Genomic DNA, 576,716 nt, shown 5'->3' with positions numbered 1-576,716 from the left:
TGGTTTGATTGAACCACAAAGGGACTGTGTGATGGATTGAAGATGAGACACGCGCTGACCTGTCACTTCAACCCCCCGCTTCCACTCCTGGCCCCCTTCCTTCCTCACCCCTGCCTGTGCGGTCTGCTCTCACTGGGCAGCCTCTGACATCCACAGTCCTGTTCCTCATCCACGCGAACAGCCTGTCACTTCCCTCCGATCCCCTCTCAGATACACTTCACTTCTCCAACACAGCAACAGCAGGTCCTCTTTTACCCCACCAGCATGTACAAACTTCATAATGGCTTCTGGTCATCATCCTGAAACATTTTAAATGAGCTGCTACTACTACAAACTGGTATCAGTGTTTTCTTTTTTTTAAACCAGAGCCTTAGGGTACCATTTGATTCAGAGTGAAGATATTACTTGAAGCCTACCAGAGATAATATGCTGAATAAGAGAGACGGTACCCTGGAGCCCAATAATCCAAACTGATACATCCTCACAGACAGCTTCCATACATCCATCTGCAGAAGCAAAGTGGAAATAATCTTCTGTCTCACCTTGCCAGTCGTCTTTCATCTCTACTAAATGACTTCGGACTGTTTCTCTGCGTCAGTGTCATCCATTTCTCTCTGTGTTTTAAAGTTGAGTTGTTGCAATTTTCCATCAAAGAGAGCCTCACTTGAGACAAATTTTAAAGGAATCAATAATCAATTACTTAGGGAAGCTGTAGTAGTCACATGAGGTTGGTTAGGAAGCAGAGACCAAAAAAGTCATTCAGGTAGTGATCCCATGGGTCCTGAGCAACAGCACAATTTGAGTCATTAAAGGTTCTGTCTGCAGGATGTTTCTACTCAGATAACACTGTTTTTATTGTGATAGGTGCCGGTCATTTGTTGACGTTAGCAAGAGAGAGGCAAAAAAGTTACATCCTTTGGATTTTCGCAGAAAAAACAGCCTGAGTCCTTCACACAGAAAGCAGTCCACAGGTTGTTATCATGATGATGTTAGGCAATCAAGGAAGTCGGGGAAGGTCTCATTTTTTAAGTTATGTTACAACCCATTCACTCATTGGTAATAAGAAAGGCTTATACATGTAAATTGCTTCACAATTTTTACATATAGGACCTTTAAGGGAATGAATAGTTAAACTGAAGATTACAGTGTTTCAAAGCCATTAGACCAAAAGGAGTTAGAAGTGAAGTAGAATTAAAAGCTGTGGGAAAACTTAACCTATCCATAATCAAAACTGAACTGAAAGCTGGAAGCTGCAGCAGGATCTCACTGACAGGAACGTCTGGCATCACAGGCTAAGTAGGGCCAGAGGTCAACAGACTGCGCTGCACACCATCTCTGAGGAAGGTGACATTGCTGGTAAAAAAAAACTGAGGTAAGGCTTGTGGAATTAAGAGAACTGTAAATGTGACTCAGCGTGCTAACATGCTCACAATGACAATGCTAACATGGAGATATTTAGGGTATTTTGTTTACCATGGTAGTTTAATGTATTAGCATGTTAACATTTGTTAATAAGTTTTGCACGTTTTTGATCATAAACCAAAGTCGTGCACAAATTAACATTTTGACCTGATGATGGAGCTAGACGAAAAGTCAGTATATTATCAGTTTTTAGGATTCATCCTCTGGGCACCATGAATTCAGTACAAAATTTCATGGCAAAGCCATCCAACAGTTAGAGAGAGAGAGAGAAATATTTCAGTCTGGGCCAGTGGTGGTGTAACTGACCAACAGACCAACACTGTCATACTGTCATGTATTTTATGAACTGAGTCTTGCCATATTTCAGACAGAGAGCAAAAGTTGCACTTGCATTAGCTGATTGGCATCAGTGGCTTCATTCACATTTGACAGGCTTATTCATTAGCTGCTTGGCTGACAGCTGACCTGTAACAACCATTCATATTCATACAGGTGTACAGCATGGCCATTATAACCAAACACTTCTCACTATTGATGTGCTGATTCGTTCATGTGCCGTTTGCTGCTGCAGCTCCCTACACCACCCTAACCATATGTTTAACCATATGTATGTGTAAGTGCTTCTGACTGAAATGACAGTCATATGAAAACTTATCAGGCCAAAGTGTGGACACCTGGATCCATTTTCCATCTGTCAGGAATATATCTAGGTGTTGCACCAGTTCCAACAAGCAGGAAGTTACAGGAGCCTATCTTACTGCCATCTCCCCCTCTCTTCCAATAACTAACAATTTCCACCACTCTCTGCTTCCTAGTCAGCTGCAAAATTACAGATTACAGATTTGGTTACAGTCAAGAGAGGGAAGTAGATTGCTGGAGGGGAGAGAGATTGAAGCAGAGAAGCAAAAGATGGGAAGGAGACAATAATGGATAGGCAGAGCTGAGAAACTAAAAAACCTCAGACCATCAGTAGTTTGAGCATGAATTGAAATAGAGCATGGGCTGCTGAATGACAGCAGGGAAAGATGAGAAATGACATATGCTAATTTGGGTTTATGCGCCTGCGATATCCCATGAGAGCATTTTAATAATGCTGAGGCATTGTGACACTCAGGTGGCCCGTACTCATCACTGCTATGATGAAGAGAATATGCTAATAGCTGACTCATCTGCTGGAGGAAAAATTAAACAAAATAAACAACCACTTCACTGCTCTCTATTAGTTTACAGTGGAGATGGACAGGAGAGGAGACAAAGTGAGGAAGAGGCAGAGAGAGAGATGGGTAGGCTGGAGGGAGAGAGGTGCAGCCTGACATCAGCAATGAGTTGTTCCATGAAAAAATCTCAAATCTTAGACACAGTTAATGTACAGCTTATGCCGCTGTGACCTTCATTTTGCATTCAAAGGTCCCTTTAGGTCTTCAAAAATCTTGAAACACGTCATTAAGCAGAAATCTGCCATGCACAAAAACCTTGACTCAAACTCAGTAAAGTATGAGGTGAGCAGAGATAGGATGGTGTGTAATACCCGTTTCTAATTGAAACTGCTTTGTGTGAAAGTGCGCAGTACAGCCAGGAGCACAGAGAGGTTAAACCAAATGCTCAGACCAATAGACTGAATAAATGCTTAGACTGGCACAACTCTTAATGCTGAAGTGAAAGACTTACAGGACAGAGAGAACTTATGATGCCCTGTCCAGACTAACAAACTCCAAGAGATAAAATAGATAAAACACGGGGGTCAAAGCGTCGGGGAATCTGCTGTGAACAGCACAGGCAAGCTTTACAGTAATCACGCAGTGGATGTTTTTTTTGTTTTTTTAAAAATTTTTTTCCTATTTCTCCTGACAAGCTAGCACATGCCTATAGATGAGGAAGTATACGGACCCACACAAAAAGGGTTGCTGTGTTTTGCTGGATGAGCAATATGTTCGAGCAACACGGACAGAAATAAAGATAGAAGTGATACGGATCATATGCTAATATGGCTGAGAGGGTAAAAGTGAGATTGAGCACATTTTCTAGCATGTTTCATTGCTATAGCAACAGCTTTTGTACTTGCGGAGGGAAGTGGGTGGCAGGAAAAAAAAAAGAGCAAGAGCAAGAGTGAGAGTGAGAGGAGTGACTGAGAGAGAGAGAGAGAGAGGGAATTTGGCTCGCTTGTTTCTCTTGGTGAGGTTCTACCAATCCAGCTCTCTGCCAACCAAAGACCCATGGGGCTTTGAACAGTCAAGGTCACCGAAGAGGAAAAATGAACAACTCCAAAACATGTTTCTGCATACTCCACATCCGAGAGACGCAATAAGGAGCAGTTCTGGCACACACAGACAGAGGGAGCCACCATTGTACTCACAGTATGTACATGATTGTCCTCCACAAGACCCACTACATACCAACAAAAGGATCATGGTGGCTCAGAAATATCCTTGAAGGGTCACAGATCAACAAAAGGGATTTAATCCTTATTGTGCATAATTTAGACAGCATTATCTTGCAAAAATTGGATTTTTATTGTGAGAAACAATACCACCTAATATCCATTTTTCCATATTTGAAAAAAATGCAGATAAAGGCAGCCCTTAACATGCTTCCTATTTTGTATGCAAAGGCTCATAATCTGAACTATATTCCAATCTGAGTTCAACTTTGATGCCAGCAGTGCCACTGTTATAATGGGAATTACAATAACATTAATATAGCTCAGTGCATAAATGCAGTGAGGCGGGCACTTAGTTCATATTAAATTACAATTCAGTTGTGTCAAACTGTCACACAAACATTAGTATAGGTCTGTGAAGGACAACCTTGAGACAAGAAATCAGTGTGTGTGTGTGTGTGTTTAGAGACAGAAAGAGAGAGCCCTCAGAAGCCCTAGAGGTAGCAGAGTGAATATCAAATTAGTTAAGGTTATTACAGCTCCCCTTGCTTCATAGAAACCTAAGTTTGCAGTCAGTCATCTACATATATGCGCCCCCCTCCCCACAGACACACACACGCACACATATATATACACACAGTTACTATCCTCACATGTCTTTTCAAAGACTTGAGAGACCGCTCTAAAGGCTTTGGTGCCTCGTGTAAAGCCTGGTTATGGCTGCTGAAATTAGTGATGGCTGCTATTTTTAGGACATGTGAAAATGTATTTCAAACACACAAATCATGATGAAATATATGTGTGTGTGTTAGTGTGTGCGCCAGTTAGAATTCGAGCAGATTGAGGGAAAGGCAAACATGTACGAGTGAAGCATATACATATGCATGTTAGGCACACACAGGGGCTGCATTTCAGGGTTTGAGTAAAACAAAGCATTTCCAAAAAAACCCCCAAAAAAACACTGTCCTCCACCCTCATCTTGTGGCACAGCAGAGTGGATCAGAGCTGTGATATCAGGCTTATGAGCTGATTCACTCATAAAAACAACTCATTACATAAGTTGGCCTGGATGATATAGCTTTAGAGCTTCAGGGCCAGCATGGGTAACTGTTAGTGAGAGAAGGCACCCTCATGCTGCGGTATCATAGGGTGCTGATGCTTTGAAATTTTCAATTAATATTTAAGACAATATGCACCACAGTTTGGGGAAGGCACTTTCCTGTTTAAACATGAGAATGCACAAAGGGAGGTATGAAATGGATGTCCAAAAGTAGCATATAACACAATATGAATGTATAATAGACCAAAACTAGATTTTACCATGTATAAATGAATAAGCAGAGGGCAGACCACAAACAAACCATTTTCACGGCCAATTATGTTCCAATTGAGTGGACATATTAACACATCAGCATAACATAATATTTTAGACAATAGAGTGCTCAAGTTGAAACAGGAAAGGCCCTTGCCTTGGGTCCATAAAGAAATGGTGTTTGCTTATGGACAAAGACAGAGACTGATGACTGTAAACAATACTGCAATGTCCGACTAAACTACTACCATCTTGAAAGTGTACAGACGGGGAGAGATAAGTATCATCAGACTACTGAATTTCACTGATGTGTTTTGAATTTTTATGTGATAGAGGTGAATGTTCAGGTCTTCAGTATTGCATTTGGTGGAAGAATCTTATCAGAGTGGCTTTGAAACTGTAAATTGCCCAATTAACCTCAGTTCAAAAGTTTTGTGACTGTGGAGTTCATGTGAGAAAGCAATAAACCAATGCACACACACAAATTGCAAAATTCACTGCATGGGCAAAGGTTTGTGAATTCCTTGAACATTACACCCAAATGTGACTGTAACATTTCATTCCTAAACCATGGGCATTAATATGCTGCTGGAAAAGCCTCCACTTTTCTGTGAAGACTTTCCACAAGATTTCAGAACCTGGCTGCAGGGATTTGTTCCCTTTCAGCCACAACAGCATTAGTGAAGTTGGCCAGTGATGTTGAGCGATACGGCCTGCCTTGCAGTCAGCTCTCCAGTTCATCCCAAAGGCATCGGTTGGGGTTTACATGGGTCAGTTCCTCCTCACCTGAGCAATTTGGCTTTTCCATTTATTTATCTTTACACACAATCACTGTTAGTGTGTCACGGTCTTGTCGTTGCCACATTGTGCAAAATTAACTTAATTATAAATAAAATAAAAATTAAGTCAGGTGAATGAAGAGGGTGAGGTGACGACGACACTGTATGAGGCCTGCTCGAGTGTGATGAAGTGTATATGGAGTCGGTGTGTCTCCCACCAGGGGAAATCAACTGAGGGCAGAGTGCATGGAAAACCAAGAGAGGAGGAGTCGTGGCCAACAAGCAGAAAATCCTCTCATTAATAAAATATGCTGATGAAATTGGAACATCTAGATTAGTCACACACACACACACACACACACACACACACACACACACACACACACACACACACACACACACACGTACTTGAAGATTTCTTATCTCTTTATCCTCTCCATTAACCCCTCAATTGGAAAATTGTGCAGTGAATTTCCATGACTGGAAATATTTGAGTCTTGTGTGCATACAGACTGTTTACATCAAGAAAAATAATGCAAACATGATCTAAATCAAATGGAGACCTTATCATTTGATTTTAGTTGTGGAAACCCCTAATAAGGAGGTCACAGGTTCAGCATGTGAGTGTATGATAACCTGCTTTCACACTGTAGTAATTGATTAATAACTACAAAGAGAGAATACACTAAAAATATATTACTTAAACATTTGATTTATTAGAAATGCTTATTAAAATGTTCCATACTACTGCAGAAACAATGGTTCATACCACAACAAAAACATAAGCTTCCATCTTTAATACACAGTATAAAAATACCTTTAAAAATAGCACCTTTTCTCTGGCAGGTAAACATGCAGTCATGATCAGAAACACAAATTCTCCCAAAATAATAAAATTATGTACAAAATATTTGCAGAATATTGTGCTTGATACTTCATATTTAATACAAATGAAAAAACAATATCCTTAATAATAACCCAATATATTTGTGCTTGCATAGTTATTCTTGTGTAGGGAAGTGGGTGGAGTTATTTTGGACTCCTTCAGTTCTGGAAGTTAAAGTACTGTTAATTTTCTGCATAGACAGCATTAGATGGCTTGCAGTTAGAATAGGTCCAAGGCCAAGATGGGCATAATAATATCCCAGTTTAATTGATTAGTTTAAACCACACTAAAGTCTACTTGATAAAAAGTACAAGACAGTGTGCATAAAAACTATGAGAAGCTAACTCAGACTGCTTCTCAGAGTGTAGAACTTTGTTATGCGTATTACAGGCTGAAGCTTGTCGAATTTTTAAAAAAGTTCTGCTTTTGGTTGAAGATTTTATATTTTATGTACTGTTTTTGTCATGTCATGTTATTGTTCTTTAAATCTGTAAATGATTTGTAGAAACCTGCAACTTATCCATCAGTTTAAATGAATTTACTTTGTGTTCATGTGTTAATGTAAATCTAAAGCTCTAATTTCACCTCTGGCTGGCATCTTCTCCACAGCTGAATGAAATGTTGAAATAGTTATAGTTACATGATCTGGGTGACTTTCAAATGCAAATCTACAACAGGAGAAATACTTACAGAACCTACAACTCCACCCACTTCCGCTACTTTATAAAATAGTACATACAGGGAGTGAACAAAGTAATGAAAACACCTTATAACACAACATTGTTACAGTAAATACCTGGTCTGTAAAGTTCATAAAGGGTGTAGTGTGTCCTGTCCGTCAACAATATATACTGTTATGTGTATTTCATTCAGCGTTGCTGAAGGTCTACTTGTGTTCCTCTTTCATGTGTTTAGATGTCATAATGATTGCTTAGACTTCACTCCTTGGCACATTGCAACTGGGGCAACAACTACTGCAAATCACGATTACAAAGGCAGTTGCACAAGTGAGTCATAGGAAGTTGAATACCAATTAGTGGTATGTGTCAACTTTCAGAGAAGTCTGACAGTCACCATTTTTATGAATCAATCTTTCTTAAGCCAACATAAAGAAGCACAGATATAAAAACAGGCTTTGATTGTGGCGCAACTCAACAATCAAATGAACAGTGGTCACATGTACACCATCACCGACACTGGCTGCAGTTAGTTGGGCTGGTTTATTCTTTTTGCATGTAATTAATTCAATCAATGACTCCATGTCAAGTTCAAACGCTTTGTTTACTGCTGTGATTTAATAATGGACATTTTTGACAGAAAATACTCCTTACAATACTCAAACAAGGGGTCAAAAGTGCTTGTAAATACCAAACAGTGGAGGACCTGGTGATCCATCTCTGCAGGGGAACATCTTTGGCTTAACTCAAGTGGTAGTTAAGAGTGTGGATGTTCTGATATTAAATCTGCTGTTGTAAAAGATTTAACCACCTCTTCCAAAGAACAGGAAAGTTTTAATGAGCCAGTTTTAATGAGTTGTTTACATTAGAACATTTCATTATGACTGAACTCTTATTATGATAATTAGTGGGTTAACAGGCTCCAGGTACAGTAAACACACATACTGCAGCGACTGAACAACACTACAAACTCCAAGGATGACCATCAAGGTAATCATGAGCTTTGCCAAACTGATATTAAGGCCTTTTGTGTTAAACTTAAAGGTGTCAGGTAAGTGGTAACCTGTGTGCAGCATGAAATGGATAAATGGACAAAAATACCACAATATTGTGAAAAAGTTTAACTGAAAAACTGAGGCAGGGTGAAGTCTGAAAAAAGCAATACACTCCTCTTCAGTGTGCAAATATTAAAAAAGAAAAAATGTCATGTTATTTTTTTTGCATGGTTTGCAGAATGATAAAGCAATGATGCGCTATGGTATCCCCTCTCAACCTGGGGTGAAGTTTGGTTGGGTTTAAAGAAACAATAAATAAACAAAAACAAATCTTGATCATTGACATTTGACAAAATAATGATCTATAAAAGCTATATAAAGACTAACATTCCTGTGGCTGAGGAGGAGTTGGCCACAATCACCGTGCTGTCTTCACGGAGTGAGTACCTGAATAACAGATTAGTGATTAGTTTGCACGCATTCAATACCCATTGACAAATAGTTGTGTATATGTGTGTTTGTGTGTGTGTGTCTACCTTTGGCCTCCCCAAGGCAGACCTCCTCACACTCCTCCAGGTGGAGGAAGCGGTTGTCGTTTCCTTCACAGCCGCTGTAGATGAAAGGCCTGCAGGCCTGAACCTGACTGTTAAAGTACCAGCGCAGAGTGTATCGCCCACAGCTCCCCTCCTCCATTGGCAGCAGACACAGGTCTGCTGGAGCTGCAAAAACACACACACACACACACACACATGCACACACACACATGCATGAAAAGAGTGCACACATAGACACATAGGACACATAACAAGAAAGAGACAAGCCAAGGAAAAAGAAGCAGAGCAGCAATAAAATAAAAACAAGTAAAACAAGCACTATGACATCAATACTCATCAAACCAACCTGTTTATTTCAATAATTTTACATTTTTAGATGCAAAGTAGGCCAACATACTAGCACTGATATCTTACTGGATGCTTGTATGCCTTTAAATCAACAGCAAAACAGCCAATACAGCCTGAGACATGCAGAGAGGGCCAGACACCAGGCAGGAGGGCAGAATTAACCCTTAATGAATCCCAAGTACATAAGCTGGTTTACCTTCCCCTTTGACTGTCCTCTTGAACCTGACTGATCTGGACTTGACTGCCTTCAGAGGTGTAACTTTGGCTGCTTTCTGACCAACAACTGATGCTGCTTTCTGAACGTCAGCACTGGCTGATTTGTTTGGTTTAACTTTGACTGATTCATCTCTGACAGCCTCACCTGTCAACACACACACACACACACACACACATACACACACACACCAAACATAGCATAGACACATTCAGTGGAAATAGAAAAAAAAGACAAAAAGATATTAATGTGATAACGGGGTAAAGATCAACAATCTAAAACTATCAACATGAGAGGTCACAGACTTAGATGGTAGATGGTGTGCACTTATCGCAGGCTGTGTCAGAAATATGCCGGGCCAGCAGTCTCACAATGTTGTGAAAAATGAGCACAAAGTGAAATGCAGACACATAATATGAGACACGCTTCTCCAGCACAAAGTGGATTATGTGCCGATTGAATAAACCGAATTATGGTACGAGTGCAAATTTGACACGCTGTCTTCTGTTTATCACATGGAACAGATACGTTTGTAGCATGTAAACACATTTAGTTAATGTCAGGGTCATTGCTAGGTCATATTTTTGTATTTTTGTCCCTTATCACTTTTGGCCATAATAATATTTTATTCACTCACCCCTTCCATTGTAGAGATTTATAAACAGCATAGGCATAGTAGGTCAATATGGACACAAATATGCAGATTGACACATGTTGGAATTTGCCTTTAAGGTTAGAGTAAGGGTATAGTCACAGTCCACAATGTCCACAATGTGATTTCGGCGAAGGACCTTTGTTGCACCATCCCCCCCTCTCTCCCCATATTGTCAGCTTTTAAATAAAAAAAAGAGAGAAAATTGGAAAAAAATGTTGCTTGAGCTGAGATCTATATCTGGTTTTGTTTGTACTGTATCGTGTATTGGTTTGTACATGCACAAAGATGCACATGCATGCACACGGGAAAGACAATTGGTGGCTGTAATGGAGTAGCAATGTGCCAAAAAAGGCAAGGACAAAAAAGACTGCTAGCAAACAAACGTACATGTGAATGCAGGTTTCAAATTCTTCCAAAAATCAAAAGGCATTCAACACATGTTGTTTGATTTGGTCTGTTTTGAGAGAGCATATTTCTTTCACTTTCAAGCCAAAAAAACATACAGATATCTATGACACTGTGTTCATTTCGCAAACATTTGTGAGACCAGGCTGGCTAAGAAGGTGCTTGGTGTGTGAGAGCATGCTACGTTATGGACTCTATTCAGAAGTGAGTTGGACACATGATGAAACACAGTACCATCACTCTGGTTGGAAGAGGGAGTGAAGTAGAGCAGCTCCTCATTGGGGTCGTCGTAGGCTTCAATGGAGTAGATGTGCTCATAGTCCGGGTCGTGGGTGTTCACCACCACACGCAGCTCACGGCCTGAAAGAAGAGCCGGTGCAGGTGCAGGTCAGATGTCCCTCCCTTTTCACTTCAATCTATCAAACTCCAAGCTTCAGGTGGGGGGAAAGCTCAAGAACATATTAACTCAACACAAGAAGCGAAGGATTTATACAAAGTTAGTTGTATAAATCCTATACCTTCATATTTGTATTTATCTCGGATATAAACAGAGACATTAAATATATTGTGTGTCAGTGGGACATTAAGCACAAATGGAGTCCTCTGTTTTCTTAATGAGAAAACCACCCAGTATTCAGAGGTCTCCAGGCGTAGCACCAGCAAGTTCAACCTCTTTGTTGGGGACAGACACACAGACAGACAAAACAGAGCGAGGCCAACAAGCAGAGCGACACACTCACCCTTCTCACCCTTCACGACCAGTTCCGGCTCTGGTGCAGGCCGAGCCCTGACCACGGGCTGGGACCGACTGACTGGGCCTGAACCTGAGAGAGCCAGATAGGACAAGGGGCAGCAAACAGGGACACCGAGGGAACAGAGGCAGGATTCAGGAAGCAAGAGGGAGCAGGTAAGTGTTAAGGAGAAAAGGGACCAGAAAGGCAAAAATAATGACAAAAAAAGAAGGACAAACATTCTGGTAGTAAAACATTTAGACACATGAACCAACAACCCCAACAGACCACAAATAATCATTCCACCCTTCCAACATACACACCAGCTAAAAGGATTTACTATGTTTTTGCAAGACTGGTCAACATTTTAACAGACACCCAAATGTGTCCCTGAAATAGGGTTTGTTTCAGTGCTCTATGTACATATGGATGATGTTGTTAGTTAGTTAGTTGACCAATGAAACAATCTTCCAAAAACTGGTTGTAATCCTTTGAGGACTCAAGTCACCTCTACGGGGACTTGTGTCGCACTCGAGTCAAACATTTTCTGACTTGAGTCCAAGTCAAATCGGAGCAGATTTGACTGGAGACTGGAGTCTCCAACCATTACTGTCTTATACATTATTAACCACATCATCACTTTTTATGTGATAATAAATAAATTGAACATGAATAAAATGTTTGTTTTGGCCTCATATTCAGCAGTGTTTCATATTTATTATTGGATTCCTGTAGATCCTTTAAAAAGTCTTAAATTAGATTTTCAGAATTTAAGGTCATAAAATGTCTCAGAAAGTCTTGAGGTGATGCCTAGTTGCAGGATTCACTCATTTCAATATGGTTTGGTTTTTGATCTCTCTTTCTTCTTGTTGTAATGTTTTGATTGTTTCTCCACAGGCCACCTGCTCTCTTGAAGGTAACAGGATTAAAAAAGTACACAACACAGTACAGATGATGCTAAGCTAAAGGCAGTTAGCCAGGGGGGTTCAGAGAAGACACAAAGTCCTCTGTTATTTCTGATAGTTGCTAGAATCTTGATAATAATGTTTTTAGTGTGGAGCTGCAGCGGCCAACGTGAAGGAGAGGAGCGGGCTTTTAATTTTGTGACTGCTTAGCAGGTGTTGACAGATTTATGGACTGTTAAAGTAGAAGAAAGATAGATATACTGTAAAGTGTTTGTGTCTTAAAGTGGAGAATAACTATAGCCTACTCTATGGGTGTGAGAGTTTTATCTAATGTAAAGTGTAACAATGGGACACAGTTCATTGCATTTGCCATTAATTTGATTACTTTATGAGATTTTACATTTGATTGTTATATGGAGATACAAAAATATCCAGAAAAATATCCCTACTAATATTGTCAAGTTGATTTCAAACATAGAGCTTAGCCCTAATATACATATACATTTATTTTGCTGTGGAAAGGGTATTAAATTTCTCTGCCGAGGTCTTAAAAAGCATTTAATTTGATTTCAAAAAGTGTGCAGCAACCCTGTAGGTTATTAAAAGCTTGCCTCACCATCACTTATCTCATGCTGCAACTGCTACCTCACAACACGGATGAAGTCTTGCATTGATTAACAGCTTCAACAACAAACACACTAGTTACACTTCTGGAAAAGTGGATCATTTTGAGGTTTTCATTCATATTGTACCCATTAATTTACTTTAATATATTTCACATAATTTCGTTTAAATTGCATGTAATGACTGGATTAAGGATGATGGTAAGTCTAGCATTTTAATATAACATGCAATATAGTAAAAGATTATAGCCTTTTGTCAGAACATTGCATCTAGGCAAATACATGTATCAATCTAAATAAATTAAAATCTCAATAAAATCCATTTCAAATTATATAAAGATAATTTAAGATTTATCTTATACGGAACCTGCTCAAACAAATGCCAACAAAAGGGGCTGAGAGTATATTTGTTTGTGTGCATGAGTTTAAATGATCATGCATTTCATTTATTTAAGCTGCACACAAACGCTAATGAAGGGCAAATGCACTCCAGCTTTTTAGCAATATATAATATATGAGACTGCCTGCTGTTACTAAAGACTCTACAACAGCATATGCAGTATAGTACACCGCTGTGACTCATGCTAAATCACAGCCCTTCTGTCAACCCCTTCTCTCTTCTGCTGCAGTCGAACGGCTCACTCACCTCCACACGCTGAGGATCAGACAGATGGACAGGAAGGAAGCAGAAAGAGAAGGAATAATAAAGGTCAGTTTAAAGAGTCAAGGCATCACTGTAGTTCTCTACAAGTCCTTTTTTGCCATACTTTCATAGAGTTTGGCCGAAGCTGAGACTCATATGCTGTGATTACCATCTGAAGTTCAACTTGGGGACACTACAGTTCTAAATTAGGGATGCAAGCTGCGTGAAAAGACTCACCACAGTGCTGACTCATCTCTGTGCGAACATAATCTCTGATCTCATCCTCCTGAATTCATAATGAAGAAGAGAACAAAGCAAAATGCACTTACAAACAAGACAACAGTATCAACTTTGTGTATAGTATGTGTGTGTCAGTGCTTTGGTGCTTGGTGTCGGCATCTTCAGATTGAGCCCTGCGGTAAGGATCAAGCACTGACCGTCATGCCTGCCTCTCCTCTGTCTCCCTTGCCTCCATCTGGGCCCATCTCTCCCTGCAACATGAACAGGTATTAGGATACACACAACCCACTGAGAGGCTTGCAGCATATTAATTCATTAGATTGAGACCAGGTGCAGCACATGAACTAAATGCAAAGTCAAAGTGAGAGGTTAAATTAGCAATAGTGACTTATATAATAATATGCAACAATATTAAATAGACTGGGTTTTTCAATCTTGACATTCTGTGTGTCCTTGCATGGGACCTCTATGATGTCCTCACCAAAAAATAAAATAAAGATGAAATAATATCTGGTTGTCATTTTAAGTAACCAGTTTTTGCTCCACACACATTTAACTGTCAAAGCTGCTCACAGCAGCAAGAGAATTATGCCACCTTGAAACATTTTTATGCATTTGGCACCAACGAGTAATTCAGTTCTGTATGATGGTAGGAATTTTTTAGATGACCTCAGCAAGTAGTTTCCTATCAAAGATGGTTGCCAAGAAAACATCGAAGAGACAGAAGGAGACAAGTGTGAAACTAACCGGCTGCCCCCGCTCTCCCGGGATCCCTGGGATACCGCGTGGACCGATCATGGCGGGACCAATCGGCCCTCTCTCTCCCTAACACACAGGCAAAACATTACAGCATGCAACATATCTACAGTAGACAGATGCATCAAACTTAAAAAATAAGGAAAGTTTAAAAAAAGGTTTTATAAAGTTTTCACACAACAGTCACATTCCACTGCATTTGCATACATAATCTATTTGTCTCCATAGTTTCAGTGAAAATATAGAAGGTTAATAGTTTATGTCATATTGGTATCTTTTCTATTATATATGTATGATGCTTCCTTCCACGGATACAGTATCCACAAGTGATTTCATTGTGATGCAGAGCATAGATAATGTACCTTACTTAGTTACCTACATATTATCGTGCATATTGCAGTTTTGGTACATATGGCATCACACCTGATATAATTAGGCCCTTATAATAAGTTATTTGCATGAATAAATGAATGTATGTGATAACAATTTTTTACAATGCACATCTCCAAAAATAAACTGATAATTGGAATACAAATGTGCTGTATATTTGCACAGCCTGTATGCAGTAATTTCACATTTTCTTTTATATTATACTGTATTCCTCTAATATATTGTATATGATGTATGGTAGTGGTTCTCAAAGTGGGGTCTGAGGATCCTTGAGGAGGTTCCAGGGGGTCCCTAGCAAAAAGGGGAATAATTTATTTTCATTATAATTCAATCCATAAGTAACACAATGACAGAATGTTTGACTATTTTGGTCATGGGTTTCATACACTTTCTGTAATAAAACATCTAAAAGCAAAAGTCTTATCAGATGGGGGACCCTGCGACAAAATCTTATCGAATGGGGGTCCGTGGTCTAATTTGTGTCAGTTTAGGGTTCCTTGACATGAAAAAGTTTGAGAACCACTGATGTATAGTATCCTTTCAGGTGACACTAAAAGGTAATACTGTTTTTGGAAAATTATGCAACTAGGTTGAATCAAGAAAGTGTCTTGCTTTAAAAAAGGTGCATCTACAAGAGAGACTCGAAATGGCCCTTCTCTGCTGTCACTAGCTGGCTTTCTTTATTTACTTGATGACGGAGCAGACGAGCCAGTCAAAGCAGGGCTCATGAAACTGTCAATCATCATGAAGAAATACACAGAAATCAAAGAAAACTAACAGTCAGGTGAACAAAGAGGACGAGGCGTATGTGTGCAAGAACAGTAATAGAAAAAGACAGTCTTGCATCATACTTTTTATATCACAACTGTCAAAAACTTTTTGCTTTGCTGCCACTCTACTACACTGCTCAGAGACACTTCTGACTGCTACTATTTTGTGCACTTACTTAGTGATGTAAATTGTGCTTTTGTCTATTCTTGCTTCCATTATACAGTATTTTTATTTGCTAGATCACCATCACACCTGTGCATGATTCATCATCATCATTCATCAATGAAGTTTCATTTTATCCTATTTTATCTTCTTTTCACCAGACCTCTGCCTCTTTCAATATAACATGTGAGTGTAGAATTAGTAGGAATGGCCACCTTCTGTCCCTGGAGCCCCTCGGGGCCTCTAGCACCAGCCGGTCCCTGAGGGCCAGTCAGGCCGGGGGCTCCATCCACTCCTCTAGGACCTGTAGGGCCGGGTACACCAGGCGGACCCTACATGAAGCACAGAGACAGTTAATTGTGTGTTTCAAGGCCTATTTTAGTTGTGAGGACATGTGATGCTGCGTATTTGAGAGCACATGAAGAATATGAAGATATTGATTATCATAAGGTTACTTTTAGGACTATAAGAGAAGTAGAAGTTAGAAACTCACCCTTTCACCTTTCTCTCCCTGAGTTCCTTTGGGTCCTGCAACCCCATCGAAACCACGGTCACCCTACATAGACAAAGAAAATCACTTTGATTTCAGATTTGGAAACGCTTTCTGTACAAAGTAAAGTTTGTGTAATTGCAACACGGCAAATACCTTTGGACCGACTAGTCCCTCTTTTCCTGGGGCCCCGGGGACCCCTAAAGGTCCGATGTCACCCTGGGAAACACAGAGAGCATGCTCGGTGACACTGACTCATACAGAGGTACACAGAGGCATATTGTACAATATATGATATGGTGTTTGTGCCAGAGATATTAGTCATACCTGTTCACCTTTTCTTCCTGGTAGGCCTGATCGCCCATGAATTCCAGCATCCCCCTGATCACAAACACACACATTCATTTAATTTTCAGTTGCTTACCATACTGACTGATATGTGAATCATTTGGCTCATTTAAGTTCAACATATTAATGACAACAATGAGTTGTCTCCTCTTCCTCCTACCCATTTCTCTGTCTGTCTAGCCATCTCACCTTGTCTCCTTTGGGTCCTTTGTCTCCACAAGCGCCCTTAAGTCCTCGGTCACCCTGGAAACATGAACGTGAATCATTGGCAGAAACATATGAAGAGGCTTGTGAGTCACAAAGGGACAAAATGCACCAAACCGGCAAGACGGAGAGCCAATCCACAGATGGACAGTCCTCTCACCTGCCACTCAGACTGAAGCACTTACGCACATATTGAACAATATGCAGCACTTTGAGCTGCAAGTTCCAAACAACAAACGGATATGACGCAAAACTGGATGCCGTCATTTTGCTGATAATAGGTTTTCAGACAATAATTACAAGTAAAAGCAAGATAAGTGCCAATACAGCTGCAGAGGACTCTGAGTGGCCCAGCTATTCTAAATCCACATGCATGTTTTCTGATAGCACACTGGTCTTATCTCAAAAAGCACACAAGTGAACTTGGACATACAGGACATTTACAACCTTTTCTTTTTATTTTAGATTGCTAAGATTTCTGGAAATTCCTAAAACTTAATAACGGATTTACAGTAAGAGTCTGAGCAGTATCCATACAAACAATGACTAGAACTGCAACAATTAGTCGATTAATCAATTAGTTAATTGGCAGAAAATTAATCAGCAACTATTTTGATAATCCAATAATCATTTTAGTCATTTTAAGCTGGTTTGAGGCTTCTAAAATGTTAAGAATTTTTTGTCATACACGATAGTAAACAGAATATTTTTGGATTTTGGACTGATGGTTGGACAAAACAAGACATTTGAGGACATCACCTGGAAATTAAAACACTATTTTTTGATATTTCATAGACAAAACGATCAAGCGATTAAACAAAAAATAATCCACAGTTTAATCAACGAAATCAATGAAAATAATCATTAGTTACAGCCCTACAATGTACTAGTGGTAGCAATTGACACAGACTAAAGACAGTGCACTATATATATTGTAATAAAGCATGTTTTGCTTTGAGAACAGAAAAAAATATTGCTCTATCACATCATGTTTGTCTCTGTCTAGTTTGACTATGGAAGTACTCTCATCATTGCACTTACAACATCTTGTTGCAGTTTAACACTGTGCCCTGCATTTCATTACAGGAGATAAATATTCTATTATTCACTGTGTACAATATGAAAAAGCAGGCTTGTACACACAATCTTTTTGTTTATAAATGTCTCCTACTAAAGTTGCCTCAGTATATCCCATTTCTTCTTAAATTTAAAACTACTGTTCATCAGACCAGCTCCCATGACTAGCTGACTTTTGATACCCCACAAGTAAATACTGAACTTGTACTGTACTCAGTGCTTTGCACCAAATACAGTAAAATGAATTTTATAACATGAATGTCTCATCCAACTGAGTGATTTTAAACTTAACTTAACTAAACTAACTAACTTATTGACCTTTTTAGAAATGCCTGTAATTGTTTCTGAAGCTATTTGTATGGCTGGTTAAATTTGTTGTGTGTCTTCTGTTTGTACTTATTTTCTTCTGCTCTTCTTAGGTCTGTTTTGCAAAAGAAATCTTGATCTTAATGAGGCTACCTGATTAAATAAAGATGATAATAATAATAATAATGTAGCCTGAAACAAATGTAAATTCACTCTGATCATTAGGCAAAGCAAAGCCCCTCGTTTCATGTATTTATCATCATAATATTAGGATGAAAGCAGCTATTATATAAATTTCATGCTATTATTGAGTTGTGACCATCATCACCCACCCCTGAAAGATGCTTCAAGGTTGAAACCACACAGAATGAGCAAACACCGTGTCTCATGCACACCCCCTACCCCCCCAACACACACACACACACACACACTCAGAATACCTTGATTCCTCTCATTCCTACAATACCAGTCTCTCCCTTGGCCCCCTGATGCCCGAGCATCCCATCTTTTCCTGGTAAACCCTGGTGGAAAAAACAGAAATCAGCCCTTGTTCTGTCCACTAAAGAGAGAATATCACACACAGGAGCATGAAGACTCTGTATTTGGATGGAAGAAAACACAGACCGATTCACCAGGTATTCCAGGTTGGCCTGCTTCTCCCTGCATAGAGAAGACAAAATTACAGTAATTAGAGCAGTAAGATTATTGCCTGCACTGACTACTGACTAGCTTTCCTATAAATTATGATACTGATTTAATTACGATGATCATTCATGCACAGCGTCACTTGCCTTCTGTCCGCCAGGGCCACGGGCACCGGGGAATCCAGTGGATCCTCTTTCTCCTGGCTCTCCCCTCAGACCCTGATGAGAGCCAGGAGATATAATGGATATTGATCATTTGTGACATCAATACAGTGACATTTCATCTCGGGGTTTGGTTACTGCAATGTCACAATGTTGCTTGAATGTCATCTTTTCCTGGTTGCATTACAGTTAAGTGATTCACTTTTGAGCTAAATAACCAATCAATGCTTCAGCCTGCTTGGCCATCAGATCCAAATTGTTATAATGATTTTATATTATCCAACGATAATTAAATACTTTTAGCAATTAGTCGTTTGATAGAAAATTAATCAATTTTGATAATCCAATAATTGTTTTAGTCATTATCAAAGAAAAATGCCAAACATTTGCTGGTTTTAGTGTAGCAAATGCAACAAATTCTGTGGCTTTTTATGTTGAATATAACTTTAAATTGATGGCATTCTTCATTATTTCCTGAAATTTTATAGACCAATTATTTATCAGTTGATCAAAAAAATATTCAGCAGATGAAACAATAATATGTTTTTAATTGCAGCCCTAAAATTATAACATAAACACATTTACCTGCTCCCCTGCGGGACCCTCTTGACCCTTCACCCCTTTTTCTCCCTGCACACCTTTGGGCCCTCTGTCACCCTACAACAAAATGATAGCAACATCCACCATAAGCAAACTCAAATACCTTGTATTGTTAGAACAGATGTGAATATTTCACTTTGACGAACAGAGGCATTCACTGACTTGTTCTCCTTTGTTGCCCTTTTCTCCAGGAGGTCCTCCCACCAGCAAAGTGTCCCCCTGTGGGTGACAGTACAGCTGTAAACATCTGGTTTGACCCCAAAGCCAAAACATCAAGACATCATACTGTACTTATCTTGAAGCTGTCACTAGTAGTTTCACAACACTTTAACATTCTGTGTATTAATAAATTCCTCTTGCTCTCAACAGAATAAACCAAAACAGCAACTGTTGTCACAATATGTTGTATTTTCCTCTTCCTCCATTTTCCAAAATCATTTTGTGTCAACGTAGTCTTTACAAATGCAGTAGTAGCGGAGCTTATTAGATGTTAAAATGCACACACCTTCTCTCCTTTGTCACCTTGCAGCCCGATGTCTCCCTGACAAAAAAAAAAAAAAAAAAAAAGAGAGAGAGAGAGCATAACATTTCATTCGGGCATGTCAATTTAATTCACTGCTTTATATGAGCAAAATGCTCAGGGGACACAGCTAGCATAATGACATTAAAATGGGAAAAGGACTGGTAGTATTCACCTTCTCTCCCCGAATACCACGAATCCCTGGGGGACCCTGATGGACAAGAAGCACACACACACACACACACACACATTGTGTATTTAGCTCCGAAATGAAAAACGACCATGTTTCTAACCCTAGGCCTCAAGTTCTGCTCAACAGAACTGAAATCACAATAATGTCCTGACTCCTGAGGGTATACTTTTTGATTAATCAGTGAGCACAGGTTGATTTTTATAATACATAAAAAAATAAAGATTTTTCCCCTTCATGCTTCCATAGAAAAAAACCCATTAAGGGATCTTGAAGGCTTTGGTGAAGAAGCTCTGCAACAGTGTTCCTGAGTGATGAATAAAAAAGGAAACACTTGATACACTTACTGTCAGTCCTCTCTCCCCATCCAAGCCAGTGCGACCCTCCTCGCCCTAAGACATGACAAACAAACACCTGTGTTACTTTGCAACTATCATCCAGTGGCAGATTTATATTAAGGTGGATGTGTAGACGAGGTCTTACCCTGGATCCCGGATCTCCTCTCTCTCCTCTGGGACCTGGGACTCCAACTCCAACCTCCCCCTGCCCAAAGAAATCATATGCATGCTTTAATAAAAGCCATCAGCATGTAAGAAGATAGACAGAAATAGGTGTTGGTGTGGATAGTGACCTTGTCTCCTCTGACCCCGTTGGTACCAGGAGAGCCCTAGAAAACAAGTTATTGTTCATATAAAACACAAACTAAATATTGTGGCTCTTAGCTGAACCAATCACAGTGTAATAAAAACAGGGTCTAAACTTACTGGCTGTCCAGGAGGTCCAGCAGGACCAGGAGCTCCTACATTTCCTGCCCGGCCTGGAAAGCCTGGGGGACCCTGAAATGAGACCTCATCAGTTGAACATCATACCACAGAGATTCAGACTAAAAGCATGCAGTGCTGTGTAACCAGAGGCTCCACTGACCTTCTCCCCCGGTGGTCCAGGAGGTCCTAGTTGTCCAATTTCTCCTCTCAGACCAGCCGGTCCAGTGACACCTGACTTCCCCTGTGGCCCAGGGGGACCAGCTGGCCCAGGATGGCCTGGATCTCCCTGAAAGGAAGTCATAGTTAGATTTTGATCTGTGGCATGTCCGATAAACCACACTATCTGATCAGAGAGGTAAAACCACAGATCATCCAATTACTCACCTTTAAACCCTGAGGCCCATCCCGACCAGGAGGACCTGCAAGTCCTATGCCCTTTTCTCCCTGGAACACAAATTTTGTCACAACTGTCACATGGATTTGGTTGGATTTAGAGCTGCAGAAAAATTAAGAACAGACATGACGAACAAGCTCACCTTATCTCCTTTTGGCCCAGGAGGTCCCTGTGCCCCCTGTGTGAGAAACAAATGAGGATATGTAAGAAAAAATGTGTGTGAATTTTGCAATTTAAAAAAAAGTTGCTTTGCTCAGCTACAATTTTTCCTGCCCCTAAAATATAAGTTTGGCACTCATTATCATGCCGGTGAGGACGCGTTCCATCAGTATTGGTTTGCACTGTCAGCGGCTTGGTTGTCATTACAGTTAACATGCCTCGTTAACCTCAAGGACGACAAATAATCAAAACCTCGAGTATCAGAGGAGAATGGGCTCAATTACAGTTGACGCTTTTAGATAGAAGCTCGAGAGACTTTCATCACACAGCAATAGAAAAATGGCTGATAAGGTAAGATTCAAGGTTTGGACTGGTTTTGAGGTAAATAAGCTTCAAGTCCCACAAAAAGAAAGTTAGTTTAAATTTTGTTTGGTATCTAAAGGCATGAACCTGTATTATCATATATTACAGCACAATGCATAAGAAAAACCTTGACACTACAATGTTGAATTTGAGTGGTTACTCTTTGCATCTTTGCCGTGAAAAAATCTGCAATTTTTTGGCCGCAATTTCATACTGAACCCACACAATAATATTTATTAAGGATGTTAAATGCAAACTGTCAATTGTAACGCATTTGATTTAATGCTACATCAGATTCATGAAAACCTGAAAGAAACCAGGTACTCACAGTAAATAGAAAAACACATACGGCATTATCACCAATAATAGTTTCCACCCACGTGTGTGCAAAGACAAGCAAAATAAATCACATGTTTGTTCATATCAACCGTTAAATCTACACTAGACTTTATCTTATATTACACAGTGCTAATTGTACTGTAATGGTTACATTAAACCTTTATTAATAGATAAAAGTATTTCCTATTCTGTAACAATATGAAGACATACACAACAAAACTGCATGCAGTGTGAGAGTCCATTTAAAACCAAACATCACAGTCTACATCCAGACCACAAACAGCCAGAGGAAACTGGTTACTCACATCTTCTCCAGGCTCTCCTGGTTCACCATCCACTGCCTAATATGACAACAGATGTAAAGATGACTGCTGTTAGCTAGGTGAGCATCTTATAATGTTAACATACATGTAGCTCTGCAGGAAAATCATACTCACTCTTTCTCCTTTGTTGCCAGCAGCACCTTTGTCTCCCCTGACACCCTGAATGACAGCAGTGACCAAAAGGTTTCATGAAAAAGCAGTTAACATTTTCACAGTGTCTTTCGTCACTGACTGAGAGCAGGTTTGGTCCGACTCACCTTTTCGCCAGGTGGACCTCTCTCGCCTGCTATGCCTGGCAGTGTTTGACCGGGAAGACCCTGAATCAATCATAACCAGGAAAATACTGTCATCTCTGCTGTAACATCTAGCTTCTCTGTTCTGCTTCATCCTGTATAATTTTAAGTCTTTCATTTCTGAACTAAGCTGCATTAATTGAATATAGTGTGCGTCTGTATTCAGTATGTAACTTGCTAGGCGGAAGTAAGTCAGCTAAAATGGAAAAAAAGTTCATCTAGCTCTTTCCATATTATTGACAATAACAGTGACTCACCCTCTCTCCTTTGGGTCCCTGAGGTCCAGCGACAGCCTGTGAGAGAGCAGAAAAATGCAGAAAATAATAGTTATTACCTGTGCAGCATAGTATAAGTCCTTTTTCAAGAAAAGATGTAAAAGCCTTGGCATTCATCAAGCGTCATATCAGCCCAATCATTAGCTTTTCCCTCTCTCAGAGATTAAGAGCCTTAACATCTTCAGCAAGGACATTCAACAAATGCGCAACTCCCATTGTTTCACCATCGCACTTGACCGGAGTGAAAGTGTTTGAACACTGAAGCTTTTCTTTCCTTTTTCAACTCGGGAGTAGGCAATGTCTTACAATGACTTGTTTAAAAGATGCAAGTATAGTGTTCATAATATGTCTATTCAATTGTACTTGACAATATTTGAAAAAAACGTTAGGCTGTGATTCAAGGAACAATCTGCTCTACTCTTGATATTGTTGCTCAGGAGTTTTGTGATCCAGTGCGAGATCTTTTTTGGTGACAGAATGACAACTTCCAGAAAAGTTTTCTTTTCTTGGGCAAAAAGGGATGAATGATGCAAAATGACTCTTGGACTCTATAGGGTGAACACCAAAAACTGCTTGCAGCTGTATTATAAAGTTTTAATACGTTCGTTATAAAAGTCCGTTACATCTGTGATGCTGGAAAATGTGATTGCACTTAATCTTTGTTTGTGTGTGTGAGTATGTGTGTTTGTGTGTGTGTGTGAGAACAAATGGTGTAGCTGCTGAGCAGATGGACAAGTGTTGCCTGGTTATTTATCAAACTGGTGAACTCAGTGACAGTGTCACAGTGGCTCTGTCCAAGGTGCTGATCCTGAGGCTGTCGCTGTTCGAGACACTTGTCTCGATTTGTGTCAACATTACAAACAGCAGGAGTACTGAGTGCCTGATAAGCAAGCTCCAACTTTGTGTCTTTTTATCCACACACCTTTCACTAGCGGAAAAAAGACTACAACACTGGCAACTAGAAGCTCCAGGCAAGGATGAGTTTAAAAACACAGGCAGGATATGATGAGAGAAAATTCATGACAATATGCTCTGTTCACTACTTTGGTGGTGAACAATATCAGCATCAGTATTTGTCCAATAGTAGCCAAAAACAGTGAATTAGATATTAACAAACAAAGATAAGTTACAATCTGATATTAACTATAAAAAATATTCCCTAAAACATAATGTAAATAATTGTAAAGCAACATTTTGTGCAACCTGCCATTAAGAAAGGCAGCATCATGTCACATGAGAGTTTCACAAGCAACGAGAGAAAAGTAGAAAAGTGGGTTGGAGCAACAAAGACAAGACAGATGGCAACAAAGCAAAGCTGATAATAGCAGGGAAAACTGTTGGATGTTTTTTTTGTTGTGGATGACTGACCCCTTCTCATGGTTGAATGACGTGTGCTTTGAATGCGTAACTGAACAGCTTGAGCCTTCCTACATGCTGCCAAACTGACATCTTATCACTGAAACAGCTGTTCATCTTCTGTACACGCAAGTCACTGAATTCTTATTGAAAGGCTCAGAAAACACTGTAGTTGTGAGTAAACACCTATTATGTGCTAATACTTGACATTATGAAGTCTGGCAGCAAACTCAATAAACTGAAATTTAGCATTGCAAAGAGCAGCATTCCAGGCTTAAAAGTTTGATGGCTCGTGGCTCACACAAAGGGAAATCTGTTGCACCAGCGTTGGAGATAATAAAGGAGATAAATGCCTAGAAAATTTGATAAAAGTGCTTGTCATGTGCCAGAAAGTTGCACATGAATGGATTGATGATACTTTACTACCACTTTAATACAAGTTTATGTCATAAAAAGAAAGGAATGAAAAGAAATGAAAAAGTTGATGTGATATGAAAGTGACGAGCCCTGCAAAGAGAAAGTTATACATGTTTATGACCTTCTCTGTCATTTTTACTCTCACTGAGCTCAAATTAGGCTTAATTGAGATCCTCATTGACAGAATTGGCACTGGTCAGGCCAAGCCAATCTCTTGTAACAGATGTCTGCAGTCATTCAAATACAGACATCTGTAGGTAGGCAGTGAGAGAAGAAGTACTGAGATCCTTTATTTCAGTAAAAGTACCAATACAGCAATGTAAAAATACTCTAGTAAAAGTCCTGCATGAAAAATCCTACTTAAGTAAAAGTAGATAAGTATTATCAGCTGGATGTAGTTAAAGTATTGCAATAAAAGTAGTTGTTTTGTCCCAATGACTGATATATTATTATATATGACATCATTAGATTATTAATACTGAAGCATCAGTGTGTAAGCAGCATGTTACTGTTGTAGCTGCTGGAGGTGGAGCTGGTTTGAACTACTTCATATACAGTTAGCTAGTTTAGTCCAGTGGTTCCCAACCTAGGGGTCAGGCCCCTCTAAAGGGTCACCAGATAAATCTGAGGGGTCGTGAGATGATTAATGGGAGAGGAAAGAAGAAAAAACAAACAAGCAAATCGTTTTTTTTAATTTTTGGACTTTTTCTCTAATCTTTTATTTTTGGTGAAATATTGGATCATCTGAACATTTATTGAAATGAAACCATGTCAGAAGTTGAGAGGGAAAAATCACTATTTGGTGGAGCTGTTAACAACTCGAAGACATCTGAAATGTGACTCTGACTTCACACTGCTTTTTATAAGATGTCAAAAGCCAAAAAGGTTGAAAACTACTGGTTCAACTTTAACACTGTGTTGTATTTTAAAAGCTTGTTACATTATCCAAATCTTCATCTGAAAAGTAACTAAAGCTGTCAAATAGTAGAGAGTACAATATTTCCCTCTGAAATGTAGTGGAGTGGAAGCATAAAGTAGCATAAAATGTAACTACTCAAGTAAAGTACAAGTACCTCAAACTTGTTCTTAAGTACAGTACTTGAGTAAATGTACTTAAATACTTTCCACCACAGGAGGCAGGAAATAATTTTCAGGTGTCAAAGGAAAGGTGGTTTCCATTAGAAGGCCGAGCAGCACTGAGAAACATGGTTAAGTGGAGGAGATGCCTAATGCACAAGCAGGTAAACAGCCTACCAAAGTATCTTTTGGACCTAAGATACCTTATAGATCAAACTGATTATACTGTTATACACAGTAGAACTCTTTTGTGCTGGTTGTGACAGACTACACCAGACAACATCTTGAACTGGCACAACACATTATATCTTTCAAGAGTCCTTGTTACATCGAAGCATAGAGTGCAAAATGAGATTCTGACCAGCCAGAGATATTGTTTCCATCTTATCCACTCTAAAATATATATGAATTTCAGGGCACAAAATTATCCAGAGCAGCTTCTGCCACTTTCACACTCACAGTCTAGTGGGATGCTTTAATAGAAAACACAAGGCAATTATCCCTAAATTTATGCAAGGATTTAGCTGAAATTCACATTAATGGTTGGCTTGACTGTTATTTTTAGAGTGGGAGGCACTACAGGCCTCCACTGGGCTTTCCCCCATTATGCCGCAAAATAAACTCCAGGACTGAACTGCATCAGATAATAGACCTTTGAGGATAGAATGATTAAATATTTTAGTTTCAGACATGTGAAAACACCTTTTACTGGGTCTGAGAATTTGCTCTTTGAATGTCAATCAATAACGGTTGAATAACAGAGAAATCCCACTGAGACAAACGCAGAGGAAGATTCTGGCATTACTGCCTAATTTCCAAAAACCCTGATAGCAGAAGAGGCTGTTTTACCACAGATTTTTGGAGGTATGCGTAGGAGAGGTACATAGCCAACATCATCGTTTACATAAGCAGAGGGAATAAATGTCATTCAGACAGAAATGCAAGCATGTCCACAGTTATCGGCTGTACCTCCATCTTAGCATAACTGTATGTGATTGTCTTTGACTATTTGGTATGTGGAACACAATTTCCTAGACAATTTAACACCCAGAACCACTCAGAGATATGAGAGTTAAAATATCAAAGTTTATAGTGACGGCTAGCAGAAGCATATAACCCACAAACAGTGGTGCTCCTGGCCAACTTGAAGAAGTGTACAAATTGCAGGGGGTGTATCTGGAGCACCATTTAGGGCACAGGCAGCCCCAGGTGGACAAACAACAGCAGCCCGAGCATGGCCCCTGAAGGAGGACTTGGAATCTGGACCACCAAGTGTTATATATCAGATTAAAACTCTTGCAGTGGGAAGCTAATAATAGCACTACAGAAATGTTTTTTATTACTTCAGGCAGCAAATCATTCTGTAGCTGGGATCACACCCAATAAAAGCAACTGCAAAACCAATTTCATTGACTGTCCTTTTAGCCAGAGGCTGAATGGTAGATACAGCATGTTCTCACCTTCCCTGGAGGACCGCTGTCTCCCTGCTCCCCCTTTAAGCCCGGCTGGCCCGGAGGTCCAGCAATGCCCTGAGGAACAAATTACAAAATGATGACACTGAGAAGGACTTGATAAAAACAGCACAGTGCACACTACAGATACACAGTCAACAACATGGCACAAACACTTGCACATGCTGAGACACACACCTGCTTCCCTGATAATCCATGTGTTCCCTCTTTGCCAGGCACCCCATCTCTTCCAGGGACCCCAGGTTTACCTGCTTCACCCTGAGGAGTGGCACACAGAGCAGTAATTTTTGTAAAAAAAAAAAAAAAAGAGTTTATTAAGAAGTTTGCATGTTATGTATAAAAACCTGGGCATCTATCTTCAGTTTACCTATATAGCCAAGAATAGCCAAGATTTCACACAATGCCCAAAAACAGGAAAAGATTTTTTCATAGAGCCTTAAAGAAATGTATTTTGTTTTATATGTTTGATGTCAGATTTTTTTTTTGCTCATAAAATCTTCTCTATAGTATATTATAATGTATATATATATATATATATATATATATATGTATATAATCTATATTATAATCTTAACTTCTTATTTTAATATATTTATTACATATATATAATAGCGAGAGCCTACGGTTGGCAGTGCAACCAAAAGAAGTTGTTTTTCAGCTGAGGGAACAACTACTTGTATATTCTGTAAGCTGCTTTTTCAAATTATGAACACAAAACCTAGCTGAAGCAGCCATTTATCAAGGAACGCTTGGTACACCTTTTCTTAGCATTATTATTTAATTACCTTCCCATTTTCACTTATAACTGAAAGGCCTCAGGCCCAAAACAAACAAAACAAATCTTCAATTTTATATTTCCTCAGTGTGTTTCCACAGTGCAACAACAGATCAGGACTGCATACTCACCACCTGCCCTGGCAGTCCCGGAGGGCCCTGTGGACCCTGCAGGGAGAAATAAATACATTGGTATGAAGCAACACAATATGATGCACACCATGAGATTTTCAATGAATTTCATGAGAAAACATGAAAGTATTTTTTTCCCTGAGGAGAAGCTGTGATTTATGGGAATACTTACAACAGCTCCTGGAGGACCTGATGGTCCTGGTAGACCTGTGCTCCCTTGGGCACCAGGAGGACCCTGCAGAGAGGAGAAACAAACTCACACACTGCAGATCTGTTATACAACTCCACTGTCTAGATTGTTATGTGACTGGGACAATGAAATATCAAGATGTTGTTTTGTCTAAAAATATGTTAAATATCATTGCAGCAGCTTTACCTTGACGCCAACACCTGCCTCTCCTTGATTACCCTGCGAAAAACAAACTTTTCATGAGTTTGGTCAGGAAGTAATAAACAAAAGAACTTCAGTGCTCATACAATAACAGCGACATATTAAAAATGCAGTGAACTCACCTTCACACCCGGTGAACCTGGAAGCCCATTGGGACCCATGGGGCCCTGATTAAAAAAAATATTATCAACATATGAACTGCTGCTGGTAATAAGAGTCTGTGAATGTGAAGGTATAATATGTGTGATACTTACAGTTGGCCCCCTTATGCCAGGCTCTCCTGGGTTTCCCTAGAGGCAAAATACAAGTCATACATACAGTACGTGCACATCATAAGATACTTAATAGTAACTACACATAAAACACAGGCTACTTTTACAAATAAGTCAGCATTTTGGAAAAAGTTTATTTGCTTTCTTTCTGAGAGTTAGATGAGAAGTTCAATACCAATCTTGTATTTTGTCATTAAATGCTGTCATTAAATGTATTTTGTCATTAAATGCTGCGTGACCTATGTCAGTAGCTGATTGCTTTGCAAACTCATGGTCACAACAAGATTCCAGGAAGTCTCACATTTGCTTTTACACTTTAGATTTTTTAAGTATTATAGAAAACTACAAAGTATAAATTAGTGAGCTTTAGTGGTGGATTTTGTTACCTTTGGGCAGAGCCTGGCTAGTTGTTTCCCCCTGTTTCCGGTATTTATGCTATTTGGCTGCTCTTCATGACTGGATTAACCGCTAGTGGGGCCCCTGTTGACTCGCCCTAAACATGGTAGTACTTTAGAGCTGACATGATTATTTGATTAGGCAACATTTTTTTATTATTATTTATTATTTTATTTATTATGATTCATTATTTTATTCATTTTAAAAGCAAAAATGCAAAAGATTTACAAGAACTGACTTCTCAAATGTGAATATTTGTTAATTTTCCCAGTTTTCCATGATAGTTTTTGACTGTTCATCAGACAAAACAAGTTATCTGAATATGTTAACTTGGGTTTTAGGGAATAATGAATTGCATTCTTCACTTTTTTTTTTGACATTTTATACACCAAACAATCAATTGATCACTGAAGAAAATAACTGTCAGACCAACTTATAATGAAAATAATTGTTGATTGCAGCCTTACAGACACACATGAGAGTTGTATCAGTCTTCTCATCTAACTTTCTGCAAGAAAGCGAATACATATATTTCCCAAAATGTCAAATTATTCCCTTAAGAACCATATTTATGTATTAATATGTTTATACAAATTGAGCACTTAAAATGTTTATGTACATTTACATTCACATGTAAGTACTCAATATTGGTAAACATAAATAATACACACACATGTCACTGACTGACAGGAGTGTCTCTCTATGAGACAAACACATGAACATCTGACTGATTCATGACAACAGGTAGGACAATACAAACACAGAGGATGAACAATGTCAACAATAGTACACACATGGTGAGCTCTGAAAAAACAGTGCTGTGAGAGGAATAAGCAACCAAAAGGCAGCAGGCACAGCTGCATGCATGATAAGCAGACTCAAGCGACAACACAGTAATTTTTGGAGTGCACCCAGTTTAGTATTCCCCCCCACGACTGTACAATGGATCCTGGCGCAAGCTTCAACTCGGGATGTTGGCTGACTTCCTTTCATCTCCTCCAACAAATCTTTGGTGTTTTACACGTTTAAGAATTCAACTTCAAAATTAAACTCTTGAGTTTGACACAGGTGCTTTGGGGACAGGTGGTCTTCATTAATATTTCATGAGGAACCCATCATGGTTTGACTCTTATCCCAGCTCCCAGATGGATGTTTCCAATACAAATGAGTTAAGATTAAAGTGGTTAAATATGCCTGGGAGGTACATGACGGCGTGTGCATTCTGATGATAGGTTGTTCTAGTCTCCTGTTGTTAAATGCGGATACAGTTTTCCAGCTACTTGTTGTCTAAGCCAAAGCCTACTGGCTTCTCATCAGCTTTGGTCCACCCCCCTCTTCTCCCACTTGTGTCCCGATACCACAGTGACAGAATATGCCAGTATGCCAGCCAGCAGCAGAAAACCTACCGGTCTGCCTAGAACTCCTGGGAACCCAGGCAAGCCCTGGAGAGGATGAAAGACAGAAGAAGGTGGATGACAGGAGGGAGGGGGGACAGGTGGGTAGGGAACAGTGTCGGAAGAGGGGAAACAAACAACACAGAAAAGGAAGTGGACAGAGATGACACACATATGAGGTGAGAGAGGAAGTTAGAGAGTGAGGTGTCAGCCACACAGCTGCAAAAGCTTGCTGTCTAAGATCTCTGAAGCCTCAGCCCAAGGAGGGGAAAAGAGAGCTCCATTGGCTTAGTGCTTGCAGCCAACCTAGTCACTAAACTCTGCAGTTCAAGCCTGAGAGAAGGCCCCTTTGCTGTGTTACTGGTTACTCACAGGTTGGCCTCGAGGACCAGCAGGCCCTGTCAGACCCTGCCCCGACATGGAGGGAAGGAAAACAAAAATTGTGAGGAAGCACTTTAACATCTCTCCTCTCCTTACATTTACTCCCACATCCACACAAGCAGTCATGGCTGACTTATATAATTTGACCAGCAGTGTGTTTGGGCTTTTAGTGATCACTGTGAATGGTACAGTAAGGGGAAAGATAAAACCTTAATGTGTCCATTGATGGAGACTGGAATCCAGCTGGTTTCATTTTCAACAGGGAAAGCAGGTGTAGTTTGTCTTCCGTATGCATTAATACTCACATTTTCAAAAATCACAATGTTGTAAATCAATAAAAACGACATGCAGTACAGTACTATATTATCATATAGGCTTAGCTCTTTATGGTTGCTTTCATTAAAAAAATGCAACATTAAAAGAAATATTCATTACATATTTAGTGTCTCTGAACCAAAACATCATTACTATATTGTGCTCTTTGTGAAAAAAAAATTAAAATAAAATTTAAAAAATTACTTAGCTCACAACATCAGGTACTTCACTTACCGGTTTCCCCTCCTGACCAGGTTTACCTGGTTCTCCTGGTATTCCCTGAAATGACAAACCACAGAACTCACACATTGCTTCTCATTAAAAATGTCATGGCTTTTCATCACATCTTCAGAGGCTGAGCGAAAAATTACATGAGAAGACCAAAAAATGAATTTCTCATTTAACAAGTTAGTTATTACTGTATTTTCATATTCTATTTGAGATTACACCTGAGAGCCATCCCGTCCTTTTTCTCCAGGCTCTCCTCTGTCTCCTTTATCCCCACGAGGCCCCGCAAAACCCTGTACAACACATCAAAACATTATTTAGAAACATATGACATGATTTTGTGATATTTTAATTATGTGTAAATCTTACCCGGTCTCCTTTAGGTCCCAGTGGTCCTGCAACACCGGGCTCTCCCTTCTGTCCTCCAAGTCCAGGAGGACCTCTGGCCCCAGGTGTACCAATCAGTACTGATTCAGCAGATGCTCCCTACAGTATATATACAGACAAATGCCTATGAACCCCAGTCATTCTTCTATATTTGGTCAATGGTGCATCTCCACATTTTCACTGCATCAAGAATGAGAAGGCGATCACCTTTTGACCTTGTGGGCCGGCTGGTCCTGTTAGTCCGATTTTACCCTGATAAACACAAGAAATTCTCAGCTGATTATGAAAAGGCTTGCATAAAACATAAAACATTACTATGATGTTGAGGATCAAAGACAACTACGTTAATGTAACATGAGCACTCACAGCTTCTCCTTTGTCACCCTTTTCTCCTCTATCGCCCTGAAACGCAGACATACGTGATATTAGCAGAATCATGTTTAGTCCATAAGAAAAACTTTTCTTTAGATCCTTCTCTCCTCTTTACCTTATCTCCTGGTCTTCCAGCCTCCCCCAGTTCCCCAGCACGCCCAGGAAGACCTGGTATTCCTGGCTTGCCTGGCTCTCCAGCTGGACCTGCGGGTCCCTCTGGTCCTCGCTCTCCAATGGCTCTTCCTGTAGGCCCAATTGCTCCCACAGGTCCGCGCTCCCCTTGGTCCCCTTTTGATCCTCTCTCTCCTGGAAAACCACGAACACCCTGGTGCACAACAGGAAACAGAAAGAGATAATAAAATATTTTAATTATCTTAATAGACTCAGAATTAAATGCTCCATCTGAACTCGCTAATAATTTCTTACTGGGGTACTTTTTTTATATTAAGCTTCCAAGATGACTTTAGTCATACTTACATCTGCACCAGGTGGTCCTCTCGGTCCCTGTTCACCCCTGTCTCCCTTTTCACCTCTCTCTGCCTTCTGCACTGGAGGAGCCACTGATACGTGCTTCCTGTCTACAACCAACTTCAGATCAGACACCTGTGTGGAGGGCAGAAGAGGGAAATGGTTGGCACAAGCTTAACTTTCAGCCACAGGTGCTGGTCTGTGAAATGCTTTCAGATTCCATCTCAGCAGCTGGAAAATTGCTTGTAATCAGTGTCATTTGTGTCACTTTCACCTGCTGAGTCCAAAAAATGTAACGTCTGATGCACATTTTGAAATGCATTCAGACATAAATTCTGAAATATATAGTTTTACAGTGAGAGATTGAGATAGCTTTATTTTTTATCTGTAAGACTACATAAAATGAGCACACTGTCAGCACTATGTTTGATCAAAGACGCAACCTTTCAGTTACAGAACTACATCAGTCATTAGTCTTCATGCCACCTGTGTTTTTTAAATTCTTGCATTCCAAATTTTATAATGCCAATAAACCAAGAGCCAATCCCACACTGACCTTAACAACTCTGTTAATCCACTTTTACAGGAATGAGGGTATTTTTATTCTCACACTTACTGAGCTGTTTGACACAAGAAATAACAGCTGAACATGAGTTATGCATATAACTGGAAGCTGTAAATGGTGTGATGACATTTGCAATAGCAAAATGGACTAATATGACATTTTACAAAAGTCACAGGAAAATGTCCATTAGCAAGACCATTATGCCAAAAAATATTTATGTATACAAGAGTAAAATGTGAGATTAAGACTGGTTGGACTCCACAAAAGTCCACAAAAAAAACAAAAAGAAAACATTTCTTGCCATTCATAATATGACCAAGAGGACCATTTACATCTTTCAGGAAATGTGCTCCACCAACCGACGTTATCATCTTATCATGGACCAACAAGCAAAAATCTTATTCAAATGCAAATCATAATTGTGTCCACACACCTGAATACCGAGGCCAGCCAGGGCCCTCTGGACATCCTGGTGAGAGAAATACAGAGACATCATTCACCAGACATGAAGAACATTGACAATTAAGGATTCCACAAGTCACAGCTGGGTCATGACAGGTGACATGCTGACTGTCTTACCACTTCTGTTCCAGGTTTGCCTGGCGCCCCGTCTTCTCCTGGGTCCCCCTGCCAATAAAAAGATTGATATCTTTTTGTCAAATGTCAACACAAAACACACAAAACCTCAATCATGTCACACTTTTACTATGACAGGGATAGAAGCTTACTTACAACGTCACCTTTAAGACCAGGTAGTCCTCTCTCCCCCTGGCAAACAAAGTTACAAGGTCAAAAAACAGACTAAGTGGTTACTGATTTAAAAGCAATCTGAGATTAATAAGGACAACTATGACTTACTGTGGATCCCCCAATTCCTGGGATCCCGGGTATACCCTGAAGGACAGAGCAAGGACAATGATAAAAACATCAACAGATAAGACTGTGGGAGGGATGCAGTCGCATACAGAGACAGATGTAGATAAAACACACAGCATTGGTGCTACATGTGGGAGGGCAATGCTGCTGGGTATAACATGACCACACAAGAGCTAGATACATGGTAGAAAAATGATCACAGAAATATTTACTCTGCACCTTCGTTTGATGTTTCTGTAACTATCGTTTAGATAATAGTGCGCAAAAAGAAACCCAATTCTGTGAACACATAATTACATACAGAAGAACGGTTTTATTTGTATAACGATTTTGTCTTCCATCAATGCACAGTAGCCCTCGGAGGTCCATATTATTCCTCGCACACCACACTGCAGGAGAAGCAGTGATGTGCGTGCTGAACTGTAATATGCATTTTAAGAAAGTAATTAATGACAATGTCAGCATGCTGCAAAGTCATGCAAACTCACAGGGGTTCCTGGAGGCCCCTGTGGACCTGGGATTGGTGCCGTTTGAGCTCCTTTTGCATACACAACCTGAGAGAGAGAGAGACAGTGCATAGATTAGTAATGCCATACTATCTTTCCCGTCCATAATATTTTTTTAAAAACATGTTTCTACGTCAGTCGCACCTGTCCAGGAGGACCAATGCTGCCAGGTACTCCAGGAGGCCCTGTAGGACCAGGGGGGCCTACAGGCCCAACAAGGCCCCGATCTCCTTTCTGCCCGTCACGGCCCTGAAAAAACATGCGATTACGCAACTGAGACTCTCTCTATACAGGGTTACTTCCTCGTGCGCTATAGTAGAGGTTGAACTGTAAAATCAAAGCAGGTGGCCGCTGCCACCCCTCCACTGATGTTCTAGAGATAATTAATATGAATTTGCACATGAAAACAGCACTCTGACATTTGGCGCCTCTCTGGATTCCTCTCAGAAGTGGCTCCCCCTTAAAGGCTAAGCTCGATCATTAGAGGCTAGAGAAATATAGAGCTGCCTCTGAGAAGCCTATTGATTCAGCAGTGAGTGAGCATATGATGGTAAAGTCAATGTCAGAGCAAACTATAGTTGATAAATACTCACTTGAGGGACAAAGTGAAGAGGAGAAAGGAAAGGAGGAAAGCAGATGTGTAATACAATTAAGTTGAGAAAGGCAGGATCAATAAAGGAAGGAGGAGGTGAGAAAGGGCAGGTTGAGACACAGAGGATAGTGTGTCGAAACAAAGTGAGAACAAAAACACATTGGAGGAATCATGATGTAAAGGAGACTTGGCAAAACTGACATCTCGTCCAGCTGCTCCTCCTTCTCCTTTGTCACCCTGTAGATTAAAGACAGCAGTGTCAGGAAATACAGACACAATAAGCATAATATTAAAATAATATTCTATTAAGTTACTACAATAAAGACGGATTGGTCCAACCAAGCTACAGTAAATGACTGTTCTCTGTAATCATATTAACCTAAAATGGCTTTAGTCAATTTTGTTAGATGTTTTTGCTTAAGGTACAGTACATCCTGTAGAATTAAATCTGAGATGCTACATTTTCACAGCTCATTCTGCATGACAACATTGATAAAATTTTTATTTCAAAAATTTGTCAAATATATTTGTCAGACAACAAAGAAATCTTATTACTGGTTAGCTAAAATGACATTTGGTGGGAACACTCCTTGTCTAAAACTCATCCTTCAAGTGCCAGATAATTTTATAAACCATATAAACAGTCACAAACCTTTCTCCCATCTTCACCTGGCACACCATCCTCACCCTGTAAGTCAAAACAAAATGCATTACTGACTCTGCAGCAACAAACTGAATAATGGACAGCCAGTGATGTAGGAGCACTCAGATAATTCAGTGCCACCGCTTTAGAGACTCACTTGAGACAGCCATTATGCAGCAGACCCTGAAATAAATGTCTGCACTGATTTTGATCAGCACGCACCATTCACAGGAAAGAGTATGTCAAGGCCATTACCAATTAGCGAATGACAGATAGAAAAAAACGAGCACTGCTGACAAATTCCGTACTCTTGACTATTGAACTGAGAAGAATCGATATCAAAATATGCCAGTCAAGTCACTAATTGAATGTGTAAAGGGTCATATTACAGTATGTCATGGAGAGTGGATGTTATAGTATACTAGTGAAGAAAAATCTTAGCAAGGAGTTACCATTTTACCAGGAGGCCCAATTTTGCCGTTTTCACCTGCTTTACCCTGAAATATAACAGAACACAAGACACAACTGAGTAAATGTGGTAGAAAACAAACTGAGATATAAATAAATGAATAAATGGTTCAGACTGCTGGAGACACAAAAACAAAAAAGCTTGTGTGTGTGTGTGTGTGTGTGTGTGTGTGTGTGTGTGTGTGTGTGTGTGTGTACTCACAGGTGTCCCTGGAGTGCCTGGAGGCCCAACAGGCCCTCGGAGGCCCTGCTCTCCTCTAAGTCCTGGTAAACCCTAAAACAAACCAACACACACTAGAGTGAATCATCTAATCTTAGTTTTAGATAAACAAAATGTCCAGACTGATTTCATTTTTTCAGATATGCAGTACAGTGTGGAAAGGCTAATTTGAAAATAGAGAATTTGTGAAATGTAAGTTTTTAGAATAATTATAATGACTGTTATAATGCAATAGTCTCCTGCGCAACCCAACTGGTCTGGAGACATCTTTCCCTATGGTCAGCTTATGCAACCAGTCACAAGACTGGAATAAAATATCTCCACAGTGCCCTCTGCAGCATGCACACATAAAGTGCACAAAAGTGAGTGCAACATGGTGGCAGCCCTGTGTTTGATAAATATTTGTGTAAAATCGAATTTAGATAATATGATTAAAATCAGAAAATAAAATAACCTCTTGGACCAGATTACTAAATGAATACAAATCTGACAGTGTCTTGCATTGTTGTCACAGTGAAACTCACATCTCTCCCAGGATCTCCCTGTTTCCCAGGATCACCCTATAACACAAAGAAAAAAAGAAATACAGTGTATTAGTTGTGTACACATTAACCAATCAGTGATGTTCTATATGCAGTATGTTTGTGTGGATTGGTGAAAAATAGCAGTAACTGAGGTACCCTCTGACCAGGTGGTCCAGCAGCACCTGGTTTACCATCCAGACCAGGACGTCCATCTAACCCGGATGCTCCCCTTTCTCCCTAACCACACAGAGGTTTAGGGTTAAATTATTACATTTCCATTAAAGCTGAAACAGTAAGAGATGTTTTAGAAGTTTTAGTTTTAGTTTAAGTGGCACAATTCAACTTTTGGCCATGAAGCTTTCTGCCAGCCCCCCTGCACTTCATCCCACTGGGAATCTACTGCATGGGAAACAGAATCCGGCGGAATGAAGGACAGTGAGACCTGCCACTCACCAGAAAGCTGAAAATCCTTTGTTTTTTACTTTTTCAATACTAATAAAATTACACGGATCAGTAGGTGGGATTGTAAGAAACGCACTGATTGATTTCAAACCTTCTCTCCAGGGGCTCCTCTTTCTCCTGTGTCACCCTGGAAATATGAGAAGTAAAAGTGATGTAAATACATGTGAGAGGCAACAAGACGATGATTCAGATATTTACAGATATCTAGTTGTGAGAACTGATGAAGAGAAGCAGTGAAAGAAAAGAAACTCACTCTTGAGCCTGCAGGCCCCCGTTGTCCCTCTGGACCCTTTATGAACAGCAGGGAAAGAACAAGAAGTCACAAAGGATCATCAGTCACGCACATTAAATCAACAGGGAAAGGGGTCAGTGGACATACTGATGCATACAGTACACAATGACATATCAGATGCTCATGGAAGCATTTAAAAATTGCAAGAATGAGGAAAACTTACTCGTAGGCCTGAGGCTCCTGGAGTCCCTGCTTCGCCTTTCTGACCTTTGCCGCCATGCTCTCCTGGGTCGCCGGCGTCGCCCTGGGAATCACAAAGATGTCAACAACACTGATGTAAGTTGTTTTGGTTGTGACACTGTCTTTCATTTTATTTTTATCTATCAATTGTTCCATTATGTCGGCCATAAATAGCTGTAATAAGAGGATACGTATGCAATTGTGCATGGACACACATTTTCTTTTCAGGTACAGTACATACCTTCTCTCCTCTCTCTCCTTTACTCTGGCCTATGATGTCAGACTGTTGAAGAGAGCAAACACAGAAGATCACATGTAGTTCTGCTTCCTTTGTGTTATCAGAATCGAGTTGAATGAGGTTCAATAAACAGTAAAAATATGCTGGAGCTGGTTTATTTTGGCAAAAAAAAACGGACACACTCACAACTTTTCCTGGTGGTCCTGGAGGCCCTTGAGGTCCCTTGAAGAAGAGAGTGAAGTGTGTGAATCCGCAAACAGTATACATAAAGTTTGATAAGCACTTTGTGAAAAAAAGTAGACAACAAACCTGTTCTCCTTTCTCTCCTCTCAGTCCCGCAGGTCCAGGGCTGCCCTATGATCAAACACAGATCAATAATGATGCTGAGCAGCTCACCTTCCTCACTGTTTCTTTTCTCAAGTCCTCGGTGGAATAGCACAAAAGCATATTGAAAAGCTGTCTGTATGATGATACATAAACGTGTGTCTCACATTTCTTCCATGCTCTCCTGGGTCTCCCAAGTCTCCTTTCTCTCCTGGTCGTCCTGGCTGACCGGCAAGTCCCTGAGGGGAGTCAATAAAAATGTCCCCTTACTGATCTTTCCAACTTGGTAGTTTTAAAGTTTTAGTATGCTTTACTATAAAAATGTATCAATGACATTTGTCCTACCCTCAGTCCTCTTTCTCCTGACTTCCCTGGAAGTCCAGATTCACCCTGATGAAAAACAAATTTATTACAAACAAGATTAATAGTCTACTGCCATGCTAGCAGCTCTGAGGCTGTACTTAGGCACAGTGGAGCTTTGAGCTAAATGGTAACAAATCTTAGTTTAGTCTTTTAGCATTCTAACATTGAGTAATTAGAACTTAACAAACTACAGCTGAGGATAATGGGAACATAATTAGTTTTGCAAGTATTTGGTCAAAGTAAATCAAAGTAGGCTACCTCATCAAAGTGATTCCAATTCATCTTGAGGGGAACATGAATGTCTTTACCAAATTTAACAGTTATCCATCGTATAGTTGTTGAGAAATTTCACTCAAAACAACAAATGTCAACCTCATGGTGGAGCAAGGAAAGATAAAAATTCAGGGGCTCAACAAAGTCATTTGGATTCATCCTCTGGAGACCATGAAGGTCTGTAGCAAAATTTTGTGCTGGCGTCATTGATTTATAGATGGTGAGATATTCCACAGGATAAGTCACTAGGGACTATTCTCTGGGTACCATGAATGTCTACAAAAAAGGTTTATCTTAATCCGAGTTGCTCATTTATTTCAGTATGGACCAGTGCTACTAGCATAGAGCCATGCCACTAGCCATGCTGATACCTAAATATGGTAATGGGAAATGGGCAATGACATCTTCACACTAATCTTCATGGATTAAAAAATGTTTTTGGTGAGAGATAGATTCAGATAATGAGAATTGCATCAATAAATATTCAAGCAAAAAATGAAATGAAAATTAGTATTCTAAAAATGAGATACAGAGAGAATAAAAGAAACAGATCAAACTTACAGGAGTGCCTTCATCACCCTTCTCTCCTCTTTCTCCCTGTAAAATATAAAAATGAATAATTCATGGATTTTATCTCAAATCTACACAACAGCGAACATATACATGGGAAAATGTGAGAAAATTGACATGCCATACATTTGAGTGTATTTGTTTTTACCTCTTAAAGGGCATCTTTGGAAAGAGATGCGTGTCAGAAGGAACAGAAAACAGGCTTTCTGATCTTTGATTACAGCACTGAGAGCAACATGCAGCAACAGAAGCTTTGTTTTTACAATAGTATAACGAGCTATTTTATCCCCATTGCAACTTCAATGAGTAAAGACAGGTATGGAAGTGAATGCTATAATGTAGCTTAATGTAAGGGCTGGGCAATATAGTTAATATCATTGTCAGGATATTAATGAGAATGTTGTCAATATACTGTATATCACTAACTGCCAGATCATTAATTTGGACAACAGAAATTTGTAGAATGATAACACGATTAGATAAGCAAGCAACAATTACTTTCATTACAATAAATATGCAGATTATTTTCTTCATTCATCATTCAGTCACTAAATTGTCAATCACAATTTCCCATAATCCAAGGTGATATCGTAAAATGTCTTGTTTTGTCTGACAGACAGTCCAAAACCCATAGAAATTCCATTTACAGTAATGTAAAACAGAAAAAAACAGTAAATTCTCACATTGGAGAAGCTTTAACCAAATAATATTTGCTTGAAATTAGGTGATTAATTGATAAGTCTATTGACAGACGATTAATTGGCAGTACTATATGTAGAGAATGCTGACAACAAGCTTTTGATAAAAGTACCGGAAAAGGTGGCGAGAGAAGATACTGTTGAAGAGTAAACCATGTTACTTTTCACAGTCAAGAGTTGAAAGTTTCAGCCAGATCAGACACACAAGAACTCTGACCTCTTTCCCAGGAAGACCGGGCTTTCCTGGGATTCCTGGCCGCCCATTCTCCCCCCGCTCCCCTGGTTCACCTGGGTCTCCCTAAAGAACAGTTTCAAGACCACTTTAGCAATCAAATAAAGATGAATAAACAGAGAGGCTTAAGAAAACACAGCAGGCTTCTCACCTTGGTACCCGGCCTTCCACTGATACCAGCAGGTCCCTGAGGGAAGAGCACATGTTTTATGTATTTTTTGGTTTTGAGTGGTTTTAGGGCACGCCTTACACTGACAGGTGGCACAGGGGAATGTTTCATAAGTAATGGATGCTATTTTCAGGAATATATCACAGCAGTTGTAAATATTATGACTGCACCATCTGCTCTTCTGATAAAGAGTGGTGTTATGACGATTTCAGTCCGAACTTACTCGATCTCCTGGCTCTCCTTTAGCTCCAAGCACGCCTGACCCTCCTGACCCTGGAGCCCCCTTTAAGAAATGTCATTTGGTCAGTTTCTATGTGTACATTCTCACAATCACACACACACAAGCAAACAAATCCATATTTTCTGCAGCATTATCATCCCACGGTTACTCACTTTCTCTCCTCTCTGTCCTTGCTCTCCCTTTTCCCCCCTCTGCCCCTCAGTACCAGAGAGGCCTCGCTCACCCTGTGGGAGAAGAGCAAAGGAGAGGAAACCCATCAGAGTGAAGGATAGAGGAGTCAGTGCACAGCGAGCTCTGTTAAACTGAGTGGTTGTATGAGAGCAGAATGTGATAGCTTACCCGTTCCCCTTTCTGTCCTGCCAAACCTGGAACCTGGATGATATGAATAATACAGTCAAGACTTGTCACCACAGACAAAGACTGTCGTTGACATTAAGTGCATATGCAAAATGAAAGAAGAGATGAATTATTATTTCTCATGATTCTTTTTTCTTATCTGATAACTCACACTTCTGCCGGGCTCCCCTCGTTCGCCTTTGTTTCCCTGGGAACAGACACGTTCACTTGTTCTTTCATCTTTGCTTAGAAATTCATTACATCAGATTATGAAACGTTCTGCGATGGAATCACGTTCCTATTGACTCGCTGCTTCCCTCACGATTACACTTAATTGAATCAGTCTCACCTTTTCTCCTTCCAGTCCACTGGGCCCTGGTAAACCCTGATGACAAATGGAAAGACTCATTCATGAGACTCCCTGTGCATTTATAGTAGTCAGCTCAGGCAGCAAATATGAAACAAAAAGGATACACTGATGTCATTAGCCAAAACTACATGACAGTCTGTAACTTACTCTCAACCCTTGTGTTCCTGGGAGGCCTGGTTTCCCTGGGTCCCCCTGAGAAGACAACATTATTCAGATAAAAGTACAAAACGTGTCTGAAACTAAATATATTAACAGTTTAACTCATGTAAATCATAAACTAAAGCAACACTGCTGTACTCACTCTCTCCCCAGTTTCACCAACCAATCCTCTCTCCCCCTACAAGGAGACACATGTCAGAGAAATTTGCTAAGTAGTCTCATCTATCACAAAATGTACATATACAATTGCTCAATGAAAGATGTTAATTTTGTACTATTAAGCATCCTTTGTAACTGGAATTTTCCCATCAATACCAGTAACTTACAGAAAAAAAGTAGCAGCCATTCTGCATCTGACCTTTGCGTCTACACATTAATCAACTTTTTAAAAATGATCTTCCTGTAAACATGCAACAGTGATTTAGAATAGGAAGTGTTAACAAGTTAACTAAACCTGCTGCTATATCTGTGAATGTGGACCACAGTAAATATACTATGCACTCTCTCTCTCTCTCTCACACACACACACACACACACACACACACACACGTGCATGCTTGACTGATTCACTTCTTGTGACTCACCCTGTCTCCCTGTGATCCAGGCTCACCTGGCTGTCCACGGTCGCCCTATCAGGATTGAGAGAGTGAGAGAGGTCATTCATCCATTTAAACCTTACAACAGAAGTGATTTTTCTCACCTTTATCTTACCTTGCTGCCAATTTCTCCTGGAGACCCACGAGGACCCTGAAAGACATCAGCATGACTCTTAAGACATACACTTAACACCTCCACCAAGTAGAGATTCTGATTAAATTTAGTGAACTGTGAGGTATAGCAGCGATTGTTTTTTCCTTAGACTAACATCTTTCCATTTACATTTTCTCTCACTGCGAATTTTTTGCAAACCACTTTCATCAGTCTTCCCACAAATTTCACTTAATAATCTTTTTTTTTCACTTGAATTTGAGGGCATTTTGTTAAAACGTGGCATAACAGCAACAAAATCAATTCAAATATCCACAGATCTGGATCCAGATGCAGTTTCAACATTTTTAAATAACAACTTTGGAAGAGTGTGTAGCCTTATCAGAAGTGCGGTCACTGCTTTCTAGTATTTGTTGTGTTAATATTCCGCAAAAACTGGATTCATCATCACAATTTCAGCCGTCGATGTATAACCGCTGTGTGTCTGACCTACCCTGTCCCCGGGCTCTCCTTGCCTGCCCACTGGTCCGGGCGGCCCAACACCACCATCACCCTGAAAAACAACCACAGGCCATGTCTCTGAGATAAACAACCCACGTGTTCATCCACTCATACACCAAATCAATCTGCAGCTACCTTGTCTCCTTTGGCGCCCTGTGGTCCTGCTAGCCCTCTAGAACCCTGATCCCCTGGAGATCCTGGAATACCCTGATAATAAAAATGCAATTAGCAAATGCAAAATACACCCCCGCATGCACACAGAGTTCATCTGCAAACTGGACGTGTCAGCACATTGTCAGTGATTGACGGCACTTACTGGGGAGCCCCTCTCGCCCTTCACAGCCACCCCGCTGCCTACTCCTGGAGGTCCCTGTCAGCAAAGAGAGATAAGAGCTCAGAATCATTATGCTGGCATATTCCTCAGGATATCTCTGCAGTGAGAGGACAAGCTGGTGATGGTGTGACTCACCCTCTCTCCTGTACTGCCCTTGTCTCCCTGCAGAAAGAGAGAGAAGATGCAGAACATCGTTGTAAGGATAAAGTTTCTCTATGATAACCTACTCGAGAGGTAGATGTGCTTCATGTGTATGCATGCATGGTTCATACACAAACAAGCCACCTCTCTGCTGCTCCATATAATATCTCAACACTAGGACAAACTGCTACATGAAAATACAAGACGAGGTAGAATACTGAATTATAAAAATATGTAATCATCGTTCATCAGAAGTCAAATAATTTATCATACTTTTCTTGATTCAAAATTCTTTTAAATCCACAGAAAGAAAATCTTTTTTTTACATTCTTGAGAATTTGTACTGTATTGCTAGTTTGCTGGAAATGACAATTCATATTTTGAAAAATTATAAAAAGTTGATTCATGTGAGTTTCCAGATAAATGTCTTCACAGATATGCACTAGATATGCACCATCAGTGTCTGTCTCAATTAAATATCAAAATTTCTTTTTGGAAAAAAAATCATTAAGATCTGTTAAAAAAAACATTTTGAAATTAGAAAACATACATTTGATATGATATTGTGTGACAAAAATAATCTCTCAAGCATCAGATTTGTGAGCACATGCAGTAAATGCTTGAGCCTCCACCGAGGAAGTTAGTGGCTCAATGCTACCACCGTGTGTGCAAGTCTTAAAACAACAGTTGCATCTTAGACCAGTTGTTAAGAGTCAAAAGACTTCATAAAGATTTCATTAAGGTCTTTAAAATGCCTACAGAGAAATAAGTCTTAGACACAGTTATTCTGCAGTATGTAAAAATCTAAATGAATGAATGCATTAATGGAGTATACATCGTGAAGCATACATTTTAAAAATATCTGTTTTCACAATAATCTGAATACAGTGTAGTCGATGCCTACTCAACTTAAAAGCATAACAACATTAAAGGTGATAATATTATCTCTTATTTATGGGCTTAGTCTAAAAGAACAGATAGACTTTCATATGTATTTCCGATTGTAAAAAGATTTCTTGTACATACAGTATAATGTCTCTAAGAAGCTCAATAAAACAGCATGAATAGTTGAAGCTGATGTTTCCAGCAACCAATAACAGCAGGGGAACTATTTCAATGATTTAAAATTCTGTATCCATTATGCAATATTAAATTAGTTAGTTAACACAATATCCTAATGTTAATCAATCCACCAGGTCCATATGTTTTTACACTCTAAGATACTAAAGGGATAGGGGAAACACTGGTGAGTCCAGCTTTATCCAACCAAATAGCTTGTACTTTGCCTGTAAGTTTCAATTCTTCACCTTTCTGATTTTCTACCATTTGGGATTTTTACAAACTTTTGATTGTTCTCAAAAAGTTATTTTTTACATTTACTCTTTAAGAGCTGACATAAATATACAAATATTTAAAGCATTACTTTCTAAATTAAGTGAAATGGATCAAAGCAGGAGAGGAGGCTAACCTTGATAGAGAGTCCTGGTGTTCCTGGTATCCCTGGACGACCATCCTGACCTGGCGTTCCTGAAACTCCAGCAGCACCTTTAGCTCCGTCGCTACCTGGCCGACCAGGGGCACCCTTAACACAAAATATAAACACTAATTGTTATAAAGAAATGAGGGCTGCAGATTCATTATCTAAAATTTTCCAACACATTTTGACCTCTCTGCTGCAGTTGGACATTTTTTCACAGATGAGAGTGTCTGTGGGATTTAGGCTAAATGTGACCATTTCATTTGTTATCACTTTGTGGCCACATGGATCTTGATGATGGATCTTGTGCTAGGCTTTCCAGTTTGCCTCTTACCGGTATTCCTGGGATGCCTGGTTCTCCTTTCCTCCCTGGAAGACCCCCTCCAGATATAGCTGAACCTGGCTCACCCTAAAAACAACAGCAGCAAGTACCATGAACAAACACACAAATATTATATTACATATCATTTTGCTCTCTGTCTCTTTCAAACTGGCACAAACAAACTACACACGCACTTTGGTAGATTAGGGAAAAGGTTAGAAATGATCACTCAGCTCACCCTTTCACCTTTATCGCCCTTTGACCCTGGTGACCCTGGCACACCGGGTTCACCCTAGAACAATAGAAAAAGACTTAGGAAGCACTGTGCTTGATATTTAAGTGTCTACCTAACAACTCTGTGGATCAGGATAACAGAGGGTTACTCACTGTGTCTCCTCTGATACCAGGTATGCCCTGTGAACCCTGAAGGACAATAAAACAACATAATTGATCATTTTAATAAAACATGAATTCATCCAATAGTACCCTGGTTTTTGGTTTTGGCTGAACTCACCGGGACTCCTACATTTCCAGGGGAACCTGGTCGTCCTGGCAACCCTGGACTCCCATCAACACCAGGAAAACCCTAGAAAGAGAACAAACTGATTGTTAAGTCAGTCCTGATTGGGAAAGTTTGTGTAATATTGGTATGACCTTAGCTGTACTCACTCTCTCCCCCTTTTCACCTTTCACCCTTGCTGAGGGCTCACTAGGGATAGTTTGGCCTGGTGGACCTGGGCGTCCTTCAGGGCCTCTGGGGCCATCCCTCCCAGGCAAACCATCGCGACCCTGCATCACAAACACAGACGGATACATTATTAGGATGTACAATAAATAATATTTTGAAAAATCAGTACATTGCCACTTAGAAACATCAGGGTCAATGATGAGGAATGACTCACAGGCTCTCCCTTGCGTCCAGCTGCACCATCTCTGCCACTGTCACCCTATAGCAGTCCAACAAAAAATGGCACGTAAACAGGTGAAAATATGTATTACAAGAAGAGTGGTTAAAAAAGGAGCTACTTTCTGCACTGTACCTTCTCTCCACGTTCTCCCCTCTCACCCTGAAAAATGATAAAGATTAAACTTATTTAGAGCTTAAGGATGTTTCTGGTAGTCATAAAGTGTCCTGTATAATCCTCAGAGCTGGAGCTGAGTTTATTTAATAAACTGAACTGAATGAAAAAGGCTATAATACAGTATGGAGGTGCAATTACAGAATGACTCACCCGAGGGCACTGAACGGTACACCGGTCTGGACCGGTCTGGACAGAAACAAAGACAGAAACATTAAGCAGAGATGAGTGAGCCTTTTGTCCTTGAGTGCTCCTTTATTACAATCATTTAAACCCATGCCGGTTCCTTAACTAAAATACCACAAATCAGAATCTGTGTCCAACTTTAAGATTTCATTTGGTGAAGAAATAATGCTGAAAAGAGTGTGATAGATATAGCAATATCACAATAGTGGGAGATGTCTCTAATGTGAGAAACATAATTATGAACAAAATAAATGCTTTTTCCAGATTTCTTCTTACCACTGGTACTCTGGCAATACCACAAAGCAAGTCTGCCAGACCAGTATGTAGTGTGTCCAACTGTGCTGCATCACGCGTATACAGGATGTTCCGGGTGTTGCCATCCGTCAATGCCCGACGCAGCTCATCAGTATTCGCCCGGTCTACACCCACTGCTAATACTGTCACACCTAGCAAGAACACCAACAGATTTTTCTCGTTGAACAGACACAGATTTGGGGGTTTTCGGGGTTTGTGTGTGTGTATATATATATATATATATATATATATATATATATATATATATATATATATATATATATATATATATATATATATATATATATATATATATATGTGATATACATATATATATGCTGGCTGAGCCGGCTAACCTCCGCTTAGCCCTCTGCTAACTTGAATGGATCAAATTTTGATAGTGAAACAAGCCATTTCACAGGGGTTGTGTGACACTCAAAACTATTTATCCACCATTATACAGCCGAAACAGTAGCAACGGAGTAGGCTACGGCAGAGCCTATGACGTAAGCAATGTCGACAATGTTTTTGTAATTACTCTCACTGCCAGAAGGGGGTGACAAAAGTCCCACATTGCAGCTTTAAGACAATCTATGTGAAATATTTTCAAAGAGAATTTTACATGCATGTCTGTAGCTGATTAACCTGATAATCAATAATTTTTTTTATTTTTAATTTCCTGGAGATCTGGAACCAGGTTAGTGGATGATGAACTTAATGCTAAACAAAGCCTTCTATCATACAGCCAACCATATGTATAGGGGCAGGGAGTTACTTCCAGTGAAGCTAAACCCTAACTTTCATTCTAAAGATGATAAGAATATCACTGCTTGCTGCTCTGCTCCAGCACACCTGTAGTTCTGAGATTACTGGCTGCCAGAGTGAGGTTGTCAGCAGATTTTTTGTCAGCAATGATGACAACAACACCGGGGACCGTCGGTCTCCGTCCAGCTGAGGGGGTCAAAAGGTACTGTTGGGTGAAAGTCACTGCCTGGCCTGCAGAGGGAGACAGACAATATCACAACTAAGTTCAGTGAGGGACAACACCAGTAAGGATATTCATCAGAAAAGAGTGAGAAAAAAACAGACCAATATTATTCCCTGGGCTTTCATCAAAAGGTGTGGACTGGATCTCTTGAAGCAGTGTGTCAAACCTGCTGTGACGATTAAGCAGGAACCATATTTTGGGTCTGTAACCATACACAACAACTCCCACCTGAAACAAGCAGAAAACGAAATCAAATGTAAGCATTTCACAATAGGCCATAAGCAAAACATTTACATGCCCATAGATAATGTGAGCTATACCAGCCTTGTATCTCTCCATGCCCAGTTTTGAGACTTATTTGTACCTGTGAGTCGCGGGGTCCAATGGTGTGGATCGACCCAGCTGCACTAGTGAGAAGTGCACGCAGAGGACTTGCAAGGTTTATCCGATCCGTAGATGCCGGCACCAGGAACACCACATCCAAACGCCCGCCCACACACACTGTGGAAGTAGAAGTATATGAGTAAGTGAGGTATCCAAAGATGTTTAAAACTATGTTGAGTTTATTAATAGTCCCATGTTAGTATGTTACCAGTGCGTTCATCGACAGAGCTTTCTGTTCCCAGTCCACTTTCAAAGGTGGGCTGTATGGTAAAGCGGTATCGACGGCCCAAACGAAGCCCAGTCACCTGGTAAGAGCTGGATGAAGCCGGGAGCGTAACAGACTGGCCTCGGCCAGTGTCTGAGAAATGTAAAGTTATAATCACAAGACTGTAAAGCTGCATATTAATGTCTGCAATAAAACATATAATGATGTTTAATAATATGTTTCACCTGTCTCCTCTCTCCAGCGTAGAATATATCCCCTGGCACCTTGTAGTGGAGTCCAGCCCAGCCGCACAGAACTCTGGGTAATCTCTGCCACTTGTAAAGTTGTGGTGGGTAGTGGGGGACCAGCTGTATCGAACAAATAATAATAATAATAATAATAATAATAATAATAATAATAATAATAATAATAATAATAATAATGTGCACATAAACACATTAAATTTGACCTTTCATTTCATGTATCTAATGTATTTTTTGTCATTCACTTTGAAAAACTTTTGATCATTTTTAAGGCTTGTGGGAACCCTGGATTACTGTTGGGATATAGGAAGACAGGACTCACGTGTGGTGACTCTGACAGACACAGGGGTTCCCTCTCGGTTCTGAACTAAAGCCTTGACCTGCACCTCATACTGAGCTCCAGGGTCTAGCCGGTCTAAATCCACTGCTGTCACGTCTCCTCCGACCAGCTGACTCTTCTCCTCACCACCTACAGCAGCATACAGCCAAAGCAATGAGCAGTTGAACACAGTCCAGCAGCCATAGAATATCCATCACAGAAATCATTTATTTCTCATTTAGGTCAGACTCTGACCTGGCATGCATGGTTTAAAGGAAACTTTGGGAACTTTACAAATGAGCTGTGAGATCTATAAAACTTTATGAGATTTTATCACAAAATAAAGACAGACCAGCAATAATCCTACCATCTGTTCTCCTCCAAGACACGCGATAAGCCGTTGCTCCCTGCACACCAACCCAAGTGACTCGGACAACCTCTCCCCGGGTTTCCTGGACTTGCAGTGACGTCACCGTCCCGACCACAGACTGATCTGACTCTGCCAGTACAGACAGTTAACGTGTTTCAAGCATTCTTTATTTACATAGTCCCAATTACTGTATTTTGTATTTTCCTGCTCATATACAAGCTTTTTCTCAATATTCTCAGGACAACAGCAAAAATGTGCATTTGACAAATTCAGTGTGGTACCTGTTCTGATAGTCAGAGTGGCAGGACTTCCTTCTCGAGAACCACTCAGTGCAGAAACTAACACACTGTAGGCAGAATCTGACTGTAGTCCATCAATGACGAAGGAGGAGACATCAGCAGCCACATTACGAGTTGTTTCAGCTCCTGCAACAAGCAACAACATTGCAGAAAGATGGAAATTCTCCAACAAGAGGCTGACAGTCAAATCACCACCCAAATCCACTTACTGTAGTATTCATTATGTTGGCCTGCTATCATGTACTGATGTATCTTCTTTAAGGATTTAATGCTGACAGAGTCGACCATAACATATTACTAGACAGACTGGAAAACTGGGTGGGACTTTCTGGCACAGTACTGAATCGGTTTGAATCCTACTTAAAGGACAGAGACTTCTTTGTGTCTATAGGTAATTACACATCTGAGCGGACAAAAACGACATGTGGAGTTCCCCGAGCCTTCATTCTGGGAACTCTTCTGTTCAACATCTACATGCTGCCACTGGCTCAAATTATGGAAAACATCAAAATATGATACCACAGTTATGCAGACGACACACAAATTTACATAACCATATCACCAGGGGACTATGGTCCAATACAAGCACTGAGTAAGTGCATTGAATAAATCAACGATTGGATGTGCCAGAATTTTCCTCAATTAAACAAAGACAAAACTGAAGTAAGTGTTTTTGGAGCCAAGGAAGAGTAATTAAAAGTCAGCACTCAGCTTTGATCGAATGTTAAAAACTACAAACCAAGCCAGAAATCTTGGTGTAGTCATGGACTCAAACCTGAATTTCAACAGCCACATTAAGACAATTATAAAGTTAGTCTACTATCACCTGAAGAATATATCAAGAATTAAAAGACTTATGTCCCAGCAGGATTTGGAAAAATTTGTCCATGCATTTATCTTCAGTAGACTTGACCACTGTAATGGTGTCTTCACAGGTGCTGCTGCTGCACTAAACGGTTTTGAGCCAAAATACATTTCTGATCCGCTGCTACGTTATGAACCATCTAGACTTCTCAGGTGGTCTGGGACAGGTCTGCTTTCTGTCCCCTAAACATGGAGAAGCAGGGTTTAGTTTTTATGCTCCACATCTGAAACAAACACCCAAACAACTGCAGGTCTGCTGCAACTCTCAGTTTTTTTTAAATCACAGCTGAAGACTTTTGAGGGTTAAGGGTTAATATCTTACACTGCACTGTAATTTTTATTTTATTGTTTTATCTGTCTTATTCTATTTTAGCTTATTTTTATTTCCAAATTTTAACACTTTTTTAACTGTATTTAAATGTCTTTTTTACATTGCCTTGTGTTGCTTTTATATTCTGTCTTGATGCCTTTTATGCTCTATGTAAAGCACTCTGAATTGCCTTGCTGTTGAAATGGGCTATACAAGTAAACTTGTCTTGCCAATGCTAATCATTGCTTACCATCATCACGCCGCCAAGTGATCTTATAGCCAGTCGCTCTAGGGGCGAGCGTCCATGCAATGCGTATCGTCCGAGATGTGACGTCAATGATCTGAAGGCCAGACACTGATCCACTGTGGGGATTAGTCCGGGAAGAAAGTGTGACCACCTCTCCAACGCGCTGATCAACCACAGCTGCAACACCAATCATCAGCGCCTGATCTGGTTGTAGGCCATCTATAGTGAAAGCCAAGATGTCCGCACCCACAAGACGAGACTGCTCCACACCTACAACATAGAGCAAGAAGGAATATAAAATAAGCCAATGAAGATATGAAGCTTCAAAGTCAGCTTCAGAATCTGTCACCTGTTTTTTCAACAGGTTTGATCATGTGATGTAAAATACAATATGACAAAACAGCATTCAAAATGATGACCTCACAAATTCCTTTCAGCACATAACTTACTGTTGCCTTGTCTCCAAGTAATCCTGTACCCTGTTACCCCAGTAACACCTGTCCAGGCAATTCGAATTCTCCGACTGTTTGCGTTTGTCACTCTGAGGTTAGTCACTCTGCCAGCACCTTGTTCTGAAATTAAGGACATACTCTTGTGACAATCTCTAATTCTTTTTAAGAAAGCAGGCTTGAGTATTTCCCTTCTAGGGCAACTACACAGACAAAGAAATGGTTGCACATCAGGAATTCCATCCAATGCAATGGGCTCTCAAAGATATTTTTTTAATATTTAGACATACAAGATGTGTTGGGTAATGATCCACATGTCACATTAAGCAATACACAGTATACGTTGAACACTGTCACTTTTCGCCTCACCTGGTTTGATGTAGACAGTCACTGGGTCTCCTTCATTTTCTCCTACCAGTGCTGTGACACTCACACCATAAGACACCCCCACTGTCAGGTCTCTGAGGTCAAGGGTCGTCTGGTTTCCAGGGATAACCTGAATTTCATCTGTTCCCGCTGTCATGATATAAAGCACACAGCGACACTATACTCACACACATGTTTTCATCCATAATTGGGCACTAAGAAATCTAAATGAAAAATAAAACAATCAATAAAATCAATCAGTCTACCATCAGTGTTTAGGATAATGATGCGGTATTGTGTGGCCCCAGCAACACCAGTCCAGCCAAGTCTGACGATGGTGCCCAGAGACTCCACCACTCTCAGGTTGGACACCCTCCCGACTGGCTGTTCCTCTGTAACACCAGAGGATTAGGACAGTCATGAAAAATCTATTCAAGTACAAAAAAATCATTCGGAACTGCAATCCAGCACATTCATGACCCATAAATCAATCCAAAATGGATTCAGAGTTTAGAGTGCCCCCTGGCTGGGTCATTGACCTCTGGATGTGGTGGAGACAGGTGTGGCCTCTTCACGACCTTCAAACAGGGTGTACAGGGTGATGACATATTCTGTGTTGGGCTGAAGGCCTGTTAGCTCATAGCTGCTGGTGCTTCTAGGGAAGGACAGCGTCTGGACACGGCCTCCTGGAGACAGAGCAGCAATCAGTTGTAGGTGGTTGTGTTGGATGTATATACTTCCTACTATCTGTACCTTCAAAGTGGGGTATAATGCAATATTATTTCAACCAAATAACACAGTGAAGAGATAATGATTAAGTCATCAGGGCACACATTATGCAACCTGAAGTCACTCAAAAATGAGATCTGAAACAATTTCATTACTATGGAGTTCAATGACTTTTTAGGTTTGCAATTGTTGCAGGTTTCATTAGATACCAAAATCACTATGATCATAATAATAACATTCATGTTGCCCAGCCCTACTTAAAAGTCATTTATATGAGTTCATATGCTATTAGTACATGAGTTTTTGAGCATGGGTGTGAGTGTGTGTGTGTGTGTGTGTGTGTGTGACATCTATGTATATCTGACCTTCCCCCTCCTTCCACTCCAGGCGATACCCCTGAGAGGACTGAATGATTCTCCAGGTGAGGCGGATAGAGGAGGGTCCAGTGGTAGCTGCTCTGAGGACCTGCTGCTCCTGACGCTCTGAGGAAAGCGTGTTATATAATATGTATGTAATTATGTAACATGTAATAAATAAAGCTCTTTTCCCATCAATCCATCAATGAAAAATATTACATTTACAACTGCATTGTTGATATCATTGCTTTATCCTTAACTGATAAAACAGTAAAATTTATAGAATTGATTTATTTGTAGAAATACATTTTGATTCACTATAAACTCAAACAATGCTAATGAAAGGCAATCTGTATTTTTGCCATCTTACACACATACCTGCTGCAGTACTTCGAAGTCAGTCGAACCTGTAGAATTCATTAAACTTCGAGAGAATTCTACTATAAAGTACTCTACTGACATTTCAACTGAGTCACGCTTTTAAAAACACATCATAGCTGCAGGGTTGTAGCCACAAATTCTGGTCTGCTTGCAAACATGTCACACCCTGACACATTAACTTAGTACAGCATCATGTCTTATGCTGAAGGCAGACGATTACAGGACTCATGGGAAGATGATTGCTCTCAGTGCAACAGACAGTGTCTCATATCATATCGTATATATTATCTGTAGAATGAATATCACAGATAGTATACAGTGTACAATGGGTTTATCTGAGCTTTTTTGCTGACAACATCTGCTGATGGGAGCGGTGAGAGCGAACCAAATAGTAAGGTTGTGGGTTGTAAAACCAAAACAATTAGTTAAAAAAAACACTGAAACACTGTAGAGACTGTTGGGTTCGTCACTACAAGTGACCCCTTTCACATTACACATACAGTACTGTAGTCATGTGATCCACTGTTCACAATAAAGTTTGTTTACAGAGGCTTAAAGCAACTTAGCTTTTTTATTTGATATAACTGGGGATATCAGTGATCCCAGTGCAAAGCAAAAGAGAAGTAAACTAAGTAAGTGATCATGGATATGCATGCCATTTTGAAACCCTTCCAAACCCAAAATTAATTTGTACATTACCCAAATACAGTATTTAAACATATTCGCATACACATATTGCACATATCTATGTCAGAACTGTGGTGGTGGTTTTCTTATCTTTAGGGTTCAGAAATCTCTTGTAAAATGATACAAAGACTACAGTGTTGAGGGGATGCCAATATTATAGCACTGACAACTGAATAAATTGGAGAATGCATCTTTCATTTCAGACACAATACGTGGACGTGTTTCAAAGAAATGCATGGGTGAAGTTCAAATGCATGATGTGACAAAGAGCAAGAAATCATCACACAGGTCATCCCCATGAGACAGACAAACACTTTCTCTCTTTTCTTGCACATGTGATGAGCATACATCAATGAATAAGTGGCAGGTGTCGTTAGGGGAGCTCAAAGGTCAAAGAACAAAGTCTACAAGCCCATGTCTGAGTAATAAGCACCCACTGATGTCCCTTTAAGGCCAGTGAGAGTCAGACAGTAAAAAAAAGTCAGGATTTTACTTCATGTACATACTTTGCATGATTAAATGCCATAAATGAGACAAATGAGAATTTTGAACTTTAACTTTCTTCCATCTAACTTTAACACGGTCTTTAATATATACTGTCAAGGACTTCATGTACAAAGCTTAACAAGACATTAAAATATATTCCAAGATCATGAATTTTGTTCAAGTTGATGGTGCTGATGAATATATTAATTACATGTTTGTAAATAAATATGAGTCATTCAATGTGGGCTGTACTGAAAGAAAAAAAAAGTCAACACATTTTTTCCTAATGAGTAGGAACAAATGTCTCATCACAAGCAACAAACACAACTAACTTGTAAACCTACTGGTTTACACAGGAACAAACATCGGAGAAACAAGCTCAGCTAAATTTAAGTTAGTGTGGTGTATACATCTCTCATCTTTGATGGCAGAACTAGGGCAAACAAGGCCTCTCAGTCCTCCATGTCTGCCAGTTCTCTGCTCAGTACAGTGGCTCTGCAGTGACTCAGACTTCATTCAAATAATACTGGTCCGACTGAAGTGACGCCATATGTGCATTACTCATGAGAGACAGATGGTGTGCGTGTATAATGAGTGTGTAGGTGTGCTGGAAGTGTTCCTTAAACAGAGCTAAAGAGTAACACGTGTGGGTTTTCAGAAGAGGGACAAACAGCAAGGAAGATTTTCTATCTTCGCTTTCTGTTTCCTGTCGCTTCACTGGAAACATCAAGCATCTTTTCAAACAGCAGTCTTATAAATGCTGTACAGTATACGGTTCACTACAATTACTGATTTAGAAACATAAAAGTACAAAAAAATAAATGGAATAGCAAATAGCAGAGATTGAGCTTTGATGTTGTGGTAAATACCTAGAATTACACCCACCTATCTTGAATCTGGCCGTTGCTACAGGGCCCTCAGTGTTGCCTTCATACAGCGGGATGACAGTGAGGATGTACTCAGTGTCTGGCTGAAGTCTGGACAAAGTGTGAAACTGAGTGTCACCAGCGACCTCAACACTCTCAACATTCCGGCCTTTGTAGACAGAAAAACAAAACACATGAAACATATTTAAAACAAATCAGGAGAAAAAAAAAATCATAATCAGAGTAAAAGATGTTGATGTGTTTGATGTTGTCTGACCTGTAAACGGTCCCCAGACGAGACGGTAGGCTCGCGTGCCAGCGACTGCTCTCCACCGCACATGAACACTGCCCTCTGACGCCGTCTCCACTGATAACTGCTGCACTGCCTCAAGGCGCACTGACGCATGCAAAAACATGCCACACACAGACATTGTGAATGTTTACTAATTGAAACCTCCACAAGCAGACAGTATCACTATATACTATGTGTTCTATCAAGTACAAATACCGCATCTATGACTTGTAAATTTATTACTAAATTTACAGCTGTATTACTGATTAAGACTGATCAAATTACAAGCTTTCATAATCATCATTAATGGTAAATAGACTGTATTTATATAGCACCTTTCTAGTCTTCCAACCATGCAGAGTGCTTTACAATACATGTCAACATTCACCCATTCACACACACATTCATACACTGATGGCAGAGGCTGCCACCCAAGGTGCCAACCTGCCCATCAGGATCTAATCTAATGCACATTCACATAACGATGCATCGGGAGCAATTTGAGGTTCAGTATCATGCCCAGGGCACTTCGACATGCAGACTGGAGGAGCGAACTGCCGATCCTCCAATTAACCACCCAAAAAACAGCACAAGGGTATTAATAGAGGACCACAGGTTGGACTCACATGTACGAGCGTTGAGGATGGACGGGGATGCAGAGTTTCGGGGGAACAGGGGGTAGAGGCTGATGACGTACTCTGTGTCGGGCTGAAGTGACTCCAGGGTAACAGATGTGGAGTCTGCAGACAGAGACTGCTCCAACAGTTGAGCTGCTGGCTGACCTACTCTTCCAGTCAAAAAACAGACAGGGCAAATAGACATGCAGAAGACTAATTAGTGCGCTAATAGCGATTACAAATTATACTGTTCACTGCCTGTATGTTGTCAAATTAGCTGACAACAAGCTGCTAAAATATGGCATATGTCCTAAGTACATTAAGTTTACCTCATTCTCATCTCAGAGCATAATCTCTGAGTATGACATCCGGTCAACTGTTCATAACATTGTTCAGAACTTTATAATGTACTCTGCAACTGCAATGAGCTCAATATGTCCTGAGCTTTATGAAAGACCAGCAGGTGTATTAGACGCTTTGGCGTGATACTGGGTTGGAAAGACGTGCATCATTTGCGAGTGAGTCTATGTTGCATGTAGAGTTGCAACAATTAGTGAATTAATTGATTAGACGATTGATAGAAAATTAATCAGCAACTATTTTGATAATGGATAAATAATTTTGACTCATTTTAAAAGAAAAAATGATAAAATTCTCTGATTCCAGACTCTTAAATGTGAATACTTTTTGGTTGCTGTTGTCCTCTATGATAGTAAACTAAATATCTTTGGTTTGTGGACTGCTGGCTGAGACAAAACCAGACATTTGAGGTTGCTTCTTAAGCTTTGTGAAACAGCGATTGACATTTTTCACAATTTTCTGACATTTTATAGGCCAAACTACTAATCGATTAATCGAGAAAATAATCAACAGACTAATCGATAATAAAAATAATGGTTAGTTGCAGCCCCAAGTTGCATGCATGTGTATGTCATGTACTTTGGTATCTGTTTCTGTCAGTATCCGTCTTGTTTGTTTGAGTTATCAGTGTCAAAGGTGCATGCTTGTTAGAACCAGCAGACACAGAAACAGGTACAAACAGCACACCTCTCATTACAAAATACAGACTGACTTAATTTAAATACTCTCTCACACATACTGCCAGCCTAGATAGTCAGAAGAGAAGCTCCATGTGAGACTGGCACTCCTGCCAAATGTTCGGTGGGAGAAACCTTTTACATCTGCCCTCAGGGACCACTTTTCTCTCCTGAATCATGGCATAAACATTCAGACATTTTGACACTGTTATGATCCATGCCACACCCTGTCTTTAAATATGTAGGGACAAAAGTACTCACAATCCGTAGTGAAAACCAAGTAAATGTTTTCTCTGTCTGTTTCATTCAAAAGAGTGGTGATGATAAAATGTATTTGATATGTTGGATGATGATTGGGCAATAAAAAAACCCTTACTGACAGCTGATGCCTGAGGGAGGTGAGGTGTTAGAGAAGCTTGTGTGCCCCTTACTCAGCTATGACTGCTTAACATTCTCAACATGTTTCCAACTTGCCATAAGCAGGTTAACTGTTATTGACTACTGTAGCTTCTTTTCCTCCATTTTCACTATAATCCTTCATTCTGCCTCGATGGGCTTAACAGGAAACAAAAGTTTTGCAGTTTTCTGAGTTCTTAAGGAAAGATATGATGTCCTATCCATGTAATAAAAACATAAATGAACAAGTTAGATGAAAGGCAGAGAGAAAGACAGATAAAACAGAGATATTCAGGAATGCATTAAGATGTAAGAAAGGCAGTGAAAGAAACAGGTGTGTGTCTGACCTCGTGGTCCATATGTAAGTCGGTATCCCTGGACAGGAGATGAAGGCTGATCCCAGCCAACAGAGAGAGAGAAGAAGCCTGCCTGCACCAGACGTAGACTGGAGACCCCTGGCAAGGACCCTAGGAAAAAAGACATTTATGGATCTGTTTTATGTGTGAGAGGTCTTGCTGGCAATTTGGCAAATGTCTCTCTGCTGACATTTGAGTCCTCTACTTTTTACTTACTGGTCCGTTGCTTGGCAGAGACAGACTCTCCCACACTGTTGGGGTATTGAGCAATGACAGTTACCAAGTAGTCGGTTCCTGACCTCAGCTCTCGTGCGGTAAAGGTCCTCTGATTGGCAGAAACGGTGTCCTGCAAGGAGAGAAAGAGGTCATCTTTGTGAAACAAGTTTTTGCAAAGTGAAGGACTGAAATAGATGCATGATCCATGGCATTCCTCTGTCTTCATCATGTCTGCCATGGTACACAGAAAGGAATCTCACTCTGTTCTCTGCCAAACTTTAATCTCTACAACAGCTACATGAAAAGGATCAAGCCATTAGACAAATTTGTACTTAGCCTGAAGGCACGTGTTTCTCTCACAAAGCAGGATTGACTTTGGCTCTTAATACTGCAATTAGCTACGTCAATCTAGGTCATATCGATGTGCTGCTGCCCTTCTCCAAGAATCAAAACAGTATCCTTCAACGCCTTGGCTCACCTGACGCAGTTCTGCTGTGATAGGTTGACCCAGGCCTGAGAGTGGCACGTACTGGACGACATAGCCACTCACAGGCCCCCCTGCAGCGCTCCAGCGGAACCTGAGAGAGTCAGATGTCTGGCCTGTGAACTGAATGTTTGACGGGCCAGAGTACGCCTCTGAGAGGAGAGGAGAGGTTGGAAGCACGATGAGACATGGATAAAATGAATGCAGGTTGACATTGTGAGATAATACGATACATTTACAGTACCAGTCAAACGTTTGGACACACTTTCTCATTCAAATGAATGGGAAGGTGTGCCTGTGTTAGCATACCAATCTTACATCGTGGTATTTATGTTAGCACACATACCATCGCTTGCATAGACTCCTCCTGCTTTGGAACACACTCGAGGGCTCACAAGAGGAAGAAGTGTGTTCAGCAATTTGAAGTCCCCGACAAAGGAAGTGAAATCACTGCTCGGCTGGGAGGAGATCTGAGCCAATTCATTCTTGTCTGCACTCTTTATACCTAACGAACACAAAAAGTTGGCAGAGTGAAAAAATCAAAATTGGTTCATAAGCAGGTCTAAAAGAGTGCCAAAATGTTCAGAATAAGAGAGGGACACCCACCAACTGCAAAAACATGCACTCCCTGACTGCGCAGCTTCTGTGCTGGTTCCTGCACACTGTCCTGTGACTTCCCATCCGTGATCAGGATTGTGATCTGAGTTAAGAGGGAGGACCCATAGGAAAATTTAGAAAAATCATAAGTGGTATCTTGCAATTATCACATGTCAATGAATGGCTGTTCTTCAGACCTTTGGGACATTCCGACTGGACGAAGGGTTGAGGAAGTTATCAGCAACAAATTTGAGTCCAGCACCAGTGCGCGTATTTCCACCCTTATAGTTCAGATTCTGTACAGCGTTGACCAGCTCAGTGCCATTCAGGTACGTGCTAAAGGTGAATTCAACCCTGGAGGGAGCAAAATCTGCATTAATACACATCATTCTGCTCTGTCATTGCATGCACAGGAAAGAAGTGAGTTAAATGTTGATCCTGTCAGTCACCTGGAGGTGTCACTGTATTGTACGGCCCCAAACCGTATCCCTGACTCGCTGACAGAGTTGGCAAATGGCTTGACTATTCCAGCCATAAAGCCCTTCACCTGCAGGAAGTTAGCTCTGCCAATACTGGAAGACCCATCAACCAGGAAAACAATATCTGCTGCTTGCACATTATTACAACTGCCTGCAAAGTGATGGAGAATAGATGTGAACACATAAAAGAGAAATGTACAGCTGGAGACACACAAAAACATAGGATAGACTTGATTAAAACAACTGGCACTTTACCCTGAGCTTCAGCCTGTTTCATAGAGGACAGCAGGACTGTCACAGGGAATACCCAGCTCCACATCTTCACAACCTGAGAACACACAGGATAAATTAAGCTTTTTATTTTGTACAATAGTCTGAAAAAAATGAAAAATTGGGATCTTGAAACGTAATGTACATGTTAAACATTAACATGTACTATATACGTGCTTGCAGGCTTTGAGAGGTATTGTTGTTGACTGCCCTTCCTCCTCCTCTCCTTGTATCTCCAGGTTATGCTAGTTTGTGTTTTGTAACCATCTGCTGTTATATGAAACACTGCCATCCTACAGCTACTCTGTCACTAGTCGTCCCCATTGAATAATCTGTTTCTGCTAGTCACCTGATCTTATCAAGTTCCTGTTCAGCTGCATCACATTAATCATTTGTTCCCCAGCACATGTCGAGGGTAATGCAACACTGTTGTTTGTCAATTGCCTTAAAGTTGCAGAAATTGTTCCTGCCTGTACCTGTTTTTATCTACCTTACATCTTTGATTTTCTGCCTGTCAGCCTAATCCCTCTGAACATGTTTGCCTGTTCTAAATGCCTGTCTAACTACAGACTGAAGTCTCCTTTATTGCACTGGTCTAGTTTCACAAGTCTGCTATAAAGTCCAAGTTCAATTTGCACGTTTTAGAGTTTCAGGGTCAGTATCAATATTGTAGTATCACTTTGAATGTCATTTTTAAGATTGTATAATGACCAAATATGGAGCTCATAGTGTAAATTAAGGTAAGAATATTGGAATTAAACCATAATGACACCACATAATGTAGATCATGTAACAGAGTAGTCTACTAAATGATAAATCTACACACTTTTACTTCTACTGCCACAGCTAATTGGTATTGTGGCTGCTAACTGCTTTTACTGGCCACTGCATTTCAATCTGAAAATGCACCAACCATCGTCTCACCAATGCTTTCACCAATTTAAGCTATTGCTGCTTCTAACTGCTGCTATTTCTGAGATTCATGATTTTTTTTTTCAAACAAAAATACCAAAAATGACAGTTGTTCCAACTTATAAAATGTGAATATTTACTGGTTTTCTTTCTCTCCTGTGATGGTAAATGAAATATCTTTGGTCAGCAACACACCAGTTCAACACTTCTGCTTGGAAGTAATAAGCAAGATGTCTGATACCCTCAGCTTTCCCCATCTTACTTTTCGGTGACCTCTCGTCGCTTCATTTTACAACACAGATTAGATTATATTACTCAACTGGAAAGACAAAAGTGCATGATAGCATCTATCTGGAAATGTTTTCAGATGTGAACGACTGTAAACACGGAGAAATTCACAGCAGTTCTAAAGCACAACATCAAAGCTTTAAGATACCCAGGGCCAGATGCATAAAACTGTAGATTCATGACTAAAACTGTGTACGCACAAAGACAGAAATATGCATACGCATTTTTTCATCAGATTTATAAAGCTGCACGTACGCATGGTTCTGTTTTATAAATCTCAGTCATTGAGGAACTAGGCACACATGCACGAGCCTCATTTCCACTCCCACAATTAGCCATAAATGGATGAAGCCACGCCCTGAACCAGCTGTTTTCATATCAATTTGCCGCTTGCTCCACCAGTCTATATACCTGTCAATGAAACAAACGGGAAAGAAAAAGTGCAGTTTCACCAATTGTGTCACACCAGCGAAGTTCTCCAACAGCTGTAATTATGCACAACCATTATGCATAGCGGTGAGGCTGTTTATATCGTCCATATCATTAATTCATCACATGGACCTGTAAACCATCGACAGCAGTGATATCTCAGAAATGTAATCTTTGCAGCATTTATATTCAAACTGACTTTACACGGTGTGACACAACTCAGGATCAAATAAAAAGAATATTAACAGCAAAATAAAATGTTGACTCCTAGGTAAATTAAAAGAATTATAAAATTAATCACACAAAAGTAATTAATGTCATGTTTATAAATGTGCTTTTGACTGGCATTTTAAAATATCTGCGTAAACGCAAAAAAAATAAAAAAATAATAATCACACAATCAGTGCAGCTGGTTATCAACCAAAACAAACCGCTTTATTAAAAGATTCCATCTCAGCTTATATTTCATCTCCAGCTTATCATATCACCCTCAGATCGCTTTAGAAAAACATGTGTACGCCTGGTCTGAAGAATGCGTGAGGCACATTCTCACCACACAATATGTGTTTATAAATATCAGTTTATGTGTGAGAAATGGTGCAAGCATGGTTTTTGTGCTTATGCATCATTTATGCATCTGGCCCAGGTCCCCCTTTTTGAAGTCTGAGAGTTGATTTCTTTCTTCTCTGACCCCTCACTATTCAATTCATTCACTATTCAAATTCATACAGCACAAATTTAATCGGTATCATTTGTTTATATTTTACTGCACACAGCTTGTAGTTGTTATTTACTCCATTAACTTTTTTGCTTTGTATGGTTTTTGTGATCTTCTCAATTGTAGTTTCCTCTTTTATTTTATATGCCATGTGTTATCTGAATTTAATTAGTGCCCAGTTGTGTTTTCCTCTATTATGTTATATGCGATATGTCATCTGAATTGAATTTAAAGCAAAATCCTGGATTTGTAACAACTCAAGAAGTATTTCTGGGGTTTTTCTGTCCCATCAGAACATCCTTTTGACTAGAATTAAGATGACAATACAAAAGAAACATCTGTTTTTCATCAAAAAACTGTTGTGTCTTTCAAATAGTGAAAATTAAAAAGGTGTTCAGCTTACCATGCGACTAAGTGTTCTTGATCATTGTGTTCCAGGAATGAACCCACAGATGGAAGCTATTTTCTGTGGCATTAGTGCATGTCAGCTAGAGAGGTTCTCTGTGACTTGCATGTGTATCAAATGTGTTACTGTAAACTAGAGAAAGCAATAAAGTTAGCTAAAGATTAGGTGGGCGTGGGCCGGGGGGGCCTGGCGGCTAGATTCATACATCTACCAGATGTATGAATGTTGGATGAAGATAAATTACTTATAGTGCTGTTCCTGCACCATTAATTAAAAAAAACTTGTTGTTGAAAGCTGATGCAATTACCCATTACTGATATAAGATATTTGAACCATACACGTTTTTGCAGATACAATTCCATAAGTTTCAACTGCCGGTACTAAAATGTCAGAGTCTACATCAAAAAGCCAGAATTTGTCCTCCCTACTCTCTGAAATTATCACAGTTTTTGCATAGAATTTGAAAAATGTCACCTAAAAATGTATTTTAGGTGACTTAATCTTCAGGAGTGATGAGGATCATCATTAAACCATCATTCTTCACTCTAGTCATCAACTCCAACTCACAGATTTTGGAAATAAAATGTTTTCAGTGTTTCCTCTTTGTCTGTCTTTGCTTGTGTCTGGAATGCACATGGCATAACTCTATGGACAATATGTACCATTTTGAAGAAGATCTTTGATGTTATTTGAGACACAAAGGATGCAGGTCTTACACAGTGTCATCCACCTCAGCTTGCAAGCCACAAGCAAAAACTATGACTGTCATCTAATTTCAGTGACAGCGTCAATCTGGTGAGGGATATATATTACCAGAGAGCATTTCTTGTCATGACAACCTCCATTCATATTCACTTTTTTACATAGGTGATGCACGAAGGGGAAGGCTACTGCAAATAGCTGACAGATGTTGAGCCAAAGAACACAACCTCTGATCTACTCTGTAGAGCTATGGTTACTACAGTAAACACTGTGACGAGCAAAACCATGAGAAACCACTTAGGTTGATGAAACCAAATGTATAAAAGAGAGCAGCAGGAGAGCAGATAGAAGTGATTTTCTAAGCCTGTGGGAATGCAAGGAACATCAACACCATCTGGAATTTGGCCGCTTTCATTGCTTGGCATTTTGTAGGAACATTGACCCAAACCAGACTTACTCTAGGAGGGCCTCAGAACCAGCCCACATGAAAGACAACGGCAGTTCATACTTACTGACAGTCTTGATAACATTCGCATCAGACAGAAATCTACATTAAAGGTCTTTACCATTGTTGTAGTACTTAGACCATCCCATTAGTGTTGTATATCAAAGTTATTACAGCTACTATGGCTATTACAGCCTCCCCATCATTAGCCATCCTGAAGATAAACAGGATCTGTCGTCCTTTCAAGGGATAGTTAGTCATTATGGGGAACAGTCTTGTAAGCTTTCTTACTGAGAGTTGGATGAGAAGACATGTTAATTAGTGAGGGGCTGGTAGGTGAATTTTGGACAGAGCCAGGTTGTCTTCTGTCTTTAAGGTAAGCCCCCTGGCTGTATCTATATATTTACCTACAGACATGAGGGTGGTATCAACCTTGTCATCTAACTTTCTGCAACACAGCAAATAAGTTTATTTTCCAAGATATCAGGGGGACTCAGGTGTTTCTATAACAATGCTTGACTACTTTCACATAGTACATTGTATACAGTACATACAGTGAAGCCAAACTCTAAAAACTTGTATAATAAAAGTTACTTGGCCTTGCCCTCTTTGAATTTGTTGAAGTATGAAAACTTCAGACACTGCCTGAAGCCAGAAGCTCATAATTACCCATAAATGTTTGCTCTCTTGCTAAAATGAAGAGCCCACAAACCTGACATTTTCTGAGTTTTGGCCCCAAACATGCAGCACACACATAATGCACATGGTCCTAATCTAATTTCCTTTTCCCTTTTCAAGTATTTATTTTAAACACCTATAAAATGAAATCATGTACAATTAACCCCCGGCAAACCACATCACATTATTTTTTTACTGTATGGAATCTAATGAAAATGTGTTTACTTCTGGCTTCATTATGTAAGCCAGGTGTTCATACCACAACCTTCACCCACAGTCTATTTTAGAGTGCTCTATGTAGTTACATGCTGGCTAATTTAACAGATTATAATTGAAAGGCATTAATGATTGAAGGCCCATTCGGAACACCAGCTGAAGACTAAAAGAAGTGGCAGTAAATGTTGAAAGAATCACTCTAAACAGATTTCTCCTCCCTTCTTCCTCTTCCTGTCACTCCCAATACACACCCACTGACACTATATTTTGAGGCCACATCCTCATCTGTGTGTTCTTACAGTCCTCCTGGTGTAAATATATTCAAATAATTATAGCAATAAATCCCTGGCTAAATCACTCATCAGTTGTGGAAGTAACCCATTTCTTCTGACTGGTATTAACTTTTTATTACAGCATATTTAAAGATGTTCAGCAAGTCTTAATTCAGTACATTCCTGGGGCCTCCACACCTGGAATTTTAAAAGGATGAAGTAACTGGCTTATGGGTATGGCCACACCCATCACAGACCACCTGGGAATTAAACTAAACATGTAGGTTTAAAGGTCAATGACACAGTAGCACTGCAATGTTTAGAACCATCCTAAAAAAAAAAAACATGCAGTAAAGCAACGACCTGTATACAAGAGTGCTGACAGAGGAAGAAAAGGACTTTTCAGGAACTGGAAGAAAAAGAGATTAGGATTCATCCCAGAGCTTCTGGAGAGAGCTGTACAAAGGCTGGGCTATGATTTCTGAAAGCTTACAAGGCAGGATCACAGAGTTGTGGTTTAGTAGAAATGCCATTCTCCCAGGGGGGCAGCGGGCCACAGGCCACTGCAATGTGACAGAGTGCAGGATTGTGTAAGAGCCAGGCTCCCTGAGCATTAACATCAGTCCATGGACAGAGAGTGACACATGTGGACGAGGGGATGAAGGGGACGAGAGGGGACAAAGGAGGGAGAGGTGTCAAAGTAGATTACCCAAGATTCCCACAAAAATGCTCACATACACCAGGATTTTGATACCAGAAAAGCTGGTGGTAGCAAGAAGAAGAGCCTAGTCTAGGAGTCAAAAACCAGGAGGACTGATCCTGTAACCTTTGACCTCTAGCCTCCAGTCAAGTATGGCATCTCATATATCTGCCAATAATAGATTATCAGTTCATTTCCTAATCCAAACTAAAAAAAACACCAAACTAAAAACATCGGCTTTTGAAAATCTTCCGTGACCCCTTTCTGGAACAAGTTTCAAAAGAGGCTCTGATCTTATCCTCCCTATTAAAGTATTGCACAAGCTTAGTATTATTGTTAACAAAAGCCAGATGGACTAAATCAGTGAAATAACTACACGTATCAATGGGTTATCCCCCTCATTCAAAAACATGAATGAACAGAGACAAAAAGTCAAAATCTATTGGCTCATACTGTAATCCAATCCAAATGCAGATTAAGCGTCATTTCAGCACCAGTAACAATACAAATGCACTCACATCCACTCAAAATATAAGTTCTCCTCATCATTTTTCCAAAAAAATGCCTAAAATTGTTTACAGTATCACCCTTAAAAAGTAATATTGTAACTAAAGCTGAAGTGAGGGCAATAGAATATGTTCCCTAACATACAGACAACAACACATCAAACACACAGTAACCAGGAACAGTCCTCCATAGATGACACACTTGGGATCAGTCCAGATCCATCCCCTGCCAGGGTGGCACGCCAAAAACTCAACCAAGCATGCTTGGGACAATGCAGTGAATGAAAAGATGAGAGAGAAAGGGAGGGAGGGAGGGAGAGAGGGAGGAAGCATGTAATAATCAGTCCTAGTAAAGGTTTTTTGAGACACTGTTAAAAAATCCAGATACAGTATGACCAGGGGGAATTTCTTGCAGTTGCGTGAGCCAAACCACAGCAAAGACATGGATGCCCTCAGAAGTGGAGCAGACAACTGAAACCAATCAAGGGACAAAAAAAATCAGAGGAGGAAGTGGAGGAGTGAGATTCCTTTCTTCTGTGCACCATGCATCACGGGTGTATAGCAGGAGTAATAATGCCTTCTCACTAAATGAGTTCAGTTGAGGTCAACATGGTTGTACACTCCCCCCCGTTGTCCTGTGCAACTGTAATGAAGACTAATGCAGGCAAGAGTAAAGGAGCATAATTACAGACTCTGTCCAGATCATAGCTCTTTCTTTAAAAAATGCCACATACTGTAGCCAAGAGGGATTGTCTGTTAGACTGAGATAATCTGAGCTGCAAAGCTGGTTATTTTATTACAGTTTAATTTCAGGAAGCGTGAACATGAGGCGATGAATGCTCTGTTCGGTCTTGTTCAAAGTCAAGTCTTCTGCTGCAGGGAAAGCAACAGGCTAAGGAGTAGTGTGTCGCTGACTACAGACAAGTGCTCTATATATACAGTTTCCGAGTTATCGCTTACCAGCACGTGCATGCAGAGCAAACCTGTCATATCGCATTAAATGTCCCGATCCAGTTGCCTTTAATGCAAATATGCAGCTAGAAAATTGTGCAGAACTCCGATTCTTCCATCCCCATACATGTAACTTCATTAGAGCAATGCACATCAGACACCACTGCTCCCACAGAGTCCAGCGCAGACTCTCACCTGTCCGACTCTGCCTCACCTTACTAGAGGATCTCTGCTCCGTGCACCGGGCCACTGCCTGCCGCTCCCCACCTTTCCACCTGTGGCATATCCAGCCCTCGCTCCCCGCTCAGTGTCTGGCCACACAGCAGTTATTCACAAGTCACTGATGTCCAGTATCACAGCTTCACAAAAAAAAAAAAAAAAGCACGAAGCAACTCCTCGGTCATCCACTGTAGCTCAATAACTGAGGTCCTGTCGCTGCATCCCTGGAGGAGACTGTCAAAACTCGATTTCTGATTGCCGAGGGCGCCTTACGTAGCGTAGTCTGAACACAACACAAGCAGCAGCAGAACAGTCCAGACTTGTTCGGATGCCTGAAGGGGAGTATTAAACTCTCTCTTTCTGCTCTTTTTTTCCAGCCTCATTCTCTTTGCCTCTTGTCCCTCCCTGCCACTGCCTGCAAGCGCTCCATGTAACCATGTGGAGCAGAAACATGTTGCCTATATGATTCCGTTACTTTTTCAGGTAAGGCAGCACATTCAGGGTTAACATAAATTCACGAAGATTGTCTTTAACTATGCAGTCAGCCCACGTGGCTTAACACTCAGCTTGCATGGATTTGAAACAGGAAATTAGAAGTTACAATAAAAATACTACCATACTATTTTTATATTTTGCAAAACTTTTTCCCCCCAAATTACAGCTGCACTTGTATTATTTATTTGATGACTCTTTTTTTTTAACTGTGCAATGATAAAAGTGAACCCACATGTGGAATCAATGAAGTAGGGTCGGCTATAACAATAGAATCACCTGACCTTCCTCAACACCTATTTGTTCATTTATCAGGAAAAATAGCCCAAAGCAATAATGAGTCTCTAGGATCTTTTTAGTCCCCATCCCTAACACTTTCTACGCAGTTTGCACAGTTTACCTATCTGCTGGTATACTACCTGCTGTATGGTAATGTAATTGAACACAAATTAAAAGAATATGCAACACATAGCGCAAAACTTTGATAATAAATGTCTCGAATTTGAATCTTGACACCAGGACCCTCTTCGAGACAGCTGCTAAAGAGGACATTTTATATCTTTCCAAACAAATTTTCAGTCCAACCTTGAGTTTAAGTCTGATTAATACTCACCACATGGGCAGCCTTGCTAATACAAAGAAAGAGCCCCTCCAGAATTATTTTAAGAAATCAAAAATAATCTGCTTTTCCTTAAAATGACATCTCCTCCTTCTCCCTCATTAAAAATTCAGAATATATAAAGACACAAATATTTTTAATTTCAAAAGTTTAACGGCAGGATGCAAGATACCTCCAGTTTCACTGAGAAGTCCATTCTCAGTATAAGTGCACTGGAGACTTTAAGTTTCCACATCTCACTTGTCTAATTTCCATACTGGAACACGATTGGCTTCCAAGCTAGTTGTGATGTCACAAATCATGCTTGAAAGTACACGCCTTAAACTCAGATTTAAAGTGAGCACCAAGAAACTTTCCCCCTTTAACAGATGGATGTGAAAACAGCCTTCTGGTGTCAAACACTGCACATACATCATTCTGCACAGTGAAGCTAAAACATCTAAGTGAAGTAATAGTAAGAAAAACACATTTTTGAGGGGAGTGGAAGGGGGCTTTAAAGGAGATTATATTTTAAAAAACAGATACATGTTTTCATATATTCTCTGCATATGTACTGATGGAAACCATGAAAATCGGTACAATCATAGAATAATATCACAATATACTGCAGGTATTGTAACATCTTCATCTCTTGGACCAAGCTGCTCCTCACCCTGGGTTGCACACTGTACAGAACATTTAATAACACATCACAGAAAAGCACATAAACAACATATTATGTGCAAATGACCAAGCAATTAAACAATTAAATGTGGACATGTATTGCACACAAAAAAGTCTATAAATTCAATTAATTTGGTAATTTTCTGTATTTAGTAATTTAAATTTCTTAATAGACCTGTCTCTTTAAAGCTCTGCCCTGTGATAGAGAGCCACTTCCTCTCCCAGCAATCCTCTGTTTCACTAGAATTCATAATTCAGCAGAATTTACCATACAGGGTTTCTTTCATCAGTCTTTCTGAAATGTTCCTTTGTTGTTTTTTGTCCTTATTCTAAGCTGAATGGTTGGTTATCTACTGCGTTTTGAACACCCCATCATGTTAAGCAAGATAAAACCACTTATGGTTATGTTTTTAGCCTTATCAACTGCAGCATTAGTGAGTGTTTGAAAAAGATGCCCATGGCTCAGAGTATTGTGTGACCTGATCTGAGTCACACTTTATATCATTAGGCCCCAAAGAAAAGGGTCTATAAATACCACTATTTAAATATTTGGGCCTTTAATGGAAAATTTGTTGTTGTTTCAGCCCCTAGTTAGCGCAATTTTTTTACAGTATATGTTAAATCGGAAGCACGCCGTTTTAGATTATGTTTAATCTTGAGAAGTCTATAAGTCAAATCAAACAACTGGTTTTCTGATTATGGAAATGTATTCTTCTAAAGATATAAGGCTCATTGTTAAAAATGAATAGTCTAGTCAGTCAACAGACACACCTTATATCCTCTCTGCCAAAAGCTGCCACCTCACCAGAGTCTCTGGGGCTCCACCGCTATAATTTACATCAACACAAATTAGATTCTCACCACTCTCTACAGAGCAGCCTCTTACTGAAGTACTTGGCACAAGTATTTCAGCAATTATGACCTTTGTTGTATCATTCTCATTATCAGTCTGACTCATATTATGATACAGTCTGTTTACTAGGCTGTTTTTTTCAACCCCTCTGGCATGAGAAATTAAATTACTGTAGCATTCAACTTAATCATGAAATATGTTCATGTTGGTACATAACTCTTCTAAGTGAAACTATGGGAATACTACGTAAATTCTCACATTCTCTGGTATTTCTTCATGGTCTCCATATGAGTGTACTCTAAACATTACTATGTACTGTAGAGCTGAAATTGTGCCATATGTCAGTAGTGCCAAACTTTCAGTCATGCAAGTGTCATCCAATTTTAAATCACTGCCATGTCAACACACTTGCTGTACAGAGGGATTGTGTATTTCTATGTGTTCATTGCCTCTTAGACACTGAATTAAAGATCGGTTTCATTTGTACTCTTAGAGAGAGCGAGACAGATGCTGGTGTAAACAGGCAGGCAGGCAGACAGAGGCCTGAAGAAATCTGCGCGACACAGATGCTCTGCATCTGAAAGCATAACCATGCTGCACTAATAAAAACACATTCCAGCACTAGAATGTATGTTCTCCTGACACTGCTTTTTAAAGCCTGTGTTGTTTAGGGAAAATAGAGACAAGATGACTTGTGGTTTAAACCGCTTCAATCTGCACTTTGAACACAAGTTACCACCTTAAAATCATCTCAGTCAGTCCATAATGTCATGTGACAACCTATTTTATTCATAACTATGGCTGCAACAGTAAAGAGTCTTAAGCTTAGGAAGGCAAGTTTGCGACAAGAGGGCGCTTTGCTTGAATTCACAGTCCTGCTGGAATCTTCTGGCCAGTCACATAAAGCAGTAGTCAGTAACTGTGGACTGTGTTTACAGTGATTGTCTCCCAGGTATGATTTTATGTTGTGTTACTGTACCATCTTGAATGCTCAGAAAACCCACCTGACATAAAGCAGAAGAAAAATAATAAAGAATCATATTCCAGTCTCACCATCATATTTAATAGTTATGCAGCCAGGAGAAGATCAGAGAAGTCAGTGATAATATATTACCACCTTGTTCTGTGGCCAACAGTGAACTTTTTTTTTCTGCCGGCACTTCTAGGTTATGTTTAATATAAAACATGAAATACATCAGTCTGGAGAGGCAGGCAGTGAGACCCAGCAAATGATGAGTGAAGCAGGCATGAACTGTAGCTTGTTGTAATATTTTAAAATGAACCTCTACTAGCAAGCTGCTGTCAATCAACAGTGAACATGTTTTTATGAGGGAATGGGTTGATACTTCTAACAAGGTCAATCATAATTTCTGACTCAGTCGTGATCCTTAGTTAGATCCCATTACTATCCTCTGATACAAATATTATCTGTACAATGTCTATGCTGTCGGAAAATGTTATCTTTTTATCTTTTCTTCAGTCTCTAAATGAATTAAAGGAACTGCCTTCCTTTCCTCTCCATCCCTCTAACATATGTATACATAGAATTAGAATATATATACACTTATCAATTTAATGCACTCCAGTACACCACCACCACCCACTACGACCTCAATAATAAACATAAAGTAGAATTATTACCTTTCTGACAATGACAAAAACTGAAAATGTATAAGCTTCGTAAAAGTAGAATTTATGGCAGAGCTGTTGTGTTGGATTGTGTTAGACTGCACAGGTGTTACTAATAAAATGCTTGGTGAGTGTATATATATCTGCTTTTCTGTTCTGTGTTCTGTTCTCCAAATGGAGAGGAATGCAAAGGGAATGAATGATGTCTGTCTTCTCTGCTTTTTTTGTGATTGACACTGATCCCCCTATTCTCTCTGCTTCATCACTACTTGCTACACATGTTCAGTTCGCACATTTGACTGGAAGTAGAAGAGATTGCAGGAGTGTCTAGTGTTTTTTCCTGTGGGGAGTCATTTTCCCTTTCACCTTTATAAACATACTATTGTCTGAGTGGATTTTGCCTGTTTTCCGTGACTGTGTATATATATGTGAGTGCAGACTGGTGACAAGAGACAAATCCGCTTAACTTTATGTTGTCAGAGAAAGAGCCACAGCTCAGAGTGTGTGTTTGCTTAGAATTATCCTTACAGACAATTTGGTCTTAATTCTGCCGCAGGGATGTGAAGGTTTACCTCAACATGAGGCTGGAATTCATGAGCTTTCACCGCATGCTCTCAGAGTTGGTGTGGAGAGAGGCGGATAAGCAGCCAACTCTGTCGTTTTGATCCTCAAACGCCTGAAGCTTTCTCCTCAAATACCACCTGTCCAGGTGACAAATAGCACAGTGACCTGCTTTCATACCTCCATTACAGAGGCTGGTGATTAAGGTAGGAGAAAGGAGGGACAAAAGAAACCTGAAATAGAGCATAAACTATGCTTGACAAGAAAAATATAATGATTACAGTTCTGTTGTTGTGGAAATGGTACACCATGCAAGTTTATGATGATAATAAATTTAAATTTAAAGGTCAATGCATGAGGGAAGGTTATGAGGTATACAGAGTTATAGGGTCTCCTCTTCAAAATTGATTGATTTCTTACACTCTTTCATGCCAATCTAGTCACACTTTATTTAGGTTTTCCAAGATGGATATACAGTATAGTGTACAAAACCATGATAATGTGTCACTCAATACTCCTCATAATTATACATTTACATGTATTCATTTGACAGATGCTTTTGTCCAAAACAACGTACAAGTGAGGTTCAGTCCAAGCCACAGTAGATCAAGGAGAAGCCTTTGAGACAAAGAGCCACAACACTCAATACATTGTGGAAGTGCCACAAGGCATGCAGGTGCCTGAAGTAATATGTACAGTAAGTGCCTAGTAGGTTACTAGGGTTTTTTTAGGGTGGAGAAAAGGGTTGAGCTATAGAGAGAGAAAGGGCACGTTAGGTAAAGAAGTATTCTCAGATGAGATAGGTCTTCTAGCAATTTTTGAAGACAGAAAGGGATTCTGTTGACCAAAATTCAGGGCTAGTGGATACTCTGTAGGCAGCCATTGGTGACTTGAACATAATGTGAGCAGCAACAGGGAGCCAGTGGAGAGTAATGAAAAGTGGAGTGACATGAGCTGTTTTTGGCTGGTTGAAGTGTTGTGCTGCTTAATTTTGGACCATTTACAGAGGTTTTACTGGGCATGCTGGCAGCCCTGCCACAAGAGTGTTACAGTAGTCAAGGTGAGGGATGACTTTGTTAGAGCTGAGCTGGGTTCTAATGTTGTTATGAACAGAAGGACTGGCTAGGATCAAGAGTCCAGTCTTAGAGAAACTGAGTTGTAGATGGCTTTATATCATACGCCTTGAGATGTCATTGAGGCAGGCTGAGGTCCACGCTGAGAGAGGGTGGCCTAGTGGGAAGGACAGATAGAGCTGGGTATCATCAGTATAGCAGTGGTAAGAAAAATCATGTGAGTGGATAATCGGACCAAAATATGTGAAAAGTGGTCTGTAAATTGTACAATTAGTAGGTGAAATTTATGGTTACGTAGTCTGTAGAGATGCGTCAGATATATGGTATTAAAACTGACACTTGTTGAACATCTACTTTTTGTAAAATGCAGAATGACTTTTGCTTCGCTTCAGAATATGTTGGTTGTTTTTGAAAGATAAGATGTCTAAGATATCTGAAAATTGACATAGAACATAGAAGAAGCCACACAGTGGCAGCATATCTCAGTAATAAAACCAGAAACAGCTGAGAGGGAGCGCTCAGAGGCTGTTCTTTGCTCTGCAGCTGTGGTCACCATATGATATTAGCAATGGCTACATATTACACACACCCAGCCCACATGGACTTAAAAGACATTACACATGTTGCGCAGAAACAAATAAAAAAAAGGGAATAATAGAAAATCAAACATATTGTGTATAATAATGAAAAAAAACAACAATGGGTTTATGCACACCACACATGACCACAGCAAGATGTCAAATAAATGAACATCTTCATTAGTAAAGATTCAAGTTTGCATAAAACGGAAAAAGAGCAGGAATAGAAAAGAGAAAAAATAAAGACAAATCATGCTGTAGGAAAATGTTGGACTTGGAGTAGTAATGGCATGTTACAGTGTCTTTTTTGATACTTATACTAGTCAGCCAAAATGGGAAGTTTTTCAAACTCTATTTAAAGGGACTTTCATTGTTGTGATGCAATTTGGCAACTCAATTAACCAGGTGTTCTTCTTTCAGTTGATTAGAAAACCCTAGAAGAAATATTTTCAACATTTAGGGAAAGAGGAATAAAGAAAAGTTAACAGTAGACTCCCATATGTATCCATGTTTCTAATTCTAAATCAAGTGTAGATTAACTACAGTAAATCATTATGATAACTCATATATCCTCTTTTGGAAAGGGAAAAGCAAGGACTTCATACCTGCATCTGACTTAAAGGTTACGCTACTGGCATAGGGCCCATGTATATACTGGTTCAGATCAAATCATCTTATGTTATCGACCTGTTCTTCCACGTCATGGTCTCATGCACACCAGATTGCAGTCTTAACATTCCAGCTTGAGAACAAAAATAGATACATACATTTTTTTAACTATATAATGCGATTGCATTTTGTAATGGTACACACACAATCACAATACTGTCGGAAAGATAATAATGTTCAACAGAACTGGTGTCTAAAATGAAGACCATATGTGTACTAGTTAAAAATAAAATGTGCAGACATTGCAGAGGAATGTTTATTTTAAACCAGGATTGTGAATTGATAATCAACATAATTTGTTCCAAAACAGCTCATTGTGCATCCAGGATTTTCATAGCTATTTGACATGCCATTCTTGTCAGAAAACAAACATCAGAAAGCGCTAGGAAACATTTTGTCTCTACAGACTAGCATATGGGCAAAAATATGTGGCATTAGAAACTGAATTTTAATCATTTATATTTGAATTTGAATTGTCCAACTTAAATAATTGCATAAAAAAATGAATTTGAATCACATAATTTTGAATTTGTATTGTTTAACTTGAATAACTGCATTGAAAAACTGAATCTGAAAAGCATAATTTGAAATTGAATTTATTAGTTTTTGGAACTGAATTCCAATAAACTTGAAACTGAGTGTAATATTATGAAATTGAATTAATTTGCTCTGAAACTGTATTTGATCCTTACTGAAAACTCAACTCTCTATATACTTCCACATTCACACAATTCTCATTCTCACAAATCAAATTCAGTTCTTGCAATTCACTTTCAGCTCACTGAGACACACATCCGGTTGTTGAGGAAGAGTAGTTTAGGAGATCATGGACCGCTTTTTGGCTCATCATTCAATGTAATAATTTGACTTTCACAACTCTGTCTCCCAACGTGTTCCCGTTGACCTGCAGTGGAGACAGTGTGAGAGGCAGACAGGAAGCTGCAGCTGATGTTAATACTGACTTTCTAATAATAGAGTGGTAACATGTCTGAACAAACTGAGGTAGACAATGGCACTGTCTTTGATGATTCACCAGTTTGGCTTGGATCTCCACTTCCTCCAGTAACAGCACTGGTGGGCACTGTTGCTCGTGGGTGGAAGAACTGACATCTGTTTTGAAAGATTAAAGACAAAATCTTGGAATGAAACAAATGTGAGAGTCTCCTTTGCATCCTTTTTAAAAGAAAGAGAAGAAGAAGAAAAAGAAGAGCAGAGCAGGTCTGGCACCACTTTACTCCTGTAATCTGTGTCTCAGAGCCCCCAGTGTACATTTCAAAAAAAACATTTTCCATATTACTTGCAAATGTTATATACCACATAGAGAGAGAGAGAAAAAAGAATAACTTGATTATATTCTTTAGGAATTACATATGTTCACATGTTTCAGGTTTGGTCCCACTTTTACTGGTGTTTTAGCTTTTTTCACTTTTCGAGCCGTCCCATAACACTCTATAACAACAGGGTTTAGAGGCTTTAAAGTGAGAGCTAACTCACAATCACGCTAACCACAATGACTGACAGAGCAGAGCAGAGCATTGTTTTCTTTACAAAGGTTATGTATGTGAGATATGTGATTAAGCAACGCGCGAAACGCGTAGTTTGCTCCTTTTGTTTCTTAATGTAATCCCTCAATAAATAGTGTCTATCCTATTATCCTGGTGTGCACTGGAATACTTTTTTGATTTTCTGTAACTTTCCCTGCATAAGCTGACACCCAGGAGAGAGGCGCTGCTGTGCACGGGGTATCTTCATCTTTTTGGTTATCTATGTGAGTGTTTGCAAATTAACATTAGCCTTCCTTTCAGAGTTTCCTGTCTTTTAGATAAAAGATGAACTGATCATTTACATTCACTGTTCAACATTCTTGTATTTTAATGAGTTTTACAGTTTATCATTTGGTCTTACAGTATCATCAACTTTAAGTTAAAGCATTGCCTTTGGTGTATCATCTCCTTTCCCATTCTGCTTATTTGTTGGTCCACTACACTGTAGAAAACTAATAGAAACAAAATATCTTAAAATACTATGCTAGAAGTTTCAGGAGTTTCAGGCATAGAAACTCCAAACTAATAATGATAGCTTATATGTTCCATTTTTTCAAAAGGTGTTTATCAATCTGAGGTACCAATCTATTTTTCATTTCAGAACTTGTGCAAATAGTCAAATTCAAAAGTGATCAAAATCTCTTGCAACTTGCACCAACCTATATATCCTTCTTAAATTGTGATGTTGAGAAAACTATCAATCAATACGACTGTAGATGCATTAGATGTAGGAATGAATTCTGAAAATCATCATGGTAGATCTAGAGAACTGGAAACAGAATAGCTTGTATTAGGGTTTTTACACCAGTCATGTAACAGGAAAGGAAAAAGATGTTGACAATCACGGGTAGGAAATGCTGAGTGACTGTTTAATCCTTTCTTTAATTTTCAGAGAGATGACTAAGAAAATCCTCACACTGTCTCAGTCAGACATTTTGCGGTTTGTCTTTACAAACACATCTGTCTCATTTTAATGTATCTGGGTTCCAGCCAGTGGGTAAACAAAACAACTCTCTGAGGTCCTCTAGTGTTTCAGGGCAGAAGTACAAATTTTGAAAATTACAAATTTTCAAGAATGCCTGTAGTGCTGATTAACATAAATTCACCTCCTCTGTGTCCACTTTTTTTAGTGTGGTGGTAGATAGCAATGGTTTGTCTTGTTGATGCTAAAATTACGGTACCTGGCAGATCATTCAATAATGTAATTGCATAAGTGTTTGATGAATGAGGCAATGAGTTTGAGTAGCGAGAGAAGCAGCATGGCCTTCATAAGTGCAGGTTACATACCAGTGTATTACGTTCCACAACAAAGTACAAATGTAATACCGTGTGCTTGTGTGTGTCAGAGTGTGTGCACATGGATATTGGTGTGTGTTTACAGTAACTTACATTATCTATCAGCCTCTTGCTTGTGCTTGGTTTTGCTCTGTTGATCCTATAACGCCCTTAATGTGTAGACAGTGATGCAACCGAGCAAATAAAACACACATTAATAGATCTCAAGAAATTCTTTATGTCATCATTATTATCATCACCAGTTCATACAGACAGGCTGTTTTCGACATTGAGAATGACACAGTGTTACAACAGGATACGCAACACAAAAGAATAGATTTTTCTCTCCATGTACGGAAAAATCCAAAATTATGGATATAGACTTTCAATTTAATTGAAAGCATCACTTTAATCAATTTAATTAAAAATATCTAATAAAATGCTAATAGAAGATATTTGCTATGAGGTCCATGGCTTTAAATTCTCCCAGTTAAATAAACTTGAACACATTTGTTACTATTTGTGTAGTTGCCTGTTGTGAAATATACTACATCACCAGCAGAGGGAACCACAGAACAATGACAGTTTATCCGTTTTCTGGTCATGCAGTATAACAGCAAACTCTATTTTAGGGGACTATAGTATTTCTTTTCTCTTTTTCTTATTTTTCTTTTCTGTTTATTTGTTTTGTTTTGTTTTGGTTTTTTTTACATTTCACAGCAATGGTGACACATAAAAATGATATCATAACCGTGAACCTGTAGACCACAGGAAATCCATCTTAACTGGACAATTAGAGGAAAATCAAAACGTCAAGGTCTTATTCTGTACAAAAAGTGAGGGTGAGTGAACTATGCAGAGATCTTAAAATCAAACTGAGAAGAAAGTGTTGACTTCTGCTTGAAGGGGCTGGAAATGCGACATGCTCTTATTTAAAGAACATGTCATAAACTTGCATTGCCCCTAGAGAGCAGCAGAGATCATCACTTAATCCAAAGACATCAAATTATAATTTTGTTAACATAGCCTTGTGTTAATCAACATTCAAGCAATTTGGAGCTCCTAATTAAGAAAGGTCACATAGAGTACATAACATGAAGAAAACAACAATGGGGGACGTGCAGAGCATCCAGTTGAAAGGGCATGCTGTAAATGTCAAAGTTCGGTTTACTCAGTGAGGATTTAGATACTTAACGGAGTATGAGATGTTTTTGTTCTACAGCGAGGCAAGTCCCATGACCTTTTGTTTAAAACCAACAGAAACTGTAATCTGTCTGATCAGGTGAAAATGAAAGTGTTGTGTTGTCAGCATCAGGCCACTAAAACATGACTCTTGTCACAGAATTCACAGTGATAAAAATTAAGCAGTTATTATAATAATAATATCAGGTAAGTAACACAGGAAATGTATGTGGCAGAGCAGTTACAACTTGTATATGGCTGACGTTTTCTATTGAAACATACACCCATTGCTTTCCAATGTAATTCCTTTTCCACCCTTCTGGTTGTTGCCACCTTCGTGTTCAGACCTGTCAGTTCGTGACACTGCAAAAAGTGGAGCAATAATTTGCAAGGCGTGGATTAGTGAATCCCTGTTCCTGCCCTTACCCTAATGTTTTTGGGAAATTCAGTCTGGGTTTTAATGAGTTACTGATGCATCATTATGCTGCATGTTTACAGTACTCAGACACACTGAGTTCACACAGCTGGTAACTAAGCCACTGCTGCGCTTTTATCAGTCAGAAAGTGTTGTGAGAGTAGATGAATAGATATTCATTTTTCTTGCACAGATTAATACACACACCCATCGAGTTGTGTTTCTTTCAGTCCTCTGATAAATGAGTTCTGCAGTAAATAGCACACAACGACGCATGAGGGAAAAAATAAAAAAAGGCTTTTAGGATTCCTCGTAATGGGCGAGAGGTCTTTTCTATCTTCAAGGGTCCTCTGAATAGACTCCAGCCTGGTCCTTTTTGTACATAATCACATAGACCCCCTGCAATCCTTTCAGTCCTGTTGGACACACACACACGCACACAAACACACACACACACACACACACACACACACACACACACTGGTGCAATAGACATTTCAGTGAATGGCAGCTTTCCTCCCTCCAGAGAACTGGAGAATATACAAATGTACATTAAAGAGTGTAGAGAGAGGGGACTTAAACAGCTTGGGGGAGTCTGCGATGAGGTTTATATCTTAGGCTCTGATAGATACTCTGGTTGATGATTTATGGACATGATGGGGAGTTTATAGCAGTATCCTGTTACCAGTGATGCACACTGAACTTTTTTTTTTTTAGCCTTTAGCCATTTTTCCATTTCCATTCAGTTCTTCGGGCCATTCAGTCCTTCTCACATCATGAATTAAATATATATTTACATCTTTCTCGGGGCTCCTTGCTTCACACTGCTTAAAACTTTGCAGTTATCCCCCAATAAGCAAAGCTAAGTTAAATCTTTGCATGTCACTAATTGTCACTAACAAAGTTTTCTTTAACAAAGTTTCCATTTTTGGCTGATGCACCCCCACAATTTAGTTCAAGTATCCCTTCATTGGCACCAACAGTCATGTGCTGAATATGTCCATTAGAACTGATTTTAAACTGGATTTTATTGAACACTTTTAATTACATAATTTGGAATCATCTGTATTTAGGATTCTTTTTTTTTAGGGCTGTTATTTTTTCAGAAGGTTTGGTCGAGTTTTCATTTGTGCTACTACCACTTGTGAGTGTCAGAAGCTGGATGTTTCAACCATTTATCGAGCAGCAATCTAGGTTTTTACACACTCTCAATCGCAGCACATGGTATCAAAGTAGTGCAACTAGCTCAGGTTGGTTGGAGGCATGTCCTGTGCAGTCTGCAGTCTTTTTCTCAAATAGTTGGAAAATTGCTGATTTCAGGCATCTGAAAATGTCACATTATCTGAGATTGTGTTTTTTTCATCTCACAATATAATGATTTACTGTATACATTTTTTTTAAAAAGAGTTTTCAGTGATGATGTAGAAATCAGAGAAGAATTGCACACCTGATGATGCATATTTCCAGAGCTCATGCCCAGCCCTGTTGCTGCACCTGCCTTCATTCACTCATCATGTTATCCTCATTGACCTTGCCTTTATATTTCAAGTACCACCTCTAATTTTGTTCAAACAGATACTGGAGGCCACAAACACCCATTAATCGGTGTGCACCTGAGTGTGGGTTTGTGTCCTATTAGTAGTGTTCACACATGTCTGTGGTTAGCTTGATGAATTTGCCCTGAAGCTTTGTTGTTGTGAAATCAACAAATCTGTTATCAAGGTCAGTAATTACACTGTCACAGCAATAAAAACGTCACAATCCCGGATGTGCATGCGCAGATCATCCTAACTGTACACTTACACACACACATAATCAAGAATTCCATGCAGAGTCATTGAATGCGTCACAGTTTCAGTGTGTGTGTCTGTGCTTGTCTGAGGTGAATTATTGGCTTCAGTCATGTATCTCAACCAGTCATGTTTCCCAGTCTATCCCAACCTTTCTCTCTCTCTCTTTCTCTCTCTGTTTTCTTTTCCTCTCTTTTACCTTCTGCCTGTCCTCCCATCTGCTCAGGGTCTTTATTTGCGTTGGTTGTGTGTGTTAAGCTACTCTGCTTACTGGGCAAACATGCTTGTGTTTTCTTGAGTGAGGTTTTGTCACTTTGTTAGAGCTCCTGGCCTGACCCTCATACATACTGGAGCACATGTCCAAACACACACCTCAAACAAGCTCAAACACAAGATTTGTCCATGCAACTTTCAATCAGCTTTAATAAATATTGTCATATTAACAATGGATCACATATAACTACTTGTATGTGAAAGGAGTTGCTTGCTCACCCGACTCTACAGTTTCAACTTTGCTGTTTAGGTTCACTGTCACCACTCTTGTCAGCATCGTTTTCGGCCGCATGAATGCAGCTCTTTCCAGCAAAAAAGCTCTAAAAACCCTGTGTATGCTAACTGTCCATCATCAAAATGGCAGATAAACAAATTTAGCAACTAGATGGTGAACATACTGAAGCATATAGCAGCTAAAGAGCCAAATATTTCTCTCAGGAGTCAGTGAAGACCAAAAACAGAACTAAAAGAAGAGTGAATATATATTAAATTTATTATATTTTACATCATTTTTCATTCATCATTTTTACATCATTTACATTTTACTTCATTAGAACAAATGGGCTTGGGGCTTAGCAAGTCGAAAAGTAACAAGAGATGGACTAACGCATTACTGTTTTTTGTCTTTTCATGGGATTTGTTGACAATAAAAAAATTATAGAATAACACCAACACTAATCTTTAATTGCATGTGTGATATTCTAATTCCATGTGAGGTGGCACACCTAACTTGACCCCTCCAGACAGAGGTCTTAGCATCTCTGCCCAGTAGAGATCATAAGAAAGACAGAGAGCTCTTCCTCCTGAGAGCAACATTTTGTGAACTTTGAAGCTCTGTGAGTCTGTATATAGAAGCCTGTGAAACTGTCCTGATGTGTGTACCGTCTGCTTGGCCTGTTACTGACATTGATGAGCTCTCGGGATGTGTGTGTTGTCTTTGTGTCGGGCTCCCAGGCCTGGCACCCATCACACACAGGAAACAGGCCCTGGCCCTCAGCCGCACATTAAACACGCAGGAAATTCACACAGGAAACCGTGTCTCAACCTCTTGTGCGCGTCTCGCTCACTCCTACAGATCCCAGAGGAGGGCTGGCCGCCAAAGCCCTGCTGCACACTCAGCTGACAACCTGTCTAATTTCTCTGCAGTGTGTAGGCTATAGTATCTTGTGCACCCTCCAACCCCCTCACCCCACATCCTCCACATCAATCCACCCTAGAGTCAGACTTACTTCCAGTCCTGGAGCCAAACCTGGTGTTTAGAAGGCAGGAAATCAGGGTAGAGTTCACCTGTTTTATCGTAAAATGCCTTATGGATGCACCATCATTGCATTTATCACTAACATGGCACAAAACTACACTTATAAGAAAATACCTTGCTGTGGTTATGTGCTTTAATGATTAGTTGTTAAGTGAACGGGGACTATACTTGAAACCAAGTGCCCTAAGTCTGATGTTATAGATACCTTTCAGCAGATTTTTCTCACAATTCCACAAACCATATGTGCTGCCGATGACTCTGCAGTTGTGAGAAAGATATTTTACCTTCCATTTAGTTAAATCTATGTCTCTACAGCTTGAAATCGTTCTTCCCTCTGTTACTATTTCTTGCGCCCCCAGTTCTCTCATGGCCTTTTTTTCCTCCTGGGTTCACCACAACTTCTGGGAAAATCACACTCCTATTTCCATTATGGGATACATGCCAGATCATTTGATTTAAAGTGTGTAAAAAGGGACGCAAGGAGATGATTTATAAGGGTCCTCGATAAGGAAAAATAACTTTGTGCCAAATACTAACTGACTAAACCTGCAAATATAGCAAATATGATGATAAATTCATCCTCTAATCCTCTTGGAGTTACAACAGGGGTCTATGGGCCCCTCTGCAAAGTCAGATTGCTACGTGGTACTTAATGCACAAAAATTTGTCAGGGTTAATAGGAAGGAAAAAAAAGTCAGTAATACAGTACAGATACCCTGAGAATGAGTTTTTCTTTCGCTGTCTGTCCTCCCCCCGCTAAGTTAAAGCCATAATTAAGTCCTTACAGACTAAATAATGAATATCATATCTGTTTACTGTTAATTAATCAATATCATGTTTAGCTCTGCTGGCTTGGTGTTAGCTTCCCTGCTAAGCAATATCTGTTTCACTCTGGTGCCAAAAGCACAAGGCACTTAAAATGACTCTTCATCAAACCAGGATAAATGTATTGCTGTTTTCTATTGGAGATGTAGCATATTCACATTGTTTTTTCATGGTTTTATTATACCTAAAAAAAACAACAACACTACAGTATATGGGAATTTCATTGCAGATGTCGGCAGCTGCATCCAACCTCTGTTTCAAATTTGCTGGGTCAATAAAAGCTGTGATTACAGACACTGAGAGAGTTGTGTTTACCTTGTGATTATCTACACTATAATGACTGATAATGATACAAAACTAAGTTGGTAAGAAGACATGACTGAGGTTGACTATAAAGTGACACTGGTTAGTCCTGTGACCAGTGAGTGACCTCTGTGATTGAACAAAGTCACAGCATGCTCATTAGAGCTGTCCTGTACATAAGATTCTTAGCTGAATGGCGGTCACAGGATTCCTTGAACTAATTGGTTAATTCATTTAATTGAAAAATCAGTCAGACTGTTTTTCCCCCCCTTTACTGGGGAATGTTGTCCTGCAGAGAGACATCTTCAAATTCAAACACTAAAGCATGTTGGTGAATGTTACTGTAGAGCAATGTTTTTCAATCCTGGTTCTGGGCAACCCTGCCCTACATGTTTTAGATGTTTCCCTCTTCCAGCACACCTGATTTAAATGATCAACTCGTCATCAAGCTCTGCAGAAGCCTGATAACGACCTGTTCATTTGAATCAGGTGTGTTGGAGCAGGGAAACATCTAAAATATGCAGGGCAGGGGTTTGAAAAACACTGCTGTAGAGATATAGTGATATGTGCCAGAGATGCGACAGGATCATGTTTTCAGTAATTCCTAATGACCAACTGTGTGCTCCTCATAAAAAATGACTCACTGACTAAAAATATGTTCGTTCAACCAGAACTTATAATTCACACCTCAACTAAGAGGGAGCAGCTCTAATGTAAACGTAAACCTCACTGTCAATAGCTCTGTTTCTGAGTCTGTCCACCATCTGGTTCATGTGTCTGAGTCTCCAAGATGGAGCCATCCATCAGTTAGATAGATGTCTCCTGAAATTTTCCTCTCTCTTTCATGTATTTTGGGATCTCTGTTAGTGTCTCACTCTTCAACCCAGTCTCTCTGGGTTCCTTCCACTGCTCTTTCTCTGTCATTCATACAGTATACAGGCATATAAAAATAGATCGACATGTAATGCACGAGCACATTCTTATGTAGAACAGAGACTGAGGGGAAAAGTTCATTTCCTGGGGTTAACAAAGAGATTTAATGCAAACCAGGGTGACGATACATTCCTCACACACCATGTGCTTTCTTTTATTCAGTTTGGATGATGTGTGGAAAGATGTGTTAAGCTGAAATCTTGCATTTAGTTTTTATGAGCCATATGAGAGAATTTGGAGGCGACTCAAAGTAAAGCTCAGGCTGCGTCATGTGATGGATCAGTGATAAACAGACAGACATGAGTTTGATAGATGGGTAAAAGTGAGGGTAGGAGAGTCATGGTCATGTTTGATCAAGACGAGCTTTCTTTGATTCCTTTGAGCTTTAAATGGAAAGATGGATTAGTAGTTTCATCTTAAGGGAAAACAAGTGTGCTCTTCATATATCCTTGTGACACTTTGAGCTGTGACTTAATTGAAAACCGACTCCTGGAGTTTCAGCCTACTCTGCCCCCATCAGCCCCCTGAGGTGGAGTGACCTCTTTCCCCAACCTCTGGTGACCTTGTGCCAGGACCAGAGTGCCTGACTGATGCTCACCTGGTTTTCATTACTGTTCTTACATCAGCAGCCATCATTATATCATATGCAAAGTTAGATTGAAAGGTCTAATGTTTGGTTAGTTTTTATTTGTGACACTGGAAATGTCAAGAAACTCTACATGTTATATGTAACTTGATACATGTGACATTCTGTGTTTTCCTCTTCGAGCACCATCAGGAAGCCTGTGTGTATGTATGACCCCAGAGTTTCAGTTCAGTTGAACTGGCATGGAGAATCAGATAAGTGACAGGTTAGTTCTATGTAAAAGCTCATCATCTGTTCCTGTATTTTGTTACTCGGCACTGACTTACCTGACATGTGTTCAGAGAGCAGGATCCAGATGGAGGCATGACACGTATGAATAGGAATGGTCATGAGGATTCCTATTACACACAAACACCACATGCAGATGCACGTGTATATTCGTATCCATGCGTATCTGCACTAAGCATCTCAGCTTCATTGGAAAAAGTGGTAAGAGGTCTCAGTGGCCCTCATTTTTCCATATAGGAAAGTGTGTCTGGAATCCCTCCATGTGCAGCATGTTTCATGGGAATGAGGGTGCATGTGATAGCAGCCAAATGTAAATGAGGCCCTAAATTGACTGATCGAGCATTTCCAGAGGCACAATCTCACCTTCTACTCTATGTAAAGTTATTCCACACAGCATCTCAGCACAGCGATTGTTCCCTCTCTCAAGGTCTAGCCTGGCTCATGTCCATGAGCTTAATGGTCCAAGGAGAAAAGCAACAGTCTTCACAGGACCATTACACTCTAACAGAGCTCTCCGTTTACACCCAGGCAATGTGACCTGTCTTAAAATCACTCATCCAAAGTACATTCAACATAACCCTCATCTCCCTGTTCCATCTAAATGTGTCCTTGCAGTGCAGTATAGACACTGCTGATGTACAAAGGGTGCCAACACAAGACTGAGGACAACAGACCAGAAATGAATGCTGAGTAGGTGAGTGGGGTGATAGGTTACAAGTCGCATTGCATGGCTGCTTTATGTACATTTTTGACATTGTAGTAAAAATAAAAGAATGTGCTGTGCATGAGCAAACAACTGTACGCAGACGTGTGCCATTAAAAACTTTAAAACACAACATGTGTTCACTGTCTGTATCTGATCCTCTGCCCAGACTCACTGGGTCACTTCGTGCTAACATGCTGTGTCAAAAAGAATTTGTCAGCTGCAGAGGTAGAACAATATATCTCTATCTATAGAATGATATCTGTGCAAAGCTTCTTTAGCTTTACTCCGTCTCCCAGACTTTATGAAAGTTCCTGTTTTTACTTTAAGTTAAGATTCTGCTTCAGTGATATAGAGTGAGTGACAAACACAAGCAATCAAACAGTGACACAACACACTGAACTTAAATGAATGTGGCCGGATGGAGCCAGGTCACATCGGGCCCTCTGGGTCCTGACCTTAGGGTTAACTACTCAGCAAAGTGCTGTAAGTCATAAAGCTAAACGTGAGAGAAAAGGATCATTAATGAGGAGCACTCACTGTTAAGAAAGGACTGCCACAGTGATTATGTTGTTGGAGACCAGAAAGACCCTTCCTTCCCTGTCACGTTGTCTCATATCTGGAACAGGATGAGGCCTCAGTAGATCCGGCTGTCATGCAGCACAATGACTGCGACCACTGTCCAGCTGTGGCCTGATGTGATGTATCTTGTCAAGTGCTTCAGGGGAATGAGTTTAATCAGGTCAAAACAAGCAACTATCAGCTGTTCAATGATACAGTATGTTTCCTATAGTAAACTACTATGATTTAAAACACCCCAAACACTCCACAAAAGCATAAAACACATCTCTAAGAATGTCAAAATACTGTTAATCACCTGTTTAAATAGCACTTTGAACAGCAGCCTTTAGCAGCTTACGAGGGAGTCCTATTTTATCTGTAAAAATAGTCAAGTCATCTGATCTTGACTTCTGAAGGCAAATCCTGGCTAGCAGGTCTGAGAGTCTGCACAAGAGACTAAGTATTGAAGCTGCTGATTTAAATAGCAGGAAAAGCCTCTTTGATTCCTGTCACATCCTCTGGGCTGAGCCCACAGCCTTGAAGCATGTTGTGGTATGTGGTGGGTGCGATGACGGCGTGTCCCCCTGGGAAATATTGTGTTACACTGCTGGTTTTTAGATCAGAAATAGGATTCAGAATACTCTGGCACAAGGTTTTTTTTGGATCAGTGGATCAGACAGGGGTTTAAAGAGGAGTATTGATGTCACATTAGGTTAATAATCCTTGTCATCATGTGCTGAAATGAAGACTAATACTACACTCCTCCCCTACTGTACATTTCCTTCCTTAAAGTGTGCCTGGATTTGTAGTTAATATTAAACTCCTGTGAGATCTGAGTCTGAAAAATATGCACAACTGGATGAACTTCAATACTTTACAACTCAAAATCTGTCTGGTTTGTTTTGTTTATGATCATGTAAGGTTTGGCCCTTCATGCTCTATTACACTGGTATCCACTGGGGAAAGATGTTTTTATTTCTCTATTTAATTCATTGTTACATGTCATTGGACATTTGGAAAGTACTATTTTTCAGTAAGGCAGAGTTCAAAATAAACAGTAATGTTCCTTTATTTGGAGACCAGAGTCATTTAAATATGTTCAGTCCTGTCCTGTTGAGGTTAGAGTGGTGCAGCAGGCTCCACAGCAGAAAGGGAGAGAGAGAGGTGGAGTAGCTCCACCGTGACTCCTCACAAGCTTGCTTTGTGTGGAGGGCCGTTTCCTGCATTCACAGGAAACACTCATATTGGAAACACATTTTCTCTGACAGTTGATTCGAGCCACAGCCCGACTGAAACCGATCTCATCTGCTCCAGCCTGCACACGGAAAAGGAGGAAGGTATTAAGGGAGGGGGCAGCTTTGAAACTCATCTCCCTCATCCTACTGGGTGTGGGGTATTTCCTTCATTATTTTTTTTCTTTTTTACATCCACATATTTTTTCTCTCTCTCACCCTCTTCACCAAACTGCTGCCTCTCCTCCTCGTGTGGGGCTCATGTTTCACTGCTGAGTGCTGTTTAGTTTTTCAAATGTCAACACACAGGAGCCTGCCTGGGTGGAGGAGTTACCATCAGCCTCAGCAGTACAGTGAGGGTCCATGCAGAGCCCTGGTCAGATGGAACAGCCAGGGCCCAAACATAAATACACCATGCGACACACCATCACAGCACGCTTTTAAACCCTCAAACAGAGGAAGTTAACATTTGAGTATCACACTGCAAGCAGACAGTCATCTAGTGGGTATATAAAACTGTCAGGAGAAACCCAACTGACCCTGAATTCAACCCAAACAGTCTTTCTGCTGTATGCTGCATGTGAAGAGACATGCATGTCGGGTTTATGCACATGCAAGAACATACACATACACTCTTAAATGACAATGAAAGAAATAAATCAGAAAAAAGAAAGGAGATTCTCAATCTTTTGTTTCTCTGTTTCTTGTTTGCATTTATATGAACTGACAGCTTTACATACTACAATATCTTCACATTCAAATTCAAGTTGTTTAATGCATTAAAAGGTCAATAGAAGGTTACAGCCAGTAAATTCTGGCAAAAAAAATTAAATTTATATCACATACTGCAGTTAGTGACTGGTTTTGTTTTCAATGGATACATGATTGCCAGCATCCTAATGTGAGAATGACAGATGCAGTCATGCCTATATTGATGCCGAAAATGACTCCTCGGTGACCACCACACCAGAGCAGCTGCTTAAATCTGTGCAGGTATCACCCAGTAGCAACCATCATGTCAGGGTGGGTGAGTGGAGCAGGTGGACCCAAATGCAGAGACGGTAGGCAGGGACAATCCAATGCAGATATTTATTAATGAAAAAAGCAAAAAGTCATCGGAACAAACGAGAACGCAGGAGACACAGGAACATCGGACAAAAGCAGACAACTCAACAAAGACCGAACTGAAAACTGGACTATAAATACACGGGGAGTGATTGCAAATGAAACACAGGTGAGGTAAACGAGACACAGGTGAGACATATGAAATAATCAAACACAAGAAGTAATGTGACCAGACACAAGGAGGAAATATTACAAAATAAAACAGGAACTAAAGTAAACAAACAGGTGATACAAAAAACACAGGAGGAACACACAAGGGAACAGAGAAAACCAAAACCAGGAAACAAATGCAACACAAATGAAAGAGCCCCTCAAAAAGTCCAACTAGAAACAGAAAAAGTATGAGGGCATCAGAAGGATAACAAAAACCAAGGAAGTCAAAAGAACAAAAACACAAAGAGTCCAAAAAACAGAAAAAGTCCCGGTAGGACGTGACACATCATCCCTCATGGGTGCTGTAGCCACGATTACCATGGTGATAACCCTGAGGTCAAGGGAAGTGTGCCAGGGGCAGGACCCCCCATACTGCAGGCAGGGGTCCCCAAGGGACATACTGTTACCTCTCAGGAGAATATTGTTTATCTCATATCTTAAATTGGGGAAAATGGACCAAGTGGCATACAACACACTCAAACAAGAACTGTCTGCAATATTTTTTCCTGTCACAAGTTTTTTGAGGAAGAATTTAATGGAAAAAAGATAAATAAAATAAAATTTGTCTGATTGCAGTAACTCTAAATATACTGTAAATATACATGGTGTAAGATCAAATTTATGTGATGGTCTGTTGCCTCTACATTGTCAAAGTAGTAAGACAAAAGAAAAACTCCTTGTGAATTTTAACTCACTATGTAGAAATAAAAAACATTGCGCTCAACAAAAAACAAAAAGGGGGACTGGGGTGCATATAACCAAAGTCAAAGTTCTAAGCACAAAAAACGGTTTGCACATCCAGAATAGTTTTATTGTTCCCTGCAAAGGTGTATTTTTATCCCCTGTGCTCAAGTTTAACAGACAAAACAAAATTAAAGGAACAATTTAACTGATTTGGGTGTGGTTGTGCAAACCCTTTTTTGTGTTTTATAACAGTCAGTGAAATTTGATTTACATTGTCTCCACAATATACTGATTGTGGTTCTTGATGATGCTGTTGTGGTTGATCCATAAGGATTTCCCACCTTTTCCTCTTGGTGTTGTATTTCTCTATCGTTAATCCTCATCCCCATTTTCTTTCAATTCAGTCCACGTCTCTCCTGCTGTGAGCTGGCTTGGCCGACTCTATAGCCTTTTGTCCTGCTGTGGTGGTGGGCCAGGCCTCATCTTACCTTCCAGGTGTTCTAGATAAGCCATAGGTACCCTAGCAACCTGGTGCTGAGCTGCTTCTTGAGGAGTGCAGGCAGATGCGGGTGCACAGTGCATCCACTATCACCAGCATTTAAACAATCCAAAACAACTCTCCCTTGGATCCTGTGTTTTCCCCACCATGCCATGCTTTAATTATAGCACGATCCTGACTTCAGCCACATGTAGCAATGCACACACACATGCACAATAACCCACTGAGGGCAGGAGTACACCGCAAGACAGAGAATTAATGTGCTGTAAGCTATGAAAAGGAAAGGAAAGACTTCTCCAGTTTTCCTTGTGGGAGACGGTGTTCACAAAGCCACAAACATGCAGTCTGGGAGCTCTTAACAGAGGTTAGTGGGAGAGAGGTTTCCCTTCTATCATATTTTATTCACAGGAGTGCCACGCTGCCAAACAGCATGTTGATCTTCAGACGAGGATTCAGGGTGTGTACTGTAACCTTCTGCTGGGAAAGAATGTGCTCTCTGTGTCATTTTGTGCTTCTGCTCTTGTCTATATTTGAACATGAGAATCTCCGTTGTGGTAAACCAGATTCTTTACTCTGGGTTCAGATTGGGAGGTTTTTCTTGGCGTGGCCTAGTGATTAAATACTGGGAGAGAAGAGAGCAGCTGAGCAGATTGGATCTTTTTTCCACAAGCCAGGATCCCCTAACTGACTTACAACTGCACAAACTGCTCTTTGGTCACAGCAAGATGAGAGCTATTATCTTGCTGACTGTTGTATGCAAAGTATTTTCTAAAATACTTTTCATGCTGAATTTGTTTTGTCATGATAAACAATGAAAAGCCAACATTTCATTGTTCCTTATTTGGTACAACATGGCAAACACTGATGAGATAAGGAGGCCTCTGTAAATAACATACATCTGTTTAAAATAGCAATGCTAATGTAAGCAAAACATTTCAGCTCAGCAAAGTGATTTTAGGCAAAAGAAACTGAGCTATTGAAGCAGATGTTTCGTTCTGTGTGTATACTTCACTTTCTATTTTCATTCCACCTACTTTCTATCTCGAGTCATCTCGCAATCACCCTTATCTTGTCGAGGCTTGTCATCACTGTGCGAACCTGAAAGTGCATATGTTTGTGATTTTGTGGGCCTGGTTCCAGAGAGAGTGGCCCAGTTCCCCGACTGCATTTAAAAGCTTTTCACACCTGGCTGTCAGGGGAGGGGAGGCTGCTGCACGGCACTCCTATTAACAGCTATAATGAACTGTTCACCAGCTGGATCAAGACTAGCTCTGTACCTGAAAGCATATAGCAATTACATATATTATAATTTATATATTTGCTCAGTGGCTAACATTATATAAGGAATATTTGCTTTCTTGTTGAGAGTTAGATGAGGAGACCGACACCGGTCTCATGTCTGTACAATATGAAGCTAAAGCCAGCAGGCAATTAGCATAGCTTAGTTTAGCTTGAAGATTGGAAGCTGGGGGGAAACAGCTAGCCTGACTCTGTCTGAAGGTTTAAACACATCTGTCCACCAGCACCTATGACTCACTAATTAACAGTTTTATATCTCATTTGTTTGATTCATACAAAAAATGAATTGTAAAAACAACAATTTGTGGTTTTACAGTGCTGAGACTAGCACTGTTACCACCACACCACTGCTAGCTCTGGCTTCATATTTAGCTTCAGAGTGGTATCGATTTTCTAATCTAACTCTCAGCGGGAAAGCAATGAAGCGTATTTTCCAAAACTATTCCTGAGTTGGTTGTTTTCTTCAACCAGCCAAGTGCATGTTATGTTGATGAAAAAAGGGAATTTGATGGAACATATCATATCTAATGTCACCGTGGTAACATTTCAATCTATATTTGTACGCTTTTGATGTTTAGAAATAGAAATTATATCTATAAGCTGTGAAGCAAAACTAATGTTGAATCAGTAGCTTTTTTTCAGGTTAATTTAAGGTCATTTGCTTGTAGTGTTTGGCCATGGTCAACTTCTAACAACTAACAGTAGATGCCTACCACACTTTGCAAACATGAAGAAAGATGGAAACAGCTACAGAGATAACACAGTGATATATTTAAATTGAGAATAACTCTGCTTGGGCGTATAACCTGTATTAATTTAATGGATGCCAGTGGTATGCCCTCGACTATCCACTAATAAACACAAGAGTAAAAAAGCTCAACCCTTCTTTTGTAGTTTGCAGTCTGGTGCCAATTATCCTGATTGGACAGGGCCTGCTGTGTGAAGGTGATTACATCCCACCACCAAAGCCACATACCATCAGGTGTGGGACAACATGAAAAACCTGAAATAAGAGATGGGTAGCAAAGAGGGTTCAGGGAGTTGGGCATTGGTGTAGTCCAGCTGTGATTCACTCAACAAAATTAGAGTCTAGGGTTCTTCACAGCCAGAGCAACTGAAATCTGATTCCTTCACAAAACGGTGCACCATTTTCAAAAGTAGTAAAGCACCATACTCTCATTTCCCTGATGACTGTACCAAACTAGGTTTTACAAGGTGACTAGCAGTAAAAACAAATAGCTTAGATGTGTTAGTTCCGTGGGAGAGCTGCCCATTTATTTTGAATAATAGCAGTGGACACAGAAGATTAAGTTGAGGTCAGATTTAATTTTGGGCCAGACAAGCAGAGGCAGCAGAATTAACCACTCAATAATATCTGGGAACAAGAAGTATTTCCTCCTGCTGAAAGTAGTTAGTAAAATGCTGATTCATTTAAAGCTGCTATACACAACTGCTTTAGAGAAGGTGTTCTCACACTTTTCTGACGATGTACTCCCAAAACGTTGCGGGTGGTGCTCAGGTACACTCTATCATAAACATCATGATAAGCCACAGCTGTCACTTGAAGCCAAATATGGTACTGGATACAATAAGTAAAACCTCGCCTCTCCACATCCGCCTCACTTGCTATTGTTTGGACAAGTTGCTGTAAACGTCTGTCCATAGGGAGGAGTAGCAGAAGTTAACTGCACTGTTTAAAATCAGCAGCTTTCAGTACTTCTTCAGTCCTTTCCTTATATAGACCTAGATCACCAGTTTGTCTGGCTGCAGCATCTAATTTCCCCCAGAGCAGCGGACAGTGAACCTCTCTGAGAGGGCAGCTCTCAGGGTCCAGGAGGTCACTCGCTGCAGGCGCCTCTTAGTTTTTGTAGATCCCTTTGTCTTTGTGAGAGTCCCTCTGTTCATGTATTCTCAATATCGCCACACTTCCTTCTCATATTAAGTCCCAGTGGTCTTCAGAAGCCTGTGTTGTAAAATACCAAACCACACTGAGGACCAGTCTGTCACAACTGACCCTATTGATCTTCTCCCAACTACTGTGACATCTGCTCGGCACTAATTGAGAGAAATTTCATGTATGCAACTGTCAGCTAGTAAAGTGCCAGACTGCTGTAAAACTAATTCTTTCAATGGTGTTAACAAATCTGTATTGTTTACTGACAGGCACCAGTCAAGCACTGAAGGAGAAGTCAAGATGAGTTTTTTTTTTGGTTAAGTTTCTATGTAGTCAGTCACAATAAAAGTATTAACCATGGTCTCATCAGATTTCGCGATATTCAGGAGGAGTAGAAAAAAAAATGTTGGACATATTCAACCTTATCACCAAATCGTTTGTTCACTTGATGACTTTGTTATTTGGAGGTGAAACTCAAGGTGAGCCCACTTGAGCTCACGACTGATGGTAATATTTCATCATTGCACAGTAAAACTTTGTATGCACATAACTACAGCAAGTACAATAGGTCAAAGTTGAACCAGGAGGTTAGTCTGTGAACTGTGATCAGATGTTTAGTTTACATAAGAATTTTTCTTTCTATACAAGTTTGTCTTTGGCTTTTCTTCCAGATAAGTTTGACTAACCTTGGGGTCTGTTTAAAACCTGACTGACCACTGACTTCTTCTTAGTGATGTTGCCATATTTTCCACATCTCAGAAATTAAGTTGGTGAGTACAATTATAGTTAGTTTACAGAATTAAACACCAAACCTGTAAAAATATGATCCAAGTTGTAATAAACTGGAATTATCCTTTACTATTCACAATGGTAGGGAAAATGCTGTGCAGCCAGTCGTCTGTACTGTATAGCATGTGGGCGTCAGAGATCCCACCACAAAGAGCTGACTGAAGGGCACACATCACCTCAGGGTTCAGGGGTCGAGAGGAGCCACACTTCCTGTAGCCTGCACCATGGAACCCCTGCTGACTGCTTAACTGGCTCTCTCATTGTTCAGATTTATCATCCTCTGCCATTGATGTGGCCTCTCGCAGAGGCCATTAAAGACCAAAGAGCATCACCCCGAACCAGATGTTTCACCCAACAGAGTCGTCAGCGCAGTCTGTCACTGAAACATACAAAGTGCATGAAAGACTGATGGGCTCGTGAATAAGGTTTAGAAGTCACTGGCCATCATAAAGCACCCCTTCAAATGAAAGGATCTGTGCAGGTAAGACATTCCTGCTATGGTTTTAATTTGAACAACCACATCCCCCATCAGAAGAATTCTTTATACTGTATAATATAAACTGATAGATGATGTGTGTTGTAAATCCCACCAATGTGAGACTCCCTTTATCTCTGAATAAACTTCTGAAGTAATTAAATTTAACATTATGGTTTAAACATTTGGATGACTGACAGTAAAATAAGTTTATCAATCATAACATTACAAACAACCAATAAGACAGCACTGGCACCATACTAGTGTAAACAACTAAACAGGGTAAGATTGCATAAAATTAAAAAAAAAAAAAAAAAAAAAAAACACTTCAAAATCTTCATTATCTTCTGTTTAGGTAAGAGAACAATGTATACTGTGTAGCTGAAACCCTGGGTCTCATTTTTGTAAAAACAAAATGAGCCATGATGTTTGTCTTTAAGAGGAACATGAATGAAAATAGTTACTGCTGTTTGCCTTTATGAAAGTAGCATATATAGATACATTTTTTAATAAAATGCTACTTTGACATTGTCTTGCTTCTCTAATTTTTCCAGTAGAAACAAAATGTAGGAGGAGGATATAATGCAAAGTTAGATGTAGATGCTATGTGCAAAAGCTTGATCTGTTAAAAAAAAAAAAATCAGCATTCTTAAAAATAAATACATTCTAGTTACATTGAATTAATCAATATACTGAATAATACAATACCACCATGTTGCCATTGGTGTTACACTGAAAAATTAAATAAGGAGGATGTTTAAAAAATCTGTTTGGGCATTTTTGGTTACACTTCTTTGTACAGCTGATATACCATGACCTAACAGTTATGATGTTGTTTTAACACTTTGTAAAAGAGATTTTGATACAAAAATATGAGAAAATATAAATGTTGTACATTTTTCACATTCCATATCAAATCTGTGCATGATGATGTATAGAAGATGATATTTTGAACCAGGAGTTTAGTCTGTTGACAATTTGCGTGAGAATTTTATACTAGAATGCTTTTCGCATTTTAATAAAGCAACTAGTCAAAGCAGATAGCCACCCATCTAGAGCTCCTTTCTGCTCGAGGTTTCTTCCCGTTAAAGGGGAATTTTTTTCTTGCCACTGTTGCCAAGTGTTTGATCTATTTGAAAAGTGCCCTGAGATAACTTCTGTTGTGATTTGGTGCTGTATAAATAAAATTGACTTAACTTGTTTTGACCTGACTTGGCTTGGCTTTTCTTCCAAAGAAGTTTGACTAACCTGGGGGTTTGTTTAAGAGAAAAGTTGACAAAACTGTTATTATACCCTGACATGGCACACTGGGCAACACTGAACTCATGCCAGAAAAAGACAAGCAAACATTTAAGACCTCAACAGAGCCAACATCTCTGTCAAAAAGATTACAGTGACATTCCCACCCCACTGCCAACAGTCTAAGGACAAGGTTAGAGCAAAATACAGACTTCACATATAATTTGGCTGTCAGAATCCAGTAGGCACAGCTTATTTTGGAGTTATTTTGGTGGTTATGTGCTTTTCTTTCAGGCAGCTTTGCGTTTGTTGTGGGTGAGAAAGTCCCCTGAGGTCAGTGGAAACAGAGGGAGAAAGACTGTGAGAAAGCAAGGAAAAAGAGAGCGGAGTCTGGTGTGGTCTAACGCTGTGACATGAAAGCTCTGTCATTAATGCTGGAGTCAGGACCGCAGGATCACCACCTCACTGCTGCCTGCTGGGCTACAGAGGCAGGACGTGGTTGCAGAGTCAGGGGGATAATGTGATCACATCAACCTTGTTAGGAGAGTGCATGAGGGGGAATGCTGCTGTACACAAAGGAGCACAGTATTCACCTCTGTTGGTCTGTTATAAGAGAGTTCCACATGCCACTGTGATAATGACATTAGCATCTAATCAAAGGCAGCAGTTCAGACTGCTCCCATTGCAGATGATGTGCATTTATACTTGTGATGATGATAGTGTGGTTTCTCATTTGCCTAATGCAGGGAGTGTGGCAGAGCAGTAAACAAGTGGACGCAGCATCATCTCTGACTCTATTTTGAGAGAGATGTGTCAGATGAGAAAACAATTTAATGATTCCCAAGTTGCAGCCCTAATGAATTATCTCAATTCAAACCCCCTGGGTTTCACAGCTGTGATGTGAGGCAGAGTGTGACTGACTAAGCAGACATGTGCTTGAGAGAAAACAACAAATACTGACAGAAAATATGGCGCAAAGCAAGGGGAAATTTGAGGAGAATTTACTTCATATAGTCAGCAACAATACCTTTAAAGGCGAACGCCACCAATTTTAAACATTAAACTCTGTTTACAGGTCTTGGGGAATATTGTTTGAAAAAAAGTTGTATAAATGAAAGTAAAATGTATTTTTTGGCTCTAAATGGAGCTGTGTGAAATTCAGTGTGGACTGATGACTACAAGTTTGAAAATGAGAAAAATCTGAGGGTGTGGAGTTAGAAAGAAATTAGATTGCCAGACCTCTGTAACCCACTCCTCATTTCTGCCTGATAATAAAAAAGATGATATCTGTGGTTCTGCTGCATCAATTTTGATCAATTTAAAAACAAAAAGTCTTGGAAAGTTTGAGTGAAAGATTGCAAAGTAAAATCTTGTACCATAAAAACCCATTCCTGGCTCAATTCAGTTAAACTTACAGTTAAAGCATCAGCCTACTTGTAGGTTTACCACTCAGTAGGAATGTGGATGTTAATTGCCGCAGAGCTCCTGCACAGTATTTGATCTGTACCAAACAACATGCATTACTCAGCCTCGCAGAATGGCACATCGTTGAAAAGCAGCCAAGTGCCTGACTTCACTGTGTAAACACAAGTATTATCTGGGGTTTGTTTGCTCTAGTTTGGTTGATTTATGTGTTTGTGTTCAAATACAGAAGGTGAAAAGGATAACAAAAATAGAACAGAAATCGACTTCTGATTAGATCACACTGTGTTTATGTGATTAATAGCATTGATAAGATGATGCGGGGTGAATTAGGGCTGTTATTTGAGCTGACATAGTGCTGAAAAGACCCAAATGGGAAACTTGGAGCGGATTGATTTATCTCATATATTGTGCAAGCCAGGGATCGTATTCTGCAGTGTCTTAGAAGATGAAAAGCAAGAGCTTTTTCCTGCATATTTTATCATATTTCAGGTGTCAGTCAGGGGTTTAGCTCTCTTGTCAAGTAACTTTCACTCTTGTCATGGCTCAGACACTGTGTTTTGGGGGAGGGTTGATGGCTGTGTGGTGGGTGGTGACAAGTCACAAGGGGCCACGGAGGTGACAAAGCTCAACAGCAGAGTAATTAGCAACACAGTGGTCAGTCTGGGTTGTCAGATGTAAAAGCTGCTGTACTGTTCGGCCCTGCAGCTACACAGACACTGCGGTGCCATGAGTCACCATGGCTGACACGGTCATAAAGTGGTCGACATCACAAGCTTATTGTGATGTGTGTGTATGTGTGTGTGTGTGTGTGTACACCTTGATCTATGACGCCTGTCCCTGCATCATAGATCATATGCTCAAGTCAGTGTCAAATCATTCAAAATTTGGCCAAATGATGCTTCTCTGGTTGCTTCTTGTTATTCTCCCTGAGGATTGTGTGTATTTCTTATTCATTTAATGTACTTTGCATTACTATATATGTACATATATATATGTGTACTATAAAAATGGCAGAAAATGGTGGAAAGTGACATCATCCAAAACAGTCCAAAACCCAAATATTTTTAATTTATTATCATACAAGAAGCATCAAATCCTCACATTTGTGAAGCTGGAACCAACAAATGTTTTTTGCTTGAAATATGATGATTGAAATGATTTATTGATTATCAAAATAATTGCTGATTAATTATCTGTTATTTGTCCATTCAATTGATCAACTAATCATTTAAGCTCCAAAAGATATAGATTTCTATTATTATGATATATTAAAATAATATTTAATAAATATATAAAAAAAAAATAATAGCTCTACTAACCTAATAGTACTTAAAAAATTTCAGTGGACCATTTTTGGTGAGCATTTTGGTGCTCCAGTTTAAAATTCAAATTAAAAAATATGTTGTATCCAAATATGGTAAAACAATTATGAGAAGACATATTTATTATGGTTATTCCACTTCATTACAATATACTGCTGAAATAGAAAATTGGTAAAATTGAAATTGGTGATGACAGATGAAATGTTTCTGTGTGTTAAGGCTGTAGCAATGAAAATGTTGCAACCACCACTGCATAAACATTTAGAAATACTAATCTAATCTATCTGTTTCGATGTTGAAAATATTAATCTGATTTCAGATGTTTTTTTTTACTGAACAGGTTTTCAGTGTGCATGCATGACATATGATATCTGTAAGATTTTTCCCACGCTGCATCCTGCACGCAGTTTTCCCTCGTTACTGAGCTGGTTCAGCCGGTCTAAAGTCTGATTGGAGTTGCCACATTGCTCTGCCTTGGGTGTAATAGTGATCCATCCCATTTCCTGATTCATCATCCAAATTGAATCTTCTGTTTTCCTGTCATTCACATCCTCGTTAAGGGACAAGTAGAGGAGGGACAGCAGGTTATTTCAAGACTGATCTGCGGTGACAGTTTGGATTCGAGGCCTGGAGGCCAACGAATATCCAGAATATTGCTCAATTTACAGCCAACACCTGTAGTAAATTCTATTCCTGCTGGTGACTGGACGTGACAAACTAAACTGTCAACTGCTGAACATTACAGTGCTCCAGTGACACTGCACTGTGTGCGACTTTGTTTCCTGACATTTCAAGCAAATGTTGCATCCTCATTATGTCGAACAGCAGGACATTTAATTTTAGTTTCCCATCTTCTCTGTCCTCTTCAGCTTATCTAATAAAACAAACAAAACCTCAGTCTCTTCCTAAACAGTGCTGCAATCATGTGTTTGTGTCTATTTGTGAATGTATGTGAACACTTTTGGTCATTTGATAAGCTCAGTTTCTCCAGGCAGGGTTTACCTCTCCATTAAATTAGCCTTCAGCAGGTACTGTTGCTGATCAGTTTTCAAATACTGTTGTCAGTTGAGACCAATCAAGAGGGTGGAACAACAAAAGTCATTGTATGCTACTGTCTGTCAGCCCTCTTACACAAAAGTGTGACTCTAATTAAAGCCACTGATTCCAGTAAGGACACAAAGATGTATAAAATGAAAGTGTTTGGTTAGATTAATCGTTGGGGCAAATAATGACTAATCTACAAATTCAAATGTTGTTCTTACATAATCTCACCCAACCTGTCTCACTTTCTTGTGGACCGTTGACTCAGCTAACTGACTTCTGACGAAGTCAAAAGGCTTCAAAAGGCTTTCAAAAGGCATTAAAGCTTGAAATTCTGGTTATGAAATAGTGAAACTGGTTGTACAGTTTGTAGTTAACGAATGTTTTTAAGGTTGTTTGTGTGATTTCATTTTGCCTCTACTCACATGTTATTATTCTTAATATGTCTCTAACAATAGAAGATCTGTCCAGAATTCAATTATCCTGCAAACTGAAACTTGTGATAGGGTTTTTTTTATATTTCTAAATGAATCAACTAATCAACAATTAATAATTAAAATAATAATTATTTGCTGCCTTAAAATTAAAAGTGTATTGTCAAGTATTCAAACTGATAATCAGTGATACCACAGCAAGTCAGGCTACCTAACTGAGACGTAATCACAGTCATAACTGTTATTTAATAAAATATAATCTGAATATTATATTTGTTCAGCATGAAAGTTCATTCTTGATTTTGAAAACTATAGTTTGACAAAACAATCCCAACTCAAGAGCCACTTACTCCCTCATTCCTGAGCTCTCAATAGCTCCACTGTAACATCAAATTAAAGCATCATACAGGGATTTAACAGAATCAACTAATCTTTTTTTGTTATCTTAACTTAAATATGTAAGTTTTATTCATTTTGAGTTAATTGAACTTAAAATGTCTAGTTTCATTTTCAGACCATTTCTGAACTTATGAACATGAGCTCCCTTGATTTGAAATGATTTTAATGTACTGCTGTTAGTTAACTCTACTTTTTAAATTAAGTTTCTACACAAACAAGATCGAGCATGTTAGCAGACTTCCCAGCATGCATTGTTTGAGAGTTAAAACTCTCCATAGACCCTTCTTTTTTGTAGTTTGAAGAAAATCTAAGTGATGGAAACTTGCTGTGTCTTTAATACATTCAGTACATCTGTCTTCATAGTAATGAAAACAAGGCAAACCATGATGGGGTTAGTATTGAAAGTCCCTACCCAAGAACACTTATAATTTATCAAAGTTGCAGAGAGCAGCCTCACATGTTCACTTTGTCCTGACTCTGGTACAAAGTGGCCGCAACTGCAGCCACAGCTGAAAAAACTGACTCCTCAGACTGAGAAAATGGAAATGGAAAGCAAACCCAACAGTGACCTTTTGTCAGTGTGATTGAACAGTTGTAGGTTCAACTTAATACCTTATTTTTCATTTTCAATAAGTTTATTGAACTTGTTGAGTTAACCTGTCCCAATTAGTTTTATATTTTCACAACTCACGAATTGACTTTGAACTAATTCTTCAACTTAAGTTCAGTTAACTCACATTTTTAAGTGGAACATTTGTTGAACCATGTTAAAATGCATTACAGTGTGCTTTGTTTGCGTGTCAGCTACTATTTCCAAGGTCAAGAATGAACTTTCATGCTTAAGCCAATATGGACAAGTAGTCCTGAAAATGCTGTGGATGAAATTATAACACCTAGCTTGCATGTCGACAGATCCATCTCCATGTCCACTGAGCAAACTGGTGACGACTGTGTGATACAGCCGAAATCTACAGTGAAAGCTTGTAAGTAATCCTTCAGTTGGGATTGTTTTGTCAAACTATATTCAGAGTTTCACTATAGTTATGTTTTGCTTTTTTGGTTTTTTAAATTTTTTGCTGGATAAGCTAACACAAATGTTATGGTGCACCATAAATTCAATAAACAGTAGCTTACAATTATCTTCACAGCAACCAGTATTGAATCAATTGAAATGGACCTCAAAATATTGGAGCAGGACAATGCATGCAGTGTGTACGGTGTGTGTCAGCTGAGTGGTTGAAAGGGTTGAGGGGGAGTTTGACAACTCTTAAGTTTAATATTTGACTCCATCAGTGGTACTGAGGTGGTCACTCAGTCATGTGGTCTGCATTAGGACTGACAGCTTTGTTTAAAATCAACAGTAGTCCAGGTGCGGCAGACAGCCATCTGGTGCCTGCAGTAGCCCACCTCCACTGGGCCGTGTTGACACAGGGGCCATGATGAGGACGTTCCTCTCTGCCAGCCAAGAGCTTTTACTTAATGTCTGCCAAAATACTGCTGCACTGGGGGATTTGGCAGTTAATGTTGGAATTTCACATAACATACAAAAAAAATCTGACATAAATGATCAGGTGCGTAGGAAAACAATCATTTTTTTGTCTATTACAAAGACTGCAAACGTAGAATAGTTAAGCAATACAAACATCCCAGTACTAGAGAAAGAAACATATCAAAGGAGTGAGGTTGAGAACATTTTATTTTGGGCAGATTAGAGCAAGAAGAGGCTGATGTCATTTTGTTCTTTGGAGGGAGGAATCTCAAAATTGTCAGCCTTTCTCTGTATTTCCCGTATCCAAATACATATGAGTGAATTTGGAGGAGGAAGGAGGTATTTGGTCTCTCACATGATAGTATAATTTTGCCCTCTGTGTGGACCACATGATGACATGACCTCATACATACGGTTGGCCCAGCTGATCATGTACAACACATGATTTAAAGTTGGATCCCAAAACACTGTTTTTTGATAGGGCTTTATCCACTTTTGCTCTATGTCAGATGCCATCTCCTCGAAGAATGTATTAAACATTTGCCACACACTGGTGGAGCCCTTTTAAAAAAAATCGTTGAAGCTTAATCACTGACTCATGCACATCTGTTTTTGATGTAGATTTCTGGATTGAACCCAACTGGTGCAAGAAGGCCTGAATCTTTTAAACTGGGGTTAACAGTGGGGTTAATGTTTACAATCACACTGCCGCTTCTGTTTACTGCAGCATATCAGAAATAAATCTCTGAAAAGGTAAACAAACAACCCGTGGGGTATCATTGTGATTATAATTTGTGTGTGACAGCATGGTCTCCGTGGACGTTTTCTCTCATTTTTCTCAACATTTCTATTTACACTCAGCCTGCTCTGGCGTACATCAAGACAAGAGGTCACTAAACATGTTCAGCCGTCATAACAAATTATCCATAGCCAGACACAGTGTGAGAGCAAGTCAGGCATGACCAACTGGTTCGTCAGTGCAGTAAAGCAAAGCCTACACAAACAAATAGTATACATCTTTATTGACAAATATCCGCAGGGGTCTATTCTGGGTGAACAAAGTTGAAATGCAAATCGTTTTTGTTGCAGTGAATTGAGAAGACAGAGCTAGATAGAGAAGATGAGATGGGGGGGGGGGGGTGTCAGCAGGAAGTAGAAATGTCAGAGAAAAAAGGGTGAGGGGAAGCAGGAGACTGAGAGATCTTTGAGACCACACAATGTCTGCTTTCTGTCTGTGTCCTCAGTGTAGCCCATCTTAGAGTGGAGAAGGACTCTATTGTGCAGACGTCTAGCGAGGGTTTTCTGACTTGAGCTGTGAAGGGACAGTTAGTGGCACAACCATGCTGTGGCGCACCACAGGAAGATGACTTATCAAGGTCACTCCTCTGACCTCAGTTTCCTGCCCTCCAGAATGACTGATTGTGTGACCAAGTAGCTCGCAGGCTTGCATTCTGATTATTGATTTCCCACCCAGATGCGTCACTTTTTGTTCACATCCCAAATGGTGCTCTACAAATTTCTGAATTTTATTACTCATCTGCTTCTCCACCAGCAGTTTGCTACTTCCCTTCCCTCTCCTCCTCATAGTGCAGGATTTATTACTCTTCAGTCTACATCTTCTTATCTCTACACACCTTGAGTTCATCCGACCACGAGCCAGGCAAACCCGCTCTCCCACGCTGCTCCAGTCTGCTTCCTGTGTCTGTGATATTTGGGCAAGAAAGAGGTTACATTGCTCCCCCGTGCTTTGAATGTCAGTCACATGAGCTGCTTTCACTCAAAAATGATGGTGCATAGATGATGGCTAAACTGGGTGACTTTTTATCAGCCATTTGAAGCCCAAAGGCAGTTTCACAGAATATCACATGCCGGCCACTCTGTGTGAAAAGGCTCCATTATGTCCCTAAAATCAGATGACATTGGGGGTGTATGTGTATGAAAAAGTGCATTTTTAACTTTTTTTCCTTCTTTCTGGTTTCAAGCGAGCTCCTCAGAGGAGATTCTAGTTTATTGTTTGTAACCTTCTGTGTCTATTGTATCAAGGTAAACTATGCGACAATGTTTGTGTGTATGACAGTGTGAATATTTGTGTTTGGCAGTGAAAGTGTGTGTTTGATTTAACCGGGTTGTTAAAGTTGATGCCTTGCCTGTGTGACAATAAACACACATTGGGCCATGTGGTTGTGAATGGACTCTGTGTGGATGAATTCCCAGAGACACTCTCACACTTGCATCCTCCAACAGCAAAGGCATGAAGGAATGTAAAGTTTGTCACCATATGTGGGTTTGGTGTTTTGCATAAGCTCTGTTTCGGGAAGCCTTTTTTTGTGGTATTTATTGTAACCATTTCTAAACTCTTCACCATTTCCAGTCATAGCTCTGCAAAGTGACAGAGAACAACATGATGATGAAGTTTAATCTTTACATGTCTGTATAAACAAAAACATGAGTCTCTGTCCCATTGTCTCAAGCAATTGCCTTTTCCAAGTCGACCTTGTGGACTCCATCTTTTTTTAGACAAAGAAGGGGAAATTGCTGTTTTATGGAAGTGCTGAAACATGAGTCGCTGCAAAAAATAGAAAAACCATTAATTGTCTCCAGAGAAGCTAATGTTTTTTCCGTTCTCTTTACTGCGGTGCTTATTCTGTGTTTTTCCAAGGCAGAGCATGAACGTGCTGGCTGCAGGCTCTGCAGAGGCCCATAGCTCATTGAGCCAAATGCTGGTGAACTGGGACATGAAGCGACCAGGCTCAGGCAGGTCCAGACTCACATGCAGGTACAATACATTCACAGTAAGAATAGATGGCAAATAATAGCACTACATTCCAGAGATGGTGGTTGTTTATACAAGCTTTAAAATCTGCAATGCAGCTTTCTAATAATACCTAATTTGCAAAAAGCTTTTGGATAAGCTAAGCGATTCATGCATATGGTGAAGTAAATATATGTAGATTGCACACAATGTATCATGGATGACACAAGCGGTAAAGATATTATTATACATATTATTATCATTCATTTTCTGTAGAAACTATGCTGATTTTGCAGAAAGCCAATTGTTTCCTGTACTGGTTTTCCTCCCTTTTCCTGTAGTTTTAAGCAATTACTGTATAAGCAAAGGTTTAATATGGATAAAACATTTTTTTCTCATGTAGGAACATTTTTAAAAATGTGTATCAGTAAAGCCTGAAACTACTGCTTGATAACATAAACATTCTGTATTTTAGCCTGTAATGAGGCAGTCATATTTATACAATGGAACTGTGGGTTTGCTTGTAAAACTGTGTGTTTTACTGAACAGAGGAAGTGAGATATGACCTAAGAGGCCCTGTTTGGCCATGAGAGCCAAAGCAAGGTCTCCTGGGATATTTCTCCTGTGTCATCTCGTCTGTTATGATTCCCATGAACCTCATGGTCCAGTTCATAGTAAACAGAAGAAGAAAGCAGCTGAGTAGTTTCTAAATAAACTTGTGTGATGATTCATCCATATTGATAGATTTTTATCATTTTTTTAAAGGCCCTACTTTTTATGATCAATATAATTTCAGTAGTAATCAAACATTGTAATGCCAGAAATCCTACTGTAGAGGTTGGTGTAATATTTGTCAGTTACATATAAGAATCAGAATAAGAACCGAAGTGAATTAATGACTCTGGAAATTATCTCTTAATCTTAGCCAGGTTTTAATGGGGGAGTTTTGCCTGGTGACTGAGAGCAGAATCTCTGATAAGTGAAGGTCCAATATTAAATGTTCTCTCTGGTTTTGTTTACACAGACATTTCATAGCCAAAAAAGAAAGAAAGAAAATAAAAAAGAACATTAATCACATTCATTCTCTGTCAGACTGCAGGCTAAACACCCCCCGCACTTCACTTCCTCTCCCGCTCTCTGCTAGTTGATAGGTTAATAGGAATAGCATGCTTGTGTGTGTGTGTGTGTGTGTGTGTGTGTACACTATGTCTTGAGAAGAATCCCTTTTGAGTAAAGGCAACATAAACTGATAAGTTGATACTTTCTATATCTGTGACGGAGTGTTTTTCTGGTTTTGCAGCAGACAAGCTTTTAATCTGTGACAGATATGGAAGCCAAACATTGCTGGGCATCTGTCCAACACATAACTTAACTATTTACTGCACACAGCTTCATAGACATTTTGTATGACTCAAACCTCTCCTAAACATTTTGTTATATGCCAGTTCATTCCTCAGTAACTGGGTGTCATGATTTAATTCCAGCATATACGGTATTTTAACACTTTTTTAAACTGTGGTTTCTCCCACCCATTCCTGCTTTCACTTGAAGTATCACATGATGCCAAGATGCTTCCAGCAAAATGGCTTCATGATGTCATTTACCTATAAACATCTCAGTGACAGTGTTGCATAATGTGTGGGATCAATTGAGGATCTGCGTAATCAGAGTCAGCAGCTCCCTGTATGCACGTAAAAGTCATAGAAACAGTGTCCCCATTCTTCTTAAAGAAATCAAAAGAAAATCACAAGATCTTGTAATGATTTTTAATGACAGATATAAAAACGAGCTTCTAGATATGCCACTGTTTGCAGCAGTGTGCAGCAGGTAAACTGAGCAGTTTTACTCATGGTCATTCAACCACTTCTGACTACTTTTTGCAGATTCTTCTTGGAGGGAGATGGAGCTCATTAAATCTGTTCACACGTTTCAAATAAGTACTTGTCCCTTGCCCATATTTATTCACACGAGTGCAGTGAAGGAGTATGATGGTTGTTTAATGCAACTGAGAAGAAAAACATCAAGAAAATCCTAATAAAGCAGAGAAATTATTCCGTTACATCCCAACAGCCCTACACTGGAAAATTGATTAGAATAACTGCTCTGAGGAGAACAAACATTAGCCGCCACTGAACCGCCACCGTGCAATGCCTGACACTCCCTGCAGTGTGAGTACCGCTCTGATCTGAATCCAAACTGTCAAGTGAGATGGATTTGAAGTTTCTTTTGAGTGCAATATGACACAGGTAGAAGTTCTAATTAAAGTTTGTTTCAAGCCACAAGAATCACAGGGATGAAGAGTTTGCCAGTTTGCCCATCTCTTTATGTGTACTGAAGGGATAATTATAACATGGGTGATGGGAGTGAGGGATTAGTCAGCATGAGTTCAGTGTTACCCAGGACTATCAGTGAGGACCAGAGGAAAAATCCTTAACACTTTTTAATTAACAAAAGATTTGTGTGTGTACACTACATTAGACTGGACCACCCTGCAAGTCTGTGATGCCTCAGCAGGTCTGCTCTAGATCATTTTGTATGCCAAAATGAAACCCTGCACATACTGTTAACAGTCACTGGCACTGATATTTGCCAGAGAGTCTGGCCATAATCAGGGTGGCACACATTATCTGTCCAATGGTTTGAAAGGTAAGTCATGTTAATAGTCTCCTGTATTGGTGCATACAGCTTGTTATTGAGTAATCTACCTGGATCAGCCTCATTTCTGTGCCCAGTAAACAGTGTCCTTCCAAAGGCTGTTTGAGATTCATTAACATAGCTATAGTGATCAGTGATTGTTGCCTAACTGGCATTGTTTACACAATAATAGCACAGTTTTTAAGAGGTGCATTTGCATTTTGAATATTAGATGGAGGAGGACCACAGGTATGCCGTCACACACAGCTTGTGTCCACAGAACTGATAAATGAGGACATTTGTCAGATATCTGATGAGAACAGAGAGAATCAAATGTTGGTCACAGAAATGAAGACGAGTAGCAGAGGTTAACACTGAAGCTGGTTCCAGACCATGTTCAGCCTATTGCTGCGTCTGTAAGTAGAGCAGGAATGCAGAGAGTGAGATCAAAAGATAGAAGATAAAGGAAAAATGAAATTGAAATCTCTGCAGGTAAGATGAAATTACCTGCGAGTTTCCAGGGATCCTCATTCTCAGCTGGAGTGCAGGGAAGCCTGTCAAGCTCTTACTGTGTGAAAGTCATCCAATAAAATTAGGAGTTGATGGAGAACACTGTAATGAAATACTATGGTGTCACATATATTGGAAATGATTCTATATAGAAGACATGGTCAAATATACACATAGAATCATCAATGACAGTTTTTGTATGCCTTTTTCTGACAAATTTAGACTTTGATGAGAACCTTTCTGAACTTATGATTTGGCGCCAACAAGATGATATTTGCAGTCACAGAAACACTGCATCTGGCAAACGCATATTTTTATCTGTTACTTCTGTACATTGTTTGGTCTTGAGTTGATTGTTATTTATTCATTGTTCATTTTTATTTAAATTATGAATGAAGCTGAATATAGAAAAGAATCTCCTGTTACACACATAAACAGTGTACTATGTTGAGGAGAGTATGTGCTGTTGAGATGAGCTTTGGGTTTGATCCATTGCTTCCTTTCTCCTCTCTTCTCCTCTCATCGCCTTCTCCTGAATGATTCTCAGTCAGCTGGGGAAGTTGATATATTGATGCCCTTATCCAGCTGCAGACCGCTGGGAACCAGCATGCACTAAAAAGAAAAATCAGCAGTAGAGCCAGAGAATGCTCAGAAAAGGTGAACACTTAAGTTTTCTTTGCAAAGATTTTCTATTTTCCATCATCAGTTGTCACACACTTTAAGAAACATTCACTGTAGTCTGAATGTTGCCCTGATAAGAGATCATTATGCTGCTCGGCAGTGACATTCCACCAGGAGACCAAGATAAACAGGCTAAGACAAACGGCACACAGAAAGAACCATCTCTCTTCTGTAACCCCCCATGCCCTCAATATCAGCCATGATTGGTGAGGCTGGCTGCAGCAGGGAGCATGGGAAATCCCTTTTGGGAAAACGCTTTATCTTTATAATGTCTGGCGCTATTTCTCCTATGAATTGATGAACAGAGTGATTATGGTACAGCAGAGGTGAAGTGATCATTAGCTTATCTTGGTGCATATGTCACTCCTTTGTATCAATGTTTTTTTTTTACTTTCCTCAGAACTAATGGTACCATTAACCAATGTGTGTGCATGATTTGGTACCACCTGTGAGGTTAGACCAAAACAACAGCACAGACCAGGTTAAATGATGCAGGGGGCTGTTAGTGAGATGTTATGCTTCATAAAGCAAAGGGGAGAGTAAACTTCTGCTCCATCTGTAACCAGCTGCTTCGCCTCTCTTCACCTCTCACTGCACAGACACATGGGGAATTACCTCATCAGGCGCATAGAGCTCTGTGTGTTGATACAGCCTCTGTTTCTGGCCTGTAAATAGCCTGGTCATCCTGTTTAATGCCTCTCTTAAGGACTCAACTTTTTGTTTAGTAAGAACTGAGCCCCTTGCTATCTAACAAATGTGCTCCAAAATGGACTCAAATGCCCTTATTAGTCATGGAATAACTGCACATCTGCGCATCTGAGATATTATCAGTGTTTATTATCAGTGTGGCTTCCAGTCTTTTTAAGAATCAATTTTAAAGTGCTTTTAATCACATCTAAGGCTCTACATGATTTAGCGCTGGATTATATAAGTGAGTATATGACTCACACCATACTGTCCAAACAGGCTCCTCAGGTCTGCCAATCTGGGTCCTCCAACTATTCCAGAGTCCAGGTTAAAAACAAAGGGTGATTGAGCTTTTGCAGTACTGGCTCCTCAGCTTTGGAACAGCCTTCTACTGAGCATCAGGTCAGCTGACTCTGCTGCTTTTAAATCTCGTCTTAAAACTTATTTTTACAGAATGGCTTTTCCTAACAGCTGACAGATTTGCATATATGTATGTATGTATGTATGTATGTATGTATGTGTATATACGTATGTGAATGTATATGCATGTTTCATTATTTACCTCTTGCAATTGCTTATGTTTTGAATTTCCTCTCCTTGGAAAGCACTTTGTTCGGTAACCCTTTATGCTTATTGAACAAAAAGTGCTCTATCAATACAATTATTACTATTCAATTTATCTTTTTATTATACATCATTTATTCTGAACTATGCATCTCCAAACTCTATCATACATGCCTAGAGTGTTAAATTTCTAATAATAACAAATGAACCCAGACTCATTTGCTATACTGCAGAGACAAGTAAAAGCCTCCTTTAACTAACCTTCCTGTAAGGAGTTACTGTCTGGCTGTAATAAGCTCTAATGAAACTCAGATGACTATGGCGGAAGCTTCATTCAAATTAAAGAAATGGCCTCAGATGTTTTCTTGGAATTCAAAATGATATCAACCACACATCCTGTGTCACATGCAACGCATGAATAATGAGAAGAATATTTCAGTTTTAAATTATGAGAATGTCTTTATTTCAGTGGCAGGTCAGAGCATATAAAAAGTGAATTAACAGTCATATAAAAATAAAGTGACTCTGAGGATTGTCCGGTTTGTACATGGCTTTACATGGGAACTGGTGCGTCAGATGTAGCCAATGATATCTTTGCAGATAATCGGCTGCCGGCTGCCTGATTTCATGAGGGCTGCAAAGTGGTAGAAGTCTGTGTCCATCTCATTAATGCCTGAGTGGGACTGGTGGAAAAAGGGGACTTTAGACTGCGATGCCACAACGGGACAGGACAGACGTTTTGAAGCATTGGCAGCTCTGTTAATATGAGCAGAGTCTATGGATCTCATCCTCACTCTGTCCCCTACACTCTTAGAAAACCCAGCTAGTCTCCTTCTCATGTTGACAAAGAAGCCTCTTCCCAGTCTTTGTCTCGAATTTGGCTTCAGCTCAACAGGCTCAGGGCAATCTGGCAAGTCCATCCAGTTCTGTATGAGGTCAGCAAAGCTGTTGTCACCCAGAACCAGAGGTTGGCGGTTGCGTCCTCTGGTCAATAAAGAGTTTGTCCAGTCCTCTGGGTCGCTGACCTCAAACGACGTCCATCTCTCTAGACAGGCGTCAGAGGTGGATTTGGGTCGAATACGTCCGCTTGGTGCCTTGTTTGTGCGGAGGCAGGCTGAAGATGACACCCGCACATTCCTTGTCCTCCTGAGCACCACCCCATCATCCTGCCAAGATGCCTCAGAGTAGCCTGAATCAAACTCCAAACTCTTCTGACTGCTGGGAGAGCCCAGGCCCAGTCTGAGGTTCAGGCCCAAACGATTGCTTGAGTCGTCTTCCTCCTCCTCCAGAGGACTCGCCAGGCAACAGGCAGAGTCGTAGGTACTGGCCGTGCTGGCATCAGACATCCGGAGCCGTGTGCGCTGTTCTCGCTGCAATGCTCGCTGCTGACAAGCACGTGCCACTGCAGAGTGGCGCACTAAGGCTGGGAGTTGGTTGCTGATGGGAGCAAGGGGGCATCTGGCCGCAGGGCAGGTTTTCCGCAGCTGTTTCAGGTCTTGCAGTGACCTCATCATATACTGCATCTGCTCCCGTAAGCAGTCGCCTGAGTCACGTAGACAAAGCTGAGGAAACAAAAGCAAAAGAGTCAAACAAATGTTGGCAGTAAATGGCATATCAGTGCATACAGTCAGCAAAGGCAGATGACTGGAAGGCTTCAAAGCCTTTCTAATGAATTACTGCAGTGGAGTGGAAATGGCTCTAATAATAACAAGAGTTCAGTAAATGCAGAGTAACACAGGAACAGCTTCATGGGCACGCTCAGGCTTGCTCACTCCATGTCATGTCAAATTTAGAAATATGAAAGAGCGCCTTTTCTCTTATTGTATTTGTGAAGGCTGGGCGAGCCACTGTTCAAACAACTTAACTCTTCAATAGACACATTTCAACACAAAGCAAATGTATCTGTTCGTTAATTAACTCGACCACACCAGCACCATGAGTGAACGCCCTGTTTTCACTGACTCAGTAGTGATTCAACTGAAAACTCAGACAGATGTTATTACAGAGAGATCTGTGCTCATTTCTAACTTCAACAATTTATCTACAGAGTGACTCCAGGGGCAAAGTAAAAACAGCTGCACCATATCAAGGAGAAACTGGGGTCTTGTGGATCTTGATTTAGCTACAGGGTTCCTGCCTCTTTAAGGGCGCAGCCTGCCTGCCTATGAAATTCACCAGTGATACACGAAAGCATATAATACTCCTGTTTCCTCTCTGACTCACAGTGCTGATTGGTCAGAATCAGCCAGTGAGAGACGGTGGCCCACTCTCAAACTCAAACACAGTATGAGAGATCATGTGACAGTGTGTGTGAAAGTTTGGAAGTGGAAGTGAAGCAGAGAAAGAAAGACAAGATCCCAAAGTCTTTAAATAATTGTCATCCATTCTGATCTCAACTTTCCTACATGGATTTGTTTGCTCCATTTAATTGACATCTTTTCAAACACAGTTGAGAAAAACACTCTCAACTCCCAGACTGTGCAAAAGACCTCCAGCTTAGTGTGGCGCTGCCATTAAAAAAAAGAGAGAAATTGAGCTGACAGAAGTGAGATATGTAAGCATGTCCAGAAGAAGAAAAAAAGGACACAGGATGCAGGTTCATTTCTGGCTACAGAGGTCACATCCAACACAAGCCATCAAAACAACACACTTCTTTCCTCCACTGGTGTCAGTGCACTAACCTCTGAACCTGTGCGACCCCTCTCCTCTGAGTCTGTACTGTTCGTTAAAGCATTTGACCCTGTTGCAAGACCTTCTGCCCCCATTTTGTTCTCATCATAACTCTGTTAGATGTTGCAAGAACTTGAGAAAGTACCCAAGGCATAGAGTCATGAGCCAACAAAGATGGAAATTTAAAAAAAAACTGCAAAATATTCCATCACAGAATGAACATAAACTGCAATTATACAGATATATGTTCAGAGTCTATCAGTGAAAAAGTCTCCATATGCTTCTCAACTGTCATTATTTACTCCAACAAACACTATAGATGCATCTGAGCATCACTCACCGTTCAGCCGTCTGCTCCATTGGCAGATGTTGTCTCCGTATGTTGGAAGACTACCAGATCTGATCCTCTATTCAGACTAAACTAAAGCCAGTTCAACATTTACTTTTCATTTTTAAACAGCGTTCCAGATGAGCAAATAATAGAATAACCAGTGTCGAATAAAATGCGCCCAAGTTTAGATCAAAATGTAAAAGAAACAAAAGTTTATAAAGAGAAAACGCACTTACCATGTCTGTTCCTCTCATCTGTGATGCTCAGTTCCTGCAAGGAAAAAAATATGAACCACTTTTTAAACAAGACCACGCAGACATGTTCCCTTCGTAAGAAATCACAGCAGCATTTCAAAGTAGGCAACACAAGAAGACACCACTCACTTCTAAAGCCACAGATTCCGTCCGGAGGAAATAATCGGTCCCATAAAGAGATCAATGCCCCGGTTCGATCAGAGGTGTTGCAGCAGGCTGCAGTGTCACCAGATCTCGGCTCCAGCTGCTTGTACGAGGCAGATGTGCTGAGTGAAATCTTCAGCCCTGTTCGCCTCTTTTTACAGCTCAGCCAGTTACAGCCGCTTGCGTCTGAATGAGCCAATCACAGCGCAGGAAGCTCACAGGGCTCGTTTGCGAACCCAGATCTGTGTGCGGCTCCGCAGAAGAGCAAGAAATGCAAAGAGGATTCCCCTATAATTTAGACCTTAGACCACCAAGATAAAAATGTGTCTCTTCTTTTTTGTGACTTAAGCTCTTTAAAGATGGAGAAATATTGACTGTGATGGTGAAAACTTTAATCAGAATGTGTCTTTCGCTCACTTTTATCTTTAGCCTCAAATGATAATGGTAATTAGCTCAGTATGGTTGCAGGAAAGCATCAGGAACAGTACTATAGACATACTTTATGTAGTGTCATAGAATCGGGGGTGCAAAGTTTTGAGTTTGCTTTGCATCTTGCAGCTTAAATCTGTGTAATCCTGTGTCTTTGCTCATTATTTAATTTATTGCATTGTTATGGCTGCAACTATTAGGATCATTTTCATTACTGATTGAGTTTGGTTTACAAAATGTCTTGTATTATGTAGTCCAAACAAAAGAAGCCTACAATTCTCTCAAAGCCCAGCATCTTCATATAGCCTATTTTGTCCAAAAAACAGTCTAAAACCCATTTTATATTCAGTTTATAAAAGCAATCAGCAAATATTCACATTGGAAGAAGTTGGAATCAGTGATTTTTTTTCTGGCATTTTATTCAATTTCCCATCAATAAGCTCTTTGTTTCAACTCTATGATGGCACCCTTTTAAATTAAATTTTGTGGAAAAAAAGCAGGTGATGTATGTTTTCAATCCCAAGGCACTTCATTTTCATCCCTCTTTCCTGATTGTTCTAAAATCATATTGTAAAAAAAACAAATCCTTGTTTTGGCTGCTTGTAATTTTAGAAGTTGAAGCTTCTTCTACTTGTGGCTCATTGTAAATCACTGAACAAGAGTGTAAACAACATGCCTAAATGTAAATGTAATAATTTGCACCCTAATTGGGCATTGAGCCTGTAGCCTTGACAGTTGTTTGGCACTCAAACCCACCATTCACACTATTCAGTGAACAAATGTTTATGCTAATCTGATGGGCTGAGAGGAATGCATCTGCTCATTACTTGTTGTAGAAAAATCCAGATCTGATGGGCTGCTGTTCACGTGCAGATTTTGTCTCCACAGCATGTCTAACATTAGCATACAGGTAGGCATGTCCTAACCCGCTTGACCCAGTAACATGTCTATAAGGTGAAGAACATGTGTGATTAAACCTTTGACACTAGTATGATTAAGTTGATCATTTCTGTCTAATGCTCACATACTTGCAGGTATTCTTCCACACAAAGCCTTAATATATAAGCTACTGTGCAGCCCAGCATGACTGTATGAAAATAGAAATAATAGAGTGTAATCTGCAGGTTCCTGACATCAACATAATGTTTCTAAAAAATTTAAAAAAAACAGCATTAAGGATGGTTCCCCCTAATGCCCTCCACTTCTAAAATCCACCAGCCCATAAACACTTGACTATGCATTAAGTAATTACACAGGGCTGCTAATGGAATTATGATTATTTCAATTTTCAATGCAGGCAAACCTTTTGTTCTGAGCATCTCTGCTTCTCTGATTGCTTAATGGATTTAATTATTGTACAAGCTGGTACTTGATCACAATCCATGTCCATTAAAGTCACTGATAAATTGTTTATTCCCCTGTTTTTTATAATACATCATTTTATAACTATGCTGATGTTTTGTTATTAGTTTTATTTTGACATCACAGTGATAAATATTGCAAGGCTGAGGGTCATTATAGGGCTGGGCTGTCAGGTAACCAAGGCTGAGGCACAAAACCGACATCTACATCATTGCACTCTACTATCCTGTTCTGCTGTCTTCAGTCTTACTGGTCCAAACAGGTCCATATAGGTTATAGGTAAGTTTTGATGCACCACATTTTACATTTGTATGTCACTATCATTCACTGAGTCTCTAATTTGTAATTTCGGGCTTTGAGGGAGAATAATTCAGTTTCACAGATGTTTTTTCTAGTCATGTTTTATGGCTTTAGTGCATATTTCAAACTTGTTAATGTGGAGCAAACCATTTGAATACTTTACCAGCAAAATAATCTTCTTTCACTGTTGGGTACACAAAAAGTGTAATGTTATACTTACTGCCTAAGAGGCCGGGTCAAAGTGGGACTGGTGGAGTCTTCCAGGCGTAGAACTTCAGCACCCTCTAGAGAAAGTACTGCAGAAGGGTTTAAAAAACTGGATTCAATGAAATCAAACAGCAATAGACATGCAGAGTTTTGTTTTGGTGACATTGGACATATCAGTAACACAGTTCACACTAACTCACAGAATTCAGTTGAAGTATGCCATTGGCAAGTTATATTGAATTAGCTGAAAAGATATTGATGACCTTGAGAATGTGCCCGTTTTCTGAACAACCAAACATAAAACTTACCTTTGTGTTAAAGGAAGATAACAGTTGTTATTGCTATTGATCAACACTGCTTGTCAGCTGCTAAGTTTGAACTGTAACATGAAAAACCGCACACCCAAAGATCCTTGTGATTTTATTTTTCACACACAAAACTTGCTTGTTTTCGTTGTAGCAGTTACACCTCTGTCACTGACATCTTTTCTTCAGTTTATAAGGCAAATCAATGAACATGCAAAGCATTGTTTAAGCTTTTTTTATGTATAAATAGGCGTATAATAACAGTATGATATTAATGTTGGCATAACATTCTAACAAGATTACATTTAGAGCTCCTGTCAAGTATATGGATGCTGTATGAGTCATTTGTTGTTTTTAAATCACAGCCACAACTATGGTAAGAATGACAACAATCACATTCAGTTCTGCATATAATTAATGCATACATGAACTGCAACATTATAGCTGATAAAGTTTTGGAGCAAATAATCAATAAATGAGAGAGTGTGTGTCTCTATGTAGATAATAATAGGTGATTATAGACTTTTATAGGGTCAGCTTATTCATTGTACATATAGGCATAGTAACAGCTTTGGGCTATGATCATGCATGTGAATGAGGACATGAATGAACCACTACAGTGTAAACCTCCGTGACTGATTTGCACCTTTAAGCTCCAGTAATCATTCACATCAAACTGATCTCAAACCCAGTCCACAATGACACGCTTTCTGTAATATTTCATGCAATATCCATTAATTTTACTTACAGTTCATCTGCAATACTGTCAGTTTCCCTGACGTATGCCTTTGCAGCTCCATGTAGTTCTCTTTCACTTCTTAATCTGTCTCAGTATGAGCATTACTATTCTGGAGGGCATCTGCAGAGGACTGGCAGGCTGAGTGTAGAGGAGGGATGGTACACGAGGAGACAATCATTAAGCTAATACAAGCATCATTAATTAGCCGTCTTATCTGTGTGATATGGATTACACCACTGACAGCTTCTCACCTACTTTATACGCTTCTGAATCCAGACCTGAGACAGGATGAAGCATAACTCTGCAGAATGAGGACATTTGCATATTTTCTTAATACTTTAAATCTGGAAGTGAATCTTAATGTCCACTTTTGCTCTCAGACAGATGTTGTTATTGATAATGACAGGTCATTCAAAAGCTGGTGTCTATAATACAATTCCATGTCATGCCTTCTCTTCAGATGGTCTCGGTCTCTCTTTGTATTACAGTGTGGAGAGGTGTCGAGACCACTAAGGTGGGGATGGACGCCATTAACAGCAATGTGTCCTTCAAACATATTGACAACAATCATTCTTTCAACAAACTCTAGCTCAGAGATGGACAACTGCAGATACAGCAACAGCATAATGATCAGTTCTGCAACAGCAAAATCAGTTGGTGGCTATATTTCTCTAGTGTAAAGTGATATGTCGTTTTCATGGTGTTTTAAGTTAATTGCAGGTAGTCATAGTAAATAGGTGACATTTTTAGGACAAGAAACAAGCGTACCCAGAGACAAAGCTGAACTTAATGAGAATGACTAAGAAAGTCTGAATCAGTTGTCACCGTGTCGCATAAAATGTTGTGACACTGACTATGGATGTCATGCACTTCAAATGTTCACTAGATGGCAGCGTCAGCTCATTTAAAGTCAGTCTTGAGGAGGAAGTGATGGTTATGTTGACTGATATGTCCTGTAAGCAAGAAACTGAGTTATTGCAAGACATTTATTAGCAATTCTAAACTATTTCTTTACATTAGAAATGTATTTCACAGGTAACAGATGATATAAATTCTTAGAAAATGCCAGGAATATAGAAAAATCCAGTTTCTGAGCAGTGTCAGGGGGATGTTACCTTTTGACCCCACCTACTTGTGAGTGTTGATTACTTTGATAGAAAAGCTGCCTCACCTGCAAAGAATTTGAGAAGTAGCAGAACATACTGTACTTTTTTTTTATTGCAGCCTAACACTACAGCAGTTAATAATGTCATAAGTTATGTCCTTCCTCTCTGATTCAGGATGTGTCGACTGAAATCGTTTGCTCTAATAAAAATACGAACACACCCTGGTCATCATGGTGGAAAGATCCACTGTATTGATGTCTTCCTCTCACTTACTTTAATGTTGTAAAACTGACTCAGTTTAAGAAAAGCAGTGCAAATTTGTGGAAAGTTATGATTATTCTAAACCCCAAGTGCTTCTGGTATATTTATGTTTGCGATCAAATCCTCCAGTGTAACAACAGAGCAGACAAACTGTGTGTGAGTGAAGCTGTCAGTAGAAACAATGTTGCAATAAAATAGAATATACACATAACAAAATGGAGAGGAAAAACAATGTGCAAGAGTCAGGTGATCTCTACTTTTATTTAAATTAAATCATATAGGACTTTAAAGCATTTTAATATTTACCAAAAACACTAACCTTTTTGTCTGAATTAGATTTTCGTCTCTCATTAATAATCACTATATATTCATAGGGTGCTAGGCAGAAAAATGGAAGAAAAAATATCGGCGCACAGTAGGTCAAACAGTACTGAAAGCATATCTAGGAATTGATTGTAAACAGAGGTCAAGGCACAAACATACAGCAACAGACATGGAAATGATACTATAAAAAAGTGATAGAATGTTAGGTACACACAAACTTTAAATATCAGTTAGAATTTTGCCATAATTTCTGCCTGCATGTGAAGCCATTTTTTTTTTCCTTTTTTTAAAACTTTTTAATATTTTTTATTTTCATTTTATAGGAATGTTAGGTAATTTGTGCAGAGCTAATATTTGCCATGTTGAGTCATGCAGAACAATAAACTGTTTGGCTATGAATGATGAACTTATGTAAACATTATTAAAAAAAAAAAAAAAAAAAAAAAGCACTTTCCTTTATCAATCATATTTTATGTCCATGCCTGTGCTTCATCTCTTTAAAAAATAAGCTTCATGTGATTAAAAGTTTAATAATTTGCACATCAGACTTTCTAAAAGTAAAATGAATGCATTTATATAAAAAAGTTTTCCTTTGCTTCCTTTAGTAATTGAAAATAAAGAAGAAAAAAAAAAAAAGAACAAAAATACAATAATAAATGTTGATTTTTGTGGTCATAGCCCAAAGAGAGTTAACAATACGAGCAACTGGAACAGCAATCATTGAAATTCTGCGAGGCTCGTCGGGTTCTCAGTCTCTTAGGTGTCTTTATAAAAAGCAGATCAAAGCAGAAATCGTGGTTGGCCAGTGCAGTCATTCATGATGTGTGTATATTCCGCCATCTATATGGTCATCGGAGCTGTTCAAGTAATCTAGGAAAATACAAAAAAAAAAAACCACACAAATCAGTCATTTCAGACAGACTTCATTTTGTACCTTGTTAGAGAGCCGAGTCATTTTTCTCACCTTGACTCTCTCTCTCATCTTTTAGAAGAGGCCACAATCCTTCAGGTTGTTCTTGATGATGACGTCGGTGACGGCGTCGAACACAAACTGCACGTTCTTGGTGTCGGTGGCGCAGGTGAAGTGGGTGTAGATTTCCTTGGTGTCCTTCTTCTTGTTCAGGTCCTCGAATTTGGTCTGGATGTAAGCCTGGGCCTCCTCGTACTTGTTAGGGCCTGAGGGACAGGAAGAGTTAGAGGAGCTTGATGGGTATGAGACTCAAGTTAAGAAATCTGCTGACAGGGTGAGACAGTTTCATTTGTTTCCGCTCTAAATCAAATAATTTCAGCAGTTCCTTGATTCAAGTGCCGTTATCTTCGTAATGTCGGATTCATCTGCATGATTTTGTTACAGGAACAAAGCAGTACGACTTAACTGGAAACAATTGGAGGTATCGCACCCTACTGACAGAAAATTTAAATTTTTTTTTTAAATAATTTGAATAAATAGTTCTTAATAAATTGAAGTTTTTAATCAGTCTGTACCAGTGTACTCAGGGAAGCAGATGGTCAGAGGGCTGTGGGCGATCTTCTCCTCAAACAGGTCCTTCTTGTTGAGGAACAGGATGATGGACGTCTCTGTGAACCACTTGTTGTTGCAGATGGAGTCAAACAGCTTCATGCTCTCGTGCATCCGGTTCTGGGTGGGACAGACACAAATGTGGAGATAAAGAGATTATTTGAGAGCACAACTAGGGCACATAAAGGAAATGAGTTCACCGAAACCTCGACCTCCCTCCCCATTTGAAATCATCCTGGGAATGGGCTTTACTCTAAAGTCATTTTTAAACCGAAGGAGTATAAGCGTAGCTTTCGGGCGGCGATCTCACCATCTCCTCATCCTCAGCCAGGACCAGGTCGTAAGCGCTCATGGCTACACAGAAGATGATGGCTGTGACTCCCTCAAAGCAGTGGATCCACTTCTTCCTTTCTGACCGCTGGCCGCCAACATCAAACATCCTGCAGGGAAACGCATACACACACACACACACAGTGTAAACATGCTGTTTGTGAGAGAGTGCGGATGGGCTTGAGCGCAGGAGAAAACAACAGTTTTTCAAACTGACAGAGCAGCCAAGCAGCTTCATGGTCTCCCTCCGGAGACATGTGTGTGTGTGTTTGTGCTCTCTCTCTCTCTCTCTCTCGCTCTCTCTATCCTGTGAATACATCTCTGCATTTTCCTCTCTTCAGGGCAGGGTGTTCGCTGCACAGGCCTTGTCATTTTTCCTGGCATTTGTTGGCACTTTATGTACAGTGCAGTTGCTGTGGTAACAGGCAGCCATAAGACAGGTTGCGGAGTGGCGGCAGCAGGTTTTTCACTAAGATCCTATATGACTTATTCATGAAGGTGGAGGGTACCTAGATGGATGAGAGAGGATGCTCGTCTGAACGGTGCCATCTAATATTAAGAAGAAGTTTTTCAGCCGGCAGCTTAAAGGTAGAGTGCGGAAAACGCCAAGTGTAACTGTTTGTAGTATCTCACAGTGACATGCTTTTTTCATTACAGTAGAACTTTGACTCTCACAGACAGTCAGCTTTGGGCTGAGTAAGCACAGCTCATTATAACAGTGACATACTTTAGACTGTTTACCTCACCAGCGCGCTCATTTCCAGCACTGCTTACACAAGCTAAATATATCACAGCAATTCAGCACTGAGGAGACTGCTCTAGGTAAACATACACTGGTTGGATTTGGTTTATGCCTTCCACGAAGAAATAAAATACATCAAGACATAAATATGAGACTTGAATATCACATACAGACACATTTCCACTGCTTCAATAATGTAGCTAAAGCGAAGCCCTGACTAAAAGCGTTCTTTGATCTTTGATATTTTACAATTTCCTCTGTTGTTTCTAAAGCCTTAGTGGTGACTAATGTCTCCATCAGATATGTGTTAGGTGTGTGTGTGTAGTGACCTAAATCTTCAGATTTCATTATCTGAGGAATATGTCATTACGAGTACACATGAAACAATGACAAAAAAAATTAAACTGTCATACATGCATATTATGTATCACTTTCCTAATAATTCCCATTACTCATATGTGAAATTCTGATAACAATCCAGCTACTCAAAATCCCACACATATGTGTCCTTGTCTGTGAGGGCGTACACACATTTATGGTTTGCAGTTTACTGAAAGTAGCCAATAGCAATAAGTATGAGGTTCCCTTTAAAAAAAAAAGGTATTCAGTGGGAAAAGCTGTTTGGAATACAGATATCTTAAGCTTAATTGCTGAAACAACACAGCAACTTCACAACGGCTCCACAAATCGGAAAACAAATGTTTTCCTTACTGCGAACTTTGACTTTTTGACTTTCCAAAAAGGGGAAACACCCAAATACCGCGCTGGCAAACAGTTTTAGTACACATAAATGTATGACTCATAAGCCCAGATAGATTCATTTTCCTCGGTTGCTTAGGCACAATCCTCAAAAGACAATCATTATTGTCAAAACATAGCGAAATACTCTGCATCAAAGGCTCATTTTCTCACAAGATATGCATTTTTGATTTCTTTCACATAGAGTTGAACTTTTTGAGTGCTATTATCTTCAAATAACGCAGTGATGCTTTGAGTAAGCCTGGGAGATTAAAATGGGTTTGACTGCTTTTCAAATGACTTGTATTACTCTCAGATGCATTTATTGTGTAAATCTTTGAGTGCAAAACATTCCCGGCAACCGTTGTGTTGATAAATTTCAGGTGGTGTGAGTAAGCCTAATCAAATAATTGCCGTCACCTGCTGAGCCGAGTCCGACAGGTCCTGATGGCATCTAATCCTCTCTGATCAATTTAACTAGTAGATGAAGGTCTAAACTATAGTCTCAGTCATTAAATATCTGCCCAACAGTTTTAATTTTGAACACTGTGTCCCAAGATGAGCTTGAGCACTTGATCAAAACTCGAAAAAGGAGAGTCTTACTTGAAATGCAGGTCTTTGAAGGTGAAATGTGTTTCCACAATGCCGGTGGTCTTGACTCGAGTTCGCAGCACGTCTTGCTGTGTGGGGATGTAGTCTGGCTTCGCTATCCTCTCCAAGTCATTTAGGTAGCTGAGGGGAGCACAAAAACAGATTAAATATATATCAAATTAAGAGTGTTGTTCTCTAACCTCGCAGAGAGAGAGAATCTTAAGGTGTTATGTTAAAGGTGTGGGCCTGAGGAAAGGTTCTTTGAGGTTAAACGTCTCATCTGTTCCCTCACACAGACACGAGAAAAACAGAAGTGCCTCATGCTGGCCCTCTAACAGCGCTGGCAGCACAGTGTCGTCTTAACACAGTCGGGTTCAAATTTACAGTCACATTACATGAGGAGTTGATGTGTGGGCACAGAACAAAACAAAGCTGCTTCTTTACCTCTGCTGATTCCATAAGAGTTCACATTGGAGTGTGAAATATCTGCAGTTTCCTCTTAGTTAAAATATAAATTGTCTCCCGTTCACACAAGCATTTTCATTTTCTTCACAGTTGTAAAAAACTGGATTTTCAGGGCAAGTAAAATGAATAAAAATAATATCTACAGGAAATCTTACAAATTATAGCCAAAGCTTCCCCTAAAACACAGTTTGTGACATAAAGTCAGCAGAAACAGGTAAAGTATGGTAAAGAATAGGTCTAGTAGCTGTAATATTTTCTGAATAAATCTTCTCTACCCTGCAAAGGGACACCAAGCCTTTAGTCTTTTCAGACATGCAGAAAACAACCTTCATTTAACCACTGATAAGATAGCCAAGGCCCTGCCCCCGATTCAGTTGTAATATATTATCGTCAGATTCCTCCTAATATTGTCTTAGGAAGTATCTGGATAGTTTTGATGCACTTAATTTAATTTGATCTGTGAAATTTTGCTTTCTTTGTCAATACTGACTCCATATTTTGGATTGTTTTCAATCTATTCAGAAATCTGTTTTTGTGTGTGCTTGCAGGCATGCGTGCAAACATGGCCAAATAAAGCATGCTGGGAAAGCCTGATAAAAGCATTAAACAGACCACAATCAACTTTTACAAGTATAATGTTACCATGAGAGACATACAAGGCTAGAGACCAAACGTATTTTCTGTCCATTTTTTCAGCAGTTTTCAACTGCGTAAAAAGACTGTTGTTTAACAAAGTGTTTGTGCTGATGTAATCCAATACAAGCCGCAGCCCAGGTGTAGATATTAGAGCCTTCGCACCACTACTTCATGCCACGTGTCTGTCAGTTTAATCATAATCCTGCTCCCCGCAGAGGTTCAGCTGCTTTTGTAGTCCACACATCACATATTGTAACGCTGTTTGATTTGGCCACTGGGTTCATAAGCCTTGAAGATTAATTGAATATGGTTGGCTTACATTGTAATCAGAAAGGTTACTACATAGTAGAGCCTGACCAATAAATAGTTTGGGCTGATATATCAGCTGATATCAGCTCATTGCAGGTATACTGGTATTTATGTCAGCCCATAAATGACAGGAAATTGAAGTGCAGAGATGCCAAAGATACTGTATGTTTTGCAACAGTGTCACTATTCTATGGTTTGTCCACCAGAGTAATGACAAGTTTATTTTTCAACTGTAAAATTCCCTGCCCTGTATACTTCTTGGTCACAACTATTACAAAGTTATTGTTATTGATTGATATAACATTATCAGATTTTTAAAATTCTCAAATATCATTATCAGTATCAGCCTTAAAAAACCTGTACAGGTCAGGTTATATTACATATTGTGACAGAGACTCATCAATGGCCAAATAATGGACATTTCAAAGTTTTACAAGATATGTTAAAATCAACCCATCACAGCATAATCACATGTATTTTAGTCCACTGGTGGACAAAGTCCTAGTGAGGAAAAACGGTCAATTTCTACTGTTCAAAGCTGGTAAATATCGCAACACACAGAACAATTACGTGCAAGGAGAGACCATTTCATATAAACACAGATGTGTGAAAACGTTATCCTTGTTTCCTCAAATAATGGCAGATGGATCTATTATTTGAGTGTGTAGTTCATGTCCCCACGTCTATCAAATCGGTGTGAGAGAAGAGAGGTCTCTGTCTTTTCCTTCCTTTCTCTTGCTCTCAGCAGGTGCTCAAACATGGATTACAATGCCAGACTCATTTAGTCCTCTCTTACAGTAACTGACTCTCTCAGCACTCTACAAAGTCTACATGAAACATTGTACACTGTCCACTCTCCCAGCATCTAACTGTGAGACCATGTTAGCAGTATGCTCACAGGTCAGGGTTGCCAGGTCTGTGTGACAAAACTGGAACAATGGCCAATCAAAACCAGCACAAAAACCTGCGCAATACCAGAACTCAAGATATGCTTCTGTCAAACCATATACACTGCTTTTAAAATCCAACTGCACTGCTATCATTGCCAAATGTATTGTAATATCTACAAAGTAACACCATAAATGCCAGCATTAAAAGCAGTTTTCTCTAAACAGTTCTTTCACCTAGGTCCTAAAATGGCGTTGTGTAATTAGATACAGTATATTATCATAAATAAAACTTTTTTGTAGTCTCAGGGATCCTGCCTGATGAGATTTAGTTATTCCATAACCGTCTATACAGAGTTGGGATCGAGAGGTGGGTGCTGGGCAGCAGAGAGGATTACAGCACGTCGTGTGTGTATGTGTGTGTGTGTGTGTGTGCGTGTGTGTGTGTAGGTGGGTGGCGTGTTGGTGTGTGTGTACATGCTGATCTGGAGACCGCTTGGTAGGGTTTGGGTATAAATAAATTATTTCATATAAAATATGGATTTTTGTTTATAGATATTATTCATGCAATTTGCATGCAAAATAGGTCTGTCCAACCAGCAGACAGAAAATTCAACCCGCATCAAAAAACCACAGGAAAACCACAGACCTGGTAACCCTGTTCCAGGTCCCCTCTGCTTTAAAGGCCCCATGAAACAGAAGTTAAGAGTGTCTTTAGCTTCTGTACTATGACTTATTTCCCAGTGAAATGGAATATTTGAGTTGTGTACAGCTACAAGAGGGATTTAAAATCAAATCCTTTGCATTTGATTGGACTGCTAAAAAGTGGGTAGGGCTTACAGAGTTAAGCGTGATATGAAGCTGCAGAGAGAAACGGAGCTACAGAGGACTGTTGGCTCCACACACACCCAAACTTGTTGTTAGATCAGGAGGAGGATGAGGGAGAGATGAATAAATAATACCTCAGCCACATTGTTTTGGAAATGGAAACAACGTTTTTGCCCACTGATATCCAAACACACATCTCTTCCTATCTCTCTCAATATTGCTCTGTTAGCTACTACAACCCACAAACCGTGAAGTGCGATTTTATATGACTGGTGTGGCTAGCTACTTGCCAAAAGTCACATTTTATTGGATGAACTATTGTAAACGCCCCTGAATGCAGAATGAGTCATCAAACATTTGAAACTGTTTTACAAGAGGAGAAAAGACAGGGATGTCGATGTAAAAATAGTCTGATACTGATTTTTTGACATATATTTGGCATGTAAGAAGAGATAAATGAACAATTAACACAGGGACATGGGATTAAAACTGGGAAAATGTATTTTTCATTTCATGAGCCTTTAACGAGAGCAGTGGAGCAGACATGGGGAAGTTATGATTATACTGGCCAACACAAACAGAACAATATCTCTCCCACTGGAAGCTGAATACTGCCTTGACTACAAAGCAATCATTTGTGAAACACTTAATGCTCCCCTGACAGTTTACAGCACATTCTGGAGGTGTCATAGTATTGTAAAAGGCCTTATGTGTATTAAACAGAAATAGGTGCAGTAATCCCTGCTGTAGCTCAAAGGCAGCTGGTGGGTAACGAGGCTGAGGCTCTGTTTTCTCTTTTCAGAGCAGCGATGCGTCCCCAAGGATCAGAGTGATAACCACCTCTCACCTCTTACCAGCAGCCTCTAACAATTACCTTATGCTCTCCCTGTCATTACACTGTTACATTATAACAATGTGGCCAAAACACGGAGCACTCAGACATGAGGGTCACTGAGGTAATTAAGACCTGGGGAGAGAGGCTGAGGTTGGCTGTGTTGTTGCAGATTAGCGACGCGACCGGTCGTAAAAGTGAAAGCCGCTGGTTAAACAAAACAGTAATATCTTCTCTATTCATAACTGTAGCTACTCTCTGTAGGGGCATTCTCTATGGCTACTGCTTTGACATGTAATATGATGACATTATTAATATATAATATGAGAAAAACAAAACCGGGAACCGAAAAACAATACCGAAAAACTATTGAACCATTTGGGCAAAGCTAATATGATGTTGGTGAGATAGAAATAGAGGAAAAAATGTAAAGTAACTGACAAAACTGGATATTTGGGCAGCATGGGCAACCTATCATTTTAGAGCTAGCTGTAGGAATATTATATAATATTACAGTAAGCTACAATATATAGCTATATTAAGTACATTTACTGTAATTTACTATTCTGATAATTTTGTGGTAAATCAATGCAATACTACAAATTTTGCTAAATGCCTACTTTAAAATTTTAGGCTTTGTAGGATTTTGTTGTAAAACGCATCACCTTTTAGTTTTAACATGAAGTAAGAGTGCAATAAATTCACCCTTTACATTCACACTGGTTGGATTTTTTTTTTCATCCACAACAGGGGAGACGTGTAACAACGTCACTCAACTATACACCTCCAGTAAGCAGGAAAATCTGTTCTTCATAATATTTTGGCGTACAACTGTCCTTGTTGGACTGTTCTAAGTATTTATGTATGTATTTCACTTCAAGTGACACTTCCAATCTACAGAGCTGCCAATCTTCCAATTATCCATTATTTTGTCATTATCTATCTGTTATGTGATTATCAGTGTGTTTTTTTATTTCTATTTTTAATGTTATCATCTTTCAACACATTACACTACATATTATCCTCTCTGCACCTTATTGAACACCACAAACATGCTGTTAAAGGTGATGTTTCTTTGTATATTGACATTTTGTGGAATTACTGAGTAATGTGGTTTCTGTTTGTCTGGTGAATGAATGAATATTATTTTGTAAGACAATGATCCACAAAATAACTTTGATCTTAATTTAAGTTATTATGCCACTCACTAGGCTGCAGAGTCATTGAGCTGGTACTCTCGAGCCCGTGTGAAACAGCTCTGGACGCCGCCGTCGGCCCACAGCCGTTGGATGACATTGGACAGGTCCTCTGGCAGGATGCCCTGCTCCTCTGCTGCTGCTGACAGGGCAAACAGCTGGCGGGCATCATCCTGACAAGTAAAACACAAACCATCAGATAGGTCTCTTGAAATTATGAAAAGATAAAACATTTATTAACTCACATTATTTTTCTTTACAAGGCAAAGCTTATAATAAAAATGACACTGCAGGATTTAGTTTATGATTTAGAAGGATTTGACAGTTCAGAATAACCACAGCCAATCAATTAGATCTGTAAGATTTTTAATTAATTGCAAAATTCCAGATTGTAACATTGTTTTGTTTGTTGTATGTTCTTGTATATTGTACATGTATTGCATAAATGAGCCCTCATTGCAAATTGTGACTCAGGCTTTTTTTGATCATGTAACCAGCAGTAACAAGAAAAACAAAGCGAAAAAAAGAGAAGAGAGTCATTCGGCTGGTAATATTCTACGTTAACCTGTCTGGCAAATATGAATCAGAGAACTAGCTTGCCAACATACAAACTGTAGATTGCTGTATCCATTGTGTGCTTGTGATAATTGGTGCTTTTAAAAAAAAACAGCTGTCTCAATCTGCTTTACTTCGAAATTGCAGTGAAAAGGTACAACCACTGTGAAATAGTTAGTTCTACGAGGAAAAGAGAAACAGCATTTTTCTTTCCATGTCAGGTAATTTGAAGTTCCTGCATCCCTATGGACTCTATACCGGTCTGATTTGACAAGGTTTACAGTCAGGAGATGTAAAATCTGATTGATTTACTTGTCTGTTTCTTTGTCTTTCTCTTATGTCTTTTTAACAAAAGAGTGATCCATTGGCCCAAGCCAATGTCTCACTGGCCCTGGGCTGTCACAGTTATCTACCATCAAAATGCACTGTAATGACTCCATCTATTAAGATGCAGCAACCTGGAAAAATAGATGCATCAAATGGCAGACAAGTCAATTAAACAGAGAACATTATACAACAAAGACACTGGGGACGGAAATCGACTTACATTAATATTTGAAGCATTTCCTTTTCATGTCCCCTGCATGTACACACAACCTTTCCATTCACTGTTTTAACTATCTGAGCTATGGCTTAACCAGTTGACTGACAGCCACCAAGTCGATGGGCTATTTAAGAGAATAATATTGCTAGCAATGGCGAGGATTATGTGTAAACGATCAAAGGAAGGGTTTGTGGTTGAGAAAGGCATCTTCTACAGCTTACATCACCCTGATCGCAACATCCTCACTCCTTGTGGTGGACAATGAACAAGGGGTCATATAAACAATTGATGTTAGCTATTGAGTGCAGACTTCTATGTATTAGTTCATCATTGTCCAGTCCTCCACTCCATCTCAGCTGTAGGTCACAGTAAGTTAGCTGCCTTTTACTGTTTACCACATGCTAGCAATTAAATCCTGTGAGAGAATGCAAAATATGTGTCTGATGCCTTCACTCTCCTTGAACAACCCACAGAACAGGCCTTCAGTCCAGCTCAATATATAATAATATATAATTCAAGCACATCAACATCTAAAACTGTTATATCATATAGTCATAAAATCTTCTGAGGTGTTTGAAATGGATCGCAGAAGAAATTATACATTTCTGGTGGAAATCCAACATGACATTTCTTGTCAAGTGAACAGCATTGGTATTCACAGTATTGGATACTATTTGGTTACCAATAGTTTGCACTCTTTGTCATGCTTGGCCAACAACGATGGCAGCTTGTTCCTCATGTATAAATTGAGAGATAAGACAAACGAGCTAAGTTGCGTGCTGTCATTGGAACAACGCTGAATGTTGACTGTATTGCTTCTTGCTGTGTGAAGAACTTTGACTTTTTAATTGAAATCTGTGAAATGTGCCAAGATACTCAAATCTCTTTGCAATATAAGGGTTTTCCCTGCCTATCTAACTCAAAGGCTTTGTATTACTGGCCGCTGCCACCTTTGTTGAAAATTCTGGCATGTGATGTTGAGGGAACAAAAAAAGCGGAACTCAAGTGCGAGGACAGTGCAGCCCCCGGACAGTCTACAGTGCATACGCTAGAGTGATCTATCTCAGTAACAAACAAGACCTGCAGACCAACACACACAGCAGCATTAAACAACTTAAACCAACTCTGAGGTGAAGAAAGTAACTCAGTGCTCAGTCTGTTTCACCTCAAAAACCTAGAGACTATGTTTATTTATCTTATTTACCTAATTTATGTGCACTCGTTTCATTTCAGCTAGTGTGAGAGTCTCTACTGCGTTTTGCTGTCATTTATGGTCACGCTACTCTCCTCTGCTCTCTGTTTGTCACCACGGGCGGGGCTCAGCCCTCCGTGTGTGTGCTGCACACAGCGCAGCAGAGGAGAGACAGTGAACCAAGTGAAGTGCTCGAGTTGACGACAACTACACTCATTAACTCACTCAGTAACTGCAATAAAAGCTTTACAAGTAAAAAGCAGAGAATAGTTATTTATTAATGTAATCCACACAAAAGATGGACAGACTCCAAATGAATGAAAAATATCGCTGTAAAGAGTGTGATTTGCGACACAACGAAATAAACAACAGAGCATAATATAAAACAATATACGGTTCTCTATCATCACACAATATATGTTGTCATATTGCACAGCCCTAGTTACAAAAATGCATGTCATAGTCTTTAATGTAGAATACAAGGTTTAGTAGCATGTTACCAACCATATAAATTCATCAATTATACATGACATTCTGCTGCTCTATTACTTATTCCAATTTAGCTAAATTATGAGTGATCAAGTAGTACAGATTTCCCTCTGTAACATTTATACACTCTTAGACACGAGGATTAATAACAAAAGATGTTAACAGGATGAGTCGAACTCTGTGGTGCCACGTTGAATTGGTGGAGTGTGTAAAAGGCATCACAGCACAGCTATCTTCTTTTCTCCACTTTTCATCAAGTCAAAATCTATTTAAATGTACTTTGGTGAAGGACAGACTGCTTCATTCTCAATAACTTAGAAATATCAAATTATCTGTGAGAATTGAATATATGAATCACATTTGTGAGAAGTCGGCTCAATAGAAAAATGAATGCTATTTTCTCTTCTCGTGAGTAATGCCTGAATTTTATTTGATTCTGATTTTATCATCTCCTGGGGTGGTGCCCTGTTGAAAGGCAGTTCTTTAGTGTTTCTTTTAACAGCACACACACACAAGGACAAAACATACGTGGCTCTGCAGGAGTCCATCTTAAGCATCTGCTACCCAGAGTGGGTTTCCTAGTAGAAACTGTCACATTTCACTCGAGAGAAATTCTTGAGCTGCATAATTTCTGCTGCCTAAAATCCTCAAGGCTAGATATGGGTGGTTAAGATAGCGGTAGAGTGGAGGTTAGGGTGGTGATTAGTAAATCATTATATCACTGAACAGAGTACAGCAGCTATATTACACTATACTTAAGCAGGTTCCCTGAAGGTTTGTCACTGCTTTTAACAGTTTTCTCTTATTAAACAACAGGTTAGTTTTAAATATTATGGCACTTAAAGGCATGTCTGTATTTAAAGGTTTCTGTAATATATGTTTATTTATACACAAGAGATAAAAACAGGAATTATTTAGCATAATTGAAGATGCTCTGTAGCTGGTATGTCTTTCAGTTTTCAGTCTCTGCAACTGTTTTGTATTCCCAACATCATTTCATGTATTTCTTGCTTCTGCAGAGAGCGGCATTAAAGCAGTTATTAATGTCAGTGTCAACTTTTTTGTTGGAGACCTACCGCTCTAGCAGCTTCCTCGTAGTCGATCTTGAGGTTGGCCATGGCTTTGATAATGGCCATGATGGACTGGATTGTGTTGCTGTAGACAACTGCTCTGTACTGCTTGCACTCATCCTCTGAGTATCCATCCTCATGGATAATCCTGAAAACGGAGACCACAGGGGGGGAAGGGAAAAGAGTGTAATTTATGCTAAAATCAAAACATGACAAGAAAACATTATTGCTGCATAAAATGCTGGTGAATATTGTGTTAGTCACCTGAAATTCAGAAGCTACAACTAATATGTGTTTTGCTTGGTTGCTAATGCAATGTAACGATTACTTTTATCATTATGAAAACTGTGTTGTCCATTATTTGTTACAATAAACCTGATGTATTTAATTGATATTTCATCGGATTGAAAAAGAATCATCTAGTTTTGAATGTGTGTGATCACAAATCACAACACTGCTGGACAGAGGATATGATAGAATTCAGGCGTTTTTGTATCTCTCAGCTAGAGGACACTAAAACAAATATTTACTTGCTTTTGGAGAAGGGGAGGAAGACCGAAAGAAAAAGGCATGTGGTGGAGAAAGCACAAGGCTGAGAAAGCAACTGCTGGGCTGAGAACCAAACAGAATCATCTCCCCTGGCCCGTCAGAAGCCAGAGACCATAGCCACACAGCTAGGATGCTCATTGGTTGTGTGATGTGCTAAATAAGACCTCATTAAAATGCAAGTGAGCCCACTGTGAAACACAGACACAGCCAAAAGGACTGAAAGCCCCCACTGTTTCCCCCTCATCCACCACTACCTTTAATAATTTAATAAAATATCTTTGATTTACTTGATTGTGAAGCAATTTGCAAACTTTGTTTTTCCTGTTCAAATAGTTACTTTATCAAAATCTAACATCAGACTGCCACATGTAGACATTGTATAGCTGGACAAAAAATGTCATTCTGCACTTTAACACCTTGTCTAAATGCAGATTTTACTGATTTGAATGTAAGGCTGCAACTAACTATAATTTCTTATTTTTGATTCATCTGCAGATTATTTTCTTCTTTAATCCATTAATAGTCTGAAAATTGTGAAAATGTTCATTACAATTTACTACAGGTGATGTATTTCATCCTTTTGACTGATCAACCGTCTCTAACCCAAAGATATTCACTTTACTATCACATAAGACAAAAAAATCAGCAAACAAGAAGCTGGAACCACATAATTTAGGTAATTTTAGCTTGAAAAATGACTTTAACGATGAACTGATCATCAAAATCATTGCAGATTCATTTTCTGTTGATTGACTATTCGCTTAATTATTTCAGCCCTATTTAGAGTCTATTTTGAGTCTTCAACAAAATATTCTGACTGTGAAATCAACTGTGAACATATCTACAACTAGGAGGCACTCATGAACCACATTACCTTCCCTAAGGCATAATTCTGCATGAATACATAGTGACAGACAAATCATGCCATTTTTTGGAGAATACCTAAATACTGGGACTTATAGAGATTTGTAAAAGGATGATTTGTGTAACATTTAAAATGTGTGAAACTCCCTACAACCTATTACAGAAAGACAGTATGAGCAGATATTTTATATAACACAAACTTAGATGAAATTTGTAGGGGTAATACTGAAATGTAGTAGAAATCCTACAAATGTAGCGTTTTGCATAAAAACTAAAGATGTTGCTGAAGATGGCTACATATGGTACATGCTTGACCAAAGAATTCAGGAAAGAAGAATTTAGCTTCTGCACCTCAGTTCTGAGTTCTGAACCAAAATGAAAAGAGCTTTATGAATGACAAGATGAAGGCACTATCCTCATCACATTTTACTGAAATCCGTTAAGTACTCTGAGATATCCTTTAACTATCAGACAAACAGAACTGAAAGCTCAGGGATGAAAATTATATTGTATGGACTTAGTGAGCTGCTTCTTTCTCATTTAAATATTTCATTACTGCCGTGTTAAAAATAACTCGCAAGTCGAGAGTGTTTCAATAGAGCTCTAAAACTGGATTAAAATTGATATCCTGTCATTAATGCTGTCATTTCCTGTGACTGTCACATTTTTTTCTACAAGCATAATCATCCTTTTTTATCATAACTTATAAATCTAGTGTCAACCAGAGAGAATTTTTCTGAACTTTTCTCATGAACTTTAAAACTAGATTCAGTGAAACCCCATCATTAATACTGCAGATTCCTGTGACTGTAACACTTTTGCAAGCACAATATATTTTTGTCAGCATTGTGAAAAGAAAATTTCACACATAGCTGTCTCTCTGAATCTATTATTTGTCCATCTTATAAAAAACAACACTCAAAGAAAACTATTGCTCATGTAACTCTGCCTTCAAGTCTAGTTTGGGTTTGAGGACACACTCAAATGAGGCCACACACACTAGGTTATGTTTGTTCTCTATTTTTAGGCAGCCAAAAGAATTCACTCCCACTCCTTACGGAGCAAAGAGAAGGCAGCAGTGTTGTTTTTTTCATTGCTGTGTCAGTATTCATAACACATTTTGACCCCTTAGCAGGAAAACCACAGGTGTAATTAACATCAATAACGACTGCATTCCAATAAGATTTACCAGTTACAGGGTACTGCACCATTAATGTAATTAACGACAACTGTGCTTCTCTTGCTATGCCAAGTCAAATTGTCTTGACCTGTATGTGTGGCTGTGCCATGTATGTGGGGGATTGGATATGTATGCTTTTGCTAGGACCAGTGTGTAGGATTTGGTGGCACCTGGCGGTGAGGTTGAACTGATGCCACTAAATTCTACACCCCCTTTAAAAGCAAACACATTAATTGTATAGTTGTTTGTTGACATGTGAGAGGATTTTAGAGAACAATGTATCAGAGTGATTTGTGAAATTGCTTCAGTGAGTGCAGGAACACTTAGCAGGGCTACTAGGAACTTAATGACATTCATATGCATCAGCCGTGGAGATGCACACTTAGCCGGATCCTCTCAACCCTAGTTTTAAGGACAAGTAGGGAGGGTTTCAGAAAGATTTGCAGGAGTGAAATTACACAGCCAGGAAATGTGTGGTTACATTCATGTTTCAATACACAGGGTGTAGGCTATGCAGAACTCAACTAAAACTACTGTTTGTGCACGTTCTCGCCCAGATCTTTTTCATTGTATTTTGAAACAGAAAGGCTTTCAAAAATTGCTGCCTTGTAATTGTCACTGGCCATGTCAGCTTGTACATATCATGCTATTTCTTCAATTGATGAACTGGAAAATAATTAAAATTATAGATAACTATGCATGATTTAAAAGAAAAAAAAAAAAAAAAAAAAAAAAAAGCTCTGAGAATCAGTTCAAGCCCTGCATGCAGCTGGTGGCCGGAACAATTAGCACACCGAGAGAGGCAGTTGATGACATGACTCACTGCCTCTCGAAACTTTTGTGAACTTTTTTTTTTTTTTTTTTTTTTTTTTAACTATTCAGCATTGTAGATACACCATAACTGCATGACATATTTCTTGTCTCTAAAAAAACAAAACAAAACAATGACAGTCCAGTGAGAGTAGGATTCATCCAATCAGATGTAAGAAAAGTTCACGCTGATGTTAAAGATGATGATGATGTCTGTCCTTAGCCTTGTCAGATTACAATCAGCACAGCAGTCGTTGTAGACTAATTTTGGATCGAACATATGCAAAAAAACAGGATTTTTACTGAATTAGATGTAACCAGCAGGTATCCAGATAGACCCTATTCTATGCAGTAAGTGCACACCCCCAATCGATTTCATCAATCCCTTAACAATTGTTTCTCCCCTCCATAAAGCTGATGATAAATGTGGATTCTGCATTGTCTGATAATGGCCTGTCTCCAGCTTCTTGGCTCTGGGCCAAACTGTGTATATTACTCACTGTATCAGCAGGCAAGAAGATTGCATTTATTAGAGGGGGGACATCCCTGTATACAATATCAGATGCAGTGCAGAGGATGATACAGCTTGCCTGTGTGTGTTTGTGTGTGTTTGTGTGTGTGTGTGTGTGTGTGTGTGTGTGTGTGTGTGTGTGTGTTTGTGCGTGCGTGCCTGTCAGAGCAGAAAAGGATGTTTCCTAATAGAAATTACACTGGATGACTACATTTGGCACCTGCGTTACTTGATTTTGTATGGAAAGTAAAGGTGTAATATGAATTTCAAGGTTAAGGTTAAACAATCATATTTTGAAAACTAAATAAGCTACATCTTTTATAGATGAAGTGTGAAAAAGTTTTTAGAGCTTCCAGCTGATGGAACTGTTGTGGACTACCAAATAATCCCTCCTACTTATAGACTATTACATCCTGGTTCATTTCCTGTCTTGGCATTTTAAGTGAGAGAACAGCAATAAACAGTCGAGAGCACGCTCTTGACAATTTTCCTTAGGTTTAATATATTTTAACAACCCAGATTTGTTGGATCAAACTATCTCTGATAACGGGACATTAGACCTGTCTCCTGTGATGTCAGAGCAAAAATGCACGGAGATGGAGATACGTCTCTGTTGAATAGACCAGGGCGAGATTCAAGCCCAGGATGTTTTATCGTTAGGTGACATTTGTGCTGCACATTTGATCAAATGTCCATCAATTAATGCGCAGCTATCATTCTTAAATTTATGTTTATGCAGTATAGTGATCCAGTGTTTCCCATACATTGATTTATTTGTGGCAGCCCGACACAATATCAACATTGACCACCACACATTGATTTACGATTTAAAATGGGTAAAATCTTATTAGGGTTCTTTTAAATTTATCTTATAGTAGAGATGCGTGCAGCATATTGATTCGCTCAGCCCCTCCTTGCCCCACTCTCTCTCTCTCTCTTTCCCTCTCACAAACACATTGACAATGGACCCGTCTGTGTAGCCCCTCCTCTCCGACACACTCTGAATCAAAACATGAAAATGCATGGGAGGAAGGATTTTTGTTGGCTTTTCCCTGCGGAGAGGACGGCTGGCCGACTTCCTGAATAGAATCAATCAGGAATTCACGAATACTATCATGAACACCTCTGCACAAATTTGTCCAAAACTGATTCAATCAAGTTAACTCTGATAAGTTAGTCTATCAATGTTGTTAACACAATGCCGTCAATCTCGGACACTCAACTCTTCAAATAAGTTATTAGCAAGTATGTAAGGAGCCTAGCCAGTAAGGATAGCTATAAGTTAACCTTAGAGTACAGACGGGTTGTCGAGGTTAGCATGCTGTACATAGCTACATGCTATTTGCATTGAGTTTATATACGGTATTATTTAATAATTAATTTAAAAAATCGTGTTGTACCTCCTTCCTTGTGCACCCACCCTGCCCCCCGGTCCCGGTCAGCTACCATCACAAATAGAATCAATACTGTGGGAAACACTGAGTGATCCTCAGTCCTATTTGGAAACTTTCTACATTAACTCGTGGTGTTAAATCATATATTAATTTGTCAGACATGATGGGAGGAAAAGCAAAACAATGAGCAGTCACTCACTTCATCTGCTTCACAATGGTGCTCTTCCCTGACTCTCCAGCACCTGCAGAGAGAACAAAAACAGGCAGAGGTTAAAAATACACTCCCGTTAGCTGAGAAAAGTAAACAGGCAGCCAGTGAGGCCGCCTCACATCTGGACCGTTGTCTAGCTTGACCCCTCCCTTTACCTCCCAGCCTTAGTTTCAGCCCAGCAACAGATCTCAGCTCTCATTTTCATCCCGGACCAGTCTCCTGTTCTCTCTCACTGTACATCTATTCAGGAGTTCAGGTTGAGTCAGTTCTTTCTGAATTGAAATGGTAATACAGTGTTGTCTTAATTTCTCGGTGGAAACATCCCAGCCAGTCTCTCAGCCTTTGAAGACACACAAACCACCTGCTATCCTATTCTCCTCTTACTTATTTGAGATAAGTTACTTTATCATGGTTAACATTTTAATGGAAATGTCTTGCACTGACAGGATATAGGCTTTTCTTATCCACTGCTATGTTTATTCGAACACCCTGAGGCAACCAGAGAGAGCTCATCTGCCACAAGGAATCTAACACTACACACACATAAGACACACACACCCAGGGGTGCCTGTCAGTGCACTCTCCACTCGTACTCGCCCGGGGTGAAGTCTTTCTGGGATGACCCTCAAAATACACTACTACACAGCATGCACATGCACAGTGAAGCCCCTGGGTAGGAATGGGCCAAGACAGTTTTCACAGACAGCTGTCAGCCCTTACTTCTCTGTGGTATATGAGTTCAGACTAGGCTAAAGGGAGCAGAACATGCAGTTTGCCTTGAAATGAAGCCAGTTTTAACAGATTTCGGTAGTCTCTAAGGTGTCATTAGGTATCTTGTTGTAAACTGAGTGGCAGGAGACATAAAGAAAACAAAGCCAAAAGGAGGAAAGGGAGGAAAGAGAGACAGAGAGACGCAGTGGGTTAAAAATGTCATGATAAGGAGGGAAAACACCGTTTTCTGTTTGATCACAGGCTGCATCATTTTAAAACTTTGTCACTGAAGCCTTCATTAATGACTATTGTAAGTGGGAGGGATAGTTGCCCCCGTTCCTGAAACATTTTTGTATCAATTCCACCATTTAACTTTATTCTGCTTCCTATTTTATATCAGACGGTGCACACGCATTGAATGACAGGACGTTGAAACGCTAGATTAATTCCTATTTGCTTACACCCTGTATGTTAAGCAGTTCTTGGATATCCATTTATTTATCCATGCAGCTGGCATGAATGAAAATTTACAATACAGGGAGAGAGTCTGATTATAATTGTGCGTGTACCCAGGGTTTTCATAAAATGATATGAGGAAAATCTTCTGAACAACATATTGTAGTTTTTTAAACTGATGTATTTTCTTTATTCATAAGAAAAATTGAAGCAATAAATGTATTACAGTGATCTTAGAAGGCAGAAAAAATCTCAAATCTCTCTCTGGGCATGTTTTACTTCAGAAAGACGTACAAAAATGATACTAGATGCGACCTGGTAAGATTGCTGTTGTGACTTTTACGGAAAAGTGACTTTGGCAATTATTCAGACATGAGACCAACATTTTCATATTGCTATCAGATTAATGTAAAGGAGTGCATGTCTGAAAGGCACAAGCACATTATGGCATTCTCCATTTTACATCCACCTCATAGTTTTGAAGTCCCCACTCTTCCCACAAAGCAATTTGCAATTCACACTGTGATGAAGCACTCATCCATCTGCTATACAGTCTGTGGGCCATATTGTTAAGAAGGAGGAAAAGGGAAGAAAGAAATGCTATCTCTGGCTCACGGCATACCTTAGAGTGTAAATTGAAACTGTAAACAGATTCCATGCAGAGGGAAATGGGAAATAACTACAACGCAGGGCAATTCAATGGAAATGGGCAGTGTGCACCCCATATAAACCATATTATTTTGTCAGAATGCAGATGGAATATTTAAGTCGTGAATAAATCATGTGCCATTACAGACAAGCAGTGGTTCTACTTAAGCTGGTTAAAATTACACTATTGGTTTAAAGCCAAAAGGCTATGCAGCTATAAAATTGTACCTCCATACACTAACTCTATATAGCTGTATCTATCAAACTACCTCTCAGTTTTTAGAACTTATCAAGGAAACCTATAATCTATAATTTTGCACAAATAGCAACACAGTGAGACAGACGTGACTGACTTAGTCCCTGGAGCCTCTGTGGCTCAGCCACAGATATGCAAGTCACAGAAACTGCCAGAACATACTTTCTAGACCTGTGAGTTCATGACTGTGACTGACCGGGGCCAAGCTAGCAGGCCTGTCTCTCACCACACACACACACACACACACACACACACACACACACACACACACTCCTCTCCTGAAAGTAGTAAACATGCCCTTTGGAATTTGTCCAGAGGACTTGAAGCTGCTAACAGTTAGAAATGAGTGGTGAAGTTTGGCACATATTTTGATGCCACTACTGCTTTGATTAACAAATAGGTAGCAGTTGCTCTCTTTACTGTACAATACAAACACACTTAACCTCCTGGCAGACTTTGTATATTCTCAGTTTTCAAGCATGCGCATGGGGAATCTGTCAGTTCAAATGATTCTCCTGCAGAATACAGTTATGTTCCTCTTTACACAAGAGAGTAAAATTAATGTGAGAAGACAAGATCCTACGAAAGATACAACTGAAAGCACAGTAGATTGGTGTATAAAACTGGGATTTTGTGTACACTCCAAAAAAAGATTAAAAGTATACTGCTGCTGCAGTAATCTTTATTATTAGCACTTCAGCAACCACAATATACGTACACATATGCAGAGGCAAAGTACAGTCCTGTGCTTCACTGTTTGACTTTAATATTTCATACTTGCCAGCTGGCAGTAAAAGGCTGCCAACAACTGTACGAGCACATGTACTTCAATAAGACTGTTTGCAGAATTCCTCAAGGACTGGGCCCACTTTGTTTTTACTAATAAAATCTTAAGTGAATGAAACACACATTTAGTCAGACAGCTAGGAGTGGGGATATGCTGCAGGATCACTGAGGATCCTTTAGTCTTGGTCGCTGATGTGATACGAGTGGCAATCACTCTCTAGAATGGGGCAATAAGCGTATGTTGCTAGTGGTTCTGTGGGGAGAAGCTGTAGCTGGACCTCGGGCCTGATGACAGTCGGACTGATACTCCACTGATCCTGTCACTATTACACAACACGCTTTGTCTGATCTGTGGCTAATGCTGCATTATCACCATATCTCCCTTTGGACCATGGAGGCTCAGAGCTGCAGCTGCATGAACACACACATACACACACAGACCATTTCCACATGCCCTTTTGATACAAGTACTTTCCAAAAGACTGTTTGGAAAAAATTTGTATGATTCAGCGCTGAACAGGCAGCGCTTCCCTCTACAGTAAGCTATAACTGGTGGCCTTGGTGACAGAATACACCATAGTCATCATCAGATTTCAAAATGCGCCAAAGTAGAACAAACCAAGTTGTAGCCTTGGCCTTGTTTTTTTGTTTATTCATCACAAACAGTGTATAATAAAATCAACCCTTAAAAACTAAAATATCACTTAATTGATCTTTAGCTTTTTGCTGCTAAAAATAAACTGAACTGACATAAAAATGTTTGTAAAAGGTTACACTGAAAGACAGTAATGTACTGTATATAACTAAACTGTTGGATCACTACACAGAGGGACTGGGCTGTTTGTGCAGCAGGAAACTAAGAAAAGTTGAGTTTGCAGGAAATTAAAAATACTGTCCACTGCCTAGCAACTGGGCACTGTGTACGACAGTTGTGGCTGACTATGAATCATGGTAGAAAATGAGAAAAAAAAAAAGGCAAAGTGTCCACTGAAGTCTCCAAGTTCATTTGAATGAGATCAGTTAACTTCTATAGGTGGTAGAATTCAAAGCCACAAAGACAAGAGCAGTCAGCATCCTGCTACTGTCTGAAGATGAGAAAGTCAGACACGCTAACAAGATCATCAAGTGTGGCAGGAAGTTGAAGCCTCGGGAAGCAGTGAAGGAAGCAGAAGCATACTGGAAACATCAGGAGATCATTGGGATAGTCTGTCAAGGACAGTTAGGATTTGGAAACTACAAGGCCAAGAGGTGGAGCTAGAGCAATGCCAAAGGCAAGAGAGAACTTGTGGTGCAGAGGGTCCGGGAGGCATCAGAAGAAGGCTGTCGTGTAAAAGTGGTAGGGCTCGCCTGCCAGGGACAGTGGATGCAGTGGGACCAGCCGTTTGAGCAATTGCAGTCCTGGAAGGAACTCTGGGGTACCAACCAGGGTAAGTTGACCTTCCTTCTGCGTACTATGGCTGACCTCTTGCAAGATCCATCCTGCAAGCAGTGTGAAGCAACCCTTTGCACCCTGACTCACATCTTGACTGGATGTCCCAAATCACTGGGAGAAGGCCAATACAGGTGGAGGCATGACAAGGTCCTTACAGAAATTGCCAAATGGATGGACCTGCAGAGGATCAAAGCCAACAAACAGCAGGCATCACCACCCAAAGTTATCAGCCTCCAAAGGGTGGCATACAGGCTAAGGGGCGAAATGCTTGTGACCCTGAGATACCTGCTGAAGATGCAGAAGGGTTCCCAACAATGCAAATGCTCTGACCACCCTGCCACCAAGGAATACCAACAAGAGGAGTAGTGTCCAACACCATATCTTAAGTAGCTCCTGCAGTTTCCACTTGTAGCAAAGCATCTCTGATGTTTATTTCACCTCAGCGTCGCTGATAAAACACAAAAGATGTTAAAAAAGCAAAATGTATTGACCCCATTGATTGAAGATATCAAAAACAAAGTGTTTTGTTCCTCTGGGGTACTTGGTGGTTTCATTAATTTGTTGTAATTGTTGGAGGGCTGATGAAGGAAATAGTCCCGTATGTATTTATAGAAAACATGGGACTCATTGATCTTGTGATTTGTGCTTCATTAGGACTCAAATAAGTATGCCTGTAATTGGGTATCTACCTTTGTTCGGAGATGAGCAGGCAGCTGCTTTGAGAGTGAAACATAATTATCATTATTATACCAGGGGAAGTCTGTCTGCTCCCACTGTGCAACAAGTTCTTAAAGACCACACAGACCACAGGTGTGTGAATATTATAGTCAAACTTAGCAGCTAGTGTTTAAGTGCCAGACCTGAACTATATCAGTTAACACAGGCAAATGATTTGCTTGAGTTTTGTACCGAGATTCAGCAGCCTTTATGACACCTCATGCCGCATTTGTCTCCGTGGGAGAAAAGTGACATTAATAAAATGTCCATACTGAAGAACTTCTCTAAGGTGGTCCAGTTATCTACCCGTACTTTACCTGACATGGAAAGCTCGGCAGTTCCTCTAAAAGCCTGAAACGAGGGCTATCAGTTTCAATTAAAAACTAATTTTACGTAAAACCTACGTTCTGATAAGGAAATACAGTTTTCTTTTTTGCAGAAACAGGATCTGAGAGAACAACTGACAAAGCTTCATCAGCTCCCACATTTGACCAGCGACAAAACCTGACGTGTGAAGAAGTGTGCCAGCCAGCTCTTCTCTTTTGTAAGAATTCCTGGCATGCTCACATTGTCTCTAGAGTTTCATTATTCAGTCAGGCATGATGCAATTGACAAGTCCAGACATAAAAGGAGGAAAGAACGAAGGTTACTTCCCACTCTTCTTCTGTGTCAAAACAGAAGATCAACAATTTAAAATATATCAGCTTATTTCTTTATCTTCCTGCAGTGCCCACCTATTGCATCAGCATCCTGCAAGCAGCCCTGTGAAGTTACACAGCATTAAGGCTGTGTGTGTGTGTGTGTGTGTGTGTGAATAAATGTGCATGTGTTTTGAGCAAGTGTGACCCATCCTGGTGGAACTGGGAGCTGGACACAAAGGCAGCAGTGTGGGCCCCTGCTAGCTGAGAACACAGGGCCGCTGTTGATGTTTAGGGCCTGGACCATTCCAATCAGCGCTATAGCTCACACTAGCTACTCACACTCCTCCGCCCCCTTTTAGTCAGCATGACAACTGCCTTGGCCAGCCATAGCAAATCACTTTATGGCCACTAGCAAGAGAAAATGCCTGGGGGGACAAGTTAAGTCTTACTGCTGATGAAAGGAACATATGTTGAACCGTGAAATGATTTAAGACAATAAACATTTAAAAGCAAATAATGCTTCAAGCTATCTGGGCTCTCAGTCCTGATTATTAAGTTTGTCAAACTCCATTTTTAGGGCATTATCTTGATTAGTAAACAACTGAAATCCCTACTAGTTCCTTATTATACATTCTATGATTTTGTTTTAGTGCCTCTAGATTTTATGACAGAAACTATGGGAGGAAAGTCATCAACAGTGATCTCTGAGGAAACTTGCTTTTGTGTAGTGAAACAATCAGGGAGTGTCTCATCCCTGTCTGGGATTTTCAGTCATAGGCAAGAGATGACAAATGTGAAACAATTGGTGTTTTCATGCGGGAATCTGGGCAGAGGTGAGGTGCTGTGTTGTAACTGTGGTAGCCATTTGTATTAAACCCCAAAACATGCAGACGATTTACTGAAAAATTAATAAAGCACACTGTTGTGTGAAAAATGGATGTCACAGGCTTGAATGAGATAATTGTTAAATTCTTATATTGCCACTGAGACAAGAGTTAACTAACAAAGACAAAGTTGAATACATTGGACAAGAGCCAAAGAATATTGTCTTTTAAGACAGGCCAGTTCATCCACTAAATCTATAATGGGCTGGCCCTCTGGTGCTTCCTGTCCCCACTTCAGAGCAGATCTGTTGAATAAATCAATACATGACCCTTAGTGACAGGCTGACCCATGAATATAAAGTATGCACTGACTTGAAAGTTCAACTGTGAAGACAATAGAGGCAAACAGCGGCTGTCATGACTCTCTGAATCGATGTCCATTCAGAGAAAGAGAGACTGTTTAATTCATTTTAATGCGATTTTTCCTGCTTCTTTAGACTGCTGACCAATACTCATCACAGTGCAGGCAGGGCTCGCTTCTCACCAACTTGAGACTCCTTTTCTCAGTGTCAGCAGCATGAGACACAATGATATTCATACAAATAACACATTGAGACGCTTGAATTCTTACAATCTCCCCACTAATATACACTGCACTAAATATACCGGAGAAAAGTGATGAGGCAGCTTGTGTTAAAGCCAAGATGAGTAACTAAAGTGATATAGCAATGGGAATTTCAGGAAACAGAGGTAGAGAAGAAAGGGGCAGGGTTACTTTAGAGTGGGAAAAACAACAACAATAAAAGTTGGCTGAGTTGGCAGCTCTAGCCTGCAGCAAGATCCAGTGAGACAGCCTCACTATACTGAGCTTTCTAAACAGCCACAGTCTATAATCTAATTGACTTCAATTTTCATCATTTCTCAAACTTCCTCTCACTGTCCTTGGCCGCCTACACACCAACCGTGAGCATCCCGATGCCGCCTGTTCTCTCATCTACGTGTTGCGAAATGTGCCAATCCAGACCAGAGGCCCTAAGAGACACATGTGCCACTTCCTATTCTCAGATCCAATCAAGGAGGAAAGGGAAGCAGCTTGCATGAACACGTGCACACTCGTGAATGCAAAAAACACACACACACACATACACACAGACATATCTGGCGGTTTGAAAGACAGGGACGGAGAGATTCAGTCTCCTTCAACAGATGGCTACCATGCCTCAGGCAAAGAGCAAGTCTGGACAGCACACTGACAACTGCTGCCAAAGCAGCAAGGGATGAGAGGCGAGAAGACCAAATCTACTTCATCTATGAATTCTGAGTGAATGTGAAGCATGACTGATAAATGTCACACAATACGTTTGATGACAATTCTGTGTCTGGATGCAAATTTCTTTAACCAATGTCTGGCCACTGTAACAAATAATCCATGAATCATTGAAAGCCTCTAAAACACAGAATGCATGTTTTTTCTGCAGTGGAAAAGTAGCCATAATTAAGCAGTTAGATGAATAGCTGCAAGGACCAGTTTGGGAGAACTGAGAGCTCCGACGTGTTAAGTTGCAACACATTTTACTGTGCCATTCCTGCAGTATGGAAAACCCCCTCTCGCCGTGCCTGCAGCAAGGCTCTGATTACGGTGATAATCAATTAATCATTAACGTCATCAGTTCTGGAGGCATGAAAAAGAGAGGAAAACTAATTCATTTGATTACGGGACCATAAACATGCAGAAAATTAATCAATGGGACTTGAAGCGCTATGTGATAGTTGTGTAACTCCTGCAGAGGTTATTAGGAAAAAGAGACACAAACACATTATGGGCAAATTTAAACTTGTTTCTGTGCTGCTGTGCCTCAAACAGAAACAGAATTTCGGCTGAATCACAGCGTACATCTCTCTGTACTGTTTTTGTATTGGACCGCAGGCCATGAACGTAATGAACAGTCACAGGGTTAGATACAAAGGCCTACCAGCAATACATTGTCTCTTCCTTGAAGGCAAGGATGCTGCACAGACATCCTCTTTCCGTCAATAGATGACTGACACCTAAAGGGCTGCTGAGGGAGGAGACACAAATAAAAGAGAGGGTAATAACACTGAGGTATTGTGTTAAAATGTGTCTGAGAAACGTGCAGCTGATAACCACAGGAACTCAGCTCATAGGGACTCAAGATTCTGTCGGCCCTGAAAGAGTACAAGAGGTGCAGATGTCTGGAAATGTCTGTATGATAGACTGACAGCTACCTGCAAGTAATCTCTACACTTCTAGCCCTTTGCAGGTGCTGTCTTACTTTTCCAGACTTTGACAGTTGATCAAACAGCTGATTGGGGGCCACACTGTATGACAAACTTCTAACTGTCCATCTTGTTTTACCTCAAAAGTCAAAGATAAGGAAAATCCAATTTTCTCATTACAGTTGCTCAGCTGTAATAGCAAAACTCCTACACTGCGTTTTTGGCAAGATAAGATTGTGACGTGAGAATGTAGCCTCAGGTGTCTGCAGTTTTGATGGGACTTAGATGAAATAACAAAGAAGTCAAGTAGGAATGTGACATTTCCTCATTATTTCATAAACATCCAGGGTTAGTGTTTATCCTCTGAGGTACCTAAATATCTTGAGCTATTTGCTCTCTGTCTAAAATAAACTTTCTACACTCCCCTGGCAATGGTTTTTCCCTTAAAGGCCTTTTCTACACATTAACTGGATAGATGGAAAAAGGGATGTAGAGGAGGTAAAATCTCTACACCACCTGCTTTCCAGTCTACAGGGAGGGGAGGCTGAGACAGTGGCAGTAGACAGAAGTGCTGCGTGAAGGTGAAGTGCTCTTTGGAGGTGGGAAAACAGAGGTAGGACAAAGTCACTGAGGGTGAAGTAAAAGCAGAGGTGGGAGGGTTTGAGCACAGGGAGAACATCCTGATGGGAGATTGAGATGAGTGGGAAAGCAAACCATTAATCGCGGGTGACAGCAGAGAGGATCAGCTGAGGAGAGTGAGAGAAGGCAGGAGATGAGAGGGGAAGAGACGGTCTTTACAGAGACCATGATGGGACATTTGAGCGAGGTCCCACTGTGAAGGTGCCAAATTAACTGCCCAGTCCCTAGCCTTAACTGCCAATGACTGAAACAATTCAGAAACACTACATTACAGGGATGTTCCCTTCGATCCGGCACTGATATGAGTCAGCCGGTATTTATGACAAATGACTTGATTATGGTCCTCATATTTGCTGATGGGAAAATATTTAAATAGGTGAGGTCTCTCCTGCACTCATTTCTTTCCTTTGGCTTCAGTGTTTCTCATCAGTTCTGAGTTCTGGTGGTGAAATCATTTGACAGAGCTGTGAGCAGGAGTGGCTATCAGGCCCACCAGATGGAATGAATTCATAATTGATGTTCATTTTCAAACTGTTTGCAGGAGTGAAGGAGCATCAAGCAGGGGGAAGCCTGGAGCCTTCCAAGCTTTTTGTAATGCGCTGCAACATCTGGAGCAGGCTTCCTTGGCCATGGCGCTACTACAAAGCAAATAAAAGAGCCGATCTATCTTCCAATACAGGATGACTTGATGACTTCACTCAAACATAATACTACTACCGGTATAGCTGGGATATAAGCATTTGGCATCACTTATGTGAGTTGGAATTAGTTTAGATATTGGTGAGGTGTCCCTTTTCTAACATAGTGACGACTAGGTAGAGTTTTCAATTATCAGTAAATGGATCTGTCAAACCAGTTATGTAAATAAATGTCATACACTACAATGAGTCAGAAAATGCAGGTCTGTGCAAAGACACATTTGTTTAAAATCAAGAATTACTGGAATTATTTATCTGTTTGAAGCCATGATGCATGCGCGCGCGTGTGTGTGTGTGTTTGTGTGTCTCTTTGTCCCAATATCCTTGTTTGACGCCCACTTCCACATAATCTAATCAGAGCTTGCATCTTGCAGGCATCTGGTGAGGTCAGGGTTAGGATTGTATTACATGACCTCTGACACTACGCTGCAGCCCTAGCTAGAGACAAAGACCTGGGCTAGCATGAAGGGTATTGAAAGACAATCCTTCTGCATACACAAACACACACACACACACACACACACACACACACACACACACATGATTACACACATACACCACATTACAGGCATATTATCCTACAGCAGGACCGGGGTCACACACTGATTTAATACTTCATACAGATGTTCAAATCTGCTAAGAAAATACACAACACTTGAACACTTCTTTAGAGGGATAAAATAAGCTGTGTTGCTCATACAGCTTTGTTCATTGCACACAACTACATCTTTGCCTGCAACTAAACAATGTGACATGATTTCCTGTGCTTTTTACGTCATTTGGGCTGCAGGTTCTGGTTATTTTCCTTATTTTACATCATATTTCTGCTCCCCTTCCTTTTAGTTTCTCCCTGTGTGTTCTGTGCTGTACATATGATACATATGATTATTTTACATTTCTATTCAACACAACTTATTGTTCACATACATTTAAATTTGATTCTGTAAAAAGCTATGCAACTGGCTTTGATTAGGTGGTCTTTTTCTGCCGTTTAAACTTCTAGTATCCAGGTGTAACACAGGTTTTGCTCTCTGTAGTCATTCCTCCTGTTCATACCGGCCATTACAAGATCCCTTCCTAAAGCGATTTCAATGTAAGTGATGTGAGGGAAAATCCAAAGTCCTCATTCTGTGTAAAATGCATTCTAAAGTTCAGAGTTATTGTGGTTAAATTGAAGTTCCCTGTTTTTGTTTCCCCAGGCAGTGTTTCCTTCTCTAGTTAAGGTGAAAGGACAGCAACCGAAAGAGGTAATTTTGTGCTAAAACTGCTGTAACTCTGGAAGATCCCCACTTTATTTGTCTCACTCAGATTTCTGAAGCTGCATCTAAACCTCTGATAAACTAAATATAAATATAATATAATATAAAATATAAATATATTTTTGCATACAATGCAGACCGTGGACTGTGCACAGATGAACATGTTGCGACCACTGTTAATGTTAGGCCCCCTGAGAGCAGCTGAACAACAGCAACTGGCATATTTCAGGCCCCACACCCAGGCTCTGGGTCCCCAAAATAATTTAGTTTCCCCCTCCCTTGGGTGCAGCCCTAGATAAACAAACCGGAATTAACAGCAAGTATACAAAAATTAGTTTGCAGTAGTCCAATTTTCCATACGTTAGATTTTATGTCTATGATATTGATGCCAAAAATTATGAGACATATTGCTAAGGCAGATAATTGGACTACAAAAATGTGTCTTGCCTCACACTGTACCATTTTGTACCAGAAAGCCACATCACGCTCACACTACTCTCTAAGGAAGAGCCACTCCACACGATCATTATTTGAGCGTCAATCTCACTTCAAGCAGCAAAACAAAGCTGGCCGAGCTTAGCTTGTCTCACTGGCATTAGCAATCCACAGTCACAACAGCTGCAGCCTCACAATGATGAGGCTGAACCCTGGGAAGGAGTGCTAGCCTGTGATGCAGCTGATAAAAAAAACAAAAACAAAAACAAAATAAACTTCACAGCATGGATTTGTTGTACTGATCTTGCACATTGGGACCTTATAGCGGGAAAACCCTTTATTCACCATCAGCTGGCAAAGATGAAGGCGAACAGAGACCCAGAGAGCGGTGGGCCTGAGCTCACTGGGGGCATCTGCTGCATCATGGGCTACGGACGACTGGAAATGTACTACTGATGCATTATACATGCATCCATTACCAGCCCACCCCTCCTGCACTAACCTTTGTACTTAGAGATGCACGTAAACATTCACATGTACAGGCACACAGACAGAAGGACGGAGGAAAAATGTTCACTGAATTATGGATTGGTGCATCAAAAATATAAGCAATGTGGAGAAAACATTGGATGAAAACAATGCTCAGTAACAAAAGCCAGACAACGAGGCAACAGTAAAAACGGAAACCTTCCTTCCTTGATATTGTTCTAATTACCGATGTCAAGTTTTTTGGGCCCTGATCCCAATCCAAGTCCTTTAATATCGGATATCCGCTGATTTGAGTCTAATTTGATACTTATATTTACCTATACAATTGATTAAATACATATCTGACTTATTAAAGTAACAGGTGTAGCCTACTTAATTTCGCACACCTTCTTTTTCACAAGCTTCTTGAGACAAATACTGAGTTTAGTTTATGGCCACAAATATAGTTATGATAAACCACATATGTGAGATTGTCACTCTGCTGGGGCTGTTCCTAGAACTACAGACACACTCAACTGTACAGCAGTGTCAGAGAGTGGAGTTTCTTCCCTTTCAAGAAGTCTTTGGGCGAGTACAGACAAAGAGTTGCAGAGAGCAGTTTTACCAGACAAGATTCATTTTTGCGTCATCAAGTCACTCATGAAATGTTACGGCAGCAATGGCGAAGTTTGTTCTTTTAGCTGGTGAAAGAGATGGTCAGCACCAGCTGAAAATGAGAAGCTGCTACCTGAATGTTTTGTTCACTGCTCTTTGCTAATAAGAAAGAAGGGAGGGCTAACAGATGTGTAAGCATTGGAGTTTAGTGATACCACTCCATTCAAATACGCCCAGATCAGCTGCTATACCAATCGTTAGGACCGGCTCAGGGACAGTAATTCACAAAAATCAGAAATCAAGTTGAGATGAAAATATAACTGTACTTGTGCAATTGGAATCACTTTTTTCCTGGAGGTGGAGGCAAATGCTGAATTTCAATGTGACTGCACGTATCTACTTATTTGAACATACTGACCAGCTTAACAGACAAAGAATACAGAACAGGTCACAAATACAGTATATTCTTAATAAAACAAAGTCCACAAAAAGGCAGAACCTTGGGACAGAAAATGAGACCCTTACCGATAAATTGTCCTCAAAGGGCACAAAAACAATATAGTTATTATTGCTTTGCTTCAGCTGGAATAAAAACGACTGAGACCACGTCAGTACATTTGCATAGTGCGATGCATAACAACAGAAACAGAAAAATATGTCAAGTAACATGACTTCAGTGTCAGTTTGGTTTTATGGTGTGAACCAGATGTTAAACCTGCTGAGACCAGGCAGATTAACGAGAATATCTGTCTCAGTTGTTACCAGATGACAGCTGTAATCATGTACTATTTTGTTGTTTGCCAATTGAAAGAAACATTAATTTGGCATTTCAGTGTAGAGGAGAGAGCATTTTGGAATCTGAAACCTCCGGATGCAAGTCATTTGCACATGTAAACAGGTTTATAAACCTTACTTTTAGCACCTCAGTGTGGACATGGCAGTCCACAAAGTCACCCTCCTCCCAGTCTGGCCTGGGATAATTATTCCAAACTGAAAGGCCATCGATCAAAGAGCAGACGAGGTGACCAAGGCTGCCTGTGACGACTGGCCTTCTCACAGTCCTGAAAATCAGAGGCTGTCCTGGCCTTGAAGCCTGCAGACATGAAAGAGCCAACCAGACCAATGCACCTGACACACACGGCCAGATAAAACATCATCACTCAGCATTTCAACTCAAGTTTACGAGACACTGTGACTTTGAATCCAACATTAACTTTTAGATAAAACCTGTTTCAAGATTAATTATATATTTTTTACCCACACAGATCAGACATTTAAAACTGGGCTTGACATTTGCATTAGTGTTGAACTAGCAGAAATAGGTCAAGCCAGTGCCCATGAAGTTAACTGTTAGGGATGGGGAAGGACAAGTTTTTAGGATTTAACTCATGAATAATGTTAGAACTCACATGTGCTATTTTAATATTTGACCACCTTTTAGGTGTGCTGTGACCAACACATATTAAGATTAATGATTTTAAAAGCTGGGTAAGGGGACTTAAAGATTAACAGTAAAAGAAAATATATACGGCACCTGTTTTACAAAGAGGCCAGTACTCCTTAACTGCTGTGCTACATGATGCTAAAAGCTAGATGATGTCAGTCCTTTAAGTCCTGAAAGGTTCATTTATCAAACTGGAAATGTGGAACAAAACATTCTTGAAAGATCCTCATTTAAAACAAGATTCTGAAAATGTGTTTTGCTCATCAAGCAAACTGATAATGTACAATATATGTTATAATTATCTACATAACATGATGAATGAAGTGTAAAATCAACAAATTTTAAGTGTGCAAGATTATAAAGGAAGAAAAAATAAGCCAAAAGAGGCCGCAATTAACCACAGGAAACAGACAGGAAGTTTATTCCTTCTCTGTGTCACTATAGCAACCTCAACTTGCAAGTTGAAAAAAAGGCACAGGAAATGAAAAGAGGAGGGGTGAAATGGGAGGTTTCTCAACAGTTCACAAGTTTTCCTCAGAGTGCACAAGCTGAAACTTGTGTTGCTAACACCTTTCACTGAATGAAAGAATTCAAGTTGACTTGTCACATCATGAAGGCAAATACAGTTACTGAGATACTGGTTCCAACTATCAGACAAATCTGATTGTGAATATGCTAGACTAAAACTTATGAGTAGCTAGTTATTTCCATTGTTTTTTTGTTTTGTTTTTTTTTTAACTTTTTGTACAATACAGTATCAAGGGGTATTTTCTATTCATATCTTTCATGGTATTCTGAAACTGAAAAAACAATTCTGCCATGTTTTTCCCTAGTGTGGATGCCACATGGAAAGGCTCTGTGATTGCAGAGATGGCAAGCTTGACAAACTGAAACTCTCTTATTGCCAAACAGCTGCCTCCTGTCCCTGCCAGTGAAGGCAGCAAAGCTGCTGATGTATGACCTGAGAACTATGGAGGCAATGTCTGCAAGTACCTTGAGATACTGTAACACAACATCACAGCAGCTTATTACTATGTCTGAAACAAGCAAAATATTTCTCACATCAACCTCATAAAATCAAAACAAGAAAATCAAAGAAAGCAGAAATTATATCCAGCACCAGATTTTTCTAATAAGCCATGTTTTGGCTCCCCCTGCACTAGTTTCGGCTAGAGATGAAGGTTACTGTGCAGGCTGGCAATACAGCCTGTATGACCAGTATGCTAACCAGAAGCCAGAGTGAAACAGAAACAGAATTAGTGGTAGTCTCGGTGTTTTCCCTACATCATTCTGTAGCAGCGCACCACTACTGCAAAATTATGAGCGCTGCTGCAAAGATTTCACATGATCATTAACATCAATGGACTACTAATGATTTTCACTTGCACCATGCACCCTACGTTATTGTGGAATTGTTTTGAGTCATCTACGAGAAAGGTACTGTTATAAGAGTAGCATAGCTCCATTAAGGATTAGGACAGTGCGTAATGTGTGTGTGTAATGAGTGTGTGGTTGAATGAGCAGCAGAAAAGTGACGATGAACGTGAGCCGAGCAGAGGAAAAAGGTTAGCAATAAGTTGTCAATATGGCAGTAAATGAACAGTATAGGCTACAGTGTGTCATTTAATAAATGCTGCAGCTTCTCAAGAATAATGTTAGAACTCACATGCGGGTTGCAGCAGTCAACCTAGGCGAAACACTGAGTCTCCTGTTCTAGATTAAACAATTCTTAAAACAGATGTACGACAGGACTGCTCAAGTTTGCAGATGACACCTTCCTGGTTTGAGTCTCTTTACAAACAACATGTGCTTGCACAGGAAAGAGATTTCCTGTTCCATTACCATGTTAAGAAGTGAAATGGATAGGAACACACATGCAAAGGACATCGCTGACAAGCCACTGTCCTCGAGGGAGCTTCCAGCTCATCAGCCATGGAAGCTGTCCTACGTTAAGCCATGACAATCTGTGCCCAAAAGAATCTTAATTTCTCACAAGACCAATCAGCAGTCCAAGAACAACCCTGAATTATTGTCCTCACCAGTCAGTGGGCCAATAACTGTCGGCTGCCCACTATGACACATGAAAGACCAGACAAAACAGCAGGGAAGATTACTAGTGACACTGTATATCCAGGCCCGCAGCCCATTTCTCCCCTCCACAGGTTCATTAAACATGCTCTGCTCTTTCAATCATTCAAACCTAGTAGGTGATAGACAGTTGCACTTTTCTTCTACCAGTTATTTTTGACAAATGCGGCTGTGATTATCTCAGTTTGAAATGTCAAACAGACACGTTATCATGCCACAATTCCATCCCACTTGCTTCTAAAACTTTGTTTAGAAACCGAGTTTGTAAGAAATGTGTTGCTAAACTTTCAAATAAATGTACATCACTTGTATTTTTAAGTTCATGCACCACAATTTCAGCTAGGCCTCTTCAACACAGAAGTCAAAACGATTTGTTCGATGCTCTCAATTCTCTGCCCTGGGATGTTTTTACTGTGAAGAGGTTTCTCTAACTCTCATTTTGTTTCCAATGCTTTTCTTGGCAGTTTTTGTAGAAAAAAACCCCGCTTAAGCAGGCCATCTTTGATAGAGATACTGGAAGCCGGGGGAAAAAGCTGTAAAAGAACCTAGTCTGAACTTGCCGGAGGACAGCTTCTTCCCAAAATATGACTCACTTTACTAAAAGTTATCTCACTAAAAACCACAAGCATCTCCATTGATGAAATGAATGAACAAAACTTGGTGTCCGCTCTAGGGACGTTGTACTACTACTGATCCTGTGCTTTGACCTTCCATTAAAATTGAAACACAAATTTCATTGACATTTCTAAAGACTGACCCATAATAACCTGTGTACTCTTAACACTCACTGCGCTGTGCACTGCACTGTAAACATGTTATCTAGTATGTATATACATCCATGATCATGCCGTTTATTACTGCTCATGTACTATAGATACTGCTTTACAATGTCCACTCAACATCATGTACACTTTGCCACTTTACAGCCTCATAATTCCTCTGTTCTATGACTGCTGTAAGTGACCTTTTCGTGCTATACCTGCCATTCAGTTATCTCATGGTTCACATAAGTTATGCACTACTGTGCCATAATGACTCTGTGTGTATATTCTATATGAATGATATACATAGTCTGTCATCTGTTATTTGTTTTACACTATCCTTTTGCAGCATGTGCAAGAGATTTATGGCGTCAGTGATTCGGCACAGATTTATCCAAAATACAAACTTGTACTTTGGGTGCATTTAGAAAATTTAGTATAATAAATTAATTGGTACTACATAAATGTAAGGATAAGGGATAAGAAAGCGTTCTTTGTCTTTGCTTCCTCACAATTTGTTTTAAATTCATGCAGGTATTCCTGGTATTCCATTACTTGCATGAGACACCATGTGGGCCTGTAGTTTTGCACTTCAGGCAATAAAACCAATACATCAGCAGAGAAAAAGCTATGCGACGACCCACACCTCACTTCTGCCACTGATCCTTTTCCTACCATTTGTGCTATAAACTACTGCACATGTCAGGAAAGACGTGAATTGTGAAGGAGAAAGATAAAAATGTAAGCATAAGATTACCTCTCTGGTGCAGCACAAGTTTTGGAAAGTATAGGGTATTACATACCGTCTATCCAGCACAATCTACTTTGGTAGTCTCAACAGTACAGACTACTGGTGCTCAGCACTTATGAGATCCAAGACAGGTTATCTGTGTTAATAATGTTTATGGTAATCTTAGTAGATCGAGTAGATCAGAATCAGATTAGAAACATAAATTAACTGAAATAGGATCAACACAGCCACAGTCACCTGAGGGTATAAACATTTAATTGTAATACCACTTATACAGGACTGTTGACGGAGGCAGTGCTCTAAGACTCGCTGACATGATGGCAAATTAACCTCCAATACAGACTTTCCCAGGTATCCATTGGGTCTGGGAATTTCTTGTAAAATTTTTGCCATTTAAACAACAGTTATGTAACTGATGAGCCAGACAGAGCAAACAGTTTCATGTAGTTTTATTTGGCAGTAAAAAGGCAGAACTGTTTTGACATCGACAAGCACAACATTTAAATTTAAATTACGATTAGTATGCATGTGGAACTAGCACTGCTTGTTTCTGGAAAGCTAAATGTAGTAATTCTATTTTAAAATCAAGGAGTCCTTAAAGAAGTCCTTTTGGGAGTGTGGAAAACCACAAGGTAAAAATGTTATACGAAATTCACATCATGTCTGTGTGTGATTGTAACGTGTGTGACATACACACTGTATCCATGGTGGCCCTCCAAGGTGGGCCTGGGTCCACCCAATCACACAGATAATAATTTAATGTTCTCTAGATTATGTGACCACTGAAAATAAAACATTTATTGTTTTTGGATCTTGTTTACCACTTGATGATAATTCTGCTTCTCAAACTGTACAGTCATATCATTCTGTCAGTCAAATAAACATTTGCATCAGGGCATAATTAAGATGACAATCTCTCCACACTTTCCCTAAAACAGAACTGAGTAAATCATTATATATATAATAGTGACATAATTTCAGTGCTGACAGGCAGTCATCACACGTAAGATATTTACATTGTCTGAACCCATTGTGTTGGTTATTTTACTTAAACTGCCGTCTGCTGTCCATGTGTGTATATGCTTATTGGTAACTGCCAGGCTGTGTTGCCATGCCCTCCATGAGAAGTAATGATTTTTTTTTTGGAGTATGTTCGCATTGGTGCCTGTTATTTACTTAATTAAACACTGGTGATGAAACAAGTATTTTAATAGTGGCTTATTTTTTCAAAAATACTGTACTTTACGGTCTTGGAGTTGGGTCCACATTCATAAAGATTTTGGCAACGCTACTGGTGTGTGAGTGTGTGACTGAGTGAGTACTCCACAGGAATACGGAGCACTACTACTCACACAGAGAGCTCTTTGTGTGCGCACATTGCCCCTGAACCAGCATGTCTACCAAAGCCTCGTTGCAGCTTTGTTTGGTTTACTTTGCTTTTGTTTATTCGACTTCCTCTCAGGTTCCTCTCTCTGCAGCTGACCAGAGTGATGGCCATGGACTCGGAAAGAGTGAGTGACAGAGGCTCAGTGAAGGACGGACAGAAAGACAAACACCCTTTATTGTGAAACCGGTTTAGGATGACTAGGGAACTGCTCAACTGAGAGAGCAGATGTATTCTAAATGTTACTGTACACAGCTGAAATCAAAAACTCTCCAAACAGTACTTCTTTCTGTCATTTCCAATGCTTTTTTTTAGCTATAAACAACTGATGTAGACCTTTCTCCTTAAAAGATAAAACGATGTTAGGAAAGATTATTTCTCATGTCCAAGCATGTCCTACTACGGAAGTCTTATACATGATCTACAATTTCACAAACAGCACAGTTTTTTTATGTCCACTCACTGTTGAACAGTTTATTTTTGCCAACATTTTGGCACAGTGCTTGCCAGCTATCAGTGGAGAGGCAGCGGCATGTTGATTCCTTGACCTCAGCATCAGAGTAACAATGGCTGACAGGACCTACTCATATTAGTTGCAAGGCAGAAAGGAGATTCTGTATATGAAATTAAATGTTTTTCTCAAGAATGTAAGGGCCAGTAAAAAGTATATTATGACCATTTGACTGCAGCTAATTAGCCCAGCCAGTGCATAAATGTCCATTTGTGCCTCTATTCCACCCTAATTGAACAAATGGAATTAAACTAATGGAAATCTTTATGGAATCCTGTAAATGTATGAAAGTTACCATAAGTCATAATATCATGAGATACATAATACATAAAATACAACTATATAACAATAAGATCCAGGTCAGAATATTTCTTTTGAAAAGGACATGCAGGCAACACAGTCACCTTCATTGCTTTCAGTGACATCCTCCCAGCTGGTTATAGTGCCAAAACAGACCTGTTTGCTTTCAAAACACACTCTGCTCCAGTGATAATCGCCATAGTAACCAGAGAGCTGAAACCCTAAGCTATCTGGACCTTTCCACACGTTAACAAACACAGTTCACTGAAGCCAGCGTGTGGAAGACTGCCATCAAACACTGGGTCAAAGATGAACAGACAAAGCAGATTAATTCATTAAGACTGTTAAACCTAAAGCAATGCCTTGCAGTTGACTTCTCAACGATGAAAACATTTCCTTGACGACGCAGCCTGGTGACAGAGCCCTCTAGCTTCATCCAGGAGACGGCATAAAGAAAAGGTGCAGATAAGGTCTCTTTGCTGAGTGCATGTGTCTGTTGATTTTTTTCCCCTGTTTTGATCCTTATTTATCCTGGGTAGATTCACTGAGTGCAAATGCTCTTTTGCAGGAGCATCCTGCTCCTCACTCACACTGGAAGCTGTCCAGTTCAACCGCAGTCTAATCTATAGGTCACTGAGCAGTATGGGGTTAAGTGTCTGGCTCAAGGGCACCTCAGAGGTGGTGATGAGTTAAATGCAAGTGCTGCTCTTTCACCTCCCTGCCAAGATCTCTTCAGACCACTACTGCCTTTCAAAGCATTGTGAGGTTTTATCTGTAAATGAGAATTTATTTCACCATTCAAGTAAGTGCTTTCAATAGAATTTACATATAGGCACATTTACAAGTTCATTGTCCTTTGCCCTGGAAAGGACAAAAATGCCAGTGTCTCATTGCTGAAGGGGAAGCTGGCGTCAAAGGAAAAACAAGAAACAGAAAAAGACATCTTTGTAATGACCCAACATGCTCATCTCCTTCCCCTTTCTGACAAAGTCTCCAGAAAGTCGGGGCAAACTGAAGAAGTTGCACTTAGTGAGGGTCAAGCTGAGGCACACACACCATTTCAGATGCTGTATGGCTCTCAAGGCTTTACCATGCACAAAAATTTAATATTCATAAGAAAAAGTAAACCTGAACCTCTGTGCACAAACGTCCTGAAGAAGGAGGAACAAACCCCCCAAAAGTGTGACCCTTTCCCCAGTACAACCACAACATTTCTCTCAGCACTGAGGATGAATTAATTTCTTTCCTCCTGTCTCTTCTTCTCCTTTTTCACCATGGCTATCCCTCCGCCTGTGCACATTTTGTAAAGTGGTATAATTCAGTCTCGTCATTTGTTGATGCAACGGATCTCCCAGCTAATGCAAATACAGCAGAACTGTTGCCACATGAGAATGAATTACAAAATGGTACCGTATAAATCAAAGTTGTAATTTAATTCTGTTTGACAGAGTTCTGAAGTGTATAGGCTTGACTGTGGGTAGGCAAAGCAGGTTTAGAGAGAATCGCAGGTCTTGTCACAAATAGTACATGACGGTTGCCCTAGAGAAAGACAACAACTGCAGCACGGAAGCAAGAAAGAACATGATGCTGTGTTACGTCACAACATGGCTATATATGGTATTGTACGAGATCTAAGGTTTTTGAAGGGAGTTGTTTCCCCTTTCTGAACAGCTAGTCATAAATCATGGTAGGAAAACTTTATTGAAACATGCACTCCTGCACAGAAAAGTTTCCTTATTCTTTCTACATTGGTAGATGGCCTTATTATTTACTAAAAACTCAATAAACTAACATTTTTGAGATCAAACATTGTGTGCCCCTTTTCATGCAGACTTTAATTCTTTGTATTTAAAAATGAATATAGTAGAGAAGAAGCTACATCATCCGCCATATGCTGAATATTTGCTACATCTATGAGGAATTTTTGCAACATGCAGAAACTGATGTGAAAACTCCTCCACTGCAACTGTGCAATATAACTAAGCTTAGGTCGGCTGTAGCGCTGTTTTCTATTATCTCAGATGTCAGTTTATCTCAAACTGACTTAGAGAAATAAAAGCACTGTTTGATTGGATGATGCATAAAATCATTTTGATGTTTTGTCTTTTTAAATAAGCTCAAATCATGCCCTAAATAAAAGCAACCCATTCAAATGATGTTGTGTCAAGTGTTTTTTTTTTGTTCAATAGATGTATTTAATGACTTCAGATGTCAACTCAGATGCCTTTCATGGATTTTCTCTTCATTCTGACACAGATGAAATGTGTGTCAGAATGAAACATGCCATTTGACTCCTAAAGCAAAAAAGCTGACTTTTAATATGAGGTTTGTTGCTGACTTCCAATCTTAAGGAGTCAGAGTTTATGAGGAGCGCTTTAAGGCAGAAACTGAACCCAGCTTGAAGTCCTGAAAGTATGAATACTTGAGTTTCCAAACAGGGTTCTACTGATTCTAGAGCCGCAGAGGGATAACAAATTGCTTTTTTTTTTTTTAAATTTTACAGAGCGTATTCTTTTGTCTATTGTTCTAACTTTGAGGATCAGTTTAGCGGCAGTTGTATTGAGCTATAACAGAACATGTATGCGCTGCTTATTCACAAATAAACAATTTGTGCCACAAAGACTTCACAGAAGAGGAAAGTGATGTTTCCCAAACCAGTCCATCTTTCACCTCGATGCATCCCACTTTTCTTTAACCATATAGGGCCATTTTATTTTTGTTGACGTCGCTGTGGTTTGTTTAGGAATGACAGTTTCTTAAACTGCTTACTCTCTAGTGCCACATTTTCTATTACTTCAGGCTGTTTCCTTGGTTGTTTTCTGTACAAAATGAAATGATGCACGTTCCTCTCCCAGACTGCACTGAGAAGGACTCAGGCACTGACTTTTATGCATCCAAGGAGAAATATATAAACTCATTGCACCCACATTTTTCCTTTCAGTGGCATTGCATGAAATCTCTAACCCAGCACTGAAGGATTAGTTTAATTTCCTACAAGTTAAAGCAAGTTTATAGTAATTAATGTTTGAAAGAGCCCCCTTGTAAACTAAGGAGCTATTCCTCTGAGAAGTCCATATTTGCAAAAGTCCTGATTTCACAAAAGCAGTGTAAGAGATTCATAAGTCAGGGTATGGCTGCTGTAACTCAAATTTCTATATACCACAGTAATCACAAATCTGCAGAGAATGATTTAGAATAGAAAGAATAAAGCTGGACTGTCAGAACGCCCCTTACATGAGGGCTGAATCGCTGGATGAAAAACAGTGCAATATAATAAAATCAACTTTGGTGTGAAAAAGGTTTGTGTTATGGTCCACAAGGTCAGTCATTTATGACCAATGAAAGTACTCAAGGCTCTCAGTCAGTTTGACAACGCTGTAATTCCTGTGTGTTGGCAGCCTTTAAAAGAAAATTTAAAAGGCAGGACACTTGTCCAAATTCTTGATTTCATTTTCCTGCTAAATAAATAATACTTCAAGGTTTACAGGGTCACAACTGAGCCACTGCATTTTTACTCTTAGCTTTGTAGCTTAGTTTCCTGGAGAAGTTACATAATTAGAGAACATATGAGGTATAGACAGTAGAAAAATATGCATCACATTCATTTTCTATCCTGTGTGTCACATTTTTAGAAAAGGAAATGAGATAAAACTTACTTCAAAAGAACGTCACACATGTCTCTAACGATAATGGGCGTTTCCAAGTCTATCTATGACTAGTGAATGATGGCTTAATGTTTGATGTGTACTTCTTGTAATAGAACATTACAGTCATATTAGTAGTGGTCAAAAAATGTGTTGCACAACTGCATGAAGTTTCTTCATCCAGCGCATTCCATGTGAATACACAACAAAAAAAGGAGCAACAAAGCACATATCCAATCCACTACTTAATGTCACAGTAAACAGACTAGACCCAAACAGCTGAGTCATCCATCTCTCTGCACCTTTAATTCGCTTTTCTTTTCATCTAAAAGGTCATGGTTTGATCCTCAGACGAATGTCGGATTCCTACTCTCCCTCATGCTGTATTTATACCATTAGCTCTTTTCCTTTGCATAGTAACCTTAAGGAACCTTCAATGGCAAGAGCAAGCTGGACACTGGTGGTTCCATGCTTAGGGACCAGGGACCTGTGTGTTTTCTTTGCCTTTTAAGAATCTGTAAAGGCCTAAGAAGAAAAGACAGAATGATACAGGACTTCGTGTAGACAACAGTTGTTCGGTTGCGGCATCTGGCATAGCTCATCATATAATGTCTCTTCAGTTTCTCCCTCTTACATCAGTGCTTACTGGCCTGTGAGACATAACTGAATGTAGTAGTCTAATCAGAATAAAGAGCGAGGCACCAATGGATTGTTTATTTTGGATTTTGGCAGCAGCAGCAGCAGCAGCTCGGAGCAAGAACTCATAGTGCTTCTGTGGTCTGACCCTGCTCACTTCCTGCCTCACAGGAAACATGCTGCATAGACCAGGCCCTGCCCTTCCTGTTCCCTATATTCATACACACACACACACACACACACAATTTGCCCTAGTTGATGTCCGTTACTTCCTCTGTTTAAAGCCGGGTTCAGACTACAGGAGTTTATGGCCGTATTTATCCCTGATTCAACCTTCCCGACAATCGGAGGAGAAATCTGGTGTGGGACCTTGGTCGGTACCGATGTTTGGCCCAGATTATCTGGTAATGTGAGAGGTTTACAGATCTCACCTTTAACCTTCAGAACTGCTCGCAGACTCATTGGGGTTGCCCCAATAATTTCAAACATGTTAGATATTTACAATTTAAAATCTGGATGATTATGTCACTACTTTCTAAGTGGGATAACATTAGCCAATGAGAGAGACAAGTCTACAAAGAGATGGAAGTGAATGAAAGGACTTTTGAAACTGTGAAGAAACAACAACAAGCTGTTTTATGGGCTCGTCGGACAGCTGAGATGGAGGAAATGCTTGTCGATATGTGGCAACTACCTCCTGTAGTCTGAGCCCAGCTTAAGGTATTTTAAATACCCCGACCTCACCCAGGTAACTATCATGCACATCATGTGTATTTTAAAGTGTGTGTAGGATTAAAGCTTAAAAAAAAAAAAAACTGGAGATTTTACAGCTCATAACAAGCACTGGTCTGCCTTGCACTTCCCAGACTGCAAACCCAAACTACCTTGTCTTTGCTCCTGAACCACAACATGAGACTAAGCCAATGAAAACGCTGAGACTTAGAGCTCAGAAAACATCAGGATTACATATGAGCCTGGGCTGCGCCGGGCTGTAATTGAGAAGTGACAATGTTAACAAAACAGTTCTCCTGTAAAGATGAGAAAAGCTGTATTTAGAGACCCCTAGAGAAAAGCAGGGAGGCCCTCCCCCACGCTGCTGCAGTCCAGAATCCTCTATTGTCTCGATTCCTCATTTCCCCACAGTCTTTAATCAAACTGGAGTGGAAAGGGCAGCCCATTTTTCACAACAGGCTTTCGTCTACCACTGAGATTGCTTAAGAATGGGGTCCCGCTTTAACAGATTATGTGACAATGTGGGAATCTAAGCATCGTCACTGCAGAATGAATATAGGGGAAGCGCTGTTATAGCTGCTATTTCTTTGCATGTGAATGCACCGAGAGTTGCAGACCTAAATGCGTGTAGTGTTTAACAGAGACAAAAAAAGAAAGCAGAAAAACAGGAAATCAACCTGCTGTAACTGGCAGCGTTCGTGGGCAGGTCTGAGTCAGTGCATGGCCCTCTGCCTTTGGCTCAGCCTGCTTTTAAGGGCAGACTCTGAGAAGGCAGATCGATAAGCAGATACACAGAAAAGCTCTGAATCACTGTCTATACACAGCATGTTAGACTTAAAACTAACAAAGTCTAACTATGAAAATACCTTAAAAGCACTGTTGAAAACATTCAGCCTAAACAAATTCAGATCAATGAAATAAATCACAACAAACTTCATGGGCTATTTCAGATATGCAGCCTCTAGGAATAAACGTCTGGCCATGCAGGCACTGCAATTAAAGTGGCATGCATGCAGAACACCGCAGAGAAAGGCTTCCCGAGCTGTGCTCCTCCTGCCCCGTTTCTAACAGCTGCCTGCTCTCTTCAACTTAACAGGCACAGCTCAGCCACTGACAGCAACACTCCAACACTTTGTTATCACCTCTGTTTTCCCCTCAAGCCCCTTCCTCCACCCTCCTGTTCCCTTAATATCTATTCATGTTCAATTGGGAGATATACCGAATTTTTTTCTTTTTCATCTCTGTTTGTTGTAGTCCCTGAAACCCATTTGTCCTTTCCCCCACATTTAAATAAAGGGATCCTCAGTCAGTCTCCGGATGCTGAGGATAGAGTCCAGTCAAGCCACTTCGCTATAGACCAACATCACTCATGCAAAAAAACACACACACACACCTCCTCAAACTCCACCAGCTTGTAATCTTGCAACAACAACAAAAAAAAAACAACACAAGCACAGTGACTTGAGATTATATTACACACACTGGTGCAATCAGATCCAGGGTAACAGGGGACTACCAAAGTCAATAAGATTCATACTGTGGGGACCATGAATGTTAGTACAATATTTCATGATAATGCTCTCATCATTGTTAAAATATATCAGTCTGGATGAAAGGGGTGGACCAACCAATACTGATCAAGTTTACCAACTTGTCTAATTCTGCTGTACCTGTGGGTTGTTAAATGAATGTCACTGGTGTCAGCCAGCTGTTCATGTAGGTGTATAGCTTCCTGTGGTGAGGCTCTTTGCTGTTGCCATTCTTAACCCACACCTGTTCACTTCCTTACAAACACATCAACGGTGCTTTTCAGTTGCTGAGACATACACTTTACTTGCCAATCCCTTATATCCAACCCATCTAGTCATGCATAGCTTTATTTTTGACCACTGGCTTGTTTTTCTGCGATTGTCCGAATGTACAGTCGTCCAGTTCAAACATCTTACTAATCACATACATATTGATCTTGCAAAAGAAACTGTGAGAAAAGGAAAGTTGTCTTTTTCCAGCAAGTTAAGGTTACATTCAAATATAAATCTGACTGAGTCACAGCTTCTTGCGTGGCTTCAGTTCAAAACTCAGATCGTGTGGAGCTCCGGCCATGTCTGCTCATTCTTGGTTTAACAGAAATAGTTAACAGTGACCCCGGCCCCACCCTCTCTCTGTTCTCCTACTCAGTATTCCCTGACTAAAAAGAGCCTCAGTGTGGGAGCGCACCAAACTGAGGCCCCACAGAAAACCACATAATTACAAATCACAATAAAGCCCTCAGTGCTGCGTCCCTGCCAGAGGCTCAGCTGCACCCTGCTCTGCTCCAACTCCAGCCCTTTGCTTACAGCTACACACCCCCCCCCCTCCCCCTCCCCCCCTCCTTCACCACTTTCTTTCAGTCTGCTAACCCATGCCCTCCTTCCCTCCCTCGCCTTCTCTTGTCCATGCTGTAAATCTTAGTCTTTCCCCCCTGTCCAATTTTCTCCCATCTCTTTTTTGTTGTTCAAGGCTGTTACAACTCGCCTTCCACACTATACTCTAGGCCTCATTTCTCTCCAGCAAAGACATATCAAGAGAACCAAAACACTGTTCAAATGACTGATTTTCTCCTGCAGGACCCAGCTTCATGTTTGACTGACACTTTCACCCTCCTGTAGTGGCCTTGAGCAAGACATTTAACTCCTATGAGCTCTACAAGTGTCATTCTTCAGCCGACCCTCCGCCTGACCTTTGATGGAATTCAGTATGGGAATCAATAAAGCTAATTTCTCAGCCACAAAACTGTTCAAACTGACCTCTAAAAGTCTCAGAATATCAGTGCCAACTGGTACTGTTAAGATAATTTGCTGAGAATGCACTGCAGTTTAATTATACAGTCCCAGTCACACACTTTCTCTTTCACGGGAATGGGAAGGTGTGTCTAAACTTTTGATGAGTGCTATATATAAAGTGGAACTCTGCTCCTTACTGGAGAGAAAAGATCTGCAGTAATCAGTTTCTAATTGCTGTAACTCCGCCACATTTGCACACACACACACACACACTCATGACAAAATACAGTAAATAATAAAGTAAATAAGCTGTGGTAACACTGTACCAGCCACACTGTACAAGCCAGGGAGCTGACGAGACACAAGTTTACTTTCTGAATGTGAGCGCTGAACAGAAACACAAAAATGTGCTTTTATTAGCCAGGGATTTGTGCCAGAGCAATAAAGACCTAATACAGTCTAATACGGAGCTAAAGCTCCAGCTTTGAGCAAACTAACCTAAGCCAATCATTAAGCTGTATTCAAGTGAAAGGGGTAAATCTCTCCAGTGAGTTAAAAGGTAATTATGATTCAATTATTCCTACAGGGCGTCAGTAGTGGTCTGACATTAGAGTAACCTTAAAAGGAGTCATTTAAAATGGTTATGCTTATTATGTGAGACAACTGCAAGGGTGGAATAATCATTGTTCCAAATAATAGAGCTAAGTGGAACTGACTAACTTGTCAACTTGGCTGAATATATGCATGTCTGTACTGCAACTTGCACAAATTTCATTGACTTGTCTTGAGCCCTGAAGCTCAAATCCATAACGTAAAGATCCCCTGCAGACATATAAAAATACTCTGCTTTAAATGGTCATTTCTGTCTGATATGGTTTTCTTCAGAAAAAAATGTTACATAACAAATATAAAAGTGAGCCACATCAAAGCGAGTCTTACTTTTTATAAGCTTATTGTATTTATTGTACCTCCTATCTGCAAAGTAGCTACAGCTGTCGGATCAATTTAGCAAAGTAAAAAGTACAATAGTTCCCTCATAAATGTTGTGGAGGTACTGTCTAGTGCCAGCACCCAAAAAATGTTATTGAGAACAATACTTAAAGGGGATGTATCATGCACATTTCTAAGTCTATATTTATATTCTGGGGCCCCACTGGAATATCTGCATGATTTACAGTTAAAAAGAAATTCCTTATTTATCTTATCTATCTCGACTTGCACATTATGCATCCTCTCAGTTCAGCCTGCCTGAAACAGGCTGTTTTAGCTCCGGTTTCTTTAAGGCCCCCTTCCTGTTGTGCCCACTCTGTTCTGATTGGCCAACTCCCTGAAGTCTGCCGAGGGGCAGCTTCCACAGGCAATGTAAAGGAAATAATAGTAGAAGGATTTCAATTCTTATTCTCATTCTTTACTTGAAATCGAAACTCAAATACAAATACATCCGAACATGTTTGAGCCTGAATCCAATCTGACTTATAGGGAGCATTTTAGGTTCTGGAACTTTGATCATGTTTAACACAGACAATAGACATCATAATAGTATAAAAAACAAAACAAAAATGTCCCCTTTAAGTAAATGTGCTCAGCCAATGTCCAATGGGAAAAAATGCAATGCTACGGCAAGAACTCACACAGTTAGACAAAGTCAGATTATTTGACTGTCACCTCTCCCTCAGTGAAACCATCTTTCTATAGTCTCTTGTCACTGTTTCATATTGTTATCCAGGCATTCTGCACTTGGTTACAGCCTGCAGGTCTTGCCCCAACAGTGCAAAGGTTGAAAATGGGAATGAAGTGTCATAAAAAGTGGGTTGTGGATAGCTGGGATCTGTGGTATCATGATTTTTATGAACATTATGCCATACCTAGCTTCCTGATTAGTCAGCCATTGTAAATGTTTATGTTTGCAGTCAAGAGAAGTAAGGTACAAGGAGAAGTGCTGCTATTACTATTGCTCATTTTGTCTCTCTCGCTCCTTTCTCTGCGACGACAGGCACTCATCAAATGGTGGGCACTACTCTCACTGATATCTCCTTGGCTGTTGTTGTTATTTTCCTTTTGTCAGTGTGTAATTACTATAAGCATCATTTGAACCACAATGAACTCCCCTGTCTGCGGGAAGGAATTCTTAATAACGTGGATGAGACCATTATATGCTCTACTTATTAGTTTTCCTAACCTCCGGCTCACCAACAGTCGACAACTGCGCTACAAATGGAAGGCGCACAACTCCTCCAGCTATTGGCACAGTTGTTGCAATTTCAGTTATTTATTAAGTGGTAAGTACAAAACTAGTGTAATGTCCAGAGTTTATATTAAAATAAAATGTAAAAAGGAGTGATGTAAAAGTGAGGGTTGAAGTAGTTTGTTGTTTTTAAAAAAGGGATTTATAGCCCAAAGCAAATAATCTCATATTTTCATTCAAATTCTTATACTCTTGTGATAACAGTCCAAGTGACCTGCTGTATGTATGCTGTTGCATCAGACATGAAGGAGTAAAACATCTTGTTTCAGTTGGCATGTTAGCAGTGTTTAACATTACTGGGGAGATCATTTCATGGAAACTAAGCTTGTTTGAAAGGAGCCAATAAACTAATTCCTCTGGGAATTCCCCACAGTTATGAGCTTTTACCTCCGAGTCATTGCTAATGTTAGAACATTAGTTAGTTGAACACTAAACAGAACAAAAACATCACAGCGAGCCAGGGTGATGCTTCGCCTTAGGATAGTTATTATGATAGTTATTTTCACTATGCTATAAGGCGCTTTTCCTTTCCTTGTAAACACACAAACAAACAGTAGATGTAGAGATCATAGGCCTGTACACACACACACACACACACACACACACACACACACACACACACACACACACACACACACACTTCTGTTACCATAAAACACAGTTATAAGATGATGGTTCATTCTGGAACCACTGCAAATGTACACACACACACACACACACACACACACACACACACACACACAGCAGCAGCAAAGTGAAAGCAGCTCCCAAGTTGCCAGCAGGTTTGCTTAAAACCTTCCTGGAGGACATAATCCGCGTCACTGAGAAGGCAGGTACTGAGTCAGCTTTTTCTTCCCATTCCCTTGAACATGAAAACTCAGGTGATAAAAGCGTTTCTGCTCGTCCTTTCTTCTCAAAGCGTCTCCCTATCTTACTCACTTCAGCCAAAATTAGCCATTAACAGTGCTTGCGTGTATGCACGTGTTGGTGTGTGTTCAGATGTGTAACACAGGGAAGGTCAGGAATAAGATGCTTTCCTGAATCTGGGCTCAAATTTAAAAATGTGTTCAGTAGAAGCTTTCCGCTGATTTTATACACTGTATGTTATTTGTTACGTTATTAAAGCATCATACAACATAACAGAATGTGCGCTGCTTACTTTACTTTTGGTTTTGTAATGAATGATTTTCTAAACAACCGTTTAGCCCACCTGCTTTTAATAGATACAGCAGCAATGGTTCTATTTGTATATTGTCTCCACATGCAGTCTTTGCAGTGAGGAGACGCAGCAGCAGGTTTTGACATGTAAAACTAATAAATCACCTTTCCATCAGAGACACTTGGTGTGTCACGGGCTACTGAGAACATAATGTAAAAAGCTATGCTATTAAGTAATAAATAGTTTATTGCTGTCTTGAACTTACTGTGTGTTTTCATATGTGCTTTTATTTTAAACTGCCTACTAATCATATTCCACTCATGGGAAAGTTTTTTTGAACTGATTTTAAGTTGAATAATAGCTCGTGTGGCATGTTTAGGGGAATGTCAGCCTGCTTCCCACATGCCAAATTATACACCACACACACACACACACACACACAAGGCCTCCCAAACATACACACATGCTCTCATACACACACACACACACACACACATACACACACAAATTACAAGTGGCATAACCCAGCCTGCCTTGCCAGGGATTTTTTTTTTTTTACTTCGAGGGCTTGGTATGGGGTCTTGCACACATTTCTTCATTGTGCCCTGCTGCTTTAAGAGTTTATCGGGTGGAAAACAAAACAACGCACCAAAGTACAAACATATTTTATGGCTCTACTACATTCTTTCCAAAATCTTTCGTAGCTTAAGGGGTGTGTTCAGACAAATAACAACAGTGACCGGGTATTATGTGCAAAAGATGAGTTATAACAGTCCCTACGTATCACAGCTAACAGTGTTTTTTTAAAACTCCATTGTGTCATTGTTAGCTGACACACCATGATATTGGCCAATTAAGGGTTGTGTAGAGCATATGTCATTATTAAGTGTCAGCCTTTGAAGTCTGACACTTGTATTGTGAAATTTACACGTTGACACATGTGTATTGTTAACAATGATGTCATTTTACAGTGAAATAACAGTGAGGAAAAAAGGTGGAGTTTGCTGTTTCCATTTAGTATATAAGTACTGTATGATGTAGGATGTAGGATGTTAAATGCAAAAAAAAAAAGACTTTAAATTAAACTTGTTTAAAGGCTTCACTGTTGCGTGTTTGCCTGCAGTCTGAGGACCAGCACCAGGCAACTGACACAGGATGGGTGTGCTGCTTTCCTCAACCAGCAGAACAAAAGACTCGCATCTACTTCTCTTTTACATGCAGCCAGCTGAAAGAGGAAGTGACAGTCCGGTGGTGGTGGAGGGGGGAGGGGGAGGGGTGACGAGAGCCCGAAACAGGAAGTGACATCAATTCCATCTGCAGAACACTTAGCAAACCTTAATCAGAAATTGTAAATTAGAGAAAGTAGAGAGAGTGCGATCTTAACATGCCAGCAAAAGAGAAGATAGTGGTTTAGTGTATTATCTCTGCTGTGATCAATTTGATATGGGAAATATTTGCCTACTTCAGTGTATGTTAATTGCAATAAACCTTATCAAAAAATATATTTGACAAATCTACAGGAATATGAGAAAACTCAATGATGAAAATGAGCTAAAAGAAATGGTTATGATCTCAATTTCTTCTCAATATGGGCTGTTCTTGTTTGATAACCGTGAAATCACTTGTACCCATGGAGGGTCATAATTTGTATAACAGAAGACAGCTCTGATTGGCTTTGGAAGGTGAACACAGTGTTTTTGATGTACTAAGTAATTTGTTAAGAAGAAATCCCATATATCCCACAAAACCTAAATCTAATTTCTCGCCATGAATCGATTTCACAGCACCAACTTCAGTCTTTCTGTGGCATTAACATTACTGGGGTCATTCAGCTGTGTGTGTAGCTGGAGCAAAAAAAAAAAACAAAAAAAAAAAAACATGAAGGCAGGAATGTAATACAAGTTATAGCTGCTGGTAGGTGTGAAACAATACACTGGTTCTGATCAATACCTTCATTATAAAAGGCTATAATGTGACTGTAGCGATACAGTGAACTTATGACCAATATTATGAAGCACAGCTGAACTGAGTAAGAATAAACTCTGGGTGCTTGCTCACAAACCCAAACCACATGGTTTTATCTCAGTGACTTAATAAATGTCTACTGATGACCTCGTTTAGGTTGAGTTCATTGAACATTTGATGACCTCATTGAGGTTGAGTTCACTAACCATTTTTAGGGCTGCAACTAACGATTACTTTAAGATTAAGATTTTAAGATTCAGACTTTATTGTCATTTCTCAGCACTCATACACTGAAATTAAATGTATCCTCTGCATTTGACCCATCCTATATACTAGGGGGCAGTGGGCAGCTGCAGTGGGTGTCTGGGGACCAACTCCAGTTCTTTTTGCCAATGCCAGTGGTCAGGGGCACTGACAGGAGTATTAACCTAACATACATGTCTTTGATGGTGAGAGGAAACTGGAGCACCCAGCGGAAACCAACACAAAGACAGGGAGAACATGTCAACTCCACACAGAAAAGACCTGGAGACAGCTGAGGTTCGAACCCAGGACCTTCTTGCTGTGAGGCAACAGTGCTAACAACTGAGCCACTGTGCCGCCACCCCGATTAATCTGTTGATTATTTTCTCGATTAATAATTTTGTCTTCAAATGTTTCATTTAGTTAGATTAACAGTCAGAATTCAAAGACATTCAGTTTACTATCATATATGACTCATAAAACCTTCAAATTCTCACATTTAAGAAGATGCAACCAGCAAATGTTCAGCATTTTTCCCAAAAAAATGATTATCAAAATAGCTGCTGATTAATTTTCTGACAATCCACAAGTCAATTAATCATTGCAGCTATAAAAAAAAGTTAAAATAGATTATCTTAATGTTATCTGGATATACTGATCATATTGAGTGTATATTTTGGTAGTGCAGTACCATCAGAAATATCCACAAAAATCAAACTGTGATCTTATGATGGAAATTGTGTCAGAGCAAAGCTTAAAGTTTAGTTTAGCATCTTTAGAAAGAATATGACTGGAGAACAGACATCCAGTGACAGACAAGAGACTGTTTTAAAAGTAAAAGTCTAGAGCAGAGACTCCAATGAAGTGTATGAATCATGTTATGTCCAGTTGTCAGATAGTGGAGAACCGAAGACAGGCAATACTACTGAAACAAATTGACCTTTCAATTACAATCTTGACAGTGCAGCTGCCACAACATTATCACCCTTAGCACCCCACTAGGAAAAAAAACCATCCCTCACCCAGTGTGACATCTAAACTATTCCCACCATCTATCACCTTCACATGGGCCCATGCTGCTTAAGTTATGTTAGGCACCTCGCTTTCTCCATAGCACACAGCTAAAATGAACCAACAGAAGCTGGCAGCTGCTCAAAAGTAGTGTGATAGATCAGGTGAGGTCCTGAGTAGAACTAAATCCGATAAAGGAAAACTTAACAGAAGTGGAGAAGGACAGTGCTGCACACCGAGGAAAGAGATTACAAACAGTACCACCCTTTACCTCTGGGAGAGTGACACCTCCACTTTCACTGCTGTCTGCCCTCTGACAGCTTCGCTACATCATCATCTCACATCGCAGCAGCGCACTGTCACTCAGTACAAAACAAAATCAGAGATACCACCTGTTGACGACATTTTGTAAGATTAAATCTCTGCTGTAGCTTTCCTTCTCATCAGCTAAACACTGTCTGCTGCTTTCTTCTTGCTCATCAAGGGCCGGGTATCAAACTTCGCTACTTTTATGGCCCCGACCGAATTGCTATTATTGAGTATTGAAAAATGCCTTGTCATTTGGTACCAAATTCCAACACCTAAGGAGTGCGAAGACGAGTGGCGCCACTTATACAGCGGTTGCCACTAATAACACCATCCCTGCCCACGGTGGTGGGCTGGCATTGGAGGCATAGCCCACCCTCCAGCTCGGTCACTTCCGTGTTTACATGTGACATCGGAGGCGGGACCCAGGTACATGCCATCCCAACTAGCTTTGCGCCTTTGAGGAAAGATGGTGACCAAAACACAACAGGCATGGCAGAAGAGCAGATTAGCGAAAAAAGTATCGTTCAGGAACCGGTATCAAAGTCAAGGTATCAGTATTGAAAATTTTTGAATGATACCCAGCCCTTTGCTCATTCTTCTCCCAAAGTCTCTCTACTACCCAGAGCACATTTGAACAGATACAATAATAAAGGAGAGATGAAGAGATTAAGCCATAGCTGCACAGTGAACAAGGGCAGCAGTGGTAGCTGTGGTTGAATGAAGTTGCCCTGCTGATCACACAGACATGCTCAATCTTCCACTTGGTTAAATATGAACTACAGCCCACCCTCTGCTCTCACTTAGCTTGCAAGCTTTTGTCCCGCGGTAAATTCATCCTGTCATTCTTCTCTTCTTCTCTTTTCATCCCCACCTCACCACCCACCCAAGTGCTGCCTCCCTCTCCTCCAAGACTGTTAGAGTAGGATGTATCAAAGTCACAGCCAGAAAACTGGAGCTATTTCCTTTCTGTGGGTTAACATTTTGACATTTGACTGTTCATGTGTGCTTTCAACATATATACACAGGCACAAAGCTCAGAGTGCAGGCAGGCAGGTCCCTGAGGGAGGCCAGGAGCACCAGACTTTCCAGTGCAGAAAAATGACAGGATAACCCAATGAGGATGGAGAGGGAAGTGAAATGAGCTCATTTCCTATAATGGGAAGAAGTAGGAAATGGATTGTGGGAGGGAACAGAGAGGATAATGGTTTACAGTATGTGTGTTTAATGACATGGTTAGACAAAGGAAGCCCAACCCCCCCCCCCACACTTCCTAGAGGTGCTTGAGAATGCAGCAGTATAAAGAGGGGAACTTTGACATTTGTGGTGATGTTACAGGGGGGGTCATGAACTTTGAGAGTGAATTGTGTTTTTGCAGGACCCTAGCAAAACAAGCAGCGTTACAGGGAGTGCTGAGTAGACTTTGCAGAATAATGTCAATCATGTTGGAGCTGAAACTGGAAAATAAAAGGTTTTCCTGGCCCTGGGGCCAAGAAAAATGGAATAAACTACTCAATGATGAGCATGAGCTTAAAGGGTGCAGTCATCCAAATGACAACCAAAAAAAATTTCTTTTCTTACCCCCAGTGCTACCTTGCATGCACATAAATTTGGTTTTATTTACCCCAGTTGTGATATCTACAACACTGAGACTTCTGCTTCCATCCAAACACAATGTAGCTGAACTGAATTTTGTGTGTGGTGCTAACAGCATTGAAAAAGGAAATCAGAATTACATAACATAATATTTAATTATTTAATACCATATTTGCACTGGGCTGGCTATAGAAGCCTCAATAGACAAGATCTCAAAACCTCATCATCTAAAGCAAAAATTATATATAAGTAAGGGTCTGTGGGGAAAAATAATTTGGGGGGTTTTGTAATTTGGGTGAAATGAGCCTTTTTAAAAATGACATTAAGGAAACTACAGTAATTGGTACATTCTTTATCTTGGCGTACATCGTCTGTCTTTCACTCAGCAAGTTTTTGCATCTTTCAACAGTTCCTGTGTCTGTGCAGGGCTGTCTGCAGGCCTACATAATGCAGTAACTACTTCCCCTCCCCACACACTATTCGAGGTAAAGGGCATGCATGTTTAGTAAAGCTTGTGATCTGGTCCTGTGTCAAACATCTTCACACCCTGTGCTGACAACCAAAGTGAATCCTGGGGGCTGCACTCACAGTCACTACTCACACATCACAGGAGACACACACACTAAAAAATGGCCACATACTGCCTTTCCTTCACCAAAATATTCAACTCTATGGTAGTTTTTTTTTATGAAACAGCAGGGAGAATGTAAGAATAAAGCTGTGAGATATGAGCTGTGTGTAGAGGTGGAGATTGAGACAGAGGTGGAGGATTTTCTGTGCTATCAGAGCTGAGAGGATAGTGCAGCCTGTTCCCTGTGGACTCGCACTGAGACACGCAGTCTGCAGGAGCAGGCTTTATCTTTGGAGCTCTCCCTGTAATTGCAGGATATTCAGCCCGTTCACACACACACACACACACACACACACACACACAGATCTGCCGTCCAGTGCGTCATACAGCTAATTGGGCAGCAGAGACTGCTGGGTAAACAAGGTCAAGTCACCCAAAAACATAGGGCACCAGCTCACTTGATAAATCTCTTAAAACTGGCACATTTTTGCCAGTATGACTTGTTTTAAGTATTGGTTACAAAGCAGCTGCTAAGTAGCTCAGATAAGATTTTTTGGGGGAGCTGTGAAAGTGTCTGCTGCTGCCAGAGCAGGCGCTCAGACGTAGAGTTGTTTATACCTGTGGAACAGGTCAGTCTGACTCGGTTTTGCCGGAGAAACGCAAGTCTCTATAATCAGCCTACTGTAATTACGCCTGACACCCACTAAAACTCAGCCACTCACTTTAATAAGAGGGAGGAACTCAGTGTCTGTGCAGCACTGACCGCACTGACTGACCAGCAGTGGAACATGTCACCTGGTGTAATCATCAAACACGAGTATCTACAGTAAATAGGTGACGGGACTGCAGACTTAAGTTTGGGCTATAATGTGATGCTGAAACTTAACTCTTTCGTTCAGCAGCAGATTACACTATGTGACATGAAAAATGTCCTCCAGTATGTCCTCCAGTAATTATTCAGGTTACTTCAGGATTTTAGTGTTTTTTCTATACATTTCTAATCACGTTCCTGTCACAAAGTAATGGAAAAAGAATTGGGCCTATAGGAGCAGCTTTCCACTATTTTGCAGAGCAGTCAAAGAACTCTAATCACCAGCTGGCAAAGAGATAATAATGGGATAAAGTCAGAAAGAACGAGGGAGGCTCAGGCTCTCTGCCTCTCTAACCGTACTATCACAGCAGCTATAGCTCAGGTTTCCCCAGCTCAACTCTGCTTAGATTGATAGCTTTCACAAATGGTAGCAGTGGCTGGGCAATTGGATAGAGGCCTCCTCTCCCTGATCTATACTGTGTCTGCGGTGCCAAGCTTTGAACAAGTTACCTAATCAAAGCATTTAAGAGAAATGAAGATTCCCTTGTTCCCCTAGAGAAACCCACCAGCAGAAAGTGTCTTTGAAGATGTGTGACAGTGGTTACAATCTAATAAAATTAGATGGGCTTAAATCTCACCCTGGAGTGTTTGGTAGTGTTATTTTATTCCAACAGGGAAATAAAATACAACAACACATATTAATTAATACATAAATTCAAAAACTGAATTCTCAAAGAGAAAGGATGAACTTAATAAAAAGAGAGAGATGTGTGCATCACCCCGTAATTATTCTTGCATTGTTTTAACAGAGAAGCAGGTTGACAGACGGACCACTTCTGCAGTAGTGATATTTTTTTATTATCCATTTTATATTTGGCATTGAAACGAGTTGCTTCAAGATGAAAGTGTTTGATATCTTTCCAAGGTTAATGTTTTTCAGGGTATAATTTATAGTATAATAAACAGGTTTCCATTTTCTTTAATGTACCTATGTCAAAAAGAGGTTGAAAAGGAGGTGTTATGAATTACAATACTGTCTGAGCCTTCAAAAGTCCATTAGTGAGAAAATAACCTCCAATTATTTTCATACCAGAAGTTTATCTGATGGGTGCAGCGGTCAAAACCTGGTGATGTGAAAACAACTATAAGATCAGATAAACAAATCCAGAAAAAGACAACTGTGACATGAAGGGACAGGCCCTTATTTCCAAGTGTTATTATGGCTGTCATGAATAAATTATTAAAATTAAAGAAAATTAATGAAGAAAAAAAATGGATACAAAGTGACAATATATAAATTTAAATTGCATTTAGTGTTGATGCTGATCATATCTCTCCTGTGAATGCAAAGTGGTTTTGATAAGGCTTATATGACATGTTACATGAGAGTACTGTGTATTAGGGTTGAATACTGCAGTAAGAGACTGGATAAGGCAGGAAAAGACCTCTTAAAATGACTTTAACATCAAAAAGCAGCTACATGTTTGCCACTGTTGTTTCTGTGGTCTGCACCAGTTCTTACTACACCACTCATGCATGTCACAAGTGTTTGAAAAACAGATACCAGCTCCCAGATAACATCAGCAGGTGTTTAGAACTGGTAGTTATGCAACAATTACACCAACAAACTCCTGGTAGGTAGCTGTCAGTTAAAATAATTGCTTTATGTGGTAGCTGGGATAGATGTGGTTATATTTTAACCCTAACTAGCATATATAGCACAGTCTGTCCAACTGGTCAAAGTCTGAACACCCAAAAAAGTGATGTTATATGCATTGGATAACTTCGCAAACATTTGCATATTACAATAATTATGTAATGTGCAAATGTTGTTTAATGCACAACATGCCACTGGTTTGAGAATTAAAGCCAATAGTTATTGATATATCACTGCCCACAGTGTTATCTGCCAGTGGGAGGTGATATCTGTCAGTGACAAGCTGTTTATAAGCAGCATTATGTCAGTTGAATGTCTGTCACTTAGCAAAAGTATAAAAGTCAACAGTGGTAAATGTCAGAATCAGAAAACTGCCTACATAGCTCCTGGCCTGCCGTTAGCCACTTTTTGATCTATTTAAGATCTGTATGGCACTTACTACATGATTTTCACAGTAGGTAATAGATAGTATTCAGCCAAGAAAACAGTGAAAATTACAGTGCCCATTATTTAATTGTATATCTACACTGATTTGGAGCCCAGATCACCCAATAACCGCACCGATGCTTGTTGGCAGTCCATTTCCCCACTTTCTGACCAAAGCTTTAGCAAAATATGCAGATTAATGAGTCAGCATCCTCACGCACAAAGCAGAGATCATGTGTAAAAGAGGAACAGAAAATGACTAGCTCATATTTTTTTTGTCTGTGGTTACAAAAAAAGTCAATATTGGTTAATAATAATGACAAGTGTTTGGAGGAAGAGAAAAAAAAAACCCTCAAGGTGACCGTGCTAGTTACATGAGCTTCTCTTCACATCCAATCTCCACACACACACACAGACAATATATGCTTAGCCTCCAACCATTAACAGCACATCCTCCATCCTCATGGTATGAGCAATGTGATGTGGCTGCCGTCTTCATTTTAGGTTAACCATTTGATGCTTTGATCATGAACAAAACCAGCTGCAGGGCTAAACAGTACGTCCGCCTTACATTGTTACATGTGGCAGCCTTACTGCAGAGACTGCGAGGAGCTCTGTAACGGAATCTAAGCCGATTCAACACTGTGGCATCGAGCAAGTCATAAATCGAGTCTGTAGTGCGTAATGCAGTGCACGCCGTGTATATCATGCCATAGAAGAGCTAAACATCTACCACCCTCAGTGGAAATGAGCAACGCTGCTGCCATATCAGTTGTTGTGAAGACTTAAAATAGACCAAAGTTGTATCTCCCCTGATCAGCATGTTTTAGCCACAGCCTGATAAAACTGTCTTTATTTTACTTCATTTATCAGCTCTGCACAGTCAAGCTGACAGCTGTAGGGTGGGGGGGGGAGGTGTACTCCACTGCACACATGTGCTGCACACTTCTTTAATGTGCACAAATATCAAAGATATTTTTAGTACAATGTCTACATATTTGTGTTAGAAGTAGATGTGGCTTTCTTGTGTGCCCATAGGCAGCATGCATGCATTCAGTATGCCAATGTATTTACATAACAGCACTGCCTGTCAAGCCTCTGAGCAAATGTGTTTATGTACAATTAACGCTCAAGTGTGTGTGTGTGTGTGTGTGTATGCCTGTATATATGTGTGTATGTGCTTACAGCATATCATGCAGAAATACTCTCTACTAGCAGGCTGCTGCTGTTAGAGGAGAGCACAGTGCCAAAAGGAACTTTTCATTTATGCTGAGCTGAAAAAAGGTTAGTGAGCCAAAGAACCGAGAAAATCAAGTGAAGTGAGCAGCAACATTTTTTTTTTTTTTTTTTTGTGCTGTGGAAGGGGAGGAGATTAAATGTCAATCAAAAACCGGAATCAGCAGGGAAGCCTATGAAAGAGTGCTCCCTGCTAATGAAGGTTTAAGCCTCAACGGTATGAAGTCCTCTCTGCTACATTAACTAATGGCTTTCTCCAGGGACAGCTAACAAGACAAAACAATCGAATACAGCCTTCTTTTTGAGCATAATTAGAGAAAAGCGGTTACCATGGAAATAACTAATTGCATTTGTTTGTTTACACCAGGTAAAATATGAAGTGCCAACATTTTGATTAAGCTTTTTGTGGTCAGACTGCCTCAGCTTGTTGAAGGAAGAGATTCAGATTTGATTCAAAAAGAGACCCTTGTCACTCCATCTGCCTTTAAGTAGATACAAGCTTCATCCTTTAACCTAAACCTCAAACCTCACCTCAGAGTCACTTGAATTTGCTTTTGGAGGAACCTGGGACTGCAATTCACAAATTTTGCTTAATTTGACAGACAGAACAGATTTCTTTCTTGAAAAGCTGGACTGATATATCAGCCAATAATAGCTTTTTGCAGATATATCGCATAGGTGTAAACATGTCGGACGAGAAGTAACAAACAACTGCAGTATGAGTTTGTCCTCCAGAGAGCGCTGACAGGTTTAGCTAAAGAAAAACCAAAAAACAATTCTAAGGCATCCAATCAAGATTGTTTATGTAAGAAAAAAAAAAAGATCTGTCAGCCAATATATCATTATCAGATTTTTAACATCCAGATGTTTCATCAGTATCGGCCAAGCTAGACCTTCTAGTGTAACCATGTAGGAAGTAGCAAGACTTTTTTCAGCTGTTCCGACAGTTCCCATGGTGCTGAAAAGCATACCTGGAGGTGTGATGTAGCACCTCTGGAGGGATGTCACACTTCTATCACACTTACTGCTACTATATTCCATCCTTTACTCAGTAGTTTACATCTTCCGAGAAGGAACAATGCAATTAAACTGAAACACTGTCATTAACTTGAGTCTACTGGCAGGATAGCAAGAAAAGCAAAACCTGCTGACACTATGGGAGTGTAAAATCGGTGTCCAAATAAATTCTGTTCAATCTTCACGACTGCATTTACCATCCAGTTAATTGACATGTAAATTTCACTTTTTAGAGACCAGAAATCCTCTACAAGACATTCCAGGTTTATATCCGGATGCAGTTTTCGCATGCGGCGACTTGTTTACTCAAACTGCACAAGGAAAGGGAAAACTCTTACTTGCATGACGTGAGAGTCTGTACACACAAATTCATGAACCCTCAGTTGAGATTCTCCTATAATTCCTCTCAACCCTCACACGCTGCAGCGGATGGTAATTACCGATATGAAACCTGCTGTACAGAGCAGAGTATGTAATTAGCCTTCTAACCAGGGGCACAACTTAACAACCAGCCGTCCCTTCAAAGACCCAGGAGAGAAAAACCCAGTATGTTCCCTATCAATTTAAGCAGAATTTTTCTGTTTTCTGTCAGGTAAGAGGATGACAAATCAAATTAGGGATTCTGTGATCACCAACCTGATAAAAAAAAAACCCATGTTCTGTATGAATTGCTTACAGTAAAAGCAGCAGAAAGAGCCTCACATTTACTGACAAATATGGATAATTGAATTTACATCCTTTGAGATTATGTTCTTTAAAATATACGTAACGTTTCTTGGGGGTTTTGAAAGAAGCCTCATGTTGTAGTGAACAAATTTTAATGCAAAAAACATCATCTGGAAAATGCTTTCAAGTTGCCTCAAATTCCTCTGCTCACACAATCGATATCAGCTTGAACCTGGGCATAGGTTTGGCAAGGTGTATAACCACTGCTGCTTTAGAAAATGGCATTGATTCCCTTTAGGCAATAACCGGATTAACGTCTGGAGAGTAAATCAATAAGCAGGAGGTCAAACATATAACTGTTGCAGGAATGTACAGAGTCCAACTTTTAATATGCAAAAAGGAATGGATTAGCATCCAAATGAGTGCACAATCCCCACTTTTTGCATCTCTGAGCTGTATATTAAGTAATGTTTGGAAGGTTTAACAGAAATGGTAACAATCCATAATGAATAAGCATGTGGATAAATCAACCCAACAGGCAAGAAGTCAGTACAGATTCCATATCAAAAAAAGGACTTTAATGAGAGTAACAGATTAACTTAACTCAACTATAGTGCATCCTGTAGCATACCCAACCCCTAAAGCTAAAAGAGGCAGGGGAAATTTCAAAGCCTGGGAAAAGTGTCATTCTCTCTTTGCTTCCAAGCAGTGCTTTCAAACTGTTGTCTTGTGTGTGTGTGTGTGTGTGTGTGTGTGTGTGTGTGTGTGTAGCCAGTTCTGGGAACAGTCAGGGCTGTTCACCCTCTATCCAAACAGTGGTCCACTCATTATCAACCATGTCTGACCCGACAGTCCAGTCTTGCATAGAGGAAACCACCACAAACTTAAAGTTTTAACTTGTCCTGTCAAAAACCTCTTACACTCTGCTTCGATGTTACACTCAACATGTGGTGACATTGGATAACATTTTAACACATTTCCGCATATCATCATGTGCTCCAAACTCTTGTTTGGACTCCAAACTTTCCAAAAATTCTCACTCGGGCCCTGTATGTTTGTGTCAAAGCAACTCTGAGAATGAAGGCACAGGGGCACGGCGCTGTTTAACACCAGGGCAGAGGAAGGTCAAGTTCACAGGATTGCCACTGTGCTCAAATTTCTGATGGCATCAGTGCTGCCACGTTTGTCTCTTCGGGAGGTGGGTGAAGAGAACACTTGAGCTGAGCTGTTCTCTGCTGCCCATTGCATGTTTTACTGTTGATTGTACTGATGTTTTATTACTGATGATTTGTTGTTTATTGTATGTTTTATTACTGATCTTATAGGATGTAAAGGTGACCTTGAGTGCCATGAAAATCACTATTAAATAAAATATAATTATTTCTTACTTCAAACCATTCGGAGAGCTTTGGTGTTGTTGGTGAGACATTGCAGGAGTATGAAGGGTAGAAATGAAAGCCAACATTTGTCATAGCGGTGGCTAAAAATATAACTTACTCAATGACTTTGTGTGTCTGTGTGTGTGTGTTCACATATGGCTAAATGGTCTTTCATGCTGTTGCGCAATTAGTCTGTAACCATTAAGGTTTTGCAAGCCAGTGTCTGTGCTGTGTTATGACAGCAGACTACTCACCCAGCAGCAGCAGTTTCACTTCTCTGGCCGCCTTCTCTCCATCTTCTCTCAGGTTTTTATCAATCATTTTAGACCTCTCGGCCGCGGCTTTGTCTTCCTGACTGACTGTACAACCCATGTTTCCCAGTGCGCGCTTCAGGACTGCTGTTTAGTGGGGAAAATATCACCTGGGAAAAAAAGATTATTCACGGCTGTGTCCCAAAGCCCTTATTAAAAAACAAGGGTTGAAGTTGAGTGAGGCGACTTCCCTTTTTTGATGAGTGGCGACAAACGTGACGGAGTCCGTTCATCCGCGAGAGGGAGCGAATATCATGGAAAAAAAAAAAAACAAACGATTTCCTTTCGCGGTCTGAACTTGGATTTCTACTCTAAGAAATTCCTTAAGACTGGTTGGTTGTTCAGTCACTGAGCCAGCATTGGTGTTTCTTTTTTTTCTTTCTGAGCGTGGAGAAGTTGAAAAAAAAGCTGAAAAAAGCTTGAGCAACTTTTCAGGGATTGTAGACTTTTAATAAATTCTCCTACAGCAGAACATCAGGTTAAACTCACGAAAAACGGGCCACGAAGTTCAGCAGAAGAAGAAAAAGTACTCCAGCTGTTGAAAACCGAGCATACGGATTCCCGCTGCCACACAGTCGCGTACTCGCTCTTCAGGTGATACCTATCCTTCCAGCTTTAAAGCTTTTTGTCGTCGTTGTTGTTTTTAATCTGTACTGCCTTTACGCATTCTTTACCCCGCGTTGAGATTTCTCACGTTTGAAGCCACACCCGTAACCGCCGTGAAGTTCCCCCTCAGCCCGAGAAACAGCAGCGCCGTCACCTCCTCCCAACTCTACAACAGCACGGCCAACCTTCACGAGAGAGGAAAATACAAAGCCCCGCCCACTCGCGACTGCATCATGGGAAATGAAGTCAAAGAGGGGCAAGTACCGTTTCCTTCAACAGCTGTGAGCGTGGATGTGGGAAATATTTGCCTTTAACTGTCGAGTTGACAGCCCCCAAATGATTTTATTTTATCTGAGTTTACGAGAAGAGAAGATACATTAGTGGGGATTTTGAATTTCTTTTTTTTAAATAGCCTAATCACTCTCTGGCTAATAGATATGTGGATTTCACCCTCTTCATTCCAAAACGACAAAATACAACAGTGGTGGAAGAGGAATATATATATAATATTGTTTACTTAGGTTAGGTTAGGCGATGTAAAAAAAAAAAATACTCCATTACAAACTGTATTCAAAATTTTACTCAAGTACAACTGTCCATAACATATACAAATTAAGTATTAAAACAGCCCCTCTCAAAATGTTATATTAAAATAGATGTATATGAGCTGCAAAGTGATCTTTAACTATAGCTATCGGATAAAAAATACTGGGGTAAAAAGTGTAGTATTTCCCTCTGAAATGTAGCAGAGTGGAAATATAAAGTAGCATCAAATGGAAAAACTAAAGTGCAAGATCCTCAAAATTGTACTTAGTACAACTTGACTGAAATATAAATTGTCTCTGCAGTCTGTATCATTTGATTTCTACACTAAAATTACACTTCTATTATAAAGAGCAGCCTAACTTGGATCTAAGACTCTATTTTGTTTTTATTTTAGACTAAAATCATTGAAGAAATTAAGTTGAATGCATGACTTTTAATCTCAAGAGCTTTCAGTGAGCACTTGAATGTACCAGAAAAAACTAAAACTATGGCATTAGTCACTGCATTTTAAATATTGGTAACCCAAACTGTGTTTTTGTAAATAGCTGAAGGAAGGATAGTTTATTGTATTTGTAAGAATAACAGCAGCTTTTGGCCACACAGATTTAAACAATGACAGTACAAAGTCAAAATTGAGACTAAAATTAAGCCCAATAGCAATAAGATAACATTAACAGTAGATGCTCTGTAAAAACCTAACATTATGTTACACAGTGTGATGATCATAGTGCCACAGCTAACTACTATCACAGCTCTATAGTGTCACCTTGTGGGCAGTCTGATCATCAAGAGACAAAATTTACAATATAAGCTATTTCATTAAAGCAAAATGGAATTATAGTCAAAATTGGCTTTTTCATCACTAAGTTTGTTTAAAACTTAATGTTATATGTTGCCATAGTGGTCCATTTACAGCTGTTGCATTTCTGCTTTTTCACCCACAGCATTCACTACACATTGTATTGAAATTAAGTGCCAAGATTTTAACAAAGTGTTCAATTTCAGGGTGATAATATGGGACAGTTACTGAAAAATGAATCTGTATGAAATACATGGAACTGTTCTTAAAGTCAATCCATATATGATGATCAACTATTTCCAAGAACATTAGACACTATAAAGTGGAGCAAAGTGAGACAGACACAAGTGTTGTCCTGATGTTCATATCTGACAGATGATGAAAGGTAAAAGTGATGTTACCTCATTATCTTTATTGCAACATTGTTTACAGTACAATAACTGCCAGCGACATATTAAAATATATAGAGATACAAGAAAATAGACATGAATTGATGGACAAAAAGGTTTAAAAGCACTTTGAAAATGATTACATTTATATTTTAATCAGACTAAAACTTTAATTGCTATTTACATTATACAAACTAGATATGCATATAGAATATAAAGGGTATACATTTATATACATTATTTATAAATGCTGGCCGATGTCAATATTTAATATGTTACTATTCAATCATACACGTTTCAATATATCACACATGGAGGGACACTAACAACACTGAGAAGTCCTCAGATATCATCTTGCATCAGCCACTAACACAGTGTATCACTTTGTTGCCTCTTGTTTAGTTTTATTTTTTGCGTGTTGTGAGGTTTTGAAGTATTCTGTGTGTATGTGCACCATTGAAAGACTGTTTACGATACTCATTTTATTTCTCAAAGATGTCACTCCTCTGTTTTCATACATACAGCCAAAACGACTAAGGTCAAAATAGGAACAGGGAGTCGGGGATAAATACAACCTTTGCATTTGTTAAACAACACTTGAACGCTAAGTCATGCCCCAGTGACTGATTCAGATGATTCCCTCTGTATATGGATGTATAAAGACAACCAAATGCCCAGATATAATTAAATAGAAAAGGAATTAAAACATGTTTGTTGTGTAACAAATTGACAGGACAATACTACCCATACAGCACTCACTGTAATCTGGTGTGACAGAATTTAACATAAAAAATGAAATGTAGATAGGTACACCAGCTCACTAGCAATTCTGAGTTGGCAGGTTACTGTCTGCAAACAAGCAGCAAGGAAGTCAGACATGATCCAAATATACCACTGATGATATACCACTGACTATAAAAGATACATTTAAGAGGAAAACAAAACAGCAAAAGTCATCAACAGACTTTTGCATCTTGCATTTAATCACTGGATCAGATTCAACTGATACGCCCGAATAAACATTGAAACATGGAGTTTAAAACAACAATCCATCAATGGCAGGAGACAAACACTTCTGATCCGAATACAGGTCCAGGTTTAACAACACAAATGCATATAAGTACTATATTTCAAATACAGAGGAGCCATGTTTTCTTTTTTAAACAACACGGACACTAAAAACCTCCAACAGTACATCCAACTGATTAGTCGTTTTATCTACAAAACAGACCAGAGGAGGAAGATAATGATCACAGGGGCTCACAGGAAAGCAAACTTTGTTATTTCAAGTAATCTTTGAGAAGACATCCATCGATACATTGCTAATTTTTTTTTTTTGTAATCTATATTAGATTGATTAATTTACCAAAGATTTAGTTATACAAAGGGTACACACCCTTAAATCACATCTATCATATATGTGAATTTCTCACAAATCATTTGCTTGAGTTTCAGCATATTAATGGCTACAAGAAGTTGTGCTTATCAAAGGAAAGTGCTATTGCTAACCATCAACTTCAAAAATTTGTTAAAGAAACAGTATTCCCATGTCTGCCATTTCCATTAGGGATCAAGCTTGTGTTGGACACAGAAATATTTACAGACATGCAGCTGTTACTAACCACTTCATGAAGTGACCCTGTTGTTTTATACATATTTTGGTTATCTCTGATTACTTCCAGTAAATGTTCAGAAACAACATATCAAATCTTTCAGGTAAAAATCTTCCCTGCTTGATGACGAGGAACACTGAGCGGTAACTTCCTTCTCTTCATTTTCAGTTATCACTTTGATCTGTGCAATCCAACTGATGAGGTCTTCAGTACCATTTATCACACAGTAATACTGAAAAAGAAAAACTCTTTGCACAATATAGGTGTTTTTTTTCATATAGTGATCTGGACAGCCAAGAGACATTTAAAAACACTCCTGACATGAAACCTGCCTCTCTAATATTGATCTCCTTACTAAGATCAAACTGAGGATTTTCTCTACAGTCCATACTGCATCTTCTGAGGTTTTCATCAAGTTGAGATTATTAATAAAAAATATACATCTAGATTATATTGTGTGTAGGAATGTTATAATAAATGTGTTCACAACACTGTACCACATACATTCTGTGGTTTTACACCCTTCTCTGTCAGAGGTGAGATTTTTAACACCTCCAAGCCTTAAAATAAGCAGCAGCAGCTGTTACAAGTAGATTGGGAGCTAAAGGTGGCCCGCCTTGATTTATCTTTCTTTTTGTGCAATAGCTTATACTTTCCTCTGCAGTTGCACAGGATCGCAAAGACGTAGTTATTCAAATAACTTATAATAATAATAATAATAATAATAATAATAATAATAATAATAATAATAATAATAATAGTGGACTTTTAAAACAGCTGAAAGGGAGGTGCCTCAGATTGTGTTTTATAATCTGAGAAGCACTTTGTAGATGATAGATCATCTTAGGACAGGACAGGGATGGCAATAGGTGCCAGATGCTCACAACCAGCACGGGTACAGGTGTATAAAGACAGCAGCTTCCTACATTGTTGCTTTTCTGTTGTTTTTCTTTACGTCCACTTCACAAGGCACAGCCTCCAAATGTCAACATCAATCTTTATGCACCTGGCCTCTTTTGTGAATGCACTATCAACTTTCCAAGAAAAGCCTACTGGCCTGGATTTGTCACTGCTTGGCAGGATGTACAGTACAACATAACGACAGAGTGAGAGCCTTCCTAAACTCTAGGCTCCTCCTCTGTGGCCAATATTCTCTAATGGAAAAGATAGGGCATCTTCAACATCAAACATGATCCAAAGTAAAAACAGTAACATTACAACACAGATTGAAATCAACAATATAAAACCTGAAAAAAAAATTGGAGGGTGGTCCCTAGTGACCACTGCTGGCTTTGCTGGTGCCTGATGTCCAATCAATGATGATAAAGCTGAGACTCATTATCATAAACAGAAAGCCTATTCCAGCGAAGCAGGCAGCCTGAAAGAGAGAGAACAGGAGAAATAGAGATCATTGTCGGAACATTAATTGGATTACATCATGTTCAGACTGGGAATTTATAGATCTGTTCTCTGTTACATATCATACTCTCTGTGTGATATGTAACAGTAGTAGTAAATCATGAAATATGTGAGGAGCTGTGACCAGACAAATTCATCAGTGTTACTGTTACTTTATCTATGAGGGTAAAAAGCCTGACTGATACTGGTTTTTATAGGCAGATACTGATAGAGATTTTTAAAAATTCAAAATGTATTAATGACATGTCAGCCGATAATTGTTGTTCTTTACATAAACAAATAACGTAAACATTTTATAGGGATACCTTAAAGGAGGACTCCACTGATTTTACTCATGAAGTTCAGTTTACTGATCACAAGTCTGTAAAAACAGTTGTAAAATGTCTTCTGCTGTTCTGGAGGGAGCTTTTTAAAGTCTAGTCTAATGAAGATGCTGTTGAGTTGCAAGTAATGGATGCAAACATATCTTTGGAGTTTCTGTGGTGCAATGTCTTGTTATTTATCTATCAACAAACGTGCCGATACAGATATATCTGAGATGAGCAAATATCATAAGCCAATATATAAACTTGACCTATTTATCGGGTTAAACTCTTGATTGTAATTTTAGATTACAGATTTTTAGAGACCTTTAAAAACCACCCTGGAAAAGTATTCAACGCCTGTCCACTCAGAACAACGGTCACTGAAAAAACAATATTGACAATTTGCTATATCATACCATTTAATTCAGTGCCTTGAATGTCAGTACAGTTCTTACGTTCAGCATGTTAGTAGATGTCCTATTTGTGTTCACATGGACAATTTGTAAATTTCTCTCTTTCCTTTATGTTTTTTAGTTGTTTTCAAGCAGCAGCGCATCTATTTAATGCTATACTTTTAGACAGCTCAGCCATCTAAGGCCAACTTTAAATAAACAAAACATAACACCATTTCTGTCATTCTCATGCAATGCTCACCAGGATTTTGGGGACTGAGCGCAGTGGTTCCTCTTCTTTGGGTACAATACGAATGTAGAACACAGCAGGGAAGATGAAAATAAGACAAGGGGCAGATGTGGCACCTGGAAAACACACAAAAAAACACATAATTAACATGAAACCAATTTTCCATAAATTCCCACTGCCTTCAGTATTCATTAAGTGTTGCTGCTAGTCTGACAGCACTATATTAGTTGAAAATGGAAAAACTTAATTATATTAATTTTGTCCCACTTGCTGAGATGAATATTGATGATGTAATACCAGAGTCAGTGAAAAAAAGCCTCTCTCCAAACATTTTATTTTATGTTTTCAAAAAAGCTAATTTAAACTTTTATTCCAAAATCCTGTTACATACATTCTGTTAGAATAAGATAAAAACTACATGTGTGATGGTTGGCTGGTTCTAATTTGGCATACATTTTTATAAAGTCCACAGTTCACTGATGCAGCTGTGGATTTATTGGATCCTTTTGTCACTTCACCGCTTCGGAGGTTCACAATACAATAAGACATAATTCTTCTTCTCCTGCCTGCTAACCAGCTCAAATTCCCAAATGCAATTGTGCCCTTAATAAAGTGTATTTGATAGGATGTCTGTCTCTCTCTTACATATATTTGATATGTCTCTGACTTTCTCTTTTCCATTCAGAAGATCAAGAAAGAGGTGTACTGTATAGTTTGGATTATGTACTATACAAAATAGAGCAGGTACATATGAAGTATGTATGTAAGCATAATGGACTGATATCTTGTATATCATGAAAGCTACTCAGGATTTGTCAGTGAACCTCTACTAATAATTGAGTCTGTCTAAATGTTCATGCTTTGTGAGTTAAACCCCCTTTCTCAGGGATTGGTCTACATACCTATGACCCCAAAGATGCCCAGGATATTGGGGGCAAAGATGACCAGCAGGTTGATGAAAGTGAGCAGAACGAAGGCAATGGCAATGTGGCGGGGCCAGTAAAAAGTCTTGTTGGGAAACATCATCTGCTGGATCGCCCTCCGTACCTGACCATAACACAGTCATTTTACTATTTGAATTAACTGCAGAGTCACTGCATAAGGAAAAATAACTGTGAGCCAGTCTGTTCACAGTAGGTGCTAAGATTGTACTTACAGGAAAGAGCACAATGGGTACAGTGAGTGTGACAGCCGTGAGCACAGCCACACGCACACACAAAATCAGAGTGTCGTACGGGTCAATACGGCTGTAGGTGTGAAGCAGCTCTGCTTCTACTTCACCTGGAAGAGACAAAAACAGGAAAATAGAGACAAACCTCTAAACCAAAAGACACAGTATCATTTGTGCTAATAATTTTAACTGAAAAGAAAATAATTCAGTATAAGTATTATATTGTTAAAAAGGGTGTATTTGAGGTAAGATAATGTTTTATTAGCTTATTAACATATAACATATAATATTAACATATTAAGATTGTAAATATAGGTAAAATGACTTGTTTGTTATATGCTACTACCATATTTCCTCAAATAAAAGACAGTAATCAATTAAAAGCCAGGTCTCTGATAATGGTTGGAAGCATAGTTGACACTAACAAATAAAGGCCGGCCCCAAAAACAGACTGAGGTAAAAACAAGGGTAGATGAACTCCTGGTGCCTGTTATATAATGTGCATGCCATTTAAGCATAATGTATATTTCCACTACTTTAATTCAATAAATTCAACAATATTATCATGCTATTTTCAACACTTTGTTGTTCTGGGCCACTCATCTAAAGTATTATTGTCCTATTTCAGTCACTGTGAGTGTATATTGTACTGTATATGTTAATGTCTCAGTTAACTGTAGTTTGTAGTAACATACAAGTGCCACAAGATGGCAGTAGCTACATTTGAAGTACCATAGAACCCAAGCAAGTGATTGAATTTTCCACAACACAGAGGAGAGCGAATGGAAGCAAATCAGAAAACAAGGAGGCTTCGTACTAAAATATGAGCAAATATACTTATCAGACAGAGAAAATTAGAAATAAAGGCCTCTCCCTAATATAAGTCTGCTTCCAATAAAGGCCTGGTACTCTCTGCAGCTGAGATAATTAAATGGCTCAGCCACTATTTGAGGAAACACAATACATATAATAAAAATCCTTGATAAATTATGATGCCTTTTGGCTATTGTGAGATTTGCAGTATGGCCACTAGAGGAGGTACCTGCTTCATGAGACTTTTCAGCCTTAAGGATTACCAGTCTCCTGCTATTGCATAGTGACTTAAAATAAGCATGTGCTGATAGGAAAACAAAATGATGACATTTGCTACAAATAACTAATTGGAAGCATGAATAAAGAAAAAAGCAAAGATAGATAGATAGATAGATATATCGATAGATAGATAGATAGATAGATAGATAGATAGATAGATAGATAGATAGATAGATAGATAGATAGATAGATAGGGGGTTGGGGGGTGTGGGGTGGGTGTTTGGGGACAGAATATTCTGCCATGGGAGGACGATCAGGCCTCACCATAGAATGTTAGGTATCCAAAAAGAGCAGCCAGGAAGTACATGCCGTACATGACTGCAATGGAGATGTTGGCCACATGCTGCATCTTTTTCTTGCTGGCACTGAAATCAGAAAATATTGCAATGTGATGTCACACACACACAAACAAACACAAACAAACACACAAACATACACAACATCAGGGCATCCTATTATATGCCCATACAAAAATTCTGTAGCCCAGTTACTATAAAATACCATCTTCAGCTGCCAAGATATTTTTGTAGCCTCAAAGATTCAGTAACATCCAAGTTAATCTTAGGAAAACAAACAGTGGTTTCAAAGCAGGATGATAACTTTAAACTAACAACATGCTACATCATTCAAGCAGTGCCAACACATTTCAAAATAAAGTGAAAGCAGTGCATGTGACTAGGTTATGATCAGCCAAACACAAAGCAGACATAGTAGCCTTCCTCTTTGTTATGCAACTGATCTCTTGTCCAAGAGTAAGCCGGAGTTTTCCATCATAAGAACATACTTGCGCAACTCTGTGTAGATGGGCAGGACCTCGGGGTGGCACACAAAGGCGAACGCCAGGATGGGGATGGTGTAGGCCGTCTGAAAATGAACCCCAACAAGTCACCATAGATACAGCAGCGCCATCCCAGACGTCTTACCACCAACCTCGCGCTTTACTGCCCATTACTCCCTCAGACGCATCACAGAGAGCTAATTGTTTCCCTGTGATTAACTTGGGCCTGGCTGAAGACCAGCTTTAGCCTATTTAAGAATGCCTTGCTTGTAAGCTGCTAAGCAGCAGGGACTGGTCTTACTAGCCTGGGTTACGAAGACCCATACATCTTTAAGGGATGCTAATAAACACTTGATAGGATTTCATAAAAAGCAGGAACACAAATCAGTATTTACTAATGCTCTGGAGAGTAAAATACTTTAACTAAAATAAAGTGAAGTAATATCACAGTCAAATAAATTTTAGCAACCAGCTGTGATTAAGAGTTTTTCAAGAGTCCTGTCCTGTTGTGAAGGTATGTACTGCAAGTAAAATTGAGGGTACTTAGAGAAATGCCACGTCTTTCCCATTTTACTCATTACCAATCTCTTTGGCCCACAAAAGGGCAAACCTGATGAACTCAGTGTGAGCAACAGAATGCCAAAGCAATGTTTTTCTTCGACTGAGAGGAGTAGACAGCTCAGGGGTCACTGCCCTTTTTTGAGCCTCATATGAGTCACAGCTTGTCTATCATAAACTGCTTGATAAAAACCCTGGTCCCTTCTTGAGTGCAACTGAGTGTTTCAAACCAAGTGTGATCTCCATGCTTGGATTGTGAACTGTCATTGACAACATGCTGAATATGACTATGACATAAGTGGGTGGCTGTCAGTGGCCATGGTAGTGGAGGTGGATTTGCAAGTTTCAGACTGAGTGACATGCGTAAACCTACTTGTGAGTTGAGGTTGGCCATTTTGGGAATACAGGCGGGGTCGTCCTCCCCACCGGGATCTGTGGCACTGACATTCAGCACACTGGCAGTGCCGTTGAACGTAAAATTCACAAATGGACAAGGGGTATTGAACTTCTTGTAGATGACCTGCACAGTGCAGAGGAGAAAAGCCTTAACTAGAGACAAAGGCTGTGGGACAGAGTTAGCATACCGACTGGTGGAAAATATGGCACTGAGAGCCAGAGAGAGAGAGAGAGCAATGCGTGGATTACAGCTCACACAGCCAAAACTAGGTCAGAGAAAGACAGGGAACCAACACAGCCTGGAACTGCAGCGTGCAAACATTAGTCCATGGCAATGAGTAAAGAGAGTAGGGAATACTAAAGAGGTGGTGGGAAGGTTAAAAAAAAAAAACCCATCTTGTTGCAGGCTGATGCCAGTGCATGTGAATATGCTGCCTTTATGTTTCTGCCAACAGGCAAGAAACAAGAGGGAAGACATGATACTTAGTTTACATGTACATATGTATACCAAGAGTAGAGGACTTACTGAAATGAGGAAGAAAACCATGCAGCTCAGGGAGAAGCCGCTGGTGTATCCCAGGTACCCTAAAAAAAACACTTCATTAGCATTTCTCTCATCTTGGATCACATAGTCATGCTCAATATGAATATTACACTAAAGCTTATATGGTGGGAAATGCAAATTTGATGCAGATGTAATATCTCCCCTCCCTGCTCTAACTCTAATAACTAATCACTAGTGAGGTAAAGCAACTCTTTCTTGTTTAACTGTATCTTGTGAACTATGATCTCCAAGCCTTGTGGTGGACAAGATTGATTTAATGTGCTGGGAGTTGGAGCTCATTACTGACTCTGACTGCACCGATTGGCTCTGTTGTCCTTTATGTCTCGGCAGGAGACAGACTTGTCGCAAAAGAGGTCAGCCAATCCGCCTCCCCTTCTCACGTCCAAATCGTCGGTTTCTATCTGCTTTTCTCCTCTCTCTGTTTTGTTTCATGTACTTGCTCATCTGAAGCTCTGAGAGGCAGACAGACTGCGTGATGCTCAACCAACCTTGTGAAACACATTGCATGTGAGTGTGTGTCACAAGAGCGACTCTTGTCAATTTATCAGTGTTTACAATTACCGGACATGGCTACACACTCATATCAAGTGTGACTGAAAAAAGTCATGTACCATAGGACATCTCACGAGGACGACAGTGGAAATGGTCACAGAAAAAAACAGAGGAGGGGAGGAGAAAGACAACAGGCTCACTTTGCTCTGAAACATATGAATTGGGCAAAGGTACACTGTAAGAGGGACATGATATTACATACTCACCTAGCTGTTTCATGAGAGCCAGTGGCAATATTACTGCTAGAGACACAATGACCACGAGGTAGTTTCCATTCAGGTACCATTCACTGCAGAGAGGTAGAAAGACACAAAGAGAATTAAATGTATTGATTTGAAATTACTTGGTTTAAACACTCCTCTCGATCTCACTTCTGCATTTGCAGAGTCAGATATTGATTGAGAAGACGCAGGAGAAAAATGTGTGAACAGCAAGAAAATGAGGTGCACACAAGTAAGGCCAGGTCTTATGTGGTGGAAAAAGCAGAAGAGCACCTTAGGGATTATTTTATATGTCTACACCAGTGCCAAGCATTTTCACTCACAGCTAAACATAAATCAACACAAATTAAACTCAGTGTTTTCCATGTATTCAAATACTTGAATCAAATACGTGTTAGTGGAAAAATAAGCCTCTGTGCTCCCTTTTAAGAAGCACAGGAAACATAGTATCACAAAACTCTGTAGGGATATGACTGACTCACTGGCTGGTTGACTGGTTTGTCGAGCAAAATGGTGCTACTGGAGGGTACTTATTCAAAGCTTATACACCCTACCAATTAATTACTAATGCATTGCTCAACCAATAAATAACTGTATTTAAATTACATTTATCTATCATTTGTAGTCATCATCTAGTAATAAATTACACAATTATTCACATGAGCCACTCATGAACAACTTTAGTTTTCTTCACTTAGGATACACATGCAATTATCATACATTATAGTGTAGAGTTTATGTAGTATTATGTTAACGTCTGGCACTAAGGAGCTTGTGTTAAGGGGCATAGTGACATAGCATGGAAACTGATATTCAAAGTGTAAATGTTTGTTTGACAAAACATTGTGCAAAGGTAGAGGGGTTCCTTTACACTGCCAAACTAAAAAAACATTATTTGAATAGAGGAAATGAATAAGAGAAGTTTAGCAAAACGTGATTCACAGAAACACCACTGACACCATGTATCACATGTTATTGTCTCATGCACAGCCATGTCTAGGAGCTATTTTTAGATTGACACAGTAGGGGTGATTAATTTCTTGTCTTCTATTAGGTGGGAGACACTGCAGAGATGCAACATCTGTTGGCCACACACACAAACACACACACACACACACACACACACACACACACACACACATCTCAAAAATGAAGAGGCTCATCTATCCTGATGTCATCCTGCCCTCTGGCCATCTGGGACACAATCTTTCACTGATACACACATACACACAAACATACAGTATTTTTCCCAAACACATACAAATTCACAGATGTACAATCACAAAAAAGCACAAACAGTGACAGAAATCACCTGATAATCAAAAAGACCTAGAGCACTCTCCACATTGACACACCGATAGCTTACTGATAAGTTGACTGATTGAACAAACGTGCACAAACACGCAGACAGAGCCTCGGGTGTTTATTGATTGTGTATGTGAGTTGCCTGGTGTCAGGTTTGTTAAAACACAGGCAGAGAGACAAATACGCACACATCCATGCATGTACACGTGCAGAGGGAGGACAGAACAACTGGAGCTCCTGTGCATGTAATACATGTATACCATTTCAATGGATTTGATTTTCACCTGGAATTCATGTCTGAGTTTCCTGCAGCGACACACTGTACCACATATACTTTTGTTACAGAAAGTGAGGAAAAAATTGGGAAAAATATGCAAATCAGTCCCTCAAAGTAATAAAATAAACAGCATGCTCTGTAAATGCCATTTTTATCATTCAATTTTTGCATTATTGATTCTTTTTCATTTGATTTTAGAGTTTTCAAATTCAAAATAAACAGATAAATTTCTCAAACTGTATTTCTTTCAATACAAACTGGAAAATAATGAGCCATAGATGCAGGCAACAAAAGCTGAACATTATGATTCATTTTAACGTGCTGTATAATTACAAGCTACTTGTATTATTGTAGTATAATTATACTCTATTATAAGGTAGTGACTGCTGCAGAGCTATTGTATTCGATTGCATCAGATTGTGAGGTGTCCCTGTTATTTTGCCCACCCCCTGTACAGTTTAGCAATATAAACACTCACGCCCACTGACAGGATGAAATGCCACTGGGACAATCTAGTCTGTCATTTCAAATAAACAGTGATTGTTGACCATGGCCCACAGCACCAAGTACTGCTACACACAGAAAACAGAGCTGACAGCAGGAAACAATGTGGACATGTTGTCATGGTATATCACTTCTATAGCGACTGCACATAGTGGGACACGTAAATCTAAACATTTATGAGCAAATATAGGTTGAGATGAGCACTGAGAATGTGCACGTTTCTTCAGTTTCCTCTGACATAACATTTATTAGACAAATCTGTGGCAAAAAAAAATCCATGACACTTTCTGCCCATTTTGTACCAGGTTGTGTAACCAGACATACAACTGTATCATGCAAATATTTTCTTTTTCTCCCCCCTGCTCCTCACCCACTTCTTTCAAAACTGAGTAGTAGGTGAGCTGAGTAAGGCTCTAACTGGAGTAAGGGTTAGGGGGTAAGGGGGAAACATCACACTCGAAAGCCTATCCAAGGAAGTGAGTGTTGTTTGTCTCCGAGGCCACCTGCACTAGCCGGTGATATCCCATGGTTTACGTTTTCGGCCGTGGAGTCTAGCTGTGTTTTTGATGTGAGCGTTTCTCGGTGGCCGTGCTGCTCTCCTCCTCCAGGGTCACTATTGCAGCTGTTCTCACACCAGCTGCTCGGCACATCCAACTGGCAAAGCCTGACAGAACTCTGTGAAGGCTGAAAATCTTCTGTGCATGCAGGACGACTGCATGAAGTCCCATAGAGAAATGATGCACAGCTTTTTGTTGCATGAGAAGATTAGTTTTTAATCTTTAAGAGGCATGGTAGTGTCTACAAATGTCACACTGAACCAGATGTATTAATTTAGTCCTCGCTGCAATTCTGATCTTGTGTGTAGGGTTATTTTTAGTTCAAAATATTTAATTTTTACATAATCTTTCAAAATTTCATGTAGAAAAAAGGGGCTTCATGTAAGAATATTTTTGTATTCCTATCCTAAAACTCTCTTACTGTGTTCTGTGAGGTTTGCTCGCACAAGTGTTTCGATTTTAACACTGCAGAGCTTCAACTCCTGCTTTCAGAAATCAGCAGACAAAAACATAACAAATTTAGGAGTAGTCAGTAGCAGGGGACCTGAAACCAACGATGTGTCATCAGAGCAGCGCTGTGGTGTGACAGAACTAAAGAGGGAATGGTTTGACATGGAGTTAGATGCTAAAAAAACATCCTTCTAAAAAAAAGCAGTCCATGATGGGAGGCAGTCAAGGGATATGACAGTCACTTAGATATTAGTTGAGAGAACAGGTTATTATGGCCTCCGGCAGGTTATGTTACACTGTCAGGTGCAACAGAACATGACACTGAACAAAGACCTGCAGAAAACACCTGAAGCAGCTGTCAGAGTGAGAGAAGTTTCCTAGCAACTATACTGAAATCTATAAGTTGCTGCGTGAAAGTATGCAAATAAAAATAGTATCTAAATCTAAAATACCTCTCTGTAAATTGGCAAGCATGATGATGATAATATGGTGCATTAAGTTTGTTTTCGTTCTATATTTTATTTTAGTTGATTTCGGTACCATATTTAAACTCCAGATTCACTCAGGTTAAGACATTATAATAGCAAGACAAACAAGTTTCTCCCCTTGTGAAGAAAGGCAGAGACAATCTGTAAATGACTTTTATGGCAGGTCTGGACAACTCTTAAATTTTTTTCGTACCCAAGAGAAAATTTTAGTTACGAGAAAGTTGATGAATGCCTGAAATTTTCGTAAATCACTCATACATGCCTCTTAAGAACGAATCTGTTCACATGAGTGGTTCTTGCATGAGGCCTGATATGCTTCTAATTGAAAATGTTAGATAATTGGGCTTACATCAGATTGGTATGTCATTTTGAACACCCTGGTGTTGCATTTTAAAACAATGGTAAAACAGTCATTTAAATCACTGTGAGGAAGGCCCTGTGCCAAAACACATTGGTAAAATAAAGAAGATTCTTCCAATTAGTCAGCTTAGTGCTGCCAAGTTGTTTTTTCACATATTTTTGGCATTTGTAACAGTGGATCAGTTTTAAATATTGCTAGGAGTAAGAGCCACAGTGAGTTGTTAGATGAAAAGCTGCTGGCAACAGACTGTAAATCTCCAATCCCTAGGCAAGGTAACCAACTCCTTTTGCTGCTCTTGTGTGAAAGTCTACTCCTGCTGTGTGCAGCATGAAGTCTGTGTCATGGAGATTGTGGTTACTCATGGCATGAAGGAGAAATGCCGACTATTGACCAACTTCTTTATTAAAACGATGTAAGTTTGTTTGGCTGCACTGTAAACAGATACACCAGTAGCTCTTTGGTTGTATTTCTGACAAAGTAGCTGCTCAAGGTGTGTTTGATGTCCCCCAAATTCTGGGACCTGTAGAGTTAAACTACACTTGATGTTATCACCAGTAAGCATAGGTTTTTCCAAATCAACCAGGACTGAAATCTTAAGTTTAAACATGGTCTTTTGAGTAAGTTAAGTGAAGTATAAAAAAAAAACAGTATCAGCAATTTCTTGAAAGAACAGGAATAAATGGGTTTTTAACATCTATATTTATCTATAAAACAGACAAGTATTCCTTCCCATATGACATATTAGTATGTGTTCCCTATACGTGATGTCACACATTGTGAACAAGTAATTTTGTGTCATGCATTGACCACTCACCCTGCGGGGTAATCCACCTTCAAAAAGGCCTGGATGACCAGAGGAAATTCATACTTGACTATGTACAGGTAACTGGACATGGCTGTGGATTGGAGATACACACACACACACACACACACACACACACACACACACACACACACACACACACACACACACACCAATGAGTTAGTAATAAAATATGCAGAGATTCATGTAGAGTATAACTATGAGAGCACCCTCACACATAAAACACAGACTCAGAGTACATACATACACACAGAGAAGGCACATACTAATCTCAAGCAACAAATCACAGAGTACTATGAGTATCATCCCAGAAAAGTCACAGGAATTAAAAAAAAAAAAAACGTGTGTATGTGTAAATATGTGACGACAGGCGTTGGTGTGTGACCTCACCTCCAATGTTCTGCAGTGTGATGGCAATACCTGCCGCCATCTTCCCCGGGGTCCCAAAGGCCCTGTACCCGAGCTGCTCATACGCACGAATACCTGATCCACGAATATCAGATGAAAAAAATATTATAGTGCGTGAAATCCATACTAACAAGATCTAGATCTGTAAAGAGACTGTAAATCTAATTATACTTAGACATGACAACTTTGTGTGGCTAGTCGTAGAGTACTGAGGGGGTTCATTGTGATTTTATCATACTGTATGACACTGGAGGGTCATTTAAAAGTTTCCTCATCAGAGGATGCAGACTACATACGTACCTACAATACCAGATGACTTAAGCAGTAAATGGATGGAATATGAGGAAAGGGCTGCCACCACTGTTAGAAGAACCCTGAAGAAGACATAAAACAACAACAGCCATGCAAATCATTATCTAAATATTTATTACTACCACTTATCTCGCCAGCAAAAACATCATTATAACCATTATCATCATGCAAGTGTTTTCTCAATGACAATAGAAATCTCAGTTTTATACATTGCATTTTTACACTGTACTTCACCCTGTAGGCTATTTATACAGCTGCAGTATAGAAAATGCATTTTGTAGATGCTGTGATACAGAGAGGAGTCCCTGTGGCTCATCTATACCATGGATTGTTACCCCAGCTGAGTCGAGGAGGCTGCCCTGTCAGCCCCTCTGCCCCCACCATAGTGAGTAACCACACACACACACATACCAGATGGATTATTTCAAAAGAAATGTTTCCATTGCAACCCTGAGATTGACAGAATGAGGAAAATCCCTTGTTAACATTAATCATCTTCCTCTTTGTTCCTCCTTGTGGTGGAATAACTCACTCTAGGCACAATAACAGTCACCACCTCCATCTTCAGTAATATACTCTCCTCAAGAATTACTGTACCTGCAATCACCCTCTCTCCACTGACTCATATTACCCTTTTTTTGTTTAAGACATTCCTCTTCATGCATTCTGCTCAAGGGCTTTTCTGCTATTTTTTCTATCTGATCACTGGAGTCCTCTTGGTTCCTGTAACAATTGTCATCCACTCCAAATTCATATTCGACTATTGCTTTTATTGAGATGAGAGTATGTGGTCTGAGCTACAAAATCTGGGGCCATTTTCAAAAACATTCAAAAAATACACTTAGTATAGCTAAGTATTTGGCTATTACTGTTAAAGATATAACTTATCGAGTTTTAGTATCTCAGGAACTAAAACTGTAAAAGTATTCAGATGACACCCAGCAGTATTTAAGATATTGACTAATATGATATCAGTATCAGCAAACCTGCATACAGTGAATACATTTGTTAAACACAAGCACATTGATGATGATGTTGAAATGTTTCATATCAATGACCAAACAATAACACTAGTAAAAGCTGCTGTATACATTCATGCTGTTCTATTTGCTTGCAAGGTTCATATTATTTAATCTTAATGTTAACGTTTATTTAGAAATTTATAGAATTTTCATAGTTTTCACCTCTGGGACAAATCCTCAGCATAAAGGGAAGTTTTGTGAATGGGCCCCTGCTCTACTAACTTTCTCTTGGCTAGTCCACCTCATTCCAACTATTTCTATTTTCTTCTTCCTGTTGTTACTGTTGGCGACATTAACTTTCTCTCTCTCTCTCTCTCTCTCTCTCTCCCTGTCTCTCTCTGTCTCTCTCTCTCTCTCTCTCTCCTCTCTCCTTTTGGAGTAGCAAGACATCAAGTCTTTCACCTCGACTTCAACTCTTGGCCAGTTCACAGGTTTTTTGTTTGTTTTTGGTTTTTTGTAGGCCAGTGTGGAAGAATGCTGGGCCGGTGGAGGATTTAGTAAGTGAAGTGGCAGTGGGAGGACAGATCTGCTGACAGTCAGACAGACTGACACACTTGGGTCACTGTGGCTCTGCTCACAGCTTTCCACCCCGTTGCATTCCTACCCAGGCCAGGGCCACTGACCGATTGAAGCCTCTGCACCCACCAACAAAAACTTGTGTGATATGAACATAAGGCAGACAGAAACAACGGACATTCCTAAACATGTATTAGACATAATAAATGATCTTTGAATAAAGAGCATGAGTGACACTGTGGCTCTCGTAAAACTGACCTAACCCATGTCCTCACTACAGTCTGAACCCTCCAAAGCATTGTAAATTTAAATAGGATTGGATACATGGTGTACTCAGCCATATAAACCATAAACATGGCTATAGTTCAGTTAATCCCTAACAATAAGCCAACCACAACAGTCGTGACTTTTTTCTTTTGAGGATAAAATACTTCTGAGGTACAGTTATAGTATTAGGCACAATAGTCGATGACATAAGTCACGTGTGGAATAAACTGATGCATCATGGCTCACATCAGTGTGTAGAAGTTGAAGTCAGTGAGTAGAAGACTTGAAAATCCTTCAAGGTTTAAAAGTAGTGTACAGTACAGTGTCTCAAACAGGCTATTTGTAGGTTATACGGAGAATGAGACAACCTTTGTAACAGAAAATACTGAGCAACAGGCCTAAATTTTGTTGTAAGCATTTATTTTTGCCTTTGTTGTCCTCTCTGTTGCTTTTGAGCAAACATGTTTTCCTTATACAGGTCTGCTGTCCCCTTTAGGAGCAGGACCTAGGGTTCATGACACAGTGCACTAGTAGAAAAAATGTGAGGTAATCACCAGCCTGGAGTCACAACTAGAACACAGAAAAATTGCCAGGATTCATTTGCTAAATATGTCACTGACCCTGCCTGTATTTCCCAGTGGCTGGTCTATTGTTTGATAGAAGATCATGTAAGATATGCATGCAAAGACTTAGCCTTTCATCTACAACAGGATGAAAAAATACACGCTATCCGTTGCATTCGGTCACGTACTATTAATTCACACGCGATTATGTGTATTCATCAAAGTGTAGACTAATAAGCTACAGAGTTTATTTCAGCTCCTGTCTGGCAAAATGTCAAAGACATTGGTGTTCAGTGACACAGGGTTCAACTAGTCCAGACAGCAGACAGCTTGAAAAAACCAAAGTCACACAACTCAGCTCAAAATAAGAAGCTTTCTCTAAAATGAGGGAAAATCCTCCGGACCTGACTGGCTTGGAAAAGAGCTGAAATAATGTCCTCGAATAATATTTGCTTTAATAATTGTTTTGCTGAGGGGGTGGGGGAATTTTTGATAAAGCATTTTTCTTTTACAGAAAAATACTTAGCTCAGTCGGCTTCATCGCCGGCCACCTTTACAATCTAGCACCATCAGGAAGAGGTGTCAAAACGGCACGAGGAAGAGGAGGACGTGAAAGTGCTGATGTTGCCAGCGCTCTTGGGTGAGATTACTGGAACTAAAAACTAAAAAAAAAACCACATTGGTGAGCCACATGGATGTATTAAGGAGAACATACTAAGAATGTAATGAGATGTATTAAAGCCACAGCATTGCATTGGGTGACATGTTCCTTCATTACCATGAACATGGTCGCTGTGGTTTATTTTGAATCAGTCTCGCTTACACTGTTCTGATGCCATCTGATGTCACTAGGGCACTAAATGTGTATCAATCCGCCACTGAAAATAGTAAAAAAAAAAAACACAATTTACTCCTGTTTGAGTAATGTTTGCTAAAAACTACAAGGCTCTGATGCATAGGAAAATCACCGAGCCTGTTTTAAAAAAGAAAATTATACACAATATTTGTGACCTGTTTTTAAAAATGTACATCTGCGTCCTGATAGCCAAATAGCTAACCCCCTCTCTCACCCCTCATTTCCTGTCTGTCTCTATACTAGCCACTATTTAATAAAAATTTAAAAGAAAGAAAAAAAAAACTCCCATAACCAATGGGCTTGGGGCTGAGAGCCACAGCAAGTCAGAGTGTGGAGAGACAGACTGATGCATTGATGGTTTTGATCTTATCATGGTATTTGTTGACAATAAGAAAAATAAAGTAATGCCAGTCTTATCCTTTAATTAAATGTGCAGATGTCTTTGTTCCTGTTTGATCTCTATTTTAATATGATTGGTGTGACACTGGCCAGTCCTCAGGGGAAAGAAAAGACCTTGGTAAATCACGTCAGAGAAGGGCAGAGCCAAAAACAGAATACCGAGTGTTTTCATAAGTACCCATTACTCATACGTTGTTACTCTCTACTGTCATAGAATGACAGTGTGAGAACTCAGCAACCTACAGTACAGTGCATTTAAATGAGATGCATGAAAGTATAAATGATCAACCCGGAAGCTGCTGACGCTATTATTATGACAGATGATGCTGTTGCAGAGGGTTTTAAATGTTAAGCCCCTCATATACACAGTACATACACCTACTGTGGAAGGTAGAAAATCAACTACACAGAGTCAATGTGGTTATTTTTTGCATCTGTGATTACAATTTATAGGACAAGTAAATGAGTTCCAGTATGCTCTTAATCTGAGCTTATATTTATCAGACTAATATGCCTGTATCATTGGCTTCTGTGTCATAAACAGGGTCTGCTGCCTGCTTAATACAAGACAATTAGGTGCTGCTATTTATGTGTGATGCAGAACTCCACTGGAATGACCGTAGCGAGAAGAAAATGAGTCAGACAACATCAGTGAGCTGTAATTCAGCTCTAATACTTAGAATTTGCAATCATATCAGTGATATCAGATGTATATGAATGACTTACAAAAACAGGATGACCCCCGTGTTGGCCATTGCATATGCAAGTCCTAGGATTCCACTTCCCATGATTGCATTCCCCAAGTTGAAGACTGACATTCCGAATGAGGTTTTTCCCTCAAACTATAACCACAGTAAGACAGAAGAGAGAAATACACGTTAGATACTCCCATATTACATGCAAGTACTGTGTATATTGTGCATAAGCTGCCACTGAGAAAAGTCTATTGGTTGTGTGTGAACTTACATCTGTAAATCGTGTAGTCTTCTTGTCCTCCACGCCTGATAGGAACTCCTGGCTGTCTGGGAGGTTGGCCTCTGCATTCTCAGTCCTGTGGGGACTAATGAGAAGAAACGCTGCCATAAGAACAAGAGATAACAACGCGGATAACAAATCCACTCAAGATTCATTGGAAACAATTCTGTCTTTAATGAACTGGCTCTGTGCATCCGCTCTAATTTCAACACAACACACAACTGAAACATAAATCACACTGAATTTGAAACACATTCAAAAACGTTCTCTAATATACTGTACATACCTCGCATTCTGGGCACTATTGGGTACATTTTCCCTACAAGCAGTGTAGAGAGAGAGGCCATCCATCACCCAACGAGAGCACAAATTGGAAAAACAATACCTTCAGTCATAATATAATAAGACAAATAATGCAATGAAGGGATCGTTTATAACCAACTGTATTCAAGGGAAAGACATTTTAATTGAACAATCTATTACAAGCTACAAGATGACAGCAAGACAACCGGTGACATGATAATTAGGCATTAAGCTCACTCCATTATTCAGCACACGTTCTAATACAATGAGTGTGCAGGTAAGAAGTGAATGCCTTGCTCAAAGGCACTTCACCAGGCAGTTAATAGGCACAAAATATTTGCTGTTACAATTGTGCCTTCAATCCTGCAGTTATGGGACAGTCACTATAGTTACTAGGCTGCACTTGTGCCCCAGGCAGCAGGATGATATAATCAATCTCACAATCAGTCTCAACACAATACACAAATTAGCTGCTACACTGTATCTCTTCCTAGTGTACATTATCTTGGGTATTGATGCCTTTCATTAAAATGATATTTCACAAGTTGATCATGCTGACTTATACATGTATAGTACATCATTTCCTGTTTCTGTAAGTGAGGGTCAACTCTCTCCCATGCTGATGGAAGTAACCTCTAGATTAGTAGAGAAACAGGCACAAGCACCTATTCCACTCCATGTTCTGTTAAGGCACAGCACACAGTGTGTACAGTTATGTGATGTGATGCATGACAGAAGATGTGTGACCTCAAGTAAGTTATAACAATCGGTAAAAGCACCAAGTGGTTCGCCAAGACACATTCTTTGTATGCTTGCATACTTGGCTAATAAACAGATTCTGATTCTGAAATCACTTTGTTTAAGTAGTTGCAACAAACCTGTAAATTTGAGAATCTTTACTAATATAGGCCTGAGTTTGTTACTGATTTAGCTTTTTCTTTTTCCTGTTGTCATTAGTACCAAATGACATGAGGCCACATTTGCTGCAACAGCAATCAGTTCAAACTACCACTGTTTTTCTATGTATGAATGAATAAAGGCATTATGTATTTCACAAAAAATACACAAAGCATTTTCTGTGTGTCTTGCCTGGCAAATATGTTTCCATTTATATTTGGAGAGTTTTTGACCCTTTTGTCAAGACATAATACAATGGAGATGACTGTGACTTCCTAAAGTCAAGCTAGAAAAAACTATAATGCTCAGGATGGCTTGTTACATTGGAAACATTAGAAAAAGAGTTGTAATGAGGTTTTTTGGAGCAAAAGAAGCATCTGACAGAGCAGCGTCTAACTGTAGATATTAGGGCACACCTAAACCTCAGAAACAACAGAAAATGACTAACTATAGTAAAGGTAATACTATTATAGTAACCATATTATTTTTTAATTGTGTAACCAAATAAAGTACTTCCAGACCATTGAAATGCTGCCCACATCTCTGATTTATTGCAGCAATAACAAAATGACAGCTCTGAATGATTTTAAGGCTATAATGTGGTGCACTGCATACCAATATTAACTATTTCCTTCCCATAAGAAAAAACAGTGTATTTAAAAGCATTCCTAACAGATCAACATACAGCTAACAAGTAGGAGTATACTCACTTTTCACAGTCCTCTGCAGGTGGTGTTTTGGCCGATGCTGTGATCTCCTCTCCAGGTTCATGGCCTTTCCCGTTAGGAACAGAGTTCACCTCAGCAGCAGTTTCCACCGTCTCGGCTGGTATGTCCTCACTCATATCTGCTCTGGTGCCTTGGTGTGTATGTAAGGATGTGTTTGCTGAAAAGTGTTAATGTTTGAGGCGATGTGAATGTTCAGAAAGTGCTCTGAGAGTGAATTTTTAATTTTCCTCCTGGGATCTGTGGGAGAAAATATAGATGCAATCAGCATAAGATGTGCAATGAAATTAGGGTTGCAACATATTATTCGTTTCATTATTGATTAATCTTCTAATTATTTGCTCAATCAATCGTCTTGTCTGTAAAATGTCAGAATATAGTGAAAACTGCCTGTTATAATTTCTTGAAGGAAAATTGACTAATAATTCTAGCTAAATGAAATACGTATTGTCAAGTTACAGTGTCGTCCATGTGTTTTCCTGAAAGTGCAGTTAAAAGACACAAATGTATGAGAATGATCACACTCTTGTCAATCACCTGACTATCTTATTTCATGATTCATGTAATGATGACTCATCATTTTCTAAAAACAGAAGTGTGAAATTCAATAAGTGATGTGAAATCCAAATGATTCTTGTACAAACTTTTGCCTTGCAAGTTATTTAATTCCCTCCTCCTTCCAATTCTCACCCCACATTCAAGAGGGTACTATGAGAACATTTTGGTGTTTAGTCCTTTTGTTTTATTTAGAATTTTTGTTTTCAATCGACAAATGGAAATCTTCCCTTAAATGACAAAATACAGAAGCAATAGACACTCATATTACAATGACTACACATACTGGTTATATTATTCTTCCCTCTTAACAAATTTCATTGAAAACGTCACATTATAATGTATATGAATTATAAAATACAACTGTTAAATAAACCAGTGAAAGATTATTTGATACAAACATTTGATTTTAAATTGGAAATCATGTTTATAGACCAGATATGAATATAAAGTGCCTGTATTTAATATCAATTATATTATGTCAACTGTTAAAAGCATGACCCACACAGGTGATTTCACTTATTGTGGCTGATTAAACCTTTTCTCAGGACCGTGTGGACATGTAGAGACTGCTTGATTGACATCTCCCTCACTCTGCTGTTAGCTTTGTTGCATCTGCTAGGCTGAATTACACCTTGATCATTGTTATTGGTACATTAAGTTTAGTGATGTAATTTCCCAGCATAATTCCGCCCAACTTCAACCTTCAGTCTAATTAACCAGAATAACTGAAAACACCTGTGTGGGTGTGGAGGGCCTGTCATTTCTTTATTCTCTGCCTTAAACCTGACTGTGTAAAAATGTGACATTTTTAATATTAGGACTGCAGAAAAATCCACCTTTTCTTAAAAGTCAGCTGAGTGAACTGTTTTTAAAGAATGAAGATAATGTGCTTTCTTTAAAAAAACAATGGGAGGTCCAACCTGTCTGGAAATTGCAATCCTTTGATTACTCATTACCAACTATAAGGGACACGTGGGAAGATAAAGGAGACCACCCTGAGGGCATTCAAGTGAATCTGTATCTTCCTTATGGCCCAACAAGGATGTGACTGAACTCAAAATCACTTTCTATGAGTGCCAACAGAGAGGATGACAATGGAGACAAATAGATCAAGATAGTGACAACACAAAATTCCTTGTACACATATTGAATTAAAACACTGTTCTGACTAAATTGGGACTATTGACAAATGCAAATTGTGACTCACTTGTCCCCATTGAGATAATGTGACAAAGCTTTAGGGATTTAGATTAAAATTCTGTATCGTTTTTCTCATGTTTTTTGTTAAACCCTGAATCTGGAAATCTGAATGAATGACATCAATGCTTGATGAGCTCAGAGTAACTGCAAGAGATCTTTTCAAGCTAGCAAACACTTAAAACACTAACTCCCACTATACTAGTCCAAATATAGGGTTGACAATGAATAGATGTTTTGGCAAATCCCGTGCATAATTGACACATCAGCTGACAGGTCTACGCACAGAGGAAATAGAGCTTTCAGTTAACTCTGACACACTGGGCTTTGCGTCAGGCTTCTATTTCCTGGGTATCCTGTTGTGGTGGCTAAGCTGACCAGCTGGCTTATGGGGCTCCCTGTGACATGTGTCCCCTGGATGCTGTTGACCAAACCCGCTTATCTGGCTGGCCCTGAATGATCTCTTCTGCTCTGCTGCATAAACAGCAGTGGAGGCTATAATGGAGAGCACGTTGGGGGCCATAGAGGAGGAACTCACACAAATAGTTGAACCCCCAGCATTGAGATAAAAAGAGAAGAACCAGCTAAGACCAGCTAGAAACCAGTTCAAGCCATCTTTGTGCCTCCATTTTTCTTGCTTGTCACTTTTCTCTTGGTTTCCTCTTTTATTGAGGAGGGTTCAGTGTAGTAACAATGCTCAGGGTTTTCTGTACTACCATTCCTGGCAACCACTCAGCTGTCCTCGTTCCCTCAGGCTTCTTCCGCTTCACAGCCTGCCCTTTTAAATGTAGCTTTTTGTAATATTATTTTAACACATCAAACGCAGTGTGAGGTGAATAAACTATAGCTTTCATCTAGCAGTCTTCTGGACCTGTCTTACCAACCACGTTGCTGTGAGCTTCACTGCACAGCCAGGCCTCTCGGTGTCTCTGGCTAAAGCCAGGCAACGTGGTTGGGCAGCAAAGCACAGTGCACAATGGCACATGTTATGCGGTTTCCTGGGAACGGGTTGGAGAACAGTGGTACTATTATGCCAGGCATCATTATATTGCCAGGGCCCCCTTGGCTGTAGTTCACCAGGCCACTCGAGAGGCTGAAAAGGTATTTCACTGGGCTCTAATTGAAAAGACGCCACCTTGAATTCAGTAAATGCCAGTATCCTGTATTCATGCACAGTTGTAGCAGAGTTGCTGACGGAAGCAGTGGCAGAGGCAGCGCCCTTCTCACGGGACAAATCACTGCACAGAACCACACTGCCACTCAGATAGTCTACAAATCACAAGGAGGTTGGGGGGAGCCATTCAAGGACAATACTCGATGGGCTGTCCAGCTACAAGGGTGCCTCTTCAATGGCCTCATGCAGTGGAGCTTGAAACGGCAGACCTGATTGGTCAGAGTCGTAGCTCCTACAATCATCATGTTCAATACTGAAGGAAAAACATGGAATCTTTGAAAATAGTTGAGTGCTAACACACCCATTCAATCCGATCCCCTTATTTTTAGAAAGCTTGTTCTCTGCTCTTCCACATTTCAGCAAAATGAAGGTGAAGCTGAGAAAGCTGCAATGCTGTAGAGAAAATGCTCCTTCAAAAGTAGGACAAAGTTCAGCCAGCATTAACACTGATTTTGATTTCAGGTAATATTTGCTAAATAAACATATATGTACTTAAATAATAAAGATTTAACTGAATCCATTTTAGCGGCCAAATTCTGGCATTCATTCATCAAAATTACTATATGCATATATCAACGAGTCAATTTCATGACATTTGTCTTCAGAAATTAAACTATCAGATATGCCTGGTGTTGAATCATAGTACCACTATCTGGTGGATTAGGATCAAATTAGCTGAGTGACAAGCCACTACCAATAATTAGAACCAAGAAAACGAAGGAAAATGAGAATCAGCACAAAAACAATTGAGGCTCAGCCCCACAGGCTTTAAACCCAGTTACCGTGGCACCATTGTGGAATGAAACAGTGGAAGGGTTGTGAGTTCACAAGGAAAGCTCAGGCAGCAAAACTGACATGCTCTGTGCTCTGTAGACACTATGTCATCCTCCCAACATGCGCAAATGTCTGCACGGGCAATTACAATTTACCCTGATTTTAAAACATCTTGTTTCCAAGACAAGTAATTCCCAAAACATTGTTAAAAAATGCCAGAGTTTCTCTCTCTGTTGTGTTAAATTTTCTAAATGCACCATGCAGCAACATTGCAGAACATAGATACACTGACGGGATGAGAATGAATCTTGTTCTGCAGTCTGGTTGTCTCGGTAAGGGCCTCTGTAACAGACAGATAAAATAATCACAATAAAAAAAAACATCTTTCTCAAAACAACAACTACTACAACCAGGAATTTAAGCACAGTCTTAAAAAGCTTCATATAAAAAAATAAAACAACAGAAGAGTTGGAAAATTGGAAATATGAACCAGATGGAAAAAAGAAAAAGATGAATGTTTCTCCACTGATATCGAAACTTCAAAATCCAATGCAAAGAGTTAATGTTACATTGTGATGCTCTTTATGGGAGTAAATTAGTCTTTGCACGGCAACAGCAGAGGCTATGTTTATTTAAGCCCTCATCCAAAACATCACCTCAGTTTGCCAATACGCAGCGAGTGCATGCGCCACAGTTCTCTTGCTCTGACGTAAGCAACTCTGCTGAGAAACGTCATCCCACAAGGAGGCAAACAGAACCAGGCAGTTTCACTGATTGTTATTCTCAAACCGATACCTGAACCAAATAAGCCTGTGCATGCTGATTCATCCTCACTTATTGCTATGCATGTGTGCATTTGTGTTTGTAGTTCATTCGGTGAATAATAAATGAATAATAAAATGTGTGCGGTTTATGCAATGAGTAATCTCAAACTGTAATACTGCGTCCTCGGCTGCTACTTGATGACATTCTCATAGGCCTTTGGCCATATAAGCTTGCTTAATTGAGTCTCCAGTGTAATTTTCAGAGACTCTTAATCTTCTGGAGTGCATGTGGATAATCATTGACTGTTTTTCACTCTTTTTTCTTACATCAAGGTCTGCGAATGCAGTAAAATCAAAGCTAAAATGTCTGAAATGTCATCAAAAAGCCTGAATAACCGTATCTTAAAGTGAATTTTCCTTATAATCATCTACAGCATCATTGCGTCTATTTAGGTGATTTGAAAGACAGCACAGCTATCTTAAAACTCCCACCAGGATTTTTTTTAAATGGTACTACAGCTGCCAAACTGTCCGTGTTTTTAGTAGTCACTTTACTGGAAAAATGACAGTATCTAAAGCAAAGTCCTCATCCACCCCTCTCTGTCCACTAACAGGAAGAGATTTCCCGCAGATTAAGAGATTACACATGGCCACAATTTCACTGATGAGCAGCTAATAGATCTTTCAGAGAACATTTTATTGTAAAACAGTGGGTTGTGACTTGGGACCCCTGACAGTCTGGATGATAGAGTAGATCAGATTAGGGCCCATCTCGTTGGAGCAGGAAATCAGGATCAAACCACTCAGGTCACTCCATACACCCTTGCATGTATAAAAATAGCGGCAGAGGAGTGAATAGCCCCGCTGTAACCCCACCTCATGTCACACACAAAGCTGTGTTTAAGTGCTGCTGCATGTGCCACTGAACACAGCGGCGGCCTGAAATAAGCAGTAAACACTCTGCAAACGCGTCGAACAACCATCTGTCTGTATTGTGGTTCTTCACGCCAGGGTAAACATGCACATAAATACACATGATGACACACACACAAAGACATATGCAGTGTAATTACAGAAAAATGTCATGCTGTTGTTGAATGAAGAAACATCACCAACAGTTACAGGGAGTAAATAAAGGCATCATGATTACCAAAATGTGTAACTGGCATTGGTGGAGTGTTATACTGTGCTGGGCGGAGCTAGATAGGAAAGTACGTGGGGTCACCAAACTCCACGTACAAGTAAGAATGACAAAGGTATAATTTGTTCCTTCCAACAAAGCTAACAGGAGAGTCACAGCGATGTAAATCAAGCACAGTCTATACACTGTAAATAAAATCACCTGTGTGTGTTTACTAAGGGCGGGGCCTTTAAAGGAGATGGGAATTGGGAAAACAATACAGAAACTATGGTTCTATTGTAAGAAGAGTAAGATTGTGTCCATCTCTGTTAAGTAGCTTTGAGATTTTTATTTCTGCTATGCGTTTGGGGGAAAAGAAATATTTCTCACAATGCAGAATTTGCAAAATTAGGAGAATTCTGCTTTAACTGTGTTAAAGTCTTTCATTATACATCACTTGCCTCCCAGGCCTCTATCCTCTGTTTCTATTTCCTTCCAGTGTTGTCCTGTCATCTCTCTCTCTCTCTCTCTCTCATCCACCCTCTCTCCTGCAGGCCTTGAGTACCACTGTGATTAGCCAGCAGGCAGAATAGGAGATTAACTTCTGACTAAGAGATTTGTATGTCAGCTTCTGAGATGCTCCTCATCTTCACGGTTCCTAAGCTGCTGAGAGATGCACACGTCAGAGACTATAAAATGATGCAGTAGGTTGTGTTGCATTTAAATACGCACTATTAGGTGAAAGGTATTATATCCCACAGCAAGTCAAGTGTTTAAGACAGAGTCTCTAATCTGGATTATACTATATGTTCAGAGCAGGAAAAAAGATTGCAAACTTGCCCTTCAATCTCCTTTGATAATTTGGTAACCTACATTTCTCTACAAAGCAGCGCCACCGCTACGTACACACACATCACACACTGTGTGTAGGGCACCAAGTGCTGATTGGGGCATCAAACAGCACCAAGGTAAAGCTGGAAAAAGATTTGAACTTCCCAGATCAATAACTCATAAGCAAAACATTGTTAAAACACAAACGACACCTCTTTCCTACTGTAGTAAGGTAGGTTACAACGTATTTTCACCAAAACAAGCCATCCTCCGAGTGTGACACAAGTGCGCAGGAACCGTCTGAAAGTGCAACACTGAAAAGGGATAGTACAAAAATATTTAATAACTTCACAGTGTAGTGTCCCCAAAACCACTTGTCACAAAATCACATTGATAATGAAAATATATTTATTTGGTTTATTTATTGAAGACTATTGCACTTTCAAATAATTTACTTTTACCTTCTTTACTTTTATTATTATTTTTACTTATTTATTTTATTATAATTTTATTATTATTATTAACAGGGATTTTAGTCTGTTCAATAGTTCTATAGTGTAATTGTAAATTGTTGTATTGTAAATTGTATTGCTTCACATATATACAAAACCACACACACCTTCTGATGTGCGCTCTTATATATATATATATATTATGTAATATTTGCACATAAAAATGCACCTGTCTATATGCGATCATACAGAAATCCATACCTCATTTTGAATAACATCCAAATTACACAAAATTATTGTACAGATAGTCTCTGAGGCTTAGACTGTATTATTTACTTATTCCAAACAACTTTATACAACTTTTTATGCATAAAATGCATAAAAAGACCCCCTCCAATGATCTCTAATGGGGGTGTTTTATTGTGACAAACTGGCATGACAACCGTATGTCTTTGACAAACAGTAGTGACATTTGTTCCACTAAAGGTTGCTCAGTTTAATCAAAATGTATTTGTTTTGCAGTACTATTAGGCAATTTATTGCTCTTTACTTACCCCTTACTTATATTTTTTCCAGTTTTGACATCACACTGAGGGTCAGTTCAGAATGACCTGCACAAATGGTACAATTTCCTCACATCAAAAAATGGTGAAATAATAAAATAATTATTAAGCAATCATTTAAAAAGTTTGTGAAACAGGAGAAAATAACCAGCTTCATGCTTTAATGAAGCTTTAATGCTGTGAATAACATGACTAATGTAGAGTTCTGCATGGGCCTAGAAGATGCTGGTACAGACTCTGTTAAGGTCTCAGTTTAGCACCCGACTTCACTGAGCCAGACTCACACTGTCAAATTTGAGACCTGAACCTGATCTGAGAACCGTAGCTATATCTTACTTTATTTCATCAGCCCGCCAAGCTAATGAATCACATTGGCTACACTCTGTCACCTTCCCTCTTCTCACCAGGCATCATGAATGTACTTGCAATACATGACATGCAGGGATACAGACGATCGGCAGAGTCAGGAAAGAGGAGAAATTTCTTGATAAATTTTATTTGAAAATCAAGACCCAAAACCATGTACTCTGTTGTGACCTGTCAAGTTCAGGTTAGGTAGCAGAGCTCTACCGCCTCTTTAAGACCACTGATGTTGAATTTGTATAGTCACTTAACTACTCGAAATTGACTCAAATTGTGTTTTCCTCTATTTGAGACTGAACAAATCAACTGCTTTTATCTCCTGGCCAGACTGGCCTCCTGTGGCTCAAGGATGACAGGGATGTGTGCACTCAAAAGTCGGGCTGGACCCAGGAAGGAGTGAGGCATGTGAGGCAGTCTTTAGCATCTTGTGACACGCCTGAATGGGAGCACTAGCCTGATGACTCACTGAAAATGCGATTTATTTATAGAATCACAAAACTCTTTCTGTCACTCTGGCTCAACTCCAACATTGGACGCCCCAAAGACAAGAGGGGACAGTAGTGCAGCAGCATGACCACGCATAAAAGTGCACTCAGTGAGCTTTAAAACAATGCAGGGAGGATAGGTGATATAGGTACAAACTAGCCCTTTAAGACAAAACAAAGGGTAAACGGTAAGATGTATGACTAAAGTAGTCAATACAATATTTAGGGTTACATTCACGTACATGAAAGCGCAAGAAGCAGAGCCTCACTTCAATTTCTGTTTGCAATGTAATTTGCATCTGACTTACTAAATAAGACTAAGCTAATTGCTAATTACAGTCAGAGAGAAGGTTTCTTAACATTTATGTAACAGGGGTTGTTAAACAAACTTCTAAAGAAATGAAAAAGAGATGGAATAACATGGTAAAACATACCCAAGAAAAAAACTGCAATCCGCGGCAACTGGTGGAATACAACCACAGTCACGGCAGGCAGAAGACGTAGACGCCGTTGAAATGGCTGACGTCTCTGTGGAATCCAAAAGTAACTAGAGCAGTATGCTCACTGCAAATGTCTTATAAAAAAGAGTGAAATCACCATAGAGCATTAGAAACTCAGTGCATGCCAAGTTCAAGTCTCGTAAAACCACAACTCCCCATCTTCCAAATTGTTTCATGCTATGAAATAGTGTTGGTTTACTTACTTATTTTTCTCTTTATTTATGTATTTATCTTTAATTTATTATTTAATGCTGTGCAGCTCCTAGTGAAATGTTCCTTTTTAATACATCTGTTTTTGCACATTCTCTCTAAAGTTGGAGGCATTTCCATTGAAAACTGGTCCTTGCAAATTATGTGAAGGTTCTTAAATCCGGAGGAATGTGTTATCAACAAGACTTCCTCCGGTTATTTGCATCACCCATTAAATGCATCTGCACTTGCCTCAGATAACTGGTATGAATGTTGGATACACAATATAAGACACACACTTTTCCAGGTGTAGAATTCACCTATATTTAGGCACTAACAGCATAGTAAATTCAAGTAACTTGTTGATCTAACTCAGTAGGAGGAGCTAAAAGAAGACCTAAAAGCAGGAAAAGTGTGTCCAAACAGAACCCCTCTTGCTCATGAGGTGATAAGCTGCTTCAAATATTTGATAGTTTAATAAGTTTCTGTACAATCCCACAGCACATTTGTTTCAGCAACATGCTGTGTATGCAGAACAAATTACTCACTTGATTTGAATGTAATGTCAGCCCTCTGGCTCCCTGGCTCATGAGCTGCTTTCATCACCTTTATGCAGGACCTGGTGACACTCATTGCATTATGCTGCTTAATAGGCAAAGCTGAAACTGAACTGATAACAAGCAGTTTACAATATACCATATGTCAAACAGTACACTTGTACAATATTGTATGTGTCAGGTTGTGCTGTCTTTTTTTTTTAAAAAAAAAAACCTGGGTTATACATGACTGTAGATAATTGTACTGCACCAGTCTATGCACATATATCTGAAGATTCCTAAAGAACGTTGTCGCACAATGTGATATTGTGTAGACGTCATTTACAGGAGGGAATCACGGGAATAGGGCGAAAACTCAAAGAGAGGAAGGTGTATATTTAAAGATAGATATTCATCCATCTACACCATTAACATAATTATGGTAAATAGGATGAATTTTTAGAGAAGTACCTAATACTGGCATGGTAATGCTATTCTCTAAACTAAATCAAATTTGGCCTGTTCTCACACTGCTTTCAGATACAGCACTGGAAGCAAATACTGCCAGATGAAGATGCTTGCAAGTCATTGTGAGAGCAAACACAATCTGCATACTCTTCAAAACAGGATGTTTTTGGTATAACTATATGGACGTAAACCAAAAATGTCTTTTGAGGTTGAATGTTTTGTACAAACATTGCAACAAGTTCAGCTGGCCAGCATGTCCCTAAGACGATCAAAGCCATGTGCCACTTCATTTTGCTTGCAGACCAGCCATTTAGCCTGCAGGCACACACACACACACACACACACACACATTAACAAATATACACTTTCATTCTCTATCTTTTAATCTAGAAGTGTCTTTGAGGGACAAACCAAACCGCTGTGAAACCACTGGGTGTGCTGCCTTCAAACACCCGTCCATCTCCAATCACCCTAGGCTGTGTCTGCAAAAGAATGAGAATGCTTTTAGTCAGTCAATATGCCTGATTAGGTAAGGTAGGTTAGGAAGCTGAAGATGATTAAACAAATCTTCAAGTGGAAATGCAATTTAAAGAGTTTTGCTAGCTGATATACACACAAGGAGCGCCGACTGGTAGACTCTAAAAGAATAGTACAGAGGTGACAGCAATACACCCCACATACCTCATACCTCCACTATTTGTATCTTTGTTACAAAAAAACATGGTATTATTAGGCCAAATATTCCAAATTCTACTATCCAGTCCAACATGGCAATAATGTGACATAAGAGGGAAAGTCAGAATGATGACAGCAAGGTCAATAAAGCTCACTAACACTATATCTTGTTTTTATTTAATCCGTACAAAAAGCAAAGTGTAAAAAACAACAAGCTGCTAACCAGCCGCTGGTGGTAGCTTCATTTCTACCATGCAGACATGAGAGTGATATTGATCCTCTCATCTATCTCTCGACAAGAAATCAAATAAGTGTATTTCCCAAAATGTTGGGTTATTCCTTAAAGCATGCCATTGGAGCTGAGAAACTCAGTGAGGTCACTCATGCAAGCTCCTTTTGCAAGGATTTTTTGCAACATTAGAAAGTAGGATTAAAAGAATAAACCAGTCACACACCAAATGGTGGCTGTGTGCTTCTAGACATTTTTCTGCCTCCTAGTGGCCAAAAATGGATAGCTGAACCTTCAGAACTAATGATGGACGCTTTACCACAAACATACAGTACCAGTCAAAAGTTCCCATTCACTTGAATGAGACAGTGTCACCAAACTTTTGACTGGTACTGTATGGCTAAAAGGTGTATAGCTTGCCCCTTTGTGGAGAGTGGCAACAGTCTGCCAGGATTCATAGTAATTACAATGGATTCCAGTGGCAACCAAGACTTATGATCATTTTTGCCAACAAATGCCTAAATATGCTACTTCTGTAGAGCTAACAGAAGCTAAGTAGTGTAGTTAGCTCTCCAAACACTCTATTACTGTAACTATGAGCATTTGGAACATACTGAACATATGAAACAAGTGAAATAAACATCATGTTTACTTCGTTGGGGTGAGAGATAAAAAGAAACTCTGCCATCTTTTCCTCTCACTGTCTAATACTGAAAGTCCATTAAAATCCTGCTGATTAACAGGTCGCACAGCCTCTCAAATATATACTAAGGCCAGGCTGTTTGATTATGGTGAAAGACAAAATGCATTTATTACCAATGTAACTTACTGATTTAAAAGACCATTTTGCTCAATGACACTGGACTTAAAACTGACAGACATGTGTATAAGATCTAGCTTTAAGGAAGTCACTTAACAGGTCTTACTTGGTCCAAAAGAGATGGTATATGACTTTTTGTTTCCTCCAGAGTGTCAGCTGTAGTTTGCACCTTTGGCTTCAAAAGCAGCTTGAACATAAAGGACATCAGTGACACAGCCAAGGACAATATCTCACGAGGAAACCGTATGCAGGTTAGTTAGAACAATAGAAGAGAATGCAATTTGCTAACTGGACGTCCATCCAGACAGTCCTGCCTCACCACCACATTGTTCAATGCCAGCTCTGTTTTCTCTCAATCATGTGGCCCCAAAACAAAGTGCCACCCTTTCCTGGCATCTGCCATCCATCTTTCTCCTGTTTCCTCCCCATCACATGGCAAAAGGGAAAAAGAAAGAGTGCATGATGGGGGCAAATGCATTCATCCAGCTTGAAGTACAACTCACACAGTGTGTGACCACCATGGTGGATGGTTGCACTGCTGACTCTGTCACATGCCACAGCACTATAGAGGTCCAAATCCCAATCCACTGACAGAGACCTCCTACAGAAGGCACCCACTGTAAGCAGATCAATGTAAGGCTTAAGTATCAAATCCCTTATAGAACTAAGAATTGCATTGAGTACAACAGCCCGACAATGGATAAAAAATACAGCTCTGGAGTAATGACTTTGGGGTGATGAGGTGGCCTTGTGGTGGGAGGCTCCAACTCTATACTCAAGAAAAAGAAATGTCCAGTGGAAATTAACATATGATATGAAAGGTACTGATCATGCAGTCACACTCAGATCATACAGGACACATATTTCAATCAATATAAATAGTATCTGTCGGATAATAAAACTATCATGAACACTAGAGGGAAAAAGGAGGCAAAGTTTCAATTACACAGGCAGCTGTTCCCACAAGGCCTGGATTTGTTACTCATCTAAATCTACTGCTGATTGCTGGACAGCATAGTGTTAGGGATATAATAATTATCTCCTACTTAAGAGCTCATCTAACCAATAGACTGGCATTTATCTTAAGTGTTATGACCCTATGTAAGCTGCAATACATAAGTGATATTCTTTAGCATGTCCTCAGACCAGTCTGAACTCAGAAAATGCCCTCAAAGGAATAGATATACATTACACCTGCAAACTATCTGATTTAAACTAGAATTCAGCTGATGGTCTATAATGTGTGTTTTTCAAAGTTCTCTTAAAGTTCAGTTATCAACAGCAATTAACTTGATTCCTTAGCTACCAGATCAGGCAAAATGTTGGTAAAGAATATATTTATGAAAAGCTAAAGCTACAATATATGTGAACACAAAATAGGATTTTGAAGAATTTTTGAAGAATCCCATCTTTTTTAGTCCTAATACAGCACAAAGTAGAGCATTTATACATTTTTCGACTTTGCCAATACAATATTGCCTTTTTTGTAACCAGAGCAAGGTAAGGGTTAAGCAAATTCTTCAGTTTACCTTTTTAAAGACCAAAATCAAATACGTGTAAAACTTCAAGGCCAGACAAAGGCTCATGTTCTTTCATAGTTCAATACAGTCGACAAAGTCACAGTAGGGTGCTCCTTTCTTCTCATAGAGAGCTACAATGCACCCTGAGATGGAACAATCGCTTCATGTTTTCTTTTCATCCCTGCAAAGGTAAACCAAAACTGCTGCAGGATAAGACGTTATTTCACATAGAGCTTTGATCAAATTAAATAGGAACTTCGTGAATCGCTGTGTCTACATCTCATCTAATAACGAAGAAAGAAGGAGGCGAAGGAAGAAGCCATCTACATATCTTATACGCTAACCTGAGATAGAAAAAGCAGAAAAAAAACTATTGATAGCTACTTTGCTCTTGGCTAGATGTGATTGCTATAGACTGAAATAAGCCATGATTTAATCATTTTTACCTATTGCAGTGGCAAAGAATTTATAGCTGTGAATCAGAGCCATGACCTTTGTTGCCTGGCGCTCCCCGCTCTCCCACTTTTCTTGTCAATCGATACATTTTGTAATCAATCCAATAGGCAATAACATTTATATTGCAATATCTTCTCAATTTCTATTCCGATATTCAGCTGTGCGCATACATGCTACACACACATCCTTTTTCTCTCACACATATGCACACAAATACAGACTTTAATCACACACCAGATCAAAAGCTCAGCCTGCACAACGTCAGCTGCGTCTGCATCAGTCTGTTCACAACTGGGATTTCATTCTGGGGTCAGAGAAAGGCAGCACATGGGCTGGAGCCAGAGAGAAGAGTCAGTCAATTATAACAGCAGAGTCCAAGCTGGCCAGACATGAGCTCTCGCCTGCTCCAGTCTGTCAAGTCCAGCAGTTACAGTCTCACCTGCTGCCCACAAGCCCTTGAGGTGAGTCATCGTGAAGGAGTGAATGACTGGCGACTTTTCCTGCTGAAGGTGCCCCCCAGGACACAAAGCTGCTGTCAGAGTTTTATCCAATCTATGGGATTTTTTGGACATAGCCTAGCTTGATAAATAAATGAGCTAAATGTCATTCTGTGCATGCATACTAGGCAACAGAGTGTGCCTTTAGGAGAAATCTCGTTAACTATGTGAATATCAGAAAATATAGTACTTACATAGACAAAAGAAATGCATAAATGATAAAATGCATTTTTCCTCCTGCCAATAACATCAGATATGGATGTATATTTATACATCTGATTATGCTGCATGTATGACTTGAAACCTGCTCGGCACTCATCCATCCATCCTTGCCAGATTTGCCATCTGACCGAAAGCCTGGGTATGTCCCTGAGATGGCCAAACATGAGGACCAGCTGGCACCTGCAGCCAAGCTGTGACGTGGTGTGAACCAGTTGTGGATGGTGGCATAAAATATGACAGCCAATCCAAAAGTGAAGCTTTATACTGCGTAAGTGCCAGCCTCTGGAAAACAAGCTTGGCAGTGAGTCCAGTCACTGAATCCCTCAAACATACACTACTGACACAGGGACAATCCTAGTAAAACATTTAAAGTATCTGTGTACAGAATTTAAAAAGTTGAAACATGAAAATGATACTCAGAAGCAATGGGTCCCTAAGACAAGTTTATGAGTCCACAGGGTCATGGAGGACATCCCCCTCCCCACCACCCCCCATGCCAAAGTCCCCAAGTTGATCTCCCCAAGCTACTCCACTGAAGCATGGCAGTGAAAGGATATAACTGTTCTAATCAGAGGTTTCTTCTCCACAGCTGTTGCATAAACATTTTCCCTGTTTTGTACCAAATCTTCCCTGCAGATGACAATACTCTCAGCTGATCTACAATGGGTGTCTGTATGGACCGAATAGCTGTCTGTTTTGGGGGGCCCTGAAAGGAAATAGCAGCACGTTTATAATAAGCTATCATTTCTCTTTTTCAGCTGGTGATGTGGCGACGACGACCATTGTGCTCGACTTGACTTTAACTTTGCAATTAACTCCCTTTGTGTAAACGTCACACGCGGATACAGCGAGCAGGTTGATGCTGCACATAAATGATGCACAAGGAGCGTTTGTTTTTCATCTTACTAAATTAACATTTTTTTTACATTCATATAGTAGCTACCTGTGACAATGTGTCCGTTAATAAGTTTGAACACGTTATAATGTCTGAACATCAACGTTAAAATGCAGCCGTTCAATGCCTTACCAGAGAAGTACCAGTGTCCTCCTCCAACTCCAAATATCTCCACAGATCTTGCCTCCGCTCGCTGCTCGGCTCTGCCTCGACCCGTGGCGTGTCGTCCTGTCTCTCTGTCCCACTAAGTCCGTCCGCCCTCCCTCCAAACCGCGTTAATGTCATGTGTTTCGCAGTAAATTGTCCTCGTAATCTCCTCAAAAGTGGGATGCGAAGAGTGTCCGGGTTCCGCCTACAGCACGCACAGCGACTCCAATCAAATTATTGTTGTGTATGTTGCGAAGCTAGAGCGCGCGGGGGCACGAAAGAGAGAGAGAGAGAGAGAGAGAGAGAGAGGGCCCCCTATTTTGGTACGCGCGCCTTCTTAATCCTTTTTGAAATGATGACCAACAAAAGATTGCTATCATCAGTCGGTTAAAGGGTCATGCCCGCGTGATAAAAATGTCACTGGCGTTTCACACGGTGGTGATGGTGGTGTATGTATTTATGATGGCTCTATCGTCGTGCCTGAGCGCGCGTGAGACAATGAGACGGTGAATGAGCGCGAGAACACACACGCACACGCACACAAACACACACACACACACGCACCATTTAACCACGCAATGGTTTTCCCTTTAATTAGATCTATAGATAGATAGATAGATAGATGGATAGATGGATAGATAGATAACACGCGGACCTTTAAGGAGAATCAAACCAATTGCAATGTCTTTTTCTGACACGCAATCAACAATGTAAACAGCTGTCTGGGCCATGTGCCACCAAAAGCCCACTGTTGCTTACGCACATAGGATACGCAAGCACCATTTCTAGGTCATTGGCGGTAGCGCGTTCTGATGTCACACCGCTCCGGGGATCGTCTCTTTTCTCTCTCCTCTTGCTCATGTTCACCGAGGAAGACACTCACCTGAAGTATAATTAGACCAGGTTCACTCATCCTTTGCACACCTATTATATTAATGCGGGGTGGTCAGAGCCAAACATACGTTTTCCATATAAAATTGACTTAACCAAGCTCATTAATAAGGCATTAATTACCCAACGTGCATTAAAAATATGCAAATATAGATGTATTTATAATCCTATTGTTCCCCATGTAATTGATGTTATGAGCTAATTTTAACACAAATACCACGCTGTTCTCTTTACCAGCAAACCGCAGTTTCCTTTGATGCTGTGGCAGCAAATCTGACCTTGTGGAAAGCAGAGGACATTTAACCTAAGGGACATACAAGCTCAGCATCTTCTCTGAGGTTGACCCAGTGGGGAATGGCTACCCATAGCGGAAAGGGCCAGAGATGCTGAGAAAGTGCCTTGTGCAGCCCTGAGGTCACCAGAGGAGCTCAGCAGATGTATGCTATAGTTCAGCTATAGAGAGAATCTCAAGTACATGAGTGCAGGTGGTTTAATCTCTGGTTTAATTTCATAGCACTGTCCTCTGGTTTTTGCTACTCTGCTCAAATAACACGTTGGTATGCTAATATAAGCACTGTCCACTAATGAGGAGGAGAGGGTGAACATAGAGGACATCTGGCAACTGGTTCTGGAGGCACAGCATTTTCATTCAGCTGAACTCCCCCTGTTCTTTCTTCTTTTAATGGTGTGTGCTCACCAGTCTCACCTTGCCTCACCTGTCTGTCAGCTTAAAAATGTGATGCATATGTAGTGTTGCAGAGGACTTTCTGACTGCCAAGTGCAGTGCACTGCAAGGTGTAACCATAGAAACTGGGTGTAGCAAAGGTCTGCATCACAACTTAACTGATTACCAGGCAGAGATATTAAATGACTAATGAAGTATGGTAGCACTGAAACAAATGACATACAGTCCAGACAGTATGTATTTGGACAGTTACACATTTTTTGTTGCTTTAGCACTTTCAATTTGAAATAAAAAAATGGAAAATAATAAACTAAAGACTAAAAGCAGAGAGGTGGCTGCAGTGAAGGCCTGGGAGAGCATCAACAGGTAAGATACAAAGGGTCTTCTGATGTCTATGGTTTGTGGTTTCCACAAAATATTAAGTATAATGGTTTTGTTTGGCTTAATGAGTATCTGTCCAATTTCATTTGAATTTCTTAACTTTGGGGACAATGTGTTAAAGGTCATATCTCCCACACCCTTCTTTCCATATTGATGTAAACCTGCTCAAATTAAAGCTGAGACTTGGCAGTTTATTGTAGCATTTATAATTTTATTTCAAATTGAAGAACCTGAAGAACAAAAATGTCTAACTTTCCAAATACTTACTGTCTAGACTGTATGTCAGAGCACTGTAAAACTTTACAAGGTTAATTATGAGCTAATTAATTCAAGTAACAATATTCTGGAAATGATGACACATTGCACAAAATAATTTTGTTGTTTTGAGCAGAGGATTGAACTACATAAAATGTAACACATAACAAAACAAAGAGAAAAGTCTACATCAAAAACATTCAATCCTTACATTGGACACAAGAGAAAATTCTTGCCCTTAGGATCTCAGTGTTTCTGAGCAGAGATGCTGTGTTCCACTTTAATTTGTAAGCTAAGCTTGTGGTCAGATGTCTCTCATTATAGCCATAGGCTGTACTCATTCTGTACTGACTGTAATTTTATTATTTTCCAGTGGCTGTTAATTCAAAATGAAAATTACACAGTAATTAACTTTGATCGAAAGACACACAAAATGTTTTTTTTTCTGCATTCATTCTGTCTTTTTGCAGAAGTCTCAGGTGAACTTTGACCAAAAAATGTATTGTTGGCCAATAGAAATGCTGGAGAGGACATATATAAGTTAGTTTTAGACAGCATTGTTTTCACAATAATAAGCAAAAAAGACTTGTAGTGTGTCTTCTAGTTAGTTGGCAAGACTGTATATCATTAATGTGCGTAAGGATCTGAAGGATGCCTCTTACACCCTATTGAACTAACATTGAAATAACTAATAAATATAGATGAATACAGATAAATCTAAACCAAGAAGCTAACACAAAGCTTAATATTTTGATTTCTGCTTTATATAATATGTGCTAAGACATGTCTACCATCTACCTGGTAGACATGTCTACCAGGTAGATTATAGTAGCACTCCTTTGAAATGCTCACTCTCTCTCATGAGAGCACAGTTGAAATGGTTGAAATTTGTTTTGGGTTTATTTCACTGTCTATTAAATGTGATATTCTGCTGTTCTGTGTTCACCATTTGGTAGCTCATTCAAAACAATGTTAGATAGCCTACAGACTGACTGAAATTTGAATTAAATTCAAAGCTTTATCCACATTAGGCACACCGGTCAGCTCTAGTTTTAATTGGTTATTTTTGAGACTGTCTCTGACGTGACATTACAATCTTTTTGTCCGTCCATCCATCCATCCATCCATCCATCCATTTTTCACGTTTATCCAGGACCAAGGTCGCGGTGTCATCAGACTGAGTAAGGAAACCCAGACATACTTCACCCTAGCAACATCCTACCACTCCTCCTGGGGGATCCCAAGGCGTTCCCAGGCCAGAAGATATATGTTATCCCTCCAGCGTGTTCTGGGTCTGTCCCTTGGTCTCCTACCACTTAGACATACCCGGAACACCTCCAGAGGAAGGCGTCCAGGAGGTATCCTAACCAGATGTCCAAACCATCTTAGCTGGCTCCTTTCAAACTGCTTCATGAAGGAGAATTGGCTCCTCACCTTATCTCTAAGGCTGAGCCCAGACACCCTACACTACAATAAAGCAGCATTTTCAGTGTGCATGGGCCTCAAACAGAAGAGGGAGACCAGCGCACCCTCCTGGAGCCAGGCCTGGGAGGGGAGCTCACCAGCAAGTGTCTGGTGGCCAGGCCTTGACCCATGGGGCCTGGATGGGCTCAGCCTGAAGAAATGACATGGAATAGCCACTCTGTGGGCTCACCACTTGCAAGGATAGAAACTTGGGTCAGATGTGTTGTCAAATGGGCCATAGGCAGGGCCGAGTCCTGGGTATGCTGACTGTAGGAATCCCCAGGTGGAGTGCTACTGACATAGAGTTGTCCAGGGTGAGAGGCACTGGGTGCATGTGGGGATACTTGTGAGTCTCCAGCTGAGTGCTGCAGTGTTGGTGTTCCCCCCGCAGAATGAGAAGTTCACCTCCTTTCAGCTATATGTTTCTGGGAGGAAGACTCTGTTGTTTGTGTGTACACACCAAACAGCAACTCAGAGTATCTAGCCTTCTTGGAGTCTCTGGGTGGAATCCTAGATGGGGTGCGGCCTGGCAAGTCCATAGTTCTGCTGGGGGACTTTGACGCCCACATGGGCAATGGAGAAACCTAGGGGGGGGGGGGGGTGACTGGGATGAATGGCCTGCCCGACCTTAACCCAAGTGGTGCATTGTTATTGGACTTCTGTGCTAGTCATGGATTGGCCATAACAAACACCTTGTTTTAACATAAGGTTGTATAAATGTATTGCATATGTACTTGGTACCGGAACACCTCAGGCCAAAGATAAATGATCAACTTTGTAGTTCTGTCATCAGATCTGCGGCCATATATCTTGGACACTCGGGTGAACAGAGGAGCAGAGCTGTCAACTGATCACCACCTGGTGATGAGTTGGATTGGGTGGTGGGGAGGCTGCTGGACACACGTGATAGACCCAGATGAGTAGTGAGGGTGGACTGGGAACGTCTGGTGGAGGTCCTTGTCTTCTTAAACTCCCACCCCTGGAGGAATTTCTCCTGCATCCTGGGGGAGGTTGGGGACATGGAATTCGAGTGGTCCATGTTCAGGACTTCAGTTGTGGAGGCAGCTGGCCAGAAGATCATTGGGGCGACAACCCAAGAACCCACTGATCAAGCTGAAGAAGGAGGCCTTTTAGGTTTGGCTGGCCCAGGGGTCTCCTGAAGCAGCAGATGGGTAGTGAAGGCCCAAAAGGGTGGTGGCTTTGGTGGTTGCTGAAGCAAAAACCCATGTGTGGGAAGAGTTTGGGGAGTACATGGAGAGGGACTTTTGGTTGGCCTCAAAGAAGTTCTGATAAATCATCAGGCGACTCAAGAAGGGGATGCAGGGCTTAGCCCAGGCTGTTTTTTATCAGGGGAGGAGAACTGCAGACCTTGACTGGGGACATTAAAGAGTACGGTCTAGACTTGCTCTATGTGAAAAGTGCCCTGAGATGACTTTTGTTGTGATTTGGCGCTATATAAATAAAACTGAATTGAATTATTGAATTGTCAGGCAGTGGAAGTAACACTTTGAGGATCTCCTAAACCCAACCAACATGCCCTCTGTGGAGGAGACAGAGTTGGACAACTCCAGGGAAGCCTCACTCATATCCCTGACAGAGGTCTATGAGGTAGTCAAAAAGCTCCACAGTGGCAAGGTGCCAGGTGTGGATGAGATTCACCCTGAGATGCTGAAGGCTCTGGACATTGTTGGGCTGTCATGGCTGGCACGCCTCTTCACTGTTGCATGAAGGTCAGGGACAGTGCCTGTGGACTGGCAGACCAGTGTGGTGGTGGTTCCCATTTTTAAAAAGGGGGAGAGGGTGTGCTCCAGTTATCAGGGAATCACACTACTCAGTCTCCCGGGGAAAGCTTACGCCAGGGTGCTGGAAAGAAGGCTCCGGCCAATTGTTGAGCCTCTGATCCAGGAGGAACAATGCAGATTCACTGTGATCTCCAGGAGGCACTGGGACGGTTTGCAGTCAAATGTCAAGTGGTTGGGATAAGAGTCAGCACTCTTCCAACTCTGAAGCCATGGCGCTCTGCCGGAAAAAGGTGAACTGCTTTCTCTGGGTTGGGAGTGAGTTGCTGCCCCATGTGAAGGAGAAGACAGGCAGACCGGTGGTTCGGTTCAATTTACCAGTCGGTCTACATTCCAACCCTCACCTATGATCACAAGCTTTGGGTAGTGACTGATGGAATGAAATTGTGGATACAAGCAGCCAAAATGAATTTCTTCTGTTGTCTTTTTGCCAAAAACTTAAATTGATTTATTAGTGAAAAGCATTTTAATTTTGGCTTGCTGGCACCAGATGAATGTAATGGTGCAGAGTAATCAAGTCGTCTTTGTAAAAAATGCAATATACACAATAATGAACATAAAGTATTACATCAACAAAGTAGCGTGGACTTTCTGAACAGCTTTACATTGATTTTTGAAAACAATGGGAGACTGTGACTTCTGGGAGGTCAGTCAAACATGCAGAACAGTAAAAGAGCTTATAACTGTGGTAAATACCTAAGTGGATTTAGACCTTTCAAAGGCAGGTTTAGAAAAAAAAATTACAATAGCCTATTATTCTTAAACTACATAGGCTATATCTTCTATCTTTCCTACAACTCTGTTATTATCCAGCACCTTCACAGAAAACACCTGTCTAATCTTCACTTGATTGCCTCCAGTGAGATAAAAATTAAACCTATCCTGTTTTTTGTTTTGTTTTGTTTTGTTTTGTTTTGTTTTGTTTTGTTTTTTGAGTGAAGGTCTTTGCCAAGGACTTTCCCTCACAAGTATGGAGCTTGATTTGTGGCGTCCTGTCCATTCTACACAGCCCCATAGCCCCCACCACATAGATAATTAGGAGAAAGAGGAAGAAAAGATCTCATCACAGACCACTAAACCCTTTCAGTTTATTTTGCTGAGCCCTGCTGGAAGATGCAGCAATCAAACTAAATTAAGGTCAATCTCCCAGTGCATTCATCATTTGAGGAAGAGATGCCAGTCACTGTGTGATTATCCAAAGCAACATGGCCCACTCATGGATGAGCAAGAAATAGCCATGCTGTGGAAATGATGTGGTTATGTAATTACCTGGTTACCAGGAGCTGGTTCCAGTTTGGTAAAGATTTTTTAATTCTTTGTGAATCAAGTGTGGCGGTGATGTTCACACAGCGTGAGTCATACTCACGCTGTGTGAACATCAGCTAACACTGGCGACACTTGACGTGGTGCCTTGGGGGCTACAGGCATGAGTCAGTTTGTAGGTGTTAAAAAATGACATGCCTGCTCAGTTGATTAGATTTATTTACATGAATAAATGTGAAGCAGAATATGATCCATATCAAAAATGTCTAAATTGATTTAACTGGATATTTTTAAATCTGCAATATCAGCATTAGTTTATGTAATTATAAAAAAATATTTCTTAGGTTTGTGATATACTTTTTTAAATCAAAGTAGGCAAATTAGTCTACAATCCATCCTCTATCAGCACTTTTATTAAATTAAATTAAATTAGTGAGGCTGAGATCTTACATTCTTTTGATTTCCAGTAACAGACGAATGTGTCGTGGCTGGAAAAATAACTTTCAGCTCCACACTGATAATAAAATTCATATTCGAGCACAGTGCAGATTTACATATAGGGTTTATGGTCTTATAATTGATCCCTCAAAGTGTACATGTATTTTTTATGATTTATTGTCATGGAGATGGATCTGTTGATATGTGAGCTCAGCAGCTGCCAGGATTTCATCCTTAGCATGTGAACGTTCATTACTGACCCCGGAAATAGTAGCAATAATAACAATTTAAAAAACTTAGTCTCCTGTGAGTCTAAAAACTTAATGGAAGTGCAATATTAAATCGTTGGAGTACCCCTTTAAGCCATGAGAACTCCTAAAAGTACTGTGGTTGAAATTGTGACAGCTTCTAGTTCATAACAACTGAGCGAAATCCATCCACTGATGCAGCCCATGTGACATGAGTTGAAAGCCCGTGGAAAAGCTGGTAAGTGGTAAGTGTTTTGTCAAACTAGTATTTCCAAGGTCAAGCATGAACTAGCTTTCATGTTTAATTTTCTGTGATGTTTTAATACATTGAAACCACAATATAAGAAAATATTGTCCCCTTTCTTATTACAGAATGATTGAATTTGAACTTCAGTAACAACAACCGGCAAGGAGACACATCAGTTGAAAGCAAAACAGTATATTGTCAGCAACTGTAAACGTTACATAATGCCACAGCCAGAGTAATCAGGGAGTTTCTGAAGCATTTATCAAGAGGAGACATCTGTCATACCAAGGGAATGCTGTTTGTTATTCTCTCTGGACTTCAATCATCCAAGAGAGTTTTTACAGAAGAAGTTCACAAAGTGTCCCCTCTCCTACGCACATAAACACATACTTGGGCCACCTGCCCATCCTCCTCTTTTGCCATCAAAGACCCTGCACTGTAGTACACATACACACACAAACACACACAGAGAGAGACAGAGAGACAGAGAGAGAAGTGAGCATTATTCCTCTCTGCGGGAGGAATTCCCTGAAGGAGCAGTCTTGCCGTTCCAGGAGAGAGCCGATATACTGAGGCCCAAAGAGAGAAGAGGGTCAGCGTGTAAAAAAAGTAGCTAGGCAGCAAAGATGAAGAAAAACACGTACCAGGATTTACATAATAGCACTCTGACTTAGTAGGCTTGCACTGTAAATAATGTGGGGAAAAACACAAATGCAGAAATTATGTCAGGTGTCTGTAAAATGTGTATTTTTGTATTTACCATGGTTGGAAAATTAATTTTAATAAAGTTGAATAGAAATTTCAGATTATCTCTAGTTTTCACACATTGTTAAAATTTTTGCTGCAAATCACAATGTGCATTTTCTGACTTTGCTATATCTCTAACTTTTGAGTTTCTTTGATAAATGATACCAATTATAGTTAACATTTTGTGCAATCAGATTATCATCTTGTTATTGCTCCCACATCTGCTTTTCCCTCATGACTGATCATGTCGCAAATTGAATTGCACTCAATAAAAAGCTCTACTGAAGTCACTATTGAGGGGATTCTCCCAGTTTGTCATCCTTAAGTTAATCAAATTTCTACTGACCCGCTCATCAAATTTAATCCCTCTGCCAGCATTTGCTTGGTTTTAGCCTTGCTGGAAAACCATGGTTTGTAGTCCTGGTGTGACCATGAAACACTCACAAAAAAGAATCTCCTGCCACATAAATTAACTCTGTTATGTATAGAAATATAACAAAACATAAGAAAGAAAGATAGTTGCAATATAAGTGTTATGTTTGTTAAGAAGACTAAACTGTGCATAAACCTAAAATCTCTAAAGAAATGTGTCTCTCCAATGGGAGAAGTATCTTGAATATTTTTGGAATAATAATAAAATAATAAAGTAGAAATACCTCATTTTATGAATGCTAAGATTTAATAATACAGTACATCTAAACTGTCTCTAAATGAACGTGTGGATCATGAGTTCCTCAGTTATTGAATTCAGTTGTCTTCTGTTTGGACAGCTGGCCACAGTTTTAAACAGCTTGCCTGCATGAGACAAGTGTATCACCAGTGTGGTTTCTTGTCTTTGTCATGCATTTGTTCAGAGTATAGTCTTAGATGTATTTCCTTTTAGATCCCCAAGGAAAGGAACACAAACATTTCAGATGGAGACAAACACAACACTGCACAGTGTGTGCTTTGGATCAGTGCGACTTCACCACAATCAGCCTGACAGCATGGTGCACAAAGTCTCCCTGTTTAAACTGATATGATTTACTTAATTTACAACTGTTTGTGCACGTAAACAATGAATAGAGATTTTCCATTGAGTATGTACTCTCTCTTAAAAGAAAAATGCACGTCCATGCCAAAAAAGTGTAGGCTCTGATGATATCTCCTTATTATAGGCTAAGCAGGGTCAGCAGGTAACACTAAAGATTCAGCCCTACATCACAGCAACAAGGCTTGAATTACAGCCTGGACTATGCACTTTGGAGGAAACAAGAAGATGCACATGTAACAAAATGCTGTGTTAAGAACTATTTCAAATTATGTGAAATCATGGGTCATTGTGATATTGGATGACAAACAGAGATTCTTTATGTCCTTTTATACTGTAATGCCATGTAATGCAATTTTCTTACATGTCATTATGTCCCTCTTTTTTATAAAACTTGTATATTCACACACAATATCTTAGTGGCTTAGTTCTTGTTTTTAGCCTACATTTTCCACTTCACTTTACTTTTTGTCATGTATAATTCTATTTACAGTACTGTGACTTGGAAAGAAAACAAAGAATCCTGCACACTGTGGACTGGTGTGCAAGAACTTTGCTTGAATTACATGATATTATCATAGGGTGCAGTTCAGGGATGATTTTATATTTATTCAGATTTTCACGCTCTGGTTTCAAACACATTATTTCCTCTGACTACACAGGAAACTATAATAAAGTCTAGATATAATTTAAAGGACAGGTTCACAATTTTTCAATTCTGTCCTAAAACAATGACCACTTTTTTTGGCTGTAATCATTCCTCCTGTACATACTGGCCATATTTGTTACAATCCGTCCATTGCAGCTGAACAGGAAAACACTGTTTGTTGAAATGCAAAGAGGGAATTTTTTACTAAAAAGACTAATTCTGGGAAATATCCACTTTATTTGATTAACTCAGACTGTTGAAGATTATGTTCAGATAAACCTTTAAATACATTTTTGCTTAAAACGAGGACTGTGGATTTTGTCCCCCATCACTTACATTGTAAGTGCATTTGGAAGAGATCCTCTAATGGTAAGTATGAACAGGAGGAATGATTACAGAATGATTTTGGCTCCTGACTCTTGTTTTAAGACAGAAATGAAAAACTGTTGTTTAAGCCACTTGAGTTTTGTGTTTCATTCAGAAAGTTTTTGTTTAGCTTATAGTTAGGGCCGACCAGGCTCGCCTTGGATCAGCCCTTAGTTATGCTGCTATAGGCCTAGACTGCTGGGGGACTTCCCATGATGCACTGAGCTCCTCTCTCCTCCTCCTCCTCTCCATCTGTATGCATTCATGTAACATCAATGGATGTCAATAATTTTGCTTCTTCCCCGGAGTTTTTTGTGCTTTCTCATCTCACAGGAAACCCTGGGTTCTGGGCCGAGCCTTTGCGGTCCTTCACAGTCCTGATGGCATCCTTCCCTGGCTATTGCTGCTTATACTTATTGTTATTGTTATAATTGTTGTTCTTCTGTCCCCCCTCCCCCTTTCCCTCTCTCTTTCTCTCTCTCAACACAACCAGTCAAAGCAGATGGCCGCCCACCAAGAGTCGGGTTCTGCTTGAGGTTTCTACCCGTTAAAGGGGAGTTTTTCCTTACCACTGTCACCAAGTGCTTGCTCATGGGGGAATTGTCGGGTCTCTGTAAATTAAAGAGTACGGTCTCGACCTGCTCTATGTGAAAAGTGCCTTGAGATGACTTTTGTTGTGATATGGCGCTATATAAATAAAAATTGATTGATTGATTGATTGATAGTTGCTCTGCAGTCTGCTGTAGTTAGTGAAATGTTTAAAAAGTAAGATGTAATGTTACTTTATAAGGCAAAATCCATTATATAGGCCATCTCACCTCCAAAGTGGCACAGTAAAAGATGACAACAGTGAGGATTTCAGGTTTGTTCATGCTGTAACTAATAACCGTGCCTCTTCAGACAGGCGTGCATGGGCCTCTTTCAAGATAATACTGTTTCTAGGACATAAATAGCAGAAATCCTATTAACATCACATTCTCTATACATTTGGGACATGATGTACGTATGCCAATCCCATTCCCAGCAATTTTATTCAGCACAAGTGTGGTTATGCAAAACGGCTTAGTCAACTGACACAGATTCTGATAAGCTGAGCCAGTGCCATGCTGAAAACTGAGTAGGCATTCACAAGTGTCCCAATGAGACAGCAAGCACAGTTCATTTTGTGCAGCTGTATTAATCAACAGGGAGATCAAAGCTGTCATTCTGTCACTACAGGGTCAGTTAATCTGCGCTGTTTGGTTGTCACTCAAGAGGATATCTTGGGTAGATCTGGCATCCTTTCCTTTCCATGCCACCTGGAATGACGCATAAAATCCTGATTGTAGCAATAAGGAAGGATTTCTTCACATAAAACAAGTGGAAATACATCAAATTAACCTATAGCTGCACCGTTGTGATTGCTGCATTATGGCCCGATACCAGTTGATGTTACATTTTATGACAAAACTGATATTTTACTACTCCTTTTTGGTAAACTTTTTTTTGTCATTTTTATCATGTTTAATCATGATTAGTTGAAGCAGTTCCTACTATGACTGACACTGCCCCCTAGTGATCAGAATGAGACCAATTTTTGCACTTAAAACTACGGAGGTCGAGAACGGCCATGCTTATTTTTTTAATGCTGAGATTACAAGATAATTTATTCGTGATCTTGAGATGACGAATTTATTTTTTTATGAGATAATAATTCAAGATATATCAAGATAATGACTTTTATTTTCTCGAGATCTCGAGATAATTATGGAGAACTTAAAAATTAGTGTGTGGTTCATTAGATCAAACCTGATTTCAGCTTTCAAGATCACTGACAGGACTGTCAGGGAGGATTCATCACTAATTCATCAAAGAGTTTATAAAAGTAGTAAGAGGTTAATATAAGCCTTTATAACAAATGACTACTTATCTCCATATATGTTTGTACATCCATGCAGACAATTTTTTGGTAAATAACCTTTATTGAATAAAATATGACAGAAAACATCAAACAGATGACAGCCATGAGTTTAGATATATTTTGTCTGTTTCATGATGTCTTGCCCTGAATCCTAACATATAAAACCAATGTCAAAGTTGCCTTGCAGATGTCGCCATTTTGACTGCATCAAATGCTTCGAAACATTGAACCATTTTCAACACAATTGCTTCATATAATTCGCTGCTTCGAAAAAACTTTATTTCTCCCATCACTAATGCTGGTGTGACACTCCTGATCTCTGATAAACATTATAAGTAATAAGAGGAAACAACCTTTTGTTTTCTTGTGATAACGGGTTGATTATCTGGTTATCTTGACATAACAAAGCTTGTTTTCTTGAGATAACTAAATAATGAACTTGTGATCTCGAGATAGCGGCATTAAAAAATAATTGCAAGCATGGCCTCAGTATAAAACACCTGAAAATACACACCACATTTAAAAAGGCAGATACTGGATATACTGTATATTGGCCCTACAGTTAAAGGTAAATATAGTGGCATCTTAGCAGGAGAGACTTGGCAGAAATGAAATATAATATTCATAAGTATGCTTTAATTAGTGTATAATCACCTGAAAATAAGAGTCATTGTGTTTTCGTTACCTCAGAATGAGCCCTTTATATCTACATAGGGAACAGGTCCTCTTCCAGGTTTACACAGTAGCCCAAAATGGACAAACCAAACACTGACTCTAGAGAGGGCTTTTTGCATTTTTTGCAAGTTTCGTGGCCACTGTAGGTTCTCCTACACGCTTGGAAGACGAGGGGGAGGGGTATTCAGTTGATTGCAATCTGCAACCTCATTGCTGGATACCACTAAATCCTACACACAGGTTCTTTAAGCCTTTCAACCTCTACTGAAACCTGACTGAATGTTGGAATATCACCAAAAATTACTTAATAGGAATTCTTCTTTCACACAGCATCTTGACTGTCTATCCGAAAGCATTTTCTCAGTTCTTCCAGGAAATAACGAGATGAGAGATGGAAACCAACATAGCAAAGATTCTGCAGGGCATCGTCAAAAACACTGGCAGGTGCAACATGACAGCCATTAAACCCCAGGAAAGAAGATATGAAAGCAGCCAAAGATGGTCTGGCAGAAATAATGGACAGCATGTCTAGTGGTGGTTGAGAGAGACTTAGCAGAACAAGGGAAGATTTTTCTACATGTATGATGGTGTAGAAGTCTCAGAGCTATCTAACACATCATTCTTATGATGAGTCTTGTGTGTCAAGCTGAATCAGGACTGTGACATACAGTGGGTCAGACTAGAGAGTCACCAGGTGGTACAAGGACTGTGAAATCAACCACTCAGAAATTAAAAAACAGAAAAGGAGAATATGAACACCACACCAGTGTGTAACAGCTAAACCATAGCTTAAATCTGTTATTACTTTGTCCTGATAACTAAATGTTATATTTGGCACCTTGCATCAATATTCTGAACTATAAAATAAACATGTATTATATGATTATATAACAATACATGGGAACGGCTGTGCTAGACTAGCCTATACAGCAATCAGACATTGAAGATTGGAGGAAACAAGCACAGAGAACAAGAAGTTCCAGGCTGGAAAATCAAGTCACTATGTTTGCATTTTATCTATTTTGATATCTCAGTAAAACCCGGTTACTGTGAATGATTTTCTAAAAGCATGGATTTATGGGACATACTGTACAACAAAGCCATAGCTGAGACTGAAGCTGTACAGCTCAGAGATACTTAAAGGGAGTTTAAGAAGATGACGTCTCAAATTAACTCTCCACTTTGAGCCTATATCCAAGTCATGATAGAAGCAGACTCAACCGGCAGATTCCAACTGTAACTCTTATGCCACATAAAAGGTGTGGAAGCATAAAAAGATATTGGAGGAATAGAAACTTAATAACAATCACCAGGCACTGTCAGGTCTCCTGGAAGAATGACAGCTTGCTCTTAAGTTCTCAGACCACTATGACCTTTTGATATTGATCTTAGAGATCATTAACGCCAGTCACAGAAGTAGCTCAGTAATTATGACAAAGCCTTTGTGTATCCCTCATGTACATCAACCATAGTAAGGTACTATGAAAATTTTTCACCACACACCACATAACCATTTGTGACCATAAAAAGTTGCATGCCACTCAATCATTTGCATATGTGATAAATTGTACATTTTATGTTATTTTTCTTATGGCAGGACATTCTTTTTTAAAAGGGAGAAAACATTTTGCAGACACGTATTTTTGAGCCCATCAGGTTTAATTATCATATTGATTCTTTTGGATTCTCACAGAAACACAACCTCAGAAAGTACACATAATCTTATGTACAAACAATATACAAAATGTACATGTTCATTCGACTGAAAAAAAAACAATGATGGATGATGAAACACTGTATCTAGTTTACATACATATACACACATACATATAAAAAAACCTGTATTTTATATACATATTACGGTTTGAAATTGTACATGGTTCTTTTCACTGTGATCATTTGGCCACGAAATTAAATCTTCGGAGTTCAGTGGGGTTACTTTTCCGTCTCCAGTTCACTCTATCTCAGTGAAGCGTGCAAACATGGCCTTACGAACGGCATCCTTGTAGGTGTCAGATGCGGAGAGTTCATATGAGCTTCCTTTAATACCCAGGCCTGTGCCCTTGGTCCTTAATGAAGCCTGTGGGGAGATGTGAAGACAGTTATTAGAGGAGACAGATTGGATACAGGTAGCCCTCGGGTAACAGTGCTAATTGCTCTTTGAGTGAAAAAGAGCACGTTCACATGCATATTCCATCTGTTAGGAGGTGCTGGGGAAATGAGAGTGTTATCTTGAAGAAAACTGTCAAAAGTGCTGTGAACTGTTGTCGAGTTCCTCACCGAGATGGGAGCAGTGATGCCCTGCTGGTGGCGTCCCAGACCTTTGCCTTCTTGCCAGCCCATTGCTTGCAGCATTTTGTTCCCAATGTTATCACTTGTTAGACCGTCTTTGGTGGGCTGTTCGTAGTTTCTGATGGAGGTGGATGAGAGGACATTTTAAAAATGTAAAAAGATTTTTAAAAATTAAAATCACAGGTGGTTTGCAGTGCGTGATTAAACTATTACACTTACACTGTTGGGGTTGGAGGTTGATAGAACTTCCTCTTAGGTGCAGGAGGTTCAGGAACACCATACTTCTCTCTTCTCTCTGCAGCTCTGTCTCTGTATTTCAACTGTTAAGATGAATATGAAACCTTATTCACTCTTCACTTATTAAAAAAAATATACTGAAGGGGGAAAAACTGGTATTACTTTTAACAAAATACCTCAGTCTCTTTTCTCTCCAGCTCCTCCAGCTCAGCTTCTGAGAGTTTTGAACGTCGCTGAATTTCCAAGTTTTGCTAAAAACAATTGAAAGCAAATTAAATCACCAAATCATGGCAAATAAAATACCCTATTTACATGTATATTTAAGACAGTCCAAGATCTATAATTTATGTTCCATTTCGTATTGAAGCTTTATACATTGAACAGATGGCAGTGCCCAGAATATTCATTATGAAACACCTGTGGTTTTATCATCCTCACCTTGTGTAGGTCAGAGAGCTGCTGGTGACGCACAAGAGCCTCTTTGGTGGGAAACTGCCGTCGACACAGAAGGCAAACCATCTTCTTCCAGTCTGTTATTTTTCCTTCGTCGTCTGCTGCTCTATCTAAGATGCCCTCCTCTTGGTCGCTGTCCCCGTTGTAAGCAGGGACCAGATCACTCTGTAATATGAAACATGAAAATGGATAAAGGTGGAGTGTAATGGGATTTGTTTTTATCATTAACTTTGGAGTGTGGAAATAACAACAAATGCACAAACAAACCTTAACTGAAGTCTCCTGCTCAGTGATTTTGAACTGTTCGGTCATAAGGGACGGCATCTCAAAGCCTCCAATTTGCTGAAAGGAAGGAACGAATTTAATCAACAAAAAATAAGCTATACAATCATAAGACTGTTCACAACAAGAAGGAGAGTATCTCTTTTTATGTACATTATTATTAAAAAGCTCTGTCAATCCATATTTGTAGTGTTTCGAGTATGCAATGACACTAATCACATACAAAACATACTTGTGCCTACGAAATACCTTCTTTTCAAAGAGGAAGAAACCTGCATCTGCAGCTGCAGACTCTCTCCTCTCCTCTTCCCTGGATGGTCCAAAGGCTTGGAAACTGCTCTTAAAACTTTCTTTTTGCTTGTTTAAGCTTTTCGCCCAACGCTCCATGTCCTTCGCAATCTGCAATTTGATTAACAGTCAATAAATACATCATTTCAAAGACAAGAGCAACACACACACAAAAAACATTTTTTTTAGAAGTAGAGTTTACCTGCTGTGCAGACTTGCTTTTGGGTTTGTCTTTCTTCTCTTTAGGCTCTTTACTGCTTGTGGTGGCTGAGGAACCAGCAGTGCTGTTAGCTGTGGACGTCTGTTCTGTGCTTGTGTCTGATGCTGCTGGCGCAGGAACATATGTCTGCTTCTCACTGTCCCAGTAGAGGTACTGCTGAGTCTCTGAGTTATAGTAGTACTAATAATAACAACAACAAGAGAAGAGGAACTGAATTGGTTTTGGATGACATGAATGACATAAAAATACACCATGTTTGGCTTTATATACATACAGTGAGATCACTGGGTACATACTTGGCTGTTGGGATCATAGTACAGGCCAGTCTGTGGATCGTAATAGTAACCTGAGGACTCATCGTACTGGTATGTGGAAGTGTCAGGGACAGCTACAGATACAAAAAGAGGCAAATATGAAACAAATGGTGCTTTCTACATGGCATAAATTGGGCTGGTCTATTCATGCACATACAGAGGGGCTATTCCATTGCGGACTCATCTCACCTGATGTGTTAGCAGTGGGGGCAGCACAGACAGCAGTTGTAACGGTGGAGGCTGCTGGTGTTACCAGTGATGCAGTGCAAATACTAGCAGCCTGTTGTGAAGCATCGGCTGGTCTCACTAATTGATGTGACTGAGAGTGGAGGAGAAAAAAAGTCACAATAAGTTTTGGATTCGCCATGCAATACCCGAGTGTTAAATTATAAATGAGTACTCATGTTTGCAGTACATAAATACCATGTTGATACTCTGCGTACCTGTATGGCAGGCTGCCCGATGATGACGGGTTGGTAAACTTGAGCCGTCTGACATATGACCACACCTGTGGGTGCAGGGATCGCAGTCTTCATTCCTGGAGCAGCTGGAGACAGTTGGCGATGATAAAATTAGCAATCTCAGCCTTAGCATAAAAATCAACCGAAATATCAAAATGACACCTCTTATTACCTCCAAGTAATCCATCGCCAATGACAGGAGCCAATCCTTCAGGCTGCTGCTGCCATACTTGATAATTCTGTCCCTACAGAGGGAAAAACTCAAAGTGAACCCTTGGTCTTTTTGGTTTAAGTCACATTAAAGTACACTGGACTGACCTGTGCTTGCTGTGTGTAGCTCTCTGAAAGAGTCATGTAGTCAGAGGTGGTAGCTGAACCTTGCTGTAACTAAAGGATAAAAACAGGTATGAGAGCAAAGTCAGTGGCAACATACAAGAACCCCAATTAAAAACATGCCAAGAGCAGTAGTATATGAACCAATATTTTGCAAATGTATGTATAAAATGTCCCAAATTCAGTAGCTCTTTTACTATAGCTTATGGGAAAAATGTCCAAAACAATGAATCAAATGATTCTAGGTTAAGTCAAAAGTTTCTAATATTAACAATCCAACTGAGAATCAACACCCCACTGCAAGCTCTTTGACGATTTCTGGTCCTTTCATCTCGTTATTTTGATTCACAAGTCCCTCCGGCCCCCATATAAAACCGAGCACACAATCTTATATGTGCCAGTTGTACGCTTCCTGTCCAGTGTGAAAAGGAGGATAGCTTAAGTAAGTGGAGGACAAACATCAACCAAGGTGAAGTGATCCGACTATTTTTTCAAGAGTCGCTAATTCTGATTTTGCTATACCACTGAAAACATTAGAAATTTAAAAAGCACAAATATATCTGCATGCTCTTGTCATAACATTTAATTCATTCAGAAACCTAAAATGCTTCTTATCTAGTAGTAAATGGTTGTTCACACATTTATACGCATAAAACCTTTTAGCAAAATCAGGCCACAAGTGTTCTTTGCCTTATTTTAAATATCACACTTCTTATTCGTGGTGATTTTGGGTCAGTGATTGACTGGGACAGAAATTGAAATTATTTAGAAACACAAAAACAGTAGTAGTAGTAGTGGTGGTAGTAGTAGTAGTAGTAGTAAATCCATGTTACCTGGCTGGATGACCACTGAGCAGCAGCGATGGCCGTGCTGGCAACAGAGAGAGCACTGGCTCTGATCCCATCAGGCTGTGCTGAGTCTCTGTAAAACGGCCATGGAGCCATTAGTTACACCTTAATTTTGCAGCACATGCAGGATAAAAATGCCTCCCTTATTTCCTTTAACAATCCTTGCATTTAAATTCTCTCCAGCACCAGAATCTGATCATGAATTTAAATTTTAGTATAGCTGAACCACTTTTTTATTTAATTCTAGGTCCAGAACAGAAACACATTTTGAAGAAAACAGTGTGTATAGCATATGTGGATTACACTTCCCACATGATGCAGTCCACACTATGTAGATCCAAAAGATCTTTTATGTACTATATTCTATTCATAGAAAGCTGAGGATGGACTCAAATTTTGCATGTGTGTTTGTGTGATGACTCACTTCCGAGCGCTCTTGGCATAATCCACGCCGATCGTTTTCCCATCCAGTTTTAGAGGTGGCTGAAGGCTCTGGAGAATGGTGAGTAGCTGAGAGGCCTCCTATACAATAAGTGAAAATACAAGATTGTCACATGTGTGTACACTCCCAAAAGAAACAATAGAGTTACATTATACTATATAAATAACATACCAAGGGAGATGAGAGCTGAACAAAGGCAAAGCCTCTGTTCTGTCCCGTTTGCTTGTCTTTGATGAGGCGGATGTTGCCTGTGGATAAGTTGGCGTAGGGGGCCAATATGTTCATAATACCGTCGACAGTTGAAAGAGGGGCGATGTTCCTCAAAATGATTGCTGTAAACAAAATAAGTAGTCAAAAATGTATGCAGAATATGTGCATTGGAGGATTGTAATATTTAAATATGTGAGGAAAATCACACTCACTGTCCCCATTGTAATCTCCAGTCTGTTGAGACTCTGCATTTAAACCAATTACTCCTGATGACTCCCCATCTATACTCAGCAATGACAAAGTACATTAACACATAGGTTGTCATGAGTCGGTACAAACCACTAATGCAGAACAGGAAAAGGTGGAAATAAAAACTCACCAACTTTAGCTGCTCCACACCTGAAACACTTCAGCCTCTTCCGGAAATTGTACAAACCACACTGTGATAAACCAGTGACAATGTTTTATTTTTGTTAAAAGCCAAAGCAACACCAATTAAAGCTAAATATGAAATATGCTGGAATCATGGTGTCTTTGGGAATTACACTCACAGCATTGCAAAGCCAGTTTTCAAACTTCTGTCTCCTGTTGCTGTAGTGCACCGCAATGCTTTTCCCCTGGATCACCAGCTTGTTCTGTGAAGTCAAAAGCCACCAGTTATTTCAAATTTCGACATGTTTCGGCCAAAGAAGGCAGGTGAGATCCTGCCGCTAACCCACTCCATGAGTGAGCACAGCTGGAACGGGAAAAGAGTGGCTATGCTTACACTCGCTGCTTAGGTAGAGTGGCTCAGGGATTAAAAAGGCAACAGAGACAGGAAGAGAAGTTCAGAAAGAGAGAGAGAGCTGTAGTTCTTGTGTACAAGGGAATGAGTTCTCATTCAAAATGATTCTAAGTGTTTGGGACCGGAGTGCTGCCAGCTCATTCCTGTCTCACTCCAGTCTTCGGGGGTTAAATGGAGATGAGAAAATATCCAAGTGACTGAGCTGGAGCAGAATGTGCTCTGAAACCACATGGCAGTCAGAACTAAACAAGACCACTTGGGCCATTCTGTTAACGGAATGGCCTAACTGCTCATTAGAAGAGGCAAAAGGTGTATTTAGCTAACATTTTCTGCATTGTGTCCTTGTTCATAATCTAAAAAGATTTCATTGCATTTCCAAAAGCAAAAGTGATTCACAACATCTGTAAACTAAGCAGCTGAGAGACTTTTGTTTTGGCTGAAAAAGTTGCTGTATACTTAGCAAATTAATCAACCAAGTGTGTGATATCAAAAGATATTTACCTCTGATATCACAGTTATACATAATCGAGTTTATGATACATTTCTAAATATAAACATATTTCAGTTTCAACTGTTATCATCAACAAGGTATCGTTTAATTGGGGCTCTAATCTCCAAGAATATATTCTAGACTTGGTGATTGTTGAGGCAACCTGATTGGTCTCCATCCATCGGGTAGAATCTTGCAAGTGATAAAACTCCACGAAGGCGAAACCTCGGCTTATACCTAGAGACAGCATTCAAATATAGACGGGAGGCGTGTTAGTTAGAATGCTTTGGTGCAACATTCAAACTCACAATGGGCTTGTACAGTCCAATTCAAAGTCAAACGGAGGGAGGAGAGTGCTTACAAGGTCAAAGGGATGGTGGTGGATTTTGTATACTATAGCATGGAATGTCTGTATAATAATAATCGGTATAGTACATACAGTTACCTCCTTACCTGGCCACGTCATCGCACCAGACTATTCAATGTGACACAAATCCTGTGACAGTTGTAATATGACACGTTTTTTTTTTTTCAGGGATAGCAGTAAGGGAGGCAAAGGAGGGTTGTCAGACAAGAGACGTGAAGGTGAATGTGAGAGCCTCCACTGAACAGCGACACTCACCTGTCCTTTTCTTCATCAAGCGGATGTCCACGGGCTGTGGCCCCTGCAGCTGCTCAAGGGCTGAGCGGATCTGGAATACGGAGCACAGGGGGTCAAATGAATACAATTGTCCTTCTTTCTCATTATTTTGTGTATCATTTGCAAAAAACAAAGCTGTTGATTTTACACACAGACAGCTTCAAAAAAAAAAAAAAAAGGAACACTACTTGATCACATGCTATTTCTTCATTGTCATAAATTGTATGCCGTCTCAGTCAGCCAGATCATAAAAAAAGCAGCCAACATCAGATGAATTACTTTGACAAGTTCAATTTTACAAAGTGCTCTGCTCTGTCTTAAAGAAGATTGGGACAGCTTTCCAAAGAAGCTGCTGGCCTTTTAAAAAAAAACACTGTTAGCTTGGGGTTTGAATAGGAAGGATAATCTAAAAATGACCTCAGGACATCAGGGTAAAGCCAGACCAAATGCACCAAAGCTGCCAGGTACTGCACAAACCTCCCATAATCAGCTGCTTGATGGTGGGCCAATTGAATTGTGGTGTTAAATCAAATGCAGTTTCCTACTTGCGTCCATGGTTGTTGTATTTTAGGTGCACAAGTGAAACAGATCAGTGGAGGAGCTGTTTTCTCCAGGGCTAAAATGACAGGTTAACCCTGCATTTTCATTTGTTTTGATTAGACGAGGATTCCAGATTTGACTGGTTACTACTTTGTAATTTTCCACCTTTTCAAAGTTCAACAATTCTGTGCCAACCAGGTACGACACTCACACATGCCTATTTATAGAAAACAAACAAGAAATCAGTAACTCTGCCAAGCTCACAGCTTTTGGTGAAGCTTTACCCTTAAAAAGCATGAGTAAGATCTATGAGCATACATCATCCTCTGTGACATGGAGAGAGAGACCCCTGAGCATAATAGTCTTGCTCTCCTCTTCCTGCTCCATTTTGTAGTCCTGCTCTGGATAATCTCCATCGTATTCATCATCCGATCTGTCACTGTTGTGACGTTTTCGACCCCTCTGTTGCAAACAAAGAAGAAATAATGCTGCAGTTATCAAATTTGGAAGCGGAGTGTTTTTTGTATTAGTCTACTAACATGCACGCTTGCAAATAAATTCCTATTGGCTTACCTCTGGACTTTCTCTGTGCTCATCAAAGCGCTCTCTGTGTCTATCGTCACCCCAGCGTCGATCATAGTCTCGCTCTACGTTTCTACTTCGTCTTTCGTGCCAGTCTGGATCATCTCTCCTCCCGTCTGAACCGTATCTCCCACTGCGCTCACCCCGACTGAGCCTGAAATAAAAGATTCAAGAGCTTTTATTGTCACAGGCGCAGCAACACAGCGGGTGGCGAGCTCTAGTTCCAATTAGATTATGAAACAGATATTTACAACTGTAAAAAAAAAAAAAAAAAAAGGAGAAATAGAGAGAGAGAGGAGAAAGATAAGCCAGATGAAATAAAGAATATACAAACAAATATACATTGTATTGCAGTATTGCACATGGGTGATGAATAGATTAATAGCATATTGCACATAAGTGATATGTGATAAATACTTCTGGTAAAATATATATATTGCCTAGTAGGGAAGAGTGTGTGTGTGTTTGGTGGGGGGTTGAGTTAGTGTGTAGAAGAGGAAGAGAGAGAGAGAGACTGTGTCTGTGTGTGTGTGTGTCTGTCAGAGGATACTTGGGGACAAATTTCAGACTAAAGACCAGTTAATTGGGGATGGCTTGTCCAACTGGGGGACAAAAGCTGTGTCCCCATTAGGTAAAACGCTGATTTTTGGGTCAGTGGTTAAGGTTAGGGTTAGACAAGCAGTGGTTAGGGTTAGAGTAAGTCTCCAGAAAGTGAATGTAAGTCTACATAATGTCCCCAGAGGTGAACCAGGTCAACATGTTTACAAAGTCCCAGAGTTCAACAGTCTGACGGCATAAGAACATAGAGTGACACTCATATAAATTAGATAAATGCACTGAAGCTGTGCCACTCCTGCATTGGATTATTCATTTTACCTTTTATCAGCTCCCATGGTTTAGTGTAGAGGACACACGTTCGATCAAAGGACTCTATAAGAAAATCAAAAGAATCTCTCAGCCATTGAATCACTATTAAGAAGGTGTTTGAGGTCAGCTAGGGAAAACATCAGAGAGCATAACACTGGAACACACACCTTGATGTGTTTTTACTGTGTGTAACGACATCTAGATGAGTCACAAAGCAGATGTGTCATGAACATTTCCTAATGTTAATCCACTCAAAGACATAAAATGATAAAACCTGAAGGCAAGATGTTTTGATGCCTCGCTTCACCACGCCAAAAATCACGTGACCACCCCAAAGAAGCTCACACTCGAATCAGAGAGGTGTGGCGCTGGTTTTTCGATACAGGTTGTGCTGGAGTTGGAACCTACATTCTTTGTTAACGGAATAAATATTAAAAGTCACATTTGTACTAATAAACATGTAAGAAATTATTTCTACAGCAAAAAGGAAAATTACTCCACGTGGGAAAATTTGTATGGAACTCCCATTTTTCTGACATTCAATGGGAAACAAACAATATAGCTTCTCCCAGACACATTTGTTATCCCCAACAAACTGAAAGAAGTACATTACAAAGTTGTGCATAATATACTATATACTCCACCAACAAATTTGTCTCAAAATTTGTGGATATCAATAACAAATGTGAATTTTGTAAAAATGAAGAAACAACTAAACATCTATTTTTTTTTATGAATGTCAGTACACATCAGGATTCTGGAAGAAAATTGAAGATGACGTTGACACTTAAACTAACCATTCAATTAAGCTGGAAGCCAAGGATGTAATAGGCTACTATACTATGAATACCATAAATCCAAGTTCTCGCCCATAATTTGAACTTTTCATGATTGATTTTAGAAAGTATTTTGAGTCTCCAACTTGTTAACAACAAGAAATATGCAGATACAGTTACTATGCTCCAAGATTTTTTTTAAAAGAAATTCGATTGTATTTACTACCTTTTCTGTTAAATTATTGTTATTATTATTATTATTATTATTATTATTATTACCACCCTATGTCCTGTTACCATGGTGAATGCATCAATCTGGTAACAGGACAAAGCTGATATGTTAACTTTATTTCATTATGATCCCTGAGTGTTTTCAATTATTGTCTTATTGTCTCGGTCTCAGATTTAGTTCAGCCATTCTAGTGTAATGCCAACAGCTGTCCAGCAGATGTCGCCATTTTGACTGTATCAAATGCTTCGAAACAGTGAACCATTTTCATGCAATTGTTTCATATTTGTCTCGGTGCTCCAGAAAGCTTCGTTTCTTCATCACTACACTGACGCATTGACTGTATTACTCAAAAAGGCTGACATTTCTGCAGTGACGTTATATACAGTTCAGGCCTGATTTGAAACGACTGACAGACACTTAATACTGCTTCAAATGGTTAACTTAGCTATAACGTTATGCTAAGGTAACCGATGCACGGATCGATCAGTTAACGTTAAATTCTGACTGCAGATTGTTCAGAGACATCCTGGCTAAAACAAGCCCCGGGCCTTTGTTAACACAGGAGTAAAGAGGCCACTGGAGATATATGCGGTTGGCTTTAGCTTTAACGTTTGATGGATGTCGTATGGATCAGTTAGTGTAACGGTAAATATTTTAGCTTACGTTAGCCGAACGAAGAAACACAGTCCCAGGTCGTTTAGTGTTAACGAAACGTGTTAAAACAGCTCGTTATATCTGATATTCTGGACGTTTTTTTCAGCTCGTCCGGTCCGGAGCTGCTTCTTCTTCTTCTTCGGGTTTATTGGCGGTTTCTTACGGGAGCATTACTGCCACCTACTGGACTGGAAGGTGCAGTGTATGTATATATATATATATATATATATATATATATATATATATATATATATATATATATATATATACACACACACACACACACACACACACACACACACACACACACACACACACACACACACTCACCGGCCACTCTGTTAGGTACACCTGTGCAATCTAATGCAATCCAGCACAACAGCTCTGCCATAAATCTGCCATAAATCCTCATGTCCTGTTGACATAGTCAGAAAGGTGATGATTCTACTTTACTACTACTTTGACGTTTATTACTGAGGTCGTAGTGGGTGGTGGTGGTGTAGTGGAGTGTATTATATTGAAAAGTGTTCATAATATTTTGCCCCCCTCATGTTTTTTTTTTAATGAAAATAAATAACTTAACGGTCTGTCTATGTCGGGATGTGTCATAGCAGAATAAGAATCTCATCTATGATAATACTGTGTAACAAATATTCTTGTATTTTTTTCCTGGGTAGTAAGTAGTTATTTCCTAATTGCTCATGCCTAAAAAAGTATAGAAAATGGCTATTATACAGTTCTAACTTTGTTAGAACTGTATAATAGCCAGAACTGACCAGGTCAGTGATATTTTGAAATTTACTTATATACTGATTTACTTATATATAATGGGAAAACTGGTGAATTTTCACATTTTCATTCACGTGAAGTAAGAAGAAACAACATATGAATCACCAGATACGATGATGGGACACTATATTTGAGGGCTGATTTGTGAAAGTGATTTACAGTAAAATCGTAAATCTCGAAAAACTATTCACTTCTAAATATTTTGTGGTCATTTTTGTATAACTTTAGTATAAATACATATTTCATATTCATATGTTGTTTTTATGACCTTATGTGAATGAAAATGTGTAAATTCGCCTGTTTTCCCATTGGATTTCAAACTATCATTGTCCAGGCCACAAAAGCAAAGCTTGAAGGAAATAATAGCCATTTTCTTAGGAAATAACACAGATAGCTACTGCCACCTACTGATCAGGGTGATTGACAATGAGACGATGTTTTAGTGTAGTCTGGCTAAAAACAAAATCCAACACAGTGGACAAACAAACAAAACAAATGAATGAGTACTCTAGCAGGAATATAATAACTAAGGATAAAATGATTTATGTTACTTGACAACTTAATGTCATATCCTATATTATGGCTGTGCTATCCATGTGCAATAAATCTGTATCCCTGTGAAATAACTCGGTCAAGACTCAAAACATATACTGTGCTTAAAAATGATGTATATTACCGTTTAATATACAATTGTGCAACGTCATGCACGTTATCTATTTCTGTCAAATGTAAATCTAAACAGAATAATGTACATAGATGAGTATATGCGCATACATGTACTGTACATCTACTGAGTGTCCATAAAGAAACTTATTATATTACAATATTTATTCCAGCACTTTCTTGCACTATTTCTTACTTTCAGCTTACAGTAGTTCGACCTGTATATCAACATTGTGTGTAGTTGTCAATTGTTGCTTAATTACTGTATATGGATCTATTTTTGCCTGTACATAATAGGTCTGTTTTTATTTTCTTATCTCTTTTTAGCTTTGTCGTCCTTGTTGTAGCTTCATGTTTATGTATATGTTCTTGTACATTGTTCTTGGCACTGTGTGTTACTGTAAGTACATTGAGAGACACTGGAAACCAGAGTGAAATCCATTGTATGTCTAAACATCCTTGGCATATAGAGCTATATAAATAAATTCTCGTTCTTTTGGAGAGAAAATTGTTAAAATGTGTATCAATTTTCCTAAATCTGGTCATATAAGTGATAGGCTACTGTTGGCCTTCCATTTCTGAAACAGACATGTTTCTATGTTGTTTGCAGTCTGTTTCAGTGTGACATAACCCTTTAGCCTCTGCATTGTTAATATCCACCACTCCTGCTCTTTATTGCCTTCAATTATTCATAAATGGGTATCCATGAAACTATAATACAAGTGCTCTGAATTCTACACAATGGTATTAATTTCAAACAAGCTTTCACTTTATCTAAAATTCAGAAACAACTAAAAACACATTCTTCATGTCTTTAGCTGCCCAGGAGGATTATTGCCATCCTATATTATTAACTCTATGCTGTTCGCCCCTGGCACTGCCATGAACCAGACATCCTGCCACACTTGAGACATAATTGACAGGATTAAGAGTCTTTTCTTTGTGTGGATATCACCATGTCACTGCTGGGATTCTTTTCCTCAAACACTTTGATTGTAAAAAAAATCATATACAGAACAGTTAAACGTCTGCATTAATCTTTTTTTTTGTGCACCAAAATTGTGATTAATGTAATAAAACAAATGTACAAGACTTTATTAAGTACATTTCCTCACTGCATCTTTCCACAGACACTTTCCGCAGACACTTCCTCCATCACCGCGGGGTGGCGCTGCAGTCCCGGTGAGTGAGATGCGGATGAGCTGCAGAAGCAGAAATCTGCTCTCATCATCCCTGGATTCAACCACCACAACGCAATGGCCGCGGCAGTGGATGCGAATTGTTAAATATTGTTTAATTTATTTAACTACCTCACGGAGCGCATGATTTGAGTCTCTCGCAGCTGAGAAAAAGAAAACATTGCAAGTTGTCTTTGCTGCGGTGAGACGCCTGCTCCAATACAACTGCGACCCGGGGATCAGGAAGGAAGGAAGGTAGCCAGCTGGCTAATGTTAACATTAGCGCACCACTAGCGTCACTTGTGTTCATCTGTAGCAGTTTCAAACATCATTTGTTCTTGCCTATGAAAAAACAGATCGTTTCAACTTTGTGACGTTGAGCTAAAATGGGTTGTTTCACGCTGGTTAGCTAGCTTGATACTTATGCTACTACCGCTGCTTGCTAGCTAAATGCACTGACAGCCCATCCCTCTGTAACGTTTAATTAGCTTTCACAGCGTTTTAGTCATTTACCTAGTAATTACAAATAAGCAAGTCTCACATTAATGAGCGCGTTATCTCAGTATTGTGGACGGACTGAAGTTGTGTTAAAACTTGCCTGCTGATAGTCGCTTTTTCTCACGCTGTGTCTTTGATTCTGCAGCCAAGCTACCAGGCTTATGGCTGAGCCGGAGCTTCTGCTGGACTCTAATATTCGACTATGGGTTGTGTTGCCCATTGTCTTCATCACCTTTTTTGTTGGCGTGATTCGGCATTATGTCTCCATCCTTCTTCAAAGTGACAAGAAGTTGACGTTAGAACAGGTTTCTGACAGGTAAGTAGTCTCTAATTGTGAGTGATGTATGAATGATTATGAATGAATTATGAATGAGTTGTTAAAGTTTAATTTGTGTCATGCTAAACATTTGGTTCGTCCCACATGTGATTCCAAGACACCACTATTTTACAAAACATGCATCTACCCAGTGATACATGTACAAAGCATATACAGAACTATGTAGAAAAAGAAAATAAACACAAGCAAACAAATGAAACAATACAAAACAAAAATCCCAAATGAGCTGGTCACAGAAAATAAATTTAAGTCAATAGTCAGTATCTATTTTTATCTTACTAAACAAAGCATTGCACAGTTCCCAACAGAAAGTAGACAACATCATTTAGATAGCACATTGGACAAATCTGCTTTTCTTCTTCTAGATTTAAATACCATCCAGTTTCAACAGTCAGTGCTAAAATACCAGATCTCAGCTGAGCACATAGAGATCTTTGCTTTTTAGATAAATCATACACAATATAATTCTCAGTGCCATATTCAGTTTTTATCATCATAAATATGAGCAGTTTTGGTTTAGTCCATATATCATCGGCCCACTGCCCTTTGTTCTGATGAATGATTACGTCTCCCATTCCAGCCAGGTTCTTATTCGGAGCAGAATTCTCAGAGAAAATGGAAAATACATTCCCAAACAGGTAGGCAATTGAGTTTATGTTGTTTCATTCGTACATTTTAAACCTCTAGTCTTGGTGTTTATTTGTGGCAACTACAGTGTGTGAGACAATAATACTAAAATTCTCTCTTATGTTTTAGTCATTTTTGATGAGAAAGTTCTACTTCAATAATCAAGAAGATGGATTTTTCAAGAAGACCAAAAGAAAGGTTGTTCCACCCTCTCCAATGACTGGTAATCCCTCTGAAGTATTTACCAATATACAGAATGTGATTATGCAATGTCCCGTGTTATAATCCTCAGTGGTCATTTATGAATAAGCTTGTCTAAATGTTAAAAAAATCATGTGTTATTGAAACAATTCAATATGAATATATGAAAATATTAATAGATAAACTAACTTAACTGAAGAGAAAACATGCCAAATGCAGTGTTAAAAAAGTGTTAAAATGATAATACGATGGTTGGACAGAATATTGTTACAGAATTTCTTGGCATCATCACGAGCATCTTTTCAGGATAAGGAGTCTTTTCCTCCTGTGGATATCAACATGCTGGATTTCTTTTCTTCAAACACTCTGACTGACTATAAAAAAATGCATATACAGAACAGCTAAAAGTCTGTATTACAAAAAGAATTGTTAATGTAACATATCTACATTTTTTTGTGCAGCAGACTCACTGCACAGTTGTTATTAACTGTAATAAAACAAATATACAAGACAAATTCATTGTATTTGCTTACTGCATCTTTTCACAGATCCCAGCATGCTGACAGACATGATGAAAGGAAATGTCACCAATGTGCTTCCCATGATCCTCATTGGAGGCTGGATAAACTGGACCTTTTCAGGATTTGTAACAAGTAACGATCTCACTCATCACAGATCTTGCATTATGTGGCTTGCACAAAAATGACTTAGTTTGTCTTCCTACCAGATAAGAAATTGTTTTACGTGGAAATTCTACACTGAATTCCTCTGTACTCTATTTCACACAGCTAAGGTTCCCTTCCCTCTCACTCTGCGCTTCAAGCCCATGCTGCAGCAAGGAATAGAGCTGCTTTCACTGGATGCTTCCTGGTAAACTAATAAAACAAGACCTGTTGCAATATAATATGTTACTCATTACTGATGTCGAAATGTTGAAGATAATGTGTAACCTTTTTGTCATTTGTTCTCTTGTTTGTTTCTATGTGTATCCACCATCTAGGGTGAGCTCAGCGTCATGGTATTTTCTGAATGTGTTTGGACTACGAAGCATGTACTCATTAATCTTAGGCCAAGATAATGGTAATTTTTTGTTAATTTCAATTATTTTTTGCTTATTAGAATGTAAAATTTGATAATAAAACAAAACAAAAATGTCTGCACCTGTTACACGAGCAACAAACTGAAAGTTACATAAACAAACTTTAATCACTAGGGGATAGAAAGACTGCAAACATATTCATAGCAACAGAACCATAAAATTTAAGCGTCCACTTGCCAAGGAACTCTTGGCACACTCTTTAGCGTTGGTAACCTGAAGCACCAGATGGTTTGTTACACAGAACCATTTGAGAAGTCGTCTTTGGAAACTATTTGGAAAAGGGCAGGCACTTTCAAAAAAATACTTGGCAGGTGATTGGATGAACCATCTGTCTATCACCGTCTTACCTTGCGAGGCAGCCAGATTTGCGAGATCACGTAAGAATCCTCATTGGATGCTGATCGGTCCGAACCACCGGTGGTTCGGACACAAGTGCATAACTTTAAGCCTGACAAGATGGATTCTTGCGAGATTCTTGCGGGATTCTCGCGTGATCTTGCGAATCCAGCTGCCTCACAAGGTAAGTGTGTTGGTGCACATTGTTTTAAAATGGTAAGTCTGTGAGAGCGGTTAAGGCTCAACCATATGAACCAAAAGCTGCATAGAACTGCATAGGGAGCTGTTGATTCTAAGTGGGACCAGCAGTACTAGAAACCCTTTTATATAAGTTGCCATTTGATTCAGTGTTAATGATATTGCTAATTATGAACAAGAACAAACTAACTAAATTGTTCAGTTCACACAGTCTGGGTGTTTTGGTTTTACGTTTAGCAACAGATGAATGAAAAGCATGTGACTTTGGTGAAGCCCATGCTATAGCTTGCATTCAGATAATTATCTTTACATTCCAGGATGCTGATTGTGTTTATGTGATGCAATCCCCACAGGTGCAGATCAGTCGAGGATCATGCAGGAGCAGATGAGTGGTGCCGCCATGGCCATGCCCGCAGATACAAATAAAGCTTTCAAGGTACATATAGCGTCAGCAGGGTTGATAATGAGGTTGGGCTTTCATTGTTTGTTCATGTGATGTTTGTCCTTTATTTCAGGCTGAGTGGGAGGCACTGGAACTGACTGACCATCAGTGGGCGCTGGAGAGTGTAGAGGAGGAGCTGATGAGCAGGGAGCTGGACTTTGATGGCATGTTTAGCAAGGAGCTACCAACTGGTATCTTCTGATGGCCTGGTCATTTCTACTGGGAGCCTTCACTTTGAATTTTTGATCATTGCAGGGATTTGTTTTTAGTTAAACACAGAGATGGGACAAATCCCTTCATGTTATGCAAAGTTTACATTCCCTTATTTGAGGTTCTTGTCACATGTATTACCTTTCCATTCCTGTCGGGGAGAAATTAAGTGGCTTTTCGCTTACTGAAATGCATTATTATTAGCTTGCAACTGTATGTCATCATAATGCCATTAGGTAATAGAGTATGAACTACCTAGTGTGTATTTTTTCTTAGGTCATGCACAGCTAGCGTTGCTGTACTCATTATCACATGTACCATCATGTTTAAATAATAGGATTAAATACCATTTTACAGGTTTGAATGATGTTTATCTAATTATAATTTAATAATCTTTAACACTCCTTTGTGAGATCATAGATAGATCATCTTAATGTCAGCTGCCTGAAGTTGGAAGTAGATCCAGAACTGATTAGGTGTTGGCAGAGAATATGTTTTTGTGATTGAAATGTTGTGTTTTTGAAGTATGTAGACGGTTTATTTTGTATTGTAATTCTCCTGTGTTTTGTACAGAATAAAGCCTGTTTTGACTAAATACCTGTACTGATTTGTTGCAGTGCACCCAAACACATGGTTCGTTTTTGCAAACTAGTAATTACCAATTTTTTAGTCAGCCCTTAGCGATCATACAGTGTCATTTAGTGCTGATTTTAATGATACCCTAGGAGAAACACAGCAGAACATGGGTCTATTTAAAAAACCCTTTTGGTACACTGTTGGTTATGGATAGTACTTTGCGGATTTGATATTTAGCATCTGGCTGTCCTGTGACTAGCCGGTTTGGTGGACGTGATGACAGAACAGCCACACTGGAGAGCAACAGCACATCTCTCCTCGACTGTGCACTGATCGTAGAGGAAGAGCGTCTCCCTCGCCCAACCGCTCCTCTTCCATCCGCGCGTTCACGATACCGGCGGCACACTCACTGCATGATGGCCGAGGGAGGCGGACCCGAGTCGGGTGGCGCGGCGGACTCCGACTCGGAGCCGGTAGCCGCACAAATGCCAACCCCTTCAACTGAAAGTCAAAAACAGACTATTGGGTCACTTTTGAAAACAACTCTAAGAAAGGGCGACGAATGGTAAGAATCGGCAATATTTCAGCTAGCTAACGCTAGCTGGAGAGAAACAGGAAATGCTAACATGCTAAAGCAACTCTGAAACCCAAAGCTGCTGAGCTAGCACTGATCTTTTTAGCCAGTTAATGTTTAACAAGTTAGCACGCTAGCTGCTAAACAGCCTGAGTTTATAAATTCTTTTAAAAGCAGTGCCTGTAGTAATCGTTATTAGCGTTAGTCGTAAACAATCAAACAAACGAACTAGGCGGCTCAATTGTACGGTATTTAAACGTTAACAAGCTAACGCTAGCTGGCGGTTGCTAACGTTAGTCGGTTGTTAAAATAGGCCCCGGCTTCAGATGGTTCAATCAAACCGGTTCCTTTCTGGATCAGCTGTGATCAGGAAATGGGCCTGTTGACAAGAACATTATGTGATGTCGTTACCTGCTTGTAGGGACATGCCAGTTGAAGTTGTCTGACAAGCTTCTTAACCTGGCTAGCTACTTGTGTTAGCTAACATTGTTTCAGATGTTAAAAGACTATCCAGGCCTGGACATAAATGCAACCGAATTATTAAAGAAGCCTCACCTCAGCCAAACACTAAATCAGTTACAAAATGTCAGATGAGCAGAGGCAATTTTGTTGGCTTCTCTGTTAAGAGGAAGTGAGCACCAACTGAAGAGCAGGCTACATGTAATATGTCAGCTTCCCAGCGAACATATTTCATGACACTGTTGATAACAAACGAACCATTACTTCTTCATCAAATTATATTCAAGCTGAAATGTGTGGTTTTCCATAAGTACAGGCATAAGTCACATAGATTCAGGGAATTAGCTTCAGGTTTAAAGGGCATAGATACACCTTACTTTGTTTGAGACACCTTCATTTTCGTTTTCACGTTAATGAAAGTGAAAATGAACTGCCGTCTTACTATGTGGATTCTTGTTAACAAGCCTATTAACTAAAGGAGATTCTCGCTTGGGATGAGATTAAGTTTAAACTAGCTTGCTGTTACTATATCTGCAAATGCTAAGGCAGTTTGGTGTTGCATAATGTTCTAAGTTGTCATAAGGCTAAGTGCAATGTCTTACCAAACAAACCCCATGTATTTTATCATCTCTTGACCCTTTGCTTGATATCCATATCAGATTACCAAAAATCCGTAATGAAGAATGTGCCTTCAAAGCTCAGGAGAAACTGTTGGAGTGTCACTAGCAAAGAGGGTTATGTTTTCCATGCACTATTACAAGGAGTTTTTTTTTTGTTTGTTTGTTTGTTTGTTTTTTTTATAGGTATCTGATAGACAGCCGCTGGTTCAAACAGTGGAAGAAGTATGTGGGGTTCGACAGCTGGGACATGTACAATGTTGGAGAACGTAGCCTCTATCCAGGACCAATTGATAACTCTGGGCTGTTCTCAGGTAAAACTGACATTTTGAGAGAAACATTTATTGTGTGTTAGTTTCTATTACTCTTGAGAAAAGTACAAAACTAACACAAAGTTGGAAGAAGCTTTTCATTCTCAGCCTGTTATCATCTTTTTTTTTCCTTTTAAAGACCAGGAGACTCAAGCCTTGAAAGAGCACCTTATAGATGAGCTGGACTATGTCCTTGTACCCACTGAAGCATGGAATAAGCTTGTCAGCTGGTACGGCTGCCTTGAGGGCCAGAGACCCATTGTCAGAAAGGTAAATCTCTTAAATGTTTTTTTTGTTGTTGTTGTTTTTTTTAAACCATTCACTTATGTACAGGTTCTTACATTATTTATTGATATGTTTATTTTTGTCTAGGTTGTCGAACATGGCATGTTTGTCAAGCACTGTAAGGTGGAGGTCTATCTGCTGGAGCTGAACTTGTGTGAGAATGACAACATGGAAAATGTAGTCACGCGTCATTTCAGTAAAGCTGATACTATAGGTGAGGATCTACTACAATCTACATGGATTCAGCATGTAAATAACCTGATGACTGGCTTCATAACACACAGAAAAATTTGACTGATATCCATTTTTATTTATGAAGTGCATTTCCCCCTTTTTTCAGATACTATAGAGAAAGAGATGAGGACACTGTTCAATATCCCATCAGAGAAGGAGACAAGACTCTGGAACAAATACATGAGCAACACCTACGAGCAGCTGAACAAGCCAGACAGCACTGTACAGGATGCAGGTCTCTTCCAGGGGCAGGTAACGTTGAGCTGTATTATTCAAATAACCTTCAGATCACAGACAAGATTCTCTTCCTCATTTCTATTAAAGAACACCACATCTCTGTAACATACTGGAACTCACTGTGTTTACATAATTCTTTTGCAGGCACTGTATAAACTAACTCGAAAGTCTGAGAGTCTAATGCAGTACAATATAATAACAATAAAATAGATATTGTTAAGCTTATAATAATATTACCAACTGTATGGCAATTTTGGATTTTTTAATGGTGTTGTATTGGATGATATTGTAAGGGATTACTAATATTTTTTATCCCCTTTACATTGGGCATTGCATTAGACTTAACATGTGTTCTTAATCTGTTTTTAACTATTTCTTGCAATTCTAATTGCACATAGAAGTATGGGCTGTTGATAGACCTACTTGCAGCTGCTAAAGCTTGGCAGCATCTGGCGCACGTACAGTATTAAATTCAAGCCTGGGACATGATAGCTCTGACATGAAGGTCAGTCAGTTGTGCCTGCTTGGCTTTCATTCAGCTTGTTTTCCCACAGGTGCTTGTGATTGAGCGCAAGAATGAGGATGGCACGTGGCCCAGACAAGCCTCTCATCCCAAGTAAGGAAATACCTTGTTGTTGTTGTTGTTGTTGTTGTTTTTCAGGGAAAGGAGATCAGCTGTATCCTTGTTCAGAAGTTTTTAGACTATTTGGGGAGACAGCAAATTTACACAGCATTGAATGTTAGAGGTAATTTGTAGAAATGTGCTTCTCTGAAACATGTTCTTGCTCTTGCTCACCAGATCTAGTACAACCCCATCCAGGAATTTCACTACCTCCCCAAAACTGTCCTCCAACTCATCAGCCAGTATCTCCTCAACAGTAACCAATGGAGACAGCAGCTGTAGCCCTGGCTACGCACTTAACAACAGCACGTCCTCTGGCAACAGGCAAGAGTTTGTTTCTAAAATATATCCCCTTTTCTCTGTTTTCCTGCCATGCACACACTACTGTCCTTATCCTCTCTTAGGCATTTACTGTATTGTTTATGTGGCACAGGACTGATTTTCTTTGGTTGTCCTTTTCAGCCATGACCACATGGGTTTGTTCCAAACCCATAACAACAACCAGCAGTTACCCTAACTAAATCTGCTTGTGTACTTAGCTCCTGTAGTTTCCAGTTGTTAGGTCTCTAGGGACTCCTAGAGTTTGTACAGTGTTCTAGGACATAATAGAAACAAATAGAGAAAAAAAGTAGTGCTGACACGCATCCTCTACATAAGGTCAGACTATTACTGTATCCAGACGCAGGACATTAAACTCTAAAAGGAAAGAAGATTTAATTGCAGACATCTGAATTCAATACAGACTTGGTGAAATGGCTGCACAACAAAAGGCTTTGATGTTCTTTTGTTGCCTTAAATCTTAAAAACTTCTAGTAGCAGTAATATTTTCAGTCAGTTTGAACTGCAGTCTAAGTAGAGTAGTACCATGATTAGTTCATTGCTGAATAGTGCCGTGTGCGCCTGCTAGAGACACAATTGAATATTACACAAAACATAAAATAAAATATGGCAAATTTGACTGAATTTGACAACTGGTTTAAATAGACAAAAAGCAAATCTGTTATTTAACATGTTATATTAACTGCCCAGGACATCTGGGGTTATATATTTCTTCAGGATTTACATGGCTGAGCTAGTTTTGTTCTGTGCCAGTAGTCTAGCTGATATCAGTTGTTGACAGTTCACAGAGGTATGCATGATAACTGGTTAACATGTTCTCTTGAAGTTGTATTCTGTTTGTCACTCTTGATGTTGAATCTGTGTACCATATTTGAATGTTGTGTTTAAACACATGCCTGAAGTATTAGCTTTATATCAGTACAGGATCTCAACAGTAACAGATCTGCTTTTCCAACAGATTTGGGGGCTATAATTCATACAGCTCCTCCTACAACTACAGAGAGTCACAGTCGCAGCCTGGCCTGTGTGGTCTCAGTAATTTGGGCAACACATGCTTCATGAACTCTGCCCTCCAGGTAAAAAAATAATATTTTAGTCATAACTTGTGCCCAACAGTTGAGTTGAAGAGAAAAAGCGAAAATGTGTTTGAATCCTAACATGTTTTTGGGTATTATCTTCACACAATCCACTTTTGTCCCTTCTTCTCCCAGTGCCTGAGCAATGCATCTCCACTCACAGAATACTTCCTCAATGACCAGTATGAGGCAGAGATTAACAGAGAGAATCCACTAGGAATGAGGGGCGAGATTGCAGAGGCCTATGCTGATCTAGTAAAGCAAATGTGGTTGAGCCGCAGCAGTTATGTGGCCCCACGCACCTTCAAAGTGAGTCTTGTCCACCAACCCTGTGTTTGGTTCCAGCCATAATCTTCAAGCTGCAGACGAAGTTTATAACGCCTGTGTTTTTATCTCCAGACCCAGGTTGGACGCTTTGCTCCCCAGTTTTCAGGCTATCAGCAGCAGGACTCCCAAGAGCTGTTGGCCTTCCTGCTGGACGGGCTCCATGAAGATCTGAATCGTGTCAAGAAGAAGCCTTATCTGGCCCTGAGGGATGCAGAGGGCCGTCCGGATGAGGTATAGTACATAAATAGAAATGATTCTGGATTTCAAACAGTGGTCTTTTATGATATAGTTTTTCAGAGGCATTGTATGTCTCAAAAAGATAAGTAATAACGGTATTCAAAGTGAAAGTGAAATCTGTTTTAATTTTTGAGAGACTTACAGAGCTGCAAGGACCACTAGTTTGTGACAAGAAGTTTAGAAGAATTGTTTTAATACTATCAAATGTGTATATAAACCATATATAACAGACACATTTATAATGAAGTTCATTAAGGTGGAATCTAATGTTTTTTTTTTCTCATTGGTTGCGGCACTGCAGATTGTTGCCAAGGAAGCCTGGACGAACCATCGCTTGCGCAATGACTCCATTATAGTTGATATTTTCCACGGCCTCTTCAAATCCACTTTAGTGTGCCCAGAGTGTTCCAAGGTGTCTGTAACCTTTGACCCGTTCTGCTACCTCACACTGCCTCTGCCCATGAAGAAGGATCGTACCATGGAGGTTTTCCTGGTGCGATCAGACCCTCAGTCCAGACCCACACAGGTGAGCCAGAAATCAGCTCCAGGGTTATTCTTCTAGACTTAAACCTACAAATGAATGAGCTCATACTAACTCACGCCAGCATTCCAAACCAAACAGGGCTGTCTTTGTGTCGTATTTAACAAACTGACCAAGATCTTAATGTTGCATTTTTCTCGTTGTTTGACAGTATCGAGTGGTGGTCCCCAAACTGGGTACAGTGACAGACCTGTGCAGCGCCTTGTCCAGACTCTGTGGAATCCCTCCAGAAAACGTTAGACATGTTTTTACACTAGTAGAACAAAGTCAAGTGTACTGCATACTTTCAACTTTATTATTTGTGTTTTAGGTTGAAATGGAAGTAATATCTGCTAACTTTACGATCCGCTTCTGTCTTTTTAGATGGTGGTTGCTGACGTTTACAATCACAGGTTCCATAAAATTTATAGACGGGACGACGGCCTCAACCAAATCATGGAAAAAGATGACATCTTTGTGTAAGATTTGTTGTTGACCAAAAAATGAGTTGTCTCATGTAAGTCACTGTGGCTGCTGCTTTTATACAGTACGTGTGTGTTTGTGTCGATGCTCTCTGCAGGTATGAGGTACAGGAGGAGGACAGTGAGAGGATGAACCTGCCTGTATATTTTAGGGAGCGACACTCCAAACATGCCGGAAGCTCCACAAGCACCATGCTGTTTGGCCAGCCTTTACTCATCAATGTGCCCAGACAAAACCTCATAGCAGACGTTCTTTATGACAAGATCATAGAGAGGATTGGGTGAGAACATACCGTGTGGACAGCAAGAATCAAAACTGCATGACAGTGTAGTAACAACGTGTTTACAGCCAGTGTGAAGAGACAGAGGGGGGAAACAAATGCAGAAGCAGATTTAAATGAATGAATATTTGCTTTTTAACTTCTTTCCTCTATTCCCTGTTTCAGACGGTATGTAAAACACTCGCAGAGCCCCAGTAGTGAAAGCAGAGCGTCAGCCTCAGCCACGTTTGCCAGCTGCAGCCAGGCTCCTGAATGTTCCACATCGTCCAGCCTGGGTGGCTGCGGCAGCCCCTTGTCGGACGGGGCCTCCTGCAGCGCCAGCTCCAGTAATGGCAGCAACCACTCAGGGACCTGCAATGAAACTAATGGGCTATATGATGGTAAGCAGCTAACATTATCACAGGAGGTCCCTACAAAACAGTTTTCTATTCTGATGTTAGACACGAAACACCTTTTTAAAAATGCAGCTGTGCAACAACATAAACATGATGAGATTTCATGGTTGTCTGTCTGTTCAGGTGAAGAGGAGGCCATGGACCACCAGGTGAGTCCAGAGCCAGAGAATGGTCAGTCTGAAGAGGAGGAAGAGGAGACCTCTGACTTGGAAAATGGGTCTAAAGGAGATGCGGCCAAGCTGTGCTCTTCACCAGTCAAGCTCTTCACTTTCAGCATAGTCAACTCTTACGGAACAGCCAACATCAGCCCGCTGCCTTGCGATGGAAATGTCCTCAAACTCAATCGTCAGTGTTCTTTTAAACTTGAAATTGCATTGATAGTTTTATTTTTCAAAGCCACTCTGTTTTAACGCAGCCTTCTTCCATCTCTTCTCTCTGCAGCACATTCCACAGTGGCGATCGACTGGGACACAGAGTCAAAGAAACTGTGTTACGATGAACAAGAAGCAGAGGTCAGTAGATTTATATTCATCAGACAGTCCTGTGACAGGATGTGCAAACAGTCTGTTTATCTTTGTGTAAATATTTTTTTTATGTAGGCCTATGAGAAGCATGAGAGCATGCTCCAGCCCCAAAAAAAGAAAGCCACCGTGGCTCTGAGGGAATGCATTGAGCTCTTCACAACCATGGAGACACTTGGAGAACACGATCCATGGTAAGGGTTCACAACTTCAGCCTAACTTGTGTGTCAAATTTCCCCCCCCCCCACTATTGTCATATAAACCCACAATTTTTTTTCATGCAGGTATTGTCCCACATGTAAGAAACACCAACAGGCCACAAAAAAGTTTGACTTGTGGTCACTGCCTCGCATTCTGGTAGTTCACCTAAAGCGTTTCTCCTACAACCGATGCTGGAGGGACAAACTGGACACAGTGGTGGACTTTCCCATCAGGTATGCAGGCAGGATTTCTCACTGAGAGTATAGTCAAGGAGTTTAAGGACAGTTATGAGGGAAAACAAGTTCAATATCAAGAGAATGTGGTGAGATCAGTCAACTTTGGTCTGTACAGTCCCACACAGTCCTGAGAAGAGGTCTCATCAGGCAAAAGTGAAACATTTATGTGTGACAGTTGGCTGGAATATTTTCCATGTTTTACATGGAAATTGTGATCACACATTTTATTCTGTATAAAAACAATGAAAAACCATAGTCTGTTGAGACAAAATGAGCTATTGAGGCACATTATTTCACTCCATTTTGAGACTAATATTTGTTATGTGGATGTGGTTGTAAAAGAAGCGTGAGAAGCTGCAGTAACAGTGGGACTTTTACACTAGAGGGAGCTGCAGTATGAAACTCACAGAACTGATCAGAGGTCTGAATGAGGAAATATTATTGCACTTTCGAAAAATAGATTCTTGTCTGAGATAACTGATACCACGTTACAAAGAACAGTAACGTCTGTGTCCTCATCTGTTTTGGTTGTGTAATTCAAGCAACTAAATAAAGCAGCTTTTGAACTCTGTATGAGTCAGTAACTTTTTTTTTGCAGCTGGCTTAGTGCAAATTTTACTATGAGTTTTAAAATGGATAAGTAGCATCAGGATTGTGGCGCAACGGCCACCTGCCTCCTCCTTCGCACTGTGTGTGACCTCTGTTGAGGAACTTGATCCTCTGGAAACTAAGAAGCGTTAATCAAATCCTGCTTTGAAAAAAAAAAAAGGCTGACTCATGCTTACTCAGATTGACTTTAACAGGAACTCATCTGTTGTGTCCTTCAATTTAAGTGTGACACTGAAGGAATCTAGTTTTTATTTCTTGACTGTTGTAAGTTTCCATTGTGGCCAGTTTGTCTGCTGCAACTGATGGTATTTTTTATTTTTGTTCAGGGATCTGAACATGTCCGAGTTTGTGTGTGACCCGAAGGCCGGTCCCTACATATACGACCTCATTGCCGTGTCAAACCACTATGGAGGAATGGGAGGAGGTCACTGTAAGTCACAGTTCATTTTTTCCCTCAAACACTTTGTTTTCTTCTTGAATGGAAAGCACGAGCCTTAATTACTCCACATAAACAGCTGATAAAAGGTTCCATTAACATTAAACCATTTTCTTTTCCGCTGTTAATAAAAGTTCTCTCTAGTTCTTGTGCAAACAGAGTTTGTTTAGTCTTTAAACACAATGAGTCAACAGATGGTGAATGCTGAATGACTACTGTCTCCATGGACACTGTAGTGGGTTAAATTTTAATGTGCCAAAGTGGCTCACACATAATTGTTCTCTGTCGATTCGAGTCAGTTTATTTTTTTGTATTTGCTTTGTCCATTCATAGTGAACTGGTCCTACAAGATTTTAATCTCTTCCTGGAGTAAACGGCCTGAATATTTATTTAACACTTTGCTTCCTTCTGTCTGACAGACACAGCTTATGGCAAGAATAAAGTGGATGGAAAGTGGTATTACTTTGATGACAGCAGTGTTTCGTCTGCCTCGGAGGACCAGATTGTGGTGAGCTTTCATTCTTCAATGTTCATAAATCTACGTATCCTGTAGTTGAAAGCCCTCGGAGATACAGTATTTGTTTGGTCCCCATGTCCGTTTTTTTTATCTGATGATGGTACCTGATAAGATCCTCTGCCTTTTTGGCTCTCTGTCCTTGGTGTTGAGTTTCCCTGTTTTTATAGAGTAACCCTATCCTTGCCGTCTCTTTGCAGACTAAAGCAGCCTACGTGCTGTTCTATCAACGCAGAGACGAGGAAGCCCCCTCCAAACCTCAGCCTTCGGCCTCGCTGGGAGGAGCCCCCGAGGCAGCCGACGACCACATGGACACAAACTGAGGAGCCCAGACGTGAGGGACACGCATCAAAACGCATACGGCAAATAGAGACACTCGGACGCACACACAAAGCTACTTTAGTGACAGAGGACTCCACAGACTTTAACATTATTAACCCCACCTTCCCCCGTATTTTATTTGATTTTTGTCTCATATGTTGTCAACTAGAGCCAACAGCCTTGTCAGAAGAGCGACCTGAGAGACTTCCTCCCTGCAGCAGGTGGCCTACTGATTTCTGAACATAGTTTACTAGTCGGGAACTAAGAGGAATATAAATGGATATAGATCCTCTCACTGGATGAACAGAATGTTAGAAGTGCCCTCAAATGCGTAGATAAACAAATGTTTCTGCCCACAAAGAACAGTCAGAAATATTAAGAAAAAAAAAAAGCCAAATGCACATCTTGTTTCAACCAAAGCATTTCAAGGTATTTAAAATAAAATGTACCAACTGTTAAGACATTAGCAGGATACTGGCATTGTGCCTCGATTTATCTCTGATAATCTTGCTGTGCTGAGGTGAATGCAAATTCTTACAGTGCGTTATGCAAGCAGAACAATGCATGCCATGCTTATTGAAAGAATCCTGTGACCTTATGCCACTTGTGTAGCGTGGATCCATTACTGACGGGGATCTTGCAGCTGCAGGCTAGCTGTGGCAGTTGTGCTCCTGGGCTGCTTGGTCTGTGTTGCAATCTAAACCACAGAGGGGGGATATCTGATTTCAAGGTTTTAACATCTGGGTCTCGACATGAGTTGTGGCAGAAGCTGTTTTTTTTGTTGTTTTGGTTTTTTTGGCCTCGCTCTTGTTCAGCCATCACTTTTTTTTTTTTTGACACACAGCATGGGCTCTGCTGTCTCTCGGACCCTAAACTTATGAGAGGAGTCTCACCCTGCTAACATTGTCCCCCCCCCCCTTTTTTTTTTTGTAATCACAATGCAAAAGCGGCCTTTTGATTCCTGCAACCTGACTAAAAAGGAGGCACTTTGAATTCTCCATGAATACATTATCTACCTGCTTCTGGTGTATTTAGACATTACAGAAATGTATGCTTCGGCCTTAGCGTTAAGGGTTATGGTCTGTCATACACTTCCAGATCATTTTAATGTGTCTTTTAAGCATATTTTGCTGCCTGATTGGACCCCTAGCTCACCTGCAATGGCTTGTCCTTATTAGTCTTGTACATTAATGCAGCTCTGTATTGAAATGGCTATGTTATTTGATATCTTCAAAAGCACACTGGGTGAAGAAAAATAAACTAGTATAAAAGTGGTGCTTTATTCATGAAACTTGAACTTGCTCCTAGTCATGAGGAACAATCTACATGTGTCATCAGATGGGGGCAGGACAGCAGTACCTACACTTCTCATCTGTTAGGTAAAAAAAAAAAGGCAAAATTGTTTCTGTTTGAAAGCATTAAAAAAAATCCATTAGATTTATCTCATTATAGTCTTTACCAACAAAAAAATGATCCCAGTAAGCACAGTTATAACAGGTGTCTTGTACGAGTGTGACTGAGTATAAAACATTTACTTATACTCTGATCAGATGGCAGATCGCACTGAATGGCTCCATTTACTAGAAGAAAAGATATCTTGTTCTGTGGCATAAATTCAGCACTTTGCATAACAGCATGTTGATATGTTGGTCCTGCCATCATCATGTCGTTCAGAGTACTATTATACTACCTAATCATTTATGCCTATGACTAGAAAAGCTTTATGTCATATCTGTAATCTTAGATACTTAGTTGAAAACAAAATTCAGCTGCCAAATGCAATGAGTCTTGTTTTCTCCCCCCCCACCCCCGACCCCCCACCCCCACCCCAAATCATGACAGCAATTCAAAAATAACCGAAGAGATGTAAATAATCACACTATTTTAAATAGGTGTATAAATTCTTGTCCTCATATTTATCTTGCCGATATCTACAGTATTTGTTTTTAACTGAAAAATATTTGAATTCAAAGTACAATAAAGACTGGAAGCCTCAAAAAGGTGGTTTGTTTGGACTAATTGCATGCAGAAAAAAAAAAGGGTGATGTGAAGTGTGTTTGTCTTATTTCTATACTGAAATCCAACAGCGGAACTGTGATACTCTTAATGTCAGAGGTTGTTAGGAAATATTCTTTTCGGCATTACAAAATTTCTTCCATTTGCAGGTGATGCAACCTTTCTTGCATGCCATTCATGCACTGGCTGGTTACAAAATGGATTATTATCTGTAGTTATGTGTAGGCGGTAGTGGTTAAGTAAACAATGTGAAATCTCAGTGAGAGGCAGTAAGGGGAAGCTTTGAAAAAAAACATTTATTGGTCCACTTAACACATCAAACCACAGCTGTGCTTTACATGCACTCAATGGAGCTGAAACGTTAAGCCTTTTACATTTCATCAGATACCCCCCTCACAACTAGCTTGGTTTCAGAGGATGCCTTCATTTAGTAAAAGAACAGAACACAGTCATCGAGTACAAGAGAGCACAGGTGGTTGTGAAAAGTGTCACACACCATCTACTGAAGCTGAGGAGTATTCATGGACACGCACACACACTGGCGTAGTGCTGTGGAAGCTGTATGATGGTCGGACAACGTTTTGGATTAGTTTGCCTGGTTGAGGAGCTTCTGGATGTCTCCGTCGATGTCACTGGTGAGGAACCTCCTGCTGTAACGCTTGAACGGCACTCCGTCTGACCCGATAAGGAACTTCTCAAAGTTCCAGGCCACGTCGTTCCTGCAGACCGGGCTCCAGATGATCAACTTTGGGTCGTTCAAAAAAGTGCTTGGCTCATCAATGGGGAATGGGAGACTTTCCTTCAGGAACGTGAACAGGGGATGGGTATTCTTCCCGTTCACATCCACTTTCTCCAGGAGCTGAAACTTTGGCTCAAAGCCGTTTCCAGGACGGACATACTTCAGAGACAAGAGGATTTCTTCGTTCTTGCAGTTCTCCTGCATGAGTTGATGACATTATGTTAAGTCTTGTGATACATGCTTTTGCATCATCTTAAAAAAAGGAACACCATACAAATGTTACAGCAAAATGAAATCATTAAGAGCAGACAGGTTCAGGTCACTGTAAAAAGGTTCAGAGTCTACCCCAGCTTTGTGATCCTAGAGATGTTTATTACTGCAATATAACGGTGTTTTCAGAGGGAATTGAACACCAGATACTGATATGGAAAAGAAAAGTCACAACCTGTGACTAGCACCACTTAAATGGGTTGAAATGTTGACAGTCTGACTTTCTCCAGTCCAGCATTACAATTTCAGCTCCACTTTCCATTAACTCATATTTACAAAAGGTTTATGCTGTCAAGAACAATGTAATTAAATGGGTAATAGATAATTTAATGCTTTACAAACCAGTAATCTGATCAATAAGCCATAATGCACAAACATTTCGGTTACCAGGTTGTGGGACATTATTATGGCATTGATTATGTATATCTTTTGTCAAAGGTGATTGATTTGGATTTTTTTATGTGACTTTTTAGTAATCAGGAAGAACCCCTCCTTTGTAAACTGTTTGACTTCCTACTTCCTGATAGAAGCTTACTGATTATCTGTGCCAGCCTGGTGACATATTAATTACTAACTAATATAGTTACAATGAACAATAAATTACTAACTGACCTAATGTGTATTGCTTGCATCATGGTCGTTAAAGCAATAACCCTCCCCTAACAATCTCAGAACTTACATTATCTGTTAAGTATAACCCGCAAACCCTGCTGCAGGTTCCTCTTTCCTACATATGCAACTATGTTAAAACCGCTTACAATTGTAACATGTAAAATCGAACCTACACTTAAAGGTTTACTTACTTATATAACCATTACACTAGCAATTATAATAAATTAATTGGATTACTGTCCTTGGCTGAGCTTAAAACATGTTAGTAAACTTGGAAACGAGTTGAATGTATAAAGCAGGCCTAAAGTAGCAACATTACTTAAAAAATGTAAAACTGGAATATTATTTCTCAACTAGCAATAGTTCAAAATACATGAATTGTTTCAATTTGAATCGGGACAAATAAAAAACGATGTTAGGAGTTGAGTAAAAGCAATAAAAACACGAAAATACAATGTAATACAAAAAAATAAAGAAAAAAAAATAAATAATAGAGCACAAGTGGATATAACTTTAAGTTCCTCACCTGATGGCCGAACTGATTGCAGGGCACTCCCAGAATCACGAGCCCCTTGCCGGCGTACCGCTCGTGGAGCTCGTTCATCTGGGTGTAATCCCTGGTGGTCGTACCTCAGAGAGACGCCACATTCACAATGAGGACAACTTTGCCCTGCAGTGTGGAGAAATTAAACGTTTCTCCCGTTAAGAGTTTGGCCTCGAAGTCGTAAATTTTTTTAGCCATTATTGTGCCACCTATTTCCCTTTCTCAAGAGTGGCGGAGATACCTGTGTTTTCAACGGAGACACCGGACGTAATTGACGTTCACTGTCTCCTTCAGTTACTAAAACCTATTCTTGAGGTATGGACAAAGAGCTTGAATCTAAGTGGACAAGATAGTTCACGCCCTGTAACCTGTGGGACGCCCCAATTGGACGCCTCACTGTACCGTCATATTAGTAAGTAGGCCTATATGGAAGCTAATTTCAGCCAGAAAAAAAAGAAAGGCATGATGAAAATAAAAATACTCATAGTAAGTCCAAATGATGACATACTAATTCAAATGTTTGACTTAAGTCAAAATAAAATTATCAACAGAGTTGGAGTGGCAATAATTATTTGCAAGTCAGAGCAGCAATTTTTTGAGAAGGGTGTATCTACAGTCTTGCCGACCTACACGACAGACCCCCCAGACCCCTAACCCTAATCCTAACCATCTCGCTGCTCATGCCTAAACCTAACCAAGTAGGTGTGTCATGTAGTAAAGTGTGTGTGTGGAGGTACTGCAATAGACCGCAGATAGACCTAGTTGAATTTTTTTTTTTCACTTATTGCTCTCACTGGCCAAGGGGAAGAGTAAATGTCCATAGTTGTGTAATAACATCTTTGCAGACCAGAAGCCAACACTGCATGGACTGGTTCCAGTTCACACCCTGCAAATCTGTCATTAAATGACATTAAATCCAAAATGTATGCATAGGACTACAAAACAATAGCACATGAAAGCGGCCCACAGCTATAATACATATGACACCCTGCACATGTCCAGGCCAATCATGTTATATGTGTTGTTGACAAAAGGTATGTCAGCAGCACTAACCAGTGCACATTTCTTAAAGGCTGTAATTCATGGCAGCATTAGAGATGAAATGATGGTTGATCATTTTATCAGTTTTCAAGACCATCCCAAACTCAATCTTTTGTTGTCGAATATGATTGGCTGAGGGAGAGAGGGAGACCTGGAGATAGACATGAGTAAGATGAAAGCCATAGAACCACAAGGGAAAGACCTTCGAAGTCCTAATAGCCTGAATGATACTGGATTTTTGAGGTGGAATATCAATATTGATATTTGAGAGTTTGAAATTTTTTTTTTTTATATATAAACACACATAATTTTTGATAAGGATTTCTTAGTTATTACTTTTTAAAGAATTGTGAGCAAGATATTTAGCAGGACATTTTACAGCTGAAAAATAAACATGTCAGTGCTCTCTGGTGGAAAAACTATTTAATGGAGAGACTGGAATTACCTCAGACATATTTTTGGCATTGTGCTGCAATTTCTTGTTACTTATTGCCCGACATATACACTAATACCCATTTATCTGCAGTGAAGCTAATATCAACCAATATATTGGCCCATAGCCCCTAACAAATTACTATATGATTCAAAATTTTGACTTAATATCTAATTCGGATTTAATAAATCTAATAATTTTAACTAAGCAAGGCGAAATCTTGATTTAACATTTCATAATTTTGATTTAATAAATTCCACCTATTTAATCCATTTCATTTTTTCATGTTGGCATTGGCCTCCGTACATTTTAAATGCAGTGAGACATGCAGGGTAATACAGAGAACAATAAGCAATGAATAACAGAAAAAGTAACGATTTATAAAAGAAACAAATTAAAGAACAACAAATGCACTGATACTATGAGTTAATATTGTAAAATATTGCTGCTGTAGGTCAAATGTGGAAAGTAACTGAGGGGACACAGGTTTATTTCAGCAGTACCTACTGCTAACTGTTTATTTCAGGGCAGGCACAGTTCATTCATTTTGCTGAAAATTATGCTACAACACGTTGGTTTGGGAGGAATATCCTGTTTTCTTGGAAAACAAAATTGTTCGTTAACTTCGTAAATCAAGACGTTGGTAAGTAAACCAGTAGTTATTAGTCAATAAACTAACGTTAGTAAGGCGAAGACGGAGGCAGGAATCAGTGAAGCATCTTGATCAACTGTACTCTCCGACGTGAGTGCACAGGTACAACGCTCTGCGGTTGTGCATGTTTACTGACACGGCGTATACCGGAAAGACTCTGTATATTATTAGCAAGTCCAGGAAGACCTAACCCCGCCCAACAACGGGCAAGTTGTTTAAAAAAAACACGCAGGCCTGAGGCTAGAAACTTAGAGACCGTCTAAAACATGTTGTAACGTTGAACGAAGCGCCCCTTTTAACAGCACAAGAGTGAAACCAGTTATCAGAGTCACCTATAAAGGAGCTACATACAAACCCCATATTTGATTTATTCGATATTCTCAGACGTATGGGGCATTTATTTCTAGCTGCCATCCTTGTTAGCTTGCTAAACTAAATGAAGAGGATCCCTTACTGCGGTTGATGACGTGCGCAGCACATTGGCGCGGAATTACGTTTTGTAACTGCTGACTGAGAGTGAAGTGAAGTCGTCTGTGGACTCGTCTACCTATGAAAAGTATGTCTCACTCTTATCCTTCTGAATGATCTGGACAGTCAAACAACAGAACCTCGATATAGCACTAACTGTTACATATAAGGGATGTCATGTTATTGTAATTGAATTACTGAGCTAACTAGCTACTGTATGTTTGCTGTATACGTAACATTATGAAGTGACTCGTTACTTATTGAACGTGCAACAACACGTTCGCTTGTTTGTTACTGTGGATGCTAACCTTGTCTTTCAATTAAAACTTTTGACCTTTATAATCCATCAGATGATGCGCAAAAAGCGACGCTCATCTGTGGATAAGGGCGAGGGAGCAGCTGCTACAACCACTAGTAAGTTTTATGTCACATCAAAACAGTCCGTTGTTTTGATTTTTTGCCAGTAACGTACAGGGTCTAAGTGATGTCCATCATCTAGCCCACCAGAAACGTTATGTCTAAATGCAAATTAGATATTTCAGGAGCATGACATAGTGTGACAGGAACACTGCATGTTTCATAACTCAGTGATTCTCAAAGTGGGGTCAGGGGACCCCCAGGGGTCTTTTAGGGGGGTCCATTGGGTCCCCAGTAAAAGGGGAATAATTTATTTTCACTATAATTCCATCCATAAGTAACACAATAACAGAATGTATGACGACTTTGGTCATGGGTTTCATACACTTTCTGTAATAAAACATTTAAAGCAAATGTCTTATCAGATGGGGGAACCTGGGACAAAACCTTATCAAATGGGTGTCCGTGGTCTAATTTGTGTCAGTTTAGGGATCCTTGACATGAAAAAGAACCATTGTGACAACTCACTGAGATTAACTTAACAACCAACTTGACAACAACAACACCTCATCCCATTCCTTTCATGAAACATCAACACCCCGGCTAACTAATTTCTTACATGAGAAGCCATGTAGTTGATTTCCACTTGATACTGTTTTTTTATGAAGGGTTTATTCTCTTCTCTACATAGAAGTAAAGAAGAGTCGCAGTGCTGGTGGGAAGCAGAAGGAAGCTGTTGCAGAAGAGACTAATGAAAGTGTATTTGGCGTGTTTCTGCGAGGGGCAGGTGTCACCTTGAAACAAGGTGCCACATCCAACGAGATTGGTAAATGCCGTCAGTCCAAGTTTTAAAACACACCAGGCCAGTAAATAAAATCAGCCATTCACTTGCATCTGTATCTTTTCCCCCTCTAGCTGTCGACCAAGTAGTTTTCCAAAAAAGGATACAGAAACAACTACAGAAGAGTCCCCGATACCCTGGTGTGAGTATTTGCACCATCCCATTAATTTGTTATTCAGTTACTTGAGTTTCATTGCCATTTCATTGCTCAGATTGTACAAGAATTCATCAGCGGTTTGGAGTCTCATATTGAAGATCCTGAGAGGTTTAGAAATTGCCTCCTCCCATGTGTTCCACGATTGCCTGATGGAGACTCCAGGTAACTGTTATAAAGAAAGGCAATCTCTTGCCATACTAAGCTCATGCTAGGAGTTTGTATTGTTTAACAAACTGACATGTTTTCCTCTGTGTTGTAGTTGTGTCAGCTCATTTCAGGAAAGTCTGCTCCGTATGCTGTTGGGGATTGAAATGCTACAGGTATGATTGTCTTCATAGATTCTGCTGAACATAACTGCATTGCCTTGTCACAAAGGATGCTTTCTGCTATACAGCATACACGTGTTTTGTGCAAAGTAAAAAAAATTCCACACACATTACATCTGTATCTCAAATCCTTAATCATCTGCTTTTCTCTTTGATGTAGACTTTGATCATTAACACCTTGCTTGAGAAACTCCCTGAATTTATGTTGGATGGGTCAGTATTTCATGAGTTTATTTGACCTTTTTTTTTTTTTTTTTACACAAGTTTTTCCATTGGCTTATTTTTCTAAAGGTGATCTTGTTCTGTCTCTCCTAGTGCTGGCGATGGCGGTCTCAGTATTCCTTGCATAATTATTAACCAGCTGAAATGGCTAGACAGAGTTGTGGACAGCAAGGTAGTCATTTCTGTGATGATGGGGTTTGTTGCATGTACAGTAATCACAAACACGACAAGGTGTTTTTATTTTTGCTGATCTGTCACATTTAGCTCTGTAATTATGTATTTCTTCTTCATATCAGTCACCACCAAATTCTCGATGGTGGCGTGCTTGTTTATTTTCTCTGTGTCCTGTTAATTGCAGGAGTTGGCAGCTAAGCTCATGGAGCTGGTGTCTGTTGCACCGGTGGAGGTTCAGCGTGACATCATCACCAGTCTGCCAGAGATACTGGAGGACTCCCAGCACAATGACATAGCCAGGGAGCTCAAGTATGTACAGTAAACCTTTACTACAGATCTGCAGCTGCCTGTTATCTGTGGTTTCAAAGTTGCTGAATATACCATCATTATCTCACATCACATCATATTCTCTGTAGCTCTTTACTCCAGGAGAACACTCAGTTGACTGTGCCCATCCTGGATGCCCTCTCTAGTCTGAACCTCAGCTCCTCATTACTGACAGAGGTAGCTCACACACTGTTACACTCATGTTTGATGAAATATTGAAGGTGTCATGGATGTTACTCTGCTGTCTCAGAACAACTGTCTAGTCTGTTAATTGTGGAAATTAAGGCGTGTTTAATCAAACTTTCTTGCATTTTATATTTCCCCCTGACTGTGGTGCTTAAGAACTAATAATAATAATGCACTTATAACTGATATCTCAGGTTCGTGGAGCAGTTATGACCACTTTGGCTGCTGTGCAACTGGAAGACCTGCCTGTGGTGGTCAAGTTCATCCTGCACTCTGTCTCAACCTCTGATGCGTATGAGGTCAGAGCTCCGAGTCATGTCCACAGCATTTTGCATTTAAAAAAACATAACCTATCAATTGGTGTTTTTCTACTGCCTGTTTATATTTTGAAGTCAAGAAGTTTGGTGTTTTCTTGTTGGCAGGTGGTGTGTAACCTTCGTAAGAAGCTGGAGCTGGAGCATTGTGTTCTCCCTCCCGTGCTGCAGGCATCCCAGAGCCGTCTGAAGAACAAAGGAGCAGCAGTGTAAGATGACAGAGATTCTAGTTGTCTCACAGCTATACGTCAATACATGTTGTGGGGAATCTACAGTGTTTTGAAGTAGGCCAGCAGGTTCTGTGATCTAATAAGTCTGGTTTTGTAACAGGTCGGCTTCTACACCAGCAGCTTGCAGCAGCCAGGACAGTATTACATTGATATTGGACGGCATCAAGTCAGCTGTCCGATTCCAGAAAACCATATCTGAAGCTTGGCTCAAGGTGGGAAATTGATTAGTTTTTAAGCCCTCTTTCTTTAATTGATCAATAGATGCTGACACTTTTGAATTTTAGAGAGACCAACAGTCTCAGTTGTAGTGTTGCTGACTATATTTTTACTGTTCTTAATAGGCAATAGAGTCTGTGGATGATGTGGAGGACCATAAGGTGAGTGGCGTCTCCTCTGTTCAGGGTATCCCGTAAGAAATGGGTTATTGTAGGTGCTTAGATTCCATTGTGGATGGATGTTTCCACAGTGGTTTATAAAATTTTAAAACATTTTGGCTATTGTGCAGGAAGTGTGGATACTTACAGGAAAATACTGTCTTTCACTTCTCATCCACATAGACATTTGGATTTGATGATGAAAGAATCATTTATTATTTGTAGATACACCCAGTTAACAGTTTTATTTCTCAGCCCTAATTGGCATACATCACACTGTACACTGACAAGTTTGGAGAAAATTTGACATTTGAAGATCAAAAAGATGTAGAAAACCTTTTTAATGTATCACATTTGTGTGTGTCTGTATATCTACATCTCTTTTTAAAATGTTCTCTGCCATGTCAGGTAATAGATCTGCTGGTGCTGTTCATCCTCCACTCCACCAATGCCAACCAGAGCCGGCGAGGGGCAGAGAGGGTGCTGAAGGTCAAAGTGAGGACTGGACAGATCCAGGAGGCGCTTCTACAAAAGACCTTCAGGGACTACATTCAGGTGGGTTACTCTGCTGACATACAAGGTTATGAGTTTGTGTGAACAGTGAAGTGCAGTACGCTATATTGTTTTACTGATGTGATGATTCTTTGTCGTTACTTATGGTACCGTAGGTCATGCGAGGGTATTTCCCTTCTATCCTGGCCCTGGCTCAGAGTTTGTTGCACTCCCCTGACCCCTGCGTGGTACCTTTTGGTGGACACATGTACCGACACTCATTCACTGCGTTTGACTCTTACTGCCAACAGGTGAGTTTGGGATACATTTTTGAACATGCATAAGTGTGTCTATCTGTTTTTTGGATATATAAATGTATCTAGGTCATTTTCATAGCATCCTGTGCAATCATTTAGGAGGTGGTGGGCTCTTTGGTGACTCATGTGTGCAGCGGTGTGGGTGGGGAGGTGGACATGGCCCTGGAGCTGCTCTCTGGCCTGGTTACAGAAAAACCCTCAGAAATGGCACTGTATGCTGTTTTTGTCAAGGTAAGGAGGTGATCACTTACCTTTATCCCACATGATTATCATAATAAGGTGCAGTATCATACCATTGTGTTTGGATTAGTTTTTAGCTGACCTTTATATTTGATACAGGGAATCTTGGACTACATGGACAACCTCACGCCACAGCAGATCCGCAGACTCTTCCACCTTCTGAGCAGATTGGCATTTGGGCAACAGCAGCAGGGAGCTCACATCCAGGTGCACAGTCACACTGTCTTTTTATTCAAACACTGTTCAGGCCTTTTCATGTCATCATTCCACCTCTGACCCGCCTCTGTCATTCATTTCCTCCCCTCAGGATGACATGCACATAGTCATCCGCAAACAGCTCTCCAGCACCGTGCCCAAATACAAGCGCATTGGCATCATCGGTGCCGTCATGATAGTAGGCAGCATGGGGGCCCTCAGGTAAGGACTTTTTCTCACAGGCATTAGATAAACAAGTATTTCTCATGTTTCAATTTAACTCTCTGTCTCCTCCCAGGCCTAAAGCTGAGTCACAGAACGGGTCGTTACCCCAGGAAACACTGAGACAGGTACGTATTAGATGTTAAAATGATCAGAATAAAAAATGTATACGTAGTAGGATCATTTTAGGTATATTTTTAGGAGTTTTTATTTGTACTTTGTTTTATACTTTTATTTCAGTTTAATATTCCTTTGAGATTTCAGTTGGGATTTTACTTACAGCTGATATCCATAACTTTTGCTACATTCAGGTATTTCATGAACATATTACTAAAAGAATTTCAGAACAGGTTACTCTATTATTGTAATCTGTATTGTCCAATAAAAGATTAAGTTATATTAATTCTTTTCAGATTTTCAATGAACCTCAGTAAGACTGAAAACCTACCTGTAAATAAAAAAATCAATTTCAAAACAATAGGATTTATAAGAAGACAAGATGGCTTTCTTTCACTTTTTTGCCAATCATATTTTTTATAACTTTGATAATAATGTTTATATGATTTACATTTGCTACCGAGGGGGGTTCGGGTAGGATCAGTGTACCTCAGGGTATATAGTAAGTAAAGAAATAACCCTCAGTTGATGGACGTGGACATGTGTTCAAGCACCTGTATCAACACATATCCATCCTGCTTAAGTACAGAGTCATCAGATACTAGAACACCAGTTGTTCAACCATTGCTGAACCTGCGCTTTGACTTCCCTGCAAAAAAAGGAATTTCCATGTTGCAAATTTCAAAATGTCACATTGTTATTATTAATTGAGCTAAGGTGTGAGGAAAATTATCTCCATTCTAGTTATTGAACACCGTATGATTGCAACTGCAAGTTCCTGGTAGATAAACACATACGTGTGTTGTTTGTTGTAGGTGACGGCCCTGTTGGAACTGGTGCAGTCGAGCAGTGAAAGCTCACCTGAGGCTGCAGCTCTGTACTATGATGAACTGGCCAACCTAATACTGACCTCTATGCTGGACCCACAGGTGCAGGTGTGTCTCAAACTAACATTCATCATGCTTCTTATCTGAAGACTCTTTTAATCTCTTGTTTTATAACTGCGTGTCTACTAAATTTTTCAATTGAATATAGATACCATTACTGATATGCTGTCAGCTTTACAATATGCAGCTTTACAACTACTGCATGATTAAGCATTTTGGTCCTGTTATCTTCCACATGCCAACAGGAAATGATTGGAAAGAGTGTCTTGGATGACTTCCAGGAAGACTTTGTGGTGGATCTAGGACCAGACATAACAGGGTTAGTGATGGGCAGCTTGCAGTATTAGAAGTTACTTGTTTCAACATGCTAATTACTATAAATAGTGTCATTAATTTTTCCTGTCTGTTTGTCTCAGTTCCTTCCCATTCCCAGTCCATTTGATGTACAACCTGGATGAGGACGAGAGTCAGGGAGGCATTGCCATCAACCTGATGCCTCTACTGGCCAAAGACCTCCAGAACAAAGGAGAGCAGCAGAGTAAAACCAAGAAGGCACACAAGTCAGTCGCCCCACTCCCACCTCCTTTAGCAAGTTTATGTAATCAGGGGGATTAGATTTGTTTCTCACTGTATTTTCTCTCTGCAGGCGAGTGTCACCTCTCTGTCTGTCTCCGTTTTTTCGTCTCCTGAGGCTGTGTGAGGAGAAACGGCACCAGGGAGACCTAGAGGAAATTGATGCCCTGCTTGGTGAGGAAGTTGCACATTTCTCATTGGAAACCAGTTTGTTCTCATTTCTGTGGCTGTAAAATAATATCTGCCTGTGTGTTTGCATTTTCTGGATCACAGGCTGCTCTCTGGTCCTGACAGACATGGATATAGTAGAAAAAATAGAGAGCCTGTCAAAAGCTGAGAGGGATTTCCTCTGTACTTTGCTCTTTCACACCATCAACTGGTTCAGAGAGGTAACTTTGTATGTTTGATTTGTACAAAAATTTGCATAAAAGTAATTTGTGTTGAGAGCTGTGTTTTACTGGTGTGTTGTGATAGGTCATAAACGCCTTCTGTCGGCAAAAAGAAACTGAGATGAAGATGAAAGTGATGACTCGTCTGCAGAACATCACCTACCTTCAGTCACTGTTGGAGAGGGCTCTGGCAGGTGTGTATTTAATCCACCTTAATAATACCTTGAGGTCTCAAAATCTTCCCATTATGCTCTGTGCCCCTGCTAAGTGTTTTAAAATGAAATACTTTGTATACATTTGTGTTTCAGGAACACCTGGCTATGTTCCACCTCTTGCTAACTTTGATGGAGAAAGCACAGATGGGATTATACTTAGTTCCACTGCTCCTGTGAATAAGGCAAAGAAAGGTAACCGTAAACCATAGAGGATATTTTATCCTATTTTCCTTATAAAACCAAATACTCTGGATAAGGAAAAAAGCACTAACATAACTGTCTTAACTCACATGTGTTGTTAAGATGGCTCAGGAAAGAAGAGGAAGGCTCCTGGTAAGAATTCCTCAGGTAACAACTCTCAACTTGAGGAGGGGATGGAGGCAGATGAAACTCAGCAGGTAAACTTTGACCTCTTACTTTAATCTGTATTTAATGTTCATTTAACTGAACTGAAAAAGCGGATTGTGTTTGTTCTGAAAGAGCAGCCGGAGAAGGAGAAGGAGAAGGAGAAGGAGGTCCGGCAGGGGGTCAGTCTGGTGTCCTACCGGCAATTTTTCAGGGAGCTGGACATGGAAGTGCTTAGTGTGCTGCAGTGTGGCTTGCTGTCCCGCTCGCTTCTGGACTCTGAGCTCAACACCAAGGTAAGACAAGATTCGTTTTTTCCTGATTAAAGAGCCTACGACCCACTTGTTTGCTAATTTGATTTGAATTTTAAATCAAATTGTGTCTGTGGATTACACCTCAGAGGGTAACTGCTCAGCTAGCCTCTGATACTAAAATTACTTTTTAAGCAGCAGCATTCAAATTCATTTGGATTGTAGTAGAATCATTGTCATTTATGCCAGTGAAGAGTAATAACTAATACACATTTTGAAATCTCCTGTAATAATACTACTTTATGTAGGTGCGAGAGGAGGTCCTGCTGGGTCCTGCTGAGCTGGTTTTCCTGCTAGAGGATATGCTTCGCAAACTGGAGTTCTGTCTCACAGCTGCACCTGCCAAGAGAGCTCCTTTCCTAAAGGTACGGGAAAAAGCGAATGCATATAGAGTGAGCATACAGGTGATAAACACAGATCAGAAAAAAACAAAAATTTCCAAACTTGTGTGAGAATGTGCAAGTCTTTGAAAGGTGTGGCATTGAGAAAAACTGTTGCTCTGTCACATTACACATTTTAGGTTGTCATTGATTTAAACTTATTATAAAATGCATTATTGTTTTCCTAGATTTTCTGATGAAGCAAGTAAATTAAGGCCTGAAGAATGTAAACTGTCTGAATCTGTCCTTAGTCACCCATGATAAGACGTGAAGAAGTTCTTAGTGTCAATGGCATTTAGTTACAACTGTGTAAAACTCCAACATGTAAGATTATATGAGCCAAAACTTTGTGAAATATTTTGTTGTGTAGGGAAGGACCGATAAGAGTGTGGGCTTCTCACACCTACAACAGAGGAGTTCCAAGGATATTGCTTCCTGCTGTGTTCAGCTGCTGCCGGCCCTCTGCTCACACTTGGAGAACTGTCACAACCATTTTCAGGTACAAAATTGTTTACCCTCCGGAGTTATAAGTGAAGGCAACATCTTTTTCTTTCAACTCTCTTATATGCTATATTGATTTTTTTTTTTTTCTTCACAGACATTGCTGTCTGAGAACAACGGTGTCGTGGATGGACCTGCCACAGATATTCAGGAGCACCAGCTCATGTCATCAGGCTATCAGCTGCTCCTACAGGTCCTGAATACCACCTTCAGCTGGTGAGGAGGAGTAACACCACAGATTTCCACGTCAGATTTTAAATATTTTAGCTATGGAGCATTAGAGCGGTATTCCTTTGTATCAGTGTGTCTCTGGCTCCTGTTAAGTTTGGTCCCTGATATGTGTGATATTCACCGGTCAGGTCTGGATTCAGCCAGCCAGGCCAGCGCAGCTTACTGAAGAAGGCTCTGGGAGTTTTGGCTGAACGACTCAAAGAGGGAGGTGCTGAGATGAACATGGAGCAGCTTGTAAAGTGAGTAATAAAGGTTAAGAGTTGGAAAGTATAAACCTCTATATATCATACTTAAAAAAAAAAAAAAAGTTATTCAGCTTTTGTGACCTTTTCACTGCAACAAGGCAAATATTGCTTACAATGCTCAAAAAATAACAACTGCAGGATATATCGCACAATTCTCTTAATGACTAAATATCAAAAGAAGAGCCATTCTTTAAGTGCAACTGTAACCAATTCTGCAGTAGTCATAGAAATAAATCTATTATTTAATAATAGATTAAATGGGCCCAGCAAAGAACCAGGCACATTGACAAAATGTTCTAACAGGGAGCACATTTGTGTTTTTGTGCGATGACGGAATAAAATGTATTTATGTCCACTTTTTGCTTTGTTCAGACACAGCTTCAAGTACCTGCTGAACTTCCGCAGCACAATGCCGAGTCTCAGCACAGCGTTGTGTCTCTCCCAGCTTCTGTCCACTGTGTCAGAGAGAGGAGGGAACCCTGCTGCCTACAGAGAGCAGACCGGTCAGTCTGATATGTTGCCCCTTTTAAATCCACTTGTCTACTATCCAGTGAACTGTGGTGACAATTGGCTGGTTTTTCTTCTTAGCTTCCCTTGCACGACGTTTCCTGAGCCAAGAGTGGGTGACAGCCAGCGGTGAGAAGGAGCGAGGGAACAAATTCAATGAAGCACTTCAGACTCTCCTACGGTGTGTCTGCATGACATAAATGCACAAAACAAAGAAAAGTTATATGCATAGTGCAAACAACATGCTTGTGTGTATACATCAAACTAAGTCGGTAGTGTGATGTGGAAATAATTCATCAAATTGACGGATTTAAATGTTTATGTAGAATAAAAAGGTGCTCAGGAGCATCATCTGTATAAAAGCTAGCCTCTGTGTTTATGAGTCTGTTATATGGTTGCATGTGTGGTATTATTTCAATGCAAACTGCTTAGAGAAATTACCCATTGACTATGTGGTGCATGATTCTACAGTGGGCAGTGCAAACAGCAAACAAACAACACATATCTACATTTTTAATCGTAATGTCTGTATCTGTTCTTTGCTCTCTGCAGCGTCTACCTGGTGCATGTCGATGATATTCTGAAGGCAGTGGAGGAAATAGCTGGAGAAGGAATCCCTGAGCTCCTCAATGCATCCAAAGATGATATGAGCTCTGCATCCTGGCCCACTCTCAACAGGTAGATTTCCCCCCATCCTCATCACCATCAGTCCTCTGTGTTTACCGTAGTTATCTTGGGGTAAAATGGAAAGTTGTTTGTGAGTGATTATACAACAGAAGCTTCAGCCAAGCAGATAGATCGATCCATGTGTTCCCACCATCCTGCTTTGGTACTAACAGTAGCACTTAGTTGCATCACCATGTAATTGTAATTACAATAAATCAGCCATAGCAGAGGTATATTCAGCCATATTGTTATTATTCTGTTGTTCATTCTTTCATCACTTTTTTCTCTTTCAGGCAGACATTCCTGGTTTTCTATAAAGTGTTGATGGCAGAGCTGGAAAAAGCTGTCCGGAAGATTCCAGCTGGCAAAATCAGTGACAACACGGAGGTCAGCCACTAGGTGTTGCACTTCACAATGTTTTCTCTTTGTTTGTAACTGCAACTTTCCAGCCTGCAGAGCATTTTGAGTGTGCAGTATGAATTCGTCATGAATAGTCAGCTTCCACAACTGTCTGTTTTCCCAAGTATTGACATGAGTTAGACCACGTTACATGCCCTTCTTCTAGGCCCAGAGTGAGAAGCTGCTGACATGGAACCTGGCTGTCAGAGACTTTCACATCCTGGTCAACCTAGTGAAGGTACATCAGCTGTAAATGTCTAACAAACAGATTTATTTTTTTACCTATTTCCAGCATTCAGCTACTATTGGGTCAGATGTATGCATACTATTTGAAGGGCCATTGTTATAATCGTCATCATTCAGTTTCATCACTTTTATCTTACCTCATCTTTTTTTCATTAGATTAACAAGTGTTTAAGTGAAGCTCATCTGCTCACCTATTCGTCCTCTAATCTCTTCACACAGGTGTTTGATACTAGGCTGGTGCTCAATGTGTGCCTGAAGGTGAGTTTGTTCTGCATGTCAGGGAAGATTTAACATTCAGGTGTAGCTGCTGTGACTTTGTACTAAGGGATTATGATGTTGTTATCGGTAGTACGGCCGCCTTTTCCTGGAGTCTTTCCTGAAGTTGGGAATGCCGCTACTGGACTACAGTTTCAAAAGGCACAAGGTACAAATTAAATTTCTTCTCAGTTACAGTCAGTAAACATCATACTAAGCTGGGTGTCATTGTGAAATTGTGTTTGTAGAAAGTTTAGTTTCTTGACCTCAGTTTTAGTACCTCTGGAAACAACATGCAGTTACAGTAAACTTTACTCATAGTCATTTGCCCTGTTTCTGCTTTAATATAAACAAAAAGTCATCCAACCCGCCCCTCCTGACATTCTGCAGCACTAATCTCATCAATAACACTTACAGTTTACTAATGGTGTTTATACGTGTTGTTATTTAGACAAATATTTAGCCATTATTTTATCAAGACACATTGTATTGTGGCACAACATTATTCAGAAATTCCACAGTGATTAAACAAGACTTTCTCATTTATATTTGAAAAAAAGTATTATTTTTAAATTGTTGTTTGTACAGAAAAACAGTCTGTGTTTTTGTGTAAAATTAAGTGCTGCCAGTGCATTGACTGTGTGTGATATGACGTCTTTAAGGAGGATGTCCAAAGCCTGCTGAAGACCTTCCAGCTCAGCACCCGGCAGCTGCATCACATGTGCGGACATTCGAAGGTAGCTATAGACTATACCGTTTCTAGCTCATTTCTGTCTATATTTTTAGTTGTAAACATCTCTCTACCTACATTTGTGCAGAAGCTACTAATTAAGAAGTTTAAAATATTGCCATTACCTCAGAAAAATAGATATGAGCAGGAGAAAGCTTGGTTTCTGACAGATGAGGAGTAGAGTTTCCTAATGGACCTCACATAGTATAATGTTATTATTTATACTTGTGTAAATGTCATTGTGCAGGGAGTCAAGAGGCAGCAATGTGATCTTTTCTTTTCTCTTATTATTTTTGAAACCTAAAATATCAGCTTCCTACCGGGTAAAGAAGTCTAGACAGTACTGATGATAATGTGCCGGTGTTCATTAACTAAGTAGCCTTGTCATAATGTGTTGGCGCTCAGATTCACCAGGATACAAGCTTGACCAACCACGTTCCCGCGTTGAAGAAGAGTCTTGAGCTGTTTCTTTACAGAGTGAAGGCCATGCTGACACTCAACAACTGTCAGGAGGCGTTTTGGATGGGCAATCTGAAGAATCGCAACCTGAAGGTATAATTTTATTGAAGTTGTATTAATGTGTTTCTGTTTATTTTGTTTATTTTTGAGCCATGGACTTATAAGAGTGATATATTGTCTGCTGCAGGGTGAAGAGATTCTCTCTCAGAGGTCACAAGAAAGTGAGGAGGAGGAGGAGGAGGAGGAGGAGGAGGAGGAACGTTCATTACCCCCTCAGGAACAGTCAGAGGAAGAGGTACTGTCTATGTCTTCAGAATTTCTAAATTTGTTAAAACTTTTATTGTTTGCATTGATCACAAATGAGAATATTTTATTCATAGTAGTTTAGTTTAATATGAAAAACAAATAGGTTTGGTTCTGTAACATTTTGAGACAATGTGACTTTTACACAATCAGTGGTGAATTGAACAAGAATTAGCTGACAAAACTTAAAATGAACTCAAAACTGCATACACAAATTATTAGGTAATTAGTGCAAATGGTGATGGGTTTCAAAACAACAACCTGGGAAGAGTATGGAGATTTAGGGGCATATAAGAAAATCATGGAATGAGGAAAAAGCTTAAATAATTTATACCAAATTGATTACACCTCTTTTCAAAAACTGAGCAAATATGTAAATAAATAACAGAAAGTGGCTTAAAAGATCGGCAGGACAAGTTTTATCAAGACATAAGCAGCACACAGTAGTAATATGTTAGTTATATAATTCAGCCAAACAGCTTCCTGTCACTGCCGCTGAGTCCGTCAATACTTTGTGAAGTCTTGATATACAGGTCAGTTAACAGGCAGTTGAAAAATGTAGAGGTCAGTGGGCTGATAAGAATAACTGGTAGAGTTCTGTAGCAAGCTAATGATTAGTGGCGGACACAGTTAACAGGGAAACTGTTTAATATGGTGTCAGTTCCAAGATCCTGTTATCTGTAGTTTTAGGCATTTTTAAGACTTTCTCTTCAACTCTGCTTTATGCAAGCATGTTCATAACTTCAATTTGTCTCATGTGTTTTCCTTCAGGCCCAGGACAGTGACTCTGAGGGAAGTAAGCAGGTCAACAGAATAGAAGATGGTGATCAGGATAGTACAGATGACTCTGATTAACGTTTTCTGATAAAAACATTATTTTAAACTTTTATATTTGGGTCAGAAGCCCATTGGTGGATCACTTTTTGAAGTTTCAAATGTCCGAGGGGTTTTGGTGGCTTTTTACATGGACACTTTCCAAATGTATCAAATACTGATATAGGATCAATTTTATATATATATATATATATATGAAATCACATTTCTTGTATTCTTATGCATGTGGCAATAATACTGTTGTAAGCACATTAAGGGAGTCATGAGAAGCATTTATGTACTTCCACAGGTTAAAGCATGCCTAATAATTAGGTGTTTTCACAGTGTCATATGTTTTATTCTATTTGTTTGCCAACAAAATAAAGTATTTGTGTTTGTTGAGATTATTTCCATCTGATTTGTCATTTGGTATTAAATATATTCTATTATTATTTTTTGCCACCTGGTTGATTCATTTTAGCCTACCATTGCATAAAAAGCCCCCATAAATGATCATTTAGAGATTTAGAAAAGTGCAGATAATAACCATGAGTTCTGATACTGAAACAAAATGATTTTCCAAGCATCTTCTCAAAACAGTCAAATACTGGTGATGTATGGGAAGAGAACACCACAGTACACTGATCTTTGTTCCTGATAAATCCCAAAAAAGAGGGACACTACTGATTAGCGTAAACTTTAAAAGAAGGCAAGCAATCTTTGATACACTGAGGTCCTAAACATGTAAAAACAGGACTTGATGGTTTAAACTCTTGCCACACAAAAGTTAGGATTGTGAGAAAAGCCTCACTGAGATTAAAAACACATTTTCAAGAGTCAGAGAAACAACACAAGACAGGTAACACAACATATACTGTGTCACAAAATAATCCAAGGTTGTGGTTAGACTGCGAACACTCTTAGAATAAAATTGGTTCATTTTGCTTTCAGCTAACGAATCAAATGAACAACAGACCACTCATCTGTCTCCTTGATGACTCCTGCTAGAGTTAAGGAGATGGTGAAAATCAAGATGTAAACTATTTTGCAGTTGAAAGGAAAATCAACCATAAAACAGCATCTATATGTACTATTCCAGACTATTGAACATTGTCAACATTTCCTGACCGTCTCTCTTATCTGAAAATCAAGGATAAACAGAGATTTATGATACCATTAGGTGCCACTTTATGAAGATGGTATGTTGACGTTGCATTACTGATTGACTGTGGGCTTGTAGAGTATTTGTTGTAGGATTTCCAGGTGTACAATTAGTGAATATCCCCATATCACAGTAAAATCACCACGGCTATCCTATGGGAGTTGTTACATTATTGACTGTCTGTGGAGCAGCTCCTGTATTTGTCTCTAGGTGACATTAAATCACTTAAACAACTCTCTCTGTGTTGATCAAATGCACAATTTGAAACAGAACTGTAGCCTACAATATTATATCAAAAGCATGTTCTAAATCTTCAATCAATCTTGTGTTAGTTTTGTAGGGGTCAAGCAGTGGAAGATCATACTCCTCCCTATAGATGTATTAAGATTATTGTGGGAACACAAAACAGTCAAAGCAGTAATCAGATAACTCAACAGTTGAGAGATGTGCATGAACAGATTTGTGAGTGCAGAGAATTCACTCAGTTCAAAATATGCTCTCATTGTTTTATCCAGCTGTTTTGGCAGATGTGGACGCATACTTATTGTGGGTTGCAACAGAATAAATACCCAACTCTGAGCTCTACTGAGCTTTTTAGCCTCTTTTAGCTCTTTGTTTTGGACTTACATCAAACCTCAAGGGTTATTGAACAGAAAAACAGATCTAAGAGGAGAGTGAGTATTAAATTATTTTTTCTTTCTTTTCTTTTAGTACTGGATTACTGAGGTTGTAATTGGATCCTGTCTTTTTTAAAGAATTGCCACCAAGATCTCTGTAATAGCTATGTAATAGCAACACTGTTTCTAAGTAACCTCAAATTCATATTTGGCACTTGGATTTGGCATTTCTATACTTGAATTTCTCGTTATTTATTGGCCAACATGTACACCAATATCAAGATATCTGCAATAAATGAATATTAGCCGATATATTGGTCTAGCTCTAGTAAGTAGGCAATTGTTTGCTAAGTGTTAGACAAAAGAACTGTGCAATTAAGGTCTGGAAATGATGTGAAGCGGATCCAGAATGAAACTTACCCGACCGTTCTGAATATAATTTGGACCCAGCCTGACTCATGTCCTGTTCTGGTCTTCAACTCATTAAGACCTCTACTGTAGCCTACCATTAAGTGATATGGGGGTAGCTTATTTCGGTGGTCTTCTGCCCTCTAGTGGCTAAAAATCGATCAATGCAGCTTTAAATTTTGCATGTCAGGTACAAATTGACAAAAATTGACAGCACACAGCTTTGAACATTAAATAACACTCCATTGCCAGCAGGACTCTGTCATGCTGATTGAACAAAACCACTCTTTAGCCCGTAACAGCCGCACTGAAAACTGCGTGACAACACTGATAACCTTTAGATTAACCCTTCATATGATTTACAGAGCATAAGAATCAATGAAGAAACATAAAATAATGGTGAAAACAAAGACAAAAGTCGCCGTTTTTTGTTGGCGCACTCAATCTGTCTGCGATGTCTCCTGGGTTGAACCATAAAATAATAAAGAGAGGGGTTACTCCGACAGAAATGTGTACACTGTGGTCACTAACTAAAGCATCCATAAATGAAGACGAGTAAGACTCATCAATAAGAAGTGATTATATACATAAGTGTAATATTTTTAACGGGTGTGATTCATATATACAAGCTAGTCATTTAATAAATACATTAACGTCTCCCCCCCGTGTACACGAGAATGGTTTATCCAGGAAGCATGTTCCAGTGTTTGGGGAAATACCAACAAACTGTATTTTCTGCCAACTTGAACGAGTGTTTCCTCTGTTGTTACAGGTTATTGCGACGGTGGAAACAAAATTAAACACTTCTCTTTTATACCCCCGTTTTTTGTGTCGTCGTTTGAACCTTACTGGACCACAGTGTCGGTGTTTCTAAGCCAGAAGGAGGACGTTTAGGGTTTGACAGATTTGGCTAATTGCACTGACTGCAGCTGCACCGCTTTGAGAAACCATGTCTGATTTAATCCTGGTGCTCCTGATAGTCGTGCTCCTGGTGTGTTTGCTTGTGACAGTGGGGGGCTTCCTGATGTACTCAGGGCTCTTGTCTGACGTGGTTATAAAGACTGGGCCACCTCCTATCAAAAATGTCACCATTGCTTATAAGTTCAAAGAGGGATCATACAAGGATTGCGGTGCAGCCTACACAGAGAGCTGCAGCATTGGGCCAAAACTGAGCTCCATCGGTGTCTTCTACGATGACCCCAAACAGGTGAGACCCTAGGACTGAGTACACAGAATCTGTATTTACACTTGACCTCATGACATAACCACAAAACCCACTGTACTTTGTTTCCTGATAAGATATTACAGTAAGTAAAGATAGGTTTTGTTTGACCTGGACAGCGTCTTAAAGGTCACTCAGACGTTGATGTATTCAAAACTTATAAGTAAAAGTTGTAGGGCTGCAGCTAACAATGATTTTTCACACTATGATTCATCTGATCATTTTATTGATTCATTGTTTAGTCTCCAAAATGTGGTCACAGTCCTAGGTCTTCAAATGTCATGTTTTGTCCTATCAACAGACCAAAACCCAAAGATAATCAGTTTACTGTCATAGAAGGCTGTAAAACCCTGCAGATATCCACATTGGGAGAGCTGGAACCAGATTTTAGGCATTTTTGCTTAAAAAAAAACCAATTACAACTATTAATCTATTGTCAAAATCATTACAAATCTGCAATCAGATTAATTTTCTGTCCATCTACTAATCAGCTAATCGTTTCAGCTCTAAAAAGTTTAGTAAAGACATTTCAGTGAGTATCTTATAACTTGTGATTGTCTATCTACTTAGCAACAGTCCTTTTTGAAGGTCTTGGAGATACTGTATGACATGGAAGTGTAATGTACAGAAGAAGCCACGTCAAATTTTATTTTTATAGCACAATATCACAAACCACAAATTTGCCTCAGGGCTTTACAGTCTGTACAGCAATTTAACATCCTCTATCCTTAGACCCTCAATTCGAATGAGGGAAAAACTCCCTAAAAGACATGTAATTCAGTGTAATTCAGCATGCATGGCTCAAGGGGTTAAATGCACAGGCAGCCTTTTAGAGGAACTGAGCCTGAATGATGAAACCAGTCAGCTGTTCAATGCCACGTTGCACTGTTGATATTTTTTTCCCCTCTCATCTGTGGCTCCAGGGCGCTTCAGCATCAAAGCTGGCAACCAGACTCTGAACTTAGAAGGGCAAATACAGCCTCTTCACATGGGTCTGAAGAGAGCTGACAGACAGCTGACAGTAAATATGCACTTTTTCGACCTACAGTAGTCTAAATGGTTATGTAATTACATTCAGCCGGTTTTTGCATTAGTCACGGTCCATATCTGAGAGGCAGTGAATGTGCTTTTGTCACCCTGATCCTCATCCAAAACTACACTTTGAATAAATGGGTCGTTCCTCAGCTGAGATCTGTGGTCGTCGCTCTCCATTAATTCCACATTCCGCTGTTCATCACGAGTTGTGTTTTTAGTCAACAAGATAAGTCTGCTTAACAGCTGCGCGTTACATGGGAATGTTTTATGAGTGCCCAGCTGATAACGGGAAGAATATACACACACACATATGGTGTGTAGTTTGATAAAATCTCACCAAGATAGAATATAAACTGTTAATAGCTTATTCCATGGCTTAACACTAACTCTACCACTCGTTTGATTTGAGGTGCTGGCTCACACTGTATTATTGAACTGTATTGTGTCAGCTGTACTGACATTTGAGTGCAGAGTTTGTTGTGGTTGGGTGAGTTAAGCTATCTGACAAACAATGTGGCAAAATACAGGTGCTTGACACATCAACCCAAAGTGCATTGTGACATAGTCTGTGTGGATGAAAAGGAGCACAGATTATGGTGTTGATAGTCTATTTAGTATTGTACACCACTAAGTCTTTTGTGTTTTATGGTCTCTGACACTAAGATAAGATCACACTGGGTGTCTGTCTTCCAGTTGCAGCAGTCACTCATGTATAAATGTAGTTGTCCTTAGTGGAATAAAGAATGTGGCACACTGGCAGTACTTTGTGTTTGTCTTTCTGCTTACCCCTGCTAGTTTCTCTGTACCACTTTGTCCTTTTTTTTAAATCAAGGCTTTTAGTGGAGTATGAGTCATACTAGTGGAAAGTTGTGGCAAGAGGCACATGGAGGAGCTTTTAAAAACTTTTCTGCTGGTGTAAGAGTTTGTGGAGAATATGGATCATAAGGAGCCATTACAGGATGTTCCGACGTCTCTGTAAGCGCCTGGGGAAAGATATTCTACTGATACGTTGTCCTGGCTTCTTTCTCTATTTTGACTTAATCTGAAGACATACTGACCTCTGACCTCCCTGTGGAGATAAATTATGAATCACAGAAATACATTAAGCATAAAGATATTAAAGAAGAAGAGATATTCAAGCTAATGATATCGATATTCATCAAAGCTTCAAACTGGTTCAAAGTTTGACTTCAGTCCAGAACTGGGGACTGTCAGAAAAAGACGTCTTAAGAGCCCAGTCACTCTAATAGTTCAACATTTCTTCATGTAATACCAATTTAAAGGAAATAGTGGGTGGTAATTGCAAGTAGTAAGCTGTAACTTTTTGACTGGCCTTATCTCTGAGGCTGGAAGGGCTGACGCATTTTGCTGTTTTCCATGTTTGCCTTGTGACATGAGAATTTGTTGACCCCCCTAGTTTACAAAAGCCAAGAGTCTGATTACTCACCACCAACCACATAAGTAAACTCAGAAATGGGAAATGCCTTGTGGTTAAATTTACTGTAAGCTAAGATGGAATTTTTCATAATAAAAATTGTCTTTATGTGACTCACTGCCAAACTCTAATGCAGTAATTAAAGAATAAGTGTTGTGGGCACACTGTTACTCCTCCTGAGAAGTTTTAAGAGGTTTAAGAGTTCAACTCTTTTTACTAGTTTTGCGTGACTTACAGTGGATGTTGCAACTTGCTGTGTTCAGACTTGACCTCCTTACTTAAGGTGGCTCACTAACACCAATGGCCACTAGATGGCACTATTAGCATTGGATTTGGCTTTGAGTCAGGATCATCCCAAAAACTACATATTGATCTTCATACTTATAATTTATTACCCTGACATGAGTAGTGCCTCTTAAAATCAATTCAGTCAAAAATGAGTTTCATCATGTTAAAATAAAATAGGATTTCAAACATGCTCAAGTGGCTGTGTATCAATTGGTCACAGTGGCATTACTCCACTGGTTTTCACAGCTGTTTTTTTTTCAGTCATTTGCATTCACTTTGGATTCAAATTGTAATACAGTCCCTTTTATTGACTACAATGAAAGCCAAGGACCATGATTCAAAACTAACTACACCAAATTATTAAATTAATCACAGAACATGTAAAGAGAAGGCTTCTATCATAGTGACTAAATGTACTCTATATTTAGCAAGTCGGACAGCTCTTTGGACAGTTTTGGACTGTGTTTGACTATAGCGGTCTGCAGTGGTAAAGACAGTGGCTGACACCCTCACCTCACTCTGCTGAAGCATTTGAGACAACACTTAAATAGCCAATTAGCACTAAATCTAGCTGCTTCTCTTAATGCCTTTTTGCTTTGAGTGTGCACATTCATGCGTTCCTGTTTGCATGTGTGCTTGTAATTGTCATAACTTATTAACACACATGCCTGAGGGACTGAACATTTTTGCAGTTTGACTCACAGGGGTCGGCCACTTTAGTGTAAAGGCAGCCAACTGGACGGTGAGCCACAGCATCTGAGGTTATTCTTTAAACTTGCCTAGTCATTCAAGGCAGAGTTGCCTGAGGGTCAACTTAAGTGGGGCTTTGACAAGAGTATTGAACAAATCCCTGACTGGATAATGTACAGACTAAATCATTGAATTTATCTGTTGTGCTCTTGTTGGATGGAAAAGAGTAAAGAATCCACAAGCAGGCTGCCTGTTGGCAAAGAAATCTCCAGAGCAAAATTCATTTAGGACAGTGCTCAGAGGCCAGTGGATGTGTCACGAGGGCTAAGACAATAATCTACTCGAGAATGAGGAGCTTAAAGATGGATGTCATTTATTGTCTAGTAGGAATTAGTAGGTTGTAGAAATGTATGGCTTAACAATTTCTTTAACCATTGTCCTTCATCTATTCTTCTTGTCTATACTTTTTTCACAAAACAGCAAATGCAGTTGCCTCTGACGCTGTGAATATGTTGTGTTTGTATCAAGGCTTAACCAGAGCTCCTGTTTGGTTCATCTCTGATCTACTGAATTCCCACTTTGTTTTAGCCTCTGAAGCAAACCCACTCACGGCTCCCCATGACAAGCAGGAGAAAATGAAATGTCATGTGTAGACGTATATGGGAGTGGCAGTGAGAGATGAGGCGAGGTGCGGAACTGCTTCAGAAGAGGGGTATAAATTGGTAGGAGTCTGACTCACCTTGAGAGCCTCGCAGTGCTCCAATTCATCAATCGGAATTTCTGATCAGAGCGCCGAGCAGCGCTGCACTCCCAGTCAAATTTATTAGCATTTTACTGCCGCTTGTCTGTCTGTCGACAGCAACAACATGAAAGGGGGGCTTCTGGCAAGGAGTTGCCACTTTTAAAGGTGGATATAAAATGAGAAATAAATACGCTGATACTCTGAAGTCTGGTCCCACAGGTCTTCAAGTCAATATTATGCAAGATTGTGGACATGCAAGCTTTCCCTATGGTAAAGCACCCCGTTAATATTTATGAACATCTCTACTGTGAGTAAGATACTGCAAAATGAGAACGAAGCTATCCAGACAGGATCTATTAAATTGGGAAATGTTCACTGCTTTTTTATCCTGGAACACAACTGTTGAGTGTATTTTTAGGATGCCATTTTCATCCATTTTCACATGTAGAAAAAAGACATTACTTTACAAGCTGACATGTTACGATTAGTTATTAAAACAAGATGAAGAAATGTCTTTAAATCTTATTGCGCCATCAATCCTGTGACATGTATTGGCTTTTCACCCTGTGTTATGATGCGCAGGATATTGGATTACACAGCCTAATATTAATCAGAGCAGCTTACAGAGAGCAAGGAGGTGGAGAGAAAGAGTTGAACATTTGTATAGAAGGAAGTAAGCCTACGCCGAGGAGGAGAGGAATCCATTCATATCTCCTATTAGAGAAGATTATCTCTCTGCTCTGTGACATCTGGCTGGAGGAGTGCCACACTGTGTCCAGCTGGCCAAGGAGTGGTGAACCAGCTCCACAACTCTGGTGAAGGAAAAACTGTGTCCTGCCTCCAGCAGGCTGCTTATCCTCGCCAGTAATTATACATGCCAGAACTCCCAGGATGCCATGTGTAATTACCAGCTAAGGCTGAGCGCAGCCTAAAGGGACAGAGCTGCACTTGGTGAAAGAGAGAGACAGAAAAAAAATTTCCACGGGCTCCTCGCTCAAGGGGCCATTGGGGCCCACGCCTCGTCACTGCAGTGGATGTATAATCTGATTTGGATGCTTGAAGGCCCCCCTTCCGAAGGAGGACGTATTGATGTTTTGAACTTTGTAGTTTGAAGAAGTCTTTATTTTATTTCCACAAACCAATTGAGTTGTATTAAATCAGTCAGCATGATGGCTGATTTTTGCTTTGTGCCCAATTGTAAAATGAGCCTCACTGTTTGCTTGGTAATCAGTTTGCTTTAACTGCATTAGTGTAGGTAAGCATACTTGCTTCACTGCTATTCCTAGTCCATTAATTCAGCAGCCAACAGCTCATCACAGCATACCTGTGGTCCCAGTGCAGTGCCGCCCTATTAGTTTCAATTTACCTCCTGGTGACTTTGTCTCTGCTGCTTCGTCTGCCCGCGGGGGGAAGAATGGCTTCCAATCAGCTGAGACAGGTTATCGCTCTGACACACTGAGGTGAAAGAGCTCTTGTTGAGAGATTGCTTATCCCGTAGTCTTCTGTTCTTCTTGCTCCCCATGTGTCAGGTTCTTTGCTTGTACATGGAGGAGCCCTAAACACCATCTGTCTCGGTATTCCAGATATAGAAATAAAATGATAGTCCGAACCACTGAACAGAAAGAGAGAGCCTCACCAGCGAAGGCAGTGATGTGTATTGTTTGTGCAATACATTTGCAACCGGACTGTTAGATGAAAAAAGATTTTTGTCTGTTATCCTCTCTTCACAAACTCAGTGTGTTCTTTTATGAATGCTGCATTTGCTGCTTTTCATGCTTCACTGCAGACGTTGATGGTGAAGACGGCATGGAGGTCCAGAGAGGCTCCATATTTGCAGAAATACTGACTGCAGTGCAGTGAAGGACCCCTGTACAATCACAACCTCTTAACTCCCTCCATTCCGTGTCATAGCAATTAACCTCTTGCACTTTACTTCAATGAGGAAAGAGACAACTCTCGATATAGTATTGCCACACTTTCTTTAATGCTCAGAGCATGGCACACTCGAACTCGATATAGACATAGGAGCTGCTGTAGAGGAGTGAGCCCTGAACAGTGGGGCGAATACTTTTACATCTTTTTCACACCAACCTGTAGGAGTTGTTGTGACTACTCTATGCATGATTATACCCAAACAGACATTACAGGATCTGTTTCAGAATCAACAGATGTTCTTTGTTTCTCTTTCACACAGGAACATACTGTTCAGAGACACAAACATGATTTCTGTGACTGTCATTAAGCATTTTTAACCTTTCACTTCACACAAGCATTTATACATATTCATACAATAATTTCCCTCACATCTGGCATAACAGTGAACCCAGTTTGACAACAAGAGCATGAAGGGCAAACGTGATGATTGGCACCTCACTCACACATTTTTTAAAATTCAAATACACTTTTTACTTTGTGAGTACACACTACAAGGTTACCTGTAAAAAAAAAATAAACAGAGAAATTAGAAGAGAAATCTTTTATTCTGCCTCAGCAGTGCTGTTATGTTGCCTTTATATGGTTTATATGATTTATTTTATACGCTCTTTCAATGGTAATTGACCCCTCTCTGCCAATTTAGCTCCATATTTTGTTGATTGGTCGCTTGGTAGTTGTGTTATAATGAGCGTGGTGATGGTCCTCGGTCAGGCAGAGTGCAGTACGCTCATTACAATCATGTCTTTTAAGCCTTTGTGTCAGGCAGAGAGTTGGCTGCTTGCCTTGTTTGTTCCTGTCCTCCCTAACCTGCTAATACATCAGCAATGACCAGCAATTGTAAACGCACTCAAAACAATGCATCCCAAGTGGTGGTAGCCGGGAGGGAAGAGATGCAGGGGCCAAGAGCAGGAAAGATGAGGAGAGTAAATCCTCATTACGTGTCTGCTAATAAAGAATTACCTCTGTCAGCCGTACCTTTTTATTGTTGGAGAGCCCTCATCCATCAAAACTGGCCCTTGTAGCCTCAAGCAAAGAATTGCTTTTGAAATTACTTTTTCTCCCAACAGGTCCTTGGAGACCTGGCTTAAGGGAATCAGGTCGAGATGGGAATGGCACCATTTGTGAGGAGAAGTCGTCTTAAAGTCCCATGGGTCATGCACTCTACGAAAGTTGACTGAATGTCTTTTTTTTCTGATTTAATGAGCTTGCTTATCATAGGGAAAAATGGACATTGACCAAACATGAAATCAACAGAGATGTATTCAAAACTTGTAGACTGCGCCAGTGTTTCACAGTTCACTGCTAGCTGAATTGGTTTTCTGCAGCGTGGTACAGAAACATAATATGTCAGTGTTCAGTTACTGAGATAAAAGCTCCACAGTCTTCCCATTATCTGACACTCTGCTTTTCACCCAGGCCAATCAAAAGCCACAGTCGACTTACCCCCTGCTACCTGTGAGAAATGGAATCACATGCTGTCTTTCAAAACACCGCTTAGGCAGTGGCGGACCTTTAGGACGCCGCTGCCCAGTGTGGACAGCAGCTTAGAATTTCAACCTTTTGTGGTGTTAGAATTTCAGACGCAAACAAAACAACTGTAGTGGTTAAAACAAGTCAAGTGCATGGAGTGGTGTTCCTCTCTTTCCTAATTGCCTGTAGCAATGCGGTGTGTTATGTGTTATCTGGAGGGAAGCAGAGATGAGATGCAGTCAGGGCTGCTGTGTGTTCTTGCCACTGTGTGGGATGTGAATGATAGCTAGAGCCCTGAATGATATCATTAGTGAACTACTGGTTTGGCTAACACACTCTAGTCTATCAGAGCGGAGAGCAAGAGAGATAGTGAGATGGTAAGATACTGAAGCAAGGCCGTGGGAGGACAGTTGTTGTTCCCTCGGTGTTTGAATGGATATTGTTGTGTCTTATCATAGACCACCAGTGTTGACAGGGAGTACAGAAGGTGTGTTGACAGCCCATACATTTAATACATTCATGAAAGAAAGAGGGCGATGCAGACCAACACTTTCACATAAATCCAGTCAGACGAGAATATCTAAAATACAATTCAGCCATGGAAAAAAAAGGCTCAAGAACAAAGGTTTTAAACAGTCTATTTAATAAGAGGGCATATTGGGCTGGACGAGTTTTTAAAAAATTGGTATTGTGATGATATAATGTGTTAACATTTCACAAAATTGTGTCCAAACTGTAATATATATATAAAATTTTTTTAAATGTTTTTAAAGGATACAAAGGATTCTGTCATTTATATACTGGTATAATGTCAGATGTGTATGTTAAACATTGGTCAAAGTTCCAAAACTTGAGGTAAATATATGCAAAAATGCTGCGTTCAAGTCAAAAGCCAGGGCTTCAGCCTGCTCTGAATGCTCCATTTGTAGTGTCACCTCTACTTCCCCATTGAACTGACGTCAGATTGTTTGTGCATGCTAACAAATGGCTGTTTGTTCTGTAACTCCTTGTTGCTCAGGTTGTATGGACGTATTTGAGAAATGTATAATTCGAGTAAAGAACAGGAAAAATAAGCAAAATCCGATAATGATAGTTTCTTTACGTAGCCTCTGGAGCTGGCGGAAGCCTGCTAAGGGGCAGCTTCCAAGAACTAACCGATCAGAACAGGGTGGGCTCATTGGGAGGGGGGCTTTGAAGAGACAGGAGCTTTTTGAATTGTAAATCATGCTAAGATATTCCAGTAGAGCCCCAGAGTAAAAATATAGACCTCCTCATTAAGTTTTTGTGTTGCATTTATCAAGAGTTTTTTGTCCAATGTAATGTAAACAGTGGAACAAATTTGATTGGAAATTAACACCAATTTCATTATTTTATATGTAGTTTTGCATACACTTGACGTATCATGATATATATTGATGTCAAGAAAGCATGTGCTCTTTTTTTTTGACTGAAATGGTTCAAAGAACTAAGGCGCTCCCTTTTTTGCAGTCCTGGCTGTGTTTTCAATGCATTTGAAGAGCCGTGAGATTCGGCAGACTAGACACATAACAGACGGAGTTTTCACACCTGACAAAACAATAACAGAAATGTAATGAATGGATTCAAGCAAAAATTACAAGAAATGTCCACCCCTCATGTTAATTATATTAAAAGAAAAAAGCTTGTTCATTGTTGTTCATCAGTCTGAGGTTAGTTTCTGGACCCATTTGGGGCCTATAACAATGTGGAAGAACCCTTGTTCTTCTGGTGGAAATGCAGGTAAGGTTCCTGAGTTCCTAAAAAGGTTCCTGGGTTCCTAGAAAAGTTCCTGTGGGGGAAACAACAAGCTATTAGTTCTTAATGTTGATGATTGTATGAGATTAATTTCAACCACACCTCACAGCCCTGATGGAATGGTTATTTTCCTTTCATATCTGTAATGATTTAGTCAAAATAGATGTAATCCTGTTCTAAATATTGACTTTTAGAATAAATATGTTACTAGGCTTTAGAGTGTCTACATTGTCACATTGCTGTAATAATTTACTTTGACCATGCTAACACAGCCATTGTGACTGTCTGTGTTTGCAGAGACTCATTGCTGCATTGTAAATAGATCAAGTATATCTCATGCTGCCTTGAATGAATAATTTTCTGTCAAAAGCAGGTGATCTGTGTTCCCTGACTCACTGTTGAACATGGCGGCAAGCGTCTCTGTTAGGTAAAGATTATCTGCTCAGGCTGAACAGGCACTGTCAGTCATTATTACCCACATACTGCAGACATTAAGAGGCACTGAGGGTTAGGGGTGGGGTCATCAAATAGATTCATCTCAGCCAGGGAGTCTTAGCGGCAGCCAACAATGCTGAACTATGGCACAAATGCTACTGTACGAACAAAGTAAGACCGGGGTAACAGCGCAGTGTAGTAGCAGCAGCAGCACAATGCGGTCAAAAAATAGCCCTGAATGTGAGAAATGAGATGGAAAAGAAGAGAAGGTTGTGATGTTTAGATGTGATAATTATGCGAGGATGCCAGGGACATGAAGAGTGTTGCTGGCTCCCATCTGTGCCCCCTCAGTGCCAGCCCTCCACAGACGGCCACTGCCACAGAGCAGAAACCAGCAGCAGGTTTTAAAGGACCATACCAGGCTTTTTGCATGTTTTAATTTATTTAGCCTACTACAAATCACATATATATTGCATTGGTTGTCCTTCATTTCAGTACAATAAGAGAGTAAGTTTGCAGAGAGTTGAGTTGAGTTAGGTAATCCGTTACAGTGAACATCATGTCTGCTTTTATTTGTGTTTTGCAAGCTCATTTTCATGCTTAATAGAAAATAAAGGAAACTGGTAGGTTGTAATGTCACTTGATTTCTGAGGACTGTTATATTATGGTTCTCCATATAATCTATATATAATTTCTCACAGTTAGATGTCATTCTCATTTCCCTTTTCTTGAAATCGGTGGCTGCCTGGAAGTTTAGAAACATGTACTTACTGTAGATATCTAACATACTGTGGCATGATCTAAAAAATAGTAAGCAGTGATGTAAAGTGTAACCATGTGATTTTCTTTGGTAAATCAACAAAAACTTATTTGCAAAAACGCAGGCATGGTCCTTGAAAGCAGCCCTTAACTCTACATCCGAAGCCATACAGACAGACTGTCTGCAAACAGATGTGAGTGTGAGATTCTCTGTCAGATTCTATTCTGACTGACAACTCACTCGGTGATTTTGATTCTGTCTCTGTCACATCTGCATGCAGACGTTAGAGACATTTTTTGTAGCAAAGAGGCCTTGTAGTGCAGGAACCAAAACCTTCCTCTCAGCACATATCTGCTCTCCTCAAGTATCATCGAGCAAGACAAACAATCCCTGCCAGTTCCAGGGCTGCTGTTCTGTAGCTGAACCCACAAATATGGTGACAGTCACACTTGATGTCATGTATTAGGATTTACTTGTTTTTTAATTATTTTCAGGTAAGAGATCAAATATGAGAGGCTGAGAACTCTTGTTAATTGATACCCACAAGTAATTTTCATCTCAAGCACAAGTGACTTTGGTAATATGCAAAACCCAGATGATAAAGAACTTGGAGCATAGTTTCAGAATAAGTGAGCATTTCTGGCACACTTGACCAACATGTTTTTCAGCACAGATACAATTTGAACTGCTACATATGTGACCTAGCTGTTGGATATCTGGAGCTGGATGTTCTTCAGAGCTGGCAGGTTTCCGGTCCAGTGACACTTCAGCCTATGTGAAGGTGCAACGTCTCCACAAGTTTAAATCAACAGCTTCTATTTTTACTTCCAAACATGCAGTTTTGTGCTGATACAGAGTCGGTTTATCAGCCACAGAAGCTGCTGCCTTTGTGAATCTTTTATCACAGCTAAACATAATATCTTAAATTGGTTTGGTAGCCTTAATGAGATTCAGAGAGATAAACCCGGATTTACCTAATTGTGTTTTTAATGTGGCCTAAGAACTGCAATTTCCAATGCAATAAGAAATTATATTTTTAGTATAATACTACTATTTCTTGTTTATAGTTTCTTCTAGTTGAAACTAAATGTAAATGTTTCATATGTATATATTACTATGGTTTATCTGATTCTTTCTTTTCTGTCTTTCTCTGTCTTCTCCTCTCTGTCCCCTCAGAGACCGTCAGAGAAATGTCGCTATGTTGTGGGCAGTATCCTGTGCGAGGGTGAGGAGAAGCCCGATGAAGAACTGCAGAAGCTGTATGAGAAATTTGGCTTCAAGGTGTTTTCTCTGCCTGAAGTGAGCCACGCAGTGACCACCAGTTTCCCCAGTACCACCCCTTTGTCCCACATACTGGGACCTTACAGGGTCTACCCCAGGCTCGCTTCCTACATTGAGGTACAGACACTATAAGAATATATATTAGCACAATGTGGATACACCTGCAATCTCTGGAGTTACTCCATTGCTCTTTTAGTCACATGGTGTCTTATGTTTGTAAAATACTAGCTTTTTTATTCACCTATGTTATTACTGAACCAGATTTTATCCCTGCTGTTATATTGAAAAATGATTCCAGATTAACTCAGTTATAAAGGTGAATACTATATAAAAAAAATATAAACTAAAAACTATAAAAATTACTTGTTTCATGCCCCTCCACTTCATAGTTATGTGTATATCATCATATGAAGAACTAAGACAGGAGTTTTCTTCTTTCTTCTTCCTTATTTTCTTCTATTGCCGTGGATGGCAATCATCTTGTGATCATAACTGTCCTCTTTTCTGCTTCCTGCTTGTCAAGAGACCCTCACTCATGTGTTGTTTAATTCATCACATGAGCAGATGAGGTCTTTTAAAGCAGATTAAGAATAGATGAAGTAGTAGGAAATGAAGGTACGTCTGAGTCCCGCGGCCCATATTCTGGGTTCCATGTCCTCAGGACAGGCCTCAAAAAGCTATTGACATTTACTGATGACATTTACACACATGGATTCATTTAGGGGCATCCCACTGCATGAATAATGCCCCCCGTGTGCAGACAAGTCTGTCCATCTGTTTGTTTAAGCCTCTGTCTCTTCACAGGAGGCAGGAAGACCCACCTCCCAATCAGAAAACGCACCATTCTAGAAAATATGCAGATTTTTTTCTCAAATTCACTTTTTGTGGGTGGAACAAACTTTTCTCTCTCATATTCATGACAGTGGGAAACAGGGAGTTCACACATACTTTTCTGTGACAAGAGGGATCACATTTGAGTGCTGAACTTCATTGGTATTCCTCTCTAATTCTGTGAACCTTTTTGCATTTTATCAGCAAACTGCCATGTTTTGAGCTGCCCGCACAAACCCAATGAATCATCAGCATGCTGGAATATGTAGAGATGATGTGAATGGGAGTACTACTTTACTGCATTGAGTTTTCCATCTGTTGTTGTGTTGTGTGGAGCACAGGAAAGTAAAGGGGCAAGGACCCCACCGATGGCATCATTCATTGGCTGTAGTCAGCTCTGCACGCATATCAAAGCCCTGCTAAAGATAGCCTGTGTGTCGTAGGCAGACCATTTCTGAAAGGTCTCAGTTGGTTGTATTGTTGACTTTCATCCTGGCCTTGTCTTAGAGTTTCCTGGAATAAGCAGGTTCAATTCAGGGCACCGACAACGTTTGGATTTTTTATTGCATTTATTTGTTCAACACGAGTAGCTACACAATACATAATGTGGGTTCAGCTTGAAAATGAACATCAGCAGTGTATTTTGTCCTCCAAATTGGGATTAACTAATTCACCATACTGCAGTCCTTGTCACTGTAGGCTGCCATGGTACACATGGTCACCAGCTGCTTCTTTTCACCTGCCCTGAGGCCATTACATCCTCTCACCCACTCTTATGTGCACAGGCAGGCTAACCAACCAGTAGGAGTTGCTTGTACATCATCAAGGGAATGATCCCTTGTTGGCTTCACACCCAGTAAACACTACCAGTTATTTTCATTGCTGGCTGCCTGGGCTGGATGTGCTGCAGCCGGGAATTGAACTATAAGTTACTTACTGTTCTCTAAGCTAAAAGTCAAAAAGGCAAGACTCCAATGTGTGATGTTTACCAGTATGCAGTTAGGAACTGCTCCAGGGAGGATAACTGGGACATTGACTTAATGCATTTTTACACTCTACAAGTTTTTATACTTTTTTTTTTTTTTTTTAAAACATATGTAGTTTGCTGTGATGATATATGTCCTGATCTGCAAATTCTAATCCTCAAAGAAGCACTGTCTGGTCAACTTATCATAGTTTACCAGCATTCTCATCTTTTTTGCAGTTTGGTCTCTGCGGCACTATGCATACTGTAGCATCTCACATCGGGGGCAGGACAAACTCTAACATGTGCACTGACACAGACTAAACGGTCTGAAGGCATAGGAATAGCATGCCACAGTGTTAAAATTTAGTATTCCCTTTTAGGCTCTTCTGCTGTTACATAATCATGGCCTGTGTCAGTGTGCATCTTTTGTTTCTTAGAGTGTGCAGCTCTGTCTGTCAGGCTAGCTGATGTCACCATAGAGAAAGCATCCGTTTTTACTCGCTCACACTCGTCCGCCATGAGGCAAAAAACGCTTGTTGCAGTCCATCAGTTAACCTGAGTGCTGTGACAGCTCGTTAAGGAGCTGCTCTTGTACAGAAGATGGGCTAATAACACACTACCATCCAGTTTGAGTTGTGGAGTGGCGAGTGCACTATGCATACCAGCTTACAGAGAGGCTAATGAATAATGGAGCATGGTTTAGACAGGCTTGGTTTAGAGGGTGCTATGTGAATGTGTTAGAAATGTGTGCGTATATACAGTATGTATGATTAATTGAGTAGGTTTGTAGTATGAGGGAATTTGAAAGGAGGGGGACACTCATGTGACGTAGGTTTGTACTCATTATCTACTGTATATATAGTAGATTTTACTTAATCTACTGACATGTTTATGCTAATCTATGCACTAACATAAAAATAGAACTAAAACCCTATAGAGCTGTTCTTCACCATTCTGCATACCCATCTCATATTTTTCTTTAAACGATATCATCAGTATTACTCAATATAGAAACTCAGGACTCTCCTGGATAATGTAATGATCCTGTAGGATTATATAATTGCTGAATTCACTCAAAAATGACCCAGAAATTAAAAGTAAACTGATTCACTCGCTAGATTGTAAAATCAGTTTTCTCAGCACCACAATCTTTAGCTTCTGCCTGCTGCATGTGACTGAATTTTAGGCTCGGTGAGATCTTGCTGAAATGTACCTTGGAAGTCGTAGTAAACTTCCAACCCAAAATTTTTATGTACTTGTACCTTCAACTTTTTACTAAAGAACCAGATATCTTCTGACACAGTTGCTCATTTTTTGTACTGATGATTTAACCAGGAGAGTTTCTTGCCGATCCAAGCCATAGAAGTGCTCAAACTGTGTGTCACGTAACGTTGTCTATGGGGAAATATGAATGGGATTTTTACTTGCCTGGAATAGCTCCTCCCACCTCGCATCTATTTGACTGATTTGTTTTTTTGGCCATCTGGGGGCCGGACAACAAGCTGTTTTATTATCATCTTATAGAACTGATATGGCTAACGTATTGATAGCACATCCAGCAGGCAACTAGCAACATAAGCATTCATTTGAAGTTGTATTTTTGGCAACCTAGCAAATATAAATCCAATATTCACTATCCACTTAGCTCTGTTTTGGTCTGCGCCATCTCTGGAGGGAAATATATGGCTCCATAGCTGCTAAATGTGCCACTTGTTCACCAGATTGTTGCTAACTTTGTCAGCTGTTAGATGCTGAGCAGGTTGCATACAGTGGCTTAATCAGTGTTATTCATTGCTGCAGCTGAAAAAAAGGCTGGTGCGAGCAGTGAGAGTGAACCAAAACAGTAAAGTTGCAGCCTGTAAAACTTAAACAATGAGCTAAAAGACGATAAAATTCTCTGTGTCACTTGGGATTATCACCGGACTCTGTATTACCTGACTACAGACGCATTGTCATTTGATTAACCAATAAAAAATTCTTTAAGGCTTAAAATCCTCTATCAAATTATGCAAATCAGTGTCACCAGTGAGACTGGAGAGGCCAGACTCATCATGTAGGCTTACTGTCTGACCCTGTGCCCAGCCTTCAGCGAATAAGTGTTTCCTCAGATACTCTGGCACACCTTCTGGCCTCCCATAGTGGTTCACTTATCAGAGAGCAGGTTAAGTGCATAACTGTCCTTTTTCACTTGAACGCTTTCTCTCTGGTCCAACAGCACCAGCTCCACACCGGCTTACCTTTCCTTATCTCTCCCATGCACATCACACAAGCTAACACACACACAGACACACACACACACACACAAGGGGGTGTAACTGTAGCGTAAACGATCTGCAGTAGGTTCACTATGTTAAATCCTGATGTTTTCAAAATGCTGTTCATAATCAGGGGTAATTTATGGTATCAGTAGAATGTCTGAGAACATGGTAATTTGTGGTCAGCAGCTTTGTATTCATGTCAGATGGCAAATGAAAGCAGTGGGTGAGGGGGCATGAGCACAGGATGCTTGGGATTGTATCATCTCCCAGTTAAAAAGGCTGATGGTGAAAGAAAGAAAAATGAAAGGAAGAAGACGTAGCTGTCACGCTATATTAAAAGGACTTAGGCAAGTCCTGTTTGATCTTTGTGAAAGTACCTTTTCAGGACCTGAAGAATAGAAGCAAACAGTCATCAGGGTGTTATTTTGGTGACTGCCTCAGACAAAATTCCCAGTAGTCCCTGTGAGCAGAAACAAGATCACAAGCCGATAGCTCCGGTCCATTTAGTAATCCATTTATCTGAATCAAGCATCATAAAAGCTTTATTATTTTTTCTCTCATTATTATTTTTTCCTACTATACTGTATCATGCTACCATTTTGTTTGCCTTGCAGGTCCCATAGCGACTGAAATGTAGATCTATAAACACCCCAGAATATCTTTGGTTTGTATCAGCTTGGGTATTCCAGTATGGCAGAATTTGGATGTATTCTATTTATTGTTGTTCTGTATGATTGCTCACATAGTTTTTATAGAAGAAATATGTTACACAGGGAGGAGGAGGATGAATCATAAGCAGTGCTGACAAAACAGTCATAGTTTCTGCTTACGAACATACTGTGAGCAGAATGGGGAAAACTTAACTCTGTATCAGCATCTCAGCACAATTATCTGTTTTTCTCGGTTTAGTTTCTTGAAACAAAGTCAAGGCAATTTACCATTGTCACAATAATAAAAAACTATAATATTGTTTTGAGTGCAGCTGGACTTAGTAGTTGCACCATACGGACTCACCACATAGTGTTAAGTGCATGGCTTTGTTGTGTTGCCAGTTGTGCAGCAGGTGAAGGCAAGAACGAAAGGGTTGTCTCTATGCAACCGCAGGAAAGGTCTCTATGGGAGAGGGCCTCTATGAGACACAAATGAATCACTTTGCAAGGCATTGTGGGATTCCAGGCAACACAGGACTGACCAGCAATGCAGAAAAAATAAGTAGGGGTCGAAAGTTAAAAAAACTTGACCTTTAACACTAGTTAGTGGACCTTATAATTTAGGACAAAGACTGATGATCAACTACCATCAAATAAGTCCACCATCAAATGTGCTTCTGTATGTTTTGGACATTCAAGTGAGACATGTCAACTAATCCTCCACCTGGTGGCACAACCTTATCTCGTAGAAATTACATTTATATACTACTAAACTGTAGTCCCAATTACATTGCTTTGACAAATGTAACATGGATAGTTTTAGGCAACAACAGCACTTTGGTGAAGGTTAGTGAACGATTGTGGTGTCGCTTAAATGTGAATACACACATTATAATTCAAGACACTGAAGACTTTTTTTTCTGTGGTAAACAAAGATCCTTATCTTTCCCTAACTATAATAAAGTACTGCTAGTGCCTAAATATAACCATAAAAGCGTTAAATAATACTGTTGTTACTACGAGCAGATATTGTACTGCAAGACTGGATATTTTGAAGTCGCCACTGAACCTTTCATTCATGTTCAGTATCAACATTTTTGCAACTTGACAAATAAGTTAATTAACAACATTTTTTCATTATGTTGAGAAAGAACGTAATACAGCAAGCATTACGTTTCCTGCAAAACATATTTGCTGTTGTGATTTAGTCATATATATGGGTGATTAGTAGGTGACAAAAGCAGAAGCAGCTGGACAGACACAGTAAAAGCAAACGTGCGTTAAAGGTGAACTGGGAATATTTGGTTCTGGCACCATCAGAACCTAAACTCCCACCTCCTGAGGAATTTTACAGCGTGAGAAGCAGATGGTGGGATTCAGCTGTGCTGCAGAGTCAGGTGAGGGTAAAGTCATCCTGTTTGAACGTGCTCTAAAAGCTTCATGACTACTCATGGAACAAAAGTATTTGAGATTTCTGGGCTGCTAAACTATTACACCTCATCAACTGTACAAACAAAAAAAATATCTTTGTTATCACTATCTTCTAATGGGATGTGGTTGAGTTTTGGTGTTAATAGGTGACATTAAGTAGGCAACACCTTTTTAGTTACTGGCACCTTCATGTTCTCCCACTGCAGTGTGTTGATTCCTCACCTCCATTCTGCTCATGATTTATTCACCAGCCACTCTTCTCCAACGTCTTTGATGTTATTATTTGTTGAATTAAATATAGAAAATTTGCTTTGCTTGTCCACAGCATCTATATTTCATGCAATGTCCTGATTAGGGGTTAGCCAGTGGAACTGCACTGATTTCAGGTATATCCACCGAGTAAACAAGAACTGAGATGCCCTTCGCTCTGGTTAGATGGTTCTGTGGGTGAATATAAATGTCTCTTTTCAGTCACAGTCAGTCACTGTTTCTGAACCAACTGTTAACAAAATGGATTCTGAACCATGGTGTTTTTTTTGTTTTTATTCTTCTGTACAGTCATTGAGGTTTACTTTTATCAAATTGTCAGATATTCTTGGTTTCTAGAAAACTTTGTTTTTTTAGAATATTGCATCTTCTTTGTCTATATGTCAGCCTTTGTGTCTTGTACCAAGTGTGTGCAGCTGATAAACTATACTGCTGTCTGTCAGTCAAACAGTAGGATAGTGAATGGGGAATTAGGACACTCCTGTTAAACAATTGCGATTCCACCACCTATTATACTGCAGTTCTGTCTCTGTGTTTCAGCTGCTGCTGAACACACACACGCACACATAACTACACAGAAACACACAGACAATTTATTAATGATAATCTTAAATCACGTTACACGGTTATAAAGCCAATTATTTTCCTCTCAAAGACAGGTAAAGGAATCCTCCCACTCCTTTGCCGCACATCCCAACATTTCAGAATAGTATGCTCATGCACAACTGTTTTTTCTGTTATCTAGCTGACACTGCTGAGTTCAGGTTGGGGATTTAATTGTTATGCAGATAACAAGTCATTATTTGCTTTATTCTATAGCTAATTGACACCAGACACACAGAACCCTCTGGACCCATAGATAATATAGCCTCTCAAAGGCTCTCAAGGTGTTTTGGTACAAAGGTATCTGATTATCTATTCAGGATTATTTTTGAGGCATTGTTCAGATTTTTTTTTGCTTTTGTCCTGTCTTCTCCATCTGCCACATTGTATAAAGTACATGATAATGCAGTGTGCTAATGAGCTCTCCTTTTCCTTTCCTAATTATTTTGGATGAGGGCTGGTTGTTTTCAGCAATAGAGAGAGGGGACATTACAAGAGACAGTAAACAGGTAATATTTTGACACAAGGAAAGATGGCAGTGCCTCTGGGTGCATGGACTGTAGTTAAATCTCAGAAAGTGGTCTTGCCGTAAAATATTTTGAAGGAATAGTTGGTTTTGGGGATTCTTACTGTTTTCCCCTCTTACTCAGAGTCAGACAAACCTACAGATGCTTTGTTACATTTCTGTATGCAGTTTGAAGCGCATGTTATAGATACCTGTCGGGAAAAGGACCTCTTTAGCATATGGTGCCTTCAAACTGCAAGCAGAGAAATAAAAAAAGGAATCTGTAGTTTGTGTCACATGAGGAAAAATAGAAAATGGTAATCTTTTCCCAAATCAACTAATAATTACCCACTACTTCTTAAACATATATTGTTGTTTTTGCACATTTTCACATAATTGTGATGAAACAGCCCAGAAAAAGTAATACTTTCTGATCACATTTCATCATGCTTCTGCCAGTAGACCATAGACCTAAATGCTGTATTGTTGGTCCACAATTTGTGTGTGCAGTATCATCAGCCATTACACAGTTCTACACTGACCCTCCCTACTCTTTTGTCAGGCAATGTGAAGTTTAAACCGGCCCAAAGGGAAATGGGGGCGGGGCGTGGCAGGATTGCACCTGCTTTGATCCTCTTCAGCCCCTCTACATCTTTAATGCCTCCTAGGCTCAGGGCGCAGACTCCCTTAACTGCTCTCTGTTCAGTGATTTCTGCGTGGGATGGTGCACTATATGGCAGGGGTTGTTGCTGTGATGCCATCAAAGAGGAGAAGGCAAAGTGAGAGTCAATAAGTGATGTGCAAGTTTGTGAGCGAGCGTGTGTTTCTGCGACTGATTGCTTGGGAGCTTGGTGAAAATTTCAGTTAGAAGAGGCACATGAACTGTGTGCTGTGTGTGTGTCTGTGTGCTTTAAAATGCAGGCTGTGGTGAGAGCAAGATAAGTCTCCTTCATTATTAATGCTGTCATTCCACTGCATTGTTCCCTCCATTATATTTTATTGGTTAACATGAGGTTCTTGTTTCTTGGGTGTGCTAAAAAATAATAACCTTAACATAACAGAAACAACCCCGTGGCAGTGGCCGCCTCTGACCTGCAATGGTTCATATTATATGTTTACAATTAATATTCCTTGTTATCCCTTCAGTCTGCCGTTAAGTCTGTGGAGGAAACACTGGGCTGTAGATGCACAAGGCTATATTTAGACTCCAATGACGCTGATGACAGTTTCATCACTTTTTCCCTTTTTTTCCTAAGAGTGGGCTATGATGTGCTGAAACTCTGTCTACATGCTCGGCTCTTCCCAATATTTCATATAAGGCCTGCTTTTTCTGTTTGCCATGCCAGGCGTTCAGAGAATTGCTGCAGCATACTATTATTATTTTCAGTTTTCCATCTAGTTACGTCTAAAAATTGGTGCATCCTTTTTATTCTTCCATAATTGAGACTCAGTGGGCTGAACGTTTATTTTCCGGAAAAATGTAAATGTCTATTAAAGGTTGACATTCTGGAAAACTTGCTTGCTTTCTTGCCAGGACTTAGATGAGATGATTGATACCACTTTCATGCCTGTGTGGTACGTAACTATGGAGCCAGGGCACCAGGTGTTTAGCTTAGCTTAGCAGAAAGACTGGAAGCAGGGGGAAACAGCTAGCTGGGCACTGTCGATAGCACCCAGACATGATAGTTACAGCATTTTACTCCCTGTAAAAACAGTTTCTGTTTGTGTACAAATGAAACAAACAAGATATATTGTGTGTATTAGTCAAATTTTACAGGTGCTGGTAGGCAGATTTTTAAACTTTAGACAGAGCCCAGCTAACTATTTCACACTTTTTCCAATCTTTATGCTAAGCCAAGATAGACTGCTGGTATGTGTAGATTCATATAGACATAGCATGTAGACATGATAGTGGTAATATTCTTCTTATCTAACTCGACAAGAAAGCAAATAAGAAGATTTCCCAAAATGTCAAACTATGCCTTTTAAGTATTTGATTTACTTGCACCCTCTGAAACCGTGTTGTAAATGTTTAAGCAGTCCCAGGCTCTGATAATACTGGTTGTCTGACATGGTTTGTGGCTCCTATAGTTGATGACAATCCAGCTGATATAGTATGGGAGGTTGATCGCAGGCAGAATTGTTTTTTGTGTTCTTATTGATTCCTGCTTCCCTCTGGCTCTGGGATACTCTTCCCTCTGTAACTCCAGCTGGGCATCAAACACCATGCTGCCAATTAGACTCTTTCTTCTGAGTGCGCTCTGACAAGTAGTGTTTTCACTACGGTATTTGTGACGTGTTTAAATTTGTCCATCTTCACTGCTGTGTGTGCACTCTATTCCCGTTCAGCTGAAGGTTAAATCTCTCATATTTTTGAATAATGACTGATGATGTGAATAATGATTGCTATGGCAATATCATTTATTCATTAAGGCGTGGTGTATTTGTGTTTTTTGATACTTCCACAGACAGGTATTTTGTGCATATGAGCGCATGTGAAGGTTTTAACACATCCTCAAAATTCTGTTAACTTTTTAAATGTGCCTTTTAACTACTGCTGTGATGAATAAATGCAGCACACATTATGTTTCCTTGATATTCAGCACTGTCCTTTTCTCTCTGAGAAATCGTGCTCTGACCTGCAGGGAACTAATAATGGTCTATTTGAATGTGCGGGCCTGCCCTCTTTTATCTGCATGGAGAATGGCACTACCAGTGTGAGACAGAGGCAGAGGGAGTGTTGAAAACTGAAGACTTTAGATGGCAGAAGCTTTGTACATCCACAGAGTATCTGGTCATCGCCCATCTGGACGGACAATCCCTCCTTGGAAGCACTCTCCACACACATACACATGCACACACCAAATCCTGTTTGTGTGTGTCAAGTAGCTTGTTCATCAGATAGCTCAGTGAGGTTTATTGACTTGATTTCAGCTTATTACATCCAGCTAAGTCGTCAAGGACATCTTGGCCTTTAAATAGAAGTTCATGGCCTTTAAGAAGCTATTCTCCGTAGGAACTCTGGCCTCAGTCTAACTAAATATGAGAGGTCCCGGGTTCAGATCCCGGACCACCCCCCTTTGTTACCACCTGGCTCAAGGCTGGCAACAAGAAAGAAGGCCACACACAGACATACCAATCAAAAAGTAATTTATTTAACTCAAACAGATAAACATAATAATTAACTAGTGGGGTGTGTAAGTAGGAGAGACATCAGTCATGATAGCAGTGTGTGGATGAGTGAAAATATGGTGTAAATAGTGTTGGATGGTGCAACAAACCGAACAAAGTAAGAAGGCTGAGGGCCCTGCAGTAGACCCGACTGAGAGAGGGAGACTCCCAGAAGGGCAGACCTCTTATGTCTTCTCAGCCCAGCCGAGATGGGCAGGTGCAAGCACGCAACCCTCCCAGCTCCACCCACCAGCTAACTCCCAGTATCTGCAAAACAAGCAGCAGAGCAAGGCAAATAAACAGGCAAAGTGGGAAGAGCTGTCACAGTCATTTGAAGGAGGAGACTGTGGAAGATTGGGTTTGTGAAGAATAGGTCTATCTTGTCATCATCATCCGTACAGGAGGTCCATAAGGCAGTACACTTAGCTTAAGCATGGGCAGGCAGCTCTGTTGGCATCTCAACGAGAGGTAGACAAGGAAAGAACAGCACTGACATCATCTTTACTGACCACTACTGGGTCTGTGACAAATCATGTTTTCTCTGAAACAAAATCTCTCTATAGTTCGAAACTTACTGCAAAAGTCTTATTGTCTAAATTTGACCACCACTTTGAGTAACATCACATAGTGTTCTGGATCCTGGAGTTGAATTTGCATTCAGGTCTCTTTCTGAGGTTTTGGCCATTAAGAGATCTGGCATCATATACGATTATACATCTTGTATGATTCAATCATGTGGCTCTTCTAGACTTTTGAAATCTGATTGCACTGTATGGATCAAATTCTGATAGTGAAATGAGTCATTTTGCAGGGGTTGAGATGCTCAAAAAAATGTATCCGCTGATTAAGAGATGTCTCTTTCATAATGTAAGTCTATGGGAAAAAGTCTTTTTGGGCCCAATAGCATCACATGATGTTGTAATTACACCGTTTGGTCACTATGTTAAATTGGCCTCAAAGCCCGACGCTGTTCCTGGGGGCTTGGTATCAGAGTCGTGTTAAGTTACCACCGATGCAAACCCAACATTTCCTGCTTCACTGCCTCATATTAAAAGCTTTTAAATGACTAATGGGAGACTTTTATTGTGAAGAATTTACAGGAAATTAAACATGTTCATCACTGAATTAGCAGAGCTTCATTAGCGGTGCTTAAAACTGGTCGACACAACAGCATATGGGGATATTTGGAGATCTTTGTTCAGTGGATCAGTTAAAAATAATGCAGGGAGGAATAGTACAAGAAGAAACAGCCACAGTGTGATGTTTGATGAAGAGCTACAGATGACCAGCACACCTCCAACAGGTAAACAACTTATTTTTCTTTGCTGTGTTGTGTAATGGAAAAACATAGACAGCAAGCATGCTTGACTCGAGTCATGATTCAGCGTGACTACCCCCAAAACAATGGAAAAACACCATACTGTCAGCGGAGCAGAGCAATGAATTTGCACACTGTGTGCGGAGCAGATGACCATATAAAGAAACCCGTCATGCGCCAACATCGGCTCGGACTAAAAGTAGAAAAAACTGTTGGAAACTGTTGTTCAGAGCAGTCTGAAGCCAGTGCTCTTTGCTCACAGGGATTATTTCGACAGACGTTTACCTCATTATTTGACACTTTGGCCATGTTTAATATGAACATTCGACATTGTAACATTATACATATATATATATATAATAATAAGGAAAAGCATAAAAGGTCCCCTATAAATTTCAAGTAGGAACATAATGTAATATCAAGTGATCAGATGGAGAAAAGGACAAGGACACATAACCTTTGTCATCTATGTACCTCAGTGTACAGAACTCTTAAAAAACTTTAAAAAATTACTTTTAATTTTTGTTTACAAAAAGCAGGGGGAAACAGCTAGCTGGACACTGTCTATAGTGCCCAGACATGATAATTACAGCATGTAACTCCCTGTAAAACCAGTTCTTACATTTCTGTTTGTGTATGAATGAAACAAACAAGATATGCTTGTTAGTCAATTAATTAGTTAGTCAATTAGTCAAATTTTGAAGGTGCTGGTAGGCAGATTTTTAAACTTTAGACAGAGCCAGGTTAGCTGTCTCACACTTTTTCCAGTCTCTCTGTTAAGCCAAGATAGTATTATTCTTCTTATCTAACTTGGCAAGAAAGCAAATAAGATCTCCCAACATGTTAAATTATCCCTTTTAAGTATTTGATTTACTTGCAGCTTCTGAGACCATGTTGTAAATGTTTAAGCAATCCCAGGCTCTGATAATTCTGGTTGTCTTGCATGGTTTGAGGGAAGCTCCTATAGTTAATGACAATCCAGCTGATATAGTATGGGAGGTTGATCGCAGGCAGAATTGTTTGTTGTGTTCTTATTGATTCCTGCTTCCCTCTGGCTCTGGGATACTCTTCCCTCTGTAACTCCAGCTAGGCATCAAACACCATGCTGCCAATTAGACTCTTTCTTCTGAGTGCGCTCTGACAGGTAGTGTTTTCACCACGGTATTTGTGACGTGTTTAAATTTGTCCATCTTCACTGTTGTGTGTGCACTCTATTCCCATTCAGCTGAAGGTTAAATCAGCCCCTCACATTTTTTCTGACCCACTCAGCCTCGCCTGTATTGATATGTGAAAAATGATTGCTATGGCAGTATCATTTATTCATTAAGGCGTGGTGTATTTGTATTTTTTGATACTTCCACAAACAGGTATTTTGTGGAATTTTTTTTTTAATACATCCTCAAAATTCTGTTAACTTTTTAAATGTGCTTTTTAACTACTGCTGTGATGAATAAATGTGGAACACATTATGTTTCCTTGATATTAAGCACTTTCCTTTTCTCTCTGAGAAATCGTGCTCTGACCTGCAGGGAACTAATAATGGTCTATTTAAATGTACGGGCCTGCCCTCTTTCATCTGCATGGAGAATGGCACTATCAGTGTGAGACTGAGGCAGCAGGAGTGTTGAAAACTGAAGACTTTAGATGGCGGAAGCTTTGTACATCCACAGAGTATCTGGTCATCGCCCATCTGGACGGACAATCCCTCCTTGGAAGCACTCTCCACACACACATACACATGCACACACCAAATCCTGTTTGTGTGTGTCAAGTAGCTTGTTCATCAGATAGCTCAGTGAGGTTTATTGACTTGATTTCAGCTTATTACATCCAGCTAAGTCGGCAAGGACATCTTGGCCTTTAAATAGAAGTTCATGGCCTTTAAAAGGCAATTCTCCGTAGGAACTCTGGCCTCAGTCTAACTAAATCTGTCGGTTTGAAGTAGCAGACTGTAAAGGATTGGGTTTGTGAAGAATAGGTCTATCTTGGCATCATCATCTGTACAGGAGGTATATAAGGCAGTACGCCTAGCTTAAGCATGGGCAGGCAGCTCTGTCGGCATCTCAAAGAGCAGAGTGAAGAGAGGTAGATGAGGAAAGAACGCCACTGACATCGTCTTTACTGACTCTGCTCTTACTCTTACTGGCTCTGTGACAAATCACGTTTACTCTGAAACAAAATCTCTCTATAGTTTCAATCTTTCTATCTTACGCCCGGTGCAAAGCGACTCCAAGCGTGACGCAAGTGTCTTTGTTAGTTTAAGGACAACGCAGTTGTCATTTTCCCGTCCAGCGCCCACGTTGTTAAAAGAGCAAATGCACTTGCACCCATTAGAGGGCCCATGGGTGTGTTGGTCTTAAAATGAGGTGTGGTCAGGTGCATTGTTGGTGCATTGCTATCTTGAGGCAGCAGAGAGCGATTGCACTATTGACCAACAAAAACCTGGTCTAAAGTCAATGGTGCAGTGTTTCACTGTTATTTTAAGGGCGCATTATCATTATAGTAATATGCACCTACACAAGCGGGTGCACAACATACACTCTGCTTGTTACACACACAGGAGCGCAGCGCACAAACACACAAAAGATTACAAATAAAAAGATTACAATGTGAAAGATTATTATTGTGTACATTAACATATTTTAAAAAATACATGTCATAATGCTTAGTCATAATATTTATCAGAATTAACTAATCGCAGTAATGATGGATTAAATAGTCAAATTATTTGACCAAATCATGGCAATACATGTAGGTATTTAAACAGATGGACAACAATGGATCAGACACAGATCAACTTTCCTGCTGCATCAATACATGATGACATGAGGAAATAAATAAGGTAAAAACAATGATTAATCTAAAGAAGGAAATAAATCTGCTCAGCTTCTAGCTGCTGCCAGCAGCAGGATCAGCACCTTGGAAAGTTGATCAAGTACTGATAACTGTGTTGATGATTCTTTACATGATTAAAATTAATGATTTAATTTTTGAACAATGATTTAATTTTTTAACAATATTTAACAAATATTCTTTTTTTTTGAGAGTACAGTGATCAGGTTTCCATACTTTCAGCAATTAAAACCCTGCTGATTTGACCTGTTACTCCATGACTGAACAAAACGATTTTAAAGAAACCAAAGCTGTAATTAAAATAATAAACCTTTTAAAAAACCTTAAGAAAATACATTTTCAACAAATTAATGAACAGGATCTTAAACTGGTGGTCTGGGGCTGACAAGGGTCCAGGAGCAGCAGGGGCCAGTGTGCTCATTATGTGTGTGTGCGCTTTCACTTTGCGCACGAGCAGATCCGTTTCCTCTGCAGAGAAGCGCTCCTTCTTACTACTTGGCAAATGCACCGTCATAATAGCAACCCGCCAAGGTGCAAGCGCACCTGGCATGTTACACCGAAAACACACCCATGATTAATTAGGAGACTATGGACAACCCCTTTGAACCATGCGTCTGGCGCATCGACCATTTTTCTGCAAAATAGCAGAAGTGGATTTAGACACACCCTAAATGCACTTGCGCCATGCTCCTCAGACCATACGCTTTAGATTGTTAAAATAGGGCCCTTATTGTCTAAATTTGACCACCACTTTGAGTAACATCACATAGTGTCCTGGATTCTGGAGTTGAATTTGCATTCAGGTGTCTTTCTGATATTTTGGCCACTAAGAGGTCTGGCATCATGTACAAAATATACAAATTTCTTTCTGAACCAATAATGGCGCAACACTTTGATTCACCAAGAGCCCTCCACAGCCCAGTGCTACTGTATCTTCATTAACTGGAAAAAACTCATTTTGCGGTGTGCATTGTGAGAATGCATGCTTACCCTACCTTTTGTTCAGAGGTGTCCTAAATGAGCAGTTACAATCAGCATCAATTTAGCTTTGAAGATGAAAGCTTTAAAGTAAATACAAAAGTCAACAATGGTTGGCTTGTGTGCAGATGATAAATGCAAGTCTTGTCCATTATATTTCAGGTAGGAACATAATATCAACTGATAAGATGAAGAAAAGAACAAGGACACGTAACCATTGTCATCTACGTACCTCAGTGTATAGAACTCTCTTAAAAAACTTTAAAAAAATATTTTGAATATTTGTTCACAGGAAGATCCACCATACCTATATAAAAACACCAATGTAATTATTGCAAAATAACGACATTGGTGTTGTAACTAGCACCTTTTTGTCTGGAATAATGGGAGCCATTTTCACATTGTTGTGTGTACATTTCCTGTGGCATCAGATAAAAATGACAAATGAGAGAGGCAATGCTGTGAATGATCATCAGATGGTAGCAGTTTGCCGGGTGTGATCCCTGGTTTAGCATTCATGCCTGCTTTACAAAAAAGCCCCTCAGCATTAGTGGCTCTTGTAGATGCAGTGTTATCCCAGAATCCTCACCAAGCCATCCCAGCCCTTTTGGTGAGGAGAGGAATGAAATCTTCTTCACTGTTGTGTTGTATTTTAAATTCTCCCCAAGTTGGCTCCACAACTCCGATTCTCACTTCAATCAAAGGTCTCTATCTTCTCCCACAATTGCCGGTCAGTCCTTGATCTCCACCTAGCACGTAGCACTGACCTTCAGGTCAGAACTTATATTGTCCTATGGACCAAATGAATTCAGTCCCCTCCATCAGTCAGTCATTCTGCCTCTCTGGCTGTCCCACAGTGAAAAGGCCACGCTGCCTTGCCACTGTGGGTGCGCAAAAATTAAATAGATGCCGGATTACTGAGAATGACCCCTCTGGGTGGAACATAGGGCAGATAATCCACAACCCTCGGGCTGTGGAGACATAGGAGATGAGCAGGAGAAGAGGTGTCAAAAGAGATCAGCTGCTGACATTTCCTAAAATGTATTACAAGTTTTGGTTTTCTTTTTCTTGATTTTCATAGCTGTTGTGCAACGGACCTCTCTCTCTCTCTCTCTCTCTCTCTTTCTCTCTCTCTCTCTCTCTCTTTCTCTCTCTCTCTCTCTCTCTCTCTCTCTCTCTCTCTCTCTCTCTCTCTCTCTCTCTCTCTCTCTCTCTCTCTCTCTCTCTGTGTGTGTTTGTGAGGTTGTTTGTTTCCCAGTGGATGCACACTAAGATGCTGAGCTTATATAAAGTAGCCACACAGACACACACTGGCCTTTGGGCACTTCCGCTTCCACAGCAGGGGAAAAAGTAATATTATGGAGGAAGATGGGGTATGCTGTGTTTATGTTGCAAACGTGGTAATATTCTGGTAACATCATGCTGGATGCTGTGTAAATGAAACACTGATACTGTGGTTCTTGTCTCCTTTATTTTGTATTTATGTTCTGCCTGTTAAGCGTATACTTTTAGAGCTGTAACAATTAGTCGACTTACTGATTAGTAGATGGACAGATAATTAATCGCCAACTATTTGGATTATCAATCAATTGTTCTGAGTAATTTTTTTTTAGAAAAAATACTAAAGTTCTATGGTTCCAGCTTCTTAAATGTGAATATTTTCTTAAGTCCTCTATGATAGTAAACTGATTATCTTTGGATTGTGGACTGTTTGTCATGATAAATCAAGACATTTAAGGTTGCTTCTTGGTCTTTGGGAAAAGGTGATCGTCATTTTTCACATAGTCTGACATTTTAAATACCAAGCAATTAATCAGTCAATCAAGAAAATAATTGACAGTTTAGTAGATAATGAAAATAATCGTGAGTTGCAGCTAGTGTACTGTTGTCAATGTTGCACACAGGTAGAAGTTATATTTTTTACATATGTTTCTCTTTGATACTTATGAGTACTTGCTACAGTATAACTAGTGTGACAAACTTGTACAAGTCCATTTCACAAAAACAAACAAAAAACATAGAGCCTAAGTATAAGAAAATGGTCCTGCAGTAGGCCCTTTGAGAGGTACTTGAATTGAACCACTGATGCCCCAACGGCAGAGGTTATATAACAGCGGTGACAAAGAAGCCCACCTATCCCCAAATCACTGCAGATGACACAAACTGTCTCGCTCACAGAGAGGATGGCAGCACAACTGGGAGATATATCCGAGATATATGAGGGATCCAAGCTTATATTAAATAACCTTACATTTTTGTTTTTGATTGAGCTTATACAATATAAAGCTAAAGCAGCATGTAATATATACGGAGCAGGAATAATAAGAGAGGTTGTATGTCAGACAGAACCCACACTGTGGAAAAAAATGAGGCTGTGAAAGTGTGAAAATGCCTCATGTCGTCCACATTTGAAAGCATTTAGTCACAGCACAATCCAGTATCAAAGCGTATTGTGTAGTGAAGCTGATTCCTTTCAAATCCTTAAGTTTCCCTTTTCATATACTGTAACAACCAATTCTTTTTCATGAATGGATTCTCTTTATAAATAAATTTTACAACTGCAGATGAATATATTAAAAATATAACTTACTACTCAAATATGTATTATTTTCTAAAGTCACTTGCATACTACAATCATATGTAACATTGAAACTATTTTAAAAAAAACAGTGTTTACATGAATCATTAGTTGTAAATCCTGGTAAACTAATTGGCACTAAACTGTATTTGTGTCTTTTTCAAGCACAATGTGATCTTTTGTGACTGAAGGTGCTTCCAGCAGTGAAGAACTTGCCCTCTATTTTCTTCTCCCACCACCAGTGAGCAGGGGATTCATGTCTGACATGAGGATTGTACACTAGGACAATGTGTGCTGTGTCACCTGGCTCTTGTTTTCTATGAAACACCCCTTGAAAGCAACACTGTTTTAGCTGAGAAAGGTCTAAAATGAAATGGGGACCAATGATGAAAAATGTCCAGGGGCAAATTCACAAAGAATGGATGACGGCCGCTGACGGCACCATGAATTACGCATCACTTGCAATCGCTATCTGCCCTGTCTCAAGGTCCGATTCACAAAAGAAATTGCGCTAATGATGTTACAACGCAAACACATCCATAAAGTTTTGCAGCTTAGTGCAGTTTGCCCTTGTTTTGCATCTGATTACAATTATCCATGTGGCAAAGTATAAATGTTGCCTTTGTTCCAAAAACACAGTAGGCAGAACAATGGCAGAGAGAAAGAGAAAAATTAAATTTTCAGACTGCAAGCTACAAGTCCTGACTAACGAGTCGCTGAGGTATTCCTCAAAACCTCAGGCAAGGAATTTAAACATGAGAGAGAAACAGCATTTGGGATTTAATTTGTTTATTCGTTTATATAATAACCATATTTTTTATATTTTTTGCAACTGTCATTGCATCCTGTCACTGCATCCTTAAACAAAATAAATGAGTTTGAGCGGAGCTGTCCATGGTTCTGACACCCCTTATAAATGCGCTTTAGTTTCTACGAACTCCCTGAAAACGCTAATTTCACTCTCACTGCGTGTGGCTATTAGCGCTGGTCTTTGTGAATTGGACTGTTTTTGCAATGAGGGTCATTTGCATATAAAGGGGCCAATTTTGTGCCAAATGCATATTACCTACTTTAAATACATGCAAATAGCAAAGGAGCACCAAGATGCTATTTGCTTGGCAGTGCAGTTAGGGGTGCATTTCACCCTTTGTGGGTGCTTTGTGAATTACACGGTTTCTTTTTGTCTTATTTGTGCAGGTTTAACAGCTGCAAAAGCTGAGCAGTCCTTTTGTGAATTCGTCCCTCAATCTCTTTTGATCAGACCTGAACTTCCATCCTCTCTCATCTCCTTTGTTCTCATCACAGTTGTGCCGTGGCCACTTCTTCAGTGCCAGCATCACTGCCCACTTGCTACTCTGGCATCTTAAGGGGAATAACAGAGCTTCAAAGAGGGAATGTTTTGCAATAGATGTTGTGTTGTCTCATGTGAAAGTAATTGTCAAATTCCTTTTCTGCCACTGTGTCCTTTCTCTTTCTTGTCCCAGGTGGCTTCACAATCCGTTTTACTTTTGAAGCTGCGGTCGGTTCTTGCAGCCTCTATCAGAAAAGGAAATGTCGTAGTGCTTTTAATGGGATTAATAGAAGTTCTCAGGGAAATAATATCAAAAAGACAAAAAAAAAGATAGATAAGAAAATGAAAAAACTGCATAGAAAAACTGAAAATTGAATATGAATATAAGTTTTATCACTGGACATGGTGTTGAGGGGTATAAGATGAGTCTTCACAGCCTCCCTGAATTCACCATTGCTAATCTTTTAGATCCCCCTCCCTGTCTGAAAAGTATACAGTCAATATATACAGATGTATAGTTCAAAGTGGCCACTTTTCAACTGTTGTGGCACCAGGGGACAGATCTTCAGAGTTTGGGTTTTTTTGCCTTGACTCATAACAGTGTTTATTGAACGCTGGGACCCGATATATGGTCTTGGATTGGTGTCCCATCTCTGGCAGATTGTTTCCCAAAACTGTGGCCCTGCTGCAACAATACCTGACCTGAAAAGTAAATCTATCTAAGTCATATTGATTCTTCAATGATGATTCTGCGAATGGGAATCCAATGTGCAGTTGTAATTTCAGCCTTTAATGAACTGAGTGTGTAGCCTTCGTTAGAAGCTGGTGATGGGGAGTCTGTATGCTTCAGAGAGCAGTTTATCCATTAACCTTTTAATTAAGCAGGCATTTATTTATGACTCTCATCCTCTCACAGTGTTTGTTGGTGCATTAGTTTGTTTGCCTGTCTTTGTTCCCCTCACACTAAAGTTCCTTCACAAATAGAAAAATTAACTTCTATTTTATTTAATAATTATTGTGGAGAAGGCACTGGCATCCTCATTCAATCAGAGTGCCTACAAACACCTGCTCTAGAGCTTCATATCAACTACAGTTTTACATATAGTGACCTGAGGGCATCATATTGGCCTTATCTAATACATGTCACATGCACATGTTGGATCATTGGTGATGTGTATAGATACATATCTTACAAACAGTGCTGAGCTGCTGCAATCAGGCAGACACGCTGCTCTCTGTATTGCTGCAGGATATCTATGCACTGCGAAGGAAACATGTTGGAAGTTTTAGGGATTCTCAAACTGTAAAATGCTTCTTCACCCCTCTCTCTTCTTCACTTGTGACTCCAACTTTTTTTTTTTTAGTTGCTAAGAGTTCATTGTTGTTCATAAGATGTAATTTCTCCTTATTGTGCTTTGTCAAGAGATGAAATAAAACCTATTTCATTCTTGCAATATTTTTATACCTACTTCTTGACAAAAAGTGAAGAAAAAATGTTAAGATGTATTTTTAGATATACTTGTTGTTATAACTAAGTTAGTTTTTGGTAACATTGGACAACACTGCATTTTCACTTGAATTTATTTATTGTGACGCACACACAACAAGTCTTGAGTTAGAATCAACAGTAGCTTATAGAAAATTATACAGGGTCCAACAGTGACAGTGATGTTTGAGTGACAGAATGACTGCAGGCAAATAGTGACAAATAAGACTTCACTTTATATTATGCACAAGGGATTGCTGTGTTACTAAAAAGTATTACCGGTTGGTTGCAGTGAGTGAATTAATGTAGAAACACTGTCAGGGTTAAGGTGAGAGGCTGGAGGCATCCTGTCCAGGTCACTAGTCAATCGCATCATGACTGACTCACACATATAGACAAACAAATTCACACTCCCTCTCACACCTCCAGACAATTTAGAATTTTAAATTCACCTAACCTTCAGTCGGTCAGGTCAATTTTCACTTGCGTACACATCACCAACTACTTGAGAAACAAGTTGCTGAAACTCATTTCATTTTCCGCAAATGTGGAAAGACATGCTGATGTTGATCACATTTGCCCCGTGTCCATGTTTGCCTGCATGGGGAAGCCTGTTTGCAGATGAACTTGCAAGGCAAAATTACCCATCAACAGCCAGTAAATGCACTAGTACTGCCATACTTTATGTGCCTTCTTCCATTTAAACACCATTGGTTATGCAGCTAAAGCTCAGCTTGCACAACATTCAAACAGCACAATTTGTATACCAGAATTGTTGATAGTTCATGTGCTTCCATGCTTTACCCAGCGGCCATCCAATATTTTTCTGAAGGCAAAAGTAACATTGCCTTGTTTGAAGCATTAATGTTTGACGTAAATGAAGTGTCAGAGATAATAAAGTTGTGTTGTGTGTTGCCTCATACGCTTCCCCGTAGTCAAATCAAGTCAAGTCAAACTTTATTATCCCACCAGGGTTGCAGCCAGGCGTATAAATCACACATTCATCATAAAAAATATAATCACATAATGCAAAAATCTTGACAGATCACATGGACAGGCAGTACAAATGTGAGATCGCTTCAAAATGAAGACAACAAACAAAAAATCTAAATGCCGACTACATAAAGTGCTTAAGTGCAGAGATCATGTGTGAATTCAGGCTACTTATTGCTGTGCTGTTTCTTTTTTGTCCTCTGAGCAGGAAATCTATATCTACGGCCTGAAGGTAGGAGCTCAAACTCCCTCTGCAGGGGGTTATCAGGACAGTCCAATTTGGTCCGGGCCTTCCTTAGGACCGGCAGGTCAGAGAGCTGTAGCTGACTCACCCCAATAATTCTACTGGCCACTTTGACAAGCCAGCCAAGCCTATTCTTGTTGGCCAGATTCAGGTTCTCAAACCAGGCCACAATACAGAAAGACAGAACAGACTCAATGAAACTTCTACACAGTCATCATTAGAGTGCACACATTAAATTAGTTCATTTATCTTCAGAAGTACAGACTTTGTTGGACCTTTTTAGAAAACGCATCTACATTTGGTTGGAAGCTCAACTTGTTGTCAAACATGGTACCCAAATACTTGTGATTTTCCACCAGGTCAATTTCAATTCCCTCAATATCTGTCAATTTTGAGTTGGGTGCCGACTTCCTTAAGTCAATGATCATGTCCTTGGTTTTAGACACATTCAACTCAAGAAAAGTCATCAAGTCAAGTCATATTGGCCCATGAACTAGTTCCTCTCCTTCCAAGAAGCTAAATATAACAGAATTGTCGGCAAACTTTATAATGTGTCTGTTCTGGTATTTACTTTGACAGCTGTTTGTTTAAAGAATATAAAGGAGGAGAGACAGAACACATCCTTCACTCATCCACCAGTGGATGAGTGAAGCTTGTTTGAAAGGACAGCATTAACTCTCACACATGTGATCGATCTGTCAAAAAGTCTAAAATCCATCCAATGGCATTAATATCAAGATGAAAATCGAAAAGAAGTTTCTCTGCAAGCAAATATGGCTGAATAGTATTAAATATGATCATGATATGAAGAGTAAAAATCAGGATAAGTGATGCATGATAGTGCTATGCTAAAATCTGCTGCTGTTTCTTGCACCTTTACTAACACCGTGTGTATACAGATGTAGTGCAATGTTATCAGCTCTCTTCTTGCATCTCCCTGTGGACTGCACACTTACTGTATGTCACATTCTGACTAGTCACAGCCTGGAGCTGCAGTGGGAACAATCTGTGTGTTAAAGATGCCTGCTGAGCCATGCCTCATTAAAAGAGATGAGACATCAGTGGTTTGTACTGTGGAGCCTGGAGAAATGCTTCATGGGTGCAAATATTGATTCTGTTTATTCTCTCCCTGTGGGACGAATGTTGTAGATCCATGTGGTTAAATGTTTGCTCTGATTAATGATCAAAGACTGAAGGCGTTAAGATTTTACAGAACAGTATTCTTACTGTAGGACTCATTATTCTAAATTTTTATGAAATAAAAAAACATCTGTGGTCATTTTGAATATTTTTAAAAAATGGTTCCCTAATATTGGGGGGAAATGTCACATGTATCAAAAACACTGCATTTATTTATGTTTATTAAAAGGGACGCTGGTGCATAGTCAGCAGCTCATTTATGTTTTCTTCCCATTTTTCTCTTAATTTTTCTGAGCTGTGCTGTTGCACTACAGTGTTGTTTTAATTGCAGTAGGACAGAGAAAAACCTGCGGATTGCAAGGATACAAAAAATCCATTAAAACTGATCTCTTCATTTGTAAAAATCTGGATATTTTTTCTGTGAAAATTATGAAAATCATAATAAACTTTCATGGACAAAGAGAAGCTCTACAAAATGAAAAAAGGAAAGGAAATTTAAAAAACAGATGAAATATTAACTGTTGAATGAAAATGACGAGCCTTGAGCATTCATTCACTGATGTTCAAACAAAATCTTTAGTTGCACTTTAGGTTTTATTCATTCATATTTATTTGAAGACATTGCTGAAATAATTCAGTGGTTGATTTTGCTGAAAGAAAAGGGGATGGGGTGTTAAATAATGAACTGTAGCTCGCTAAAAAAAAAAAAAAAGTCCTTGTTATTCACTGAAGTTATTTGTCATCCCAAGATGAATAGGATAGTGGTGTGTTCGCTGCCTGTCCCACTGTGGAGCTCTTGTTGCCTCTCACCTGCTTGTGAAGCTGCTAAAGGCATGCTTGGGAGACAAATGGTGTTGATTAAGAGACAATGTCAACATCATCTCCTGCCTGCTCTCTTCTTGCTGTTCTACATCTTCACCAACCCCTAATAAGAAGGCAGCGAGCTCCTTGGAGAGGCAGGAGGCAAATTTGTTTATTTGTGGATGTAGTGAAGCATGTCCATAAGGGCATGTATGAATATGAATGCCGGAAAAAGGGTTTATACATGTGCGTGCTTGCAGATGTGTCACTATGCGTGGGTGTGTGTGTGTGTGCCTCTCTGTGTCATAGTGTAGCAGTGCAGCTCATGTTTTCCATGTCACCACGTGTACAAGAAATAAAACAGGGCACAGAGCTGCGTGTGAGCTGCTCGATTAGATTAGGGTAGCAAATTGATTGTAAGCGTGTAGTTGTCTCCATCAGAAAGTGCCACTGATTGCAGAGGCGGGTAAGCGTGCTGGCGCCTAATTTGATCACTCAGCAGCTAATGCAATCTGCGTTACGGCAGCTATTGCAGATTGGGATTAATGTGCCAATAGGCTGAGCCGGAATGGAGAGGTGGAGGAAAAAGTTAGAAGGCTGGAGATCGCACACAGAACTGTGATCAATAGAAGTTACAGAATGACAGAGATCCAATCCATTCCCATCCAACCCCTGTGGCTGACTAGTCCATATGTTCTCAGAAAACACTAGACAGCTTGACTCCAGTCAGGACAATAAGACAGATTTAATTCTTTTGCACTGAATCTTTTCTTAAATGCATTGGTAATAACATAAGGAGAGATCACGTGATCACTATAGCTTAGTGATTAATAAGATTCTTTATCACACCTAAGCTGAAGAGTAAACACTTTACAGAAATATTGTGTGTTGGAGAGAATGTGGATCATGGTCATGGATTCTGGAAATGCCCCAAAATAACCAAATTCTTAGAAACAGTATGTACAGCAATGAAAAGAATATTAAGATATAATGTTCCTATGGATATTTCTCTACTTTACTTTTGTAGTTTGTCAAATGGTCCTGTACAGCGAGAGGATCAATATATGGTTAAAATATTAAGTGTGGCCTGTAAAAAGGCTGTAACACAGAAATGGGGTAAAGCTGACCCACCTGACCCACTCTGGGTCAGTGGACACAGATAGTCGCGGAAATCAATTTGATGGAAAAACTGACACACGTTGTGAGACTGCAAGAGAGCCAAATGGAGAAAAAGTAGAAGAAATGGACGTTATCTCAAAGAAAGGAAGTGACACTGTAGACTAACTGGAAGGTGACAAAGACAATGACCTGTTAGACATTAATATTTCTGATTTGATTTATGGATGTTTTCCCTGATCTCATGTGTTTTTTAAATTATTTTGCATATAAAAACAATTAAAAAAGAAAGTTAAAAAAAAACTAAAGCTTGGTGATTTGTAAATGTTAAAACAATGTGATCCTCGTCTTGCAGGTCATAGTTGTACTACTTTGTACTGACATTCTTTGAGAAATTTATAAGGTAGTACAAAGTCAAAAACTGTTCTGCAAAAATACCCTTTTAAGATTTGTAAGTCCACTTGCAACTTTTCAGATTTTTCTCCCTTTTTGTGTGTATGCTGGCTTATCCATTCTTCCTTTTCATCGATCAGTTCTCCACTAGAGGCTAATTACATCATAGAGTAGATGGGCATGTGTGTATTGATTGAACTGTATTCTTTGGTTGAATTCAGATTGGCCTCATATCAAATGGGTTAGAGAAAGGAAGAGCTGGTTATCACAGTGATAATAAGAGCCCTGTCTGTCCCCTGTCAACTCCCATTATCTCCTGTCACATTCACTTCTGAACCCAAATGCCACATTAGCATGCCTGAGACCCAATCCCACAGTGGCATCACACTGACAGCTCTCATACCTGCACTGCCTATAGATCTCCTATTCAGACAGAGCAGCAGCTTCCATCATGGTTTATACATTTCTTCACTCTTCATGGATCTTAAACAGTATTCAGACAGTAAATGGCATACTGTAGAAAATGTGTGCAGTGCCTGTTTAAAGAAAGATCCTAGGAACCAGATGCATAAACGACGCATACACAAAAAAACCATGCATTTGCCATTTCCCACACATAAACTGGTATTTATAAAAGCATAATGTGCAGTGACAATCTGTGTACCTCACACATTCTTCAGACCAGGCATACACATGTTTTTCTAAAGTGATGTGATGAAGTGGAGATGAAATATAAGGTGAGAGACAGAATCTTTTAGTAAAACGTTGTTTTGTTGTTTTATTTGGTTGATAACCAGCTGCACTGATTGTGTGATTCTTTCTATGTATTTTATGTATTCTTTTTATTTTATCCTTTCTTATGTCACATCTTGTTAAGTTGGTTTAAATATGAGCGCTGTAAAGATTACATTTCTGAGATATCACTGCTGACAATGTTTTACACGTCCATGTGATGAATTAATGATATGGACACTATAAAGAGCTGCACAGCCATGCGTGATGGTTGCACATAATGACAGCTGTTCTGGCACTGTTGGAGAACCTCGCTGTTGCAACACAATTGGTGAAACTGCACTTTTTCCCATTTGTTTCATGGACAGATGTAAAGACTGGTGGAACAGGTGGCGAACTGATATGAAAACGGCTGGTTCAGGGTGTGTCTTCATCCATTTATGGATAATTGTGGGAGTGGAAATGAGGCTTGTGCATGTACGCCTAGTTCCACAATGACTGAGATATAAAACAGAACCATGCGTACGCACCGCTTTATAAATTTGACAAAAAGAATACATATGCATATTTCTGTCTTTGTGCATACACACAGTTTTAGTCATGAATCTACACAGAAAATAATACATTTTTGATTATTAATGTTTAAATATATTAATATGTCAAAACACATGAAAACTGAAGGACATTCATGTTGTACTGTACAGGAGTTTTGATGCTGAGCACTATTATAATGTGTCACATCTGGCAAGGAGGGTCTTTGTTCCTGAGAGGACAATAAAAGCTGTGGTTCATCTGTCACCTTTGACCGCTGCAACTCCGCTATCAAAGCCCAGGCATGATGCGGTCAGCAGGATCATCCAGCTGGGGAATGGGCCGTGGTCATAATAATATTAGATAGAGGCTGTATCAAACAGTGTGGTAATTTTGGTATCTTTCAGACAAAGAGGATCCGAGACTTCCAGTATCGGTCAAGGGAACGGGAAGGTGTGTCCAAACTTTTGACTGGCACTGTATATTCACACCCACTGTGTTTGAAATACTTAATACTTCAACTAGGGGCACACATATTTAAACGTATGTCTTCCTCATCTTTGCTAATGGACTTACATGGAGTAGAGCACGATGATAGGAAGTAGCTGGACATTTTTCAGGTTAGTTTGATGTATTTAAGTTGAATTAAATGGCTCTAAACTTTTAATTTACCCACAATGCAGACAGAATCCAGTCACTGATATCCCATTTATTTTTTACAACCAGAGAAACATAATGCTGACATTGATGGTAAGTGATACTAAATTGAATAAATGGGAGATGAATAAAACATTAACACTCTATTACACAGCACAGTAGCTCTGCAGTAAATAGCAATTTGTTAACGCTTATAATATCTGTTTTTTTTTTTTTTGTTGAGACTCTCAGAGGTGTTCATTCAACTTGCACTGTAAGGAAATGGAAGGCCTGTTACACTGTCCCTTTTTGCTAAAGCAGATTTTTGTGCTTGGTATATGTTGTCATAATTTTTTTAGTCATTACCCCTTGCTAGATTACATTATTTTGTACTTCGGCAAAAACAATCTGGTCTTTTTTGCACCTCTGTAAGTTTCCTTATGCTGCCTCAACTCCACATGAATTGTGCAGCTAAATAAAAACATGTTTCATGTGGAAGGTCTCAAAACTAGGATGATATACAGTATGCCAAATGCAGAAAATCAAATCTGAATAGCCAAGTAGAAACTGTAGTCAGTTCTTGACCCTCGCCAACACTGACTGAAATATATTTAACACAATATTTGTTTAATCTAGATCAAGATCAACACAGTAAACAAGTGTTTACTGAAGGGGTATTGTCCATCTACTGTCCTTAAGGGTAGTGTCACTCATAATCAGTGTCAGTTTATGTTTCTCTAGTGCCACAAAACAAAAAATAGAAAGATTTGCCCTGTATTATAAGGTGTTTCCATTATTTTGTCCATTTCCTGCTTATTGAATGTTCATGCAGCTGAGGTTTCTTTGGTTAAACAGTGAATATGACTCAAATGACGGCTTGAAATATAACAAGAAAGCCATGACACAGATATTAGCCTAGGGATAACATCCAATTAATACGTAAAGATGCGAGCCAAAAAGAAGATAAACACTTATATGTTCCTTTAGTATTCGGCCCTGGCATCGATGTTTGAATCATTTAGCTGTGGGAGGAGAGTGGGAGAGGGGAAGGCTTTTCATCTGAGGGGGAGATGTGATATTTTAACATTCAACATGCCACAGGTTATGGATCAGCAGTCTTAGGCACATCCCTCTCCACCCCCACTAACCTTCACTTTCCTCATAGATCTTTCCTCACCACCACAACCACTGTATGTGTCCTTATTGGCCTGTCTTCCCCTCCCATGCCCACTCTAATTTTCTTGTTTGTCCGCAGGGGCTGGGAACATTAGGAACAGGAGGAAAGGTTAATGTTACACAGGAAGGATGTCAAAGTGTGAGGCCGAGCCAAACAGCCTTGTGAGCCCCCTGAGAGACAAATGATTAAAATTGATGTTTTCACATTTGGTCCATTACCTATAAAGTAAGACTAGCTTACGCACACACACACACACACACACACACACACACACACACAGGCCACATGTACTATATGTGGGATGGTGATGAATACAAAGCAGAAGCAGTTGAAGCAGTTTTAAGATGTCTGCCAACAGTAGCCTTTTAGGAACATCGATGATCGAACGGATGCTGGGAGATGAAGTAGGAGTGGGTGAACTTCCATGAGCTTCATGTACCTCAGAGCCGGATGCAGTTGAAGACATGGTGGATGTAAATAGTGTCAAATTGCATCTTCTATAAGAGGAAAACTAATGAGGATCATGTTTACATATCTGTTCTTGCTGTTCACCATGCAGTCATAATACAAATCCAAGTTCTATCATGTCAACAACTGACTACATACAGACCAGGAGCTGGTTAATTTCAAATTTAGCCAAGTTAAGCATTTACTAAGTGGAGATTTACGCTTCACTAAAACTGGTTGCACATATCTGACCTGACACTTTAAATTCCACATAAAAAACAAACTAAACCTCAAATTAAAACTTTTTGCCAATAATGATGGACTTAATGACGAAATAATGATGGTTAACTTAGCATAATCACATATTTTTAAAAAAAAATGTATTTATTTACACAGTAAAACAAAGCAGCAGAAACACCACAACAAAAGAGGAGAAGCAAATTGTGCAGGTGGGATTTAGAAAACCCCTAGAGGCTTATAGAAGGAATCACACCTCAATAGACATAATAAGCAAATACAAAAGTCATGTAATCCACAAAGCAAACATAAAGTAGTTAGCATAAATCAAGCAAACACAAAAAATAAATAAAATAATATAATGAGGGTGTGTGTGTTTTGGCATATGTGTGAGTATGTGTGTATACGTGAGCGTATGAGCGTGCATGCAAGTGTGTGGGCACGCGTATTGAAGCACACTTGTGTTAAGTCAACCCCTTACGAAAGAGAGAGGCCAATTATAGTCAGATATGATCAGTTCGAATAGTTAAGTTTGGTTCATCAGACAAGTGCTGAGCTTATATTTGAAATTCTAGACTGAAATGCAATTTGAATATAAATGTTTCATAGCTGAGCCCCACTATATCTAATAGAGAACTGACAGAGCCCAGTATTGAACATTGGGAGGTGTAACCATTTGGCATGTCTGATATTATAGTTGTTTACATCACCATTAGGCTGGAAAAATGCTTTAAAAGGCAAGGGAAGCGAAGCAGGCTGATGCAAAATAAAAACACAAGTTTGATATTTGTTTATGTTAAAAATGGATAGGATCTTCAGCTGATTGAAGAGAAGGGTTGAGTGGTCAGCCCTTCTGCTAGATGTGACAATTCTGCCAATTTTTTTTTGCAAAATATAAAACTTATGTAGGTGGGTGGTATAAGGTGATCCCCAAATGATATTGCAATATATGGATATATGGATAAATTAGGCTATAATAAAGAGACGCTTCTGATGAACCAAACTTCAAAATACTTCCCTCTAACTGTAAGCTGTATGAATATTACCATCTCTAAAACTCAATTATTTGTCCAAGTATGCAAATTGAAAGAAAACAAAGCCTTACCTACATTCACAAAAGATTAGTAATTAAGTTTATTTTGTCCTTTGGTGCTTAAAACTGTTATTTTTGGAGGTTAGATGTTACAACTTGTGATGCTACTGTACAGTGACTTCCTATTTACATGTTACATTGGTGGCTACTTATTAGACAGCGCTACAGATGTTTCTTAGCAACTGATTTACATATTATTCAAGTGTTTACTGGCTTAGACATTTCTTAAATTTTAATGGTACAACCTGATTTAATAAATCACTAGGTTGAAAGTAGCTAGTAGTTAATAAGAACTTTGTGAACTTAGTGATGGATTTACAAACAGCTGGTGCAACCCAGTCCAGTTTCTTTCTGACATGACTCTGTGAACTATTACTACAACAGTATAATCAGAAATTAATGTAGTGTACAAGCTTGCGCCACACAGTGGACATTTCTCAGTTGATAAAACGCCCCAGACAAACCTACCCTGACCTGAGGTCCCTTATAAATGCCAGCTGAGTGCTTGTTCCTCTGTGAACTGGAGTGAAGATGACTAACAGCGCGACTCATTTTATTAATGCCATTCAGGAAGCTGTCGCTCAGAGGAATGAGGCAGAGCAGGGCAGGGTGTGAAATACCATAAACATCTTCATGGCACTGAGCGGTTTGCTGAGCAGGATGGCAGGAGGTGATGGGATGCACCCGAGTGCAATGAAGAGTACCGTATGAGCAGAGGACTGAATAGCGCATATTTTCATGTAGAGCACGGCCACTAGACATCCTACTCCTCTCTGGTCTCCTGTGTGTATATTTATGGTCTCCTATATGTGTGGCTTATGGTATGTAGCTGACCCACTGAGTTCAAGGATGAAGGAGCAGACACATTTTGCAGCAGGACACCAGCGAGCTGTGCTGCAGATCAAGGAGGATGACAGCAAAGGCAGATCTGAAATGAAGGAAAAGATGAGCCTCGGAATATGTGGCATAGGTTATCTCAGTAAATAATACGGCCACAATTAAAGGGCAAGTTTACTTTTTTTCAAGTCTGTCGTAAAGCAAAACTCACATTTCCATGTGTACACTGAAAGCTGTAATCATTCCTCCTGTTCAAAAGATCCCTTCCTGATGTAAGAGATCCTCAGTCCTTGTTCTATGCAAAATGTTTTCTAAAGCTCAGCTCTTTGAAATCACATTCAGTACAAAAGTCCCTCTTCGTGTTTCCCTGGACAGGGTTTCTTTGCTGAGCTGTGATGCAAGGATTGTAATACAAAGAGGGAATTTGTGCTAAAAAGACGAGGGCTACAACTAGCCATTATTTTCATTATCGATTAATCTGTCTATTTCCTCGATTAATCGATGAGTTGTTTGATCCATAAAATGTCAGAAAATGGTGTAAATTTCCATCACTGTTTCCCAGAGCCCAAGGTGACATCTTCAAATATTTTGTTATGTCCAAAAGATATTCAGTTTACTGTCACAGAGGACTAAAGAAACCAGACAATGTTCACTTTGAGAAGCTGAAATCAGAGAATTTGGACACTTGTTTCTTAATGGCTCAAAATGATTAAACAATTATCAAAATAGTTGGTGATTCATTTAATAGTTGGCAACTAATCATTTAATCATTGCAACTCTTAAAAAAATTGGAAGATGTCCACTTGATTTGGCTACTTCAGACTGCTGAAGTGAAATAGACCTGAATAACTATACATTCAGTGCTTGATGGTCCAGAAAGTGGTGAAATGATAATATCAGATGTAGAAATGGCTTGAATTAATACTTTGTGTGTGTGTGTGTGTGTGTGTGCGGGTGGGTGGGTTGCTTTGCTTTTGCACATGTCTGCTAATTGGAGTGAATGTACTATAAATACAATTTTCTTGGAACCTTTACACATTGAGTGGGAAGACGAATTTCTTTCAGATATGCTCCTCACTTTGTAACTAAGCATGTGCGTATGTGCAGGTGTGCACATGTGTGTTACATCTCTCGTCGCCGCTGCATCTGACAGTTTTAATCAGGCGATGATCAGCAATCCAGCATGCTCCCTGTTTGCTGTACATTAATAACATGGCATAACGGCATCACTCTGCCACTGTTGAGAACAGAACAATCTGCTGCGCCTTCATTCATCTCCCTCCTGTCACCAGCACAGCCTCAGCTATGAGGAATACTTTCATATGGATCCACAGTCCCCTGAGACTCGTTGGTAGCTTATTGTTTTCCATATTTTCATGTCTGGGGAACTTTTTCATATTCCGCTGAAAATGAAGATAAATAGTTTCCCTGGTTTATGTGGAGAGCATGGGGACAAATTTACATTTTCTTCTTTCCCCCAGTCATTTGCATATGTGCTCATTTTCTCTGTTTCTCTGCCCATGAGCAAATGGACTTTTATGTTTTCTGTTTACTTCAGTCGATGCAGTCTAATGATATGGAGAATCAAAAGAGCACTTTTCCTTCTGTTGTAAAGTTTCACATTCTCAATTAATGCCACCTGGTGATTTAGCATCCACTTTTATTTTTTAAATCAGGTGTCTCTCCAGAAATATTTGGTAAAATGGTGTATTACCAACATATTTTGTCTATTTTATGCTAAAATTCCATGAGAAAAGGCATTTAACACCTAATTGGAAGATTCCAGCAGAGTACTCAATACAGACACAATTCACTGAAGACTTGGTAATCAACCAGGTAAAATAGACAACATAAGTTTGTTAGCAATCAGCAGTCTATTTCTAAGATAATATGCCCTCTTTTACCTTTCTCAACTCCTCTTCTTCCTCAACTCTCCAGTCTAAAGGTTTTTATGTTGGGTTCTATATATTTGATTTTATGTAATCTGTGTTGTTTGGCAGCAGTCAAGAAGGTTTCTGAATCATCTCTGAAACGTTTCATCATCTCGCTGACATATTTAAAATAATTTGCATCTCTGTCACAAATCCTATTAACAGGATGAAGTTGACTTGGGGGCAAACCTGTTTTTTTTTTGAGAGACTGAGAATGAAAGCCATTAGCCGGAAGAATCATATCCTTGTAAGTTGGTTTAACAGATGAAATTATATTTCTTACCATTTTTTCAAAACAACAGCGTCCCAAATAGGGATCTGCTCTTTGCCAAAAGAGCAATTAGACTTCGTCTGAGTTCAAATACTCAACATATTTAGAAAGCACTTCTTCTGAGCCTGAGTAAATCAATAAATAGTAGGCAATATAATTCATTTAAAACTTAATGTATTGATATAACAGTTGCTCCTGGTATACAAACAACTCCTTAAAGTCACTCATTAGCAGAATACACAACGAAATAGTTAACTTAAAAAAGAATATATTGTGGTGTCCTGGTAGCCTAGTGGTTACCCCTTCACTCTCCTCACGTTTCATGTCTGTATCTTCACTGTAAGTCTATTTGACAAAAGTGAAACTGCCAAAAAATAATATTAAAATAGATACAATAGAATTTTTTTTTTTATTATTTATTTCGAAAAACAAGGTCAGCTACAGTCAACAGCAGGTCAGTAGATTGTGAACAGTCAGCTCCGCTTGTTCACATAATTCTTTGGTGATAATGGTACAAATTTATGAGGAAAATTTGTTCGGAGGCACACATCCAGTGTCGCAGTTTGCATGGGGTCAGTTTTGTTATTTTTTATTACAAATCAGATTTATATTTAAGATTTTAAGAAAGCCTGTTAAGCAGTGGGGCCAATATGATAATCCACATACAAGCTGTCAAAACCTGCAACTATAGGCAATAAATAGCAGGCATGATAGCTATTTTTTTATTTAAGAAAAAATCTAACTGGCTTCTTTGTTCTACATTGTTTTGCTAGAATTCTGTTAGCTTCACTAAGTAGCTCCCTACTTTTTTTAATAGAAAGAAAAATAGATATAAGACACCTCTTACAAGTGAGCGGGTGGCATCTCAATAACACACACTATCACTGGTGGCATTCCTTCATCTTTTTTCATTTTATTCTTTTGAGAGAACTGTGCTTCAAAAGACATTTGGCAGCCACTCCACACTCCCCCCACGTCTTCTGCAATCCCTCAGATTATCAAAGTATCCGGTCTCCATGGAAAATGGAGAGGGGGCTCTTTGGCAGAGGCGGTTGCCCTGGCAACAAGCTCAGTTAAGTCAGATGCCCAGAGCAGAGGTAAAACACAACTGACTAAACCAGAGAACTGAAAGTTGGCAGACAGCTGACAGGATGGAGTACCTACCTGTCTCGGCCCAACGAGAAGCGATAGTGTAAAAAATACTGTTAAAATCTGTCTTAGAGGATAGACTGGCACTGAATAGATCTTTGTACCTCCCTGGATCTGATGAACTGTAAGTTTTTGAAGTATGTTTGAACTGTAAGAGTTTCCTAAAACAATTATTCCCATTTCTCAAAGTTTCTTTCCTTTACCTCGTGTTTTTTGACCTGCACTGCCACCAGAGACAGACTATTGTAGTGCTGTAATGACGACTTCCTCATTAAAAGTGTTGAGATTTCCTTGTGCTGGTTATATACGCCAAAACTTTTGACATCTGCAGTCAAACAGACTTTAGCGGTGCGTTGTCTTGTCTTGCACACGTCCCCCTTTTGCATCTTGTGAACGTGCACTTCCGAGCTGCTGTCATTCACAACAGATTGTGTCGTGGCTTGTTAGGCAGAGCTGCTGAGCGCTTCAGTTTTCTTCACACTCCTGTGCAACGCTGTCTTTTGAGGAAGACTGTCAGGCTGAAGTCAATGGCATGTGTTTCACTGAAAGAAGCAGTCATTGCTGACATTTCCATCATCTATGTTCCTGTCAGCCCCAGTAGAAAATTGTAGAAACTGTACCTGACAAGCTGCAGGTTCTCTGGTGCAACCACGGGTTGGCTGAGACCCCCGTCTCCCTTTCTGATGTGCTACAGTAAAACCATGTACCATTATAGTATGTTTCATTTGAAAAAGCCTTGCCTCCTATAGACTGCCAAAGCCTGATACCTTCACACACTTCACAGCTCAATACATTCTGTCAGCAGGAGAATATTTATTAATTCACTCATGTTTGGAGCATCATTCAAAATCTTTAGGGCTAAATAATGTATGTCTAATGCAGGACTGATAGTACCTTAAGTTTTGACCCAAGCAGGTTTACATGGCTCCCTCAGGGCAGCTGGTGCTTGGTCTTGACTGAAAGCAACTTTGCTGCTGATGTAGACCTCTCTTGTTTCCTGAGGGACCCTACAATCCAATGAATGATTTGTTGACAAGTTGCGAATGTGAAACATGAAAAGCCCCAAAATGAAAATATTTGCCATATCAAATGGAGCAGCGCTGCACTCAAAGGACAAACGTCCATATATAATTTAAAAAAAAACTGTAAAGGAACTGTGAGGAAATCCATTAAAGCCTAGCAGAGTACAAAGCAATATCTTTGATGTGAAGCTTTACTGTCATAAAAGTCAGCAGGTAACTAAAAGGAAAAAGCTCTGTGAGTGACAGACAGTGGAGCGGTGTAAGAAGTTAAAGTTTTACCTCCAGGGACAGCCTATAATGAGCACCTATCAGAGATGGAGTAACTGTAGTCGGAGAGACACTTTGGACTGATGGACAATAATAGTGATAGGAAGCAGTGAAATGGGCATGCTAATAGAGGTGGTTTGCTCTAACACAGGGGCTTTTCTGATGGGGATTTTCTTAGCTATTTAAATAGTAATTTAGACTCAGTGAGGTGTGGCCAAATTGAATGGGTTTTAGGAAGGCAGGTTGGTCAAATTTAAGTGCCCTCTGATATGCTCTTTATAGAAAAGAGTTTGGAAAGTGGGAGAAGTATGAGTAGATTAGAGTAATGATGACAAAAGTGAGGGAGGTTCCTTGTAATCAGCGTCTTGTTTTTATATTTTAAGTGAAATGTAACAGATTATTAAATATGTTACATCCCTGGGCACAGACAGATTAAAATGAGCCTTATAGGCTAACTCCAGTGCATTCATTTTTTTGTTGCTTTTGATCCATGGGTATTGTCTCTGACAAATAAACTAAAATATGAGATGAAATGTCGATACAAGAAGTTACAAAATACATCATACAGATCATATCAAATGATTAACTGCTGTTAACTGGTATTCATACTGAGCTCAATACTTGCAAAGTAAAATATTTTAAAAGGCTAAGAAACAATCTCACCCCAAGGTCCATTTATTAGCTGTTCAGGAGCTTTCGTTCATCACCTCATCTTCATCAAGAATCTGATGATGATCATGATCATGTAATATGATGAAGAGCTATTGAATGGACCTTGAGGTGAGACCGTTTTGTCAAATTGCCGTTTCCAAGTTCAAGATTGACCTCTGAAGCTCAACTTTTAAGCCAAAATGGAGTAAAGAGCTCAGGGAAAAAAAAGGATTTATAAGGTCAAGATTTTTTGTCGTGGTCATTACAATCAGGTTAGTCATTGTTCTTGACCCACAAAACACTGACTTGATAATGGAGTTTTGAGCAAATCTCAGATGTATCATTGTCTCATTGGTGCGCTTCAGATTGTGATTTGGCAGGTTATTAACTTATCCGCAGTTAGTTAAATGAGCTGAGCGAGAGAGTTTGCATTGCTAAATTCAGCTCATATATCACAAAAACTCATTGTCATCACAAACCTTGCTGTTATAGTTTTCACCCTACATGTCCATGAATCAAAGAGAGAATTAAATGAAGAAAACTTAGACCTGCTTAAATCACCACTAACACTGAAGGTCCAGAAACCACAACAAACATGTTTTTCAGCTGTACATGTTTAAAAGAGATTCACTTTTTTACTACAGGAAGTTACATACATGAACAGAACTTTCTTGCTATTGTACACATCACTAAATTTGACAGTGCCATTGCATGTTAGTAATCATTTTTAACCCCTTGTTTACATGTTATTACATTGAAATTCCAACTGGCACCTGAAAGCGGAATATTGTTTATTTGTTCGTGTAACTAACAACACAAATTAATGACTAATTATTTTAGTAGCCAATTACTGCAGCAAAATCATTGTCAGCTGGGTGTTTGAGTAGCAGAATGTACCAAGTTGAAGTTTGCAGATTGAAGAAAGATGGACTCACGAGATATGAATTTAAATGCTGCCAGACTCACATCTGTACAGAGACAGCCGGTCAGCCTAATGAAGGATAAAACAACATGAGACATTTTTTTACCCCTGATTTTATATTAGTGTTGCTAGACTCATCACCAGTCCACTGGTCAACTGGTCTACCAGGAAAACTCCCACTTCTCCAGATGGCCTGTCTGCCCCTGATTACCAATATCCATGCAAACGTTATTCTGAATTACTAAATAACTCAAACAGTAGCATTAAAGGGGAAGCACTGATCATTTAGGTGGAAACATTAAAACTACTAAAAATGATCATGTATAGAAAACTGATTATCAAAAGAAGTGCGGTTTATTTTTTGTAAGAAGTTAAAAAGCCTAAATAAATTTGCCTCCAAGTCATCTGTGTACATCTGTGTACCTTTTCACAGACTGTGTTTTGATTGAGCAAGAGAATTGGAGCGAGATATGCGTCCAAAGAGATTGGATCACACAACATAAAGCTGGAGTTTCTTGCATTTTTTCTCAACTACTGTGGGAGTCGCTGTTCTCTGGGGGTCAAACAACAGCAAATATAAGTTTTCAAATCTGTGGAAAAAGGTAAACTTTTTGTGCTATTTGTGTCTGACTATTGTTCAGCTACAGTAGAAGTAAAAATAGGCAATCAAATACAACTTATGCTGAAATAGTTTTTTTACTGTAAACAAATGTCTTTTTTTACGTAGCTAGAGTTTGAGTTTATCATTGCAAGAAACCTCCGAAACTGAATTGGTTTGCAGTGTTTTTGCCTCCATATTTTCTTGTAATGTAATAGTGCATTTATTCACTCTTGCAATACCTACTGTAAATCATATTACTGCATACTACTGCTTGTCTAAACCCATCAGTCGCATTCTCTGTTATTTTCTCAAAGCTATATTCACTGTTAGATTTGTCTTCAACTCCTGTCTCATTTTTAGTTGATTTTATCTTTTCTCTACAAATTTGATCATCCTCTATTCGTCACATTCATGCTCCATCATTTTGATTCGGGTCTCTCTTTCACTGCACCCATAAAACACAGTCATTAGGGCAGGATCAGGCTGAGAGGAGCACAGAGGGGGCTTTCAAATAGGAGCTCTGTCAGCAGAAGGGGTTGTTAATTGTAACCATTAGGCTGCCGTTGTGCCATGCTGACAGAGCTCTAATAGAGGGTGGCCTGTGGTTTAAACGTGGCTCTTGCCCTGTGGACAGCAGCAGGGCTATAGTGACGTTAACCCAGACCCAACAGCCTCTGTCTTGTAGCTGACACCAGATCATCCCTCCCGGTGTTTTTCCCTGGTCTTTGGGGATGTGGGCGTTGAGCTAAAACAAATTGTTATCTCTGGTACCTCTGTAAAACATGCTATTAGTCGAAAGATTAGTTCCAGTTTCCTGTTCTCTTCTCTGTGTTCTACTCACAGTGATTGTAGCCATGGAAGTGAAGTTTGTTTGCTTTCTTGATCACTGATCTGCATTGGCTGTATGTGCAGATTATTGGGGTTAATTGAAAGACTCAAACAGAATTAAACTCATATTAGCCACTGTGCTGTGCCCTAAGTAGATATTGGCATTTCTTTTGCTTTGAGGACTATGTGTTGTGATGGGTGTCACATTGGCTCATATTCAGATTTGAGACAGGCGTGTATAGTAAAGGAACATTATCAGAAAAAATTTGTAGCTTGGCATTCAGACTTCATCCTTGTGTTCCTTCCCACCATGTTCTTCACAGACACATGATTTTTAGCCAAAAAGGGGTTGTATATTTCTTCTACATGACGTCTCATTATCAGTACTGTGAGGCTCTTCTATTTCAACCCACATTACAAACATTCAAAGGCTGCGTGGATCCATTTGATGATCAACATGACCTGGCACAGCTTATGAAATGCTTAAGATTTAGTTCCAATATCCAGTCCTTAAATCAGCTCTATGGGCTCTCTAGTTTAGGAGATGCCATGTGGAGCTGTAAGACACAAGGAGGATTTTGAGGTCTTAGTGTTCTGCACTGGAGCTTTTCAATCATCTGTGTGCCTGGCTCAGGAGTGGAGAGGAGGAATCGAAAAAACAGGGAGACAGGGATTTTACTCCCAGAAAAAGAGCTGAGACTTGTGACAATTAGTTCTACCAGTTAGCAGTCTGTGTGGCACGGCTTTTGGAAAAGCGTGCTCTGTGGGTCTTCAAACCCAAAGAACTTTTAAAAAAAAATTATGCTCAAGGTTACCAAAGATGCCAAATATGTCAGGCTATATCATGGAGAAATGTTTGTGGGCATAAAATGATGCACACAATGTCTAGAATTTTCCATCTGATGTAATGGTGCTGCTAATGGCGCCAATTAAATATTGAAACAAACTTTTTTCATCACCCATTAAGTCTTCTCTATTGTGTGCAGGTCCTTTCTTTAACTCACAGTTCTTTGTTGTAACGTCTATCATTTGATTTTTTCGGCCAAAACAGTAGATAGAGCTCATTACTGCTACATTAATCACATCGCTGCTACAATAATCACACCGTTTTCTCCTCTTTGGACACAGTACTTTACGTCTGCTGCTGCCTGTCCTAACTTTTAATTATGTCTGGACAAGATGCACGTATTAAAATTGATTGGCTGCTCATGTCTATATAAGGATGCCACAGGGACATAGACACAAGTCTAATGATCTGCCCAAAATTCTGTTTTTTTTTTTTTTTGTGGAGCTTCATTATACTGCTGAAATAAAATGCCACTTCTGTAGAATTAAGCCCTCTTCACGACAGGTCAGAAATGATTCACTAATAATTTCTCAGCCCCACTAAATGCCTCCAGGTTTGCAAGTGCAAAGAGACTGCAGCAGTGTGTAGAGGCTTATTATGTGGCATATATTTAAGGTCCTCGACACATGAGAGGCCTGCAGGAGAAAATAATAGATCGTCCGGTCTCTCTCCATCTCACAGCCTCTGTCCACATCTCCTCCTCCTAATTGTATCTCATTACAATAGAGATGTGAATATCTCTAACATTAGACTCTCAGATTAAGATCTCAATTAGAGGAGGGAATCTGCCTGCCTGTTTAAAATTAATCACTATTCATATCGATGTATTTCCATATCCTCCTCTCCCTGCAATGGTTCACTGAATTTTAAAGCTTTAATGGCCATGACTAATTGACTGCAAACCTCTGCAATGGTTTTCTTAATGGCTTCGTGCTTTCTGTTGAATCAGTTTTCAGTGGTAAATCTCACAGCTACTGTACAGCTTATGTTTGCTTTTTTAGTGAGTATTTCCTTAAGGCCTTAAAGACATATTAAGTTTCCTCCTCAAAGGCTGCTTAAGAGCTCTGGAGGAAATCAGCATCTAGATCAGTATGTTTATGTGCACTCATGTAAACTGGTTATTGTTGTCTTTCTGCATTTCTTAAACATCATGTAAGAGAGAACCTAGGTCTCCTCAAATTGGGTAAGGGATCAAGAGAGATCTGGTTAACACAGCCAGATGTCTTCCGGAGAAACATGTTTTCTTCTACTATATTCTTAGCTGGAACTCAGATGCTACAATAAAGTTATAATCCTTTTAACAACATCACACCCCGTTTTTGATACTATTTATGGTCGGCATGTTTTAGCCATTCAATGTATTTACATTTTGTAGTTACCTCTTTATATTGTAGTTTTCATTTTAAGTGTCGGAGTCTGCCATTTTCCCGCTGGAATCTAATAGTCTTCACATTCACAAGGGATTCACAGGAATCAGTGCTTGTATGTAATCCAGTGTTACTGTTTGTAGTCATTGATATCAGCCACATTGTTCACTCTCCAAACAACGTATCAGAGCTGTTTTAAGTTACTGCTAATGCAAACCAACTTCCCTACTGCTGCTGGTCCACATTAAAAGCATTCAACTGGCGAAAAACAAGGTGGTGAAAGTATTTCCACAGTGCCTACAAAACAACCCATGTTCATTTTTGGCATTTTGTAAACAGCGGATCAGTTTTAAATACTGCAGGGAGTAATGAAACAAGAGGGAGCAGCCATAGTGAGTTGTTAGATAAAGACAGTTGCAGACGACCAAGCTGCACACCTCCAACTCCTCAGCAAGGTAACCAACCAAGACTGTAACTTTAAAAATGCACATATGCGTAACAAAGACTGAACTAAACTAAAATTGAAACTGAAGGAAGTAAATAAGGCTAAATAAGTCAGTTTCCACAGCTGAATATTAGACTATTGAAATTAAGACAATTAATTAATTAGTTAGATACATGTACACAGCACACAACACAGTACAGAACATGTTCTCCTCCTGCAATATAAAATATGCCTAAACCTGATTTCTTCCAATAGCCTGGTTTCTCTTGTGCATATACAGTTGAAGTAGTACTGGAGTCCATGCATGATGAAAGTATTACTTCCTCAGCAATGATTTGTGAAGCATATGTAATGTAGTGAAACAGGGCATTCACAGTAGTATTTCAAAGTTTCACAGTTAATAGGCATGCTCCCCCCCCCCCCCCCCCACCCCCCCCCTGCATGTCCAAAAGCTCCCATGAAGCAAAAGGAAGTGTGTGTGGGGAGGTTTATAATCCACAGTTGGGAGACTAGCTGCTCTTATTGCTTCTCACCTCTTGCCAGCTCACCAGATCAATTGTGGGGGACCTCTGGAGACCACAGCAGCTGCTGACAGAGTCACTATACTTGTAGCTCATCAAGTGTTTCTGCTTATTGATTGCACGGGTGCATGGAGAGGTTGCAACAAACCCATCGCCTTGCCTTCCGCTCCTCCAGCACCATGGCCAATATAGCAATGCCATTTTCAGTCCTCAGATCCCTGCTGCTTCCACCCAAAGCCATCTTTGCACACTCCCACCAGGGCATGGAAGCAGGAAGGGGATGGAGGAGGTCTGGGCTTGCTGAGACGGATGCAGAAAATAACCCCATTGCAGGCAGAATGAAAATACTGTGTTCCGGTGAAGTGTGACCATAAGGGACAGTCTGAATTGGACACCTCTGCAGAGGTGTGAAGTAGAGTTTTTGTCTCTTTCCACAGATATGAAGGGGAAGAAGAGGTTATGGTGGGTGTGAGGAGGGTGGACTATGTGGCTGTAATGGTTCAGTGGGAGTAAATAGACCAGGGGAGAGAGAGAACTCAGGGGACTGTCACCAATTGTCACCATGAATCACCCAGCTTTTGTATTAATTTTCCTTTTTGTGTGCCTGGGGACTGAGGTGAGAAATCATCCACCTATAAATAGATGCGTGTGTGCGTCCATATGTTTGTGTGTGTCCTTGTGCGTACAGATGGGTGTGTGAGTGTGTGTTCTGTACATAACCCACTGTGATGAAGTGGCTTACACCCATAGCTAAGGGCCAGGGTCTTTCTCCATCTTGCCGTGGGGTCCATGCTAGTTGTAAGCTGTCAATGTGAATGCAGGGCTGAATGAAGGTTCTGTCTTCCTTTCATTATTCACCACCACTCCTCCGCCATATCTCATGTCTCTCCCCTGAGAGGAAGGTGCGCTGTCACTGATTCTTACTGCTGGGAAGACAACAGCTTTTTCCATTTTAAGATCAGTAGTTTTCTTAAAATGATAGTCAGGGATGTTTAATGGAGAAATCCACTCGGGGGATAGTTTTTTTTTTTAGGTATTATCAACCTGTGATGCTCAATTCAATTCAATTGTGAAGTGTTGTAATTACATTTTTGGGTGTGCCTACTTTCCCTCAAACTGCATTATGAATTTCTATTTCACATAATGATTTCCTAGGAATGACATTGAAGAATACAGAAGCAGCCTCATGTCTGTGACCATGGCCAAACTCTTAACTCAAAACAATGGCTGCTCTGAATTACGGTCAGTTGAAGCTATTGTTAGGGTAGAAATTGGTGTCCCTGCCTCTTCTACTGTATGATAGATGTCTCTCTGTTTGACAAATGATGGCTCTGGTCTGAAAAAAACTCTTTTTTTTATTCCAAATGACTTTCACTAAAACCTGATGTTTACTGCTTCTGTCTGATACCGTAACTAAATAAAGTGTTGTCCAAATACATCTAAAGGCAAAAGTGTTTATAGCTTTTCCAACTGGTGACACCCGAAGGGCGAAAAAGCCTGCCGTCATAGAGAGGGGGTGAGACATGATGAATAAAACAAGTGGAGATAACGACACACACTTTCAGACAGTTTCTCCTCAAAGGCATTCATGGTGTTACTCTCAGTTGCACACACAAAAAGTGATGAAAGTAGCTGATGAATGATAATGAAAGAAGAGCTTTGAGAGAGACGTTTAAATCCTGCTTACTTTCTCACCTCCACACACCTGCCCAATCCCCACGTGAAGTGGGTGTGATTGTCGGATTGTTGGTTTAGGAATGTTAATAACACTGCAGGACAGAAAGGTGTGGGTGCAATGGGTTTCAGACACTGTTCAATGATCCGACAAGCCCTTTGTGCAGCAACTGTGCCAACACTGGCTATCCAGTGTCGTGATGCAGCATGATGTTTATTTGTTAGAATATATAAATACACCAACTATTCCATTAAAACAAAAATCATCTCAGAAATGCAAGGCATAAAATGGAGTTGTAAAGCTGTTTTACAGCAAAAAGTCAGGATGTATTTTTCCCACCGCTCTGCAATGTGCCATCATGGGCTACCAGTCACAAATTGTGTTCAGTCATGTGTGGGACAGTCATTTATAGGCTTCCCTTGTGGCCACTCACATATGGAAGCTACACTAAGTCATTGGTTACCTTTTGGCCATGTAGCATCAGGTTAGTCAGTGTTAACTACGGAGCAGTACTCCAGACCAATGGACCATGGCTTTGTCTATGTTTTCACAATAAACTGGAAGTAGATAGTTGCCCTGCAGCTCCTGTTTCCTGAGTTGTGTGGAATCACAACAAGTTACTGAGATACAGGAATTGTTGTTCTTGTTCATGTCTCCAAGCATTTTGAAATCTCAGTTATGGGAATACCTTTTTGCAGTTGCTCTGATCAATTTGTGACCCTTGACCTAGAGATAGATGAAGAGTAAACACAGGCTCTGCTGACTTTGCTTTAGACAGTGACAAGTGAGAGATTGATGAAAGGACAAGCTTTAGTGGAAAGTAAGGAGAAATGTGTGTTGAGGTCATGCATTTTCACTAGTTGTTGCTCTTGTTGCGAATGACTTACAGTAAAATAGGTAGCAGTGATTCAGTGCCTTGCTCACAACTATTGATGGACATTGTGAGGATCAAATGACCTTCTGGATTTCAGTCAGGGTCTCTAATCACAGTCCCATCCTGCCTCCTTGTCTTAAAATTAAAACGCAGCTTCAGATCCTCTCATTCTCTGATATACTAAATCCTTCATTGATGATGTTCACAGCACTCCAGGGGTTGTAATGAACCGTGCAACTTGCCTTTTTGTCGGCATACACTGTCCTTCAGCCTGCTTTGTCCAATTCTACTTAAGTTAATGATTTCCTGAATTTCCTAGAATACTTTATAACGTCTCCTAGAGAACCTCAGAGGACGTACTGTATCCAGCTGAGAGAGTAATGAACCTAACAAGAGAGGAAATAATGGCAGGACAGTGAGAGTTTCTAGTTGAAACAAATAAGCGTTGGCTTTTTTTCTAAACACTGTGTTGCAGTTTCGGGAGAAGGTGATACTCATTTGAAATTTTATTGAATTTTGGGCTTACTCTCTTGCTGGTATTTCTTTTCCTTCTGCGATGGATTCCTGCAAGTGTGGTTGTTGAACAATAGTGAAAAACAGTGTCTTCAATTCTGAAAGAATGACGCCAAAATCTGATGATCATCATTGAAAATGTTTCTGTAATTAAATTCCACTATAGTTGGGTAACACTTTATTTTATTTCTTAATAGTTTACTAGAAAATTTCCTGGAAAAAAAATAGGTAATTTGGTACTAATTATAGGGAAAATGAGACAAAAAGAATGGCTCCATTTAAACCAAAGTCAATATTCATTTATTACTCATTTATTATTGGAAACTTTATTCTTTTGCTGTATATGTTGAGTTGTATGCTTGCTCGTAGATAAATATTGCATTTTTGCATAATTTGCCGACCTGCCCTTTACTGACATAAGACTCTTTGGGTTACACTAGCAATTAATTTGAATTAATTGATTGAAAGTAACAATGGATCATTGTATTTAAAGTATTTACCTATTATTAGTATCACATTCAATATTTTTTTTCCAGGAAATATAGGAAATCATTAAGAAATAACAGACTGGTAAAATAAACTGTTACTCAGTTGTTCCTGGAAATATCTTAGTGTGATGCCACTTTACATCAGCATTTGGACTAAGACTAAGAGTCTACAGCCATGCTAGCAAACACTGAAACAGCTGCAGCGCCTGGGAAAATGAAGTTTCCAAACAGAAGACGGGGTCCTGTTTGTTTGAGGGTGCAACATCAGCATGCTACTGTAATGTGCTCACAGTAGCAATGCTAAGACACAAAGTACATCTGAGGCTGATGAGAATGTTAGATTTGCAGATATTTGGTCATAAACCAAAGTATTGGACAAATAGAACTTTTGATGTGATGGTGGAGCAAGATTAGAAGTCAGAGGGTCATAAAAGTTATTACAGTTCACCCTAAGGGGGAATGTGCATACCAAATCCAATATTTGTTGAGACATTTAACTCAAAACTATAAATGTCAACCTCATGATGGCGCTAGAGGAAAATTCAGGGGATAATCATAATCATTAGGATTCATCCTCTGGCAACCATTAATGTCTATACAAAATATCATGGCGAAATATTTCAGTCTGGACCAAAGTGGTGGACCCACTGACAGACCCATATCACCATCCTTGGAGCCATGCTGCTAGCATGGCTATAAATACACCACTGAGTAACCTTATGGACTTGGAAAGAAGGATCCAGGCTATATTGCCAGTAGCAAATCCACCCCTCATAAAACATGGCACCTCTGAAAACACGTAGAACAGAGTGAAGTAAAAATGTTCTCTCTGTCTGGGTCAATCTCCAGTCAGACCTCTTGATATTCGCTGTGGTTTGCTTCTTGACTCTTTGCTGGCCCCTTGAGTGTGAGATTCTCCAATATCTCCCATCTCTAATTTCTGACCAGCAGCCAGGACAGCCATTGAGCTGAACACAAACACTGAGATGACACATGACACATGAAAAGGACAGTGAACCTAACTCACAGATCTTTGAAACTGGCTTCTTGATGTCATGTCTTTCAAGACACATCTGGAAGTGGGAGATTGTTTGTGTCGGGGTTATTCATCAGACCTGAGTGGAAGAATACATTTCAGATGTAAAAGGCTGAAATGTCATGTACAGTGCTGCGTCAGGCATCGGGCTCTCCTGCTATACTTATGGCCCAGTTATGTTGTGGCCATGTTTATATTTCAGAGTTAAGTGATGCAGTAAATCAAGCTCCAGGGGTGTTGTTATCTATGTTTACTTTCCTCTTATTGGTATTTCTATTGGAGGAGGGATGCTGTGTACTCACAGAGAGCAGCTGCCAGAGAGGTCAAAAACACTACAAAGCCCCATGAGACCCTCCCCTATATCTGTCTGTTTCTGTGTCCCTCTGCCCGCCCTCCACACAGACACACACAGACACACACACGCACACAGACAAACACATTATGTCTTTTTTTTCCAGACAACTATCCTTATCATTCCTGATTTACCCCATCATCCAGTTACATCACCATTTAAAGGAACTTCCCAATTAAATAAGGTAGCCTTTAGCAGCACTATTTCTCTTCCTTCAAATTGCTTCCTTTTGTGGTCCTTTTCTTTCTCTAAAGCAAAGTAGTCTGGTTTCACTTAGTCTGATATTTGAAATGCAGTTGGGATTCTAGCTGTCACCTGAGAAGACTCATGAAGATTATGAATCTCATCTTGATTGTTTTAATTGCAAATATACTATTCCTGGGAGGCTGCTTGGTGAGCAATAATAATAAAAATGTGATAATTTTATTGATTTAGTAGGAAGTTACTGCTTTTGTCTTACAAAGAAGATAAAAGGTCAACTGCAGAATAGAGTCTGCAAGAGTCAAAGGCACTTCAGCAGGGCTAAAGTATGAACATGAGCTTTTCAATCAATTAATTGATGGTCTCTCAAATGGCACTCTTCTGCCTATTTTCTTGCTTGATTATGCTCACACCTCTTTCTTACATACTCTCTCTGTCATTCTGTAACCACTATACTGTTTTTTATATCCAGTATTTTTCAACTCCAGCCCAACCTTTCTAGGGGAAGGCTATTATTTGTTTCTTATATAGGCATCAATATAGATATTATAATTAACCCAAAGACAAGGAAACCTGATTTTTCTGATCAGTCACAAAGCAATATTAGAAAGGCAAAGTAATGGATATTATTGCAAAAGAAGTGCTTAATGGTTTAATAGTCCAAATCATCTTGAACCACATATTGTTGAAAAGGTTTTCAGGGGTAGGCTACTGTATTTTTATTTTAGTAGAGAGGAAATTAAACAACTTTCCATATCTTTGAGGCCTCCACTCCTCATACACACTTTCACTGTGTGAGATTAGTACAGTATATTAGTTTGTATTATTATTTTTGTATTAGTTTGAGAAACTATGCTAAACAGTGCTTTAGGGCTGCAACTAACAATTTTTTTCTGTTTATTTTTTTGATTAGTTGATTTGTTTTGTCAAGAAAATGTCAGTTACTGTTTCCCAAATCCCAAGATGCAATCTAAAATGTTGTGTTTTGTCCCAACAAATAGTCCACAACCCAAAGATATTTAGTTTACTACCATAGAAGACTAAAGAAACCAGAAAATATTCACTTTTAAGAAACTGAAACATGAGAATTGTGGGATTTTTTTCTTAAAAAAATACTCAAAACGATTAATCAATTACCAAAACAGTTAGCGATTAATATTCTGTTGATCAACTAAAAAAAGACTTTTCTTGAAAATTAAATGAAAAACCCTTTATAGATAAAATAAATAAGAAGTGTCTATTTATTGCTAATCCATGGAAGTAAATATCTGAAAAAACCCAAGGCATTTCTTCACATTGATGCACAATTCCTGTAAATCCAATGTTCCCGTAAAGCAGATCTGCTCATTGATGTGCAACATCCCACACAATGACCTAATTACACAACCAGCAAAATTAAATGAAAAGATATCTCAGTATAAACAGTACAACATTTCTGACTGCTGACAACTTTCTGTTGTCCCATTTTGTAATGTAGCATGACCCTAAAGAATACTAAAGACATATATGTTATTTTAAATGATGCTTACAGTCATAGTTTTACCATCAAGGCACAAAAGTCTTCAATTTGTCATTCCAACCAAACTTTACGCTGTCTGATTTCTGTAACTAGGATGCTTTCCCACCTTGAGAAGCTGTAACCACAAGCAGTCGTGAAGCCAGCTGGAGTAGTGTTTGGTTGAAATGACACAAGAATTGCACATAATTTCAGAAATAGTTTGCACCTTTTGTATATTCTGAATACTTGAAACTGTCACAAACACATTAGCTTTGGGAATATTCTCTTCAAAATGAAGGCGAACAAGGAAAGTTGTATAGTAATGCATCACTTATTCTCATTCACAAAATAAATTCAAATGTTGCGTGATTAATAGACAAAGCACATAAGTGCTGCAAGTAAATTAATTATTAAGAGTGAGGTTACATAACACGGAGGACTGAAAGTGAGCCATTTTGTCAAACCATTATGAAGGTTAGGAAAAGGTAATGGTCTGTAGAATGCATTAGTTTTTAGTGGTGCTGTCATCAATTGGTTGCTCACTTTCTGGTTCTTTGCCCAGGATGATGGATCAGTCTTGAGAGTGTAAGTGTGACTGTGATGATCATAAATGTTGAGTCTGCTCCGAGGCGACAGGGAGGAACGACTGACCTGTTTTTAGATGGTTCATTCTCATCTGCCTCTGTATCCGGCAGGAGAACACATTTCAATCCCAGCAGCTCCCAGACACAGACGCAGGTTAAGTGGATGCATGTTGACTCCCATGATAGGCTATAGGGAAATAGATTGCACCCAATCAGGCTGCAGACATGGAGGCTGGGACCAGAAAAGGGCACTGGGAGAAAATAGAACATCTTGCTTGTCGTATAATTAAAACATTCACGCCAGGAGCGAGTTTTGATTATGACAGGACAGTTAATCTGTCTCCTATTTCTTTATTCATTTCCCTAGTTAGAGTGGAAATGTATGTCCAGAGATGAGACCTGCTTTGAACTGCTTATCATTGGTTAATAATAGATGTTAGTGGGAGATAACAACAATTATTAAGTGGTTAAGGAAAATAATAGAGTTCAGACTCATTTGTATTAGATATGGAACGAGCAAAGTTTAAGGCCTATTTTATGGAAATTTAGAGCAGCATATGACCAGTAATAAAAAACTTTGTTTCTATAGATCATTTCTTATGAATTGACAGTTCGCTAAGTTTCTGTTGCTGTGGCTGTCAGTCTTTCTGGTGTCTCACAGCACCAGAAAGTATGTTTTGTTTTTTTTTTCTTTTAATGGGTCTTCGATTTTGCACAGAAGTAAACAAAAGCAGACTTCTCATTTATAGCCGACAGCTGTGGATTATGTCAGCTGAAATGATCGGCTGACACAGAAAGAAGGCAAAGTTCTTAATTAAAGTTTTAAGATGATTTGAACAGGTCGTACAGCAATTTAGATGCACAGGTTTCTTTTCATTCTTGCAACAGTGACACTGTTTACAAACCTGAAATGCAGGTAGGTCAAGGATGTATAAATTAGCATCTAGTTTTGAGCAATTCCTTATGTCAACCATCAAGGGAGTGATAAGAAAGAAGCTAATATTCACACGTGGAGTCACTGAATTCTTTGAAATACATCAAAGGGCGACACTCTGGATATCAACAGAAAGCTGGGAACTGAAATGAATATTTTAATCACAGATTAAACATTGGAAAACACCTGCGGGGAGGGACACATTTAATTAACGCCTCAGTTTGGAGAAAGTTGGGTTGGAAGGTGTGAATGACAGTTTTTAAAACTCCACTTGATTTTTCAAAATACCTTAACAGCTCTTGCCACAAATCACAGTTGGACTGCGTGTGCACGTTGTATGGGATTCAGCTAAAATATCTCTGATAATAAAAAAAAATTTGATAATAGTGAGAAAAAGATGAAATTAGGTAATAGAGTAGATATGCCCAGTGGACGAATTCAACAGTTAATTTACTTGAAGCACAATTTTTAGGTAGAAAAGTACTTTTTACTCCACTACATGTAAAATTACCAGTTACCTGCTGATTAAGACATTAGACTTGACATCTGTCATCAAGTCTAATGCTTGATAGATATCTTTTTTAAACACTGTGAAGGTGAAGTGAGTGTAACACTCTAAGAGTAATTTACTCATACATTATGTATGAGAATTATACATAATCCAGTGATCCAAAATGATTTACTGCTTAACTCCAAAAGCCAAAGTGATGTCAGCAATGAATATCTTTGACAACATATTTTGCGTTTGTATAGAAATATCCTTTCTTTCTCATTCCCTGTGCTGAAGGCAAAAAATCCACACATACAGTTGGCAAGGTTTTATATTTTCATGGAGTGCTGAGAATCTGCAGGTTTTCATTTCTAGCAAAGATAATAGGAGGCCATTTCATGAAGAGTTCCTCCTCTCTGGCTAATGGTGTGTTAATCAGTAAAATCACCTGATGTCATATAACAAGTTACTGCTTCAACAAGGTAAATGTTATTGTCAGTAATGCACCTATATATTGGTACGCATCTTCCTCACATTGTTTTCTTTCTCTTATCTGTGACAGTATCCCTTGGAGACATGTGTGTGTGTGCACTCATGCCGACAGTATAGTGAACTGTCTTTGTCTCAATTTCCCTGCTCATTATCGAAGAAGGTTCAAGGAGATGGGTGCTCATTTGCATACGCAGCCCCGGGGCTGGAGCCCATGTGTGTAGCAGCCAGGTGATTCATACCAGCTCCTACAGTCTTATTCTGCAGAAGATTAGATTAAAACCAATCAATCAGCTCAGATCACCCTGACCCAGAGGAAAATGAGTCAGGTGACTGCTGTAAGAGCATCCAACATGCTTCTTGCCCTCTCCGAATAGCCCAAAATAGGCTTTTTTGTTGCACAACCATGGCAACATTGCAAGTCGGTACATTCACTTAAATTTAGAGAGTAGAGATTTACGACTTACTGAGAACGATCACACAGCGAGGGGCAGACCAGTGTGAACATAAAAATTCAAATAAAAGGAGTTATATTGTTCGGTATAAAGGATGTGATCTATTTGTTTACATGTCCACGTGGGGCAGGAGAGAGAGAGCCCAGACAAAGAAAAGTGTAACACAAAAGTACTATTCAATATAAAAAAGAGATTTATGCAGTTGCAACTTCATAGAAATGAAACCTTCAGGCTTTTCACTTAGCAAATAGGAATAGAGAGAGTAGAGTATCTGTTAAAGAGCAGTGGGGACTTCTTAAAAGGTTGGCAATAGAGCCATGAGAGGATAAAAAGAAGAATTTAACTTGAAGCCTTTCTTATAGTGGAGATGGTATTACATTTGTTATTCTCAATAACAAAGTTTGTAGAATAAGAATAACTTTGGTTGAAAGAGGGATATGTTGATGTCAAGCTGTGTCCACATTAAATATTTGTTGAGATCTTAACAAGGCTTGAAGTCCAGAGCTAAGCTTGTGTGTCTTTGAGGCTGCACTTACCACATGCTGATGTTTAGCAGTTATAATGTTTGCCGTTTCCACCACTTCAGTTTTGTGTGTTAGCATGCTAACATGTGCTAATCAGCACTAAACACAAAGTACAGCTGTGAATGATGGAAATGGCATAAGTTTACAGGTATTTTGTCATTAATCAAAGTAGTGGGAAAATGTATATTTTGAACTGTTGATGGCACTAGATGAAAAATTAAGGGATCACCAAAGTGGTTCAACTCATCCTAGCACAGACATGAATGTCTGAACCAACTTTTATGGGCATCTGTCCAATAGTTGTTGGGATATTTTAAAGATTTTAGTGGTTGACCGAAAGATGGACATTGTGATCACTAGAGGCACGCTATCATGTTTACAATTGTGACAGAAAAAGGGTAATGAGTGATCCATATGATGTGTTTAAGAGTTTGGAATCATTTTTGATCCATAGAAGCAATATCATTAAAAAAAAAGGGACATAAACCTGCTCAACCATTTATCAAGTTTGATAAAATATTGTAGTTTTTATTCTTTTAAGTGGGTTTAATATTGTCTTGAATGTTTTGTATGTGATTTTTTTTCTTCCCTTTTTAGGTTTTTGTGAAGTCACAGAACTAATCAACAAATAAAAAAGTTAATCAAGAAGTTGGAAACAAGCTGAAGGCAATGTGGTTGTAAATGTTTGAGTAGTAAAGATATTGAGGAAGAGTTGTGTAAACTGTTAATCATTTTGATTTTTATGGACTTGGCAGTGTTTAAGTTTAATCTGTTGTCAAGCCATTTTGGCCAAGTATTCCAGCACAGTGTCTCATACTAAAACATTCATCTGTCACTTTGCGACCGATCATAGCTGAGACCTGTGTGTGCGGCTCACCCGGGCCTCCTCTAGCTGTACTCTGATGGCCCATCAGAGAACGCATTTCTCTACAGTTCCTTGAGAACTATATAAAAGCATAAAGCGAAATTATGCAAGGCTAATGTCCTCTTTAGAGAAAATATGGTATAATATTTATAAACCCTCCACTTTCTACACACCACTGGAGAGTGCAAATGTAGACACATTGATGTGGATGGTAATGCAAGTTTAATGGACTCACATGGGAGGGCATATATATTTATATTAATGTGTCAAAGACATAGTGTTATGTCAGCAAAGTGAAGACATTTTGAAACTACAGATCAGATCTTTATCTGATATTTTCTGCTTGTCTTGAGATATTTTGCCTGTCTAAGTGCATCATAATTATTGACGCTGTCCATATTTTCATTCCACGTTTTAGCAGCATTTGGTCAAAGATCTGTTGCTGCACAGCAATAGATGTGTCATGGTTCTTTGGTCCTAATTTTTAGTTGGATGTGAGAGCTGTGGAGAGCAGGGATCTAAACTGAATGGTTTTGAAGCTGTACCAATCAATTAAATAAGGTAAATTACAAATAAATGTAAAAAGTTCACTGAATGTGTCAATACAGTTTGACATATGATAGATTTCCCATGCTGGAAACGCTGGGGTCTTATTCGGAGTGAATCTGTTTAGTCTTCTTACGTTTGCCAGATTCCCCTGAAACATGTGGGCCTACAAGCAGGATATAGATGGTGGTGGTGGTGGCCATTTTTTAAATGAAAAAGACTACAGGCCTTTTATAGGGCAGACGTGTCACAGTAGGAAAAGCACAGGTGTAAATAATAAAATGAATGATGGCTGAATTCCATGTAGCTGCTTCAGTTTCAGGGTCTGGAGCCATTGTTAATGTTATTAGTAATGTGTGCTCTTTCTACTATAACAAGTGAAAAAGTCTTCTGTAAAAACAGCCTGTTTGGGATTGATCATGGAGATGAATCCACAGAAGTCTGTAATCCTGAGTGTGTGAAAATACAGCAGTGGATCAAGCAGAATAGCAAGACCCGCCATGAATTTCTACCTAAATGTTCAGGCTGTTTTGTTCTTGCGCGTAGCTTAGAGGTATACTTGTCTCTTTCTCCTTCCACTCCCAGCATGATGTAATAAGAGGGCATTTTTCAAAGTTTTTGAAGTTATTTTGTGCATGAGGGTTCCCTGTTTTTTTATGTGCACCGCCATACAGAGCAACTCTTTGGTGATACCTTAGGTTATGCTGTACATCTAACTTTCCACTTTCTCTCTCATGTTAACAGGAGAGGAAGCTGTGTGCATTCCCAACTATTGAGATCTATAGTCCAGATGTCATCAACTATATGGTTCCACTGTCTCGCCAGACGGACTTCTTTGTTCCAGAGATGAAGGATGAGGTCAAAACAGATGTGAAAGAAGAGGACTCTGATGAGGACAGAGGGACCGACATTACAGGTAATTTTTTACTCATTCCTATCCAAACGCCGTTTGTACTGTACCCTGTCAGGAATTCATTGACAGTGTCAGACAAAAAGCTCTCCTGGTCAAGGTAACTCACAATAAGTTTAAAAAGCAGAATCATCACATGACAGTTGAATTCTTTGGTATTCTGTTTTGTCTTTTAATTGCACTCTAATGAAGCGTGCTGATAGAAACATTCAGGTTTCTGCTCTGATGAGACTATAGCATGTGTCAGGAGAAAGAAGGGAAAAATGTGGTAACTTTTATTTTGTCCAACACTGCACTGATACTCCTCCTGCCCTTGATCACGGAGGACGTGTGATATATGAGACTCTGTAATTGTTCTGTCACTCCAAGTGTGTGTCTTCAAGCGCAATGTCCTCTCAGCTGCTATTACTCTTTCAAACTTGCTGAACCTGTAGGTCCATGGCAGTATCGACTTTGTCATTGTACAAATCACTAGAAAAAGAAAATGATGTCGGGTTGATGGGACAGAGTGGGTGGTAGTTGGCTGATTTACATCAGGTGCTGTCTGCCATAAGCTTAGATCATGTGATACCTTTGTAAACACATATTAAAGGTAGAAGATGTATCAGGAAGAGGGTCCTACGTGATCTTACGGGTTTCAGCATGTTTAGATTGGAGTTGCCATTGAAGTAGAGAGGCATTACCTGAGACGATTAAAGACTGTTCTTCTGACAGCACAACTCGCAGCATCACCAGACGGAGACAAAGTTTTGATTTACTTTGCCTTTCTAACAAATGAGAAAGTTAATAAGGAAGACCTACAGTTCTAGAAAACGTTTAGTAAGGTAATTCAGACAAAATTAAGTTGATCTTGCATGTTTTATAATCACGAGTCATTTTGTATTTGTGTCTTCTTTCCTCAGCACACATGCACACACGTCTCCAATTTTGCTGTTTTCTCTTTTGTTTATTAATCATGATATAATCATCATTTTCCCCTCACAAATCTGTTTTCAAATTGACTCCTTACCATCTGACGTAGTTTGAAATATAAAACTATAAATGAATGGTCAATTAAATAAACAAAAACCTTTTTTCGACTCAATTTTGTGCATTGCCACAAAGAATTAAGCAAAGTGAAGCTGCTGTACAAGCAAACATGATGGATATTGTTCAGATGAGTTGATCAGCACTATATTACAGAGACTACATGTTTATACGCTTGATTATGTGGGAAAACAGTGTCAACAGTAACTGCTTTGAGAGATTCAGAATGTTAAAGGTGCTATATGTAAGAATAGCCCCAGCCTGCCCTGTCTTGTAATACCACTTTGTACCTCAAGAGGCGATTGTGAGTCACTGTAGCATCCAGTCTGCCCTCAGTCTTCATAACCTTTATAGCTCTGCGTTAAGTATGGAGCTAGAGCAGACAATTAGCGTAGCTTAGCATAAAGACTTGAAGCAAAGGAAACAGATAGCCTGACTGTTTCCAAAGTTAAAAAATACACCTACCACCACCTCTAAAGCTCAGAAATAGAAATGTAAAAACAACACATTGTGGTATATAGCCTTCCTGGAGTCTCCACTGGTTGCCTGGCAACTTTACAGTGTCAATAAAATAAGCTAATCTACCAAAATATTGTACTATTCCTTTAAGACATTTACTGCAGTATTAAAAAGCTAATGGTAAAAGTCACATTCATGTTTACCGCACTGACTAAAAGTTATTTTTTTGCACTGTATTAGCTCACCAAAATGAAGGTAGTTAGTTAAACATACTTTAGGCCTTCATGTTGCAGTCGATTGGCTACTTCACATATGTTGTAAGAGCTGTTCAAAGGTATCTGACGGTCTTGTATGCTCCTTCTGAAACACTTAACACCCAGAACCTCTTTATTGTTCATATGAGAGCTGTTGTGTGTTTGGTGTTGGTAGAAACATAAATGGAGTTTCATTATTAAGTAAACTGTGGCAGTTTTCTTCCAGGGCTCAGTCCTCATCAGAAGTTCATGAGTTAAAACTAAAGATTGATGGACGATGTATTGAACAGGTTTCAGAAGTAAAATATCTCTGCCTTATTTTAGATTCCCACCTAAATTTTGAGAAGCATGTTAACATGGTGAGCAAGGCTGCAAAAGCAAACTTACATACATTTAGACTCATCAGAGATTGTTTACCATATCATGGTGCAAATAGTTTTGTGCATTCCATGATCTTTAGTTCTTCTTAAGTTAAGTTCTTAAGTTATTGTGTCACCTCTTGGTCACAAGCAGCATCTACAACAATCAAGCCTGTTTGATGATTTATAATTGAGCAATTAAAATTTTGGACAGGAAGCCAATAAGATCACATCACTGCCATGTTCTTAAGAAATTCAACATCATTTCTTGATCATTGATCATTTGATCATTTCTTTATATTTGCTAACCTTAAACTCTTCTATAAATGCCTAAATAACCAGGCTCCTCGGGTGCTCAGTGACATGGTGGTACCTCTCAGGGCTTCAGGCTCAGTAACACGAGGTGCTTCCACTGGGAATTATAAGGTGCCCTTTCATTAATCCTCACTTGGACAGATGGCTTTTTCTGTTTGGGGGATCAACATGTGGAACTTTTTACCCCCAGAACTCAAAATGGATCATGACTGGGAACATTTAAACACAAACTGAAACAGCTTTTAAAGAGTGATCAATCATGTAGTCATGAGTGATCTGGTGCTTGTTGTTTTATGAAACTTTTATGGTATGTTTTTTTATGAATTGTTTGTATTTTTGTGCTGCGTTGTATGGACTTTGTTGTTGAGTTTCGTGTTGTATTGTGTGCATATGTATTGTTGAGTTTTGTGATTTGTGCTCAAACGTATATATATATATTGTTGAGTGCAGTTTCATATATATTTTACTGATGAGTTTTATGTATTCTAAAAAAGCCCATCTGCAAGGGACGGACATTGCAAACTAGCTTAGGCTATAAATGCTGTGATATGTGGCATGAGTTCATCTTACATACTTGTCCCTATACAAATACACATTAAAAAAAGAGGAGCAGAATTTTTATTGTGAAGTGAAGTGGCACTTCAGCTTTGTATTGTGCTTTTGCAGTTCCCACTTGTGAAAATTGGAACATTAAAGTAATCTTGGTTGGTGCTTGGAAAAGTTTCAATAGATGTCTTTAAATCAGATCTTTTTCAGCTAAAAAAGACATTCTGCTCAAGAAAAAGGCAGGTTTGAGTCTGAATGAATGTATTAAGATTTCTAAGCACTCACATACACTGAAAAGAAATTTGTCTTCTGCATTTGACCCATCCTATACACTAGGAGCTGTGGGCAGCCATAGCGTAGTACCTGGGGACCAACTCCAGCTCTTTTTGCCAGTGCCGGTGGTCAGGGGCACTGACTGCCATTGTCAGAAATTAAGGGTGTGTGTGTGTTTATGTTCTCGATCCCAGACACAGCTAAGCTGTCTTAATGAGAGACCGATCAATCAGTAAAGCTGAGCTTTGTCTGACAAGTCAGCTGTGGAAATCCTACTCTGGCTGCACCTGGGAGATTGCGTTCGACTTTTCATGCTTCAACTCCACTGTCCATGTTTTAGACCACCTTGACTGTAACTCTTACTGTGCCCAAACATTTGTCCGGCTTCCACCATCACAGCAAACTGAGAGCAGTAAGCACTCCAACAAAGTGAAAACACTTTTATGATAATCTGGTGATCACAACCACTGTTTGTGCAGTGAGAAGCTTGTTAATCTTTTGAGGACACAAACCAACATCAGTGTAAAACAGGCCAGTGGGCTTCATTTTTATACCATTTATATTAATGATAAATATTCACTTCATCACAGGAGACTTATTGGACCCAGCTATGGTATATACCGTGCAAAAATTGTAAATTAGTAATTGTATAAGTGCTTTTATTTGTTTATTTGATTCTAATCACCATAAAACTAACATAATTAGGCAATAACACACAATAAAAGTTTGATGATTGTAGGAGGTATTACCATCAGAAGTGGGTGTTGTTGTTGAGTGTTAAATGTGGTTCAGAGCATCCTACTAAACTAAAAGGTCGAGACATTGTTAGATGAACATGAACTCATAGATATCTAAACATACCAACTGTACAGTAGATCAAGGCTATTGCAGAATTAAAGCTTATTTTATTATATTCTTTCCTTGTATTTTATATTACAGTGTTTACTTTGACATCTTGCACATTGGAGCAACAAATATGTGTTCCACCCGAGCTTCCCAAATTAGGAATCAGTCATTAAACACAACAATACATATGCATTTTTTATGACGAGTGTCCTAAACTGCTCCTTCCTCCCAGCCCTCATTTGTAAACAAGACGATCCATCCACTGTATTACTTTTTAACCTGAGTTTATACGTTTCCTGTTACGCTTTTCCTCGCCATCCACTCAGACTCTGATTCTTCTAACTCTCAGCATGCCTCAGCCCTGTCTGTGTGTAATTACCTCCTTAAAAATCCTCTTCTCTCTTTCAAACAGTTTGAAGAACAAGACCTTGATTCTCTGCTAATAATCCCAATGGGCCCAATTTAGCAACTAATTTAGGCAAATTGTTATCTAAAAGACTTTCAGAGGCACAGCTGGCTTCAACCAGGGTACCAATTTCAGGGTTTGCTTGCAGTAGTAGAGGAGGTGAAAGTTGTCCACCGTGTTGAGGCTCTTCCTTGGGGGCTGTCCACCCAATTACCCTAAATAGACCCATTATTTCCCATAAAATTCCTGATATTGTAAAACTAGTCTCTCTGGAGAAGTCCTTTTTACTGAAACATGCAAATGAAATATAAATCGCTGCCATAAACCCAATCTATATTGATCCTAAAGCAATACCGCTGTGTCAGATCACATTCACACCGAGCCTGTTCCACTGACGACTGTTCCCAGTAGTTTTGTTTGGACCTGCTACCCAATCAACAGGATGTTTTTCAGCCCATAAATAGATATTATGAATAACATAAATGGACTTCCCATATATGATTTTCTGCACTGCAGACAGGATCAGATCTGCTCGGATGTGATAATTAGATTGCTGAGTGATGTTGAGATTCTAATGAATGCAAAGGGAAGACTGACCTCAGCTCAGAGCTCGGAGACTCCCTGTTTATTGTATTTTGGTCCCTGATGACACATTTAGGACAAACACACTTTGATGTGTGGATGAGATTTATGTGGAGTGTGAAAGCAGCAGGAAAATGGCTTGGACAATAGTGTTTTAGTATCCTGTGGGATATTCAAGTCAGATTTTATTTGTGAAACACATTTTATATCGAATCCATTCATTTTTACTTTGCAGAAACAAAAAAGATATATTAAGATCATACTGAAATATGATAAAGCATCAATGTATTGTACAAAAATAGGAGTGCAGAGAAAAATACTGCAAAAATACCATAATAAAATTTTAATTTAGAAAGACTTTACCCATAATTAAAGTCTGCGGCAGAAAATTGTTTGCTCTTTGGAGAGCAAATTTTGGCAGAAGATGATTCTTTCATCTTGATCACAGCTTCAACAGGTATTGTTGAAAAACAAAAGGTTATGAATATATAATCCTAATTTCACATGAGGGCTTTTTTTCTGAATTTAGCTCACGCATTCTTTTCTTTCACCTTTGAAGTCTCTTCTGGAAGACCAACTGTAGAAAGCTCAGTGACTGAGTAATATTTGTTGTGTAGGGAGGTGTGCTTCTTACATCAGTCCCGATGCCTGTTTCCATTTGTTATTTTAGGTAAGCTAAGTAACAAATGCGTCATATCTCTTCATTTGTGTCTCTTATTTTAGTTTAGTTAGTTTATATCTTTGACTCACGTGGCATGCAGCACTTTCATCATTGGACAGAATTTCACTCAACCTCCCAGTAAGATTTTCATATTGTTTGCTTTTCCTGTAATTACTGTGTTTCTGATCACAACTGTGTGCATTAAAACACATTGGTGCTGGATTCAAGCACACTATAGCTAACGCACAAACACCTACTGTAAGAATAACATTAGTTAGAGATAATGAATGGCTATTCGGTCACAGAGAATCATAGATCAAAGGCCAATTAGAATCAGATTTAGTCTGAAAGCATTAGCAAGCAGATCACGTGGGTGAGGAAATCTCCATCAATTAAGCTAATGGACGTTCTTCATGATGATTTCAGATATGTAATATGTGTTGCAGACAGCAGCAGCACGAACATACCCTCCTTGCAAAGCTACAATTTGCTCTGAAGTACCACAGTACAGGAAAATTAAATGTGAATTATGTTTCCAACATGGAAGTAACTGGTCTGTGGCTGTATATAAAAGACCTTCTCTGTCTTAAACACTAATAATCTAGTTTCTCTGAGCTCAGCTGACACATGGACTGCTGATGAGTTTTAATAAGCAGGTTTCATCTGAAGGAAGTGGAATTGGTATTATTCAATTTGTTGAAATGTCTCAGACAGACCTGATGAATTTTAAGTGACCAGAGACTGATCATTATTTTCCTCTGTGATCAAGGGATTTCTGAGAATGTAAATGCATACACATACATCCATACATAAGAGTTAGATGAAAAGGTCAATACCACTCTGTGTCTGTATGCTAAATACTATATGAAGCTACAGCCAGCATCTGCTTATCTTAGCACAAAGATGAGAAATGGGGAAATGGAAGATTTAAAATGCCTAAATAAAAACAAATCAAATAAAGAAATAAGTGAAAACAATACACATTGTAACATGCACTGCCCTTTTATATATACATTTACTGTGCCATAATTAAATAAAAAATATATGTGAAAGAACATTTATTTAGCTTTTTGTCTTTGCTTTTTGATTGGATGTTTTTCATTGTGATATAATTTTCCATGTTGCATTAAAATTAAATCACATCACAACACCGTTATTAATTTCCATGTGCAGGTGCAGGTGCAGGTGAGCGTTTTCTTTTTTGAGATGAATACGTACTGTTCGTACCAAAATGAAAAACATCAACTGTCCAATCACGGCTTTTGAGGCGGAACCAAGGGTGGAGCTTATAATTTCTGACATGAGCTAATATTAGCCATGAAAATTAAAACAGTTTCCTGTGGGCTAGCTGGTCAGAGAGGAAACTACTATTGACTGTACAGTTAGTTACACTTGAGATTGAAAATTCTTAAAACTGCTGACAGTCAATCACAAATGTAATGAAATGTGCAGCTAGCTCACAGGGAACTGTTTTAATGGGAAACGTTGCCTGTCATGGCTGCCATCAGTGACACTAATCTCTACCCATGGTCATGGCCCCAAGCTGCGATTGGACAGTTGATTGTTTTTCATTTTGATACGGACTGTGTGTCGCCATCTCAAAAAAGAAAAAGCTAGTTTGCAACTTCGCAAAAAAACTAATACTAACTAATAACAGTGCTTTGTATTTAGTATTGACAGGTCTGTGCTGCCCTCTGCTGAACAACACTGAAATGGAACACACCTCTTCACTTTGTTTTGTGATTTGATTTAAATGTGGCATGGAAAATTCATTTCACAATGAAAAACAATTCATTCAGTTATCAAAAACAAAACAAAAAGCTAATCACCGTCCTTTTAACATATGCTTTTCATTTAATTATGACACAGTAAATGCACACATACTGTAAAACAGAAGTACATATAACAGCTGCCAACACTTTATTACTTTGTTTGATCTGTTTTTATTTAGGCATTTTTAATCTTCCATACAGCACAGCTACCTATCACAATGAAAAATTAACCAAAGAGGTTGTTGTTTAAGGTCAGAATACTAGTCTTACCCAGATCTTATTTACGTTCAAATCAAAATTTATTTGCATGGTGACATTTAGTTGGGTACAGTAGTAACTATTATCAGGTAAAATAAAAACTATTGCTCTGTCTATTGTTTACAATTCCTCCAAGAGAAATGCAGTCAAAATTGGGCACTACATTATTTGAAACACTTTGAACATTGTGCAGGAGAGGTTGGAAGCCAAAACTGACTTATGTAGATACCTGCTCTATTTAAATATCAATAATCATACTTAAAGAAAAAGAAAAAAATGAAGATAAAAACAATGATTGCATAAACATCAAAGTTTCAAGTCTAAGCAGTAATACAAAATTGAAAGAAATGTACAATTTATATAGAAGTTTATGTTTGCAAGTTGTGATGCATTACAATGAAATCCATGAAGCGTTATAAATCTTTGCTAATTAGAGTCCTTTTCAGATGTTTTTTGAATAATAATTATGTAGATGTTGAATGTATGGTGATGGAAGTATATTGTTCCAAAGAGATGGTCCTCTGTATTTCAATGTATGTTAATTAAGGGAAGTCCAACAATACGGGAGATGAAAGTCCTAAGAGGGTCTTATGGAATATGAGTCATGAGTTAAGTGTACATATTTATACATGAATACACAAGTCTGGAATAGAAGTTTGTATTTTCTGAGGAGAGGAGCAGATGAGTTGCATCTTTTTGCAAAGCTAATCATTCTCAAAAATTTTTGGATTAGGAAAATCTTATTGAGATAAGTGGGACAAACTGTATTACAATAAATAATATAAGGATAAATTAAGCTGTCATAAAAAATAAAATACAGGAATGATTAATCAATGAACAAACTCTTCATAGTCTTTTTACAGACAAGTTCAATATGGTGTTTCCATGTCATCTTTTGTGTACTATGACTCCTAGGAATTTAATGTGAGTTATTTCAATGTTGTCTATGAATATTTTGGCTGAATATTGATTTTTTTGTTTTGGCTTTTTCTTTTATATACTTTTTATTTTTGTTACAAAATATCATAAAATTGATTTTTTTTTATGTTAAGAGAGAGTTTGTTCATCTGAAACCATTTAATATTTAATGTGTTTATGTATAATAATCTAATATTTAATAGAAATACAGACGGGTGACAAATTAAAGAAAAAACTGGTACAGGTCTGAATGCTTAACCCCTACAGTGAGGGGATCTGGTGGCTCTGTTATGCTGTGGGAAGCATTTTGCTGGCATGGTTTGGGTCCATTTGTTCCCTTAGAGGGAAGGGTCACTGCAAATCAATACAAAGTTGTTCTGAGTGATCATCAGGGGCATTGCTAGGCCTATTTAGGGGGGCTTTAGCTCATTTTTAATTCTTGAATATACTAGTTTCTCAAGAACTTTAGAAAAACGGGGTAAAGCCAATATTGGATGATAGTAAATATGCTGTAATTGCCTGATTTGAACAGCTGTATGTATGACTTAAGCTACTTCAAGGTCACTTGGTACAACAGCAGTTTTTAGGGATAAAGTTCAACCATTGGTGAGTGGCTCAACAATAGTGAAAACTACTCTCTTTACAAGACTAGATCTTCTTTCATCATGGCCTGCAGAGGAGTCTCTCATTTCCAGTATAATGTCCTTTACTTCTTCAGAGGTCGAGGGTCAAACATACTTATGCAAGGATACTGCTCCTTGATATTCACAGAGGGATTAATCTGTATTTTAAATAGTTTTTGTCAAGGAAGAAACAATATTTACAAAAAAAGAAAAATTATTGGAACCATTTGTTAGGATTAGTGAAATTTCTTACACCATCGGATAATTGAGATGGAATAGGTATGGAGGCCTTTTTCTTGTTCAACATTTCATTGATGAGGTTCCTGTGTTTTTATATCATTACGGCATTGTAGAAATGTTTTTAATCTTTTTTTTCTTTTGTAGTTTGCAGTCATTTTGTGAAATGATTCTTATATACTTATATATATTTTAAATAAAATTCACTATTAAATTGAGCAGGGCTTACAATACATTTTTTTTTATATAATAGAAGATCTTTGTAGAACTGGAGTGATCCACGGCTTAGAGTTTTCAGACTTATATTTTTTGTTAATTTGAACAAGTGGAAAGCATTTGTCAAAAATAGAAGTAAATATATTCATGAATGTGAGATAAGCCAATTCAGCATCATGATGATTGAGCAGCTCCTCCCATGAAACCTCCTCCATCAAGACGAGTCCTCATTTCTCAGAGTGAACTTATGACGTTTCATGCTCACATCAGGTTTTTCTTGTGGACTAGTTTTGGTTAAAAAAAAGTTGATTATACACTCAAAATCATTTGTAAATATATTGTCAATCAGAGTTGCAGATGTATTTGTTATCTTACAATAGTCTGTTTGTAGATGAGAAGGTAAAGGTAAGATGCATAAAAATATTCAGGAACTCAGTTGATAAATTAGACTCGAGTTTCCAAGAAGAATTCATGCCTTTTGCTTGTTACTCATCAATTCCACAGTAGAAGACAGAACATCATTAAAGATACCAACATCAGTATTGGGTGGGCGATAAATGCAACCAATTATAACACTTTTTTCCACTAAAAGTACCAGAACTTCTATGAAAAGTGATTCAACCTCAATTTTATCTAAACTAATGGTGAGCTCTTTCCTCTCAATAAACTGAACATTGCTGTCGACAAAGATTGAAACTCTTCCACCCTTTTTGTTTTTTCTACAGGAATGCACAGCATTATATTGAAGAACTGAATTGAAAGATATATACTATCATTGAGCTATTTTTCTGATAGAGCAAGCACTGAAAATGTCTGATTTAAAGTAGACAGATATCGGGTTGGATGGTCATAATTTTTTGGTTAACGGAGTATGTCTAGGTGGAGAGTTGAAAAAATATGTCTTTGGCCTTGATCTGGTAAACTACTGAAGAATTTATTAATCTCCTATTCACTGTTATAATTTCACAGACCTGGGGTTCTTCTTAAGTTGAGAAAGTTTATATCCAGATCAAAGCAGTCATAGTACATCATATCCTTGTTGTCATTGTGGATTAAAGGCCGAATCTTCTAATGAACTAGAATTTGCATCACACATGATAGCTTCACAACAATACCAGTGATAATATATTCTCTAGAGATCTAACTACATAAGAACTTCAACACATTAACTCTTAACAAATCAGCATACAGACACCTTTGGTTCACTCTAATTGAGTTTTCCTCGTCTGTAATCATTTTAATTTGTTAGACTGGTGTTGTACAAACCTCACTCACACAGCCTTTTTCATTTGTGTCTTCTTCCCGTGTTGCTGCAGGTGCAGACTCCCACAGTGATGTGAGCTCAGTGAGCGGCGGCGTGCCCTGGGATAGCAGAGAGACATCCCTGGCTGCTTCCACAGCCGCCTCCCTGGCCTCTTCCCTTCCTCTGAGGGACGTAATGGATGCAAACGAAGACATTAAGCACAGGGACCACAGCGACAGAGGCTCGAATGAGTCTATGGGCAGCGGCTCGTCCTTTGAAGAGCTTGACATGGATCAGGAGGAGCAGGAGCAGGCGGAGGGAGGAGAGAGGGAGGAGAAGGAAGATGGAGAAGAGGAGGAGGTCCCTGAGGGTGAAGATGGAGCGAGAGAAGCTGTTGAACTGGTGGCTGAGAAGAAGGAGCCCTCGGGGGGTGGAGAGGAGTAGGGAGGATGCTGAGGAGATAAGGGATGTAGCCATGTAACACTGGCATACTAGAGAGTCTCTCTTTATTGCTGTTGCTGGTTATCTGTCATGTAATCTTGTTGGTGGATGTTAAGATGTTCATGCCATGAACAACATGCCATATTTCTGCGCCTTCTAGTTCTCTTTTTAAAGCCTGTACTTTTTGTTATACTGTAATCTCACTTTTGAAAAATAAATCCTGATCCTATATTTAAACTACATCAGGATAGAACAACCGAAGAGCCTATAGGGTAAAGTCTTTTTCAGTAAACCTAATTTTCTCTGCACATGGTGTGCCGCAAATGAGAGTCAAGATTTGTTTAATGCCCTATTTCATTTCAAACTGTAATCTTGTTTGACTCACCACCATTCCTGTTCAGATTACACATCTGTTTAAGATTAACATCAAATAAGAGACAGTGACACCAGCAACCCTGGATACAGGATATTTTGGCCCATGTGTGACAGTTGATATTGTACCTCACTTTCACTGTGTTTGTGTACATTTCCTGACTTTGATGTCTTGATATAGAGTAATAATCGGGTGAAAATGTGCAGAAGCTAATGCTATAGAAATATTGATGGACCTAAGTTGTTGTCTTATTAATTTTCCCAATATGAAGGATATCTATTAAACAAGGGGAATTCTGAAATCCAAGCAGAGAAAAAAAACTGTATCAACGCCATTGAAGACTTAGTGAAGTAACATCACCCTAGCCTCCCAGTCACCATGACTAGGATTTATGATGCAATTCAAAGATGTTAACTTTTCCCCCCCTTGGACACTGTACAGAACATTTTATTGTAAATCTTTGCTCAGATAATTGCTTTAGTTTTTAACACAATGTTCTCTTTCTATTGTTGTGTTTATCATGTTGTAGCCAGAGTTCACTCACTTCCAGAGACTAGTCGTGACATGTTTGTAGGTTGAAATCGTTTGTGCTGTGAGAGATTTGGAAATAATGTACAGCACATTGCCATGGTTGTCTTTCCATCTGTAATAAAGTTTTTAAAATGAAAAGTTCAGTTGACAGGAATCAGTTGTTGCACTAAGAATATGAAATATTCATTATTCTATAAGGATGTCTGTTGACAACAACCTCAATTTTAAGTTTTATCACACAGTGACACATTATTACTGCTCTACTCTGAGGACTGTTTTCATCTTTTTTTTTATTGTCTGTTTCCCATCAGAAACTGAGAGACGTAACACAGTGTGGGTGGCAGTGGGACACATTGTTGTCCAGATGTTATTGATGAAGCTGTAAGCACCTAGTAACTTATTAAGCTCTTTCTTAATACCAGCTTTCATGATTTCACATTGTAATGATTGCCAGTGCCACCGCTTCTTTTCGAAACATATAGACAAGTAATTAAAAAAACTGGATAAAAGAAAGAAGAAAACATTTGGGGAAGAGCCAATAATGGCAAAATGTATTTTTTCAATGCGAGTTGAGCAAATTAAACACAGCTTTGTTAAGCATGGGTGCTCTTGGGGTAGAAAATTCCCCCTGGCATGCTGAAAATGTTTAGTCAATGTGCACAGAATAATACAAATAGGAAGCATAAACACTTGTAAGAATATTATCACAAAATGTTATTCTATTCAAGTTCTGTCACCTCGGCAAGAGCTGCATTGATCTGGTCAGCGTTTGATTGAGCGGTATGGCATTTGTGTCGCAATATCTTTAATCAGCTCTGTGTACAGAGAGGAGGAAGAATGGGTTCCAGCAGACTATTGATATTTGAAGGACATGTGTGTTCTTTAACCAGTGGTTCTTAATGAGCATCATGACCTATACCTATAAATGTTTTCTTCCCAATTTAACACCGTAGTAGGCATGGTAACACACCTGACACCAAATTCTACAAACTGCTGATACTGCAGATTTCTTCTTTTGGTGCAGCGTTTGGCTTGAATGAAGACCTGACAGATGACAAATTAAAGGAAAAACCTGAATAAATGAGTGGAGAAACATAATGTTAGCCAATGCTTCTATACAGACCATCACTGAAAAGTTTGTATGCAAACTGTGTCCATCATAAACTATGACCGAATCAGTCGACCCAGTTGAACACCTATAGGAGACTTTGTACCAACATGTTAGACAGCATGCTCTCCGCCACCATCATCAAAACATCAAATAATGGAATATCTTTTGAAAAAATCCTCTCCATCCCTCCAGTAGTTTCAGAGAAGTTTGGAAAATCTATTACAAGTAGCATTGAACCTCTTCTTGCAGCTTGTGGTGGAGACACATTTGTCTTCCATCTGTACATTGTTCTGCTTTTGCATGTTACAATATAATACAATGCAATATAAATGCAATATAGAAAATAACATCATATCCTATGTTGTCCATCTAAAAACAATTCACCAGAACATTTAGCAGCATATTGTATCTCCCTAGTTGTTCATTCATGGGAGAAATGACAGCCATCAAGCTTTAAAATATTTCTCCTGGCAGTTTGTGGGCAACGTTTTGTTTTCTGATTAGACAATGAGATTGGTAGCTTCTGTCTACAGAGGTGTGATCAGTCTGCAGGGACAGATGCCCTCACCACATGTCTGTTGCACTTGCACTTTTAAATCCTGGCACACCAACCTTTGTCCAAAGGCAAAAATGAAAATCAGTCTGGAAGAAACTGCGATGACACACTGGGTCAACAACTGATTTAATTAATTGTGAAACCCACTGGGGTGTCATGCAGCTTTGAGGGCGCGGAGATTATTGCCTTCCCGTGATATTAATTATTAATCTCATTACATTGCACGTGGAGGAAGAGAGGGCGATGTCTCCACATACAAATTTAGATGCCGACCGTTGCGTGTCTGAAGCTGCTTTTGGCAGGAGAGAGGAGAGGGTCGCAACACATCTCCTCTCAAAGCGCATGTCCCCTGCGCGCATCAGTGCCATCTGGGACTGACCTCACACTCTCGCGCGCGCCGTGTCACAACTTGTTTGCGGATCTCAGATAAAATTTAGACCACTGACGATAAGGAGTCTCCAAAGAATCGTTATTTTAATATACCCCCCTCCTGACCGCTTGAACAAATAGGGGGCGACTCTCAAAGCTTCTCCTCATTGCTATTCACATGCAACCCAACAGCTTTCAAAGCAGCTGAAAGAAATCATTTAGTCGTTTCTATAAAGGCTGTAAATTACATAAAGCTCATTTGACACACAGTTGCGATGAGGCAGACTATCTCCAGGACTGTTCTTGCGTTGAGTAACTGCGCCTTTGTTTACGGTTCAAGTGTCCAAACCTTCTGAGAGTTCAGGCTCTTCCACGTTGGTGCGCTCATCTGCAGCAAGCGCGTTTGTCAGCTGATATTTCTCAAAAATATTTTTGCCACTTAGTTAGGATTTTTTAGGTAGAACTACTCGAGTAACAGGTAGAATTTAAAGTTAGTGTCTTATCAGATTTCTTGCACGCTAAAGCAGATCATCTAGTCCTATAGGAGACTCATAAACCCCTTTTTTTCTAGATTGGTCTTTTATTATGTTTCTCTTCCACATTTGATGCTCAAAAGAGTGAAACATCTTTTTTTTTCATGTGGATAATGAAGTGGGCGTCAGTTTTGTAGTATCCTCTGTGTGTTTAGGGCTGTTGACTTTTGCACGGCTGACAGCAGGAGTCCAGCGGCTCGGTGTGTGTGTTTGGGGGCTTTTTTCAGCACCACGGACAGCTCCTGGCGCGCCGCTCAGCTGCACGCGGCTCAAACTTCAGGCAGCGACGCTCATCTCCTTCATTCATTCATCCAGCTCCACTGTAGTTCACAGCGACGCTGGTTTTTAGGCTTAAAAACTCACACTGGTGCAAAAGGATATGCGTTGGGTTAACACAGTCCATTCATCTCACGGCAGCGCTGGAAACTGAGGAACCCTGCACAGGTAAGAGATGCTGTGTACGTGTGATTTTTTTTAAATGTCTTTTGTGCGTTGAATGCCTGAAGGTGCATTTTTTTGTGAACTTCTACGATCTGTTTTGCATGGACGCTAAACTAATGTCAATTCACTCAGGTGTGAATTTGTTGGTGAATTGCTCCCTTTAAAAAAAACATCTTTATTTGCTCACATCCTAATGATTGTTGCCATATTTGTGACGTTTAAAATAGAACATACCTATTTTAAAGTAGTGGAGAAATTTATAAGTGCGTAATTTTCTGGTTATAGTGTTATATTTGTATTATATTGTCAATGATGGGCACCTTTTTGCATCCTTTTTATTTACCGCTGGCTACATGTCTACTTGCTGCACAACCTTCCACATGTGCACGGCTGCTGAGAAACTACTAAACAGGCGCTGCAGCACACAACAACCGCCATATCTCCTCATCTAGCTCATTTGGAGGAAGCACTTTGTCTGATAAAAAGTGCGAAACATTGTCGAGGAGGTCGATTAAAAAGTCAAAAACTTGAGAATTAGTTAGTGTGCCACAGGGTGTTGGAGGGAAGAGGATGATCTGAACAAAGACGGTTCATTTTTTTCCTTTGGTTTCTATTTTCGGTAGGAGTTTCCTACCTTACCATACCCCAAAATGCTCAGAAAATGCATAGTTGTCTATCATTATTGTGCTTTTCCTCTTGAATTAAAATGAACATTTTAATAATCTGAATAGCTACAAAGACATCAGTGCAGATTAACATCATATTGTTGTAAATGAACATGAGAACATGGGGACACTGTATGCTGGGATCTACTGTGATGGACTCTGTGTATTTCTCCCATTATCATATAATCAGGAGTTTAAAATACATTTTTAAACACATGAAGAATATGAATGAATGCCCCAAGGCACAAATATTTAGAGTCAGCATGGTTAATAGTGGACAAAGTCATTAATGGGAGCAAAATGTACTGTGGATGCTTCTTTCAGTCCCAGGGGCATCTATGCTGCATGTTCAGCATATAAAAGACAACACTCAGAATGCAGAGTAATCAGTTCAGTAAACACACAGACTTAAATAGAAGCTACATTTTATCATAAACTGTTCAACTGATCATTGTTGTGTCAGACACTGAATTTCTTACATAAAAGAATAAGGCATATTCATAAATCCTCCTCAAAGAATCTGGAATGATGGCGAGCTCAGCACTCACAGCTGAAGATGTTGATTACTGTAAATTATTCAGCTCCTGGCTGACTGAAGAAGACCATGCTCCACTGCCATCATCTGAATCCCGAAACAAAAAAGGAACAGGGGGGTGGGGAGCGGTGAGGCTGTCTGCCCTGTGGTGCCTGCACAGCACGGTGCTATGCATGCAGTCTGTTTCACCTGTTACTTTTGACTTGATGCTGAGGGGACTGGAGGATGTTGAACTCTAATTACCTTGGGTGTGCCGGACAGCCAGAGCCAGAGTTTTGGAACAAACAATGCAATAAGACCTCCTAATCTTTAAGAGAAACCATGCAGTAAAGCCTCTTTCTCAGATATATTCAGTTGCAAACCCAAGTTCCTGATCTCTCTCTAGTCCAGCTGCCTCCATTATTACAACTGTTTCTTTAAATAGCTGCTGCTGATAACAGTAATCTACACACAGGCTGTGCATTACTCATATGTTAACATTAGTACTAATGTGTGGATGTTTTAACACATTTGAACATCTAACAGAGCATAACTAAACTTTGTGCAGCCTGCTTGCTGCATCATGGCTTTATGTTAAGAGACATCTGCCTTGTTGTCTCATCGTCACTCAGACCTCTTACAATACACTCACGTTGTATCAGCTCCCAGCTATTGGTGATTAAACTCCTGGATGATGATGGATCATCAGCTTACTCCTCCCTATGGTCACAGACTCACTTAGACACACACATGCACACACTCACACATGCAGGTGAAGTACTGTACATCACTTGGATGTCTGCCAATATATAAAGCCTGGTCTATACTGTACACCTGATGCCCATAACATTTGTTAAATGAAATATTTAATGTCCCTCCGTACTATTGTAAATGTGGGTATTTAAATGCTGATTTGTATTCTGTGAGTCGATAATACATCTGCACCAGATTTAATTGTGAGCATCTTCTGTGCAAGGCGAAGGTTAAGTGACCCTGAAATAACAGAAAACAGCCCTGGCCCTAATTTGAGATGCAGTTTCAGACAGAATGAGTGCAAATGTTTTCAAATGTGCATGTTTTAGGGAGGTAATTACATTTTCTGGTTCTGTTAGAATGACTATAAATTGAATTTCAGCTCAAAGTAAGCCTCCCATTCACTGACGATGCAATCTTGATAAAATCCTGGTTAAATAACACATCAAACTGAGAAAAGTTGCCGTACCCTCGATATATTTCTACTCATGTAGAAAGATTTAAGCATGGACTTACTGAAGTGAAGGTGTAGAGAAGCGTACAATTAATTAATGATGTGTGCATGACTCTCAGATTTAAATTAACTGCTGCACTGAATGGAAGTGACTCACTCTTGCTTGTTTGTGCATGTGTGAGAAGTTCCAAGGTGAGTATCCGGTCAGCCACATCAATAAGTTCAATTGGGAGTAATAATGAGCTTCCTTCTACTTGCAGTTGTTACTGAAATAAATAAATAATTAATCAGTCATGATAAAGGGACTCATATATGCAGCTCAAAAAGAGTTAATAAAGATTACAGGACATGTTTCACAGCTGTGGATTAACCATACAAGTTGTTAGCAGCTCAATCAGTGATTTTCCCCACTTGTATTGTTTCATTTTAAGATTTTTTGGGACCCATATTTCACAAGAAAGAAGCAAATAATATAGAAATGAATGAAAAAAACAAACTTAAAATAACATAACTTATGAATAAGGTATAAGAATGTTTTATTCCAATCTTGGCAATCATCCTGTATCCCAAATGTTTCATTTCTTGACCCCTTTTTGTCTCGATCCCCAGGTTGGGAGCATTAAAATATTAAACCTCAAGCTCCTCATTTTTATCCACATTCTGTGTTCATTGCTGTGGGGGTTTTGCTCTGCATTTCCCAGATAAGAAAAAGTTAAAGTCACTGTTTGGTCTCATGATTATGTTATTTTGGGAAATGTAAAACGGATCATGTGTTGGAGAAAATGTAAATCTTTGAATAACTAGCATCGGTTGTTAATGGGAAGAAAAAAAAAAGACACATCATAGATAAATAATGTAAAATATCCCCCCTTTGAATCAGCATTATGATTTATAGAACTCTTTATTATAAAAGAGGAAACTTGTTACTGTAGGATCAACTTTGCATGTTTATCAGCAGCTCCAACCTCTAATTAAACCTCTGCTGTGATGACCAGCAAAAATCTGTTTTCTCAATCAGCTTCATGAGCAATGAGGTCTTATGTGAACACATGATTGGACAGTTGGAACAGTTTTGGTTATTTCTCTTGATTTCTGTATTTGTTTTTGCTCTTCTTGCTGATTTGAAGTGGGCGGGGCTGTGATGTCACTTCCATGCATCAGTCAGGATTTTGCAATATTTGAATCAAAATGTAATGGCAGTTGTGGGGTCATTTATATATGTTGCCAGGCCACTGTTAATCAAATTGACTGATACTAATAATAATTATATATTGTTATAGAGAAATACTTTGGACTTGAAACTAAGTTTTCAGGGGCTTTAAAGAATATAAATAAGTGCTTTTTTGCTTATGAGAGTCTCTCAATCAAGTCAACAGAAATATTGAAGTACAAATTCCCAAATTTATTTGAGTAAGTGAATAGTGGTGTAAAAATGATAAAATGTCAGAGGAAAAAAAACAGAGAAGGAAACACAGTGACCCTCTGAAATAAAAATGAAAATACCATTGTGTAATCTTGCATGGTCGTGTTATAAACCTCAAAAATATCACAATTCAGTGTGAATGCAATAAAACTTTGATATTGCAAAGCGGAGGCAAGAACAAAATTAAGAAAAATAGAAGCAGCTACTTAAAAACATTTCTGACTGCTTTGCAATATTGTTTTTTAATTATATAAAAGTTGCTGTTTAAAAACAGAGAAAAACTAAATGCTAGATCTCATCTTGTCACATTCAAGGTAATGTCACTTAAAATCCCTCACAAGAGCCCGAGAACAGCACTTCTAATGATTTCCTTCCAAAAATGATGTTGCTTTAAGCCAGTTTCTTTTAACAGTGTGGTGGTGTGATGATGAATAATGCAAAGATACAATAAAAAACCTCATGCAGCCCTCTGAAACAAAAGCACCATACATCCATCACCGTGTTCAGACCAATCGTAGGCCTGGCAGTAATGATCTCTGAGAGACAAAGAGAGAGGATGAATGTTTGATGAGGGAGGCAGAATGGGGCTCCTGGGAGGTGAAGGGACCGGTGAACACATGCAAGGGATTTCCCCTTTACAGGTGGAGAGAGAGGAGGAGATGGATGAGGGGGAGGTGCAGTACAGTTGGCAAGCTGTTTGTAAAAGTGAAGAATATAAGCACACGTATAGGTGGATTGTACTTTTATTGTGAGTAGGAACTGAATATGAGGTTCATTTTCCATTTACTGACTGTCTCAACTCAATGTGGGCACAGTTGTGTGACAGTAAACCTTTACAGTGATGCACTGAGCCACTGCATTGATTTATGTCTTTTTAATGACAGTCTGCTTAAGTCTGTTAAAAACACCCTCAAATCGCCATATCACTTAAATTTCAATGCTCTCCTCTCTCCTTGATTGCTAATTGTATGAATAGCCTTATCAGAAAAGGTCAGTGGTTTTATTTTTGGGGGGCAGTTACTCAATTTGTTGATGTAACTTCAGTGGGTATCATTGACTCAGTCAATCTTCCTCCTAACATTAATTGAACTGGCTTCAGTTGCCTCTAAGTGATTCTAAAAGATAATCCATGTAAGATTGTTGGTAAATATCTTATCAGCCATCACTTGTGTTCTACAGATGAGATAGCAGCCATCTGTCTTTTGAGATCTAACAGTCTGACAATTAAATTGGCTTACTATGAAATTAGATGAAAACCTTCAGCACCTCACTGCTGTAAGTAGCCACAGGCCTATTTACTACAGTTGGAGTGAGTCATTATGAGTAACTCCACAGAGGTTCGGTGTGAAAAACCTGTAAATGGTTTGATAATAGATGAAAATGCATTCTATGTTCAGAAAAAAACAACCTCTAAAATGTTGGCAAAAGCTGATTGGATGGTGAATGTAAGATGACAAACATAGAGAATCTCAAATAGCCTCAGAGAAGCTGCAATGGTCAGACTAGAGAAACTACCACCTACACTACTACTACTACTACTACTACTACTACTACTACTACTACTACTACTACTACTCTACTACTACTACTACTACTACTACTCTACTACTACTACTACTACTACTACTACTACTACTACCAGTTGTCCACATTAGCCTAAGTGGAAATCAACTCAACACCAAGTCACAAAATAAATAAATAAATAAACAAAATAAAACACTGTCTTGTGAGTCATGTGTAAGTTGAATCCAAGAGCGTTTTTTCTTTGCACTCCCATGTATTTAGATGTAACTCTTCTACAACTAGTGGATGCAGACGTGTCATGTAAATCACCATAGGGGACAGAGGGTCATGCCCACCTCAATATATGAAACATATTCAGTGTAAAACCAACTCCAAAATGCACTGGATGTGTAGTATTCATAGAAAACCTCCTGTGCCTCATTTATGTTCATGTCAACCAGTAGCAATGAACAGCAGCTGTGAGTGCGGTGTCAAAGCTTTGGGTCCATCCTGTAGGTCCTTTGGGCTGCCACTGCCTCAGCCCAGAATGTTTTGAGCCGAGCCCCACATATTTCTACTCCTCAAAACTGGTAACTTTAATGTAACAGAGTGGAACTTAATGTGGAGCAACATAGGGAGGGGGAGAAATATGGTGCTGCACATAACCAGACGCATACAGGCCATGGATGTATTACAGGTAGTCAAGTTATTTTTACAGTGAACGGAGCGGTTTCCAGTGTTTCAGGCTTTTCTCCACATTTCAGTACAGAGACTGGTCCATAATGAAAACTGTGCTGAGAGCACAAAAGCATCAGTTTGTGTGTCTTTAGTTAGCAGAGGTGCACATACACAGAGCTCTCCAAAAATCACAACTCAAATTTCATGTATTTTGCTTCTTCTACTTCTCTAGTATTTCGTATAATCTACTGAAATGTCTGTCAAATTATAGTTTTTAATGTGACTCAGGCAGGTCTGAAAGATTAATGCTAGATTAATGTCTACAACAATAATGTTGTTCAGGTGTGACTGAATGTATCTGGGATTTCACAGAAATATCAGTACTGAGCTCCATCAGAGCTGTCAGGACATTTTTATTTTAAGTGGCTAAAAGTTTAAGATTAGCCTACCACCATACCCACTTGGTCCCCACCAGTGTGGATGAATTGGTCAGTTGATCGACAGAAAATTAACAGTTTTAAGGTTGAATCATGCTCCTGCAAAGATACATGTGAACATCTCTGCAAACCTATGCAGAGAAAAGTATTATGAGTAACCGTAACTGATGGGTTGATACAACTCCTGTTGGAAGCCCGGTTTGAAACAGAGAAGAAAACAACCTAAAACAAGTTGTACTGTACAAATATGACAGAAATGGGCACGCACATATCTCCACCAAAGTGTTCACATTCATCTATACATACAGCCAGAGAAACATGTTTCAGCCATAAGTGCAAAAAATCCAAACATTCACTGCTTCCAGCCTCTCAGATGTAAAGGTACCCTGCTTTTCTCTGTTTCATATAATGAGAATTATCACTAGATAGGTCACAACACTATTCACATGTCCTAGTTTGACAAAAGTGTAGGTGATATAACAAATATCTTGAAAAGGTGAAGCTGGAGCTATTCTAAACATTTATTCTTGTCAACAAATTCCATGAAAGAACCAATGCCAACAATGTATTAGTCAGTCTCCCAATACTTTCTTCTCTACCATGTCTGTGGCTCTCAACTCAAAGCACATTGGTTGCTACTGAAGATATAAATCTTTAAAAACTGATTCTGAACTGACTCAAACAAACAAAAAAAAAATTCTTTAAACGCTTAGACACTGTGGATTTTAGCAAATGTTAATATAAATGTAAATGCATTAATAAATGTGGATATGTTGGGGACTATTTTGGGGACTATTAGTACATTTTAGTGCACTAGTGAGTATATCCAGTAGCAGAACTGTTGGTGTATGTGGGATTGCCTCAACATAAACTACAGTGCTCATATTCATGGAAATGAAGGAACATGTCTCCCAGTGCAACGGTGTGGCTCATTGATGTTTTTAATAGTTTCTCAACAACAATAGAGCTCTATGACACAGAGAAATAAGACGTATCATACTTTAGTTACACCAATACTTAATAGTTAATTCATTGTTGAATTTGTCTTCTCATGAGCTTTGTTGACAATCAGGAAAATACAGAATATTGTCAGCCTTATTCTTTAATAAGAATCAAGAAATTGAATGAAATATCAAATATTCAGTAATTTCATTTGTCACAGGTGCTTCCAGGATTTAAACTTAATACCTTCTTTGTGCTTGGTAATGTGTATGTGTATGTGTGTGAGTACTCTTGAGCCTTCTTTCATTAGCAGAACATCTTCAGTCTTCCCCCACCCAGGACCATCCTCTTTGTCAGCTGGAAATGTGATTTTAGGAAAGCCTGACTCCCATTACCTTAGCTTCCTCTTACACAGCCTCAGAGTCATTCCACTGGGAATCTCCAACCTGCTCCTCCAGGCTCAGGGCTGCATATACAGTAGATGACCTCCACTCCTCAACACTTGCTATTGCCTAGGGGGATATTACCATATTAATGCTGCATTCCACTCCTGGGGCAAATGAGTGTCATAAAAAAAGTCAGCTTGGATAGCATCTTTCTCAGACCCCACCCCTCTTCCCTCTTTTGCTGCTGCCAACACTGCCATCCACTCCTCGTTTTTGTTTTTTTTCCGCACTCTCGCATCTGCTATCTTTTTCTGTATTTTTTTTGCCCCCCTCCCACCCATCCACTCCTCCCATTCCTTCGCACAGTCTGGTTTGAAGTGTGTAAGAGGCTGGCAGGCTTTATGCTCTTGAATTAAAAAGGCAATCTGGTGAAGAGGGAAACAGAGATGGCTGCATAGGCGGAGAGAGGAAAAAATGAGAGGCATGGTTTTTCTTTGAAGATAACGTGTAGACAGAATCCTGGGTGGGATATTACATCTAAAGTGTAAATATTGCTCTTAGCATCTGTCATTTATACATACACACAATATTTTGGAATTATATTACACTGATCTAGTGTATGAGTTACGAACAAAGTGATACTCATCAGCAACCTATTGTTATGTCAAGAATCTTCCGGGGTTTCAATAACCCACAGACATAAAATATGTACATTTTAATGCTTCTGAAGTGTGTGCTTATAACCACTCTTGTGCCTGCTGGACAAAGGAATAGTTTTAGGATTCTTTTTAGGATTTTGTAACCTTTGGATAGAACTACGCTAACTCTTCACCCTTGTTTCCAGTCTTTATGCTAAGCTATGCTAAGCAGCTTCTGGCAGAAGCCTCATAATTAGTGTATAAACATTACATTGGCACCAATCTTCTCATCTAACCCTTGGCAAGAAAGTGAATTAAAGTATTCCTTTAAGCTTGATTTTCAATTGAAGTGTCTAAAAGTATGGATAAACATTGCACATATGTCTAAAAGGCTTTAGTAGCATTCTTCATAAAATTGTAGCATGAAAGGAAATGTGGAGGGTACCAACGTTTACTGCTCGTGACTCTACAATGACAACTTGTCTAAAAGTAGGTTTACTAGAAGGAATGTGCATACTATCATAATAGGCTGGGTACTGGAGTCAAGTGAACAAAGACAGTGAGAGATAAAGAGAGTCCACTGGTGAGACGGAGGCCTCCTGTGGGAATGCACGACCGGGGAGGAGACTGACAATGTGTCAGCCAGAAATCCTTTTGTCACCATTCTCTCTTGAGGCTGTGTGCTTAAGTGCTTTACCAGTGTTATTGCCGACATTTTTTTTTTAACTGCAGTATTCTATTCAAAATAAACACATTTAGTCAATCTACAGCGCTGACTTGTAGTTTCGTTCGCCATTTGGGCATTTATGTTTCACACACTGCAGAGCTACAGTACAGCTGAAATACATTCCCCAAACATTAAAATGTTCTTGTTGTACACAATCGAATTTGCAGTTGCCTTTGCGTGCGAGGGAAGTAGTACAGACTCGGGCCATATGTGCAGACTGTTGCAACTGACTTTCACTTGTTGACGAGCTGCAGAGGGAGCAAATGGAAAGTCTGACATCCACATGCTTATTTTGTGCAGACGAATAAGGACCTTTTAAGTTTCACTGATGGTTCATCAAATATAATGCAACATGTCACATCTTATTTCTTATTAAAACACTGCAGTGTTTTCTCCAGAAGCGTCTCTAAGGCAGTAATTCTTTATCAAACAACTGCTGGACAACGAAGAATACTGATGGATCAAAGATGAGACATAAAAGCAATATCTAAACACATTAGTGGTTTGAAAGAGAGGTTTATTTCATTCACTTGTTGTTTTATTTGAGATGCCTCAATGTTTAAAAGGCAGAACATGAAAAGCTCTGACAGAAGTCTGGGCAGTGTGGTCAGTTCACAGTGCAGGCTTCCCAGTTCTCCCACAGGACCAAGCAGCATGCATGGTCAGACTGGCCCACTTGTCCTGGTCTGTCTTCCACTTCCTCTTCACCCTCTCCACCTACTGGCAAGTTTCCATGGAAACAACAGGGAGAGAGAGAGAGATAGGGAGAAAGAGAGAGGGGGGGGATAGCGAGAGGAAGACAGAGAGAAACAGAGAAAAAACCCCAAAGAATGTGGTTTGCAGTCTGACTCCTGTTGAGAGCTTTATGTTGTTTTAATAGGTAAATCAGTATTTTGAAACGATAAAGAAAGAAATATGAGTATTAATATCCCCCTGCTTGATTTTCATAATCTTGCTTCAATACAGTTAATTACTACTTGTCAGCCTACTTGAGTTGTTGAGACAATGGACGTGAGACAGATCATTCTGGCTCAATAATTTACTCCGATAAACTTCTCCCACACTCAACACTCTGCTTAATTAACCCTCTGGGATTTGAGGGGACTGAAACCAGCACTGAACAATAACCCTGTGTCTCTTCTGTTGCCAGTCCATATGTGAACTGGATCAGCTTAAACTCCTCACATAGAAGTGTCATAGTAAATCTAGATGTGCACAGTAATGATGCCAGATTCACGACAAATTTTAGTCACCCGAGTATCCTATTTTTGTTTTGTTCTACTGATCTTTAATGTTACCATTTCAGGCTAAGGACTTACTGTGTTAAAAACACATCTCCATCAAGTTCAGTTCAGGATGTTAATAATGAGTGAGTTTTATTGGTACAGGTAAGCAGATTTTGTTACGTTTGGACAGAACCTGGCTAGCTGTTCCCCTGTGTTAGTCTTTAGGTTAAGATAACAGCTGTAGCTTTGAGCAGTATCAATCTTTCCATTTAACTCTCAACAAGAAAGCAAATAAGCATATTTCCCAAAATATTGAACTATTCCTTTAACAAACTGCTAGTACTGCAAAATAGACCCACTGCTCCCCAAAGTATAATCTGCTGTCAACTGTATTTTTCAGAAACTTCGTAGCATAGATGTTGCACTCATTTTTTCTCTCTTCTAGGAATCAATTTTGTAGTTGACCCTACCCTCAGACCTCGCAGATCAATTGTATATAATTTTTAGTTTAAATGAACACATACAATGCTTTTATAATTCACAAACAGAGCTTAACACCAAAATTGAAATTGCAGCGTTTTTAAAACCGAAACCTGAAATGCCCTGTTTGTCTCAGTATGAGTCACATTTATCTTGCTAACATTTTTTTGGAGTCACTTTGTATTGGGAATAAATAATGTACCACATTACAGACTGCTGAACAAATGAATGAGTTTATGTTCTATAGCTCTTGATAAAATCAAATGAATTCAATTTGTTGGCAAAAAATGAATTTTTATGCTTGAAATAGATTTCAATACTTTATCTCCTTAACTTGCGTGTGGGTTTCGTCTTTTTGTGTATAAACTGTGTGAGTGGTTAATGTGATTTTACAAAACACTCCTTGGGGACATGATTTGTTATCTCTGTAGACTTTCTGTGTACAGAAGCATGTGCATATGTGACTATATAAGAGGATGTACAATCATCTGTCTTGGAAGGGAAATAACTTGAGGTCAGACAATGAAAACAGAGAAGAGGAGTTTCAAAATATAAAACCTAGATGCTCTAAATGAATCCTCTCACAATGAGGGGTTGACGGTGTGCTGATTGAAAACATGAGAAAACCATTTGGAGGATGTTTGTGTTTCTCTCATTGAACTCTGCTCTAATGTTTAACTCTGTCTTCAAGTTTCTGCCAACACTTTATTGAATATATCCAGAATGTACACAGTATACCTATTGTAATTTTACCTCTAATAGCAAAAATAATGCTTATTGGTCAGCATCATGTGCCCTCTAATCATTTCTGTAAAACAAATAAAATAAATGTCTTGTCAAGGCAGACTCTTGTTGATGAATTTACTCCTACTGAACAAATGAAAGGTCTTTATTTTTCTGTCTTTCTTACCACATCCATCATCAATAAGCATCAAAGGATACAAATAGTTACTCACTTGTTCAGATGATTGTGAAGAGTCAGTCCCCTACAGATATGGTGTGTGTGAGACAAAGGGATCCTTGTACTGCAGGTCAAAGGCTGTGAATGAATTTCTCTCTGTTTGATCTGCAGGCTGTAATCTACGAAAACTCTGAAGAAGAGACAGACGAGGAAGATGGCACTGATGCTGTAAATGGCCTCTGTCAGAATAAAAACACTGGTGCTTTGAGATCTGGTGCTGCTGCGCCTCACTGTTCTTTTCTTCAGTGCCGCCGTCATCAAAAGCTGACCAAGAGCTGACCAGAAATCACAGGCAGAACGGTGACCTTGTTTTGCCCAGGGATATGTCATTGGGGAGATCCCCTGTGTTGGGGGTGCACCCTGTGCCCCGACCCCTCTGGCTGTCCCACCTCAGCCTGCTGTGCGTATGTGTGTCTCTCTTTGTCCAGGCTCCCCAGGGTTTGCCTGTGGTAGGTTATAACACTGACTCCAAGAGGGAGATCACACTGGACGGAGATTTGATGATTGGTGGCTTGTTCCCTGTGCACCAGAAAGGTGAGGGGGCAGAGGACTGTGGGAAGATCAATGCTCAGAGAGGGATCCAGAGACTGGAGGCCATGCTGCTGGCTCTAGATGAAATCAACAAGGATGAGCGCATCCTGCCTGGGATCAGACTGGGAGCTCATATTTTGGACACATGCTCGAAGGACACCTACGCTCTAGAGCAATCTCTGGAGTTTGTCCGGGCCTCCCTCACCAAAGTGGATGACAGTGAGTACACATGCCCTGATGGCTCCTACGCCATCCATGACGACGTCCCTCTGGCCATCTCTGGAGTAATAGGAGGCTCCTACAGTGATGTCTCCATTCAGGTAAGAACTCATGAAAATACATTGACTGGTGGGAGGGTTTACACATTGTACCTGTAATAGAATAATTAATTTTCAATTTGCTATTGAAGTTCACCTTTGTTTTATGCCGTGAAATGAGTTGGTCAAAAACTAAATTAAATTTGGCACAGAGTGCAATTACAAAGGCTGTATTTACATACCAGCAGTTACTGTGGGCTTCAGAGAGAGACAGAGAGAGGAGGAAGTACAAGCATGAGAATGTGATGGATGGTCATATAACTGTCCATTTAGACTTAAGTACCATGTGCAATTACCCCTTGCGAGATGTTAACACAGGGACTTAATGAGTATCGGTTCCGCAAGGAGGATCTGTTTACCTGTACGCCCCTATGCTTGGCTGATCTAATTTAGAAGATCTCTTTCTCCTCCCCGGTAATTCACACTTCAGCAGAGGCCCTGTCAGAGGCAGACACGCTACAGATGTTGTGCTCAGGACGGGCTGACAGGATGACTAGTGATGGCATGATTACTCTCAGCAGCGGTGCTCCTTTCGGCTCAGTCAAGCTGAAGCGATGAAAGCTCTGCTAATTGGGTCTCCAAATCTTCAGCTGTAATATGGCTGCCACATCAATGTAATTTCAAGTCGTTGTGTAAAGAGATAGTATGTCACATGGGCCCCGAGATTTGCAAATATCCACAAATATGCATGCCATAGAGCATTAACTTAAACTCATCAACCTGGCTTAGTCAGGCATAGGACCATGTCTGCTGTCTCAGCTGAAGAGTACAGTTCACCTCATTCGAGACACGCAGCCTCATGTTCCAGATATCTGCTTGTCTGAAGAGAGAAATGTATTTCTGCCCATCCAAAAATAATAATTGGCCTCAGATCACGGATAAGACATAGATACTGTAGGAACCACTGGCAGTAGAAGCTGCTGTTGGCTGCTTGGAAACTTTAGTACAATGGACTAATGGTGGCATCCTTCCACACTTTTCAGTCATGATTTGTAGACAACAGTGGCCAGCAGTAGACATGTCAGCACTGATAGGCTATGCAGTGAATCACAGGGAAGAGCTATTTAAGTGATCTACTATTATCATAATGAGTAAATGCAAGTATTAAAAATATACTGGGTTTAATTTTTCCCTAATCATATTAGAACTCTGCAAACATCGCAGTTTTCTGTACTTCCAAAACAAATGTAATTGTCTCCTTGCTGACAAAACACAAGGCCATACATACAGTACAATACAGCACAGTGATACATTATACAGGTAGAAAGCTCATGGGAAATGATGTAAGAGCTGGATTCAGAGCACCTATAAAGGGATTCCTAGTGAAAAGGACAGTTTGGAAACAAAGGATTTGATAAACGAGCTGTAATTTTAGTGAAACCCTGCATCTGGGGCTCCTCAGAGAGTGCCCTTGTCTTGTGGTAATTTATGGATGTACTATTACAAGCCTGAGGTCTGAGGTCTGCCCTAGCTTCTCACTGAATCTTCCTCATCTGCAGGAGTGCACCACAGGACACAGTTTGCTTTCTCACCTTGCATAATCCACTATATTGTAATGCAGTTCAGTTATGAGGTGTGCAAGCTCTTGCTCTTTCTGAGCATCTAATCATGGTAGACAGCTATGCTGTGGTTCACAGACTGAAGAGCTGTACATTTGCTCATACCTTAATCTCTCCAACTAATTTAATCACTGTGATGTTTTAAAGGTTTGCTATATGAAATGTGCCCTTGAAAACAAGAGGAGGTGCATCTGTTTACACATGCTACTGTCCGTTCTGTCAGGGACAATGTTATTACACAAAGATTTGCATTTGGGGCATGTGAACATGTGGCATTTCTCTGCTGGTGCTGGTTGTTCCTCTGCAGATAGCATCTCCTCATAATGTTGCTGTCCTTTGTACATGCCTGGTTTGTGCATAATCTATGACCAGTCAGACCTTTGAGTGAACCAGCCTCGTTGTGTCAAAGGCTACCATGCCTGCCCCTCTGTGTGAATGGCAGGCACTTAAGTCAGATGTGTGCATTTCACCCCAAAGGCAAGACAGTTACAGGACAACTAACAGTATTTGTTCAAAGACCCTTATCGCCATGGCGACATGGTGGAACATGGCGAACTGACAGGTGGTGAGAACGCTGAGTGCTGTCTAAATCTGTCACAATGAAGGAGCGTGTTGCTGTGCTGCTGGTGTTGTGGTGTGACAATCGCAGATATGGGGGTGGGTCTGGCTGCAAGCCTAGCCATGCTGGCGTTACATAGGCACAGATTGAGTTAAGTGTGGAGGCGAAGTTCTATGACGCTATCGCAGGCTAGGTCCTGTCTTCCCCATCTGTGGTTGCAGCCGGGCTGTCTGGTTGTTTGGCAGAGGTGTGCCTGTGCACAGAGGATGTAGAAGGATCAAATGAGAGATCATGTTTCACAGAAACACCGAGACAGTGACAGGCAGATATGATCATGGAAGCAAAGAGATGGAGTGAGTCACATGGCATCATATGGCATCAAACCATTTGACAATCTAAGCCTGTATCTTAAACTGTCACAGGGAAGTCTGTGATGCCATCTGGACAGTTTGATTGAATCTACTATTTATGTGATTCAAGTCTTTAGCCTTGAACATCTTCCCCGTGGTCTATCTGAAGAGCATGTTATCTGCGCAAGGTGAGTAATGACCTTGTGATGACATGTTCAGTACATTCAGCATCTTTATTCATGTGTGAAGAGCTGGGAGGCTGACAAGATGCATGTTTATCTGCAAAATATTCAGAGGGATTGTTGCGCACAAACAATGAAAGCAAAAAAATGCTTTAAACATAAAGGATATCCAAGACGCTGTCAGTATGTATCCAGTATATGCATTTGTCTGTGTGTAGTTGCTTTATAGAGGAACATTAGCTTTATTACTCTTCATTGTCCTTAAGGCGTGGGTTAATCAGAGATGTATCATACTCTACAATTACAGTCCAGGAACATCTTGCCTCAGGGTTGGCTTCTGATTAATAGATGGAAGGAACTCCACTTTTGTTACCCCACAGCAGTCTGTGCTGCTAAATATGAGCCACTGGTAAGACAGCATCCCCCAGGCAAAACATCATCATCACCAGGGTGCATTAGAAGACAACACCTCTGGAATGTCAAATACTCAAATGCTCACTAAAGAACTATTTTCTGGTGTGAAACACAGATAGAGGTAATTTTTCGTACCAATCTGAAAACAATGAAAAATAACCTACTGTGATCTTTCAGAAAAATGCCAAAAATTGCTATCTGGAAGCAAAAAGCAAAAACCTTTTCCTTTTGCCAGGGTATTTGGATGAAAGCTCTTATTGTGTAATGGCACCTTTGTGAATTAATTGGAATATTTTATCACACTTTCTGGGATGTGGTAATTTTTACCAATGAATGAGACAGGAGAAGACACACTCACTCAAGAATTCGTGCCGGAATTTAAAGATATAGATCCTGATGTGAACGCACTGCTTGACATTTGCAGACTAAACTGTGTGAGCAGAATAATAAGGTAAATTTATGAGCTTTCAGCGAGCTCAAGAATCTCATTTCTATCATCCGCAAACAACCCTATTTATAGAATTGTCTTCATCTGCAGGTAGACGGTGCCAATCTCTGGAGCATACATGAGTCATACAAAGGATTTAAACATGGATACACACATGACAGAATTCATGCCAGAAAGAACAATAATGATGAAACGTATCAGTAAAGCCATGCAGTGAAAATGCATTATTCATGGGTAAAAGTAAAGAACGTGCTCCCGAAATCGTAAATAATTCACATGTGATTGGATTATTCAGTGGCTTGGCAGAACCCACTATTTGTGCAGTTGCAATACATATCATGTCCTCCGTATAAAGTCAGTGAATGTTTTGCCATATCAGATATGAATGACGGGGATGGTGTAAAGTTGGCTGAACCTCAGTTTGTGGTTTTCATGGATTTTTAGTTGACCTAAAACTTAACAGGTTTCCTGGTGGATCGCACAGGGCACTTATGTGATGTCGGTGTGACAGAACAGGACTCAAGATGATAATGCACATGAGTCAAAGAGGGAAAAAAATGAAATGAATGGAAGCAAGTACACATCAAAGCTGAGTTACTGACATTGTAAATGAATGACAGCCCAGTCATTCCTTAACATGTGGTGTAGTCTGAATGGCTGCATGACTCTGGGGGCTCAGCATAAAGGAGATTCATATTATCCAGCAGGATGAGGGGGCAAGACCTGATCAAAAAACATCCTTGCTCTAGGTATCCAACCTGTTTAAGCTGTTGCCAAGCAACTAAATCTTAAGAGATAAGCTAATGACTATTCTGCGCATTCTATACACTATGCATGCACTGTATGTGCGTGCATGTCCACTCCTCGTTTGTGTTTGTATGTGTGTTTTAGAGCGCTGCAGTGGGGCCGTATATGTGTGATACTGAGTGGAGCTAAGGACCGCTGTTCTGGGAATACAGTGTTATTGCTGTAGAAGCACACTGAGACAGTCTTCTGGGAAGAGCAGATGGGCTTTTCATGTAGAAAAAATCATGACATCTCTACAAAGTAGGCCTGATATTTCCTGGACTAGGACACTCTCTCAGTCTTTTATTTCTGTGTTCCTCTGTATCTCTAGCTCTGTTATTTGACTACTTCCCCGACTGTGTCTCTTCTCACATTCTTTCCTAGTTTGGACAGATATGGTTCTGAATTATTTTTTTTGAATACAGATTATGTAGACATTTTAGATGTGCATAAACTCTATAGTAGATGTAGAGAAGATGTGTTGCATTTCCAAAATATCAAAGGATGTTAAATATTATTTAAATTTTGATTAAATATACCAGTTACTGCTATAATTCCATCATTTGTAGGTGAGTCTCATCCACCAACATATTTCTGTACACTATAATGCTGCTGGCACTTTTCTTGGGATATACATATTAGGGTACTTTTAACAAGTTTTTATCATGTATAACATGTATAAATAGCTTTTCGCTGTGTTATACAACTGTGTTTCGACATTTCACATGGGCAGTCTGAATTATTTTGGCTCATGGTGTTCGCTATTGCTTTGGGGCATCTGTATGGAAACCGTATACGACAGCTGAAAAGAACAATCCTGTTACTCAGTGTCTCGGTGTCAAATGCAGCTACCAGGTCCTGCATGCTCTTATTGCTTGGGAGGAAACCACTTTCACAGTAATCTGCTCAGTACCAGACCCTGCAGTGCTAAGCCACACTGGGCCACCTCTTAATTTTCTTAATTACATCAAGTGCTGTCTTACAGAGGATGATCCCTATAGCTGTGCATGAGCAAGCAACACTATGTCTTAAATCTCAGGCTATTAAGAAATAATGGTAGCTATTTAATATATTATTTCAGTTTAGTCTTACAAAAAAAAAAGAATCTGATTTGTTTTATATGCTAGCAACAGTTCCTGCTTGGTGGAATGAGATTTTGGGAGTATTCAGAATCCCCCTGTGTGTAAACTCTAAGATTCATTTGTAACTCTCTTTCTCCTTCTGTCTAACTAGATAAATATAAAAGGACGAGAAAGGTTGACAATTTGGGCTTCCTTTTAGTACTGTAAACAAAAAACCCCACAGAAATTACAACAAAGAAGTTTTGATATTGAATGGCCTTGAAGCCAAAAGATTATAGGGCATGCTACATAACTGCAACAACCTTGGTATGACTCCAGTAGGGGAACTCTTTTCATTGTCTCGTTTCATGCCATGCCCTTCTCTCTCCCCTGGATTCCTGTCAGCCTGTTCACTTTCAGCTGTTCAATAAAAGCATATATAGCTTTAAAAAAGTTCTGATATTTAAATCAGTATGGTGTTAATGAGATCAAACCCCTTTTTACAGAATTAAACATTTACTAGAAGTTACAGATTACTTTTGACCAGTGGGATGATTATGTTAACTATAGCATGCATGCCATATGAGCACCTGCTGTGGTAACTAATACACCTAACTAATATACTAACTTTGACTGCTAGCAAGGGAAAATAACTCACTTCCTCTTCAGTTCCTCAACACATCACCTTTACTTACTGTGCATCAGCAGAGACAATGATGGACATGTTGGACCCGCTGCTGTGCACACATATTAAATTCTGTTGCAATCAACAAGATTTGCAAATCAGGAAACACACTGTCACAGCCCCCTGAAAACTTGCAGCTGTAGGCAGAAACACCCTTGAAGCGCATACTGCTGGACAACTATGTTTGTAGATTAAAACTTGCCATAAAAGCCCTTGATGCATTGCACAACCCTTCCTGCTTTGGCACAGCATTTCTGGTGTCATATGGCTTATTCCTCAAGCTCTTCTTGTCTGCTCTCCTTAAGCTCCAGACTCTTGTGCTCCTGTGAATCCATCACAGATGAGATTCTTGACAGGGAAACCTTGTGAAGTTGTAGCCAGTTTAGCTGGAAGCTCCCTGGGTAAGGGTTCATCACTTCATCATGGCAAAATAATTAGTTGATCAAAATGACAAAGATCATAAATGATCATAAGTGGTCCATAAGAACATTGTCACTGTCTTGGTCATGGGCTCCATACCTTGTTCCATTTCTGCCTTCTGATATGTACTATAATGGTTTCAACACTTAATCTACCACATGTTAAAATGTGTTAGTCACAGGCTTTGGCAGGTGGAAGGGTCTTGCCTTTTCATATAAGCCATTTGATTATCTATATAATGATTTCCAATAAGCCCATTGTATTAGTGACATGTTTGGCACGGTGCTTTATAACCTTCCATAAGCCACATGTAAGGGGATTACTAAACTGGCATAGAGCTCCTTTAATACCCTGCAGCAAAATTATTCATTCACTACTGCAAACATAGCCAAATTTAAGTAGAATAGATGAACAATGTTTTTCTTTTCTTTTGTACCTGTGCAGATAAAATTATGAAATTAAAACAACTATGCCAAGCACTCAATGCAAAGCACTACCAATGTAGTGTTGGTAGTGTGGTAGTGTAGTGAATTAATTTTAAGCTGCACATCAAGGTTTAGATACAAAAATATGTTGTAAATGTGGACTTTATTTTCAAAAACATAATGTCATCATCATTATTTGGTAGATGGTTTGAATGTGCTAAGTCCTACCTAAACTTAAATGTACATCTGCTGATTTGTGTTCTCTGCCTTCTTTGTCTAGAAAGACTTAGTGCTCAGAGATGGTTAAGACCTCAGCTTAAGAATCACATGTAGTCTTACTGGCCTGGATTCAAATCCCACCAGAACCTTTTGTATCTTCCCTACAGGAGCCCTCTCAGCCTTTCCGATTGCCTTTGTGTTCAAACACACCGACGCTAGCCAGAATGTGTCCACATTCCTTTAAGTGAACAAAAACGTCTATCACAGCAATTTATGAGTAGTTATTAACTTATTTAAAGCCTCTCACAGTTTCAGTCAGCATCTATCTAACTAATCATCCTCGAGCAAATAGCACAGGCTTTAAATTATCGATACTACCTACAGAGTAATTCATGTGTCGGCTCATGTTTCTTTCCCTCCTTTTATATTACACTTGAACTGCTGCTGTGTATGGAGATTTTAACATTTTATTTTGGTTGCATATCCTTTTATACACAAATATTAGTTATTGTTACAGTAATGCAGAAAGGCATTTCTTTTTATTTAGCTAGTATTCCTCAAACATACTGCTTTTTTTTTGTTTCAACACATGTTGGAGGCACCTGTAAAATATAAAAAAGGATGTTTTTTGAGTGAAGTTACATGGTGACAAACTTAATGTCATTAATTACAGCAACCTGCCATCGAGGATTACCGTTCTTTGAGTTTGGATTTGAAGCATTTTCACTCATTAAAACTTATTAACTCATAACTCATTTTTGAGTTATAATGTATGCAGTACATATACAATTAGCAAGTGGCCGTTTTTCATATACAGTGAGTACTCATGGGTCAGCAACATGCTGAAGTTTCCATATGCAATTATGATGGAATAATGGAGAAGACACTCATGAGAATGTATCAGAAGGGGAATCGGTGTTGCATTTTTTAATAATGAATTGAATGATGTGAAAATTATTAATCAGACAGTGTTTACATGTCACTTGCCACTTTAGATCAAAGTCTGATTTCTTCCTAAGAGAGCAGGCACACTGCTGCCAGCTGTCTCACCACATGTTAAGAAAAACTGTCAAGGTGGTTTAAGGTGCAGTGTGTAGAATTTAGTGGCATCTAGCGGTATGTATGTTTTAATTAGTGTATAATCACCTGAAAATAAGAATTGTGTTTTCGTTACCTTAGTACAAGCCCTTTATATCTACAGAGGGAGCAGGTCCTCTTCCATGGAGCCCGCCATGTTGCACCGATGTTCCTACAATAGCCCAGAGCAGAGAAACCAAACACTGACTCCAGAGAGGGCCTTTCGCATTTTTTGCGAGTTTCGTGGCCACCGTAGGTTCTCCTACATGCTTGGAAGGGGAGGGGGAGGGGAGCGGTATTCAGTTAGTTGCAATATGCAACATCACTGCTAGATGCCACTAAATCCTATGCACTGGTTCTTTAAGGAGAGAGAGACAATTTTGTGTAGAAATGTGATTATTAGCCTGTCTGCATAGTTAGAGTTTCTCCAGCTGACCTGAAAATCTCAGGGGAAACCAACCTTTGAACTGATATGAAATGCTCACTCATGTCTTTCAACCACCTAAACTTTCATTCCATTTTTCAATTGATACACCCTGGATGAATCAGAAATATCTCTAAAGTTGAATTGGTAAATGAGTTCAGCATTGCCTCTGTGTGACATTGTTTAGGTGGCAGTACTTGATTATGCTTTTGCATCTCATTTTTGTGTGAAACATGCTCTCATTAATTCCAATAAATCTAGTGGTCTGGGAGTCACTGCCATTGGCTCACTTAATATTCATCCCTCTGATCCTGCAGAATAACAAAGTTCCCATGATTAAAATCCATTGAGGCACATCACACTAGATTTACTGTAATGTCACAGCGTCCCCTCTTTTTCACTGAAGACATATTCTAAACAACAAAGTATCTGTAATTCTGTTTTTAAAGTTTGATTTGACCTTTCTGTTCCTCTGTGCTGGTTCATCTGGTCTATGTTTAAAATGACTGTTAAACTGTTCTCTCTCCAAATCAAGTAATGTAGTGATTTTTGTGACCATTACAACTGCAGGTTTCATACTTGTTACAGTAAGGAACTCTTTTAATTGTGGTTTAGTTACTTCAGAGAAAAAGTTTTATTTTGTCCACCCTAAAATGTATTTAAATTGTCAATATATTTCATTAATTATATCCCTAACAACCTGCCAGTCTGTTAGTCATCCAACTGTACGACTAAGAGTATATAAAGCATCACATGATGATTAGCAATATTTATAAGCAATACAATTATTTCATTTAATTGTCATGAGATTGCAACGCAGTACTGCAGTCAAAAATGAAACCACATATTGAAACGGAAACAATTTTCAATACTTTTATACAGTAAAGATGTATCAAAGATTGTGGGCTTCATAATATTTGGAAGGTTGATCTGGCAAAAAAACAAATGAAAAAGCTACTTGTATATAGGCACACTAATTTGAATCAATCTTATGTCATAACAACATGAGAATTATTGGGATTTAAAAGTAATGATGGAATTATCCCATATTCTTCTGTCATACTTATGAAACTGCAGTTTTACAGTTAGAAGTACACTGTTTTCCACTATTTGCATAAAACATGTCACTTTCACTACAGCTATAATATGATGCTTGTGAATTTGATTTTCCTCCCTGACTTTCTCGAGAATTATTCATTGGCATTCAAGATGTTGTGCCAAGAGTGTGTTGGTGTGAGAGCTACCATTAAAGTCAACCAGATTTAGGTAGGCATTCTTTTGACTGATCAGACTGCCCACAGAACAGCCTGAAGCAAAAGCTAGTCAGTCGCTGCTTCTCCACATTGCATGTAGTGCCACGACACTGACAAATCCTATTACTCAGAAAATGCAAAGTTTCAAGATTCTTTGACTCTCTCTCACTTCCCAATCCCTGCCCTCAACCTCTCTGCCTCTGCCTCCCCCTGTCTGCTTCTTTCCTCTCTCTAAAGCAGAGCAAGAACTTTCTGAAAATGTTAGCATTTCTGCAGTACAGTAAATTCTATCTATTGTGAGTAAAACCTTAAGCCATTCCGTATATTTTATGTTGTTGACAGCTTTACAGAACACAAAAGATGAGTCAGACAGGCAAATGTTAAACGCACACTCAGCTATGGCATTTAAAGGGGACCTATTATGCTTTTCATTATTTTCAGTCATATATATAATGTTACAGTGTCAGATGGTCATGTTAAACATGGTCAACGTGTCAAATAATGAGGTAAATGTATGTAGAAGTCCCTGTGAGAAAAAAGCACCAGCTTCAGACTGCTCTGAATGCTCGATTTCCAATGTTTTTTTCTACTTTGAGCCCGAGCCGGCCTTTTCCATTGTTTTGGGGATAGTCACACTGAGCCATGAGTTGAGCTGTCACGCTGTGAGTGTTTTCCATTACACAGCAGGGCAAAGTAAAATAAGTAGTTTACCTGTTGGAGATGTGCTGGTCGTCTGCAGCTCTTCATCAAACATCATCATCACTGTGGCTGTTTCTGCTTGTACTATTCCTCCCTGTATTATTTCTAACTGATTCGCTGAACAAAGAGCTCTAAATATATCCATATATTGTTTTCAATTGGTTTTTAGCGCGACTAATGAAGCTCCACTATTTCGATGAGGAACACGTTTAATTTCCTGTAAATTCTTCACAATAAAATCTCCCATTATCTAGTCATTTAAAAGCTTTTAGCAGAAATTTGAAGCAGAAAAGCAGGAAATGTTGGGTTTGCATAGGCGGCAACTTAACACAACGGATACGGCTGCCCCTTGGCATGCCTCTTGAAAGCTGGCCAATCAAAACAGAGTGAGCTCATTAGGAAGTGGGCCTTAAAGAGACAGGAATTAAAACTACCTGCATGTATGAGATAAATGATGAGTTTTTTGAACTGTAAATCATGCAAAGCTACTCTAGTGGAGTCCAAAAATAAAAATATAGAGCTGGAAATGAGCATAATAGGTCCCCTTTAATTAACTTTAATTTCTGCTCTGCATGCACAAATGCAGTCCCGAGTCCCGAGCTCGACCCTCTCTGTGCACTCGCAACTGCTCAATACGCACTCACTCATCAAGTGACTTTTGAGACTTTGGAGGCAGGGATGGAATAGACAGTCCACTCCTGGTCAGTCACTTTGAATACTGACCATGACCTCTGATTGGCCGTTTGGTTTGATCACTGACACAGACGATTCTCTGTTTTTTTAACACTTACACCATGCATTTGGGCACGCGGAGCAGAAATGCTCCCTCGCTAGGATGGCTTTCCGCTCATGGATACTGTTCTATGCACTTCTATCACGTGCATGTGCCTGGTTTTTATATGCACAGGTTTTGGAACTAATTAAACGCCATACTTAGCCAGCAGGAGAGTTAAGTTGTGAAATGCCCAGCAGGGATCCAGTGAAGACATGAGAGACTGAATAGGGTGAGACTAATTGCATCTACAGGGGAAAAAACATGTAATGTAGCCAATTTCATTAATTTATTTAATGATGAGCAATTAAAACAATTCCCACAGTTGGCAGGTGTATGTTTTCTGTGTGAACTGTAATAACTTAATTACCAGTTTTCTGGGTAATACATCAGAATGTGTATATTTATATATACAGTTCTCTTAATTAAGGGGTATTGATATTGTGTAACGACTGATTCAATCAACAAACGTAATAATCCTGGTGACTTTCTCTTATTCCAGGTGGCCAACCTGCTGCGACTCTTCCAGATTCCTCAGATCAGTTATGCGTCCACCAGTGCCAAGCTCAGTGACAAGACCCGCTATGACTACTTTGCTCGTACCGTGCCCCCTGACTTCTACCAGGCCAAAGCTATGGCTGAAATCCTGCGCTACTTCAACTGGACGTACGTATCAACAGTGGCATCAGAAGGTGACTATGGTGAGACTGGCATTGATGCCTTCCAGCAGGAGGCTCGTGCCCGCCAGATCTGCATCGCCACTTCAGCCAAAGTAAGCCGCTCCATGAGCCGCTGGAGTTATGAGAATGTGATCCGCTCCCTGCAGCAGAAGTCCAATGCCAAGGTGGTCATCCTATTCACACGCAGTGAAGATGCCCGTGAGCTGCTGGTGGCAGCCAACCGTATGAACGTCACCTTCACCTGGGTGGCCAGTGATGGGTGGGGAGCACAGGAGAGTGTGGTGAGAGGCAGTGAAGCTGTCGCAGATGGGGCATTCACCATTGAACTGGCTTCCTATCCAATCCCCCAGTTTAATGATTACTTCACTGCCCTGCACCCGTACAACAACACCAGGAATCCCTGGTTCAGAGAATTTTGGGAAAACCAGTTCCAGTGCAGCCTCCATGATCTGGGCTGTGGGAAGCACTCACTGCGTGAGGTTCCGTTTCAACCAGAATCCAAGATCATGTTTGTAGTGAATGCTGTTTATGCAATGGCTGCTGCCTTACATAATATGAGGCAGGCCTTATGCCCCAACTCCACCAAGGTCTGCGATGCTCTTAAACCTGGTAATGGCAGAAAGTTCTACAGGGACTACATTCTCAAGGTCAAGTTTGATGGTGAGTAAAATCTTAATGAATTTTTTCGATGTTGCTTAAAAGATATGAGTTTTCATGATTTAAAGCAGCTTCTTCTTTTTAATTTTCCCTCTATAGAAAGCCTTATACAAACCTTGATGTAATGTAATTTAATCCGCCCATGTGCACTCTGCACATACACTGCCAAATTTGGTTACATCAATTTAGATCCGTTTTACCAATTCATATAAAATGCTGAATTAGTGCAAGCACAATTCTACATGTTTATACACTACAGCTGCAGATACGCTCTGTAATGATTCAATTTACAAAGCTGAAACTATTTCCACATTCTCATGCTTGGAGGCTTCTTTTTTCATGCATCTTGACTTAAATGTGAATTGAGAGAGGGTTTTTCAGTTTGAACACTGCACACACAAATCACATAAACATCATTTCTTCTCTTCATGCAGAGAGAATATTTGTTTTCTGTTTGTCTACACAAAGCTGCTACACCAAATGTGTAACAGTATTTGCATCAATATATCCACACATCACAGATGACAGACCCACCAGTTCAAAAGCTCTCACTTTCGCAAATGAGCTGTATTGTCTTATCCTTCGATTTATGGAAATACTGACATTTTCATTGATGGGAGATAAAAGTAGACCAGTGTGCTCTCATCCAGCTTTGCTTTTCTGCTCTTCATGATTTGTAAAGAAAAAATGCTAGAGATGCACTGATGGGGAATTTCGAGGCTGATAATGATAACTGATTAACTGTTTGTTGTGTCCGATACTGATAGGTGGCTGATAATATCAATATTATGAATGCAAAAATGTGAAGAGGGCAATAAAGATGATATTTTTAGTTTTAAAAAGATATTTTTCTAATACATCATTAATGTTTTGAGAGCCTCCACCATCCAAAGAAGTAAGAAGAAAATACATTTATTTTTTGGTTTAGAACAACCTCAGTTTATTTATTTTCATTAATGCCAGACCTTATCTTCTTGTTGACAAGCATGTATAGGTTACAAAAACCATTAGCACAACTTCACAATCTATTGGACTGATTGGTAGTTACCTAAAGGCCTTGGACTCCACTGTTTATAAAGGGTACCATTTTTTTAAAATAAACTAGCTAACAGCCCTGTTGCGTCATTTGTCCTCCCTCTGCTGCTGATAGTCAGAGACTCTCTGATGGACAGGTACCACTGGTAAGGAAAAGGGGCCGATCCGTCTTTTAAGATAGACAGATAATTAGGCTAACCTGACCGTAACATAATATCAGTGTTGACTAAATGACTAAATGATTTAAATATGGCTTTTTAAAAATACCGGCTGTGGATTAAGAAGGGACAGAGAGTCAACTGCGGGGAGAGCAGCATTTTTAGAACTTTATGTTCTGCTTGTAAAGAGGCATTTGATAAATTGTGTTAGCCTTGCCCTTGTGTGAACAGGCACCAACACAGAGAGCAAAGGAGAGAAAGACAGAAAGGCACAAAAACGTAATTTAAGGCCAGTTTGCAGTTCGTGTCTCTAGTTCACAGCCAAGGTTCTGCATTATTGGACATAATTATCAGCTAGAATGTTATTATCGGAACAATAACAATAAATTTGTTTTCTTATTGATTGGCCAATAATATATCAGCTACCAATACATAAAAAGTACCAAAAGAACTTTACTATCCAGAGACTTAAAACCAGATTAGAGTCCTTACATTAGCAAATCCCTGCATGTAACATCCTAAGGAGAAAACAAACTGGTAGACCATTAATCTCTCCATAGATTTTAAACTGATTAGATATAACAGATCAAATGTAAATAAAGATAGTGCTGCATAATAAGGCTGTCTAATTCTGTTATATATAAATAGCTGTTTATACTGTCCACGCTTGAGAGCTTTCAAGTAAATTATACAAATATTATTAGAGCTGGAAACAAGACAAGAAAATTAAGTAGCGACAATTTTAATAATTGATTCATTGTTACAGTCATTTGCCAAACATTAATTGGTTTCAGCTTCTCAAATGTGATGATTTCATAGTTTTTGGTCATATGTATATAGCAAATTGAATCTCTGAGTTTTTAACTGATGGCTGTATAAAACAAACAATTTCAATATGTTTCTTTTACTATTTGGAAAAAGAGTCCACACACTTACTCCAAAGCCAAAAAGCATTTTGATCCAAGACAGATCTTCATCAGGTTGTCATTCTTCACTATTTTTCAACATCTTATGGACCAAATAATCAATTGATTGAGACCAATAATGAAAATAACAGCCCTAAATATGACCTTTTACTGTACAAAACTATACTGCAGTACACTACGCAATCTTGCACTGCTACTGCTATTATAGTCAATTTAAATAAGATAATGAGAAGTGTTTTTTAAAATTTTGAAAATAGTGGTTTATTTCATCTTTGATTTAAGGGGGAAATTGAATATTATTTTATATAATGTACCATCTGTCTGGAATTCCAATTCCAGTATTCAATCCAGCAACCATTCATCAAAGTAAACAGACTCAAACTGTGGCTTCCATCATGTAAATTAACAATTTGCACCTGTGTCCTGTCACAGTCATTGTTCAGTCTATACTGTGAGACAAACAGAATGTCAGAGACACATAAATAAGCAAAGAGATACTATATTTACATTTACTATGAGACTGCCCTGGAAAACATGCTTTGTAAGATATGAGTTCATAGTGTGAAGTCCACTGTTTTCATGCTCCAAAATAATGATTTCTCAAATTTTACAAACAAATGTTGATATTTATGCTTTGATATCATTTTGACAGTTTTCATACCATAATGGTACTTGCCATAAAATTACCCTTTCTAACACTCTCTTGATTTCTTTTCATCTTTAGCACCATTTCGTCCACCAGACACAGAGAATGTAGTCCGTTTTGACGCCTTTGGAGACAGCCTCGGCCGTTACAACATTTTCCACTACCACAAAGAAGGTGGACACTATGTCTATCGCAAGGTTGGCTACTGGGCTCAGAGCCTAACCCTGAACACCAGCTTGATCCCCTGGGCTGGCCAGGCTGCGCCCACCTCCCAGTGTAGTGACCCCTGCAGGAAGAATGAGGTGAAGAGTATGCAGCCTGGAGATGTGTGCTGCTGGATCTGTATCCCCTGTCAGCCCTACCAGTACTTGCAGGATGAGTTCACATGTGCTGACTGCAGCTTTGGACAGTGGCCTCTGGCTAACCTGACAGGTTGTTACGACTTGCCTGAAGAGTACATCCGCTGGGAAGATGCTTGGGCCATTGGACCCGTCACCATTTCCTGTCTAGGGATGATGTGCACGCTCTTCGTCATTGGCCTCTTCCTCAAACACAATGAGACACCCGTGGTGAAGGCCAGCGGACGTGAGCTCTCCTACATTCTTCTGCTGGGAGTGCTGATGTGTTATAGCATGACATTCATCTACATCGCCAAACCTTCCACAGCAGTTTGCACACTGCGCCGGCTAGGTTTAGGCACCTCCTTTGCTGTGTGCTACTCAGCCCTCCTAACCAAGACAAATCGCATCGCTCGGATCTTCAGTGGGGTGAAGGACGGTGCCCAGCGGCCTCGATTTATCAGCCCAGCCTCGCAGGTTGCCATCTGTGGTGCTCTGATCTCCTGCCAGCTGGTGGTGGTGGTGGTCTGGTTGCTGGTGGAAGCCCCAGGGGTGAGAAAGGAAGTAGGTCCGGAAAGGAGAGATGTGGTCACTCTCAAATGTAACAGCAAGGACTCCAGCATGCTCATGTCTCTCACCTACAACTGCATCCTTATTATCCTCTGCACGGTCTACGCCTTCAAGACCCGCAAATGCCCTGAGAACTTCAACGAGGCCAAGTTCATTGGGTTCACCATGTACACTACCTGCATCATCTGGTTGGCTTTCCAGCCCATTTTCTATGTTACTGCCAGTGACTACAGGGTGAGTTAGTATGTTTGGTTATACCCTCTTCATGTGTTTTCACATGCAGTCATTTTATTGTAAGATAATCATTGTGCATGTTTATCCTATCAATGAAGAGTTGATTTGATGCTTTCTAAATGATATACATGCTGATCTAATGATCTGTACTAAATTTTTGATCAAATGGCTTTGGGTTCTAACAGTAATCTGAGCAGAATACATATCAGATAATTACTTCTTTTGGGGTTGAATTGGGATTTTATAAGCATGAAATCGCAAACTAATGTCAGTTAGTATCGATTCAGCCGTTGGCCATGTCTGTGTTGTCTGTGGCTCTTAGGAATATATTTTTTTTATTACTGCATTGCTTTAATCCTTTATAATTATCTACATACTTAAGACTGTCAGGTGATATTGAAGATAAGAACTTTGACAGCCTTATTTTACCTTTAAAATGTAAATATTAATGAACTTAGAGTAAATTATAAAACATGGATGCTCGAGTCATGGAGCAGTGTAACACAATATATGTCCACAACAAATCCCTAGTTCTACTAGTGGTAGGCTAATACTTTATTAGTGTATTCTAGGCTTTTTATCAATAAAAGACACACAGCATGTCCTTCACATTTCTCCTTCACCTAAACCTGACCCTGGTAAAACAAACAAACAAACAAACAAAAAAACCCAGAACAAAACAAAAAAAAAAAAACCCTGGTTATAAAATACACCATTTAACATGATGCCTACATACACAGAATAGATAGAACTTCAGAGAAAAGGGTGACCTGAGTTGTGGGGGTATATCCCTCTGGGATCTGAACAGAGTGCAGCAAGAGGGAGGCAGAAGGGAGAAATAGAGGAATCCCCAGACACAGTTGCCTCTGTAGAAACATGGAGGAGGCAGGCAAAACCATGAGGGCTGAAAGGGAACTGAACGTCCCTGTGCGTCCCTGTGCGTAGCTGTGTGGAATGGAGTGTGAAAGACTAGGATGCTGAGTCCCAGCTGTGCCCTCTGTCCTGGGACTTCAGTGATGCTCAGAGGAACCCTTCCTCCTGGCCCTCCAGGCAATGTGAGCAATTCACAGCCAGAACGGGCTCATCAGATAGACACAAAACTCCCCTTTGACCGATAAATAATTACTGAAGCAACTGAGTTGGCACAGTGTCTCTAGTTTTTCACAGGCAGGGACATATTACTAGTGTTCTCCTAGTTTTACACCACTTCGAAAATTGTTGTCACAGCCTGATGCAAATCTCCAGCTGAATAACTAATACAGATTTGATTGTGGTCTGTCATGAAATGTTAAAGCAAACTAAATACAATCAACTGAGTCATGAATAACACATTTGATTACAATATGAAATATTGAAGATGTTCTCTGCACCTTGAGGGAGAGGGCTCTCCTCATATCCCAGTGCTGGTCATCTCATCTCAACGGCAAACACAACTGATTAAACAGCCACTGCAGTCAAAAGTCACAGCACTTCTATTTAAACACTGAGAGACAGTACTGGGAGACGGAAAAGTATTGCATGTGATCTTTACAACTACTGCCCATCACATTAACTGATCCTTTCAAGATCTGTATTTTTGTCTATAGAATGCTATAGAGTCCATTGATGGTGCTATATAACACATAGCGGATAGAGTACAAGCATCAGGGTCCTTGAAGGGGTTCTGCTGCCAGTGAGAACCACTGCCTTGGAGGAAATACAGGATTGTTTCCAGCAGAGCAGCATTAGTGCAAGAAATAAAATTACAGCAGTACACTATCTAGATCAGCTGATGAAACTAGTTGGGATCAGGTATTGCAGGTATTTTTTTCCATTTTTACTGTCATATGTTTGTGTTTGTTTGAGTCTGATTGAAGAAGTTAAAAAAAACAGGACAGATTCCATCTAGGGCTGGGCGATATGGACAAAACCAAATATCACAATATTTGTGATCAGATACAATCAATATTGATATTGCAACAATATTGTAGGGATACTTTCACAAAATATTAACAAGAGATTTTTGATAAATAATCATCAGTGATGATGTAGTAATGTAAGTTCACTTTATTGTAATGCAGCTATTTTATTGTAACGCAGCCTTTAAAGCCAGGAAAAGACAACACTTATGCCATATCACGATATTACGATTATTACTTTTGGGCTTTGTCAATTCAAGGTCCATGCCAGCCTACCTAGACTGGCATGTAGCAGTTTCATCTAATAAAACTTTTCAATAAACATACAGCACAAAGCCCAATAAAAAGAGGAAACTCATCTCTGCTGTGAGGTTCTCTGGAGGAACAAAGCTACCTGAACATAGCTGACATTATTTATATCTGAAGCAGTGGTGCTGTATTTGTGAAATAAAATAATGCCTTCAAAGGCCAAACACAGTAAAAACAACAGTAAACAGAGACAAGCAGAAACCTTAGTAGCTGTGCTCTACATCCTGCTCTTCATACTCGAACAGAAGACATCTGGAAAAATATTACTGCAAAGGCAGATTCCTTGTCCTCTGCTTTTCCTAAGCAACATCTTGTGAATTATTAAAACCACTTAACAGGTCATTCCTATGCAGGACTGTCTGCGGGTTTATTCAAAACTATTTCTGAGTTAAGTAGAGGACATTTAGCTTTTGTTCACCGTGGTATTGCTTAGATTTGACAATTACTTTGCCTTTGTATGTTCCCCTTACTCCATGTATTCAAATATACAGTACAGATATAGGGAAAATGGCAACAGTAGGTTCTTGTGAATTTACATCTCAACCCAGGACATGAGCCTGTTAGTATGTGTGCTGTATTTCAGATACTGCATGAGGTGAATCCTAATTTTGAATTCATGGAACATGACAACCCACAGTACATCTCAAGATAGAGATGAATTCATGATAGAATGGTAAATTTCACAGGACATAGTACACTATGACCTTAAGTCAGTGAACACATAGAGCAAAAATATATATATATATATCAAATATATAATCAGCAAATCATCATTGTACAGAACTTTTTCTCTATTATACTGCCATATCATTTATTATCAGTTGAGGGGTACTTTTGAGGTAATTAGTAATTATGTATTGTAACAGAGTAAGAAACAGATAAAGATTCATGGAAGATGATCAAACAATGTTCTGTAAATAAAATTGGGTAAATTGACTTTGTACATCCCTGCCTAAACTAATGGATGCTGTATATCTGCTATTATCATTTTATCTTTGTTGCCAAACTGTGTGTGCACAGCATAATACTTGTTGCCCATATTATTTTAATACCAACATTAGCATTCACAGTGATGACAGACACGTGCTGTGCCTTGTGAAAATGGGATGCACCTGCCACACGGTGCTGAGCTGTATCCCGTTATCCAAGAATAACAAAAAGAAAGCTGCAAGAACATTAGAAATAAAGAAGTAGACAGACAGATGACACGTATAGCGAGATGTGGGCAGAGTGAGGGGAAAGAGGAACAAGGGTTAAGCATTTGATTGACAGGCAAATAAACAGATCGTTAAACACCTCTCTTTAGCAGTCCCAGCTGATAGCGTCCTCCTTCCTCCTGCCTTGGATTCAGAATTTTGAAAAATGGCTTTATCATTTCTTTTACGATTTCTGAGCCCTTTCCTTATTAAAACGGATATTCTTGAACAGCTAAATGGTCCTCAACACTCTGCTGATGCTTATATGATTCCACACGAGTGGAGTTAATTTAACACTGTTTGGATGTTTTAAATCCTCAATTCTGAGCTGGATAAGCTCTATGGTTGAATAAACAACACTTCAATAAACATTTTTAACAACCAAAAATGTGGCTGAAAAAAAGCAACATTAATTAACACTGGGACATTAGTTGTATGTCCACATGAACACTGGCAGTGTTGAATTAAGATTGGCAATTTTCAGAGCACCCTGGTAGCTGAACACTTACTTCGCATGCCATATAAATGCAAAATCCCCCGTTTGATTTTACCTGGGGACCCTTGTAGCCATCTCTCTTCCCATGTGTCATGTCTGCAACTTCATGGTGACTGTTCAATAAAAGCAAAAAAACAACAACATGATTTTCAATTTTGTGGGGGTACATATTAGTGTGTATAACAGAAAAGTAAACTCAAAATCACTCAGTATCAGTGAGTAATCTCCATAAAATATACTGTACACCCAAGTGTACGAGTCAGTGTACCTTTTGTCTTTTTAAGTGAATTTCTTCCCTCTCTTTCATCCTCCAGGTGCAAACCACCACCATGTGTATCTCTGTCAGTCTGAGTGGGTCGGTGGTGCTGGGCTGCCTCTTTTCTCCCAAGGTCCACATCATCATGTTCCAGCCACAGAAGAATGTCAGCACCCTGCGGGTGGCCACCACTCGCTTCAGTGTCACCACTGGTCCAGGCTCCAGTTTCTCTCAAGGTACCACCTGCTACACAACAAAATCACTTTAGCTAGTGCTGAGCTCACTATAAACAGTAATAAAATACTCATAACTCTTTGAAAAGTGATGTTATTACATGATTCATAGCTACTTGTATAACAAACTTGTTGCACTACTCACTACACAAAGCTGCCTTTCTGTCACACATCTAAAACTGACGCTTGTATTTTACCTTTTTAAAAAAACTGCATGATTCAGAACCCTTCTGCCATTTCTCTAATTAAATAACATCTAATTGGAGGACAGATGGCACCAAGGGTGATTAATTGTCATATTTTGATATTAAATGTCATATAATCTGAATGATCTCGGATGTATTTTTGAATGTTTTGCAGCATCAGCCTCCAATGTTGTTCCTACAGTGTGTAATGGACGAGAGGTGGTGGACTCCACAACGTCCTCTTTGTGAAGATCAGCTGAGTTCCTCTGCCAAGCATTGTAAACAGAGTTATATAATCACTAGTCCTGAATCAGGTGTCTCAGATATTAAAGAGGACGATCGTCCTGACTTTGTTGTCCTCAGAGTGCTGTGAGTACAATGTCCCAATTATTTAATTTTGTTCTTTGACTCGTAGCGATTTTAAACGAGATGCCAATAAAGTTGCATACAGTATTGCCCTTGTTTTTATTGAAGATTCTACTTGCAACAATGGAGTAAATTATAGTAAATCTGTTAAATGTAATATATACAAGACATTTTTAATGTAGATTTTGGTGAACCAGTTTGTGCTTTCTTGTAATTTATGTAAATAAAATGTGTTTTTTATTAATACCAAATTGACATGTAGTCTGACTATTTCTTTCCTCATCATCACGAGATGCAAATTTCACATCTACAGGACAACATATGCAAACATGCTGCAGTTCTGAGATGTGAATTTGCTTAGTTTGACTTACAGTAAACACTGAGAAAATTGGAATTATAGTCTTGGTAATATGCATAAATCTGCCAAACATACTGTCATACTATATCGTTACATACTAGATGTCATTTACACCCTTGCTTTGCTGTCTTGCGGCAAACAGCTAAATATCTATAATGTATTGTACTAATATAGCACTTCTCACCCATTCACACACACACACACACACACACACACACACACAAACACACACACACGCGCGCTGGCAGAGCTGCCATGCAATGCACTGACCTGGCCATTGGGGGCAATTTGGGGTTCAGCGTCTTGCTGATGAAAACCCTGTGATTAATGGACATCCTGCTCTTCCTCCTGAGCCACAGCCCTAAAATAATGATGTGTAGAAGTGCAATTCAGATAGTCATGTTGCCTTACTGTTTAAAAAAATATGATGATGTAGTGCAAATTAAATTTGGATTCAATTAGAGTTTGAAATCTGAGCTGTCTAATATTAATCAGCTTCAATCTAGAGCATCTGCCAAGACCAAACAGTCTCTACATGAAAATTACCAGCACAAATATCATCATCTGCTGATATGGGATAAAATCCACCAAAGCTGTCCTAGGAATATACACAGCAGTTAGTACCCCTATGTACATGAGGCAGATGCTTTTGAAAAAAAGACTACAGTATCTGTGATTTAACACTGCCATCTTGTGTCCAAATTGTTTGATCTAATCTCATGAGAACACGCAGGCAGCCCTGGGGCTTGCTGTAAATAAAGTATTTGCATATGGAGGAAGCGGACTCAGAGCATTGTCTTACTTTATTAGATCTGCTCAGTGGCCATCATCAAATTACTATGATTATATAAGCCAGATACAGCACTTACTTCAACAACTCCTTGCTGTAATAGTAGAGATGAAATGTCAAGTGATGTGCACACGCTAACAAACAAGCCCTCCCGAAATATTTAGAGATTTAATTATAAAGTTGTTAGTCATCCTCATCTTAAAAATCCAGTGTGTCTAAATAACATTTCCTAAAGGGGAGAACACTCTGTCCTGAACAAACATTGGTCACTGCAATAGAAATTGTTGCCAACACTACCTATGATAGCACTTTCTAACATGTAATATTAGTCTTTATCATGTTGAGTCCTTATAAAGTTTAACCTTTAAATTGAATAGACACACCTTGCACATACACACACAAGGCACACACTACTGTGTAATTATTCTACATCATACAGTACTTCTGAGTTGTCTTCTCTGTTTTTGTGAATTTAGCACAAAAATAGCTACACAGTAGAGAGAAGGTAACATATAAGGAGTTGAGTTTTGTACTGGAATTAATAGTAATTGTTGTTACAATGAAAGCAGAAGGACGAAGAGAAAAAAGGGGTGCCTTTCTTACTTTCCTATTGGGACCTTTTTGTTTGTTTTAGGCTATTTAGTGGTTTAATGCCACTATAACATATGCACAGTGGGCCACAATGTAAAAATAACAAAATAGTCTGGAAGGTAAACTCCTCAAAGATTAATTGTTTTAATACCATTAGTGGGGGTTTTACTTTAATTTATCATTTTCTTTCATTCAGACTGCAAGCTCTTTTTTTTTGTAATGGACGCATTTAAGTTTAAACAAAACTTTAGCCAAATAGCTGATGGCTACTGTGAAATTAGCGCTAGTTAGCTAACTAGATAATGATAGAAAATTGTGGACATTAAAACCGTTGACATGGTAATTTAAGGTTGGATTTCCGTCCGTTTATAACCAGCGCTAGCGTTAACTAAACGTTTGTAAATAACTAAATAAATAATAATAAACCTTATTAATTGGCCTATTTAATTGTTGTTGAACTTTTGTCTCGCTCTCATTACTTCTCATTGAAGTTGTTGGAAGGCAGAGAAAAATACACACCGGAATATTAGCTAGGTGGCAGTATAACCGTTAGCAAGCTCTGGTAGTGCCATCGACGACTCCAGCAGCAGCAAGAAGAGGAAAAGAAGGTGTACAGTTCAGCCCCGCCTCTTCCCCTGACTGTCAACAGTGAATAAACTTCGCCAAAATCTGAGTCGGACAGTTGCCTTCAGACAGCTTCCGGACGTCTTCACCACCGAGAGGTCCCTGACTATCTGTCGGCCTGCTTTCCTCTCTCTCAGCCCGGCTATCTGCCTCTCTGTTTACAGTTAAAAGGTGAGTTCTCAGCTGAAGGAAATTTAGGTCATCTTCGGGATGAACCGGTGAAGGCGGAGTTTGTGGCTGCTTTCCTCCAAAACACATTAAAAATCACTGTTGCGTACAGATTAATTGCTATTACTTATGGCAACATACAGTAGCTTAGTGATAATTACTTAGTGATAATTAGTACATGTACGGAAATTCATTAATTTGTTTTGATGTACAGCCAGAGAGAACTTGCTGTCCAGTCGTGTAGACATGTCTGAGCATAACGCCCAGATCACTAACATGGCAGATATCTGTGCAGGGTTTTCAGCAAGCAACATGGCACCAAAGAGACGGGCTGCTTCTACTGCCAATGCGGGCGGCAAGAGGGTAAAAGAGGAGCCCGAGACACCAAAGCCCAAGGATGCCTTCACCTCTACAAAAGAGGCCCTTCTGGCTGCAGGGCCACAGGTAAAAGGCAACAGGAAGGTGGATGAGCACTGCTCACTGCCAGCTGCTGGAGAGGTAAGAGGGGCACTGTATGACACTGGGTATCCCCACAGTATTTATTCTCTTACATCAAGATAAATTCATTATTTTTATGCAATCATATTTAAAGAGAAAAACACATATTGAAAAATATGTCTGTATTGACTCACCAGGTATATGAAGACTATGACTGCATGCTCAATCAGACAAATATTGGACATAACAATAACAAGTTTTATGTCATTCAACTTATTAAAGCAAGCAACAAGTACTATTCATGGAACAGATGGGGCAGAGTGGTAAGCAACAGATTCCTACAACACTACCTTGTTTACTTTATTCTGTTTTGTCTGTTATCTCTTTAAATTCATAAATATTAGCAACTACTGTACTTTAACACGGATGAAAATTAGAAACACATTTTCCTGATATTTTGTTGTATGTATATATTTTATGCATGGTCCACAGTATTCATAACAAATGTCTGTAATGCCCTTAGTGGATCCTTAATGAGTTCAAAGTATTACTGCACACATTAAGTGAAGACAAGTGTGTTGGCAGTAGTAGTATTTGCAAATAATATATTTATTATACAAATTAATGGAATCATTAGTATAACTTTTAATTAATTAATGTTTAATATGCTGTTATGATCATGGTGGGACTTCTGACAAATTATTCTAGTGTATTTCATTTTCCTATATAAAACAAATTGCCCCTGATTGCCTCATCTCTAACCTAAATTCAGGGGGAAGTGGGACAAAGCAAACTTAACGTGTTCGATAAGCTTGAGACTGCTGTCAAGGACTTTGAGAAAAAGTTTAAGGACAAGACAAAGAACAACTGGAGCGATCGGATGAATTTTGTGTCTCACTCCGGGAAGTACACCCTGATAGAGGTGGATGGAGAGAAGGATGCTGAGGTCAAGGTAATGTGATTGTACATCTCACTGGAGCAAGAGATATGAAACCTAGAGGAATCATGTCATAGAATCAGTTACCACTCTCCATGGCAAATAGTTGAAGGGGTTTCAAATATTTGAAACCTCTGATATATAAGTACCAGCCTTAACAAAAGCTCACTGGATGTACTTTTTGATATTGCAGGTGGACAGTGTCGATGGAAAGACTGTCAAAGTCACTAAAAAGACCCTACCATGCATCCTTGATGAGGCTACAAGGAGCCTCATTGAGCTCATTTTCAGCAACGACATGTTCAAGGAGGCAATGGAATGTATGAACTTAGGTGGGTGTGTCTCTGTAAACCAACTAATACCAACTGGTTCTTGGAGGGTACAAATGTCAATGTGCATACATACCTGTTCTGTTACATGCCTGTCGGACTGGAGTGCCTGTTGCACTAAATGGGGTGCTAGTTTTTAAATAATCTCTGAACTTTGTCATACAGTATTTGTCTCGACTTTCGGTGTTGCTTGGAAATGTAGGACAACTAGGAGATCAAAGAGTGTAGAATGTGGCATGTAAATGTTTGACCATTGCTACAAACAAAGGGTGAAGTCTGCATTTACACACCGAATCTCCCTGTCTCAGCATCTCGATAACGTCTTATCAGTTTCTTGGGCTTAGGAACAAGGGGCACCTCAAAATAAATACATTGTGTGATATTTCTTTTTGTAGCAGTAAAAAGAAAAGAAAAAGAAAACATGCAATAACTATTGTGGCTTGGATTTGTGGTTTTGTGTGTGTGTGTGTGTGGATGTTATACAGACATCAAGAAGATGCCTTTAGGCAAACTCAGTAAGATGCAGATCGCAAAGGGCTTTGAAGTGCTGGAGGAGATTGAGGCAGCCATGAACAAAAAAAGTGGAGGAGCACGCCTCGAAGAACTTTCTTCAAAGTTCTTCACCACAATCCCACATAACTTTGGCCGGTGCAGACCGCCTACCATCAACAATAAAGAGATTGTGGAGAAGAAGAAAGAGATGCTTATGGTAAGATTCACTTTAAGTCGCATTAGCTGTTCTCCCTTTGATGTTTTGTCAGTCCTGAGTTTCCTTTCCTTTCCTTACTTTGCCTTCTGAAGGTGCTGGCTGACATTGAGCTTGCCCAGACACTGAAGTCAGAAACTGAGAAGGCTCAGGAAGAGATGATAGAGACAGTTCCTCACCCTCTAGACCAAGACTACAATTCTCTCAAATGCAAGCTCACTCTGATGGACAAGGACACAGAAACATCTAAGGTACTGTGTCATGGGTGATAATAAGGTTCAGTAAATGTAATTCACTTGTTTGCAATTGTCAATATTTCAGTTTGTCTTCCATTCATGTTCTCTTGTCCACAAGTATTAAAAAATTTTTTCTTTGCATTTGAAGATCATAGAAAAATACCTGAAAGAAACTTCATGTGACTATCGTAAACCAAAAATTGTCAATGTTTGGGAAGTTGATCGAGCGACAGAGGTGAGACCTAGAGTCAGTCTTGTTGAATATGACACAGAAGACTGAAGTCCTTTGACCTAACACATACGTCATACATTGCAGGGAGAGCGGTTTAGCGAGAATGATAGTCTGGAAAACCGCCGTCTGCTGTGGCATGGTACAAACATTGCGGTGGTGGCAGCTATCCTTAAGAGCGGCCTGAGGATAATGCCCCATTCAGGAGGTCGTGTTGGTTGTGGTATCTATTTTGCATCTGAAAACAGGAAGTCTGCAGGTTACGGTGAGGCTGTATGAAGAGACAGTGTTTAAAGAAGATGATGATGACTGATGATATTGTTATGATGCAATCATAACAATAATAATGAATCAGTATTTTCTGCCATGCATTTTTAGTGCGCACCTCTAAAAATACTGGAGTGATGTTTCTGAGTGAGGTAGCCCTCGGCAAAGAACATACCATCACCAAAGACAACTCTTCCTTGAAGAAGGCTCCTGCTGGCTATGACAGTGTGGTGGCACGAGGATCAGTGGAACCAGGTACAATACTTCCACGATACTTGTTCAATAGTTTTATCTTGTTCTCAGCCTTGTGTCTTTGCGTCTAAAAACTAAGTAACTAGATAATTCTATTTCAATAAAATTAAACTTGGCTCATTTCGTTACAAGTTTCTCCAATATTGCTAACAAATAGCATTTGAGAACCACTGTGTTAAAGGATATCATGCAGCATCTTTTGTTTGGCAACTCCTTTGTTTTCAGATCCGTCCAAGGACATCTTCATCACCCTGGATGGCAAGAAGGTAGCTGTGCCACAGGGTAAGCCCATAGATCAGCCCCAGTTCTCAGAGAGCTACTTCAGTAACAGTGAATATCTCATCTACAAAGAGAGCCAGTGTCGCCTTCGCTACCTGTTGGAGCTAAACATGTCGTGCTAATTCAACTTGAGGATAGGGGCAGGTCCCTTGAAAGAGAAAAGTTCCATCTATATGATGGGCTTCCTAAAAAGCGTAACTATGCTGTTTTCTTATATTATTATGATTATTATTGTCTTCATTCTTACAGTTATTGTGCAGACAACCTACAAGATGCATAAATGACTTCCCTGTGCCTTATATTTTGCACACTATAACTGGTCTGAGAGTGATAGACTGCACTTCTGTTAAAACACTGACATACTATATTTATTTTATTTACCATGAAAAACATGGCATCCTTTATCAGTCTCTTACTGGTATCTTTTCATCTTTGTTACATGTCTGAAAGGCCTCTAGATATCTATACAGTTCTGTTTTGAATTACATGCTGCACATTATGTTTTATTTTGCATCTCAATCGTGTACTTTGACCTTTTAGATATTATTTACACTTGATTATTTAATTCAAGTGATCATGCAGCAAAAATATCTTTGATATGCAGGATAAATACACTGCATGCCTTTGCAATTATATAGACATTTTTAATGTTATTTAGTAGAGTAAAAATGGTACCAAATGCAGAAATGTTTACAGGTATAAGAACTATAAAGTACAATTTTGTGATCTGATATTTTGTTGAACTGCTGATTAATATCCTGAAAGTACTTTTACAGTGCAAAGTAATAAGTGGTAAACAGATGGGTCAAATTTTTTGCCCAGTTGGTTTTCTAGATAGGTTACAAATGCCACCACATGGTGTCAGGAAGGAGCAACTCCCTTTGGAATGTAATGTTTTCAGCATTTTTGCACTATGACAGAACTTGAACCAATGATTAGTTAATAAACTTGAGTGTTCCTCTAACTTGTTGCAGTGTTTTTCCTTGTGGATACTTGGCTTAAAGGCTTTCATTTTTTTATACTTGCTAATTTAAGTATTTTCCAAAATTACAGGAAAGCAATATAATTTATCTGTATGTATGTGAAAAAATATGAACGGTGCCACCACTTTTTTTTCCATTATGCACACAAATTATCTCAAGAAGGCTGCTACAAATATAAGCCAGAACAGTTAGACATATTGTTTGAATTGACCCAGATGAAGCCTTTTTGCAGGGATGAAATTTGACAATTCTGCACTGAGCACTAAGTATTTAATAAGAAAAAATATTCAGGTGAGATCCTTGGGATGTAGTCTTTCTTTGGGGTCATTAATATAAAAAAGTTAGGGAACTGTTGCTGTGTAATACAGGTAATTGAGGTATAAAAAACAATTCACTATAAAATAATAGCACAAAATAGCATACATTTTGCTGTAATGCATATATATTCAAATATGACAACCAGTGAATCCCTTATTTATTGTCAGTCAAACAGTTCCATACTATTATAATGCTACAGTTTAATCAAATTTCAATTGCTTGTGCAGATATACAGCGCTGGCTTCCTCAGGTTCAATATCCCTTTAAACTGGTGGTAATTAGGACCCAGAGAAGACTGGGCTCTAGAGGGGGACAGTGGAGTGTGTGTCTATTTGAAAGAAGAAAAAAAAACACAATCACACACAATACAATGTGTGACAGTCACTGCCATACACAGCACAGGAATAAATGAGAGTGTTACTGAAGGAGGGGTGAGGAGAGAGAGGAAGCATCATCTACCATCTAAAATAACGGAATCAGTGATCAGTTTCTTTCATTGGGAATATACATGTGTGATGAGTCTGGACCTCTGGAGTGTCTCTATCTCATACACTGACTTAACATGGATTTTCAGCTGGAGGACTGACTATTTTACTTTGTGGGAAAAAGAAGAGAAGAGCTGGGCTGTGTCTGGTTTGGGCCTATTTAAACAATATGTGGGATTTCAATTGAAGCTTTGTCAAATCAGAAACCTGGTTAACCTGTTCAGTCTGAACTGTACTACAAACACAGACAGTGGCTCATGGGTAGGTAGTTTACACATTTCCATCCTCTTTATTTTTCATGCTGCATGTATTTTTTTATTGTTGGTGATGAAAATCTAGACAGTAAACGTATTAAAATAATGTAAATTATGTTTCTTATATTCACATTTCACACTGTAAATAGGATGAATGTCATGTAGTGATTTCCAAAACCATGTTTCCAACCTTGTTCTATATAGACTTTTTGGAGCAGAACTTCATTAATGTAAGTTTTCTGATTTATTTCCTGAAAAAGATTCTTACAATGTGTATTTTGAGGCAAAAAATGGTCTTCAAAATGCATTATGCATAAACACTGTGAAGATGGAGCAGGCGAAAGATTTGATTGCCTTTTAAGTTGCCTGAACTTGGCACTTTGACAGAAGTGGTAGACTTGCATTTCTCCCATACTAGTGGGTTTATAATATAACAATACATTTTTACCCGTATGTCCAACACAATCTCACATGCACATTTGCTTTTGTTCACTCACAAAAGCTGTGGTTGTATAAGATAGCATTTATATCTGTAGTGATAAATATAATTTGTAGAATTTGTGTCATTCCTTCATTCAATTTTCAGAGTCAATGACATCTTAGAGTGACTAAGAGGACAATTAGCAGAATGTTATATGAAACAAAATTTATTGGACTGCAGTTGGAACTAAACAAAAGCACTTTGGAAAACCAAGCAAACAGCACAGACTACTGGAGCAGCTCATTGCTTATTTTCCTTACAACTCTTATCTTTACCTACACAAACAGTGTAGAATAGACCTCAGTGTCAGTGGATACTGATTTTACATAAACAAGACTATTCATTGCTATGTTTTACTGTAAACAGTTTCTAATGTATCTGTTTACACTTAAAATATGTAAACCATTGACTCAATTTACATGCTTAAATTCTTTCATCTTCACAGTTAGAAGTCAGCAGTCAGCAGAAATGTAATTGTAACAGCTTTTTCATTTATTTTATCACATTAAATATATCAAAATATTCATATTTATACATATATTTCTAAATGGGCAAAGGGAATAACTGAACCTAATATATCTGGACTGCCTTAAAATTGGTTGTTTTCTTCCATTTACAAACTGTTTCTGTCTTTTCAACACAGGACGTCCAGACATGCAGAAAACTGAGATACAAAATGGAGCAAGTTGTGAATGAATAATGGCTGAGAAGTCTGGTCCCATGATATCCTCTGTGCCAAATCAGTCAGTTATAAACCTTACAACTGTCCTATGGGAGCCAAATCCTACGGTTCCTGCCGATGTGGGTGTAGTCACAAGCTCCCAGTCACAGATCAAAGACCTTTTTGGCTTGTTCTGCATGGTGACCCTTAACCTCATTGCTTTGTTAGCCAATGCTGGTGTAATGGTGGCCATTGCTCGTGCTCCTCACCTGAAGAGGTTTGCATTTGTATGTCACCTTTGCGCAGTCGACCTGCTGTGTGCCATTCTCCTCATGCCTCTGGGTATCATATCCAGCTCGCCTTTCTTTGGTACTGTGGTGTTTACTGTTCTTGAGTGTCAGGTTTACATCTTTCTCAACGTTTTCCTCATCTGTCTGTCCATTCTTACCATCACAGCCATCAGTGTGGAGCGTTACTTCTATATTGTACACCCAATGCGTTACGAAGTCAAGATGACCATCAACCTCGCTATTGGTGTAATGCTCCTAATCTGGGTTAAGTCAGTCCTCTTGGCTTTGGTCACACTGTTTGGATGGCCAGCTTATGGAAATCAAAGCTCTATTGCTGCAGGTCACTGCTCTCTCCATGCGAGCCACAGTCGTCTGAGAAGAGTATTTGCTGTGCTCTTCAGTGTGGTGTGTTTCCTGGTTCCTGCAGTGGTTATCTTTGCTGTTTACTGTGCTGTGTACAAGGTAGCCCGTTCCGCAGCTTTACAGCAAGTCCCCACTGTGCCAACATGGGCAAATTCAAGCCCTGCTAAGAATCGCTCTGACTCCATTAACAGCCAGACTACCATGATCACCACCACCCGCACTCTGCCCCAGAGACTATCTCCAGAGAGGGCCTTCAGTGGGGGCAAAGCTGCCCTTACCTTGGTATTCATTGTGGGCCAGTTCTTGGTTTGTTGGTTGCCGTACTTCATCTTCCACCTGCAAATGTCTCTGACTGGCTCCATGCAGAGCCCTGGGGATTTAGAGGAGGCAGTCACCTGGCTCGCTTACTCTTCTTTTGCAGTTAACCCATTCTTCTACGGCCTGTTGAACAGGCAGATCAGAGAGGAGCTCATCAAGTTTCGACGCTGCTGCCTGACCCAGCCTATGGAGTTTGGGGCTTCCAGTCATGAGGGCTCTCTTCAGGAGAACTTCCTCCAGTTCATCCAGAGAACCAGCAGCTCAGCTGAAACCCGGTCCAGCTGTGTTAACTCCAGTCCCAGAAACACTATGGACCAGGGAGTTAAGATCCCTGGACAAATACCTGAGGAAAATGCTTAGACATTGAGCAATATGGACTGCAATACTAATATGTAGGCCATAGCTTTTTATGGTTGTGGGACATTTTTCCTTCATACTTTTTAAGTGTCCAGTGACTTGTGTTGTTTAATTGCAATACTCCATTCAGGAAGGCTTCTCACTTTAGGTCTAGGTGCTTCTGACTGTAATATTAAAATATTGAAATTGTTATAAACACTCTCCTGTGTATATTTCCTCCACATATATTTTAATGTGATGTTTGTAGAAATGTTTTTTTATATCTTTGTAAATTTGTGAATTTGAAGTGTAACTACAATAACATGGAGATGCCTGGATGGATTTGTATATGTTTTATTGTTAAAGTTGTATTTAATTAGGAACTATTTCTATTCCATATGAATCAGTTCAACAGTGTCATTTTTCCATGCCAATTACAATATACTGTATACTGACTTTCTTGAACATTGTAAAGTATTGGATGTAAATGTTGCCATGGTGTAACTATAATAGCATGACTCCCATACATCACTAAATTATCCCATTGCAGCACTAACATGGTGGCCTCGGCAGTGTGAGGAGCTCTCATGAATCTGAGGGACAATACCTCAGAGTTCCTGTGTGCAACAGATATGCGGATAGATGGTGAATGTCACCTACCCCTGTCGTCATGGAAATTGAGTGAGCCTGTGACTCACATAGCAACGAGGACCTTTGGGCTGGATATATGCTTTACCTTTATACCCTGATTGGAGTCTACTAATTCTGGCTCATGCCTGCTTTTCACATGCAGACTGATTACACAAGACCTATATGTTCAGATAGAGGCTCATTAGCATGTGAACAGAGGCTGAGGGTAGGTATTACAAGTCTCTGCTAATATGGACTGCTACAATAGTGACATGGGTACGGTGAAGCAGAGATAGTGAATTTACAATGGAAATCATTACTGGGTATTGATAATGCTCTGAGAGTGGTAACAAAGTGCTATTTTATGGCAGCTGCTGTTTGTATTAGTCTTTCACAAACAGAGGGAAAGACAGAATAGTGTGGTCACAGCAAATAACGGCAAACACCATTTTGCTGTATGGCTGTCACAAACTGTGTATGTACGCCATTCTTACATAACTGTGACTGTGTATCTAATACTTTGAGCTACATACTGTATTAGCTTTCTTACCAGGTGGATATGGATGCTACTTAAACAAAAACACTGTACAAAAACTTGCTGTGAAACTTTTTCATGCATACAAAATGTATGAATGTCATCCTGGATTATTGATTTTTATTATATTTTTTTATCTCCACATCTGTCTGTTTCTCTCTTTAATGCTCGTTTTCCCGGTGTCTCCTCTCATTTAATTCTCTCTTCACAAATGTCTCTCACATTTCTCTACACCAACAGGGCAAATTTTATGTTATTAATAAGGTTTTTCAGAATTCAGGACATCCCAGCTACTGACATCATAAGGTAAAAAATCGACACAATTTTCAGGCTTGCACACTGAAATTGTAACTTCATGAACCCTTGTGTCCATACAATAATAAAAACAGAATTGGACCAAAACATCAAGTGGATGTAAAGACGATATTTTTACAACTAAATGTCAGTGAACACAGATTAGGACACAGTCAAGCTCACCATCATATCGTGACACATCTCAAAGACTTTGGAATTACCATCTATCAAAAGGAAGCCATTCACAATATTCAAATCTCTATATTTTCCACCTGAGTTCAGACATAATAGTTTATTAATACAGATTAGAAAGACATAAGTACGTTGTTCCAGAAACACATGGAAGACCAGGTGTGACTGTTAGAGCACAGCAATCGAAGTTGTACAGTATGTGGGTGAATAGAAGAGGGGAGTGTGTTGTTATCTAGTGTCATTTTTTAATGGTACCTGTTCAAGCAAAAAAATTGGCAGCTTGCTAATATACATTCTGTGTATGTATTTAACACTGTTTCAATCTGAAATTGTACAGTAATTCCACATGTTCATCATACTTGTGGTTGGCAAGAAAAAACAAATTAAGTCATCAAGTGTTTGGGTGTATCCAGTCAGTAAATGCCTACATGTTTAAACTGTTATCAAGGACAAGACAAATGGATTAAGGGACATATTACATGGAATAGAGCGAACAATCTTTTATTCAATCTTATTGACAAGTGATTGATAACATAACAACAATCCATTTCATCTGGACCTGTGACCTATAAGGACAGATTCCATCTCAGGCTGGATGTTTGAGAGAGTTACTATAGCATAACTCCTACCAGAAATCATAGCTGGGCATGCACAACATGTTCAGGTTTGACATTATACCGTCTTGATATTTATGTTCATGAAAGATTTGGAACTTAACATGTGCAATACCATAGTACATTCCACTGTGACAAGTAAAGCTTCATCATCCATACTAGCAGTTCAATTTATTATTATGAAGTTTTATTTCTTCAGGAAATCTCATTTAGATTAGGGTTGCGATAACAAGAGACAATAAGATGGTTCATTCACATCACAATCACAAAACAATCATCATACACACTCACAGACAAACTACTTAAAACAATCACAAACATTATGAAGAATGTCAGCTTGTAAAACTTTGAAGTCCCTCAGAGGAACCAGTGTCTTTAACTTCTAGCATATTTAATATTTAATATCAGAGTAATAAAATGATTAAAGCTTCAGTGTTTGGATAGGGATTGGATTGGACCAAAGTTGTGTTGAACAGTTTTTGTACTGTATATCACCATGAAAGTTATACAAAAATATTGTACACCAAACCACACTAGTAGAAACACTACAAACTGTTTACAGTAGAGGGAATATAAAGTGTTAGGAAACCAGTGCTTAGATATTTATGGTCTGCTGGCTCATGCACTGACAGAACCTCGTCCGGATAAAGCACACTTTTTCAAATCAGTGAGTTTCTTTTGTGTTGCCTTCATTTCCTGAGAATTCCAGTGTAAATTGTGGGCTGTAATCTAAAGCATTACCGAATTCATTTTACATTAGCATTTTTAAAATAGGCAACCTTAGCAATTGTTATACTTTGATTTTTCCTCTTTTCTGAATGGAAATCACTTTTGATTAAAATTAGTATTTTGCAAACCAAGAAATGTGTCAGATGTAACCAAATTAGTATTTATTAAGTAGAGTATCTCAGACAATCACAACACAATCTCTGGGGCTCTTCATCACCATGGTTTCCACACACACCATTAATCATCAGCTAATCAGACCCTGCCAACACTCCACTACCACTGCTGCTGTGATTGGGAACGTAAGTAATTTGGTACCATTGCAAGCATTGTGAGAGTATGTGCTATTTGAGCATGTGTGAGTGGAAAACACAGCTGATTTAACCATCAGTAAATTATGAGGATTTATCCAAAATAACTACGAGTACAAACCATGGCCAACAGAGTGCGCTATATACCAGTGAATTCTCCTCCCTTCTCTCCCTCCTCTCTGTTTGAGCATCTCTGACAGGAAGGCTCTAGGAATTTTCAACAAACGGTGAGATACATGTTGTCTGCTGAGTGTCTGGTCACTTTTTTTTTTTTCTAAATGTGAGTGACGTGTCAAGGTACATTAGATATTGGATCCAGATTGCTGTCTGTCTGTGGAGTGTTAATGGCCAGGTTTATACTGGTGTAAATAAACGACATGTTAACAACCACAATATACAAAGAAGAGACACTTGAAATATGTACAGTATGTATGAACAGATACACTTTTCCTAATTCAATTAATCAGGAAAATATAACGGTTCAGTAGTTGACATAGTGACAAGGTAGGGCATCTGGGTGAAGGAAGAATGTTTGTAGTGTGTATATAGGGAGTGGTTCAGCAGCACATGTGAAGCAATTTGATTAAATGACATTTGCATGTTAAAACAAACCAAACATAAGTCTTGAAAGCGTAGGGTTTTAAAGTAAATAAACTTGGAAGAAAAGTAAGTAATGCAATGCAACAAATGCACAAATTTATCATGCTTATATAGCTGGAACATAGTTTGGGGATGACAGAACCAACTGAAGTTAAATGGCATGTTTTTTTATTGTATCAATCACATGTCCTGTGTTCTCCTATGACAAAAAAGAAACAAAAAATCTATAGTTTTTGGTTTCATGATTGTGCCCCTTATCTTTGCATGAATTCACTGGAATACCTTTAGTTCTCTGTCTATGTAGATGGAGAGCTTTTCCATGCAGCCAACACACTGTCTGCCCATGAATTATAGGTTACTGAGCAAGTTTGTTTACATTGTCTGTCATTCTTGTTTTCACAAGCTCAGCCTACCAGCTGCTATCAATCAAACACAGACACTAACACACCTCTCCAGCTTGCTAAGACAAAAAGGAGCATTTCTAATATTTCCCCTAAGATTCTTTCTCTTCCCTTTTCCCTACACAGTGGGCCGCACAGTGGCTCAGTGGTTAGATCTGTTGCCTCGCAGCAAGAAGGTCCCTGTGTTTGTGTGGGTTTCCACCAGGTGCTCCAGTTTCCTCGTTTCCTCCCACCATCAAATACATGCATGTTAGGGTCAATACTCCTGTCAGTGCCCCTGACCAAGGCACTGGCAAAAGAACTGGAGCTGATCCACGGCCACCGCACTGTGGCTGCCCACTGCTCCCAGTGTGCTTGTATAGGATGGGTCAAATGCAGAAGATCAACTTCCCCACAGGGATCAATAAAGTATATATAAGTTTCTTCTTCTACGCATTTTAAAACATTTATGACATTATATTAGACTGTAAAAATGGATGACTAAATATGATTTCAATTGGACTTTATAAAGACAGTGCCTGGAATTCAACAAAAAGTGGACTATAAAAGCAAAATCGGCAAGGCTGGATAAGGCAGGCAACTGTTCCAAGGCCTCAGACCCTCAGGGTTCATTTTTTGTCATTTAATTTAACTGCAAATCTGTTGAGGAATATGCACCACTAAAGCACAATATCAACTGACCTGATAAAGGCCTAAATTATAAACTAATCATAAAGTCCTGTACTGTCGAGGGGGTTTGTGTCAAAATCATCATTTATTAGTTGATATTGTGTTTATTGTGTTCATATTCCCAAATGAATTCATAAATTACAGAGTAATTCATCATTAGACTGTTGCACCTGTAACCACGCCCTACAGTGATGTCATGGTGTACTGACCACGCCCTGGTGTGCATTTTGTATCACTACAGCAGGTGAGAAGTTAAACCACTGGGGAGCAGCAAAAACAAGATTTTCAGGGGACATTAAGTTGCAGTGCAAGTATTAATGCCACATTAGACTGTAACTCAATAGAGTGAATACGAGAATGAGTTAGGCTGCAGTCACTTTGGGGCTGAGACTGTCAGCGCAGAGGAGCAAAGTTCTAGCTGGGATTGATGATTAGGAGTACACCTCTTGGCAAGAAGCTGCTGAAGTAGTGAGTAGTCTCTTCTTAATTGACTGTATAATAACTACATTGCCAAAATACCCCCACAGGTCATCATCCCTTCTCTGATTTTTAAGGAGTAAGTGAAGGCTGATTTTATGTGATTAGCCAGTGGACATTTCTCATGCAGGTCTAAATGAGTGTCATGTAGTGTGTCTCATGGAAAATGTCATTAAAGAGAGGCCTGTTAAAAGCCAATAAAGGCATTCCTCAACAAGGAGCAAGGCAGTCAGCAGGCCACTATGTTCCACCTGGGTGTCAGTGACAAGCCTGCAGAGGTTAGAGCAGTATATGGCCATCCTCCAGCTACAGCTACGCCTTGCTCGTCCTCCATGTTTCCAATGACATGACCAAAGCAGTCAAGCCAGCTCATCTTGGTGGACATGGAGAAGCAGGAATCTAAACAAAAGAGAGCTGCAGGGGAACAGATGGACGTAATAGTGGAAGTACAATCTGAAGATCTGCATTCCAGCCAAAGTGACTTGAGGCCCCTGACTCAAGACAGGGATCCCAAAGGAGTCAACAAGTGTCTTAAGGTAATTAATGTGCACCTTCACTGGGATTTAACCAACATAACACACATAAGCCTTCACAAAGAGCACACAGCACAGGCCACCAGCTGAAGTACAGTGTATTATTCCAGGCTGGAGACAGAGAATTTGACAGGTCGGTAAAATAAACAAACCCGCTGCACATGATCTGCATACCATCACTTCTGTCTCACAGATAGCACTGAGTATGCAAAGCTGAACTGGAGCAGAAATCTATGCATGGTTTCATCCTAGAATGGAATTTTTGTAGATGATTCATGAGGATGATAAATACAATTTACAAATGGAACTTTATCAGTGAAGCATTTTGTTACATAAAGAGTATAAATTTGTCTTGCACCCCATCAATTACATGGCGCTATGTTTTGTTCTTGCAAAATACAAGACTACTAACTCAATGTGGTATCACTAGTTGAATATCAATGTGCTGCACGGTACTGACCTCAAGTGGACATAATCATGCACACAGTTCTATTTTTGTTTCTCTTAAGATCCTACAGTAAGTACACTGAAAAAACTGATAGAAAAAATGTCATTGTTTGCAACAAAAACACCTCTTTTCAGTAAATGACCCATCATTTTCATCCTGTACAGTAGGTCATGATATTGTAATATACAACTTACACAGCTACATATCCCATTCTCCCAGTGCTCAGTATTATATTTTACACACTGGGGAAAACATGTCTCCATCAATCATACACTTACAGTGTCTCTGTGTGTGTCTTGAGGTAACGTTTGAGGATGTGATTGCAGAGCCTCCCTCGGTGAGGAGCTTTGATAAAGTGTGGCTGTGGAGTCACGCCCTGTTTGAGGTGTCCAGACTGTGGTGTTACCGCTTCATCTCCCTCCTGTTGGCAGTGCCGGTCTCGCTGGCAGCAGGGCTCCTCTTCGCTGTGCTCAGCTGCCTTCACATCTGGTAGGACTGCTGTTACACTGAATATGAAGTAGACTTACAGGCAAGGATGAACAGCTTAATGTCTATCTGGTAAATGCACAGTCAAAGGATAATTTGGCAGATGGTTACATTAGAAATTGTGACTTTACCTTTATTCTAAAATTGTTTTTTTATAGAAGGATTTCTGTTTTTTTTATTGACAAGATGAGCTCATGTTTGTCCATTTCCCTGTTTCTCTCCAGGCTGATCATGCCCTGTGTGCAACTCCTTCTCATCAACATGCACTGGGTCCAGACTGTGTGGGGCAGCATACTGAACATTCTCATCAGCCCCTTCTTTGCCAGTATTGGAAAGTGCTGTGGTCAAAGCACAATCCATCTGGCTAAAGACGAAGACAGACACACAAGACTTGAGTGAAAAACACAAGACAAAAAGGAAAAAAAAGATTGGTAACAGATTGCATACTAATTCCTTACAGGTAAATTATGATCTGCATCATGATTTTCTGATGTTATTTAGAATTTCTGCTCACTTTTCATAGTATTTTCCATGCTGACATAATGGCAAGATGTCCCTTTTGTAATGATGATGATGTGTGATGTATAAAGTACAGTAAACCCTAAGCCAGGATCTAATAAGGACGAGACTACAAGTGTGTCCTGTGCAGATACAATATGTGATAAGTAAATTTCCATGCCTGTAAGTCAGGAGAGATTAACAGGAATTAAGAAAAGGTGAAAGAGTTGAGAGCAACTTAACAGTCTCACAGATGGTTTGGTGTGTAACTTTGAGAAAGGCTGTAATGATATTGATATTGATGTTATGACATTGTATATATGTTGAATGAAATCATATTAATGAATTTGTAGAATTTATGTTTGTTTTTGATTGTAATGGACATACTACTCTGTGTTGTTTGTGGAGATAAGAGTAGAATTCAGCTACAATATTTGTTGTCCCACATGGCCAAAGACTGTAATATGGGTTGTATGACGAATGCAATTATGTCACCTGGTAAAGGAAATTACCAGGAGCCAAAGACAAAATAACAGCAATAATAAAGATGCAAAGGCTTCTTCACATTCAAATCAGCTCACATCAAAGCAGCAAGCACACAGTGCAAAAAGCACATTTTTGCAGATATGAACCAATTTTTCTCTCTGAAATAAATTCAATTTACTTGATTTTAAAAGATAAAAACATCTTTGTAATAGTAACCTCAGTGCTAACATCATCAAACACTCTTGTACATAAATATGAATTTAAATTATATGAAATGTGTGTGTAGTATGACAGTGCGCTGTGCTATTCAATTATTTCACAGGAGTCAAACACAAAGGTAGGTTAGACAATATCTTAATTTACATTTAAAAGACTCAAAGAGTGCTTTTAAGAGTTAAATCATGCACAGGTGAGGCTTATTTCCAGGATACATTTGAGAATTTAATAAAAAGTGCACATAAAAATCCTGCAACAAATGACTGCTCTCAGGAATTAAGGTAAAAAAGTAAGAATATTACTTCAAAATGTATAACAAATCATAAAAAGCATTTTGTTTATGTGTTGAGTAACACACCCAAAACTCATTTCAAAGGAAGCACCATCAATATTTGTGCACCCAAGTTACTGATACCTACTCTCACCATTACATTCTATATGACTCTAAATTTAGGCCTGAGAGCCCTGCATGTCTGTCTACATTAAATGGAAGACAGGAGCCGATGCAGTCTCAGCTGATTGCATTGACAGCCATAGGGGCAGAGGTATGCCCACCACCACTCTCTGCTGAGCTATTTCTGTCCCACTGCCTCCACGCCTAGCTGGCCTCCACTCTACCCACTGCCACGCCAAGAATACTCCTCTAATTGGGTTGGCTCCTGATCACATGCACTCTGATCCCATTCCACGCCGCCCTCCTCGTCCCCTTATCTGCCACCAGGGAACTGGGGCAAGGAATGCCAACCCATGTGTCTGTGTCACACTTCCTGTACTGCTGTTACGCCCCACTGATTGAGATAAATACCAACAGAGAGACGGGGCCTTTTACCAACTTTCATAGGGGCTATCTCTGCTGCTCCACCTCCTCTCCTTCTTTTTTGGCAGCACAGTGGTGTATGAGTTTGTTTATGCAACACGCTGATATAGAAATGTATGACTGATAGCAACAACTGCACAGCTTAAGGAAGACTGAATCAGAGTTTTATTTTGGGGGACTATTGAATTTTATGTGTCCAGCCTTGATAAAATCTGAAATATCTGAAGCGACTTGGAACCTGCCCTGAACACTCTTTATTGTGCACCATTAATATTGTGAAACATTTTAATTACCGAACCATTCATTGTTATGACTGCAATTATGAACATATAAATCATGTTTTCATTTTCCTCCCTCAGAGTGCCTCTGAATAGATTGCATTTTCTTTAATGTCCACACAGTTCTTTCATAATTTATTGGGGCGCTGCATCCGCAAAGAAATTAGCACTCGCAGAGACATTTAGCATCCAATAAAGGAAAATGAAAACATAATAATATTGGGTCAATTTTACAATAAATACAAGCTGATGAATAAACCTTCAGAAAAACTGGTGCTGTTTACATTTCAAAATGTAGCACAGCACTAATACTGGTAACAATTTATTTTATAGTTCCCCTAATTTTATACTCATTTCCTACAAATTTTTTAAGAAATTTGCAGGTTTTTAACAGTTAATTTTTAGAACATTTGGTACAAATTATAACAGAAATCTGGAAAAAGTGTTACACTTGTTTTAGTTGGTAAGTACCCACTCATTATTGGCTATTTGGGTTCATACAATTTTTTGTATGAACCAAATAAATTAGACAATTCTAACTGACAGAAAATATTTTGTTTTCAGTGTGTATTTATGGGGCTTTTTCAATAATTCACTAAAAGTAGCTGCTGTGTAACTGTTAATTCTCAGAACCTTTCTTTGAAAGGCATATGTAATTTGGTAGTACACAGGAAATGTGTTCCTTAAAGAGTTTTTAAGAAACAACCCAATATGCTAATATGTAGTTTAACACACAAAACACTGAAAACGAAAGTATTTTCTGTCAGTTAAACAAATTCAAATTTAAAAACTGTTAAGCCAGCTTAACACTTTTTAAAGTTTCTTATTATTTGTACCAAATTGCACTTGCAATAAAGTCTTGCGTTAATACTCTGCAGAGTGTTTGTCAACTGTAGGTCTACAGAGAAAAATAAGGTGAAATATACTCAGTTAGTTACTTGTTAAATTAGATTTTAATACCCATTATTTGAACAACTGGCTTAAGAAATTACAAGGCCACCTCTCTACCTGACTTCAAGCATAATGAAGATGGTGAGTTGAAGGATCCTTTGACAGTGAAGTGTATTTTAATGTAAATCAAAATGCTCTGTCTAAATGGTAAATTAGAGTCATAGTGTGAATCCACACTAACAGCACATGGTGACAATTAATTTACTTTTTATCTACGTTTGTCTCCTCTGCTGTAAACACATTACAACATTTTTTTTCTTTTCAAATTAAATTCAGTGTAAGAACACAAAACATTGCGTCCCAACTGGAGGGTGTGTTTGTGTGACAGTAAGCCTCACTCTGTGGTGGAAGTTCATGCCACTGTGCAAACCCTGCCCAGCTAGCCCAACAACCCTATGTGAAATGTGACACAGCCCTGGGTTCTCCTTTAAGGCATGCCTTTTCTGCAAGTGTGTATTACAATGTGTGTGTGAGTGTGCTTATGTGTGTGTGTGTGAGTGCCTATGTGTGTGCAGGGTGGTGGTCAGGCCCCCATTTTTACCAGGACGTCTGCAGCAGCTGTCCACTGGCATGTCAGCGGGAGCGTCACAGTGGTGATACAGGGGTCCAGAAGTGAACTGAGGCGGCTGCGAGTAGTTTGATCCAGGAAGGTTTACCCTCACTGTCTCCAGCCTGTCCAGGACCTGCAGCCTCACCATGGCGGATCAGTACCAGTACAACACCAACGAAGAGAAGATTGTGAAGGACAGCCACACCAAGGAGATCGATCTCATTAACAGAGACCCAAAGCAGATCAATGAGGACGTGGTGAAGGTTTGTACAGCATGGAAACCCCACCCTGTCACAGTCAGGATTAAGAAAGTAACCCCATGTCTTGGCGTGTTTGGAAGCGTGTGGAGAAAATGCATTAAGTGTTTGCTAGGAACAAAGACAGGAGAACAGGGTATTACACTGTCTGGAAAATCCCTAAATAGACGAAGAGCTATTCCTGTTGCCTGTGTAGAGCATAGGGTTTATTTTGGGAATGGGGTAGAAGAGCGTGAAACTGATACACTGTGCCATCATGTTTTATTTAGGTCTGACAACTGTTTATCCTGAGATTGTTGCCATGCATCACCACAAAACATTTTCTGTGAGGAGAGAATCGAATATACCATGAAATTATTTTTTGTTTGACTGAAGGGGATTTCATGTAAACATGGTCAATAAGGATCGTAAATCATGAGTTATGAGTAAAGCAGATGCTTAGTGTCTGCATGGCTCAGCTTGAAATGATATACAGGTGGCTGTTTTCAGAAAACTATGAAGAAAATGATAAAGATTTACGGTTATGTATTTTTAAACTCAGGCTTTTTAGCCTTACTCCCAATAGTCTGGTCTACGGTAGAAAGTAAGTGATAAATTGGCACTTGCATTTCTAATCCATGCAATAATTTTCTGCTTACATTTCCTAAAGAGTGGATTGCCAATATCTTTTGGAAGTGTCCTTAATTGGATAAGGAATCTTATCGACTGAGTAATCAGATTTACAAGCACAACCATGGCTGTCCGTCTATTGTTGCTGAGAGAACACTGATGCTGTTTTGCAGAATCTGACTCTAGCAATCCCCTCTCAGAGCTGAAAGAGGCCAGAGAAAATATAAAACAGTGCATGTCCAGCCATTCATTCAGAGGATGATCTGCGCCTGCTATCCCTACAGGAAGCGGACAGCAAGTCGTTATTTCCCATACAGATCCTATCCAATGGTCTGGAAGAAAAAAAAAGGTTTTGAGATGTGCAGTGCGTCTGCCTGCCACGATTACTGACAAGTTACTTAACATTTTAATTGCCGGGTCTTAGCTGAGAATGTGATGGCCAGCTTTTTCAAAAGACCAATTGTTCTCATACATTTTACATGAGGGGAACTTTGGTTACTAAAAAAATGTCAGAATGGAGCTTTTAGAATTATTTGGACTGAGCATTAAAAGCCACTCCATAACTTCTCCTGTATGCCACTACATTAAGTTTTTTTATTCTATCAAGTGCATCAGATAATTTGTTTCTCTGCATAAATTTGACCCAAACACTATGCAGCTTTAATAAGCATAATCTTTACACTTAACATTGGCATGCATGTATTACTTGGAGCACACATGGTGAATTAAAGAGTGTGTCCTCAGTGATGTGTAGTAATGAAATGCTATTTTAAATTTCTTATTAGGTGGAGTTTGAGGATGTCATTGCAGAGCCAGATGGTACACACAGCCTGGATGGGGTGTGGAAGCTCAGCTACACCACCTTCACTGTGTCCAAATACTGGTGCTACCGCATCTTGTCTGCTGTCTTCGGGATCCCTGTGGCTCTACTCTGGGGCTTCCTGTTCGCCTGCATCTCTTTCTGCCACATTTGGGCTGTGGTTCCCTGTATCAAGAGCTGTCTGATTGAGTCACAGTGCATCAGCCGCATCTACTCTCTCTGTATCCAGACCTTCTTTGATCCCTTCTTCGAAGCCCTGGGAAAGATCTTCAGCAGCGTGCGCGTGGCACTGCGCAAAGAAGTCTAAGAACGCATAAGTGTGGTATCTTTTTATACACCAGAAATCTGGCATCTTGCTTACTCCCGGTTACTCCTCCTCTGGCCTTCATAACATGCTGCTACCCACCCTCCCATCCTCAAGCTCAGAGCTCTAAGTCCTGACATGCCCAGTGTTTCCTTTTGCCACCAGAAGCTCTGTGACAGCTGCAGTAGGCAGCGTGGTTTTCTGACAGCTCTGGCACTCCTGGAAGGCTCAGTGTTCCTCACTGAGGGAGAAGAGGGCCCCCTGCCATGAGGAGGATCTGTCTGCCCTCATTTGTTTGTATGACAAAAAGCTCAGACAATGGCCACACCTTCACAGCAAATGAAATGGACTCCTCAACACTGCTGCACCTGTGGACGATGCTGCTTCTGTGCATTACATTTGGTTATCCTCAAAATTATACTGATGCTGTAATGTTGCTGTGTCTGGTATTGTTTTGCTTCATATTATTTTAATTGAATTTGACAATTCTACATGTGTATAAGTAACCTCATTAGAAAAGCCCTGACAGAATGACAGAAATTTTAAAAGTTTTCTCTATGTTATTATTTTGTCAAACATTGTCCAATTTCTTCTAAAAAGATTTGTGATGACTCTGAAGTAACGTCAGAGTAACTGATGTAACTGAAGTAACAGACTTTTTGGAGACTTGCAGATGTAAGAAATATGTTTGCAGATAATCTACTTCCTTTTATCAAATGGATATGAGTGGAATATTAACCAACTTTTTTGTATTTTTCAGTCAAGTATGTGTATACAGGTATGGACCTAACTACTAAATGGGGTAAAGTAAGAGAACCTTCAAATGTTTCATAGTGTTGTTTTGATTTGTTATTAAAGTGTGAAGCCTTTTGCTTATATTGTGTACCTGCAGTGAAGAAGGGCAGGGCTGAAACCATCAGACTGTCCCTTTAATGAGTGTATTTCACCACTGGAGCGGTGTTTGAGTGAAAGTATATTATGTGTGTTTGTCTTTGTGAGAAGCTTAGGAAATACATTTCTAAGATTCACCAAACATTCAAACAGTGTGTTAGTGATATTATTAGTAACTTCAGCAGTGATCTGAGAACTGTGACCCACTAGAGGTTGCTGTTGTGCATCCTTCAGTTTCAGTCTTCAGTCTTTACTGTCTGGGATCCATTACTGATAATTCAGTGTCACCACACCCCTACTTGTGAAGCCTCAATATGTTCCACTCCAGCTGATAAATTGAACTCATTTATGCCACTAAAAGTGCTAGAAAATGAACAGAGTTTAAGGTGCTGAACAGCACACTGTATTAAACCATTATTCTGATTAATGAACTGTGTTAAACTGTGTAATTAGTGTGCCTGATTTATTCGTCAGGTTGTGTGGTCATTTCATTAAAAAATAACATTAAGAGCCTCAATCACTTTGACTTCAGCAGATTGTGGGCAGTAATAATTCTCTCTCAATAGACCACACATTTTGTAGAAAAACCAAAGCTTTACATTGATGCTTATATCAATCTTCATCCTCATTTTACAAGGAAGTTTCAAGTTAAGTCATCTTAATGACAATTAATAACTGCACATAGACAATAATTGAAATGTTTTACCCTCGAAAGAAAGTTTTCAGAGTTAACTAACAAACGTATTTAGATATAAACCTAGCCCAGAAATTATACAGAGACAGTGAATATGTAGAAAATGTGAATATGTTTAATGTAAACAAAATACAAAACATTTTCCACAAATACTGATCTCATAATTTTGTTGATTTATATTCCTTCCTTGCAAATAATTAATGGAACTTGTGCGATTACAGGCATACATCTACATATATAGTATATGACCTCCACATCTATTTTGAACAACAGATAAATTATCTAAATAATACAGTCATAATCTTTTATCATGAAATTCATAGCAAATGTGTTTGATGTGATCTGTTAAGTATTTAGTGCCAGCTGTTGCCTTTGAATGATTTATGGTTTTCCAGCATTTACCGATATGGTATGTTCCACTCAAACAAGATCGTCTTATAAAACGTCACAGTATCAATGCTATAGGGGAAGTAAATCCCCTCTAAATATGAATCTAAAATACAAAACAATTTATAATCTCAAGATGCAGCGGCGGTACAGTTGTTCAAGTCAAATATTGGAAAAGTATAATTTTGTTTTCATTTCATTAATCAATCCTGTAATCTCCACAGTAATAGAACTGAAGCAACAACTGTGCAATAAAATGCAGTTTAATATTTCTGAAATAAATAACCTGTAGGAAGTTTCATCATCCTATAATAATATCTGAGGCTTTTCTTTGTAGTGTTGTTGCACTTTGTTGTCTTATAATGATTTGTCGGTGTAAGGTGGCAGAGAGACAACATATCAGTATGAGCTCAATAATAGTTTTAATTGAATCATCATCTGTTTCACAGTGTCTTAACTGAAGTTCAACACTATAAATTTCATCAAGTTAGTATTAATTGCAGAGTTATTGCACCAGGTTTTTTGTACCTTACAGCTTTTTCTTTTATTCAGATCACTCCTTGTAATTGACAATGACAACTGATGTGCTTTAATTAAAATAACAAATACCAAACGATTCACAACTGAGATGGCTCATATACTTGAAACACTGGCAATGAAGATAAATAGAACTGACTAAATAGCAGCCTTAGACTTAATTAGCTTTGCAACAATGACTGACAGAGTGAATTCATGGCCACAGCTTACCTTTATTATCACTTCCTGCTGGATCATGCACCGTGTCACTGTTGCCGCAAGATGCTTCCAGTGGGCTGCACACTCTTCAGATCTCATCCCGATAATGCATTTTGGGGCTGTGATACAACAGGATGTTCAAAGTTTAAATATGCTGCCAAAAATTTGCAGGAACTCTGTGATTGTATTGATTCAGTGTGGACAAACATCCCTCTGGAACACTTCCAGCGCCTTACCATGGATTTCTTCACACTGTTCAGGAGGCAAGAGGAGCTCTAATGAGTGTTTGCTAGGTGTAAATAATGATGTTGCCGCTTTTTTGCTGCTTTTGCTTTTTATTCGCTTTTTAAAGCTTTTTTTTAATCGTTACCAGTGACATTTATGATATCTCACATCTAACAATATCTCAAGTAACAGTTTACATGTATGCAATCCATTGCAAATGTAACAAAGTGAACAACATGGCACACAATATTTATTACAGATGAGCAATTTCATCATAACACAGACAAGCTTTCAAAGTGACAAGAAATGAATCAATAGTGTGGTTGGCTGAGGTCGACAGTGCTTTAAAAGTCATATGAATATGTTCTTTTTTTTCTTTCTCTGCACTGCAAATATGTAAATATATACTGTACATCTGAAAAAAAGGAAAAGAATTAAAGACAAAAAACAGAACAAACAAAAAAGATTCAGTTGATTGCTCAGCTTAATCTGTGATTATCTCTTAAGTATTTATTAACAAAATATTGCCCTCAAATATTCTGTACATTTTTTCTATTTCACAATTCCATTTTTACTTTACACTGTAAAGTACTGTAAATAAAATAATTAAGACTTTTGTTTTCCCTCTTCTGGGCTTTGACAGAAACCTCGGGATGAGAGGTATCTGGAAGAGGTGACTGCTGTTTATTTCATGGGTGACGGCATGTGGTGAAAGGCAGGGTGGGCAGGAGAGTGGGGAAGTTGCTCATGTGGTTGAAGTCTGTGTGATGCTCCTCTGACTGCTAGTGCTTTTAATGGCAAAGGTTGAGGAGTTGCTCTTGTGACTGGAGTCAAAGTCACGCTCACAGCGGCACTGGGATGACTTGAGGTAGCGTGCAGAACAGCACAGAAAGTTCTGCCTGAGATCCTGGAACAGATGTCCGGCAAAGCACATGTAGATCCAGGGGTTGCAGCAGCTGTTGAGGCTGGCCAGCAGCATGGAAATGATGAAGGGCATAGCTGCAGGTGATGAGAGAGACAGGATGTTTACTGAGTTGTGACAACGGAAAATGAAGGAGATACACCATGTCTGAATAGAACCAGGAGCTTGTTTTCTGTGTGTCGGTGGCTGGTTGATTGTTTATCTACAGCCATCCCTTCAGTGACAAAACATAGTTTTTGCACACACATTTGGTTTTACTTGTGATGATTTACAACTTCAGCTCAATTAATACGTTTTGGCCATGCTAGCAGTGTGGGTCTAGGGATTTCAATGTCAGCTGAAATTTCTCAAACTATTGGATGGATTTTCATGAATTTTGGTACAGATATCCATGGTACCCAGAGGATGGCTTCTAATAACTTTGGTGATCCCCCACTTTACATCTAGCAGAATTATCACAATTTTAAATTGTTTAATTGGTGTACAACCAAATACCTGCATCGACATCAGCTGTACTTTGTTTTTAGAGCTAATTAGCAAATGTTAGCATGCTAATGTGCAAAAATAGGATGGTGAACACCGTAAACATTATATCTGCTAAACATAAGCATGTTACCACTGTCATTGCAAGCATGTTAACATGCTGACTTAAGCATTTAGCTCAAAGCACTACTTTTTAGAGCAAGTGCAGCCTCAAAGAGCTGCTAGCAAAGCTGAAGACTGTCTTCTTTCCTTTATACCCATTTGCCATTTTCTGCCAAAGCACAAATAGTTCAATTACAAGTTTCAATCACACAGTAAACTGTATGATTATAGCTGAAAGGCTATCAGTTTTAAAAGAAGTAAAAGAGTTCAGGGCAGCAGCCTACACCTTTAATGAAAATGAATTGTGCCAATGCATTTCATTCATTTCTGAGGAAGGAGACAGTAATGACGACCTGTTTGAAAAAAAGAAGGAGAGAGCATTCTCTAAAACAAAATAGAATTCCTTCAAACACACTTTCAAGGTTCAGGAGAGAACAAGGCGGAAACATTGCTCACACATCATTGTGGTGATACATCACAGCAAGCAACATGCAGTGGCATGCTGGATGACATTTACGCTATGTCAACTCCACCACCCAACTGACATTTGGCAAATGAGTTTTGGATTCATGTAATTGGCCTGTATCCCGTATTTAACCTCTTCATGCTGATTGGTAATCTTTCTCTCAGCCTGTCTGCACTTCTGCTACCCTCATGTCGTCTCTAATGACGGTTCCTGAGCGCTAACGAAAAAATTGTTCAGTATTGTTCAGTAACGATCTCGGGAAGGGCACAAAAGGCACACATGATTAATAGGAATCGATCATCAGCCATTAAGGGTTTGATTTATGAGACTAAAACATGAGTTTAACGGAGTGTAGATCATCCAATTACCCTTCTACCACGGTGTCATAGGTTTTATAATCTACTTTAGTCTACTCTGCTAAGGCAAATTTATGAAATGTTCTGCAAAAAGGCAAGCAAAAACGTGTATGAGCTGATATGTAAAAGCAATGATAAAATAAACATTCAGCCATGCATTAACTTTCTGCAGGATTATGTTGCTAACATGGACGGAGGAATACGCTTCATTGAAGACTGTGCAAAAGACCAACTAGTGGTTATCAAGCATTCTTATCAGGGTGGATGAGTGCAGAGCCTGGATGTAATTTAAATAATTGGGGGAACCATCACAAAAAAGTCTTTACTGAATCAGCTCACAGTGTCTTTCACAAGCGAGTGATAAATCACACGGTAAATGAAAAGGCAGAATAATCATCCCTTGGGTGGTACATCTGTCTGACTGTCAGAGCTGATAGTGGCCGGCCCAAAGGACTCATCAGCAATTCATTAACATGAGCCTGTAATGTTCATTCTATCTCCATGAAAGTAAACAAGAATTGGATTTCACATGAAGCGATATTGCTTTAAGAGGTCTCTCTATACATATGACAATGTTCTGTGTCTCTCACTGCTTGTCAGGGCTCTATATATGACATCTTTTTTTAAAAAAATCACGTTTGGAGATTGAAGACTGGGCTTTGTGTTCATCAAGCACTTAGTGCAAATCAATATGTGAGTCAGCAGCAGAGGGCACAAGGCTCAGCAGAGGGAGATGTTTGTGTTCACAGATTTTTTTGAGAGCTTGTGTGAGTGTCAACGTCAGGGTTTAACCTTCAGGCGTTTTTGTCCTCTACATAATGAAATCTGTCTATCTGTTGAATGTGAAATCACAGATGCCGGTGGTGTCGCTCTGACAAATCCTGGAGGAGCATTTTACTGTCTTGTGACATTTCCAAAAATCGGATCGATAAGCCTAATGAGGTGCTAAAAATGGTAAACTTCCTAACTGTGAAAGGTTCCAGGGTCTACACAGTGAATCTGACTTAAAGTGTGTGATAAATTGGATATCTCAGCTTTGATGAAACTGGGAGGGATGATGCAATTTGGCTCTTTGTTCATGCATTTAAAAATTAGACTGATTGGTATGATGAGGACATTGCAACTAAGGTTCAAAAATATCCAACATGCTGCACTGATCTAGCTTTGATATAACCTGGACAGATCATGCAGCTCAAGGGATTTCTGCATCACTTGTGGCAGAGGACAGGCTTACTTTAACTTGGATTAGGGTGGGGAATTTCTGGGAGTTTGTATCAAGCAAAGAAACCGCTGCTTGCACTTCCTGTGTCTGCTAAGAGTGGCCTTTTAAAGACAGACAGTGACCTTAGTAAGTCTCCATTTACAGTAAGTGTCAGCTTGACAGATGTTGAAAATGGAAATAAATAAAGAAATAAAGAAGTGACTTGTCTTCCAGTAATGTTTCATATAAAATGTTATGGATATATTCAGTGGTAAACATAATAAAGTTTACTATATGGAATGAAACATATAATGTCATAATCAATGTTTGAGGTCTGTTATCTAAATATTTGCCAAAGGTCTGCAGGTTACCTGCCATAAGCAGGAATTACACATTAATAGTCTGTTTTATTACACTATTTGTTACTGCTAATCTTTCCCGACAATACACGTTTTAAAGGTGCAGTCTGTGATTCCAGTCGTCCGACAATCAAAATTCAACATACATGAATAAAACCTGGTCTTACATCAAACAATCATTAAATCTGATTTATGAACCTACAGTAATGTTTGTTGTTGTTTGTTCACATCATGAATGTTTGAAACACATCTTTGTGATGTTTAGAGGTTCTCCCTCTCTGTTCTAAGCTGTCTGGCCGAGCATGACTCTAATGGACACTTTGTCTCCACACACACATGCAGGTGACACTCCAGCTATCTTTTGTACACAAACACTGGCACGTGTCTGCCAATTCTGGCCTTTCTGAGTGCTGTTCACGTGGAGGAAAAGCCAGCAGACATCAGTCTCCTCCCTGCACTGATGGCTCTGAAACAGAAAAGAAATTAATCACTTTTTTTCCTTTCAAAAGCTGGAGTAGTTAGTTACTCTTTTCTAACTGCTGTTACTTTAAATATCGTCATGAGAACATTAGAGCCGATTTTTATTTCATCAGTGCCTTAAAAGAAAGTCTCCTCTTGTAATGTACCAGTGACCAAGTCTTGGTTGAGTGTATTGTGTGACTGTTTAGCTCCACAGTGTAAATAGCTGGTGTGAACAATGCAGCTTGAGGAAGGTGACAGCAACACAGAAACAGTCAGCTGGAACCTTTGACATCAACCAACAGAGCCAAAAGATATGGCCTCTGACACCAAAGTATGTTTTCTTCCTGACATTATTATTTATTTTTAGCATTCTATTGTTTGTATTATGTAGTAACTTTATCTCTTTTTACTTTTTGTCTGAGGAAATACCGGTAAGGGATAGAAATCAGTTTGGAAAATAAGGTTTATACTGTCTTTGTGGTAAAAAAAAAGCTCCCTCCTTTCACAAGAAGATGCAGACATTCTAAGCAGTCTTCAAATAAATGGCTCTAATTAGATTCACCTTTCACTTTCCCAGTAAAACAAAGGTCCCCACAACAAATTGACAAATTATAGCCTCTCTAGGATTAAACATATTTTTATTTTTTTGTTATCAAGGTAATACATATGTGTGGCTTTTACTTACCTCTACCTAAATGCAATGGAAAAATGGAATGGCGCAGACTTTCACATGTACAAATACAACATGCAGTCAAATTGGTACATTAATCTTCTGTCGTTGCATGGGTGTGGCCATAGTCTAGAGGATCGATAAATATAGGTACCACATACAGTCGATGGCTACTTAGAAGCCTATTGTGGTTAAATGTCAACGACGCACTCCAACGTGCCCCACAGGCACAAATAAAGCTGCTTGGTGCGCTGTGGCGCACACTAATTTGATTAATGATTAGCCGTCAGTCGCTCTCAGGGTCAGAGGAAACTTGGGAAATTGTGTGTGCAGCTTATTGCGCACTTTAAAAGACTCAATCACTCATAATTGCAACCAAATACATAAAGGTATATTCACAAATATAATTATATAATTTGACAAAACAAAATATGTCTGTATCCAGCTGTGTTCCATATATTTCTGATGTAAACAAACCAGAAGTTAGATTTGAAAGTTTGCATTGTAGAGACATTTTTCATTAAACAAAAATCCTATTATTATCAATTTGCCATAACGACTGATCAAACGTCACAGACACGCACCTCAGGGGTGTATACTATACCAGCATTTGTAATTCAACCAACAGAGGAAACAATCCAAAGTTTCCTTTTCATTTTTGTTTACGCTTTCAAGGTATCTTGAGATTTAACATCCTGCGCTGAGCTTCCCCACCCTGGCTGGGTTGTTTACCCGAAGCAGCAGAGCCCGGGTCCCCCTTGAGTCAAAGCTCCGGTGTCTAAACCACGTGAATGAAAAAGACTGAATAAACACAGCTGAAAATTGCGTTTTTGTTGTCTAAGTAGGCCCCAACTGAATGATTTCGCTCGCATCCTCGTGCGTAAAAACCACCGATGCGCACAGCAAAAAGGATCCCATATGCCACGGCGCAAACTCCATTTTCAGGCGGCAATATTGTCAGGAAAAGGGCGTTAAGAGGGTGTGGGACTGTAGAGTGTATGTGTGTAAAATGTGTAAATACATTATAGGCACAACAGTTTTTGCGCAGCAGCTGCGCGCCCTCCGTATAATACTGAACTTTAAATTTTAACCTACCTTCACGGGGCGCTGCTGGATCCCACGCAGACCACATCTGAACAGAGAAAAAGGGGGTCCAGCAGACAATATAAGCCACGACTATGACGAAAGTCATTTTCACTGTGGTTATCTTCGCCTTGGAGATGAGCTTTACGCTGCTCACACGGGCCAGCGTGTTGCTTTTGGAGGTTTTGGGCGTCAGGCTTATGCACTGCTCCCGCCTGGTTTTCAGTTTAAAGTTTTGCCAAATTTTGAAGCTTATCAACCCATAGCAAATGCTCAGTATGGCCACTGGAATGATGTATATGGTGAGACTGATCCATGTGATGTAAGCTTTGGCTCCCCAAGGCATTACGAAGTCACCCCAGCAGTCATACACTCCTGATCCGGCCGACCCAACCTCTCTCAGGGAAAAGATGAACATCTGTGGGATACTGAAGAGCAGGCTCAGGACCCAGGAAAATATGACATAGAAACGGTCTTTTCTCCTGTGCAAAGAACGAAGAGGCTGACAAATAGCCAAACACCTGTCTACGGACATCAAAACTAACATGTAAGTGGAGGCGAACATCCCAACGACTTGTAGGTATTTCACCAACCTGCATAAAATGTCTGGTCCATAGAATCGAAATGTTATGTCCCAGATAAGTTGGGGAAGAACTTGAAATATCGCCACAACTAGATCGGCGATGCTCAGGTGCTTCATAAAGTAATACATACGAGACTGGCTGTGTTTGGTGGTGTGGATGGCCAGCAGGACGCACAGGTTCCCCGCCAGCGCCAGAAACAGCACGAGAGCGAGCACAGTCACCTCCACCTTCGCCACCTCTTCATTCCGCTTCAGGGGGTTCGTCTGATTGAACCCAGCGGTTCCGTTAACGAGACTTGAGTTCCGCCAGGATTCGTTGAATTGCCAAAAGTCACTTTGGTTTGAGATACTTTCCATTGTCGCAGGCTTGTCCTCTGCAGATGAGTCAGGGCTGTGCAGTCATGCAATAGCTGGAACAGTCACCTGAATGGTCTTAAGTGATAAAGTCGTCCGTGCGTCCTCACAGGTGACGAGACGAAGGGTGAGATATGATGAGGCTCAAAACATGTTTCTGAAATGATAAAAAAAACGAGTCACTTCTTTGCTGAACCTCAATCACCCATTCTTTCTTAAATCAGAAGATGCAAGAATCCACAGAGGAGGAGAGCAAAAATTCCCTTATCTAAATAATATGAAACACTTGGCAAAAATAAAAGTAAACTTAAGGCACAGATGGCAAAAAACCAAACCAAAACAAAACAGCAGACCTCGGATCTAAAAGATCACTGATAAAAGGTAATTCTAAAAAAAACAAAAAACAAAAACTAACTAAATCATAAACTGAGTAAATCCCAAGAATTAGCAGGTTTATTGTCCACAAATATTTATATGCCTTTAAAATACAAATACGGAAATAAAAATATTATAAGAGAAAAATGCTGCAGAAATTGAAAGCTCCATCATCATCTCTGGCAACGTCAGGAATGACCAGCACTACAGCATACAAGCCCCCGATATATCTGTCGCCAGTTCAGTAAAAACAGCAAATAGTCCTACTTATCAGCACCACTAGGTGGCCATGTGCACCAGTCACACTACCTTCACTGTCCAGCTCTGCAGCGTGGAGCTCCAACCCCTATCAGAGCACGAACCACCAGATCTGCTCTGAGTCATGGATCTCTGTTTTTTTAATAACCAACCCCATCTGAGAAGATTCCTGTTGTCAGATATGACTTGGTGTAGAATTACAGAGTCTACTGAAGAGAGAGTAATGGCTACATAGTGAGGCCAGTGATGTAAAAACACCCTTGTTATTGTAAGATATCTCTATATTGTGGTAAAATCTGGGGAGGAAATGAGAATTAATATTTTGCTGGAGACTTAAAGGAGTCTTAGGGGGTATTCTGGCCTCAGTTTGCTTTGAACTGCTGTAGTTGTAAATAAGTAAACTGCTAATTACTGTAATGAACAAATGCTCATTCATACCTTTCAAAATCACTGTGAGGCAAAATATGAGTTAAAATAATGAAAAGTTACAGGTAAAAACCATCATTAAAATTAATTTGTAAGGGAAAGTGCTAGAAAAATACTCACACAAACATAGTTTTTCAATTTTATAACTCAAAGAAATGAAAAATGGTCTATATATATGGCACGTCAATAAAATGTGTGATTTTTTTCAAAGGAAATGGACATGGACAAGGAAATGTGACATCATCAAGGCAACATATTCTGACCTACCGATTATGAATGGGAGGATGAGTTTGTTGGCAAATGAAAAAAATATTTGAGCCATAAGCTTTTCAGGAGAGGTACTATGAAACAGAGACAGCTCTGTACACATGTTCCTAGAAAATCACCATAGGTGCTGCCAACATGTGTTTTTTATTGTACTTTTATTTATACTTAGACTGGATTCATGACTCGCCTGCTTTAATCTTTAGGAAAGTCTTGGAGGATTCAACCAAGCTGCCAAAGATGACAGAAGTACCACAATTCTTTTTAGAGCTGATTTTGCTTTAATGGCACAAGAGAGTCAGCTACCAAGTGTTGTTCTGTTTATAAATTATCTTGAACTGAAGGTCATCTGGTCATTATGACAGACAACAGGTGACAGTGGTGAGCAGATACATTCCCACATACTAGAAGTAAAGCAAACATATGCAGCTGAAATTTTATTGGCAATGTTGTGCGATGCCATTGTTAATGTCCATGTGCTACATTCCAGTGATTCCTCTGAGCACACATATCCTCCTTCTTTCCATTTGTGTTGCTCAGTACGAGCCTGCTACGGAACTTAGAGACTAAAATGAATATGATGACGATTTTTAAACTGATTGATGGTGGTGACACATTACTGAAGAATTTGAATTTTGAATGTGGAAACCATAATACATTTTGAAAAATTCCTTATATCCAAAGTTACACAAATGGTCACAGCACTGAAAAGTGGGATTTGTCTGCTACTGTGTGGCTCCTTAAATTTCCAGCAACACACAGTTGCAAACCCTAAGGGAAAAGGCTTCTGGTCCTATCTACGCCACAAACCTTTTTTGTGGTTTTGAGCTTGGAAAATGGCAGATCCACTGGAATTTGAAAGGAGTAACATGACGGCTGAAGGCAGTTTAGCGCTGACTGGAAATTAAAAAGGACAAGGATGAAAAAAGGATAATGATAAATTCAATCTAATGATGTAACTCGTGAATTTGTAGTGAAACTATTTAATGACCTCTCTAAAAACTAGATTTTTGGTGAGCTACATGAAATGAGCCAGCATGTGAATAATGAAGCCTGAATGACAATAACAAAAAAGAAAAAAAAAAAGCGCAGTTGGTGCTGAAAATTGCAAAGTTTGGTACAGCTAGAACATTCCTGGAGTTCAGCAGAAAGTAATTAGTGGATTAATGAATGCTCGCCTTTTCATGGAAGTCGTAGATGTGGAATAAAGTGATGGGTTTTTCATGGTTTTATGACGATGAAAAAGAAAAGAGTCAGTCAGTGCTGCAGAGCTTTGAAGGAGTTTCACCAGATAATGTTCACTTAGACTATTTGATTACAGAGTAAAACTGAAGTCGAGTAATCCCAGTGTCAAGAGTTTGGGCCTTCTGAGCAAGTGTGCAGTATGCATAATAAGATGTAAGCAAGATGTAAAAGGATTGATGGTTAAAGTTAGGTGGATGTAGTTGGATAGTCTGTCAATACTCAACTTTGCGTCAAATGATTCAAATATGTCAGTAAAGCATTTTGTGAGCTTTAGTAAAATAATCTGTAGATCTTATGTGCAGATATACTTTGGTTTAGAATCTGTTAGAATATTGTTAGTAGTAAGCTGTGTACTATTTCAGGGACTAGATCCTGCTGAGTCTGCATAGACCAAATATTTCATAACAAGTTGGCATGGTCTGTCTCATTTCAAAGATTCCTCCAAATGTGGCTGAGAAATACAGCCTGAATTCAGAGCACACAACCCATATTTACTTTGCAGTCCTCAGTATCCTGCAATCCACTCTGTCTTCATCGATGTGTAAAATCCAGGAAGCTCCAGTGGTCATCAGTCAACAGTAAATACAAACTAGACCAATGAAAAAGCCACTGCAAGAGGTAAATAAATAAAATATGATAAACTCACAGGCTGTTTACAGAAAAATATTTATATGGATTTGCAAGTTGTCCATCATATGTTGAAGTTAAATGTCACACCTTTTACCTTAAACCTACACTGGTTTGAGTTTACTGCAGGTATTTATTTTTCACTACAGCTGGGGGGCAACTTCTTGACTTTAGGAGTTGCAGGAACTCCTAACACACCATTAGTTCTGGTCTCTGTGAGGATAAAGTTAAACCTTCTCATTTGGAGAGGAGGTGCAGGTTCAGCCTGGCCTGCAGGTCTTCTGAAGGGCCCACCTTCGTGTTCTGAATCCTTTGAAATATCCAGATTCTGAACTAGGACACAGGTGCAGTATAGGGCAAAGTGTTTTTATAGATTTAATAACGGCTCAGCAGTTATTCTGCAGAGATTTGGTCAACTTTGGTTAAGGATGAGTGCTAAATTATAAACATGGCAGTAATGTAAATACATGTGAAGCACTGTGAATTCAGGTGAAGAGGTAAACAGCATGAGGTCTGGCTTAAAGTTCCTGCTGACAGATCAAAGGACGGAAAGCTGCAACAGTAGAAGCCTAATAGACTGCTATGAATGAATGCTAAAGTGGAAGGGAAGTACGGAAGACTTTTTTCCTGCCATGAAAAAAGCAAATCAAGATGACAAGACGGGGAGAAGTCCAGGTTCCTTGCGGTTAAAATTAACTGTCAAGGAAATAGGGTGAAAGGAGGAGAGATTACAGATGGAAAAAATGATGCTGTAGGAGAACATCTTCAGAAAAGAGCGATTTATATATATATATGTATAATACCAGGCCCAGTTCAGAGTGATGATGAACTGGAAGATGGAAATTAAGACTGCACACATGTAATGTTATAATTTAAATTGAAAGATATTTGATGGGTGAGTTATGGTGAAGTCAAATTTTATTTTAAAATTATGAATTAATTCATGAAATGAAAAATACAGTGTAGCTCTGTCCCTGTGTTCCCTGTCTGTCTCTACTGTCAAAAATCAAAAATGTGGCTACAAAACATCATAAAATACAGAAGATATAACTATATCTAATTGGCAAACGATAACTTGCATGTGTAGAAAGAGTTTTTTTGGGATATTTATTTTGAGTTGACAAATGTATATTGTTTGTCCAATCATATATTAACACTGATACATTTTCTTTAATTTGCTGGTGATTACTTTGAGTATTATAGTAATAAATTGATATTTTCACTTACTTCTCCAGCCGCTGAACCCTGCACAGCCCCCGCCCTGCCCCGGCTGATTCCAGTTGCTCAGCAGTTCCTTCTGCCGTTCCCACAGATATTGGGCTTTGAGTTGACAGATCTAATTAGAGACAAGGTTCAGGACCGAGCCACTGATGAAGTAAGAGACAAAGGATCTGCACGCTAATACTTTTGGCTCCTGCTGCTTATGTAATCACTCAGTACATGGGGTTCTCAGCCTACCATTTTCCTCTTGGTGATCCCGTGTCATGAGGTGCATGCAAAAAGTAGACCAACGCGCTGTAGGGTGCTGTCACTTCTAGATCAGTGGGTGCGTGATATATTCTGTGTGCTAACATCACTTAAAGCACTACACTGAACCATTAGCTTCATAGAAGACAGGGAGCCGGTGATTTCTGAGATTATAGCCACACATTTCAGAGGCTTGCAAGCTTAAAGATTTAAGTGAGTGTCCATAAGCAACCTTAAGTCATACATCACAGCAGCTCGAGACATATCTCACTAAAGCATAGAGCTGCAAGTTGTAACTTGCAGAAGGCAATAACTCATTCTCTTCTGAGTCCTTCAGGTGGGCCTCACTTCTGAGAGAATCCCCTGCTTCATTACAGGAGCTTCCTGAGTTTCTGCGTGGGCTTTTTTTAAAGTCAGGATCTGAGACATCTGCTTCCAAAACAATAACAGGATAAGGCCTCCTGTGGTGCGTCTGGAAACGTTACTAATATGCTGGATTGCCCACACTGAAGGGCATTTGGAGGAAGTGGCAGTGAATTCTGAATGAAAATAAAACAAACAAGTGAACAATACCCCTTACCTAATGCTTGTTTTATGTTTGTGGGACAGAATACACGTTTCACTCAGTGTGGCAACACAAGCAATAACCCATAAATCATATTTGATGTTTTGCTGAGAAAAAAAACCTGAAGGCTATATATGACTCATGCCACAAAGGGGTGAAGATTGGAAACTTGGTAGAACATAGTGATTAAAGACGTGCTATTGTGAATCACTTCATTACAAACTGTGGTAATGTCAGATAAACGTAATTGGGTTTTCCACATTCACATTGCCTTAGTTTATAAAAGCACTGAAATTGGGCTTATCATACATTATGACCAGTAAACTGTAATCCTCTTCCTGGTGCTGTTATTGGTATAATAAATCAGGGATGTCATCTCTATGAATAATATCTCATTTATTATATTTCTCTTTTTCATTTTATGAACACACCATGTTGTGCTGATTACTGTAGCTGGAAAGTGTGTTGAAAATTCATGGTAGTAGCTCAATACATCGACCAATTGAAGATACACAAGTACTACTCAGAACTATATGACTTGCCTGACTATTTTTTCAGTGCTTTTGTGTTTGTGTGTGTACACTTGAATGAAGAGACTCAAAAAGAGATTTCCAGCTTCAGAGTTGGTGGAAATGTAAAGCTGACATTGCAAGCAGCGAGACAAGTGATGTCAAAAAGTGTATGCCACTCTGATGGCGATTCTACGCTGTGACTTGAAGCAAAAATAAGAAAAAAATACATTGACAGCTGTCAGGTACAGCGGTTGTTTGATAAGCCTGCATTTTATTTACATGTTTACATGATTTGAAAAAGCATTTAATGTTTTAGATTGTCAAATCATCTGATAATTAACCTATTTTTAACAAGGTTGTAATCATTTGATACTTTTCTTCCTGAGTAATTCTCAAAGCATTTGGTGTAAAATCAACCCAATGCAGTAAATAAGGATCATGAAAGACATAATGAATAGAGTGCAACCATTTCCACTGTGACCTCAAAGCCTTGAAATTCAAGGGTATGATGAGAACAGAGAAAAAAAGTCTGTGTGATATTGACTAATAGGCAGAGGTTTGTTTGGATAGCTGAAACAGAGGAGACAGCGCCTCAGCTCATCAGTGTCAGAGCAATGGACACATTGACAATATATCACAGCCTCAATGTGACATTGTTTAGAGTCTCTTATGGGTGTTCGGAGCAAGGAGCAGAATATGAATATAAGAAGATATCTCCTACCTGCCACACCATGAGCAAATATCTGTGTCTCACAAATCCCCTTTTGTACTCACATTTTAGTGTACTTATGAGATAAGGCAAAACCAGCTTTTACTGCACATACACTGTGTGCTGTAGCATTTAAACATGCAGAAAGCAAACAAAATAAATAAATACTGAACACAGAACTGCTTGTGATAAATCTTACTGCATGGCATTAAGTTGAAACAAAATAGATAAAAAACTACATCTCTTATCTCTTAGTTTGGAGGAAAGCACAAGTTCTACCTGGAGTTTTGCCCAGAATGTTATCAAGACACCGTTGTTGTAATCATGTAACATACTGTGATGGCTACAATGGGTTGAATCGTGGACAATCAGGAGTCCTCTGTATGATCAGCCCACCTATGCATACGTATTGTAAGACAAGTCTTTTAGTTTGCATCATTTAGGCATTATGACATTTGATTTATGAACAAATGACCAACTGTGATAGATGGATGGATGGTTATTTTTGGACTAATGGGACACATTCAATGCCTATTCAAAGGAAAGGGCTAATACTTCATCTTGAAATGTGAAAGTATTCTCTATGACAGACATGTGTATTTGCAGTCAAAAATACAAAAGAGGAGTGGGTAAAAAAAAAAAGAAGCTAACTTGCTCTGTGTTTTTGTGTCAAAAACATGATTCACTTTTGTCAAAAACAAAACACATTTTCTATTTATGCTGAATTTCTCTTTAACAATCAGGCTTTTGTGATGTATCTGTGCAACAGGAAGATAGGAATCTGAATCTACAAAGAATTTACCTGTGGTATGTGAAAATGAGATTGAAGCACGAGCTAATTCACATTTCTCATATGTAGTCCTTGAATAAACGTAATCCTGTTTGCTACAGTAAAAAGTCTTACAATTAAACCCTTGGATGTGCTTGAAAATTGAACAAAAAATACTTTTTATGGTTTGAAGCAAGCGTTGCTTTTAAAGTAATTATACAACCTCAGACACAGAATGATAAGGGATACTTGGTTGTAGGACTTTAAATTTCATCAAGACAAGCAGGCTTGCCACAGAGCTGTACGTGAGGGAGGATAATCAGCGCTCTTTGAAATACCAGTTGCTCCCCTCTCTTGGACCATTACCTCCAAATACACCAGTTAGCTGCTGCCATTGTACTGTTTGTTATCCTTTGTGTTTGTGTGTGTGTGTGTGTGTGTGTGTGTGTGTGTGTTGCTGCGGGAGGTAAGGGGTTTTTGAGTTTATGGCACTATTACATACACCTGAAAAACTGCATCCTTGCATCTAAAATCTGCTCAGCAGTACGCCTGTGGCTCTCATTTCTAATGTAGTTCATGTCAGATTAATTCTGCCACCAGCCACTAAGTCACAGTGATTTAGAAAACCACTTAGAAGCTGCCATCAGTAAACCAGACATGCTCACGTCTGGAGAATGTGTCAGTGCATTTTGAAGCTTTTAAGGGAAGTGTTGGGTTTCTGTTGTTTACTCCAACAATGACAAATCTGAAGTGTTCAAGTTTACTGGTATCTTGAATAATAACTTACACCCACCTCTTCCTTCAAATACAACATTGCTGTTAAAGTCTGAATAACAAAATAAATACAGAAATACAATCAATATGCAAATGAAATCAGTGGATAACGGGCAAATAAATAATATATAATATGTGACAGAGAAAGAGGTGTACGCCTCTATAAACATATTTATATTATATGCAAATCCTGACCTGGCAGTGGGTGGAAATAATACATTGTATATTAAAAAATATATTGTGAAATTACAATGACTGGTCTTTGCAAACATGAAAAAAGTGGTTTCACCCCATGGTAGATAACCTTCATTTCACATTTACACTGTAGTCACACCTGTGGAGCGACTGCAGTGACCCAGATACACACTTCAGCAGGAGGACCCACAAACAGTTGGTCATTTCAAGAATCATTTTTTGAAATGTGTCTGATCTCAGCAGCTCCAACACCCACAAACAAACAGTACAATTGCTTTGTAAAAAGGGGCTCCATACCTGACATATCTTCCATATTTTACTGTCTCCAGGCTCAGAAATATTACAATATCATCCCAAAATATTTTCCTGTGTTGTACACGTGGACATTGAACACAGTGAGGGATGTTTTATGTTTGGTTTTTTTTACAACAAAAAAAAATCTATGATGTGGTGAGGGATTTGTCATCTACTATTGTTGTGGGCTGTATGTCTGCTTGCTTTTGTGTGTATCTAATAAAATAAGCCATATAAAATCAGATAATGAAATAAAGATAGAAAATAATTAAATGGAAATAAATGTGAATGTCAAAAACAACCTCAAACAATATACATCGACATAAACTCTTTCACATCTACATATAACCCTCTGAGTTTGCTATTTTGTAAATTCGTCATTTTATAAATGATCATTTTCAGCAGGACATGCTGTAAACAAAACACTAACACATAAATACAGAGCCCAGGAGGTGTCAAGGGGAGGGAGGGGGGATTCAGGTGCACGGCTCAATTATTAGGGCCCTTGATTTAATACTTCTTGTGCATTAATTATATAACTCATTCTCTCGATTTAATCATTTGCACACATGAATTCCAATTTGTGTTCTTGATTTAATATCATATGTATTTTGCCTCTACTGCTCGTGTAGAGGGCAGCAAATGCATTTGGCTCAACCCATTCAGTCAGCCAGAAGTTTGAAGAAGACAAAGAAGTAATTTATGAAGCGCTCCAAAACCTGTGAGCTGAGTTTTTATGAACTGTATGATATCCACAGTATCTTCAGAGTCATTATGGCAAAACAGTCTGTAATCCTGTAAATTTTATTTGAGGGATCTGGAAGATAACATAATGTTGTGTTTAACAGCCAAAACTCTGTGACTCAAGTATATCCATATATCTCAGTCCAAGATCAAAGTCAAGGGACAAATGGCATGAAGGTGAAAAATTATGCTAAATTGAGAGTGTGAATTAATTCTGGAGCATAAGTTTACTAAATCATGTGCACAAATTATTATTTTGAGAGCATAAATTACTAAATCCTGTATATTAATTATTAATTTAATATAATCAACTCCGGCTGTGACGCAGTTTTGTTCTGTCATACCACACTGGGAGCATTTCAGAAGTGGAGTGTTTTGTTGCAGCAGCGCCAGAGAGAAGAGAGCCACCCCTGTACCTGGAGAGAAAGCCAGGGACAGGGGCAGTCATGGCTAGTCTCACGATACCAGACAATCAGAGATCTCCACCTACTGAAATCTGGGGATTTCTAAATGCACGGTAGTTGTTTGAACAGTGGCGAGAGTGGCCTCTAACAAACCTTCGCCCCTTACATTTTGTAAAGACACGCCTTACTTGAAATGACGCTCTCCCCCCATTCTCCTCCATAGTGAACTACATGTCACTGTCCCAATATGAAGGGCTGCCTTAAGGACTTCGGATTGGTTCCGCGATGTAGGATTTTTTTTTTATTTTAACTCTCTAATTGTTTCCACCAGCTTTAAAAGTGAAACCTGGAAGACTGTCCTCAGATTTTCCACTACCAAGATGAACCTCTCGTGGTCCATGGTGAAAAATATCCTCTGAGCGGTTGACTTCTGGCCTGTTGCCACCGGGTATAACGTAATGTTGATGTAGTGATGTGATATACGATTGGGAGTCTGCACAGGGTGTTATTTTGGAAAGTGACCCGATGATCTATGCCGTTCTTGTGTCTGGCTTCCTGACCGGCCTCGATCTGCTCTGTGCAGCTTGACGCGGCTTCTGTCAAAAATAGACTAGGCATGTATGTTTAGCGCAGCGCCACTCCTGGGATGCTTCTGAAACTCGCTGCAGCATGTCTGGTGGGATCACAAGCATTGACTAGAGTGGCCGTGATCAGCTCCAGCAGCCACATCGGAGCCTGGAATGCAGACACAACTGGTGGGATCAAGACGTAAGTCAAATATTAAAGGAAGAGTGTGATTTATATCTAGTGATGAGGTGACACATTACAACCAGCTACTGTAGAAACATGGCAGTGCACCACGGCGGCCTCCGTGGAAGGGGACCTGCTCCCTATGTAGATATAAAGGGCTCATTCTCAGGTAAAGACAACACAACGGTTCTTATTTTCATGGGATTATACACTAATTAAAACATACTTATATTATACTTATACATACTTATATTATATTGGAATATTATATTCCAAGTCTGTTCCACTAGATGCCACTAAATCTTACACACTGGTCCTTTAACTCCCCTTTTGGCTTCGGTTTGGTTTCCAACAACTATATCTGCACCAAAAATATTTGGCTCTTTACCTGCTAAATGCACCACTATGTTCACCAGCTAGTCAGCAACCTTATCTGTCAGCCATTTGGGCTGTAAAAACAAAACAAAGAGCTGAAATACACTAATATGCATTATAGAGCTGAGGGGAAACTGCAGACTCTGTGATAATTCTCTTAGGGTTCGTCAGTATGAGTCATTTGATCCATTTTGTAATAACAGAAAATTTGATTAGCACAGCTTTAGCAACAAATTTTGTTTACATGGTTAGATATGGTATAGTTGGTCTGATCATCTCACCTTTCACAAAACTGTTTTTTTTTAATTAATCTTCATTATGACAGCAGTGTTTATGTACAGAGGAGGAACAATCCTCAGACTGTTTAAATATGTCAGATAAGAGACTGGCAGGTTTATAGTCCTGTAATATGTACATGTACTGCATACAGCAAGTATTACACTATTCAGAGATCATGCATTGCATTAGAAATCAAAATTTAGTCACAAATGCACTTATAAAACTCCTCAAATCTAATAGATTCCTTGAGATTTTGCAGTGCTTACTTGTATTAGATTTATGTTGATGGTTATGTGACAGTCCAATGCTTCTGTTTCTACGACTACTGTTCATCCAGATTTCCAACTTCATGCTTCAGCAGTTGTTTGAGTATAATAATGTTATTGTTAGACAGTGGGTGAAAATCATGTAAGCGAACTTCTGCCCAGCCATCCTGCCCAGCACCAAAGAGTATGGAATCAGTGGTTAATAATCCCATTTAGTTGAAACAAAACATAATCCTCTTAGCAAGTGAAACTTAGATTATTAGTCAGTCCTCTATCACCCCATTAAGAAGAAGACTGAGGATTATACTCACTCTGCATTAGTGTCAAGCTTTCCATTTAGTCCAAATAGCCGAGTGTCCATTGTGCTGGTGATGAATTTCACATCATTTTCCTTCATTATCTTCTATTGCAGATGGGAGAATACAAAGCTAAAATGAGCTCAATCAAATTCAAACTCAAATGTCAGTAGAATAGCTTAAGTCAGCTTACAAAGCTCATAGGGCTTTTTTTTTTAGAATACATAAAAAGCCATTTTATGTGTATGGACCTAACAAATCACAGTCTTTAAAACTGTACTTTTTGGATTAACAATGGACCAAACAATATGTGTAATGTAACTGTAGTGATGGACCCTCAGCTCTATGGATATTTTTAGTACATTTGAGCTCATAGTTTTGGTTTTACAGCCTGCACCTTTACTGTTTTGGTTCACTCATCAACCCACTTTCTAGACTCGGCAGGCAGCTGTTTTTAGAGAAAAAGCTCTGATAAATCCATTGCATACAACCTGCTCAGCACCAAACGACAGTGAAAGTTAGCAACTTGTCTGTACATAGTGGAGCATTTAGCAGCTAAAGAGACACACAGGAGTTGGTGGAAACCAAAACAGAGCTAAAAGGAGAAGGAATATTGGACTTACTTTCACTGGTGGGCCAGAAACACGACACTCTGTGTCTGCTGGATGTGTAAGTAAGCAACAACTATGTCAACTTTCAGTGTTGTGAGTACAGCTTGTTTCTGCTGTCCCCAAGTGGCCAAAAATCAGTTAATGCAAGTTTAAATACCACAAGCAATACTTCAAAGTTAGGGGAACAATTGCCAAAATCTTCTATAAGTCTCAGTTTGTTGCCATCTCCATACTAAGTGTGTTTATTCTTTTAAGGAGAAAACAAAAAAAATATATGCTGAGGATAGTTATGATGGCCCCTTAACCAGTTGTATTCCCAGATTTCCATAAAAATATCTTGGAATACTTGTGTTGCTGTTGACAATATTGAACAGCTCTGATTGAGAGGAAACTCAACTTAGAGCTTGGCCATTTGTCGGTTTATTAATAAACTGGATCCAGGCATCTTGCTCTCATTCAAATGGACATTCTTCACTCATTCAATCAATTGTGGCAATTTTGCACTGAGCAGCAACTGTTTGGCCTCTCTCTTCAGTCTCAGCAGGGCTTTGGTTGTATCTGCATCTGGACACTCAAAACTTTCCTCAGAGGAATTTTAAAGAGCATCAAAGTCATCTCTTAGGTCCACGGTGAACTCATTCTTCATCTTTGAGCTTGCTTATTGCATTTTGTCTTTCATATATGGATGCTGCTAAACACAGTTTCAAGGACCATGCCCACCAGAAAAGTGGTGATTTAGTTTGTGGATATTTTGATGTGAAGTATACACTCACCAGACACTTTATTAGGAACACCTGTGCAAATATAATACAATCTAGTACAACAGCTCTGCCATAAAAAAGCTTATACATTTTCAGTTTTTGTTGACATTGTCAGAAAGGTGATAATACTATTTCATATTTATTATTGAGGTCGTAGTGGGTGCTGGTGGTGTACTGGAGTGCATTATACTGTATTCAAAAGTGTTCCTAATATTTTGCCCCCCTTATGTATGTTAATGGAGTGGACAAAATATGAGGAACACCGTTCAATATAATGCACTCCAGTACACCACCACCCACTACAACCTCAATAATAAACAGAAAGTAAAATTATCACCTTTCTGACAATGTCAACAAAAGCTGATGTATGAGTTTTGTAAATGTAGAATTCATGGCAGAGCTGTTGTATTGGATTGCATTAGATTGCACAGAAGTACCTAATGAATTGGCTGGTGAGTGTATATATCTATACAGAGCAAAGTCTGCAAGTCTTTCACTATTCTCATTAATATTTTCATGTCCAGGATTCCCTGATACTTTCTCACACAAGGTTTTCATGAGTAATTTATGCTCAAATGATCCTAAGCACAAAGGGGATAAATAGATACGGTGGGTCACCTTTTGAAGCTGCTAGTAGCACTTGTCCTTCACATCCTCTCTTGTGTGTTTGTGTTTTGACTTTGGTTGTATTTTATTTTGCTTTGTAGATTATTCAAGCTATGTTCAAAGAAGTTGTGAAAACCTCAAAGCTCTTGGCACAATTAGCCTTGCCAAAAAAGTCTTGGATGAAAAGCCAGAGAAAAGTGATGTCCTGTCTGCATGTGTTGAGTTGTATTTGAATAAAGACCCATCAAGGGGCAAGTGTTGCAACCTATCTGGTATGCAGCACTGGTACAAATGTGGCCATTTGTGGTCCTTCAAGAGGTTGATATTTGGACATGATGCTAGTAGCACCATCACCTAAAAACTCCCTTACAAGACTCCAAACAAATTAGGTGCTTTGATCTGAGATCAAATGGTCAGATTGAATTTATGAACGCAACCATTTAAAGATTTTGCAATTTTTTTGTTAAAGTTGCAGCTACAATGAACCAACCCACTCCTCCCTCTACTACTGCTGGTCCAAGCCAAAGGCAAGCCCAAATCCCCTTTAGCTAGTGGGAGGATGACTGAGGAGAGAGTGAATGGGTGCCACCCAGCGGTGACCCAGTTCATAGTGAAATACCGAGTATGGTGTAGAAAAGGCCAATGTGATCACTGAGCTGAAGGACGTGCCAAAGCTGGCCATCACATCAGATGGATGGACCAGCCTCAGTCAGGACCACTATCTTACTGTTACAGTGCACTACACAAGCCAGGGCAGTGTAGTTTGCACTATCAAAGTTCATTCATGGTCGCAAAACCACTACCCTTACTGACATGGCCAACATTTACACTCTGTCAGCACTTCAACAAAATCCAGTTCAAGTTGGACATCCTTGATGTCAGTGAAAGTAAATGGAAAGGTTCTGGTCAAATGGTGACAAGCAATGCATCAACCTTTCTCCTCTCAGCAAAAGACTCAAAGTCATGTCTCTTATTTTATATAATCTTGCTGCCAAACCCTTCACTGAAATAAGAAAAAAACACCAGTGACAGATGGAGTTCACCATTTTCCTCTTGTAAATTAAAAATCTTGTGATGCTATGGCCCCATCAAGCACTGCAAACACTAAGGATATTGATTTTCTGTTTTTTCACAGATCGAGTAGTCATGTAATATACTTGATTCCAGATCGAGTAATCGGACACAGAAGAAATCGAATAGGGGAAAAAAAAGATGCCCGATGTGTAATGATTCAACTATTACTTGTACCCATCCCTAACACAAATGATATATGTACAAGGACATAGAGATGTTTGATCATTTTATCCTTAAAAATGCAACAAAACTGTTAAAAATGCAGTGTACAGATTATACAGTCTGGTCAAGATCACATTTGAATCACATGCAGTATGTTCTAAGAGGCTCTGTTTAGTTCTCTAATGCTGATTAATGGATGTCTTCTGCCTCTGCCAGCACCATGGAGCACAGAACACTAACTGGATTTGATTTTATATGTTATTTAATTTCCTGTCGTATCCATGCTAAGTATCATTACAAACAATGTTTTGTCTCAGCCGCAGCTGCAATAAACATGCATCACTGGACTGATTGAAATGATTGCCAATAATATCAGTCCAACTAATTTCGAAACAACAGAGGAAATCTTTTACACAAATGCAATGAACAAATTGGCAATGGCAGAGATTTTAATCACTTTCATTTGGTTACTCACTGTACCCAGTCGCACTCAGAGTTTGATCGGAGCAGTGTTGTGTCCATCTTAACCGTAATGCATTTGTTCTCAAGCTTGGGCCTAATTTTGTGCAGAGGTGTGATCTCGACCACTATGATCAGACTCTCTTCATGTTTTACAACTAGCTACATTGGTAAAGATGCCCTGTGGGAAACCACAAAGTAGATTTCCTTCTAATGATTTCATTAAACATTAAGTCAAATTAAGTCACAGTATAAACGATGAACTAGGCCTTAAATAAGATTACACATTATTCAACTGTGTGATAATTAATTCCAGAAAAAATGTAATAATAATGTATCCTAATTACAGGAAATGCAACCTTCAGATATGTGGAAAATTAATGACCCTGTAAAAAACATGAAATAATACAAATCATCAGGGATACACATGAAAAACATCATCAGGCTAGATGATAATCAAATATAGATAATTTAATAATTGACAATAAGACTGAAGCCTGCTATCAGAAGAAGTGGAAAACATTTCCCCCTCAAGAGCCTGTTCATGCACTGGAAAGTAATACTTAAATATTTTAACATGCCATTAAAATGCACTTCAACACAACTCATTGAAGGTTAAAGTTTAAATTGCAGAACACTTGATATGATTGACTGAATATTACACAGTAAAATTAAAGTGTGAATTTAAACAAACCACACAATTAATCTCAATTTCAATCTAATGTCAGACTGCATAAATATATGTGTACATGCATTGAATATGAGTAGTTTGATGCCATAACATCAAAATCCATTTGAAATCCCAACATTGTGTACAAAAATGACTGACTGAGAAGAACTTGGACATAGTGCCACATCAATTATTGATGCTATTCATTTTATACAATCACAAAATACAACTCAACACCACGCTTGATAGAAAGAATACAACAGAAGCCAAAGTGACCACAGAAGTTCTGTGGTCACTATGTATTTGGGACAAGACAAGAGTAAAAACAAAAAATAAAGAAATAAAATAAAACAATATATTACTTCCTCATATGGAAGACAAGGACCTTTAAGACATAACTGGTCATTCATTTTGCTGGAGAAACATAAGGTCATGACGTTCCACCCGAGCCTGCAGTGATGGATGAGGAAAACTAATTTCTAAGCTATTCCATTACTGTCTCAGTGGAACTGGGCCTGTTGGACTGTGCAAAGGAGGAGTTATATCATCCATCCTAAGCATGTAAACAAAGAACTCCAGCATATGTCCCTCTGCACACAGACCTGAATCCCAAAAGGAAGAGTACATCCTCTTGGTTTCGTAAAATAATGTGTGACTAGGAATGGGTACTGACACCCGGTATTAAACGGGTCCCTGGGCTAAATTATTAAAGACCGTAGTATTGATAAGCTCTGACGTTATCCGTTCTGCTCTCAGTATTGGAGAAATTAAGGAAATAGATTTCCTATTTATTTAGGCTACATAAATGTTATCTTGCACCTTTTATCTCCAACTCCGTTTCTAATTTGCAATAAGATTAAGATTTTCAACTGTGATGTATTTTTGCTATTCCCAATGCAGATCTCTCTCTCAGAGCCTGTTGTATGTGCAAGGGGCGAGGGCCAGCTCTCTCTGCCTCTCTCTCTCACATGCACACACACACACACAAACAGACCTTGTGGCGATGAGAACTAAATGCATAAAAGTCTGATTACACTTCACTAGAGTTGATGCTGACAATGTTCATTGTCAATGTTCAAGTCTTTTGCATGTAGCGAGGAAAAACAAAAGCAATCTTATGAAACATCTAGCAGAAGTGCATCACATACACGCGGAGAAATGCGCAGTTTTCGACTGCCTAGCTTGTAGTTCATCTCTTGTTGCCCCATCCACCTCCGGTATGTTATGTATGCCAGCAGCCTAGAGCCCACACAGAGTTAACTTAATTATACAAACATGGGTTAATGATTAAAAGTAACAATTAGCCAGCTGATTATTTAGCTATAAACATGAGTGTGTTCATAAATTCAATCTGAAATGTTCAGAGCATCCTTCAAACTGTCATTCAGAAATTCACAGCTCCAGTTGCAGAGCACTCAAGCATCCTCTGGACACTCAGTCTGGACCAATGGAGCGGTCAGGTCAGATTATTAGCTAACATTACAGGCTATCAATAACATTTTGGCAGTGTAGTTGCTAAGTTACCAGCCTACGACGAATGAAGTAAAAAAGTTAGCTATTTACCAAACTACTGTGTTATTTTTGGTCAGGGTATAATCAGGAGCATGCCTGCAGATTTGGGTCATTCATAAATTTCATTACAAAATTTATGACACTCTGTCCAGAGTGCTCTGATCTCAGATCAAATAGTCAGATCGAATTTATGAATCATTTAAAGATTTTGCAACTTTTTTTGTTAAGGTTGCAGCTACAATGAACCAAGCACTCTTCCCTCTACTACCACTGGTCCAAAGACAAGTCCAAAACCATTCAGAATTGCTGCAAGTGGGAGGATGACTGAGGAGAGGGTGACTGAGTGCCACCTAGCTGTTCATAGTGAAATACTGAGTATGGTGTAGAAAAGGCGATCACTGAGCTGAGGGACATGCTAAAGCTGGCTATCACATCAGATGGATGGACCAGCCTCAGTCAGGACCACTATCTTACTGTTACAGTGCACTACACAAGCCAGGGCAGTGTAGTTTGCACTATCAAAGTTAATTCATGGTCACAAAACCACTACCCTTACTGACATGGCCAACATTTACACTCTGTCAGCACTTCAACAAAATCCAGTTCAAGTTGGACATCCTTGATGTCAGTGAAAGTAAATGGACAGGTTCTGGTCAAATGGTGACAAGCAATGCATCAACCTTTCTCCTCTCAGCAAAAGACTCAACGTCATGTCTCTTATTTTATATAATCTTGCTGCCAGACCCTTCACTGAAATAAGAAAAAAACACCAGTGACAGATGGAGTTCTATCTTACTGTTACAGTGCACTACACAAGCCAGGGCAGTGTACAAATTGTAAACCAGCGAAGTAGTGGCAAAGAAGATCTCTGGGAGTTTGAGATAGAGTTTAGCAAGATTGTAGCTGTGACTGTTGATAATGCTGGCAATATGGATGTTGCCATCAAGAGGCTACACATCCTAAAAATAGGATGCTTTGTGTACACATTGAATCTGACAGCATCCCAAATCAGAGCAGTGATCATGTTGTTCAAGAGATCCTTGATGTCCAGAACAGTCTTGAAGGAAAAGCGGCAGCTCCTTGGTAAGAAGCCAGTTCAACACATTGAAGTATTATTTTGAAATTCCCAAATTTAACAATTTAACTCAATATTCAACTGTGTGGTAATTGAATTTATATTGCATTTTGTTGTTATTTCAGGCCTTTCGCAACACTCACTCATATTTGATGTCAAGACCAGATGGAACTCACTTTATCTAATGATAGAGAAGTTCATGGAGCAGTATCCAGCAATCCAAGCAGCAGCCTTGGACCCATGACTGCAAAAGGCAATGACCAAGGACAACCTGGACCACCTGAAGGATGAGGTCTTCCATAAGGCTGAGGAGATTGTCCAGCTCATGACAATCCTCTACACATCCACACTGTGTGTGTCATGTGACAAGAATGACATTCTCCATTCAAGAATGGCCATTCTCCAAAAACTGGACGAGTGCTTCATTGTGAGGCATAAAGATACAACATTTCTGGCAACTGTCAAAGAAAAGATGTGGGGGAACCTCTCCCAGGGCTCTCAGGATGAGGACATTCAAGCCTTCCTGCATGAGGCCACAGCAATGGACCCCAGATTTAAAGGGAGGCCGGTGAGTGATGCCACTTGGGACAGACTGAGGCAGTTGTTGAGGCCAACGTGACAGGAGCAACACCAGTCAGAGACAGACAAAGAGCAGCAGTAACAGGAGGAGGAGTCTGAAGGAGAAGGAGGAGAAATGGAGGAGACAGACTCTCTATTGTACAAAACAAGGAGTGCCTTGGAGGAGTTGTTCTCAGAGGAGGACAGGGAGTTGAGGTTGACAGTCCAATAGAACACCTTGTCCCTCACCCTCAGTGAGCGTGTTGACCCAGAGTTCAGGCTCTACAAAGGCCTGCCTCCCGTCCCCATGGCTGAAGATCCTGTGACGTGGTGGTGGGTGAGGAGAGCTACTCTGCCCCTCCTCACTAACATTGCAACAAGCTAACTTTGTGCTCAAGCCTCCTCCACCCCTATTGAAAGGGGATTTTTGGCTGCAGGGAATGCTTTGAGCCAGGAGAGGTCCTGACTTCTGCCAGAAAAGGCAAACATGTTGATCTTTCTCCGGAAGAACTGTTAAGAACTGTTAGGCCTTTTGCAGCCTACCTGCATGCCACACCCATGTTGCTCTATAGCACTGTATTTTCTTTTAAAGGAAATAATTTATTTTACATTTCCATCATGACAACATTATAGAGTCTATAACAGTGATTTGTTCAAAACATTGCTTCATTGTCTCTTTTGCTGTAGATAATTGTTTATTTTATTTATTTTACATTTCAATGATCACATTATGGTCTATAATAGTGAATTTTTCAAAACAGTGTTGCAGTTGACACTCGAGAATGTTAATTTATATACAGTACATACGAAAAAATAAAGCAATATTAATTCTGTTGTTAATTTGTGTCCGTTTTCTTTTTACTCTCTCTTTCGATAAGAAAAATTGGATCAGATTGGATTGATAAGCAATATCAGTAAGAGTAGCAGTACCATTAAAATCTTAACAATACCCATCCCTATATGTGACATTAGTAGAAAGGAACCAAAGTAATTGTGTGATTGTCTGTAAAACAGAAGATAAGTGCCAACATATGCACAACATCTCTACAGGCACAGCGCGATTAACTCCTAACTCTATTATAGAAGAATACCCCCCAAAATCTGTGTGAGGCATGGTGGCCAGTTGTGCCATCAGATTGACAGTCTGTCTTTGTTGTTTTGTGTTTATGTGTAACTCACAGACTTGGTTCAGAGCTGCCACTTGGGACTGGGGCTAGGAAATATTTCCAGGCAAGTGTAATGTGGGGTCCTAATTAGTTCCACCGAGGTTAAGATACTATCCAGTGTGGAGAGCGGATACCAGAATTTGAAAACATCATTTTCTGAGTGTCTGGTTCCCAACAGATTGGAATTATTTTTAGCCTTAGTGCTTTTTTATTTATTTTTTTTTAACATCCTGCATTCATGAAACTCTTCAATTTTCAGTAACTAACGCTATTTTCCAAAATATTACAAGATGAAAGTAAGGGCCAAATGCCCTGTTCTTTGGAAAACTTTTAACTCACACAAATGGATAAATTGAATTGCAACTGCTGTGACTAAAAGCGGATGATTCTTGTCTTACAGATGGCAGATAGGGAGGGTTGTGTAGATCTTGATGAATGAGAATGAGAATGAGAATGAGTGGCAGGCTGGGCCCTGGGGTCTGAGCTGTAATGAGCACAGGTTTACACAAACAGAGCACTGCAAACATACAAAAAATGGTTGTTTTGAGAATATTTTCCAGGATTTTCTTTCCTCGGTGATCAGGTTTTGTAGCTGCAGCAAACAACTGTCATCCTATAATTAGTCCTGTTAGTATTCATTGCTTGATACACACATGTTTAGTTACTGAAGTATTTCCTGAATTATATCGCTAACTGGGTACCTGCAGGCTCTTTTTCTCTTCAAAGTGAGTCCCTGAGCTCAGAGGCTCCTTGTAGCAGAAAGGGATTGTCATATCAGAGAACAGGAAGTCAGACAATAAATTGCCCCCATGGTTTAGCCCATCCAGAAATCCCATGACATTGCATTCCACAGCATCTTAATTGAAATGTTACAGCCAACCTACTCAAAGGAGGCGGCTGTAGTCATAGTTTGTAGAAATTACAAGAACACCATGGAAAGTAAATTAACTCAATTTGAAGAGAGGATTTAATGCCAAGAGAAACTAAATGAGAATGCAAATGTTCTTATGCTATTTTACATTTTCAATAGCCAGTTTCTCATTTGATGTCCACAGCTAATGTCTGCTCATACTACACTGTCAATAGAAAATGTGCAAAACAACATTTAATAGCTTTCAGTTAGACTGTACTCAAGCTGTATGAGCTAATTTAACTGTCAAAGTTTTAAGAAAGTAAAGGAGTAAGAATTGCTCCTCAGTTCCACATTTTTTATTTTGGTTTCACATTTATGAGGAAGTCTCTCATTTATTTTTAGCATGTTTGAAACTAAACTCTGTCTGCTGAGCAGCAGAAGGCATTGCAACAATTCTACATCTCATATCCATGCATAATGGATGCACTTCACAACAGTTTAGTTGAGAATGATGTAAGAGAGAAATGATCTGAGTGGAAATCTCACACTTTTATTTTCTGTAAAGGGAAAGGAATATATTGTTACAGTAGAAGTACTAAATGTAAGCTAAACAGTAGATGAATGTACTGGCAGCATCATGTGAACAATGTTATTTTCAGGGCAAGGTGGCAGCTAGAAGGAGTAAGAGGGAGTTTATGGATGTAAATGACATCTGTCACCCTGAAGCATCTGTCAGTACAGGCAGCAGAGCATATTTCCTTTTAAAATGTTTCTTCCCTGATCCTGCAGCATGATGAAACACAGTAGAAAGTACAAAACGTACATCAAATAACACACAAGGTAACTGTGGACATTGCAATGTCATATACTGTGGCACACACAGGATTATATAGTTGGCCCCCAGTGACAAGCCTCTTGCAGATAATAGATTTGACAACATGAACACTGTGTGCTGTCTCCAAGGAACCGTTTAATTTACAAGCAGTTGAAATGATTACATGCACAATGTTCTGAACGTATTAACACAGAGCTGATGTTTTCTTTCCCCCCATCGTATTACGCTATTTACAATCCCCTTGACAACTGAAAGCGCTGTGATCCGGCTCTATTAAAACACATTGTCTATCTATTTCACGCTCTGACAGAGATCATTCAGGGGCACATCACTGAGGCAGCCAGATTTCTGCAAATGGCAATGCATGAGTTAATAAAATCAACTCAGTCTAAATGTCAGCAGTCTAGAAAAACACTGAGCAGTGATTCACTTTTCACTCTTTATAAAGCCAAACCTACAGTAAGCTTATGACCAGTCTCAGACTCAGTCACTCTGCAAATCTTTTTTTTTTCACCACATTCACACATTATTAATATTTTTTAATCTTAAATTGATTTTCATTTTATTAAAATAATCCTGAAATAAAGCTGATGTTAATGTTCTGTGGGGTTTTATTGTTTTGTAAATCTCACATCATCCTTGCACAGCAGCTAAGAGACGGATCACTCTTCCATCCCGCTGAGCCTCGATCAAATGGCAACAAAAACAAATACATTATTTGTTTCAGCAGATGAGAGGAAAGCAAATGAAACATTGCCCTCTGGAAGGACAGCTGGGTTTCTCGCTACGGTAAATCTGCTGCGTGCCGTGTTGGAGATGCAGGGAAACATTGGTAGGCATGGCATGCCTCACCACAGGTCTTTACTCCTACAATAATGTGATAGACAGGCATTACACTGCTGGAGTATCTAGGAAAAACAAACAAAAGTACCGTGAGGACAAATACTAAGAGAGAACCTCATAAAAAACATCCCGCAGAGATCATTGCTCCTCTAAAAGAAACGGTTTCTCTGACCTTTTACATGACAGCCTATAACAAATCCCTTCAAAGATACATCTGTTTTTACTCTCCAATTTCAGTTTCTTTTTGAGTTTTAAAATTTGGAGCTTATCCATTATCAATAATAACTGACATTATTGCACGAGTAAACATTAAATATGAGTCACCACTGCTGCTCAGTGTACCTAACTGAACCAACATTAATTCTCCTCAATATAAAGTGTAATGGTGGCTCTTTGGCTGTAACAATAACATCATGGACGAAAATCCAGCCAGGACACATCACCAAAATCTCTTCTGTATCCACTTTTGACTCTAAAAAACAGAATATGACACAGAATAAACAGTTAAATCTCCTTATTGGGTTATATTAGAGGACTAAGCTATGACATTCTTATATGTTATCGTTGTCTTATTTGATGATACAGTAAAGATTAAAACACACCAATGCATCAAACCCAGTCTGAAAATGTTCTAATTTACTGCTGGTAACACACACCATCAACAGGTTTTACCTCAGGAAAATCATCTGGCACACAGGAAGTGGTTACTTTAGTGTTTAACTCAGTTGTTATCATGAGCAGCAGTATTCACAGTGTCTGACAGATGTTGAGGCTGGCACCTGGAGAAAATCATCAAGGAAAACCCAAGAAGGAAGACTCCTCACACTGTTTGACTGTTGAGTGATTTTTGAGAAGGATACAAAAATACCACAGTTTTGCAGATCAGTAAAGATTGTTGTTTTTTATTAAATAAAAATGTTCTTTACTTTGTCAAATCCTTTCATGTTTCATCATAGCAATATAACTTTCTACTTCATAAATATAAATTGATAATGTACAAGGAGATATATTTTATGTTCATCTAATCTCTGAGTGTGTAATGGTCCAACCGTCCACCAAGGAATCATCACAAACATGAAAAATGACACAAAAAAGAAGGGTTAGTCAGTAAGTGGGACTACTGAAAAAGAAAAGAAAAAAAAAATCAATCCCATGACCTCCACCCAGAAGGGCTCCAGTACTGGAGGGCATGCATGGTTGTCCTGGTGTTTTCAATTTCCTGCTGAGTTCCCCAATATTTATTTTTATTTAACCTCTATTTCTGTTTAACCTTTGCATAATGCCAGACAAATACATTAAGAACAGCTTCTGACAGCCAGCAAAGAGGGAAACATTGATGATAGGGTGGCAGGAGAGACAAGGAAAAACAAAATGTTTATAATATATGGGGAAAAAAAACCTACAGTACAGAAGCCCTGGCAGAGACGTTATTTGTTGAGAAGCACTTGCATGTATGCCAGGAAATGTCTCGTAAACAGACCCAGTAGGCAGAGATAGAAATGAAATTGTCCAATTCCAGAGTCTTTTGCAACTCATTCCAGTCACTGTGAGACACAAACTGGAACTGGGAGTGGCTAAGAGGCGTTTCAGGCAGATGTTACAGCAGCCTGATGTGATTTGTAATGATGTGGTGTGTTCTATAAAGAGTGAAGGGAACATTAAAGTCTGATAAACATCAAGCCACAACACCCTTGCAGGCAAACATTGAAAGGGATGATTTTTTTTTTTTTTTAACTGAGGGGAACAGCAACTTTTTTCCTATGTGTCCTAAACAGTTTTTAAACCAGCAGCTGTTGAGTGTATAAATGTAAGTCTCATTGATAATCTACTCATTTAATTCACAGACTTGTCATGATTTGACAGATTTGGAAAACCAGTTCTCCCTCCGGTGATTTCCCATTGCGATTTACTTCCCCTCTTGCTAAGATAACACTACAAGAATTAAACTCTGCAGACCCAATTCACTGCCCTCTATGGCTCCGCGTGTTCCATCTTATCCTCATACTAACCTAAATAATCGGCTCAAATGATGAGAATGTGTTTTGATCAAGAACAGTTTAAAAATAATCGAATTTCACTCCAAATATGAAGATAGAATGGAAGTTATGTTAAATCATTAAATCGTTGATAAATTGATACACTACAGACTGAAGCCAAGTGCACCACTGATTCTGCACATGTAAAGCATGATGGTTGATGCTGCAGGCACATATGCATATTTCAAGGTGGTGGTACAAGAGATTATAAGATTATCCTCTCATGCATTGAAACAGTGCAAATATAGCAGAGAAAGATGTGGCAATGCAAGACTATTACATAAATTAAGCTAAGCTGGATTTTGATGATTTTAATATCACAGAAGGACCTATGTATTATTGCTTGTTTTGCAATACAATTCATTATATTCTGAGGAGGTCTCTGTGTACAGGGTTATAGAAAGAAAGTTTCACTGGCAGTACATATAGTTCACAGAATACGTCTTTAGTTAGACCACAATCACAATTCAAAAATTAATTTTCAGTGCTCACATACCTCATATTAACAATCGAGATGAATCAGGGAAAACTGTGCTAATCGACACAGCAGGAAACCTATTAGGATGACAGTGGAGAACACCAACAGTGTGACAAATTGCAGCATGTCCAGCTGCATGGACTTATGGGAAGACAGATGGACGGAGGAATGTATTCATCTTCTGTAAATAAAAATCATCAAGGCAAACAGTGGCTACTTTGGGGAATCTAAAATATGAAACATATTTTGATTTGTTTTAACACTTCTTGTTTACTACGTGATTCCATGTGTGTTATTTTATAGTTCTGATGTCAGTATTGCTCTATAATGTAGGAAAAAGTAAAAATGAAGAAAAACCCTTGAATGAGTAGATGTGTCCAAACTTTTGACTGGTACTGTGTATCTTTTATTTGTGAAGCGTGCACAGTTAAGAAAGGTGCTATGTAAGTTAAGTTTATTATCATTATTTATGTATTATTGTGATGGAAAACACCATATCAACTCTACTGTGTTTTAGTGGTAACCTGGATAATCTGTTTTTCTGCTCTGCTTTGCTATTGTGACTCAGCAGTTATCATCACTGCTCTGATCAGTGGTCAGGTCAACACATAGAATAAAATCATATCCAAATAATATTACTAAATGGGTTTGCAAATTAGTTAAGATTTTATGCAGTATCAGCAAATATGGTTTATTACTACAGGTCCCAGAATTGTGGAGGTAGCGAGCGCTCCTTGAGTTGCGACTCTGTCAGAAATACAACAGAAGGGCAAATGGTGTAACTGTTTACAGCACGACCAAACACACATTGTTTTAATAAAGAAGTCAGTCAACAATAATTGCATCTGAGGTGTGAGTAGTTTTCCACACATCAGTAAAGTTGGTTACCTTGCTGAGGAGTTGGACATGTGCAGCCTGGTTGCCTGCAGCTCTGTAGCTGCTCCCTCTTATTCCATCACTCTCTGCAATATTTAAAACTGATCCACTGTCAAGATATTCAGGAAATATCCTTGTCATTTGTTTTTTTTTTTTTGGTGAATGAATTTGTAGTAGATTTGGTAGAATCTTTGACAAACGATTGTGGTCAGCAGTAACCTCAGTGACAAACACATGACAAATACATAAATACTGCAGCAGAAGGAAATGTTTGATTTGCATTAGCAGTAACTTAACACAGCTCTGATACAGCATTAGCAGAGTGAACAGTGACTCTGATATCAATGAGATAAAATTATGCTGGATTGCCCTGTGAATCCATCATGCATGTGAAGCCAATTTGAATCCAGCACAAGAATGGCAGACTCTGCCACCAACAATGAAAATTACTATATGGAGATAAGGTAATTATTGAATATCAATACATCAAATGGTTATTGCTGAAAAAAATGCAGAGCATAAATACTACCTGGTTGGGTTTAAGTTCATGAAAATTATGACTTTAAGCTAAATAAAGCAGTAAAAAACCAACTACGTTATCAGAAAAACAAAGTGGAAAACAGGGCTGTTTTTCTTAGCTCAGGAAAGGTTTATGTTTTGGAGATACATGGTTTTCACAGGAGAGCAAAGCTTATTAATGAACAGCTTTAACTGCACTTGATATGGATTTAATACACTTTACAGCACCTGTCGGGGTGGGATTCAAGTAAGAGGCTCGATACATGAGGGCTCATCTCAAAATTAATTATGATTATAGGAGGTAAGAACCGGTCATGTTTCAATTAAAAAAAAGCCTTGATGATAATGTTTTTCACCTCTAATTAACCTCTCGTCTGGAGGATGTCTCTCAACATGATATTATCCTTGATAACAAGCACTGACTAACCAGCCCTGAACGAGAAGATAAAAAATATAAAGAAATAAAAAATGTTCTAGTGGTAGAAGATTTGTTTAACCTTCGATTGAATTTGCAGTTAAAACCACAACACACATGAAAATGTGAGTTTGAATGCAGGTTTATTCTATACTGTTTCAACACTCCAGGCATAAATACACCAAAGGGAAGTGATCTGTAGTTATATACTCTATTGATCTCTGTAAGTTCTCTTTTTTGCTTGCTTTTCTCCATACAGAGGTCAAAGCACAAAGTCGGCTACAGCACAACAGAACCAGAGCAGATGGGTATTCAGTGTCCTGCCCAGATGACACTGAAGTGCTGCAGGATGTTTGTGTCTACTTTTCCAGCCAAAAGGAGGTCTCTCAAATGATTATGCAACCTGCTGTTGAGTGACCCATTCACATCTCTATAAGTCCATAAACAAAAATGTGGGTTTATAATTCTATTGAGCAAACTTTTACTTCTCCCAGAGGAGCAATTAGATTTGAGCACTCATTAGGCTGACTCAGATATCACAAAACTAGGCACCAGATGCAGTACACTGGCTTCAATAGTATACAAGCAAGGCTTGGAAAAACTACAAGATTATTTTAATTGCCCGGAAAACTGACTCTAGTATCTGTATCAATATCAAGATTTTTTTTAACAAAATTCATACTGTTTTGGTGACGTAATCTCACTATGAGCACAGTTTTTGGCATTCAATGACATACCCAATCCTACTGAACCAATGCTTTACTCCAGTGCAGAACTAAAATGACTGATGCATGAAGAATATAAATTCAAAATATAATCACATCTAATGCTAAATGAATGCCACTCAAGAAGAACACAAATGCAGAAGAGCATTTAAGTGAATTCAAAGGGATTTGACAAACATCGATGGCAGACTTTGTTTTTGTTATCTAAGGGAAAACTGCATAATCGCACTTCAGTATGAGGGATCCTCTAGTGTATTCATGCAAATTTCTCAATACTGCCTGTGTAACAATAGTCATTTTGTTGCAAAAACCTACACAAATCTCTGAACAGTATCCTGTTCAGGATTGATAGAGGAACCTAATAGGATCATCTCTTCAAACCCACACAAAGAAACCTGCATATTAAATAGGACACATTATTCCAAGCGGTGGTGTACGTGCAGCTAGGTTTCTTCACCTTGTATAACTTCTACAGTCATCTACACATAGTTTAATTTAGCCATGTACCATTACAGTGGGGCATCACATTATGTTACATTAATAGGAACATTAGATAAAGGTATGTATCTGTTCTAAAAGGTATTTATGTGCTTTGCTCTCAAACCCACAACAACAGATTGAATTCACCAAATGACAGACATATTGTGTGTTTGTTCAACAGTTTGCTCGAATCCAGCATCTGTCAGCCCACATTAAATCATTAAAACATGCCTGTGTTGCAATTGCACCATTGATGGGATCCTACCCTTACCTGGAGAACAATTAACTAAATTGCCATGCTCCCATCTGGCATGGTAATTAAATGCATAGATTCAAGTTGTGTGACGCAGTGAGCATTTTATATCAAACTGTAAACTCATGAAAGGAGAACTGGGATCCTTCAGTTGGATGGCCATGTCAAAACAATTCAGACTGAATGTTTTATTCTCATCAAATGAAAGGCTTTTGAACGGAGCTCAGTCAGTGCTCACAGTAGATGACAAGGCTTAAACACAGTGAGGAAGGTGTGTCCACATACTTTGTAGCTTGTCTAGTTATCTTAATGCAATCTACTATTTGAACATCTGACAATCAAAGTTTGAGATGCCTTAGACTTCTAAGTGGAATTAAATCAAACACTGAACTCAGAGCAGAAGAATTTAGCCAGCTTTGACAGGAAGACACCGGTAAATACTTCAGTCATTTTTACAATACATCAAACAATATACATTCTTCAATAAAATAACATAAGTAAACAGAAACACTATATGTACAGTATATGGCACAGATGAATACTAGAGCTGGGCTACTTTTTAAAAAGCTACAATTTTCTGATGTTTTATCGTTTGCAGCTTTTGTGACCAATGATTACTGAAGTTGCAAATAACTATGAGCTGTTTCCACAGTATATAATATAGCACCCTGTCGCTGTATGTAGCAAACAAGCTATTTGATACTGTAAATGACTGTAATTCAGTCTGTCAGCCCAATATAGTAGCATTTCTATCTTTCTGACAGCAATGTGTTAAATCCTAAACTTGAATCATTCTGTCGGTGTTGTTCTAGACAAGTATATGAGGGATTGCAGAGGATTTGCATCTCTCTATCAAAGTGCTCACTCTTTGAAAGATGACAACAAAGTGTTCTCAGGAGGGCTCTTAAGGTCTATCATTATTTTGCATACTTTGCAACTGATCGATGACATTCATTTAAGTTACCACGGGCAAAATATAAAGCAGGTATACACTTGACTTAAGCATGACAGAGGCCTGCATATTAGTCTGATTTTTAGTAGTAAAACCAATCTCTAACCTATTTGAAAACTCTGCAAAGATGCTGGGAGCTGTCAAATTGCTCAATAATGGCCAAAGTCAGCATAAAGACTACAATGGGTCCTTCCAAAACAATAAGATGTCAAAGAAAGTACAGGATGAAATAGGAATGTGAACAGATCAATTCAGTCTCTCAAATACACATCTGCTGATGTTTATTATGGACAAAGTCTGTCTGGCGAGATTCAGTTAATTATAGATTTTGGCAGATTTCTACAAAAACTCCTTTATCTGTGTCTCCTACTGTGTCTTCAAGTCTGTTACGGTGAACATGAACTTGCCAGTGCTGCAGGCGTTTCATTCGACCAGGTAGTTATTTGCATTCATTTGGCAGAGATCTCCATCATCATTTCCTTTTCGATTGAAAGGATGAAAACAATCACAGCTCTGCATCCTGAAGAATGGAGCTAGAAACTACTGCTTTAGTTGAACGACAGTTCAAGTTAAATTATATTTCATACTAAACTAAAAAACTATTATGTAACTAAAGTTCAGTAAGGTTCAAGGAAAAGGAGACCCACAGCCTTGCATCTTGTTCAGATTAGATCTTTCTACAAAGGTTTGGATGTGCCACAAGTTTAGAAAGAATACTGTAGTGCTGATATAATCAGCAACCTGGAAGTAAATCTCATAATGGAACATACCTTTCATTTTACAGCCTGGGTTTTGTTTTGTTTTGTTTTTAGTTCAGGTCATCATTCTTACTAGTTTTGGTGATATTTCAGTCAATGAGGTCTGGTGACATGGCAGCACCAGTGGCCACAACTTTATAATAGAGACCAGTAGACCAAAATATTGATGCGAAGAAGATGAACTTTAACCAGATCTTAATGATCATTGTTTTTGGTGACCTCAACAAACCCCAATGTCCACATACTGTGTGTTTTGCCTTGTTAACCTGTCCTGGCCTGGGGTCACCTTTGCAAAGCGTGTGGTAGCAGTAAATACAGCACATCTTCAAGACATTTGATTTCCCAGGCTCAGCTCAGGACTTGTTATCCATTTACAAAATTCCACTTGACCATCTCAAGTATTTCCTCACATGTGATGTGACAGCATGATTCTACTTCGTCTGTTGTCTCCTTCAAACTATACAAACAAACAAAACCAAAAAACTGGTGGTAAACAATAACAATTCATGGTTTGACTTGCAAGACTTTTTTGCAAGATTTCAAGAGCATTCTTGAAGTGGTACGTGAGTGAGTTGGTCAACTGGAAAACTGCATCCACAAAAGACGGCAATGAGATTGAGATTCAGTGTAGAGGATTTTATGGTTAAGCTGATATTTCCAAGATCAAGAATGAACCTTCAGTCTCAACATTCTTGTTGATGTTCATTTTCTTTGTTTTGCTTGTGTTTAATTCGAGTTTTTCCTTATCATTACTAGGGTCTATGTTTGGATACAGTGGTTTTTATACACTATCTCATAATGTGGGCATTATAACGCCCATTGAGACTATAATTGAGAGATATAAGCTTGACTAATAACATTCAGCTTCAACAACTGCAGGCCCTATTTCAATAAATTCTAGTTCTCTGTGTTCAAATTTCTATCTAAGCTATATTTGACAAGTCCAACATATACAATATCCTGCCAAAACCATTTTTTGTTTTTTCCAATTGGTATAGCAGATGGAAAATCTTTTAAAATATGCAGTTACTTTACACATACTAGGTTTGATGTTGCATTTTAAAAAGGAAAGCCAAGGTAAAATAGTAGCATTGGATTAAAATGTCATGAAAATTAAAAAAAAAAAAAAGTGCAGCACACTTGTCAAAAAAGTTTGACACGCAGCCAAATGTGTGCCTGGATTGAATCAATTACCATGAATTGTATTTGTTATGTCTCTTCCTCACATATTATTTTGAATTTCTAATTTTCAGCCAAAATGAATAGTTTTTGAAAGAGAGAAATAAGAATAGGTGGTAGATTTTCAAGAGAATGTGTCACATACAAAAGTAAGTTGCAGTGTTCTATATTGGAAGATAATGCTTGACATCTTCACTTGTTTTTAATGAAAGTAAAACCTATTTTCACAAACCTTCCTTTAATTATACCAGTGCAGTGTGCTGCTTGTTTTAAGCTACACTGATCAATCAGAACAGAGAGAAGCTGTTTTTAAAGTCCTCCTCCACTCAAAAATGTCCAACAATTTATCATTCCAAGCAGAGGATTTTTATGTCCTAAAAAATGTCTGGAGGAGAGCTTTAAAGATTATAATGAGGTAATCGAAACCTTTCTTCTTTGGAAAATCCATATTAGATAAATTATTATTCAAAGCAACAGTGTTTTATATAAATCCTAAACATGTTTGAATGTCTGGAGATTTTGTGTGTTTTGTTTTATTTACTACCCAAGAATTGTTTCCTTTAAAATATTTTTGGGCAAAGATCCCCTTATAAGCCCCCTAAGGTGTCATTTACATTCTGCACAATTGTGTTGTATTTGATCTATGTCCTTTTTTTGCGCAACTGAATAAATATGAATATAAGAGCAAAAGCATATGATCCTTTGATACCACAGTAATTCTCATTTGTTGTTTTTACATTTAAGACTATAAACACCAAAAAAAAAAAAAGAAAAAAAAGAAAATGCACTCAGAGCGCAGATCTCCACCAGGTGTGTGTGGTGGCATGTATTGTCTCAGTTTTCTTTAAGATGCATAGAATAGTGTAATGGTATTGTAACTGAGCATCCTCATGGGTTCACCTAACTGTATAAACTTAATAAGGTAACAATAAATAGGAAGATAAGTCCAAACTTCTCACTTGCTGCCCCAAACTGGCCAGTTGAGAGGAGTGAGGAGTCAGCAGTCAATGGTGGTATAAAACAGGTTTTTCAACAACTGTGAATCACTGCGACCACGAGAGGTCCTTGAGCATACAGTCATAAATGTGCACAAAAAATATTGGGCTGATGGGTCTGGTAGTATACGACATTAGCTGCGGACAGATGGACACATGGACACCACACATGATCTCCTCCAGGTTTATGTCTGGCAGAGATAATGAAGCAAAAATGAAGAATGTTTCTGGTCTCTATAACTGGGCAAATTGCTTTCTCCAGAAAAAAAAGAAATCACTGGCATTTCTAAATGTGAGGCAACTCTACATACTTGCCTCTGGGTAATTCCTCATTCAAGTGAAATTAGTCATTTCATTTGTTTTAAGAAAAAGGTTTTTAAGCCTAAAAGGCTTGTTAACACTGCTGCCATTTTGTCCTTGAGGCTGAGCTTAATGAGAGCTGCAGTCAGAGAAGTTCATGCAGAACAGTTGGTTCTGTGGGTTAATTTGCCCTGTTGGTCTGCTACTCTGCCCTCTCGAAACAGTCTCACTGATCCCTCACCATGACATTCAGATTGGTCATCCCTTCTTAGGAGGGGTTTTGCCGGTCACAAAAGGCTGTCACGGCTGTAACAGGGCATTTGGAAAATGAGCAAATGTAGATAAGGATCAGAGAGGGGTATCATTACACAGATTTATGAGGTTTAAAATTCATTGCATTTTGTGTTGGACACATGACAAATCTCTCTTTCAACATTGTCACCCAGACAGACAAAGTGAAAGGGTACAGTCTCTGTGGATCTTTCCCAGAGACAGTATGTGTATAGAATCAATGATATCACTGCCTGCTTTACTGCTTTTAAGCCAGGGATCATTATCCAATTGGTACTTTTCTGTGGTTTCAAGCAAGACACATCCCTGCTAATTAAGTCGGAAACAAACAGCACCATTGTAAAGGAAAGACGTCAGGACGCAATGGGATCTGAGGTGTGTGGTATAACGAGAAGAACTGATATGAGTCCAGTGATGTCTATCAGTGTGACCCTGCTTGGTCTGAGGGGAAAGACAAGTGAGTCAGAAGCAGCATGTTTCTGTCCAGGCTCCGGGCAAACTCTGTTTTCAATCAAGGTTGGGTCCCAAATGTGTTCCTGCTCACTCTCCCATGCACATATACATAAACACAACCTCCCCCTCTAAAGTGTTTACACACTTGCTTGCTTTGACCTGGGGTTTATTAAATTAAACTGACCCTGCTTACTTTTCTTTCAAAGAAAACAATCCATTTGAAAGCTACAGATTTTTTGCATGCTTTGAAATTGGAAATGACAGAGGAACCCCAAGTGACTTAACTCTGAATTTGAGTTGGCCAAACAAGAACCCAAATATGAGGGAAAGTCCTAATGTGCAAGCAAAGACGCATATATGTAGTCATTCGGTGAAAAAAGTGCAGTTTTATGCATTTTTTGCTAATTCAATAAGTACACAACAGAAACAAAGTCCAAAAGTTTTGATCTGTACACAGTGTACAAAAATTCAAACATCTATTTGTGACTACAGGGGCAGTTAATGTTGAAACATAATTTGCATATGATCATCTTCTTATACAAAACTACTGATTGCTTTCAGGTTTATTTCAGTTTAAACTGGATTTTACGATGGACTTAAAGCATGTAACAGATACAAAGAGTGGAATAAAGTAAAATAAAAAATAAAAATTATATAATGTAGTATTAAAACTACAAGCAGCAAAAAAAAAACTGGATATTGAAAGGTTGGCTACAAGCTGTACAAATGATGTTTACTTATGTCTACTTTAAATCAAAAAATACCAAACCAAATCTCAAAAACACTTAATTGCATTGAAACAAATTCAAGTATTGATTCTATAGTCCTTTTACTCTTGAGGTAGAGGATTTCTATAATCTAATGAAATACTGAAGGCTAAAGGTCAACATAGATCACGAGACTACAAATTATGTTAAACATTATTTAGACAGTTAAAAATGTATTACTACCAAGACACATGCAATAAACAGTGCAACTTCAGAGTATCATAAAGAAATGCCAGACAGGAATGTGCATAAAAAAAAACAAACACCTTGACTTGCTTGAAAGTCAGTCAAAGGTTTACTGGCACTGATTTAGTAAGCGAGAGATCTCTCTCTCTCTCTCTCTCCTTCACCAGTCTTCCATCTCTCCTTACATTTTACGGCGGCGTTTTCCCAGAATAGATGAAGCGGCATCACTTTCTCTGGAGCTGGATGTTCGCTTTTTGAAGGCAGTCCTCTCTGTGACTCTATGAAAGAAGAAGAAAACCCTTTAGAAATTTCTGAATGGAAGAGAACAGAAATATGCTAAATTTCTTTTAAAAACAGTAATGATGTATCCTTAATTTTATGTCCTGAAGGCTTTAAGAGAAAAGTAATGTCCTATTTTGTAGTGAGACATCCTTGCTTTTATTGCACTGCTCCACACTAACTATATACATTAACTCAACGTCAGCTACTCTGCTTCTGCACACAATCTATGAATACCAAAAAAAAAAAAAAAAAAGCTTACAGCAGTAAATCACCAACCAACCGTGATGTTCACTTCTGGAATATGAATCAGCAAATGAGCCTCAGAGGATCATCTTAAAGCTATAAAGACTTGCATATTTTTTTTAATCTACAGTTTTACGGGTGCAAACAGTCTTCTTACATTACATTTATGTAACACATACCACCCAGAAGTGAAGCTACTTTGTCGTTACTGACAGAATTTAAAACAGAGAGAACTGAAACTACCAAGCATTTATAGTAGTAATTTGTGAAATTATGGTGCATAAAATATGTATCACACTGTAAATGAGCCAGCTGTTTACCTCTGCACAGGTGTGATGTGATTCTCAGCAGCAGGTGCACATGAGGAGGTGAACACTTTAGTCTCTGACAGCTGCTGGAGCACAAAAGGACACAAGAGACAACATTATTTTAAAAACATTTTGTTGTGACTAACAGACTTCATCAGCAATGTGCTAAACCTTTATGTCAACCCACACTAACATCCTCACTCCAGTCCTCGGCTACCCGGTCTTCCAAGGGATTCCAGCAGGCACTTAAATCTCGCCTTCTTCTCTCCTGCCATCCACCAACAGACCTGGGTGTGTATCTTGAGAAAACAGGCAAGACGGATTTGAGAAGAGGAATAAAACCATACAATTTAATCAGTTCTACACTTCAGTTATTTTCTGGCGAGGAATCAGCCAAAATGATTACTTTAACCATTACCATTTTCTGTGGATTAAATCTACCATGGCTCCAAAAATAGTCCCAGCACATGTGGCAAATGAGGAGTGTAACAGCCTATTTGCCTTCAGTTGCTTCAGTGTAACCAGCAGTTCATGCAGTCAATTAACACCAAAAGCCCTTTTACTTTGACCAACTAATGCAGTAGAGATGGTGTAAATTCTGCACACTGTCGGTGCATTTCCTGAGTGCATTCATACTTGATTGTCATGCTGCTGAGAGTGATAGAAAAATTATTTCACTCTATCTTGAGCAGCAGGCTCCTTGACACCCCTCCAGCAAATACATTACAATGGACCAAGTGGTTGCTCACACCAGTAAAAATCACTTAGATATAACAAATGTCGTTTGCCGTCCAATTAAAAGGAAAAATGAATGTTTTTGCTAACATAGCTTTTGCACTAGTGCCTGTTCATCCAGCAAAGTGACAGAAAATAACTTTTCCATTTTGACACTTGGGTGGCTGAAATAACTGATTTCTCACCAGAACATGAACAACTTATTTTGCTTTGTAGTAGTAAAAAGTCAATTGTTTTCAAAAAGTTAGATCAACTTAACTTTAACCGGCCAGAGTGCAAGTTTTTATTTATCTTGAACATTGAGTTAACTTAACCTACAAATTTTGGATCTGTCTTGCAGCACAGGCAAAACATACAAATTCTGTGCACACACTGGACGTAAACACTGAACCCCCGACTGATTTTATCCATTGACAATTCTAATAAAGTTGATTAAAGCAAGACAACCACATCCTCAAAAAAATGTTGACAATAAAGATAAAGCGGCGTTACTGTGTGGAAGGCTGGGAAGTTGTAGCATCAATAATTCTGAATATTTAACTGAATATTATCACATATTGATACTAAGATAATGCATGATTATCTCAACACAAATTCTATCCCTTTCCTAAACAATACAGTGAATAGAATTTCCAAAGATCTTGTCAAAATCTTGTAAAATGTACAAGGTAAATGAAACTCATGGACTCATTACACACTGAATGTGATCCATTTAAAATAAACAAGTGTTTACACATTTTCATCATAGTCATTCTAAATTAAAAGATGATGCATATCACAGTATTTTATTACATTTTTCTGACACCATTTATTAAACCATGTTTGTTCTCATTTACTCGGGATGACATACACACACACACAATTCCTTGTTTTTATTCTAAAGGAAACTTCACTGTTGCCAGAGAAACACAGCTGGACCGAGTACTCCTTGTTACTAAATAACTTGTTTTCTCCTTATAGATTACCTATTGCCACATCAATATTTGTTGCTCTGCAGCTCAGGATGTTGTGTTAGGTGAAGTAATCACCTGACATAAACTGGTGGACGCACTGAGATCTCCTCCACAGGAAATGGTTAGATAACATGTCTAAGAAACCAAAGAGGAGCCCTAAAACCACAGTGTCTTACATGTGGAACCCCTTAAAGCTTCAGCTGATTATACCATAGATGAATCACCCTCCAGCCAGTGACGAGGTCCTATGTGTCTTTTTCTTGATCGTTTAGGCTGGAAAAACAAAATTCCAACACTGGAATTTGGGTCAGAAGTCCACATGTGGGTAGTAGATGGATAGAGAAATATATAAGTATAGTGGATTGCTGGAAAGCAGGCGGTTGGCCACAACGCAAGCATGAATCATGACTAAAACAATCATCAGTTAAATTGTCATCTTTGCCAGAGTCTGGTACAGGCTGGAGGATAGAGATAAAGCCTTCCCAGATGAAAAGAAAATTTCCTCTCACACTTGTTGCAAGTGTAGAATTGGCTTTCTCCTATTGAGTTGATGAGGCATCTCAAGGCCCAATACTTCTGGTGCACTATGACGATACGCAGAAAAGCGCTGTGTGGAATGTTGACATTAGGAGTGAACGCTGGCAGGTTTGGACTTTGCCTCAAGATCGTTCAGAGAGAGATTAAGAACTGAGCCTTGATTACCCACAACAAACACAGGGTGAAATGACTCAGATGCATGTATGTGCTTCTGTTATTTTGTCAGCAGTGTGACAGTAAAGCAATCTGTATGTGAAATATCCTTAAAACAGACCTGCCTGTGTGATAGAAACAAACATGGTATCATCTGAATCAGTTTAGAATACTAAAAACGTATATACTTTACATATAACAGGCTGTTATTTGTACTTGCCCTTCCGATGGCAAGAGTTAGTTTAGCACCACAAGACTGAATGACCTATGGGTCAGTTGTTTATGTGAGTCCTCTGGGGCAAAGAGCTATGTGTGACTGGCTTAACACACTGTCTGAATCATTTAAATGAGATGAGAGCAGTTATAGCAGAGTACCAAAATGGTACAGAAAAAAAAGAATAAAACAGAATGCAGAGAGTCTGCCAAACATATATTATGTCTGATTATTAAGCCCACTTGTCATAGCTATAATTTGTTCAAAATATGACAACCTCTACCCCTGGACAATTGGATTTATTGCTGACATAACTCTTGTTTCTGACAGTTTAATTGGATAAAATAATCTATCCGGGAAGGTTAAGTTGTCAAAACAATCATCAGGAGCAAAGCTGAAACCAACTACAAGAAAAACGGACTATTTGACAACAATTTCATGACAACATAACTGCTGGCTATCTTGCTGCCTCTTGCTGATAAGAAGTAACTTTCCTAAACTTTCTAAAGGAAAAACAGTACGTCATCACAAAAGGAACAGGCACAACTGATTGTACACACAGTCCAACTTTAAGCCTCAAGTGAAAAGCAACATCTACAAATGCAGGCTCAAGGACATACAGTGCTGCTGGTTTTGCTGCTCTTCTTGTTTTGCTGTGGTTCCAGGCCAAAAATAAGTGCCTCTTAACAAAATTATGGTAATCTTGGTCGAAAGCAATTACAGGGGAAGAATGTCAAGACATTATTTTATGAGATCCAGATTTTAGAAACTCCACCACATATAATAATACCCCAAAATTAATCAAAAATCTTTTATCTCGACAAACCAATAGAAACATTTCATTTCACCTGATACAACTATGCAAGTCACAGAACACGCAGACAGACGTATTCATGGTATGGATCCCATTTGTGCTAGAGCTAATTCTCTACTCTGACAAAACAGGCACACACCCACAAAGGATCCTTTGACTTCTAACAGACAGCTGGACAGAAAAAGATGGATGTCAGCGTGAGTAGAATCCTCATGTACATCAGGGGAAGATTATTATTAAAAATGGTCACAGAAATAAGATTCACCTACACACTAAACCCATCAACCCCATCTCATAATATAAACATGCAGAACAAAGTACAACTGCGTAGACGTAGGGGCATTTAGACAGTACATATGTATGTCCTAAACTGTGCGGTGGAAGACATTCACCTCAGTAAACCAACTGTTTTGTTCAGTTTGGCCTATGAAACAAATAATTACAGTGTAATTACTGGAATAAAGTCTATTTACACTCAATGTTTTGGACCGTGTGAAACATACATTCAAAAAAGTAAGTTCCACCCAGAAGGCTTTGTCAGTGTGCTAGTTGTTTTTTTTATGTTAGCTACAGTTCGCGCACATGCTACCCTGCAGCTAGCATCATCATGTGGCAATGATTGAACACAAATGAGAGGCCAGATCTTGAAATCAATCCCATATCATTCACCTCCCCTGTGCAGGAAGATTATGTTTTCCCAGTAAATTGTTGCAACTCTGGACAAAAAGTGGCAAAACAGATGGAGACTTTGTGTTGATGCTGTTAAACCAAATCCAAGAAATGTTATGACTCTGGAAATTGCTTCATTAGACATGCCTATGTATTTGAAAGGGCATCACCTGAGTCTGTGAAGCAAAAACTGACCGGCAATGGCAGTCCTTCTCCCCACCATATTCCAGAAAGCTGACCCACCCCCCGTAGATAGAGACCAGGCCACCACCATTAGAGTGTTTATTGCTGCAGATAATGTCTGTGACCATACTAGAAACCACACAATCCAACAATATACTCAGTACTTGAGAAACACTATAATGTCCCTTCACATGCACACAGCTTTTGAATTTAATTGAAGCAATTATGGTGTCATGTTTTCTTTTAGCTTACACTTGTATGTACACATGTATTATGACCCATGAGCCAATGTTTTTCGAAATTAATTACAAGAAATTCTATCTTTTGTTTTCTCAGCTGGCACAGCAAAAAACAAATATTACATTAGTTTTCTAGGACAATAGCAATGACAGGAAAATCACTTACTCTAGGTTTCTGGCAGGCTCTGGACCAAAGATATCTGAAATAGAACTGCAAGGAGAGAAAGAGGAAGAGAAGAAAAAGAAAAGACACCATGTAATATACAATTTTTACTGATACAGAGGATTTACTGTAGCAACACATTATTTCTATAAAACAATATTACTGCATTGGTTTTTACCTGAGTACCTGCCCTGTCAACAGAGTACTGATTCTAAATACACTGTGGTGTTCCTCAATCTATGAATAATATATATTGTTTTAGACTCATATGAACCGGTGTATTTATCACATATCCTACAGACCAAATGTCATTGGCAAAGCCATGCCTTGACAAGATCAATGAAATGCCTGAAAAATCTTATGGCCCAGAATATTACTTCTAAACATATACTGTGAAAAATATGGACGTAGCCATCGCGATGTCACCGACTGGTTTCTGAAGAGTGGTTTTGAAGCTCAAAGTGGGTGGCTCCGCCCGTCGCCATCTTAGCAGTGCCCGACTCCGCCTAACTCCAAGCTAATCCAAAAGAGGTTGAGCTGAATGAAGCCTGGTTGCTGAAACAAGCCACCTAGCACCTAGCGACCTGTCACTCAAAGCAGCCACGTCCTTAATTATGCATAACTTTACGACTTAATAAAATATAAACGGATGAGTTATAAAAAAAAAAATTCACCCCCTGTACAGTTGTCATGAAAGGAGAAATTAGCTATAGAGACCAAAAATGTTTTTTGTACCAGGCTGTAAACATGTTTATTTCTGCTGTAGAGTTGGGCATTTTAACATGGGGGTCTATTGGGATTGACTCACTTTTGGAGCCAGCCTCAAGTGGCCATTTGAGGAACTGCAGTTTTTGGCACTTCCGCATTGGCTTCATTTTTCAGCCCCGAAGGTTGCCACTTGCTTCTAAAGAGTATAAAAATGTAGATGTTGGATTTTTCACACCACCTTATTCCAAAACAAATCCTCATTTCTCTGCCTGACTTCGAGCTAGAGGCAATAGATGTGTGAGGCTGCCAGAGGCAAACGCTTCATGACAGGCCAAACTACATAGAGCAGAACTCCCCTTTCATGCTGTCAGTCAATGAGATCTAACCAGCTGTACATGTCTCCCTTGCATCCTATATTGTAAAATTCTTCCACCTTTTCCATTTGCAGCTAATATAAAACCAGACAATGCAGCACTAACTACATCACATACAACCACATCTGCATTTGAAAGACTGCTGTCAGACACCTCTGAATTTATGGTACACCTAACGGGCGAAATTGCCCATTTCATACCGCGTCAGTGCACCCTCTGCAAAGACAGTAAGAGGGGGGTCTCCTGTTGCAAAATACAGTCCATTGATGGATTTATATCTCTGAGAATCAGCATGTGTTGGTTCAGGCGTGATCTCTCTCTCCATTTATCATCCCAAAGTACAATTAAAAGCCTCACTACCTCATTGGAAAACAAGTGAGAAAAAATAGCAGAAAGAGAGAAGGGTGAGCATAAAAGAGAAACTAAACAAACAACTTTACTTTGTATTTCCTTATGGCTAGTTCCTAAATTAAGAAAATAGATAAAACTAAAAGCCTCACTGCATCAGAAAATATGTGAGAGAAAATATTAAGGAGAGAGTGAGGGAGAGGAAAGAGAGTGTAAAAGAGAGGGTTGAGCATAAAAGCGAAATTAAACAGAAACCAAAACACATTACTTGGTCTGTATTTCACTGTGATTAATGAATAAAAAATGTATACAGATAAAACTCTCAGTAACATTCAGGTAGTGGCCACACAGTGGATTTCATGCACTGCCAAATGCTGAAATGTTCTAGTTCACAGTAAGAGTCTGCAACTGCGTCACGAATATTAAGAATGTTTGGTTTGTGGAGATTCCCTCCAGAGCCAGTCATATCTCCCAGAACAGTAGGATGTTAATGAGGTACTGCCAGGTGTCCATTCTACTAGTGGCTCTGCAAGTGGAGTCGCCAAGGCAGATCGGCTAGTAGGAGGTCATCATAAACACATGAGGCTCATCATCCTTAAAGTATAATAATGGCAAGATCATACTTGTTGGGTCAGGTGAACTATAACCTCAGATTAGGTGATGATTTATGCTCCGTTATTTTTGTGTGACAAGCAATTCCATTGTGGGCATATTGTAGAACTGAGATACGGGTGAGTTTTTCCAAAGTAATTGCGACTTAGCAGCTATACTACATTTGTTACGGATGAAAAACAACTATCCCACAAATCTGTAGCTTTGTGTGGAAAGGTTAACCTGACGCGATAGATGGTTAGTTATATAGAGCCACCTGAGCAATTGTCCATGGAAACTGTTTGGAAAAGGGCAGGCACTTTCAAAAAAACACTTGTCAGGTGATTGGATGAACCATCTCTTTATCACTGTCTATCACCATCTTACCTTATGAGGAAGTTGGATCTGAGAAGCTGTTTGGTCTGAACCACCAATGGTTCGGACACAAGCTAATAGCTTGAAGCCTGACAAGATGGATTCTCGCGTGATCTTGCTAGTCCAGCTGCGTTGCAAGGACATGGAAAGGCAGCCTGCTGGCATGTTGCCAAGTTCCCCATTCTCTCTCTGTGCCTCAAGTACACACAGACACATGATGTGTTGCTGTGTGAGATCAATGTGGGGCATGCACTGTGTAATTGGTCCTATCATTCATGTGCAATGCTCCATCGGCACTCAAAATAAAAAGACTGCCATACTACAGATAAGAAAATGACCATTCCATTGTTACTGAAACGTGTCATGAGTGTTACACAGTTTCTGTTTCATTGGTTTTCACTGTGTATCTCTGTGCACCACGGTTAGCAAGTCACTATCATCAAGCAACCTTAACCATGTGTATTCAATTCTGTGTAATCAATTCAGATTGTCTGACATGCTGAGGTGGAATTATTGGATTTTATTTGCATATGGAAGTAATACACCTACCAACTTGGTGTATGAACTGATTTTAAAAAGTAGAGAGAGGTTTTGGGAATAACATTTCTCTCAGATGTCTAATGGCTTAAAAAAAAAAAAAAATCAAAAACACAAGCTTAACCCGAAGCTATCTGAGGTCGGGGCAACAATCCAAGCTTAAGGCCAGGCTATCGCCGAGGTGGAGGAGCGCATTTCAGATGTGAAGCAAGCAGTGCTGTAACCAAAGAGGCTCTGCTATGTCTGTTGAAAGAACAATGCAGGCTGTGGGGAAAAAGAGACAGATCAGGAAAGCAAATCCAGAGGAAACAACATTCGGATGCATGGTGTGACTGAGGACTCCGAGGGCAACTCAGTGATAAAGTTTGTGGAAAACTTATTGACCACTGAGCTCTCGCTACCCTACAGTATATCCCTCCAAATACAAAGCCTTCATAGAGCTTTGACACAGAATCCAGGACCTGATTCTACTCCGTGATCCATTGTTTGAAACTTCCTGCAGTTTGACGTTAAAGAAACCGTCCTGAAGTTTGCTTGGAGGAAGAAACTTAAATAAATAACGAGCTGATTTTTTCCTCGATTATGATTATGCCTATGAGGTGATGGCGAATTGCAGAGCCTTAAGGGTATTAAAAAAGCACTCAAAAAGAAAGGCATTTGCTTCCCGACTCCATTTACAAGGATTCAAATTCACTGGAGCACCGGTCCATGGACCTACAAGGACACGCAGGAGGCCACACGGGAGCTGAGGGTGTGGGGATTTTGGGTGACCACCACTAGAGAGGACCCGGGCTCCAGCTTGGAGGAGAACATACTGAAGGCATTTCCATGGCAACAAGCAGATGCCAGAGATGGAGGAAAACCAATGAAGACATGAGAGAAAAGCTTCAGTAGTTTAGGAGACCATCCCAACATTAAAAGAATGGAAACCACACAGAACAATATGTGAATTGACTGGGAATAAGGGAGGTAACTTTTTTTCTTTCCTTTTAAATGGTTACCCACTGACTTTATTCTGGGAGGTCTCTGTAATTGTTCTGATGTTCTCGGGCACAATGTTACTGTTTTGTGTTAAAAGTAGGGGAAATCTGTTTTTGTATTTTTCAGTGTAAGAAATCTGAATCTATGGAGGGTATTACCTTACATAATGTAGCACTTACAACTAAGACCTTGAGTATATGCACCACATGGTGGCTCCATCTTGGAGAAATGTCCACAGTCTTCTGCAGGCATTTTTCAGGATGAAATTTCATTTTAATTTTAAAAATATGTACACTAGTGATCTAGAAGAGCTTCACTATGCAGAGCGAGATAAATAACTGTTGATGTGCCAACAATAAGGCCTGATTTTGTGAACTGTATAACTTATATAATGTTTTTTTTCCCTCCAAGTGCAGAATTATTATGGGTTAATATGAATATGCATGTATGTGCATGTGCACATGTATGTATGAGTATGTGTGTGTATATATACATACAAATTCTGACCAAGAAACGAGAGAAACAACAGTGTTGAAAAGCATAATCTAACACGACCTTTGATCCAACACCTATCAAACAGGGTGAAATTCAATGTTCAGCCAGCAGGTCATAAGACTGTCAAGACAGTCTACAATTAATCAAAAATGTCATGCACAGAGTGAATTAAACAAAATGAAATAGCTGCCTTTCAGAGCTTCCGTGATAAGGTTGCCTCAGCATACATTATTCTTGGTCTTACAAACAGTGGGTTTTCCCCTTTGGAAATGCCATAGGCCACTTCTACAGGCTGTATTTTTCAGATTTGGTGCTGCACATTTGTGGTCTAAAACCGCTGGTATAAAAAGGTTTATAAGTATGCTGGTTCTGTTAAAAAACAATTTCTGCTTTCCTTTTACAAAAACATAATAACATGCAATATTTATTTGATGCAGCAGCTATTGCAGCAGCACAGCCGCTGACGTGCTCTTAAAGCTTTGTGTCTGGTATTTTTTTAACTGCGTCTCTGCCTTGAAATTAAACTCATCTTTATTTGGGCCTGATTTGATTGCAGTTACTTATTATTATTTAAAATGGCAGCTGATAAATCTGTCAGCTACAGTCAGCTACCAGTTACACTAAATAAACATGTACTGATAACAGACACTGGTGAAATATCATCGGCCAGAGTAGCATAATTAGAAAGCTGCTAAATGGGAAATAATAAGCATGTTTCAAAGTAACTGAACCTGATCCAGATAAGATTACAAGGTCAAAACAGCAGGGCACTGAAAAGACAATCTGAAAATTGGTCAGGAACTAGTTCTACAGTATCATATAGTGGGTACTTGGTCTAAGTTTATTGCATGCAGCGCTTCATGGCTGGCCTTAGAGATTACAAACATACTCTCAGTCCTTCTATAAAAGTCAGCATACACAAGCACAGTCAAAAATTTGCAGGGCGTTGATATAGAAATATGTAAAATGTCTTCATTAGGGACCAACTTTGTAGAAACTTGCATCTGTTGTTGTAAAAGCCAGCTGCCACATTTACATTCCTAATAAATTGGTAATGCTTGAGAAGCCTCAAATTAAATTCCCTTGACCAACTTAAGGTTTATACAGTGGAAACCGCTTACAGTGATCATGTCCATTCAGGTCAAATTGATCACTATAAGCAGATGATTATTATAACTGATTTTTTTTCTTTTTCTTAATTCTTCATGCAGACTACCGTCTAGTTGACATTTGTATATTTATTACATGAATATTAAGTAATAAAAAGGGCAGCTTCACTATTTGCTGAATTTTATTGACTGTTTCAAAATACAGAACAGCTGTTTCAAGTGCTTCTTGTTTCACTGCTGCATCTCACTGGCTCGTTTTTGGCAGTTTGTCAAAAGCTTCAAGGAGACTACATTTTTCATTGACAGAAAATGACATTTTCCCTTTCTTTTTCCCCGTCATGGTTTCAATGTGCACGCAGCACCAGCCTCCCGGCCCGAAGCAGATGGGTTGTGCGTTGAGGCTGCAGGGATGGGGGCCGCTGCGGGGACGGGGGCCGCAGGGCCGCCACAGCAAGAAAGTTGAACTAGAATCAACTTTTGGAGAAACGCAACCTTTAACGCTGTCATCCCTGCCATGAGGGAAGACAGAAACATTACTAGGAAGAGGGGAGGACTATTCTCTTTGTTTGATAATGTTAAAGGTAAAGTTAAGCTTTGCTGACGGCTTCCCGACTCATTTTAAAAAAAGATGAGAGAAAGAGAGAGACAGAGAGAGAGAGTGAGAGAAGCAGTGGTTGAGCGTGCTAGAGAGTGGATGAGGAGAGCGAGCAGTGGTAGCAAGAAAGCCGGTGAATGAGAGGAATAAAACATTATTTTCTGATTGTTTCGCGGAAGTTACAAATAATCACACCTACACCCCGCAACACCTGATAATGGTAATGTATTACCATAGTTTATTTTTTTGGTGTGTGTGTTTTCATTTTGTGTAAAGAAAGGCACGCAGGGCTTATGGATGAAAACTCATATTATCCGATTGTCACATTGTCTCATCTCTGTCAGATTTATTTGTATGAATGAATGTGGCTGAAATTTGATTTGAAAAAACTTGTGCTAAGAAGCTCTGTTCTGACTCATTTTAAAGTGTCTGATTCCTACAATACTCTGTTGACAGCACAGAAAAGAGGCTATCAATATCAGTTTTAATGGCGTAGGAGCTTGTCTGGTTCTTAAGCCCCACATGTTAGGCTGATAGGCTTTATTTAGATATAGTAAGTGATCTTTTGCTGTGTTTAATTATACTCGAAGTCATGATTGAGCCATGATTTCCTATTAATGCTCTTGGTGCTTAATTGGGAGGAAAAGAATATCTGAAAAATAAATGAGCATTTCAGTCAGTAAATTTGTGCTTTTGGCAAAATTTAAAAACTACTGGAAAAGAAAAATGAGAGTGAATACCAACTGATGTTTCTTATGTTCTGCTGCAACTCACAAACCTTTCATAAAGAATATACTTTTTGCAGTCAAATTAGAAACAGGCAACAAACAACCTCAGGGTTTTAATGAAAATATTCCAATAAAAAATGAAGTGTAGGATGTAAATGGTAGTAATTTTAGTATTTCTGCTTCAAACAGTCTGCAGTGTTACAAGTTAAGTGAAGGGGAATAAAAAGGCTGAAAGAAGATGTCTAAAGCCTATGTGGTGTGAAAGAATAACTACTCACACTGATAATCTGTCAAGGTCCAAACTGAAATCCTATGTATTATACTGTGCTTGATTCAGTCACATTCCTTTTTTACTTATTATTATTATTTCTTGTTAACCCCAAAGCAATTCCAGTGATTTTTCTATGAAACAAATTACAGTCAAGTGCATAGTCGATCTGATGTTTATTTGATACACTGTATTGAGTGACTGTGTCAATTTAACATTTAATGGCCTAAATGCCTGTACTTGGTGGATATGCTCCAAGTGAAGCAATACTGTTACCCATGACTACACAACACTTACTTTCTTCTACCAAAGGATAGGCTGAGAATTTGCCACTGAGCACGAGTATGTTGCAATAGCTGGTTCTCCTGTTTGTCCTTTTGTGCTTGTTACCAGATACACGAGAGATGTTCGGATATTCAAAACAGAAATTGGCAGAATCCCCTTGATACAGTATTTTATCAATGTGCAGATTCAGTATGCATTGTGATTCTGTATTTACCGTAATGTTATACTCCATTTCCTCAAGGATTCATGTATTATAGCAGTTACACTCTGCTTTCTTAAAACAAGACAGAGTTCAAAGTAATCTCTGATGATCATCATTGTGAAATTAGTCATATCCAAAGTGTATAGAGGTATCCAACCAACACTTAACAACGACAGAGTCTGAGGGTGATCAATCAGGATGTGTAACTTATCAAGGACTCACCTGCTGATGGACACGTCACTATTAGCGGGGCTGGGTGACAATTCAATCCTTCTCGTAGATGGCTCCTCATCAACCTCATCATCCTCTATCTTGATCTCTAAGCAGCTCTTTGGTTCTGCAACTTGATCTGAAAGAGGAAAAAATATATATCATCATGTCAGACATTTAGGGAAAAATCAATCATTGGAGAAATGGTCTGTCAAACAGTGGACGCACAAAATGAATTCCCATGACAAACTAGTCTCCTTGGGACACTAGATTCTTTGCTTCATTTAGATTGCATGAACTGTTTGATGCATTTTCATTCACACATGAAATCACACATTAATTACAGTTATTGACATATCTTTATCCGCCCTTAGCTGATGAGCACCACAGTGGAGTGCACAGTCATGTTGTGAATTTAGGATTGAGAAATACACTGAGTGCGCTTTATTTTTATTTTGCATGTAGTTAGACAAACTAATTTCTCACATAGCAAATAATTTCTAATCATTTTTCTATAGGAATTGTTGTTTTGTGAAAAAATACATAAGACACAAGGTGAACTTGCCACAGCTGGTCCCTGTTGGGATCAGGTGACTCACTCTGGAGGGTATCTGAGGGGCTTAAAGGTGTCCTGTGACTAAATTGTATTCTATTCCTTGAGAAAGGTGATGAGTGTTGCAATACCCGCAGAGTGTGTTTTTTGTGTATCCTTTCCTTCCTCAATGACTTCCTGTTTGATACGTGTCTGCCTAGTGGTCTCAAGGCGACTCCGGACCTGGGCAATCAGGCGGGAAAAGTCACTGCTGTGCTGCTTCCCTGTGGGAAAATAGCATAAAAAAATAGCATTAGTAAAGAAGGATGGAATTTTTAATGGAATGGATGCCATAACACATCCGACCTTGTATGTAAAGTACGCACTACGTACTATGCAAAACCACATTGTTATTTAAAATCATAAGGGTGGCATACAGTAATATAGTTGTTGACACTGTACGGTTGACTAGATATCTTTCATGGAAAGGTTGGGAAACAGGTGACAGACACAGTCGACCTGGGGGTGCATCGAGGAAAATAATATACAGAAACAGATGTAACCCAACCTGCAAATAGGATACAGGCTACCATATCTTGGAATAATATCTATGGTGAATGTAGACTGCTATTTCTTTGTGAGACAACAATATCTGTAACATGCCAGGCTGATCAGATAAGTATTTTGACTTGGAAATGACAATTTCCAACCTTGAAAGGTTGAATAGATTTGGAGGAAGAAAAGATTTTATTCATGAGTTTCTATACTTGAATTGAAATACCACAGATACAAGCACCAAGATGAGATGACATGTGAAACAAATTATTCCTACTACTTGACATTATATCTGACTATGAATGGAAGCAGGCAGAAGAACAATATAGGTTATTAGGAAATGATCCAAATATAAATAAGGGATTTATTTCATGTGAACACAGACTAGAGGATTAGGATGACAGAACTGAGAGATTTAAAAAAATATTTATTTGTACCTCAACATTGTAATTAACGTTAGTTCTACAGTGTGAGCTAAAGATGAAAGAATTTCATGATTGCCGTTTTTGATCAATCTGAAGTTAATGAAAATAAATTTGAAGGAAAAGCCCCTAACACAAACACATTCAAAAACATAGCGAAACCCAAGCAAAGTCGACAAACTGTGGGGCCACAGTTTTTGTTACTTCTGGTTACCATGATTAACAACAGCAGAATTTGACAATATGAAAAAATAGGTGTTTATTTAACTTGGAGGCCTTCTATTGTTTATTCGGGTCCCCATTAGTTGTTACCTTGTCAACAGCTAATCTTCCAAATTACGTCCATATATGTTTAAATTAAATATTTCCATTAAAGATGCTGTAGGCAACTATGGACAAATGAACAAGAATTTTCAAAATACTGAAAAACAAAAAGAAAAATCAATCCCCTCCTGTGGTTTTAGCATGCCAACATGGAAAATCTAATAAATACAGCTATTTTTTAATTTTTTATTTAACTAACAAATCTGTAATTTAGCTTTAACAATAATTGCCAGCAAAACTATATTTTCCTTTTACCACTGCAGGAATAAACCCACATGTGAGAGACTGAGTGACTCAATCTCTTAATGGAGAGTGGGCGCCACTCTGTTAGTATGAAACAAACAATGATTTTCAAACTTCATGACCTTGGAGCAACTCTGTTGCCTCAGACTGATAACTTCATGAGCAAAGAAGTGCTTTTTAGCCAACGCAGTTGCAAAGCTTTTACATTGTCACAGTGCCTTTTCATTTACTGACGAAAGCGTGACTCCTAAAACCCATCTGATAAAATACATATTGCACTTTTCTGGCTGAGGACTAGACTGAGTGGTGCATGTCTCAGTTACAAGTTATAATGAAATCTCACACACCAGCTTTATTGTACAGACACTGGGATGCAGCAGCTCAACAGACTCGATGGGGCAAAGGTTAAAGGTTAAAAAACTAAAAATGTCCATTACTCTGTTAACCAAAGTCTACAGAAAAATGACAATGACAGACCAACTCAGGCATCACTTCAGTCTGAAGGATTGTTTTGAAATTTTTTTTTTTAACCCCTCCCAGAAATCTGTAACATTTCTGACAGCCGGGACTGGTGCTGTAACGGAACATAGTTGATCCGTGATCCGTATGGATCGCCCCCCACGGTTCAGCACGCATGTGAACTGCAGATTAATTGCAAAATTGAATGTCTCATTTGAGACAAAGTAAACAAACTGCTGTAAGTACAAGTCATGGACAGACAGCGTGTCCCTAACAGGGATTTAGAAGAGCAACGACCAAACCAGCAGCTAACGGGTCCGAAGTGACATCTGCAGGTATGTTAACATGCTGTTTAATGTGCTGCAGCTGAGCAGCTAATTAACTACCTGCTAACTGAAGTTAGCGGTGCACTTTTCCCCAGGCAATGTTTCTTTGGTGGCTCGTTCAACAAGCTAAGCTGCAGGACAAGACGTGTGTTCATGTTTGTAAGTTATCATCAAAATTTGATGATATGGACACAGGCTGTTGTTTTATTCACTACCATGTTTAAAGGAAGAAGGTATCATGCCTCATATTGCACTTTAACAACTGAGTATTTAATATTTCATATATTTTAATATTTTATTCAAACATTGGACATCTTGAATGTTGTTTTCATTTAAGACCATGGGAAAAAGTTCCTTGCTTAAGGTGTTTTACAGAATAAATGGAAAGCAAAGTTATATTTGTCTCCCTTTTTTTCGCTGATCCGAAAAATGATCCGATCCGTGACTCAAAACTGCGTTATGATCTGAACCGTGTGTTTTGTGATCCGTTGCACCCGTAGCTGGGACACTTGTCGGTCAAGCATACATAAATCTTCATAAATCAAGATCAGTTCATTACTGAGAGCCTGATTCCTTGGGGTGAAAAATAATATATTTTAAATTTTAAATTCATGTCAGAATTTCCCACTTAATGAATTCCAAGGTGGTTGCCACTTGTAATTGGGCCAAAAAATAACATTCACCTTAGTTTTCTCTACCAAAAAAGGGGTTTAGAAACTTTAAAAGTGGCTACTGAGTGCTGCTCCAGAATGTAACTCCAGTCACGACATAGTTTTTTTCAATGATAGTTGAGAGGCACGCATACACATCAAACTTCTCCGGCGGCTCGTCTCACAAAGCAGGATTTCCAGCTGTTTTTGCCTTGCAGTTATTCCAGTTTGTGAGAATGTTTTCTAAATAACCAGCTACTGATTATATTAGCACTAAAAGAACATGTCACATTAAGAAAAAGCTGCAAGCTCCGGGTGGATACGGTGTGGCTGTGTGTGTGCTGCCGTCACCTTCCTGTCTGCTCATTCACCATTCCCCATGCTGGCAGAGTGAGTCATCCACATCCTCCTCTGATAAATCAAGAGGTTATCACAGCAGTGCGGCTATTTTTAGAACCCACCTCGTGTGAGTCATCCATTTTTCAACCAATTTTAAAAGTTAGCACTACAGAGGTATTTCATCTCGTTCAACCATGTCAACGTGACTTCTGATAATGCTCTCTAATGCTGATATTGTGGTTTGACCTCTGCCCTGATGATAAAACACAGACTTGATTTACAGTCCTATGCATCTTTACGTCTCTGAACAATTATCTATGAGCTCATATTAAACAACAAAAAAAGGTCAGGCAGACACATTTTCACAAAATGCTCTGACAGACAAAGTTTTACATTTTCATTCCACCCCTTGCTGCTAAATTACTCACTGAAGACACAGCCACTGCTTATTTCTGTTTCTGGTAATGTGTTGTGGAACATAAGAGGCTGGCTCCTAATAGAAAGCTTCTAGACTGAATAAAGTAAGACTGAGATTACAGCCGACTACACACTGAAGATTCAAAATAGTAATTATTTTGCTCGAGACATAAAAGTCTGCAATATTGTGAATATTGCCTATTCAGTTTCTAGAAGATCAGTCTCTGCCTCTCCACTCTATAACTATACAACAAATACTCAACTTCCACAGAAATAACACCATGCTGTTTCTGTGATGGATTACCTCTCAAGTAAGATTGAGGTCTTTACTAGTGGATTGTCCTTCTGAATTAGCTGCCTAGAAGGTACTGAAGTAAATGTATTGATCAGTTTAAACACCTATGGTCTGCTTTGGAAAGTAGTCATCACACATCGTCATTAAGATGCACAAAGTGTATCTAATCATTAGACCATTTTTTAGACATCTATTTAATAAGATAAGATATATAAGATAAGACTAGATTTCTCAAACTTTTGTAGCTCCAACTTCTGTCCTGCTTTGTTCTGTGGGCAATGACTCAGGGAGATTTTTAAAAAGTTGCCATCTGATAGTTTGACAGAGTTTTTTTTTTTTTCTTTTTAACATAAGACTCCAATCATCAAACAAGGCTTTTCTCAACATTTCAAAGCAGAGGTGGGACACCTCACCTGAAATAAAAGCCTCCTCTATTCTCAGAAGATATGAAATAAAACATAAGTCTTGAGGGAAAAAAGAACAGAGTTCGCTTACCACCTTTGCTAACAATTTTTCTGAGGGAAACCAAGATTAAATCTAATGTTATGCTTTCAATTCAGTCCTTGTCTGATGAGTTTATTTGTAAAACACCTTTCAAACAAGATGCAGTTCACAGAGCGCTACATAAAAAATGAATAAGTCAATTAAATGAAAAATTAAATATGAGTTGAAATGAAATAGAATAAAAGAAAGAATGAAAGTTATAGTAGTTGTAGTTTCGGAAAGGTTGTAGCAAGTACATGGAGTTGTATGGTAGATAGTAAATTTTAAATATTTAATACAAGCTTTATTAAAAGTTGTTTGGTTGCAACTATGATTTTAATTGTAATATCCCTCTGCAAAGCTTGTTCACAGAGAACTCCTCAGACTGAGATTTATAACAAACAATATAAGAAAAGTAAAAAGCTTAATGTTATTTTCTAGCCATGTTGCCTAATTGAGACACAGACTTGTTGTATTGTCTGCTTATCTTAACGAGCTGTCTCTTTGGAAGTGGTAAACCCAGTATGATTTCACAGCTTCACACTCACTCCAACAAGATGATTTCAAAGATAAGCACTCCTCAACTCTTACAAGAGCTATAATGTATACTGTTCAGGTAGAATGGAAAATCACATTTAAGTGTTTTCCAATATTACTCTTTAAAAATGCTAGAAAATATATGGTCACGGTAAAAAGGAGAAAGCAACATCACAAAGCACTTCAGTGAATACAAAATTGATCAATTCAACTGGAGCTCAAAAACAGATTTATTTTTGGAGGGAATCGGTCCATCTCTCTGGGGTAACAACATTTTGCATTTTGGTCCCACTTGTTTTCATTTCATACTCTATAGTATGTCCTTTTTCTGCATAAGACAGCATCCATGCAATTTTATAACTGAAGCAGTTTTGTTTTGCAGTTTGGCCATTCAGCTATTAGGCACAGAGGGTCAGAATGTCATCTACACCTACTGTGTCGCTAAAGTGACGAGGTAAATGTATGATATACCCTAGAACCTTTTAGAAAGTCAGAGTTGATATTCATGAAATGTGTTCTTTACGTCTAATTAATGACCTTCTGGATTTTTAATCAATTTATCCCAAGGCAATCATGCATTATTTGATTATTCAGTACCCTAGAAATGCATCAAGACAGAAAATGAGACTTGATGTTTCATTTTCACTAACAGCATTAAGATGACTTTTTTTAAATTTAGTAATCTAAGAGTACAGAATGTCTTTGGAACTTTGTTTTATTGTGATATTATATTCCCCTTAGATTTTTCCGTCACCAGTCAGAGAGCAAGCACCCTGACACACCAAGCCAACCATCAGCCATTGCGGTCATTGGCTACCTAGCACCAGTAAACGCAATGTGTTTTTTCCTCTTCCACAAGACTAGACAGTACCAGTTACAACGTTTTCTCAGTTCTTATTATGAGCAGTTAATGGAACATTTTAAACTGATTCACAATGGTTGAAAATGGCTTGCTAGTTTACTTTTAACTCCAATTCTGATCAGTTGGAGTTTCAGTTCCATGTGCACATTTGTTTAATCAGTTGTTTTCTCTTCTCGCGACAGACAGTACAGCATTTCTTTGCATTGCAGTCAAATGTACCTTTTAACAGAGGACATGAGGTGATGCAAAGCAGTTTAATTTGTTGTTGACCTTTGTCAGCACTGATTCGACAGAGAGGTCGGCTTGGTGAGTCACAGCTCTACGGTGTCAACATACTGATAATGAAAATTACAAAAAATATCACTTACTATAATTTGAATGCAACTCTTCAATCTCCTTCTCCGACTGATTCTTTGAGAAAATCATGACCTGCAACAGGTTGAAATGAATTAAATGACATAGATTAATATCATCAATGAAAAAACACAATATGACAATATCACATAGACATAAGCAAAGCAATTGCTCTTTGTAGCTTGGCACAAGCCAGCCAACCAAAATTGTTTTCTACTCCTATTGTAATCAGGAAGTGCTCAAAGGTGGCCATTATAGTTTTCATTATAAGCATCTTTCATTCATGTTTCTCAATAAAATACTCTATCTATCCTTAATGCTACAAACACACTGAATTCATTTCCTGCTTCTACCTACTTCACTCCTTTTATGGCACATTACAGCCAACAATTGTCAGTACGAGGAGGACCTGCTCATCTGCTACAGTCTACTACATCTACTGCTACAGTGCCACAAGAGATCAAGAAATCCACAGGGAAATACAGAAAAATAATAACACAATTCAATCTCTCGAGATATCCCATTAAGCAGTTAGTACTCACAGGTTTGGCTTTCCCCTTTAGCTGATTTCTGATCTTCTCACTGGCCTCCACCTCTTTGGCTATATCTTCAGCTGTTGACAGAGGAAAGAGAAATCTTTATTACTCTTTAGATCACAAATATTACCTGTTAATATGAATTGTGCCATTGAGCACGTAAAAGGTTGTGGCCCATGAGATCACTGTTCAAAACTGAGGCACTCCTGGAGATGCCAGTAAAGAAAAATATAACCTATAAGATATGTGTTGGTACATAATTCTTGTATGCGTTATGTCATTTTCAGTTCCATGTGCACATTTGTTTGTGCATTCACTCATATACTGTAAAGAGCTTTTTGCAAAGCACATGTGTATGTGAGGGATTCATTAGGTGATGCAAAACTCAGAGCCCTGTATAGCGAAAACTGTGTTAGTACACATGTAAAGGACAGAATGTAAGTCAACATATGTTTACACAGTTCTTACATACACAGCATGAAACTTTGATGGACTTTTTATGATCAAGTTTGTTTCATTCACTGCAGTGACACATACACTTCATTAAGTACTCAGTGCCCTCACCTGATTTGGGGTTTGTGGAGTCACACTGGGCATTGTATATGTGGACAAACTCCTGGTGTCTTTTGATCATTTGGTCTCGAGAGCCCTGCACTGAGAGATGGCATTCCTTTAGCCTCCTCTTCAATTCCTGCATGGAAAGCAGGTTGTACACCAGCTTCCCCATTGGACGCCTCACCTTGCCAAGTGAGCTGCAAAAGACAAGCAGACTAATTTATTTCCGTAATCACCAGATACTACTTGGAATTAGTTGATGGAGGCATTTTGTTCTGCTGTGACTACACTGAATGTCTTGGACATCATAAACAGAATAGAATCATGAAAATGTCAACTTACTCACATCATACAGTGGAAATATCAGGTCATCTCATACCAAATAATATTAAAGGATGGGAGTTGCTATTTGTTAACCTGGCAAAAGTTACATACCTCTGATGATTCATGCTCATTCATACCTGTTATAATCAGACAAGGCTGTCAAATGTGTGGTTTTTAGCTATATCGTATATGTGTGAGTTATTAGGGTTGGCAAGAAGAACCTTCCCCATGCAGGCTGCATACAATAAGGTCAGAATATTAAAACATCTGCAATTCATCATTATGACATCAAGGTCTCCTCTAGATTAAGTGTTTTGTGCCGCTGCACAAATACGACCAATCGTTAACAGAAAATCAAATTGCTGCACATACCATTAGTCACCCTGGAAAAGCAAGTTTCAAGGGCCACTCACAAGGATTAGCCTCTCAAATTATGTCATAGACGCTGACTTTAACAAAAATATGGAATCCAATGACAGTAATTTTACACTTCTAGTAATAATCGCAATAATTGCAGTAATTCTGTCATTTTAGGCCAAAAAAAGCTGATGACACTAAGTGAATGGATTGAGTGTCCAGGTCTTCAGGTTTTCAAAGATAAAATAAATCATCATGTTCTCCTTACTTTATCTAAAACATAATACATGGATACTTGCAGTGGAGAGAATAGATTGCAGTAAAATCCAACTTCACTATGTAACTGGCTCCATCCAAAACAGTCATTAAACCCCCTGGATAGACATCTGATCTTATGTTTCTGAGCATGTTTCATAGATTTCCATCAAACACTCTGGATATGGTGACCCTGGTATGTAAACAGGGCTTTTCAGGTGATGCTTGCAGTCACTACACCCAGCAGATGTTTGTCCAGAAATGGCCCCATACACATAACAGTTCCTAAAAATCACATCTTACCCATTTAATATATTATTTAATCTATTTAAAAGCAGCGATAGTATCTAAAAGACGCTGTAAGAAACATTGATGCACTCCAATACCCCTCTGTCAACATTATCATCTTTGGAAAATCTATTAAGTGTCTTTACTTTCATCCCACCTCCCCAGAGAGTATTATAGCTTGAGCAAATACCACTGCAGTGCCTCCCTTTGAGTGATCAGTAAGTGGCTATTTTACCTCCTCAAGCTTTCCTTCTTCTCTCCGCTGGTAAGACACGTGTCTAGATGCTTGTTGATAAATTGCTGAGACACACTTACAGAACACACAGGGCACTCCACTGCAAAAAGACACACAAGAAGATATTATTAGCAGCTTACTAAAAGCAATAAACCCGTTTTTGGTGCTATGAGTCATATTCCCCTAGCTACCATCAAAATAGGGGGAAAAAAAACACTAGCTGCTATAACACTGTAAGTCTTTCATTTACAATTTAAATTAAACAAATGAGGATATCCTAAACAGGATACACATAATCTAAAAACAGCAATATCCACTAATCAACTGCAAAAAGTAGAACAGTCCTTTGCTGAAGGACCATACCAGTGCATCTTAGCCCCCTTGACTAAAACTCTAACTCCTGATCACTTCCCAAAGTACACCATACATTTTTTAGATGGTTTCAGCTCATGTCAGTACACTACACTAATATATAATGCATAGACTTGAAACTTGCTGTATACAGGTAATAAATCAAAAACCTCTCACACAAAAGTAAAAGGTGGCTAGTTTAATATGACAGATTTTCAATATCAAGCAACATTAAAGACACAGCTATTTCTAAAAATATCAGTATGGAGGTCGCACCGCTCTAAGTTTCACCAAGTGACCTCCAGGAATGTTCACCTAGTTGGCTACAATGGAGTCAGAAGGAGGGGGCCCTATCCACCGACAAAACAATTAAAACAACACAGATTGATGAAGTTTTGTGTTTGGTGCTGAATATTTTAACTATAAATGTGGGTTTGACGTAATTCATGTTTGTCCTTAACAAGTAGAATAGTTTGCTTTGGACAATCTGTGTTTCCATTTAAGTTAACAGATAGGCTCTTTTCTCTTGTGTTGAAGTGCTTGAAACGTGCAGTGTTGAACCCACTTCACACATATACAGAAAGAGAATTAAATTATAAATATACTTAAAAAAATCTTTAAAAGCTAACATTTGACATTTTGCAGCCACAAGCTGATTTCTATAAAGTATTTAAAATCCACCAACTAACCCTAAGTAACAAATGATACAAGTATTGAATATAAACCCCTGAAAAATACACAGCAACACTGGAAGTGTGCCAACTGTGCATGCCCTAGAGAAGCAAACGGGAATGCCTGTCTCATCTATTGTGTGTATTTACTGTACTCCTATTCTCATATGTTTGTCGCCCACGCTATTTTCTTTTTCGACTTTTTCTCCTCAGCTACATTCAGACTAAAAACAGGCCTATGTAAAACAATATAAGGGGCGGTGCTGGTGCGGGTGTGTTGTTTAAGTACCTGTAACAGATTACTGCATTTAAAGGTTTATCAGAAAAACACAGCACAGGTTTGTAATATTTACATATATTCACAGACTGGATTTTACAGCTCTGAAGAGTCACGGCTGCAACCTTGTTCACTAGTGCGCACATGTGGAACACATCTGCATCCGCGGACCCCGATTGTACTTTGTACTATGTATGGAACCGCATTTGCATCCGTGGTCTGTGTGCACGTCTGCAGCTGTCGCGGGAACATGGAAACCATGAATTGGCCTTAACTCGTATTCTCTGTACGTAGGGTAAATGTTAAAACTTCAGCAGCTTTTTCTTTCTTTACCTGTGGATGGCTACCATCAACAGTCTACATCTGCAGCTGTAAACTACTGCAGTTACTTTCTTTTCCAATTAGGTGGAACAGTTTATCAGCTATAGAACCAGTAATAACGTTTGTTTACATTAAATTCCGGGTAGAAAACCTCTATGTCATGTACATACAATTTAATGGCGCAGAGTAAAAATAAATGTCAGTTTTAGCAAGTAAAGAAGTAAACAAAAAAGTGTATGTAAATAAGTATAAGTAGTGAGTAGGAAAAGTAATTAAAAGTAAGCACAAGTAAGTATAAATAAGCACTGGTAAGACGGCTTCCCACTATGACAAAGTCAGTCCGACTGGCGGTGAGACGTCCCTATTGGGTAGATTTGATATATCAAAAATATTAGCAAAGCAACACAGTGCATAAAATAAGCACAGCAGAAACGTCAAATAGGTCGGACCACTGTGTTTAAGTATCTATCTTTAAACGTTACATTTACGGCTGAAAATGACAACAGAAATAAACAAGTTTGCTGATTTCACATACTGTATCTCCACAATTCAAATCAACTGTTAGTTGTCTACCCGTGATTCGATCTATACAACTGATCTGACGATGACCAAACAGCTGTCCCTTGATGTGATTCTGTAGGTAGCTACACATAAATGAGTGAGATTTTGTGAGTGAGTTAAAAAGTAAGTTAGATGCGATGAGTCACAATTCAAAATACAAGTAGAAAAGCTTCACCTTTGATTACTGGCTTTACATCTTTTGATGGTGAAGAGGAATGCGCAGTCTCATTCCAAGTGTCAATACTGTTCGAGGCTGTTTCCTCCTGTTTCACTGACATCAACCCCTGGATAGATGACTCACCCACATCCATCGGCTCTTCTTTCACATTCACTGGAAGTTGAGCAGTTACCGAATGTAGGTCAGCATTATTTGCATTGTGGATGCTTGCAGTCTGTATCTTCCCCTGCTGAACACACTGAGAAACCAAACCATCTCGCTGGGTGTCTTTAGTGGGAGATGTTTTGGGCCTCTTCTGGAAAAAGTGACTCAAAACAGAGCTGTTACACTTCTGGCTCCTCTCTCTGGGAGTTTTGCATTTGACAGCTGAAGCAGGGGTCTTTGGCGATATTGGAGGAGAGTCAAAATTTGCTTTTGACAACTGCTGCCTGGAAAAAGAAGAAAGGCAACATTTATGTGAAAGGAAACATGTGAAGTATGATTTTCACACCCAGACAGCCACATGTTTAAATTAATTCTGATGCATACAGTAGCATCAGTAGCTCTGCTTCTCTCACAGGACAACAATTTACTTATCTAAAGAACACTGTAAAAATGCAAAAGTATAATTACATAAAATATATTATGGAGGAAAACTGACTCAAGATCTTCTTGAAAAACCTTATTGAGCACTTTAAAAAGAGAAGAGTAGTATGTGCCAATAAATACTCTTACAGTAAACTGAGCCCTTTGACTATAAACTGCACTTGGTCAATTATCTCGCTCCTTTCAGACTGAGCGTGAAAATGTAGACACATTGGCTACAGACTTGGAAATGTGGAAAGCAAACAAATTGCAGCATGGTCATTAGTTGGCAATAAAGTGGAACCAATGAGGTGTGTGATGTTCTGCTTTCCACATTTAAAACTTTTTATCTGCGCTTACTGTCCCCATTAGAGCAGGTTCACACGCATACATGCACATACACACACACACACACACACACACACAATCTGCCTCTTCACACAAATGTGATGTGGAAGCACCCCTTACCCCACAAAAATCTTGAAGAAATATGTCCCCCCACTATCATTCAACTGTTAATAATGCTGCAAAAAGCCAGGTATGCCTGTTACTGTTCAGTCCATTTAAATTCTTAATATTGAACATTGTATTGCAACTAATTATTTTTAATTAGCAAAGTGCAATACATTTAGAGGTGTTAAGCAAAATACCCAAACAAAAATCATAAAAAAGTATCTAAATCATCATGAGTTGATATGAAAAGTAGCTTTTTTCATACGTTTATTTATTTTATATATTATATTTCTTTCCCTGCTGTTAATTTGTATTCAAACATTTACCTTTAATAACTGTAGTGTTACTCAACATAGAAAACAGGAGTCTCCTGGATACTTTAAATATACTATCAGCTCTTACATGATAGCCATTAGTTGTATGCATGTTACCTCATTTGAGCAAATACGTTTTTTTCTCCATTTGTTTAAGCAGTTTACTGGCTGTTGCCATGGAGTGGACACCAGCCACGAAGCACAAATCAGAGTATATTGGTATATTTAAAGTGTATATTTAGAACACTTGTGACACATTTAAAATTAATAACCAACATTACAACATAGTTACACTGTGACAGATGTTTATTCCGATGCCACAATTCAGACTGCTGTGTGACAGTTGGTCACCTCTTCTGTATATAAATGCTTTCTCTGTAGTGCCATAAAGACTAGGCAGATAATGTGATGGAAATACAGTGGCCCCAAAAGTATTTGGACAGTTAAACTATGAGCAAAATGTCCATGAGGTTCATAAAGATATTTCATAAAATGTTACATAAACTAGTATTTGATCCATAGAAAAAACACATTTAGCACAACTCTAAACTCTTATCTTTTTTACTAAAATAAATAAATCAGGTTGTCACTTGAGAAAGCATGAACATATCCCTCTAAATAGCAACAAAAACGTTTTTGGGACAAGTGCTGATTGTCAAACTTAATGGAATATGTCCACAGGTAATGTGATAAACTATACCTGTGGTTACTCTGCTAGGAACACCTGTGTGAATTTGAGTCATTTACTTTGTAAAGATACTATACATTAGTGTGGAACTGGTCAGTTAAAAGCAACTGCAAAAATGGCAAAGACAAGTGAAGTGAACTCAGAGAAAAGGTCAAGCAAAGTCCAAATTCAACCTACATGGATCTGATGATAGAAAGTTTGTGTGGAGAAAGCCAGGAGAAGAATTCCAACCAGATTGCACTAAGGGTATGGTAAAGTATGGAGATGGGAACGTCAAAGTCTGAGGCTGTTTTTCTTACAATGGTGTAGATGAACTTTAATGTATTGATGGAATCAAGAACTCTGATGAGGATTTTTGTATGCAAACTTAAAGTAATCCGCCAAAAAAATATTCGAGCGACTAAAGTGAACTTCTCAGCAGAAAATGATCCAGAGCAAACCAGCTGCCTGTTGAAAGAATACTTTGCCCAAGAGAAGATCAAAGTCTTAAAATGGCCCTCACAAAGCCCTGAACTAAATCTCATAGAGTACCTATGGGATGCCATGGAAGAAAAAAAAAAAGTCAGCTTGTCTGTGCTCTAGTGTGGATGAACTGAAAGCTTTGCTAGTTGAAGCTTGAAGGAAACTTTCACCACAGCTATTACAGAAAGGGTTGGTTCCATTCCCAGACGCTGTCAAGCAGCTCTGCAAGCTAAAGGATGGCAAACTAAATACTAAAACACTGAAACTATGATCTTTAGTGAAGCCACTATTGGGTATCCAATTTTTTGTCTTCACTTTGAACTGTATGTTTATCATTTAAAAACATAAACTTCTTTTTGTGGAATATTTTGCTTGATAAGTGTGTGTGTGCCATCATACTTTAAAATAAATGCCATTTGCTTTGACATTTTATGCAATGAAATGCATGCATTTAAGTGTGGCTTAAGTGTCCAAATACTTTTTGGGGCCAGTGTATCACTATTCTTACAACATTTAATAATTTCAGCGATAAGACCTTAACTGAACAGCCATTCCATTGTTGTTGTTGCCTCATTCCAGCACTGACATTGTATTAAACATATTTCATAGCTCCTCCTCAAATATAAGATTCAAGGTGTGCTTAAGCATGACTAAATTACATTCTAAAGATACACAACAGTTCAACCTCATTGTATCTACAATTCATTTTTGAGCAGCAGAAAGGAGACTCAGGACATTCATAATTAATGGACCAGGTCTTTCTAGTAGATAAGAATTCAATAGATTTGGAGTGTTGGAGTGTTTTTAAACATTACCTATTAACGCTAAATGACACAGGACACAAAAAAATGATTTTAAAAAAAAGTTTGGTTTACATCAATAAAACAGTTGTCAGAAATGTGAAATACTGTATAACAGAATGAACCCCTGAGTTTAGGCACTGTTTGAAAGCATATTGATCCTCCAGGTCTAGACTTGAAGTAACCAAAATAGCTAAAAGCCAGTCAATACCACCTTCTTAAATTACACATACTAATTGAATTTAAGTTGTCCTGTCATATTGATTCCCTCTACAAGTTGATTGTTAATAACCTTTTACAAATAGAAAGGGGTCTTAAATGCACAGCTATAGAATTTCTAAACTTTGTTAGTGACCTTAAACACACACAGTGTATATGTTGAGCTACACACCTGTAAAGGTTTTTAATGATTATTTTGTCCACATTTCTCACAATAAACAATACCTCAATTATTATTCAACCCTAATGTAGAATGAAAACATACAGTACTTTAGTGACAATGTATTGAAAAACATGTTTTTCCACTTGTTTATGAAAAAATGCAATTAGGTTATTATTTATTATTCCAATACCTACTTTAAAAAAAAACAATTTACTATTAAAAAGTTTGAGGGTACTGTGCTGGCCCATTATAAAACACAATGACAGAGTTCAAGAAAACAAAATGTACTGAATCCACAACAGAAAGGGGCACTGTGCCCTTGGTGATTAACTAAATTACATAGCAGTGTATCTACGTCTCAATGTATAAGATCCACTTCCACCTAAGTAAATGTGTGTACTGAGTGAGAGGAGAGATGACTGGTTAGTGTGACAATATAAACCCGTGTCACTGCAATAACGGCTAATGGTTTGTTAAAGAAATAGGCCTCTAGTTTAATGGCAGTATATGAGTGCAATCTGCAGATAGCTACTTAGTGCTATGTTGTCCACAAAGTTTCACAATGAAAAATGTGAAAGGAAGCAATCCACAAATAGCCTGCTTGCTAATGCAGAAAACCTAGCAACCATAGGCTGCTATAGTAACTCAAATATTCTCCCCTGTCATGCTCTGTACAAAGTTTTTACACAGACCAAAACATGGAATCTAAAATAAAAATACTATTATATTTGGGACATTTATTTCAGAGCAAAGGAACTCATCCAAAACAAAATTGTTTGAGACAAGTCTATTGCTACATAACAACAATACTTTATGACAGAGTCACCTATCAAGGAATCCTATTTTTCAGACACTCAGTGCTAGACAACAGGAAATTAAAAAATGGGAGAAAGAGCAGCTGCGAAAGCCACTCATTCGCAACAGCGATGACAATCAGAGGGTTTACAGTTTGAAGGGAGAACTTTCTGGGTGTTGATAACATTGAGGTGATTGATGAAAAGGGAGCAACATCATGGCTTCCTGACCAATAACAGCACTCAGGCTTTATATCAACATCAACCCAGATATTAAAGAAACAATTCAGATGACTTTAGTTTTAGTTTATGAATTTATTTGTTGGGGACAAAGCCATTAAGCAGGCTTTTTTCATGTTTTTCCGGAACAAATATTAAAAGGAACGCTAAAACGTGGATCACCCATAAAACTCAGACTGTTATCTGTTTCTAAAATAGCAAGAGCTAAGCAAAATATACATCCTAAAGGATGACATCCTAAAGGCTGTTCTGTTGTTCTTGTATCTTAATATTGTCAGTATTAGTTTATTTCTATCTCTTTACCAAACAATTGTCACACTGCAAGAAAACAGCTCAACACTTACTAGTCTGCCTCAGACAACCAGCGACTGCAGGCATATGGCTAGCTGCACCCATGTGGCCACTTATACCAATAACAAGACACTCAAATGTAAGGAAATGTTTACCTACGCTGTGATAGTGTCACTGGAGAAAACGAATTTTAAGTACCAGGAAATTTCCTTTAGACCAGCTCTAGTCACTGCTCCCTATGCCTACATCCTGCTGTAATGAAAAAATATCAGCCCTAAAGCAACACAACACACACACATAACTACAATACAACCTTGGCTGACCTCAGTTAATGAAAACAAAATCCCCATTGGATTTGCAGAAAATCCTTAATTCAGAAATAGATTACTGAAAGGCCATTATAAGTGTTTCTCCAATGCTGTTAAACGAAGTAAACCAATGCGAAGTAAACGGAAATTGGTTCCCTTGTGTATATACTGTAATATTCTCAATAACAATGGGATCCCCTGAAATCACTAAAGTAATAGTTTTCTCTTCAATTCTTTTTTTCTCTTCAAGATGTTTTAAATGGTTGTCATTGTAGTCCTATTCCCTGATCTGCCACTTTTATTATTCTATTAGTCTATGTCTGAAGGCAAAAGAACTGAAAATAATCACACTAAAAATAAAAACTACTGTACTTTGTAAATGGCTATATCAAAAGGAATTGCTCAGAAGTTGTTCTTAATCAGTGCTGGCCTTCAAAAAGCCATAAAAAAATACTTGGACAGTACTTAGATGATAAATTAAAGTATCATTGCTCATTAAGGACCAACAAGCCAGTTCAGTCAGAGACACGTATCAAAAAACTGGCTATTAATTGCAAATGGTTACAGAGTTAGTGGAAAAGGCTCTGCTCTCTACGGGAACTCTCAAAGAATCAAAGCAGCAACAAGAACTAATCTTCAATTAAGAATACAGCATTAGACACACACACACACATATATTATATATACACACACATATACATACACACACAGTACACATGAGAATAAACATTAGCAAGATAATAATACCAAAGCTTCAGTGACATAAGGAAGACTTTGGAGTGGTGGAGGGCATTGCAGCAGAGTAATGGTGAGCACTGACAGTTTAGAAAGGCCGCCATAAACACTTGTATGAACATGATTGTATATTTTTAGCTTACTGATGCATCAATATGCTAAAATGTTGTGACAGCTGACGCAAATCACCTGACATGCCGGCGACTTCAGTGCTCTGCCTGAACTAACGCTATGTTCCATTAAATCAGTCAATACCAAGTGTCTTGGTTTTCTGACTTGTTTATGCTGACAAATGTGAGTGATTAGGACAGTATTCATCATCACCATGCAATGCAGTTGCCTATATTTCTTATTTTATATCATTCACACAGATAATTGTAACCCTTTTAAAAACAGCTACTGATGCAGTGTGCATTCAGGTCCATTTGCAGAGACACTTTTCAGACATAAGACAGTTTAGTGGTCATTTGTAATGTGCGTTATGGTTACCTTGCCGTTTGAAAGTTTATGACCAAGTCATCCAATAAACGGTTGTTTCTTAGATCTTGTTCTGTTGCTTGCTAAAAGAAAAGAAAAGGCGAGATATGAAGGAAACCGGCCTCCTTTATCAGATTAATACAATAAATAACAAAAAAATTGCCTGAAAATATGTCATCCCTCTTGAGATAGTGACTGTGATGATTATGCAAATGAAACTTTACAAATTCAAGTCAAATTTATACTTACTGCATTGCAAACTGGACACAGCAACTTATAGGCAAAAAATTTTCTGATGCACAAGGAGCAAACTGTAAAATGAAATGCAAACAAAATATATGTTATATTTAATCTGTTGGCGAACAGGTAGATAACTTCCTTTTTTTCAAAGTTGTTAGTCAGCATTAATTTGTACTGAATAATATGTAAAAAAAATACACTTGAAATATTTTTCTCTTTAATGCACACAACTGTTTTCGGTCCACATATGAAGAGGCTCTAGTGTGGCTCAATCACAGCCACGTGAAGCAAAAAAGTATGCAGAATCTATGGACATAAAGAGATGTAGGCAAAGATGCATCCACCTATGATAAACTTGCATCACCTTAAGCAGGGAACTCACTCAACTGATGTTGAACCCATGAACCCAGATATTACAGCAGGATGTTGGATCCAGAGGGACACACTGTCATGACTATTGTATGGCTCACTTACTCACAGTGATAACGAAACCAAAGCTAATATAAACCATGTTTAAACAAGTGGCCGACAAACACACACAGCAAAAATATTACACTCATTTGAAAAGACATCTCTAATAATTAAAATGTTCAACTCTTTCTCTATGATAAGCCCCCTGAATGATCGTCACAAGCCACTTTTTCCCCAGACTTTTTATTTTTTCAAAAGAATCTCATCTGCGAGTCACTTCATGGTGTTGCCCTCGTATGCTTAAGTTTTTGCTAAACTTCATGAACAGTAATTAGTACAATAACTCCTCTAAAAGCTGCTCTGCTTCTTACTTACAGTTGTGGGAACATTTAGTCATCATTGAAATATTGAGGAAGTCGAAGCAAATGGGACACCGAAGCAGGGCATCAACATTCTGTAGATGAGAAAAACACTGATCAAAAACAGAAACAATTCAACTAATAATTAATTGTTTGTCAATAACTTTTAAAAAATTGCCTGGTAATGATAGATCATGACATCATCGTGACAGGCTGGCCTGTGAGTGACAATTTCTGGGGCAAAACTAAACTAGCATAAACATTCTCAACAGAGTAGCTCCAATTTCAAACAGATAGCGTTAATTTATTCAAACATTTTAGAATCTAAATATTTTTTTATTTCAGCGTAATAAAATAAAAACATAAATAAATGAGTGGATAAACATAATGAATGCAGATGCTTCTTTACAGGTGCACTGCATGGTACAATTAAGCAATTAACATCCAATCATGCTCTGTGTACATGTATAAAAATGCTAACAGGCCCAGTTGATTCTCATTTTGTATCAAGATGGCAAGAAGAAAAGATCTAAGTGACCCTGAAAGAGGGTTCATTGTTGGGGTACAGATGGCAGGAACTTCAGTCAAACTGACTAAAGTAACATCTGCATTTAGATTTACAGGAAAGACATCAGTAAATAGGGTCAGAAGTTGTGGTCGCCAGCGCACATTTGATGACCTTGATGCACGTGCATTAGTGCGATATGAAAGGAAAAACAGAAGAGCAACGCTTCAAGTACATAAACCCCTCATAACAAAGATGAACGTTTGAGAATTCAGTGGTGCAAAAACCATAGGCACTGGTCTACAGAGATGTAAAAAAAAGTAATATGGCCAGATGAGTCATCCTTCACCATATTCTCGACAAGTGGGCAAGTGCATGTATGCTGTGCACCAAGAGAAGGATACAAGTCTGAATGCTTGACCCCTACAGTGAGGGGATCTGGTGGCTCTGTTATGCTGGTGGGCATTTTACTGGCATGGTTTAAGCCAACTTGTCCCCTTAGAGGGAAGGGTCACTGCAAATCAATACAAAATTGTTGTGAGTGATCACCTTTATCCTATGCTGAAACATTTCTATCCTGATGGGAATAATCTCTTCCAGGATGACAATGTCTCCATCCATAGGGAATGAGGGGTCACTGAATGGTTTGATGAGTACGAAAATGATGTGAATCATATGCTATGGCCTTCGCGTCAGCAGAGCTAAACCCAATTGAACACCTATGGGAGATTTTGGACCGACGTGTTAGACAGCGCTCTCCACCACCATCATCGAAACACCAAATGAGGGAATATCTTTTGGAAAAATGGTGTTCATCCCTCCAGAAGAGTTCAGGGACTTGTAGAATCAATACCAAGGCAACCCAACACCTTACTAAGACACTTAATGTTGGTTTTTCCTTTGTCATCCGTCTACATTAGGTTAGCTTAATTATACAATATAAATAATAACTTCATGCTTGCTCATGTCATGGAATATGTCAATATGGTGTTGGACAATGTTTAGCACTTGGTTTAACGTTACTGTCATGATACATAACGTTAACTGAAGTTTCCCGAAATAAATGAGCTACCTGATATCACCCTTACCTGCTAACTAAGTTATGTTTACGTAGTTTAATTATTTGTTTTAGCAGGGTAGTATTAACGGAGAGTGGCAACTTCTACCCTCTAACAGGCGATTTAGCATCCCTCAATTTAAACGCAACATGCTGAAGAATTATTTTATAGCCTACATCAATCTATCCTGATGCTAAACCAAAATCAGTGCGCTGCTAACTGAGATCTGAATCCAGAGGTCATGATGTGATATGTATGACTGTTTGATGTGTTTTTGTACGTCAATGAAAAGAGTCATCTGTGTAACTGCTTGTTTAATCTGTGTGTAAGTTAAACCTCTTAAACGGAGCTGCCTAAGAACGCAATGAATAATTTAATTCATTTCAAACTGACAAATTAAAGTTCGTATCGCATCGCATTGTTTTGGGTTGCTTTATTTAACGTTAAACATTGACTAAATAACGTTATAGATTTTGAACGGACGGGTTTGACATTAACGCCAGCTTATGTGCCACGAACGATAACCTTTACGTAGCTTGTTTTGTTAATATAAATCACAAATCTGTTTGCGTTGTAGCTGTAAGATTAAGTAACGTTAGCTAATGTTACACGAGCAACTGTTAGCACACCAGTCAACTGTACTAGATAATAGCACTGGATGAACACATTCAATTGCTATGAAAAGGTTACGTTACTTGTCTTTTAGGTTAAAGTCCAAGGGGTAAGTTATTCCATGGATGTAGCTGTTTGGGTATTCATTTAGCTAGTTTTAATTTAGCAAGCGGCTATTAGCCAGCATGTTAGCAAAACAGGCACATTTCAAAATAAATATGGCTACAACTTACTTTCAGACATGCAAGGCCAGGTGGTAAATCCGTTTCAGTCTGCAGGGCCATGTCTGCTAAATAAAAAAGCAGCTATAAGAGAATGTTACACAACTTTTTGTCTGAGCGGTCAACAACAAACAAAGTCCCGCTCGAAGGGATGCAGGATGCAGGACTCTTCTTACGTCATTTGGCGACTTCCGCTGAGTGCGAGTTACAGATTTGTGTCCTGCTGCTCATCCGTGATCCATGAAGAAGAAGAACAGGATTCATACGTTCAAGGCTGTCACTGTATAACTTATATTGTATCAAATGTACATTACAGAATAATAGGCCTATTGCCAAAATACTTTTTGCACTATTGACCCTGAAACCCTTAACCTAATTTGTTTAATGAATATTTCATGAATCTGTACAATCTAAACAGATTTTTTTTAATTGTTTGATAAATTGGAATAAATGGCAACAAAATGGTAAAACAAAAGCATTTGTATAATTAAGCATTGTACTGAAAACTTTTGGTATAGCACTGCACTGGTTTCCATGTTCACTTGTTTTTTGAAATGTCTATAAAAGATGCCTTATGATTCTAAATGTCAATCAACTTTTATTTCTGGATGATTATAGTGTTTTAATAGCAGGTAAAAGCTTCATTAAAGCAAATCACCAGGATGAACATGATTAACGGTTTAAATGTAGTGAGCCCCATCATAGTTTAAAGACTTTTTAATGATGAGTACTGAGAGGGAACCAATGTTGAACAATCTATGATTATTCAGGGTTGCTTGTTATGTAAGACACTATAGAAAAACTGTAGAAAAAAGCACAGGCAAGCTTTAGTTAAGAATTAAGCTGAAAGATCAAAAAAGCCATAAAGATTTTGTAAAGACTGCATTTTTAGATACCACTGAAGGGAACTATGTTGAATGAAGGAAAGATAAGACAAGACTTTACGAGATGTTTGTATTTCGTTTTATCAAGTCAACCCCTAAAAATTTAAACTATATTAAATCTAACTATGACTACAACCAGGAAATCTGAGAATGGAAATGAGAATTCCATAAAAATGGACTTACATGTGGTGCCTCTATCCTGACAGCCTTGCTAGTTTTCATTTCATTTGATAAGGAGACAAATGATCCTGGATGGCAAGTGTCAGTATACAAAAATATTTAACCACTTTCAATGTTACTATTGAATACATGTGTGTATCCTTGACAGTTGGTTTCAGATTCTTGATGTTACTGATGGAAAAGTCTTAAACTAAACAATCCCTTCACTTGCGTTGTGGAGTTATCATAACATCTTGTCCTTGAACTGGAAAATGATTAGCAGGCTTTTAAGGGGCCTCACAGACAGTGAGCATACAGTATTGTAAGGAACTTTCACACCGGTAAGCTATTACCAGAGGCCCATGACCACCTATAAAACATCCCACTTCAATTACACCCTATGTTAATATCATATTTTCTCACTCCTCTCAATTACAGTCAGTGACAGGGAACTTGTTGTCTGCTATGATTGTATTTTACATTATTGTCAGTTGTATATCCTTGATTGAGTGCATGAAGAGAAGGTAGTTAATGTTTGTTTGACATCTCCTTTCATTACATGACATCAAAATTGAGTTTAAAATGTTCTGCCAACCCTGCCATTTCATTCTCTTACTTGACCTGTAATGGGTGTACTGCACCATCGGAGGAACATGAAAACCCCCCAAGAAATGATTTCTTTCAGACAACCTCAGCCTCAAAACAACATAAATTTAAGCTCTCAGAACAGACAAGAAATACAAAGTAAATGTTGTGCAGATGGTAATGAGCCCTCAGATGAAATGCTGACCTTGAAGGTAAAGACACTGTCTGTAAAGAGACATTTCTGAGTTGATCTGTGGCACAAAGCACTGGTGTATTCCAACTGACAGCTTGTAGCCTGTGGCAATTATAGTCTTCAATATCATTGATCTTGTGTCGTTAACAAGCCACTAAGTGGTCCATATCTCTGCACTCTGGGTTCTATTGTTCCCAAGACACGCATACATGTTGCACGTTAAATGTGTGTAAATCCACAGCGGGGATGTGACAATTTCTTTGTTTAAAATGCTCACCAAGATAACCCAACAGTCTTCAGAAACATCATTTTGTAAACTCAGTCTATCCTTTTTATACAATCATACTATATTTTCATGTTTGCATGCTTGCATGTCACAGCTGAATCCGGCTGATGCTGTTAAACAAATTGATATTCTAAAAGGAAGGAATCAGCACACATGAAATGCGTTTCCATTAAGGTTTGACCACAACTTAAAAGCCCAATCAGTAATATTTGGACTATATTTCAGGCATATTTACACACATATTGGAAATGACTGACTTACAGAAAAAAGCATGTGTCAAAACTGATCATTATAAGTCTGTATAATTTGTTTACAAACATTGCTCATTTAAACAAACCATTAAAACCTTCATAAAACATTAACAACTTAATTAAAATTGATTTGTCTGTGTATTGAAGCACCTGCCAATCCATTTGGCAGGGACAGATGGGTCCAATTTTAAATTCTGATAACCTTTTGTTTATTTTCTTCGTTCACCATAGTACAATCACACAATTGATTAAAAAAATGAAAATATTATCAAACATGGGCAGGCTCTCCATGACGCATACCAGCAGCATATACAGAGCAACGTACTCTTCACAGCTTGCTTGTTAACTGATTATTCAGCAGCACAGACACTGCATCACAGATATTCAGTAATGTAATGTAAGATTTACACCAGACAACACGACATTATCATGTAAATGTATTTATGTTGGACCATGTCACATGTGTGCTTGAATGTGATTATTCAGTCACATGAATATTCAGATGAATTTACAGTACCAGTCAAAGGTTTGGACACACTTTCTCATTCAAGTGAATGGGAAGGTGTGTCCAAACTTTTGACCGGTACTGTATGTGCAGTAATTAGATTTTTCCTGGTGGTTTGGATAATGAAACGCCTGGAGCCTTTGGTCAATTAAATCATTTCACAGTGTTACCAAAGCAATAATGACTCTTTCCGCACAGTCTCTATAACATTACCAAACAATTTGGTCACAAGGCTTTTCCTGCAGAAGAGGATGAGACCTTTAATTTGCACAGCTGTTTGGCATTTATCACAGGGATTGTCACAGAAAATGACATGCCTTTGTAATAGGTTGCTGTCATGTCATGTTATCATCTCCCTTTTTGTTTTTGGATGAGAATTATTCAGATAATTTTTCTACCATTCATGTTTTCTTCTGTGACTAATGTCATGCCCCTTACACAGCAAGGAAGTCAAAATGTGTCAGGTGTCAATAAAATTGTAAATGTCAAGGCTAATCAGGCTTCTATTTTTCAATTTATGGTGTTAGGTCTGATTAACTGAATTCATTCAGCCAAAGATAATATTATGCAGCTTTACTTTGACTTCTCCTGATTGAAGTCTTTATATTGAGACAATATCTTCAGTTGTGTGTGTGCTGCTTCATTTATTCTTACTTATTTGTTGTTATTCTTACTTAAATCACAAAAGGCATGGCCCATGCTTTGAATTCTGCAGACTTATACTGAATGAGTAAATGCCCACACAAAATTGTTTTAAAGCACCACAAAATATGAACCACGTTACAATAATTACTTATGCAGAATTGATATAACAGTGACACATGAACTGACACACGGATGAATCATACTGAATGGACTTAAAGGCTGCTTTGTATCAGATTATGCAAGCTGGAGTTAAACCACTGTCCTCTTCCAGCACTCTGCTAAGACATTTTGATGGGTTTGGAAACCGGGAATGTTCATTTAGTGGATGCTCAGCCAAGCAGTAATTACATGCTTATATTAGCAAGATGACATGATGTACTGAATGCCTTTGAGACTCCGTTTCATGTTCTCAGGTATTATGTTACAGATTAAACCCATTACCAGGTATTTTACTCAGGGTCTATTTCAGTCTGGAATTTTTAAATGTGCTTTTCAGTGCAGCGTTTTATTACTGAATCTGTGTGTTTAAGGATTATCTACAGTACATTAAATGTTTTCTGATGTAACGTGAGACTATACCTGTCAAGTTAGGTTTTTTTCGTTATTCTGGGCTTTTTTCTAACTCTCTCCTCATATCATTATACAGATAATATCAAACAAATGGTTTCCACCAATCTTTCCTAAGAGTGCTGGTGAAGATTTTTTAGCGTATTTAAAGCCTTCATACTCCTGTCACCCCGAGTGAACAGAGAATAAGAAAATTATCTCAACAGCAGGGGTTATGATTTATTCATTTCTTAAGAAGGGGGTCAATTGAAGGCAGCCAGAGTTTGTCATATTGAAATCATAAAAAATATAGATTTTTCTTCATCACATCTTACTTCTTTGAGAACATGAAAGACAAATTCTTTGTTATTTCAAGGCTATTTAATAACAAAAGAAAGGTGATTAGTTCTTAGCTTTTTAGAGGCATCAGGCAACCTTTAAGTTTATTAAGGTAGAAAAAACTCTCCAAATGACCCCTGTTCTTGGAAGTTATGCAGGAATATGGCCCGACTAACATGTCACATGAGAAAGAAAGCTGTGAGGAAGTCTTGTCCAGCTTTTCTCTGGTGAAGTGCAGCATCTGTAGTACTTTGATATGGATTAAAACAAGCATCACACATAAGAAATACATCAAGGGAACTGCAACTGAGGTTCAGGTTCATGATTTTATGCAGCGTTGTAGTAGCCTGTTGCTATGATTGAAATATGGTTCAAATGATGGGAGTATACAGTGGCAGACAGGGAGAAAATCTGTATTGCCTTTTTCACTTAAATATGTGCCTAAAGCAAGTTCCAACAAACACACTATAGATCTTTGAAAAATATTCATTAACTTCCTTATGCCCAGGAAAAACGGGCTTTCATGTGAAACTAAATCCCTGCAGGATTAAAAGTATTTTGCAAATTCAAAATTGTTGCATGTGAACATAAATCCCGGGATGTCAAACTGCGAAGCTTAACATTCAGTCCAAAGGCTGAGGGTGATTTGTGGTTCATATGTACACATTAACAGTGGCTTTGTCTGAAACATCTGCACCATGACATACATGCTGTCGGAGGACTGTACTGTACTTTGCCTTATCATTCTTAAACTGTTATCTATTCTCCACATGTACATCTCTATCTAATGAGGCTCTTAGCATGTGAGTCATCCAGTCCTGTGTTAGCCAGTGAGCAGGGCTGGATCTGTCTGGGATCTTAACAATGGCAGGAGCTGTGGGAAATGAGTGCAAACAGATGAAGTCAAAGCTGCGTCTGGTGTTAAACAATGGACTTTAATAGGCCAGATAGCCTTGTCCTTGAAGATGCCAATGACAGAGCTCTGCTTTAGTGATTGATTCTTGATTATTCTTTCATGTGTTGTGTGTGTATTATTTCTACATTGTTAAAATTGTGTTTCAGTTTCATTTAACAGGAGCCAAATGACAACAACAACGTGTTTAGTGTTTTGTACCCCCTGATGCAGTGGAAATAATTTGCAAAGAACCTCAGCAGCAAAAATATAAGAATATTTTTGGCTATTTCTCCCCTTATGAAGCATTTTGGTTTTGATGCCTTTAATATTTACTACAATATGTTTTGAAAGTAATAGACGAGGGATGAAGGAAAAAGAACATTTCTTCTATCAATTCTCATCTTTTGTGGACAAACTGTATTTTATTTTACAGCCTTCTTTGTAATGATCAAAGTACTTAACTCACATCACTCAGAGCATGTGGAATGGAACTGAATTGAATTACTCATCTGTAACAAAGTGACTTTAATTGACACAATATATTCTCATCAGAAATTCTATATTTACATAATGTATTATACAGGTTACATGAATATTTTATCCTGAAATCCATTCAGGTGTTGAGCTGGTAGACATCCTTATCTACAGTCATGTCCTTTGTATGTGAGCGTGCACTTAATTGAAACTTTGTTTGAATTAATTGCTATAAATTGTTGTTAACCATGGACTGTTAATTAGACTATACAGGATGTTCACTCTACAATCAGTGACTAAACGCACCATATTAGTTTCCCGATCGGTTGAATTGTAATGCTAGTTTATATTCTAATTATTTGAAACAATATACATATCACATATACAGTAACTCTGAAATCAGTCTTATTTCAAATATATTTGGTGTGTTTAGTTATATTCAAAATATATTTAGGATTTTATCATGATTTTTATGATGGGTTTGGGAATTTCTGCTAGGACATTATAGATCAGAGAGATTGTCGTGAGGCAGACTGTAATGTTTGTCAGTTCATGGTACCTTGTCCTTGTCGGGTACAAGGACACTGAATCTGAATTTCAAAAGATAAATATAATAGTGATATTTATGGAGTTTGTAAAAGCCGTGTGACCTACAGCGGTATGGTTGAAAAGAAAAACTGTCTACAATTCAGGTAGCTGCATTGGGTTATCAAACTCATGAGTAATAAATTAATGCTCTGCTTTCCAGGAACATTTGCATCAACAATAGAGAATCAATGAAGTATCCAATAAGACATTTAATCGTTATGTGTAGTAACAACAAATAAGACCATCTATCCCACAAATAGCCACAAGATGAAAGCTATTTGTTACTAATCATATTATTGGGGTCATTTGTTTTCACTTGAATCAAATAAACAAATATGCTATCAAAGGGTTGTGTCGTAATGCAGGTTCAGCTCTGCTTCAGGCCTCAGTGTTGGCATCTCTCTTCTTCAAAAACTTCACTTCAAAGTTCCAATATCACTGCAGAGCTACATTTGACATGCCTCTGCAAAAACATCATAAATAGAAACAAGGAGCAATAAGTTCTCAGAGCTTTAATGTGCAATCTATGTGCTTGTGTTTGTTGTCAGGATGTATTATCAGGAGTTGTGTGTATATTGATTTTGTGTGGTATGCCATCTAGTCTTCAATGTGTTGTGTGTGAGGGTGTTCATGGAACAGGGAAACAAACCAGGCCGACTTGCTCTGTGTCTTTGGGTTTAATTTATTATGCATGCCATATACAGTATGCACTACCATGCTGCATCCCCGCACATCAAAGATACAGGCGTAGCTGGAAATGTCACCGGATTCAGAGGTGTTGCCGTCTGCTATTACCTTGAAAGTCTGATGATCGTTCACGTTCCTTTTCCATTCATGCTTGATGAGGCGAGTCGTGGTGTGACTTTTTTCATAAATGCACAGAAACTGATAAGATGTTCCGTGTTCTGAGTGAGGTCAGAAATTTTTATGAAAATGCATCAAAGTAAAATTATTGATTGCCCTACAGCATAAGGTATTAAGTATTTGAGGGATCACTGCAGCACTGATATCTGCCTGACACACTGAGACAAACTATGAAAAATGAAAAAGCCTCATGTTCTCATCTTTTCATAGGAAACTCCCCTGTCTCCCTCCTGCAAGCAATATCTGGATGGATCCAACCAAAGCTCTCTCTCTCTCTCTCTCTCTCTCTCTCTCTCTCTCTCTCTCTCTCTCTCTCTCTCTCTCTCTCTCTCTCTTCCTCAGCTGAAAAGTCTGGTTTTACTCCCTTCAAACATTCATGTATCTGGCCAAAGTATCTTTGAGCAGGGCACTGAACCCCTCCCTAACCACTTTAAGTTGTTGGGGATGAGTAAATGCTGAAATCAAATATACATTTTAACTCTGCACTGTATGTCTGCTCAATGATTGCCTCAGTACAACTCAGCAAAGTCATGAAATTATTTTTTGTTTTTGGTCAAATTCCCAGAACAAACTATTATTTTGGCCCTGATGATTCATTTTTGTGCTGTAATAGATTTCATTAGAAATGATGTTAAATGAAAGACCTTTCCACATCCATGTCTCAGCTACCACAATTGTATAGTACATTGTAACTATTCTGTCACCATACAATACATCGTGTCTCTCTATTATTCATTGTGATACAGCTTGTGGAAAAAAAATGTAAAAATTGCTATTTCAACACACAGAAGTGCATGTAATATGGAAATACATGAAATAAATGAAACGTGATTTCCCCTTGTTTACATTGTTCTATTCTGATTATGAAAATGAATGATCTACAGCTCACTACTGGTCCTCTGGGGCTTTTAATGGGCTTTTAATTGAAGAATGTAACTGCTTAACCATTAATTAATTTGATGAGGCAAAGGTGAAGGGAGAGAAGGTGAAGGTTGAAACAGGAAGTTATGATAATTCCATCCTGCTAAGAGATTATGTGTTATTGAAGAGTTTGCTCTCATTTGCGTATTAATTAGAATGGACAAAAAGCCAAATTAGGCCACTGGAGGGGGCTTATGCAACTTATGTTTTTCAAACCAGCTGCAGCATCTGTCCTTCACTGATGATGCATACCTCGTCCCAGAGAGGCATCAAAAAAATGTATTTGCCAGCGGAAGCAAAGACAACAGCAGATTTGTTTGTCCGTAGCTTATTTCACTTCTTCTTCTTCTTTATTCTTTACAAGTAACCTGCACTAAATTGGCAGTTTGTCTTTGTGCTAAAGCCACTCTCCATGGGCAAAACCAAAATGTATGTCCTAAGATTTGACATCCTTGTCCTGTAGAGCCTAAGCTCAGCAGGGATGTGCCACTGTGCTCATTAATTTTAGGCGATAAAAGGAAGCAGAATCAGTTGTAAAACCAGAATTTTATCATGCAGCATGACCGTAACCAATCAAGGAGAATCTGGGTTGTACTTCAGGATCTGATTATTATGCAGCTTGTAAGTTGATACTAAATTCATGTCACTCGCAGAAGAATGAGTCATCGGTGTCTGTGTTTTTTTCTGTTGTTGTAATTAATGTAATTTAACACACGTCTTTTCTCATGCCATCCTAATGACCATTTCTTCCTTTCTAGTTCACAATATGCATTTCCTTTCTTCATTGATAAAGGTAATATGCAATTAATTTTAGTAGTAAGTGAATTTGTATTTGATAAAAAATAGTATTGCTCATGCAATTATTCCTCAAGTCTGATCTCTCAACTTTATAGAAATACATAAATGGAGATCCCAGATTGACTTTATAACTTGATGTGTGAGATCCACTAGATCCATTGCTAAACACAGTAAGCACACCTGCTGATATTTACTTGTCAGTAAGTGTTATACCTTCCAGAGTATTGAAAAATGTGAACACAGTTGCTTGATGAGCATGGATTTCTTAGGTGGAACAAATTGAATTTTGTTTATGCTCTGTCAGGGTGAGATTCCGATGTAATGCTCTATGACCAATGGACTGGAAAGCCAATTTCAAGGGGCGTTGTAATCATCTAATTTATACAAAACTCTGGGCGTTCTCTTAATGCTTGTTGCTAATCTTTACAGAGAAATCAACAGGGTGCTGACTACGCAGTCTTCATGGAAAGCTCGTGTTCATCGGATACTTTCACTGCTGCAGTTTCTCCATCATGTGGCCACAGAATGAAGTACAGACTCATGTCGGTTACTCTTTTGGTTTTGTATTTTTAAAAAAGTTACTATATTTTATATATGTTAATGCTTTTGTTTGTTTTTTAATAGTAATCTTAAATGTCATACCAGCACCCTCCCTTTTCATGTTTAAATTGTTCAGTTTTTCAAGTCTGTCTTAAAACAATAATCAGGTTCCCATATAAACACTGGAACAGGTTTTGCTTACAGCAATCGTTCCTCCTGTACATACTGACCATTAGAAGATCCCCTACAAATGCATTTCTAATCTAAGTGCATTTGTTTTGTCCTTGTTTTGTGCAAAAAAATGTGTCTCAAAAGTTTATCTGAAGATATTATGAGACTTCACTTTGGTCAAATGTTGTGAATATCTTCCAGTCTTTTTTAGTAAAAAATTCCCTCTTTGTGTCTCAACAGACAGTTTAAAATTGCAAAGCTATCCTTTAACATTATTAATATTTACTATCTGCCATTTGCAGTTTTCTTGTTCTGCATCTGCTGTAAAAACAAAAAAAAAACCCCACAATAATGATGCTACTTTAGCATTTTCATAACTAGCTTTCACACATTGTGCTTGTCTTTAAAGTATGGTCAGTTATACAGAGACTAAGGGGTGTCCTGGTGGCCTAGTGGTTAAGATACTGTACATACTATATGACAGCAATCTCCTCAGTTCAAATCTGGCTGGGTACCCTTGTTGAACATCATACCCCTCTCTCTTCATTTTTCCTGTCTGTATCTGTTTCAAATAAAGGCAAAAATGCCTAAAGAACATAGACATATCTAGAAAAAAAAAGGTCTCCCTAACCTGTATTATCTTTGATATTTCAGATTTAACACACACACAAAAAAAACACTCGAAATATCCAGATCACAGAGCAATAATGGTTTTATTTGGATGCAGGGGGTTTTCAACATCCAGTCAGTGGTATGGTGTACATTACATCACAGGGTTTCAACCAACCAGACACTCATCAACAAACAGCATCACTAGACAAACAATTAAAGAGAAGGTAAACAGTGTGACAGCGACTCGCACTCTGGTCCTCACAACATGACAGGCGCTCAGTCCGCTCTCTTACTGTGATGTACTTTTTTTTTAATATTAACGTAATGTCTTCTCATGTCAGTAAACAAATAATGTTACCCATTTCAGCATACATTCCAGAAAAGAAAATGTCCATGTACATCACATGTAGGGGAAATAAGAGTGAACCAAGTGCCTTATAGCCTCTACAAGAAGAGGGTCCATATCAGTCCTGCTGTTGCCAACGTTACTGCAATGTTTTTGCTTTGAAAGGGAAGGAGAATGAACAACAAGAGTTTACGGCTCAACCACAGCACAGGCAGTTCACAGGGAAAACAAAAATATGAAAGAAATATTCTGAGATGATTCTACTGAACCGTATACCAGTAGATTGTGTGTACAGTAGTTTTTTTTTTTATAACTCCTATTCCTCAGGGATCACCCAAGCACAGACGAGCAGTTCATGATGATTCTTCTGTAATTCAAGAGGAATATTTTAACACAATATACTCCTTGGAGTGTTTGTGTATTTATGTAGGTTTGATGACTGAGTAGCAATAGAAAGTAACGCTAAAAAAGTAACTTCAGTTTATAATAAACATGACAACTAATACACAAAATATTACAGTTAAAAAAGTAAATATAAAAGTCCAATAAAAATTGATGTTGTGCACAAAAGGCACTCAAATTGTCTGCTCCACTTACACAAGTGTCTATAAATAAAACAGTCTAGTTAAATACAATGATGATAATTTCACTTTTTGAAATTGTGTGCTTTCTTCGTATTTCAATAAACTTTTTTTTTGTAACATTATCTTCATAGATTTAAACAGGTGCAAAACTGTAACCAAGAGAGACAAAAAATAACTATTTATATGGATGAGCTTAATGATTGTAATAAGTAGCTCCAGATCATACTCATAATGCCCACGTAAGGTGATGGCATCCACCATTTCGTTGCAAGAAGCAATACCAGCAGGAACCAGCAGAGGATGCCAGTGCACTGCATGACTTTGAATGTATATTGACTTTTTCTGGCTCTATGAGTTTTCTGCTCTTAAGAAAGAATCCTCCCACCTCTGCATATGTATGTGTCTGTCTGGAAATAAAACAGATAACAAGCAAATACTTTCAATTTACAGTGCGTACCGTTACACTGTAGAATGTACAGAACGACTGCAGAGTGACGGTGGGATCAGTGCCTGGTTTACATGCTCAATCAAGATATCAAGCTTGTTATTTCTCTTTCACTTCTATTTCAGCAACTGCTACAAGCGGCTTCATTCATCATTCCAAACCCCCGTAAATGTTGTTAAGGCCTGTTTTTTTTTTTCTTTAAGTCCAATATTTAAGTAATTTGTGCGTTTTACCAAGGCAAGGCACCACATACAGCCATTGTTACTCCCGCATAATATGAGTCAGACATTACAGCGCAAAAACATGCACAATAGAGCAGGCTCTTTAGGATGCAGGTTACAAGGTCTCTGGACTAGAGCTGTTAGAATGACAAAAGGTACAGTAGATATACGTATAACACTGAAATGTTCTCTGTTTAGTTTTCCTCCAACAAAATAAGGATTAATCTACAGTCGAGGCATAACTGTATCTATCAACAGAGATAAGAGAAAGGCAGGAAGGAAGGAAACCGCTGTGATAACAGTATGTCACAACATCTACTTCTCAAGTTCCTCAGGGTAAGTATCACATTTTAAATTTGAAAGAGGAACTGTCACAGGGTACACTTGAATATTTCTTATGTAATAATAAAATCATTCAAATCAGACTTGAACAGGAACAACTGCAAACTATTTCAAGATGAGCAAATGTGTCAAAAATATAATGGAGAAACATTTCTTCAGCCTTTATGGTGTGCTCAACCGCAATCAGTTTTCTACAGTATGGTTACCAAATGCATTCAAAGCACACAGTAGGCAAGATAAATTATTTGAACTCTATTTCACACAGCCAAAGAATATACTTGTTTACTGAGGATTAAAAGTATGTTTTGTGGTTAGTTGCGATCCTTTCAAGTGCCGTTCACATCAACCCTTTGCCTTTTCTGTATCAGCCTGTACAAGATTAACACTTACAAAAATTACTAGCTATATATTATGTACAAGTTTACCACAGGATTCCTACAATTAGTTGGTGCATTAGTTTTCTGCATTTAATATACAGGACATTGAGGAAAAAAAAGGAAACAGCAATGTTAAGTCTGCTCACTGTCCAACCGTACATGGTTGAAGAGGACTTGCTTTGTTAAGCTCTGATCAGTACTGTCTAAGTGATCATCTTCATGCCAGGAAGCTTTATCTTTACCAGAGGAAGTGAGGACTGCAGGTAAGACATTTAGGATACCATTGCCACACACATGGCAAATTTAAAACATGGTACTGTTATGATTCCCATGTATTAGATTAAATATTTGGACATCAGAAACTTCATTATTATATATGTTTTCACCATCATGAATAAGAATTCAAACTAATATTTTATGCTTCCACTGATTAACAAGCTTTTCCACTGACCATATGAAAAAAACCCTCATCGTCTTTAACGTTTCCCTTATTTTCTCCAAACCCTGCATGCAGAAGTATAAAACGTCACTATGTTTTTACTTTGCTGAACATCCACTGTATTATAATACAAACAGAAAGCATGGAAACTTCAAGTAAGTATGTATGTAGAGCCATAAGGCCTTTGACCTAAATGGTAAACAGACATGATATTTTAGCCTGAATGTCTACACCAGTCCAGATGAGGTGTTTCATACACATCCGCTGGACAACGTATGCTGGGTGGAGACTAATACCAGAATTTTACACAAGTATTGCTTCACTTGCATTCAATGTATCTCTGGAACGAGAACATGGCCACAGATTTTGTTGAACTTGAGGTAAAACTGAAATACATGTATTCTTATTCACATCTACTGTAGACAAATCAAGTTTCAAAGAGAGTGGAGCTTTATGCTATCACACCTCTACAGCTTCTTCCACCGCTTTATCACCATGGTAACATACTGTAGGCTCGCTTCAGGAGCTTCCTGAATATATGAATTAAGTCAGGCAGAAAACACAGAGAAAAATATCCATATCTGCTTGTCACACATCGACACCCATTTCCATAAGCTTTCCCCTCACTTGGGAAGCTTTATAACCTTCTCACTTAGCAGGTTCCACCTTTGCTACATAGTGCCAGATTTATCCCCACCATCACCGGATGTATTCATATTAGAACCAGCAGCCGTATTGTTACTTGGAAACATCTTCTCGGTGGGAGTTACAGCAGGGCTGCCGACGCCTGAAGAGCTGGAGCTGCTTGAGCGGTGCTGGGTTGGAGGAGGGCGCACTGGCCTCATGGGTGGGGGGCGTAGCTGAGACCCAACCATCCGGGCGGAGAGAGCAGGCTTGAAGGTGGTCATCATCTCAGAGGTGGAGCTGCTGCTTCGGCGCATGGCTGCATCTGGGTCACGGATCATAATGGTGTGCAGTGGACTGCCGGGCTCAGAGCTAACTGGGTTCTTCATGGGTTCCAGGGTGTCCAAGACCACATCAGGAGCCTGCTTAACGGTGTTCTGTCGCTCCAGTTCACGTAGCTCATGGAGTGCTGTTGTCATGGTCTTCTCTATGTCCTGGTAGAGGAGAAGTGAAGAGTACAGAACGATCAGGAATAACAGCTAGGCAGTGTTATGGGATATCTAGACATACAAGGACAATAGTGTGTTTGTACAGTTTTAAATACAGACTATATACAGTTTCAGGCACCTATTGATAAATGTGATAACTTTAGTAAATGGTACATTTTTGTTGCATGTTAATGCAGTTTGATCACAGGTTGATTTGAGAAGTCTGTACTGCATTACCTCACAGCAGCAATGTGGCTTTAACAAAAATAACCACTCAAGAAACTTTAAAGTATTTGTAAATGAATGGAAAATAGCAGAATACTGGAATAGTAGACATATACATCCAAATTTATAAAACACAGCAGTATGGTTTGCAAAAAGGTTAGCATAAGTGATTTGTAGTAAATGGACTAACACATGCACAACCACCAGTGCAGTCCTTTAGGTTATTCTACACAGAAATGAAAATCAGGTAACTTTTTACACACAGCTTCAGTCAAGTTAAACTGAATGGCTGCAGCCATTAGCTGATAAGGAGACTCTGGTGCAGAACCTTCGGTGCTCTTTAGCTTGTTATTCAGTTCCAGGCCTTGAGGTGTTTTTATCTCCCTGCTGCAGTCTTTCTCTGACATTTACCCCAAGACCCAGCTGCTGCTCTCAGATTGACAGCTACAGCAGGGAGCCTCTTTCTGTTCTACCAAACCTACCCAATCTGCTTACATGCTATATTTGTCACACCTCATATTATGTCTCCTACTGGCAACACAGTCACCAAACAGAGATATAAACAAATGCTACCAGAAGAGAGAAATTCTGTTCCTTGATATCACTTTTGCATCATTCTTTTCCGATCAGCTTGTCCTTGATACGTGATTTCACACTCATAAAACATCACTGACATAATAGAAGAGCTTAGTATTGTGCCATTTTAAAAATGCTGTTACAATTCATTTTCTAGTATAATATATACACATTACAGTAATATCAATGATTACTTGATATTATCAGCAACTAAAACTCCAGAAGGCAGTTAAATGATAAGAGAGTATAAAGCAAAGCAGGAAACAGTCCAGTGAACTTCAAATCACACACATTCACGTTATGAAATGCTCTTCCATGAGTAAAATCCAGGTAAGAAAACCTTACCTCAGCCAGAGCTTCGGTCTCCAGTGATTTGTGGTCCCCGAGGCTGCTGTGACGAGTGGCCCCTGGCATCGGTCTCAGCGGATGGCCCTCAGGATAGGCCTTTCTGTCTGGGTAGTTGATGCTGCCTGCACTTCCAAAGGTGCCGAGGCGCCTCTTTTCTGGGCTCTCCATACGACCCTTGCTGATGGACACCTTGTGGGGGCTGCTGGGACAGGCTGCAGCCCGAGGTGGAGTGTCAGCCACTCTGGTTGGGCTGTGGGTGTCCGTGCCGCTCCGACGGCGTGGGATTGCAGCTCCATCGGACCGTAATCTGACCCTATGGAGAGAAATCAGATCAGACCAACGGACAAACAGGAAAACTCCTCAATAGTACAAAACTTTTAAACAGGAAAGGTGTTTATTCTTTGTTGCATCTACCTCCCCATGACTCCTCCAAAGTTGTAATCGGGTGATTGTTCACATGGTGATGGGACATCGTTTTTGGATGAACCTTTATCATCCAGCAACGGTCCACTGCTCGCTTCACTATCTGCTTTCTGGCTGAGGTTATCTGAGAAAGCATCATCCCTAATGGTAAGGAGCATAAGTCATTTATTACATTTTGGGAAGTAATATAGGGAGAAATTGAGTTACAAAACATGTTGTAATGTTGTCTGCTTTACTGATGATCATTTCTAGAGATTTAGAGATTATGTAATACAAGATAATCAACAACAATGGCTAAAACACAGTTCTGCTGTTACTTACAGGTCTTGCACTACAATGTATTGATGTGGGATGAGACCATCCACACCATTGTGACGTCCCTCCCACCAGTCCTCAGACGCTCTGTGATACAGAAGCAGAGAGGCTCCTTTCTTGAAGGAAAGCTCTCTTGGAGTACGTCCTACATAGTCAAATTTGGCAATGGCCTCGATCTGTTCAACCTCTGAAAACATAAACAGACAAAGAAACATCAACAAAAAGCTTAATAGTTTAATTGAATTTAGTTTAAGGCACAGATAGGATAGTTTAGGCTATTTCTTTCCACAACTTGATCGACAACTTAAATGCAGACCCGAAGTAAATTGGTGTCCAAAACAAACAATAATACATTCTGAGAGATTGGAATCTGTGCTTCTAGTCCTTTATCAATCTGTGGCTGTGGTACATTATGTTATTACTTCCAGGAAGTTAAACTCAGTATGTCTTTATGGCTTTACATTGTAAATCACTCAGCTACACTACAGTTACAAACCTGAACTGAATCAAATAAATGTGTTTGTGAGTGTGAGTGTGTGTGTGTGCACATACTCTACATGAAAAAATGTGCGCATCAAACACAAATCACATGTTTAAAACTTAAGTAATTATTGAGCTACTGACTGTATGACAACCAGCCACTACTGTTAAAACATGCTGTGTGAACTATTTAGAGTAATATAAATTAGATTTAAATAGAAGATTTTGTCTAAAATGAAACATATCTACAGTGTACTTCAGTAAGCCAGCCAGCAGAGGTCAGTAAGGGTTAAATGAACATCAATCAGCAACAACAAAAGTCCAGTTAGTATACATTTTGGGAACTCACCAGAGGGGTGCAAAGGTGTTTAAGAAGACAGTTAAAGTAAGAGAGAAAAGGATGAAAAGCAGCTTTATTCAAATTTGGTTTCTATTATATAGTAATGAAAAGAGTAAAAATATTGTCATCACAGCATGGTTGATTAGTTCTTAATTTAACAACATGGTTTTTCCTCCAAAAACACTGTCTATTGCCCAAGAACACCCACATAACTGCTACAGAAACACTGCAACAACAGAGCCCATAATATCACATAAGTCTCTGAGCAATGAGGCCAGCAAGAGCAGAACCTGTAGCAGGCAATCACCCTTTGCTCCTCTTCCAAGTAAGAAAACGGAAAAAAGGGTCAGCACTGATTACAAACGCAGCCAACAGCACAGATGAAACTCTGAGATAGGGTTATCCCAGTCTGACCCAACATGCTCCATACTTCATGGACCTGTCCATTAAGTCCTCACTCACAGCACAGGAGATATTATTGTGTGTATTACCCGCATTTCAGCTTTTGTGCCTGGCCCAGTTATGCATTCAGAACTCAGAGGAGAATTGGGGAAATACTGCACAAAGGAGAAAGTCCCAGGAGAATTGCTGACTAACGCTGAACAAAGAGCGAGCAGGGGAGGAGGGGGGGATGGAGGGAGTAATAGGGAGAGAGAGAGAGGAGAGACTCACACACACACACACACACACACAGAAGGACGGATCAAAGAGGCAGTGCTGCATGCCAACACTGTTTACTCAACTTGCCTTCAGCTTCAAACATCACATAAGCCTCTGCGATCATAAGCTGTTGCAGCGCAAACATCATTCACCTTTCAGTCAAAAGCACTTAATAAAAAAGGTCAGTCTGCACTCAAGGCTTTTTCATCCACAAAGACTTCTAAAATCACATCACACATATTCTTATGTGAAATCCATGTAATACTATTTGCCAAGATGTGAACTGGTTTGATAAGTTTCTCTTTGAACGATCAAACAGCCAGGCAGTAGCATCTATCAAAAAAAAAACAAAAAAACAACAAAAAACCCCAAGTTATTTCATACTTATTTCTAAAGCGATTGAAGTATTTTCTCTAGATGTGATACTGCTGTCAATATTTTGTATGAAAATTGAATTGCTACACCATGAACTTAAAGTCTATTTGTAATATCTATTCATTATTGGTAAAATAGTAGTAGCATTTATTTGTGGGTTGAGAAAACACAGCACACGGTAATAACTAAGTCCCTAAATCGGGTGGAGATGAGAAATGACAATTATGATGTACTGACCTTCATCACTGGTGTGTGGTTCAGTGCCATTGTCAGCCTCGTCAATGGTTCCTGGTTCACTGTGGGGGCTGTCACTGCAGTGAGTGAATGGAAGTGAAAGAAAAAGGTTAATTAATAAGATAATGGATGTAAAATGTTGCCTTGTTAAGAACACTTGTATATTATGTAATATCTACATGAAAAGAGAAGGATTATGGTTGTTGAATCTCATCAATTGGATTAATGAAATGGTATAAGATGTTGTCATAAGTTGTTACTGATATGTAGATACTGGAGCATGACAAATATTTATTAACTATTAGCATATTTAGGCTGGTGATTAGTTGATAAAATGTCACATATTTCCCTGTTAAACTAATTACAAGTCAGAGTTGACAGACCTGTAGCCTCAACGTAACTATACTTTGCTCATGTGTTCACCGCCTGATTGAGCCCATACTCACCAGTACTCCTCCCCACCAGTCATGCACTTTTCATACACTGGGCCGTCAAGCTCCCGTTGACTGGGAAAGATGACTTCATTGTGGATGATGATAGTCTTGATGACCTCATTAACATGTGCCTGGCATGCTACAGGATCCTGGCCGTCTGGGATGGGCATCAGGGTGGGACCAAAGCAGATAGCCAAATTGTATGGATCCATCATGTTCTCATCACTGTACTGGGAGAGACTGAGGGACAGAACATGTTTTACTAATGTAAACTCATCTTTAAGACAAATATGTGTAAATTTAGTTATTATCTAGTGTTTGTGTTTTAAAGTGATAATACTCCAATTTCTTTTTGTATTTTGGTGCTTCAGCCCTTTTGTCTACATTTGGATTATGGTATATTCCATAAACTGTTGGACTAGTTAAATTAATTATAATTATATAATTAATTATAAAATATTGGACCTGCGATAACTGATTTTTTTTGCCACTTGGGGGAAGGAGAAACAAGCTATGAACACAACACTGACATGTTATCACATTTTAAGTTGATATGGCGAACATGTTAGCAGACACTTGCTTATTTGCACATCCAGTACTTACAGAGCAAAATTAGCATTCATCTGGATTCCTATTTCTGGTCACCTGGTAAGTTTAAGTCCCATATTCACTCTCCTTTTAGCTTTGTTTTTGGTCTCTACCAACTCCTGTCAGAAATATATGCCTCTTTAGTTGCTAAATGCTCCATGTCTATGTTCACCAGCTAATCACTAACTTTGTCTGTAATCTATTTATACATTTATACATCCATTTAACTGAAAACAGCTGCCTACACTCTATTAGAGTGGTGAGATTGAACCAAAACAGTAAAGTTGCGGGCTGGAAAACCAAAACAATGAGCTGAAAGACACTACAAAGCTTCATAGAGCTGAGAGGAACTGCAGAGTCATGTGATAATTATATGTGGGTTTGTCATTATGAGCGCTGCTGTTTACATAAAAGTAGTCATATGGTCCATTGTTAATATAAATATATTAATAATTGATTTTAGTTGCTTTAAGTTAAGAAATATCAATCCTATAATAATCTGAAAACAAAGTGCTATGTAGCGGAGACATCTCTTAAAGAGACATCTCTTAAAGAGACATCTCTTAAAAAGTCACCAGCTTTAAGTGAAGTCAGATTTGACATACAGTATTACATCCGTCATTGCACAGCTTAGTTAGAGATTTGTATGAAAAGTACTCTGATCAGCCAACCCCTTCAACAAATCAACTTAGCCTGCACGTGCCACAACCCACTCTTAGTAAACCAAATCATCCAGTGCTTCAAGAGGAAGTCATAATCAGGCCATGCACATAATCAACAAGCTGCGGCAGAGCAGTAAAGCCACAGCTGGAACAGCTCCGACAAAGAAGGGGGTATAGGAGTAAAATGAGGGGTATGAAATCAAACTCTTTGTTCTGCAGGCTAACGCAGTAAAAGGAGCATTAATAACATCCATTATCAGTAGACAGGTATACTACTTCAGTGAGGCATGAGTTTCCGAGCCCGTAAATAACTTCTAAAACACTGCGGACAGATGTAGCAATAAATAGCTGGTTGTCTTTTTCTGTATGCTTTTGTTTATTTGTTTATTTGTTTAATTGGATCCCCATTAGTTGCTACCAGGGTAGCAACTATTCTTCCTGGGGTCCACGGGATTTTGCCTTTCCACCTGACTGTTGCTATTCTGTCTTTGCCTAATATATTGTTCAACATGGATTCTCCCCAAAAGAAATATATTTACATGTAAGTTAAGGTTTAAGAGTATGTGCAAAGAATAAACTCATCTCCACATTCTCTTCTGTATACACCAGGACCTGTTGCCTAAGATGTAATGTGAATGTGTATAAACTCACTGATTGAGAAAAGCAAAAAGGTATCTCATCACAATAATGATGGTCCGAGGAAGAGTCACAATAATCTGCTGGATATGATGCGCTCTCTCCGCTCCAGACTCCAGCTCTGAAACACAGAATACAGATATAGAGATGTATAACAACATTGGTTTACATTGTGATGAATGGGAAACAAATATAGCTTTGAAACTTATACTTTGCCTATAACAACACAGTCCACTAAAATATAGTATAAAGCTGAGTGTAGCAGGGCAAATTGATCAAGTGAGAGTACAGTGCTGAAGCAAAACGCATAGGGGATTCTGAAAACTGTTATTCTACACTTTAATAGATGCCCTCTCCTGCCTTTCACCAGAACCCTGAGGCGCACTGAGTGATCAAACTATTAGAAACAGCGGGGAAATGATTCTGCGGTGAAGTTGCACACGGCAGGCTGATGTGGACCTCACGCTCCTCTTCCTACTGGCTTTCTGTTAAAAATCGGGCGGAGAGCCCTGGTGTTAAGATTGCTTCCATGTGCTGCACCACATGCCTTTCTCTTCTTCAGTAAAGCTGAGTTTCCAAAAAAAAAAACTGTAAGGTGTGTTTTCTCTTTTCTTTTTGCCTGTTCACTAACAACTGTTATGGCTTTGAATACTTTCTGCTGTACGTGACTCACTGATGGTAGAGATGAAGTCCAGGAAACGCTCCTTTGGGAAGATTGGGTTCTCCAGTCCTCTGAAATACAGCTTCAGCACCCCTGCCACTGAGTTGATATCATGCTCATTCTGGTCATCAATCAAGGGATCTTCACCTGATTAACAGAAATAAGTATGCTTTCAGTGCTGATATTTTTTAAAAAGTGTTCAATGGCTTTATCCTTTTTATGTATTGGTGACCTGATATAATGCCATCTGTCATTTTGTAGTACCATACAAAAGGTAACTTACCTCTCTCAAATGAGTTTTTAATATCATTGACCTCCACCTGTGATCCCGGCACACGGAATATGCCTTGCTGCTGCAACCCTAAAAGAAATACAATCCAGAATTTGCAGATAGAGTCAGACTTAGCTATCATTATCTCCAAACCCCCGTGCCAGCCTCATGAAAGCCTATTGGAAACACATAACACAGAGCAGGAAATGTAATCTAGTCATAAAGGGAGATGCGTATTTTTCCAGGAGAGGGCCCCTCAGTGAGGCTGCAGCATATGGTTTCAGTTAGAGGGCTCCTAATCAGTTTTCTGGAGTTTCATTAGGTCCAGATCCAGGGGAAAGGCCTGCAGGCTACAGCAACGAGCTGAAGACAGATGTGAAGGTAGACAGGGAGGAGTTAAAGACAGGGAGGTGGGAGGAGGGGTGAACTGACTAAACAAAGACCAATGGGACTTTCAAAACTCTCTGTGTGTGATCTATTGTTATGAGCTTGTCAAATCACCGGCATGCAGCTGAGCGCCTCAGAGACTGAGGTGGAGAGCAGAGCAGGTCAATCTCTGTGCCTGCAGCTATTTGCGGGAATAGATTGCCTCGTCCAATAGTTGCTGTCACTTCTCATGAGGCTGGAAGAGTTTTCAAAGGACCTTCTTTCTTTTTCAGCACTTTCATTCAGAAGTAGTAGTTGTAACAACATGATGTGAGACTTACCGTATAGATTGATGTATCTGACACAGCTCTCAACAACAAGTGGAATTGGTTGACCTGAATCCTGCAATGAAATGATATGAAAAATGAATAAATACAGACGATTCAAGACAAAAAAATAACAAAAAGTAATGCATAACTAAAAGAGGTAGTAAATATAATATTGCATTTTACTCTTATATGGCTGTTGATTATATAATGATTATAATTATTATATAATGATTGTCATTATTGTCATTGAATGTCATTATAATAATTAAAAATCTAATTGCTTGTCCTTATGGCTCATAAACATTTCATCAAGCAAATCTAAAGAGCATTATTAAACAAACAAACAAACAAAAAAATACAAGCAGCTATTATTAATAACCTGATGTCACAGAATATAAACAGTTGTGGAAAGTAGTAGCACACAAGTGAAGCTGAGGCAGTAGGAAGTAAAATACTACTATTAGTCAAATAGTTTTAGAGCATCTTGAGCCGTGACCTATACTCTCTGACAACAGAGGTACCTGGATGCGGGTACGGGCATTCCTTCTTCCTCTGGGACAGAAAGCAGCAAAGCACAGAGCAGCAGAGGAAGAAAGGCAGAGAAGCACAAGGTTAGAAAAGCTCAGGTGACGAATGATCCCTCTGGAGGTTAAAGAAGGCTAAGCACAGGGACTGGCATTAGGAAAGCTACAGAGATGCAGTAAGGGTTGGGTGCAGTAAGGGACAAAGCAGACCCACTGCTGTCTCCTGCCTCTCAGTCACTCAAAGAGAGACTGGATTTAGAAAGAAAGCCAGAGATTGTAAATTTTTCTAGAGGGGAATAAAGAGACAGCTGACTGCTGCTCTGTCTGCACCAGCAGAACCACGGAAGGGAGGAGGAGGATTAGAGGTTAAACAGAGGCGTTACATCATGATCAAGGGCAGCTGGAAAAGGGAGCAACAGAAGGCCAAAGTGAGGAAGAGAATGAGAGTGAAGGCTCTAGCTGCCTTCCCCTCCTGCTCCACAGGGGCCGCTCAGTCATACACCACCACCAGAGGGTACCTTGATGAAGGTCTCCATATTGCCGTTAAACAGCTTATGGTTATACATGGAGCGTGGCCTAGGCTTCCGCATTTTCTGTGGTTTAGGGGGAAGGGTGGGGGGCCTAGGAAATGATGGACAAAAGGAACAAAAAGACCATATTCTGTGAAACTGTAGAGCAAAATGTAAAGGTTCAAAAGCAGGTATGAAAAACAGAGCAGTAAAAAATTCCTCTGCTTCGGTAAAGTCACGAAAAAAAGAGAAACATTTTTATTTAAAAGCTGAACAAAAAAAGACATTGAGCCACTTCATCAAAGAGGTCTTTAATCATTAAAGCATGATATGTCTGCCCTTTAATTACTGCTGAGAGCTCGGGGTGTAAAAAACTCTGGATCTTCAATAAAATACTTTTTCTTGACTTTCTGGAAATACAGCACAGATTAATGAACATCATTAAAAAGGCAAATAAATCAAGCCCATCAGCTGATATTTCATGTAGTCATGTCACATACCTTGCAGCGATACAAGGCATTTGAATTCTGCTGAGACTCATAAATGCATGATTCCTCTCAAAAAATACAGTTTCATGTTTCTTGTGATGTTCTATTAATAATAGAAATCCCCCAAAACTACTGTTAATGTTTTCTCCTGCATCGTAACATCATGCATGCACATGTTTTCTCTCACAAACACACAGAAACATGCAGGCGAAACTTATTTTTGACAGATTCAGCAAGATGTAGCTGAAGGTCATTTTAATATTTATGACAATCCTTTGTGAAAGACACCACAAGAGCAACATTTAGTGTGTGCAAGTGAATGTGTCGTATCTGTGGAGGACAGCAACAACGGCAAAACCATAGCCAATGCTTGCCAATCTGTTTTTCAGACATTTTGCATTTTATGTCTGTATATAAGATATAGAGCATGACATTATTTTGACATGGCTTGATAGTCATTGACCACAAATAATGAAAAGCCATGCGCTACTGTCAAATATAAAATATACATTACATTCTTTTTTGTTATTAACATTTTTATAAATATTTAAACAGATTTTTATTGTTTGTGACAGCTATTGATGTGCTTTTGTCTTCTTTTCTCTTTGACAGTAGAATTGTACATTCTAAAAATCTGAAATCTGATGGAGTAAGCAGATGCTTCAACAGTGAAAGGAAGGGGTCAGAAATATATCACACAAGATCTTACCTTGTAGTTCCACATTCAGCCCTTTCCCCTGTGGAAAAAAACACAAGAGGGAAATTTAATATATTAGTGTCTTTATGGTGCATATTAGACAGACTCCAGTGTCCAGCCTCACTGAAGGGAGAGACAACATGACTATTGAGAGAGAGATGAATGGAGCAGTGCTAACACCATTCATTGGACAAAGCCATTGAGTAGTCGTCACTGAAACCTCAGGGGACCCAGAGGACACGGTGGGGGCACGGGCCTCCTCTCAGAGTAAGGAAAAAGGGGCTGGCGACAGCAGTGTGTGTATGTTGGGGAGGGAGAGGTCTATCAGTGGTGACATGGAGCAATGTCTGTGCTGGCTCACTGAGCCTTTTGTTATAATTTGAACAACACACGCACATGTTATATGCCTATGTACACTGAGTGTTTCTACAGAAAACACCATCGAACTCTGCTATAAGAACGATGATATGATAACACACATGCTACTGTGTGCTAAAACAGAATACAACAGCTTTCTAAATGAAGTCAATTCAAATATGACCAAGTGGGGCTTCATGAGCTGAAAGTAAGAGTGTGTCTTTGTCCGGCAGTAACTGGACTATCAGCTGGAAGGGAGTCAATGCCCCCCAAAAAAAGAAACAATGGCACCAAAGCATTCCAACATGACTTCTTTACTCAATCTAACAATGGACAGAAAGAGCAAAGGCTAACCCATTCCTCAACACATCATTCTGGCAGATGGGACAAGGTCTCTGGAGCATTCATGTGAAGAAACAACAGCACATTTCCCAGACATCATTGCACTGAGTGATATCCCTGTCTACCTCTGACCAACAGACCTCAAAATTACACTGAGTTTCTCAAACATGAGCAAAAAGTCAGAGCTGATTTTCCCTTAATTTCATATCCCAAAGTGCCAGAGCCCCTCAGCAACAGAGATAATATATTGTGCAATCATAAAAGGTGACAAGCACAAATCAAATTCATTGAACAAGGGAATTGGTGACTCCTTATCTGGTAAACAAGGGCTGGCAGATATCCAGGCACCATCTTCTCTTGCCAGTGATTGACATTTTGTTTTTATTAATAAATGTAAACGCCATGTGGCACCCACCAGACTCATCTTGTACCCTCTGCCATGCTCACACACAACAACCCACATACACAAACACACTATCTTTGGGTAAGAAGCAACGAGCTAATGAGCACGACACAGCCCTGATTGATCACCTGAATAATTAAACATGGGTGGTACCTGGAGACGCCATATGCCATGTTCATACACTCTCTCAGCTGCTTCACCACAAATATACAAGCAGATCTGTCCAGAGACTGATAAGACCTATAATATAAGTGTTTATGAGTATAACAGCATGCAAGTTGGTTGTTTGCCACAGAAGAAATCACAAGAACAATTGACAAAGCTCACCAAAGTAAAATAAATTAAGTAAGACTTGAATAAATTTATCCTCAGTGTAAATTCTGGAGATATGCTGTTTTTGGATGTACCATTTGTGCTGTGAGGTCTCAGCTGTCTGAGCCTGATGCCCTTTTCTATTAGGCGAACCCCAGGAGCAGCTGCAGAGATGGATCTGGGCCTGGTCCTCCTGATTGATTGGGCGTAAACTGTTCACGGCTGAGGTGACAAGGGGACCCCTAGGGAGGGGAGGGGCCAAGGGAAACCTTTTTTTTTTTAAACCCTGAAAATGGAAACCCTCCCTGTGGCTACACCATATAGAGACTAACCGGATAATGCTTTAACCAGTAGAGATAAGTAGGAAGGGCAATGAATACCTCAAAGTAGCTGTGGTCTGCTTTTGGTGTGATAGTTTCTCATTTAAATATCAACTGTCATTGCCATTTCCTTCCCTAAAAAAATCTGTCTTTGTAGACTCCTATACCTCATTCCCTGCTGCTTATTAGATATGACCTGCACCACTATAACCCTGAAGGAAGTGATTTTACAGAGCTGTGGCAGGATTGTGAGAGCCGTAATTACAAGATGAAATGCTAGGTCAGGCGCATGTCATTAAAAAAACACCACAGACAGTAAAGTCAGATCAAAAGAGGAGGCTCCTTACCTTCTCCCAGTGTCTGTTTCAGTAAGTCATGCTTGGCCTGCAGCTTAATGATGAGGTTACTGCCATTCAGGTACTCCTTGAATTTCTAGACAGAGAGATGAAGGCAGCAATGTGAGGGCAGCTGTACTAATCTAGTGTAACATGAGCCAAGTCAAACAATTCAGTGTCACTCAAATGAGCATAAATCCAATCTGTTCTAGTTTTAATTTAAATTCTATTTTCAGAGCGTGTGGAAATTATGACTGATGGCTTGATTTTGAAAAGCTGTGCGAAGCGGGAGTTCATAGCAGGCGGTCATTAGCAGCTTCGACCACTAGACAAATCAAAATTGACATGAACTCACTGAAAAGTAGAACATTTCAGTCTCCTGTTGGTTCGACCTCCTCTTGGCTACATTCAGCTTGCTCATGTAGGACTCAGAGGCCACAGACTTAATGGATTCAGTGGAGCGACTATGTTGGAAGGCATCCGACACGTCAAAGTCCTCCACCGTCAGCATGTCCTGCAGCGTTTGCATGGTGGCATCCAAGGTCTTTCTCACCTGCACAGATGGGGAAGTATAGAAAAAAAGAAGATGACAAATGAAGCATCATATCTTATTCAGTCTCGGTCATATTTTCCTTTTAACAGGAAAGAAATGCATTTTATTTTCTCCAAGCCTTGACAGAATTGAAGTAACTGATGACATTTTCAAGGGCAAGAGTGAGTGATGTACAGCACTAGCATATTTATATCAAAGACAAATTGACCCCTGCACAATAAATGACCTTGTTAGTTGCACTGAATAGAACAGAAGTTCAGAACAACCCCCAGGTCAGGCATAAATCAGAAAAGGAGTTGAAAATGATGAGTGTCTGGCAAAGATACAAACTGTACGTAAAATTACTGAAGCAGGCTTTTTGTTTAGGGCTGAGATTGATAAAGCCCATTTCTAAAATGGCATGGCTCGTCCATTATCCTCCAGAACACATGACACAGGGAGACAGGGAAGAGGCAGAGCCGTTGGCACAGGCGAGTCTAACAGGGCTTGGTTATTATCACCTCCATTTGCACTTTTGTGTCTGCAGCTCTTAATGAGAAAGCCCTCTCTTCATCATTACAATAGACAATTTTATATAACCTCATAGAAAACACAACATTGGGGCTATGACAATATTCTAAATATATTCTCAGCTCCCGCAGAGCAAGGGTCATTGAAGAGTAATTGCAATGAGAGCAGATGGTGATGTGGCCCTCGTATTTGGCTCTGGGGAAAATGAGACAGGCCTCTCTGTTTTGGGGGTTGGGGCTGGAGGTGTTGGGGGGGCTGGTGGTGCTGCTGGACAGACACGGAGCCATCATAAATCCTCACCTCCTCATTCTCAATCTTGAGAGTAGCTAAGCGAGACTGCAGTTGGTGATAGCGCATCAGGAGTTCAGTCTGGACAGGCTGCTGGGCGCTCACCTGGCACACCTGAGGAGGAGGAGGACAAATGGGTTGGAAAGGAGCAAATAGATCCATCTGGAGTTTTCAGAGTTGCTTTATAAAAATCAAAAATGTTCCTCAGTCAGTGGTAACAGAGACAAATCTTTCACAAGAGCTGCAGCATCCAAAGGGTCTCACCTCATCTCCCATGTGTGGCAGGTACTCAAAGCGCATAGGAGGGCAGAACACCTGGTTATGCATATCCATGATCTTGTGCTTGTCACTGCGAGAGTCCAGGTTGTCCACTGCATTCTCTATGATATCTAGTCCCTCGTGACGTGATGTCTCCAAGTTGTACTCGGCAGATAAGTAGGTCCTGAAGGTACGTGCCAAGCTAGCATGGTAGCCCAGATCGCAGCACTGTGGAGATAAAATACCTGATAAATGGCCAGGAAAAAACACTTTGCACATGTGTTATTGGATGTAATGGCGGAAGGTATGTAGGAAAATACATGTTTTTAAATAATTCATTTGACAAACTAATATAAATTTATCAGGGAATATGAATGTTTCAGTGCAAAATCAAGTCGTAACAGTTCAGCACCCTCCTTCCTGTTCAGACCTAGTTCATGGACTAAATCCCAAATTATATAGAGGCTACTTTTCAAAAATAGAAGTAGAGTTCACAGAATTACAGGAGCTAGCGCAGTAGGACACCTGGGATAATGACAGAGCCTTATCACACAGAGCAGTATGAACTAACCTAATTAAGCAGAGGATGATAGAGAGGAGGTTTAGAGGGAGCTTGAGGCAGCTGACAGTTCTGTGAATCACTAAGTAAACGCTCTTTAGCACTGAGGAAGTAGTCCTTGGTGCACAAGCCTCATTGCACCACTCAGTCGGAGTGGCTCAGTAGACTAAAGACTAAAGGGAGCAAATTATTATTAAATTTACATTATTAAATTATATTTCCACATCTTTTCCCAATTTATTTCATAAGACATTCAATTCTGAATATGTTCATGTTTACAAGTTCTACTCTACTTATTATGCATACAACATGTTTTAATTTTAACTGTCAATCACATTTAAGCACCACAAAGGATGTATTGTATGCATAATCGCATAATCGTAGAATATAAAAAGTCTACTGGTTTATATTCTACTTTTTTGGGGGGGGGTCATTTAGCTTTCAATATATTCATCTTATTTTCCAGATACAAGCCCCACTTATATCATACTGACACCACTGACCTACGGCACTCATCATGGCATTCATCATTTCAAGGCAGCGTTTCTGTAACGGTAGAACAAACTGAACATGTTGCTCTGAATTATATTTCAACAGTTCAAAGTCACTGATGCTGAATGACAAAGCTGACTTCTTGCTGCATGAACGTCTGGTTTGATGTGTGGTGGGCAGTTACTCTGACATGACAAACACACCCTTTTCTTCCTCTGCCCTGTTGGTGGCAGCCAAACTAGTCATGCTCACAATCCCATTCCCTGCAGCTCAGCAGGGATTTGGGATGACATGGACCTTTCAGTTTCCAGACACTGGATCCATCAAAGCTGCCCGGCACAGAGATTTGATAGCCATGAATCAGGGTCTCAGTATGCCCAGCTATCGTGAATATATCACCATCACATTTCATGCAGCCTAAAACAGATTAAGCTACAATCTGTTCAAATAAACCATACTATTTCAACTAAAGTTGTTCTTTTTTTAAAATCAGAAGTAATGTTCCTTAAAGCGGAAAAAATTGCTACAGTTAAAGAAATCTCACTGCAATCAAATCTTATCATGCCTGACCTGGAAAATGTGCATCTCTTACTAATCTCTTGTTATTGCTGATGTAGTGCCGTATGGTGGTCTGGCCTCAGGGAACAATGTGACAACCAGACCGTTAGCACAGAAAGAAAGGGGAAGTAACAGGCAGACTGGAGGGTGACAGCCTCAGTGATGGAAATCTGACCATAAGGTTTAAAGTTTCTTGATTGCCACCGACAGCCACTTCTTTTCCATCTGCCAAGAAAACGCTGCGACATAGGCCTTGGAAATAAAATATGACTACAGAGAATGAGTCAGCCTTGGTTTTCACTCCCCGACAATCAATGACAAAACAAAATGAATTAACGCAGTATGCTGCAAAGTGAAACACATTGAAAATTGGAATGACATGAGTAATATAATCACTAATTAACACAGTATAGATTATGATAACTATAGCACATTAGTACCACAATCTGAGATCTTCAGATCAGGAAATACTTGCCTGTGTGTGCACTGTGTAAAAGTGGAACTGGAACAAAATAACAAAACAGACAATAATGTGTGCAATAGCATTAACATAGGAAATTATACGCATAAGACAAAAAGAAAAAGGTCTAATCTCCGCAAAGAGGTAACTATTCTGTATGTATACATATTTACAGAATAGATTCAGAATGTTTCAAATGATCTTGTCTAAACTGCCCAACAAAGTCTTCTTCATCTTAATCTTCATCTGTTTGTCTGCAGGGTGACTGGTGGCAGGTCACCCGGGGCTGAGAATCCAGTGCCAACCACATTAACCGCATTCATGCCTGCATACACAGAGCCTCTGCTCACCAGCTGACTCTGACCGACTTCCAACCATTAGCGGTTTGCAAAACAAAGTCATCCTTTTAAATACTGGTCATCAGACTTTCCAGCAGTGCCACTGGTTCACAAACTTAATAACAGTGACTCCATATTTACTTAAACCGTACATAATGTTTGGGTCAAATTTGACCCATTTCGACATTTGAAAGCAATAAAAAAACCCTAAATTACATTTTTGTTTAAGCCCGATATTGTATGACTTTTCCTAAAGTGGCCCAGAATATACAAAAATGGAAATATTTCAAAATTATTTATTTTTGTGCAGCTGGTATATATTTTTGCACATAGAGACACCCTCCCGGGTCAAAGGGGGTCAAATCAAGGTAAAGGGTGGTTATAGGGGAAAACAGTGAAACTATAGATTGGCATGTCTGTGTATTTCTGTGATTGGGACAGTGGGGACAGAGTTCAAGGGGGACCATGACACTGTCAGGAGAACTGCCCGGGTTCCCAACATATTGCTACATTTGCCAGGGTTCCCACCAGACGGGCTCATGTAGACCTTTGAGGTGTTATGGGGGATCTTGAAACAATGAAAGAGTAAAACAGTACATAGGCATCATCATATACGCTGTACATACAGTAGGGACATAGGGCAAACAAGCCTATACAAAGTAACAAATCAAACCCATCAATTCCCAAGCAACCAACATAGTGGTTGCCCGACACAGTCCTCCCTATAGTAGAGGGCAGCTTTCATAGGACTATAAAAAGCACCTGAGCCCCTATTTCACTATTTTGGTGGAGTGATTTGGTGGATCTGTTATTCCAAGAAGAAAAATGAGACAGTGGGTTGAAGAGAGAGTAGGCTATTAAAGAGGGATGACAACACAGAGAAAATGGAGGAAAGGCCCTTGTGACCTCTCTCATGCAAAAGTGACGTCACCTTTCCCACATGCCAGCCGCAGCAGCACAGTAGTCCAAATCTTGCCCTGATCAGTCTGCAGTCCCACAGTTTATTGCCACAAGGTTTGAAATTTGTAAGCCAGTTTGTTGTTTTGTTTTATGACTAATACACTTAATGCAGAGTTAATTGTGTACAATTGACAGAAAAGGAGGGCATGTGGTTTACAGGCAGCGTTGATTGATAGTTTTAATGGTTATAATGAAACCTACCATTCAAAAATGTTGATGCATCCCCGACTTTCAATATAATTCATAGAAATAATTATGACTGTTATGCTTTCCTGTTTTAGATAACATAAAATCATAATATAGTATGATTGTGAATGTATTTTCTCTATAAATGAATAATGTCAGACCTAAAGAAAACACTCTCCCTGCTCTCTGAAACATTAACAAAGGACTAATCATCCTTTTAGTAATGACTGGTGATATATATATACATATATGGGTGCAAAATACATTAGTGCCTCAAAATTCGATAAAGGGACTAATTATAGAGGGATAGCGAAATTCCCAAAAGCTGCATCAACATAAACAAATGAGTGAGGACAAGACCAGGGAAGAGGAGTGTGGGAGACTGAGGAGAAATGATTCTGTTAACACTAATAAATTAAACTGAATTAATTGAACTGAGCCCCTCGAAATTGAAATCATCAGTAATAGTAGCTGCGTGATATTACAGAGCATCTCTAAACTAATTCTCATGTCACCTGCAGTCACTCACCAGCATATCAGTGTTAGTTTTGTTATGTAGAAATAAGTATTGAAAAAACTGATGGCAAATGCGTTTGTTGGGGCCAACAGAGCAGCTTGGAAACAAACAGCTAACAGGCTGCGAGTGAATGAGACGCGGGAACAGATGGTGAGAAAAGCGACAGTGCTGTGGAGTTAAATCAACATCAGATATCCCAGCTGAGAGATGTAAACAAACACATGTGCCTCAACGCATACTTACATCAATCATATCAGAGACGTCATGGATGTAATATTTTGCCACAACTGCATTTGTTGCTGCCAGGTTCAACAAATAGTCATTCCGGGCTTTTGTGCATTTCAGCTTATTCTCTGAGTACTTGGCTTGCCTCTGGGGAGGAGAGAAGAGACAGAGCAGATAAAGGAAAAATCCATCAGTGTGGGAAAATCAAGCAGTAGGGAGGGTTTAAGTGTGTGCTCAGGCAGCCGAAGCTTCGGGACCATCAGACAGGTAAAGATGGCAGGGAAAGTTTGGAGAAACAGACTCCAGAGAAGCTGTCTCTAGATAGTAACATGTTAAGTGGCACAGGCAGGCTTGGATTTAGTTATTATTATGTCTCTCAACGCTAAAGTGGAGGCTGCAGAATGTGGATGCTGGCAAAGAGACACTTAAAGAGGCTCTGGCTTAGTGAGGAGTAGAGTTAAAACACAATTTTTGCATATTTGTAGTCTTAATGTCATCCAGCATTCTGCTGGCCTGTATCACTAGAGTGAATTTAAACAAATACAACTGTGCTTGGCACTAAATTTTATGAGGGAAATAACAGCAATAAATAGCAGTTTCATAAAGTGACATTTCTGCTGAAACACAACATATTGACTTTGCAAATTCCAAACAGTGATACTTTGCTCATTATCTTAATTGTTTGTAAATTTCACCATACGTGGACATTTTATATCCAATTTCACAAAGCCACTGTGATGCAAATTTCAGCAGTAGGTTAGAAGAAAAGAGATTAACTTTTATTCCTCCCTCTTCCTCCTCAAACCTGTTTGCAGGCAGAGTAATGAGACAACTGCAACAGCTTAGAAATGAGGCAGAGCAGGGGAAAAAAAGAATATTCATTGCTACGCTGTGTTATAAATAGTGTTCCCAAGCCAAGCAGCATCTCTGAGGATACCAGCCTGAGGAAGGAGAAACACTGTCGTGCCGACAGTCTTTTGATTTCCTGTACCTGAGAGATAATGGGAGTTTCATTTGCATGAAAAAATTCCAGAAGAAGATCCAGAATAAAAAATGCATGGGTGCATCTGAAGTACATTGTGCTCCAGAGACCACCAGCCCTGAACTGCTGGCAGACTGCTGAGACTACACAAACTAGAAATCTGCATAAGCTGGAAACTGAGTTGGGTTATTGGCCTGAAGTATTGCAGTTTCCTAAGTGTGTATCTGGCTGCGGACCCTCAGTATACTCGTGAGAGTCTGTGACATCTCACTGCTGTCTGTCTGCTGATCTATCCCTCTCTCACCAAGTCAAACAAACAAAATGAGCTGATTTTCCGTCTATAAAACCCGACTCTCCTAACCTCGTCATCACTAAGCTTTGAGGAGGAGCTTCTTAAAGGCATTATACATCCAAATGGTCAACTGATGATTTAGAATTATTAGCAAAAGGACTGAACAGAGCTATGTAATATGTAAACAAACACAACACTATCAACAGCTTAGGCATACTCACCTTCTCTTTCATCTTCTCAATTTTCCTGACCGAGCTGCGTCTCGGTTGGCGGTCCTCGTGCCGCAGGAGGTTAACGTTGAGATCTCCCGACTTGCTGAACTGCTTCTCCTCCTGTTTCTCAGCATCCTTCAGCTTGCTCTCTGCACTGATGCTCTCAGTGTGGTACATGTGGTATGTTTTCATCACCTGCCGAAGGAACATGGAAGAAATCCAAACAGATTGACTCAGCTTATTACATTTTACAGTTTAAGTTAAGAGGTAACCAGTCAGGATATCACAGTTTCATCAGGCACCAGTTGCTTAGTGTGTCACATACTGACATGAAACATTTATCATCAGTGCTGATACTGCCAACAACAAGGAAACAATAAGCAAAGATCATATCTTCCAAAGTCTTGAATGTCCTTCCCTTCCAAAATCTGGTTTGATCTTTGCTTTTTCATGGTGGCCTGGTGGATCAATTTGGGCATCAATACAGCTGAAACACAGATGTCACTACACATGGAATGTGTTAAGTGAATCCAGAGGCCCAAGGTTGTGTATGGTTTAGTCAAATTTCCAACTCACCCTATCATCCCCCTTCTCACTGCGGCTTTCTTCTCCATGATTTCTACAGTAAACTCTTCATCACCTCAGGCTTGTTCACTTTCAGCTCTTTTGTGCAGCGTCATTCTGCCTTCTCCACAGTTACTTCCTCACTTTGATCTCTGCTTAGATGCTCATACTTTGACACTCAGACATCCCCTCATCTACTCCAACATGGTGATGACAAGACTGTAGTGACAGAAAACCTAGAAAACCCTCATTAGGCACGACAGAAGCATCCTGCATCTTTCTTAACTCGTCCCAGATGCTCATTGAGAGAGTTTCTCCCCTTGGAAGTCCATTTGTAAAGGAGCGTCCAGATGTGAGCTGCGTCTTCAAACGTCTTGCATTTTTGGAGCCCTGAGAGTATTCAGAAACGTCGACCAACAACTCAGGATGTTAGACAGTTAACGTAAACAGTAATTTATTTGTTTCCTTCTCCAGGTTTCCTGTGATCAAGTAAGTTATACTCACATGGTGCTGCACTTAAACAGTGGGGTTCCTTTTATCTCTATGAGAGCTACTCATCAAAATCACATGTTTGCCGTGGGGTCACTTGCAACTATAATCTTTCACTGACCTCCAACCCTGTGATAGTAATATTTACCAGTACTGCCACTTTAAAAGCCTCTATCTGTGCTGGAATAAACACTTCAGATGGTGCAGAAACTGTTAACAAAAGTGACAAAGAGCTGGAAGGCAAACACCTGAAAGTAAAATATATAGAATGAAAGACGCTTGTCTATTTTCAGAGTGACATCGATGAAAAAAAACTAGGCTAACATTCCTCCCCAGGCTGTCAAACCATTTATTTCAAATTCCTCTGAAAACATGCCTGATTTCCAGCCAACTTTTAACTATCTAACTACAGGACCCGCAGCTAAAGACACAAAGTAATTTGCAGGAAGACTGAGCTTCAGCTGTGTCTACAGGAGGTGTGTGTATAGTTGAGTCTTCTGACTACAGCCAGGGGCTATTTAACTCCTAAGCAGACTCTCTGAGCTGGTGCGAGAAAGCCAGCAGTGAAAGAAAGGCTGGAGTTTTTTCATAATAAATTCAAAGCCAGATGTAGATTCTATTCAACATAAATCTAAATATTCTCGGGGTGTCCTTGTGGCTTATAGGGGTTTAAAGCACTGACCATGATATCTATGTCCCTGGTTAGACTCTGGCTGTAGACCACTGTTGAGCATCATCCCTTCTCTTTCTATCTATAAAAAATAAAAATAAAAAGTAAAAATCTGCTATTAAGTCTAAAAGGTGCTTATAGCAATATTATAGTAAAATATAACTTGGGCAAAAATCTAACCAAAACAAAATTTAAACAAATTTGCTTTTTGACACAGTCAGATGGAACAACTCACTTTCAAGAAAGTCCTGATAAGACAGTTTATGTTTAGAAATTAATCCATTGTTAGGATTGTGAATAAGGAAAAATATGAAAACATGAGGTACAAAACAACTCTCTCAAAACACAATATCAAAAAACATTATACAATTAAAATTATTATGACACTAGATCATATTATTATAAGATTATCAATATTTTTTGAGCAGGCTAAGTTAGTCCAACCATATATTTTTACATTCATTTTGTTGTGATATTGTGATGAATGAATGACTACACATGAATGAATGAATCAATGCATGAATGAAAGCTACACCAGCACTCTGAATCTGTGTTGCTGTTAACAAGAGAATAACAGTGTATGAGGCTGAAGAACAGACATCAGACACAAGGTGGTAGATCAGAAAGATAAGATAAGCTCAAGCTTTATTGATCCCTGTGGGGATATTAAGTCTGTGTAGCAGGAAATTAACACAGGTTGAAGCAAAGAACACTGAGTCTCACAGAACAGTGTTGCTGGTCAGTGACTGATTCCTCACACATTCAGGCCTTTGCTCACTTTTCTCATTTAAGGTTCGGTACTAACAACAAGCCACAAGACAACAGCATCTTCGCTCTCAGTAATACATCTGCTGCAGTGTCATACTTTAAACAATATTTGAACAATAGCTTTAGCTCACAGTCTTACATCTCTCCCTTACCTCCCACTGTGCAGCCAGGGATCCAAATGGGATTTCACAGTTTTCCTTCAGCAAAATTTGTTTTGTTGGCAGCCAATGAAAAATGTTAGAAAATACCACTAGGCAATTACCATGTGGCCATGGTATTGATTTAGCTATTTCTGTACAATAAAATACTAACAGGGGTGCAGTCATAAAAAACAATACTTTGTTTCCTTACTGCTGCCCGCGGGGCATCTAGAGGAGAACTCAGATCGGTCAGTCACTCGTGAAATACTTGAAATCTCTATGTCTGCCAGTGCACTGCCTGGGAAAATCATTTCCTACAAATGATGTCAACTATGTACAGCCCTTAATTTCAATTCATTTCAAAGATCTTCACAATAAAAGAATTTACAATAAATAAAAAAGGCCATTCAAGAAAACAACAGGAAGACCTTTTAAACATGTGAGGAGGTACAAAAGCAGGGATCCCCCTTCAAATATGGACAAAAATCAAATGGAAGGTTAAACCAAGAGAATAAAAATTACATGTGAAAATGTATGTGGCTTCATTGACTAGCATGAAATTATAAATAGAGGAATGTGTGTTATCGCAGCAATGAATTTTCCACCTTAGCTGTGAAGCTTCACACACCTCCCACAATCTTTTTCTCATATTCAGAAAGAGCCGGGCTATACGTCAACATTTTAATCTTCAGTCGGATCACAGCTGAGGCCAAGTAGAGCATGAGAAAAGACTATCTGAGAATTTTATCATCACACAACATTGTATTCAGCTTGTGAGGGGAAAAATTAGTGAACTTATCGTTCATCACTCTAAATCCAGCAAGAATTGGGTAATGATCAGTTTCCCAGTGTTTCAGACCTCCATCATGAACCTGAAATACACTCTGATAGTGGCTGGAAGGCACAAGCTGCTGTAGAGGGAAAATAGTTGCATTTTCATATAAACATAAAGATGGAAAAGAGTTTTGTATAGCAGTCTTAGTCAAATCTGAAGCGTTTGACCAACAGCATTTGTCACAGTACCTTTAAAATGCATTTGAATGTAATTAACCTACAAGCACTTTTCATTATCTCATGTGCCCCACAACACTGATCTGCTGCAGCATCCAAATGTACAGATGGCACTATCAGGGAGACTTGCCAGCAGTGCCCTTTGGTAGTTTGACTCTCATCACATTGCTCAAATGAATAAGTCATATAAGGCAGCTCTGCCATCTCCTCTGTTGCACTTCAGGGGGTAGAAGATTGCTGAAGTTGCCTGGAGCTCATCCAGTTTTGGGCACTAAGCCTCCCTCAATAAGAGCTCATCTTTGAAACAGTGAAAGACCAGCACAGTATGCCCACATCCCTGACATACGTTTATTTATCTGCAGAGTTTCCTGCAGATAATCTCATTATTTACAATTCAGTTACTGAGTTTTTACCAATTATTGTACAGCAGATACAGTACAACTGTAAATAGTTGGAGAAATAGGTCTAGAAAAAAATCTACAGCTACAGCAATGTTAATTACAAACATTTATCATAACAAATGTTAAGATTATTGCTTATGTTTTCTGACAGTGTTATAACAACACAGTCTGATATACTGACAGCCCATTCAAAAATATAAATGAATGTCAAAAAATGTGGGCTTGGAGGACATGCTGCCTTCATTAATACTGCCCTCTAATCATGTTTTATTTTTCAAAAGTCAGTTGACAGTTTTATAATATAGAATACAAAAACACAATGAAATATTAATTATATTATAATATTTATTATGTGATTATTATTTTTTTGCTAAAGCTGCCCCAATTTGGCTATAAAGTACAAGAGGAAACATGCATCCATACACCCATTCACCACCTTTTTATATTAAAACATATGGGGAGCAGCTGCAGGTTGCTCAAGAGGAGGTCGCTATGAAAAAGAAGGAGAAAAAAAAAGCAATTTGGGCTGTGAAAAAGCTGAGAAAAAAGATCCGCTTTTTAGAGAAGCAAGTGATGTGAACTGCTTTCCTTCTCAGGCGGCAAATCAAAAGGAAGAAGAAGGCCGTTTCGCACAGCAACAATGATGGAGAAAATATCACAGAGAAACTGGTCATGAGAGTAACTGACTATCCATAGCAAAGCCGAGTGGTGGCATCAGAAACAACAAAGCAGCTGAGCTGGAACAGATGACCTAAAATGAATGAGTAAGTCCATTGTTATGGAAACAAGATGCACATTATGCAATCTGCTTATTATTTCCCCTAAAAAGCTCTCTAGCTGCATTTTGCAGATACAAACAAAATTATGCAAACACTGTCTAAAAAATGCTGCGGTCAAGTGTTAAAGGCAAGCAATCAGGTCTTTCACAGGCCTCCACAGACACAACCAATGATGTGAACCCTGAGAGGGACCGCTGCTACCAGATGTGAATGTCACATGAGCCCAGAATGCGTTTCACTTAGAGAGAAATGTCATACTTTCATGACTAACAACTGTCCGACTCTCTCCCTCACTTATCCTCACTATCATCATCCTCATCTTCAAAAGGTGTACAATAAATAAAAAGTTTTGACGGAGAAATTAATTAAATAATTCTCTTTGATACACAGCCTGCATGGTCACAACATGTATTTGCTTTTTCTTGGTGTGTACAAAGTCTATTTTTTTGCAAAAGAAATTAGACTTTCATCCAAAGAGTAAAACAATAAACAGCCAAAGTGAAAGCATTCAAGAAGGAATAAAAGAGAAAACATGAAAGAAAATGTCAGGAAGACAGAGAGAGGAAACAGAACTTTGGATGAGCTCAGTGGTAAGAGGAGGTGGGAGGGATCGATCTGTAGGAGGCACAGTGTATTACTTACAGTATAGAGTTCATTTGTCACCTTCACCAGCTCCTCGTGCATCTGGATCCCGATGTCCTTGCTCTGAAACACAACAAGCAGAGAGAACAAGGGTGAGAGAACAAATCATGTTTAAGCCTTCAGCTGTGACCTATTGGAGCAAACTACGCTGACACCATGACTTTGTGAGTCCGGCAACTATTGGATGGATTGGCACTGAATTTGGTGCAGATATTTTAGGACATGAGAGGATGATCTGGTGATCTCCTGAGTTACCATTTGCACCCACCTACCCAGAGGTCAGCATTTCCACTTGTCCACACTTCAAGTTCATTAAAAGGTGACTGAAAATGAAGTAAAATAAAATGTAGCCCTTTGTCCTAGTGACACTTTCAGGCCAAATTTTTTGTTGTATCTCCATGTTTTATCTGCATTACAACCTCACAGGGATATTAGTACTGCAGCTATAAACTTCTAATCTTGTTGTAACAGAAGAAACAACAACAATCCCAACACAGAAAACAATAGAAAAGTCTGCATGAACAAAGATTGGACTGGGGGGAAGAAAAATCCCGACTTAACATGATGTCATATTTTGTTTTATTTGTACTTAATGTTCCGCTGTTTTATGTCAGATTAATTGAATTCTCAAAAGTTTGAAAATCTACAATCCAAAGCGTCGCTGCTCCCCCTTCCCTCTGTCTCAACAGTTCTTTCTTTCCAGCCAAACATGAAACAGCTTGCATGAGGAAATGAATGAAACTATGGGAGGACAATAAATTCAAAAACTAATCTCGTGCCTATTTGCACAGGGATTAAAGCAAGAAAAGATATGTGAGCCTGAAAAGTTGTCCAGCAGGAAATGTATACAATGTATTGCATTAAGTATTATATTAATTTAAAACTGAAATCAGGCATGGTGCATGAGAACTTTAAGCACTGTTTGCATAATCACAATAACATACCGATTTAGACAGTCCTTTTTAGCAGACCTATTGTACATCTCTACTTGTTATTGAATAGCAAAAACACGTAACTACGTGCCTTTCATTTCCTGTGGTTATTGCATGCTACAGTACAATACACTTGATATTTAGACTCTGTTAGTTTCACGCACTTAGTTTCACCCTTTAGCTATGTGTGAGTGTTTGTGTTTGTACATTTGTGAAGAGAGACTGTGCGCAAGTGTGCACGTGTGAGATGCATGAAGGGGTCAAGACGATGTGTGACATCCTCTGACAAAACACTGCCTATTGATGTTTCACTGTGCTCTACAGGCATAAATAAAAATCAATAATGTATCAAGAGGAACAAGTCCAATTTCCATTTTCATATCTCATCTTAATAGCGGAAAGATTGCTCGAGCCATCATTTCTCTCTGCCACCAATTTCATTTGGGTGCATTGTGTTTTGCTTGGAATAACACTGAAGAAACTCCCACAAATACACCTCATGAAGCAGCACAGTTAATCCTTCTTGCAGCTTTTTTAAGGCAAATGTACCTTGACTCTTTCACCGTCATCATACTTCACAGCAAGCCTTGAAATCCAAAACATGAGACACACATGGGCTGGAAGGGAAAATGCAGTAACTGACGGAGTGAATGTAATAACATCTGTTTTCATGTGAGAGAGGAATAAAGCCTTTATTTGAAAATGCACCAAAAGCATGTCTCAGTGTGACGGTCTGACACATTCAAAAAAACAGAAGTAACACCCCCTCTAACTTCACAAAGCTATAGGAAGTCGTTATGTTTGAGAGGGGTGATGCAAAACCATCCTCAGTTCAATCGCAAACAGGAAACTGTTTGAACTACCAGCCAGTTTGATTATAATAAGTTTGTCATTACATTAATATTTCCCAACATTACTAGCCAGTATTTAATGCTACCATGTAGCAGTGTTAGCAGTTTTAGTTTGTCCTGACCAACAGTCCACAACCCAAAGATATTCAGTTTACTGTCACAGTGGACTAAAAAAACAGAAAATATTCACATTTGACAAGCTGGAACCAGAGAATTTGAAATTTTCTTCTTAACATCAATATGTCCCTCCAGGTACTGTAGCAGCCCAGTTTAATGCTACCATCATGTTATCTGTATATATATTGAGACAAATTTGGACAAGATACTTGATTTTCTATGATTCTATGATGTTGTCAGAGACCAAAAAAAGTTTGCGGGAGCCAAAGTGCAACCCTGAGACATCTGATAATTACTGCCGTGTGTGCCGATACTGCAAGTAATTGCCGAAAAAAATCTGGTGGCTAAACTACAATCTCTCACAAAGTCTGGTTGCTGTGATGAATGAGAGCATGTAATGTGAAACACACTGCATTTTGGCATGGTGGACAATGGCCTCGTGATGTAAAAACTGATTTATGGGAAATAAAAATGAACATCTGCTGGAGAAGACAGTCAAATGTTTAGTTAAAGCTCTGTAAAAAGGATAGTAAGTAAGAGAAACTAATAAAATGTTTTTTTTTTCTTTGCCAAGCTAATGTTTATGAAGTCAAAAATGAACTTTCACACTTGGCTCTGCTAAAACTAAAACATGTCCAACATTCAAACATATTCCAGATTTCAAAGGTTTTTGCAGATGACAAACTGAAAGGAAAAACTGTTAAAGGTGTTCAGATGAATTACAATATATCCACGTTCAAATGAGTGAAACAATGAGACTTGTCTGTTGGAGATGGATGCACAGAGCTAATGAGCTGAGCTACATGTGGGGTGTTAGGCTGCAGCTAACAATATCTGTAAGCTGCATGCTAAAGTGAGCAATGTGTGACATTCAAATATGATAATATAATTAAAAATGGGGGGGGGGGGATTTTGCAAAAACCCCCGGAGCTCAAGCTTTCTTAGAAACTGTCACATTAGTGTCGACATCTGACTCATTTCTATTGGTGCAAACAGAACGCTGCAACTCAACAAGATATATAGTGGTACTTTCACCTATGAATCACTATGAGAAGTATTGTTTTCTGTCAGATTTTGCAATATATGTACTTGCACATACACACACACACACACACACACAAAAACATACAAATCCACTCAAACCACACCTTACCACTGTTCAGAGGGATTCAGATGAAAGTTAACGTGTTTATCCACACCCTGCTCTGCTAAAATAACTGTGCTTGAAAAAACTTGTTAACGGTGAGTCAGAGACTAAACTAATCATCAAAGAGGGAAAAACTCATAAAACAAATTCTTGCTCCGACAGTTCTTTTCTAAATTAGATTATTAATTCTGCCCAAAAGAAGAATAACACAGTAACCTCAGTAGTACAGAGGGGATTTGCTATTTTTGCATTGTTTTTATCTGGAGTGCAGGTATTAAGTCCAACTCAAACAAACATCGGACTGGATGTGATAAATGGGGAAAATCCTTTGAGGGCTCCAGCAGCTGGTGAATGGCATCTGTATGCATCGGTGGCTCTGAAGTGAGACAGACTGCAGCATGTACTGCAGAGGCTCAGGGGGAGCAAGGAGGGTTCAACCAGGGAGTGAACAAATGTGATGCAACGCTCTGAAAGAGATGTGGCATGTCGGCCCTTATAGTAATGCCAGCGAATATACATTGTATGCATATTGATTGTTATTGGGCAGAAAGAAGGGAAATTCTGCCTTCTGCACATTCACATTTGCCACACCTACTGTAATTGTATTAGTTTCCTTGTTATTACTGTGTTTATTAGGAACACAGTCTTGTAACACTGAACCTTTCTACTGAGATATGACCTTCACACCACACCAGTAAAATATGGAAGCTGGGGTGTTTCCTGATAATATCTGGTTCAAAGCTGGTCCTAATTTAGGTTTAACCACCATAAGATAATTAACATGGTATGAGATGATAAATAAAATATATTGTTAACACTGTAAGTCACAGCTGTGCTACTGCAGTTGTTCATATATTAAACAACAAAGCCCTTGATTTTTTTTTTTTTACCAGCTCTCTTTTTGTCCTTGATTATGTTGCCATGTCAATCATCCAAAACTCTTTTTTCATTTCAGTTCCACATTTTTTAACATTTTTCTTCAGAGCTTAATGACACTATTTTTGATACATTATTTATCGCCCTCCAATATGTCTGCCAGCTAGCAGCCAGCAGAGCCATCCATTCATACTCTCAAATGTAGAAAAAGTTACCTGAAGCCACATGGCTCAAAAAGGATGGCACAGTCCTGGCACAGTCTCTGACACACACAGGCATCCACATAAGTACACAAACACAGACACATGCACATGTTCACACACACGCGGTAATATCTGAATGGAGCTTCGTAGGCAGAATGGAGCTCACCTACAGGAAGGCCTGCAAGGTGAAAACAGGGTTCTGATGTTTGGATAAGGCCTCAGTCATCTCTGCTATGTGCTGACAGAGAGCCAAATGTTTCTCACAGTAGTCGGGGCTGCAGAGTATTTGGTGAGAGAGGTCTCAGTTCCACATTTCCCCATGCTACTTCTACTGCTCTGCAGGCCAGACAGATCTCATACACCTTCTAGTAACTCCATGTGTGCTGAAACAAAGCTTGTAAGTACTGCAGTTCTGTTGGCTACCATTAGTCTGCTTAGCTTGCGAGGATTCGTGAGATCACAACATCAAGAGATTGTGCGAGAATCCATCTTGTCAGGCTTCAAGTTGTGCGCTTGTGTCCGAACCACCGGTGGTTCAGACCAATCAGCGTCCTATGAGGGTTCTCGCATGATCTCGTAATCTCGTGAAAAGGTAAGACGGCGATGGACAGTGACAGACAGATGGTTCAGCCAATCACCTGCTGAGTATTTTTTTGAAAGTGCTTGCCCTTTTCCAAACAGTTTCCAAGGACGACTTCTCAGATGGTTCTGTGTAACAAACCATCTGGCGCATCAGGTTATTAGTCTGCATAGCAAAGCCAGACTGAAGCCAACATTTAGAGTAATGGCTTTCATTCCCACAGCTAATGGTAAGCTTGACAGTTTTACATTAAAGGGATACGTAGATATGGAGTCTACACATGTAGCCCCCGAAGCTTCGTCATAGGCTATGCTGCACACTGCCTCAAAAATACAACGAGATGTTGCAACAGCAGTAGCTACAGAGATACCACATGGGGACCACAAGAACTGTGATTGGCTGCTTGTGCTTTCTCCTACAAGTTTTTAATGTACAGTACCAGTCAAAAGTTTGGACACACCTTCATATTCCCTTGAACGAGAAAGTGTGTCTAAACTTTTGACTGGTATTGTAGGTGGAGATTGTTGTACTTCTGTAAATCTAACAAAGCCCTCCCGACTGCAAACCTTCAGCTCACCATGAACACCACGTTCTATCACGGTGAATGAAGGAGTGTAAACACGGTGACTGCACAGGAGTAGTCTACTATTCAGTAATGAAACAAGGCGAATCATAAGTTACCTGGATGTAAGTATGTGCGTGGCCCACCATCACAAAGTAAAGGTATACAATCAAATTATGATATGGCCTGATAATGTACAATACATCCATCTGGGACAAAAATAGTAGTAGTGAACAAAGAGGGAGGAACGGTGGTCCCACTGACCTTCTTGAACAGGCGGATGACATCCTCGCAGATCTGGGCCAAGCGGACAATCACATTGTTGGTATAGATGTCACTGAGGGTGGCATGGTCACGGCTCTCCCGCCTCGTCTGGTTCAGCACCAGGTACCAGCAGTTTACTGAGGACAGCAGGTGCTGGTCTTTCCTGGAAAACAAGAGCAATACAGGATTGTTAGAATGTCTCTCAGAATAAATCCAAATCTGGATAGTGTAGCTATCTGGCAATGTGTTTTTCATTCTTTATATTTGTTTAAAATTTTCAGTTTTATCAAGTGTAATCTCAAGTAAAAAAAAATATGCTAAATGGTTTCTTATCCAGTAACTTAATGATTACTGTAAAGAATATCAACAATACTGCAGAGTACAAGTCTCGTATTGACTTTTTTGCTGGCTAAAGACAGCACTGTGGTATTTTAGAGGCAGTAATAATGTTGTCTGACTAATGATGAAGGCATCCGCAGTTAACAATAAAAGTTAACACCACAGCAACAGACACAATCCTGGGTTTTAGTAAAAGAAGACAACCTGTTGTGGTATAAAATACCAGTGTTTCTTCCTCCTTTCTTTCATCCCCATTCATCATTTTCTCTCTGCCATCCACCATACTCCAAATAATGCTATGGTCTGGTAGGGCATCAACTGGTTAAATTTATAATGCTAGTGACCATAATGATCCAGAGAGTCATGGGCCCTGATTGCTGCATAATCAGTTTAAACTGTCTCTGCCTCGGGTGCTTTCAAATAGAAAGACTAAGGCACATAGACACAGAACGAGACAGACACACACACACACACACACAATCCCTTCAAACCCATACCCTTGTCTGGATCCTATCGGTGCATTAATCAATCAACCAACTCCGAGGAAGAGACAAAGAGAGAGAAAGAGAGAGAAGGAAATGAGAGCAAAGGAGGGAGAGAGCGGGGTGGGGGATAGGGTTTCACTGTGGAGCAGAAAAAATTGATGAGCAGCACCAACATCAAAGAACCCCCTTCAGAGAGCCTCCATAATGCTAATCACATCTAATGAAGTTGATATCTAGCTACTCCAGAGTGCTTTCCCCATTATTACTTTACTTAACTCTGCCCCGAATTGCACTTACATCAGGCTGATGGGATACAAACACCAGCACATCATTCTCACAACGTCAGTACAGGGCAGAAGACTGGTTGGCATGTGTAGTAAAAGTAATCTATCCATTTATTATTGGGCCTGCTTCCTCAAAGTGAGATTAAGAATGGTGTCGTGAGATCCACTTTGTCTGAAAAAGCGAGTCAATTAATTTGGTAATTTTAAAGAGTTGAGAAATCCGCCCATCAATCAACGCCACATTTCAGTCCTGCAATCTTGAAGTAATAATGAAATGATTAAACTAAATTTTCTGTATCAAAATAAGATGAGCAAATCTGACAGACTTTGCAAAGGATGGGTAGGATTTAGGCTTCCTAACAATAGAAGACCTAATGTAGACCATGTTCTGCTTCACTCCTCTGGGATGGCCTATTTCTACTGTCTCACCATCCCTCATTTTGCACCAGTTCTGCTTGACCGACCTATCTGCCTGTAAGGGATGCAGCTCCTCGGTGTATAATTGCTGTTTGTGGTTGAGAGGTTTGGGGAACATGCACTTCTGCTCTCTGCTAATCCCTAAAAGTGGTCAGAGATGCTTCATCATATCCCTGAGCACAACCAAGCTCCCATTTTCCTACCTTTTTATCCTCCTCAGCTTCCCACTCCAACACTGCTCACTGTGCTCTATTCACAGAGGTGAATCCTTGATCAAACTTGCTGTGGACCTGCAGTCCTCAATAAAATACTGCTGGTAAATCTTTAGTCACTTTTTTCCTATAGATTATTAGGTGTTTCCCTTGACTGGAGTACCAAGTTATTTGCTTTTCATGTCACATTGACAATATCAGTAACCTACAATTTTTGGAATTTATACTGTAGGTATTTTCATTATTGATTAATCTATCCATTATTTTTATGATTAATCAATAGTCATTTGGTCTATAAAATGTCAGAAAATGGTGAAAAATGTTGATCACTGTTTCCAAAAGATCAAAGTGACCAATGATTAGAAAAGCAGCAAATCCTTTCATTGAGAAGCTGAAACCAGAGAATATTTGGCAAAAGGATTAACTGATTATTTAAAAAGTTGGCAATTAATTTTCAAATCAATTAATCAACTAATCATTGCAGCTGTGTACACAAATAACAAATCATGTTCATAATTCACCAAACAAGACTAAGAGTCTACAACCATGCTAGCGGCTCTTTTAGGCACAGCAGTGCTTTGCTAATGTCAGCATGCTAACATGCTCACAATGACAATGTTAACATGCTGATTTATAGCAGGTATAATGTTTATCATGTTCACCATCTTAGTTTAACATGTTAGCATTGCACTAAATACAGCTGACTTTGATGGGAATATATGGCAATGCAAAATTTTTACCTCTAAACCACAATTGCCAACCTCATGGTGGTGCAAGAGGAAAAGTCAGTGGACAACTACAGTCATTAGGATTTATTGTCAACCTGTACAAAATGTCATGGCAGTCCATCCAATAAATGTTGAGATATTTCAGTCTGGACCAAAGTGGTTGACCAACACTACCATCCCTAGAGCCCTGCTGCTAACATGGCAAAAAACACACTGCACAGGACTTATTTCCAGAGGTATCACTGCCTATTCTTACATCAACTTTGACAGTTTAAAGCATAAAAATGTACAAGGGTGATCTTGATTTGATTTTGAGAACAACCAAAATGTCTTAAAGTGGCCAGGTACAGATTGGTAATGCTGAGGGTTAAAGCCATGCAGAGAGACAGAGACAAAGGACACAAGATTTCTTTTTCCCCAGTCGCTGTCCTCGTTTCACAGGAATTAGGAGCAGAAGGTCGCTAATTAGGCCTGTGTACCAACCACATCTCTGGGAGCTGAGTATTTTAACACAGTAATAAATGTAGCTCCTCGACTTGTTTTATGTGTGAGACACTAGCTTTTCTATACTGGCTCTTCATGAACTAGATCTATATATCACAGAGGACCGAATTCTGCACACAGACTTTTACACACCTCCATTTCTACTCTGTACACACTTCTCTTTGCTGGTCTCCCATAAAAAGCTGAGTATCAGTCAAGAGCATGCAGGTCAATTAATCTAGAGGGCTTCAAAAGGGTTTTTGGTTTTGGATGGCTCCTTGCCCTCGGTATTTATACACAGGATATCATTAACATGCAGAAGGCAAACGATGAGTCTCTAGAGAAGTGAGAAGGAAGAGGCGGAGGAGGAGAGACGAGTGCAGCTTTCTGGCATCCTATTACATCTGTCTCATCCTGCAAAGCACTGCCTGACTGTCTCCATGGTTTCCACAATTTCTGCTCTCTCTCGCTGTCTCCGTGAGGAAGAGACATGGAGTTTAATCTGTGAATGCATGGGAGAGTGTGAAGAAGATGAGACACAGAGACAGGGGAAGTGAATAGGGAAACAAAGAAGAGTGTATGGTCAGAGAAGATCGCGATAATCCTTTGATTCAAGGATGAACTGATGAACTGCAAGCTACCTCCATAATGTGCATACCCTGAACAAGTAAGCTTTGTATAGAACAGTGCCCGTGCTTTAGTCATGGTTGCACTGAATGCCACCATCTAATCACCCAGAGTCTATACGATGTGTCTGAGCCAGGATTTCCAGAAGGAAGTGTGCATTTATCAATCCAAGACTCAGCTCTGTGAAGGCCTTTAATCCCCTCCACACTGGCTGTCTGCTGCTTATCAATGAAACAGCCGAAAGAAAGAAGGAGCCAAACACAGTTTCAAAAGACAAGGGGCACGTGGGCACATGCCGCTAGCTTTTCTATTCAAATTCCCCTTGCCCTCATTTTCAAGCAGGGCATCAATATGCCACATTGCTGATTTGCACATCATTTAGCAGGTTTTTTTTTTTGTGAGGAGACACACTGCCAACATTTGATAATGTACAGCTGCACAGACGCAGGGGCCAGAGCAGAGCAGAGATCTGCAAGATCTGTAAAACAAACTGCAAACCAGCTAAAGTATTGATGTTGCACACGCTGACTTCCACCAGCTGGACTTGTCATTTTGACAAGAGCAGTGTATTGATAGTGTACTGCTGTGTTCAAACAACCCAAGCCTAGAGATATAATTTAACCTTTGACCCTTTGCCCCTCAGACCACCAGAGAGCAGCCATGGTTCAACAACATGGTAACACTAAATGGGACTTAAGCCATAGATGCACTTTGGTGCCAGTACCCAAAGGACACAAAGCACCAGTAAAGCATCTGGTACTATCCTACAGTTGCAGACATCATTGCTCATAATTGTATCATAACTAAAGCATGCGTCACCGTTTTTAAATGTGTTCTGGACACAGACTGCATCCCATTTAATGTTTAATGTTGGGAGATGTATTTATAAAAGAAACTTGCTGGATATCCACTGATACATTTTCAAAGCTGTGCCCTGCTGACCATGGAATTAACAGAGACATCAATTGGATTTGAGCAAAGGCAACTTCAAAACTGAAAAAGCTCACATATACAAAGATCTGGCATTCTAAAGATACCAAACACTTTTTCTCCCAGCTCTTGCCAAACCAGTCACTTGGATATTATACACACAAAGAGATTAGCATACACACACACACACACACACACACACACACATATCTGGACACCACTGCAAGCCCTGTCTTATCTCTTCCAGACAGGTTATTCTCTGTATCAATATTGCATGAATTGCCTTCTAATGGTGCTATGTTACATCTATATCTGTCTGTATGACAGACGATACCAAGCCAATCTAATTTGATGAGGTACATCATAAATCCCATTCATCAGTCCCATTCCCATTCTAGCCTTTGGGGTACATTTACATTTGTTTGAATGTTTGTCCCTTTTCAAATAAAATAAATTGAAATTCATCATACACCCTGAAACGTCTGCTCCATAATTAAAATCAATTTAGCTGTTGTCTCTTAGGATCTGTGAACCAGTAGGAGAAAGGAAACGTTGCACTATCTGGCATAGCAACTGCAGTATAGAGCAGCTAAGTAACCCTTCAGTGTTTCTTTTCACTGTGGCAAATGAGGTAAACTGGAGGAGCAAAATGATCCGTGGTTGGGTTGCTGCGGTGTAGCTGTAGCTGCAGTAGCTGTAAATCACAGTGGCATTCAGCTTGCTAATGAATCTGCATTGGAAGGGTTCAGCCAACAGACTGTAGGCTGTGATCCAACACATATGGAAGTCTGTCCCGGTCAGGATGACTCTGTTTTACTGCTCTGTTTTGATGTCCTTCAAAAACATAAAGGTGTATGCTCAATATACGCGCCTGCTTTTGAAGTATTCCTCTCGAGTACAACACAGACTTTAATGAGATTTTACTGAGACTTATGCAGATTTGTCATAACAGATAAAACACCAAGTCAAAGAGCAAAGACAAAACCAAAAGCAACTAATTATGTACACAGAATACAGAGTTCTATCAGGCTGTTTTTTCTGTTTTCTGTGTTTTTGATGGTGCATGGTTGGGCTTTATGCCCACAAAGTGCATTTATTGGACAAGCAGTGTTTTTCTTGCCTAGGCCAATTTGGTGTTTTGGTGGCTCATCATGAACTTAACCTCACTAAAGTGGGAGGAAAGGCACAGTAAAGGGTGTGTCACAGCTGATTACCAGGATTTGTGGTTGCCCGCCTGTTCAGACCAGGAGTGCATGGCATGAGGTGCAATCATGTTATGAGCCTTTTTGTGGCTTCACCAAAAGCTTACAAACTCCACTTTGGGTAATATATTGGTCAGTTTAAATTTGATATACCCTGTACCTCTAACAGAGGCACCTCTTTACAGTGTTCATTATAATACATACATAGATGTGTGTGGTGTGAAAGCCATGTCAGACTTTCAGTATGTAACACACGAGTAGTAGCCTCCCACCCACATTTCCTTTGTGGTCTGTCATTGCATCAGTTCGCCTCTTTAGTTCATGCTGTTATTGAATAGTTCATGTTCTCTGAATGAATGGACTGGAGAGCATTAAGGGCACTGCATAAAAAAAGTTTTTGCATTAAAAATGTCATATCTTGTTGTCAAATTTGACACCACTTTACTGTATATTTATGTGTGTGTGTGTGTGTGTGTGTGTGTGTGTGTGTGTGTGTGGCCACTGTCAAGATGCTGCACTGGGACTCTTGTTGGCCCTCTGGCTGTTAAGTCCACCAAGATCTTGGCAGTGTAAAATGTAACATCATTAGAACATGTGTCTGAGGATTAGCTGTTTTTTCTAACACCTGTCTATCGCCATGTGGATAAGATCAACTGTACAGTGCAAAGGTTAAGCCGCCGTGTTGCAGCAGAGTTCTGTCTACTGTCAGCCAATTCTTAGACGCCACAGCATAGCCTGCTTTCTCTAACACAGCTGGACTCAATTATCCAGTCAAATCCTCAGCCACTTCACACACACACACAGCTACCCCACATACACTACTTGTATATATACACACACTTCTAAATGACCTTGTGCTATGGAGTGTCAAGAATGCCAAAATACCATCATGCAGTAAAAGTGCTTTTGATTTGCTGAAAATGCTTTTTTGTGGAAAGTAAGGCACAGTGACAAAAAATATCCCTAAACTTTAATCAAGGTTTGTAAAAATAATTGTCACCCACTCAGTTTGCATGTGTAAATCACACTTCTTAAAAAACACCACAATTGTTGTCAACTTATCACACTTGTCTTGATGTGGAAAACATTTAAAGTGCTACATTGGCTGCTAGCTGATACAGGCTACAATATCGTCTCTATAGGCACTGACTGAATCTTATCCTCTTTTTTTTTAATGACATATGAAAGTCTCTTGTTACAACAACATACCAACTTATCATTTTATAATGAGAAAAGTTTGTTTAAATAACAAACGCTCATTTTGTGAAATAAGAAAGTTATGCGATATAACGAGATAAAGTGGTATGTTGTTATTACAAGAAAAGTTTCTTGTTAAAATGGAATAATTTAGTATCTAGTAATAACAAGAAAAGCGTGTCATTATAAGACGAAACTATCTTGTTATACCATGAAAAAGATCTCGTAATAACATGTAAAAGATGGTGTTATGATGAGAACAGTATCTCATTATAACAAGAAACTAAGCAGATTTTTTTGTGATGGTGGGAGCAATACACTGGATGAAATTTCAAAAAGGCAGACAGTGAAAGTATATGTGTTTTTGAGGATCACCTGGTGAATAATCATTGTTTATCAAAGAGGGAAGCTGAGCCTGAGGGAGGCCCTGATTGCATTGTTCACACTGTAACAATTAGAGCATATAGTCTACACAATGTATTTTTACTCTTGCACTACAATATATGCACATGTAGTATTTACTATGCTACTAAATGTATTCTTTGTGTTGTCATTTACTGTATTTACTGAATATAGTACCATAGAAAATAAAATCACTGTCTCCATTTTTAGTTAGACATATTTGTTCATATGAAGCATTTCAGAATATGTTAGGAATGCGGTCCTGTTGTTTCCATTTGCATCAGAATAAGAGCTGGGGTTAGACTACAGTACCAGTCAAAAGTTGGGACACACTTTCTAATTCAAGGGAATGGGAAGGTGTGTCCAAACTTTTGACTGGTACTGTATATGTTGGTGTAGACTCAAACCTGAGATCTGCTGCCAAATCTCAGCTGGGTTAGTGCTCCCATTTCCAAATTGAACTAAGCTTGCCTGCTTGCCCGAGGTGCTTGATTTTGGGAGCAGCAGAGCTTAATTTCATGCCCTGCGTGAGTCATGTACCAATGTGTTAGCGGTGGTTTCTGTGCAGAAGATCGCTATTTTCCTCACTAGCATACATTTCAGTATTTCGAGAGCTGCAAATCTAAATGGGTCAAGGCTGCAGGTGGGCTGATTTTGATCTGATGACATTCACTGACCTTCCATCACTCTGAAGATCTATTTGTCCTTTTTGTGATTGAACTTTGCCATTGCTGTTACCTTTCTCTTCAACCCACTCTCTCAATAAAATATTACATGTAAAATAATGAAGTTCAGTAAAATAATTGACCAATTCATCCTTGTCAATCAATAAGATTACAGTTATACAGTGGTGCTTCTTTTGTTGTTAGCTCTCCAACCACAGAGGTTCATAAATAATTAAGTCAAAAATCACCAACCAATAACACTGTATGTATTATTTTTGCTAATATTAAGCTACTATCTTGGATCAGTTACATGGTTAATTTAAAGGTAGAGTCAGTCATTCTGGAGAAAGTTTGTTGATATTTGAACTAAACACCCAAAACTAATACACCCCTCCCTTCGTGCTCCTTCAGAAGCTCCGCCCCCCAAATTCATGGACGTGCATTACCAAGGCAATGACCAAAAGAGAAATATGGCGGAATCCAGAGCCATGTGTCAGCTGTAGAGTGATGTAATGAGCAGAAAAAAATTTAATCTCATGTGAGCACAACAGTCCATCCACACTCTCCACCTCTCTGCAGCCTCCCGACTTCTCACTCGACTTGCGTTCAGCGTCTCTGTCCACGGAGAGGACAGAGACCGGACAAAGTGCCTTCATCAGGCTGACTGACAGAAGAAATTTACTGAACCAAAATAGTTTGCATGTCGGCTCCACAGGAAGAAATCGACAGTGTTTGTATTTATTGATTCAATAATACGGTTATTAAGTTCAAAACACATATACAGCAGGATATTTTGTGTGATTTAAACAGCTGCCTGCTCAGATTATGCTTCACTAAACGCGACAGAAACAGACTCCGAGCATAAAAAAATGCGGGGGGTCTCCGTGAGACTGTCTCGGATTCAGTGTGGATTGATACATTTAATAAAATGGAAGCGTATCTGTTTCGTGAGAAAACACTTTCTATCTGAATTGGCCACAGTCTCTCTCTCTCCAGTTCGCAAGCCCTCCCCCACCATTCAACAGGTGGTAGAGATGGGAGACTGTCATGTCCTCACACCATGGATGTATAAAGAGAACTGGATACAGGGTCAGAGGTGGGGCCCCATTCATTCCTATGAAAGTTGCACAGTGGCGCATGAAGCTAAATAGTCTTCTTCAGCATAGCTTCCGGATCTGTGGGGCCCATAGAGAAAGCGCACTAGCGACTTTCACCTGCTGAGCAGACTACTTCCAGTTTAGCCTTCCGGCTAACTTGAATGGGGATAAAACAATTCAATCATGTGGTTCCTCTTGACTTTCCAAATGTTATCGGACTGAATGGACCAAATTCTGATTGTGAAATGAGTCATTTCGTGGGTGTTGTGACACTCAAAAAAATTCATCCGCCGGTTTACAGACATCTCTTTCACAACATAACGCTATGGTGAAAAGTCTTTTTGGGCCCAATAGCATCATGTGAAGTTGTAATTACACGGTTTAGCCACTATGTCAAATTGGCTTCCCGGGGACTTCCTGGGGGCTTGCTTCACACAGACAGCTGCTCTGATGACTAAATTGACAAATGACAAAAAGTGTATTGAACAATCTTTCTCCAGAATCCCTGACTCTACCTCCTATATGAACCTTCCCACTGATGCAATTTCTGATGCGGAGTTTGTGTAGACGCTGCCACATTTGTTCTTAATGGACGTGATTCAACACATAATGAAGCATAAAGCTTCACTAAAAGCTTTCTTCTACAATGTTAAGTGCTAAATTATAGCACCAAGAGTGCATTGGATTTGTTATGTCCACCCCTCAACAGTCTTAAACTTCTTTAATGAACTGTGTCTCACCATCATGCCAGAACTAGTTGACCTTTAAAGACGTCATAAAGATCTCAACTGTAATAATAGATATTCCCTCACAGTACATAAACATAATGGAGTATATTGTTGTAAAGTTCTGCACTGTAATCAAACATGGCCATGTGATTAGCAGCAGGGCTCGGTCTTACAGTCAGGTTATAAACAGTAAGATGTTTAGAGGGGGATAAAGTCACTTGGCCTACAGATCCCTTTAATTTGGGATCATTTTGGGATCTGTACATGCATGCATTTTAACTCTGCAGGGAGAGGAACTTACTTGAACTGTTGGTGTTCCCTGGAACTGCGGATCTTGGAGGAGAACCTCTCAGCCAGTTTCTCTAAGCTGCGGGAGTACTCCAGTTCAATCTCCGCTTTGCGCCGGAAGAACTCCTGCAGGTCCTGCAGCAGCTGGATACGAGACTCAGACTGTTGCTCCAAGCATTTGAACTGCTCCACCAGCTGGTTACGGATCTCTGTCCATCAAAACACCAAACAAAAATGATATGAGTCAACTGTTTACTCTGCTGTCACAACATGCCCTGGTCACAAAAACAACCCGACATAATGATGCCATTGCACTGCATTATCATGAAGTATACTATATTATTGTTTGCCCAACAGGAGTAACTGACAATTTGAATCTTTTTTTCTCAAGTATCTGTCTTCCACACACTTATATCAAGTTGCAGGAATTGTTTTTTGAATTGCCACTTTGTGAGACAATGCACAGCATTTCTAAACCGCAACATCATTTTAAAACTTATAGTGTTGCCAGGGTAAGATTACAGAGGCTAAGATGACAGGTGGGCGGTATATAACGCTAGTGTTATTATTAGTGCTGCTGTCCATATGAACCCTGTTGCAGATTTCAGATTGTTTCTTTAGTCAAAGGTTTTTGATATTGCTTTCCGGCAGATAAAGATACCGTGATTGATAAAGTAATTGATCTGCCACCATGAGTAAACCTGTGGGAACTAGGGGACTCAGTTCTTTGTGAGGCAGGCATAATTTAATTAAGCAGGTCTCCCTCAAAATCTGAAATGTAACACAGTGTAGTAACAGGTAGTGCAGTGAATGGTGGTGTCAGCCAGTCTTGACATTAATATAGTTGTTTACTTACTGTCTAAAAATGAACACAGTAATAATTTATTGATATAAACAATTACCTGTAGCAGGTTTAAGCTATGGAACTTCTTAAAGGAACAGTTTGATATTTTGGGAAAGATGATTATTTGCCTTCTTGCTGAGTATGAGAACATTGATGCCACTCTCATATCTATCGGGTCAATATGAAGCTGGAACAGGGAAACAGTTGCTATAGCTTAGCTTAGCATTAAGACTGTAAACAGCTAGCATGGGTCTCTACAAAGGTTACCAGTACCTCTAAAGCTTAGAAATTAATATTTTACATGTTGTCTGTTTAATCTGTACAAAAAGTGAAGAATAAAAATGAAGTTATGGTTTCTTAGGGACATTAAGTGCCAAACTATTTCTTGGCCGGGAGCTGTGACTTCCTTTATTCTCGGCTGGTTGCATGGCAACCTCACAGTGACAACAATAATCCATAGCAAACCTAATGAAGCACTGAGTGAAACATGTAGCTCTTACCAGTGTTAATAAAAGATTGTTATCAGCTGAACATTTGTGGTTTATCTTTTTTGACTACATGTTCAACAGTTGCCAGCGCCTCCAGATCTGAGCACTGGGTGCAAAGCTTTTCTCCCTTTTTCACACGTATGTCAGTGGTATTGTTCTTTTTCATCTAACAAAGCGTATTTCCCAAAATGTTGAACTATTCCTTTAAGATCAATTTTTAAGTGTTTTAAGATAGGACTGTGTCCAGTTTCTTATACTGTGTGCAACTACAGGGAATAACTTGGATGGCTTGAGCTTGTTTAGCTTTATCTAATTGTAACTGATAAAAATGACAGTTACACATTATATATTCCCAACCCCATTTACACAAGCCAAGTAGGGCTGCACAATTAATCATGTATAATTTTACAGTATATCGCAATTTTAGCATTTATAGTGAAAGATTTCTTTACACTACTTCAGACTAGCAGCAACAAAAAGCCTCTTGGTTGAAAGTGAGAATGACCAGTGAGGCTTGATGCCAACCCTTTAAGATGACCTGTGTGTATGACCTCCCATAAGTGTCTACACTGTGGACATACTGTGAGCTCAAAACTGATTTAATGAGAAGCTAATGCACTCCCCCGCTTGGACCAAGCACTGTAGTAGCGTAACATTTCTCCTCAAGAGGAACCTGATTCTGCCAGCCAGACAGCAGATCCTCTACTGCCAGTGGGAACCCACGAGAGAAACCTGATTCCTCTTTGTAGTGCTGTCATCAGCAGCAGTGATGCCTCGACTCAGGAACAGAGAAAGGCCTATTTTGCAGAACAAACACACAGCCTGCTGGAAAGACCTTCAGTAAACAGGATGAGTGGTGTCACTTCTCAAGAGGAAGGAAACCTCCTGAACTAATGAGCATCCTTTATTAGAAACCGGAATGTGTTTGATCATGTAACCTTAAAATCTCTTTACTGTCGCATAAAACCCTGTTTCCAACTCAAATCCAAGTCAACCCTAGAGGGAGAATTAAATGACATAAATGTAAGATGATAGCACAGCCAGCAGTGGCTTCATCCCTGTGCTTGCATGCTCTCAGTGTTTCTCCTGTGATCTTTTGCAACAAAAATACACAATCTAACACATTATATGCTGTTTACAGAGAATTTATTTGGCTCATTCAAGTACATTTTCCTTAATTGAAAAGGACATTTTTGTATTTCTGTGTTTATTTCTTTCTTTAAAAGGTCTGCATGGAAAAGCAGTTGAAAGCAGAATAGTGCATTCATGGGCAATTCATGTGCAAAGCAGAAAAAATGAACTTTCTAATTGTAGGTCGCTGCATGTTGCAACATCCTTGTGTTACAACATGAGTTATTGCAAGTAATAACTTTTTAAAAAACAGGGACAAGGAATAGATTTTGCACATATTCGAGCCATGTTAGCAACCTCCTGCCAGACTGATGAGCTGCTGACTGAATGGTGAAACCACAGCAGTGACACAGACTGTGTTTCCATGCTGTTGAGGGTATAATTTGGTCTGCCAAACCCTCCTCATGGATATATGCAGGCTCTGACTGCTGAGGAAGCTTGTCATTTGAACTGAAACAGTGATGTTGTGCAGGGGAGTCTTTTCTCTCCCTGTGATGTCGTGCCGCCTGGCCTCAGCCTCGAGCGTCATGCTTCACTCTGTGGTTAACCATTGTCCCAGCCCTCCCTTTTATCCTGGGGCCTCCCTCTCCCTCCCAGCTCTGAAGGGCTTAAAGCTCAGTTTCTGTGGGAGGCCTGAACCAGAGAGCAGGGATGCCGCTTCGGTCCCGTCAGGAATGTCTTGCTTGTTCCCTGTTTGCAATGATTTTTCTATATTTTTTTCTTTAAAAGGGTGACACAGTGCCACAGCAGGCGAGCCAAGGAAAATGTTATGCTGATGTGCATGAGTGACAGGGAGGACTTTTGAAAACAGTCTTTCACAAAAAGGGAACTCTGTACCACCAGCTGCAGCTCCGCATTTGACAGACGAGTTTGGAAAAATAGGTCACGCACACCAGAAGTGTGCCCTTCCCTCTGAGAAACCATGAGCAGTTGGAGAATTATTCCCTAAGTATTCCCAGCTCTTTGACTGGCTTCATTCGCCGTGGTTTATTCAAAGTGAGGGACCCCTCTGTGGTTCTTTTCAATCAGCAAGGAGGAGGAATGCTGTGAACGTATGTTAACGTAGTAAAAGTGAAGATGGTTGTTTATCTTTTTGAACACCACCAAAACATGTCCTGTACACTATTATTACACTATTAAAGAAGGAAGTCTTTCTGGTATCCATAATTGGTTTCTGCTCTGGTTTGCTACCAAGTGAAGAGAGTTAAAAAAAAAACAGTGTTTATAGAGTACATAAAGAGCAGCAAAGCACATGCAACAAGCCTTCACTGCTTTCAAGAATGATAGCTGTTTGAAACCACCAACATAGTGCTTTTAAATCTGTTAAAAATATTCATGTTTTATGTTAGAGACCTGTCTCCTTCTACATTATCTGTAAAATATGTAGTATATGTAGTATAGTATAAATGCCTCCTGAACTACACCTACTCACTCATACCTTGCTAACTTCCTGACATGTATGTAACAAGGCTTTGAACCCACAAATTTCTGTGTAAACACACTTGACATGGATGCCCCACTTTCAGCCGTTCCGGTTTTCTTGGAACAAAACCGTATTCTAGCTAACATGTCTCTGAGCATAGACAAAGCATTTTTTCACAAGTGGGCCTCTTAATAAAATTACACAATGTTCAGAAAAATGAATAAACCTCACTGATTTATGGAATGCAAAAGGATATCTGTCTGCCTGTTTAACTATTTAACTTTTAGAACAGCCCTTTGTTTGAGAGCAAAGCAGTCAAGGTATCAAAGCAAGGGCTCGTTTGAAGCTGTTGATCTTTAATTTGAGAAGTAAATTAACATTTCAAACAGCACTTGTGAATATAATGTTACTGGGTTTATGGATAGTCAAGTACTCCCAGTACAGGTGCGATTGTTGTAATTCTTTTAATTCAAAGTGAGCAAGTTGTTGCTTGATTAAGCACACAGCTATTATCTGTTGGCAGACGTATTGTGTGTTGTGCTTCTATTTAGAGATGGAGCCATCTGCTTTTTTCTTTTTTTAAGGAAAGAGGTGGGGGTTATCTTCAGACAAAAAAAGCTGATGGGGAAAAGGGAGGATGGGACTACAGCAGCTGAAATATGGTTCAATTCTGGTGGGATCGTACAAATGAAGGCCAAAATCTTTGTCTGAAGGATAAATATATCCTTCAAAGCTTTCAAACAGTCTTTAATTGGATGGCCAGAATGTGTGAAGACATTATAATAAAATTAGATTTTTGCTTGTTAAATTGAGCTTTATATGGACTTGTTGTTACTAGTTAAGTTATATGCAAAGAAATAATATTTCTGTGTTATGCAAATATTGTTCTTCTTTCACTTAGTTGTTTCCCATTAGTAACCACTGCTTCTGAACAGTTTGATATATGAACTATATAGTAATTAAGTCCATCCTCTAAACCTGCAAATGATGCTCAGCCAAAGCAAAAATAAATCCTGAAAGCTGCATTAATCCAATAACATTTCTAATCAGTGGTTTTCTGGAACACTAATGACTAATGATTAATCATAATCATTGATGAGTAATCATTGATTAATGATTGAGTAGCACAAGTAATAGTACACCTGGGATAAAAATACATTTGTTCATAACAACAATTCATTAATTTTGTGGGGATACAGGAAAATTTGTGTAATTTGTTGAAAGTGTATCCCCAGATAGCATACAGAAGTGGGCCACTTCTTCTGGCCCAGACAAAATGGATGTGAGCCTGAAATGGCCCACATGTAAAATTGCAAATATGGCCCAAATATCCCAAATGAAATGTGGCCCTTTTTTGGTAAAGATGCCGTGCTCTCAGGTATGTGTATTCTCGATGTGAGCCAGTTCTGGTTTATCTGGTTTGTTCTTGGTTTGTTCTTGGTTGACATACTGCTTGACATACTGCTTGCTTGTGGCCCAGATCTGGGAAACGGGAGCGGACCGCCCAAGTGCCATCATTCCATGAGGTATGTGGGCCAGATGAAAGTGCCAAAAGTGTCGGGTGTGGGCTAGATCTGGGCCACAGATATTTTACTATCTGGGTCTGTAGAGTGAGCAACTTTATTTGTAAGATATCATTTACTATTTGCATCAATATCACAACAAGATACACATCAGTTTTAGATCTCCGGCAGCTTTATTCCTGCTGCTCTTTATGTTACTACAACTTTATTATGACATATTATGAGAGCAGACAGTATATAATTATGGCAGAGACTTTACATTCCTGACCTTGAGTCCATAAATCATCATTATAAGTTCCCTGCCCCTTCCACTGGACACCTGCTCCACAACATCATATCTCCTACACTGCTTAGGGACAGGAATTGAACGCACAGTGGACACTTGTCTCCTCGCAGAACAGGAAAACCTCTGAAAACAATGGTAGGATGTCAGAAAGCCCTGAACTTTGACCCTCACAGAACAAATTCCTGTATTGGCAGCTGTGTTACAGCACAGAATGGCGATGGGTCTGCAATGACTCCAGCTGGCATAGAAAGATTAATGTTTGGGTCAAGGTTCAGGTTGAACGAACTAAAAACGGTTCACTTGAATGAGACTCCACCCAATCTTTTGCTATTAAGATATTATTGCAAAAATATGTCTTACTTGGTCACATATGTATGGAAATCAGAGAAGTAGATTATGCTATAGGGGTGGTTTGAAAAGTTTTTATTGATGTTTTCACGGTTATGTTTGAAACAGCCGAGTTTCTAGTCTACAGGGGGGTGATGCTCAAAATATTGTGGGTCAAGTTTCTCTTTAAAGAACTCACAATATCTGTAATATTTAATTTTGTTTTTCTCCTCCAAACATCAGCAGCTCAATACACAACTGTCTGAACAGATTCAATTGATTTGAATTAAAATCTTCAGCACTTCAAGTATTATAGCCTCTGATGTATTCCAAGCAGGGTGTGGACACATTTATTGAGCTGAGAACAATATGTCATTTATTATCTTATAAGAATAGAACCTGTGCCTCTCCCTGAAGTCAATTCAGGACACCAGTGACGATGCAGTGGTGCAGCATCTTATTGCAAGCCTGCCTGTTTAGGACGAAGGGCCACGTGATGTCTTGACGCAATGAAGCTGAGATAAAATTGGAGAGCAATGAATGAGGGAGCAGAGGGATTTTCTGCAGAGCATCCTAAGGGCAGAAGGGGAAGCTGGGCTGCACAGGACAGCAGGAGAAATGGTTCATATCACAGCAGGGTAACAAAGCTAAAATATAATCTCACATATGGTGTTTTTTCACGGTACATGTATCCTCTCTGCAGATCATTTCAGCCATGTTCAGTCCAAGTTTGAATACACTTTCTCATTCAAGGGAACGGGAAGGTGTATCCAAACTTTTGGCTGGTACTTTACATTTAAGTTAAGAGAGTTAATAAGAAGCACAGATTCCACGTTGCGCTTTTTTTACTGGATAGTAAGTACTGGATATTGCTGCAGTGAGTGAGGAAGAACTACATGTCTTCCTGTAATGGGTATAAATTATAAATCATAACCAAGCTCAGAAGGTATTAAACACTTTGAAAATAATGTCCTTGGGCGTTCACATCACCATGCAGTAAGACACACAGAGTATGTACTGACGACACACACACACACCAGACGAAAGCAACTCCGAGCCAAATTCACTAACCTAATCCCCAACTCAGCTCTGCAGTATCTGGGCTCTACGCTGCAGAGCCAAATTCACATGAAAAGCAGACACAGACAAATGCAACCTTTATCCAGACCTTAATTCACTCTCTCTGTCCTTCATACTGAGTCTCATAATACAAGTTCCAGTCACTGAACTAATCTCCCACTTCTCTGTCCTGTTTTTTTTTTTTAATCCCCTAATGATTAATGCAATTTTGGATTCACAAGGACATGCTCCTGATGTCAGCGCAGGTTCTTCTCTGTCTGTCTCTATCTCGTCTGTTCCCTCATTAGCTCAGACTGCTGCGGCACATGTACTCAAAGATAAGACAACAGGACCTGAGACCAATCATTGGCTGAGCAGAGGTGAGCTGATGGTGCATCCTACAGCAAGATGTCAGCTGTCAGTCTCTGGGTCGTCCCTCATCCTTAATCCTCCCTTCTAATTATCTGCTGCTTTATCGGATTCTCCACTGGATGTTCTGTCCAACTAAAAATCAATGCAGGACTGGGCTGTAAAAATGTCCATCAAATGAGCTTGTCTGTGCATTATTTTCACTAATTTGTAAATGAATGTTATCAAGGCTACTGTGTGTTATATATACAATATTAGATAATAAGCTTGATGATAAACAGCAAGACTGCTCATTTAAGCTTCCCAAACTGTAATAAACCATAAACCACACTGCTTTAAATGAATACACTCAACTCAGCACGTTCTATGAGTCTGATGCTTCAGGGAAGCCCGAGAATGAGCCACAAACCAGAAACACGCCCTTAAGAGCGTAGCTGTCGGTCACTGCTGTATCCAGGATCCAGCTCTGCGGGGCCGGGCTGTTAGGTGTCTCCATGGCAACACGGGCGTGCACTAGTCCCCGGGGAGCAGCTTATTGGAAAGGAGATGGAGTCTGATGGATGCGGATAGGTGGCAGCATTGAGTGACGAGGCACGTGTGAGAGTAACGAGACATGGAGCAAATGTGCCTATGAAGCTGATAAGGTAACCACAGGGCGTCAGCATCTGATCAAAGCATTTTTCGATCAAAGCATTTCCCTCGGAACACAATTTGGCTCGTGGTATTTAAAAATGCACCTCCAACAATGTTTAGCTTTAACTGTATGGGCCTCTGTAATGACAGCTAAAGTGAAACAAAATCAAAAACAAGATCAGCCCTTCACTGAATGAAAGTAGGTGAGACTGAGAGCACAGTTCAACTGAAAAAAGATTTAAAGAGACATGTCAGCTTTTTTTGCCTTTCCTGAGACCATCTGGTGAGTCACAACCAAAGGAGCCCCTTATTTTCTGCAGGTTTTAGGTTGACATTCAGTTCAGTTGTTCTGGTTCATGTTCTAGAGGCATCATACACTAGAATTTTAGTAGAGAAACTAGAGCTGAAACAATCTGTCGATTAATCAGTTACTTGATCGGCAGAGAAGTGATCGCAACTATTTTGATATCTGATTGATCGTTGAAGTTGTTTTACAGGATCAAAAGCAAAACAATGACTAGTTACAGCTTTTCTACTGTAAAGATTTGCTGCTCGTTGTTTAAAGTGATAATAAACTAAATATCTTGAGGTTTTGGACTGTCACCTTGGACTGCATGAAAACTGCAGTTTAACTATTTCCATTTCTGACACCAAACAATGAATTGGGAATAATACTGGAAGGTTACATTACACTGAAAATAATAATTTGTTGCAGCCCTACAGTAAACAACTCATTAACAGCGATATAACAAAATGCCACAGTTTTGTGCTCCTGATAACTAATGAGCCTGTGCCACATATGGTTCTATTTCTACTGTCAGCGGAGGGTAAAAGGGATTTGTGAGCTACAAATAGTTACACTCTTTCATTATCTCAAGTGTATTGTAGGACATGTGCTTCAGTGGTACATAATAAAGTTAATCTAGCAGGTCCCAAGCTTGCACTATGGACTTAACTAATTACTTCAAATAGTGACTTTTTCATAGTCTCATTTTAGAGTTATTTTTGTACGATGACCTTATTTCCTCTGTTTCTAAAGTTACTCTCTCTCAGCAGGAAGTTCTTTTATAATCAGATTTTTTTTTGTATGTATCAACCTAGGCCTCTCATTATTGACACCTGTTGTGTAAGAAAGGCAAATAATAACATAATTTCCTATGACTTGCTATATTTCAACTCTCTAGCAGCAACATTTGGTGCATTTTTAAATATCTGCGTTCATGATTTTAAAAGTGTGCTCTATAAAAATGGGAGCAACTGAACTGACAGTCACCTCTCTCTCTCTCTCTCTCTCTCTCCATATATATATATATATATATATATATATATATATATATATACACACACCTTTTTTACATTGTTGGGCTTTATTAATTGTCTCCAGAAACTTCCCGGTGCATGTTATGACATACAGTACAATGTCAATCCTTGCATACTAAACTACAGGTTTTAAATGATAGCATCCATATCATAGCCTTAAGCATCCATTTAAACTCTGGTCAAACTTTCACAACCTTCTCAAGAAGGTTTTTGTCACTGCATGTACACAAAGCACACTGATACTACCGATATAATGCCAGGTTATAAATTGACTGAGGACTGAACCCAAACACTCCGAGTCTCTGAGTTTATTGGCACATGGGAGAAAATATGAAATATTAACCACATAAAAATAGGGCTGCACCTAACAATTGTTTTCATTATCAATTAATCTGCCGATTATTTTCTCCATTATTCGTTTAGTCAATGAAATGTTAAAAAAATTGTGAAAAAATTGCATTCACAATTTTTAGAGGCCGCAGAGACCTATCAGTCCAAAGCCTTAAAATATTAAAAGTCATATACAGCAAAGGAAAACAGCAAATCATCACATATGAGAAGCAGGAGCCAGAAAATGTTGAGCATTTTTGGTTGATGAATGACTGAAACGATTATTCAATTATCAAAGGTAGTTTCCAATTAATTTTCTGTTGATCGACTAATCGATCATTGCAGCTCAACCACAGGAATACCTCTATGCACATCTGAGGTCAAACTGTATCTTCACAACTCAAGTCAACATAAATCCGTAAAAGGACACATTCAATTTAATCATTTATTTATGTTAAAGAATTAAATTTGCTATATAGTCTTGTTCATGCAATCAGAAGTATTCATTCAATAATGGTTAATTTTAGAGACTCTTCCAAATAAAGATTTAACAAGCATGCTTTGTTTTACATGAAATTTAAGTGTAACAGCCGTGTGACTTGACTTGAGTCCCCCATGCAACAAACAGCAGCGCTTTCCTGGACTTACAATCATGGTGTTGAACGATATACTTCTCCAGACAGTGTCGATTTAAATTCTTTCAGCATAGAAAGACTGAATGAAATGAGAAGTGAAATCATGCACCAACTGGCACTAAATAACCAAGAAACTGAAGTGGGTTTTTTTCTGTTTGAATGGACCCTTGTCTACTTCATCAATGCCAGCACACAAACCAAAAAAATATTGTTGACTGTGCTAAATGATAATCTATGCGTGGCAGATCACCCACTTCATGAAAGACTGATTATCTCCCGAATCCTTGTGAAACAGACAGAACAAACTCTCAATTTATCAACTGGCAGCTGCATTCATAATACTGAGCTTATAGAGAAGAGAGTCAGCAAGTCAAGAAAACTCCTTTATATGACGGCCGCTAATGGTGGCAGAGAGCATGATGACAGTCCAGTTTGACATAAATATGTTGTTTTTTCTAAAGGGTTAGAGACAGGTGGATCTCTTGTCATTTTTGTGACACTTGCTTGGTTACTTGCCTTACTAAAATACATCTTTAATAGCTTGGTAATTAAATAATTTAGAGGATACAAGGTTTCTGACACATGCACATGAAGAGTGTGGTAGCCAGCATACAAACTCACACTCTTGCTGCCTCTTACACTGTCACTGCCATGAGAAATACACAATCAAATCACACTAATTTCTTCTTCTTCTTCAAAAACAGCAGCACCAACGCTATTTGAGCTTCCTGTTTGTTTGACTAGTCACTGCTAGGCCACACAAATAAACCAACTTTGAATGAAACCCAACATTTATCGGACCACAGAATCAACAAGCTGTCCAACCTCAAGATTATTCTGCTTGAATGACAAGTAGATGATTTTCTCTTTGCAAATGTTCTCTAAGTCAGCAGCAGGTTTGCCAAACGAGCTGGCAGCTGGAGGATCCAAAGCCAGTGAGTCAGTGTGACCATTTCTTCAGCTCCCAACATGCCAGTTTGTACACCGCCAGCTTCACGCTGCCCAGCAGGGTGTTAATAGGTAACTAAGCAAATCACACCATAAGGGTAACAAGCTCTGATCGACTTGTTTACATTATCATCCGAGCAAGACATACAGTATCATTAATAAACCTAGGTTGGGTTCACTAGACGTACTTTGTATTTGGTGATCATTGCTGCATTGCTAACAAACACTGTGAACTGTGAACAGTTTTCTGTATTTATCTCCCTCAGCAGAGTAGCCATCTGTAGCCTGGAGCAACAACAAACAGAGACACACCTAGTGTCTCACAAAATTCTCATCAGCATTTAAAACCAACAACAGTTTTTAGGGTCATTAGAAGGCTTTTTATAATGCATAAGACATGCTTTAGATTTATTTTCATATAAGCTATGAAGCTCGTGGTTTCTGTTGTCACAAACTACACCTCATTTGTTGAGATCACTCTGCTGTTACTAAATACTGCAAGCTGATGATTGACATGTTTATAAAGCTGCAAAGAATATAACATTATATCAGTTAGTAATCTGACATGACAAGGTGTACGTGATTACATGCTATGAAATGGCATTTTCTTGTAATTAATGCATCAGAGACTTATGAGTGTACTCTGCTGTAGAATTAGAGAAAACACTTCAAATATCATGAAGAGCCCTGTGATATGGTCAGTTACACCCACAGTCTTGTTAGAAATGTATGTTGATCAAATTACATTCAGGTTTTTATTAGGTCTGCTGGGGAGGTTAAGCTTGTTTGCATTTGGTCTGGCAGAGAGGAACTGGCAGAGACTAGCAATGAACAACAAAAAGAAACCTGAACCCAGAGGTGTAAAAACCACGCTTCCTTTTCAGCATCACCTCAAGCACCTTGTGTGTGTGACTGACATGGCATTAATATGTGGAGGACACTCAGAAATTTCAATGAGCAGTTTGTTTGCAGCCTGGAGGAAAAACATTTGAAAGCACTTCCAGTCTTCTGTAATTTTTATCACATCAAAAACTGTGCTTCCTCTCAACAATGCAACTCATTTATGTGTGTGTGTCTGTCTGTATGCATGTCTCTGTGGGTGTATTGGTGTCAGGCTGAGTAATGACTGGTGTGGTCGTGCCCGAGTAAGACAATGGTTACATCTAGGAAATGACTTCCATCGTAGGCCATGAGCTCTATGTAAAGGGCAATCGCAACTAAATGGTTCAAATAAAAAAAATACTGTAAATTATCAAACAAAGCCAACAAGAGAAGAGACATTTATCTGCAAAACACTGCAGAAAGAACACTGTTACTAAGGATCCAGTATGCCAGAAAACAAGAGTAGAGCAAAATCGTGCTGCACTCCCAAGCACAATGAATCAGTGATTCATTGCGGAGTTTGATTCAGGAAACGCAGCCAACAGGACAGGCAACCTGCTGTCCTTCAAGTCAGAGAACAGTACAGCACAAAGATGTAAACACAGGACCAATTTAATCAAATAAATGGCTTCACGTGGTCTCGCCTGGGCAAACTCACCTCTTGAAATGTACTTGTGTCATTTAGAGCTGAAACTATATATTCCAAAATTAATTGGTACTTGTCTTATGTGATAGTAAACTGAATGTCTTCGGGTTTTGGACTGTTAGTCAAACATAAAAAAGCTATTTGACACCAAATTTATGTTTTTGTCAGTATTTTCTGACTTCAATCAATTAACCAAGAAAAGAATTGGCTAACTTTACAGTATATTATAATGAAAACAATGAATGAAAATAATTATTAGTTGCTTCATAAAGCTAGCCAGCTATGATTGCTGAACTTTTGGGCAGCCTGGTGGCCTAATGGCTGTCTCACCACACTGACTCTCAAATAAAGGCAAAATGCCAAAAAAAACTATCTTTAAAAATAAATAAAATGATTGTTGAACTTTTGATGCATCCAATTTTGTATACTGTAGAGACTGAAGGTTCAGTTCATTCTTATCCTCGCGTTGGGGTTGGGGATGTATGATATTTTAGTCTTAGAACCTCTAGTGTAAACATCGAACAGCTGCTGACGGTTAAACTCGAGAGCAACACTTCACACGCTGCCTAAACCTTATAAAATGGGCAAACGGGAGGAGACAGAGCTGTAGTCCAGCAACCACACAGTGGTTAGCTGCGAAACGCAGTCCAAGCCAGGCAGCCTCTTTCTGTTCAGTGCATGAACCCCTCTCTATTGACATGCTAATGCAAGATCTGCCAGCTGAAACAGCTTGAATGAAGTGAACACCATCTCCCAGGGTCCTTCAGAGACCTCGGCTTTGGCAGCCAGCCTCGAGGGTCGTCAAGGATTCATTAATGGCACTAAGGGGCTAAGATTTCTGAGTTGTAGTTTTGTTACACTGCAACAAAGGAATCTGTGTCCTGTATTTTGACAATTTGAAGATATGATGTGCTTTCTCACCTACAGCTATCCCATTTAACCAAACCCCATAATTACAGGCACCAGCAGCGTTTCTTCTTTGTTGTTAAACTGCTGAAACCAAGTGATTTTTTTTCTGTCGCACATCTATTAGTCCTCATACATAATAAAACAACCTTGCGATCTTGTTATGACCCAATCAATGACACACTGATGATTTGGCCCCTTCTGCCATGTACACATTAACCATAAAGCAATAACTCAGAATAAGACAGGTGCAATTTCCAATCTGAATTTCATTATGGCTCACTCACTGCCTGGTTCAACTCATAACATTGCCATTGTTGTGAGGTAGTGGATGTCGGCAGCAGAGCCCTCCGTGTCTGTAGGCTATGCAACAACATACCAGCTGTGAATGAGAAACAAGCTGCATTCTCCATAAATTAACATCCTCCCTCCTCACACAGTTCAAGGGCTCTGTCTAATGCAAACAAGAGCAGACTGGGCCTGGAATCACGAAACAAGAGCATTGCTCCCACGACAGAGTCAGTTCCAAGCTGAATAATTGATGCCTGAATTATCAAAAAAATAGCCTGGGGTCAAGTGGAAAGCAGCAGAATAAATGGGCATTGATAAAGCAGACACAAGACATGTTTTACACAGTTTTCTGAATGACCAGCACATGCCACAAGATAAAAAACTGAGGTTACAGAGGCAGAGAAGGTCCAGTAGGGAAGAATCAATCAGACCAGCAGCTGATCCTGTTCACACATAGAGGAATATGTCTGTAGATCAATCCTACAAATCCAACTACTCACACTTTGAGCATCTAAAGGTCTGGACTAGTACATAACTGGAGGGATGATCAGCTAAAGCCCCCGAGACGTAACATTAGTGAAACCACAGAGAGTGAGAGTGTTAGTAATGGGTCCAGGGCCTTGAAACTGAACCCCAGCTCCACTTAGGGAAATGTCTGCACAAGACCAGTGCACTCTCTGTTTGTATGCATAGTCATTTTTACACTACATAGCAGAACAGTTCGTCACTTATCATGTGATTGTTTATTTGGATGCTCTGTATGGCCCCCCTTAATCACTGCCTGCCTGTATGAACTTGCGATATGCTGTTTGTGATTAGGTCTGTGGATAAAAGCTGAAGCCATTGAGACACTGAATATGGAAAAAAATATGACAATTGAAGTCCATATGCATTGAAGCTACTCACAAATATGTGTTCAACATCTCTAACCACAGTGAGCCAAATACAGGCCCCCAAAATGTGAAAGAATGAAGTGCAATAATGCAACCAGTCAGTCCATCATTTTACCCGGCAACTAAACGTGCAGAACCGGGATCCTAAAACCACATTATCATCAACATTCAGCAAAGAAAACCTCTCTGCCTGTAGGTGAATAAATGAAAGAAGCCTTTTGCACGCAAGAGAGAGAGAAAAAATACATGAAACGCACTCTTGTCATTGGATTGACTGTCATGGTTTACCTGTCATTTCCCGGGAAAGTCTATCAGCGCCATATGTTTTAACATTGTACTATACAGCGTTAGCTGTTAGTGGTGGATTGCACAATATTATAAGAAAAAGACAAAACATGCAAGAGCCAGCCTGATACACTGGCTCTTTGGTCAGGCACGGACAGGCTCTGCAGAGACAATGCACACAGAGCGGACACACACATTCACACCGCACCTTTCACTTGGGTCTCATAGTCCGCAATGATCTCCTTATCCTTCTTGAATTTCGTAGATGACATGGTTCCTCTGGTTTTAGGGTGAGACCCTGTAAGTCGAGAGCTCTCTTGGGTTTCTGGTGGTGATCCCCGACTTGCGAGGTTGCAGCGCTCTCCTCCGTTTTCTCTGCTTTCTTTCCTAGTGGCTCTGAGAGGAACAAAAGCTGTGTAGTTGTTGTATTCCTGCAGTCCGACTGTTTTATATCGTGGATATAGTCAGTGCAGAAATAACATTTGAGCAGCAGCCCGATGTTGCATTCCTCTCTTTTTCTCAGTGCCTGCTGGGCTTTTTTCTCTGACAGAGGAACCGAGTCCTCCTCCTCCTCCTCCTCCTCCTCCTCCTCTTCACTGGTACCAGTTAACTCAAAGGCTTCAGCAGGGAAAAAAACAAACGCGAGCAGCTCAAAGCTATAACAACATGATGAAGAGGAGAGGGGAACGACGCTTGAAGGTTTCAAGCAGTCAAGTCCTTGAACCTTCTGTGGCAGTGCCCAAAAATGATCAGACATGCGTACGAGGAGCGAAGCAGGCAGACACCATCCGTGCTCTGACAAATTGCGCTGCAGGGAAACAGGAATTTAAAAGATCGTCACGTGAGCCTCCTCATATTGTCAACCTCCCCCGCCCTCACACACACACACACACACACACACACACACACACACACACACACACACACACACACACACACACACACACAATTTATGCTATTTAGATTTATTGTTGCCACCTTTTCTGTTGCACAATTTACACAATTCACACACACACACACACACACACACACACACACACACACACTTATCATCATCATAATCAAATATT

General features: G+C 39.3%; 19 protein-coding genes and 3 long non-coding RNA genes across 35 annotated transcripts; 9 read left to right on the top strand and 13 right to left on the bottom strand.

Moving 5' to 3' along the window:
* Positions 1-6,584: 6,584 nt before the first annotated feature.
* On the bottom strand, positions 6,585-11,921 carry si:dkey-117n7.5 (uncharacterized protein LOC559444 homolog). 2 transcript variants are annotated; one of them, XM_067587429.1, is made up of 5 exons: positions 11,365-11,907; positions 10,859-10,984; positions 9,547-9,711; positions 8,985-9,167; positions 6,585-8,895 (listed from the first exon to the last, which is right to left on the bottom strand). In XM_067587429.1, the coding sequence occupies exons 1-5, from the start codon at positions 11,654-11,656 to the stop codon at positions 8,867-8,869; spliced, it is 795 nt and encodes a 264-aa protein (XP_067443530.1). In that variant the 5' UTR covers positions 11,657-11,907; the 3' UTR covers positions 6,585-8,866. The 2 variants fall into 2 exon arrangements, with proteins under 2 accessions (XP_067443530.1, XP_067443531.1); XM_067587430.1 differs by lacking the exon at positions 9,547-9,711 and having other exon boundaries at positions 11,365-11,921.
* A 1,385-nt stretch (positions 11,922-13,306) lies between these two features.
* Positions 13,307-68,712, bottom strand: col7a1 (collagen, type VII, alpha 1). Of its 2 annotated transcripts, none has more exons than XM_067587428.1 (114): positions 68,222-68,712; positions 60,770-60,842; positions 60,485-60,665; positions 60,233-60,389; positions 60,045-60,138; positions 59,785-59,943; positions 59,433-59,590; positions 58,955-59,084; positions 58,730-58,849; positions 56,959-57,114; positions 56,318-56,437; positions 56,060-56,209; positions 53,630-53,746; positions 53,075-53,221; positions 52,802-52,927; positions 52,539-52,685; positions 52,170-52,292; positions 51,724-51,990; positions 50,282-50,425; positions 49,998-50,129; positions 49,634-49,780; positions 49,294-49,416; positions 49,052-49,201; positions 48,824-48,960; positions 48,561-48,687; positions 48,324-48,467; positions 47,454-47,623; positions 47,145-47,180; positions 46,953-46,979; positions 46,815-46,859; positions 46,582-46,701; positions 46,427-46,498; positions 46,300-46,335; positions 46,151-46,204; positions 45,925-45,999; positions 45,582-45,695; positions 44,108-44,134; positions 43,955-44,008; positions 43,774-43,845; positions 43,631-43,690; positions 43,141-43,176; positions 43,014-43,058; positions 42,572-42,607; positions 42,418-42,462; positions 42,250-42,285; positions 42,073-42,108; positions 41,904-41,936; positions 41,717-41,788; positions 41,547-41,606; positions 41,306-41,341; positions 41,140-41,220; positions 40,216-40,251; positions 39,364-39,408; positions 39,186-39,257; positions 39,004-39,048; positions 38,881-38,916; positions 38,698-38,739; positions 38,440-38,520; positions 38,238-38,273; positions 38,076-38,111; positions 37,679-37,759; positions 37,523-37,558; positions 36,981-37,052; positions 36,763-36,807; positions 36,320-36,355; positions 35,869-35,904; positions 35,220-35,324; positions 35,058-35,123; positions 34,552-34,587; positions 34,426-34,461; positions 34,273-34,320; positions 34,127-34,162; positions 33,138-33,263; positions 32,776-32,985; positions 32,655-32,690; positions 32,496-32,540; positions 32,271-32,387; positions 32,123-32,194; positions 31,908-31,952; positions 31,350-31,385; positions 29,170-29,205; positions 29,038-29,082; positions 28,901-28,933; positions 28,697-28,759; positions 28,525-28,560; positions 27,796-27,876; positions 27,607-27,675; positions 23,279-23,314; positions 22,986-23,045; positions 22,843-22,887; positions 22,711-22,746; positions 21,687-21,722; positions 21,535-21,594; positions 21,311-21,436; positions 21,151-21,222; positions 21,018-21,053; positions 20,870-20,929; positions 20,734-20,778; positions 20,372-20,407; positions 20,182-20,217; positions 19,839-19,895; positions 19,662-19,733; positions 19,058-19,133; positions 18,895-18,926; positions 18,711-18,791; positions 16,873-16,926; positions 16,663-16,716; positions 16,492-16,554; positions 16,339-16,401; positions 16,061-16,177; positions 14,514-14,591; positions 13,964-14,017; positions 13,764-13,812; positions 13,307-13,538 (listed from the first exon to the last, which is right to left on the bottom strand). In XM_067587428.1, the coding sequence occupies exons 2-114, from the start codon at positions 60,831-60,833 to the stop codon at positions 13,522-13,524; spliced, it is 8,661 nt and encodes a 2,886-aa protein (XP_067443529.1). In that variant the 5' UTR covers positions 60,834-60,842; positions 68,222-68,712; the 3' UTR covers positions 13,307-13,521. The 2 variants fall into 2 exon arrangements, with proteins under 2 accessions (XP_067443529.1, XP_067443528.1); XM_067587427.1 differs by lacking the exon at positions 31,350-31,385 and adding an exon at positions 30,990-31,025.
* A 42,337-nt stretch (positions 68,713-111,049) lies between these two features.
* On the bottom strand, positions 111,050-114,169 carry LOC137181605 (PAK4-inhibitor inka2-like). The gene is made up of 3 exons (XM_067587425.1): positions 114,011-114,169; positions 113,864-113,897; positions 111,050-112,188 (listed from the first exon to the last, which is right to left on the bottom strand). Exons 2-3 carry the CDS (start codon positions 113,879-113,881, stop codon positions 111,199-111,201), a joined length of 1,008 nt encoding a protein of 335 aa, XP_067443526.1. The 5' UTR covers positions 113,882-113,897; positions 114,011-114,169; the 3' UTR covers positions 111,050-111,198.
* Positions 114,170-118,968: 4,799 nt separating this feature from the next.
* Positions 118,969-182,714, bottom strand: LOC137181604 (guanine nucleotide-binding protein G(i) subunit alpha-2-like). Its single transcript, XM_067587424.1, has 9 exons — positions 181,879-182,714; positions 137,489-137,531; positions 131,988-132,129; positions 128,144-128,304; positions 122,991-123,119; positions 120,888-121,017; positions 120,544-120,697; positions 120,023-120,234; positions 118,969-119,928 (listed from the first exon to the last, which is right to left on the bottom strand). Exons 1-8 carry the CDS (start codon positions 181,994-181,996, stop codon positions 120,044-120,046), a joined length of 1,068 nt encoding a protein of 355 aa, XP_067443525.1. The 5' UTR covers positions 181,997-182,714; the 3' UTR covers positions 118,969-119,928; positions 120,023-120,043.
* Positions 182,715-184,242: 1,528 nt separating this feature from the next.
* Positions 184,243-221,509, bottom strand: LOC137181602 (sodium-coupled neutral amino acid transporter 3-like). 3 transcript variants are annotated; one of them, XM_067587422.1, is made up of 18 exons: positions 221,016-221,509; positions 215,114-216,051; positions 205,581-205,835; positions 203,957-203,989; positions 203,662-203,755; positions 203,422-203,537; positions 199,061-199,134; positions 198,743-198,835; positions 198,344-198,425; positions 193,573-193,655; positions 192,776-192,834; positions 192,227-192,373; positions 191,302-191,381; positions 190,782-190,882; positions 189,411-189,535; positions 189,157-189,301; positions 188,267-188,370; positions 184,243-187,266 (listed from the first exon to the last, which is right to left on the bottom strand). In XM_067587422.1, exons 3-18 carry the CDS (start codon positions 205,712-205,714, stop codon positions 187,162-187,164), a joined length of 1,575 nt encoding a protein of 524 aa, XP_067443523.1. In that variant the 5' UTR covers positions 205,715-205,835; positions 215,114-216,051; positions 221,016-221,509; the 3' UTR covers positions 184,243-187,161. The 3 variants fall into 3 exon arrangements, with proteins under 3 accessions (XP_067443523.1, XP_067443522.1, XP_067443524.1); XM_067587421.1 differs by lacking the exon at positions 215,114-216,051; XM_067587423.1 differs by lacking the exons at positions 203,957-203,989; positions 215,114-216,051 and having other exon boundaries at positions 221,016-221,504.
* Positions 221,510-236,021: 14,512 nt separating this feature from the next.
* On the bottom strand, positions 236,022-246,173 carry LOC137181601 (RNA-binding protein 5-like). Its single transcript, XM_067587420.1, has 25 exons — positions 246,023-246,173; positions 244,361-244,414; positions 243,476-243,638; positions 243,221-243,364; positions 242,345-242,414; positions 241,886-241,959; positions 241,000-241,083; positions 240,828-240,888; positions 240,661-240,729; positions 240,410-240,570; positions 240,221-240,318; positions 239,782-239,869; positions 238,934-239,002; positions 238,788-238,860; positions 238,598-238,701; positions 238,344-238,473; positions 238,137-238,228; positions 237,823-238,020; positions 237,582-237,731; positions 237,318-237,392; positions 237,036-237,215; positions 236,774-236,848; positions 236,580-236,680; positions 236,349-236,478; positions 236,022-236,148 (listed from the first exon to the last, which is right to left on the bottom strand). The coding sequence occupies exons 2-25, from the start codon at positions 244,375-244,377 to the stop codon at positions 236,023-236,025; spliced, it is 2,532 nt and encodes an 843-aa protein (XP_067443521.1). The 5' UTR covers positions 244,378-244,414; positions 246,023-246,173; the 3' UTR covers position 236,022.
* Positions 246,174-248,646: 2,473 nt separating this feature from the next.
* emc3 (ER membrane protein complex subunit 3) lies at positions 248,647-253,186 on the top strand. Its single transcript, XM_067587418.1, has 9 exons — positions 248,647-248,898; positions 249,287-249,457; positions 250,059-250,116; positions 250,235-250,328; positions 250,855-250,959; positions 251,095-251,176; positions 251,307-251,386; positions 252,293-252,375; positions 252,455-253,186. The coding sequence occupies exons 2-9, from the start codon at positions 249,303-249,305 to the stop codon at positions 252,581-252,583; spliced, it is 786 nt and encodes a 261-aa protein (XP_067443519.1). The 5' UTR covers positions 248,647-248,898; positions 249,287-249,302; the 3' UTR covers positions 252,584-253,186.
* Positions 253,187-253,527: 341 nt separating this feature from the next.
* Positions 253,528-264,400, top strand: usp4 (ubiquitin specific peptidase 4 (proto-oncogene)). The gene is made up of 22 exons (XM_067587416.1): positions 253,528-253,732; positions 255,004-255,131; positions 255,268-255,398; positions 255,501-255,627; positions 255,754-255,899; positions 256,439-256,500; positions 256,684-256,830; positions 257,804-257,921; positions 258,057-258,230; positions 258,321-258,479; positions 258,787-259,011; positions 259,178-259,261; positions 259,390-259,484; positions 259,586-259,768; positions 259,934-260,148; positions 260,287-260,508; positions 260,605-260,675; positions 260,763-260,878; positions 260,969-261,118; positions 262,057-262,160; positions 262,586-262,674; positions 262,881-264,400. Exons 1-22 carry the CDS (start codon positions 253,581-253,583, stop codon positions 263,001-263,003), a joined length of 3,021 nt encoding a protein of 1,006 aa, XP_067443517.1. The 5' UTR covers positions 253,528-253,580; the 3' UTR covers positions 263,004-264,400.
* Positions 264,401-265,302: 902 nt separating this feature from the next.
* On the bottom strand, positions 265,303-267,499 carry gpx1b (glutathione peroxidase 1b). The gene is made up of 2 exons (XM_067587419.1): positions 267,165-267,499; positions 265,303-265,954 (listed from the first exon to the last, which is right to left on the bottom strand). Exons 1-2 carry the CDS (start codon positions 267,378-267,380, stop codon positions 265,604-265,606), a joined length of 567 nt encoding a protein of 188 aa, XP_067443520.1. The 5' UTR covers positions 267,381-267,499; the 3' UTR covers positions 265,303-265,603.
* A 1,454-nt stretch (positions 267,500-268,953) lies between these two features.
* fancd2 (FA complementation group D2) lies at positions 268,954-283,729 on the top strand. 2 transcript variants are annotated; one of them, XM_067587415.1, is made up of 44 exons: positions 268,954-269,864; positions 270,127-270,190; positions 270,825-270,959; positions 271,049-271,116; positions 271,187-271,293; positions 271,391-271,451; positions 271,618-271,670; positions 271,773-271,851; positions 272,038-272,162; positions 272,270-272,357; positions 272,561-272,665; positions 272,789-272,889; positions 273,011-273,122; positions 273,252-273,287; positions 273,693-273,839; positions 273,953-274,087; positions 274,193-274,324; positions 274,433-274,540; positions 274,641-274,750; positions 274,827-274,878; positions 275,683-275,802; positions 276,000-276,073; positions 276,171-276,314; positions 276,401-276,501; positions 276,601-276,716; positions 276,802-276,910; positions 277,025-277,123; positions 277,235-277,329; positions 277,423-277,572; positions 277,836-277,952; positions 278,338-278,466; positions 278,566-278,684; positions 278,828-278,938; positions 279,317-279,447; positions 279,533-279,632; positions 280,004-280,129; positions 280,411-280,504; positions 280,683-280,754; positions 280,982-281,020; positions 281,112-281,186; positions 281,680-281,754; positions 282,153-282,299; positions 282,394-282,501; positions 283,281-283,729. In XM_067587415.1, the coding sequence occupies exons 2-44, from the start codon at positions 270,127-270,129 to the stop codon at positions 283,362-283,364; spliced, it is 4,353 nt and encodes a 1,450-aa protein (XP_067443516.1). In that variant the 5' UTR covers positions 268,954-269,864; the 3' UTR covers positions 283,365-283,729. The 2 variants fall into 2 exon arrangements, with proteins under 2 accessions (XP_067443516.1, XP_067443514.1); XM_067587413.1 differs by having other exon boundaries at positions 268,955-269,864; positions 277,417-277,572.
* Positions 283,730-286,203: 2,474 nt separating this feature from the next.
* Positions 286,204-365,568, top strand: tex264a (testis expressed 264, ER-phagy receptor a). The gene is made up of 4 exons (XM_067587417.1): positions 286,204-286,716; positions 298,471-298,692; positions 353,230-353,401; positions 364,463-365,568. The coding sequence occupies exons 1-4, from the start codon at positions 286,459-286,461 to the stop codon at positions 364,831-364,833; spliced, it is 1,023 nt and encodes a 340-aa protein (XP_067443518.1). The 5' UTR covers positions 286,204-286,458; the 3' UTR covers positions 364,834-365,568.
* Positions 365,569-368,142: 2,574 nt separating this feature from the next.
* grm2a (glutamate receptor, metabotropic 2a) lies at positions 368,143-403,092 on the top strand. Its single transcript, XM_067587411.1, has 6 exons — positions 368,143-368,747; positions 380,643-381,382; positions 393,215-394,052; positions 396,893-397,956; positions 402,170-402,347; positions 402,705-403,092. Exons 2-6 carry the CDS (start codon positions 380,855-380,857, stop codon positions 402,776-402,778), a joined length of 2,682 nt encoding a protein of 893 aa, XP_067443512.1. The 5' UTR covers positions 368,143-368,747; positions 380,643-380,854; the 3' UTR covers positions 402,779-403,092.
* On the bottom strand, positions 378,365-380,662 carry LOC137181595 (uncharacterized). Its single transcript, XR_010928165.1, has 2 exons — positions 380,527-380,662; positions 378,365-378,584 (listed from the first exon to the last, which is right to left on the bottom strand). It is a non-coding gene; the product is annotated as an uncharacterized lncRNA (long non-coding RNA).
* On the bottom strand, positions 381,295-402,211 carry LOC137181594 (uncharacterized). Of its 3 annotated transcripts, none has more exons than XR_010928164.1 (3): positions 402,124-402,211; positions 401,911-401,968; positions 381,295-381,433 (listed from the first exon to the last, which is right to left on the bottom strand). It is a non-coding gene; the product is annotated as an uncharacterized lncRNA (long non-coding RNA). The 3 variants fall into 3 exon arrangements; XR_010928163.1 differs by lacking the exon at positions 381,295-381,433 and adding an exon at positions 381,440-383,750; XR_010928162.1 differs by lacking the exon at positions 381,295-381,433 and adding an exon at positions 397,600-397,686.
* LOC137181593 (uncharacterized) lies at positions 402,269-405,242 on the bottom strand. The gene is made up of 3 exons (XR_010928161.1): positions 405,154-405,242; positions 403,524-403,614; positions 402,269-402,357 (listed from the first exon to the last, which is right to left on the bottom strand). It is a non-coding gene; the product is annotated as an uncharacterized lncRNA (long non-coding RNA).
* Positions 405,243-405,266: 24 nt separating this feature from the next.
* parp3 (poly (ADP-ribose) polymerase family, member 3) lies at positions 405,267-410,063 on the top strand. Its single transcript, XM_067587412.1, has 11 exons — positions 405,267-405,429; positions 405,722-405,924; positions 406,062-406,187; positions 406,637-406,816; positions 406,995-407,133; positions 407,616-407,839; positions 407,932-408,087; positions 408,221-408,307; positions 408,389-408,566; positions 408,680-408,823; positions 409,046-410,063. The coding sequence occupies exons 2-11, from the start codon at positions 405,739-405,741 to the stop codon at positions 409,219-409,221; spliced, it is 1,596 nt and encodes a 531-aa protein (XP_067443513.1). The 5' UTR covers positions 405,267-405,429; positions 405,722-405,738; the 3' UTR covers positions 409,222-410,063.
* Positions 410,064-410,707: 644 nt separating this feature from the next.
* On the top strand, positions 410,708-414,895 carry gpr61l (G protein-coupled receptor 61-like). Its single transcript, XM_067588592.1, has 2 exons — positions 410,708-411,146; positions 412,264-414,895. Exon 2 carries the CDS (start codon positions 412,320-412,322, stop codon positions 413,610-413,612), a length of 1,293 nt encoding a protein of 430 aa, XP_067444693.1. The 5' UTR covers positions 410,708-411,146; positions 412,264-412,319; the 3' UTR covers positions 413,613-414,895.
* A 4,525-nt stretch (positions 414,896-419,420) lies between these two features.
* Positions 419,421-420,903, top strand: LOC137180811 (caveolin-2-like). Its single transcript, XM_067586058.1, has 3 exons — positions 419,421-419,573; positions 420,320-420,507; positions 420,729-420,903. The coding sequence occupies exons 1-3, from the start codon at positions 419,421-419,423 to the stop codon at positions 420,901-420,903; spliced, it is 516 nt and encodes a 171-aa protein (XP_067442159.1).
* A 3,367-nt stretch (positions 420,904-424,270) lies between these two features.
* cav3 (caveolin 3) lies at positions 424,271-427,166 on the top strand. Its single transcript, XM_067587410.1, has 2 exons — positions 424,271-424,563; positions 425,952-427,166. The coding sequence occupies exons 1-2, from the start codon at positions 424,447-424,449 to the stop codon at positions 426,291-426,293; spliced, it is 459 nt and encodes a 152-aa protein (XP_067443511.1). The 5' UTR covers positions 424,271-424,446; the 3' UTR covers positions 426,294-427,166.
* oxtra (oxytocin receptor a) lies at positions 426,459-436,896 on the bottom strand. Of its 2 annotated transcripts, none has more exons than XM_067587407.1 (2): positions 435,339-436,896; positions 426,459-430,221 (listed from the first exon to the last, which is right to left on the bottom strand). In XM_067587407.1, the coding sequence occupies exons 1-2, from the start codon at positions 436,264-436,266 to the stop codon at positions 429,968-429,970; spliced, it is 1,182 nt and encodes a 393-aa protein (XP_067443508.1). In that variant the 5' UTR covers positions 436,267-436,896; the 3' UTR covers positions 426,459-429,967. The 2 variants fall into 2 exon arrangements, with proteins under 2 accessions (XP_067443508.1, XP_067443509.1); XM_067587408.1 differs by having other exon boundaries at positions 430,142-433,577.
* Positions 436,897-470,118: 33,222 nt separating this feature from the next.
* Positions 470,119-505,806, bottom strand: rad18 (RAD18 E3 ubiquitin protein ligase). Of its 5 annotated transcripts, none has more exons than XM_067587402.1 (15): positions 505,638-505,806; positions 503,246-503,324; positions 502,469-502,530; positions 502,232-502,302; positions 495,709-496,139; positions 493,353-493,452; positions 491,903-492,090; positions 491,345-491,415; positions 490,817-490,877; positions 484,689-484,820; positions 484,017-484,143; positions 476,202-476,246; positions 471,726-471,837; positions 471,551-471,624; positions 470,119-470,983 (listed from the first exon to the last, which is right to left on the bottom strand). In XM_067587402.1, exons 1-15 carry the CDS (start codon positions 505,686-505,688, stop codon positions 470,887-470,889), a joined length of 1,701 nt encoding a protein of 566 aa, XP_067443503.1. In that variant the 5' UTR covers positions 505,689-505,806; the 3' UTR covers positions 470,119-470,886. The 5 variants fall into 5 exon arrangements, with proteins under 5 accessions (XP_067443503.1, XP_067443504.1, XP_067443505.1 ...); XM_067587403.1 differs by having other exon boundaries at positions 471,551-471,621; XM_067587404.1 differs by having other exon boundaries at positions 471,732-471,837.
* Positions 505,807-515,963: 10,157 nt separating this feature from the next.
* srgap3 (SLIT-ROBO Rho GTPase activating protein 3) lies at positions 515,964-576,469 on the bottom strand. Of its 2 annotated transcripts, none has more exons than XM_067587400.1 (22): positions 575,855-576,469; positions 560,441-560,636; positions 550,344-550,506; positions 544,812-544,874; positions 539,357-539,542; positions 537,880-538,008; positions 533,573-533,794; positions 533,321-533,422; positions 532,313-532,510; positions 531,970-532,054; positions 529,901-529,928; positions 528,713-528,815; positions 527,683-527,743; positions 526,988-527,065; positions 526,717-526,851; positions 526,059-526,164; positions 524,170-524,397; positions 523,727-523,800; positions 521,641-521,821; positions 521,311-521,460; positions 520,894-521,209; positions 515,964-519,753 (listed from the first exon to the last, which is right to left on the bottom strand). In XM_067587400.1, the coding sequence occupies exons 1-22, from the start codon at positions 575,916-575,918 to the stop codon at positions 519,307-519,309; spliced, it is 3,315 nt and encodes a 1,104-aa protein (XP_067443501.1). In that variant the 5' UTR covers positions 575,919-576,469; the 3' UTR covers positions 515,964-519,306. The 2 variants fall into 2 exon arrangements, with proteins under 2 accessions (XP_067443501.1, XP_067443502.1); XM_067587401.1 differs by lacking the exon at positions 528,713-528,815 and adding an exon at positions 528,192-528,222.
* Positions 576,470-576,716: the final 247 nt, after the last annotated feature.

The sequence above is a fragment of the Thunnus thynnus genome, chromosome 4 (assembly GCF_963924715.1).
Source record: "Thunnus thynnus chromosome 4, fThuThy2.1, whole genome shotgun sequence".
NCBI classification, from domain to species: Eukaryota; Metazoa; Chordata; class Actinopteri; order Scombriformes; family Scombridae; genus Thunnus; species Thunnus thynnus.
The sequence above is the reverse complement of the archived record's forward strand: the minus strand, read 5'-3'. Positions and strand labels throughout refer to the sequence as shown.

Excerpts from the sequence above, each read along its gene's own strand:
- si:dkey-117n7.5 (XM_067587429.1), bottom strand. The coding sequence starts at position 11,656 with ATGATTATTTGTGGTCTGTTGGGGTTGTTGGTTCATGTGTCTAAATGT. Across the intron at positions 9,712-10,858 it reads CTCTTCCAACCAGAGTGATG|GTGAGGCTGTCAGAGATGAA; the intron begins GTACTGTGTTTC and ends GTGTGTTGACAG. Across the intron at positions 8,896-8,984 it reads CTGCCTTGGGGAGGCCAAAG|GTACTCACTCCGTGAAGACA; the intron begins GTAGACACACAC and ends TCTGTTATTCAG.
- col7a1 (XM_067587428.1), bottom strand. The coding sequence starts at position 60,833 with ATGTGGAGCTGGGTATTCCCTGTGACAGTCCTGCTGTCCTCTATGAAA. Across the intron at positions 41,789-41,903 it reads CAGGACAGAAAGGGGAACGG|GGTGAGCGAGGCCTCTCTGG; the intron begins GTAAGCTATCAC and ends CTTCTCCCACAG. Across the intron at positions 37,053-37,522 it reads AGGGAGATCCTGGGAGAGAT|GGTTTACCAGGACTTAGAGG; the intron begins GTGAGTTTCACT and ends GGTTTGTTTTAG.
- LOC137181604 (XM_067587424.1), bottom strand. The coding sequence starts at position 181,996 with ATGGGTTGTACAGTCAGTCAGGAAGACAAAGCCGCGGCCGAGAGGTCT. Across the intron at positions 128,305-131,987 it reads ACGAGGAAGCTGCTAGAGCG|GATGATGCCCGCCAGCTGTT; the intron begins GTAGGTCTCCAA and ends TTTACTTGTCAG. Across the intron at positions 121,018-122,990 it reads TTCAAAGACCTGCATTTCAA|GATGTTTGATGTTGGCGGCC; the intron begins GTAAGACTCTCC and ends GTTTCCCTGCAG.
- LOC137181602 (XM_067587422.1), bottom strand. The coding sequence starts at position 205,714 with ATGAGTGAGGACATACCAGCCGAGACGGTGGAAACTGCTGCTGAGGTG. Across the intron at positions 192,835-193,572 it reads GGCTCTCATGAAACAGCTAG|GGTACCTGGGATACACCAGC; the intron begins GTGAGTATGTAA and ends TGTTTTTTTTAG. Across the intron at positions 190,883-191,301 it reads ATCTACACAGAGTTGCGCAA|TGCCAGCAAGAAAAAGATGC; the intron begins GTATGTTCTTAT and ends TTCTGATTTCAG.
- LOC137181601 (XM_067587420.1), bottom strand. Across the intron at positions 237,393-237,581 it reads TCTTCCTCTTTGAAAAGAAG|CAAATTGGAGGCTTTGAGAT; the intron begins GTATTTCGTAGG and ends CCTTCCTTTCAG. Across the intron at positions 236,149-236,348 it reads GCATCACTGCTCCCATCTCG|GCTTCATTAAGGACCAAGGG; the intron begins GTGAGGAACTCG and ends ATCTCCCCACAG.
- emc3 (XM_067587418.1), top strand. The coding sequence starts at position 249,303 with ATGGCTGAGCCGGAGCTTCTGCTGGACTCTAATATTCGACTATGGGTT. Across the intron at positions 249,458-250,058 it reads TTAGAACAGGTTTCTGACAG|CCAGGTTCTTATTCGGAGCA; the intron begins GTAAGTAGTCTC and ends CTCCCATTCCAG. Across the intron at positions 251,177-251,306 it reads CTTTCACTGGATGCTTCCTG|GGTGAGCTCAGCGTCATGGT; the intron begins GTAAACTAATAA and ends TCCACCATCTAG.
- usp4 (XM_067587416.1), top strand. The coding sequence starts at position 253,581 with ATGATGGCCGAGGGAGGCGGACCCGAGTCGGGTGGCGCGGCGGACTCC. Across the intron at positions 260,676-260,762 it reads ACGATGAACAAGAAGCAGAG|GCCTATGAGAAGCATGAGAG; the intron begins GTCAGTAGATTT and ends TTTTTTATGTAG. Across the intron at positions 260,879-260,968 it reads CTTGGAGAACACGATCCATG|GTATTGTCCCACATGTAAGA; the intron begins GTAAGGGTTCAC and ends TTTTTCATGCAG.
- fancd2 (XM_067587413.1), top strand. The coding sequence starts at position 270,127 with ATGATGCGCAAAAAGCGACGCTCATCTGTGGATAAGGGCGAGGGAGCA. Across the intron at positions 277,124-277,234 it reads TGTGAATAAGGCAAAGAAAG|ATGGCTCAGGAAAGAAGAGG; the intron begins GTAACCGTAAAC and ends TGTGTTGTTAAG. Across the intron at positions 277,953-278,337 it reads AGAGAGCTCCTTTCCTAAAG|GGAAGGACCGATAAGAGTGT; the intron begins GTACGGGAAAAA and ends TTTGTTGTGTAG.
- tex264a (XM_067587417.1), top strand. The coding sequence starts at position 286,459 with ATGTCTGATTTAATCCTGGTGCTCCTGATAGTCGTGCTCCTGGTGTGT. Across the intron at positions 286,717-298,470 it reads TCTACGATGACCCCAAACAG|AGACCGTCAGAGAAATGTCG; the intron begins GTGAGACCCTAG and ends CTGTCCCCTCAG. Across the intron at positions 353,402-364,462 it reads CAGAGGGACCGACATTACAG|GTGCAGACTCCCACAGTGAT; the intron begins GTAATTTTTTAC and ends GTGTTGCTGCAG.
- grm2a (XM_067587411.1), top strand. The coding sequence starts at position 380,855 with ATGTCATTGGGGAGATCCCCTGTGTTGGGGGTGCACCCTGTGCCCCGA. Across the intron at positions 397,957-402,169 it reads TTACTGCCAGTGACTACAGG|GTGCAAACCACCACCATGTG; the intron begins GTGAGTTAGTAT and ends TTCATCCTCCAG. Across the intron at positions 402,348-402,704 it reads AGGCTCCAGTTTCTCTCAAG|CATCAGCCTCCAATGTTGTT; the intron begins GTACCACCTGCT and ends AATGTTTTGCAG.
- parp3 (XM_067587412.1), top strand. The coding sequence starts at position 405,739 with ATGGCACCAAAGAGACGGGCTGCTTCTACTGCCAATGCGGGCGGCAAG. Across the intron at positions 406,188-406,636 it reads GGAACAGATGGGGCAGAGTG|GGGGAAGTGGGACAAAGCAA; the intron begins GTAAGCAACAGA and ends ACCTAAATTCAG. Across the intron at positions 407,840-407,931 it reads AGAAGAAAGAGATGCTTATG|GTGCTGGCTGACATTGAGCT; the intron begins GTAAGATTCACT and ends TGCCTTCTGAAG.
- gpr61l (XM_067588592.1), top strand. The coding sequence starts at position 412,320 with ATGGCTGAGAAGTCTGGTCCCATGATATCCTCTGTGCCAAATCAGTCA.
- LOC137180811 (XM_067586058.1), top strand. The coding sequence starts at position 419,421 with ATGGAGAAGCAGGAATCTAAACAAAAGAGAGCTGCAGGGGAACAGATG. Across the intron at positions 419,574-420,319 it reads GAGTCAACAAGTGTCTTAAG|GTAACGTTTGAGGATGTGAT; the intron begins GTAATTAATGTG and ends GTGTGTCTTGAG. Across the intron at positions 420,508-420,728 it reads CTCAGCTGCCTTCACATCTG|GCTGATCATGCCCTGTGTGC; the intron begins GTAGGACTGCTG and ends GTTTCTCTCCAG.
- cav3 (XM_067587410.1), top strand. The coding sequence starts at position 424,447 with ATGGCGGATCAGTACCAGTACAACACCAACGAAGAGAAGATTGTGAAG. Across the intron at positions 424,564-425,951 it reads TCAATGAGGACGTGGTGAAG|GTGGAGTTTGAGGATGTCAT; the intron begins GTTTGTACAGCA and ends ATTTCTTATTAG.
- oxtra (XM_067587407.1), bottom strand. The coding sequence starts at position 436,266 with ATGGAAAGTATCTCAAACCAAAGTGACTTTTGGCAATTCAACGAATCC. Across the intron at positions 430,222-435,338 it reads TCCAGCAGCGCCCCGTGAAG|CTATGCCCTTCATCATTTCC; the intron begins GTAGGTTAAAAT and ends CATCACCTGCAG.
- rad18 (XM_067587402.1), bottom strand. The coding sequence starts at position 505,688 with ATGGCCCTGCAGACTGAAACGGATTTACCACCTGGCCTTGCATGTCTG. Across the intron at positions 503,325-505,637 it reads CTGGCCTTGCATGTCTGAAA|AATGTTGATGCCCTGCTTCG; the intron begins GTAAGTTGTAGC and ends TCTCATCTACAG. Across the intron at positions 491,416-491,902 it reads CTCCACAAACCCCAAATCAG|CTGAAGATATAGCCAAAGAG; the intron begins GTGAGGGCACTG and ends CTCTGTCAACAG.
- srgap3 (XM_067587400.1), bottom strand. The coding sequence starts at position 575,918 with ATGTCATCTACGAAATTCAAGAAGGATAAGGAGATCATTGCGGACTAT. Across the intron at positions 560,637-575,854 it reads CTATGAGACCCAAGTGAAAG|AGATCCGTAACCAGCTGGTG; the intron begins GTGCGGTGTGAA and ends TTTGATGGACAG. Across the intron at positions 526,852-526,987 it reads TAAAAACTCATTTGAGAGAG|GTGAAGATCCCTTGATTGAT; the intron begins GTAAGTTACCTT and ends TCTGTTAATCAG.